This window comes from Lepidochelys kempii, chromosome 9, assembly GCF_965140265.1.
Source record: "Lepidochelys kempii isolate rLepKem1 chromosome 9, rLepKem1.hap2, whole genome shotgun sequence".
NCBI lineage: Eukaryota > Metazoa > Chordata > Testudines > Cheloniidae > Lepidochelys > Lepidochelys kempii.
Window position 1 is genome coordinate 52,513,944 of NC_133264.1, and position 554,074 is coordinate 53,068,017.

The following is a 554,074-nucleotide window of genomic DNA, read 5'->3' on the forward strand; positions in this document are numbered from 1 at the left end:
AAGCACTGGGCTACAGTGAGGGACGAGGTTGTCCTCTTTCTTCCCTCCCCCTACCTTGCCCTCCAGCTTCTTGCTAAAATGACACCTAAGGCCAAGACAGGGTTCAAAGCTAAGATTCACTAGCAGAGACAGGTGCCTATCCCACTGGCTAGCTTAGGCTGCCCCCTGCCTAACTAACAGAGCACCATCAGTGTCTCCGTCCAGGAGTCTGAGTCCTAAGGGAAGAAGGATGGGCCACTGGTTAGGGCAAACTCAAAAGAGCCAGTATCAGTTCCCTGCTCTGCCACAAACTTCCTGTGGGGCTTTGGGAAAGTCAATTAGCCTCTCTGTGCCTTGGTTCCCCACCTAGAGATTGGGGCGAGCAGTACTTCCCTATGTCAATGGGGTGTTATGAGAATAAATATATTAAAGATTGTGAGGGTCTCAGATACTATGCTGGTTCAGGCCAGAGAAGTACTTAAAACAGATCTGAGTTTCACCCAAATTGCTCCTAGGAAAACACATTAACAACAAAGGAGACATCACCATGGGCATTCATTGATAGCAACGGATTATTTTTTTTCAATCTCAACATCACGTGACAATACTAATTAAATGCATTTCTGACCTGCTGGGCTTCTTTAAATATTTGCAGTTCTCCACAGCGCTGTTTGGTTAATGAAATGCAATTAATGAGCTCATTAGATTGTGCCTTAATCTTTCAGATGTAAGCCTGGCAGTCAGGATCACTGTTCTAGTCGCCGCTCTTACAGTTTAACTCAATGCATTCTGCACCAGGAAGCAAGGGAAGATCATTGAGATTATCAGTTATCAGGGCAGCTAGACAAGAAGGGAAATCTGGGGACAACCTTTTCCAACTTGTGTAGTGTCCCGGGGGCAGCTAGCCCTTTAAGGACATTCTTGGTTCAGCCTCACCTGTGACTAGTGTAACCCTTCTGCCAGGTGTTGTCAGCAGCAACAAGGGCCGGGTTCAAATGTCTAAGGGGCCCCTCCTAAAATTAACCAAATCCCACCAATGCAAACTCCCACCCAGAATTTCTGGGGTCACTGAAACATTTTTTCTGGGTGCCCTTAATAGACAATACTCCCCAACTGTCAAGCACCATGTCTGTGTATGAAATAAGGAAAACTATATTTGGGGAAAAAGGAACATAGCATTAGCTTGGGAAAACACAGCAACAGTCTGTCTATGTGAATGATAAATAACTTCAGCAGCCATCCAAGTCCATTAACTCATTTCCCCACCCACTGGTGTGAACGTTCCATAGGAAGAATGTCCCTTTACCATGTCATTTACTGCTTCCCCCTTCACTGCACCCCAAACGCAGGAACCAGATCTGCTGGGGGAGATATCAGGGCAGCCTGAATTCAGTCATGGGTGAGACTCAAATGGCTAGGAGGGCTGTGAGGTGCTCCACAAAGAGAGGTCAGGGTAGAGACGATTTTCCAACATTCTCAGAGAGCCTGGAGAAAGGGTATGCCAAAATAATCACCTGGTATATGGAATAAGTGAAATAAATATTATTTTATTTCAGAGTAGCAGCCGTGTTAGTCTGTATTCGCAAAAAGAAAAGGAGTACTTGTGGCACCTTAGAGACTAACCAATTTATCTGAGCATAAGCTTTCGTGAGCTACAGCTCACTTCATCAGATGCATTCAGTGGAAAATACAGTGAGGAGATTTATATACACACAGAACATGAAAAAATGGGTGTTATCATATATACTATAAGGAGAGTGGTCACTTAAGATGAGCTATTACCAGCAAGAGAGCAGGGGCGGGGGGGAGGAAACCTTTTGTAGTGATAATCAAGGTGGGCCATTTCCAGCAGTTAACAGGAACGTCTGAGGAACAGTGGGGGTGGGGGTGGGGAATAAACAGGGGAAATAGTTTTACTTTGTGTAATGACCCATCCACTCCCAGTCTCTATTCAAGCCTAAGTTAATTGTATCCAGTTTGCAAATTAATTCCAATTCAGCAGTCTCTAATAAGCGATGGTCACATAAACACCACCCTATACCGGAAACCTACTGACCGCTATTCCTACCTACATGCCTCCAGCTTTCACCCAGACCACACCACACGCCACACGATCCATCGTCTACAGCCAAGCTCTACGATACAACCGCATTTGCTCCAACCCCTCAGACAAACACCTACAAGTTCTCTATCAAATATTCTTACAACTACAATACCCACCTGCTGAAGTGAAGAAACAAACTGACAGAGCCAGAAGAGTACCCAGAAGTCACCTACTACAGGACAGGCCCAACAAAGAAAATAACAGAACGCCACTAGCCATCACCTTCAGCCCCCAACTAAAACCTCTCCAATGCATCATCAAGGATCTACAACCTATCCTGAAGGACGACCCATCACTCTCACAAATCTTGGGAGACAGGCCAGTCCTTGCCTACAGACAGCTCCCCAACCTGAAGCAAATACTCACCAGCAACCACACACCACACAACAGAACCACTAACCCAGGAACCTATCCTTGCAACAAAGCCCGTTGCCAACTGTGTCCACATATCTATTCAGGGGACACCATCATAGGGCTTAATCACATCAGCCACACTATCAGAGGCTCGTTCACCTGTACATCTACCAATGTGATATATGCCATCATGTGCCAGCAATGCCCCTCTGCCATGTACATTGGTCAAACTGGACAGTCTCTACGTAAAAGAATAAATGGACACAAATCAGATGTCAAGAATTATAACATTCACCAACCAGTCGGAGAACACTTCAATCTCTCTGGTCACTCGATTACAGACCTAAAGGTTGCAATGTTACAAGAAAAAGACTTCAAAAACAGACTCCAACAAGAGACTGCTGAATTGGAATTAATTTGAAAACTGGATACAATTAACTTAGGCTTGAATAGAAACTGGGAGTGGATGTATTTTCCATTGAATGCATCTGATGAAGTGAGCTATAGCTCACGAAAGCTTATGCTCAAATAAATTGGTTAGTCTCTAAGGTGCCACAAGTACTCCTTTTCTTATTGTTTTATTTGTAGATGGATGGAGGAGGCAAAGTAAGGTATTATGAGATTAAGTTGCAAGGACCATGCTGCATGGTCCACAAAATACTAAGAATCTGCTTAGATTAAATCTAAAACCCTTAAATGCCTCCAGGGAGAAGGAGCTAAAAACTTGACACTCTTCATTCCCTTGTATGAAGGGTCAGCTGGCCTTTGTTGGATATGTGGTTTGCCTTGGAGACAAAGTCCCCACATATTGAGTTCTGAAGATCAGATTTGAGGTGAGGAGGGACCACTGCCGAGCCATGGACAGACGGCGATACATATGGTCACCCACAATTACCCTGGCTGCACCAGATCAGTAATAATGCTGTGAAGCTCCTAGATACCTGGAATAAAGACGTACAGCGGGGCTAGGATATTCAGTGCTACCAATCTCCGCTAAGTGCAGTTGCTGCTGATATTCTTGGATTTGTCTGAAGACTCCTACATGTTAACTAAAAAAACTCCCGCTAGCTACTTCCCACTAACTCTGTGAATTGGTATCAAAATAGACAGAGCTGCAAGGCAAGCACTAAAATACTCACCTAGATCTTCTTCATACCCATAAATGCATGGTTCAAGTGTTGGGCACCTGAATTCATTAGGGGTGATCTTACACTATAGCAACCTCATTGTCTTCAGTGACTGAAGATCAATGGATGAATTGCATTGGTGCAAAGCAGAAGGGAATAAGTCCCATTATTCAGACATGAGTTAGAGGGGGATGCAATTTGTGTTGCGTGATCAGCAGTTTGCAGCATGGCCAGAGAGAGTAGAAAAAGCAGGAAGGGAAACTATTATCTTCATCACAGTAGAGCCTCAATTCCCCAGTCCTGATCAGGTGCTGGACTCTTAACATCAGCAAAGGTACACACAGAATCTGTGATACCGTTTGAAACAAAGAGCAACATGGGAGTGGGATAACAGAGGGAAGAGGAAGAAGAAGAAAAGGTGATCACGTTGATTAATGAATGCACACAGTGCTGTTACCTGGCATGCCATGTACCTATCCATGGCCATCTGGTTTTTTTGGATGCATCACCGCAGAGTTGGGTTTGAAGAGGGATTTGAAGGAGGAGCACAGCAGACTTATCGATCAATTCATGGAGGGTGTTCCATGCATAAGGGCAGCGTGGAAGAGGATGCAGACATTTGTGGGGGAAGCAGACAAGTGGGTGTTCAAGGCATTGGTGGTGGGTGACACAATTACATTTCTTAATGTAATGACAAAATTCTTGATCTCCGGTGAGACCCACTTCTACATTGGCTGTAAATCAAACTGACATGTGGCATGCTCAGCCGATAGCACACGTGGGACAGGTGACCACGTCCCTGGCACATGGGCATTAGAGTTTGTATTTGACAAGAAAGAGGCTGAGTTTGAGAGGGAATGCACAGATGCAATTACCTGTTTCAAAGGAAGGACCTCCTATTTGTGTGCAATGGTAGTGTTTATAACAAGGACCCTCCATTAACTGAGCGAGAACTCTGCGGTCTCACATCTTCATTTCCTCTCCTAGTTCTACATAATCATCAGATTTTTCATCTTCCTCCTATTGAGAGTAACAGAAAGTTCAGTGCTGGAATTAAGAAAGCTTATGCTATGCCCTATGGTGCAAATCTGGTTCGCTGTATAACATATTTTGGTCTTGACAGCAATTTAATTGCATGCATATATGTTAACTCACATATGAGCCAACTCCTCAGCTGGTGTAAATCAGAATATTTTCAATGGAGCTAAATTAATTTACAGCAGCTGAGAATCTGACCCACAGGTGTCTAAAGTGCATGAGTTTGTGACATGCAGACTTTTGTGTGTAGGAGTTAAATGTGTGTGGATGTGTACATGTGATCACATGCAGGTTTCAGTGTATGTGAGTATCCCCATCAGCAGTCATTGATATGGGTGTGCACTGCAAACCACTTTTAATCCACACATGCAGCATTTACACAGATAATATGAATGAATCTGCTGTATAAGCACAAAAAATCCTGTATATCTGTCTGCAGGCAACTCCAAACATACACATAAACATGCTCCTGAATGAATGTATGTTTAGGTGTCTTCTTGTGCAGGGGTGTGTGTGTGTGTGTGTGTTTGTAGGTATCTCCCGAGATGGGTGTTTGTGCTAGTGCAAAAGATGCATTCATATTTGTTGTAAAAAAAAGCTGAATGCCAAAGGCTGATTGTGAATGGCTCAGAATATGTTCTTATAAACGCTGCTGAGTTTTCAAAGTACATTTATATCTTATCTATGCTGTTTGCCAATATGTTCAATAAATCATTATTCTTTATCTGATATGCTGCTTGCTCTGCATTCTAAGTGAAGCTTACAGTTAGCAGGGAATGGTACAGGAGGGGAATACTAATGGAATAATAAATAGAGCAGCTGTGTCTAGCGAGACTGCTGTTCTGCCATGGGATTCTCGTGACATCACAAACCAGGAGCAAAGCTCAGATCACTGGGGGGACTCCTACGCTGGAGAGAATGCTGGAGAGAACAGGCTAGTGTTATGTTGCCTCTTCTTTTGTTAATTACATCATCCTTAACCAGTAGACAAGGGGCTGAGACATTATGAAACAAATCATGCAGCCGCTCCTGCGCTGGCTTCCCCCCTAAATCCCCACCAATCTACAGACCAGGGGTGCCCCCAGAAATTTTTCACAGGGGATGCACCACTGAAGCACTCTCACTTTACCTTAGCAGGGTGTCTACCCAGACGCATTTTTTATCTCGCACTTAGCGGCAAAACAGGCAATTAAAAAACTAAAAGGTCAATGAGTGGTGCTGCAACCCCCAAATACCACTCAACCTGGGGCCTTCTCAAAGGGAAGGGCAAACTGCCCCTTTCCCCACACACATACACCCCAGGCCGCCCTGGACTCTCCCTGGCCAAGTTGCATCCCTCCCAACTGCATGTGCTGTGCATAATGTGCATCTGATTGTGGGCATCGCTGCCACAGGCTGTACCACCCTGTGCTCTTCCATCTCCACTGGGTCTTAGCCAGGGCCTAACTACATGTGCCTCAAAATGGGGAGGCAAAAGTTTTGGCCTCTCTGGGCTGGCATTTGCCCTGATTCCAGCTGGTGGCCTAGCCACACTGGGGCAAACCCCTCATATAAACCTTTAAAGGTAAAAGTGCTATTTGGACAAGTACAACTTTGTGCTGCAGACAACCCAGGATAAGCCATGACAATGAAAATCTCTGGCTATGTCTACAGTACCATGTATGGTGGTATAATTTAAGTTGCAAAGGGGTGTGAAGATGGCATCCCCCCGAGCAATGTAAGTACACCACCAATCTAAGCACCGGTGTTCACAGCGCTATGACGGTGGGACAGCTCCTCCTGCCAACATAGCTGCCACTGCTCTTTGGGGGTGGATTAATTAAATTGACGGGATTGCTCTCTCTCATCGTCTTAGAGTGGCTACACTAGAGAATTTACATTGATGCAGCTGCGCCGTTGTAAGCTCTCTAGTGTAGCCATAGCCTCTGTTTCTAGCAACTCCCTTGACTGTACTAAAGTTACGCCCTGGTCTAGCTACACCAGTAAGTGGCCCCCGCCTGCTGTACTGGGACAAATCTCCAGCACAGACAAGTCCTTAGTGTGAGAGCAGGCAGCCCTTTGGGAACTGTACTGTATGTTAAAGATTTCTAAGAATAAGAGTGTGTCTGCACTGTAATTTAGACATTCCTGGCTGGCCTGTGCCAGCTGACTCGGGCTCTCGGGGCTCAGATTAAGGGGCTGTTTAATTGCAGTATAGATGTCGGGGCTCAGGCCAAAGCCTAAGCACTGGGACTCTCCTACCTCAGAGTGTCTTAGAGCCCGGGCTCCAGCCCTAGCCTGAATGTCTACACTGCAATTAAACAGCCGCTTAGCCTGAGCCCAAGTCAACTGGCATGGGCCAGACACAGGTGTCTAATTGTAGTCTAAACATACCCTACATGAGTTGGTTGAGTGGTATCCCCAGGGATTGTTGGCTAATTCCATTTCTGTGACCAATGTCTTTCCCTGTAGAGTGACAGCATAATCTAGTGTCTAGGGCACTGAACTGGCACCCATTCTTGGCTCTGCCACTAACCTACAGTGTGACTTTGGGCAAGTGACTGTTTCCTCTCCCATCTGGTGACTGTCTTCTCTGCTTAGACTGTAAGATCTCCAGGTGAGAGACTGTCTTTTTAACAAGTGTGTTTACAGTGCCTAGCACAACTGGGACCTGATCTTGTTTGAAGCCTTAACACATGAATTTAAATGATCTGATAGCCAATTTGACAGCTTCAGCTCACCCCTGTTCATACTAGGGATCAAGCAGCAAAGAGATCCAGTAGAAAAGCTCATGTCTTTCATCTCCACTCTCTGGCACCCCAAGGTACCAGGAGTGAAATCCTGGCCCCACTGAAGTCAATGGGAGTTGTGACACCGATTTCAGTGGATTCCACCCCAAGACTCTGTCTGCATGCTGAAGGCTTAGCAGCACTGGGTGGATATTTTTTGGCCGGGGGAAGGGGTTGGGGGAGAGAGTAGGGATCAAGCCACGTGAAAATCAGCTACCGCACGTCTTAAAGCAGGCTACAAGGAAGTGTGACATCCAATTTCTTGGGAAGAGGAGGCAGAACGGTAATTAAATTTTCTGATCTTGTTAGCCAATTTCTGCAATCACTGCCCCTGAACTGGAGAATGGGAAAGGAGAGGGGACACACTTGCGTCAGCAACGCTTGTGAGGGAAATTAGGTTTTCACGGATTATTGGGTTAGTTCCACTTCTCCCACTTTTTAATTTATTTGTCTGCATGTTTTGTGGAGCTGAAAGGCCGAGAATTTTCTCCCCTCTTTTTCTAATTAAATCTCTAGTTTTGGAAGATGAAAACTTGGGGAGATAGAAGGGGGAGGTGTTGCAATCAGAGGATGACTGCCAAACTCCAGTTTTATTTCCTGACTTTCCTAACTTTCTTGTTGTATCCTCCTCAAAACAGAAAGATTCTAACATAATTTCTGGTTTGAACTCTTACTAAATAGCCTTTGGACATTTTTACTAAGAAATACCCACTCACTTGTTTTAAATAAAAAAAGAACAGAATTTACTTACAGATTGCTGTCTCTTCCTCTGTTTTTAATTAAATTTCCCTTTATAGTTCAAAAGAAATCAAACCAAGAATTAACATTGTGGGCCCTCCAGGGTCTAGCTCAATGGGCAGTAATATTGCCACTCTTTCGGATTTCCTTTGAAATACAAAACAATGACCAAAGTGAGCATAACCACACCTTACAGGTAAATTGTCTGCATGATTACTTATAGACTAACCAGTGAGTGTTTTCTTAGGAGCAATGTCCTGAGGCTGTTTTGTTGAAGACGTCTGAATTTCAGATAGAAAAAGAACCTGACTGAAAGAAGTGCCTGGAATCATGGATTTTTTTATGAAAAACTTGGAAAGTAGAGTTGGTTTTTTGTATTAAATTAGTTGTAGGGCGACCAATGGGCAAAGGCCTCTGGAAACCTAACAAAATATGATCAGAAACATACTTTAGGAAAAACAAAAAGCAACATGGCTCATGAATAAAAGAGCGGTAGTAGGAACGCTATTGTCCCACTCAACCATGCACTCTAAAATATACCATAGCTCCATAACAGAGGTGAGGGAAATTGTTCAAGTGACAGAACACTCACTGTACACAAGAGAAGTAGCCAGACTAAAGCCCACATTCTCCAGGCTGCTCTCTTGGGGAGTGGACACTTCCTAACCAAGGGATGTAGCAAGTTCTCCCCCACTTGGGAGTCTTTCAATCCAAATTAGAATGTTGTTCTAAAACATATGCTCTAGTGCAACCACAAGGTGTTGGGGGTAAATGCAGGAACCACTGAGGGTAATTCTGTGGCCTGTCTTATCCAGGAGACCACGTCAGATGGTCACACTAGTTCCTTCTAACTTTAAAACCTATGGAGATTAATACTTAGGGCTGTCAAATGATTGAAAAAAAGGAATTGCGATTCATTGGAGTTTTAATGGCACTGTTAAACAATAATAGAATACCAATTTAAATTTATTATAAATATTTCGGATGTTTTTCCTCATTTTCTTCATTGATTTCAATTACAATTCAGAATACAAGTATAGTGTGCTCGCTTTATATTATTTTTTATTACAAATATTTGCACTGTAAAAAACAAACAGTGCCATGCGAATGCCTGTTCTCACTTTCAGGTGACATTGTAAATAAGTAGCAGGCAGCATTATCTCCCGTAATGTATACAAACTTGTTTGTCTTAGTGATTGGCTCAATAAAAAGTAGGACTGAGTGGACTTGTAGGCTCTGAAGTTTTACATTGTTTTATTTTTCAGTGCTGTTATGTAAAAAAATAATTCTACATTTGTAACTTGACTTTGACAATAAAGAGATTGCACTACAATACTTATATGAGGTGAACTGAAAATACTATTTTTGTTTATCTTTTTACAGTGCAAATATTTGTAATAAAAATAATATAAAGTGAGTACTGTAAACTTTGTACTCTGTGTTGTAATTCAAATCAAAATATTTGAAAATGTAGACAAAATCCAGAAATATTTATAATAAATTTAAGTTGGTATTTTATTATTGTTTAACAGTGTAATTAAAACTGCTGTTAATTGTGGTTATTTTTTTAATTTGTTTTGAGTTAATCGCTTGAGTTAACTGTGATTAATTGAGAGCCCTCTAATACTATGATGGAGGCACCTTGCCTCAAAGGATTCCACAGAGATACAGTGTATTGAGAAAGACCTTGGTATGGAAGGGTTTAACTCCTGTAAACACAAATTCATACAATGAGGATAGTCTATAGCTCCAACCCATCTGATCTCAGTATATGGGTAGTCCCTAAGGTTAACCGGGCTGATGTTAATTGTAATCTTCACAACTGTTTGAACATAGAAATATAGGAATTGCCAAAGCAGATCTGAGCCGTGGTCCATTTAGCCCACTCTCCTGTCTTTGCCAGTGGCCAGCACCAGATGCTTCAGAGGAAGGTGTAAGAACCCTGGAGTGGACAGATGGGGTATAAGGTCTCAGCCTGGTCTTTAAGAGTTAGAGATTGGCTTAAGCCCTGAAGCAGGAGGCTTACTATCCCTTCCAGAATTTATGTTAGCATTAATTAGTACATGTTCAAATGCCCAGCATGTTTCTGTGTCACACTGTGCCTACTAGGATCTCAAAGCACTTTACAAAGGAAAGTGAGTGTTATTATGCCCATTGCACAGATAGGGAAGCTAATAAATGGAGCCAAGTTCAGATTCGGGGACTTCAAGAGAGTTGTGTCTGCATACAGGAGGCCTGAATTTGGCCAATAAAGAGGTAAAGGGACTTGCCCAAGATTACAAGGGAATAGAACCCAGGGAATACAAGGGAATAGAACGCTGCTTATCCACTGCTTGAACATAGTGCCATCCTGGTGATACTATCTCAAAGTGAACTCACTGCAGAATAAGTATCCCCCTGTCTTCACCCATAAGAACGCCTCCACCACCACTTCCAGCAGCACTTTTGGAGACACCAACTTTGAAAAGATAAAGGCAGGAATCAAGGGTTATTGCTAGATTACATTTGGGCCCCTTTGCTCTCAATTTAAACCAGCTGGTGATCTGGCTGTGGTACTGGACTAATCACTTTCAGATTCACCTCAAAGACAGGAGTCAACCTAAGTCACCTTTTCTGAACAAACCAAACAGCTATGGTAAACAAGACTCCTCTTTCACATGGCAACTGAAATCTCTCAGAAGATTGGACCTTCTATAATGGAGCAGAGGAATTACAAAATAACTGTGGTTATTTCAGTTCTTTGCCCCAGAAGGCAGGTTACAGAACAATACCTATGAAAACCATGAAGTGTCATTTAATCTCCAGAAGCTGGTAATTACTATGCAATTTCTATTATTGTACAGGAGGAACCTGTAAAATGGTTAACCTTGTGCACAAAAATGTGCTTCCTTAAATAGCTCGCGGAGAGTTCTGCTGTTTTGACATGCATTTTGGTTCACTGTACAGGAAGTATCATTATTTAAAAGATCTACTGTTTTAGCAGATAAGGATTTATAGTTGCATTTTCTCTTCTGATGAAATAGAAGGTTTTTATTCATAGGCTTTTCTCTGAGCCTCATTGCTGCACAACTTGAATGCCTCCAAAATGTAATGAGAATTAAGTCTCACAACTCCCAGTGAGGTAGGGAAGTAATATTATCCGCATTTCACAAAGGGAAAAACTAAGGCATGCAGAGGTTAAGAGACTCAGAGTGGCCCAAGCTCACACAGGAGGTCTGTGTCAGAGCCAGGAACAGAACCAGATGTCCTGGCTGTACCAGCAGATGCCCTAAGTTATGGAGGACGTTGCAGAGAAGGTAAAGTCTTCAAAGCACTGCCCTCCTCTTATCAGCATCACCTCAGTCTTCCTCCCGCAGCTTCAGCCAGCTGCTCTTCCTCCAGGTGCTAGGCACTGAAACAGCTGGAGATGAAGTTTGCCAGAGAGAATATGCCAAACTGAGTGTTGTCCTCCTGCTTCCAGAACTTCAGTCCACCTCCAGGGGAACTGCACAGAGGATGAAAGTGCCATTTAATGAAGGATTTCAAGATTTCAACATCTGACTTTGCTCTGAATCACAGCAAACCCTGAACATTTGAAATTCTCCAGGCAGGAAAATTACCCCCCACATTTCATTTTGAATTGAGGGAACCATTTAGTTTCAAGAAAATCATTTTATTTCACTTTGTTTTCTATTTTGTATCGTATTATAATGTATCATATATATTTATTAAAAAATCATAACGTCATTTCAAAATGAAAAATTGAAATGTTGAGTTCCGAAAATGACAAAATAGATAGATTCCCCCCACACACACACACCCAGTTTTCTTCCAAAACAAAATTCTGGCAAATTCAACCTGATTTCATGAAGCATTTTGATTCTGACAGAAACTGCCTATTCTGACAGTTTTTGTTGAAATTCCTCTGCCTGGCTCTGAGCACCAGCTCTCCCATCAGCTTGCCCCTTGCACATCCACCAGAGAAACGGCCCTTTGAAGCCACTACCATAACACTGCTTTCCTCAATGGCTAGGGAAAATCACCTTTCTCTCGAGTTCTTATATTTCCTGTCTCCAACACTCCTTTTAGCAGCTCAGCCTACATCCTCAGCTTCAGAAATCCCTCCCTGTCACCATGATCTCTCATCCTCATTGCCCCTCTCTGGCTGGCAGGACTCCTCCCTCCTCTTCTGAGTGAATTCAGGAATGAGAGCCAAAGCAAGAGGGAAGAACACAGAGAGGACCTGAAAGAGTGAGTATATGGTTATTATTTCTCATGCATCAACTGGCGGGCGGGCAGGGGGCAGCAAGTTGCTTGAGTTTGACACAAAAAGCACTCTCTTCCTCCCCCGCAGAGCTGGGCATGCTGGTTCTGAAGTGCTGCTGGTGGCACGAATGCAGGCACAGATCTTTAGCATGGCAGAGCACCGAGAAGGCCCTCTTGCATCATACTTCATTGTTTGGAATAACCAATAAGGGAGGGGTATCTAACCTGATCTGTGACGACACAGATTTCGCGGCCATTACCAGGGAACTGCCAACGCCATTAAAAACTTCACTGTGTATGCTGAAAAGGCTGATAAACAAAGCATGTGAATTTGCAGCGCACCGGCTCGGAAAATCTATTTCCCCCAGTGACCTATTCCCCATGGTCTACTGTGGCCTGAATTATAGAATTAAAGGGGATTTCATATTTTGTTTTACTCTCTTTGCCATTTTCTCACTGGATTGTCTAAAAAGCAAGTGATTTATAAAGGAAAAACAAGTGGAGGCAGTTCTAATTAATTGGGCATAACTGTTACAGCTGTATTAGCACATAATGGAAAACATAGGGCAATGATGTTTATACACAGATACAGCACAGTGTAAAATTTCTCAAAAAGAAAAGGAGTACTTGTGGCACCTTAGAGACTAACCAATTTATTTGAGCATGAGCTTTCGTGAGCTACAGCTCACTTCATCGGATGCATACCGTGGAAACTGCAGCAGACTTTATATACACACAGAAAATATGAAACAATACCTCCTCCCACCCCACTGTCCTGCTGGAGGACGTTGCAGAGAAGGTGCACTTTTATCTAAAGTGATCATCAAGTTGGGCCATTTCCAGCACAAATCCAGGTTTTCTCACCCTCCACCCCCCCACACAAATTCACTCTCCTGCTGGTGATAGCCCATCCAAAGTGACAACTCTCCACACAATGTGCATGACAATCAAGTTGGGCCATTTCCTGCACAAATCCAGGTTCTCTTACCCCCCCACCCCCCTCCCAAAAACCACACACACAAACTCACTATCCCGCTGCCAATAGCTCATCCAAAGTGACCACTCTCCCCACAATGCGCATGATAATCAAGGTGGGCCACCCCCAGCACAAATCCAGGCCTTGCCTACACACAGCCCCGCAACCTGAAGCAAATACTCACCAACAACCACATACCACACAACAGAACCACTAACCCAGGAACTTATCCTTGCAACAAAGCCCGTTGCCAACTGTGCCCACATATCTATTCAGGGGACACCATCACAGGGCCTAATAACATCAGCCACACTATCAGAGGCTCGTTCACCTGCACATCCACCAATGTGATATATGCCATCATGTGCCAGCAATGCCCCTCTGCCATTTACATTGGTCAAACTGGACAGTCTCTACGTAAAAGAATAAATGGACACAAATCAGATGTCAAGAATTATAACATTCATAAACCAGTCGGAGAACACTTCAATCTCTCTGGTCACGCAATCACAGACATGAAGGTCGCTATCTTAAAACAAAAAACCTTCAAATCCAGACTCCATTGAGAAACTGCTGAATTGGAATTCATTTGCAAATTGGATACTATTAATTTAGGCTTAAATAGAGACTGGGAGTGGCTAAGTCATTATGCAAGGTAGCCTATTTCCCCTTGTTTTTTCCTACCCCCCCCCCGGATGTTCTGGTTTAACTTGGATTTAAACTTTGAGAGTGGTCAGTTTAGATGAGCTATTGCCAGCAGGAGAGTGAGTTTGTGTGTGTATGGGGGTGGGGGGGGGGTGAGAAGGCCTGGATTTGTGCTGGGGGTGGCCCACCTTGATTAGCATTGTGGGGAGAGTGGTCACTTTGGATGAGCTATTGCCAGCGGGATAGTGAGTTTGTGTGTGTGGTTTTTGGGAGGGGGGTGGGGGGGTAAGAGAACCTGGATTTGTGCAGGAAATGGCCCAACTTGATTGTCATGCACATTGTGTGGAGAGTTGTCACTTTGGATGGGCTATCACCAGCAGGAGAGTGAATTTGTGTGGGGGGGTGGAGGGTGAGAAAACCTGGATTTGTGCTGGAAATGGCCCAACTTGATGATCACTTTAGATATGCTATTACCAGCAGGACAGTGGGGTGGGAGGAGGTATTGTTTCATATTCTCTGTGTGTATATAAAGTCTGCTGCAGTTTCCACGGTATGCATCCGATGAAGTGAGCTGTAGCTCACGAAAGCTCATGCTCAAATAAATTGGTTAGTCTCTAAGGTGCCACAAGTCCTCCTTTTCTTTTTGCGAATACAGACTAACACGGCTGTTACTCTGAAACCTGTAAAATTTCTGCCACCTCTGCTTCAAACCGGGAAGAAATCAATGTATATTTCCCATATGTTGGCCATATAGATACAGATGTACATGCATTATGGTCTAGTAACAGCATTTGTTTTAAAAGGAACCAGGCACGTGTATGTACCAAAACTATCTTGTGACCTCTTGCGGTTGTAACCACTGATCTCCCAGTTCCCTGCTCCTCGCCCTTTGTGGCTCATTCCTTGCTGTGCTCCTGTAGGTCTTGCTCAGGGCTCTTGCAGAGTTACCTCGAGTCATCAGCCCCCAGGGGCGAGCATCCAGGATATCCTAGCCTAGGTTTAAATTGCCACGCTGCAAAGCCCTGCCTGGGTTAGAGGCCTCATTGGTGTTGTGCTCATCCATGTGTGTTGCTAGGTTTTCCGGGGGCACCCGCCATGGTTCTTAGTGCTGCAGTGAGCTGAACTGCTCTATGGTTCTTCCCCAGTAACTTGTGGGAGAAATGGTCAGGCACCCTGGGCACCTGGGGAATTATGGGAAGACACTGGAGGACTATCAGCCACGCAAGCAATGAAGCCTGTATCCTCACTGCAAAGTGGGTAGGCACCAGCCTGAGTGAAAGCCTCTTTCAGGGTTTAGCCTATAGCCCCAGACAAGCCAGCTAACCCAGGATGGAAGCACCACTGAGTTTGGGCAAGAGGGTTTTGTTTTGTATGTGGACAGGAGCCAAGTTAGGGCAGCTCCATGAGGAAGAGCCTGAGTTAACTCTCCAGTGAAGTCAGATGCTGAGACGCTGATCTGGGCTCTCTCCTGGATCTCAGTTCTACTCACTAATGTTTTGCTCAGGGTTGGCCAAGCTGTGCTGAGCACTGGGTTCAGGGGCAGGCAGCCCTTAGCCACCTTCTGGTCCCCCAGCTCTTTGGCTGCTCTAAGCTACGCCAACCAGAATGGCTCGCTAGGGACCAGTCCAACAGTTTTAGATGGCTGGAGCACAGCATGCTGTAGCAAGCCCCCATCTTGCCCCTGCCCTGCCCAGGTACACACCTACAACTGAAGAGCCGGTGGAGAGCAGGAGACTTACAGCTGGATACAAATCCCCCAGGCATTCTCCTACAGCAGGGCAACCTCACACTTCCCTGCTAGGGAAGTCCATCCCCTTTGTACCACCAGAGTGATACAAAGGGGTCAGAGACATCTGCAAAGCACTACATCTCTCCCTCCCCCAGCAGAAATGGGAGAGCAAGCAGAGAGCAACATTACTCATGGGCTGCTAAGCTGCACACTGCCCCCTACACAGGGCTTGTGACAAAGCCACCAACTAGCCCTTAGCAACTCACACGTCTCTCTGACCATGTTAAAAGCTTCTCGTCCACAATGCTTCGAGTGCCCCCATGGCCATGATAACCAAGCACCTCACAAAACGCATGGTACCAATATTATCCCCATTTTACAGAGGAGGAAATGGAGATACAGAGAAGCTAAGGAACTTGCCCAGGATCACACAGGGAATTGAACCCCAGGTCTTCCAAGCTTGCACACTAGCCCCTGGACACTCCTTCCTCTCAATGGAAAGATGAATGAGGACAGATTGCAGATTTGAACCTTGACCCTGAAATTTAAAGAAATTGGACTCGAGCTTAGCAAATGCAAAAGCTGATCCTGTGCATGGGAAGTTGGATTTCAGCATAGCAGGGGCCCCTCCTTCGTGAGACCCTGCGATCTCACAGCTGCGGTGGGAGTCAGGGGGTGGTGTGTTGCAGAACAGGAGGGGAAAAAAAAGTCTCATTCTTGTCCAGAAAAAAAAAAGTGTTTGTTCTGCTTTCAGCAACGTTGTAGCCAGGAGAATGGGCCCCCGGAGAGCGACAGCTCACACAATGCAGGTGTCTGGTTTTAGGAAGGGAAAACACGCCAGTTTTCCTAACCGTGTGTGCCAGAAGCTCTGTAATTGAAGTTCATCTTGACCTCTCACACTGGCCTGCTCTTTGGGAGGAAACAGAAAGGCTGGGCATAATCGGAACAAGTTCATAATTAAAAGCTGTTTAGCCTTTATGAGTTCCCAGTTCACAGAGCTGGGGTGGGAGAAGTTGTTTTCATTTTACCTCATTATGTCTGGAGCAATGAAACCGTAATGAATCATTGGAGTTTGCCAGGGCCTGTTGCTGGCTGAACAAAGAGAGCGTCAGATATGTGAGCAAAAATGCCAGAGCACACAGAAATGGGTTTGAGTTTGCTGGAGCGGATTAGCTGCCACGAGTGCAGCTGGGGGACAAGGACTGTCGGGGTAATTACACTCTGAGGAGAGGGAGTGACTGCCAGCACTGAATACTAGATCTAGATAGGCACTGCCTATAGCTCCACCACACTGTGCTACATACCCCCCATTTTCCTCTAGTATGTTCCTACTGAAATTTCACGTCTCTCTTTCCTTGGAGCTTGGGGGCTACTGAGAATGATGGACAGTTGATTCCTGGCATGGTATACCCACCCCCTCCAAGCCACACATACTACAAAGAGTGAGGAAACAGTGACACACCAGCTCATATATTTACCTGGAGAAAAGCTACCTCTACAATTTGCACAGCCTGCACCAAATTGCAGTTCTCTTCTTCTCCAGTAGGGTGAGGGAGCCTGCAGTCTAATCCAGCAAAACTGACAAAGACCCTGGAACACAATCCTTGCAGCAGATCTTTCTTGTTCTTTCGCTACTCCACTACTGAGTTCTTCGGTGTAGCTCCCACCCACTACTTCTATTTATAAACTCCTCTCCCTCCCCTTGAGTTCCTATTGGTTCCACTCTCAGACAGAGAGTCTGGGTGTGTCCTGCCAGGCTGCTTGCCCACAAGGGAAATCACCCAGTTAGCTTCAACAAGCTAATGAACATGCCCAGTGCCCACCATACTCACTTTCTGGATGATTCTGTCCCGTTCAGCAGAGTCATTCCACCAAGCTCCAGAAAGTCGGCAGAGTAGGGTTGCCACCTGTCCAGGTTTTCCCAGGATCATCCCTTTTTTGAGGTAGCTGTCCAGGAAAATCTGTCAAGGTGCTTAATACACACTGCTAACTGTCCAGTTTTATATGCTCAGAATCATCCCAGCTGTCCTGGGGTTTTTATACCACAGTGGTGGCAATGCTACTGCAGGCCCAGAGTCCTCCAAAACCCAAACAAGAGCTATGTATTCTCCCCAATGTGTCTTCCTTTATTCACACCACTAAATGCTGCAGGTAGGTTACATTTGCATGGTCAGGATGTGGAGCAACTGCACAACCACAACCCTTTGTTTACACTGCTGTTCCCAACATGCTGTTAAAACAATGCATTGGGGAGGGGATGATATTTTTGTGCGGAATTTTCATTTTTTACCTGTCTAGTTTCCAGCAGCGGCCTGACACACTCAGTAAGTGTCCACTCAATACAGCAGCTAGGGAGGCATCGTCTGCCAAAAATGGAATGCAGCAATCTTTAGCCCTTGATCCTCTGGAAAAATAAGGTTATACTGTAATGATTGGTTTCAGAGTAACAGCCGTGTTAGTCTGTATTCGCAAAAAGAAAAGGAGTACTTGTGGCACCTTAGAGACTAACCAATTTATTAGAGCATAAGCTTTCGTGAGCTACAGCTCACTTCATCAGATGCATATCGTGGGAACTGCAGCAGACTTTATATATACACAGAGAATATGAAACAATACCTCCTCCCACCCCACTGCCCTGCTGGTAATAGCTTATCTAAAGTGATCATCAGGTGGGCCATTTCCAGCACAAATCCAGGTTTTCTCACCCTCCACCCCCCCACACAAATTCACTCTCCTGCTGGTGATAGCCCATCCAAAGTGACAACTCTTTACACAATGTGCATGACAATCAAGTTGGGCTATTTCCTGCACAAATCCAGGTTTTCTCACATCCCCCCCACCCCCATACACACACAAACTCACTCTCCTGCTGGTAATAGCTCATCCAAACTGACCACTCTTCAAGTTTAAATCCAAGTTAAACCAGAACATCTGGGGGGGGGGGGGGTAGGAAAAAACAAGAGGAAACAGGCTACCTTGCATAATGACTTAGCCACTCCCAGTCTCTATTTAAGCCTAAATTAATAGTATCCAATTTGCAAATGAATTCCAATTCAGCAGTTTCTCGCTGGAGTCTGGATTTGAAGTTTTTTTGTTTTAAGATAGCGACCTTCATGTCTGTGATTGCGTGACCAGAGAGATTGAAGTGTTCTCCGACTGGTTTATGAATGTTATAATTCTTGACATCTACAGACAGCCCCGCAACCTGAAGCAAATACTCACCAACAATCACATACCACACAACAGAACCACTAACCCAGGAACTTATCCTTGCAACAAAGCCCGTTGCCAATTGTGCCCACATATCTATTCAGGGGACACCATCACAGGGCCTAATAACATCAGCCACACTATCAGAGGCTCGTTCACCTGCACATCCACCAATGTGATATATGCCATCATGTGCCAGCAATGCCCCTCTGCCATGTACATTGGTCAAACTGGACAGTCTCTACGTAAAAGAATAAATGGACACAAATCAGATGTCAAGAATTATAACATTCATAAACCAGTCGGAGAACACTTCAATCTCTCTGGTCACGCAATCACAGACATGAAGGTCGCTATCTTAAAACAAAAAAACTTCAAATCCAGACTCCAGCGAGAAACTGCTGAATTGGAATTCATTTGCAAATTGGATACTATTAATTTAGGCTTAAATAGAGACTGGGAGTGGCTAAGTCATTATGCAAGGTAGCCTGTTTCCTCTTGTTTTTTCCTACCCCCCTCCCCCCCAGATGTTCTGGTTTAACTTGGATTTAAACTTGAAGAGTGGTCAGTTTGGATGAGCTATTACCAGCAGGAGAGTGAGTTTGTGTGTGTATGGGGGTGGGGGGGATGTGAGAAAACCTGGATTTGTGCAGGAAATAGCCCAACTTGATTGTCATGCACATTGTGTAAAGAGTTGTCACTTTGGATGGGCTATCACCAGCAGGAGAGTGAATTTGTGTGGGGGCGTGGAGGGTGAGAAAACCTGGATTTGTGCTGGAAATGGCCCACCTGATGATCACTTTAGATAAGCTATTACCAGCAGGACAGTGGGGTGGGAGGAGGTATTGTTTCATATTCTCTGTGTATATATAAAGTCTGCTGCAGTTCCCACGATATGTATCTGATGAAGTGAGCTGTAGCTCACGAAAGCTTATGCTCTAATAAATTGGTTAGTCTCTAAGGTGCCACAAGTACTCCTTTTCTTTTTACTGTAATGATTGCTCATCAACAGCCTGCCACGGAGGATCAAGGTGTTACATCCTCATCCCTACCACACTGTTAGCAGGTTTTCAACACAGCACTACAAGGCTGGTATCTATCACTAGAGCTAAAGCAACTTAGCTAGTAGGTGTAGCAGATCAGCCATAGATGGGGTCATGTGAATACTTTACAGGTATGCCACACTAGAAACATTCTTGCTCTTATTTTGCACACAACTGGCACTTAACTGTATTGCACTGGTTGCCAATAAGGAATTCTAGGGGGGTACTAACAAGGAGGTGCTATCAGACCCCTCTCTGAATTACAGAACATGTCCTGAAGCCGCGGAGTCTAAATGATGCAAACCCTAAGATTGTCTCTGGGAGAGAAACTGCTCTCTCAGAATCTTCCTCTGCTGAGCAGTGTTCAGTAAATGCAGACACTCAGGGCCAAGATGAAGCAGTAGCTGCTCCAAAAATTAGGCATGTGGGGTGGCATAAACAGGTGTCTAACTCCCAGGAATTAGGCACCTAAATAACTGTGAAACCCACCCTTGGAGACCAATTGAGGCAAAACTCCCATGAGTAAAGAATAGATTCTTCTATTGTTACTCACATTAAGTAATACCTTAAAGTAGTGGGCTACTTACAAAGAAAGGTACTACTCAGTATGAGGAAAAAAGTTAGAACCTCGCCCGAAGCAACCAGAATTGGCTCCATAATGGTCTCAAACCAAACATAGTCATTTTGATTAGAGAGCTAGCATACCATATATCATTTCCATAGTTTTCTGTAATAGTTATGCAGACAGCAGATATAAGAAATATTCCCTTGTAAAACTGTGTGGCTTGAGATTTATAAAACTTTTTTTTATTCTATCCTGGATCTGACCTTATTCTGCAAAAGCTTGTGGAACTGTATGCATTTTCACAACACTAATGTTTTGAGAAGGTGCAGTGACTTTGCAATTTAACTCTTCTTTAGGGACCTCAGCCTACAGATCTAGAATGCCAATCTGATGCCCTGATGAATAATATACATCCTAACACGGGGGGAGAGGGGAGTTTCTCTGCCGCCTGGAGAATACTGATGGTGGGACTGAAAGAGACAGTGGCAAAGCAATAACATGTTTTCATAGGAAGCGCGGGGGGAGCCCAAAGATGATAAAAAGAACCTGCACACTGATTCAGGGATGAAAAAAATATATACAATGACAAAGATTTGCATTGGCTTCAGGAGCTTCTGCTGTACTAAAGCAAGGCAGAGAATTTACAGTGAATTAATGAAACTAATTTTCTGACTGGAATCATCTTCTGTGAAATATCGAGTCTTTACTCATTAAATAAATTATCTGTGTCTTCCAAGACATTAAGAACGCATTGTAAATTACAGCCCTTCATAAATAATTTGTTACTGCCTGGGTTTAAATATAGAGGGAGAAAAGAGGAGGAAAGGTGAGGAAAAAAGAATATGAGAGAAGTGAACAACAAAGAGACAGAGGGAATGTAACAACAAAGAGGGGGAAAGAGAGTGCAACAGGGAAAGAAATAACTAGAGAAAGAGAGAAGAAAGAAAGAGAAAAAGTGGTCAAGGAAAGAAAAACAGGAAGGAAGGAGGGACTGATGGGATGGAAATGGAGAGAGAAGACAATACCATTGTGGTCCCCTTTTGGGTCAGTGCTACTTACTGATTTAGTTGGGGATTGGTCCTGCTTTGAGCAGGGGGTTGGACTAGATGACTTCCTGAGGTCCCTTCCAACTCTGAGATTCTATGATTCTATGACTCTACTTACCATTGGCCAAACACCGCAGGGAATGGCTAGGTATATTTAAATAATATGATTGCTTTTAAAAACAAATTAACTTCAACTGAGTTTGGGGTTGCTGTGTGGGAAGATTCTCTCTGATGGGGTTAGGGGGTAGGGCAGTAAATAAGGAAACCACAAATTGTAATGGGAAAGTGGAGAGTATTGGCTGAAAAGGAATGTTGAATTTGCAAATGAGGCTCTTTACACCAGACACTTCCTTACAGGAGTTAGGTGCATCCAGTCAGGGATTGAAACACACCATGTGATCATGTGTCTAATTGAAACTAACCAGCACAGCTCAAATGTCAGACCTTGCACCCTTGCAACAAACTGCTCATGCAAAATCTACAGACCAGATCTGAGCCAATTAAAAGCTGTATATAATGAATACATTGAAGAAAATCAGCAACATGTCAGTTCACGGATGGAAGCAGAGGTGAAAAATTGGTGCCTTCTCAGTGCATTCCTGCTGACCTCTGCTGTGTCTCTAAACTGGAGCAGAAGCATATGATGATCAGTGACAATGACTGTCATACAGAAATCCAGCACTATGAGACTGGAAGAATGCCCCTTTATACAAAAGGAGGTGACCCATCAGTGCAGGCTGTGTTCCATGTTCCAGCATGATTTCTGAATGCAAAGGACCCAGGATCTCAGTGCTGGGCAGCTGGAATTGGAGTCAACTCTTGCTTGCTCCTTGCTAAGGGAAGGATAGCGACACACTAGTTAGCAAGGTCAGTTGCACTGCGCCATGGTTTCTGAAATACTGGCCAGAACATTATGCATTTTAGTGTGGATGGAAGAGTTCCTTCGTCAATAGAGCAGTTGCCAATTTCAGAAAGCTGGGCTCCCATATGTTCTGACCTCTAGTCACCAGCCAGGAGAGGCAAGGATCAGAGTCACAAGTGGTGACTCAGATTTCCTGCAATACTTCTAGGATTTCTTGTTGTGTACATGGGCCAGATTCTCTGAAGAAAATGGTGTCATGTCCCTTGGCCTGAGTTTGGTAAGAAGCCATCCCTTGTACAGGACCTTCTCAGGAAAGCAGCTTCTTGCCAGGAGGGATTCTGGGAGAGAAGCGGGTGCATTCCAGGTCAATAAAGCAATTTATGAATTAGAATAATGTAGCAAGGCATGGCTTAGCAGCCTTTATGGTGTTGGAGAAGTAAGTCTCTTGACTTCATTTAGGGGGATGAGTTAGAAAGAATTGCTGTGCCAAAGTCTCTCTCTGTCTGCTTGTGTTTTATGCCACTGAAACGTGAGATTTTGTTCTTATTGCTTCTTCTATCACAGGTTGTCTGAAAACCATAGAGATCTGTGGGAGATGATGGGACATAGCAGAATTGATGGCAGTGCTCAGTGAGTGGCTGTAGCATTCATGATCTTGTCTAGCTTTTGCCCTCCTGGTTCAGTAGAGCTTTCTTTTAGGAGAGTTTTGGAATTTGACCAATTCCATGAGCTTTTGGGGGTGGCCCATGATGACAGCTTCTTCCTGCCTGGAAACGGGGAGTTCTCTGATCTCAGACTTGGTGAGTCAGTGGTCCAAGCAACAAAGGAGGGTTATTCTTGTGTTCCTATCAGTCCAAGTCCAGACCTAATGTGCGACTAGTGGTGTGTGGTAGCCCAGAGATTCTGTCACAGTTCTCATGGGGACACTGGAGGTAGACTTCAAACCATCACATCAGAGCCATCGTTAGAATGCATATTGAAGCCTCCTAGGACAATAAATCACTATTTCAAACACACTTCAGACCCTGTATGGAATCCCTGCTGGATTGGAGGTCTATAGATCAGCAGGCTATCCGTACTGCTGTTTTCTCTGGACTCACAGTTTAAGTGGATGCAGTTGAATGATTTTACTTTTAGGGAGCTGCACTTGCATTTGACATTGGCTGGAAATAGAATGGCTGCTCCCTATCCACCCGGAACGTCTCTGGGTCTGGGATCACATAGCATGGAGGGATGAGATGACTGAACAATGATACCAGTTTGTATACTAGGCAGTTCAAAAACAGACAGGCTAAATTCTTCAGCGCAAAAGTGCACTGCTTAATGCAAACATGCTCAAACATATAGGGAGAGTTCACACACATTTATACAGTTTCCACAGTGCTTACTAGTTTTCTGCAACCTAGAATCTCCTTTAGACTAAAATGTATGTGTAACTTATAGACAGTACAGCCGGTCTAAGCAACCTCTGGCGTTGTTCTCCAGAGTCCGCACGCTCCCAAGTCTACCTGGTTCAAAGCCTGAAACCAGCTTCCCCAGTTACTTTCTTCTCCCACAGGACTGCCATAAAGATGCTTTTACCCTCATACCAACCTACAGCCAATTAGACTTAAAGGGTGGTAAAATCCCTTGCAACTCTCATGGGTTCAGAGTTAGGCCAACATAGAATATCAGGGTTGGAAGGGACCTTAGGAGGTCATCTAGTCCAACCCCCAGCTCAAAGCAGGACCAATCCCCAATTTTTTCCCCAGATCCCTAAATGGCCCCCTCAAGGATTGAACTCACAACCCTGGGTTTAGCAGGCCAATGCTCAAACCACTGAGCTATCTCTCCCCCCAAAAATTCTAGGTTCCACCAAGATTTGAACTCGGATTGCTGGATTCAGAGTCCAGAGTGCTAACCATTACACCATGGAACCACTTAACATGTAGTGCTATTGAGAATCCCTCTCCAAAAGATGTCTCTTGTGGCTATGCCTCTCTAGGAGCGTCCGAGGGCATTCAGCAGAACTCCCATTTGGGAAGACAGCCTCCCCACAGAAAGGAGCCCACAACAGGCAGTGCCTGTCCCTAACGCAGAAGGAGATATCGCTCCAGTTTCAGTTTGGGAGATATCACACCCACTTTCCATCTCTACTTTCTATGATTTCTGGTGTCCTCATAGGTTACCTCTGGATTCTAGACATTTAATTTTCTGGCAAACTATCAGATATGCTCAATATTTGGACAGAAACTGGAATTTCTATAAACTCATAAAGTAGCAAGTCCAGCCAAGCGTGAAGTAGATTTCTCTTCTCCTTCACAGCTTCATTGGCTCCTGTTTTGTGTCAAGATGGTGACAAGGGCCAGCACGAGGGAAGAGTCTGAGAATTCTCCTGTCACACCAGTTGCTTGCATGCAGTTGCATTGCATAATTACCTCCTTGGAGCTGGCAGTCTGAGGGTCCAATCACTGAGTCTCAATCCAATATGTTGTCTCACAGTGGGCACACAGCTCCCCAGTTACGATCCAAGAGGATTTGAATACAGAGATTTATTCTCCATGTTTTTGTGCTTTCAAAAAGTCTGTACAGGAAAAGTTAGCTGCTGGTGAAATCCATCAATCTGTGACATTATTTATCCATGTTGCAAGGGCTGTTTATTTTGTTTCAGGCTGGAAACTACAAGGGGATCATGGCTTAATTGTATGGTTTGTTGAATTAATTGTTCTGTTTGAACTGCCTTTCTCCCAGGAAGCGCAGGGAAACAAGAGACTTTTCCTAAACTGCTGTGGAGAGAGGGTTTTTTCCAAAGGCACAAGATAGCACACTCAGCTAGCAAAGGGAAAAATGCACTCGTAATTGTAAATGCTTTTGCAAAAGAGTATGTACTGCAGGGTTTCACACGGGGAAAATATGCGAATCACTTTTAGGTTAGGGATGGGAATTGGTGGTAGTTGTTGTTTTACAGTTTGAGATAATGTGAGAAATATGTCTGTGCTATAATTGCTGCTGTGATCATTAACCCGGATGCGGAGTGTGATTTACTTCCCCCTCCCACCCCTCTGCAGACCTGATGAGTAACTTATCTATTGATCCAGAAGGAATTAAGAGCAACAGAAGCCATTTGAGACTACGCTAATGAAAGTTGCTGTGAGCAACCAGCCAGGTTAACATATAGACATAGAATCCAGCCAAAATAGACATAGAATCCAGTTCATGTGTGTGCTCTGAGGTCCTTTGTTCCTGCTTTTCCACATGGTCAGATGGCTAGCCCCATAACCCATCAACCCAAAATTTCAACTGAAAAATTTTCCTGCCAAAAACTTGGGCTTCATCAAAAAACATATTTTTGGGGGGTGGGGAAATGTCATTTGTGACTGCATTCTGTCAATCTGTTGACAAAGGATTGCTAAACAAAACAAAGCTAAAATCTTCTGTTTTGTTTCCAGTCTAGATTTTGGCTTTGTTTCTATGGAAAACATTGCGTTTTTATTATTTTAGGTCTGAGGGATGTAAAAGCAGTTGGGTGGAAATGAGATAGTGGTTTGAAACATCAGGAATCCATGAGGGCCCATTGGGTTGCTAAGAACCACCAAACACAACTCAAGAGCACTGAATATGTGTTCCAAAGTCAGCAGTGTGAAGAGAACCATGCTGGCTGGAGGTGGTTTGCTCCAGACAGGCTGAAGTCGCCACTCAGAGTCTGACTCCAGAGATGGGGCCATCAGGGATGACAGAGGTCGAGGCTGCTGAGAGAGGGGCAGTGAGACCAGAATGGGAGAACATTGGACTCTGGCTTATGAAAAGGAAGCCTGAACTGGGGTGTGAAATAAGATGTCTGAGGCTTGAAAAGGACAGTGGGCATTTCCAGATGATCATTCATAGGTTTAATTGTAATAATAAAGTACAAGTTGGTTAATTCATTGTGGTATAGAGGGATTTCTCAGCAGCTCTTCGGAGAACACCTACCATGCTTATTAGGGGACCACCACTCCTGGGGACAAGTGCCTTGTAACTAGGGAGCAGAAGGAGAGCTGTTGTGAAAAAGAGTTTCCAAGTGAGAAGCTTGGTGGTGGTGGCAGGTAACCAGGACCCGGTCGTAGCCAACACAGCATTGTGACTGTTTCATTTTTCAAAAGTCAAAATATTTTCAAAATGTTAGATTTTTTCCCCCTTTCTCCTCTGGTTTTGCTGCAGAATGCAACAGAATGAATGATGTCCATGTTTGTTTGAGGAGGTTCCATTAGTTTCTTTTTTCTCCCACGGTTTCCCCTCATAACTTTTTAAACCTTTTTCAGCTTTGGAAAAGATACAGAATGGAAGAAGGAAAACGGAAACTGTGACTTTGCAACTTTGTAACTTTTCCAAAATTCAAAATGTATGAAAAGGAAAAAAAGGGGGCAGAGGGAAGTAAAAAGTTACAAATGATGGGGAAAAAACACTTAGAAAAAGTTTTTAAAAAGTGCAAATAAGTGGATTTTCCTCACTTCATGTCCCTTTCACCCTCTTCTTCCCCCCAGTCTAGAAATGGGTAAAAAAATTAAATAAAAATGTTTAAAACTTTTAATTGGAAAGAAGGTGGGATGGGGTGGGAGAATAAAAGAGTGATAAAAGCAGGGACTGGATCTCTTTTTAGTGAAATTAAGGGGGTTTTAAATGAAACTAAAATGTTTATTTAATTTTGAAAAATGTTGCTTCAATTCCCCCTCCCCCCAAAGAAAGATTTTGGCAAAATGGAAACTGTACACTTTCTGTCCAAACTTTTCACAAAACTACCCTCACAGACTTTTGACCATCTCTAATAAAACAAGCATTGACTTTGGGATCCTGAAACCAGTTTACAAGCCTGTGCCTTTTACCCCCCGCTCACTGTAGTCCTGAATTGGACGCCTAGAATCTTCAAGCTGGTTTCCACCCCTTATTTCCCTAAAACAAAACAAGGATAAAAGACCTTTAAAACATGTTAGGCCCGATCCTGCTCTCTCAACCCTACATTGATGTAACCCTGCTGCCAGGCCAAGTTGATAGCAGCAAGGGCCGGGTTCAGTACACAGGGGTTCCCTCTCATCAAAGCAAATGCAAAAGTGGCTCGAGCCCCCACCCAGTGACCTGGGAAAATCTTACACACCCCCTGGGCGCCTCAAAGAGGCAATACTTCCCCTCTCGCAAGCACAGAGTCTCGGTTTAGCAGAGAATCTTTAATAACATAGATTCATAGATAGATTCATAGATATTTAGGTCAGAAGGGACCATTATGATCATCTAGTCCGACCTCCTGCACAATGCAGGCCACAGAATTTCACCCACCACTCCTAAAAAAGACCTCACACCTATATCTGTGCTATTGAAGTCCTCAAATTGTAGTTTGAAGACCTCAAGGAGCAGAGAATCCTCCAGCAAGTGACCCGTGCCCCATGCTACAGAGGAAGGCGAAAAACCTCCAGGGCCTTCCAATCTGCCCTGGAGGAAAATTCCTTCCCGACCCCAAATATGGCGATCAGCTAAACCCTGAGCATATGGGCAAGATTCATCAGCCAGATACTACAGAAAATTCTTTCCCGGGTAACTTGGATCTTACCCCATCTAAAAACCCATCACAGGCCATTGGGCCTATTTACCACGAATATTTAATTACCAAAACCATGTTATCCCATCATACCATCTCCTCCATAAACTTATCGAGTTTAATCTTAAAGCAAGATAGATCTTTTGCCCCCACTACTTCCCTCGGAAGGCTATTCCAAAACTTCACTCCTCTGATGGTTAGAAACCTTCGTCTAATTTCTAATCTAAATTTCCTAGTGGCCAGTTTATATCCATTTGTTCTTGTGTCCACATTGGTATTGAGTTTAAATAATTCCTCTCCCTCTCTGGTATTTATCCCTCTGATATATTTATAGAGAGCAATCATATCTCCCCTCAACCTTCTTTTAGTTAGGCTAAACAAGCCAAGCTCCCTGAGTCTCCTTTCATAAGACAAGTTTTCCATTCCTCGGATCATCCTAGTAGCCCTTCTCTGTACCTGTTCCAGTTTGAATTCATCCTTCTTAAACATGGGAGACCAGAACTGCACACAGTATTCCAGGTGAGGTCTCACCAGTGCCTTATATAACGGTACTAAAACCTCCTTATCCCTACTGGAAATACCTCTCCTGATGCATCCCAAGACGACATTAGCTTTTTTCACAGCCATATCACATTGGCAGCTCATAGTCAACCTATGATCAACCAATACTCCAAGGTCCTTTTCCTCCTCCGTTACTTCTAGTTGATGCGTCCCTAGCTTATAACTAAAATTCTTGTTATTAATCCCTAAATGCATGACCTTACACTTCTCACTATTAAATTTCATCCTATTCCTATTACTCCAGTTTACAAGGTCATCCAGATCCTCCTGTAGGGTATCCCTGTCCTTCTCTAAATTAGCAATACCTCCCAGCTTTGTATCATCTGCAAACTTTATTAGCACACTCCCACTTTTTGTGCCCAGGTCAGTAATAAAAAGATTAAATAAGATTGGTCCCAAAACTGATCCTTGAGGAACTCCACTGGTAACCTCCCTCCAACTTGACAGTTCACCTTTCAGTAGGACCCGTTGTAGTCTCCCCTTTAACCAATTCCCTATCCACCTTTCAATTTTCCTATTGATGCCCATCTTATCCAATTTAACTAATAATTCCCCATGTGGCACAGTATCAAACGCCTTACTAAAATCTAAATAAATTAGATCCACTGCGTTTCCTTTATCTAAAAGATCTGTTACTCTCTCAAAGAAGGAAATCAGGTTGGTTTGGCACGATCTACCTTTTGTAAAACCATGTTGTATTTTGTCCCATTTACCATTGACTTCAATGTCCTTAACTACCTTCTCCTTCAAAATTTTTTCCAAGACCTTGCATACTACAGATGTCAAACTAACAGGCCTATAATTACTTGGATCACTTTTTTTCCCTTTCTTAAAAATAGGAACTATGTTAGCAATTCTCCAATCATATGGTACAACCCCTGAATTTACAGATTCATTAAAAATTCTTGCTAATGGGCTTGCAATTTCTTGTGCCAATTCTTTTAATATTCTTGGATGAAGATTATCTGGGCCCCCCGATTTAGCCCCATTAAGCTGTTTGAGTTTCGCTTCTACCTCAGATATGGTGATGTCTACCTCCATATCCTCATTCCCATTTATCATGCTACCATTATCCCTAAGATCCTCTTTAGTCTTATTAAAGACTGAGGCAAAGTATTTGTTTAGATATTGGGCCATGCCTAGATTATCCTTAACCTCCACTCCATCCTCAGTTTTTAGCGGTCCCACTTCTTCTTTCTTTGTTTTCTTCCTATTTATATGACTATAGAACCTTTTACTATTGGTTTTAATTCCCTTTGCAAGGTCCAACTCTACTTGACTTTTAGCCTGTCTCACTTTATCCCTACATATTCTGACCTCAATAAGGTAGCTTTCCTTACTGATCCCTCCCTTCTTCCACTCCCTATATGCTTTCTGCTTTTTCTTAATTACCTCTCTAAGATGCTTGCTCATCCAGCTTGGTCTACAACTCCTGCCTATGAATTTTTTCCCCTTTCTTGGGATGCAGGCTTCCGATAGCTTCTGCAGCTTTAATTTAAAATAATCCCAGGCCTCCTCTACCTTTAAACCCATAAATTCTTCAGTCCAATCCACTTCCCTAACTAATTTCCTTAATTTTTGAAAGTCAGCCCTTTTGAAATCAAAAACCCTAGTTGCAGATTTATTTTTGTTAATCCTTCCATTCAGTTTGAACTGAATTAGCTCATGATCACTTGAGCCAAGATTATCCCCTACAACCATTTCCTCTATGAGGTCCTCATTACTCGCCAAGACCAAATCTAAAATGGCATCCCCTCTAGTCGGTTCAGCAGCTACTTGTTGAAGGAATCCATCAGCTATCGCATCTAGGAAAATCTGAGCCCTATTATTATTACTAGCACTCATCCTCCAGTCTATATCTGGGAAGTTAAAGTCTCCCATGATCACACAGTTTCCATTAGTATTTACTTTATTAAAAACATTAAAAAGGGCTCTATCCATATCCAAATTAGATCCCGGCGGTCTATAGCACACCCCAAGCACTATCCCAGGGGAGGCTCTAATAACATGAGGTAAACGATATCAGCATTAAATTGGGAAAACACCACAACTAGTGTTCATTAACCAAACCATGAGCAAAGACCCACCCAGCAAATTGGGCCACATCCTTTCCCTCAGGTTCTTGAGTCCCAGAACCCAAACGTCTCTTGAGTCCAGCAATCCACAAATCACCCAAAGTCCAAAAGTCCAGCCCCAGAGTTCAAAAGTTCATCTGCAGAGTGTTACTCCCCAGTCTGGCTAAAAACGTGCCTGTGTGTGGGGGGAAAGAGGAAATGGGCACCTTACGTGACCTGAAGCTGACTGCCCCACAGGGCTCCGCTGTCTCACGAACGGCTCAGCTCCGCTCTGCACAGCTCAGCTCGCTGCCTCACAAACACTCCGCCAGCCTATCCACAAACAGCACCACTGCACTCTAGATCTTCCGGCTCCCCACTATTTGACACAGTGCTCAGTGATTTCAAGCTCATAGTAGTGGGAGCCTTAGTGCTGGTGCACCATAAGGCCAAAGTGAGCTCAGCACAGTACCTGTAGCAAGACTCTTAATAGACCCAAAATTAGCTCTGACATTCCACAGTGGAGAGAGACAGAGGTGCAATTGGTGTTTCAGGCCCTCACAAAGCAGCCCACATCACTAGGTACTAATACCTGTCTCAAGCCTCTCTCAATTCACAGAGTTTTGGAACCCATGTCCCTTGCCTAGCGAGTGCTACTTAGTTGATGGTGAGTCCCTCCATCATAACAAAAGGCCAAGTACAGTTCCAAGCACAGTTCCCATAATCAGGGTAATAACAATTTATTCTTCCTGCCCCAATAACAGAGACACTGGGGATCCCACAACAGCCAAAGTGACCATTTGGGCAGCTATGGCCTCATTCTAGGCAGGGTGGGTGTGCCTATGCAAATGATATCAGCCCCTGAAGTTCTTTTCCACAACTTGCCACACCTCACCACCAGATGTCAGGGTGGAGCTCATCCTGACTCTTCTTACACTGAGTAGTACCTTGCTCCATGAGCAGTCCTTGACCTCAGTGAGACTATCTGCAGAATCAAGCCTACTCAGCATGAAAATTGGACCCAGATAGATATACTGTGATTGCCAAGCTGATCATACTCTGAGGGCATCCACTTTAGACTACAGGAGAAGCTAGAAAGTAGCACCCTACTGCAGCTAACAGTTCGGGGAATCTGGGGATGCATGGACCTGAGGCCATGGCAAGTTTGCTAGGGAGACTCTCCAGAGCCAGTCCTTCCTGGCCTTATCCCATTCAGCAGTAAGGAGTGAGTTTCTCCTAATTAGGCTACGTTTACTGGTGCACTCTTGCACCGATGCAACATTTTGACAATGGAAAACCACTGGCAACCTGGTCTGATCTGCCAGTTTAAATGGATTCATGGAGTTACCCCCAAAATAGCTGAAGCGCCTGTGACTAGTGTGTGTATCTCAGCAGTACCCAAAGATGGTACATTTGTAGGTGAGAGCTGGCCTTTTACTTAGGTCAGGGAGCAATTCTATGATATGGAAGCAGACAGACTGTAAATGCCAGATTTAGGGCTTGTCTACTCAAACTGATAGTTTGCAAAAAGCTGAAGTGTGAATCTACCCTGCCGATGTGCATTAACAACAGTCCGCTAATGTGCTCGGAGCTAGTCCGGTTTCAAACAGGACCAGATCAAAGCGCTCCACCAAACTGCTAATGTATTCTCAAGAGTGGCCTGTATATTTGTGAAAACACTTTTTTGCATTTGGTGCCCAGCCATGTGACTGGTGACTGCAAAGCAAATGCTGTTTGTGCTCAAACTGCACATTTTTCCATGGATAAAGATACAAAGATTTGGGGTTTCATTCCCCATTGCATTTCTCCCTTCTTACAGTGGAGTGACTCCATTCATTTAGTTCCAGTAAAGTGGCACCAACTTGAAACTGGAGTACTACAACAGTGGCCGAATCCCTTGGGCTTTATGACTAACTACACATGTGCTTTGGATGTGCCTTGCTACTTAAAGTTTGACATATAAAAGCTGAGTGTTTTATGTTGATACAATATGTGTATTTATTACTAGTGTGGGACAGCTCGTGAGTGCTGTTGTGCAGATTTTCAATTACATAAAATTTACTGGTAAAATGTTAGTTAGGTTTAAATTTGAATAGGCGTGCTTCATCACAGAAAAGCTAGATTTTGGAGACCATCTCATGTGTGACAGAATTACGAACTTAAGATCATTTCTGTGTGGCTACTGTAGTATAAAAATTAGCATTACACATGTAGATAGCCTGTCTGTTGTGCTAGTGTATTTATGGAGAAGAGGGATAGGTTCTGATGTTCCAAGATGGTAACGGTAAGCATCATTTTAGAGTTTGGATCAGGAACGGGGGCCTTAACCTATTCTCGCCCCAGGGTTCTCAGGGGCCTTGCTACTCCCGTGACGGGATCATACACAACCTGCCAGTGCCAGCTAGCAGGTCAAGGGCTGAGGCATGCCACCCAGTCACAGACCTGTGTGGAGGCAGCATGGCTTCACACCACAGCCAGGAAAGCACTGGGAAGCAGTCAGCCTCAGAAAGGCATGCTGGCTACTGGAGATCCCTGTCCGCCCCTGGGGGGAGAGCAAATGAGAAATCTGTGACTGCCTTTCAGACATTCCACTTCCACTCCCAGGACCTGAAGAAGAGCTCTGTCTACAGGGGTGAAAGTAACATTCAACACTTACCAGTACGGGGGCCAGCTCCGGCCCCCAGAAAGGGTGGGCCTCGGGCAGAAGGGGTGGGACAGGGGGTCGGCGTCCCCCAGCCAGCCCATCCGCACTGCCTGACTCTAAATCGCGGGCTCCAGAGCAGCTGCTCCTTTTGCCTCCCTGATCCCCACCACCCCCGGAGGCAGCCCTTTAAGCAGGGTCCTTTGCCACGGCAGTGCTTTACATCTTTACGGCACCTCTTGCTCCATGCACACATGGCTGAAGTCTGGTCAGTGATTGCAGTTATAAAATTATTTATTGGGGGGCAACATGCCCTTGTCACAGGTAACAGGTTATTTGCCAGGAGGCGACTGAGAGCTAATTCGTGTGAAGCACACGGAAACTTTATGAGCACTAGTTAATACAGACAAATATAACTGAAATCATATAAAAATCAATAAACATAAGTATAACAATAAGATAAGTACAGTAAAGTGGTTTCCTGCATTGTTTGTACTTACAGTCTTACACTATAGCAGTAATCTCACTTAACGGTGAGAGTAATTACCATTGGAACAACTTACCGAGGGTCACGGTGGATTCTCCATCACTGACCATTTTAAAATCAAGGTTGGATGTTTTCCTAAAAGATCTGCTCTGGGAATTAGTTTGGGACAGTTCTTTAGCCTGTGTTATACAGGAAGTCAGACTAGATGATCAATCTACAAATCTATGAATTGTGCACACTTACAACCTAATGGAGACCATTAGAAACAAATATAGAAAGAAAAGTAGGTGGGAGATCACCCTGAGAGGAAGGCACTGGGCCAGGCTTCCTACCCATGTGTGAGAGGCCAACCTCCCCATTTAATAACTGGGTTGGGGTGTGGGGACAGGGAGCAGCTGACCCTGCCCCAGAGAGAAGCCCAGCAGGCAGGAGCTGGGAATCAGCTGATCAGCACTGCATGAGACTGGCCCACACTCTCCACTGGACAATACAAAGGGAGAAAAACAGGAGAGGGGGCTCTGGTAACCTGAGCAGGAGGCTACAGGCAGGAAGACCCCATGGAGCCCCTGCTGCGGGGACTAAGAGGGCCCCACCTGGTAGCTACCAGAGCCCAGAGGACCCTGTCTCAACCCCTACCAGCCTACTGTTTGTGTTACTTTTCGCACACTTTTCTTTCTTATTTGTGAAGACAATAAGCAGAGCCCTGAAGAGAGGGACAGAAAACTAACCTGGGCATCGCTGACTGACTAAGGCCACCAGCATACACCCTGTCATCCCCCAGTGTCCCAACACCAAGTTGGGTAAGCACATCTTTTACACGCCTTTTCCTATTCCACCCATTCACGTCCAGGACCATATGTGAGAAGGTTTCAGCCCCTGCCCAAGTGTGGTTGTGTTACCTACCTTGACAGCCATCTCTCACAGAGGACAGCCATAAACATCGAGATTCAGCACAGAATCTGCTGTGCCAGCCTTGCCTTTGGGAGACTGTCTCGTCGGGTGTTCAACAACCACAAGATCAGAACACACATGAGACTTTTAGTTTACAAAGTGGTGGTAATCCCAACTTTCCTCTAAGGCTGTGAGACTTGGGTGACCTACAGACAATACCTGAAAACCTGGAACGCGAGCACCGGCACTTTCTCTGGAAGATCCTCAACATAAAGTGGAAGGATCACCACACTAATGTCAGTGTCCTCACGGAGGCCAATATCTTCAGTGTTGAGGCCCTGATTATCCAGCCCCAGCTGAGGTGGAGCTGGCACTGTGTGTGCATGCCTGATGCACACCTGCCAAAACAATTGCTGTACACCCAACTCACCAAAGGAGAAAGCAAACGGGGAGGCCAAAAGAAACACTTCAAAGACACCCTCAAGATAAACATCAAGAGATGTGGCATCGATACCACGCACTGGGAGACAGTAGCCCAGGATATGGCTAACTGCTGAAGACTTGTCAGAGAAGGAACAATCGCTTTTAAGGAAAATTGCCTTGCCCTCGTCACAGAAAAACACCAGAAAAGAAAGGAGGAGACGACTGTTATGGAGCAATCGTGGCTCAACCCTGCCTTCCAACACCTGCAATGTCTGCCAGTGAGCCTGTGACCCAAGGATCAGACTCCTAAGTCACCCCATAAAAAATAAAATCTGTGGAAGAGCTCATCCCCGATCCTGAGGAATCGCCGATGACGATGTGTGGTATTCCAGCTACCCATAGTTAAACTTCCCATCACTGACACAAACCATTTGCATCAATAAATCATGTACATTAATGTACATTATCTCTATAGCTACCATATTGCAAAAATACTCTAAGATGCTACCATATATTCATGTGTGGATTACCTATTTGTCACACAGCACATTGCTAAACTATCACATCATACATATTGCTGAATTTTATAAACTTCGGTCAAGCACAAAATACTCACGCTGGCTTATGCCAACTGCCAATTTCTACTGGGCCTCAATCAATGCCCTTAACTCTTAATGCTTAAGACATATAGCCATGCCTATTTTAATACATATATTTTGGTTCTTCTACTTGCTGTTTCAGCTTCAGTAACATCCACCGTTGTTTCAATACACACGGTTAGCAAATAGATTATATTTTACCTCAAAACATATGCCTTCAAGATCACATCAGGGGTCAATGGCCAACACAGCCCAGCAAGGAGCAGGACAGCAGGAGTGGGGAATGCAGCCAATGCTGCACCGACCCTATGGCCAGGGAGCAGCCAGAGATGGATTGCCAGCATGGGGCCTGGGGAATGGGAAGCCCCCATCAGGCCAAGCCCCCAGGACAAGGCTGTGGCAGCAGCCCTGACACAGCGTTGTCAGAGTAGTGTGGGGTTCAAATTGGGTCAGGTCTGAAAACTAACCTCTCAGACTCAAGAGGTAGGCTGTGATCTATTTGAATTTGGGTTGAGCTTTGAAATTGGGCCTGAGCCAACCTCCATCGTGCAGGGCAGCCAAACGCAGCTTTCGCCCCAGCTGCTGCTCTATCTGGGCACTGAACCCCCCACCCCACCACAAAAAGATCGCCCTGAATGGGGGGGGCTGAGGTTTGTGGCAGGCAGCATGCCCCAAGGAGCCCAGGGTGCCAGGGAGCATAGGCAATGCCCATGAGGATGGGGGAGGATGGCAGGGAAGGCACTCAACTTAGCCTTGAAGATGCACAGCAGGGCAGATGTGGTGTCCCTGCTCCGCCTGGTCACCCCTTCCCCAGCCAACCCAGCTCCAGCCCCCACCTCCAGGCACCCCCTCTCTCCAGTGCCAACGGGGCTGAGGTCCTCCATCTCATGCCTTCCCCAGGTACAGAGGAAACATTGTGGGGGTGGAAACATAGACCAGACCCCACAATATTTCCATTGTGGGGACACTAGTCCCCCCTGCCCTGCCAGTTCCACCACCCCTGTATTCCACACTTCCTTGCCCAGCCCCCAGAAGAGATGCATACAGCAGGTATTGGGACATCCAAAGGAACGAGACAAACCCATTACATAATTTTCCTTTCTGGTCACGTCACTATATTGCTGTCATTCTGCAACGCATGGCTCCCATTGCTTTGGTTTGTAGATTGCAGCCTTGCTGGTTCAGTCTCGAGTTTGTTCTGCCCCAATTCAGGATCTGCGCAGGCTGTGCCCACACACAGCTCCAGGCAGGGCGATGGCAGAGGGATACCAATGCGTTCCTCCTCTCACTCTGCCCTGCTGGCTCTGGGCTTGGCCATCAGGTATCTGCACTGAAGAGCATTGCCAGGTTGGGCAGCAGTACCCACATCAGTCCACACATTTCCGCTGGATGTTTTCCTTCCAAGGGTTTTTAGTATTTTCCATGTTTTCAAAATGCATGGACAGCTTCCTTGGGTGATGTGTCACCCTCCAATCCAGAAAGCCAGGGTTCAGGTGAGCAGCTCCCAACTAGCAACGCCCCTGCCTTAGTGGTGCAAAGGGGCCAGAAAGCCACCACAGCCTGCCTGCGGTAGGGAAATTCCCGAGGTGGCTAGCTTCATGTGACCCCCAGGTAGTTGTTGCCTGGCAAAAGAGGACATGGCAGGAGTTCAGCTGTGCCATGACAGTGCCCAGTTACGGGACCAGCTCCCAGAGCTGTAGTACCCAGCACAATCTTAGAGACTCTCCTGGCATGTTCCAAGCAGTACTGGGGCCACCCAGAGGAACAAAAAAATGCGGTATAAAGCCATGGTCACCGCCTCTTGGGTTCTGCACTAAGTGGAGCTCAGCCAGATTCACCACTCAGGCCTTGGGGTGCAGATTGGAGCTAAGCACGGAATCTAGTGTTCCGAATGGGGCTAATCTGCAGTTTTGATTTGGGTCTTGCACTATTAATGCTGCCCTTTGGCGTGTTTCCTGTGGTTTGATGTGCATGTCTAATGGGAAATGGGAGCCTGCTTGGGCTATTGGTTTTGTTGCTCATTTGTTGATTGTTTAATAGAACTGAACTAGCCATTGGCAGGCTGCAGTTAAATACAAGGCAGGTTTATATTGCTGTGAATGAATTCATAGATTCCAAGGCAAGAAGGAGCCATTCTGATCATCTAGTCTGACCACCTGCATAAACACAAGCCATAGAACTTCATCACAGTGCTTCCTGCATGGGGCCCAACAACTAGAGAGCATCTTTTAGCAAGAGTTGTGGCTTGGAAGTCAACACAAAAGGCTAGATCTTCAACTGGTATAAATCGGTCTGGGGCCACTGCAGGATGATTTATGCTAGCTGAAGAGCTGGCCCTTTCAAGTGTTTGTCAAGCACTGTGGGTGCTGGAGCACCAACAGCAATGCCAAATCTCTCGTGGACCAACAGACCCTAAGAGTATGTTTACACTGTGATAAAACACGCAGTATGACCATGGCTGGGCCAGGTCAGCTGGCTCAGGCTCCGGGGCTAAAAACTGCAGTGTAGACAGTCGGGCTCAGGCAGGAGCCTGGGCTCTGAGACTCCCCAAGGTGGGAGGGTCCCAGAGCCCCGGCACCAGCCCAAGCCTGAACATCTACATTGCTGTTTGTAACCCTGCAACCTGAGCCCCGTGAACCCAAGTCAGCTGACCCAGGCTCTGAGTCTCTGTGCCGTGGGGTTTTTATTGCAGCATAGACATGCCTTGTGAGAGCAAGAAGGCAGTGCAACAGCATAAAGAAACAGCTCAGATGGAGAAGACTGTCACAGGATTGTTTGTTTTAATCAAACTTTTCTGCTTCTTAGAGCAAAACACAATATCTTCCAAAAACCATAAAACTGGGAGAAACAACAACAGAAGAATTAGGCTCTGATTTCTGTTTTTCATTGAAAAATGTAACAATTTTCATGAGAAATTTTGAAAAAAAATGATTTTTTTTCAAAATTTCCCACCAAAAAGAAAGAAAAGTAAAAAAACCAGTTGCCCTTTTACAGCCAGCTCTGTCCCGCACCAGTCTGGGACCCTCCTGAAACCTGACCAAGTTCTGCTCATCATACTTCAGCAAGGACTTCCTATTATTTCTGTAGTGGAGATTCTTGCACTCTGCCTCTCTCCTCCAATGCATTCCTCCCTTTCAGACTACTTTTTGTGCCACGACTCCATGCCCAACCATGTAAACGCTGCATCCTGGTGAGCAGAGCACATTCAACATCTTCACTGGTTTCTGATTAAACCCGATGAAGAAAGGACAGGATCAGGCCAGATGCTGAATAGATAGTCTGTACAAATCCGCTCTTCGTCTTTCTAGTACAGCTGCTCCGCATAAAACCTAAGGTGCGTGACTAAGCAGGGAGCAGGGGGAGGTGTGACCAAACTTGTCTTTGCAGGAGCACAGGGGAGTTTGGTTTGAACTTCAGCTGTAATTGTATTATCATAATCTAAAGACCACCTTTCCCGACCAGCATTATGGTTGAGAAGTGAGTGCTAGCATTTTGCCTGCCAGCTATGACAGGAGCAGACAGAGGACAGAAAGGGGAAGGGGGGGACGGCTTATCAAACAGCTGTGTCCGTTATACCCCATTAAATGTGTTTTCTTTATCCTGGGTTGTCAGAGTGCGGGAGGAAGATGGTGTCATTTGACCCCCTGAACTACCGGTGACCAGCCACCTCTGAGCTCACTTGCTGGCATTAGCAGTACTTGCACAGGCAGCAGAATGAAGGGAACTGGCAAAGATGAATCCTGACTGAAGCTAGGCTAATGTCACAGGGGACATGGTGTTTGTTATTTTCCATTTCTTTTTAATCTGTGGCAGCAGTTTTCCAAGCTAAGCACGGGGTTCTGCTGGCTGTCCAGAGCACTGAAAGCCAACCTGGCTGGCTTTGGTTTATTCCTTTCTTGTGTCGTTGATGATGTCAGCAGGATCATGCCCAAGTCTTCTGGTTTAGCACTCTGCTGCTGTTGCCAGCACACCATGCTCTCCTATGATGATGGGGCCACAACCAGCACTTCTGCATCTGGAATCACGAGGAAGTTGGAGAGGGATTCTCATGGCTTATGTAGAGCAATAACGCAGCGCTGCTTTTACTGGTTTTCTCGTGCCTGCTGGTTCCTCGGCAGCTCGTCTCATTCCCGGTGCACAGTGTCTAACTCCAGTGAACAATCACTATCTGTGGGCACTGGCTGGCATTGGTGTGAACAAACAGAAGAGAGTGATGTAATAGAAAAAGCAGTTGTGGGTAAGTTTCAGGTAACAGTGGGTGAGACTCAGAATATCTAGAGAGTCATTTCCATTCAGATACTTGACAAAAGTATGAACGCTTAATCAAAAAATGATCAGAGAGGCAAAGTGGCCTAGCAAGTTGCTGAACTAGTTGCCAGGAGACATGGGTACTATTCCCTCCTCTGACACTGACCTGCTGTGTGACCTTAGGCAAGTCACGTCACCTTTTTGTACTTCAGTTTCCCCTCCCTCCCTCTGGATGCCCTGACTATTGAGACTGTAAGTTCTTCAGGGCAGGATCTGTCTCTTACTAGATGTATCTTCATCCCTAACACAATGGGGCCCTACTCTCAGCTGGGGCCTCAAAGCACTACCCTTATATAGATAATAATGTCAATTATCGGGATCCGCCATCCCTCACAAATCCCCTTCCCCCAAACAGGCCTCAGTTCACTCTATCTTCTGTGTTATCTTTTTGGGGAGGCTCCAGCTAACCTGCTACTTTCCTCCAGCCTTATTTATATTTGAAATGTGTACAGGACTCTGGACTGCAGGCCCAAGAGTGCAATGAGGTATTAACGCATTCTGAGAGAGCCATTGGAATAGTAGTCCCTGTATGTCCCATAGCTCATGTTAATGTGACCATTCCAGAGCTGTGAGCACCTGCCAAGGTTCCTGTTCCGACAGGGCCATAGAAATGGATTAGATTATGACCCGAGTGGGTCTGACTGGGGTAATGGGCTGGTGCCACTAGAAAACAATTCCTGGTTAGACTGGTGAAGTGGGAGCCATCTCGCTGCCTCCATCACTGCCTACGAGAATTGTTACTGACCGAAAGAAGGCACACTGGATGACAGGTGAGCACAGGAGTCAAGAGGCCACCCTGGGAGGGAGATAGAGGGACTTTCACCAGACTTTCCTGAACCTTCACAAAAGGTCCGATGCTTGGATTCCATGGGAGGATGGGCAAATTTAGAACTAGAGGAAGATTTCCTCTTCTAGGCTCGCTGGCTACAGGCAGAGCACTGGGCAGCATGGAGAGCCTGGCTCTGAAGGAGAGAGAGAATGTATCACACTCCCTGGGTCCACACACCTGGCCCCGCCAGTTCAATAAAATGTCATAAAAGCAGAGAAATTTCATGATAAACACAAATAGATCAATAGCATTAGAGCTGGTCTTAATAGCGGCCTTGGGCTTCTCATCCTACATGTTCCAAAATGTCCTGTAGTGAGTAATTAATGACTGAGCCAAGTAATTGCTTTCTTGATTGTTCTCAAAACTGGAATTCGCAGAAAGAACTTTAAGCATTCCTTGTGCTACATAGCAAATTAATTCGGTAAGTGCTAATATTACAAGTTTGGGCTGCCTTTTAAAAACAACACCATTCAAAATGAGTGAAGATTGCGTCTTCCTGGCTCTCCGGTGTAACCCTTTACCACCTTCATGGCTCCCCATGTTGTTCTAGGTGCTGGATATACACATAGTAAGGGGCCATCTTTGTCCCAAAAAGCTCACGGTCTAAGGAAGAGGAAGAGGAGGACAAATCAGTAGAGGCAATGAGGAGAAAGAAGGAAATGGAAGAGGAAGCCAGGAGGCACAGTGATATGACAGAGAGGATGACAAAAAGGGAGGGAACACAGGATGGACAGGAGAGTCGTTCTGTTCCCAAGAGAGTCTTGTCCACCGTGTCTGGGGCTGCCATGTCTGGGGGCTACTCTCAGCACCCAGTCCAGAGCTCTAGGAGTGGGGAAAGGGGGCAAGTCCCCAAGCTATTTTCAACCTTTTGTCTCATTACCTTTGATTTCTGTAATGTTATTGGCTGGCATGAGGCTGAAGCGTGCGGCTGCATTGAGCTCTCCCACTGCTCTGCTCTCTCTCTGTATCTACGGATGCACACAGGACCTCCAGGCACAGCACTACAATAACTGGCATGACCACACCTGCTTGTGATCCAGGGAGGAACACAGCTGGTATGCAGCAGAAGAGACCATTTGCACCACGCCTGCAAGAAGAGCAAACTGTTTGCTCTCTGTTTGTGGTACTGTTCTGACCCCTCATCACCACAGTATCTGGGCACCTCACAATCTTTAATGCATTCGCCCAACCTCAGCAGGGCAGAGCTCTTCTCCCCATTGCACAGATGGGGAATTGACTCAGTGACTTGCCCCACATTGCACAGGGAATGGGCGGAGCAGCAAGGTACATGGGTCTCCCAAGACCTAGGCTAGTGCCCATCCTTTCTCACTGCCCCCAAGCTGTTCGGGACACTGTCCTATCGACCCATCCCAGATTTCATTCAGCCACAGCAGGAGGTGGTACTAAACAGCTGCGTGTGCTGGTCTGTGTGTGTGTGTGAGAAAGAGAGTAAAAGTCAATAAGCAAATTACTGAAGTAATCCTTCCGTCCTCACCGGTAATGAATTATTTGTCTCCCTGCCCCCAGGAGCATGGCACGGTAAATCTGACACAGACCTCCCATATGCATTTTTAATCCCTTCCGCACAGTGCAGAGCGACAAGTGACAACAAACCCCTCCAGCAAAGGAATCACCATGGTTCTTTTCCCTCTTCCTATTATCATATATTTAATTGGCTGGAAACATCCCAGGCTATGTCAAGACAAATCCCGGTAAGTCAGTACTTCAGCTTGGAGCCAAGAAGCCAGGCCCAGTGAGACAAAAGCAGAGGAAATCCATTTGAAAAAGGAGTTTACCCCGAGTGGAAATCCAGCGTGTGAGTGTTGGTGAGTAATGAACGTCTGAATGTTTACTTGGTACATTTCCATTGTGTTCTCTGTTGCAGAAGCTCTGAGAACAGTGGCATGCAACCACTGCTGAGGCTTGAATGTAGAGTGTATGATTAAGAGGCGCACATGGAGACGAATCTGCTGACTTGGTCAGACAGAATGCCAGGGAAGACCAGAATGATTGCAGCAGAAAGGATATAAAAATAAAATAAGGTGGCCATAGTCCATCTGGAAGTTCAGAGGCCAGTAGACAGAACCAGAACAAACAACCAGCACTACAGAGAAATCAATTCTAAGAACATCAGCAGCAGGAGGCCAGGAGAGAGTTGATGTGTTGCGTAGGACAACAGGGAGCACTATAGGATAAGGAGACTGCAGAGAAGCTACAGAGTGAGGTTGTGCAAACTTGACTCACATTATTAAGCATTATGGCTGGTCAAACGTTTCCTGCTGTAATGTTTTTTCAATGGAAAATGGCATTTTGAGAACATGGCATTTCCTTAACGTTTGGGGGTTTTGTAAACAATAATGTTTCACTTTTTGATGATGAAAATTTGATTCTTTCCTTTTCCTCCCCGCCCCCCGCCAGTTTTTCAGGTTTTGATAAAAAATTTGAAAAATTTCTAAAAAAAACATCAATAAAAAAAAGTCATTTTGATTGACATTTTTCATGGGTGAAAAAGTAATTTATCACCCAGCTCTTGTAAGCATTTACACAAGTCACCCCCTTGAGGACAGAGACACACATTCCAGCCTTGACTTCCTTCCCTCAGTCTTTGCTTTAGAGCTTGAGCAGGAAATCCCTGCTCACTCTTGCAGGGAGGGAAGCTGAGGCATTGTCAGAGGTAAAGGCAAGGTATTTCAGCATGTGCTCAGCTTTAAGCAGCTGGGGAATCCCACTGAAGTGCCTAGGCTGCTGCTCCCACTCTGGTGGATGGGGACTGAGCGAGTCTTGGCTCTGTCTCCACCCCCTCAAAATATCAGCCAGCACAGCTGAGCAGTGCTGAGGCTCCGACTCGCTGCCCGGATGGAGCAGGCTGGAAGCCTGGACCCAGTTCTGTCACAATTTCTTGCCTGCTGGCCAAGAGGGGCAGAAGCTCCTGCAGAATGGTGGGGGACAGAGAGATAAGCAGGGGAGCGAGGGGAAGTACTGAGATGAAGCACATCTTAGGGTTTTTCTCCCTGCTCCCTTCCAGCCCCACTGGCTCCCACTCCCTGCTCCCCAGTCCAATCCCGGGCCCCAAGGCAGATACTGCAGTCCCTCTAGGCCCCACTCTCACCTCTGGTCTCCACTTACCCACAGGTGTGCACAAATTTACATGGAGCTGGAGCCCCCACATTCTTTCCACTGCAGCCCCCCTGCCCCTGTGGCCTGCTGTGGGCTGGTTCTTATTCCAACCCAGCCTCACGACTGTAGTCTGATAGGGTGACAGTTCCTCAACTTGCCTTTTGTACAACATGCCCTGTGAACTAAAATTGCCCCATTTCTGAGGCCTGGAACTGAAATCTGGAGCTCTGTCAAGCCACCCACATTCAGGCTAAGAAGGAGTAAAGCACAGGGAGACATCTAAACACAAGAAATATGTTTGCTCAAATATCAAATAAACATCTAGCACTTCCCAGATTTTCGTGTATCATTACTGGGGTTACTTGGTACCTCAAGTACTGGGGTGCCAGTAGCCTGCCGGCGTACTGCGTCTCAGAGGCAAGGATTGGAGAACTACAGCAGCTAGGCCCTGCCATGCTAGCCCTGTTGGGTCCCAGCGACCACTCAGACATACATATCAGGGAGAGGTTTGTACTGGGGCTGGCAGGAAAGGGGAATGCCTCACACAGCCTAGGGACAGAGGCTAACTGAGCAACAGGTTTCTGTTTGGGTCCCTGGCGCAGTCCAGTCAAGACCCAGGGCTCTGCAGGGATACTGCCAGGGGTGCCTGCTCCAGGCCACTCTCTGTCCCAGCAAATAAGCCTTTGAGGATTCCCAAGCCAGGTTCAGTTAGTGTCTCTTATTGGGGTCCCTCTGCACTGGTTCTGTACCCAATTGCGACTGCTCCCCCAGAAGTCCCACACAGATCTGCCCCAGCTGGAGCATCCAGCAGTCACAGCGGCCCTGTGCGCAGTTCCCCCAGTCTCTGCAGCTCTCACTCCTAAACCAGAGCCCAGCCACCTCCGCATGCAGGACCTTTCCCCTTACCTGGCCAGGGGCAGGAAGTGTAATGGAGAGGGGGCTGATGGGAAATGTAGTCCCTACTTAGCCAGGAGAAAGGGACTGTATAGTGAGGAGGGGGCACATGGCAGTTGTAGTGCCCTGCTTTGCAGATCCATCACACCTCTCAGTTTGCTAATGAATCAGTTATTTCAATCTAAAGTGAGAGGGATGGGGAAGAAAGGAGGGTTTAGAATTAGTGTTGACACTTAGCCTTAACTATGGAGTCCTGAGGACCATTGCCATTCATAAGCCACAGAAGCAGATGACTTCAGCCATCAAAATCCTAAGTAGTTCATTCACATAGTTCTAGTTACTTAAAGGCAGGAGAAAGAAACCAAAATACCGAAAGGCTATGATACTGTAAATAGGAAGAATTACCTCTAAGCAAAGTTTTCCATAGGGTTCTGTATGCCGGGTACTTTAAGTCTAGAAAAGGAATATTTTTGGTCATGAGAAAACATGTCTTCTAGCATTATTTAGTATAAAATAAAGACTAGGTAAATCTGAGATGTACAGGATTCATGTTAACTCACGCATGAGTTGTTTAGTAGCAACATTGGATTGTTCTGTTTTCCTAGGAGATAAGAGGTGCCAATTGTTTACACTGACCTTTTTCTATCATATTAACTTCTACATCCTTTTACTGAGATAGGCAGCCCATCTGCTTCTTATAAAAAATATTGTACTAAAGCTGCACGCAGTAATGTAGATGGAAAAACACAGAATACCCATATTCTGGAACTAGAAGAGATAATGTAACAATGTGGCAATGAGCACAGTATAAGAACCTCAGTAGGACAGAACCTTCTATTAGTTCCATCTCACATCAGTATTGGCAGGAGAAAGCTATAAAATAAAAACTGCATTTTCATAATGTCTTAAGCATTTAAATCCAGATTATTAATGTTTCTAATGATGGTTGGGTGACATTTTTGGACTGAAACTTTTATTCAGTGAAAAATGCAGATTCGGTGACATCAAAACATTTAAGCGTTTCATTAATTCATGTCAATTTTGCTGAATTATTTTGTTCGGAAAAACCTGGGAAAAAATTATGAAAAAATTGAAACATTTCCTTTGGACATTTTCAGAATGAGATGTTTCAGTATTTCAAATTCAGAAAAAAAATTGTTTATAAATTTCTGTTAAAAATAAAATTTAAAATGTTAAAAAATGTTCAAAATTGAAACAAAATATTTTAGTTGACCTGAGAGAAAAAGTTTTTGACATTTGATTCACTGAAAATGTTGAAAAATTTGTTTTTCAGTTCAATCCAAAACAATTCTCCCCCACCCCCGATTTTTTGGAATCGCCAGTGAATCTCTAGTTCTAATACCACTGTTCAGAGGACTAAGGAGGCATAAGTAGAGATCAGTATTTTTTGCAAATCCAAAATAACACAAAATAAAACAAAAAAGAAAGTATAAAATGAAGCACTGCTCAGATTTCTCCCAACCACCCCATTGTCATGACTGAGGGGCAGGTGGGCCAAACTTAAGTGTGTGCCTTGCAACCTGGTGCACGGGGTTGCAGTGCCACTGATGAAGGACCAGAATGGGGAATTGGGCCCCTCCCTGGAGGACAAGATCTGTCACTGCAGACTCTTTCTGCAATGCTCACCCCTCTGGACCTCCCCTCTTCACCAGGCCAGGGCAGGCTTGCTCTGCAGTGCCCTCCCAGGCCTCCCAGCCCCAGGGGCAGGATCCAACATCCCACTCCTTAGGGGGGATAAAACAAAATGACAAAAAAGACAAAATGACAGGAGCTGTGATGGGGCTAAAGACTGCATTAGCAAGGGGTGCTGCAGGTCAAGATTGATATGCCAGCAAAGCAGAGGGCAACACCACTGAAATGAAGGGGTCTGTCTAATGCACAATGTATTTCCCTTGCAATATATAAGGTGAATGCACACTCTACTACCACAACATTTGCAAGAGGTTAGAGATTAGCAAGAGGATCCAGTAACACAAAATGAAGTGGGAAACGCACATTTTACAACCCTCTGACTTTATTGCTTCTGCCAATTGTATTGGATATTTTCATATCCTGCACCCCTCCATTTCTGGTACCGATTATAGCTCAAAACAGGGAGGAGGGGACTGCATGGGGAGAGAGGGTTTTTTTTAGTGCTGATGAAAAGTGCTGGGCTGGCAGTTCTGGAGAAGGAAAGTCCATGCATTGACAGTAGGGGAGAGCACAGGAATCAGTGCCTGTTTCCCCATGGCACTTTGCCAATATTACCTAGACCATTCCCTAGAGGAACCAGCTCTAGGAGTGAGACCAGGTCCATTTCTGTACCCACTCAGAACTCAGTGTCTCTGCTGACCATACCCACAAAGGTAACAAGGCCAAACCTGAGCTCCTGAAGTTATGTGATTATGTGAGACTCTTAGTTTTCACTGAAAAGAAAATAAGTTTCTGGACCTCTTGATTTTAGAGAAAAGCTTTAAAATGTGACCCCTGAAAGTTCAAAAACCAGAAAGCCGAGAAAAAGAACCGAAAATTCCATAGGCATTAAAAATCTCATTTTTCAAGCCAATTTCAGGATTTTTAAATGTTTGCGATGGTAATACTGCAAATCTATGAATGTGACTTTGAAATTCACTTCTCATGAACATCTTTGTCAGTAACATCTCATTGCTTGAATGTTCATGGACAGTGACCAGAGAAAGAATGGGAATATGGCCCTGGCAAATTCATTGAACCATTCAGACAAATGTCCTCATGACAGGGTTTAGTAACCCAGCTCTGGAAAAGGCTGAGCAATTGGGAGGGGAGCATTTGTTTAAACCTGGTGTTTAAACATAAGAACAGCAATATTGTATGCCCTGGATATTTAAACATAGCCATTCATGTGCCAGCAAAGCCCCCGGATGCAACATGCAGTGAGATATGGAACCTGTAAAGCCATTTTAGATTGTTAGTGTTACTGTTTATTTGTGCTGCAATTGCGCATAGGGTAATCATAGACCATGACCACATTGTGCTAGGTGCTGTACAAACACAGAACAAAAAGACAGCCCAGTATAAGTCAATAGCCAACAGATGAATGCAACAGACAGATGGGGGAGCACAAGGGAATAATGAGACAATTCTGGTCAGCATGAAAAGCAGTGCTCACAGGACTCCAGCTGGCTGCTCATTGTTCAGCACATTTCTGAGGCCTGTGTGTTTGAAGAGATTTTTTAAATGACTCCCAACTCCCCATACGGGGTTTATTTCCAGATCTCCTAAGGCTAGACAAATGCCCCATACTTTCAAAGCACAATGGGGGGCAGTAATCATGTAGCTGCCATTGGCTTATCTTGGTGATGACCCCAATCGAATCCTGAACAAGCCTTTGGAATTGGAGGAAGGGGGTGTTATAATCCAATAGGGTGGGTGTTAAATTTAAATGGAGGGGAGGGTCTCCTTCAAAATATAGCCTCAGGAAGCCCTGCCCTGCCCCCCCCAACCTCTAGCCCACCTCCCTTGAAAGGTTTCGCCTTTCAAAAGTCCCTCATTTTGAGGGGCATTGTTTTAATCTCACCTCCATTCCATATGCCTCACTTCTGCTGTTGAAGATTATTTAAATCAGACATAAAGAATCACGAGGTTATAGAAAGAGTCAGTGACACTAAATGGAAGGACCCTGCTGCATTTTAAGTATCCTGCACGAATAATTTTTGAGTTTCCCTTGTTTCAAGTCTTCATAGAATCATAGAATATCAGGGTTGGAAGGGACCTCAGAAGGTCATCTAGTCCAACCCCCTGCTCAAAGCAGGACCAATCCCAACTAAATCATCCCAGCCAGGGCTTTGTCAAGCTTGACCTTAAAAACCACAAAGGAAGGAGAGTCCATCACCTCCCTAAGTAACCCATTCCAGTGCTTCACCACCCTCCTAGTAAAAAAGTTTTTCCTAATAGCCAGCCTAAACTTCCCCCACTGCAACTTGAGACCATTACTCCTCATTCTGTCATCTGGTACCACTGAGAACAGTCTCGATCCATCCTCTTTGGAACCCCCTTTCAGGTAGTTGAAAGCAGCTATCAAATCCCCCCTCATTCTTCTCTTCTGCAGACTAAACAATCGCAGTTCTCTCAGCCTCTCCTCATAAGTCATGTGCTCCAGCCTCCTAATCATTTTTGTTGCCCTTCACTGGACTCTTTCCAATTTTTCCACACCCTTCTTGTAGTGTGGGGCCCAAAACTGGACACAGTACTCCAGATGAGGCCTCACCAATGTCGAATAGAGAGGAATGATCACATCCCTTGATCTGCTAACAATGCTCCTACTTATACAGCCCCAAATGATGTTAGCCTTCCTGGCAACAAGGGCACACTGTTGACACATATCCAGCTTCTCATCCACTGTAACCCTTAGGTCCTTTTCTGCAGAACTGCTGCCTAGCCACTTGGTCCCTAGTCTGTAGCGGTGCATGGGATTCTTCCTTCCTAAGTGTAGGACTCTGCACTTGTCCTTGTTGAACGTCATCAGATTTCTTTTGGCCCAATCCTCTAATTTGTCTAGGGCCCTCTGTATCCTATCCCTACCCTCCAGCGTATCTACCTCTCCTCCCAGTTTAGTGTCATCTGTAAACTTGCTGAGGGTGCAATCCACACCATCCTCCAGATCATTAAGGAAGATATTGAACAAAACCGGCCCCAGGACCGAGACCCTTGGGGCACTCCGCTTGATACCAGCTGCCAACTAGAAATGGAGCCATTGATCACTACCCATTGAGCTCAACAATCTAGCCAGCTTTCTATTCACCTTATAGTCCATTCATCTAGCCCATACTTCTTTAACTTGCTGTCGAGTACACTGTGGGAGACCGAATCAAAAGCTTTCTAAAGTCAAGGAATAACACGTCCACTGCTTTCCCCTCATCCACAGAGCCAGTTATCTCATCATAGAAGGCAATTAGGTTAGTCAGGCATGACTTGCCCTTGGTGAATCCATGCTGACTGTTCTTGATCACTTTCCTCTCCTCTAAGTGCTTCAGAATTGATTCCTTGGGGACCTGCTCCATGATTTTTCTAGGGACTGAGGTGAGACTAACTGGCCTGTAGTTCCCCGGATCCTCCTTCTTCCCCTTTTTAAAGATGGGCACTACATTAGCCTTTTTCCAGTCATCCGGGACCTCCCCTGATTGCCATGAGTTTTCAAAGATAATGGCCAATGGCTCTGCAATCACATCAGCCAACTCCTTTAGCACTCTCGGATGCAGCGCATCCGGCCCCATGGACTTGTGCTCGTCCAGCTTTTCGAAATAGTCCTGAACCACTTTCTCCACAGAGGGTTGGTCACCTCCTCCCCATACTGTGCTGCCCAGTGCAGTAGTCTGGGAGCTGACCTCGTTCGTGAAGAAAGAGGCAAAAAAAGCATAAAGTCTTGGAGTCCTACAGTTGGACCTTGGCAGGTTCACAGGTATAGGAAGTGTAGCTTCAGTAAGGGTCCCCCCAACATCCTGTGCCTGGGAGAAGCATTGTTTTGCTGCAGTCGCAACTGCATGTCCTCTAATCCTTGGCTCTATCCCTGCCTCAGCCCACTTTACAGAGGGCCCCTTAATGGATGGGCTCACTCAGACTGCTTGCTTTATATCTCCGTAGCTCACTGAGCAGAGTCCAGAGCATGGGCGGTGTGTGAACTGCTGGCTGGGGGAGGCTAGCCCCCAGCCCTGCCCCTTACACTTAAGGTTCCTCCCCCCCCAGCCCTAAAGCACAGGGAGGACTGGCTGTGTGGCCCCAGCAACCCCAGCCCCAGAGTTCTGGGAGGGAGGGCTGCTCGCCTCCAGCCCAAGTGGGGCCACCTCACAGGGGGAACTGAAAAGGGGCGCTGGGTGGGGCCATGCCTGCCTGTTTGGGGAGGCAGAACCTCCCCCGGCCTATAATACCCACTTCCCATGGTCCAGAGGCAGCAGGATTTAGATTTTCATGCTTGATCTGCAGCTTGGCTGGGCGGAAATGAAAACAAGGAAGAACTAGACAATGGTGGCTCAAGAGTGTTTGCTTCCTGGGCTTTGAAGCCTCTGGATTCTACACAGGCAATATTTGCAATCGTCATTATTCATCTCAGACCTTCCTCCCTGAGTGGGTTTCCCTCAGCAAGGAGAAGGCCCAGTGAGATGATTCTCCTTCCTGTGCCGTCTGGAGGCTAGAGAGAGTTTCTAAAAGCTAGGGCCAGATACTCAGCTGCTGACACTGATGGAGCGACACTGATTTGTACCAGCTGAGGATCTAATCTGTACAATTCCCTCCAAGGGATGAAGCAGAGAACCAGGAAAAACTTCTGACCTTAGAGGACGTTAAGAGAGATAGAATGGGAAAGTGGCAAAGACAAAAAGAACCATGCTAGGATTCAGCCAACCGGTTCTTATTCCTCAGCTCCTCGCACGTCCCCATGTTTCATGTAAACAGAGAGAGGAAGCTGGGGGGGAAACAACAGTTAACGATTAACGTTCCTGATGAATTAATTGCCCATTTTATGTTGGGAAAAGATGTTAGAAATTCATCACTGTTTAGCTTGGAATGCGAAGCTGGCACTTGTTCCAGACATCTCCTCCCCTCTGCCTGAGCACAGGGATAATTAATACATTATGGAGTAGAACACTGGCTGCCACGCAGCAAAAGAGATCTGTTTCGCTTTGCTTTATTTCCCCTCCCTAAAGAGACATTTGAAACGTATCGTGTAATAAATGGTTCTTGGATGGAAGGGGAGGCATTGTTCTTTTGCCATGGAAACATGTTCCATCAGTGGGGCCAGCCAGTACTGAGCAAGCCCGGATACCTCACTCATCAGCTCTCACAAGATCCTCCATGGCAGGGTGGCCTCCCAAGGCCCTGCTTCACAATATCCCCTTTGCAAATCAGCACTGGAAATAGGGCAGGGCAAACCGGCTCATATACAATGAGGACAGTCCTGTTCTTAGTCCTTTGGCCATGGAAAATCAAAGCCCGTCCTTTACATGCTGATGCACTGGGGCAAAGATCCCCCTTCCCTGGGCCACATCCCTCTGAGTTATAACCACCTCGAGAGCCTTTCCTCACCTGCTCTCCTCAGGAACAACTTACTAAGGGGCATGGTGGATTCTTCACCACTGACTATTTTTAAATCAAAATTGGATGTTTTTGTCAAAACGCTGCTCTAGGAATTATTTTGGGGTAGTTCTATGACCTGTGCTATGCAAGAGGTCAGACTAGATGATCTCAGTGATCCCTTCTGGCCTTGGAAACTATGACTGCAGGCCCTCAGACCTGAAGAGCATACACTGGAGGATGCTGGTTTGACATGCTTGACCAGCATAAGAGCGGGTTCCCTTAAGTCTCCTGTTAGAAAGAGGAGCCAGATAGCTGTCTTGAACTCCCCCCAGAAGGGGAAGCAAGCAAGCAAAGATGATTTCTGTCTTTGTGTGTATCTGGGAAACTATTGGAGAGCAAGGTGGTCCAGCGAATAGAGCGGTGGACCTACATTCTAGCCCTGGATCTGCAAGTCACTTCCCTTCTTTGTGCCTGTCTCACTTACCTCTTTAGATTACAAATTCAATGGTAGAGACTGTCTCTCTCGGTTCGTACACGAGGGGCTGAAACGGGCTGAGACTTCCGGGTGCTACTGTGATATCTATAATAATAATTGGTACCCATTACTTTTGATGGTATTCTTGCAGAAAAAAACTTGCCCTTAGCAAGTAACTCCAGAAAGCCAGATGACTGTCAGCTGGATTTTCATTTCACTGCATAAAAACTTTCTTTCAAAATGTTTTCATGTCATCCAAAAATTTTGCAAGTATGACAGTAGTTCAGTATTACATGGGGCGATGCTCATCTCTGTCCCCAAGCTCTTATTTTCCTTGGTTTCTATAGCAAAAACGTTTCTTCTTTCTACTCAATTCCAAATGTCTTCAACATGAAGGAGCCATCAGCTTTATGCCTCTGTGGAGCTCCCCACATTTCACAAGATGTGGTGGGACAGTGGCTGAGGAAGACCAAAGACACATTGTGACGTGCCTCCATGATGTGCCTCTTTTACAGAGTATCCACCTGGATTCTAGTTGATTCACTTCCTTTAAAAAGTTTTACCCAACTCCCTCTTTAAAGGCTCTTTCAGAGGAACATTTGGAATCATTACAACATTCTCTGTTGCAACTAGAGGTGGCAGAAAAATGCAGATGTTCTGCAAATTTTATTTTAAAAAATGTCCTACCTTTTCTTGTCAACATTTGGGATTTTCCAAAACTGTGGACTGCTCTACAAAGTGGGCAAAGAACTTTTTCATGAAAAATGTTTCGCAAAAAATGTTTTTGAAATGTCAGACATTTGCAACTAGGTCTAATTGCAACAAATTACATTTTGAATTTGTGCTTAAAGCAGAGGGAGTTTGTGCTTAAACTATCCTGTGTTTTCACAAGGTTGCCTATCACCGTGGTAGCTGAGTGCCTCACATGACTAATAATAACAATGCTTAGCTGTCATAATAGTACTTTTCATCAGTAGATCTCAAAAGGCTTGACAAAGGAGACCACGGCTATCCCCATTTCACAGATGGGGAAACTGAGGCATAGAAAGGGGGAAGTGGCTTGCCTAAGATCAACCAGCAAGCTAGTGTCAGATCATGAAATAGAACCCAGTTCTCCTGAGGATGTATGCCAGAAGTTCTCAAACTTTTGTACTGGTGACACCTTTCACTTAGCAAGCCTGAGTGAGACCCCCCTTATAAATTAAAAACACTTTTTTATATATTTAACACCATTATAAATGCTGGAGGCAAAGTTGGGTTGGGGTGGAGGCTGACAGCTCACGACCCCCAGTTTGAGAACCCCTGATCTATGCTCTAGGCCACACCACCTCCCCCCAAACAGAGGACGAGTTTGTGCCTTCAGTATTCACTATTAAACCCATACGGATAGCTGCTTAGGCATTAACCGATGCTTAGCCTCCACCCCCACAATCTTGCTGTCTCTAGGTGGGTGGGCAGAGCTGGCCCCCCACCAGCTTTCCCACAGAATGTCTCCTCCAGTAGAGTCTGTTGGTGCACTTCCCCCGCCTGTGCATCGTGTTTTGGGTCCCTGGGGAGAGGTTACATTTCATTTAGAATAATAAAAACGCCCTATTCTGACACAAAGGGAGAGGTTTATGCATTGCTCATTTTCTTCCTCCCAGCATTAACACAGACCAATCTCCTTTCTTCCCCTGTACATTTCTCCTCCAGGTTCCCCCCCCCCCTCTCTTTTCCATTTCCACTACCTCCAGCAGAAGGCCCTTGGAGGCGCTAACGACTTCAAAGACACCAGGTCCAATGTGCGGCAAGTGATAAAAACCTACACAGCATGTGTTGAGTAAATTAATATACCCTCCAGAGCCATGGACTCCTCAGTCCCGGCAGCACTATAATGAGCTGTTATTCTGAGGGGAGGGGGTGAAGAGGAAGGGGAGCTGTATTTAATGTATGCTAATTGACTGGCATGCAAATTGTCACTAAGCTAAAAATAACACTTTGCACAAGGAGCCCATTTTTTAAAGAGCTTGTTTATTCATTAGTGTAATTTCTATTATCAATCCTCTTGGTTTGCATTCTGGGAAGTGCTCACTTTTAGAGAAGTTTGGTTCACGCGTGTTCTGGGGCTAAAAGAGCCCACACCACTAGCATGGAAGTCACCCAGCCATGCCACCAGCTTTTTAGCCTATCTTTTCTTTCCCTCATCTGTTCTTTCAGGATGCCCAAACAGAGGTCTCCTCTTGCTCCACAGATGAGGTGTGTTACGACTCTGCGGTGCTTCAGGAACAATGAATGGTATTCTCAACAGCTGGAGGACACTAGTATGTCTACACTGCGATAAAAATCCCATAGCACCAAGTGTCTGAGCCCAGGTCAGCTGATCGGGGCTGGCCACAGCCATGCTGCAGGTCTTTTATTGCAGTGCAAATTGTGGTTGGCCCAGAGCTGCAGCGCATCTTTTCACTGTAGTTATGAATGAGTACAAACCCAAATTGCCCCTAAGAGCCAGTACCAGCCCCATCTCATTACCCTAGTTTAGTAATAATGATGATGAAAATGAAGGGGAGGGGAATAGCCTGCGCCCACGAGAAGACCACCTATCTGGATTGATATACCGCTGCTAGGTGCTCATACACCATAGTGTTAACCATGGCATAAATATCTAGTTAGGCCAATACTTCAAAACCATCTTTGATCACAGGACCATGCCTCAGCCAACTGGATTATGTTTGCAAATCCAAAGCTGTCATATACATAGAAAAGCACCGTGGGTCTGGGTTCTTTTAGATGAAAGACACTCTATAACTGCACGGTATCATTATATCTAGACATCATTATAGCTGCAATAAATTTTATATTGGCTGTTATGTACTTCAGAGAACAGAGGCTTTCTACATGCACTGTATTTTACGACTGACACTCCCTGCTACAGCACACATTGGAAAGGGAGGTGGTGGGAAAATATGCTTTAGATCAGGCAGGGGGTGCTACTCTCCAGCTCATATCTACCTACCTACCAACAAATGATACTTATCTGGCACCCATTACCGTGATAGCCAAGTGCCGTTGTCACGGACTCACAGGTCATGCCCACTCTTGGCCCCATACAGTCCCTGGGGGGAACCCCCTTCAGTGGGTCAGTCCTTCTCAGGGGTCCACTCTGACTCAGAGGGTAAGCTCCACCTGGAACTGCACTTCTCTGTGCCTTAGCACATCTGTCTCTCGCTGTGGGCCCCTCAGGGAGTTCACTCGCTCTGGACCCCTGGGGCCTCCATTCCCAGAGGGAATAATGCAACCCTGTTCTCCAAACCAGAGCGACTCTCAGCCAGAGTAAAACAGGATGGTTTATTGAGAGTGTCTGAATACAGCATAGGAAACTCTGAGGGCCTTCAGGCCTGGCCTCCCTCTGCACAGTACATCTAAGTCTCTCCTACATCTAGGTGGGCTCTGCCTGCTCTTTCTCTCCAGTCCCAAGCCTCCGTGCTTTCCAGTTGGGCATCTGATATCACCTGCACGTAAGCCCTGCCTCTGTCCTTTGTCTTCTGTCCAGGTAAACAGGGTCGCCTGGGCCTCCTCTCCTCTCATCCATCCTTTGCTCCCGACTGGCTGGAAGCAGCTGGTCAGGTCACTGGGATCCTCTCTCCACAACCCATTGTCCTCCCACTGGCCAGAACTGGCTGGGCCTCCCAGTCACCAGGTCACCAGTTGCTGGGTATCCATTCTCCAGGCCATTGGCCAGGGTCCCAAGTTCTGTCACTGGTCCTCTGTAACAACAAACTCCCCCTCCCATCACCTTGTTAACCCAGTAACACCCATGGAAACTGTGTCACACCTCCTCTGTATGCAAACCACTGAAAAAAAACAAGAAAAGAAACAAGAAAATCCCCCACTCCATCACATCTCTCCTGCCTTTGAGTCTGAACGGAGCAGGGTCACTTAACCAGTGACCTGGGGAAGTTCAGGGCCCCCGCCCCATGATAAAGCATCGGCTATAACATTGGCACTCCCCCTCACATGGACCACCTTCATGTCATAACCCGGGAGGAGCAGGCTCCATCTTAGCAGGCTCCATCCATGGCATTAGCCCCTTTCATTTGGTTCCACCGGGTCAGGGGCGAATGGTCAGTGTACAGAGTGAAGCGTCGCCCAAATAGATATGGCTGCAGCTTTTTAAGGGCCCACACCATGGCCAGGCATTCCTTCTCAATGGCCACATAGTGCTGCTCCTTGCTCAGGTAAACAATGGGGTGTCTCTCCCCCTTAGTATCAGTTTTCATCAGCACCGCACCCAGCCCGGTGTCTGAGGCATTGGTGAACATCAGGAAGGGTTGGTTAAAATCCGGGTTTACCAGCACCAGGTTTTGGATGAGTGCCCCCTTCAGCGCACAGAGAGCCCTCTGGCACTGCTCGGTCCAGACCACCTTGTCTGGCTTTCCCTTCCTACAAAGCTCTATGAGGGGAGCTGCCAGGGAGCTAAAGTGTGGCACAAACCTCTGGTAGTACCCCGCCATCCCAGTGAAAGCCTGGACCTGCTTCTTAGTCTGGGGAGCAGGCCAATCCTTGATTGCCTCCACTTTGGCTGGCTCCGGCTTCAGGTGGCCACTCCCCACCTTGTGGCCCAGGTATGACACCTCTGCCATCCCCACCTTGCACTTTCCAGCTTTTATAATCAGTTCTGCATCCTGGAGGCAACTCAGCACCCTTTTCACCTGGGACACATGTTCCTCCCAGGTCTGGCTAAAGACACAGATATCATCAATATATGCTAGAGCAAAGTCCTCCATACCCCTTAGTAACTGATCCACCAGGCGCTGGAAGGTGGCAGGTACCCTTGAGGGCAAAAGGCATCACCAGGAACTAGAAGAGCTCTATTGAGGTGGTGAAGGCAGACTTCGCCCCAGGGGTCGAAGTGCCCCAGGGGTCGGTCCTAGGGCTGGTTTTGTTCAATATCTTCATTAATGTTCTAGATGATGGGATTAATTGCACCCTCAGCAAGTCCACAGAGGACACTAAACTCGGGGAGAGGTAGATTAGCTGGGGGGTAGGGATAGGGTCCAGAGTGACCTAGACAAATTGGAAGATTGGGCCAAAAGAAATCTGATGAGGTTTAACAAGGACAAGTGCAGAGTTCTGCACTTAGGACGGAAGAATCCCATGCACCGCTACAGACTATGGACCGAATGACTAGGCAGCAGTTCTGCAGAAAAGGACCGAGGGATTTCAGTGGATGAGAAGCTGGATATGAGTCAACAGTGTGCCCTTGTTGCCAAGAAGGCCAATGGCATATTGGGCTGTATTAGTAGGAGCATTGCCAGCAGATTGAGGGAAGTGATTATTCCCCTCTATTCGGCACTGGTGAGGCCACACCCAGAGTATTGCGTCCAGTTTTGTTCCCCCCACTACAGAAGGGATGTGGACAAATTGGAGAGAGTCCAGCAGAGGGCAACGAAAATTATTAGGGGGCTGGGGCACATGATTTATGAGGAGAGGCTGATGGAATTGGGATTATTTAGTCTGCAGAAGAGAAGAATGAGGGGGGATTTGATAGCAGCCTTCGATTACCTGAAGGGGGGTTCCAAAGAGGATGGAGCTCAGCTGTTCTAAGTGGTGGCAGATGACAGAACAAGAAGCAATGGTCTCAAGTTGCAGTGGGGGAGGTCTAGGTTGGATATTAGGAAACACTGTTTCACTAGGAGGGCGGTGAAGCACTGGAATGGGTTACCTAGGGAGGTGGTGGAATCTCCATCCTTAGAGGTTTTTAAGGCCAGCTTGACAAAGCCTTGGCTGGGGTGATTTGGTTGGTGTTACTCCTGCTTTGAGCAGGGGATTGGACTAGATGACCTCCTGAAGTCTCTTCCAACCCTAATATTCTATGATTTGCCTTGACCTCTGGGTCCAAAGGCACCTGCCAGTAGCCTTTGGTGAGATCCATGGTAGTGAGGTACTGGCTGCCCCGCAACTTGTCTAAGATCTCATTGGTCCTCATAGGGTAAGCATCAGGCATGGTGATGGCTTCTGATAGTCCACACAGAACCGGATTGACCCGTCCTTCTTGGGGACCAGCACCACGGGAAAGGCCTAGGGGCTGGAGGACGACTGAATCACCCCTAAAGCCATCATGTCTCTGCCCTCTCTCTCCAGGTCCTGGGCTGTTTTCCCAGTGACCCTGAATGATGAACACCTGATGGGAAGGTTGGCTCCCATCTCCACCCGGTGAACAGCCAGGTTAGTGAGCCCAGGCTGGTTGGAAAACAGCTACCAGTATGAATGCAGCAGCAATCTGATCTCAGCCTGCTGGGCAGGGGCTAGCCGGTCTGAGAGGGGAATTGATTCCAGCGAGGGGTCAGCCCCAGCCTCAGGGAGGAGTTCCACCAGGGGATCCTCTCCCTTCTCCTCCCACTGCTCACACACAGCCAGCACCAACTTCTCCCTGTCACAGGACGGCTTCATCATATTGACACTGTGAGCCCAGTTGGACAGTTCCACTACAGAGTTAACCTGGTTTACCTGTCTAATGACGTTGAAGGGGCCGTCTCAGGCAGCTTGAAGCTTGTTCTTCCTCTCAGGGATGAGAAGCATCACCTGGTTGCCGGTCCGGGCATGTGCTGAGCAGTCGTACCAGACCTTTTGCTTCCTTTGTGCTCTGGCTAGGTTTCCCCTGGCCAAGCCCATGAGCTTTTCCTGGAAGGTCAGTACATACGTCACCACTGATTCTCCATCATGAGAGGCCTTCCCCTCCCACTCGTCCCTCATCAAGTCAAGGGGTCCCCTCAATCTCCGCCCATACAGCAACTCGAAAGGGGAAAACCCTGTTGATTCCTGGGGCACTTCCCTGTATGCGAACCAGGTAGGGTAAATACTCTTCCCAGTCCTGCGGGTGCTGGTCCATAAATGTTTTCAGCATCAACTTTAGGGTCCCACTGAACCTCTCCACCAGCCCAATGGACTGAGGGCGATACGCTGAAGCACAGGTGTGTCAGACCCCACACTTCTCCCACAAGCACTGGAGCAGGGTTGACATGAAGTTGGACCTCTGGTCTGTAAAGACCTCCTTGGGGAGCCCCACTCTGCTAAAAAATGGTCAGCAGTGCATCTGCCACAGTGTTTGCCTCAGCAGAGGACAAGGCCACTGCCTCGGGGTAGCTCATAGCGAAATCTACCACCACCAGAATGTATTTCTTCCCCAACCAGGTCACCCTGCTGAGGGGCCCCACTATGTCCATAGCCATCTTCTGGAAAGGCTCCTCTATGATGGGCAAAGGTCTCAGAGTTGCTTTACACTTATCCTGGGCCTTTCCCCACTCTCTGGCAGGAGTCATAAGACCTACAGTACTGTTGGACAGTGTCAAAGACCCCGAGCCAGTAAAAGTTCTGCCGCAGCCTCTGCCTGGTGCACCAGATGCCCTGAAAGGGGAATATTGGGTGCCAAGTACAACAGTCTGCAGTGGTACCTCTGGAGGACCACCAATGGCCTTCTGGCTTTCCAAGGTTCAGTTTGCCCCGAACCAGCCCATTCCCAGTACAGGAATCCCTTCTCCCACAGGAATCTCTCCTGACAGTCCTCCTCCTGGGATCCTGCACCACTGTGGCCAGCAAGGGTCCTCAGCTTCTCCACTTGCTCTGGACCCCTCGATCTGCTGTCCACAAACTCATCTACTACTGCAGACACATTGTGCAGATCTTTAGGCTTCCGGTCCACTAACCATATCTTAAGGTCTGGAGGGCAGATGTCATACAGCTGCTCCAACCCGCTGCTCCAACCCCACCAGGTTATACACATCCTCTGCTGTAGTGGCCCCTGTGCCCTTCCCCCACTTACGGAGCTAGTCCCCCAGCAGGTTGGCGATTTCCTTGTAAGTGACACCTGGGGTCTTGCATACACCCCGGAATCATTTCCTGTATGCCTTGGGGGTTCAAACTTCAGCAGCAGTTCAAACAAATACAGTTTGTCAAATACAGTTCAAACTTCAGCAGCAAAGCCTCTTTGAATAGGTCATAGTCCCCCGTCTCAATACCATCCATTTGGCTGAATGCCTCTATGGCCTTGGGACCCAGCGGGGGTTAGACAGCAGAGCCTGTCTGTGGGGTCAATCTGGTTCAGATCACGAGCCTTCTCAAAGGCTGTGAGGTAGGCGTCAATATTCCCCTCCCCCTCATCCTTAAACTGGGGCCGCAATTTGGTGGCTAAATTCCCCACAAAACTGGTGTCTCAGGGTCCTTCCCCACTGTAATGATGCTGCCTCTGGTGGGACACAACTGAGAGTATCAATTCAGGACAAATTGCTTAGAGCAGGGCAGTCACAGCCCCAGGATGGTGGTTCTCCACCTCTAAGGCACACCAAACCAGCCAAACAGAGAGGATTTTGGTCTCACCCCACTGGCTAGCCATAAGTCATACAAGCAATTCCTTTAGACACTCCAGTTTCCCAGTATCACCACCAGTGCCACTCATTATGGGGACAAATGCTTATGAAAACCAATACCCCAGTAAAAGAAAAAGGTTCTCTTGATCCCAAAGGACCAAGCCCCAGACCCAGGTCAATATACAAGTCAGATCTTACCCAAAAATCACACTGTTGCCAGTCCTTTAAAATCTAAAATCTAAAGGTTTATTCATAAAATGAAGAAATATAGATGAGAGCTAAAACTGGTTAAATGGAATCAATTACATACAGTAACGGCAAAGTTCTTGGTTCAGGCTTGTAGCAGTGATGGAATAAACTGCAGGTTCAAATCAAGTCTCTGGAATACATCCACAGCTGGGAGGGGGTCATTCAGTCCTTTGTTCAGAGCTTCAGTTTGCAGCAAGGTTCCTGCAGATTTAAGAAGCAGGATTTAAGACAAAATGGAGGGGTTTCCAGGGCCTTTTATATGCTCTCTCTTGTGGGCAGAAACCCCTTGGCTCTCCTGTGCAAAATCACAGCAACAAGATGGAGTTTGGAGTCACATGGGCAAGTCACATGTCCATGCATGCTGTAAAGTTACAATGCAGCCCTATATTTGTTCGCAATAAATCTACTGATTTGCGTACATGGATGTGATGTATTATTTGCAAAGAAGATAAAAAAACTAACCGATCCTGTTGACATACATATATTTTATATGCGTTGAGAATGCATACCATTTTACCTACTGCAGTATGCAGACATGGGGAGAAGGCTCAGATTTTACATTTGAGAAAAAAATGTTCTTTTTAAATTTGGGGCTAGATTAATTATATCTTTCATCCAAGATTTCTGGCGGAAGAGAACATAGTAATTATCAAGTTAATGATTTGCTTTCTCATGCAGATGTGACTGTTGGATGATTCTATCATATTTGCTTTTCACTGTTGTGTAGTAGGTATCCATTTATTTGTCCCACTACTAGGTCCACTGGAGCATCAAAGGCATGGTAAGGGATTTATCTGGAAAGGGAATTCCAAATGCCATTATTTCAGTAGAGGGTGTTAACCACGACATTCGCACAGGTAAAAAAAATGCTGCATTCGGAACCATCTGAACCATCTGACCTTCTCGGTTAGGCTAGGATATGGTGTGTTGCAGTGAGGAGACAAAAGCTTGGAATGCTCTGATTGGGCCTGCTAAACCCAGGGTTGTGAGTTCAATCCTTGCGGGGGCCATTTAGGGATTTGTGGCATAAATTGGGGATTGGTCCTGCTTTGAGCAGGGGGTTGGACTAGATGACCTCCTGAGGTCCCTTCCAATCCTGATATTCTATGATTCTATGATTCTATGATCAGAAGGGAAGAACATAGTGAAAGTTGACGTTTCTGGGAATTGCTACTATATGGGCATCTAGGCTTAGTTTAAGAGTCTATTAGCTTTTAAGAGCCCATAAAAGTTTAGCATCTCCTGGACAACTGAAGATTAGACTCGATAAGTTTATGGAGGAGACGGTATGATGGGATAACATGATTTTGGCAATTAATTGATCTTTAACTATTCATGGTAAATAGGCCCAATGGCCTGTGATGGGATGCTAGATCGGATGGGATCTGAGTTACTACTAGTATCAGATGACCATCCCTCTAATTCTTTCCGGGTATCTGGCTGGTGAATCTTGCCCATATGCTCAGGATTTCATGACTCAGTTCTTCACAGGCCAACGCCATTGTTTACATGCTAATTTGAACGTTCTCAGGAAAGCTCAGATGTAGACTGGCGTCTCCCAAAGTTCATCGTCAGTTAAGTATTTCTTGATTGGGCACTTACTGAGAATAGTCCTTTCTCAACAAACTGACCAAATGCTTCACTGAGGCTACTTAGAATCAAAACACATTGAGATACAAGTACATAGCCAATATTCATAACTTCAACTACAAAAATGATACACACATACAGACAGCATAATCATAACCAGCAAATCATAACCTTTTTATAGACACCTCAGACGACAACCTTTATATAATATTTGCTGCAAATATATAACAGTGGTTGCAACAATGATCTATATGGTCACAGTTTATGTGAATAACATCCCACTTACTCCCCGGCAGGCCCCCTTGGCCCACCTCTCTTCCAACTCCAACTTGTGCTTTCACTGTGCTGCACGGTCCGCCAGCCTCCGTTCCTCCAGTTCCAGCTCCTTTGCTTTCAGCTCCAGCTCCAGTCTCTGTAGCTCCTCCAGGGAGAAACCTGACTGGGGGCCCCCTGTGCTGACTGGGGAGTCAGGTCTGATAGACGCACAGCTGCTACATGAACTGCCCCCTACAGCTACTCCCTGGCTCTCTGTGCATCCCAGGAGCCTCCCTGGGATCTGGAGCCTGTTCCTCAGACTGGTCATTCTCTACAAGCTGAGCCATAAGCTGCTCCTTAGTGAGCCTCCCCATGCTCAGCTCTCTCTCCCTGCACAGACATGCCAGAACCCTCTTATGCAGCTGGTTATAGGCCATTTCTTCACAGGTTCCTCGTTTTACCGCTGGCAGCCACTCACTGAAAAGTGCCTGCGCTCACAGACAACTTTCTACAGAGTGCACCCACAAACCATCCTCTGTTACCATGTTGTCATGAACTCACAGGTCATGCCCACTTTTGGCCCCGTATGGTCCCTGGGGGGGAACCACCTGCGGTGTGACAGCCCTTCTTGGGGGTCCACTCTCTCTTGGGGCTTAAGCCCCTCTGCCTTCTGGAACCGCACCTCTCTGAGCCTTAGCACGTCTGTCTCTCACTGTGCACCCCCTCAGGGAGTCCATTCATTCTGGACCCCTGGGGCCTCCATTCCCAGAGGGAATAATACAACGCTGTTCTCCTAACCAGACTGACTCTCGGCCAGCGTAAAACAGGATGGTTTATTGAGAGTGTCTGAACACAGCATAGGAAACTCTCAGGGCCCTCAGGCCTGGCCTCCCTCTGCACAGTACATCTAAGTCTCTCCTGCATCCAGATGGGCTCTGCCTGCTCTCTCTCTTCAGACCCAAGCCCCCACGCTTTCCAGATGGGCATCCAATATCACCTGCCCCCAAGCCCCGCCTCTGTCCTTTGTCTTCTGTCCAGGTAAACAGGATCACCTGGGCTTCCTCTCCTCTCATCCATCCTTTGCTCCCGACTGGCTGGAACTGGCTGGTCAGGTCACCAGGGTCCTCTCTCCACAACCCATTGTCCTCCCACTGGCTAGAACTGGCTGTGACTCCCGAGCTGGGCCTCCCAGTCACCAGGTCACCAGTGACTGGGGTATCCATTTTCCAGGCCATTGGCCAGGGTCCCAAGTTCTGTCACTGGTCCTCTGTAACAACAAATTCCCTCTCCCATCACCTCGTTAAACCAGTAACACCCAGGGAAATTGTGTCACACTCCCTCTGCATGCAAAATATTGAAAAAACCAAGAAAATGTCCCACTCTGTCACATCCTCAAAAATCCTTAATGTCTTTTTCCTCACACCACCCCCATGGGGAAGGTCACTGCTATTATCCCTAACTAAGGCACAGAAAGACAAATTTCACACTGCAACTGGGAATGCGCTTCCTAGCATGGCTAGACAAACAGCTTAGCTTTGCCTGAAATAGAGAGCTAAGCTATGTCTACACTACCCCACTATCAGGGGTTTGGAAAAATCCCGCATCCTGAGCAACATAAGTTTCACCGGCATCAGTGGTAGTGTACACAATGCTATTGCAGTGGGAGAGCTCTCTTTCCTTGGCGTAGAGTGGCTACACGAGCGATCTTACAGCAGCATTGCTGTGGGGGTGGCATAGGTTGTGGCTCGAGCTAGCTGCCCAAGTACGTACCCAGGGGATTCCCAGCTACACTGCTATTTTTAACACACTAGCTTGAGTGCAATGTCTGTCCATCCATGCGGGGAAGAACGCTCCCAGCTGCATTGTAGACCCACTCTAAGGAACTTGCCCAAAGTTACACAGGAAGTCTGCAGAACAGGGACTTTTGCTTCTCTGCAGTGGAGAGGGGACAATAGAGGAGATTGGATGGAAGCAACGAAGGTCCCAAAAAAGTTGATAAATCGCATAATCTATGGCATGTTTGTTCCCCATGACAAACTTTACCTTATTTGTGGCAAACCGGAACCTGCTCTGAGCTGTGCCAATTGGACATTGTCGAAGATCTACAAGACACCATTCTGGGGTTCCATTGTTTGATCATCCACTGTCTGCCAGCACATTCCTGCGTCCTCCTGCTCAAAAGAAAAGATTTTTATTGCTTGACTAGTTAATTCTCTCTCTCTGGGGAAAGTCTTGCTCCTGTCCTATGTGTGATAAGAGCTGTAAAATTCATATGGAGACTAAAGATGTCTAATTACAGCAATTAGCATTACTAATTTTATTTCAGCTATAATCTTAAATCAGAGTACAAACAGATATTCACACTATCAATCACTGGGTTCCACGTTTAATGGAGAAAAGGGGGAAATGAGGCTGCATTGGTCTGACTGGCAGGCAGGTCTGGGCTAATCACTCCCCTTTCACCTCTGGAGACATGATTTCAAACACAAGCCTCACAAGTGCAACGAGTTGTGTCTGCTCACCCTAGTTTCAAGAAGATTAGACATTCTCCCCTCTGTTTGGAGCAACTGGCAATTCCTGTTTGGAAGAGGCCCAACATTAGAAGACCAGGATATTCCAGAATGGGAGCGAGATGCTGTGACGTTACACTCCATATTCTTTATGGAAATATGCTTCTGATATGGATATGTTTTATGCAAGATGGATCATGTGAGATATAATTGAAAAGGTTATGATTTACTAAATGTGATTATCCAATTTGTATGCATGTATCATTTCTGTATCTAAAGTTGGAATATGGGCTATGTAACAATTACAACTGGGTGTGTATCGCGAAGACACTCACCAGACAACAGGCCATCAGATTTGATGGGCCATTAGGAAGAAACAACAAGACTGAGAAGATACTAATCTCGCTTCTTCCTGAGAGGAGTCCTGGGATGTAACTGTGACACTACTAAGTCAGATGGTCTTGTCACCTGATACTAAACATTATTTTGGACTTCTTATAACTTTTCACTAAAAGGAGAGGGGGGTTAAGTTTGGGAAACATAAGATTCCCACCATATGTAAATCTTATTTAAGGGTGGGGAGGAAGGCAAACAGGACTCTCCTCCATTGCCTATCCAAGAAGAAGGACTTCTGAAAGAATCTGAAGGGACAAAGGAACTAACCTGAAGGGAAAGGCAGGGATAAATCCAGACTGAGACGGGGTCCAGTCTGTAAGAAGAAATAACTGGAATTCTGAGCTACAGAAACTCTGCATCCTGCCTAATTCAAAATTTAGGGTTAGAGATTACATTTTGTAACTTGTTTCTTTAGTGCAGTGGTTCCCAAACTTGTTCCGCGGCTTGTGCAGGGAAAGCCCCTGGCGGGCCGGGCCGGGTTGTTTACCTGCCACGTCCGCAGGTTTGGCCGATCGCAGCTCCCAGTGGCCGCGGTTCACTGCTCCAGGCCAATGGGAGCTGCTGGAAGCGGCGGCCAGTATGTCCCTCGGCCAGTATGTCCCATTGGCCTGGACCAGCGAACCGCGGCCACTGGGATCCGCGATTGGCCAAATCTGCAGATGTGGCAGGTAAATAAACCGGCCTGGCCCGCCAGGGGCTTTCCCTGCACAAGCGGCGGAACAAGTTTGGGAACCACTGCTTTAGTGAATTGAGCTTAGTTTGCGTGTTTCGTTTTATTTGCTTAGTAATCTGCTTTGTTCTGTTTCCTATCCCTTCTAATCACTTAAAATCTGCATTTTATAGTTAATAAACTTTATTTTGTTTATTATTAAACCCAGTTAGTGCAATTTCTAACTGGGGTGGGGGGAACAAGAAGGTTCTCTTCACATTGAGGAAGAGGGCATATTTTTATGAGCTTGCACTGTGCAGATTTTTCTATACAGCACAAGGCAATATACCTCTGTGTTTATCTCCCAAAAGGTGTGTGCATGTGAGTGCTGAGTGAGCCCTCTCACACAGAGCTGACTTCAGTCTGTGTCTGCAGCTGGGTGTGGCCCTTCCTGTTTGTGTCTTCTGCAAGAGGCCAGATAGCCTAATTCAGCAAAACAGGGAGAGGGAATCCAGTCTGGTGGAGAAGGAGAGGCTCAGTTAAACCCCAATACATCAGGTGGCATCCCAGATAGGGGGTCCAACCCATCACAGATGCATTGCTGGCTGTGTGGGCACCCTGGACTAGACTAGCAGGTGTTGTAGCAAATCATGAGTGAGATAGAGCTGTGGAGGGCAGGGAGAGCATGCACAAAGCATCTTTATACTATGCCTGGCCTGAAGTAGACTTATTTTCATGAGCCCTTAATTCAACAAAAAAGTCTGAGCAAGATAAGCCATCAAAAGGAAGAGATGGCAAGAGAAAAGAATGCACAGCACTTGGTCCAGCTGCTACGCACAGAGCCACAATGGACAACCATGTGTAGGATCCATTTCTCCATGCTTGCCTGCCTAGTGGAGATTCTAGGTTTGCTCTTGTAAGAAGGATGAAGATGAGGACTACTCTGCTATCTCACTCCAATCCTCTTAATGGGCAAGAAAAGAAGTGAGGTTAATACTAGTCTGGAACAGACCAGCTGTTAAACCTTCCATTCAGATGTTAAAAAAACAACGTTAAAATGGCCAGGGTGTTTGGTGGCATCAGATTCCAGGGGGAGATGGGGATAAATGAAGATAGAGCTAATGCAATCCAGGCTCAAGGGTGAGACATGACATGATGAGAAGATAATGTGTCAATCAGATTTGTAAGCAGGTATTAACTGTTCCATTTTCTTATTGTTGATGAGTCTTATTACTGAGGTGTCCCTTCATCTTATTGCTGGGGCTGAAGGGTAGTGGATAGATTGTCTTAAGTAATGCTGGTTCAAGCCTGTAGGCAGTGAGTTTTTCACCAATAATAACAATGGCTAAACAGTATTAATTGTCTTGAAGCTCAGTGGAAATGTGGCATTCTACAGCAGGGGTTCTCCACACTTTAATGGTTTTGACCACATCTAAACAGATTCCCTTGTTGACCTCTTCCCTTCACCTCTAGGATCACATTCCTCTGCTCTCGTTCATGATCACTGAAAATTCCTGTGGAAGTTCCAGCAATTGCTGTGTCATGCTGGCTGGAGTGGCTCATGACCGTGAGTGCAGACCTCAGGGTGGACTGTCAGAAAGCAGGGCAGACACCCCTAGCTAGTGGTGTGTTCTATAACTGGATTTCACCCACCCAGTAACAAATGTGAAGTCCTGAATCACTGTAACAGTCTCACTATGGAGCCATAGACAGTCCCCTTGGGTTCTCCAGTCTATCTTGTCACCCAGGCTAGCTGGACTTAGCTTAGGATAAATGGTCCTTTACACCAAAAATTGCAAAATTATTCAAGTTGCTTTCAGTCTCAAGAAACCAGTCACTTACGTCAGATTAATTGGTACCCTAGATCTCACACCAAAGACAAAGCCTGTAGTCAATCCTGTAATAAACTATTGAAAGGTATATTAACTAGGAAAAAGAAGTGAGAGTTATTTACAGGTTATAGCAAGCAAACATATACACAGGTTACAGGTTATAGCAAGCAAACATATAAACGCCAATGAGTTGCCATATATGGTTCCTAAAAGTGACAGAGATGTAGCAATCTGTCCAATCAAAATGTCCTTCGGGGGGACCCAGATTGGCCCTGGGAACCTTTGCTTTAGTTTTGTGTTGTCTCTGGCCCTGTGAGAGTTCAAACAGCAAAGAGATAAAAAATGGTCTTGTGATCCTGTTTAATCTTTTACATTTGGCTTTCCAGTTCATGAAATGAGCTCCTTTGCACATAGTGTTTCCTCGTTTCCAAGGTGCAACAGGGCCATTCACCAATCCTTTGTATTGTGATGTTCCTTAATGCCCGGTTTAATCTTGATAGGCCTTCTGAATGAGTGGGGATGATGATTCCTGTGCTTGGGTTCACAAGTTCAGAGCAAATATTTTCAAAGTTATAAAGCAAAACTTATATATTTCCTTGTAGCATGGAATACAGACATTACAAGTGAGATTAATGCATGCAGCAACTTACAAACATTTCATAGAGTCTAAACACTAAATATATTCTTATAAAAGACTAATACCTATTTTGAACAAAACTAACATACAGGTGAGCTGGTTTGGTTTCCAGCTATGAGTTTGTCAGTTCTTAGCTAACACCTGTGGCCTTGGCCAGAGCTAGCACTTGGTTTACCAGCGTCCCAGGTTGATCTGGAGCAGCAATATTAAGAAAGGGTTTAGCTAGACAGTCCAACCCTTACTCATGCTGATGAGCACATACTAAACACAAGTCGTCCTGCTGACTTCAGATGGAAGCACCTAGTCAATGTACTTTAGAGGTCATCTACTGCAGTTTGATAGCTGGACACAAGGATACACCAGCACTGTTTGACCAGCCAGCTCTCTGCAGACCCTTAGCAACAGCTCTGAGGATATCAGTTGTCCATGGACCTCAGTTTGAGCACTACTGATCTCTCCTAGTTTTACTGAACTTCAGACTTTTTCTGTTGGCTAAATCCTGCTTTCCTTACCTAGCACATAGTCAGGCAAAAGTTCCAAGCCAAGCAAAGACTGAGGATCTGATCTTGCAACTCTCAACCTGTTGAATGTTTGTTATTCATGCTAATACAACGGGGCTACTGACATGAGTTCAGGTTTACAGGGTAGGACCTTGAGAAAGGTGGGGGGAGGGATAGCTCAGTGGTTTGAGCATTGGCCTGCTAAACCCAGGGTTGTGAGTTCAATCTTTGAGGGGGCCATTTAGGGATCTGGGGCAAAAATTGGGGCTTGGTCCTGCTTTGAGCAGGGGGTTGGACTAGATGACCTCCTGAGGTCCCTTCTAACCCTGATATTCCATGATTCTATTCTATGAAAGGATGGCAGGATTAGGTTTTATACACTGCACTTCAAAGCTAGCAAGTTGTGATGTGTGGTTTGAGATTTTCCTCCTTTCTCTAGCTCTAAAACTTCAGCTAGTGTCACTAGAACAATATGCAAATATTCCACAGTAAACAGAGAACAGATCCGAATGCCACATAGACATAATGCTGAAGGTAAAAAATCTCCCATCTGGGTAGGTAGCAGTGGAAGTTTGACACTGTTGCAAGGAAGATAGGACCCTCTCTGTGAAATAGATACTGTCCAGAACATTCAGTTCAGTTTGGTAATCTAGGGCAATGCAGGTGGTTGTTTTCATAAGCGGGAGCACCCCCACCCCCCCCTGCCAGGGCTGAGCAGCAGGGCCTGGAAATTAGGAGACTTCACAACTCAGAGGACAAGGATATGCTCTGTGAAATTCTCATTTTACAATAAGAAAAGGAGTACTTGTGGCACCTTAGAGGCTAACAAATTTATTTGAGCATAAGCTTTCGTGAGCTACAGCTCACTTCATCGGATGCATGCTGTAGCTCACGAAAGCTTATGCTGAAATAAATTTGTTAGTCTTTAAGGTGCCACAAGTCCTCCTTTTTTTTTTTTTTTTTTGGAGATACAGACTAACACGGCTGCTACTCTGAAATCTGTCATTTTACAATGCGGCAGCAGCAGGCAGGGCTGCCACACAATTGCTGGAGCAAACCCTGCCACCTCCATGCCAGGCATTAACTGACCTGGGTGGTTTATTAACTGCTGCCTCCTCTTCCTGTTCTGGAGCCATTAATTCCTGCTCAATACAGTTCTTAAGAACTGTAGAGGGGAAACAAAATGCATTCACCAGTGCTATCACAGGTACAGGCCTTTTAGGCAAATGCAAGTAAACACAAAAATCCAGGTAAAATGCAGACATCCACGCTCCTTTTCTTTCCCCACATTGCAAACAAACAAACTGAAAAGAGCAAAATGCTTCTCAGGCTGGTATTTTATTTTTTGGGTAATGATTTTGTTTGAGACATATGCACAGGCCTTCCAAGTAAATAGTGTCTGTGCTCCCAGGGCCTCTGTACACTGCACTTGATTGTATGTGCCACACGACAGGGCTTGGGCACAACAGACGCCTAGCTTGCTCAGATTAGGTGGGAAAGCCGAGCTCTTCAATATGCTGATATGGCCCGGACATTTCCCACAGGGAATCCCTTTTAGAGCTGCATGAATGGAGATCAGGCATCCTGGCAGGAGGGAAGGATGGAGAGGCAACATGTAAATAATGCTGACAAGTTAAGCGGGACTCAGTCTGAATGTTACCAACAAGGGCCCTGATCCTACAAACTGATCCATGGGAGCAGGTCTCTGAGAATCCTCCCTGAGCTTTCATAGGACCTGGGGGAAGGACAACACGAGGCCCTGTATCTGAGCCCAGGTCACTTTTTCTTCCTTGGCCCACTCCCTCCCCCCATGCAGATCCCGGGACATACAGACTATCTTTATCTGGTACAGGGAAAGGGAGCTGACTTCCCTGTCCATTCAGGACAAGCAGATACATGCATGAGACCCACCATTTTGGCCAGCACTGGGGATTGAACCAGGGACCTCCAAAGCTAAATGCAGGAGTTCTCTACAGCTTAAACTAGAAAACCAACATCTCAAACCAAGCAATACCACAGATTCACATCTTCTGTGCATGGATCATAGAGAGGCTAGGTAATACACCCTGACCAGTGAGTTACACATGTAGTATAGTCTCCTCTGTGCAAGTGCTTAAGGGGTGCAATTAATCCCAGAAGAATTATTTAGCCTGCAAAGGAGGAGAGTAAGAAGGGAGTTAACTGAAGTATAAAACTCAGATAGGATTGCAGTGAAAGCCAAGCCAATGTTTTGTATTAGCCTGCCCTACAATTTAATGTGTAAACAAAGGGTACTTGGTGAAAATAGGAGGCCATAAATTGGAGACAAATAAAATAAAAGCACACTCTAGCATTGCCCAGTTGCTTGTGGAATCCACTGCCACAAGCAAGACACACACCAACATAACAGGCTTTTTAAAGGACTGGATAATTTTATGAGTATTAATAACATTTGCAGCTATGCAAGCAAATAAAATTTTACAGGAGTAATCAAACTTCATGCTTCACTGTGAAAGCTGATTACCGGTGAGTGTGGGGAAGGAATTTACACTCTTGGGTGGCAGCACTGCACAACTAGCCAATTGTAGTAGGGGCGATTGTTATTGCTGTTGCGGCTATTATTTTTCTCCTTCTTCTAAAAGATAAGCTATTGGCCACTGCCAGAGAGCCTGATCTTGTAACATGAAAGCCAATGGGGGTTTTGACATTGGCTTCATTAGGTCTAAGGATTGACTATAGAGACCTCATACTGGAATAAATCTGAACAGAACGTTGTTCTAATCTAGCATGAGAGTCACTATGGGTATGTCTACACTTAAAATGCTACAGCGGCATAGTTGCAGCACCACAGTGCTTCAATGTAGACACTACCTACCCCTACAGGAGGAATTGTCCCATTGGCATAGATAATCCACCTCCCTGAGAGATGGCAGAATTTTTCCATCGATCTAGCACTGTCTACACCACGACTCAGGTTGAGTTAACTATGCCACTCAGGAGTGTAGATTTTTAAACCCCTGAGAGATGTAGTTATGCCGACCTAATTTTCAAGTATAGACCAGGCCTATGTTCTTATATCCTGGAGAATAGGTTCATGCTGAGCCCAGAGTTTGGTTGTAGAATCATGGGTTCCATATTCAGACTCTGTCCTTCACCTCCATATCAAATGTACTGACTTGACAAGTGAGAAAATAGCTCTTTGTTGGGTTTTTTTCTCGTGACCACACTGCAAATGCACCCTGATATCTAAAAGTCAAGCCAGGTTCCTTACCAATTAGAAGCTACCTAACAGTTTATGACAGGTTTCAGAGGAACAGCCGTGTTAGTCTGTATTCGCAAAAAGAAAAGGAGTACTTGTGGCACCTTAGAGACTAACCAATTTATTTGAGCATGAGCTTTCGTGAGCTACAGCTCACTTAAGTGAGCTGTAGCTCACGAAAGCTCATGCTCAAATAAATTGGTTAGTCTCTAAGGTGCCACAAGTACTCCTTTTCTTCTAACAGTTTATGTATACTGCAAGAGGAAGATGAGAGCCCATCTAAGTATTTCTGATGCTTGGTCCTGAAGGACACTAATGCCACAGAAATTAATGGGTTAACAACAATGTACAAACTGCTTTGGAAAGCTGTTCAGCAAAGAAAGGTTTTGTTCCTATGTCTACACCTCCAGTAGAGAGAATTCACATACAGTGCAGGCAGCTGGGGAGCAGGTTCAAGGAACCACCGAACATAGCAGAAGAGCTACAATAAGCCCATTGTTTCAAAGTAACCGGCACACAGGTTTACAAATCAGAATGCAAAGGGCTGAAAGGGATTTACTTATCTTGCCAGACCCTGTGTGGGAGAACACAAAAGGAGCTATGAAGCTTGAAATCAGCAGCAGAGACTCTTTCCAAGAGCCACTACTACCCAATAAAGTCAACGCTTATGTACAAACAAAAAGCTGGACTAGGTTAGCGAAACATCTGCTCAGGTCTTTTCATGGGTTCACTGTGGTTAGAGCCACAGCTGTATCTGGTACTTCCCAAGGTCTGAAGCCTGAATACAAACTCCAGACCATAGACACAGGAACTAGGAGTGTGGGGGATGCTGCAGCACCCCCCAAGTTTTCCACAGGACTCTGCTCCTGGCCCCATGCTCGGAGCGCCGCACCCGCCCCCAGCTGCAGCCCCAGCCTCGGCCCCCTTACCCCTGTCTACGTCCCCGTTCCCCCAGAGGCACAGTCCTGCTCCCAGCTCCAGCTCTAGGGGGCAGCAGGGAGCATGGACAGGGATAAGCGGGGATGCAGCACCCCCACTCTAAAAAGTGTTCCAGCTTCCCATCCGTTCATCCACCAAGTTTTACAGCCACACCTATCACCATGGTAACGGAATGCCTTAGAAATCGAAATCATCCCAGTGAGTGGTTTTCACCCAGGCCTGAATTGCTGCTGTTTCCCTTTCTGCCCACCTGGCACCTCTTCACTGAGCCGTGAGGTTCTGTGTGGGCCAGGAGCTAGCATGCCAACTGGGGCATGGCCAGGGGGCTCTTTGGGGATTTCTTGACTCCAATTTTCCCCCAGACCCATCTCTCTCAGAAGGCAGCTAGGCCCTTTGCCTAGTCCTTGCTGACATGAACCGCATTAGTGGGGGAAACTTTAATCAGCACTAAAACGCTCTGACATTTCATTTGGCTCTTTCCCATATTTGTATTTCTCATGCTTTCAAATTCACACATTTCCACCCAGTAACTATAACCAAAATTGTTCAGCTCAAAGGACCAGATCCTCAGCTCGTCTAAATTGGTGTGTTGCAATGACTGCAGTGAAGCTGCGCTGATTTACACCAGCCGGGGATTTGACCCATTAACTCCACTGGAGCGTTGCCAGTTTACACCAGCTGTGGAGCTTGTTCCTCATCTCACTCCCAGAAAACAATTCTTCTTCACATATGTGCCTGGTCTCCATGTCTGTGATACCAGGACTCAGGATAGCATAATAATTTTTTTGATAATGTATCCTTCGCAAAAGAACTCAGGGTTCTGAACAACCACTCTGGGAACAATTTCTCATTCATTAATAAGAGGACAGGAGGAAAGAAAAAGTAAAGGGATTAGATTTTCCAGTGTCCCTTTTCTGAAAATGCAGCTGTATTGTCGAGGAAAAGCCAGTCCCCTCCCTCTCCCCAATATCATGCTTGGAGATCAATTTTGGAACACGTTGTGGCATTACAGTAAACTGCAGCTGAGAACCTCACAGAGTTTTAGTCCATTTTTTCTACTGACCCTCCCCAGTTAAGTCTCTCCTTAGAAATGGGGAGGCTTTTGGCTTGGAACATTCCACTGAGGCACAGCATGTCCCCAGTGAAGCAGTAACTCTCCATGTCAGGAGAGACAAGTGACTCATTTGTAGTCACCAGAGAAGAAAGGGTCGGGGGAAAGCACTGGAGAGGCAAGAGTGTCCACTGGTTAGGAAACTAATCTAGGTTTTAAGAGACCTGGTTCACATCCCTGCTCTGTTTCCTGTGTGACCTTAGGCAAGTCCCTTAGTCTCTCTAGCCCAGATCCTCAAAAGTACGTATGTACCTAACTCTCATTGACTGTAATGGGAGTTAAACACCTATATACCTTTGAGGATCTGGGCCTCTGTACCTTAGTTCTCCACCTACAAAACCAGGAGAAAGATAGCCCTACAATGCAGGGGACTTGTAAGGGTCATTGGCCAATGTTTGCAACAGTCAACATAAAACTGAAGCATAACGTTTGTGTTACCAGATTTGCCCGTTACTTTGGCGTATGGTCATTTATTAGGATTACTCTTGTGGGGAGTGTGGTGGTTCTGTAATTATATCAATGTACTACTTGTGTCACTTGTGTTCTTATAGGGAGCTCTACTTCTCCCTTCTGCAGGTTCCCTTCCAGTGGAGCTATCCTGCAGGACCTAGGTTCCCCAGGGCTGGGTTCTTCCAGCTCCAGAATCAGACGAACCCACACACACACACACACACACACACATACATTAACAGAGCATGTCTGAGAGGAAGGGGTTAATCAGCACTCCCAAGCTGACCCCTTATATGTCCCTGGACTCAGTAGGCATGATCGAGCAGCACTTCCATCCTGTCACCCTCATAGGCCCTTGGATTCAGCAGGCTGGGTGGAACAGCACCTCCCAGCTGTCACCCTCGTATACCCTGGGCACCGCACTGGAATAGAGTATGCGTGAGCAGGCTGGGTCGAGCAGCACTTTCAATCTGCCACCCTCATATGTCCCAGGTTCAGCCCATCCCTAGCCCCACTTTCACATTACAATTGTTCTGGTAGTAACCCACTTGATGAGCAAACCCCAGAGGACTTTTGGGTGCTGCAGGGATCTTTAGCTTAGGTACAAGGAGCATTGCTGCAGAGTGAATGGGGAAGCCAAAGAACACCCACAAGAGGAGAAAGAGAGAGAGGCAACCAATTTAACCATGAGAGTTATTTATTGCCAGGTAATAACCATAGGGGAGCCAAACAAAGAAAACAGTTATAATATTAAATCTAACTTAAATCTGATCATAAAAGTCAGGTTTAGAAAACTAACTGATCACACAACTCAAGGTCAGAAGTCTATACTGAGAGAGAGAGAGAGAGAGAGAGAGAAAGCTGGGTTCTCACCACTCTGTGAAGCTTGAATAGATCAGGGGTCCCAGGTGGTGGTGGAAGCTGAAGGTCCGAAGTGCTGGAGACAGGCAGAGCCCCCAGCACAATCAGTCAGGAGAAGATGAAGTCCCAGTGGAACTGATCCAGATTTTGGATCCAGGCATCAGAACACTTACTTGAGTATTGGTAGGGGTTTTTGTAGGGAAAGAACAATGGTTCAAGGGAGAACACTGGATTCGTTTATGTGTAAACTGATGGCTCAAGGGAGTATACCAAAGTTGTTTTGGTCAGGCTAAACAATAGGAACTGATCGTTTGTGGCTATGGGCAGTGTTCCTTGGAGGGAGCTCACAATGCAATTAGGGAGCTTCACTATTTTGGATACCAATAAAGGATTTATTACTAAAATTGGTCTGATAACTACTGAGCTGGGTGTCTACAGGCATGGGTTCATTAACATCTGGAGCAGAGATCCCCCATCATGCAGTGCTTCCCTGTTTTTCTGGTCCCAGAGTTCCATGCGGTTCTTGCCTTGGAATCTCTGTTCTCCATTCTGTATGTTAATGGAGATGCCTTCCTGTCCCATCTTGAATGCAAATGAGACTAAGGGAGTTTCCTTAATTCTGTCATCCTTGTCCCAGGGGTTTAGGTGTGTCTCCCACTGCCTTTTCATTGCTTTTTGTAAGTCTTTCTTCTGATCAGTTTTGGTTCAAGCAGAGGCTGGGGGTGGGGGGAGGTATTTCACAAGTCAGACTGGCTGGGTACTGTGTCCTGGTTCCCCAAGAACACAAGAGCTGCTAGGTAACATTTGTAAGATCAAGATGGGGCATCTTGGCTGTTTGAGTTAGAAAACAAAAAGAGGTGGAGGTTCTATCAACTCTCCTGGCCTGGGAACCTGAGCTCTAAGGGTTCGATCCATAGCCCCGTGGCTTCAGCAACTGTCATGGCTTTGGAGCAGGTCCCAAACAGCTGTTGGGTCTAAGTCCTGATAAGTGAGAAGCTAGGTTCCCAGAAAATGCAGTCAGCAGATAATGACCACCACCTGCCATTCTCTCCTTGGTATTCATTCAGGGTAGGATCTGACAGTGTGACTATCAACCTTTATGTCTACCCACTGAGCAGTAAAGATGACCACCTGTGATATTTTTCTATTTCAGCATGGGGCTACCACATTCCTTTTAATAAACTCGGAGGAAATTTTCCTGGAGGCCATCACACAAGGGTCCTTTCTGCAGTTTGGCTCCTGGGGACTCAGAGAAACAGAATCATAAATAATAAAAGCTAATCAAGGAGGATGGTGCTATTTCCTGATGGTTAAAATATCTGACTTTTCTGGGAAATAATTGTACACATAGAAAAAGAAACCATTCCTCCTCCAAAGTATTTCATAATTATGTGTCATAAAAATAATTAGGTTATGGTGAATTAGTACAAATGTTTACAACAAAATTGCCATGCAAAACATTATGGGTAATAATATGCTAATTGCTTTAGAAGCAAAAGCTGATTATGTTTCAGCAATATTAAAAGTTGCCAAGTCGGCGTTTCTATCCCAATCTCAATATCTTTCCATGGTATCTGGGGACATAAGAAATAGACTGTGACAAGGGAAGGAGGCAGGAAGTAGATGGACCCAGCAGGTCAAAATAGCAGAGAGAGTTTACCAGTCCTGGGGCTGTCATCACAGCCTTTCATGTTATATGGTGATGCAGCATTGCATCATCTTGCAGCAAAGGGATACTGCAAGAGAAAGAGAATGGGGACTGTCTGTTACGTCCATGGCAAACACACAGAAAAATTAGATAAAAACATAATAAAGTGCTCTGGCTGGAAGTCTGCAGTGTAATACTGCTTTATTTTTTAGAATTCAGAACGATAACACACAAGAACGAAAACAGACAGAGACAAAGGGGAGAGATAGCTCAGTGGTTTGAGCATTGGCCTGCTAAACCTAGGGTTGTGAGTTCAATCCTTGAGGGGGCCATTTAGGGATCTGGGGCAAAAATTGGGGATTGGCCCTGCTTTGAGCAGGGGGTTGAACTAGATGACCTCCTGAGGTCCCTTCCAACCCTGATATTCTATGAAAGCAGGCTGCTCCTTAAGGAGAGACTCACCCCCACCCCACCTTACTCTAGGCTGGCTGGCTTATCACATGCTTCCCCTACAGAGTCTCATAGCCTGCAAGCAGAACCAAGAAACCCCATAGGAATTAAAGCGATTGTGTTACAATTTTAACACAGTTTTCAAAGCACCACAAAGCAAACCTTTCTAGATTTAAATATGGTGCCCATCACCATGGTATCTGACTAGGAAAGGCATTCCTGTCTCCAAGTACGCCCATAGCCAGGCAAACAAGGATGAGTGAGTGTGGTGGGGCTGGCATTTCACTGGTATCTTCCCTCTGCCCCTTCCTATCAATGCTATCATTTAGACTTGAGCACTAGACTCTCTGCAGTGATGTATAAACAACAACTAGAAATGAGGAATCCAGGGCTCTGCCTCAGAGGAACCTGACATGGCAGGTGCAGGGTTTCTAGAACTCCTGTGCCACCCTTCCTCAGCTTTGGATCCTAACCCCACTGCATGATTCTGGGTCCAAAATTCAGCACTCATGCTCCCTGCAGTGCATCCAAATAGCCTCCTTTGAAAATTCCATTATTATTATGCAAAGGCCTCACGGAGATCAGAGTGGCGTTTAAGACAGAGCCTCTCCTCTCTCCTCCAGTGAAGACTTTCTGAAAGGGAACGTGGAAATATTTGAAATCAGTTTGTTCTGTGGTAATACAGCATCTAGCTGGTCCATGCCCAAGGCACCTAGACACCGCAGTAACGCAAATGAGATCAGGTCCCATTCTGCTAGGCACTGCCCATGCACAGAGTAAGAGACAGTCCCTGCTCTGAAGCATTTACCTCTAAACGGACAAGACAGTCAAAGGATGAGGGGAAACCAAGGCACAGAAAGGGAGGGTGACTTATAGGTCAGGAGCAGAGCTGGGACTGAACCCAGGTCTCCTTTGAGGCTATGGGCTGCTCGAGCCATTTACACTGTCTCTGCAAGCAGCCTTTATCATCTCACTGAACTGCGCTTTGATTGAGAAGCGACATGTTCTGTATACGTGTTGCCATTGTTTCAGTGCAATCTCAGGGGTCGGAGTAGCGGCCGTGTTAGTCTGTATCCGCAAAAAGAACAGGAGGACTTGTGGCACCTTAGAGACTAACCCATTTATTTATTTATTTCTAGTGTGAAGATGAAAATGTAATATTTGGTTAGCGTTCCGACAAGCCATGAATCAAAAGCAAGTGAAATTGCTCCGGGGCCCCTATGCCTGTCAGTTGACATCTCCCATTGGGTAAGACAACAGCCCTGGGATACAGCACACTGCTGACTCTCAGCACATGCCGCCATAATACAGCGTTGTGCGGGGATGAATGTTTAAGCTGTGCCATCTCCGGGCTGCTGGCCCGGATGGGGTAGGTTATTTTCTTTCCTAGCCAGAAGATACTGACTGAATGCAAACATTCCTGGTGGATTTCTCCAAGTTGTCATGCTAGCTGAGGCCCTGTTCCTTTCACCAGGCACTCTCCACCCCTCCCCAACCAGGTATCGATTCTCCTTGTCTGAGCCGCTCTTCATTCTTATTAAAGGAGCAACGGTGCTGCAAATAAACATGGCTGAGACCAACCTTCCCACGGACAATCCTAAAGAGTGTGTGTGGAGGGGGGGTGACTCCTCTGAGAGCCCCTGGCAGAGTTCTACCCCCATTATTCCACTGTGTGTGGGGTGCCCTCGTGTGCAATGAGCCAGAGGTTTAGCCTCTGTGTGCTGCAAGATATGGGAGGGTTTCACCAGCAGCCAGGAGCCACGAGGCTCTGCAGCCCCCAGTCTCAGCTCCAGCCTCTGGCAGTGCAGCTCCAGCCATTCACCAAGCAGGCGGGTTCGACAGGAGAGCAGGAGTGACAGGGGTTTGGGCACAAGGGGGATCGCTGAGCCCGACCTGGAACAGGCCCTCCACACCCCATACAATGCATGTAGGATGGGGGAAACTCCCCTGATCCAAGGCCCATTCAGATTAATGGGAGTCTCTCCACTCACTGCAGCAGATGCTGTATCAGGCTAGCCCTGATGGTGGGTACAACCCCCATTCGTTGTTACTCGGGTTTTCAAAGTAGCGGCCTTGTAGGACGAAGCCGTGAGTTGAGATCATCTTGTCCTATCTGTGCTTGGCCAGAGGCTTTTCCTTCTCTGTGCTGCTTCTTTCAGGGTCACCCTTCCTCACTGTTCCAGGGCTGTGCTGGCTTGAGATGAGACCAACACAGCGAGCTCCATGGGGGAAGATTCTTTATCATGGATTAGATGTGACTGGGGCCCACTGTGACTGCTCACTCGTGACACAGAGCTTGCCCATCTAATAGCCTCACAGCTGTGATGGTGGGAGCCATTCGAGCCAGCAGCTGCCTATAGGACATCCTTCACGAGAAGCCCTCACCTCTGCACCTCATGTCTCTTTGGTCCAACAGAGCTGGGACTGGCTCATCTTCATGGCAAGCCACGAGGCTCGCCCATTGTCTCAGGCATTCCCAAAGGGGCCACAGCAGAGAAACTGGGATGGTTGAAGTGGGACATTGTTACTTATGGCTGGATTTTTACATGTTGCCTGGGCTCTTTGTGCTATCAATGGACAAGGGCGTGAAGTGGCTTTTGGGTGAAGATTTCTCTTTGTGTTGTCCATTTAGGCTGGCTTTTTCAAGCTTCTGCTCCTTTTGGGTGCTCTGATTTCGGGGGATCTAAACTGAGACCCTGCAGCTCCCCTTGGCTTCAAGTGGAGTTGTGGGGGCTCAATACTGGTTAAGCTGCAGATCCTCAATCCGAGGCCACTTAAGAGAATCTTGGTCTGAGTATAGGCAGAGGCCCTTAATAAATCCAAATAAATAATTGCATGTACCTGGCCTCTTATGGGCCACATATGCCAGACATCATGTGTCTAATTACTCAGTCTCTCCCTCTGGTGGCATTTTTGCCATTCAAAATTTTAGTCTCTTCTGATCCTTTTTTTTTTTTTCAGTGCTTGGTGAGATATTTTCCCAGAGGTTGGAATATCTTCAGGGTCTTTTAATGATGCCTTGGGTTGAAGTCACACCACAGCTCAGTATGGGAGAGGAATACTCTAGGAGCTAAGGGAGGATTGGCTCTCCCCTTATATGCTGCCCAAAGATTAGCCCTGCTCAGGAATTTTTTAATGAGACATTTTTCCACTGGAAAATGCCAATTCATTGAAACCAAACTTTTCCCACTGGAAAGAGGCAGTTTTGATGGTTTTTCTTTTACTCGAAAACATTTTTGAAAAAAAAGTTTTGAAATTGTCAGAATGTTTCAGCCTCTAAATGAAAAATTCTGGTGCCCTGGAGCAAAATGGCAATGTTTGAAGTGAGATGCTTTGACAGACCTGATCCAATTTTTTTAATACTGTGGAATCTGAGATACTGACTTTCTTTTCCTGATTCGTGATGGGAAAAAAATTTCAATCTCAAAAGTTTCCCACCCAGCACTAATAAGACCATCAGATCCCCCCGTCTGCCCCACAATTCACCTTGGACCCGATCCAGAGCCCATTATGGTCTTTCCCTTCACTTCAGTAGATGTTGTATCAAGCTTCATCTATTTTCTAAAGTCCCTCCCAAGTTTTCAAATATTGAATGACAACAGCGAGGAGCAGCCCGCCCATGGAGGTATTTTTCTTTTCTTTTCCTTTTATTTTTTTTAAACAAAGGCTTGTTACAGACATTAATTCCAGGCCTAACAGTTCTGTGGATAATGAGATGCTTTGCTGTGAAGAGACTCGGCAAACGGTTCAAAGCCTTGCCTTTCTCTCTCTTTGCTTTGCAGTGTTAAAAGTTTTGTTATAGGGCTCTGCCATGCTGGTGTGCTACCATCTGCTGCCCCCACCCCCACCCTTCATTATGCACCAAGTCATTCTGGTTAGCTCCCGGCAGAAAGTTAAGACAGAAGTAAACTAGTATGTGAAAACAAAGGGGGACTCTCTCCATCCTAATTAGCAGCAGGTTGAGAAGTGCAGCGGTGGGGAGTGTCAAAGGTTGTTTCCCAGAAGGCTTTGCTCAGGCATCCAAAACACCCACTTAATTCAAGCAGCTCAGTGGGCAGAGGCAGACTAGAGCAATTACGCTCCCTGGATTTCCCAAAGGAAGGTTTTAATAATGGAACTCTTAGAGAAAGATTACTGCAGGAGCTCTTTATTCTGCCACCTCAGAGCAGGAAGAAGTGGAGTATGCCCACGTACTGACTCCACAACCGGCTCCCACTTTGGGATTCTGCATTAGGAGGCAATTGGGTGGTGGGGGCAGGTAAAAGAAATGTATTACAGCAAGTTTTAAAAAGCCAGAAACCCCAAAACATTCACTGGTTCTCTTTGTACAGTGACGACTTCCCTCTGTGCACTGCAGGACTCCTGCTGCTGCTGCAGGTCAGAATGAACCTTTAAAACATTGCCTGAATTTGAGGTATTCCCAGGAAATCCAGGCTTTACACCAAACTAGCATTCACTTCTCTCAACAAAGAATTTCAACTCTTCTTTGAACTCTGATTTACTGTGCCATCCCCTCCTACCTCAGGAAGAGCCAAAGCATCATTTTAATCCGGACAAATATTTCCTCTTTGTCCCACAAGGTTATCCAGAATCTCTCTCTTCCTCTCACACACACCCTTTCAACTGCCCCACAGAACAGTGACCCTAACTCCAGCCAAGCTTCACACAGCATTCACTCAACAGCGTACATCTTTTGAATGCAGCACCAGTAGAGGCGATCCAATTTGAACCCCTAAGACACTTCTCTCCTTCCTTCCAAAAGGCTCAGGAGAAAAGGAGCAGATAGGAACCTGGAAGGGGAAGCTGCAGACATCTTTTATCCCTCTCCAAGAAGATCTGAGAGGCTGCAGTCATACTTCTCAAAGGCCCAAGAGAGGAGCAGAGAGCGCTGTGGGAATTTTCCATCCCACATTCCGCAGGCCCAGGGGATAGAGTCCAGGAACTCTGAGGATGCAAGTACTCTCTCTTTGAATCTGTAGCAGGAAAGAAGCCAGGCAGGAGGGGGTGGGGAAGGTTCTAGGCAGTGATGCAGGCAGATAGAATAGCTGTAAAGATAACACTGTTTTCCTTAATATTCTAAGAAAGTTCCTTGTTCAGTGTTAGAAGAAAATATCTGTGACTCTGTCCCATTGTGACATGACAGGATCTGGGACATGGGCATCCAAAGCAATGGAGTACTCTTTCCCCAGCCCCTGGAGACTAGGGGAGGGCTTGGAACCATTCTGAAGATCTTCTTCCAAGAGAGGAAGGGGAAAGTTTAGACCACTAGTTCTGCAGGCAAGGCGGGAGAAGGGAATCTCTGCGTGCATGTGGACTGCACTCTCCCAGTACCAGCATTCCTTCCTGCTCCATCAATCTCCAGGTCCTGAACCAATATGACCATTCCCCAGGGTGCCATGTGGCCTCACGGTGCTTGCTTCCATGGCACTGGTTCTTTTGAACAACAGAGATGAGCTCCGGGAAGAAAACAGTCCAGAGGCAGTTGTGTTATCCAGGAGGCGGCAGTACCTCCAGATCAGGAGCAGAGTCCATTGCTAGATCTGTGCTGGGAATCTCAAAGCTGAACAGAGTGGGAAATTCAATTCTCCTGTTACACAGGAATGGGGAGACCCTTCTGAGATAGAATTAACAGGCCTGATTCTCCATTGCCTCATGCAGTCATTTCTAGCACTGGTGGGCTCCTTCACATCAAGCTTTGATAGAGCAGGGAGAGGAACTCTAAGACTAATGAACATGGGCAATAAATCCTTCTCCCAGCCCAGGAGAAGCAGGGCTCCTAAATTCAGGCATGTTCTGATGGCAGAACAGTTGGAGGAAGCCATAAATACCACCCACTCAAGCTAGAAGGATCTCCCTTCTGCGAAGAGCTGTGATGGTCAATGAACGAGGATCCTCTTTCATCCTCGTCTCTCTCCCCACCCACGCTGGCCGATGGGCGCCACCCCTTCACCTTCTGCAGTGATTAAAGGTTCATCAGCATGGCGTGGGAAGATAAATGGCTTTTATTGGGATCGCTGTTCAGCATGTGCAACATCAAACAAAAAGCAAATCAATACTGCAGCCTTTCCCCATGGTCCCCTCCCCCACTTTTAATTTTGTTGTGAGCAAGGGCTATCAGTGGGTTATGTAGCCTTGATAAATCGACAGATCCCCATTAACCCGCAGCCTGCGGGCACCAGCTGGGTTGTTCTTTTTAACTTTCCCTCTCTCAATATTTGATGAGGGTAATTTCAAAAACTTGTTTAGTATGATCTCCACATAAGGAGTCCTTCGGCGTGTTTATCACGTTCCAGATATAATTACATTCAAATCCTGAGACACTGTTGCTAGGGTTACTGCTGCTTGCAGTTGCTCCAGCTTTTGTGTATTCACAGTTCCAGCTCCCCCCACCCCACACACCCCGCCCTTTTGCTGTGCTTCTTTCAATGTTAGGGGTTGGGTCATGATTAGAATTCCACTTCAAGATCCCTTTAGCGAAGGAGACGGGCACATTACTGCCACGGCAGAGTGCAGCAGGCCATGCCAGATGCCACTGCTGGACATCCCCAGCAGTGCCGTTCGATGAAGATGACGGGTGGGATAATGACGCTGCTCTAGGCAGGTTTGGGGAGGCGGGGAAGACAGGTCAGATTACTGCAGCTAAAGGCTCCAGGGACTTAGAAACTCCATAGATGGAATAACAACAAGGTCTTTCCTTCACCCCTGGAACCCCAAGTCAGAATGAAGCCTACAGAGTGGGAGATGAAGTGCTACCTCTGAGATTGCAGGGCTGCATTTATAAACATAGACCAGGGCACAGCCCATGGAAGTAGGTGTAGAGCCAGGAACAACCCGCTGGTCTCCTATCAGACTCATCCCGTGACATTCCTGTGCCTCAGCCCAACTGTCTGTAAAATGAGACTGATCAGGACCAAAATCGGGGTCTCGTTGCGCTAGATGCTGTACATACATATAGCAAGAGACAGAGCCTGTCCCGAAGATCCTGAAAGCTAGTTATTATCCCTGTTTCATGGGGTGGGTGGGCTAAAACCTTCAGGCATTGAAAGTCTTATTCCACCCCACTGAGTCAACAGGAGGCTGACTATTCTTCAGTTGGACCAAGTATCGAGTGACCTGCCCAAGGTTTCAGAGGAGATTGGTAGCAGAACCAGGAGTGTTTTAACCACAAGACCAACTTTCCTCCCCTCTACATAAAACACTTTGAAATCTACAAGTGAAATAGGCTGATATTAGGTTAAATACTGCCCCACAAACAGCCCCAAGAAAAGTCAATGCATGCTGCTCTGAAGCTGGGAGATGCAAAGCTAAGGGCAGCCATCCATTTTTAACTCCATCCTTTGGTGGTCTCTTGGAGGGAAGAAATTAAATGTTACCACATTTAGGAGAGCATTTCAGCTTTAGCTTTGCATTTCCTCACCGGCGGTGGCAAGTGCTATTTTATCCATCAGGTGTGGGAATGGAATTGAATTGCCTTTGTTCTAGTTCAAATTTTAAATAATAAGACCCACCGTAAAATAGGCAGCGTTATCGCTAATCCCCACAGTCAAACTCAAAATGAGCTTACAAACCATGCAGCAGTCACTGTGGAAAGAACAATTATTGTAACAAAAAAAGCAAACAAACAAACCCAAGCATGGCTCCTCGGGTTATACAGAGAGCGAACACGATGGTTGTCAATTCACAATAGAAAAATCACTGCACGAAGGAATGGTAAAATACTTACAAATATCCCACTAAAGAAGCTACCTGCCACAGTCAATGTTCTGGCAAATGAGTTCAGATTGAGTTTGTTGTTTATCCCCTAAATTAGTTTGCAAATGTGATTAACAGGCATTCTATTGGGGCAGGAAGCAGCAGCATTCATTGGAAGTGTGCATGGGAACAGCTCTTTTGGTCAAGGGTTTGCACTGCATTAAAACGCATCTGACACAAAACGTAAATTATTTCCCATTTGATACATTCCAAAGGGTGTCTCCTGTTACCCCAGAATGTCCTCATAGGGGATGGTAAATAGCTACGAGGATGTCAGGACCAGGACATGGGTGGTCAGACCTAGTGGTCAGAGCAGGAATGGCCATGCCTACTGGTCAGAGCTAAGAATCCAAGCCAGGGGTCAGAGCTGAAATCAGGAAACAAGGAAGAGTCAGGTCTGGTGCAACAGCTAGTCAGGAAGTCTCTCATTTGCTCAGACAACTTCTTGTGCCACCTTCTAGATGAAATAGTGTGGTCGGGCCAATTGATGAGGACAGTCATCATCATCCACAGTGAAGAGTCTTGTGGCCGGGCTTCTGGGAGGGGACAGAGTCAAGGGTGCTGGAACTTTTATAGAAGTGGGGGGACCAAGGCCAAAGTGGTAAAGGAATTAACCTACTACTAAAATATCCACAGAGTACAACTGTCACCTAAATAACCAACATACAAAATGTAGCCACATTATAGTTTTTAAGGTATAATTATAGTACTAACAAAAAAATAAGATAACTTTAGTTCTAAACATTGCTGGAGTGGGTGGGTGGGAAGTGATTTCCAGCCTGTTCTCACAAGCTCAGCAGCAGATGCCTGCGCAGGGGCTTAGCACCCTCTTCACCTCCTCCCCTGGAGCCTGACCCCAGGAAGTGTGGGGCTGCTCCATCCCCTAGGCTTTGTGCTGAGGCAGCAGCCATGTGTGTCACTGCTCTTCCTGCAGGGGGTGCCCTCCCCTGCTGAGCCACCTCTGGCCAGGCTACGCGGCTGCTGAAGCTCTTATAGTCAGGTTCCCTGGTGCCCCAGTGTACAGTGCCTCCTTAGGGCTTAACCCCTTCCTGCCCGCACTGCAGCTGGGGTACAGGAAGCGGCTGAGTTATGTCGGTGGCCGGCAGCAGGGGACCGGCATTAGCCGCCTTTTGTGGCTGTGAAGGCAGGAAGGGATGGGAGCAGCTGCCAGCCAAATGGGGGAGATGGCGGGGAAGGGATGAGCTCTGCAAAGACCCCGGGCAGGTTATTCTTTCTCCCCTTCTCCCACCTGTGGCTGGCAGCGGTTCCCATTCCCTCCCGCCCTCACAGCGTCAAAAGGCTACTGCTGGCCATGTTCTGGTATGAACCCTTCCTGGCAGAAATCTGGGGGGGGGGGGTTGCTCCTGTGTGCCCTCACCCCATGTGTTGCCTCTGATCATATTTTTCCCACAGCACATATATTTCTTGTGTTAAAAAAAGGGGGGGTGCATGGCCACCTGGTCCCTCCCCACCGAGTTCTGGCACCGGTGGTCAGAATTCTGCTAGCCCCTCACTTTCAGTAGTTCTGGGTGAGCTGTCCAGTGGCAGCCAGGGTGTGAGGGCTGCCTGGAGACCCCGGGCTTGAGTTTGAGCTCTCTGTGTCCTTACATTGGACAGGTCACTGTTACCAAGAAGTCCAGAACTCATGGTTAGCTGGATGCAAGCTAAGATGCATTTTAATACAGCCATATGCAGTGAATTCTTTATGCCTAGCAGTAGGCCAGACCTAGAGGACGGGGGGGACAGTACTCTTAGAAGCAGCTACACCAAGCCCAACTTTGGGATCTTTGTAGTTAACCAGCTGAACATGAGCTCCATGTGTAATGCTGTGACGAGACGGGCTAACATGATCCTTAGGGGAAATAGATGAATACAGAGAAGAAGTAGGGAGATTATATTACCTCTGCACATGGACTGATGAGACCACTGCTAGGATCCAGTACCTAGTTCCGTTGTTCACATTATTAGAAAGGATGTCAAAAAATTAGCAAAGGTTGAGCTAAGAGCCACAAGATGATCTGTGGCTGGAACACAGGCCTCACAGTGAGCACCTAAAGGAGCTCAATCTATTTCAATTTTTGAAAAGAAGGTTAAAAGACAACTGAAAACATGCACAAGTCTTGTGCAAAAACCTACCGCAGCCGAGCAACAATTGCTCACTACAGCCTGCAGCTCTGGCTAAAAATGACTGCCTCTTAACGTCTTTCAGCTAGAGTATGTTCACTGCACAGCTTAACGTCTTTCAGCTAGAGTATGTTCACTGCACAGCAGAAGGGGACTACTATAGTCTAGACCTGGAAGTTAAGAGACTGAAACATGAGAGGTACAAGAAATGATGAAATTTAAGGGCCAGATCCTCAGCTGGTGTAAGCTGATGTAGTTGCATTGACTTCAGTGGAGCTAGGCCTATTTATATCATGTGAAGTCGGGTGACCATAAGAGTTTTAGAGTTTCCAGAAAAGAGGATGAAGACATCAAGGATGATTTTCTTAGTAGCGTGAAGAAAACTGGCTTCTGGTTTTGCTTCAAAGCGTGATAATATGATGGATACTGTTTATCGACTGAGAAAGTGGGAATGAAACAGAAAAGCTTGGCTGATAATTCAATTTATAACAAGGGACTGGATCTGTAGGGACTGGATCTGACATTTAGCTCCTCTGTTTGCAAAGTGCTTGACATTCATTATTGTGGAGGAATTGCAGAAAGGCCGAGACCTTCTTTGCTTCTGGAAAAGCATGTGCATCGCTGAATGCAACCTGTTGCCTGAGCTTTTAGCTTGTTTCATGGGAGGGTAAAGTAGGAGAGGCCCTGTGTGTAAAGTAGCAGTGCAAGATTTAGCAGACCTGGGTTCTAATCCCAGCACTGCTATAAATTACCATCTCTATTTCTGTTGTGCTATGCAGTGTTGTTGGTCCCTGGATGTTAGAGAGATGGGGTGGGGGGAGATAATACTTTTTATTGGACCAATTTCTGTTGGGGAGAGACAAGCTTTTGAGTCTCTCCTATTTGTGCTGTCTATTTAGACTATAAGGGCTTCAAGGGAGGGAATGTCTCTTACTATGTGTTTTTACAGTGTCCAGTGAAATATACCCCTCATCTCAGCCATGGCCTTGAGGTGCTATGGCCATAAAAATAATAAAGTCTGAATAAAAATGTTCCTCTCTCTGAAACCTCCGTGGTAAGGCGAGATGGTGTGGTGTTCACCTGGGGGAGGGGGGGAGGTCAGTTTCTTTAGCCTAAGGATGGGCAAAAAGCCTGAAGCCCTAAGGAGCTGGTCCTGGGGATTATCTAAGAGACCATTGACTGATAGGGAGTAAGAAAAAATGTCTGGCAGACTAGGGGAGAAGGAATTATGGACATGAAGTAACTAGGCACCCAAAAGAACCACTGCAGTGGGGGTGGGCCCAGGAGATACCTGCTGACTATAACACCTGTCTGGGGTACAGCTGGGCAGTAACAGGGAGTGGAGCTGAAAGACTGGAGAGGCAAAGCTGTTGAGCTGCATCAGGCCAACTTCTGAGAGAAAAGAGCCACCAGGGATCTGCCGTAGAGCTGAGGAGCCCAACAGCTGCAGTGGAAAGTGAGCAAGTAGAGGAGAGGCTGAGAAGATGCTGCCCCAGAGCTTTTGTGCATAAGGAAGAGTCTTTCTCCATGGGCAGGTTAACTCATAACAACCCACTGCAAGATTCCTGCACCCTCCTCAGAAGCAGCTGATGCCAGCCAGTTAGAGACAGGATCCTGGACTAGACATCGTTGGGGTCTGACCTGATCTGACAATTCCTGTTCCTACAGCTGACTGTTCCTTACATACTTCCCAGGACAGGAGAGCTCTGTGTGGCTCCAAAGCTTCTCTCTCCCTCCAATCAAAGCTATCACCTCCCCCACTGGGTCTCCCAAGATAGCTGTGAGGTTTGGCTCAGTGTTTGTCACATGCTTTGAGATTGCAGGTGGAAGGGCAGAGTAAGGCTACTATTATTTACTGTAGTAGCAGCAGCATGGGGGAACCTCCCACTTTCATTCAAGAATCAAGCAAATGGCTGGGTAAGCACCCCAGATAACCCTCTCTGTTGCCAACAAGCTCAGGCACTGGCACCAGTCAGGGGCTGCCAGTGTGCAGTCCTGCAGACTAGGATTCCCAAAGGAGCCTAAGGGAGTTAGCTGCATTTCAGTAGGGTTGGATGCCTAGCTGCCAAAAGCACTTTGAATGTTCCAGTCTAAGAGCTCAGCTCTAGGGCCTGTCAGAAAGCATTTCTAGCTGCTCTTACCTGTCCTGGGCAAAGATAGCAAGGAAGTTGCTTTAGCCCTGTCTTCTCAGAGGCACTAGGGCCCAGTGGATAGGGCACTAGACTCAAGAGGGCCAGGGCTCTAGTACCAGCTCTGCCAAGGGTTTGCTGGGTGACTTGGGCAAGTCACTTTGCCACTCTGTGCCTCGGTTTCCCCATCTGTAAAAAGGGGACAATGTCAATGACCTCCTGCATCATGGGCAGCTACCTCCCAAGCACCCCACTGTGGCCAGAGGCCTCTCTCCAGGGCCCTTTCAGCACTCACACCTCAAACTCTCCCTACCAGGGGACCTCTAGGCCCCAAACAGTTCAGTGTCTCTCCCGATTAACTCAGAATAGCACGAAACTAATTCAGCAGCTTCATCCCAGACAGCCTTTACAGTCATTAATGATCTGGAGGATGGTGTGGATTGCACCCTCAGCAAGTTTGCAGATGACACTAAACTGGGAGGAGAGGTAGATACGCAGGAGAGTAGGGATAGGATACAGAGGGACCTAGACAAATTGGAGGATTGGGCCAAAAGAAATCTGATGAGGTTCAACAAGGACAAGTGCAGAGTGCTGCACTTAGGACGGAAGAATCCCATGCACCGCTACAGACTAGAGACCGAATGGCTCGGCAGCAGTTCTGCAGAAAAGGACCTAGGGGTTACAGTGGACGAGAAGCTAGATATGAGTCAACAGTGTGCCCTTGTTGCCAAGAAGGCCAATGGCATTTTGGGATGTATAAGTAGGGGCATAGCGAGCAGATCGAGGGACGTGATCGTCCCCCTCTATTCGACATTGGTGAGGCCTCATCTGGAGTACTGTGTCCAGTTTTGGGCCCCACACTACAAGAAGGATGTGAAAAAATTGGAAAACGTCCAGCGGAGGGCAACAAAAATGATAAGGGGACTGGAACACATGACTTACAAGGAGAGGCTGAGGGAACTGGGATTGTTTAGTCTGCGTAAGAGAAGAATGAGGGGGGATTTGATAGCTGCTTTCAACTACCTGAAAGGGGGTTCCAAAGAGGATGGATCGAGACTGTTCTCAGTGGTAGCAGATGACAGAACGATGAGTAATGGTCTCAAGTTGCAGTGTGCAAGGTTTAGGTTGGATATTAGGAAAAGCTTTTTCACTAGGAGGGTGGTGAAGCACTGGAATGCGTTACCTAGGGCGGTGGTGGAATCTCCTTCCTTAGAGGTTTTTAAGGTCAGGCTTGACAAAGCCCTGGCTGGGATGATTTAACTGGGAATTGGTCCTGCTTTGAGCAGGGGGTTGGACTAGATGACCTTCTGGGGTCCCTTCCAACCCTGATATTCTATGATTCTATGATTCTCCTAGCCTCCCTGCCTGGAGTGCTGTCTCCCACTCCATCCTGCCTCTTCAGCTTTGTTTCCCTGATGACTATGGTTGCCAGGTGTCCACTTTTCAACCGGAACATCCAGTTGTAAAGGGACCCTGGCGGCTTCAGTCAGCACCACTGACCAAGCCATTAAATTTCCAGTTGGCGGTACAGTGGGGCTAAGGCAGGCTCCCTGTCTGCCCCAGCTCCGCACGCCTCCTGGAAGCAGCAGCATGTCCCCTCTCTGGCTCCTATGAGTAGGGACAGCCAGGGGACTCCACATGCTGCCCTCGCCCCAAGTGCCGGCTCAGCAGCTCCCATTGGGCGTGAACTGTGGCCAATGGGAGCTGCGGGGGCAGTGCCTGCAGATGGGACAGCGTGCAGAACTGCCTGGCTGCCCTTCCATGTAGGAGCTGGAGGAGGGACATGCTGCTGCTTCTGGGAGCTACCTGAGGTAAGTGCGACCTGGAGCCTGCACCCAAGACCCTCTCCCGTTTCCCAGTCCCTGCCCCAGCCCTGATCCCCCTCCCACCTTCCAAACCCCTCAGTCCCAGCCTGGAGCACCCTCCTACACCCCAAACCCTCATCCACAGCCCCACCCCAGAGCCCAACACCCTGAGCCAGCCTGGTGAAAATGATCAAGTGAGTGAGGGTAGAGAGAGTGAGTCACGGGGGGGGGGGGTGGAATGAGTGTGGCGGGGCCTTGGGAAAGGGGCGGGGCCTCTCAGCGTTGGGGGTGCAGGGCAAGGGTATTCGGTTTTGTGCGAGTAGAAAGTTGGCAACCCTACTGCTGACTCAGGCCAGTGCCCGGCAGGTGCCTTCTTGCTCACTGCACTTTCCTGGCCCCCTTCCTTTCCTTTACTGCAACTTTCTGCTCTTTTTATGATCCTGGGAGCACCTCATTCAACTCAGCTGTGGCTCATCCTCTAATCAGGGATGGCATAGCCCCAGAGCCTCCAGCCCATGAGTAAGCCACCCTGGTACACTCCTTTATAAAATGCTTTGCGATTGACAGGAGACCAGCTCTAGAGAAGAGCTGGCTATTATTATTGTCACCAAATCTCAGACCATGTGGAGTGAAGGCAGCAATACACTGTTCACTCTATAGAGTGAAGGCAGCAATACAGTGTTAAAGGCTGTAACAGTTTCATTATTAAAATATCCAGCCTGCTCTTTCCAGGAGGAGATAATGTACAGTCCATTATTTCCCTGCTGTCTGGAGAGTATCATTGCAGTAAATACATTATCCTTCCCGTGTTCTTATAAATGACAGTCAACCTCCTAGTTTATTATATGCTTCCAGCAACAATGCACTGAAGTACCTTGCCATTGTTTTGACAGCATCATACATTTTATAACTCAGTTTGGCTGCATAATGAAACTGCACCATCTCAAAGAGGAGGAGTGGACTCAGCCTCAGGAAAGGGACCCAGGGGATAGAGCCCCCAACAGACTGTGAGGCTGGAGAGGAAGAGCAGCCGGAGTTTGCATTATCAGTGAATGTGAGGGTTGGGAAAGGCGCCATGTCACTGGCCTCCGGTCTTTAACCACAGAACAGGTCCAGGAGTGTCCCCACTCTGCTGTGGAGACCCAGAGAGATCATTCCTAGGGGTGAGAGAGCAGTTCACACTCCACTATCAGCTATTATTTACAGTGTGGCCTCAACCACCTCAGGCCCCATTGTGCTAGACCCTGGGAGTGGAATTTTTAAAACATCTAAGCGGCTTAGGAACACAAACTTGCTTGAAAGTATTGGTTTGTGCTCCTAAGTCACCCACACTGGACAAACAGATAGGGGAAGATTTTTAAAGATGCTCAAAGGTAGGTCACACCAAAGTCAGAGGTAACTGATTCCTTGACTTCAATAGGAACAGTATTAGGCCAACACTGCGGGCATCTGAAAATCCCAACCCCCGTGAATGACGGTCCTTGGCCCCAAAAGCTCACAGGGCACAAGACAAGATGGAACCAGTGGACAGAACAAACAAGTGAGTGGGAAGGGGAGAGTTGGGATAACAATAATAGGGTGTTTTAGCATCAGTGGTGCTAGTTACAATTCACCACTTGCTTAGCTGCTATTGGATGGCAGTTTTCTGCATGCATTGCAGCAGGGGTGAGTTCATGGATTATGCTAAGAATAGTAATTGTGACAGTGTTTTTCTTTTGGTCGTGAGGGTGAGGGTGGTATTTCTGCATGTGGGTGTGATGTAGACATCTGCCTCAGAGGGAGCTGTTCTGAGACCACCAAATTCATATTTCACCTCGACTGACAGCTGGTAACACTTTTCAGTCAATGCCCAGTCCCATTGAACATGAACAACAAACACAGAGGGAAAAAATTAAGTGATCTATCCCATACCTCTTCTATGCAGCCAGGCAGTCCCTTGTGTTTGAAGGAGGTGTTTATGGGAGCCAGTGGCCTGATCGTGGATGTCACCATGAAACATTATGGTGATCTTTTTGTGTAAAATATGAATTGGTAATGCACATTTGGTTTGGGGCACAGAATTTAAGAAGTCGGCCATTCTCATTCATCTTGCTGATGCCAAAATGTCTTAAGCAATCTGGCCATGAATTCTTGTGTGCGCCAACTCTTGCATTGAAGTTCCCGAGGAGAAAAAGTTGCTCAGCTGATGGTATTCTTCTAACGACTTGTTGCAACTAGACCTTGTTATCATCATGAGGAAAGACCTACCCTTGGTGCAGAATACTCGCACATTTCACAATGCTGATTGTAACACCAACCACTCCTTGATTATTAGCAAAGTGAAGATTACAGCCAAGAAATTACATAGAGCAAAACCTAGGACCAAGCCCCAAATCAACACTACTGTCAAGGTTCCTTCCCCACTCTGAACTCTAGGGTACAGATGTGGGGACCTGCATGAAAGACCCCCTAAGCTTATTCTGACCAGCTTAGGTTAAAAACTTCCCCAAGGGACAAACCTTGCCTTGTCCTTGAATCCTATGCTGCCACCACCAAGCATGTTAAACAAAGAACAGGGAAAGAGCCCACTTGGAGACGTCTTAACCCAAAATATCCCCCCAAGCCCTACACCCCCTTTTCTGGGGAAGGCTTGATAAAAATCCTCACCAATTTGCATAGGTGAATACAAACCCAAACCCTTGGATCTTAAGAACAATGAACAATCAATTAGGTTCTTAAAAGAAGAAGTTTAATTAAAGAAAAGGTAAAAGAATCACCTCTGTAAAATCAGGATGGTAAATACCTTACAGGATAATCAGATTCAAAACACAGAATCCCTCTAGGCAAAACCTTAAGTTACAAAAAGATGCAAAAACGGGAATATACATTCCATTCAGCACAGCGCATTTTACCAGCCATTAAACAAAAGGAAATCTAATGCATTTCTAGCTAGATTACTTACTAACTTTACAGAAGTTCTGAGTCTGCATTCCTGATCTGTTCCTGGCAAAAGCATCACACAGACAGACAGACACTTTGTCCCCCACTCCCAACATCCCGATTTGAAAGTATCTTGTTTCTTCATTGGTCATTTTGGTCAGGTGCCAGTGAGGTTATCTGAGCTTCTTAACCCTTTACAGGTGAAAGGGTTTTGCCTCTGGCCAGGAGGGATTTTATAGCATTGTATATAGAAAGGTGGTTACCCTTCCCTTTATTTTTATGACAACTACTAACATCAAAAACCAGAGGAAATGCAAGGAGTTTGTGAAGGCTTTTGAACTTAGCATGCATGGGAAGACACTACCAGAGAAGGCAGAGGAATTCTGGGAAAATTTAAAAACAACAATTCAAGAAACCGCTTTAGCTATATTTGGGAGAAAGAGGCCATCCAAAAAGGACTGATTCGAAGAAAATGAAGTGGAACTATTACCTCTCATCAACACTAAGAACACAGCCTATCTGGAACATAATAAGAAGCCAACATAGAGCACCAAAATGAGACTTTGACATGCAAAAACCAAGGTACAGTGAGAAAGGAGATGCTGTGCAAATCATTACTGGATGAAGCTCTATGAACAGATACAGACAGCCTTAGATACAGGAAACCTTGAACTCATGTACGATGGCCAAAAGAAAGCTTTAGGTCCTAGTGTCAACAAGGTTGCCCCTCTCAAATTGCACAGTAGTGAAATCATTACAGATAAAAGCAAGCAGTTGTCTCATTGTCTTGAACACTATTCAGAGCTATATACACAAGAGAGAAACATTACCAGCAGATCACTGAACCAATTACCAACTCTGCAGGTCATGCCAGAGCTAGATGTGGAGTCCACTAAAGAAAAGCTAAGCAAGGCCATTGATTGGCTATCAAGTGGCAAGGTCCTGGAAAAGATGGCATCCCAGCGGAAATCCTCAACTATGGGAAAGACAGCCTATTACCATATCTTCATCAGCTGCTACTTAAATGCAGGAAAGAGGGTGAAGTACACAAGAGATGTGCGACGCAAACATCATCAATTTGTATAGAAATAAAGGTGAGAAGAGCGACTGTCACAGCTACAGGGGTATCTCGCTACTAAGTGTGGCAAGAAAAGCTTTCACAAAAGTCATCTTAGTGTGCCTACAACATCTGGCGAATTGTATCTACCCCAAATCACAGTGCAGCTTCAGGGCTGGAAGATCAACTATAGACATGATATTTTCTCTGTGACAGCTCCAAGAAAATTGCAGAGAGCAAATCCAACCACTGTACGTCACCTTTATGGACCTAACCAAAGCATTTGACACAATCAGCAGAGCAGGTCTCTTTGCAATACTAAAAAAGATAGGATGCCCACCAACCCTGTTAAGTATTATACGTTCATTCCACGACAACATGAAAGCAACTATCCAGTTTGACATGTCCACTTCGGACAGCTTTGAGACAAAAAGCAGATTGAAGCAAGGATGTGTTCTTGCCCCTACACTCTTTGGAATCTTCTTCTTGGTACTCCTGAACTGTGCGTTTAAGGACATGAAAGATGGAGTCACGTATCAGGGGATAGCCTGTGTTAGTCTGTATCCACAAAAACAACAAGGAGTCAGGTGGCACCTCAAAGACTAGTGTTTTTTTACCCACAAAAGCTTATGCCCAAATAAATCTGTTGTCTTTAAGGTGCCACCGGGCTCCTTGTTGTTTTTATGAAAGATGGAGTGTATCTCCACACAAGATCGGATGGGAAACTCTTCAACCTATCCCAACTTAAGGCAAAGACTAAAGTCAAAAAGGTGCTAATCAGGGAACTTTTATTCGCTGATGATGCTGCCCTCATAGCTCAGGATGAAGATCTACTACAAGAACTCATGGATCACCTTTCAAGTGCTTGTCAGGCATTTGCTCTCACCATCATCATTAAGAAAACAGTTGTATTAGGATAGGAGGTTCCACAAGATCCTTCCATCATCTTAAATCAGCAAGTAGCAGCAAATCAGCAAGAAGTAGTCCAAAAGTTCAGCTACTTAGGTTCTACAGTAACCACCAATCTCTCACTGGATGAATAACTAAATGTTCACATTGGAAAGGCTACCACCACCTTTAGCAGACTGACTAAAAGAGCATGGAACAACCCAAAGTTTACCATTAAGACCAAAATGCTAGTGTACCAAGCCTGCGTCCTCAGCACTCTCATGTATGGTGGGAAAACATGGACAACTTATGCTCATCAGGAGAAAAAGTTAAACAGTTTCCACCTATGTTGTTTACGCCACATACTCAACACCAAATGGCAAGATAAAGTTACCAACACAGAGGTTCTTCAAAGGGCAAATTTACCAAATGTGACAGCCCTGCTCAAGCAAAGATGACTGCACTGGCTGGATCATCTAAATAACTTGGAAGACAGATGCATACCCAAGGACATGCTATACAGGGGGCTATCAGAGGGAACAAGAACAACAGAACATCCCAAGCTTCTCTATAAACACACGTGCAAGCACGATATGAAAGAATTTGGAATCGATCCCGACCAATCGGAAACCTTGGCAAGTGATCAAAACAAGTGGTGCCATCATCTCCATCAAAGTCCATGACAGAAGCTTGGAGAGAAAAGAGCCAGTAGGTTGCATCCAATAAAGTGAGCTGTAGCTCACGAAAGCTTATACTCAAATAAATTTGTTAGTCTCTAAGGTGCCACAAGTACTCCTTTTCTTTTTGTAGGAAGCAAGTGGCTCCCAACCAAGATACATACATTTGCAATAACTGTCAAAGATCATGCAAATCTCGGATTGGACTATTCAGTCACATGAGACATTGCAAACCATCTACATCATAGGCTGCAGTGCCCAAAGTCTCTCGCAGACAAAAGGATGCCAACAGTTTGTGGGAGAAGCTGTTTGGCCTCTCCCTCATTTCTAATGGACTTTTCCTCTTGTCTGTGCCTTACTTGGATTGTTCCACCTCTGAATGCCATGGGCATGTGGCTTTGAACTGAGGTGTTCTGAGAGTATCCCTGCCAAACAAACAACATTTCCCCTTATTCACACTTGTCACTTGCAAGGCCAGATTCTATGGAGGTTCTGTCTATACCCAAATCACCTCTAAGGATATGTAATGGATGTAGAGACCAAAACAACAGCAAAAGATGAAAACATGATTGTCACCATGTCATCTCGACTACATTAATCCAGCTGAGCTAACGTTTATTGTTAACAGAGCTGTTTATTTTTATTTATTGGTATTACAGCAATACCTAGTGTTACTCGGGGTTCTTTTAACCCAAAGTTCTTGGTGACTTTTACTCTGTGCAAGGTGGTGTCAGGAAATAAATCAGGGGAGACACGGCCATCTGACCGATTGATGGCTGGCACAAACAGGACAACACAAGAGTGCTTTCACTTAAAGCTAAACTTTACTTAGTCTCAAGCACTTACATACGTCCGCAGCAGGTTAGTAAACACCTCCAACCCTCGATAATTACCAAAGCTGAGTGTGGCTCTCGAGTGACACAATGGCAGCCTTCCGGTGGCCAAATCTTCCATCTGCCGGTGGGGACTGCAAGATGTATCCAGAGGGAGAGTCCAGTCCTGAAGAGTCCAACTACCTCAAACTTTCCCCCCTTATTTATATATTAGTAACACAATGACATGTCCCTTAAAGAAAACTTGTTAAGCAAGCAGTTTCAATGGTAAAGCAAGAGGTTTCCTTCTGACGATTGATTAACCAGGTGTGATTTTTCCCAAGAGTTTGCAGCCTTGAGGCCCTGTCAGACACAGTCCTGAGGGCACATCTCGCTCTTCTAAAATGCATGTATCAGGAAGGACGCGGGGTCAAGCTGCCCTTCCTGTGGCACCCAAAACCCGCTCCCCTCCTGTCTTGGTCAAGCTGATGCTGTTGCATGGCCACTTTACAGCCTGCAGACTTGGCTGCTTTTAACAATACACAATAGTGGTTTCAGGCACTTTACTGGCTTGCTGACATCTCCCCATACACTAGGGGCTCCAGTCACAATCAAAGTCCCATTGTGCTAGGGCTGTAAACCCAGTAAGAGGCAGTCCCAATCCCAAGAAGTTTACAATCTAGTTAGACAAGCCAGCTAAGAATGGGGAGGAGAAACGGAGGTACAAAGAGATGAAGTGACTCACCCAAGATCATATGGCTGGGAAGTGGCAAAGCTGGGATCAGCACCCCAGGATTTGATGCATGGTGCATGGCTCCCTTGTGCTATAACTCAGCAACCCAGATGCCTTGCCTTTACACTTAATTGCATTACAATCCTGTCCTACCAATTCCATTTTTTTTTATTAAAGAAAAATATATTTAAAGCTTTTCTCCTCAAATTATGGTTCACCTGAGTAGATAATTAAAAGTCTATAAAGGAGATATATTTTTATGTGTAATTACGCCTACTTCTGCTGCTTCACAAATATTTGCAAAACAGCTCACAATTTTTATTCTGTCAGTGCAATAATTGCTGCTTGTCATGGCTATCTGTACAGGTGCCTCTTATCTAATGGGAGTGCCCTCTCTCCAGCAGCTTCAGTGAGACCATTGCAGAGCAGTGCCAGGACGGTTCTGACACCAAGAATGCTCTGTCTGGAGACTAGGCTGCTGCTCTTAGGCTCTGCAAAGGAAATGAGCCCTTGGTTTGATCTGGGGCAGGAGGGTTAGGTTTTTAGCACCTCACAGTCTCTCTCAGAATGGAACGTTCTATTTCATGCCTGTGTTGACAGCAACGCCCGCATAAGTAGGATGAGATTATTCAGGAACGGAAGGACTGACTGGGTAAATATCTGTGTCAGGGTGGGTCATGGTCATGCTATGAGTAAATTACCCAAGACATTTTGTCATGGAGGGAAGGGCTAGGTTTCACCCTAATTTATTGTGATTTGTATTATAGTAGCTTCTAGAGGCCCCAGTCAAAGATCAGGGCCCAGTTGTGCTAGGAGGTGCTGCACAGCCAATTCCCTGCTCCCAAGAGCTCAAAATCAAGGATTCCGAGAAGATGCATCAGGCAGAAGAAACAGACAAAACGGTGGGTTGGGCAGGTGGGAGGACAACATCTCGTTTACATTACCAGGTGTGGATGGTTTTCTTGCTTGCAGTTAAAAATAAAAGGCATGTCTAAAAATATGACTGTAAGTACAGTAGTGTTGTATGTTCCTCTCCTCTCCTGAGAGCACCCACAGATTGGGTCTTTGCATGAGAGACGGCTGGAAAGCAGAATGTGCTACTCACAGGAAAACGCTTCATGGCCAAGGGGAAGCAGGCTTTGACCTCACAAATTGCCTATCGCTACAGTGAAGTAACAGCACAAACAAAATGGTAGAAATGCCTCTGAGCAACACTGGCCCAGCGAAGAACAAAGGCCAGGCTAGTTTGGAATGTGAACGTTTACACACGGCTCTCGTGCCATGGTCCATTCCTCTCAGCCCCTTTCTTGGAAAGGCTAGACAGAGGTGTGCTTTCATGCCATATCATTGGCAGGGCTGGAAGCACTACCTATTAATGAGTACCACCTCTGTGGTGCCCCCTTGTGGCCCAACAGAGCACTAGTCACAGTCACAGGGTCTCCCATGGTCAGTTGCCGCCTTTCACAGCATCATAGAATCATAGAATCATAGAATATCAGGGTTGGAAGGGACCCCAGAAGGTCATCTAGTCCAACCCCCTGCTCAAAGCAGGACCAATTCCCAGTTAAATCATCCCAGCCAGGGCTTTGTCAAGCCTGACCTTAAAAACCTCTAAGGAAGGAGATTCTACCACCTCCCTAGGTAACGCATTCCAGTGTTTCACCACCCTCTTAGTGAAAAAGTTTTTCCTAATATCCAATCTAAACCTCCCCCACTGCAACTTGAGACCATTACTCCTCGTTCTGTCATCTGCTACCATTGAGAACAGTCTAGAGCCATCCTCTTTGGAACCCCCTTTCAGGTAGTTGAAAGCAGCTATCAAATCCCCCCTCATTCTTCTCTTCTGCAGGCTAAACAATCCCAGCTCCCTCAGCCTCTCCTCATAACTCATGTGTTCCAGTCCCCTAATCATTTTTGTTGCCCTTCGCTGGACTCTCTCCAATTTATCCACATCCTTCTTGAAGTGTGGGGCCCAAAACTGGACACAGTACTCCAGATGAGGCCTCACCAATGTCAAATAGAGGGGAACGATCACGTCCCTCGATCTGCTCGCTATGCCCCTACTTATACATCCCAAAATGCCATTGGCCTTCTTGGCAACAAGGGCACACTGCTGACTCATATCCAGCTTCTCGTCCACTGTCACCCCTAGGTCCTTTTCTGCAGAACTGCTGCCTAGCCATTCGGTCCCTAGTCTGTAGCTGTGCATTGGGTTCTTCCGTCCTAAGTGCAGGACCCTGCACTTATCCTTATTGAACCTCATCAGATTCCTTTTGGCCCAATCTTCCAATTTGTCTAGGTCCTTCTGTATCCTATCCCTCCCCTCCAGCGTATCTACCACTCCTCCCAGTTTAGTATCATCCGCAAATTTGCTGAGAGTGCAATCCACACCATCCTCCAGATCATTTATGAAGATATTGAATAAAACCGGCCCCAGGACCGACCCCTGGGGCACTCCACTTGATACCGGCTGCCAACTAGACATGGAGCCATTGATCACTACCCGTTGAGCCCGACAATTTAGCCAGCTTTCTACCCACCTTATGGTGCATTCATCCAGCCCATACTTCCTTAACTTGCTGACAAGAATACTATGGGAGACCGTGTCAAAAGCTTTGCTAAAGTCAAGAAACAATACATCCACTGCTTTCCCTTCATCCACAGAACCAGTAATCTCATCATAAAAGGCGATTAGATTAGTCAGGCATGACCTTCCCTTGGTGAATCCATGCTGGCTGTTCCTGATCACTTTCCTCTCATGCAAGTGCTTCAGGATTGATTCTTTGAGGACCTGCTCCATGATTTTTCCAGGGACTGAGGTGAGGCTGACTGGCCTGTAGTTCCCAGGATCTTCCTTCTTCCCTTTTTTAAAGATTGGCACTACATTAGCCTTTTTCCAGTCATCCGGGACTTCCCCGGTTCGCCACGAGTTTTCAAAGATAATGGCCAGTGGCTCTGCAATCACAGCCGCCAATTCCTTCAGCACTCTCGGATGCAACTCGTCCGGCCCCATGGACTTGTGCACGTCCAGCTTTTCTAAATAGTCCCTAACCGCCTCTATCTCCACAGAGGGCTGGCCATCTCTTCCGCATTTTGTGATGCCCAGCGCAGCAGTCTGGGAGCTGACCTTGTTAGTGAAAACAGAGGCAAAAAAAGCATTGAGTACATTAGCTTTTTCCACATCCTCTGTCACTAGGTTGCCTCCCTCATTCAGTAAGGGGCCCACACATTCCTTGGCTTTCTTCTTGTTGCCAACATACCTGAAGAAACCCTTCTTGTTACTCTTGACATCTCTGGCTAGCTGCAGCTCCAGGTGCGATTTGGCCCTCCTGATAACATTCCTACATGCCCGAGCAATATTTTTATACTCTTCCCTGGTCATATGTCCAACCTTCCACTTCTTGTAAGCTTCTTTTTTATGTTTAAGATCCGCTAGGATTTCACCATTAAGCCAAGTTGGTCGCCTGCCATATTTACTATTCTTTCGACTCATCGGGATGGTTTGTCCCTGTAACCTCAACAGGGATTCCTTGAAATACAGCCAGCTCTCCTGGACTCCTTTCCCCTTCAAGTTAGTCCCCCAGGGGATCCTGGCCATCCGTTCCCTGAGGGAGTCGAAGTCTGCTTTCCTGAAGTCCAGGGTCCGTATCCTGCTGCTTACCTTTGTTCCCTGCGTCAGGATCCTGAACTCAACCAACTCATGGTCACTGCCTCCCAGATTCCCATCCACTTTTGCTTCCCCCACTAATTCTACCCGGTTTGTGAGCAGCAGGTCAAGAAAAGCACCCCCCCTAGTTGGCTCCTCTAGCACTTGTGCCAGGAAATTGTCCCCTACGCTTTCCAAAAACTTCCTGGATTGTCTATGCACCGCTGTATTGCTCTCCCAGCAGATATCAGGAAAATTAAAGTCACCCATGAGAATCAGGGCATGCGATCTAGTAGCTTCCGTGAGCTGCCGGAAGAAAGCCTCATCCACCTCATCCCCCTGGTCCGGTGGTCTATAGCAGACTCCCACCACTACATCACTCTTGTTGCACACACTCTTGTTGCATCCTGTGTCACTGTGCTTTCGCCCTCTGTCTAAATCTTGCTTGAGTCCTGCCCCATCTAGGGGATTAAAGTCCAAAGGCAAAGGCATGCTACAAACTCAAAAGTAGGGTCACCCAAGGAGACTTTGGTAGCACCCTGTCCTTCTACTGAGACTTGTCTTCACACCGCTTTGGGTCCATTTCTCCGGGCCTGCTTGTCCCATCCATTGGGACGCTCATCCAGGCAGGCAGCTGTCTCAGACTCCTACCTGAAACCAAGCTTCCCTTGCCTTGGGAGAAGCGGAGCTCTGCTCCTCTTCCTGCGCAGCCACAAACTAAGCTAGGCCTTCTCTTTTGAAACTCCACACCCGACATCAGTGGGGTGGGGCCATTTAGAGCCACAGGCCCTCATTAACTATCTTCTTGCTGTGTGAGGCCTGTCTGCCCCCTCACAATAAGGTTGCCTGACACTTCCCATTATAAGACCCTGTTTTCTGTTGATTATAACTTTGCCAGACTTTAACTGATGGCACTGACATTTTCCATGCTGGATGTCTGCCTCAGGCTGGTATGTTATAGATAAAATCAGCTAAAATGGTCCACACTTTTCTGAGAATGAAACTAGGGGGAAATACATTGTTTTACCCATGTTCAAAAATTTTGGTAATCTTTTCTGTGAGAAGCTCTAGAGCCCCATGCTTTGGAGGAAGGATTTGAAAGTTGGCAGGGGGTAAGGAATGTGCCTTTTGCCATCCCCATGAAAATCTGTTCAAATTTGGCCAAGTTTGGCCATTGAAAAATTGCACATGCACTGTAGAGACTTGCTTCACAGTTCAATTCCTCAAAGACTCTAGCCACATGGAGCATGCTCAAGCCAGGGGCTGAGCTTGACTTTCCTTGCAGTTGCAACTCCGAGCTGCTGCAGGCAAGGGCACCAGAACTAGGAGCCTATTTCTCCTGTACTCCTGTTTCTCCTCATTCACTGCATGGGATAGACCTGACCTGGGGTTCAACTGAAGATGTACAGTGATGGTGGTTGTTGGCTTTAGGACCCCTGCCTCATTTGTTGCACAAGTTGGAAGGTGAGTAATGAGCAAAGCAGGGGTCTGCAGGAACAGAAAGGATGATCACATGGTTATGGCAGTTGAATGCTGCCCTGGAGAACTGGATTTTATCCCTGATTCTGCCACAGAGTACCTGTGGGATGCTGGGCAGGTCACTTACACTAGACTTTTCTAAATGGGCCAAAACCACCACACGAGCTGCTGTTCTTGTGTAATTTCAGTGCTCCTGCTTCTGAGCCAGGGAGGGTAAGAAAGCAGCTGGTGGGCACTGTCAGGGCTCCCAAAAGGTTGCAGCTCAGTTGTGTTCAAGTTTGTAAGGAAGTCTTGCCCCCTTTGCCACTGCTCCACCAGTCTCCCCACACCCAGATCATCTCGCCCAGAAAGTGTGCTATCAACAAGATTCACCAGTCCCTAGCAAGGTGGTTTTGTGGGCATCCGACTGTCCAATTTAATCCACATGAGACACTGTTACCATGAGAGCAATTATGTTGTCCTAAAGCAGAGTGGCATCGCTGAAAGGACAAGGCAGGGAGATACCTACCGTAAAGGATTAAGGCCAAAACTTTTAAGCTTGATATAAAGGGCTCCACTCACCACTAGTGCACCTCCTTGTGGCTAGGTCTGGGAATTAGCTTTCACCCCAAATGGTGCTCCCGGCCATCAGTTGCTCATGCTGTGGTCCTGCTCTTTCTTTGTGATTTGACCCTCCAGCCAGGTGACTATGTAGTTTCCCCCCTTCCGGGATAACAAAGTCCCACCGGACAAGCTGTCCACATGCTGTGTCAGACAGCCTTCTATTCCCAGTCTCCAGTCCCTGCGCTGCCTTCCCCACTACTCCAGACCCTGTCTCAGATCCTGGGGCTGTTTCCCATGGCTCCTTCCTACATCATCTCTCTAGCTCCTGGCCTAGCTCTGGTTTACCACTAGAGATTCCTATGCTCCCTGTGGCTACTTCATGCTTCTCGGTCTCCTCCTGGAGACCACAATCCAGACAAAGCCCGAGGGCGGGCGGGCGGGCTGGCTGGCTGGCTGGCTTCGCCTCATCTCCTTGTCCCTGGCCTACTTCTTTTCCCTCTAGTAACTACAGGCCTGCTCTCACTTCCTAGTTTATAATCCTAGCCCAGCTCCTCCCACAGCTGAGCTTCATCTGCCATTAGGCCCAATCAATTCCTGGCTCCCCTCCAGGTGCAGCAGATAAGGTTAACTGGCCCTGACTGGCCCCCATTAACCCACTCAGGGACACCTCATCACACTTGGAGTGCATAGCACACCTCTTAAAATTAGGCCACGTTTGTTTAGGTGCCTAATTATGGGTTTGGTTGCCTGACTTTTGAAACCAGGGTCAACTTTTGTAAAAGTGACCAGGGGTTCTGGATGTTCAAGTTGGAAAAGGTGGGCTTAATGCTATATACAAAGCTCCAGGTGATCCTCATTGCTGGCACAGAGAATACAATGTGAGTACATGGGGCGTTGGGTAAGAAATTATTCTGTAATGACCCTGCTGGCTTCTGCGTTCAGTTCCAATGCAACAGGCAGCTAGCACCCATGGGAGGGAAGGACAGGGCAGGGCTCAGAGGAGACCTGGTTCAGGAGGGAGCCAGAGGCTGTGGGGGAACAGCAGCAGGCTGGAGGCAGGGATAGGAGGCAGCCTGAGAACTGGAAGTGGAGAGCCTGAAAACTGTGCCAAGACTAGGGTAACCAGATGTCCCGAATTTATAGGGACAGTCCCGATAGTGACAGAGGATGTGAAAATAGTGACAGAGATTGTGGAACAAGCTAATGTACTCAATGCTTTTTTTGCCTCTGTCTTCACGAACAAAGTCAGCTCCCAGACTACTGCACTCGGCAGCACAGCATGGGAAGGAGGTGACCAGCCCTCTGTGGAGAAAGTGGTTCAGGACTATTTAGAAAAGCTGGACGAGCACAAGTCCGTGGGGCCGGATGCGCTGCATCTGAGAGTGCTAAAGGAGTTGGCGGATGTGATTGCAGAACCATTGGCCATTATCTTTGAAAACTCATGGCGATTGGGGGAAGTCCTGGATGACTGGAAAAAGGCTAATGTAGTGCCCCTCTTTAAAAAAGGGAAGAAGGAGGATCCTGGGAACTACAGGCCAGTAAGCTTCACCTCAGTCCCTGGAAAAATCATGGAGCAGGTCCTCAAGGAATCAGTTCTGAAGCACTTAGAGGAGAGGAAAGTGATCAGGAACAGTCAGCATGGATTCACCAAGGGCAAGTCATGCCTGACTAATCTAATTGCCTTCTACGATGAGATAACTGGCTCTGTGGATGAGGGGAAAGCAGTGCACGTGTTGTTCCTTGACTTTAGCAAAACTTTTGACATGGTCTCCCACAGTATTCTTGCCAGTAAGTTAAAGAAGTATGGGCTGGATGAATGGAGTATAAGGTGGATAGAAAGCTGGCTAGATTGTCGGGCTCAAAGGGTAGTGATCAATGGCTCCATGTCTAGTTGGCAGCCGGTATCAAGTGGAGTGCCCCAAGGGTCAGTCCTCAGGCTGGTTTTGTTCAGTATCTTCATAAATGATCTGGAGGATGGTGTGGATTGCACCCTCAGCAAGTTTGCAGATGACACTAAACTGGGTGGAGAGGTAGATACGCTAGAGGGTAGGGATAGGATACAGAGGGACCTAGACAATTTGGAGGATTGGGCCAAAAGAAATCTGATGAGGTTCAGAAAGGACAAGTGCAGAGCCCTGCACTTAGGACGGAAGAATCCAATGCACCGCTACAGACTACGGACCAGATGGCTCAGCAGCAGTTCTGCAGAAAAGGACCTAAGGGTTACAGTGGACAAGAAGCTGGATATGAGTCAACAGTGTGCCCTTGTTGCCAAGAAGGCCAATGGCATTTTGGGCTGTATAAGTAGGGGCATTGCCAGCAGATCGAGGGACGTGATTGTTCCCCTCTATCCGACATTGGTGAGGCCTCATCTGGAGTACTGTGTCCAGTTTTGGGCCCCACACTACAAGAAGGATGTGAGAAAATTGGAAAACGTCCAGCGGAGGGCAACAAAAATGATTAGGGGACTGGAACACATGACTTATGAGGAGAGGCTGAGGGAACTGGGGATGTTTAGTCTGCAGAAGAGAAGAATGAGGGGGGATTTGATAGCTGCTTTCAACTACCTGAAAGGGGGTTCCAAAGAGGATGGATCTAGGCTGTTCTCGGTGGTAGCAGATGACGGAATGAGGAGTAATGGTCTCAAGTTGCAGTGGGGGAGGTTTAGGTTGGATATTAGGAAAAACTTTTTCACTAAGAGGGTGGTGAAGCACTGGAATGCATTACCTAGGGAGGTGTTGGAATCTCCTTCCTTAGAAGTTTTTAAGGTCAGGCTTGACAAAGCCCTGGCTGGGATGATTTAGTTGGGGATTGGTCCTGCTTTGAGCAGGGGGTTGAACTAGATGACCTCCTGAGGTCCCTTCCAACCCTGATATTCTATGATTCTATGATATTTGGAGCTTTGTCTTATATAGGTGCCTATTACCCCCCCCCCACCCGTCCCGATTTTTCACAGTGGCTGTCTGGTCACCCTAGCCAAGATGCACCATGTTGCTGGCACGGGGACAGTGGTAGCTGCCGCAGCAGGACACAGGGCTGTGCCTGCAGGCAACGCAGAGGGATTACATAGACACCTTCTTACCTCTCCTACCCCTGGCCTTGCTTGCGCTAAGGGCTGGCTGGGCACTGCTGGGTTTCTCTTTCTGTTTGTAACGTACAGCACTTGTACCAGGGGGAGCAGGCAGGTTTATTTCCGGCAGCACTAGCCCAGAAAGCCCCTCTCTTATTGGAAGTGTGCGAGAGCTCTTGGGAGCCCTGGAGAGCTGAGTGCTGGGAGCACATACATGGCACGCTTGTAGTGCAGCCAGCATGCTGCCGGGCAGCGGGGGACCAGGTCCCACAACGGCTCCTTGAAGCTGCAATACACATTAAATCCTTCACAAGAGAGCGCTATTTCCCCAAACAGTTCCAGGGCAGCCCCAAGTTGACCATTCCCCTCCCCACCTGGCTTTCTACATTAACTAACGCTCATCATTTAGGATGTCTAGCTTGTAACCAACAGCAAACTGGGTGTTCCCTGTTGAGATGACTAAGTGCTGAAGACAAATGTGTGTAAACAGGAGCTGTCTCCATTATAATCTGTTCCTGCTCCTCCTGACTGTGCACACTAATGGCCCTGTTTCCACGGCCGGGGGGGGGGGGGGAGGGGGGAAAAGAAATTCTGTGGTTATTTTAAGGCAAAGGTGCAGGTCTGCCTTAATCTCACATGATGTGGAAGTTCAGCAGGGGTCTGCTTTTTTAAGGCCATATATAGATTCCTGCTTAATGCATAGGCTGCAACTTGTAAAGCTTCTGGTTACATGAGAGAATATTCTATCAATGTGCATACCTGAGTGAGTAGCCACAGCTCTGATACATCTTGCCCATCCTGGGGTTCCTCCCAATGGCAGCCCTGCTCAGCCCTGGGTACAGCATGAGCCTTCTGGAATACTTTCTGATTTGGAGCATCTTCCCTGCTTTACACATTGGTAGCTAACTTAGTACTCTGGAAAAGTGCTGGGTTGACAGCTCCCGTTCAGTCAGGGGCATCTGACTGAACTGCAGAGACTGACAGGCTGGCTGCTAATTAATACCAGTTGCTCAGGGGTCTGTGTCCCCTAGGAACTGGACAGAAACCACCAAGTCATTTGATATAGGTCCCTAAATACCTTTCAGGTACCAAGCCTCAGTCACTCCCAAACTAGGCTAGATTTTCACCAGCTATTCAGAGATTAAATGGCCCAAATGCTGTTATCAATGGCCAAGCCATCCATTGCCCACAGTGCTCCATTCACATGGCTGGCTGAGCTGCATATTAGGCCAGCTTCAACCATGTCTTAAAAAGGTTTGAGAGTTACAGGTCAGATGCAAGATGTTCAGAAACCAGGTGTAAGAGGCAGGGAAGAGAAAGTAGGGCCTGGTGGTTCAGGCAGTTGAATACCACACAGGAGACATGGCTTCTCTCTCTGCCTCGGCCACAACATTGGTGGTTTGTCCTGGGTGTATGTCCTGCTGGGCAAGACACTGACACCAACAGTCTCACAGGTGGTCACTGTGTGTTCATGTTCTGGATACTGTTTGAGACACCTAGGTGCCGATAAACAGAATGGCTTCACACTCAGGGCTGCACCTGAAGTCCATAGGAGCTATGCTTTGAACATAGGAAGTGCTATTTAATGTTAAATCAGGTTCTAGGCATCTCAAATTGGGCACCCAAAATTAGGGGATACTTTTAACCTTAATCTCTCTGTGCTTCAGTCCTCCATGTGTACATAGGGGGAATAAAATACATCTCCTCCCTCACAGGGGTGTTGGAAAGTAAATTCATTAATGTTCATAAGGAGCTAAGATACCATGATTAGAGCACCACAGAAAGGCCCAGGAGGAAATTAATAACTCTGTATTCAGTGAAGCATTGTGAAGGTATGCAGTATATAATGCATGGGGTTACACATTGAATGCTGAGGATAAAAAGAAATGTTGAATAGCTGCTCATTCAGAGCATGCTGTCTGTATTGTGCACTGACTGAGGTAGGGGTCCAGTGGAGAAAACAGCATGTGTTCATGTAATTAAAGACGCTATCGCAATGCAGATGCACAAGGGAGCCGAATTAAGAGTGCACAGGCATTTCCTAACTTTTCAGTGTTGGACTTCACAATCTTACCGCTCTATTCATGCAGTTCCTTTGGACATATCGCACTGCGTAGAGCTGAGTGCGAGACTGTCTGGGGCACTTGTACCATCTGCAGCTTTGCCAACCCGAAACATTCAAAAATCATAAGCGAGACCCCCAGAATTATGATTGGCCTGATTTTGGTTTTAAAGACTAAATAATGGTTTGTGGACTGCTTTCTGACTGTTGACCTCCCCACCCCCAGTCAGGACAGTTAGATTCGTCACATTCTAGTGACAAACACGATTCTAGCCATTGCATCCCGGTGTCAATGAACTTTGTGCCCCAGCTCCACCCCCCACCACCCTCAGCACTGCACCCACAGCCCCACATCAGTGCCTGTTGTGTCCCCATGTCCAGACCTCACATCTGGCCCAACCCCACAATAATGCTGAGCCACCACCCCACCCCACCTCCGCTCCTCTGCAGCACTGAAGGTTTGGCACCCCACCACCCCAGTCCTGGGATAGGGGGCAGCTCCAAGGGGAGGGGTCTGCTTGCTCCCTCCCAGCCCTGCCCACTCCCTGCTGCACAAACAGAGCAGAAAGGAGGAGCAGGGAGCGGACTGACCCAGCACTGCGTGAGAGGGAGTAGATTGACCCATGACACATGGGGGTAAGCAGGAGGTAGACTAACCCATTGCTCACAGAAGGGAGGAGCAGGGACAGACTAGCCCACTACGCAAAGGAGGAGGGAGCAGGCATGGACTAACCCATTGCACATGGGCGGAGGGGAAAGAGGGGTCAGACTAACCCATCGCGCACAGGTGTCAGCCACTCCCTTTCCTACCAGGGGGCTCTGCCTCCCTCCTACAGCAGCCCTGATTGGCTGCTCTGCCCCATGAAGTGAGCAGTTTGGGCAGGCAGCCAATCAGCAGGCTGTGCCCGGACCAGGCTGGCCATGGGGTGTGGACTGGTGCCAGCAGCCGGGCTCAGATCCTGTGACTGGCAGATCCAGCAAGGTCTAGAGCCACTGTCCAGTCCTGAACACCTCTCAGCAAGCAGGGACCTGCACTCCATTGAGCCCAGAGCAGAGGGGCCATGGTGGGGCAACCTGCACCCCACTGAGGCCAGAGCAGAGGGGTTATGGGGGGTGACCAGCACCCCACTGAGCCCAGAGCAGGGGAACCAAGGGGGGGCAAACTGCACCCCACTAAGCCCAGAGCAGAGGGCCATGGGGGATGGGAGGTGACTGCTACAGAGGCAGCACAGAAGAGGGAAGTCACCCATATTTTGCAACACCTCTTACCCCCCATTCACCTCTTGCCCCCCACTCTGCAGCTGTTGAGTGGGTGGGGAGCAGTCCAGCAGCAGGTCTCCTGGGTATGGCATAATTAGCATGGTAATTGAAAAGCAGCTGAGAGCAATGTGATTGCCCTCTTTAAATCAAAGCAGAAGTGTCGTTTGTTTGCTGTTCCCATCCCCTGTTCGTCTGGTGATATTCTGTTACCATACATCTCTAAAGTGCCGGGAGACATCCAGTCATAAGAAGATGCTTTATAAGTTGAAGCTGTTACTGGGTTAGGATGGGTTTTGGGTTGTTTATTTATTTATTTATTTGCTTCTACTGTTTAATGCCAAAAGGCTCTTGCATGGTATATCTTATGGGAAATTCATTCATAGAGGTGGGCAAATATCAGCACTGCCAGCCTCCAGCATCAGGATGAGAGAGAATAATTGGATCAAGGTGTTCCACCTGAGGCAGTAAAATAAGACCCCTCGGTTTTGATGCTCCTGCATAGTTGTTAACTATGGGGCAGCGGCACAGAAGCAGGTCACCTGGGCATCCCTTAATTAAGATGGTAATTGAAAACCAACTAAAAGCAATTGAGTGGATATAAATCCTACCCCTGCCCAAATCCCTTTAGATAGAGAGAGGAGTCCAGTGACACACTCAGAATGCTACAGAATGTTCTGACTGGAGTCACAAACACCTCCGAATTATAAACAACATCTCCATTCGAGCTTCATTGGCCATGCAGTTGTAATGCAATGTAGTTCTGCAGGTTAGAAACCCCACTGATGAGAGCCATATATGAACCTAGAAAGACAGGAAATGCTCTTCCTCTCATAGATTAATTCACGACATCCCTGCCAAATCCAAGTTAACCTGGTCAGACTTCAGAGCCCCGTTCTGAAATCCCAGTTTCTAATTGGTTGACTCCTCAGCCCAGTTTGATGTATTATTAACTCTAGTTCATGACCCCAGGGTAATTTGGAATACTGTAATTTGCTAGGCACATCTAGGTACAATTCAGGAGAAGACATACATTTGTAGCGCCTCACTGCATGCACCCCAATACAACCTCCTACACCATAGGGCCTGGTGTGCAAATGGGAGATGTTTAAAGACTTAATGTAATATCAACCTGTCCCTACCTCCCCCCACCCTCCACAAGCTTAGCACAACTGGTACCGAGGCATCAGTGCAGCCCAGGTGGCTTATCCACTAGGAACGAAAGCACTTTTAATTGTTAATGGGACACCTCAAAGAATCCAAGCAGATGCTTCCATTTCACACAGACTGGCACATATCTTTGTAATTCAACAATATAGTTCTAATTATAGTTTTTAATTGATAGCCCTACTAGACAGGTCATTTGTTTCTAAGTGTGACATGAGTAGGGGGGTGAGGTGGGGAAAGGGGGATAGAAGATTCGACTGTGAATACATCTTTCTCCCATTCATAATCTGCTCATTTCTTTTCAACATCAGTGTCTTTAGAGCTGCCCTCTTGTTTCTCAAATGCAAAGGAGCTGGTCGGCCAGGAGGGTTGAGCAGGGCCAGACTTAGGGAAAATGGCATCCTGGACAAACTTGTATTTTGGCTCTCCTGGCCCCCGCTGCCTCCTGGGGCACCCCACCCATCCTTCCTGTCCCCTGCCCCCCATCATCCCTAGGCCCTGCTGACTTTCCCCCCACCCCATCGCCCTGAGTTCCCTTCTGAGGTCTTGCACCCCATGCTCCTTGACTCCTGACCGCTGCACCCTCCTGACCACGGCACTCTAGGTGGTTGCCCATGTCGCCACCCCTAAGTCCAGCCCTGGGGTTGAGTCTAAGAGACAGCAAGGGAATTGAGGATGGGTGTTCTACTGAGTTGCCTTAATTGCCATTTGTTCCTCTTTTGAACCAACTCTGCTTGTCCATGAAGAGGGAAGTTCTTGCGAAAGCCCCCTCTCTAACTGGACTTGTCCTGTGTGTGGGGCTGCCATGTACAGAAGTGTAAAAATATGAGCCCCAGATGTAGCTGGGGGTCAGCTTGCCCTGCTGATATCGGTATGCCACATGCATGCTGTCTGACACACCCTCTCTCTGACTGTGAGAACCACATGCTCTCACAAAGGTGTTGTTGCGGTGACAATATAAGCATGTTCTCCAATTGTTGCTCGTATGGTTAAAAACATTCAGATCAATCTCCCCTCCTTCTAAATAATGCCATGTGAGGACTCCCATGGTTACTAGTTTCTCTGAAAGGAATCCAGACTTTATCTTTTATTTTTAAAAGAGAAGTGCAAAAATGCCTTGTTACAGGGAAATATGTCCCCTGCATCCAGCTTGATAAAAGGACATTGTGATTTTTAATATGGCAAAATGTAACTGTATATATCAAGGAACAAAGAGTGCAGGCCATATATACAGGATGGGGGACTCTATTCTACGAAGAGTCTTTGAAAAAAATTGGGAATTGTGGTGGATATCATAATCAGCTGAACACAAGCTCCCAGTGTGACACTGTGGTCAAAAAAACTACTGCAATCCTAAGATGCATAAACACAGGAATCTCAGGAAGTTATTTTACCTCTATATTTGGCTCTGGTGTGACTATTTCTGTACCCAGTTCTGGTGCTCACAATTCAAGAAGGATGTTGATAAATTGAGAGAGTTCAGAGATGAGTCACGAGAATGATTAAAGGATTAGAAAACATGCTTTTCAGTGATAGCCTTAAGGAACTCATCTATTTAGCTTAACAAAGAGAAGGTTAAAGGGTGACTTGGTTACAGTCTATAAAGTAGCTATGTGGGGAACAAATATTTAATAATGGGCTCTTCAGTCTAGCAGACAAAGGTCTAACATGACCCAAAGACTGGAAGTTGAAGCTTGACAAATTCAGACTGGAAATAAGAAGTAGATTTTTTAAGTGAGGGTAATTAACCATTGGAACAGCTGACCAAGATTCATGGTGGATTCTCCATCAGTGACAATACCTCACTTAGCAGCTCTTACAAAATCCTCCATGGCAGGGTGGCCTACAAAGGCCCTGTTTCACCTTATTCACTTGGGGGAACCACCTCTTACACAACAAGAATGGCCCTGTGGGGCAAGTGGTGCTGTTTGTTCACAATTTCAGCCTGTGCACATCTGCGTAAGTACTCTATGGAGAAGTCCAGTCTGTCATTTCGACCATCAGGAGGAGTCCACACAGATCTACCTGCACATCTACTAATGTGATATATATCATCATGTGCCAGCAATGCCCCTCTGCCATGTACATTGGCCAAACCGGACAGTCTCTATGTAAAAGAATAAATGGACACAAATCATAGAATCATAAAATCATAGAATATCAGGGTTGGAAGGGACCCCAGAGGGTCATCTAGTCCAACCCCCTGCTCGAAGCAGGACCAATTCCCAGTTAAATCATCCCAGCCAGGGCTTTGTCAAGCCTGAACTTAAAAACCTCTAAGGAAGGAGATTCTACCACCTCCCTAGGTAACGCATTCCAGTGTTTCACCACCCTCTTAGTGAAAACATTTTTCCTAATATCCAATCTAAACCTCCCCCACTGCAACTTGAGACCATTACTCCTCGTTCTATCATCTGCTACCATTGAGAACAGTCTAGAGCCATCCTCTTTGGAACCCCCTTTCAGGTAGTTGAAAGCAGCTATCAAATCCCCCCTCATTCTTCTCTTCTGCAGGCTAAACAATCCCAGCTCCCTCAGCCTCTCCTCATAAGTCATGTGTTCCAGTCCCCTAATCATTTTTGTTGCCCTTCGCTGGACTCTCTCCAATTTATCCACATCCTTCTTGAAGTGTGGGGCCCAAAACTGGACACAGTACTCCAGATGAGGCCTCACCAATGTCGAATAGAGGGGAAGGATCACGTCCCTCGATCTGCTTGCTATGCCCCTATTTATACATCCCAAAATGCCATTGGCCTTCTTGGCAACAAGGGCACACTGCTGACTCATATCCAACTTCTCATCCACTGTCACCCCTAGGTCCTTTTCCGCAGAACTGCTGCCTAGCCATTCGGTCCCTAGTCTGTAGCTGTGCATTTGGTTCTTCCGTCCTAAGTGCAGGACCCTGCACTTATCCTTATTGAACCTCATCAGATTTCTTTTGGCCCAATCCTCCAATTTGTCTAGGTCCTTCTGTATCCTATCCCTCCCCTCCAGCGTATCTACCACTCCTCCCAGTTTAGTATCATCCGCAAATTTGCTGAGAGTGCAATCCACACCATCCTCCAGATCATTTATGAAGATATTGAACAAAACCGGCCCCAGGACCGACCCTTGGGGCACTCCACTTGATACCGGCTGCCAACTAGACATGGAGCCATTGATCACTACCCTTTGAGCCCGACAATCTAGCCAGCTTTCTACCCACCTTATAGTGCATTCATCCAGCCCATACTTCCTTAACTTGCTGACAAGAATACTGTGGGAGACCGTGTCAAAAGCTTTGCTAAAGTCAAGAAACAATACATCCACTGCTTTTCCTTCATCCACAGAACCAGTAATCTCATCATCAAATCAGACATCAGGAATGGTAACATACAAAAGCCAGTAGGAGACTACTTCAATCTCCCTGGATATTCAATAACAGATTTAAAAGTAGCCATCCTTCAACAGAAAACTTCAAAAACAGACTTCAAAGAGAAACTGCAGAGATACAATTAATTTGCAAACTTAACACCATTAATTTGGGTTTGAATAAGGACTGGGAGTGGCTGGCTCACTACAAAAGCAATTTTCCCTCTCTTGGTATTGACACCTCCTCATCAATTATTGGGAGTGGACCACATCCACCCTGACTGAATCGGCCTTGTCAGCACTGGTTCTCCACTTGTAAGGTAACTCCCTTCTCTTCATATACCAGTATATTTATGCCCATATCTGTAATTTTCACTCCATGCATCTGAAGAAGTGGAGTTTTTTACCCACAAAAGCTTAAGCCCAAATAAATCTGTTAGTCTTTAAGGTGCCACCGGACTCCTCGTTGTTTTTGTGGATACAGACTAACACGGCTACCCCTCTGATACTTTGTACTGAAAGAGTACTTATCAATGGTTTGTTGTTAAACTCCCATGGAGTCAGTCCTGAATCTGGTTCTATTCAATATTTTCATTAATGACTCGGATAATGGAATGGAGCGTTTGCTTCTAAAATCTGCAGATGACACCAACTTGGGAAGGGTTGCAAGCACTTTGGAGGACAAAACTAGACTTCAAAACAACCTTGATAAACAGGAGAATTGTCCTGAAATCAAAAAGATGAAATTCAATAAAGACAAGTTTAAAGTACTTCACTTGGGAAGTAAAAATCAAATGCACAAGTACAAAATGGGGAATAACTGGCTCGGTGGTGGGACTGCTTGAAAGGCATCTGGGGTTAGAATGGCTCACAAACTGAATATGAGTAAGCAATGTGATGCAGTTGTGTAAAAAGCTAATATCATTCTGGGGTGTGTTAACAGGTGCGTCATATCTAAGATGGGGAAGACAGAAGTGAAAGTAAGCCGGTACGCTGTACCAGACCGGCTTCCCCAGGCCATTGATTTAAATGGCCTGGGGCTCCCAGCAGTGGCCGGAGCCCCAGGCCCTTTAAATTGCAGCCAGAGCCCCTCTGCCAGAGACCCGGGGTAGCGGAGGCAGCCAGGAGCCCCGAGGCTAGGACGGCGATTTAAAGGGCCCAGGGCTCCACTGCACTAATGGGAGCAGTGAGCCCCAGCCCTTTAAATCACCGCCGGAGCCCCGGGCTGCTGCCGCTACCCCAGGGCTCAGGTGGCGATTTCAAGGGCCTGGGGCTCCGGCTGCTGCGGGGAGCCCTGGGCCCTTTAAATCACTGCTGGAGCCTCACTGCCGGAGACCTGAGATGGCGGCGGCAGCTGGGGGCTCCGGTGGCAATTTAAAGGGCCTGGGCCTCCGCTGTAGTAGCTGGGGCCAGAGCCTTGGGCCCTTTAAATTGAACCCAAAACTTGGGGCTCCCAGCCACCTCTGCAGCTGGTAGCTCCAGCGGTGATTTAAAGGGCCCGGGACTCCCAGCTACCACAGCTGGAGTCCCAGGCCCTTTAAATCTCTATTTAAAGGGCATGGGCATTTAAAGGTCCTACCTATTCTGGTTGAGGCCATGCCCCCCAGCTCAGGACTCCGGCGTACTGGTAAATCCTTTAAGTTACTTTCACCCCTGATGGGACGTAATTGTCCTGCTGTAGTCAGCCCTGATGAGGCCTCAGAAGGAGTACCATGTTCAGTTCTAGGTGCCACACTTTAGGAAAGATGTTTACAAATTGGAGAGAGCCCGAAGAAGAGCAACAAAAGTGATAAAAGGTTAAGAATACCTGACCTGTGAGGAAAGGTTTAAAAAACTGGCCATGTTTAGTCTTGAGAAAAGACTGCGTGGGGAACTGATAACATTCTCCAGATATGTTAAGGGATTGGGCTGACGGTAGGGCAAGTAGTAGTAGACTAACTCTGCAACAAAGGAGATTTAGGTTAGATATTTGGAAAAGCTTTCTAACTATAAAGGTAGTTAAACTCTGGAATAGGCTTCCAAGGGAGGTTATAGAATCCCTATCATTGGAGATTTTTAGGAACAGGTTAGACAAACACATGTCAGTGGTGATCTAGGTTTACCTGATCAGTTCTCAGCATAGGGGCCTGCACTTCATGACCTCTTGAGGTCCCTTCCAGCCCTACATTTCATGATGTTATGATTCCTAATCTGTTATTTCTGAAGTACTAGGATTAAATTCTGGAGCAGTTTATAAATGAAATAGATTTGATAGTCCAGCTTCCAAATATACTGTATTTTTAATTACAGATAGTCCCGTGCACTGCAAAAGTCAGCATGATTGGAAACCTTTGCTGAGAGAGGACTTAAGCCAATGCTAGAATAGTCAGGCATGGGCAGCACCTTGGGTGTAGGGTGTCTTTGCAGGACAGAAGCTAAGTGTGGAATGTCAGGCAGTTTTGTAGGTCACATAGCACAAAAAAATCATCCTCAAATGAAAATTGTTGCAAATGTCTTGTTTTATAAACACCTACTTCAAAACGAATGCACCAAAAACTGTAGCAATGGAGTAATGTTATTTCAGATCATTTGGGATTTAATGTGGATTTAAACCATTGGATTTAATATACAGCTGTTTTGTGAGTTCATAAAGTGGCAGCATTTTTCCAGAGCTGCATTTGCCGAGGAATAGAGTAAACTTAATATCTTAAGCACAAATGTGAAAGATTGTAAAGCAGTAAAATATTATTGACAGCAAGAGCCCATGTACAAATGAAAGATTTGTGACATTCCTAATTAGCTATGAAATATAATGTGCTCAGCTAGATCTTCTGAGGGGTGTACTGTCCCTGTTTTGTCAAAGAGCCAATATTTGGCAACTACTAAGTCCTGAGGGTCTTCATCATGGTTCCTGATTTCTGTCAGCTGGAGAGCTGTTCATTCAAAGTGTTGTCAACTGCAAGGTCTTACAGGTGTTAGCTGCTCTGCAGGTGTGCACCATGGTCCAGGCAGAATGGAGTACATGTCTGCAGCAAAGGAGGCTCCTGGAACCTGGAGATAGCTTCCCCATCTCCTCATCACCAATGTTGCTTGCCCCAAATTCTGTTTATCATCTTACAGATACTTCTGGGATGGATTCTCCAGTTCTGCACTGAAGCCCGTGGAGTGACACTGATTCCAATCTACTGTAATAGAGCAGAGAACCATACTCAGCATCTTTACCATACACTTAAGGTCAGATCCTCAGCTACTGTAAATCACATTAGCTTCAGCAACATCCATGGAGCTGGGCAACGTACACCAAGTAGGGATTTGGTCCTTAACTGGCTTTATTCACAAGGTTTTATTTGGCATCTTCCTGGCCTGATTGTCTGCCCCTTTCTGGTGTAAATCAGGAGTGTTCATTGAAGCCCATTGAGGTACACTGGTGTCAGGAGCCAAGCATATTGAAATTTCTTGGCCCACCTGCAGAGAAATGGAAAACATCACTCTGCTTCTAGCTTTTCCAACCTGATAGCCATGCTGCAATGATTTGTCACTCTGAGTCTCCTGTCTGGTCTGGGGTTTGACAGTATATATTTGTGTTCAGAGGAGCTAGAATGCTTTTTGGATGCTCTGTGTCTGCAGTACATGACACTGCATTAGAGCACGGAGGTAAAGAGGGAGGCAGTTTTGAATAATTATCTAAAAGTAATTGAAAAAATCAGAGCCCCAGCTGGTGTGAACCAGCCAGAGCTCCAGGAGAGTGAGTGGGCCAGAGCCCTAGCTGGTGTGAATTGGCCATAGCTCCTGGGAAGTCAGCAGGCCAGATCCCCAATTGGTGTAGCTTCAGTGAAGCCATGCAGCTTGATACCAGCTGAGGATCTGACCCAGTGTATCCTAGAAACCCTAGACAGGCACTACCAGAAAACAGGGCAGGGGGAAGTTTAAATCTAGGACCCAGTTGTGGTCGCTAATTGACTCAGACATATTTTGTTAATGCTCCAGCAACACTGCACAGCTTCCCTGACCTATTCAGACACCTTCAGAGTCCTATGAAGGCCATCAATCTGTCAGTGGCTGTCATGGGGACCTCTACTCATTGCCCAGTGGTGCCTCCTCCTGGCCACTCTGGGGATTCGCTCTTTCAGCCTGACACCCTCTTCTTGCGGTTGCTTGACTCATCGTCTCGCTCTCTCACTCTGCTGCCCCTCTGTTTGTGTGTCCTTGACTCCTATCTCAAGGCAAGGTAAAGCAACCAGTCAGGAGGGACAGGGAGAATTGGGGGGACGGTATAAGAAGCACTAAGAGGGCAAAGAAATTCCTGTCCCTGACCATAGCACAACCCACTCCTTACCCCTTCCATGGGATACAAAAGAGGTGGGACAAAGCCCCCAGCCTCACGACCCCTCAAAATGGACCATGACCATAAATTGTAAGAGGTGGGACCAAGGGTGTGTACTGCAGGTATAATTATGCCTGCTAAGGAGTGGGTGAACGAAGCACTGGGAACAGGCTCTGTAGCATCAGACCTATGGATATGTTTGCTCGAAACTAACCCCAATAAACATTGCATTGTTTGCACTTCAGACTTCTGGCCTTCTGCTTTCTGTCTGCGTGACAAGAACCAGGGAAGGGGGTGAAGGGAGAGCCCTCTAGCAGACACAACATTGTTAAACTGGATCATGCAGTCAAGGACACACAAACAACCCTAACTCTGCTCTCAATCTGCTACTGTCCTTCCAACCCCTTTGCATTTTGTATATATGATGGAAATATTTTCATTAAGGACTCTGGGGTTTGATTCAAGGCCCACTGAAGTCAACTGAAAGACTTGCAGAAAGACTTGCAGTTACCTTTAACTAGAGCTGGGTGAAGAATATGTGTTTCAGTTTGGCCAGCAAACCAAAAGAAGTCAGAAAAAATATTTCATTTCCAAAAATGTTCAGAAATTGTCAAACAATTGGAAAAGTCCATTTTGGGTCATACAAACTGTTTCATTCCAGTCAGCTCCAGAAAACATAGGTACGTGCGTGTGTGAGGTGTCTCCCACACTTTATAACCTTTAGCCAGTGTCAGGGTACTGGCCTGCGTTGTGGGAGACCCACTTCTGAATCCCAGCACTGCAGCAGGGACTTGAATGAAGATCTCCCCCATCCCAGGTGAGCGGACTATAGGTTATGCTACGATTGGCTTCTGTCAATCTTACCTATTGAAGCTGTTCCACTTTGTACAAATACTTAAATATTCATTGGACCAAACAATGGTTGACACTGTCACTGGTTGAACTTCAAGGCGCAAGAAGCCTCTCTGACTCAGTGCAGTCAAAAGAAGCACAGAGGGGCTCTAATGTTTGAACCTATTCTCAAACTCACCCTCAACACTGCCAAAAAGGCTAAGGGCTTGTTTATAAGGAGAGACAGTGCACTGTGGAACTTTTAGTGTGCAGTAGCAGGGGCCACATGGCCAGTTAGCAGGTGGCAGGCGGGTAAGCAGACTTACATTCCACCTTGCCACATACTAACTCTCCGCATAGGCAAGCCTTAAAAGTGACATTTTCTAAAGTATACACTGTTGGCTTAAATCTGCTCCCATTGACGTCAATGGCAAATGACCAGTAACACCAACGGGAGCAGAGTCTGGCCAGTGCTGAGTGCTTCTGAACATCCCAGCCTAATGCAAAAAGGAAAAACATTTTCTACTGCCATATATTTATCTCTTGGAGATTTAATTACTAGTAAAGCAAAATGAATAATTCATAACGATGAATTTCTCCACTATTTTTACAATATTTAACCAGTTCTAAGTCAAAGACAAATACCAGGAAAAAAATAAAATCTATCGGAGGGGAAGGAATTCATCAGGCTTATTTCATCATTTTTATTGAGTGCAATTTTCTCTTTAGTACAATATTCTCTGAAAGTTACCGTTACAAACTCTGACAATTTAAACACAATCAACGAATCGGGAAAAAAAATTACAATGGGGCAAAATCTTGTACAGACATCTCATTGACTATGTACAGGACAGGGCATCTGCTGGCCGGCACAGTGCATGCTGCTGAGACGAGGGCTCTCATTGCCTCTGCTCATCAGGACAGAGCAAAGCCTTGGCACGAGAGCCTGACTTTGCGGTGGAGAGGTCAGCATTCATCCTGCAGTCATGGTGGCAGGGTGCTTTGCCAGAGGAAATGGAGGTCGGCAGTATGGTGATGAGCATTACTGTCCTGTCTCCATTTCCTTGTGAGATGAACTACTGATGTATTCCCCCTAAAAGAGAAAAGGGGGAAAACAAAATAAGAAAAATGAGTTCATTTTAATGCAAAAAACCATCATCCCAATTCTTCACATAACTTGTGCTTTGGCAGCATAGGAGAGAGCAGCAAAGCACAGCTAAGACATGGCATACCCTACCTTAACTGGGTATATTGTTGGCACTAGAAGATACAATTCTGTAGGCTACAGTGATCTACAGAAGGCTCCCTGGGCTTCAGGCTTTAACATCACATATAGCACCATGCAGCTGTTTAGTGAAAATGTGTGTTGACTCCTTTGGATTAAGTATCCTGGTAAATTCCAACCAGTCTGCATGATCATGTCACAGAATTCTTTGATTATTCCTGACATTTGTCGATAGTCATCACGACAGCTAGTCAGGCATTTCCTGCTGATAAAAGATTTCAGCAAGAATTGAAATTGTCTGTAGCAAAAATGTTGATTGTGTGAAAAATGTTCAATTTGCCATTGTAAAAATTGGAATAAAATAGTTCCTTTCAAGATGATTGGATTTGGATCAAAACATTTCAGTTAGCTGAACGTGTCAGCCTGAGCTACTGCAGTCCCTCATTGGTGTTGTAATTTGGGTGCCCACTGACCTTATTCTACCCAATGGGCTGTGCTTCCTGGCTGGAGTACATCTCCCAAGATGCACCACAGTCTTCACGCTGGCTGATCTGCACACTGATTCAGGGATGTCTCACTATCATGAGGCATCATGGAAAATGTAATCTAGTCAGCAGTCTAGCCCATAAGGAAGACTAAGGACATGAAGCACGATCACTCCCATGAAGCACTGCGGTGGCTCAGGGGGACACAAGTTATCAAAATTCCTGTGGTTTTTATCAAAAACAGAAAACCCAGGGGGGGAAATGTAGAAACCCCCCTATTCTTTTTCCCCCCAAAATAATACATTTGTTTTCCGCACTATTTTTCACATAGGAAACTCCCATGTTTGAATGAGTTCTAGTGAAGCATCAGTCACATTTATGGTAAAAGAAAGTCCTGGTCCCAAAGAGCTCTGACAGCCCAGTAGACATGATGAAATAGGTGGATGAGACAAAGAAACAAGCAGGGAGGCAGAATGGGGAGACAGTAAAAAGTGGAGGTCATAAGTAATTCGTAAGTGTAATAGGTAGAAGCAGAAGTCACAGGAACTGCAGCTCACCAGCTGCCTAGCCATTCTCCAGTGGCAGTTTTCTGTAACCATCACAGCACAGGGGAATTTTAGGGTGGAGCTTGGATAAAATGGTGACTTTGTGGATTTTGATGGGGAGTTTTTCCCTGTGTATGTAAGAGTGACCCAGGAAAAAGTGTGGAGATGCTTGTGGGGAAAGCTGACAAGCAGGTAATGCAGGTGGAGCAAAGGCCAGAGTCAATCTTGGGGTAAGATAATAGAATGAGGAGATAGGGTGGGGGCTGGACAGCCAAAGACTTCAAATTGTACAATCATAGAAATGTAGGGTTGGAACGGACCTCGCGAGATCATCTAATCTATCCCCCATGTGCTGAGGCAGGCTTAAGTATACCTAGGCCATTCCTGACAGCTAACCTGTTCTTGAAAACTTCCAGTGACAGAGATTCCGCAACCTCCTGAGGTAACCTGTTCCAACGCTTAACTAGCCTTATGGTTAGAAAGTTCTTCCTAATCTCTAACCTAACTCTCCCTTGCTGCACATTAAGCCTGTTACTTCTTGTCCTTCCCTCTGTGGACATGGAGAGCAACTGATCACCATCCTCTTTACAACAACCTTTCACATATTTGAAGACTGTTATCAGGTTCCTCCTCAGCCTTATCTTTTCTCAACTAAACATCCCCAGTTCTTTCAACCTTTCCTCATACGTCATTGTTTTCTAACGCTCATAATTTTTGTTGCTCTCCTCTGGACTCTCTCTGATTTCTTCACGTCTTTCGTAGACTGCGGCATCCCAAACTGAGCACAACACTTTACCTGAAGCCTCCCCAGTTGCTTTTGTTGCAGTGGCTGCACATTATTGGCTCGTGTCCAATTTGTGATCCACTATTGTCCTGAGATCCTTTTTGGCACTACTGCTGCCGAGCCAGTTATTGCCCATTTTTTAGTTGTGCATTTGATTTTTCCTTCCTAAATGCAATACTTTGCACGTGTCTTTACTGAATTTCATCTTACTGATTTCAAACCAATTCTCCAGTTTATCAAGATCAAGAGCTTGCAACTCCTCCAAGTTTGGTGTCATCCACAAATTTTATAAATATACTCTCCTCTCCACTCCAGCAGCCAAGTCGTTAATGAAAATAGGTCCGGAACTGACCCCTGCCGGACCCCACTAGATATGTCCTCCCAATTTGGTCCTAGATGTTCATACTTCTATAGCAAAAAGGAAAGGGTTTAACGGAAACAACCCTTTACCTCCTTTCCCCACATTAGGAAATCTTGCAGCAGGACTTTTTCTGTTACTATTCTTTAGATACTTCCTTTTCTTTCCATAGAAGCAATACAGCTTTGCCTGAATTCTCCTTCCCTTCCCCTCTGGTTTTATGCTAGGCTGGGGTAATTACCCCTGGCCTTCCCATCTGTGCTTGAGATTAGCTTCAGCTCTTGGCTGTGTTAGCTGAAATCTGTGCCCCAGGCAGTGGAGTTAGTAACAGGAGAATTGACACCTCTACTGCTCTAATGCCAGCATGAGCCATAACTTTAATAAAACAGGGTTTGCTTAATGCTGCACTGGTAATAACCTCTGCCCAAACGCTGCCTCTTTTCCCTCTGCCTTTCTTGCCCACTGCATGGCTCAATCACTGTGTATTCTGGCCTAAGAACCAAGCTCCTTCTCCCGACTCCTTTACAGACCCCTGCTGAGGCTTCCAGCTCTAAATAAGAAATACTGTCAGCACAGCCAAGCCAGGCTTTTCTCAATGGGCAACTTAACTGTCAGGTGTTTGGGGGGCTAGAGGTGCATTTGCCATGAGCGTAACAGATAACCAGATTCTGGTTCTCCCCCGTTTTGAAGTTCAGGGGTGTTTGGATCTAGGCTTTTGCTCTGGACCCATCGCTGTTAGGATTAAGCAGTCATGGCAGAAGCACTGGACAAACAGCCAGCACCCACCAAACAATACAGAAACAAGACACTGCAAGGACAGGACACATTGCCGTTGGGGTTAATGGCCTCTCTGGTCTTGACTTCACTGCAACAGAAAGATGTGTTTGTAACCTCAGGGTAACTAAGGTGCATGAGCTATGCTGAGGTAAACCACACTGAAGGCCAGACACTTTAGTTCTACCATGGGGTAAACTCACCAAGATCAACTCCTGGAGGGGGGATAGGACTGTTTACCTGGCCATTTACCTCATCATAAAACTAAAGTGCCTGTTGTCTACTAAGTTTTTACTGGTAGTTGCCCTGAAGTAAAAAGAGTCACCTTATTAAGCAGTGAAGACAAGGCCTCTGTCCTGGCTGTAGCAAGGAGTTAAATGCAGAGCATAGGCCTGAGACTGAGCTGAAGATACTTGTGCTATAGAGAGCTCAAGTTCCAGAGAAAGCTCCTCCTAAGGGGCACAGAACTACAAATCCTATACAGGTTTCTGCTCTGTAAGAAGTCCCTACAATCGGTCACCAGTTAGGACAGAACCACGACTTCTATCGCCAACAGCATAAGCCTCTACCACTTGAGCTAGAGGAACAGCTCTGCTAGCTTGTAGCAAAAGGCACTTATCTTCTAAGTGGGCCAGTCAGTAAAGGGAGAGATGATCCCCACACACCTAGCCAGCATGGGGCATGTAGAAAACCCAACATGGCAGCAGGACTGTACCTCACCCATCCCTTGCCTCCTGCAGGCGTGTTCTAAGTGGGAGGCGGATCATGTACTTAAGAGGAGAAAAAAATTCCGGGGCAGGTTATTTTGAAAAAAAATAGAGGAAGTTGGACACCACTTTCGAATGAAAGACCAAGTCCTAGCGGGATCCTTTCATGGGCAGAGGTTGAGTTAGATGGTCAAAGTTGCATGGTAACTTCATTTCTCAATCGGTCTGCAGTTCATCACATGACACTCGCTTCTCAGACATAGGACACTTTTGAATGCTGAAAACTAAACACATACCCTGGGCATTTCAAAGGAGCTAGGTGTTCAGTTCTCACTGAAAGTCACTGTGATTTGGGTGCATGGCTCCTGACCAGGTCTTTGGAAGCATCAGTCATCAAGCATGGCTCCCCTTATCCAGAACTGCTAATTTGAACGAGGCAAAAACTAGCTGTGATGACTGCTCAGATCCACCATCCACTGCTAGGCTTTCTCCCTGATGGGCCAGCTCTGCCCAGAAAGCCAGGTTGCAAGAGGTAAGTGGGTGGGCACAGGGGGTAGAGAGAGTGCCATGGGCAGTAAGTGGAGTTGTGGGGATCATGCTGAGGGATCTAGTCATGGATTTGCTTGGCATGGCCATGGATAACACCCTTGGGATCAGAATTCTGTGTCCATTTTAATTGATCTCTGGCTATAGTCTCTTGAAGAAAAAGAATCTGTACTGGACAATTGTGACTACCTAGAGTGGACTCTGGGCTTAGCTCCAAAGAGGAAAAGAAACAGGGTGGGATTTCTGTGCCCACCTGGAAGAAACACTTGGTACAACTTCCAGGACTGGGAGGAGAGGAAGCTGAATAGGATTCCGGGGCCCACATTTATTGGAAACTGGGCATAGGCCTTGGGATAAGAACCTGAGCTAGACTGTTGAGCAGATTAAGTATGGATTCCAGGTACAGAGGGAGACAACCCCAAAATGGACTCCAGCCCGCAACCCCCTTTCCCCCCACAATGGCTCACATTTGCACCCCTAAGGAGAATGGGCAGCTAAATGAGACTTCTGTGCTCACCACAGAGACTGGCTCTTTTCAAGTGAAAAATGGCATTTTTCTTGAAACAGACTAGGAGGATTCCAGCAAAAAAGAGAGCAGCACTGGGAGCACCTCCTACTCACACTGTAACCCAGAAATGCAGCATGGAAGCGAAATCCCATTATTTAGTCACTTCAGGGGGGAAAAGAAGCTTTTAATATCCAATTGCACCTTGGAAACATAAAGCCGCCACATTAAATAACAAAGCAATTGACCGCTGAGTAGCCTTGTTTGGCTACTGATAACTGGGGGCCACCAACGTAATTATACTAGGGCTTCTGTACTACTGTCCTAATTTACTGATGCTTTTAAAAATAATTCCAGCTGTGTCCAACATTTTACTCCTATTAAAATTCATCATCGTACTGAATAAAAATCATTTTAGGCCACCTAGGTAGTAGTGAAACTTTTATTTAGTAATGTAGAGTTCAGCAGAAAAAAGGGGAGGAAGCAGAGGTGAGAAAAGAAGAGTGGGGAGAGAGAAACTGAGATTATCTCAGAAGGTAATTTATATGGAAGAAAATATATATCTGTGTATTTCTTACCACCAGGGTCCATTTTCAAAATCATGCTCAGATGTTAGGCCTCACGGCTCACATTAACATTAATTGGAGTAGAAATTCTAAATTGCTGAAGAACGCTGCAACTGGAAATGCATCCCAGTTATGTTTTACAAAAGGCATTAGATGCCAAATATATCAGATGATATTTAAAATGTCACTTAACTGGCCAGGTCTCTTGGGGTCAGAATCTCTGTTGGGGTAAATCAGCATGGTTGCCTTGAAGTCAGTGTGGTGACAGTGATATACCGCAGCTCCAGATTTGGCCACATAAGATTAAACAATACACGTAAAAAACAGACAGCTCTTCAAGGAGAGGAAGGATGCTCTTGTGGTTTAAGGCATTGGAGAGCTGTCTTTTATTCTCAGCCCTGCCACACACTGTGTGTGGCCTTTGGCAAATTATTTAGGTTTGGATCCTCAAAGGTATGTTGGCTCCTTGAGGATCTGGGTCTTAATGTTTCCATCCCCCATTTGGAAAATGAGCATAACAATACTGCCTTTGCCTGCCTTGTTTGTTCACACTGCAGGTGTTACAAGGCAGAGAGGGTCCCCCATTATGTGTCAGTATAATAACCTAGCAGAATGAGAGAGAGAAAATAAAGCACAGATGACAGATGTTAGTCATGCCGCTTAAAGAACTACTAGAAAGTGCTGAGAAGTTATGTTGAGGAGTATGGTGAAAGCACCAGTATAGACTATAATAACGAGGCTTTGATCTCAGCCCATAAGCATTACTATAATATAAATAGTAATAACTAGGATACACTCATGAGGAAGAAGAGGCACTATACAAGGCAAAGCGCTATTGATATTGATAAAGACAAGCTAGATGAGGTCATATCTTTTATTGAACCAATTTCTCTTGATGGAACAGACAAGCTTTTGAGTGTCACCAAGCTTGTAGAAAGTTTGTCCTTTCCACCAACAGAAGTTGGTCACATAAAAGACATTACCTCACCCACCTTGTCTCTCTGGAACTAGCATGGCTACAACAACACTGCAAACAACATTCATATTAGTATCAGTTGTATAATAATGCATCATTCATTATTTTGGAAGAATACTGCGTTCTCCCTTTTAAGGGCCATAAAAACTGGGTCACTTTGCAGAATTATAAATTATATAGTGACACTTCACAGCTGCATGAAACGCATTTGATCAAGTATATAACCAGTAAAAAGAAAAGATGTCTATTATTCCTGCAAGAGTTATAGGGGAAGAATGAATAGGAAACACAGGCAGCGCAGAAACAAGCAGGAGTGTATATCCGGGAAGAAACATGGAAGAACAAAGAAAGGGAGCCCCAGTTTGTGATGAGAGAAGTGAGGGGAGAAAGAGGGCAAAGCAATCGCTGTTTCTTTAACTGTTCCCACAAACTGTCCCTGGGGATCAGCCCTTACAAATGCCATCTCCCTGGGGAATCCCAATTGTCAATGAAGTGCAGTTTCACACTTAAGAGGGAGGATAATTTGACAGCCACAATTAAAGCAAATGGCGTTTTGATTCCCTGAAGGGAGGCCATCCAGTAGTTAAGAGTTAAAACATGTTTTCTCTGTGTTAACACTGCTCCCCTGCCAGGTGTGTGAGATAGAAAGCTTGTTAATTTCCATAGGCATTAAAGAGAAAGAGCAAGTGGGAAGCCTGCACAAAGTATAAGGAGTCAATGAGGTGCAAGGAAGACAGGCAAAAGGGAAATAGCTTGTAAGGATTCAGTCTGCTGTTTCCACTGGCTTGGCTATAGCAGGACCCTGAACCTGGGTGGTGCTGGACATCCAGGGAGACACATTCATTTTCATTAGGATGTTCAGCAGTTCTTCCTACATACCTATACACTCCTTCGGCTAATCCAGACCACTCCAAGAGGCAGGATAAGACTAAAGCCTGCTAATATACATAGGCTTCCAAATCACGCTTCTTTGGACTAGGCAAATCTCATTTAACACCTCCGCAAAGGTGAGCCCCTTACAGACATTTCCTGGCTGTACAATGTGAAAATCCTGCTTAGTATCCACGTACATGTGCTGAGCTGCCCTGGAATCAATAATAAATGTCATACTTTGCATCGGTATAGGGCATTGCACCTGAGGATCTCAAAGTGCTTTACAGACACAAACAAATTCAGTCTTGCAACACCCCTGTGAGATAGGAGAGTATTACATTCCCTGTCCTGAGGCTGGGGAAATTGGGCTGGAGGCAGGTGATGTGACTTGCCCAAAGTCACACAGGATATCCATCACAGAGCTGGGAAAAGGCAGCAAAGCGATATATTTCATGAATGCAGGTAGTCATGTTCCCTCTTTTCTGTCTCATCTGAAAGGTGGCACCACCAGAAGACCAATGCCTCTTTACCCCAACCATTGGGCTGAGGAATTGTTTAGTTTCAACCTTGGTTGTGGCTCCTTCCATTCTCCTTTTGGGGTCAGTGGCCTTGGAGGACCTGGATGGAAGAGTCTTCCCTAGCTCTTGTGCAGGAAACATAAGGTGGGAGAAGCCCCCTTATATCCCTTCCCCACCCAGGCAATCCAGTCCTTCAGTGTTGTGTCCCATTTTGTCCCATTTGGGTTTTCCTACTCGTTAATATAAAATAAGTAATAAACAGATAAGTAACCAAATAAGAGACCAGTGCTCTGTGCACTGAATAAAATCCAACCCAATCAAGAAATTACAGTAGGAGAAATTGTGTATTTAATGATCAACTCTTTGACAGCAGGAGCTGGGCTCTCCCGACTCTTCAAACTAATGCAATCTCTGGGCTGCAGAGGGGAAATCAGGATTAAGTGATTCTGAAATCCAAAGTGTATTGGTTGGGCTCACTTCTAAATTGTCCAGGGGAGGGACCCAGGAATCCTGTGAAAATGTTTTAGCAAATTGATGAATGGGGAAAGAACTGACTTGTGCAGATTGCAAGCCCACATGTCTGTGGTAGGCTCAAGAGAGTTCCAGTCTGCTTTTCACATATACTCCCCAGGCATCTTGCTCCTCAAATATAATACTTGGCATGGTCTGTATTTCATGCTGTCAGTCCCAGTCAGTACTAATTAGCATTGATAATTGCACTGATGTTAAGCATCATTTTCATGCCCTCTCTCCCCACCTTCAAAACAAGGGTTCAATTGCCTAATCAGACCCTTGAGGATAATCATCAAGATGGAGGAACAAATTCATCCTTCGTGTAACTGGATTGACTTCAGTGAAGTTACTCCAGGGATGAAAATGCCCTAAAGAAAGCAAAGATTGTGGACAAGTGTGTGTGAGAGAAAGACAACTGAAAGGGAGACAGAAGAGAATGGAAAGTTACGGTGATGAAAGGTAGTGTGCCCTTATCGATAATGTACAGTATTAGGAGTCAGGAGACCTGGCTTTTGTTCCCACCTCTGCCACAGAGCTGCTGTGTGTCCCTGTGCATGGCACGTTGCCTGTTTGTGCTACTGTCTTCTCTCCCATCAGCTGTCTGTAAATCCTTCAGGGCAGGTGGGGACTTGTCCTTCACTACGTGCTCATACAGCACGTTGCACAGTGGAGCATCAGTCTCAGGTCTGGCCATTAGGCACTGCTGTAATGCTGATAATAATACAGAGACATCAGAACCAGACAGAAGGAAGAACACGAAGAAGGTACCGGGTGAGAGAGAGGAAGGGGAGGCAAACAAAGAACTCCTTTTATGTGGCAATGGGCAAATAGCAAAGTAGGAGACCTAGCAAATGCAATACCTTTGATGGGGTTAAAGCCAGTAGAGATGGAATTCCTTTGAGCCTGCTATTCTGCTACTGGACTTTAACCATCATATGAAAGGAGTTGGATATCTTGGTATCAGAGTGAAATTCCGTGTCCTAAGCTAGTCAGCACTGGTTAAATCTAAGCTGTTCTATCAAAGAGCCAAGGAACTACTCTGACCTGAGCGGGGAATGAAATTCAGCCAGTATGCTCATTCAATCATGGCTCTGCAGCCATTAAACTATTAAGTGACACTCTGCATAGTAAAGCATTATAGTATTTTTCCTGGGATAAAGAATCCCAGAATGGGAATAAACATGGATGCTCTGTCTTCTGCTCTCCCTCTTTGTTCTCTGGCTTCCTCCATCCTCTTTCCCTCTTTTGCTGCCTTCTAAAAATGGGATGGTTGAGTGGTGAGGTTGTAAGAACACAAGGAGCTGTCCTTCCTCTTCCTGCTCCGTGAAGATGCAGCTGGCCTATGACCTTTGTTGGGTGGCGGTTTTGTGATGTCATGTCCAGTGGGATGATGAAGTCAGAGGTGCTCATCAGTAAATCAGTCTCACCTCCCCTTGCTGCAGCATGCAGAGAAGAGGAAAGGTAGCCCCAGTGTTTCTCAAGGGGTGTTTGCAATGAGAACACAGAAGGAATGACAACTGCTGCATTCAAAGAGGTGAGTAGCTGAAAGTGCTGTGGGTGTCAAGGGCGATATGCATTCCTTGGTACCATGTTTGAGAGTTGCATGTGTGGGCTGGTTGAGCAATTGGGGCAGCGAGCCAGTGCTGATAATGAGGGGGCTGGAAGTGAAGATAGAGATAAATGCCAATGCTGAGTGAACACTCTGGACAGCTAGCAGAGGATTTCCATGGGAATTCCCAGGAAGCTCTTAGAAGAAGCCACTGAAGTGTGCAGGACAGGCACTGTGAAGTCCTACTGAACTCCTCTGAAAAAAGTACACAGCATAAGTGGAATACAGCATGGATCCAAAGGTGAGCTGATGCACAAGGTTTGCAGTGCTGCTGTTCCTGAATGAAAACCAGGAGAACTACATTTACATGAAGTGCAAGGCCATCTGCTTTCTGGAAGAAAACTTACCAGGGCCTGACCAGCAGATCAGATCAATGGGAGAAACCAAGAAAGCAAAACTGTATTAAGCACCAAAGGATAAACCATCAGAAGAAGCACCACAAGTTGGACACAATGGCTGGAATTCTTCTGCAGAAGCAAGTATATAGATAGACAAATGTTGTGAATAGAATGAGTAACACAAAAAGCTAGAGAACACCGACTGTGAAGTGTTTCATACTACTCACCAAAAACCGTATTCTGTGCTTGAGAAGGGGTCAGATGAGGAGCACACTGACAAAAGGAAAAGAACACTGGGTAGCCCAACTGATAACATCAATGAAACAAGTAAAGTGGAGCCATCAACAAGACAGAGGAGACAAGTAATCCTGATTGGTGACTCCATTGTGAGGAATCTGAGCTGAGATACTGAAGGGTATAAATTCTGCCACGATTTCTGGGTAGCACCTTACTGGGCAAGTAGTGGCAGTGAAATCAATGCAGCTACTTGTGGAGTAAGTCACTACTCACTGTGCATAATGATGGTAGAACCTGGCCCTTTGTGTGTTTCACAGGGAGATAAGTAGGACTACTGAGATCAAATTAAGAAAGGGAATTTAGGCCGAATATCAGGAAAGCCTTTTATTTATTAATTGTTAGCTATTATAGCATGAGGTTGCAAATTAGACTGCCATGGGAAATGATAAAGAGCCCAACTCATACTGCACAGCCCACGAAAAAATGTACTGCACCAATATCAGAACTGAATGGGCCTGATTCTCCTTTCCCTTATATAGATGCCAGTTTAGAGTAACCCTACTGAAATTATTAGACTTGCACTAGTGTAAAACTGGTGGGAGACTAGCATCAACTCCAAAGATTCTGTCTCCTTTTCTCCCCACTTCTGTCACCTTCTTCCATCATCTCTTCCTCCCTCTTCTCCTCTTTCCAACCTTCATCCTCTCCCTGTTTTCCTTAACAGAGCTGGTTAAGATGCCTTTGGAGGCTTCCAATTTATTTTTTATTAAAGTTCACTTCTTGCTTCCAGTTGCTGGAGCCAGCATGCACCTTCACGCACAAAAATTGTGCTGGAATGGCACTTCCACCCGGTCAGAGCAGGACTGTAGAAGTAGCTCACTCTGCACAGAAACATACAGGCAGACATCTGCCAATGCACATTACACCCAAATGCATAAAAAAGAGGAAGATGTAAAATTATAACCTGATCAGAGTTCAAGCATCTCAGGTTGTTGTCAGATGGGTTGGCACACTTCCATGACAAATTTGCCACAAGAATAACTTCTTTCAGCACTGTTTTGGCATCGAACCTGCCATTATGCTTTAATAGTAGTTGTATTTTGGTAGCACCTAGAGGCTCCACTGGGCTAGGGGCTGTATAAACACATAATGAGAGACCTTCCATTCTCACATCTGCCTGCTTCAGGGTTCTTAGGCTTTCCTCCAAAGCATGTAGTACCAGCCACTGTCAAAAACAGGGTTCTGGACTAGGGTCTGCTCCAATCTGGCAATTCCTATGTCCCTAAATTCAAACACCTCACAGTCTAAATCAGGGATCTCAAACTCAAATCACCACGAGGGCCACATGAGGACTAGTACATTGGCCCGAGGACCGCATCACTGACACCTTTTCATATAAAGATACAAAAGCCGCTCCCCACTGCCCCCACTCCACCCCTTCCATGAGGCCCCACCCCTGCCCCACCTCTTCCCACCCCTTCTCTGCCCCCATTCCAACCCCTTCCCCAAAGTCCCACCCCAACTCTGCCCCCTCCCTGCCCCTATTCCAACCCCTTCCCAAATCCCTGCCCCTGCCTGCCTCTTCTCTGCCTCCTCCCTTGAGCACGCGGCTCCCCACTCCTTCCCCCTCCCTCCTGGAAAGCGCTAAGCGCCGCACACTCAGGGGGGGAGAGGGGGCGAGGCGGCCGGGGAGCTTGGCGGCCACAGGAAATAACTCCATGGGCTGTATGCAGCCCGCAGGCCGCATGTTTGAGATCCTTGGTCTAAATGCACAATGGGTGGGATGGCAAACAGGCCACACAAAGGTAGAGAGACTTGCTTAAGGTCATACAGAATTTCAGTGGCAGCTCTCAGATTAGAACTGAGGACATCCACTGGATCCACCCCATGGGCTCATGTTACTCTGTGAATGCAACAAGCATTTAAATATGGGGTATCTGTGTCTGCTCCCCAGAATCACTTTGGAAGTTTCTAATACTAAGTTCTCTCTCTCTCTCTCTTATCCTGGGGAATCTTATTTTGAATTTCACAAGAGGGTCTCCTTGAAAATCTTTGAAAACAATTTGGAAGGCTCCCAAGTTATAATTAGATCATTCATTGTGGCAGGCTCTTATATAAGAGCCGCTAAATCAGATTATGACATGTAAATTGAATAACGTTCTGTGGATCACCTTACTCGATCAGAACTTTGAAGAAGCAAATACAGAACACCTGGTTTAAGTGCAAGAGGCAGATTTAAAACTCTGATCAGAATGGCAAGCCTTTAAATGATAAATTAATCACATATAACCCAAATACAGAGAAATGAAGGCGGGAGAGGAGAAGGAAATATGAAGAGTTGGAATCTGTTTGGCAGTGTTTGAAAATCTATTGTGGGGTTTGGAAATTCATTTCTCAAGCTGAAACCTATTGAATTTTTTAAAGTCAAATTCAATGTTTAAAAATAATGACTTCTAAATGAACATATTGTGGTTCAAATTTATTAGCAGCTTTTCTAGATCAGAGGCAAGAGATGTAAGAAATGCAAATGAGTACATCCTAGTTGTAAATCAGCAACAATGATCATGGTAATTCATTAAAAAATGCCATAAATGAAGCCTGAGTATTTATTCTGCTCCAGATTCCCTGCCTCTACCAGCTGGAATACTCCTGCAGCATCCCAATCAGTAGGAGACACTAGGTTCTTTTCCAAATCATCATGTCCCAGATTGCCCCAAGGCCTCTTGGGAAGTCTATTTGTATGCACCTTGTAATAGTGGGGTCTGGGCAGCTTTTGTAACAACACATATGCAAAAAGGATTCCTGTGAACCCTTGGGGTAAGCTATTTGCACCCACAGAGAAATATTAAATATCTTGAGCGACATTTTCCAAAGTATTTGTGTCAGCCTAACTCGGCTCCCACTGAAGCTAATGGGAATTAGGGAGAAGCCATTCCACATATTCTCAGAAAATAAGGACTCTGACATTTACTTTTATGCCATTCTGGTTCTCTCCACCTTCTCTTCACTTGGAAGGATTATGGTCTAGGAGACAGGGCACTGTGTTGGGAGTCAGGAGACCTAACCTCTGCCATCAACCAGCTGGGTGGCCTTAGGCATCTTACTTCACCTCTCCGTGCCTCAGTTACTCTGTTTGTAGAAGGGGATAATTATATGTACCCTCCTTTATAGAGTGTGCCGAGATCTCTGGATGAAAATTGCTGCCTACAAGGTAAGCATTATTATTTGTGGCAGAATAAACCTCTCACTATGCTACATCGGTAATCACCAGTTACTAAACTACCTCGAATTGTCAGGTCCCCGAATCCTTTGTGCTCCTAGACTGGATATCAATAAATGTGATTACTCTCTCAATGAGCACAAAGCCAAAAAGAAAAATCAGGAAGTACAACACAGATCTCGAGTCATTGCCCACAGAGAGAGAGTGGAGACCTTCAAAGTGCAAAAAACCCCACCAATGATTCTCTTGGGGGGAAAAATGAATACATTAAAACTCCCCAAAGCTGACAGGCTTAGAAATAATGATCCGAGTTTGCTCTTATTTAAAAACTGGCTTCCTGCTGCTTTCACTGCAATCCCCGCTTTGACTTTCAGCAACATTTACAATTAAATATACATAAGTGCTTTCAAAGAGCCATTAATTTGAAGGTCATTAACAGTGCAAAATATATTTCCTTTATTTATAAAAAGCCACATAATAATGCTATTAATCTGTCCTCTCGCTGTATTTCTAATGCTGTTATTGTCTCTAATCTGAGAGCGATTGACTTTGCCTTGGCTTCCAGCTACACTGCAACCCATTTTAATTACTGCTATCAGAAAGCCGTCTGTCTAACACTCATGCGCCCTGACTTTCCACAGATGGCACCTTCTAAAGAGAGTGGTGAATTCCAGAGGAAAAGGAAACATCTGAGTTTGACTTTGTTGGGCACCAATGAAATAGACTCATTCTTCAAGGCCAGGAGGGACCAACATAATCATCTAGGCTGAGCATCATGGCACAGGCCAGAGAACGTCACCCAGTGTTTTCTCCATGAGGACCATGTCCTGTGGCATGTTTTGTTTTAGGACATCCAGTCTTGTGTCAAAGATCTCCATCATGCAAGAGCATCTTCCACTCCAGAGGCTGCAGGTTTCAGATGATACAGTCTCAACAATGAGTGTGGTCTAGTGTGTTTCTCATACACACACTGGCTCCCCGCCCCCATATTCGTGCTCTTGTCTCTGTCACAGCAATCTGAGCTTTCCACACCTCCAATTGCTTCTTGAGCGGGCTTTATACTGCTCAGTGGAATTGTAAACAGCCATTTAACAAACACCACACCATCTGTCTACAGCTGTAAGGGAGATTTAAGCACCTCTCAAAGCCACTCACAGCAAGTTTCGCACCCCTACCCCCACCCCAATCACAAAGCTATCCGCTTGGGGACCCCAGGAAGCCTTCAGTCACTGAATGCCTTCTTCATATCCTAGACCCAGCCTCTCATGGCCTCCCTCCTTCAGCTCTGCCCCCTCTCCCCTCCCCACAGCTGTTTGCTTTACGAGATAAATTACTTGAAGTACAGCCTGTCCGCAGTTCCCAGCAAATCCACTACATGCAAAAAAAAAAAAAAAAATGATGATGGCTAGGCTGAGATTTTGTGGTTGCCATAGAAATGTAGAAATGAAACTGACAATTGAAAAGCATTTCACAGAGTAAAAGGACATGATTTGAGAGCGCGAGAGAACAAGATAGATTCAGTCAAAGAAAATAAAGAGTGAGGCAAGACAGACAAATGGATTGATCAGTAGATAGACGTAAGAAATAAACAGGGAGTGTGAAAGATAGACTCACTGCCAGAGAAAAGCCAGCCTGTGAAATGGACAGACTTGGCGGCATGGAGAACAGAGAGGGAAAGAAATTAAACAGTGATGCAATCAGACAGCAAGACTCAGAATTAGGGATGTAATATGTGCTGGGCTTAACAAATCACAAGTAGGAAGGGAGAATTCATAGGGAGGGCCTGGATGGGACTGGCCTGCTGTCTCAACCTGGTTTGCAGCCCCAGGGTACAGTTCTATGCCCCCGTCCATCTTTCCAGGCACCACCCTCTCTCCACCTCCATCTCTCCAAGTCCATTCCTGAGGACGGTGGGAGCTGCAATGGGTGGTCAGCACCTCTCGGGGCTTGGAGTGGGACATATAAAAAAATCTGATGGCAGAACTGCCGAAGTCTTGTGTGCTTGAGTGAAAATGGAAGTACACTGGTGCCCTCTTACAATGCCATGCTGCCCTCTTGCAAAGCTGCCTAGCTTCACAAGAGAGAACAAAAAAGATGGTGATTGTTAAACTGGCTGTCAAAAAGCACATCCCTCAGTGTTACTGGAGGCATCTGCCATTTTAAAAGAAATTGTTTGGGATGGCAAGGACCATAATCAAATGTCGCATCTGGGCAAAGAGAGACCAATACGGACGGAAGAGACAGCTTGGCAGACTCATAGTGAGCCTGGTGACAAACAACTCAGAATTCATTTGAGCTAGGTACAGACACATCCAACTCAGATCTTCCTCTGCCTGTGAGAGGTGACAATGTTGCCTGTTGCCATTTCCAAGGGTGTCAGGTGGGCAGAGCCCTCCCTCCAGAGGCATCAGAACTGGAACAAGAAAAGATCATAAGACAGACTGTGGCGCCCACTCTGGCTGCAGCCCCTGCCCTGGAACGAAGCAGGAGAGGTGCTATCTCTTAGCTGGCAGGAAGAAGACAGGGACAAACCATCCCGATGTGTAGAAAGAATAGTAAATATGGCAGGCGACCAGCTTGGCTTAACAGTGAAATCCTTGCTGATCTTAAATACAAAAAAGAAGCTTACAAGAAGTGGAAGATTGGACAAATGACCAGAGATGAGTATACAAATATTGCTTGGGCATGCAGGAGTGAAATCAGGAAGACCAAATCACACCTGAAGTTGCAGCTAGCAAGAGATGTTAAGAGTAACAAGAAGGGTTTCTTCAGGTATGTTAGCAACAAGAAGAAAGTCAAGGAAAGTATGAGCCCCTTACTGAATGAGGGAGGCAACCTAGTGACACAGGATGTGGAAAAAGCTAATGTACTCAATGCTTTTTTTGCCTCTGTCTTCATGAACAAGGTCAGCTCCCAGACTGCTGCACTGGGCATCACAGCATGGGGAGGAGGTGACCAGCCCTCTGTGGAGAAAGAAGTGGTTCGGGACTATTTAGAAAAGCTGGATGTGCACAAGTCCATGGGGCCGGATGCGTTGCATCCGAGAGTGCTAAAGGAGTTGGCGGAGGTGATTGCGGAGCCATTGGCCATTATCTTTGAAAACTCATGGCGATCTGGGGAAGTCCCGGACGACTAGAAAAAGACTAATGTAGTGCCCATCTTTAAAAAAGGGAAGGAGGAGGATCCTGGGAACTACAGGCCAGTCAGCCTCATCTCAGTCCCTGGAAAAATGATGGAGCAGGTCCTCAGGGAATCAATTCTGAAGCACTTAGAGGAGAGCAAAGTGATCAGGAACAGTCAGCATGGATTCACCAAGGGCAAGTCATGCTTGACTAATCTAATTGCCTTCTATGACGAGATAACTGGCTCTGTGGATGAAGGGAAAGCAGTGGACGTGTTGTTCCTTGACTTTAGCAAAGCTTTTGACACAGTCTCCCACAGTATTCTTGCCAGCAAGTTAAAGAAGTATGGGCTGGATGAATGGACTATAAGGTGGATAGAAAGCTGGCTAGATTGTTGGGCTCAACGGGTAGTGATCAATGGATCCATGTCTAGTTGGCAGCCGGTATCAATTGGAGTGCCCCAAGGGTCAGTCCTCTGGCTGGTTTTGTTCAATATCTGCATTAATGATCTGGAGGATGGTGTGGATTGCACCCTCAACAAGTTTGCAGATGACACTAAACTGGGAGGAGAGGTAGATAAGCTGGAGGGTAGGGATAGGATACAGAGGGACCTAGACAAATTGGAGGATTGGGCCAAAAGAAATCTGACGAGGTTCAAAAAGGACATGTGCAGAGTCCTGCACTTAGGACGGAAGAATCCAATGCACTGCTACAGACTAGGAACCGAATGGCTAGGCAGCAATACTGCAGAAAAGGACCCAGGGGTTACAGTGGACAAGAAGCTGGATATGAGTCAACAGTGTGCCCTTGTTGCCAAGAAGGCCAATGGCATTTTGGGATGTATAAGTAGGGGCATTGATCGTTCCCCTCTATTTGACATTGGTGAGGCCTCATCTGGAGTACTGTGTCCAGTTTTGGGCCTCACACTACAAGAAGGATGTGGAAAAATTGGAAAGAGTCCAGCGGAGGGCAACAAAAATGATTAGGGGACTGGAACACATGACTTATGAGGAGAGGCTGAGGGAACTGGGGATGTTTAGTCTACGGAAGAGAAGAATGAGGGGGGATTTGATAGCTGCTTTCAACTACCTGAGAGGTGGTTCCAGAGAGGATGGTTCTAGACTATTCTCAGTGGTAGAAGAGGACAGGACAAGGAGTAATGGTCTCAAGTTGCAGTGGGGGAGGTTTAGGTTGGATATTAGGAAAAACGTTTTCACTAAGAGTGTGGTGAAACACTGGAATGCGTTACCTAGGGAGGTGGTGGAATCTCCTTTCTTAGAAGTTTTTAAGGTCAGGCTTGACAAAGCCCTGGTTGGGATGATTTAATTGGGGATCAGTCCTGCTTTGAGCAGGGGGTTGGACTCGATGACCTCCTGAGGTCCCTATGATTCTAAGAGATGTCCACATTTGCCTTAGTGTGACTCCAGGAAAGCCCTGATGGCTGAACAAAGTGCAAAAGCAGCAGCATGAAGGGGCCAGCAAAATGATCCAACAAAAATCAGAGCAATTTGGTTCTGACCAATACATTTATCTTCTCCTACACTAGAATCCACAGGTCCAGGAAAGAAATGGATGGGGTGCTATGCCCACCTGGCAGTCCCACAGGCTACCTGGCTGAAGGCTTTCACAACCAACGCTCTCCTTGTAAAAGGCTCAGTGCTGCACCATAGCTTCTAAAGACTCCTCTGTGACAAAAGAGATGCCTTGGACAGTCTGAGCGCAGGATAGGGTTACCAATCCTCCAGGATTGTCTGGGAGTCTCCAGGAAATTAAAGATCAATCTCTAATTAAAGATTATGTCAGGTGATAACATCTCCAGGAACACATCCAACCAAAATTGGCAACCCTAGTGCAGGGATGGAACCTCCTTCCTTAAAATAGGACAAATACACAGGCAGAAACAAAACTGTCCTATTCCCACACACCAGAATGCACTGGGTCAGAACAGACACTGCTGGGGCCATACAAGGCCACAAGGGAGAGCAGAATAACTTGAATAAATAGAGGAACTGTGGAAAGGAGGTATCTGTGGGGCCCATCCCCCTTTGTTTCCTACAGCCTAGAAAGGAGAGGTTGGCCATGCTGGAGGCTTCCCACACCATGGGCTCTAGCAGCCTCTCTGAGGCAGTTTGTGGAGCTGGTGGTAGCAGATTTCCAGGAAGCCTGGAAAGCCACGTTCTCCACTCCCCAGAGGAGAGCTGTTGCTTGGCTGCTTCAAAGCAGATGGATGCATTACTCTTTTGCTGCTGGGGCCAGTGAGAGGCCTCCATAGTCCTTTGTGCTCTTGATGGAGAGGAATAATGCTGGTGGGCAGTGTGATGGGGCCTGTGCACCCTGCCCTGATGGGGAAGAGGTAGAGAGGCCTATGTGGGTGGTGGGAAGGAGGCCTTTAAAAAAGGAGGAAGCTTCTGTCAGCAAAGCAGGAAGGACTACGAAGCTGGAGGGGCTCCTGCAGCAGCAGGGGGAACTCCCTTATTGGAGACCCCCAGCCCTACAAGGCATGTAGTGAACTCCCAGCTGAGCCTGATTTAGCTCCCCGGCCAGAAGGACTCCTGTAAAACCACTCTGCAGGCACCCCCAAAGTAAGAGGGTATCGCTGGCTGTTTCTTTTTTGAATTGGCTACAGGAAGGGTTTATGCTCAGTCACACTGGAATCTTTGTTTTCCTTTTTGGTCCCCCACCGGGAAAGATACATAAGCAGCCCAGAAAGGACAGAGCCAACTGCCAGGACTAAGAGATGGGGACCAGAGTTGGGTCCACCCAGTGTTAGCTGGGACTCCAGCCAGGTGGGAGGGACTTGTTTACAGGCAGGTCTTAGCTGTTCTTCCCATCCTCCCTAGGTCCTCTGCTGCCAGAGGAGGGCATGGAAAGGAGCAGGTGGGCTGTAAAGTTGCAAGTGACTAGGCATTGCAGTGAGGACAGGCTTAGGGCTTGTCTACACTTATATTTTATAGCGCTCTAACTTGCTGTCTCAGGGATGTGAAAAATTGCCCCCCTGAGCACAGCAAGTCTGAGCGCTTTAAAGCGCTAGTGTAGACAGGCTCTGAGCACTGGGAGCCTTGCTCCCAGCACTCCAAACTAATCCCCTCGTGGAGGTGGATTACCAGGAGCGCTGGGAGAGCTCTCTCCCAGCGCTTGCGCGTGACCACACTTGCACTTCAAAGCGCTGCCGCGGCAACGCTTTGAAGTTTCTAATGTAGCCATGCCCTGAGACTGTTCAGTGAGGAGACTATGCTTTCCAGAGGGAGCAGCACTGAGCTGCCTTCGGCAGGTAGAGAGAAAACTCAGGGAGCCATGGTTCAGATTTGTGCCCGTTTCAGGCACCGTGAGTGCAAAATGGATGTGGCTACCCAGAGGCTGCTTTTCTAGAGTGATGTATTCCTATGTATGGGAAACAGGGCCTTAGAATGGAGGCCTGGAAATCTGGAGGTCACTCTTCCAGCTGGCCAAACCCTTTCAGCAATGCAAGTCTGAAGCATCGGTGTTTGAATTTCACAGGAGAACACTCCTTGTATCTCACATGGTGGTGACATTCCATTTCTTGTGAACCTGGGCATGAGCTGTTGGTTAAGACAATGGGGGAGAAAGACCCTTTGAGACAGAAAACTGGGAGGAAGAATTAGGAAATTAAATGTGGGGGCAATGTTATAATCTGAAATTCTTCTTAGAAGGGACTGGCAAAATCTGAGGATGATTCATAGTGAATGTTGCCTTTCCGCTGTTTAGATTTTATGTGGTCAGTCAACAGTCATGCTGGCTCAACTCAGGAGGTAGAAGAGTTCTCAATTAACACACTCTCTCTTCCACCCAAGAAAAGTGCCATCCAACTGGTCCTAACTGGGATTTATTCCTGAAAGTACAGCCTGGCCAAGTCAATACTGCTGGGAAGTCAGCACGGTGCCCAGCCTGGCGTTTCAGATAATCTGGGAGGTCATGTCTTTTGAAGGTGATGCTTCTAGAAATAATTTAAAATCATACAATAGTGCTCCTTGCACAGCTGGTCAATCTTATCTTTGCAAAGGTCCCTCGGAGACATTGCTACTCACATTCTCAAGTCTCCTTTAACCTCTGATCTCTATCTAATGAATCATGTGGGGCCTGCTCTTTGAAAAACAGACACGAGACAGAAGATGGGCAGGTCACACTTCACTTGGAGAGACAGCTTCATATTAAAGCAGAGGGATGGGAAGAATGTAGTTATGATTTCACGAATGTAGCCAGAAATGTAGCTTCACATCTATTGCCACGCACCTAGGTGCCTTATGTTTAGAAAAACAATAACAACATCCCAAGCTTCTATCTTTAAGGCCTACAGCAAACCTGCCCTTTCACTCCTTTCCATAAGATCTCCACTTCTTCAACATTAAGCTAAAGCAAACCTTGTACAAAGCTTTAACTCAACAGGCAGGTCTTACATTGTGCCTGGCAGCTCATTAAACTCAGCCTCCTGGAAGGAGCTATTTCCAGGGACGTGGGCTCTGCACTGAGAATGCTCTGCTATCTGTGGTGGAGAGTGTAACCCTAGGGGGTCAAAGGTGAGAGCAACTCAGGAGAGAAGAACTCTTGCAAGGAGAAGGAATAAAGCCTCTCAGTCACACTGGAGTTTGCACAACCCACTGTAGGACTTTTTTTCTTGAGAGGGGGAGTGAGAGTGTGTGTCTGAGAGAGAGACTGAGGAGTTTAAGGGAAATGTTCCACAAGATTTGCAAACGGGCTATTACATTTTATTCATCTTTAGAGCTGGACATAAATGCTAATTATTTCTTGCTGGAAAGTATTGGGGAGCAGGGAATCCTGTGGAAATTTTCTGGTTTTTAAAGCCAGAAACCAAAGCCAGAAACTTTGGGAAGGAGAAGGTCTTTTTTTTTCAGTTTTTCTATTGAAAAATCAGAACATTTCTATCACCACTAAATTTTTTCATGAAAATTTCCAACTGTACAAACAAATGTGCTGAAGGAAAAATTTTGACCAGCTCCACTCATTTTACCATAAATCCCCTAATCATTCATTTGGAGAAAGCAGCTTTTAAATACACATAGGAGCAACATTTTGAGTCATTTGTCATGGAATGCACCAACATTATTTAGGTCTGGGAAGACTCCTGCTTTGGTGCTTCTCTCCCACTAAGATGAGGGAACAAAGCCTGCCCAAGGAAACCTAGAGAAACAGGTTCTGGGCAAGCATTGATCACTCTATTGATGGGATCGTGGGCTATTAGAAGGATCTTTTATCCCTGGCTGCTGATGTAACTTTAACCTCACAGGCCACCAAGTCTTAAAGATGACTTGCAACAGACTAACCAAGAGAGAGATACTTAGAGAGCTACTGGTAGAAGACCCAGTCCGAGAATTTTAAAATACTTATGCTCTGACATGGAGAGGCATCGTTGAGTCTCTCATAGCATCTGCAAAATCACAAAACAGCAGAACTGCTTCAGATGGTGGATAGCCTGATTAATCCCAGCTGCCCCCGCTTAGAAACTTAGTCAAGTTTTTCGCTTTTGTGAGGAGTTTGCTTGTTCCACTGCAATACAAATGGCTGGAATTCAGACAGCATTTGCAGCATCTGTCAGTTTAGGTCAATGTCCTGAGGGTACCAGCACAGAGACTCCCGTTTGAGGTTTAGCCAGTGTTGCTCAAGTTCCGAAAATGTTGGGGGTGCTTTGGGCCACTGCCTGTGTATCAGAGCCATGTCCCCGCTGGCTGGTAAAGACTGGTGATGACACAGTAGCAACCGTCAATGCTGAGGGTAGGATCCCAAGTGTTCCCAAGGAGGCCTCTACTTAAGTTATCATCTTGCTTATGACCACCGGACCACCTGTAAACTGGTACCAAATCTCCAGTATTTGAGGGAAAGACTATGGAGAAGGTTGGTCATGAATATTCTCAGTCTTCAGATCACTTTGACCCTAGTCATTCTGGGTTTAGACCTCGGTGTGGGAGAGAAACTGCACTGCTTTTGTTGGTGGATGATCTCCTCCTGAGTAATGATGAAGACAATGTGTCCATGTGAATTTTATTACACCTCTCAGTGGCTTTTCAGACAGCTCATGAGAGGCTGTTAACTGGATGAAGGTTCTTAGCAGGAGAAGAATCATTTTGTAGCAGTTTTCCACTTTTTAACGCAGAAGAACCTTGAAGATAATTATGAGCAGTTGTTTATCCACCTTAACTGTCTCTCATACTGAGTATAGCCGGGTTCTGCTCTGTACCCACTATTGTCCACTGTGTGTACAAGGCCACCAGGAGGGTTAAGAAGAAGTCCTGGCCTACAGCGTCTGCAGTATTCAGATTATACCCAGCTCTATGTCTCCATTATAGCTGATACTTTCGGTGCAGTGAAATGATGACCCAGTCTTTGCAGGAGATTGGGATTTGGATGAGGACTCGATGACTGAGGCTCAGTCCAGAAAAAGACAGAGATAATATTAGTGGGTTGGGGGCAGCATCCAGAAGAATTGGCAAGAATTATATCAACACCACTAATTGGTGGTATGCAGCCATCACTTTGCAACCATATTTGTGACTCAGAGGTCTCGTTAGACTCAAGGCTACTTCTGGACGCTCTAGTAGCAGCTGCACCTAGGAGCAGGTTTACTATTTGTCCTTGCAAGGTGAGTGCACACTTTTTGTTCACAGGTGGCCCTTGCTGTGCTGATCCATACCTCTGTCACCTCAAGATTCGAATACTGCAATGTGCTGTCCTGGGTGGGGGATGTACCTTGAGGCCACTCAGAAGATAAAACTCATCCAGAACATAACAGCACTCGTATTAAGTGGAGTTTTTTGTTGGGAGCATGTAGCAGGTGCACCATGGACTGCTGGGTGGAGTTTAGGCTGTTGGTTTTGCCTGTTAGAGGCCTAAGAGGTTTGGAAGCTGGTTGCCTCTTTCATGATGCTGCCGCACAACAGCTGACATCAGTGGATGAGCTCAAGCAGCAGCTCCCTCCATATGGAAAAGAGGAAGGCATTCTCTGAGAGAACCCCTCAATCACTGTTCCCTCTAAGCTGTGCACGTGTGCGCGCACACACAGATCCTAAGCCCCGCGCACATGGTGAAACACCGTGCGCACAAAAATTTGCACAGAAGAAACTTTTTGTGCACATGGCCTGTCAAAAATTAGAGGGAACATTGCCCTCAACTGGGGCATGCTACCTGCCTTGGATCTGCTGGGGTCAGATCTGTTCACTTTCTGGACACAACGCAAAGCTTGCCTTTCTTCTCAGGCTTCTGGGGAGAGGATGGGGGAGAACTGGATGGGGTTAATTACTGGCATGGTATCATGATATGTAGTTTCGGAAGCAGGTCTGATCAGGATTGTGCAGAATATTGCAGTGGGTTTAAACAGTCTCCTGTGACTTTCTTAGTACTGTAAATTCCCAGCCTTGAAAAAGGGCACCCAGAGCTTCGGATGGATGCTTCTATTAGCTGCTCTTATACAAAGCTATATAAATGTAGCATTGTTCACAGACGAACTATCCCACTCTCCACAAATGGCAGGACTGAAGCTCCTTGTGACCAGATATGCTTATTTCCCACACTTACACCTGCAATTTAACACTTTCCTATTGTGGAAATCAGGAACATTGCCCATGCCTACTCCCTGGTCTACTCAAGTTGGAAGAGACAGAGGGGGACCAGGGTCCATTCCATTGGAAAAAGGAGAGAACAAAACTCTAAGTCATCATATCTAGCACTTTTCATCAGTCTATCTCAAAGTGCTTTATAAAGTAGGTCAATGTCATTATCCCCATTGTTCAGATGGGGAAACTGAGGCACAGAGGGGGGAAGTGACGTGTCCAAGGTCACCTGGCAGGCCAGTGGCAGAGCCAGAAATAGCACCCATGTCTCCTGAGTCCCAATACAGAGCTCTAGCCACTAGGCCAGAGAGTTAACTTAAACAATTGGATGATGGTTAATGGACCCTGGGTAACCAATCTTTACAGCTGGGAATTTATGGCCCCAGTGCAAGCCGCTGGGTGCACAGCACTTTGGAAAATCACCTAAATTTATGTAGGTGATTTAAGAAATCTCAGTGAGGAGACATTTTGGAAGAGCTTGACCCTTGTTTTCCTTTATGCTTTTATAGCTTTTAGCACTGCCAGCGCTCAGTAAGTGGTCAAGACCAGGAACACAGGTTTTGCCTGCAGTGACAGAGAATATGAGAGGTGGGGAGGGGAACAAAGGTGGGGAAATAATCCGGTAGAGTTAAACAGCATAATGTAGCTTCCTAGAACAACTAAATTACTTTGGAAGCAGAAGGGCCAATTTTATTCTCAGCCGGATGGGTACAGAGCCCATGGACTTCAATGGGCAGAACTGGACCTATTGATTTCACATTAAGAAGGGTTGTTGTTCAGTTCTGTTCTGCACTGCATATAAACCACAGACACTATACAAAGCAAGACTAAAGGGACAGCTTCCGATCAGGAGCATTCCCACCCTGTATAATAAGCATCAGCAGGGTAGTCATAAATGTAGTGTTTTTTATTTAGTCTGTCTCATTGTCATGCTGCTTTATACCTTTAGTTTTCTTCTACTAAAGAAATAATAAAAACACAAAAGATCCCTTATCAATTGTGAATAGAAATGTAGTGACACAGTGTATTAGTATGCAGAATGCATGTTTCATATGCATGTCGTATTTGGTGTGACAACATGCTTGAATACAGATTTCGGAGGTGAGTATTCCAAACGGTATTAATGATTGGCTATCAGACAGGCCTTGGAATAGTCCCTTCTGCTGTCAGACAAGGGGAGTTTTTCTTTGTCTGTTTCTCTGAGGGAAACTCTACGAGTTGAAACAAGATCATTTTTGCATTTGTTAATATCTATTCCTCATTCAAGCTTTGTGACATTTTCCTAACTCAAGCAAAAACTGCTGATGTAAAGAATATACAGGTACCAGGGACCACTTTCCCGCTGAAATCTGTGGGGAGGCCTACAACTCCTTTGTCTTTGCCCTTGCATGTTGAGTATCCTGTTCTCCCCTCTGCACAACTTTTTAGGAAGTGATAGATGTCAGCTCTCCCATCTCACAACTCTGAGCGGCCACAGCCCTCCCAATCCAGGAAGAGGTGTTCTTTGATATAGGAAGCTACCCACAATCCCATCTTGGAATAGTAGGGTAGTAACTAAGGATAACTCCCACTACTCGTGCATTCAGCTCTGGAGGAAAGGGATGAACCAGAAGGCCATGTGTCCTAATGATAGTGCAAATACTTCTGATGTGTCTCTAGGTCCCATCACCCAGCGTGCTGGTGTGAACAGGAATATACTTGTCTCACTGTTTCAGGATGCTGGGCAGCCAATCACATGCCCCATAGAAAACCTTTCAAGGGATTAGGGGGTGCAGTGATCACAGGAGATGGCCCATCTGAAACTGCAACATGGGGCAAGAAGACATCTGGTGCCCCTGAAAAAGTACAGAGGAGAATTACAGGCCACCAGGCAGAATGATTTTGCTTAGAATATATGTCCAGTAATAGAACTACCTTTACTCCACCTCCAATATTACATCCAGACTGAAGGTCAGCTCCAGCGGTGTACGGCTGTATAAGTGCATCTCTGCAAGATGTGGAAGAGCGCAGAGCTGTAAAATTTCCAGAAATTTTGAAAGTAGGGAACAAACACCTTTGTTTCTGCTCTTTTTCCTCCAGAAACAACCCCCCGCCCCAAAAATTTGTGGAAAATTGAAATATCTGCAGTAGTTACATGCTTATCAAAATGAAACTTTATTTGCTTCTTTAAGAATGAGAAATGTAATGTGTATAATTTAGTTAGCACATAAAAAGTACTGTTGGTATCTTTATGAGCTAAGTATAAATTCTTTAGTTTTGATTCAGAGAATAATGACAAATACACCTAGTATTAGGGAGGGAGCTGCAACTGCACGCTAAGGTACTTAGGTGTATTTTTTTTGCCTGTTGGCAAATAAGAAAAACAATAAAAAGTTGAAAATAGAAAACATTAATACTATTATAAACATAGTGGGAGGTTATATCCTTTGGGCTCAGACATAGTACATATATAGACCTAACCTGACATTATCATGCAGGAACAGAAGAAACTCATGTTTCTAGAGAAAAAGCTTGGAAAATGAATGTCCCTATAATGTAATTAACAGAGCAGAATATTAAGGACCAACAGTAAATTCAGGTACATATCAAACTTTCTGGTGGCAGAGTTACTATACTCTTTAACAATTATTATCATTATATATACAGTAAGTGCTGTAATTGTAGACAAACCTAGCCATCCTATGAACCGGTATAACTTAAACAGTTACTAATGTATTCTTGGTAATGCTAGCACAGCTCAAGTTTTTCCTTCTTTCCTTCTTCTTTCACTATTCATTCTGAGAGAAAATATTTCATATAACAGTTTCTTTTAAATGTTTCCCCAAATGGTTAATTTTTCCATACTGGGTCTCAGAAAAAAATGGAAAAAAACCTGTTTTTTCCAAAAGTTTTTGTTTTTTTCCTGGACCATCACATCTCTGCATGGTCACAATGATGGATGCGAGCTAGTGAGCCACCAAATCATAGATGTAGGATACTGATCCACTGAAATTCCTTAAGGAGATTAATGTTACGCACTCATATGCCAGGCTTGGCAGCAACTCAGCTAATTCTGGTCGGAAGCTAGGCAGGCTCCTGCAGACCCCTGTGTTTGGAACAGCGGGCCATGATATCTATTCCCTATGCCATGGGTACACTTTGTTGACAACTGTGATTTCTGTAAGAATGTGGTGATGGAGCATGATAACTCACACAGAATGAGCTAAGTAAAACCCTTACTAAGAGTTCATTCTTTTTATAAACTCTTTACATATTCCAGCGAGAGGCTAGACTGTCCACTCTTGCAACATCTTATGTAAACACTGACATGCTTCTAGTAATTTTAACTAGACAGATTAGCAAATTAGCAAAGAGACTGACAGATGAACAACAGATCAAACACTGGAAAACATTCAATGGAAGATGCCTCAGTGAAGTGAGCAAAGAGATACAATAGGGAAGGATGGATGGACACAGAGGCACGCAAAACATATGGACCTACCTCTGAAGCCATGAAACCTAAGTCAGTAATTTAATAGCAAAATCCTTAGGTTCACACGATGGGAAAAAAAGTTCTCCATAGCCATCTTCTGCAGATCATGGAGATGCTGGAGGACTAACCAGTCTATTTTCCAGAGTGTCTGTCTGTCTTCTTTTCCTGTTGCCTCTGCAGTCAACAATCCCGTAACAAACACTGTGCATCTCATAATAATCCCATATGAAACCCGTGCAGTATCCAACCTGACTGTTCCTTTGCTTCTTCCTCCAGGTTTGCAAAACATTGAGAGTTGGATTTGCTTTATTTTTCTCTTATTTCTCATTAAACATTCCAGGTACAATTGATCCAGACAGAAAGCAAAGCCAATCACTTCTCCCTTCCCCCACACCACCAGTTCCGCTGGATGTTATGAATTTACCATCCATTCTACTTGGGTTGGTTTGTTTTCTCTGTTATGGAGAAGCAGTGAATCCACAGTAAGTTGACAAAGTACACACACAAATGCGCATGCGCGCACACGGGAACACCTTTTTCTTTTTCCATTATGTTTTTTTTTCCTTTTTGCAAAAAAATGCAAGCAAAAGAAAAACAAGGTTTTCTATTGAAGGTACATCTCTTCTTCAATATGAAGACATTAACTGGATTGATTTGGATCCCCCATGCAGTGGTCAGTGAAGTCCTTTGGTACTTGACAGAACAACATCTTGATATTACAGTAGGTAGCTGTGGAGACTTTTGAAGACACTTCCACATAGATCATGAGTAGAAAGAGAATGGGGTGTGGGAGAGAGGTCAGGGAGGGGAGCAAAAGAAGAAAAGAAAAGGAATGTCGTTGCTGAAGATGGTTTCTCTGGGTTGGAAACTCAGTTCTTGCACCTCTCCCCACCCCACTGGCCCATTGTTTCTTATCAGTTTTGACTACTGCTCACTGGTGGTGGGATTGGAGTCTATTTTTTTCCCAACACACATTGGTTTGTCTTCATTGTCTTTTAAATATATGATTTGTACATATTTATATTTATTTATATGCTGTTTCCCCTGGCATTGGTAAGTGTGCTTCTGTTAGCAAGAAACGGAAGCTGCCGGTTAGAAACAAGTCCCATGTGTTCTTTGTCTGCAGCTGCTACAGTTCTTAGACGATAATTCAACCTTTCCACATTTTTCACTGCTTTGTCAGTCTGTTCCTCCCATCCCACCTCGGACCCTTCATTGTTTCCCCTCCCTTTCCCATCCCCATAAAATGAGAGACGTCATGCCATCGAGGTTGGAGACTGACTCATCTGTACTCTCATAGACTGGACACTATTCAGAATCTTCTTCTGGTGTCCGGCCAAAGTCACCCCTATTCTCAGGAGATCTCTGTAAAAAAACAACAGGTAGTTCAGTTTAGATGTTTTAATTTTACACTCTTTAATGTGTTTCAGGGTGTTCGTCCCAGAAACACCTCATTTTGTTCTTTAGTGTCACTGATGAGATAGGAGAGAAAAGCAAAATAAAAGGTGTCCTATCTCTAAATCTAAAACAATGGACCTGTATTCGCAGACTCATAAGCAATCATATATTGGACAGACCAAAAACCAGCCTGAATGTTTGCCCCAAACTCAAACCAAACCTATCTGAAGTTCAAAAAAGTTGGTTGATTTGAGGTTATTTATTTTTTTCCATTCCCTAGTGTTTTTTTTCCTGGAAGAGAAAATAGTAAACTACTACGAGAAAGGCAATTCTCATATTACTTCTGACCCTGTCTCGACCAAGAAGCACTGGCAATCTCCAGAGAAAGTCAATCTTTAGGAGCCAGATCTTCCTCCCGCAAAGGCAATGGAAGTCTTTCTAATGACTTCAGTGGGAGCTGGGTAAGAGTTTAGGTGAGTACACTGTATGCACCACTTACTCTGAGGTCATCTGGGCAACAAGCTGGAGGGAGGTGAAGCCAGCAGTCAGGAAGTTGTCTCTGTACTGGCTCATTTTAATGGCGCTTAACCAATCTTCTACTGAGGTAAAGGCAGTGAAATCTGGGATGGAGCGGTCTAACAGTGGCTGAGAAGGCCTGAAACACAACGGAAAGGAGCCTAGGTCAAGCTGGACTGGAAACACAAGCCGACAGACGCTGTAGATCAAAAACAAGGGTGAAACCAGCCAGCTAGTAGGTAGAAATGGGGTCATACTGGGTTGCCAGCACTTTATAAGATTCATAGCAAACAATAACCTACTGTATAATCAGTGAAGCATTGCCCGTCTGTGGCTGAGAAGTACATTTATTTTGTGCTTATTAAAAATACACCTATCCCAGCCCCCCACACATATGACTAAAATCCATCTATTTTGGATTGCTGCCAAAAATCTTAAATCTCTCCAACATTGCCTGAACTCTCATTCTCCCATCATACCCTCCCCTCCCCCTTGCTGCTACCCCAAAATACCCGGGAACACAAAGAGACCTTGAATCTGAGCTGAAAGGCACTGCAGATAGTGTCCTACTTACTGTGGCTATTGGATTGTACAATATGTGCAGGATGGGTGGACTGCTAACAACACAACTCTTTCTAAGTGTGGTCTGGACAGGTCCTCTACAGGCGGTTTGGAAGGCCAAGGTCTTTATATGGAGTTAAAAGCGGTCCTGGAGATGGTAACTTATGACAGAGGCAGGATTTGTGAAGGTTTGTGGCACGTCGGCACAAAAGTCTGTTTTCATGAGGTAATGGAACACAGCTTCTTCAGCAAGTCACTATACCATCCTATCCTATCCTATCCATACTACCCCTGCATACCACAAACTCAGTGTTCACTAACATCTGCACAGCCATTTGATTCTACCATGGCTATTTGATTCTATCTTGCTCATGTTTTTTTTATTATTCAGCATTCAGGATTATTTTCATGCACAGACATTATATATCTGAAAGTTTGGAGAATTCCTTGTATGCCACCACTACTTGCATCGGTATTTGGTGCATGGGCATTATTCGTTATTTGTCTTTCGTTATTCTCCTGTTTAAAAAGTTTCAGTATCCAATTAAAGGGTAGAAACAATACTATGTGACTTTCACCATCAATCACATGCCACGAATAATCAATAGCAAAGAGGCCACCCATGAACAACAACTGCTCATCGTGGTATTTGGCTGATGGCTATTTATAGTGAATACATCTGCACAAATCTTGATTGGATCATGAATGATTTGTCAACAAAAAAGAAAAGTAAACTTAATTGAATAATTGATTGCCTATCAACAACTCAGCTAGCTCTATGACCCTACATTCATGGCTTGGAACATTAAGTGATGAGTTCACAAAACCTAACCATTGACTCTCCCAGAACTTCCCACTGCACATATAGTATCAGGGCACTTTGAGACTCACACAGCGGTGATGGTCGCTACAGTTTTGAGGCTTGCCGGGTTGCGGATCATTTTATCTAGGGTGTTGACTATCTCAGTGAAGCGAGGGCGGGTGTTGCGGTCTTTCTGCCAGCAGTCTAGCATGAGCTGGTGCAGCGCAGCTGGGCAGTCCATAGGAGGGGGAAGACGGTAATCTTGCTCAATTGCATTGATTACCTGCAGGGAGAAGGAGCATGAAACCAGCAGGTAAATAAAGGAACAAAGCTCATAAGAGTCATCCAAGTTCAAAAATCAAACCCAACCCATACCTCCATCAAAGCAACACCCACCCTGGAAAAAAATCAACCTTTCCATTGGCCAAAACATTCACACTAAAGGCAAGACTTCCCAAATTCACTGGGTCAGATTCACTGCTGGCATAAATGGCTGTATCTCCACTGACTTCAGTGATGCGCCAGAGGCTTTACAAGCGTGATGATCTGACCCAATACCAGAGCAAAGAGCTATGCGTTCTAACAGCCAGGTTTTCAGGGAAAGATGGCCTCTGCAGTACGTCAGTGAAGGGAACCTAGCAGAGTAATCACTTCACCACCACTGCCCTCTCCTCTCTCCGAGGCAGAATCCTTGCCACAAACTACGGTGTTCTACCCGTTAATGATGTGGATGTGGGAAAGCGGTGTGGAGCCAAGGCACTCAGAGGTTAATTTGAGCTCTGATGAGTCAAGGGTATTGTAGTCCCTCTCTGTGGAGAGCAGCCACTCTCATTATCTCTGCCGATCAAACTGGAATACAGTAGTTGAACTACCAAGTCTCTCTCCCTGGCTTACAAACCCTCTGAACATTTTCAAAGGCCTTCCGGCTTCCTGAAGTCCAATTATCAGCCTACTGGTTTTTCTTCCCAATTTCCTATTTTAAAACCTTTCATTTATCAGCCTTTTTCATCTTGAAAACCATCCACTGCTGCACAGGTTGAGAGGCTGGGGCTGGAGTAGCTGTGAGCTAACACTTCACAGTGAAAAGAAAAGGAGTACTTGTGGCACCTTAGAGACTAACCAATTTATTTGAGCATGAGCTTTCGTGAGCTACAGCTCACTTCATCGGATGCATGCTGTCACAGTGACAGCTTCTGCACTACTCTCTGCAGTGACTTCTGGAGAGGGACTGCTGCCAAATCTAAAGTGATATTTGTGGTGTGTGCATCCAGGTGAGCTCCCCATATACTCAGGACTAAGGGCCTGTTCATGGCCTCGTGTCACCAAAAGACCCAGAGAGGGATGGAGCCAGGTCTTTCTCTTCCCAAATATATAGGAGGGAATGGAAAAACAAGCCCCTCACCCCTGTTCTCTGGCTGCCATACAATGGGAGGGAGAAGAGTCTCTTATTCCCCATCGTCTGGCACCCCCAAATGGAAAGGCTGGGAGGTGTGGGGGGAGTAGAACAGTATCAAGCTGGGGGGCTCAGCACCAGGCAAGCCAAGTGCGTGCATGTGCCAAATGTGCCTCGGATCCAAATCCAGATGGTCTGAAATCCAAGCACTGAGGCCTGTGTCTGGTCCTGCTCCCAGGCAAGTAGTGCTCTGACACGCAGGGAAAGCTAAATTGGGGAGGGTTGGCTGGGGAGGGTTTTGGCAGCTGAGGCAGTGGCAGTGAAAATGTGGCCACTCGTTCCTCTCCATCTCCTTAACCACTCGCCTCCTCTGCCTGTCTCTTAACCCCATCCTCTTGCCCCATTCTTTTCCTCTCACATCGCCTTCCTCTTCTCTCTCTCTTTCACTCACCCTGTTCTGTCTCCCTACTTTCCCATCACCCCATTCTGCCTCCCTACACCCCCACTCTCTATCTCCTTCTCCTCCTTCACCCCTGAGCCGCTGTCCCGAGGGTGCCAGAATGGAGGGGCCATGGCCCCACCATTTTTTACAACTGTAAGGATGAACAGTGGGGAGAGGGGTCTTTGAGGGAAGAGGCTGTGCGAGGGCGGGGGCTCCGGGAGAAGAGGGAATGTGCGGGTGAGGCCTTGGGAGGAAGGAACGGCCCAGGGGTGGGGCCACGGTTCAGGGGCTGGTGCCCCGCCCCGTTAGGAAGCTTCCACTGCCCCTGTTCCATCCCCTCAACCCATATTTTCTCCCCATCACCCCCTTTCTCAGGCTTAACATACACTGTGTTGCAAGGAGACAGATACTGTTAAAACTCACTGTGGTGAGGAACGGACTGGGGCAGGCTGGTTGCTGGCTAGCAGCCATGATAACTGTGTTTGAGCTGCCTGCCCCAGCCCTGACTTCCTTATTTGCAATAATGAAATCCCATTGCAGGGCACTGACAGAGCACCCTCTGAGCTTCCCCTCTGCCCATTCTTTCTCTTTTCACAAAGCCTCCTGTACCCCCTGCTTTCCTTCTCACACAGCCTGTCGGGTTGGGGCACTGAGCACTGAGGCTGAAGAGGGGCAGCAGGCCAGTACTGGGAGGAATAGCCTGTTCTCTTCATGCCCCTTGTGTCTCTCCGGAATCTCAGTGGAAGCAGAAGTCTTTGATATCACAAGGGGTTGCTGCTGACCAGCTCAAATTTCAAAGGAGTTTAGACACACACTCCCCCATCTGTGTGAAACCCACCCCAGGAGACCCTGGAAACCAAGAGACTCCTAGTTTTTCATGATATACAGCTATCCTATTCCCATGGTGACTTCTGCTGGAACAGTCTTGGAGTGTAGTGGCTGTCAGGATTCCTACACCATTCTTTGCAGTGATTCCTGCTGGGAGAGGCTGGGCGGGGTGGGGAGTAGAATAGCATCACCTGGTTCTTCCCCGTGGAGACTGATCCACACACAGAGATAGTGCCCAGAACACTCACATCTTGGTTGGACATGTCCCAGTACGGCCTCTCTCCGAAGGACATCACTTCCCACATGACAATGCCGTAACTCCAGACATCACTGGCGGAGGTGAACTTGCGGTAGGCGATGGCCTCAGGGGCTGTCCACCTCACCGGGATCTTCCCACCCTGGAGAAGAAGGACAAGCAGTTCAACTGTTTTGCCTGGACTGTCTATCACTCCTTGGGACAAAATTACTTAGGAATTACCCAGACTTATTGCCAGCCTTTTCCCTCAGTTTACTAAGCAACTGTTCACATCTCTAGGTGCTGCACAATAATGAAATGTACAGAATAGAAGAGGAATCAAAATATCTCAACAAAACAAAACAACACAAACAAACAATTTGCCCAACCAGATGTATTGAGAATTAAAAATTCTGCATCCAAAACAGATCAACAAAAATCATAACCCCATGTCACTGCTATTGACCCTTTACCCCTGCCCATAAGTCAAAAACCCGAGACAACAGATGAGCTTTGTAACGTGTCCACATAGCTAACATATCCAGCCTCTGGTGGACCTGAGCAGGGAAAACATTCCAGAGTAGAAGGGCTTTTCACCTGCCACCAGCTCCCTCTCATATAGAGCAAGGAAAACCACAGCTTGGGAGCCTCCACTTGCTGCGGCTGTGGAAGTAGGGCAACAGGGAGAGAGGCAGTCTCTGAAATCACCCTGTCCCAAACCACTGAGGACATTATAGGTCAAACCCAACGCTCCTAAATGGGAGCCATGGCAAGCCTTGAAGCACTACTGTAATGCGCTCGCCGCACGACATCCTGCTCTGTAAGCATGCCACACCATTGAGCACCAACCTCAGCTTCCAAATGGACCCAAAATGGAGCCCTATTACATTACATTACCTTGAATCAGGAGCTCAAGGGCACTGCACATAGCATCTTACCTACTATCTAGTAGAGCTAGCATTGGGGTGGGAGACCACCTGGACCTAAGTTTAGATGATAAAAGCACAGATGGAGCACCTCCCCCTTTCCCTAATGCTGATGAATATACCCAGCTGAAGAGACCTTCAGCAGCAATGGTCCAGAAGCAACACCCAGCCGGGTCTCAGCTATGCAAAGCTGGGACCTCCTCCTTCATTAAATAATGGCTAGCTACCTATCTTGCATTCAGCAACACAAAACAGATTGCCATTTACTGACACCCTAAGTTTCACTACAAGGCAAAGCCCTGATCACGACGACATTAATCTACATGCCTGAACCCCAGCAACCAATTCCACCTCCTGGATCTGTCTATAGCCAGTGGTGAGCTGGAGCGGGTTCACACCGGTTCGCTGGAACCAGTTGTTAAATTTAGAAGCCCTTTTAGAACCGGTTGTTCCATGGGGGACAACCGGTTCTAAAAGGGCTTCTAAATTTAACAACTGGCCAAAAGTGGTGCCTTAGGCGCCGACTCCCTGGGTGCTCCGGGGCTGGAGCACCCAAGAGGAAAATTTGGTGGGTGCAGCGCACCCATCAGCAGCTCCCCGCCCCAGCTCACCTCCCCTCCGCCTCCTCCCCTGAACGCGCCGCCCCACTCTGCTTCTCTGCCCCTGCCCCCGGCTTCCCGCGAATCAGCTGTTCGTGCGGGAAGCCGGGGTGGGCTGAGAAGCAAGCAGCAGCTTCGCGCTCAGGCCCAGGATGGCGGAGCTGAGCTGGGGCGGGGGGGGGCACAAGGAGGGCCATTTGCGCAGCAGCAGGTAACCCAGGATACGCGCAGGGGAACTGCTCCCCGTCCCAGCTCATCTCTGCCACCCTGGGCCTGAGTGTGAAGCTGCTGCTTGCTTCTCAGCCCTCCCAGGCTTCCCACCGAATAACTGATTCGCGGGAAGCTGGGGGCGGGGGACGGAGAAGCAGAGCGGGGTGGCTCGTTCAGGGGAGGAGGCGGAGGCGGAGCGGAGGTGAGCTGGGGCCGGGCGCGGGGTGGGGAGCTGCCGGTGGGGTCTCTGCACCCACCAAATTTTCCCCGTGGGTGCTCCAGCCCCGGAGCACCCAGGGACTCGGCGCCTAAGGTGCCACTTTTGATGTGATCAGTGGGGGGAGCGGCCACTCCCCCTGCTCCCCCTAGCTACGCTACCCCGCCCCTAGGAGCCAGAGGGATCTGCCGGAGCTGCCCCAGGTAAGCACTGCTGGGACTCCCCACCTCACCCCCTGGCAGGTCCCTCTGGCTCTTAGGGGTGGGGTGGACACCCACTACGGTGGCCCACAAGACCCTCCTGCCCAGTTCTGGGGGCATTCAGGGGACAGGAGAGGGGGGAGAATGGGGCTGGGGTCCCAGGGGGGTATCAAGGAACACGGGGGGTTGGATGGGGCAGGAGTCCTGGGGGGTTGGGGTGGGCAACGACTCCCTCGTCGGGTGAGGAGGGAACCGGATGTTAAGATTTAGGCACCTCATCACTGTCTATAGCCCCCAGTAGATGGCAATGCTACTCCACTCCTTTGACCTCTCTGTCATTTTAAGGTGGCCCTCAAGGGGATGAAGATGCTGCAGCTGGGTGCCCAAATAAGGATCTGCAGGGGAAGCTGGCAAAAGATGGTCTGAAGGAAAATCTAATGCCCACCCAAAATACAATACCAAATCCCCCAACCACTTTTACAAGTGTTCTTCAGAAACACCCCCTTGCTACTGCTGCTACTGAGGACAAGTCAATGTGCCCAAAGGGGAGGGATAGGAGAGGGAGAGGAGAGAAGGTACTGGTCAATATTTATGGAGGAAACTATAAAAAAAAACAAAAAAAAACAATTGACATCAAGGGTATATAGATGAAAAGACATAAAGACCCGAAGAAGAGCTTTGTGTAGCTTGAAAGCTTTTCTCTCTCCCCAACAGAAGTTGATTCAATAAAAGATATTATCTCACCCACTTTTGTCTCTCTAATAAAACTATTTGTTAAATAGAAATGCAGGTGAATAAGGATGAAATAGGCCACTTATTTAGTAACATGTCAAAAGGATTCCTCTAATTTGTCCCTGCATTTTCCTTTTCCTTTAGCTGTATGAGTTACTTCTCTACTCTTTTATTATGGTTTTATAATCCAGGGGGGTCTAGTCTCACAATAACATTATCTTGAATTTATATAGTAGCTTTTTCATCCCAAAAGATGCCCATGTGCTATATGATACAGATAACCAGCTTAGATATCCTTATAAACAAGTATCACATCATCCACCCCTGAAATGCACTCGCCTCAGGAATAAACTGTCCCATAGCACGCAATAATGTCACATGTATTTTTGAAGGACAGGAGGGGAAGAATTAGATGCAGTGCAGTAGAAAGAATTTTGAGATCCGATGTGAGTGCGTGAGCTGGCATTTGGCTAGGATGGCAGGGTTATCACCCCAGAGATGACAAACAGCACCAAGAGATCGATCAGGACTTCCATTTTCTATCTGATCCAGAAGATGTCAATTTCAGCAGCATGCTGCCCTCATGCTACCGTGCTAGGCATTACTTTAGAAAAGACTCAGGACTTCATTCGTCTCTCATCATGGGTAGTTCCAGTGAAGTTGATTGAGTTATGTTGGTGTAAGTGAGATCAGAACCAAGCAATCAGAGTCAAGGACACATCTCAGGAGTTACTAATGGCACTCCCTTCCAACCTGCTTGTGAGAGGTCTCCCACACAAGTGCTGAGCCAGCCCTTGTAACTTAGCTCATGCCACCTGAGAGGATCACAACGCAGGGCAGTCTGGCTGCACGCCTCGTAGCTGAGATTCGAAACCATGTGTGTTGGGCCCTAGTAAATTCATGGTCCATTTTGGTAAATTTCACGGTTATTGGATTTTAAAAATCTTAAATTTCATGGTTTCAGATATTTAAATCTGAAATTTCATGGTACTGTAACTGTGGAGGTCCCGACCCAAAAGGGATTGGGAGGGTGGGTGGTATTGCCATTCTTACTTCTGAGCCACTGCTGGTTTCTTCAGCTTCACACTGGCATCAGTGAGTTTCTAACTTTCGGATAAACTGTTGTCACATCTGTAGGGTCCTACGAAATTCATGTGAAAAACGCGGCACAGACTGTGAAATCTGGTCTCCCCCGTGAAATCTGGCTATTTTAGGGGGTTGTGGTATTGCCACCCTTACTTCTGCACTGCCTTCAGAGCTCGGCAGCTGGAGAGCGGTGGCTGCTGGCCAGGAGCCCAGCTCTGAAGGCAGCACCACCAGCAGCAGCAGCGCGGAAGCGAGGGTGGCATGGTATGGCATTGCCACCATTACTTCTGTGGGTCTGACCTGGCCCCGGTAGTGGCCCATGCAGGAGAAGAGGAAGGTCTGTCCTTCCGCAGCCTGGCCAGGACTAGCAGCTGGAGCCCAGTGCACGGTAGGAGCCCCTGGCTGGGGCGCCCCCTACCCTGCCCCTCCCCAGAGCTTGGGTGCAAAGAGGCCTGGGGCTTCCTGTGAGACGGTGACGACCGCGCTCTCCCCAACCACACTGCCCTGGGCAGTCACCCACATCACCCACTCGTAAGGCCAGCCCATCGCCCCCCCCAAAACAAGGGACAAAACCCCCATGTCCTGCCACCCTCACTTCTGCACTGCTGCTGGTAGTGACTCTGCCTTCAGAGCTGGGTGCACAGCCAGCAGCCACTGCTATCTGGACACGCAGCTCTGAAGGCAGCGCAGAAGTAAGTGTGGCAATACCACAACCCCCTAAAATAGCCAGATTTCATGGGGGAGACCAGATTTCACAAGCCGTGCTGAGTTTTTCACGTGAATTTGTGACATATGTGACAACAACCGTTTATCTGAAAGATAGAAACTCACCTAAGCCAGTGTGAATCCGGAGAAACTGCAGTAAAATCAATTGAATTACTCCAAGTTTGCACTGGTACAACTGAAGTCAAACTCTGGCCCTCCTCCACTCACAAGCAACAGGTAGGAATGGAGCACCTGCCACACTTATTCCCTTCCCACTCTGGTGAGGATAAAGCCATGAAGGGGATGTGCCCTATGCCAGCTTTAGGGTGGGGAAATGTATGTTAATCGAGTGCTATCGTATATGGCAAATGCACCTAAATGATGGGAGCACAGATCGCTCTCGCCTTTAGCATTGCTGGCGTTTTCGTTGACTAACTCCTTCAGTGAAAGGGTTAAACTCATCCGGCAAACCTGCCCTAGGAATACAATGCTAGACGCTTCCATGAATGCTAATGAATGTGCACACAGGTGTTTTAAAGGATTCCGCATTTCCCACAGAGAATCTGTAGGTGCTCTAGTCTCCCAAAGCCGGAAAGCAGACGTCAAAGGCTGGCAGCAACAGCTGCCTCCTTGCTCCTCCTTGCATGTAAAGTAGAAACCTCAGCCTTCAGAGTTCTACCCTGAGTGACACTTCTACACCCTGGGCTGCTTTGCATCACGAAGCACGTACGCTTCCCTGTCTTCAGGCCCCTTCCCCGGGGACAGTGGCAGGGGAGGGGTGAGGGATGAGAGCAGATGCCCTTGGTGCAGAGATGACAGCTTGCCATGAATAGCACTTGAACCAGCTGAGGATTAGCAGGTATTTTCTTCACTCAGATTTAAATTAAAAACACAAGGTTGAGGCAATGCTGGTTTCATTTAGTTGACGTTCACTCCACATATTGAAATACGTCTCTCTGAGCTGCTGTGGCAAGGAAAGGGAAGGGAAGGGAATCATTCCTGCTGCTGGGATGCTCAACAGAGATCTAGTCCCAACCAGCAGCTGCGGATACAGGAACTTGCTTGTGAAATCAGCATCATTTCCACGGCAAAGCACTTTGGTGTCACAACCAGGACATTGTGAGTCAAACTCTTCGTTGGTGTAAATCCACACAGCTCCCTCGCCTTCAGTGGGACTGTGGCAATTTATGCCAGCCGAAAATTTGGCCCTCCGACTTCATCTGGGGTATTGTAAAAGAACAGAAGGATTCTCAAAGAAACAAAAGATCCTGGTTTTATATAAATGATCATTAGCCACAAAGAACAAGGGAAAGAAAGCCAGAGGGTTGTGGGGTTTGATGCACCACGACCTTCCATCGTATGTCATCATTTACCCCAGTGCAAAGTGGGTATCAAATCCAGATGGTAGCACTGTACTCCCACTTTGCACAGGCATAATAAACACATCAATCGCAAGGCATTGGAGACTCAGACCCACACTTCTTCATGTTCAGCTACCCCACAGACTGCTCTGAGTCGTTCTAGTGACATTTCCAAATTCAGTCACCTGTGGACTAAGAAGCAATAGAAATTTCAGTCTGAAGGGCAATTTTTTTCCAAAAAGTTATTGGCTCCTGAGAGAAAGCTCTCATAATGACAGTGAATCCTACTGCAATTAGAGCATCATTACTGCAACTGTGATTTATAGAGAACACATTTTCCCTATATATGGGATTTACCATATAGACCTTCAGGTCTCTTTGCAAAAGGTACAGAATGCTGTAGACCAGGGTCTCTTTCCCCTTCAATGTACATCTGAATAACTCCCATTAAATGTAATGAGTCTATTACACTCAACCACTAAGGGGAAGCTACACCCAAATCCTATCAGCCCTAGTCCCTGAAAATCATTTCAACTACTGCAATAAAATGACCAGGAGAGGTCAAAGCTGCTTCCAGGGAAGGATCCCTCCTTTTTCCTGCTGCTGATTTGAACCCATGAGGTTGTGTTAAAAATCCTGTGGGAAAGGTCCTAAACCATCCTGTTTAGAATAGCTCATTTTCATGTGGAGGGAGGTTTAGAACACTGATTCTTATTAACACATGAAAACAGAATCTCTGTTTCTTAAGCGTTCATCTGCCTTTGGTTATTTCCCAGCAAACACCACAGTGCAAGATTCTCATCTGGTTTAAAGAGTCCCAGCGCCATAATTCTGTTTGTGACATCATCTCTTGTTACCTTGGCAAGGATTACGATGTCACATTCAGAGGGTTATGACTTCAGTGGGGAATAAGCAGCAGGAGCATATGAACGGTTGGAGAACAACAATCACATTTCCATGTAAATGACTCCAGTAATAGTTAAAATAATAGGGGAGGAAGGGAAAATGCAGAATATGTCTGGTATTTACTCTGGGCTGAATCATTTCAGAAATTGTTTAGCACGAATGTTTTCCATAGCCTTCCATGAAGTGTCAGGTGCTCTTTAAAGATGGATGGCAAAAATACTAGTTAAATAACTACAAACTGAGCAAGTGACTGCCAGCTTGTTTTTCCTGCCTTTTCCCCAGAGCCTCAAATCTGCTGTGGGAGGCAGTGATGTAATTGCAGACAGAGCATCATTTCCCGGTTGCTGGGAAGGCCTAGTATGGCATAAATTAAATATAAACACAGTCGAGAGAATCCATTTTATCTTGAAAGGTGGGAAAGGCTACTTCAAGCCTTTCCCCAGCAGCTAGTGCCACGCATGTTATCTCAAATGACATTGTTTGACTTAAAATGCCACAATCTGTGCTCCTTATTAGACTGCATTGCCATTTAAGTCAAAAGCAGCAGGATCAGACCCTGGCCCAGACACAAAGCCTGTGTGAATTGGCTTAGTTCCATTGACATCAATGGACCACATCCCCAGCTACCTCGGTTTCCTACGTTTGGTGACTCTCCGTATTTATTTACTTCTATTTGATCACATCCAAAAGGTGCTCATCTCACAAGTGCATTCTGCCACAAATTACATTACACACTATAATTCAGATTCCGTGCAATGGGACAACCCTCCGGCCCAGAATAACAACAATCCCTCTACCCAGCTGGCATTTCCTCATAGCTCATAAAGACTTGATCTGTGCCCTATGCAAAGACAGGGGCGGTCTCTGCAGCATGGCCAGAAAGTTAACAAATCTGGGCTCTGATGCACCCAGGGGAGAAGTGGATTTCAGAGTCAAGAGATCTTCACAGAGGCCTTCACAGAGATCACCACATCCTCAGCTCCCTCCTGCAGCTACGTGAGAGAGGTGGGCTCTCTGAGAGCCACCCCCCAAACCAGTTAGGGCTTCAAAGGTCAAAACCATCCCTCTGAATTCCACCTGCAGCTCCCTAAGGAGGTTCCATTCAAAGGTTAGTTCCATGCTGGAGCTGGGGAACACCACGGCACATTGAACAGTCTGAACAGAGGACCTGACAAGAAGACGAAGGAGAAATTGGTCGGTTCAGAGTGCCGTTGTCACAGGTCAAGCCTGCATACATATTTTGTTACTGATTTGAAGCCTTCTATGGTTTGGACCAAACCCGTAAGTTCACTGCTCAGGCAAACTCCTACTGAGGTTGCTTTAATTCTTTACTTTAAAAAATCTTTACATTTTACATTGTACAAAAACAATGAGGAGTCTGGTAGCACCTTAAAGACTAACAGATTTATTTGGGCATAAGCTTTCATGGCTAAAAAACCCACTTCTTCAGATGCATGGAGTGAAAATTACATATTACTCCCTTCTCTTCATGTGTCAGTATATTTATGCTTGTATCTGTAATTTTCACTCCATGCATCTGAAGAAGTGGGGTTTTTTACCCATGGAAACTTATGCCCAAATAAATCCGTTAGTCTTTAAGGTGCTACCAGACTCCTCGTTGTTTTTGTGGAACAGACTAACACGGCTACCCCTCTGATATTTTACATTCTACTTCTTGAGCAACATAGACGTGACCAGCTTTGTTGCTGATCTTCAATCCTCAACCCCTTTATTACTGCTGCCAGTAAAAACTGTGTTCACCTTATTTTCACTCTCCAAGGCATGAGCGGGTCACATTATTACTTCTGTGGTTTATAAAGGGTTAATAAATTATTAATCCGTCCAATAGGTTGCTCGTGACCATGTTTTATAACTAGCTGTAACACCAGCTGATGAACTTATAACCATCTATAATATATATGACTCATGTCTGTAGTATATTATGACATCTATTCATCATTTATTAACCCTTTACAGGGTATTTATAAACTGAGCCTTAGCATAACGTGTGATTTATTTACTTCATTCACTCCAAATATCACAATCACCCAAATATCTTCTTATTCCCCCCCGCCACTGCATTTCTGATAGCATCCGATGGTATCCAGAGGCCAAGTTCCTGATGGCAGAATGATTCCAAAAGAATGCTCTAGACTTCTAGAGGGGACCAGGGTTCTGTTATCTTCCTTGCTGCAGGCACCAAGAGGAGAGTGCCAACCTACCGCAGGTGAACCAGGAGACAATGTGGGAGAATTTGGATTACCTATGAATGAGTTAATTAAGCAAGAGAACAGTGACTGGGGAATAGTGGAGCTTGGATTAGATTTGTCTCTTTAATTAATGCCCAGAACAATTTCCAGCAGAGAAAGATAGCTCAGGATTAGAGTGATACTGTAGCTGTACTTAAAACACCTCCTATATGCAATCAGTCTTCCTTCTGCTTCCCCTCCTGCACCCCTTACCAGATCCCCACTGTTCCCCCCCTCCCCCCCTCATTTAATGGAAGAGAGAGAAATTCTCATTTGAAAACTAGCCAAGAGCCCAGAAAAACTTAAGAGAGGGAGGGGACAAGAGAGAAAAAACAATGAGAGGGAACAGGAAAGGGAGGGGGAGAAAAAGAAAGAAAGGATTATGAAGAAAGGAGCGAGAGAGAGAGAAGGCAGGGAGAGGTACAAAGAGAAAGAAAACAGTTGTTGTCCTTTCAAAGCATGAGAGAAACAAATCACAGGATGCTTTAATGTCACTTGAAGGGAAAGTGGTGAGAAAGGGCCAGATTTACAAGTGTATTTGGGTGCCTAAAGATGCCGATGAGCACCAAAAGCACCTACACACTTTGGAAAATGCCACTGAGTTCCTATCTTCATCTTTAGGCACCTAAATATCTTTGCAAATGCCGCGCAAAGAAGCTATTGCCGATGAATACTGGAATCTACAATCCCATCATTCCATCAGACTGAGCTCCACTGTTGTTCTGCAATGGGTCTACATCCCCAAACGCCACAGCTGAATTGTGGCTGGGATTTACAAAGGCCAGCGCAAGCAATAGAAAAAAAGTCCCCAAGGATCTCCCACCTACTCACCTGGCTGCCCCTATTTACTCCCCTCTTTCGGTGGGACCTGGGCATCTCACCGGCCTTTGTAACCCTTCCCACAGGGCCCAGCTGTAATGAACTGCCCCCTGAAGTGGGAAAGGCCCCAGGAAGCAATGCAATTTTGTGGAAGCAAAGTGAGATCGGGAAAGGGGACTGTGCATCAAGGCAGAAGGTACATACCAAGGAGCTGGTATAGGTTGGGTCAGAGGTATCATCTTGCAGGTAGCGCGAGAGACCGAAGTCAGACACTTTGCACACCAAGTTACTATTGACCAGGATGTTTCTGGCGGCGAGGTCCCGGTGCACGTAGTTCATCTCCGCAAGGTACTTCATTCCCGCAGCAATTCCCCTGAGCATCCCCACCAGCTGGATGACTGTGAACTGCCCGTCATTTTGCTGCGGTCATAAAGAGCAGGTGCCATAATCAGAATGATCCAGCTATTGCTGGGGTAATAGATAACCCCGTTAGCCAAACAAACCTGTGACTCTGGGTCAGTCAGTTCTCCTATGTAGTGAGATTGTAAGCTGCTTGGGGCAGGGACTGTCACTAGTGCATGTACAGCACCTAGCACAATGGGACCTGAACATGGCTGAGGCCTCCAGACATTACTGTAGTATGAACAACAACCACCGAGCTCCCATTTAGCACATTTTCAGCCTGGGAGTCCAGTTTCTGTTGTGTTTGGTGTCAGGATGATCAGGTGGTTGTTGTTGTTTGGTGTGGGTTTTTTAACTAATTTAGGAAAAAGTCATCTCTAAAAATCAGTGTCTATTTCCATTTCTGGATTTACTCTCTTAAAATTTAAAAACTCTTCTGGGCATCTTTTTATTTTTCAGGCCATTTGTTTTCTCTCTTTTCAATTCTTGCCTCCCCCCACCCGCACCAAAAAAGTGTTAGATTCTGGGCTACCCACAGTATGGAACAAGAGAAAGCAGATCAGGCTTCCCTAGGCCTTCCCACGGATACTGGGGGTGGGGTGGGGGGAGGGAAAGACCATTCGCATTCAGGACTTTCCATAGAGAACATAAGGGTCAACGTTCCTAGGAGACGGACATCAGAGTCTGTTGTGTGGAAAATGTGGCCATCTTATTGGAGGGCACCTCCTCCCTGTCTGTTTTTGGGGTGTCTATGAGTACGATGCCAACAGCAGGGAGCAATCTGTCAGTTCTGAAAAGCACAGGGACTGCAATTGTTCCTGGCACATGCATGGGGGTGCAGGGCTCCCCACAACAGTCTCTCCCTCTCGACTCCTTGTGCATACACACAAGGGTCAGTCTGACTCTGGGGCCCTCAAGTATTTTGCTACTTTGGGCTGGCCCCCATGGAGGGACATTGATGACCTACTTTGCTATCTTTCCAAGCAGCTGATGCACCAATTAGCAATGCTATTTTTACATCAAGACTGAAATTAGACATATAAATTACCTGCTTCTGAGCGTTGGAAAGAAGGTGGCATTAACAGGATTTGGATCCTCGGTTCCCATTAATCATTCCTCCAATTGTCTTTGAAAATCTCAGCCTAAGTGTTTACCCCTCTCTTCTCCTCCCCTTCCCTCTTCATCCATCTTTCTTTTCTGTCCCTCCTTCCCTCAATTCTTTTGCCTACCTCTCTTTCTCCTGCACCCTCCTTCCCCTACCTCCCAATCTCTTGAGAGGTGTGCACCGGAGCTCTGGGTCAGATTGCCTTTGAGCTGCCTCTTGACCCCTAGGACACACCACCTAAGATGCCAGTACAAAGAACGACGGTTGGTTTCCCTGCTGCGTGAGGATTAATACTGTTGCTGCTGCAGCTGCTTCCTCCAGATGATCTCAGATCCCGTAATGAGATGAACACTGTCCACAAAGGAGCAGTGTTTGGAGTCACACAGTGGACCTCTTGTCACTGATGCTCCACGATGCTTCAAGCTGATGCTAAAAATACTCAAAGCTGGCTTCAAATGTGAAGTGAGAAAATAAAAGGGCACTTCTTTAATTCTGGCCATGGTCCCACCTTCCCTCCAGTTCTAGAACACTTCAAATAGCTGCCCATGCCTCAGTGATTCAGAAGTTTTCAGTTTTGATCTAGCATTCCCATCCTTGCAAGGCCTCTCCTGCTTCCTATACTTGTTTCCCTTCACCTCACCTAGCTGGCATGATGATCAGGTGACCAGGCAATAGCAGAGCACTTTTATTTGGGGTGGTTCCTGGTGGGAGTGGAGTCCCCAGTCCTCAGAACGCTTTAGTGCAGTTATGGTTTATCTTTTAATTCAAAAACTGGCCTTTCCCCTCATGGATTTCTTTATTTCCCCTTTTGTAGTAGTGGGCACAGCAACCCTTTCCTCTTGCTGAGGCCTCTGGGGGAGATTTTCATCCGTGCCCAAGAGATTTAGGAGCACAAACCTCACTGAAAGACAACAGGATTTGTGCTCTGAAATCTCTTAGGCTCGTTTGAGAATCTTGCCCTCTCTCAATATTGCTTCTTAGGTTAGTTATTAGGGTTCCCCCTGGAGGCCATGTCGTCCATGAGCCTAGCTGCTAGAGGTTTGACCTCAATGGATCTTCTACAACACAGCATGACTCAATTCCAATGAACATGACTCCATTCCAATGTTATAGCAGAAGAGTAGCCAATGAGGCCATCATGCTTCCTTACCCTCAGAAAGGAGTCCAGAGCTCCATTCTCCATAAACTCTGTGATGATCATGACTGGCCGGCTTTTGGTCACCACTCCTTCCAGCCGAATGATATTTGGGTGGTCAAATTGTCCCATGATGCTGGCCTCACTCAGGAAATCCCTACGCTGCTTCTCAGAGTAGCCAGCCTTTAATGTCTTAATGGCCACATAGATTTCCCTCTTGCTGGGCAGTTTCAGACGTCCTTTATACACTTCTCCAAACTCCCCTGCAATTGCAAGAATATCAGTTGCAACCACTTCTCCTTCTCAACAGAGCATGGTAAAGAACAGCAGTGCCACATAGCTGTCATGGCTCAAATATGGGGGGAGGGATAGCTCAGTGGTTTGAGCATTGGCCTGCTAACCCCAGGGTTGTGAGCTCAGTCCTTGAGGGGGCCATTTAGGGATCTGGGGCAAAAATTGGGGATTGGCCCTGTTTTGAGCAGGGGGTTGGACTAGATGACCTCCTGAGGTCCCTTCTAACCCTGATATTCTATGTGCACACTTAAATAGTGTCCTCTTAACACTATTTGTCTTCCCCCCTTAAAGGGGCAATGTCAAAAGCATCCATTCCTCTGCTATTAAGAATATTCCTGAGCCTACAAACTGCTCTACCTGGATACAACCCTGTGCCGCCATGTAACTCTTCCAATGTTAATGGAGCTTTTTGCAGGTGCCACAGTTCATCTGTGCAAAAGAGCTTGCAGGTTCAGGGCCTAAGATATCAGTAAAACAAAAAGATTTTCCTAAATCTAAAATGTTATAATTTACACTGTTTCCTTTTTGCATTTCACTCCTCTTGGAATGTGAAAGTAAGTGGGTCAGTTTCACTTTTGTTTTGAGTCAAGTTTAACTTCCTGTCTACATGGATGTTAGTGGGACAATGTTAGGGGTCTCAGCTCTACAGGGGAAAGTTTGCATCCAAAATAACAGAGTTTATTTGAAATAGATCAATATCTATGTTATCATTAGGGTTGATGGAAAAGTTTTTGTCAACATTATTTTTTGTCAGAAAATTGGATTTTCACATTTGTTGTTTCCTTGGAAAGTGTCTGCTGTCTTTGACAATTTCTGATTTTGCATCAGAAATCAAAAAAACCTGTAGAACAGAAATTTTTCAGCTGTTGAAAACTGAAGCCTTTTCAGTTTGGGTTTCTTTGAATGATGAGCCAAAATTTTCCATGCAAAAATCTCCAGTTTGCCAAACAGCTCAAGTTATGATTTATAACCTCTTGATCCCGTCCTGCCTTTTCTTTTTAACAATATATAAATTTTAGGCCTCAAACTAATTGACAGTATCCCTTAAAGTTCTCCATTCCCCAGATGTAAAACTACTTAGCTTGAATTTATTATAGAGCAAATAATGGGCAGCCTAAATTATACATCTCTTGTGCAGAAGCTAATGACACCTACAGATCACTAGAATGGTTCATGTTTAAGTCAGATTTGCAGCTGCTTTGCATTGACAGAGCAGCATAAAGCAGTGAGATTAATCTAACCCCAAATTTGAAACAATCAATTGGTTCTTTGAATCTTCCTCACAACTTCTCACTTTCTCTATTTTTTTTCTAATGGCATAATACAGTAATTTAACAATAATACTACAAATGCCACAGGTGATATAGATATATATATATATGTCCAATTTTCTCTTATTTCCTGAAAGTTAAACCAAGAAGTCAAAGGACCGCCAAGGTCAATGAATTAATAAGTTAACCAAACCCTCCCAAACGTCGGAAGAGTATGCAGAACTCAGGGTGTAGGCAGACGTGTGAATCTTTTTTTATTTTAACTGAATGAGTTAGCTGGTCCGCTCTGAGCTATGAGCGGATGTAACACAAAAGGGAGGAAGAGAAAGGAAGGTGCAGGAGCTGTGGAGAGGATGGGAGGGAGGGTGGAGAAGACAGCTAATAGTGAAACGAGACACACCTGCTCCAATGACTTCTTCAATCTTCACGAAAGAGACGTCAATCTCCTTGGCAAACTCGCGGACAGCCTCGTTGGGGTCCTCATAAGTGAAGGGGTCAATGTAGATCTTCATCCCTGGAGAGCCTTGTCATGAGAGAGACAGGAGGGACAGCAACAGGGAGAAAAAACCAGTTGGTATTTAGAGAAAGGGCTTTGGAAGCATCTTACATTTCTCTGATACCTTCTCACTTCTCTGCAAGTCAATTACAATGCTATTTTTCTTAGCTCTGCTACTCCACTCTCTCTCTATCTCATTCGCCATTCTTCCAGCCCCAATCCCACTCATCTGCTCTTATTGTTCTGTCCTCCATTATCTTCCCTCTTGCTCCGCTCCTGGTAGGTGGAAGGTATTACTTATAAGCTGACAGACTGAGACCAGTCCACACAGAGCACACGGGAACCTGGAGCGTGGCCATTATTTATTTATCAAAGTCATACCAAATGCATTAGCAGCAGAGCCAATGTAGAATTGCAGGTTGAGATCAATATTTATCAATCGGACACCTTTTAGAGGGGAAGCCGCCGCTGAGGCCATACCAGGCAGCTGTGACACAGCACACAGATTGAAGGAGGAAGAGATTAGAAAAAGGAGAAAAATAGCAAGGTGGAAAAGGAAGGACTAAAGGAAGAAAGGTTAGAAAGGGAAAAAAACAAAATTTCTTTTAAACTTTCAGAGGAAAAAATAAAAATACTAAAAAGAAAGAAAATTTACAAGGATAAAATCAGAAAGAGAAATACATAAAGAGATACAAAATAAAGCATGAACATATAAAGAGACAAACAGATATGCATAAGGAAAATATTACAGTGTTTTTCACTCTCGCTATGTGTGTTAGACCACTTTCCCTTACCCTGGGTCTGTCTGATCTATTTAGATTGTAAACTCTTCAGGGCAGAGAGAGTTTGCTGCTCTGTGTCTGTACAGACCCTAACACAATAGGCCCCATTCTTGGCTGGTTCCTAGTGTGATAAGAATGATATTAATAATAATAGTATCATCCTAACACTAAAAATACATTCCTATAGTGAAGGAGATAGACTAGGTCCTGATCTTCTAAGAAAGGAACACTCCTTTTGCCAACTCCAAGAGCTCAACAATCATGATTCAGGCCTCAAAAAGTCATGAGATTGGCTTAAAAATCACGTGATTTTTAAAAAGTGGAGCTCTTGTTACTTGCATTTTAGTTTTTGAAGCGTTAGGTTGCACTTGGGTCATGTTTTGAAGTTTTTCTTCACAACCACAAAGGCTAGACATTTCCTTTGTTTTTAAGGGAAACGGAGATTCTCACCAAATAGCACGACTTCAGGAGCTGGGGCCTGTAAGATGAACATCAAATACCGGGAGACTTGCACTAAAATCAGGAGAGTTGGCAGCACTGCCAGCACCGGGGTTTTCTGAGAGCTGCAGCTATCATTCTAGAAGGTAAAGTCATGCCAAGAGGGTTTTCATTTGGTCCAGACAACCTAAAGCCACAGCTTCTTGAGTTAAACCCATAGCTTAAGTGATTTTCACCAAGAGCTCTCCTGCTTATATAGCACATTCAGCTCCCAGCAATGAAGTTACAAAACTACGATTAGCTGGTTTTATGGTAAGGAACGTGGCAATTTTATGATGCTTCCTGCATAATTTGAGAAATATTTATTTACCCAAAAAGGTCTTTGAAAGTTTTGTTGCTGCTACTAAATTGACAGAGTGTAGCAATTATAATCAAAAGCCTGAATGGCCTGATAAAAGATGAGTTATGAGCCTCCATAACTGACAGTCAGGCACTATTTTTGCCTACTAAAAAGCATTCCAAGGGGATGTTCCTCAAGTCAGGGCTGCCCAGGCTCAGCCAGATGACTGTGGAATTTCTGTGGCACTGTAGGCAGATGTGGAATCTGCCTTCGGGCATCAAATCAGATTCAGATCTTGTTACTGTACTCGTTAAAATTAAAACCAAAACCCTCACGCCCAGGGATGCAAACACCGTTAATGGTGGCTGCTCAAGTGGCATTTCCTCTCATCTGGTGGAAAAAATGAGTCCAGCAAATGCTATTAAAATATTATAATAAAACGGTGCTTTTCAGAATGAAAGCCTACACAGCTGGATAAGGGAAGCAGGTAGCATCACCTGCCACACAGGTAATAGACATTATTTGCAGCTACTCTCCTCTAAGTCCACACACTCATGTGGGGCATGTTACGGTTAAACCTACATGGTATGCCCCACACCAATAAAACTACCTGGCAACACCATTCTGGAATTCTTCTTGCCCTGAGCTCCTGGGGTGGGAGGGCATCAACTAGGGAAATACTATACAATTACAGAGAGACTGTGGCCCAGTGGACAGGACCTCAGGAGAGATGGGTTCTGTTCCTGGATCTGCCACTGACCTGCTTTGTGCCTTTCGACAAGTCACTTCATAGAATCATAGAAAATCAGGGTTGGAAGGGACCCCAGAAGGTCATCTAGTCCAACCCCCTGCTCGAAGCAGGACCAATTCCCAGTTAAATCATCCCAGCCAGGGCTTTGTCAAGCCTGACCTTAAATACCTCTAAGGAAGGAGATTCTACCACCTCCCTAGGTAACGCATTCCAGTGTTTCACCACCCTCTTAGTGAAAAAGTTTTTCCTAATATCCAATCTAAACCTCCCCCACTGCAACTTGAGACCATTACTCCTCGTTCTGTCATCTGCTACCATTGAGAACAGTCTAGAGCCATCCTCTTTGGAACCCCCTTTCAGGTAGTTGAAAGCAGCTATCAAATCCCCCCTCATTCTTCTCTTCTGCAGGCTAAACAATCCCAGCTCCCTCAGCCTCTCCTCATAACTCATGTGTTCCAGTCCCCTAATCATTTTTGTTGCCCTTCGCTGGACTCTCTCCAATTTATCCACATCCTTCTTGAAGTGTGGGGCCCAAAACTGGACACAGTACTCCAGATGAGGCCTCACCAATGTCGAATAGAGGGGAACGATCACGTCCCTCGATCTGCTCGCTATGCCCCTACTTATACATCCCAAAATGCCATTGGCCTTCTTGGCAACAAGGGCACACTGCTGACTCATATCCAGCTTCTCGTCCACTGTCACCCCTAGGTCCTTTTCCGCAGAACTGCTGCCTAGCCATTCGGCCCCTAGTCTGTAGCTGTGCATTGGGTTCTTCTGTCCTAAGTGCAGGACCCTGCACTTATCCTTATTGAACCTCATCAGATTTCTTTTGGCCCAATCCTCCAATTTGTCTAGGTCCTTCTGTATCCTATCCCTCCCCTCCAGCGTATCTACCACTCCTCCCAGTTTAATATCATCCGCAAATTTGCTGAGAGTGCAATCCACACCATCCTCCAGATCATTTATGAAGATATAAAGATCCCGAGTCTGTGGTTCTTTTTCCCCTCCCATCTTTGTCAGTGGTGTCTACTTAGACTGTAAGCTAACTGGGGCAGAGACTGTCTCCTATGATGTGTCTGCACAGTGCCTAACACAACTCAGCCTTGATTCCAATCGAGGCCTCTGCCTATGGAAATATCACTAGGAACATAGAGAGGTAAAAGTTCACTGACCCATACTCTGGTGGCATATTTTCTTGATTTTTCTCTCCCTTGTTCCTTCTCTCTCTGTTCACCTCTTTTAATTCAGTCCATGCCCATCTTCTCCTTTCCATTCTCCTCTCTGTCCCATTTCCAGTCCATTCTTTTTTCTCTCTGCCTTTCATTCTTTGAAATTATCACACTTTTCTCCCCAGCTCTACAGTTTCTCTTCCCAGGCCCTGTTTGCCAATTGAATACATCCACTCCTGCTGCTAAGAGCTTTGCGCATGACGGAGTTGGTAATCCCGGCTAGCTAGCACTAGAATAACTGGGTGCTTATAACTGTTTCCCAGGAATAACGACACATCCACTGGAAAAAACAATACTGTCCCCTTTCGTTCCAACCAGCAACAGCCAGGTCTCCTTTCATTTCCTTTCTTCTTTATTGTCCCTCTCCTGTTCCCACCGCTGTCCCTCTCTTCACTCCCCAGCCCCGTTCTCCTGCGGAGCGCCTTCCATTTGTTAGGTTTCAGAGGAACAGCCGTGTTAGTCTGTATTCGCAAAAAGAAAAGGAGTACTTGTGGCACCTTAGAGACTAACCAATTTATTTGAGCATGAGCTTTCGTGAGCTACAGCTCACTTCATCAGATGTTTACCGTGGAAACTGCAGCAGACTTTATATACACACAGAAATCATGAAACAATACCTCCTCCCACCCCACTGTCCTGCTGGTAATAGCTTATCTAAAGTGATCAACAGGTGGGCCATTTCCAGCACAAATCCAGGTTTTCTCACCCTCCACCCCCCCACACAAATTCACTCTCCTGCTGGTGCTAGCCCATCCAAAGTGACAACTCTTTACATAATCAAGTCGGGCTATTTCCTGCATAGATCAAGGTTTTCTCACATCCCCCCCACCCCCATACACACACAAACTCACTCTCCTGCTGGTAATAGCTCATCTAAACTGACCATTCTCCAGGTTTAAATCCAAGTTAAACCAGAACATCTGGGGGGGGGGGGGGGTAGGAAAAAACAAGAGGAAACAGGCTACCTTGCATAATGACTTAGCCACTCCCAGTCTCTATTTAAGCCTAAATTAATAGTATCCAATTTGCAAATGAATTCCAATTCAGCAGTTTCTCGCTGGAGTCTGGATTTGAAGTTTTTTTGTTTTAAGATAGCGACCTTCATGTCTGTGATTGCGTGACCAGAGAGATTGAAGTGTTCTCCGACTGGTTTATGAATGTTATAATTCTTGACATCTGATTTGTGTCCATTTATTCTTTTACGTAGAGACTGTCCAGTTTGACCAATGTACATGGCAGAGGGGCATTGCTGGCACATGATGGCATAGATCACATTGGTGGATGTGCAGGTGAACGAGCCTCTGATAGTGTGGCTGATGTTATTAGGCCCTGTGATGGTGTCCCCTGAATAGATATGTGGGCACAATTGGCAACGGGCTTTGTTGCAAGGATAAGTTCCTGGGTTAGTGGTTCTGTTGTGTGGTATGTGGTTGTTGGTGAGTATTTGCTTCAGGTTGCGGGGCTGTCTGTAGGCAAGGACTGGCCTGTCTCCCAAGACTTGTGAGAGTGTTGGGTCATCCTTTAGGATAGGTTGTAGATCCTTAATAATGCGTTGGAGGGGTTTTAGTTGGGGGCTGAAGGTGACGGCTAGTGGCGTTCTGTTATTTTCTTTGTTAGGCCTGTCCTGTAGTAGGTAACTTCTGGGAACTCTTCTGGCTCTATCAATCTGTTTCTTTACTTCTGCAGGTGGGTATTGTAGTTGTAAGAAAGCTTGACAGAGATCTTGTAGGTGTTTGTCTCTGTCTGAGGGGTTGGAGCAAATGCGGTTGTATCGCAGAGCTTGGCTGTAGACGATGGATCGTGTGGTGTGGTCAGGGTGAAAGCTGGAGGCATGCAGGTAGGAATAGCGGTCAGTAGGTTTACGGTATAGGGTGGTGTTTATGTGGCCATTGTTTATTAGCACTGTAGTGTCCAGGAAGTGGATCTCTTGTGTGGACTGGACCAGGCTGAGGTTGGTGGTGGGATGGAAATTGTTGAAATCATGGTGGAATTCCTCAAGGGCTTCTTTTCCATGGGTCCAGATGATGAAGATGTCATCAATATAGCGCAAGTAGAGTAGGGGCTTTAGGGGACGAGAGCTGAGGAAGCGTTGTTCTAAATCAGCCATAAAAATGTTGGCATACTGTGGGGCCATGCGGGGACCCATAGCAGTGCCGCTGATCTGAAGGTATACATTGTCCCCAAATGTGAAATAGTTAAATATCTTAAAACAAAAAAACTTCAAATCCAGACTCCAGCGAGAAACTGCTGAATTGGAATTCATTTGCAAATTGGATACTATTAATTTAGGCTTAAATAGAGACTGGGAGTGGCTAAGTCATTATGCAAGGTAGCCTGTTTCCTCTTGTTTTTTCCTACCCCCCCCCCCCCAGATGTTCTGGTTTAACTTGGATTTAAACCTGGAGAATGGTCAGTTTAGATGAGCTATTACCAGCAGGAGAGTGAGTTTGTGTGTGTATGGGGGTGGGGGGGATGTGAGAAAACCTTGATCTATGCAGGAAATAGCCCGACTTGATTATGTAAAGAGTTGTCACTTTGGATGGGCTAGCACCAGCAGGAGAGTGAATTTGTGTGGGGGGGTGGAGGGTGAGAAAACCTGGATTTGTGCTGGAAATGGCCCACCTGTTGATCACTTTAGATAAGCTATTACCAGCAGGACAGTGGGGTGGGAGGAGGTATTGTTTCATGATTTCTGTGTGTATATAAAGTCTGCTGCAGTTTCCACGGTAAACATCTGATGAAGTGAGCTGTAGCTCACGAAAGCTCATGCTTCCATTTGTTGTCTCTCAGCCTGCTTTCCTTCCACCTCCTCCCTCTCCTACTTTTCATTTGTTCTTTCCATCTAAGTCTCTTCCCAGTTTGCTTCCTCACATCCCTCCTTTGAGCGTATCTTCTGCTTTACATCCAGACTCCTGACTCGTGCTATCAAAGAGGTCACTGATTTTGGTGGCCCATTGATTTGGCACCTAACTCCCTTTGGCTCCTTTCAAAATCCCAGCCTCAGAGCACTGGTGGCCAACAATTCCTTCCTCTCCCTCGGTCCCCCCAGTCATAAGCATGCCTTGCTAAGGGCCTGCCCCAAAACATCTGTCTGGGCCAGCAGGGAGAGAGGGGAGCTTTGCCCAACTCATTCTGCAAAGGTCCTAGTCCTGGGCCCTTAAAGGAACAATGGTCTAGGATGGCCCTATACCGTCCCTTGCCCGCAACACCATGTTCCTCTCTCCCGTGGACTTCTTCAGCTGCTTCCCTGGACACATGGAATGGGGTAATCACCTCGTCCAGCCTTAGACCCCGATTATCACCCTACTGTGCACAGGGTCAGCTCAAGGATTGTGGGGAGGAACACTACAGTGATTCTTGAGCCACACCACACCTTGAGTGAATCCTTACACAGGGGTGTCTGTGTCAGGGCTGCAGGGCCCCCTCAGCCCCCCGCTGTGGAAGAGAAGCCTGACTACTGCTCCTGTCACCCTGAGCCATTTGATTGCACCGCTCTGCCTTTCCAAGATTCTCTTCTCAAAGAAAAACTTAACACACGCATGGGGTTTTTGCTTAATGAAATCTGAGATTCTCCTCAACAGGGATAAGTCCCTGGAGTCACCTCCTGCTCCACAGTGGGATGGGAGAGGGAAGGAGTAGCTGCCCCAATCCCCACGCTGCCCTGCACTCAGGGGAGTCAGGACTGACCCAGCCAAGTTGGAGGCATTGCTAAGCCAGTCACTGCTGGGATCTGTATGAGGAGCGGTGGTTTGGTTTTCCAGTCTGGGCACAGACTTTGCCAATGAGAGAGTCCTGATGATCCCAATTGTCCCTTTGGACCTTAAAATCTATCAAGTGAGCAGAGAACCCATGTCAGTGAGGATTTCCAGATGATCATGTTTGGGGTGAGCAGAGAGGGAATGGTGTCTCCGCCCCACTCCATTGGTCTGACCAGTTTTCCCTTGAAGCTTTACACTACAGCTCAAATCACTATTTTGATATTTATTTTAATTGCTTAGTTAATTGTTCCCATTATTAATTATTATTATTATTTGTATCTTTAGGAGCCCCACTCAAGGATCCGGGTCCCACGGTGCTAGGCGCTGCACAGAAGCATTTCTAAAGCTGACATCGGAACAATTTGCCTGTTGTCATGTTTTTGTCACGTAATAGACTGTACGCTGGGAATGTGAATGAGCCCATTGCTCCTTTATGATGCCAGTGAGCCACTCTGAATTAGCAATGAATTCCAAGTATCTGAGCTAAAGAGTTTATCAGATGTTGCCTGTTAATTATGGAGTGATTGTGAAAAAACAGTTGATGGAAGAATGAGCTCATGATTCTGGTGTCTGAGATTCAAGAAGGATGTCAGATGAGCTCCTCGCTCCTAGCAGGGCCAGTTTGGGCAGAAGCGCCACGTTCCCAAGGCTGATGATGAAAACTGCAATGAAGCCATCTGTACATCTCCCACTTCATAAATCCCTTTACGGCTCAGTCTCATACACTTTAACGGCCCCATAAATTTTTTTACAAGAGCAGCTGATACTCCTGCCAGGATTACAAAGGGATTTACAGGATCATAACCAAGACTGAGTTACTGATCAAAAAATTTTGTCTCCCTTGCTCTTTCACCCCAGACAGGATGCGGGGCCTCAGTGCAGATTGTGGGGAGGAGCAGCAGCCTGTGGATCCAATGCCACAGGGTCGTTTGCCAGGATGGGAGGGGTGCCAAGGAGGGCAAGGCTGCTGGAGGCCTAACTCTGTCTGGAGCACCAAAGCCTGCTCTGAAGCTGAATATCAGGGATACTTATCACAACACACCCATGCACCCCTCGGCCACAACCCTACATCTCAGGAAACCCTCACTCATTCCTTGGCCTTTTCGCACTTGGACTATTGCAACCCCCCCTGCAATCACCTTCTCTCACAGACAAAGAACTGAGACCACACCCCCTCCATGCTTGTTTCCCATTTATTACAGGGTCCGGTTCAGAACAGCCACATGGCCTTTAAACCATCACTTGTCCCAGCCTTGCAAATACACCTTCTCTCTCTTGATTCCTCTCCCCAATCCCCCCACTCTGCAGGCACTATGGCCCAGCTCCGCAAAGGCAGGTAGGCTCTTCACTTACATTGCTCTCAATGGACCTTTGCGGATCTGGGCTGAACTTCCCCTCTGCCCTTTCACAGAGTCTCGTTGGTGCTGGTGGTGGCGTGCCAGCCTTCTCCTCTGCAGCGTCTGACGTTGCAACAACTATCCTCCAGAGCACCGGTGCATTCACTCTTCCTCCGTATTTATTATTACCAATGAGACAGACACTGTTCTGACATATAGAGCGTTATAGCTGTGCATGGAGGTAACAGGACAAGCCTGTGCAGCTTGGAGTCTACAGTTTCAAGGTCTGATCCTGCTTTGAAATAAATGAGTCTGCCCGCCATTGACACAATGGGAGCAGGACTGGCCCTAAATTAGACACCAAATGCTGACAAGGGACCAGGACAGGCTGTGGTAGGGAAGGCTGGTGGAGAAACATCATCTCTCCCCAGCAAGGGGAAGTGCTGTTCCTTGGGAAGCTTGGTAGGAGGCTGGCGGGAAACAAGAATTCCGATATCTGAAAAATGTGGAGGTTTTGGAATTTGTTTTAGGTCTCACATGAAGTGAAAACCAAAATGCTTTGGAATTTTTCACAAAAAATGAGACAAGATGAGCCAGTTTCCTGATCCAGAGCAGGGACGGGAACCTGGTTTGCCCAAATCCCAGGTGAGTGCTCAAACCACTGAGCTCTTGGCTATTCTGGGGTGAGTCATGCTCTCTGATTTTGACCAGAAATTCCACTCTGAAACTAAGTAACCTTCCTGACAAAAGTTTCATCGAAACTGATACCTTCTTGCAAAAAGTTGCAGTTCGGGTGAAAAAAGGTTTTGTCGAGTAATTCCCGATCAGCTCTATTCAGGAGCCTTCCTTGCAGTGAGCAGACCATTTAAGTTTACTAGTTTTCTGGTTAATTGCAGGAGGGGACTATTAGAGAATATTTACATTTGTTCAGTTTTATGCAAAGTATCCCTGAGAGATTTGAGGGAAGAAGTGTGCTTTAAAGAGGGATGTGGAGATGGTGGATGATTGGCACACAAGAGTGCGTATGGTAGATCCAAGCATAAGGGAGAGCATGAAAGAAAGCGTGAAGATCAGAGTATTCATTTCTCTCTCCATCTGCTCACGTTTAGCTCTGCTGCTGTATTATTCAACTGTGGAAAGGATCCTGAGAGATAGTGAGTATGAAAGATGCTACCCACATGCCATTGCACTATATTGTAGTTCCCTAAGATGTCAGGAGGTTTTTAAATTACAGAGCAGCCAAATTACAGAGCATGATGGATGGCATAAGGTAGGTGGGGCAAGGCTGGCCAATTTACACTGAAAGGGATAAAGGAAATTTATCCTATCATAGCACCCACCACTGGTTTTAAAGAAGACAGTTTCCACTATATGGGTAAAAATCTCTCTGCATTACCTCGCTCTGGGGAGGAACACAGAGTGGGTGCTCCAGAATATAGCTGATAGGGTGAACAAACATGGGATGGGGCAGAAGGGGAGCAAGGAGGCCAGAGGATTCATGAAGGACAGCGAAAGACAAGCATCTTTTTTTAGTGAATATACTGTGTCCCAGCAGACATGGGAGCAGAGATTTCCAAAGCCACCTAAGGAATCTGAATGCCCATATTAATGGAATGAGGGCATCCAAATCTCTTGGAGGGCTTTGATCATCTCAGTCTGCAGGACCTTAGTCAGCCATCACTATGAGGAATAAGACTGGGAGTTTCGAAAGGCCTGTGTGCTGGGAGTTTAATCACTGGCATGGATGGGAGCAGAGGTAGGCCAACACAGAGGTCTGTTGATAATCCCACTGTAAATACTTCCCTTTCCCTCTTGCTATTGCCCTGATACTTGTCTCAGCTTATCCGGTTATTAACGACCTTATTCAAGCAAAATGAGTTAGTATTTTGATAGCAAAGCCAAACTCTTTCTGTAACCATTAGTAGTTTCATGTTCTACCTGTATGTGAATTCCTTCCTGTTTGTAACCTAGACATCTGTGGGATTGCAAGGGGCATACCTTGGAGCAGATTTGGCTGATTGAATTGCTACAGTTCTAACCTTTCATATTCAGGTCATCTCCAAGTGCTTTGCAGAGCAGGGAAATAGACCAAGCGTGGGAAATTACAGCCCAAAAGGTGATTTTTTCAGAAAATGTTGATCATGTCCAAATCAAAGCTTATTAATTAAACTGTTTTACAACTTTATGCATCATCCACTACTAAGGGAACTCTATTACTGATTGGGTGTGTGATGACAGATATAAAATCCATTTCACTGATACTTATAACAGCAATTTACAGAAATACTTCTCCGATTACACAGACATTCATGCCTAGATACAGCAGAGAAACATATGGTCCATATACTATTTACAGGAACACGTATTCACCACTTTACAACAGTAACGAGCCAACAGAACAACTGGCGGGAATCTGTGTCTGTGAATGAAGATGCAATAGAGAATCTGGCCCTACTTGAGAAACTTGCCCCAGTACAGGGTCATACAGAAAAAATAGCTACCTTGTTCTGCCTGCCATTACCTCTCCCGGACCAAGATGGCCAGGACGTAGGGAGCTGCTGATCCCCCACCTCTGCCTGATTAACGGGAGGTGAAAGAAAACCACAAACCCTTCCACTCTCACTGCACTTCCTGCAGGAACACGGAGGAAGAAGGAACTATGTAGAGCCCTTCCCAGGAGCCAGGAGGAATGCTGGCAAGATCAAGAAGCAAAAGAGATGGATTGAGCCCACTATTATTTCCTTGGAGATTCATAGACTTTAAGGTCAGAAGAGACCATCATGATCATGTAGTCTGATCACAGGTCACAGAACCTTGCCCACCCACTCCTGCAATAGACCCCTAACCTCTGGCTAAGTTACTGAAGTCCTCTAATCATGGTTTAAAGACTTCAAATTACAGAGAATTCACCATTTAATCTAGTTTAAACCTGCAAGTGACCCATGCCCCATGCTTCAGAGGACGGTGAAAACTCCCCAGGGTCTCTGCTAATCTGACCTGGGGGAAAATTCCTTCCTGACACCAAATATGGCAATCAGTGAGACCCTCAGCATGTGGGCGAGACCCACCAGCCAGACACCAGGGAAAGAATTCTCTGTACTAACTCAGAGCCCTCCCCTTCGAGTGTCCATCACTGGCCATTGGGAATTTTTGCTACTGGCAGTCACTGATGGGACACATGCCACTATGGGCAGTGTCATCATACCATCCTCTCCATAAATTTATCAAGCTCAGTCTCAGAATAATTTCTCAGAATGAATGAGAAACTAGTTTCTCCTCCTTCTTCTTCCATGAAGGACAGGCTTGTGATTAAGGTACTGGACTGGGACTGAGGAGATCTGGGTTCTATTCCAAGCTCTCTCACAAACTCCCTGTGTGAGCTTGGGGATTTAAATCACATGCTCATTCTGAGTTTCAATTCCCCATCTGTGAAATGGGGCCAACATCACTTCCTGCCCTCCTGGGTGTATTTGGGGGACATACTCACTAACCTTTCTGAGGTGCTCAGTTATTATGATGATGGTGAATACATGATATACCAGCTCCCCTAATCCATACTTCCCCTGATTTCTGGGTGCTGCACCAGATTGCTGAAGCAAAAAGAAAACGGCAAGCTACATCATTTTCAGCATGGAATATTCAGTGCTGGTGTGGAAGAGAAGCCAGGGGCCCTTGCTTTGGATAGGAGGGCCATGTCTCTTTGATAACCAGAACCAGGGATTCCCACACATATGCATTCAACTACATATACAAATTATACACATTCTGCCTGTTGCAATGATGCAGGCATGCATGTACACAAACATGCATCAAAGGACAAATCTCCCTTTTGGAGTAATCCACAAAGGCCTGTTGTGCACAGAAGATGTTTCGTCGCATCTATCAGGTGTAGAGCTGAGCAAAATTTTTTGGATGAAACATTTTTTCACCCCAAAATGCAGATTTGGTTTGGCTGAAACTTTTTGCAAATTCATCAAATTGTTTTGGTTGAACACCTCCCCTGCCCTCACACACACACACACACAAAAAATAATCAGAAAAGCTGAAAAAGTTTAATTTGACATTTTTTAACTGAAACGTTTCAATTTTTTGAATCAAAATCACTTTTCAGTTCAACTGTACTTCAGTTTTAAAATGGTACAAAAAACTCAGGCATGAAATGAAGCACTTCATTCACCTGGAGACTAAATATTTTCAACCTTTTTGGTTCACCGAAACGTTACAACATTTTTCATTGTGGATCGATCTGAAATGAAGTTTCTAAAAATTATTTTTCAGTTTAGCCACTGAAAATCAGATGATGGCACAGCTCTAGTCAAGTATCCCTTTCCCCAGGATCCCACATCATATCCTGCCCCTGCTACTCCCCACCCACTACCCACCCAAAGTAGCTCTAACATGAACAGCTGGGCCAGGTGAGGGGATACTCTAATTGCTGTTCAGTTAAGTGAGTGCATTATTTGTTCCAGCTGATGCACTTGTTAGTGCATTAGCTGCTCTCCACAAATTTCCCACCTGTTTTCCTTTAGTATGTGCAATAATAGCATTAGCGTTAGTTGTCTCTCTAACCTTGGCAGTCTCCCTGGCGATCCAAGAGCCTATTTTCCACTCTTCACAGCAGAGCTTTCAGGTGCAGACCTCACAGCTCATGGCTTTTATTTGTAATCATTCTGGTGCATCAAGAATTACCTCCTTCAAGGAGGTCGGCAATATTTGCAAACAGGGAGGAAAAACACCAATTGGCAATGTGACCCCAAGATCACAAATTGCAGGTGGAGCTGCAGAAAGGTTCCTGCAACAAACCCTTTTCTATCTTTCCTAAGGACTGGTTCAAGAGGGTGTATTCTAGTATCCTTTTGAAATCCTAGTTTGGGCAGGGCCGTCCTACCTCTTCCAAAGACATCTGTTCTCTTGCTGCAATATTTTTGCCTCACTTCATGTGAGCTGTTTCCAGCGATGGAGACAAGGGCTCAGCAGTGGGACCAAGTCAGAGGACAGGCTGCAAAGAACATTAATGACTTTGTGGACAAGGCACTAGCTGGTAGGCTTTCAACAAACCCTTTCTTCCAAGTAGAGATATAGAATCATAGAATATTAGGGTTGGAAGAGACTTCAGGAGGTCATCTAGTCCAATCCCCTGCTCAAAGCAGGACCAACCCCAACTATGCAGAAGAAGAGACGAAAATGGGGACAAGGAAATGACAGAGGGAAGAGAGAACCCTTGTATTTAATAGGAATCCAGTGGTATTTAGAGAACTGTAAAAAACATTTGCTTAAAGATTTGCTGGTCCCAAAGATTACAAAATCATCAAGATTGCAAGGGTTTTCAGTGGGGAGCTAAGAAGATCAAAATCCATCTAGAATATTTTTTAGTTTTAACTGGACTTTCTCTGCCCTGACTGACTGGCTCCTTGCTCCAACCCTCCCACTTCCTCCTCACAGTCTCTCAGCTCAATTTAGCATCATTCCACACCTACCCGCTCATAGTCTGCTTCGTCCCCTCTTCTCACCTGCTCCACATCCTCAATCCCTTCGTCTCACCTGTCTTTCCATTCAGCTAAGCTCCACCCTCCAAAAAAAATCATGGAATTAACTAGAACTCTACTAATCTGTGTTTGTACAGTGCCTAGAACAATGGACCCCAGATCTTAGTCAGCTCTCAGGCACCACCATAATCACCATGATTAACAATAAAAGCCATGACATTGTAACCTAACTTCCTAAACAGGGATACAGTTTAACTCAACTGCAAGGATCTGTACACTTGGACTCCAAACTAGCACAAGAATTCATCAGTCAAAATACATAAAAACTTTTTCAAGAGAGTGATACAAATCTCAGGCAAATTCTTACTCATAGGAGCAGCCAATGGCTCAGTAGTTTTATCCACGTGAATAAGGACTGTATGCATAACAAGCTGCAAATCCCAGGTAAAACCATCCTCTATCTTCCCTGATTCCACGGTATTCCACCACCTCCTCTCCCAGGCACCTCTGTTTTGGCTCTGGGTGTTGCTCTGGTATATTATGTAGGCATATGATACATGACAACATTTAACCATGCAGTGTTGTTGTAGCCGGATTGTTCCCACAATATTAGAGAGACAATGTGGGTGAGGGTATATCTTTTATTGCATCAGCTCCTGTCCAATAAAAGACATTCCCTCACCCATCTCATCTCCCTAACATTTAAACATGGCAAGGACAGGGAGTTTTGGTTGAGGTAGGAAAAACAGAAGCAGGAGTCCGCAGCTCCTTCCTCTGTAGCTATCAGTTGCAGTCACCTGCATTTGAGATGACAGAATCAGAAGGGCAGCATTCACACCCATTTTGCAGGGGGCTGCATGATTACACAGTGCAAGGTGACAGAGAAATAGGTTCTATCATTTTGAAAACTCTTGGTCCAATATTTCAAAACTTGGCTTGATGTTTAGGCCTCAGTGTGATCAAGAATCCCTGATGGGTTTGGGGTTTACAGCTTCAGCAGTTTTTGGAATCTGTGGCAGTCAACTATTCGGGTGCCACCTTCCCCAACCAGCGCACTGTTTAGCATGACTCATCAGCCCTCAGCAGTACTCTGGCTGGAACTAAGTCTGAAAACAAGGTGTCTGTTCACTATCTAGTAACTCAGAGGCATAACAATATACCTGTACATTTCTAGATTGTAGCTCTTATTTTCTGGTTTTGCATGCTTTTCTTTAATTTCTTTCTGTTGGTATCTATGGTTTTTGAACTCTGTTTTCTTTATTAAAAAAAAAACCCTAGGAAATTCCATACAAAAATGACTAAAAGAACTTTAGGGTTACAGAGTGAATTACTCAGAGTCAGAAAATGCAACATGCAACCTTAACTCTGCCCCTGTGCATCTGCATTCCTGTAGTCCAATTACATGCCTCATGCTATTTCTCAAATAACACAATCTATTCATTACAATTATAATTAATCCCATTTGTTCTACACCTGGGGTCCTTTTTAAAGAAACTGAATGCATCTGGGAGGTTTCTGTGGTAGACTGTAATTTGGATTTCAGCTGGTCCCAATTTTGTATCTCAGTTCCTACTCCGCTGCTTTCCTGCCATGCCCTGCTTTACGTGGGTACTGAGGCTGTCTGTAATCTGCAAAGCCCTAAAGAGAAGTGTGTGTTTGTGTTAGAGACATTCCTTGAAGCACTTGGGAACTGCAGAATTCAACTCTTTGCAGCTGGTTCCATGCGTGGCTAGAGCATGTGAAGTCTGTGGAAATGTGGGTGGCAGATACTGGCTGGGGCTGTTGCTTTATAGCCTACATTGGAAAAGATAGTAAATGAGTAAAGGCCTATTTGCTATTTTATCAAGAGCAGATCTCGTGCACTGGAAGAGTATCTGAGTACAAGCTATACTTTCTGCACACAACCAATGCTTAGATTTTATTCAGACTTGTGGATCTACAGACCTCCAAGGGAGGTTTAAAAAAGCTAACCCCCTCTGGAAAAATAAGAACTCCCTCTTGACTTTCAGGTTCTTGTATTTGTTTACCAACCAGATCAGGGGCATCGAGTCAAGAAGCCTTTCCAGTTATTTGCAACATAGCCTCCTGTTGCCCAGTGTGAGCTAGAAGCACCGGCCTCTTATAGAGCATAAGAGTGGTGAAGCCAACAGAAGAGATGCCACCCCATGGTCTGCATGAAAGATGCTAAAAAGCTTTTTAGATTCCAGCAAATATTTTTTGTTCAGGCCCTAGCTTAACTCCAGCAAACTTTTTAAATATCCATGTAAGGAGAAAGCCAGGAGGAGCCCCAGTTAGATGAGGCTGTGTGATTTAGTTGGTGTTGGTCCTGCTTTGAGCAGGGGGTTGGACTAGATGACCTCCTGAGGTCCCTTCCAACACTGATTTTAGTATGAGGCTGACTCCCCTGCCCTGAATTCAGCTACTTCCCTCCCTTCAGACTGCTCTCATCACAACCAGTCGCATAGCTGAGCCTTACAGCCTTCGTTCATGACCCCTGCACCCTCTGCCTGGCTCATGGCCCCTCCCTCTCCAGGCTCTTTCTTCCTAGGGCTTTCAAGCTCTCCATGCTTTTGCTTTTCAGCGTTGCTTGGGGAGGCACCTGCTCTGTCACTGCCCCCACATCCCGCCTGTCTTATTCTTGCCCTAGATGCTCTCCTGTCAAACCATGGGTTAAGCCATCCGTCTGCTCTCTTGACTTTGACATTCATTTCCTGACCAGCCTTGCACCTTTGCTGTCTCTCTGGTACCTCCTTATGGATGCCTGACAGACTGCTCCAGCTCAACGTGTCTAAACTTCAGGTTATCAGATCTCTCAGCCCCCCAACATGCCCCCTCTTATCTATCCATGTGAAACTCCACCGTCCCCTACAGCACCCTGACTCAAAACACAGACGCCAGTTTCTGTATTGCAAATCTGTTCAAAAACCATGAGTCAGGCCCCCTCAAAATCCAAAGTTTGTCTTAAAATCATAAGACTAAAACAGTGACAACGGTTGGGTTCTTTTTATTGGTCTCCTGGTCTCTGAGCCTCTAAGATGCACTCAAGTCACATTTTCAAGATTTTCTTGCAGAAATGAGGGCTACAAACCTACTTTTTTTAAAAGGAAAGCTGAGAATCTCACCTAATCACCTGCCTCCAGCATCTGGAGCTTTAAAAGAACTCAAATATCGGGAGAGACATGATAAAAATTGCAAGAGTCAGCCCCACTGCATATTTTATTCTCCTCCTCCCATCATGCTGAGACTCTGACCAAGTCCTGTCATTTCTCGCACTATACCATCTCTAAGATCTGCCCTTTCCCCTCAAGCCCTGCTACAATAAATCCTGATCCATGCGTTGCTCAATTTGGGTCTTGTCAGTTTGCGTCTTGCAACCTCCTCCACCTTGGATTGTCTGTTATTAGTTTCAGTCTAGCAAAAACTAGATTGGTGATCTTTTTTTTTTTTTGGTGAATAATTTATTTGCTGAAAAATGCAGGTTTGAACTGACCGCAAGCAAAATGTTTGGGGTTTTCTGTTTTTTTGAGAAAAACTGAAAAAATTGTTGTTTCAGGTAGACCTGAAATAAAATTTCTTTTCAGACTTTTCAGTTCAGCCACCAAACCGAAAAGCCAATTATTTGTCGAGCACTAGCTCTCCTGCTAAAATCAGCATCCTTTCCCAGTGCGCTGATCACATCTGCTCTCCTTAGACCCCTTCGCTAGCTCCATCTCCCTTCACTAGCCTCCTCTCTCCCTCAACTTCCGACTCCTTTTCCTCACCTTCAGAGGCATGCAATGTGTCTACCCCACTCATTCCACCCTATAGTCGCTGTCTTCTTCTCTCCTTCTTTAATACTGCACCTTACTGTACAATAGCCTCCCCCTCTCTCTCCACCAAACTGCCTCGCTCTTCTTCTTCAAGCCCATGAAGGTGTGCTGAGCTGCACTGAGCTTATGATCATAAATCCTTTGCTATTGTCCTGTGTATCATCTTCATCTGAGTTAGGCTGCGCGGAGAAGTTTATCTTTCCATGTGATTTCTAAAGCCACAGACAGTTGCAGCTCTCTGTAAAAATTATTAGTGTATAGGAAACACACACGTTACAACTTTCTTCATCACAAACCTGCTGTACCGTTTTTCTCTCCACTCACCTCGGCCAGTGCTGTAGTGCTGTAATTTATCACTGTACACGGCCTCTTTGCTGTAAGCCCGCTTCCTAGGGAAAGGGGAGACAAATTGTTCAGGTAATGTATAAGTGGCTCATTCTTACCCAGACCACTCAGAGCATCTCTGAAAAAGAGTGTGATAATGAATTTACCTGCACTGGCATGGGAAAATGATGCCTATTACTCATGCACTAACAAATATCTACATCGAGGTGATATAGATGTGCACAGTCACATGCAGATATATCGATAGAGACACATTCACATGCACAGCTGTCTATCTATATTTGTCTGTATGTCAGAGATTTGAAACAGTGAGTGTCCACAGGAGAAGGAAGAGACAGTGACCCAGCATAAATTGTAGCTCTGGAATCCGCATGCCCAATTTTGTGCTCCCTGCTTGCTACAGATTCAGTGAGTGGAGCAGGAAAGGGTGGGAGACAATAAAACTGGGTCCATGTTTGCAAAAAATATTGTTGAAGTAAATTCTCTGATTAGACTCCTTTAAATCTGTTGCTGTCTCCATGGCTCATGTTCACTTGAATGAAACACGCTTCCCCTCTTGTTTCACGTCTAACTTCTCATTGTGTTCGCATAAAAACTCACTGAAAAAATGTATCACCCACTGAGAACTGTCTGGTGTGATATTTACCCGTGGCAGCGCTGCCTTGGGACTCTCTAGTACAAGCATAATGGTCATTTGTAAACTGCCTTGTGCTAGGTGTCCCCAGCTCATTCAGCTGTGGCCCAACTAATGCCCTCTGGTCTGCTCAGAGGGCAGAACATAGCTCAGTAAGTGGCAAGCTTTAATGGGAGCCAGAAGACTCACATCTCGTGCCCTTTAGTACTGCAAGGATACTTCATCCTTCCCCACCTCACATGCATTTCTTGCACATGCTGTTTACTTTGTACTTTCCACCACCTCCAAATCTCAGTTCAGTTCCTGTTACGCCTACACAGCACGGCACAGCCAACCAAGGGGAACTGTGAACAGTTCCCTTTCTCTGCAGTCTGGCTGCTGCTTTGCTCCGGGCTGGCCAGCAGGAGGCACTGCAGCCAATGGCACCTCCTTGAAGGCCCTCTCACTGCATCAGAGGCATGGCCACTGCATGCCAGGGAGACTCTCCTTTCTGATTGCAAAGGAAAAGCTAAAGACTGCGGGTGAAAAATGGTACCTGCTGCAGACGATTGAAATAGCCACCAGAGAGACAATGAAGACCACACCGGCTGCTGCAGACCCTGCGATCAAAGGCAACTGCTCTCTCAGCTCTGACTTGTAGTCATCTGCAAGGCAGAAAGGCATCTTACTCTCTCTCCGACCCAAGGAAGAGCCAAGGACAAACCTCTCGCGGCCTGATTCTGCTGCCCTTTGGCTGAGAAGCTGCCCACGTTGGCTTCAATGGAGTAAGGCACTATTCACTGGGAATAAGGGTGGCAGAATGAGACTGAGGCACCAGATATATTGCTCCTCCCACCTCTTCGGCAAGGCCAACCACTTGTGGGTTGGGAGCATCACCATAGGCTCGGAAAGAAGCAGGGGGATGAGACAGTCCTGGGCTTGCATAGCCCTGATGCGGATTGTCACACACGACTCGCGTGCATTTGAGGTTAAAAAATAGAACAGAAAGGTTGGCAGGTTGAGCGAATGTGACACATTTCTGAATCTTGTGAAAAGCTGAAAACCTCCACCTTTTCCTCAGGTCTGGGTCTGGCAGCCATGGCACCAGCCACGCTGCCGCATGTTAGATTATTATGCTGTAGGGCTTTGTTTCGGTGCTCTAGAGCACACTGACTCACACAAGGTACCTGCTGAGCACCTGCCACAGCAGATCACAACAGACGCCCCAGGGACTGAGCACTGGGCCTGGGGGGAAGGAGGGATGGGATGGGAAGGGGGTAACTGCACAACCCTCGGCTTTGCACAAGCATTATACATTACCAAGAGGGAGCTGATCATGGGTTTAAGAGGAGATGGAAGGAGTTTTAGAGCCACGAGCTTGGGGCAGAGGGAGTATTTAGCAATTACGGCTGCGATTTTCAAAGAGAGGTAGAGTTGGGAGCTCCTTTGGAAATCCCAGCGATCGCTCTTCATTTACCCCACAGCTATGGTCCAACAATGTGACTCTCAGCTCATATAGATGCCCTACTCCCTGCCCTCCCCCGAGACCATCCTGAGGGCGTCAACATGCTGGAAACGAGAAAAAAAGAGTAGTTACGAGGAGAACTCTAGCTTCACTGGCTCCTTATAGCTACAGAGCGCGGGTGACCATCTTGCAAAGAGAGCTGTAGCTGCAACAGCCATTGAACTCCATGCAACACAGGGAAGTAGCTGGAGCAACTGAGGAAGTTGATTTCCAGGGTCACACAGGAGAAAACATACGATCTGCTGCTGTGTCCTGTTGATTTGAACAGCCCCTTTTGTCACAAAAATGTGACCAAGACACAAACTCTGAACTTGCAGCAGCGAAGGAGTTAAAACCGGAAGGGGAGATATGAAAATCCAGAATCTTACGACAGGAGTTCATCCCAAGGGACTGGTTCTCATTTACATTAAGGCCCATTTCAACTGCATGTATGCCTACTTTAAGCCGTTTACACCGTCGGAGTAGTGCACAGGGGCCTTAATGTAAACAAGAATCAGCCTCGAATGCTTTAAGTCTATTTAGCAATGACCGCCTGGCTGATGGAGTACCAGATAAGGACACGGCACTGTGACTCAGGACACTTGGGTCCTGATCTGGACTTTGCCGGTGCCCTGCTGCGTGACCTTCCCATCTTTGTGCTTCTGTTTCCCTCCCTGGCTTTGTCTGTCTTGTCTATATAAATGAAAAACTACTTAGAGCCAGGGTTGTCTCTCGATACGTGTCTGTAGAGCACCTAGTACAACAGGGCCGCGCTCTTCGTTCCTATTGCAATACAAATAGTAATAACTCATTTTCTAGAGAGAAAGACCTGTTAACTTGTGCCAGAAGCAGAAACCAAAAGGTTAAAGAAAAAGTCCTTCAAAAGGAGGTATTTAGCACTCCTTTTATCTTTAGTTTTTCTTTTTCACAGTTAGTTGCTAGTAACCAGATTTATCTCCTGCGTGCTACTTAAATCCTGAGAAAGTCTCATCTAACGATCAATGATTATTTAATAATCTACAATATCCATTCTTATTAAATTTCAATTAATTGCTTATTGGAGGCAGAGTTTTCTCCTCCCTTCACTAATCCTGAATATTCAAGACATTCATTTTTTATTTGCATCCTTTCAGTCATTCTGTGTTTTTCCTTTTCCTTATGCTTTTAGATGTTTGCCTTTCAGAAAAAATACACAAAAGAACCTGCTGAAGGTTAGCTTCTTAAATACGAGAAGGCAAAAGAACTTTTCAGAGAAGAAGGATAGTTCTGTGGTCAAGGCATTTCATCAACACTCCAGAGATGTAGGTTTAATTCCTGACTCTCTCACAACCTCACTGTGTGACCTTGGACAAGTCATTGAATTGCTCTGAATAAATCTCTGACTGTGTGCCTGCTCTGATGTTGTTTGGGGCCGTTAGTTGCTATAGTAATATAAATAATTAACATTTGCCACAGACAATCACACACATCTTTCTGTCTTTGTGCTTCTGGGCAACAGTCATAGGGCCATATTTTTCTTTTAATGGCTTCTGCGTCTTTGGGCTATAAACTGTCTTTTTCTACATATCTGTGTACATGACTGAACACAATGGGGCCCTGACTGGATCTCCTGCTGCCACCCCAATACAAATTAATATTAATGGCTGAGGATTTTCAACAGTGCTTAAGGAAGTTAGGCACCCAGCTGCCATTACATTTCAGTAATAGCTGGTTCCTATCTCCCTTAAGCCCCTTTGAAAATCCTAGCTGCTGCTAATCCATTTGTACCCACAATTAAGCATGTGCATTACCCTGCTGGTATATAGACATCTAGCTTGATTCAAACATGTGCAATCTGCATGGGCACATATGACACTTTATTGAACATGCAATATAAAGGCATAGATTTGGAGGAGAGGCTGAGGGTCTTTTGCATCTGTGGCATGCTCAGTTGAGTTTATTCAGTTTTTCACTATGGCAAAGCCCAAAATAACAGAGCCAAAGGAGAAAGAAAAGACACAGGTTCGGAGGTGACAGAGCTATGGAGTTTCTCCCCTAGCTATAGGCCTCAATTCTAATCCTCTTGTGTTCCTAGGAGAAACCCTCACATACATGTTCATAGCAGACTACTGGTTGTGTGGTTTCACTGGAGCAATCTAGGGAACTAGTGTCCATCACGTGATGTCCTGGAAGTTCATAAACAGTAGTAGTAATAGCTATTATGGGCCCGATCCTGCACTGGTGTAAATCAACAGAGCTCTGCTGTTTTCAGTGGGGCTACTCACATGCTTAAATATTTTGCTGGATCAGAGGCAGAATGCTCAGCACCTTGCAGGGTTGAGCCCATGGCATGTTACTCTAGAGGAGGTACAAATGGGCTGGAAATCAGAGAGAACAGACTGCCTTTGGGAGATTTCTGAACTTACGGCTTCTGGGCATGTTAGACTACCACAAGAAAAGCCTTTCTTTGCCAATTTCAGCACTTCCCTGAAGGAATGGGGAGTGTTGTGAGAATGAAAAATAATCCCCCCACCTTATGATTTTTTAAGATTAACTGGCAATTTTTCATGCTAAGAAACAAAGACAAGTTGGAACCGGAGGAATGGATCCAAATATCCTTAGCTGTTGTGTAACTTTGGAGAAAGAGCTAGACCTTTTGGTACAATGTACTGAACTGAGGAAAGGACCCTGAATACCTCCATTCACTGCTTGGCCTGATTTCTGGACCCATCTGCCCTGAAGAGATTTAGATCAGGTTTAAAATGCTCTGAGATCTGGGGAATGTTTCACGCCACTTCTTAATTGATTTGAAGCAGTTTGTTCATCTCTTAGAGTGACTTACCGAATATACAACTAATAAACTGTTATACAGAGTAGGAGAGAGCACGTACAGAAAGGATAGCTTCTTTCTAATCTCCTTATTTTAGTCTGTTCTTTGCATCTTTTATTGATGTTATTCAGAGAAGTGTCATACAAATGATTAAAGAGCTGGGGGATTGACTTACAGGAGGGAAGAGTCAAAGAGTTAAATGTGTAGGGCTTGTGAAATGAGAGCAAGGGAGCAGAGGCTGGAGGGACATAATCTATAAGAATCTGAAGGGGGTATGTGCCACAGACGAAGTGGAAAGATTTAGGGCTGAAGAAGGAGAGGCTGGAAGTAGTGGGATGAAACTGAAACACCGGGGCTGAATACTGGGAAAATCGTCCTGTGAGGGAGGCCTGTTAGAGTGTGAAATAGTCTCTGGAAGGAAAGAGCGGACATTCCATTGAGTGACTGGTTAAAAAAACGCCTGGACCAAGGATGTGTCTATGCCGCAGTTTGAGGGGTTTATTGCAGGTCGGGTAGACATACCGCGCTAACGTTACCCTTGCTAGAATGGCTAACAATAGCAGTGTCGAGGTGGTGGTGCAGGATCCAGCAACACGAGTAGCTCCCCAGTGGCTGTGTGCAGCCCCCGCTGAAGCTTCCCCTGCCACGTGTACACTGGTATTTTCAGCCGTGCTAGCATGGGTGTGTCTAACTGAGCTGCAGTCGCACCTTCGATTGCAGCGTAGACCATCCCAGTGAGCAGAGAGTGGAGTGTAGGCAACAACCCCGGACTGGCCAGGAGAGGGACTAGAGCAGCTGGCCTGACAGTTCTCTTCCATCCTTCATTTCTATGTGCATGTGAGTTCCGTGGCACTCAGATCACATCCCCTCCCCCATCTCTGTGCGTACCCTCATACAGCACACACACGCTAGTGTGACGTACTTCCCAGCTCAGCCAGAACAGACTCTTAGCAAGCTCTCCTGTGGTGAGAGGCATGGGGTCAGGAAGGGGTTAACATTCATGTTCTCCCCTGGCTGGCATGCAAATAATCCAAGCCACATACAGATGTGGGGAAATGCAGTTAAATGGTGGAGGAGAAAACAGAGATAAGAGATTTAAAACAGATTACTCCTCCAGCTGGCAATTAATCAAACATCACTATAAATCACCTGGCTCTTGCCACACTGCCCCTCTGGGAGCTGGGGTTTGGAGAGACAGGTTTATTTAATCCAATTACAGCTTGAGCTGCAAGAGAAGCCTCTCTCTCTCTTACCCCCTCCTTTTGCCACACACTTACCATCTGTCAGCGTTTGGAAGCACATTTTCCCGCTGTATTTCCCATAGCCAGCCACTGTCCGGGCTCGCACCTGCACCACATACACCATGCCAGGCCTCAGTCCCTCGATCCTGGCCGTGTTGGTTTGACTCTTGGCCATGGATGAATTGTACTCGTTGTGGTCCTGCGGGGAACGGCAAAGAAAGGCTGGTGTCGATCAAAGGGAGGTTCCAGAGCAACGGTAGTCCCATCCAATGGCCACCCCAGGGTTCTACTCAGGCATGAGGCTGATCCACTGGTGGAATGGGAATATTGGGGTTAAAGCGTTACTGCTCCAGTCACCCCACTCCAAGCATTCTGCACTGAAAATACAGAGCACTGAAGGAAAATGCACATGGCCATATTGTCACTAATGAAATGCGTGCCTTATATTAATATATATATGTGTGTGTGTGTGTGTGTGTGTCTATATGTATACAGTGCGGTAGCTAGACACATTGCACACGGGTGTCACACTGCCAACCTGCCATGGCTTCTTTGAAAGACCGCTTGCAGGTACAAGCTGTATCAACTAGAGGTGGCAGATCTAGACGATGAAGTGACCTCTGCTTCCTCTCTCAATGCCATTGCAGCACACACACCCCTGCTCACAATCTGCAAGTATGGTTCTTTACATGGGCCAATAATCTGTCCCCAGAGCCAGGGCCGGCCTTTGGGGTGGGTCGTCTGATCCTCTGCCCAGGGTGGCCTGCCAAAGAGGGTGCAGTGAGCAGGGTTTGGATTCCCACCTGACCTGCCGCGGCAGGCGAGCAGCAGCGCTGGAGAGGGGGCCGGGGGGAGAGAACCCAGCTGCAGGGGGCAGTTGGATGACCAGCCGTCAGAGCCAGGTGACTCCTCCAGAGCAGGGGTGCCCCTCCTCCCCCCTGCTCCACATGTGCAGCCGCTGGTGTCCCTGCCCCACCGCCCTTCCTTGTCCTCCACAAGGCCGACCCTGGCCACTCTGCTGGGGGAGGGGGGCTGTTGTCGGGGTGTCCTCCTCCACTCCCCCATGCACCCAATTTCCACTGAGTTGGGGTGACTGGACAGGGGGAATCTGTGCGTGTGCTGCTGCCTCTCTGGGTGCGGAGCTGCTGGCGGCTGCTTGTGTTTGAACACAAGCCTTCAGGCTCCTGCCCCTGAGTGCTTTCTCACACACACACACACACACAGAGTCCCCCCCAACACACATTAACACCAGGGCTCCCTGCATTCTGGTCACTTCCCCACCTGGGCTGTGCTGAGGCATCAGCAGCTGTTGCTCTCCTGCCCTCTCCTTACGCACAGGGCGGAGGAGCAGCAGTCCAGGGGGCAGGGAGCACCAATGCCAGCTGCTTTGTGCATCCAGGTGGGTCAGTTTCCCCACGTGGGTGCAGGAGGAGGATGCAGGGGTTAGGGGCTCAGGAGGGAAGTGCAAGCGGTAGGACTGAAGAGGGCACAGTGAAGGGGCTAGGGGCACAGGAGAGAGGTGCAGGGGGTAGGAGTGAATGGGGTGCAGGGGTTGGGGCACAGGAGGGGAGTGTAGGGGTTGGGGTGAAGGGGACACAGTGGAGGGGTTAGGTGCACAGGAGGGAAGTGCAGGGGTAGGTGTGAAGGGAGTGCAGGGATTGGGGCACAGGAGGGGGCAGTGGTTGGCGTGAAGGGGGCACAGTGCAGGGGTTGGGGCTCAGGAAGGGAATGCAGGGGTTGGGGTGAAGGGGGCAGTGCAGGGGTTAGGGGTGCAGGAGGGAGGTGCAGGGATCAGGGGTGAAGGTTGCACAGTACAGGGCTTAGTGGGGAAGGGAGGATGGGGGACCAGCGGCAATGGGGGGCACCAAAATGCAAGTTCACCCAGGGTGCCATTTTCCCTAAGGCCGGCCCTGCCCAGAGCAACACCCTTTGGGTTAAAGGACACAACTGCCTCCTGCAACAGACTTTTCCTCTGAGAGATCAGGAAAGACTGCAGAAGTGAGTAAGGAAAGCAAACATATCAGCGAATGGGGACGAAGACAAGTCTTTCCTTCTCCCTCCCCCCCCCCATCTTGTCCAGTTAGATTGCAAGGTCATTGGGGCATATGTGCATGTACAGCACCTAGCACAACAGGGTCCTGATCTCAGCTGAGGTCTCAAAGCACTTACCACACTACAAACACGAATGCGTTTGCTGGTGCAGTGAGCACTGTTTGTCACCCTGTTTGTCACCCACATTCAAATCTTAAATGGGGTCACTGAGGAAAAGTCGGTTTGACCTGTCTTCTCCTAGCCCTGCGTGTCCACGTGACAGGAGGGGTGCACAGGTCAGCACTTGAGCAGCTGCGGAGCAGAAAGGAGTTATGGAGGCTGAGCCGTGTGGCGCTGGACTAGCAGGTGTGGAGTGGGATGCAGCCAAGGAACGAGCCCCTTGAAGTGAATGGCTGGAGCTGGTGTTGGAGGAAACCTGCTCAGCACCATTTTGCACTCTATACCTGGCTAACAAGGGGTATTGCTCCCTCCCTTTAAAAACACACACAACAGATGCTTGGACATGGCTCTTCTACACACGTCCTCTCATCCAGCACACTAGGCTTTGTTCAGACTCTCAGGTCATGTTGTAACTCAAGTTAATTCACTGCTCGACTTACGCTGCACCTAGACCAGAAACAAACATTTCTGTCCTGGAACAAATGCTGGTGGTGTGTCTGGATTAGCATTTACGATTGTCTTACAGAACTTTAGTTAGTTCACATTCAATTAACGCAACATGACCCAAAACTCTAGTCTAGGCAAAGCCAGCAGCAGTGTCACTTATGCCCCCTCATACCCATACCTCACACCCAATTTACCTGCCAGGGCTGGGTGTTATCTCTCATGATAAAACTTTGTTGAGTTATCCAAGGACCTAATCCTAACCCCACTGTACTCAATGGGTCTTTCCACTGAGTTCAATGGGTGCTGGCTCAGGCCCATAATTAACAATCCACAACAAGGAAAAAAATACAGAAGCATTTCAGAGCCTGGAGTGTCTGTCCCCACCCCAGCCTTCTTCCCCTGCTTTCATTCAGGCTTACGGTGGCTGGTCGTGAGCCCACAGTGCTGCTGATCTCGGGGTGGCAGATCCGGCTCACCTTCTCATAGTAACGGATCTCGTAGTCCAAGATGATGCCATTGGGCTGCTCTGGCTGAGGCCACGACAGTGTGATGCTCCTCATGGTGGCACTTACCTGGTGCATGATGGGAACTGTGGAGGGAGCTGTGGAGAAAGGAGGAAACAGGAAATAGAAGTGAAAATTAACTCATGGATGGGGGGAATAACGTGATCTGAAGAGAGGGTGAAAATAAAATGTCAGAGAGCCATCCTGGGGGGTGAGGAGGGAAAGAGGAGAATGGGAAGAAAGGAGCAAATGGCGAGAGGTTTGAAGGAAGGAGGATGAGATATTATACAGCATAAGAACATGAGAATGGCCTTGCGAGTCAGACCAATGGTCCATCTAGCCCAGTATCCTGTCTATGACAGTGGGGCCAGTGCCAGACACTCCAGAGGGAATGAACAGAACAGGGCAATTTCAAGTGATCCACCCCCTTGGTCCAGTCCCAGCTTCTGGCAGGTTCATCCTTTTCTATGTGAAGAAGTACTTCCTAATCTGTGTTTTAAACCTGTTGCCTATTCATTAATACAACTCATTGCACTAAAACCACCTATTTAAAGGGACCAAGAGAAAATGTTTTCAGTGTTGTAGAAACCAGATAACACAGAGAATTCAACCTTAAAGAATGGAATATAAAGAAAGAGGCATATGTACTGTAGCTGTAGCAGAGGGGGATAAATAGGTGTAGAAAGCAGAATCAGACGGAGAGAGAAAGACAGATTCAGCATATGGGTAACCAAGAGTTATGATGATGGTTTATTGTTTGTTGATGGCCAGCGGTGTGCTTGGTGCAGCGGAGAAAATAAAGAAGAGAACTCAGTCCCTGCTCCATGAATAATCAAAATCAATCTCTAACAATAATGGAATTGATCTAATCAATCTAGACAATGTAGAAGACAGACTGATGTATGAAAAGAGGGAGAAACACAGAACAATAATCAAACAAAAAAGGCCATTGACCAAGACTTTCCCTCTACCCTATTTCACATAGCAGAGTGCTCCCAGCAGGTCCAGCTGCTCTTTGGTCCCAGTCCTGTGAGTGTGAAACATCACAACACCTTCTTGCAGTAACTGGGAGTTCCAATCACATAGGGTGCTGGGATCAGGCCCTCACACTGAGATGTACTGCCATTATTTTAACACTGAGCTCCCACAAAAATGCCCCCATTTGCCTGTCATTGGCCCCACGCCCTGGTGTGTAGGGGCTGCAGGCAGGAAGAGTGGTGTGTATGGTTCCCTAGGAAATATTTTGCAAATACGTGTCATCTGGGGCAGTTTGGCGCATTCCAGAGGCAAGTCACTTGCTCTTCAACCATGTCTTAAAAAGTCCCAAACACAAGTCCTCTCTGGGAGGAGTGAGTGAGCAGTGTCGCGGGGTGTGTGTGTGTATGTGTGTGCTGAATTCCACTGGAGGTGGAGAACTCACCCCACCCCTCCCTTTGCCAAGTTAGCAAGAGGCTTCCACGTTTATTTGCTATTATTGCAACACTATGCATGAAATGAGAGCAGTGTGTCAATAAAACTGGTTAAATATTTAAACTGATAATTATTTTTAATTAGAGATTTCGAATTCTGAGTGCTCAGTCTCACCAGGAACAGTCAACAACTCATAGCGAGCAAAGCAGCAAATTCAGAGGACGTTTCCCAGGAGGTGAACAAAACACAGCTTCCCCATTCCATTAACTGTGACAGAGGTTAGAGCTACCCAGTCTAAACCTCTGTCTGTCAGGTTGCCTCTTGTCTGATACTTGGATTGTAAGCACCGGGCTGTCTTTTGTTCAGAGTCTGTACAGCACTTGGCACAGTGGGGTTTTGGGCCAGGACTAAGGCTCCCAGGTGCTATTGCAATACAAACAAATTATAACAACAATAAACTTTGGCAGGACAATATTTCCACTTAACTATCCAGGCTGCTAAGTCCCCCAGTAAGGTCCCAGGACAGGGTCTCACTGAGCACCCAGAGCATGGGAATAGTTTGTGGAAGGGGGTAAGGGGGCTTTGTCCCCCAAACAGGGCCAGACTTATGGGTGGGCATTGTGGGCAACCATCCAAGGTGTCATGGTCAGGAGGCGAGGCTCAGTGCATTTAATTTAATGCACCAGGACAGGCCCCTGCCAGCTGGGGAACTGGCTTCAGTGTGTCCGAGACGTCCCATGTTGTGTTTGTGTTTGTGTAGTGTGTGCATGTGCATGTGTGTGTATACACAGAAACACATGTCGCTGGGTCAGCCCCTCTCAGATTCCTAGCATTTTATGTGCCCTCACAGACAGCAACATGGACATACAAACACGGGCATATGTGTGTAGACATACGCACAGTTCCACTCACTCAGCTTGTTCTGGCATGATAAGCTACACCCATATAACCAAAGGGAAATGGAGACTGAGCCCTCAGGGTCCCTGTTCGAGACCTGAACAAACATCGGGGCAGGCACCTGGCCCCATGGGCCAGTGGTAACCCCATTGTGGGCCCAGCACTGCAAGCCTCGGGTATGCGTGGAATTCCCCCCCACCCACCACAGCCCCGCTGGATGGGCTGGTGCTGCCCCCGCAAATATAGAAGTCACACTGTGCCTATGGCCCAGAAGGAAATCCCCAGAAGCTTTAGTACCTACAGAAGGGAAAAGGAACCACAAAGATCCCAGGGGAATATTTTTACAGCTCTGTTATTCTATGGAGCAGCCATCAAACTGAACCAAACAGAGTTGGTTTGTGGATTCAGGGAGTGTTAACAATCACCTCTGCCCTTTTACACCTGGCTCAGGGCTTGCCCCATGGCTCAGGGCTTGCCCCATTAGCTTGGCTGAAGGTACAAAAGGAAAAAGAGGAAAGGCCAAGCCGAATGTCAAATCAAAGAAAGAAGCAGATCTCATTAATCCCGAGCCAGCCAAGCAGGAGGCAGAATAATCCTCTCAGGGGTTCAGGGCCTCTACCCTGCTCTCCACTTGAAGTTCAAAGTTAGTCTTCGCTGGGCTATGCAAAGCAAGATGGGTATGATCCAGGAAGAGCGTTTCTGCAGCTAAAATGGTGAGAGATGTGCTAGAAGGCACTTGAAGAGTTAATACTAGGCCTCACCATCCCCAGAAGCAGTGCTGACTTCCTGTCTCACATCTACATAATTACAACACCACTTCTGTCTGTAGCTGCACAACTCCTTGCTCCTGCCTGCCTCACAATGGGACACCCTCATCTTCCAGTTCAACCCCTTGGCCACTTTCCGAAGTTACTCTTTTGCACTTGTGCTCTGACTCCCTTAGCTCTCCTTACATCCCCTCGACAGAGCTCTAAGGCTGTCTAACCTAGTATAACTTGCATGCCAAAGAACTGGTAGAAGATGGAAGATGGTCTATGTGGAAGTAGGGTGACTTTACTGTACATCTTCCTACACTCTCTTCTGGCTCCTTGCCTTGCAAATTACTCCGGATTAGGCTAGTGTAGACATTGTTGGAGGGGGCACACCGGCAGGTTGCTCTATGGGAGGGTACTTGGTGGAAGGGTTTGTTTACACATCACCTCTGAATCTGGCCCTATGAATCCAAGGGAACCTCAAGGCCAGATTGGCCAAGCAGTACATCTGAAGGGAAGCTAAGTTAGCGAAACATGCACACCGAGAGGACGGGAAGAAAGTGCAAATTACAGTAACTCTCTTCATCACTCACCCTCATCTCGGAATTTGGCTCCGCATATTCATTCTCCAAACACTCTGAATTCCCTGATGGTGAATCTGCACATCACTCAGGCAACACAACATGCATTTCATTAAACAAGTTAATTTCTTGTCTGGTCCTCTGGGGACATCAAAGCCTCGTGTGCCAAAGCCCACTGAAACATGTGGGGAAGGCTCAGGAGAAGCTAATCCTCAGAGTCTAAGTGCAGAGCTCCCCACCCCCTCGTCCTTGGGGAGCTGGGATGCCAGCAGCTTCACTGACAAGGAGAAACATTCCCATTACTATAAACCAGGGGTGGCCAACCTATGGCTCCGGAGCCACTCTTCAGAAGTTAATATGCAGCTCCTTGTATAGGCTCCGACTCCGGGGCTGGAGCTACACGTGCCAACTTTCCAATGGGCCAGGGGGTTCTCACTGCTCAACCCCTGGCTCTGCCACTGACCCTGCCCCCACTCCACCCCTTCCTCACCCCCTCCTCTGAGCCTGCTATGCCCTCACTCCTCCCTCCACCCCCCCCCCAGAGCCTCCCGCACGCCACGAAACAGCTGATCAGGAGGTGCAGGGAGGGAGGGGGAGGCGCTGATTGGCGGGGCTGCCGTGGGCGGAGGTGCTGGGAGCCAGGAACTGATGGGGGGCTGCTGATGCATTACTGTGACTCTTTGGCAAGGTACATTGGTAAATTCTGGCTCCTTCTCAGGCTCAGGTTGGCCACCCCTGCTATAAATCATCCGTGACCTCACCACTAACCAAGTAGCAGCACATGGAGTAATTTTCCAAACAGCTCTCAGACGCTAACAACTTTCAGCTACTCGTGAGCTCACCAACACTTGAATTGTCATCCAGAGGTGTATGGCTTGGTATGACAACCTCCTGCCCCAGCTGGCCCCCTCAGATGTTGGTAAATCCTGCTTGGCCAGGGAAGAGATTAATTTTTTCTCCTGGTAGAATGTTCCACTCTGGTATGGATGTCTCTGTTCAAAACAAATGAGCATATACTAATTCTGGGGGCATCACCAGCTGAGCAAATAAATAGCTGCATATTGGATCTGCGCACCCCTCAGACGAGGGGCAAAGCTTGACTGTCAGGTATTACATACATTCAGAGACACTGCAGGTAGGATCTTCAATATTACACCCCTCTCTCCTTGTTTATGCAAGGAGTAACATCCCACATTAATCCTGGTACTCTGGAAATTGAAGGCCACTTGAGTAGCTAACATGAAATACCTTGGCACTCACTTGTGAGGTACGCACCATTCCCTCCTTTACAGCGCAGCTGAATGTGGTCTATGCCCTGCCCCCATGGACAGCATGGGGCTCCAAAGCCCTTGCAAAATGTACCCTAACCTGCCAAGCCTTCTGTTCTACCTCTGCCCTGGATAGATACTGCCATCTGTGGAACACGCCTAATGGGCTTCTGCGTTAATCACCTGGGGAAAGCAGTGGGTGTCGCTGCTTTTTCCACTTCCATGAACACAGGCCCTTCCACAGATGGCCCAGTATGATAACTGTGGTCTGGCTCCAGCCACTGACATCAGTTCCCTAACCCATCCCCCCTCCCTAAAGCACATTGGTACATAATATCAGCCATATGACTCTCACAAATAACACAGCGCGCCGATTTGCTTACAAACAAATGCCCTTATTAAGAGAAGAATCCTACACATATTTGTAACCCCCTACAAGAGAGCTATGGAGCAGCATAATGATTTCTTAGCAGTGTCTACGATGTGAGCTTTATGTCTCGTTTCTTCTCCTTCTGAGGGTTGTGTCTATACACACAGCACAATCTCTATTTGCTACGAACATCAGACCTTCGAAAAAATGCTTTCTACAAAATACATGTGCAAATCTATCATACCACATAGGCCAGGTTCTTTATTCCAGCTGAGTCCCACTGTGTGCAGCGTGGGGTGAGGGGCATCAGGGAATCACAACTCTCTGATTCTTTGCCTGGCTCTGCCTAAATCCCAATGCAGGTTAAAGCAACCTGGGGGGCTCCTCTAACCTGCACCTACTGGAAACAGTCTCCAAAGAGCTGTCTGACAGCTGACAACAGCTGGAACCCACAAAGGGTGACCAGACATCCTGGTATTATTGGGACAGTCCCGATTTTAACCCATTTGTCCCGTGTCCCGACCACACATCAGTCGGGATGCCCTTTGTCCCGGTATTGGGGACAGATCGCTCACCATCATTGCCAAAGTCCCAGGGCTGGCGTGGCGGTGCTTCCTGGGGCAGCCCCCGGTGGCACACGCGCCTGCCCGCCGGCAGGAGCCTGCAGTGCGGGCGGCCCCTGGGCGCAGAGGCGGAGGAGGTCTCCACGTGCTGCACCAGCTCCCTCCTGCCCAATCAGAGCTGCAGGGGCGGGGCTTGCAGGTGCCAGCTGTGGGCAGAGAGCCCTCCGCCACCCCACCCCACCTGACCCTAGGAGCCAGAGGGATCTGCCAGATGCTTCCTGGGAGCCGCCCCACGTAAGCACCACTGGGACTCCCCACCTTGCCCCCCAGCAGGTCCCTCTCGCTCTTAGGGTCATGGCAGTGGGGCAGGGGGCTCTCTGTGCACTGCCGGCGCCTGCAAACCCCGCTCCGTGGCTCCAGCAGCTCCCATTGGTGTTTTTCCCGGTCAATGGGAGCCACGGAGCTCGCAGTTGTGGTGGGCGCAGCACGTGGAGACCCCTCGGCCGCCCCTGATCCCAGGAGCCAGAGGGACCTGCCAGATCCTTCCCAGGAGCTGCCCCAGGTAGGCACTGCCAGGACCTCCCACCCCTAGCAGGTCCCTCTGGCTCTTAGGGTCGGGGTAGGGGGCTCTGCGGGCTGCTCCCACCTGCAAGCCACACTCAACGGCTCTGGCAGCTCCCAGTGGTGTTTTTCCCGGCCAATGGGAGCCACAGAGTTCGTGCTTGTGGCAGGTGCAGCATGTAAAGCACCTGGAGACCTCCCTCGCTGCTCTGACCCTAGGAGCCAGAGATCTCCCAGCAGGGCTTGTGATTACGGCCAGGGAAGGGGGCATGGTGTGAGGGAGTGAGTGTCTGGGAGGTGTGTGTGGGGTGCTGGGCTGTGAGGGTGTGGAGGGTGCTGGGCAGTGGGGGAGGTTTGTGTGTTTTGGGGTGCTAGGCAGTGGGGGCCTGTTGGGGGGTGCTGGGCAGTGGGGGAGATCTTTGCGTGTCAGGGCACTGGGCAGTGGGGGTCTGTGTGGGGCATTGTTTAGTTGTGATGCTGGGGCTGTGGGAAAGGGCACTGGGAGGGAGGGAGGAGAAATCTGTACCCCTGGCCCCGCAGCTTCTGCTGGGGGCTAGAGCTGGGGCCATGAGTCCTTGCTCCGTGGCTTGTGGTGCGGGCTGCAGCAGGGGCCATATACCCCTCTTGCAGCTTCCTAGGGCTGTGTGCCCCCTCTCATGGCTGATTGGGGCTGTGCACCTGTGGCTCTCTTCCCACTCCCGCTCGCCCAGTGTGTCCTTGCGATCTGGTCACCCTAAACCCGCACACCCCTCCCATCCTCATCAAGCCCCCTAACACCAAGGCTGGAGTGGCACCTTAGGGGCCAGTGACATCAGCTTTATGTTATATGAAAACTCCCCCGCACGGGACAGTGGCCCCCATGCACTACCAGTGTGATTTCAAAGGGCCAGAAATGTAAAGCAAATCTGGTTCTAAATATCCATACATATCCATTCCTACAAAAAAATCTACATGAAGAGAATGTGAACACTGCAAGCTTAAAGAACTGGAGTACTTGTGGCACCTTAGAGACTAACCAATTTATTAGAGCATAAGCTTTCGTGGGCTACAGCCCACTTCGTCGGATGCATAGAACGGAACAATGCTTAATACACCCAAGTCAGGCAATGGCAGTGTGACTCTTTGCACACGCGCTCCCCTTCCTGTGAACCCACGTAAGCTGGGACACAATTTGGGTACCCAAGTCCGCATGCACAGCTTAAACACTCATGCTGGAAACACTGGAGCTATCCATGTGCCCTTCTGCATTTTTAAGAGACCATAAAAACAAGCCACATCGGATTGCCACATTACACCCCCCATACACAGAAGGTAACACCAGCTATGAAACACTTATCCTACAGATGGAAAATATATATTCTTGCTGCATGGATGAGTGAGTTTAGCCCCTTATTTTATGCTCTTGTTCCTGCTCTCGGGCTCTGAAGGTGGTGCCTCTTAGGGAATTCACTGAACCGCAAACTCCCGGCTCTGGGAAGCTGTCTTTCCCTTCCAGCAGGAGATGTTTATGGTCCAGCACTGCCTTTGTTTACCCAGCACATTTAATCCTTCATTTTTTATCTTTCCACATCCGCTCAGAGAAGATGTTAATTTTCTGAAATTAAACACTTAGCTTGATTGCTGTTTTGTTAATTGCTGCATTCGCAACCCCCCTTGGTGCTCCTGCCTGTTTAACATGGAGAATGCTGTGAAAATGATCAACACCAAATTGGTGCTCAGGTGGTTGGATGGCAGCTCCTAAGCCTCTCCATGCCTACTTGTTCCGATGCAGTGACCAGCCTTGATCCAGCCAAGCAGAAGCACTGGACCACACTAGAGAAGGGCAAATCTTTCAACAGCCATGACAGGTGCAGGGTTACAGAAAGAACCAGGAAAACTGTTCTCCTCTTTTACTAGTTTTGGGATGCACTTGGAAGTGGGGGACTGAGAGTGTAGGCTAGAGGCCAAGAAGGTGTGATGCAAGCTTCCCTGAAGCTTGCCAATACTCCATACGCTTGAGTGCTCCTTGCTATTCTAGGCTCAGTTCTCTCTTCGGCATTGGCTGCAAAATGTGCCAGACTCCTTGGTGAGTTTCTAAAGTTCAGAAATAGCTATTCAGGTTAGGATGATCTCACAAAACTTATTTCACTTTTTACCTGCAATGAATTTGAGGCTAGGCCAGCAGGATCTTAGGCTGTAAGAAGAGAGATTACTGGCAAGACAAAGGAAACGCAGATGCCATTATCCTTGCCCCTTCTGAGCAGGGCAATCCATAAGAATGTGCACACTTTGTAGAAATTCATGGAAGTGGGGTTAGACAAACAGAGGGCAGGCAGGTCTTTGCTCCGGTGATAGGCTGAAGTGCTCAAGGGCAGAGTTTTCAAAAGAGCTCAGCGTGGGCCTTGCTCTGCTCTCACTCAGGTGAATGGCAAAACACCCACCAGCTTCAACAGCAGGAGAGGTAGGCCAGTGCTGGGCCCTTTTGAATGTTCTACCCTAAATCAATCCAGTTTGGAAAGCAGAAAGCTTTGGGGAGAGAGAAATCTTCTTTCAGGGCATACCAAAACCAGGTCTTGGAGAAGGCACTGTTTGAACTAGGCAGCACCAGGAAACCAGGTAGATATTCCTGGACAGTGAAAAATATCATAACATAAAGATTGTAGGTTAAACACCTCGGAGATCCTTCCCCACCACCCCCCAGGTAGGACATCAGCATGTTAGGATCTTTCACTCCAAGATGCACTAGTAAAACCCACATCATTTAGGTTCAAGGAGCAATGGAGAGTTACTTGAACACCCAGTCATATCTCAGGTTGGCGATGAGATCCACAGTTGTATGAGGGTAACTCTTTTTCACATAAAAAGAAAAGGAGTACTTGTGGCACCTTAGAGACTAACCAATTTATTTGAGCATAAGCTTTCGTGAGCTACAGCTCACTTCATCGGATGCATGAAGTGAGCTGTAGCTCATGAAAGCTTAGGCTCAAATAAATTGGTTAGTCTCTAAGGTGCCACAAGTACTCCTTTTCTTTTTGCAAATACAGACTAACACGGCTGTTACTCTGTAATCTTTTTCACATGCTGATCACCATATTTGGGAGTAGGAAGCAATTTCTCGCCCCCAGGGTGCAATGGCAGGGACCAGGCAGAAGTTGCCTTCCCTGCAAGCACGAGGGCCAGGTTAGCAAGTCCCCTTTGGTCAATTTCATAATAGTGCATCAGTACTGCCCCTTCTGCCCTCTCTGTGTCCAGTGCTCTCCTTGGGGGGGGGGGCGAGCCCCTGCTCCAGGCTGTGCCTAAATGCCACTTTTGAGCCTGAATTACATAGACATGTGTGCAGACTGGAGGGCGTCTTCCTGAGTGACTCTTGCACAAGTCACAGTATGTGATATGGAAACTCCTTCCCTCACATGGGTGTCCAGCGCAAGGGTCATGCAAGTCCGACAGCTGGTGCCCAGCTCCTGAAGTCAGAAGAAGAGCCATCATGTCACAGAGAGTAAGAGTACTTTTTGCAAAAGCGCCTGCATGACTTAGGAACCTAAGTCCCACTGAAAACCCAGAAGACTTGAGGCCGCTAAGTCATGGTGCCGCTTCTGAAAAAATTTACCCTCACTCACTTCCCTCTATCCAGATTTAAACTCAGGCACTGGAGTCAATTATTTCTCTGAGAAGTAGAGCTTATCCCAGGGAATGGAGGAGCAAAGCATGAAAGCTGCTTCAGCCTCCTTGCTGAGAGAAGGCAGCAGAAAATGTAATAACAAAGTACTCTAGTTTGCCCTCCCTTGCACTCTGGCAGCCCTATTAGCTTCAATGGGGTTGGCTAGGTAGGTGTAACTCAAGGCAGATTTTGGTTCAGAAAGGAAATGTCTCGGAAATTCTCTTTCTTATTCTTTTTCTCTTTTTCCTATCTCTTCTTTTTCCCCATTCCCTGCTGCTATCTTTTTCCTTCTCTCCTTTTAATTGTCCTGCCTTTTCTCCTTTCTCTTTTTCTCCCTCTGATAGGTCAGTCTATTTAGCTCCTTCATCTCTCCCTCTGTTGCAGCTAGTGCTATGGTTTGGGGCTGTCCTTGGACATCTCCCTCTTGTGCAGACTAGAAGAATCACAAAGGAAGACTGTAGACAACAAGCACTATGGGCCCTCAGAAACTTTAAAGACACTTGAAAATGAGGCTCTGCAAGAGTAAGTATTGGAGAAGATAGACAATGTGCAGCTGAATATTTGGATGGGAGATGGATGGACAGAAGGACAGATGGGTGGATAGCGATTATAGGAGAAAGAGGGGACAGATTGATGGAAAGATGTATTTATGGGTGAATGGGCAGATAGATGGTTAAGATAAATGTACAGATCTGGATGGTCTTATGGACTGGAGAAAGGGATTCAATTTGTTTCCATTAGAAAGATGTAACTGGTCTCGCTGAAGTGAATTGATGACACATACTAGACAAATCCACAGCATAACATTTCTTCTGTCATTTCCCCGCATTTGGAGTCCATTTCCTTCTGTCTCCTGTGCACAGGTTTAAGAGAACCACAGGCAGCTTTTGAACACAGACATTTTCATTGACAGTTTGCAGACATAACTGACTGTAATAACATAGCTTTTGTTATTTTCTGTCTAGGTGATAATACATCCAGTTTAGGAGTATACTGTGTTCTTAGGTCAGTAACAAAAAGAGGACCCACTAAAATAAAATCTTAACCATCACTGACTGATTTGCTACAGAAGCTGCACAATCATTCTGCTTAAAGAAAAGGAGTACTTGTGGCACCTTAGAGACTAACCAATTTATTTGAGCATGAGCTTTCGTGAGCTACAGCTGCTTGTGCATTCCCATTAGCTTCTTTTTATCCATCCCCCCTCCTCAGCACTCCAGTCGCAGCCTGCTTAAACAATTCCAGAATGTTAAAACCTGCTGTGTAGCAGCCAAATATTTATTTCATGTTTGTGGTCCCTCAAATATTGATACCACCCTAATGCATCGAAACCTAATGCATTTCAATTAGGTTAGTACGGAGGCCTTCCCAATAGATTAGACATATTTCCATGTTAATATACAGGCTCTGCAATAGAAATAGAGAGGGAGGGAGAAAGAGATGGATGAATAATAGCGTGAGTGACAGGCAGAGACAAAAAGAACTATATGAAAGAATAGCTGGAAAAATAACAAAAGCACGGAGGAAAAGTTCCAGGCGTGAGGGGGTGGATGGACAAATCAGTGTTTTGGACTATGTAAGTCTTGGACAACAGAGTTCCGTGGTTCCTGCTTCCTTACATCAGGGCTAACGTTGGCCCCTTGAGTAGCCTGACTTTGAGCATGGATGGATGAGCAGATGGTCAGGTGGGTGAACCGCAGAATGGATGGAGGAGAGGGCAGGAAGAATAGCTAAAAGGCCGAGATACATGCGGCAGGTTTCACTGCACATGGTTAAAGAGAGAGAAGTGACAGCCAGGCACAAACATAACATGACAGTCTGACAGAATTGTTATTCCCAGGAGCTGGGATACTAAAATATTTACGCCAGGTTTCTGCCTTGCACGCTCCCAGGGGTGCGCAGCTAACAAAGGCTGCCCGTGTTACATGTTCAACACAAAGCAGAAATTACCATCGCCTTTCTGTTCGCAAACCAAACAGATTTCCATTACCGTTGTCTAGTGTTTCCTTCCTTGCACTTAAAGCCAGGGTCACCCACTGTTGGCTGCCCCTCCCCCACCTTCCTTTCAGCCCCCCCATACAGTACATACACACTGCACAGACTGGCCATCTGGCCACCCCAGCTCTCCTGGATCAGTTCTTTTCTTCACCAGCCAGGCCGTTTGCAGCCAAGAGTCCTCTGTTTAAAAACCAATGCCTGGTTCTAACATGAGGAGGGAGAGAAGAAAACAGCCAAAGGGAGAGAAGAAAACAGCCAAAGGGGAGGAAGAGAGGGCAAGCAGGAGAAGGAAAAACAAGATTAATGGCAAAGGAAGGAAAGAGAAAAAGCAGAGCAGCATCAGAAAAGGAGCAGAGGGGAAAAGAGAAAGAAACAGAGGAGGAGCAAGTGAAGCACATTGTGCTTGTCTTCTGATTTTAGCACAGGGATCACTGCTGCGTGTAGTAATCCACTCCACAGAACTGCTCCGACTTCATCCACTTTAGTGATATTGGTCCTGGTGCCCCATACCCACACATCAGACCTCACCAGCCTGAGCTTCTGGACATGTCCTCATTGGAAGAGTGGGATTTTAATGCCAGTTTCACCCCAGTGTCTGTACCAGCCCCAGAAATCCCCGCCAGGGGACATTAGTGCAAAGCAGCTGCCAGGTCTATTCCACCTAGTGGCCTGCAAGGTTTCAGTACTGACCAAAACGTGGAGGAATCTCTGCAGGAAATGAATATGGTCAATGCAGCTATGGGATACACTGACTGAGTACATCCCTCCATCAGCAGGGCCCCACTGGAGCCCTGGCTGCAACTTTCAGCTGCTTCTACCCTAGCGGAAACCCTGAGAGCTGGAGAATAATTGTTCCCCTACCTTCCTTCCATGGGGGGCTTGAAAGCCCCCTGGACTGCATGGCCCTGGCTAACACACTGCATTTTAAATTACATCTCCCTGATTGACCAAGCATGAACCAATCCCTGGGTGCTTCTTACTGCATTGTTGGCATTGGCTCTGAAGCTGAGCTCTTGTTTCAGTCCCAAATCCACTGTACCTAGTTGTGACACAGCTAATGCAATTCAAGCATTCCGTCTTACTGGGTCTCATTTACTCAACACCTTGCAGCAGGGAAGTCAAACTCCCTCTATAGAGAGGGCTGAATTCTGGGTGTAATTCTGGCCTTTTGGTCAAGATATAACTGTAGGACTCCATACTCCACTCAGTGCCCAGTGGGGCTCCCACCATCAGTGTCAGGTTTGCACCGACATCTGCCCCTTACGTAGGATCGAACATTCAGTCATCAGCATAGTTCATTATCTGCTCAGTGAGTTATTTTCCCACCCCCGCATTAGAAGAACCCAGCCCTAATTTCCCTTTTCCCCATTAACGACCCCCCACATGGAACACGGTATGTGCACAGTGCCCCTGTGGGACTCACCAGCTTGGTTTGTGGTGATGTTCACCGACACGTGCTGCGGGGGGAAGGGGCTCTTGCCAGAGACACCATTAACAGCCTGGATCTCAAAGGTATATGGTGTGTGGGCCCAAAGGCTGCTGATGAAGACCCGGGTCTCTGTCAGGCCCAACTGCCCGGGTACAAACTCCACGTTGTCATCGCAGCGGGAGCAGCTGCGGCGGTCAGGCCGGCACTTCTTACAGACAATGTCGTAGGTTACGTCATCACGCCCGCCTGTCTCCCGGGGCGGGTGCCACTCTAGGATAATGGACGTCTCATTGACAATGGAGATAACGTTGCGGGGCCCTGACGGGACACCTGTTGAAAAGCAGGTCAGTTGATAAGGTTCCTGTCAGAAAATGATACAATATTGAGCTTTACTCTATACTGATTGGGGAACCAGGATTGGGGAACATGATAAGATCATAGGGGGCTGATTCAAAGTTTCCCAGTGCTGTTCAGTGCTCAACCCCAACCTCACAGGTCCACCCAACTCCGCTGGGAACAGAGAAATTCAGTCACCATGTTTCATACAGTCCCATGCTTTCATAGATTACTGCTTGAGTGGCACCCCATCTGCCTGTGTTGGTACCAATATCTTTACAATGGGAGGGAGGATCCAGACTGGAGGCTTATATCATCTTGAACTCTCTCACACTCTTCCTCCTCTAGAAATCAGGCAGCTGTCATCTTCCAATAGACAACAAAATATAGGATACACAGTACATTGTAAAATAGTTCCTTCTTATGCTAGAGAAAGGATAGATCAATGGTGAGGCTGCTAGCCTAGGGTGCCAGTAATCTGGGTTCAAATTCCTGCTTTACTACAGCATACCCATGGGATTGCTTAGTCTTCTGCATGTTAGCTCCCCACCCGTAAAATAGGGATAATGTACTGCTGTACCTCACAGGGTGTTGTATGAATAAATACATTAACAAATGTTAGGTGCTCAGCTACTACAGTAATGAGGAGGAATGTATAAATACGATAGCTAGATTATCATAGTTGGAGAAACATGGTGTATATGGAACTTCTGTAAAAGGGCAATGAAAAAAAATCAGAAATGGCAAGTAGTTATTTATGCATCAAGTTGAGAGGGTGGGTATTTCGTGGGGTCCGTGAGGGTCTCTTCTGCATCCAGTTCTATTCAGTGTTTTATTAGCAAGGTGGATGTTGGAATGGAGAATATATTGATCAGATCTGCAGACAACACCGAGCTGGGAGTGATCACAAATGCTTTGGAGGAAAGGAATTAAATACAGCAATGTTGGCATACATTGAAGGAATCAATAATGTGAGATTCAATGCGGCCAAATACAGAGAGATTCATGTAGGACAGAGTAATCAAATGCACAAATATATAATTGGGGACTGCTGACCAGACAGCTGTGCCATGGAGAAAGATCTGGGGGTTAGTAGGGAGGATAAATGGAATGAGTCAACACTGTGAGGCTGCTGCAGAGAAAGCAAACAGAACAGTGGGTTACATTAAACAAGAGAAGTCATTATTCTGCTCCACTCAGCACTAGGGAAGCTCCAACTGGCCCCCTGTATTCAGATTTTAGCACCGAACTTTAAAAAAGACAGAGACACAATGGAAGGAGTTCAGAGGAGAACAATAACAATGATAAAAGGTTTGACCTAGGTGGTAAGGTTGCAGAAGCTGAGTGCACTCAGTCGTGTGGAAAGAAGTCTGAGGGGAGGCATGCTCACTGTCAACACGTATGCTGGGGAACATTATTAACAAGAGATGGGCCAATTACTCTCATTAGTCATCAAGGACAGAAAAAGCAGGGATGGCATAGCTGCAGCAGGTTAAATATGAGAGGAACGATGTAAGTACAAGAACAGTTCAGTGATCAAATGAGCTGCCAAAGAAGGCTGTGGGCTTAATATCATTGGATGGTTCGCGAACAAACCAACACTACCATGATGATGGTGAGAGACTTTCCAAATTATTCCGTATCTCTTCAGACCTGAATACCCTGCATCGCCCCATGAATGGAGCTAGCTATGATCTGAAACTGGAGGAATAACTCTTGAGTCCCTGGCCCAGTTAGCCTGGAACAGATTTACTTATCAAGAATCAGAGCCGAATCTCGTCGACACTATTACATACGTTTTCTAAGCAGAGAAAGCTGCCCAGTGAGGGAAATCAAATGGCACCAAAGGATGCAGACATGTGCATAGTAAGATTTATGTAGATTAGGTACCTAACTACTAACGATGTCACTGGGAGATAGGTGCCTAATCTGCTGAGCTGCTTTACAAAATCCCACTAGGCATCTATCTGCAGGTGCCTAAATATCTTTAAAACCCTGGCCCTCTGTGCCTAACTCCCCTGTCTGTACAAGGTGGCAATGGTACTTCTCTACCTCACAGGGGAGTTGTGTGGATAAATGCACTATTGACTCTGAGGGCTCGGATACTGGGGTGATGGGACCAGAGTAGAACCTTGAGCAGATGGATTGTGCAAGTAAGCCATTTCTACAAGTACAATCACAAAATGAGCTGTCAAGGCCAGTTAGTTCCTTTTGGACACCTCTTCTGTGGAACACTCTGACCTGCCCAGTGGAAACAGGGAGTATTAACTAGATCTGGGCTTCCCGTAAGCTCGCTCTGAGAGAGTAAATCCAAACAATTTAACGGAAACTGTCACCACCAACAACTTACCACTCCTGAAACCCTTGAGGGGGTGTCAGCTGTTCTCCCCCACTCCTGATACCCCATTTCTCTGCTCTCTCCCTCTTCCCCCCTTAATCACACTGAGACAGGCACTCAGGGAGTCTCTCTGACCTGTTGCCAAGATTACAGCAGATGAAAGCATTTTGTTGAAAGGGCTAGAAAAATGCCGTCCTTACAAAAACCCATTTTGTTTAATTTTTCCTTCAGCGCAGTAAATGTATTTTCCAGGAATTGTCTGGCAATGAGGCTTGCTTGTGTGCTCAGTGGAAAGGGATTGCATGAACTTTCGAGGTGTGGCAGCAGAGGGACCACGCTAACATGATACAGCAATGTGTTACAAGTTAGCTAGAGTTAGCTAATGTGATTTTGGAGATGACATAACAGGGCAAAAGGGGGAGACCAGTTACTGATCTATGAGAGGACCTTCCCTCTTATCCCAGGACTGCTTACTTTGCTAAAGAGCCTTTGGTGAGGGACCTTGTCAAAGGCTTTCTGCAAGTCCAAGTGCACTATCCACTGAAGCACCCTTCTCCGCATGCTTGTTGGCTCCCTCAAAGAATTCTAATAGATTGGTGTGGCATGATTTCCCTTTGCAAAAGCCGTGTTAACTCTTCCCCAACATTTCATGTTTATCTATGAGTCTGATAATTCTGTTCTTTACTATAGTTTCAACCAATTTGCCTGGTCCTGAAATTAGATTTACCAGCCTGTAATTGCCAGGATCGCCTCTGGAGCCTTTTAAAATAATCGGTATTACATTAGCTATCCTCTAGTCATCTGATACAGAGGCTGATTTAGGTGATAGGTTACACCCCACAGTTAGTAGTTCTGCAATTTCATATTTGAGTTCCTTCAGAACTCTTGGGTGAATGCCATCTGCTCCTGGTGACTTATTACTCTTCAGTGTATAAATTTGCCCCTTTGACTTTTAATGCGAGCAGGATCATTATTATTATTATCAATAGTAAATATTTACATGATGGCAGTGTCCAAAAGCCACACTCAGAGCTCAGGCTCGATTGTGCGGGGTGCTGGACAAACACAGCGAGGACACAGTCCCTGCCTTGAAGAGCTTACAATCTAAAGAATGGATCAGGCCCATGAGTGTAAAATATCAGAGATTTGCTCAGGGACATGATTTTTGGAATGTATTTGAGAAGGAAATGTGTATTTCCAAGTCTTTAAAAGGATATTACATATAACACAAAGTAATACTTTTTCAAAGTAATTAACTTAGTCCGTTTATTTCTTTTTAAGTGGCACCTTCTTTGGCGATTTCGGCTAGCAGGCCAAGGACTGAACGAACATGCAGACATGGAACTCCCTGCTCCCTTAAAGATGATGGGCCAGATTCTCAGCTGGGCTGGTGCCACTGCAGTGGGTGGAGCTATGCTGTTACACTAGAGGAAAATCTGGCCCTATTGCAGAAGTCAGGGGAGTTAAGGAGTAGTGCTATCTAACAGGGCTTAACCTGTTTTAACCCTGACCCAGGTCAGATCGCTGGGGCCACCAAGTCAAGGTTAGTCTGTTACCAGCACTACTGTGTGCCACCCCTTCAGTTCAGCCTTGCAACACATTGGTAGAGCACGTGAGGAATCTGCCACTGTCTGTGCCAGACCTGTTCTGTCCGTAAATAAAGGACTTAAGCACCTGAGCCACAGCCCCTTGAAGTCAGTGGAAGGCTGTGGATGAAGTCTAAGTCTCAGAAGCTGTCGCTCTTGCAAAGTTCAGCAGCACGTAGACCCCTATCCAGCAACACACTGAAGCACGTGTCTACATAGTAAACTGGGCTGCTTACATGCTTAAAGAGAAGTGCTTTGCTGGACTGGAGCCTTTAAATTCATTTAAAATATGCTTTGTGAAGGTATTGTCCCTTTAATATATGGACAGAGCTCTTTCGTTAAGATTTCTGATAAAGATATTGGCTTTTGTGAGTAACTAACTGCTTACCATGGTGTCCAACAGATTCTTATCCTGATTATTCAAGATAGCTCCACTTTCCAGTTTCATTCCTACTGCTCATTCCCTCTTCTCCCCCTTTTGCTTGTTGACTCCCTCAGAGAATCCTAATAGATTGGGGAGGTATGATTTCCCTTTACAAAAGCCGTGTTAACTCTTCCCCAACATACCATGTTTATCTATATGTCTGATGCTGTCCTTCACTATAGCTTCAACCCATTTGTCTGATATTGAAATTAGTTTTACCAGCCTGTAATTGCCAGAATCTCCTCTGGTGCATTTAAAAATAATTAGCTGTCCTCCAGTCATCTCATATGGAGGCTGATTTAAATCATAGAAGATTCGAGTTGGAAGAGACCTCAGGAGGTCATCAAGTCTGACACCCTGCTCAAAGCAGGACCAACCCCAACTAAATGGTAGTATACCACAGTTAGTAATTCTGTAATTTCATATTGGAATTCCTTGAGAACTCTTGGGTGAATACCGTCTGGTCCTGGTGATTTAACATTTAATTTACCAGTTTGTTCCTGGTAAACCTCCTCTACTGACACCTCAATCTGGGACAGTTCCTCAGATTTATCACCTAAAGGGAATGGTTCAGCTGTGGGGATCTCCCCCACATCCTCTGCAGCAAAGATTGATACAAAAATTTTTTCATCTGAATGTCTTTAGCTTCTCAGCAATGAGCTTGTCTTCCTTGAGTGCTCCTTTAGCACTCCTTTGTCACCCACTGCCTGAGACAGAGCAGCCCATTGAGTTGCAGGCTCAGACGGGTACAGCACGAACTGGTCTAATTTCACTGGCTAAATTGAGTGACATACAAAAAGTGAATAAACAGCAAAGTGAAGAGGAAGTTAGGTCTGAAACATCCTTTCAGTTTCAATAATCCAAAGTGCCATTAATACAAAATCAGGAAAAGGGCCCACAGACCCTCAGCTGGGATCATTTGGCATAGCTCCATAGAAATCATATAGACAAATCTTCACTGAAGACAATAGATCTTCACCAATTTATAGCAGCTGATGGTCTGGCCCATGATTTTAATCTGGACAGTGCCCCTTTCACTAATGAACGTGGGTTAAAAGGAAAACTAAAATAAATAAAGTGCAGGAAAGCTACTTACAACTACAAAGGATTACCTACGAGCAGATAACGAGTGTGTATTTCCAAGATATTACACCAGTGAATACAAGCATCTACAGATACACTATATTATTTACCCTTATGATATGTAACCACTCTGAAACAGAACAGCTGGCACCTCAAATTAGAACATTTTAAAATTCAGCCTTAACTGGAACAAATAAATATTTACCGATGGACTTTTTTATACAGTACTCTTCTGATGATGCATACTGTAAATCACCTATGGAACAAGATGCAATAAAATAGATTTATTTACAATTGTTCTATATGCCTAGCACTTCCTCTGCCACTGACAGCTAAAGTGATCAAGCAAAATATAGAAATTAATCTCTTATTTCAGATGCATATTTTTAGATATTCCTTATTCATGCATTATATAAGCAAATACAAGCAATTCAGGATTCTGTGTGGCTTATGCTGAACACACACACGTCGGGTGCATAGGGAAGCACAAGGATGAACATTAGTTACATCCAATCACTTTTTTCAAGACATGCCGATGTCCAGGATAAACCCACAAAGCAACTGTGCAATCGCTCTTGAAAAATGTATTTTTATGACAATAAACTTGGCATTGCACAAACACAGAAAATTGAAAATTCACTTTTATTAAAGAGTACCAGCCTAGAAATATAATTCAGTGCTTATACTGTACTTATTAAATAATAAAATACAAGATGCCAGTGAAGTGGAAAAGCGGGGGCAGCAAGAAATTCCCAGTTTTCACATCTCAATTATTTTTAGTGGCAAAAACTATTGTTTTGCAATATAGTCCCTGTGACCTTTCACCCCACTTGGAAGGAAAGCTAGTCCAGGCCAGGGCTTGTAAATCTCCAAGGCACAGCCACCATCCTGCTTGACACACCAGTGATCTCCAGAGCAGAAGCCATGGGTCTCTGCAGCTTGGGCTAAAGAACCCAGCTCTCCAGCTAAAATCTAAAATGGACTCACATTCTCTGCGGATCGGGCACAGAGGGGGACACGTAACACTGACCAGTGGGTCACACAAGGACATGGTTGCTAAAACTTTTGGGGGAGGAAGTAGAAGAGGGCCTTTGTATACCCTGTCTGCTAATTTGCTCATTTTTAGGATTCTGGCTAAGGCCTCTGACACCCTTTTAACTGGGAGTTTGACCAGAAGTTAAGTTTGACACTAGGTTTTTGTGTTATGCAGGTACAGCACCGAGCACAGTGAGGTCTAGTCCACGACTGGGATGCCTGGGCACTGTGCTAGTACAAATATATAATATTAATAAGAATGATACGCTTTCAAATAAACAGAAGCACACAGTAGCTGTTGACTAGCAATGGACTCTTTCTATATCAAGCTGATTTTTTATGGAGCGACCGACTTAAGATAGCTTCTGCCGTCTTATTTACAGTAGACAGCCGAGGAAGATGATTCATTTCAAGCAAAGCCACACAGAATATCAATGCTTAACATACTCCTTGCCCCTGTAAAAGAACATTCCATCAACAAGACTACGAACAAGACAGCAGTGGTAGATAACCTGCTAATTCTAATTTATCCTGGGGATTGTCTGCCTCCAACTGCAGACATTGCCGCTTAGAAATATACACTTTTGGGAGATCTTCCAGCTTGCACCAACTGATGTCTGGGTTGTGGAACTAGACATTATTGAGAATGTGGTATACACTAAACTGCTATCAGAAGAACCAGTTGCTAGCAAAGCAGCAGAAGTTGATGCACGATGACCTGCTCATGCCAGTCTAGTGATAAAAGGATTAGTATTGATGTTATGACACTAGGCACATTTCCATTCCAATAGAAGAAGACGGTAATCAAATCATGTGGTAACAGATGGCTACTGAACACTGTTCATGTGGCCTTCAGGTGTCTAAAATCTTCAGTGTGTTGGCTCTCCCACCTCTATGGGAACACAGTGAAGATGCATCTCAGAGCCGCAGTTAGAAAACTGCCGTCCATCCCTCACTGACTCGTCCTGTAGTGTGCAGCCTGAAGGGCAGCTCCTAGCTGAGGTAAATTAACATAGCTTAGTGATTTAATGCAGCAGCATCTGCTGAGTACCTGGCCCCGAGCCTTCATAATTAAACCACCTTTCCTCCTTTGGCCACCATCTAATGATACACTGCAGCTTTCTATTCCCCATCTGTGTAATTGGGACACTGTTACTTACTGGTGCAGGCTGCCTCTGGTGGGTCAAAATCAGCACGATAATAGCCAATGCGGCAGGTGCAGATGGGAGAGGCCTCCGACGTGGAGCGACTGTTGGTGGGACACTGGGCACAGGTCCCCATGCCCTGGTTGGCCTTAAACATCCCTGCTGGACAAGCTGAAACAGAAAGAGGAGAGAAGGAAACAGGTGAATGCTGAGCTCTGCAGTCTAAAAGGCGCACCAGAGATTTTGACCTCCAAACCCTCTTCTTCACCTACAGGAGGTGAGTCCTGATTTTATTATAAAGCTAAGACACCAACGACAGACAACAAAAGAGACTTTGTGTTATTACAATCACAAAGGGCAGCCTGAATGCAGGGAGCTAGCTAGAGACAAGAAGGGAGCAGTGTGGCTCTCCTTAGCCCCCAGGTAGATGGTTTAGAAGTGCAACCCTGCAGGGGGCAGATCGGAAGTTAGTCTGTTGGAGGAAAGCTCCTGCAGAAGGGAGGAGAGAGACTCATCGCAACTCCTGAGAGGGCACCTGGGCAGTGAGACCTACAGGAGAACCTGAGACAGGTGAAAGGGCATAGTTTATACATGGAACTTAGGGTCAGCTGTTGTGTGTGGGTAACCCAGTCCCTGAAGAAAGGGACTGAAATCCTGTGGCAGCTGAGAATTCGTTCATGCACTGGCTGGTGAGTTGGCTTACACACTCATTGGAGATCTCTCTCACCCATGTTGAAAGCCCATATACTATACTGGGGCCCTGACCAATGACAGCTGTGATCCTCAGCCAGTTCAGTGGATGAAGCAGGTCCGTAACTTGTATGACCACAGCCCCACCACCCCTTCTTCAGATGAGGTGGCCGTCTCAGAAGCATGCCCTCTTACTGACGGCAGTGCCGTCACAAAGAAAAATGCCAGGCAGACGTGATGGCACCTCCTGGAACCATCTCTCACTCTTACCCACCGCAGCAGAGACAAACGGGGAGAACTTTGTTTCTATTTGGAAACATATTTTCTCTGACTTGTCTCAATCCTACTTCCGACCATGCCGAAAACAAGAAGAGTCAGGAAAGCAAAAACCTACTAGCTAGACGCTAAAAGCAGAAAAGCAAGTTCAAGGGATATATTAGCCATTATGCCTTCTTCAGGCTGTTGAGAAACTAAACAAAAAAATTAGGTCAATGCCCTTATTCTGGTGGTTTTCCCGGGAGTTTGAAGACAACAGTGTGCGTATAATGCTGTTTCCTGGGCATGAAGTGGTTTCTATTCCATCCTATTTGAGTTTTTGTATTGTCCCCATCAGTATATCATCAGAACACCCGTATTTTGGCATTTGCAGAGTTGTAGGCATGTTGGTCCCAGGATACTGGAGAGCCCAGGTGGGTGAGGTGCTACCTGTTATTGGATCACCTTCTGCTGGTGAAAGAGACAAGCCTTTGACCTACACAGAGCTGAAGAAGAGCTATGTGTGGCTCAAGAGCTTGTCTCTTGTCTTGTTTCTTTGGTGGCCTGTGATAAGTCAATGGTTTCAGTCCAGTCACTGTTTCCACAAAAACCATCACCACCAATTAGTGCTGTAGACATGCCAGCATATTCGCTAGGCAAAAGTGATCAATTCCATTGGGATTTTTACTAACACTAAGTGAATTCTCTCAATAAGCTACTTCCATCAACGAATGCAGGAAGATGCTAATGGACAATAATTAAAAGTAGACTGAGAGGGCTGTGAGCGGGTCGAGGCAAGGAGAGTTATTAGTCCTAATGAGTTGTGTAGGTTATGATGGTACTTTCATTGCTCTCAGTCCAGTTTGAACATAAGATAGGCATATTACAGACATCTAAATAGACTGATTCAGTACACAAAGAAGAAAGTTAACAAATATTGGACTTAAAGGGAATTGCATTGACCAGTCCTACTCATGGGCACTGGACAATGATTGATGTGTAATGGTACAGGGTTTTCACAGTTGCATAGTTCCCTGAGCTCTAGCTGCGGATGTCTAATTTTCATAATATCTGTATGGTGTTTTCTCAATAGCCACACTGCGACTAGCCAGGCAGAGTGAAGAAGATGGCAGAATCACTGCATGGGTATATTTCAACACCTGTACAGTACTTTGAATATGTAAGTCTTTTAACTCTGACTACTACTCTGATCTGATTGGCTCCTGTCCTCTGAATTTTCAAGCTGAGTTACAGCAACCAAGATTGCCTGAGATTCCCAATTTATAGGGATGGAAGTAGGGGAGGGAAAGAGAAATGAAAAGGAAAGGATAGGGGAAATGAATATGGTCAAAAGAACGTTTTCCCTTTTGATTGTTTTTAATTGTAGCTTTTAGCAGATTAAGCAGCTCATTTAGATTTGTGTAGGTTTTTTCCACTTCAAACTTTAATATTTAATTTAAAATGTCAGTAGAACAACAATAACAACATAAGGCTCCTTCCTTTTATGTCACTACTAACCATCAACTGGGCTAATAAACTTCTTGTCCTTTGGCCTCAGCGTTTATTTAGTCAGGATGCAGTAATTAATTCATAAACAGAGAGCACCCTCCAGATATCATTATAATAAGACTTTAATCTCTGGCAGGGTGAGGTTTCATTAATCAACAGTCTCTCTCTGGTCTGTGATTACATATCAAGTATAAATGAAATGACAATGATGGGTCTGATCAAATGAATACCAGGGCCCATATCCTCAGCTGTTGTGAAGTGTCATAGCTCCATGGACTTCAAGTCGAGGATCTGACTCTGGATGGGATATACCCTATAAGCGAATTAGCTCCCTTCCTGAATGAAGCGGTCCAAATTAGCATTTGGAGGAAATTTATAGTATCTCTCAAACAATAGTCCTAAGAGGCTTTAAGCTACACTGGCAAGAGACTCAGCTATAGGATACAAAATTCACAGATCGGAAATTCTGCTGTTCTTCATCTGTCTGAGCTGTGTATCCTATTTAGATAGAGGCTAATTTCTGCTCTGTGGAAATTGGACTTTGTACTGTGTGTTGACCTTCACTCAAGGTGCCCTACAAGTGTTACTGTTCTGTAATATACTGGTCTGCAAAAGTGGAAACACCTTGCATTTCCTTGAGTTCTTGCAAAAACACACACTCTCCTTTTAAGTGACCTTGGTAGCATAACTTTATAGCCAAAATTTCCAGCCACTTATTGTGCCCAGAGCAGACAAATGCTTTGCAAGTGGATGCATTTTTAAAACTATTTGATTTTATTGTATTTTCCTGATATATATTTTAAACCTGGTGCCTTATAATCTAATCTGTTAATAAATCTTTAATACTAAGAGATCAAGTAACTACCGTAGCTGGTTGCATAACCTGTTCCATCTGCCAAGACCTTTTCAAAGGTGCCCTGTTTGTTCTAAGGCTGTCGGAGTCTAAGAGCCCCTTGGGAGAATGCTTGGAGTTCTCAGTGGGCTCTCTCACAGTTCTCTCCCTGCTTTTCTGTCCTTGAGTTGCTGTTTCCCCCCTCTGTTAATCCCCACTCCCATTTTTTAAGTAACCGTGGGTTGATGGATGAGTACTCATTCAGCCTTGACATCCTTGAAACTCACTGAACACAAATGATTTCTACACAACTTCAGGACAGAGATGGGAATGACTGTTCTTGCATATATATTGGAGGCAACAGACCTTCATCAAATCTGCTTGAAGAATATAACACATGTGCCTTGGATTGTCCAGGGCATCCAGCCTTCCTGGAAGTATGAAACACTGTCAGTGGGAGATTTCTTGAAGCACCCCAACTGGCCTGAAGCATTTAAGCACAGTTGGAAGTAAAGCACCCCAACATTACCATCCTCCTCACGCGTTCATTCATGGCTCAGAAGGTGCTCACTACACTCCTGACACTCCATGACTGACGGATAGCCAGTAACTGTGCCTGCTCCCACCACAAGCCTCCATGGCCTAATGCCTTGTCTCCCTCCTCACCAGATGAGCCTTCCCACAAATGTTACTAGGAAACCCGACAGCTCCCGGGCTCTGGCCCCACAGCTATACTATTCTGACCCTTGGAGCATTTCTCCCAGGTGTAAAACTGAACACACCAAAGGCCTGATCCATAGCCCTTTGAAGTCAGTGAGAGTCCAAAGGTGTCCCCCACATATACAGCCTGTCAGCCACGCAAAATCCATTGTCTCTAGTAGGATTACTTTGCAAAGAAACATACTAAGTGTCTCATAAACAGTGCAGTGATTGAGATAATGGAAAGTGCCTCTTATCCCTTGCCCGCTGCATCAGGATATGAGGCATCTCTGAGAAGCCAAGAAAAGGAAATTAATAGGAGTAAACAGGAGTAACCACTTTTATGCAATTTCCTTCGGAGATAGTGGACCATCTTATCTTTATTTGAGCCCTTTAGCCTGTCAGACAAAACTCACAAAGGCCTCTTGCTCTCACAGTATTTCCAGATATTAAAAGAAGATAGAAACAAATACATCCAAACATTTTATGATTTTATTATTTGGGGGATTTTATTATTTGGGGGATTATTATTTGGGGGATATAACTAAAATTTTCATAAAGGAGCAAAATGAGCAAAGGTATTTAACTATCCTTCCTCATGGCACAAAGCTCTAAGAGGGAATTCAACAGCAGAAGTGGTCCTTTTCCAATCTCCATTTGCTCTTTTCTCCCTTCCTTTCAATGTTCCCATATAATCCAGGCTACTACAGTGTGTCTCCCTATAGTGATTACATCATGGATAAAGGCATCTGAGTCTAGTCCTTTATCTCAAGTCATAGAGTATGTCTGCACTGCACTGTAAACCCAAATTCAGACTCTGATTTGAGCCCAAGCCCCCCTTCTGCCAACACATAAATCAGTCTGATTCAGGTCCGGAGTCCCTCTGGACTCGGGCCTGCGAACTCTCATGGGGGGCTGGGTCAGAGCCTGAGTCCTGCTGAGACTCAGGTCCAAGTCCAGTCATTTTTTAGTATAGACACAGCTCAACCTGAGTCAGAAGTTCTGTGTTGTGCAGTATGGATGCGGTAACATGGTCAAGAGACCTGGGTCCAGCAATTGTAAACCCAGGTTTACAGTACAGTGTGGATGCTCAAGCATGGGCTTAGATACACTGAGTCTACAAGTGTGGGTCCCGCAGACTGGGGTTTACAGTGCAATGTAGACACACCCACAGAGGCCCAGGCTTTTAGATCCAGAGGTCAAGGGTTCAAAACCTGCAGGTGATCTGTCCAGAGATGTAAAAACACATTTGTGACTCATCTGCAGATTCTGTACCTGGATAAGAATGGAGATTAAAATCCTGCATAGAGCTGCAGATGTGCTGTTGATCCTGTGGCACACGTCATCTGTTAACATCACTCTGAATATGAAGGAGGAGAGAGTGGTTTCTGCCAGGGGATGGGATAGAGGAGCTCCAGGAGGGACACCTAGATGCATCCAGAATCCAGGAGGAACCTTAGGCTGATATTGAGACATGGTTTAGAGCGAGCACGAAAGCCAAACCCCAGACAGTGGGTGAGTCTGGACATTAATATGTGTGCTCTATTGATAGCACACTCCACCCATTCACACTCAGGAAGGCAGCTGGAAGAGGTTCCTTCCTAATTCTGCCTTCCCAATGGCATGAACCCTGGCTACCCTGTGTAGAGTACTTTGTGAACTCGGTCTGGCTTCAGGTGGTTTGGATGATGCCCACTGGGGACTCAGCTTGGACTACTGCCTATATGACAAAAGTATGCTGCAGAATCAATATAAACAGAGAGAGAGAGTGTGATCCAGTCTAATTAGATAACCAGATGTTGCCAGATGTTGCAGACTCTGGGCATTTGATGGCAATTCAATGAAGGAACATGCAAGAGCAGTAATGAAAGCAACTGCTTTGCATAAACCTGCTATTAGCTCACTGTATATGGGCATTTGTGGGCGATAAAGAATCAAATGGCAGCCAAAACCTTTATTCTCTCCCGTCAGCCTCTGGAATGTTCTTCGCTAGGTTTATTGGATTATTTTTGCTGACTTTCTAATGACAGGATTAAAGCACTACATAGTAGCTAATACAGTAATGAATGGCTAGGATCCCACAAGAAACACTGTAACAGCTGAAGAGGATATTCCAGCCAATCAATTTTTTTATTGGTCAGATTGTTCCAAGGCCCACCTCCCCAGTCTCTGCTGATACAATTTCCAAAAATATAGAGATCTGAAAAACACACTAACTCGATACTATGGTCAATCACGGGAGGACTATAAGCCACCTATGTGATACGGCTGTGAAAAAGGCTAATGTAACCCTATGGTGCATTAGGCGAGGTATTTCCAGTAGAGATAGGGAAGTGTTACTACCGTTGTACAAAAGGCAGAGGTGAGACTTCATCTGGAATACTGTGTCCAATTCTGGCCTCCCATGTTTAAAAAAGATTAATTCAAACTGGAACAGGTACAGAGAAGGGCTACCAGGATGATGCGAGGAATGGAGAACAAGCCTTATAAGGGAAAACTTAAGGAGCTTGGCTCGTTTAGCCTAACCAAATGAAGGCTGCGGGGAGAGATGATTGCTCTCTATAAATATATCAGAGGTATAAATCCCAAGGAGGGAGGGCAGTTATTTAAGTTAAAGGCCAATGTTGGCACAAGAACAAATGGGTATAAACTGGCCATCAACAAGTTTAGGCTTGAAATTAGATGAAGATTTCTAACCATCAGAGGAGTGAAGTTCTGAAACAGCCTTCCAAGGGAACAGTTGGGGCAGAAAACCAAACTTGTGTCAGTGCAAAACCTACAGATGCAAAACCTGTAGACAGATCTCCACTACCACGAAGATCAACACTGCCCATAACATACCTTTCAAGATCCCTGGGTTCTACACATGCCTATCACAACAAGTGGTGTACCTTACGCAGTGCACTAAATGCCTCAATAACAACTCTATGGATGAAATGGGACAGTCACTACGCTCTGGAGTGAACTCACACAGAAAAATGACAACAGACAAAAACACCATATCACCTCTGGGTCACAAAGTGAGCATTGTCACAAAGTTAGCATTCTGTATATGACATCTGAGTCTTCATCTTCAAAGGAAACCTGCACAACACCTTCAAAAGTGGAGCCTCAGAGCTTACATTCATAATTTTACTAGACACTAAAAATCATAGTCTGAAAAAAAGACACTGGATTTATGGCTTATTATAACAATCTATAACCCACTCACCCCACCAGCGTTTTTTTCCTCTCCTTTCCCCGATATTACTGGAGATGTATTAACAGGCCACTTCACCTTGAATGGTCCCTTGAAATATACGTGTTAACTACTTATGCTAAAGAATCCATTCCACCTTGTATTTAGCTGTGACACTTTTTGTACCTTTCCCAGACCTGAAGAAAACTTCTGTGTAACTTGAAAACTTGTCTTTCCCACTTACAGAAGCTGGTTCACTAAAAGATATTACCTCACCTACTTGTCCCTCTACCTTGTTTCAAGACTGAGTTTGATATGTTTATGGAGGGGATGGTCAGAGGAGATTGCCTACAAAGGCATATAACCCATCTGAGACTGCTATTAGCAAATATCTCCAACAGTCAGCAATGGGACACTCGCTCTCAGTTACTACAGAGAATTGTTTCCCGGGTGTCTGGGTGGTGGGTCTTGACCTCATGTTCAGGATCTATCTGATCACCATATTTGGAGTCAGGAAGGAATCTTCCCCTGGGGAAAGCTGGGGTTTTTTTCACCTTCCTCTGCAGCACAGGGCACAGGTCACTTGCTGGTTTGAACTAGAGTAAATGGTGGATTCTCTGAAACTTGAAGTCTTTAAACCATGATTTGAGGACTTCAGTAACTCAGCCAGCGGTTCGGGGTCTATCACAGGAGTGAGTGGGTGAGATTCTGTGGCCTGCGATGTGCAGGAGGTCAGACTAGGTGATCATGATGGTCCCTTCTGGCATTAATGGCTATGAGAACTCAAACATCACTCACAAGGAATTAGCACCTATGTGTTTGTTTTAAACATGATGTTTTATGCATCAAATACAAAGCTATTCATTTAGCATCCAAAAAAAGTTGCACATATCAAAGGTACTTGCAGAAGAAATATTAATACACACTGAATATCTCTATGGGTGTAGCTGTGATTCCAAAATACCTCATGCTCTTAGTGGCCTAGCACTTGCACAGGAAAGCATCAACAAACATCAAAGTGTTAGAGAATGTGGTGTGAAGGATTCAGTGGGTGACAGTCTTCCTTCTGAAACAGTACATGACTAGTGCCCAAACCTGTTATTAGGGGGACTGTGCTGCTGAACGACACAAATTACACCTGAAGAGTCAAACTGAGGTCCTGGCTGCTTGTAGTTATTAAAGACACCAATGGATTTATTTCTTTTTAAAAGAATAGGGTGCTACTCCTAATGTCCTGGGAAAATTCCAACTTAGATACAGTATAGTGGAACCCGATTAATTCACACATTTGATCACTTCTCTCCCTTCCCACAAAAACGTGGTGTGATCCCTGTCAAAGTTCAGGGCAACTGCACCAGTACGCCCCCTACATGGTCCAGCAAGGGAGATTTCCTGGTCCCCAGACATTGCCTCTCTTGGACAGAGGCACACATCTCACTCCCTCGGGACTGGGGTATTTCCAGGCTGCACACATCCCTGCCTGAACTCTGAATTCCCCAGCAAAGTCAGACTGCCTCAGCGGGCCTGCTTTTCTTTTCTCCTCCGAGACAGCAAACAGCGTCATTGCCACCGTTAAGTTACCACTCAGCTCCTTGTAATTGAGCACATTTATTCTTAAGATAAAACCACTACAGAGAAAACACATTAAAAATAATAACAGAACCTACATGCACTCTGATAAATTTACCAGAGATCACCCAGATTCCAACAAGGGCACTGGCTGGTGAACAGTGCTTCCAGCTCCACCCAGAGGTTTTCCTATGGTTAACAGTTCATAACTCCTTTTAATTAGAACCAGAATCCAGCCTATGCTAAGTCCTTCCATCTCTTCCCAGAAGGGTCTGGGGCCCCTGTGGACAGGAGGTTTTGTTCATTCGCTGGATCAGAAAGAAGGCCCTGAGTCTGTTTAAAACTCAGTTTCTTTATCCAAAAATCCTTTGTCTATTGGTCTCTGGAGACTCCAGTTTGAACCAGTATAGGTGAGCCTCTCTAAGCATTGGTAGCTCTCTGGAGGTGTTACAACTTGAGTGACAGGTTTCAGAGTGGTAGCCGTGTTAGTCTGTATCAGCAAAAAAAACCCAAGGAGTACTTGTGGCACCTTAGAGACTAACTAGTGTATATATATATCTTCCTACTGTATTTTCCACTGCCTGCATCCGATGAAGTGGGTTTTAGCCCACGAAAGCTAATGCCCAAATAAACTTGAGTGAATTTGCCTAACCCTCCCCCAGTGCTCTTAGACCCTTAGTTCCCCCTCCCCCATGGATTTACATATAATCCGTGGCCCACAATGAGACATGAACTTAATTCAGTAAGGTTTTCCCAGGATCTTGCAGGAAATTGCCCAATTCTCAACAAAGCTATGATAACAGAGTGCTGCAGCAAACAATTGTTAAAGCTCAATTACCTATCAAAACTATACCCCAGTTTGTGTGCAAGAATGCTGACAAGTATTCGCATGAAAAGTTAAAGTGTTATGAAGACTTAAAATTGTTAAAGCACCCAAAGATGTACCAGGCACTTTGGAGGACAAATAGAAAGAGACGGTTCCCATCTCAAAGAGCTTGCAATCTCATTTTAGATGGGTACAAGGGAGCTACGGAGAAGGACCAGAGAGTTATATTAATGAGACAGGGGCATCTTTTTAGGCATATGAACATCTTGGTGGTTCATTTCAGAAGTTTTGTTTATTTTTAACCATAATTAAACTAAACAACACTTGTCAAAATAAATGAACAAAGTGCCTTTGTAATCCAGAGGTTTCTTTCATTACTGAACTTGATCATTTACAAATGTCTGTAATCTGCAAAGTATCTCTTAGTTGTTCTTGTTATTAAAAATTAGCATTTTTCTACTGTAATTATGTTCTCTCTGCCTACATCCCCCTGTAATTCCCCTTCACGTCCCATCCTAAATTGTTTTGTATTGTTGCTGGGTGCACATACAGCGCTTAGTCCCAACTTCTATGGAAGTCCCTATTCTCTCACTCTAGCAGCTGTGTTAAACTCCCAAGGTGGCTGGCTGCCTTTGCGGGGGGGAGGGGGAACAGATGAGGGGCTCTTTATATATCCCTGGCCTATAGTACTGCACAGGGGGATTGTGAGACTTGAATGGAAGGTGCTAAAGAAGTGGAGAGTAGTAAGAGAACAGTAATGATGATACAATAATGTTTCTTTTGATTTAGAGGCTGCTGTGTGAATGTTTATCTGTGTGGAAAATGCAAGATAACTCCATACATTAAGGGTTTTAATAATATCTCAAGTCAACAATGAGCCCAAGTTAAGTTTGGATCCTAACTGCCAAGCTATAAAATGACTCCTAAGTGCCCAAGAATGCCCTATGTGCTGTGAGACAATATGCATATCTTTATTCTTTATAAGAATTAATTGAGTGTTTATGATTTGTGAAGCATGAGATTCATGATGGGCTTAGCTATTCATTTCCTTGTTTTAAACTGCCTGGGTTGGATAAATGATGAGACATGTAACCGAGACTGTCACTTAGCAACCTTAACTTTTTTGGCAGCTTTGGTTGATTTTTGTTGTTGTTGGGTTTGTTTTGTGGTTGGTTGGTTTTGGTGTGTGGTTGTTTTGTTTTGATTTGGAGTTTCCCCCTTTTTAAAGCTATTCATGTTTTCCTTTGCATACGTAGATGAAGATACAGGCCCTGACTCCCAGCTGCAACCAAGGGGACAGATCCTCAGCTTGGATCAATTGTATTAATCCTCAGCTTGGGTCAATGGTGTATGCATTGCCTTTAAGCTGCTTTTGTTCTCCCCTGACCCTGGGGCTGCTGGGCTCCCACTGCAAGCTAGAGCAGCTCAAAGCCTGACATATTACCGTAACATAGCTTTATTATATAGAATTTCCTATAGTTTTTTCCTAAAAGAAAAAAAAATAGCATCATCTGGACGTCCTGAGCTAGATGCCAATAGAATGTCATTTCTAATGGTTCTTGGAAAGTGCAAAGTTACTGAGAAGAGGGATGCTGTGGGGCCTGGCTTTATTCCTCCAGCACCTGACACTGTGTGCATGGCTGTTACACAGGTACATCAGACAGGCATTCATTCTGAATGTGGGTGTTAAGGGTCAGGGACCTGTTGGTCTGGGTGCTGGACACACCTCCAATGGAACAACGATTCTTTCCCCAAAGGGCTTGCTGTCTAAGTATCAGGGGAGAGACAACCAAGGAATTATGTGAAAACATGCTAAAAATCATAGCACATTAAGTGTCAGACTCAAGACCAGAATGCAGTTCACCTAGCTTCACTTTCAATGTCTAACCCACTCCAATGGCTTCAAACCACTTTCCTCAGCCTCTCTGTGTCCTAGGTACCCACCTGATTAAAAAGGTGGCTACTAATAATGATTTGTTTTTACATACTTCTTATTCACCTCTCGACTGTAAAGGGCTTCACAGAGCACTCGTAGCCTGTTTTGACAGCTGGCCTAACTCATAGATCCTGGAAGCAATCGGCATGAGAGAAGCCAAGACCTGAGTTGCCCACCTGAATGAGCACACTCCTAAGCAGTGGAAGAAGTTCCTACTCCAAATCTGGCAGAGCAGGGAATTTGAAAACAGGTCTCCCCTGTCCCAGATGAGTGCTTTAGCCACTGGTGTACTGGCTATCCTGAGGCAGGCATCTGTTGGTCTGTGTGTCTGTCTTCATGAGAAATGGCTGACCTGGCCTGAGCACCTAAACTGCAGGAAAGGGTTCACGACCGTGAATACCAATCAGAGACAGGCACAAAAGTCCCATGTGGATCTGGGCTCTAAGCCCGGCCCCTTTTCTTGGCATTTCACTCCTGACTAATTTAGGTGACTCCTTGCGGGCTCAGCTTGCTGGCTTCTGTGAATCCCTTACTTAGGCACTTACTCTCCCCACAACGCATGGCGATCCTGGGTGCCCAAGTCAGGGCTGTAAATTCCACTGGGAGCCCAGGAGTTAGGTGTTGCAACGCTGCACACGGCAATGTCTAAGTTCCCCTTGTGAATCTAGCCCTTAGGCACTTTTGAAAATCCTACCCTAAAGTAGTCTGAGCCTCAACTATCCCATCGATAAGATCAGGCTTATGGGAGACGCAGTGTTATATTGTACAGCACCCATCATAATGGGGTCCTGGATTCATGACTAGGGGTCCTCAGTGCTACTGCTATGCACATTAATAACTACAATACATCTAACTAAATAAGAGTTATGAAGCACAGAGATTCACCAATGCTCTTTGGTGGGAAAGGCAGCACCTGTGCACATTTCCCCTAGGCCAAGTGGAGGGGAATGCAGAAAGAAAAGTAAATGTATGCAATCCTGAAGTTTCCTTTCACTTTCTGAAAGTAGCCCATAATGCTTTGGATGGTGACAATGAAAATACTCAGCCTCTCCATGTCTTATTTCCCCACCATCAGCTTTGATGACACAGAATTATGTCTGGTTTTCAGCTAATGCCAATTTCTGAACATTAATTCATGCAAGAGGCAGTTTGCAAGGGCAGGCATGGTAACAATCTCCAAATCTATCAGTTTCTGATTTTGTGCAGTACTGTGATATTGTTTGGGAGCTGGAGGAATACAAAGAAGCACCAGGCACTTTGATGACATTTCAAAAAGATGTTAAAAAGTCTTTCGATGTCAAAGGTACATAATTTATTCCATGTTTCTGGAGCACGTTCTAGTTGCTAGGAAGCCATAACCATGAAGGTTTGGAAGCAGGAGCATTTTTTCCTCCCTTTTAGAGGGATAAAAGTCAGCCTGCACTCTCTGTGCCAAACCAACCCCGTGCAGACCTGGTCCTACAACCCTGTTCCTAAAACTCCAAAAATACAGGCATCAACTCCCTCACTGTGCTCATCACAGATACAGTGCGCAACTTGCTCTCCTGGAAACACCCGTCAACATCAGTAGGAATACAGTTAGGCCTGGGACTCTAACAAAAATGAAGGGGGGAAGGAAAGGGGCTGAAACGCTCCAGAACAGAAATCATTAATAACTGTCTTTGAATCCAACCTCTCTCCCCTTTGGCCCAATGAATATGTCATTGTTTATACCAAAGGGAACAGCTCCATCAGGAGAGACTGAGTCTGTAGCCCAGTGGTCAGGGCACTCACCTGAAATGTAGAGACCCAGATTCAAGTCCTTGTTAGTCAGGCAGTATAAGGACTTCAACCCAGGTCTCCCTTAGCCCCAGTGAGTGCTGTGTGTTAGTGGTTATTCTGTGGTGTGACATATGTGCTCTTTCTCCCCTCTTCCCCCCAGTTACTCAGGAAATTTTTCAAAAGATCTTGGGTTCATCCTGATGCAGAATGGGAAAAAAAATTAAATCTTACAAAATTTTTCATGGAATGGGAATCATAGACCCATAGGATTAGAAGGGACCACAAGGGTCATTTGGTCTAACCCCCTGCCAAGATGCAGGATTTTTTGGGTCCAACCCATCCAAGACAGGTGGCTATCCAGCCTCCTTTAGAAAACTTCCAATGAAGAAGCTTCCACAACCTCCTGAGGTGACTGTTCCATTGACCTACTGTCCTTACAGTTAGGAAGTTTTTCCTGAGATTTTATCTAAAGCTTCAATGCTGTAGTTTGACCCCATTGCCTCTTATCCTGCCCTCTGTGGCAAGACAGAACTCTTCTCTATCTTTTTAATGGCAGCCTTTCGAGTATCTGAAGACCGTCCTCATGTCCGTCCCCTCTCCCCCCGTCTCCACTTTTCCAAACTAAACACCCAGTTCCTTCAGTCTTTGCTCGTATGGCTTGCATTCCATCCCTTTTGATCATCTTTGTCGCTCACCTCTGGATCCTTTCCAATTTCCCCACATCCTTTCTTTCCATTGGTGACTAAAATTGGAGACAGTACTCCAGCTGAGGCCTAGTAGAGTAGAGTAAAGTGGTACTATCACCTCCTGTGACTTGCCTGCTATGCTCTGTTAATGCAACCTAAAATGGCATTTACTTTTTTTCCAACAGCATCTCATTGCTGACTCATGTTGAGGTTGTGATCCACCAAGACGCCCAGATCCTTCTCAGCAGTGCTACTGCCAAGCCAATTTTTCCCCATTCTGTATTTGTGCATTTGGTTTTTCCTCCCAAAGTGTAGCACCTTATATTTGTCTTTGTTGAATTTCATTTTGTTGTCTATAGCCCAGTTCTTCAATTTATCAAGATCCCTGCCCATCTCTATTAGTCACTGTACACATATAACAATTTAGAGCTCTCTCCTAACGTACAGAGCCCCAAAAGTCACATTCCCCCAAGGTCATCACCAGAGGAACTGTCATTACAGTGCAGTACATGGGGAAGGTATTTGTGCCAGGGAGCCAAACTTTTGATTTTTCAAAATAAATCCTCCTGATAACTTCAAGAGCTGCACTTTTTAATTACTCCCCCAGGGAAGCTTTGCTGAAAAAGAGACATCACCCTGTCTATATTAACTTGCTCTGAAGTTCTCCAGGGATATGGAGGTGGCATCTTTCTTATCAAATTTGAAAATAGAAGCTTACTGCAAAAACTTACAAAACTCCAGCTGCTAATTCCCTATCCCCTTCTCCTGGCCCTAGCCCATGCCCCCTGCCGTAATTTTCTTTATTTGAAAGAAATAAAGTCTCTGGCATTTCATAATTTCCATGGATCTAATATTCCCACAGCACAAGTGCTAACCATGTTTGCTTTGTCTCTCTGAATGCTGCAGGAAGAATAACCACATTTGACAGGGTCCCACAAAACTCATTTCCCCTCTTCAAATGTGATGAGCTTATAGAGATGTCATCTTTTTAATATTCTTATTGTTTTGGCTGGCCCCACAGACACAGCCTGCCCCCACTGTGGGCCCACAAACAACATCAAGATGAAATGAGTGCACTAATGCTTGATACATGCTTTATTGCAGTTCCATCAACAGTCCTGTATTAATCATAGAATATCAGGGTAGGAAGGGACCTCAGGAGGTCATATAGTCCAACCCCCTGCTCAAGGCAGGACCAATCCCCACTTTTTGCCCCAGATCCCTACAGTCATCTTCTTCATCCTTCTCCTTTCCTTTGACCTTCCTATACCTGCCTTCTGTTTCCACTTCCTGGGCTTGGAAACTTGCCATATCTGTATAGGGAAAGTCAAATTCTGCCAGTGTGTCTCTGTAGATATGCATGCAGGGGACAGGCATGGTTTTGCTCAGTAGGTTTAAGTTTGCACAGCAGGTAAGAGCTGACACCTACGGCTTGCGTGTAATTATTAGAAATGCATGAACTGTTCCTAGTGATTAGTTTATTCTGCTCATTTTGCTCTTCATGAGCTGTTCACAAACACAGTCTGATTTTTACAAGCCTGTTTGCTATTGGTAATTGTCAGGGTGAAATTGTAACTCCCCCTGTACAAGTGGGTGCAAGGCACCGCTCACTCCCCTGCACAAGCTATCTGTATTGCAGGCAGCTGTGCAGAGAGACAGCAGCTTGTGTACAGGCAGGTGGACAGCAGCAAGGAAGGGGCAGAGCCTCCATTCCACATCCCTGCCCCCAAAGTGCCGATCAGTGCAGCTAAGTTCCAACAGAGGGTGACGCAATCTGTAGCCGCTATAGGGCTGATTCTAGTTACTTCTCTCGTGAAACAAGGGGAACCAGGGACACACTTGTGACAATCTGGCCCCTAATCTACTCCTGGAGCTGTGCCACTATACGCTGCCACCTTTCTCAGTACTTGTGGCAAAGGCACAACTGAGCTCTCAATCCACGCGACTGATGAAACCATGTGTTTTAATCAGTGGGAAGCACAATCAGTTGAGTCAGCTACAAAGTTACAGTCCACACAGAAGCTTTTCTGCCATCACCACCAGGGTCTACATCCCAGACCTAGCACATGGCCTCCCTGTAGTATTAAAAGTGCCTTCTGGGCCATGCTGCATGGTGCTGGTCCACAAAAGGCCACACTAGCAGTGCCTTATGCCTCAAACAGTTCCATTGACACAGTTGGAAATATTCAGAGTAAGGTGCTGCCTAGCATGGGCAAGGTATCAGAATCTGGGTCAAAGCATCACTGGAAAAGCATGTTAATTTCTTGTATCTGCCATTCAATTTTAGCTATTGTCACCATGTGACTGGTCAGCGTAGTCATATATTGTCACATGGTATTGTTTCTGTCCCTTGATTGGATGTAAAAGAGGTGTAATCAAGGCACTGGGACTTTGGTTGTCTCAGGGAAAGAGTAGGAGTAGTTTGTGGAGCTGGGCCAAAAGCACTAAGGAACTGTTAGGACATACTACTGGGCCAGATCCCACATAGGTGTAAATCAGCGTGGCTCCATTGAAATCAACAGGCTAGATCTCTACCGGGTGTAAATCAGCGTGGCTCAATTGAAATCCACAAGCCAGATCCCTGCAGGTGTAAATCAACAGGGCTCCATTGAAATCGACAGGCCAGATCCCTCCCAGGTGTACATCAGCATGGCTCCATTGAAATCGACAGGCCAGAACCCCAGCAGGCATAAATGGACATGGCTCCATTGAAATTGACAGACACTATGTGAGCATCCTCATCCTGCTTTCTCCAGTCAGCAGCAGATCTCAGCTGACTCAGGGCCTGGCACAACTCCCCAGTTCTGTCCTTCTGCAATGTGAACGAAGCATCGCTCTGTTGGTAACAGCCGGCCCCCAGCACACACAATGAACAAGAGAGGAGGGAGAAAAGGTCTGCACAGACTTCAGGGGGCAGGCCACTAACACGAGTACCCTGAGATATGACTCTGTCCTTGCAACCTGCCACTGCTTCTGCTCCTGGTGGCCAGAGTAGAGCGAGGCACAGACATATCCATCCGCGATGGCTGACAGCAGGATGGTGATGCTTGCCCTGTGCCAGTTTCTGCCAAGGGGAAGGAGACTGAGGAACCAGTTGTCAGATCTCTTCTCCCTTTTTTAGCAATATCACCTCTCAGGAACAACCTGCAGAGCTGCGGCCCCCACCCAGTGAGCACTGCTGCCTTCCATCACCCTGAGAACAGCTAGAAAGTCATTCCCTCTACTGAGAGGTACCTCTCTCAGCACTGTAAGTGCTCGTCCCCAGGCTGCCATACTCACAAGGTCTTGTGTGCTCATTACAATCTCTGTGGCTCAAGCACATTGTGTAGTGTCTGTACATACAGAAACCCAAATTCTCCTCCAGTGCAAATGAGTGATATGCCACTGATGTCAGTCAGGGCTGCACTCATTTACCCCAGCAGAGAATTTGGCCTCACCTCAGGATGTTGTCAGGTGTCCCACAGTTCGGTCGCTAGCCTGGGATTTGTGAGAACCAGGTTTAAGTCTCTGATCCATCAGAGATTTCCTGTATGATCTGGGGTAAGTCATTTAGCCTCTCTGTGCCTCTGTTTCCCCATCTGTACAATGGGTACATAGCTTTGCCCTGTTGCACAGGGTGTTGTGAGGATAACCTACAACGGGGCGAGCAGGGGGGACATAGAAGCTTGACAAGTGACAATAAATACAAGGTTCAGGGTGGAACACAAGAGGGATCTAGGTGTCAGGAGGAAACTGAAGATTGGGAAGTTGGAGAGTTTGGTACAAAACTTTTTGGAGCACGTGCAGTAAATGTCATCAGGATGCCTGCAGACCAGAACCCTTCAAGATCCTGAGAAATTCAGAAATGTTGCAGGGATAACTGTGGATTAAATACACTTTGTAGTGATGATGAAGATTTCATCACCCCCCAAACTTGCATGCTTATTAGTTCTGAACCAATACATATAAGGATCATTTCCTCCCCAACACTGCCATGCAGCTATCACTGGGCATCAGCAACATTGCACTGTGCTTTTATCCAGAAACAGAGAGAATAATTTCTCCAACAAACACAACGGTGGAAATCTTAGATCCAGAGAATGACCAGAAGACAAGGCCTAACAAGAATAGCCTTTCAAAAAGCACAAGAACTTCTTTAATGACCACGAGTGGGCAGGGCCTCTGTTTTACACCTCATCTGAACAATGGCACCACAGCATCACATTGCCCACTTAACATCTCACTGGAGCATTGTTTCATTCCTGACCCAGAAGGAAGAGTGCTTCTTAAATTGCCAGCACCACTACCTTCAGCAAGTGGCCTTTCCTCACCAGCCTTCAACTAGGGCCTGACCCATGGCCACTGGAATCACTGAAAGTCTTTCCATTATGCTCCTTAAGCTGCACTTTCCAGGCCTGATTCTGATTTCGTTTACACCAGTGTAACTCCATTGACCCCCTCTGAATGACTCCTAGTTATCCTTATTGCGGTTACCATCTCTCTCTTCTGTCCTTCACTATACCCACTCTCTTTGTTGTCCCTTTTATGCCTTCCATTGACACATGTCCCTTCCTCCCAACCCTCATTCCTATTTAGCGGTCTACACTATGGGGCCTATGCCAGTACTATACATTCACAGAAGTGGTTTTTCTGCCAAAGTAGGAACTCTATCTCCCCCAAACACAAGAAAGGCCATACTGGATCAGACCAATGGTTCCTCTAGCCCAATATCTTGTCTTCCAACAGTGGCCCCTGCCAGAAGAAAAGAACAGGACAATTATCGATTGATCCATCCCCTGTCATCCAATCCCATCTTCTGGCAGTCAGAAGTTTAGGGACACCTTGAGCATGGGGTTGCATCCCTAAACATCTTGGCTAACAGCCTATCCTCCAGGAACTTATCTAATTCATTTTTGAACCCAGTTATACTTTTGTTTTTGGATTTATATAGTGGCATTATGAGATTTACTGTCTTATTATCTATCCATTGCCTAAAGGTTCCTAACATTCTTTTAGCTTTTTTGATGGCCACTGCACACTGAGCAGATGTTTTCAGAGAACTGTCCACAATGACTCCAAGATCTCTTTTTTGAGCGGTAACAGCTAATTTAGATGTCATCGTATTGCATTTATAGTTGGGATTATGTTTTACAATGTGCATTACTTTGCACTTATCAACATTGAATTTCGTCTGCCGTTTTGTCACCCAGACACTCCATTTAGTGAGATCCCTTTGTAACTCTTCACAGTCAACTTTGGACTTAACTATCTTAAGTAATTTTGCATGGTCTGCAAATTTTGCCTCCTCACTATTCATCCCCTTTCCAGATCATTTATGAATATGTTGAATAGCACAGATCACTTTACAGATCCTTCAGGAACCCCACTATTTACTTCTCTCCATTATGAAAACTCATCATTTATTTCTACTCTTTGTTTCCTGTCTTTTAACCAGTTACCGATCCATGAGAGGACCTTCCCTCTTATTCCATGACCGCTTACTTTGCTGAAGAGCCTTTGGTGAGGGACCTTGTCAAAGGCTTTCTGAAAATTCAGGTGTACTATATCCACTGAAGCACCCTCATCCACATGCTTGTTGATCCCCTCAAAGAATTCTAATAGATTGGTGAAGCATGATTTCCCTTTACAAAAGCCATGTTAACTCTTCCCCAACATATCGTGTTTATCTATGTGTCTGATAATTCTGTTCTTTACTATTGTTTAAACCAATTTGTCTGGTGCTGAAATTAAGTTTACCAGGATCGCCTCTGGATCATTTTTTTTAAAATAGACATTACATTAGCTATTGTCTAGTAATCTGGTACGGAGGCTGATTTAAGGGATAGCTTACATACCACATTTAGTAGTTCTGCAATTTCATATTTCACATTCCTTCAGAACTCTTGGGTGAATACCATCTGGTCCTGGAGACTTATTACTGTTTAATTTGTCAGTTTGGTCCACAACCTTATCTATTAACACCTCAATCTGGGACAGTTCCTCAGATTTGTCACCTAAAAAGAATGGCTTGAGTGTAAGTCTCTCCCCTACATCTTCTTGAAGTGAAGAACAATGCAAAGAATTCATTTAGCTTTTGCACAACAAGAACATTAGTCTTCTTTGAGTGCTCCTTTAGCACCCCGAACGTCCAGTGGCCCCACTGACTGTTTGGCTGGCTTACTGTTTCTGAAGTACTTAAAAAAATTCTGTTAGCTTGTGTGTCTTTCGCCAGTTGCTCTTCAAATTCTTTCTTGGCCTGCCTTACTGTTCTTCTACACTTGGCTTGCCAGAATTTATGCTCTTTTCTATTTTCCTTATTAAGAGTTGACTTCCAATTTTTAAAGTATGCTTCTTTGCCTCTAACGCTGCCTCTTTTATTCTGTTGTTTATCCACGGTGGCATTTTTTTTGGTTCTTTCAACTGTTTGTTTTTTTTAATTTGGAGGTATGCATTTAGTTTCAGCCTATGTTATGGTGTTTTAAATAGTCTTTGTGCAGTTTGCAGGCATTTTACCCATGACACTGTGCCTTTTAATTTCTGTTGAACTAGCTTCCTCATTTTTGTGTAGTTCCCACTGTGGTGGGTTTCTTTGGCTTTCCCTCCCCTACAATGATGTTAAATTTAATTCACTGTTACCAAGTGGTTAAGCTATATTCACCTCTCGGACCAGGTCCTGTGCTTCATTTTGAACTAAATCAAGAATTGCCTTTCCCCTTGTGGGTCTCAGGACAAGCTGCTCTAAGAAGCAGTCATTTATAATGTCTAGAAATTTTATCTCTGCATGCCTTCCTGAAGGGACATATACCCAGTCAACATGAAAATGGTTGAAATCCCCCATTATTATTATGTTTTCTGCCTTTGCAGCCTCTCTAATCTCTCTGAGCATTTCACAATCACTGTCACCATCCTGTTCAGGTGGTCGGTAGCATATTCCTGCTGCTATATTCTTATTGTTCAAGCATGGAATTTCTATCCATAGAGATCCTATGATACAGTTTGAGTCATTTAAGATTTTTTATTTATTTGACTCTATGCTTTCGTTCATATGAAGTGCCACTCCCGCACCAGCATGACCTACTCTTTCATTCCTATATATTTTGTACCCTGGTATTACCATCTCGCATTGATTATCCTCATTCCACCAAGCTTCTACAATGCCTATTATATCCTCTTTTAATGCCATGCACTTTAGTATTTAGACTTCTAGCATTTGTATATAAGCACTTGTACATTTTGTCAATATTCAGTTGCTTTCCTTCTTGTGCTATATATTTAAATGGGATTCTTTTGCGTTTGACTGTTCCTCACTAGCTCCTACCTGTAGTTTATCAACTTCTTTCCTATCTTCTTTACTAGGATACAGAGTTTGTTCTTTAATAAATTTGTCCCTAAGGGGTGTCTTTCCCTGAACTGTGTGCTCTTCTGCACCTGTCAGCTTTCCCCCAGCCCTTAGCTTAAAAAATCCACTGCAACCTTTTTAATTTTAAATACCAACAGTTTGGTTCCATTTGGATTTAGGTGGAGCCCATCCCTCCTGTACAGGCTCCTCTCCCAAAAGGTTCCTCAGTTCCTAATAATCTGAAAACTCTCCTCTCTATTCCATCGTCTTATCCACGCATTGAGACCCTGCACTTCTGCCGGTCTACCTGGCCCTGCACAAGGAACTGGAAGCATTTCAGAGAATGCTACCACAGAGGTCCTGGACTTCAATCTCTTACTTAGCAGCCTAAAGCCTGCAGGACCTCTCTCCTACTTCCCCCTCTGTCATTGGTACCTACATGTACCATGACCACCGGCTCCTCCCCCGTGTGGCACATACATCTGTCTAGCTGTCTTGTGAAATCCACAACTTTTGCACACAGCAGGCAATTCACCATGCAGTTCTTCTGGTCATCACAACCCAGCTATCAATATTTCTAGTAACTGAATCACCCATTACTATTGCCTAGCTCTTCCTAATAACAGGGGGCCCCTGCCCTGGAGAGATATCCTCAGTGTGAGAGGATACCATGACATCATCTGTAAGGAAGGTGCAACTATGGGATCGTTTCCCTCTACTACAGCTTGATGCGCTCCTGCTCCTTGACATACAGGAGCTGTCAGATTGGAAGGGGCTCGCTCTACGATATCCCTAAGTCTCCTCTATGTACCTCTGTCTCCTTCTGCTGCTCCAGCTCAGTCACTCTGGCCTCCAGAACCCGTACTGTGTCTGTGAGGGCCAGGAGCTGCTTGCACTGAATGCATGCACATGACACTGCCCACAAGGCAGGTAATCATACATGCTGCATTCAGTGCAATAACTTGGATTGCCCCTGCCCTGTTTCTGGACTTCTGCTGCACTAATTTTGCTTTTGCAGAATTTATTTGGGACGGGGACGGGGACGGGAAGAGGTGTTATTGGCCAGTTTAGAGTATGTTAGTTAGGTGTATCTGCCTGTCACACTCCCTTGCAAACCTCCCCTGTTCACTACTACATCACCAGAAGTCCTCTTTCATCAGCACAGCTGCAGCTACACTGGGGCTTCTGTTGGCATAGCTAGGTCAGCTTTTTGCACACCCCTGAGTGACCTAGCTCTGCTGGAATAAATGTTAAGTGGATTCCAGGCCTTTGTCTCCTTCTCAGGGTTAGTCTGCTGAGCCTGAACTGCCAGTTCACCTCTGGACTCTGTGGGCAACCTCTTAGGTTTCCCCTTGCTCTCTAATTAAATGCAATGAGTCATGCTGCACACTGGCCAGTCCTGCCTGTGCATTCAGTAACAATTAGGCAGCTATTGTTACATGGTATAATGTCCCAGGAAGGCTTTTCATTGTGGGCTCCTCTGAGGGAGAGAAATCATTACCCCCTGCCCTCTCAGCCCTCCCCTTCTCCCCCCAGTGGCTGACACGCTGTGCTGCCGATCAACCACTGTAGGGCAGAGGTAATGTTCTCCATGTCACTTAGTGCAGCAGTGGAGGCAGGTAAATCACAGTAGACCGACGTGAGGGACCGCCCTTCTGCAACAAAACAGTGCCAGAAGGCAAGACAGCGAAGGGAAAACCATCCGTCTCACAGCACAGCCATACCTGTGATTAGAGTAAAAGTCTCCTCTGACAGCCGCCTAGACAGCCAGTTTCTTAACGCTGGTACTCACAATGAAAATTACATTGGCCAGGATTTGTATACGATCTTCTAACCCTTTACAGTTCTGCGCCTGGCCACTCTTGCTATGTGACCACTTCCACCATCTTCAAAACTCTCGTGATCTACAGAGTTCAAGATGTTTGTCTTTCCACCAAACCAGTTTATCAAAATACTGTAATATTGCAGAGGTGACCTTATATGGACTTCTTTTCCCCTGCCTTACCCTACCTACAAATACTCCTGCTGTGAATTGTTGGAGCTATTTATATTTGAGCTGGTTGGAAAATGGGAGTTTTTCTGCAGAAAATGTTGACTTTTCATTAAAAAAAAGTGGAAAAAAATCATATTTCGGTTACCAAAAACTGGCGCTTGTTGAACAAAAACTGAAAATGTTGGGATAAAAGCTGGAAAAATTTAGGTTTTCAATTTTCCAACCAAAAAAAATAAAAAAAAATTGTGAAGTGACGATGACGCTTTCTGCAAAAGTTCATTTAGTCAAAAACCCAATTTTTGGCTGAAAAAAGTTTCAAACTGAAAATTTCTGACCAGCCCTCTTTATGGTGTATTTTAGTTGCTATGCACTTTTTACCTTGACTTTGCTGTTGCCTGTTGCGTGCAGATTATAATAAGGCTAAGACGCTTTGTGTGAACGTCTTGTGGATAAAAGACAATAGAAGGAAAATAAACACCCACACAAAATTGCATTCTATACAGCAATACAGGCAACATTAAGGTTACACCATTAAGCACTTCAGTGTAAGATGGGAATTTCAAAGGAGCCTAAATGTACCCATATCTTATTCATTGTCAATGGGTGCCTAACCCCTTTAGGCTCTTCCAAATATGACAGCTGCAAGGATCAGGCAGAACTGCCGGTGCAAAGACTACGCCTCCTCTGCCTACATCCCTGGCGTGCATGGAGGGGGCAGGAAGGAGGTGGGGGCAGGGCTTTGCCCCTTATGGATCAGTGGAGCTGGCCAGCCATACAGTGCAAAGGGGAGAGTGGGAGAGCAAACTGCACCCCACAAAGAAGTGTGGAAAAGGGTACACGGCAGCTGTGGAAAAGGGCACGCCACCTGTAGCAGGCCTCAGGGATGCAGAATGCCTGGAGTGGTCAGAGGCATTCTCTGCATCCCTGAGGCCTGCTACAGGTGGTGCCTAAGGGGGACAGTCCAGCTTCGTACAGCTTCCCATCCCACATGCTGGAAATCAGAACATATTCACTGCAACACATAAAACGCGCTGTGATGGCAGCCTAGCACTTGGCCACACGGCCTTCCTGCACTCTCTTTGCACCAGTCCATAGAAATGTGTGGCAAATTGAAGCACATACCATAGATATTACAGAGGCCAGCAGGAAGCTGCCTATTTATCCTGGCTGTGCTCTGGTGGGCAGGTATAGCATCGTGACCCTGTCTAGTTTCCTGGCTTCAACCAGTCTTAACATTTGCACTGCAAGGCTTGTGTTATATTGTGAAGTCAGCCCTGCGAGTTACAGCTTCCAGGGCCACCCCATCGTTGTGCATTATGAATATATATATATATATATATATATATATATATATATATATATATATATATATATATATATATAAATGGTGGCAAACCCCAAGCAAATCCCTTTGTTGTCTCTCAACAGGGCCACCAGACCCGGCCTGCACACCAGCAATGGTGAAAATAAAATGCACTGGAATCGAATCACTGACATGGCCAAGGCTGAGAAGGGGTCCCTGCAGCCAGCTGTATCACTCACACCTCTCCCTAGAGCTCCGGGGAAGTGAAAGAGTCTGCAACAGCTGTCACATAAATACAGACTCTCCCAGGCAATGGTTGTGATTTCCCCATCTTCAAAGGGCAGCGGAGGGCTGCATTTGCCTGGGCCTCTTTCATCTCTCTCATTATTTTTCTGAGAGAACAGCAGAAATGAGAGTGGGTGCTGATTGGCTAAGATTTAATTGGAACACTGGGAAGCACTTCTCTGATTCCTCACAATTACCTTCCCTCTCTCTCCCCCCCCCCTCCTTTTTTTAAACTTGTACTCTTTAATGATTTGATTCCCTTTTATTTCAGGCCAACTGCTTCCTTCTCCCCCGAGGCTCTCGATGCTAGCACCACAGCACCACATGCTGCAGGCAGCTGGGAATGATAACAGGCTTCAGACAGTCAGGCCTTGGCCGGTGTTACAGCCCAAAGTGAGGGCTCCACATACTAATTTGGAAACATTTCACTATAGATAGTTATTTCCCCACCCTACCCCCGCCCTGACAGGAACAGATGGGACATTGGTCATTGTGCTTTGGATTCCTGGCTTGACCAATAAGGCAGGGAGGGAAAAAATGAACAAAACACAAGGTTCAGCGACTGTATCAGAAACGTTTCAGAGTAACAGCCGTGTTAGTCTGTATTCGCAAAAAGAAAAGGAGTACTTGTGGCACCTTAGAGACTAACCAATTTATTTGAGCATTTATTTATTTATCAGAAACACTTGCTTGGTTCGTGATACACACAAGCATGTTGCACAGTCAGGTCAGGCTTGGGTCCAGGAGGTAAGGCACTTATTTTTTTGGTGAGCAGGCAGCTATCAGCTTCTGACATCCCTAAGCAAGGCCCCTTCCCTTGTAAAATATTTCTGGGCTTGTCTTTGAGAGCCCCGCTTGCCAAAGACATGCTTAGAAGGGGCAACTATTCTGGCACATGCCACCTAAGACTCTTGGGGTATGCCCACACTGCAAGGGAAGCTGTGAGTGACATGGGTACACATACCCATGCTGGCTTTAATTAGCGTAGGTGTGGCGGCATGAGCTTCAACACAGGCTAGCATGTTCCCAGGTTCCCAGTGGGCTTGTCCTGAGGTGGCTACCACATCTACACTACTATTGCTCTCTGTGGTAGCTGGAGTAAAGCTCACAGGGATACGCCTAGCCATGCTACAATCACAGCTTCACTTGCAGTGTAGAAGTACCCTTATAACTTCCCCTTCTGAGTTCTGCCACAAGGGAGGGACAAGGCAGGTAGGGGGACACCTGCTTTTTAGAGAAGCGATGAAAATGAAAGCCACGGACTGTCCCAAGAGTCTTTCTGAATGCCAATTTCCGCTGATCAGCTCTGTGTCCAGTCCCTGAAACGCCTAATCAGGGCCATGACCAGCTCCAATTTTCCAGCCAGAATTGAAATCTTTACTGCTACTGTACAGCTTTCCATGCCTCATTAGCCTCAACAAGACCTGAGGTTGTAAGAAAAGCTGCCAAATCTGCCTTCATATTTTTCATGCTCCTGCTTAGCTGGTGGGGCAGGGCCAGGAACTCTGAATAAAGAGGGGAAACTTCTGATGTTAAGAATCTCTAATTCCTTACTCTTATGTTGCCATAGACTGAAACCTACACCAAAAACTGCTTCAAAACATTCCTGAACACAGCAGAGGGTGGGGGGCAAGGTTGTGAAAGTACATCAGATTTAAATGGTGCTAAGGTCTCACTGCTTCTCATGGAAAACGTCCAAGAGTGCACGGCAACTTCCAGGTGCGTTCCGTGGCAACTGGCAAACAGTAAGGCAGTCTGCCTCATTCTCCGCACGATAAACCTAAGATGCCATGCACAGCAGCCAGTGCACTCACTGCTTTGCTCTTATTCCAGCACAGACAGTCCGTATTTAACAACTACACTGCAATGGCGGCCAGCTGGCTCCACCACAGTCTGTTCTACCCTGCTCTGCAGAGCCCCGCCTCCCAAAATGGAGAAGGACCTGTGGTCACTGCTGTCCCACCCACATCCTAAGCAATGCAGCTACTCCTCTGGGTAACAACTGGCCCTGTTTTACGAGCTGGGCAGTAACAGTGAGATGAAGTAACTACACCACAGGCTCTCTCCATTCAGCACACTCTCATTGTCTAACATAGTCAGCTACAGGAGTACAGGGCAGTGAGTACCCTGGAGCTAACAGCAGCTACAAAGACCTCCCCTCCTGCAGAGTCCTGGTGAGGAAATACTTTGTTCTGCAAACGTCTTGCAACTCTCTTTGCACTGACTTTAGTGGGAGTTTGTCTGAGTGGAACCCAAGTACGGTGCTCAGAATTTGGCACACTCCATTTTCATGGGCTCTTTAGGGCCAAGGCCATGCCATGATTTTGTTTGTGCACAGCACACAATGGCCAACACCAGACACTAACAACAAGAGTTGCGGCCTGCTGGTCAGTAGCATAGACTCTCCAAATATGAAGCTCTCATAGCATGTGATCGAGAAGGTATTTGAAAAGGGCACATCTTAGCGAAGGAGGGGTTTCTTTCTTTCCTAGCCAGCTCCTTGGTAACAGAAAGCTGTAACAGACCTGTAGGAGGTATCGACACTCTATCACTACATGGGGAGTTAATCCCTCTTAAATTATTAGGGCTGATTTGATTTTCCAAATGCTCGGTTTCCATCATAATGAAGCATTCACATTAAATAATAGCTGCACCCAGGCTTGGAGAGTAAGGATTGTGCCTGCAACATTATTCCTTTTAGAAACAAAGTGTTTCACTCCAGATCCTGATGCTCACTCACAAGCCCTTCTAGAGCCAGAGTGTGTGAGGCCCCCATGAAACCTCAGAGAGCTGAGCAAAGGCCCTTCCCTGTCCCTCTTGCATAGCTGAACAAGGGCCCTTCACAATAATATCCCCTGTGCTGCTCGCTGTGCATCCCTGGTTGCCTCAGGGTGCCTGAATTTTCCAGAGTTACATTCTATCATATGTGTTATGTTCACAACATACACAGAAATTAGATTTAAAAAAAACATAAATACTCTTTCTGTAAGATTATAATGTCACATTACTCTTATTCTTAGAATCCAGAATGACAACACACAGTAACCCAGTAACCAAAAACAGAAAGAGACAAAACAGGCTGTTCCCTAAGGCAGTGAGGCACAACACAACCCACCTCATTCTAGGCTGTTTTTTTCATTCTGATCGTCAGCTTCCCTACAGAGCCCTCCAACTTGCAAGCAAGACCAGGAAACCCCTTACAAATTAAAGTGACTGCCTTCAATTCCAGCACAGTTTTCAATACACCACAATATGTACATGGAATCCACTGGTGAGTGTGTGTTACAGGTCCCCTTCTATGCTTGATCTGCAGAGAATGTGAGTTTGTTCCAGCCCTCACTAGAGAACCTGGCTCTGTAGTTCAAGTTGTAGCAGCTCATGCTTTTAGCTCTGGAGGTGCAATCCCCGGTATGTTGGCCAAGATGGCAGCTATCGCACATGCATCAAATCTGACATGCATTGTGAGGGACAAAGATAAAACCAAGCATGAATATCTGGCATGAGTTAATTTCTCCAAGCGTGCCATTGTTTTTTTTACAATGGACCTGCTTTTCTATTGACCTGCACATTGGGTAGTCATTTACACCTGCACAAAGGAAGTGCAAAATGGGTATGAAATGCTATCGCTGGGATCTGACAGCATTTACACCCTCTTTTCAAAACACGGCACAGGGCAATGGAGAACCAGGCTCAATGGGTTTTGTTACATTTTAGTAACTGACAGTCAGTCACTGAGGCCTGAGGTATGCGTCTCTGTTGGACGCCTGCCACCTTGAAACTACAGCAGCCAATCAGCTATCTCTTGTCCCATATACCCACTTACAGATGCATTATAAGATGCTCTAGTTTATTTCACAGAAAATTTGCTATCCCAAACATATAACTTAGCACAACATCTGTGTACTCTGTGATTCACACTATTTTAGGTTATGTTGATTACCAGGAGCTACTTCCATTGGAAAGTTTGGAACTGAGAGCTATTGCAATATAATTGCAAACAGTGCTGGTCTTATTGAATTTTGTTTCCATATTTCAGCAACATATACACAGAAATGCGTAAGATAAACATGAGCTTCCAAGCATCTGGGTTTGTATTCTAGAGGCTATAGTTTGCATTTATCCAAGATGTATGAAGAGAGGAGGGCTCTTGCTTTTGGTAATGCAGTGAGTTAATTACACCAGCCGTTCACCTCTAGAGAAATAGGTTCAAATCTGCCTTGGGACATAAGGGAATTAAGGGCCTCTCAGCCTGGTCCACAGGATTATTCATGTTAAAAACAACGTAAAATTAACATGATTTTCTTATTTTCTTCTCCATTCTATAGTATGTGAAATGAATTGATCTCGAAAGTCTTCGGCGGGGATGGCAAAGGAGCCTAAGGGAGGTTTCAGAGTAACAGCTGTGTTAGTCTGTATACGCAAAAAGAAAAGGAGTACTTGTGGCACCTTAGAGACTAACCAATTTATTTGAGCATAAGCTTTCGTGAGCTACAGCTCACTTCATCAGATGTATACTGTGGAAACTGCGGAAGACATTATATACAGAGACCATGAAACAATACCTCCTCCCACCCCACTCTCCTGCTGGTAATAGCTTATCTGAAATGATCACTCTCCTTAAAAATGTGTATGATAATCAAGTTGGGCCATTTCCAGCACAAATCCAGGTTTTCTCACCCTCCGCACCCCCCCCCCCCACACACAAACTCACTCTCCTGCTGGTAATAGCCCATCCAAAGTGACCACTCTTTACAATGTATATGATAATCAAGGTGGGCCATTTCCAGCACAAATCCAGGTTTTCTCACCCCCCCCCCCTTTTTCCAAAAACCACACACACAAACTCACTCTCCTGCTGGTAATAGCTTACCCAAAGTGACCACTCTCCTTACAATGTGTATGAAAATCAAGGTGGGCCATTTCCAGCACAAATCCAGGTTTTCTCACCCCCACCCCCCAAAAAAACCACACACACACAAACTCACTCTCCTGCTGGTAATAGCTTATCCAAAGTGACCACTCTCCCTAAAATGTGCATGATTATCAAGGTGGGCCATTTCCAGCACAAATCCAGGTTTTCTCACCCCCTCCCCCCCACACACAAACTCACTCTCCTGCTGGTAATAGCTCATCCAAACTGACCACTCTCCTTACAATGTGTATGATAATCAAGGTGGGCCATTTCCAGCATAAATCCAAGTTTAACCAGAACGTCTGGGGGGGTGGGGGGTAGGAAAAAACAAGGGGAAATAGGCTACCTTGCATAATGACTTAGCCACTCCCAGTCTCTATTTAAGCCTAAATTAATAGTATCCAATTTGCAAATGAATTCCAATTCAGCAGTTTCTCACTGGAGTCTGGATTTGGAGTCTAGAGCCTACGGGAGTTAGGTGACCAAGGCAATTAAAGTCCAGGTATTTGGGCACCTTGACTCTCTTTAGCTACTTTTGTAAATTCCATCCTTTACCAACTAACATTTTGTTCCCCTGTGACAGACACAGACCTTCATATGACTAAAAATCTATTGAATGCAAGGTGCCCTTACAATGTGTGAGACAAAAAATAACTAGTGTGAGTGCAGCTTTAAAGTTGTGAGATCAAGCACTCAGAGGTAGAAAATTCCAGTAGGTAAGGGTACTCCGACAATGGTGACTCAGCCATGCTGCAAATCCTGCATATTTGATCAGCGACAGTACTAAAAACATGTCATACGCCTAGGCCTGCATTAAACAAGGAAAGGGACGCTAAAGAAATGCTGCACATTTCCCACATGGCCAAGTTAATGTCAGAGAAATGCGGGCCTTTGGAATCACCTGCCCTTTGAGCACTTGGGCTCATGGCTTTAATGTTGCACGTTTGATATCTGGAAGATGGGAAATGGGCACGTTTAAGGGAGAAAACTCTAGCTCTGATGAGCTGCACAGTTTACAATCACCCTGCTGGCTTTGCTAGCAGAGTTTGTGAGCGCCTTGCTTTGCATTATTTTAGGACACTGCATCTCACTGTACTGTACATTTATTTTGATAACTGCAGTCTAAGTTATTAATGATAATGCTTCCATAGAGCACCAGTCAAAGAGCTGTACTATAATTTGTAAGAACCAGGATGTCTTTGAATCAACAGGAAGGCATTTATGGCCTGTCTCTTGCAATGTTCTGAGGACCCTGAATTCCTGCTGGCTTCAATGGGAGTTAAAGGTGCTACATTTTATGTTCACAGAATACACAAAGAGAAGTTAGATAAACACGTACATATTCTTTCTGGAAGGTTGCTATGTAACAATACTTTATTTCTTACAAGTCAAAATAATAACACACAGGAACCAAAAAGAGAGAGAAAGCAGGCTGCTCCCTAAAACAGAGAGGCACAACTTACCCCACCTTACTCGAGGCTGTCTGTTAAGCCCAAATCTCATGCTTCCCTACCAATGTTCCCTCTAATTTTTGACAGGCTGTGTGCACAAAAAAGGTCTTCTGTGCAAATTTTTGTGTTTCTGTGCAAATTTTTGTGCATGCGGTGTTTCGCCGTGTGCACGGGGCTTAGGATCTGTGTGAACGTGCACACACGCACAGCTTAGAGGGAACAGTGTTCCCTACAGAGCCTCTAGTTCTGCAAGCAGAACCACGAAAGCCCCCTGGTACAGACTACATTTTTAACAGGTTTGTCTGCACCACACTAAGCACCTAACAGGATTTGGCACTCAACCAGCTGCGCACACACATTCAGTGTCTATTAGTTCAGGGATCAGATTTTTAAACACTGGCCTCCCATTGTGTGCACACAATTTTCTGGAGCAATTAATTATAGGCACAAGTGAAGTCATGGGGACATCTGTGTGAATGCAGACACAACCCAGGCAGCTAGACATCTGAATGTCCCAACCCTGTTTCCACAGAGAAATGCAGGAGCAAATCCATGTCACACATGAGACACTGAGTTCAAACTGGGTTGGAGTGTGCACCTGTAGACTTCAGGGCAGTTCAGTACTGCACATGCTCAGTATGCAGTTTTCAAATATTCCTAATTTTGTGAAACCCAAGCAATATCTTTCAGAACAAGCAAAGGCAAAATACTCATTAAGAACTCAGTTTCAAATTTCTAATATCATCAGCCACTTTTGCTGGAGCCCTGTTAAATTAAGGAGCATTTAGAATTTTTTTTACTGAAGAGAAACATTTTTTCCACACTCTCCAAAAACACAAAGGTGACTTAAAAGAACTTGCCCGGGTTCCACACACAAATTGACCTCCATGCAGAGACCAAGCATGGAAAATAAAATGTCACCTCCGGAAAGTGAAAGGTTTAGAAAGTTGTGGGCATTTAGATATGGGTGGTGGGAGGGGGGTGGGGTGTTTCAGTGGAAATGGTGTTGCAAACATAACCCTAGTGGCACTAAATTATTTCCTCTTTTTATTGGTTTATTTTATTAGGTCACAATGAGAGAGAGCACTTACATCCGTGGACAAGGCTGTAGTGTAGACACTGACATAATTAGGTTGCCGTAAGCTGCCCTACGTTGACCTAACCATGTAGTGTAGACCAGGCCTGAGACACCTTCCACGTTTCAAGACAATGACTGACCTGCCACTTTAAGATACTGAAAATGTGCCCAGAAAAAAAAATCCAAACTAGTGACAATGGAGACTAAAATGATCATGAAGGAATTGCCATGAATAGAAAAGCCTTGCAATTAGCTTTGAAAACAGCTACAGTGAGACTTTGGCAGACTTGTTAAGAAGAAAATTCCATATATGGGGTCCATGAACAGAGCAAACTCTACCCCTGGCTCAAACCAGATTGCTGGGACAGCAGAGTCTAAGGCCTGGTCTACACTATGAGTTTAGGTTGAATTTAGCAGCATTAGATGGATTTAACCCTGCACCCGTCCACACGACGAGGCCATTTTTGTCGACTTAAAGGGCTCTTAAAATTGATTTCTGTACTCCTCCCTGACGAGGGGATTAGCGCTAAAATCGACATCGCCAGGTCAAATTTGGGGTTGTGTGGAAGCAATTCAACAGTATTGGCCTCTGGGAGCTATCCCACAGTGCTCTATTGTGACCACTCTGGACAGCACTCTCAACTCAGATGCACTGGCCAGGTAGACAGGAAAAGCCTCACGAACTTTTGAATTTCATTTCCTGTTTGGCCAGCGTGGCAAGCTGATCAGCACAGGTGACCATAGAGTCCCAGAATCGCAAAAGAGCTCCAGCATGGACCAAATGGGAGGTTACTGGATCTGATCACTGTATGGGGAGACGAATCCATGCTATCAGAACTCCGTTCCAAAAGACAAAATGCCAAAATATTTGAAAAAAATCACCAAGAGCATGAAGGACAGAGGCTATAACAGGGACCTGCAGCCGTGCTGCGTGAAACTTAAGGAGTTCAGGCAAGCCTACCAAAAAACCAAAGAGGCAAATGACCACTCCAGGTCAGACCCCCAGACATGCTGCTTCTATGATGAGCTGCATGCAAATCTACAACTACCCCACCCCGTATGTGGACTCCTGAAAGGGAGTCTCACGCAACAGGGATGAGGATTTTGGGAACGAGGAAGATGAGGAGGAGGTTGAAGATAGCGCAAAACAGGCAAGCAGAGAAACCATTCTCCCTGACAGCCAGGAACTGTTTATCACCCTGGAGACAATACCCTCCCAACCTGGGCTCCCGGACCTTGAAGGTGGAGAAGGCACCTCTGGTGAGTGTACCTTTGTAAATATAATACATGGTTTAAAAGCAAGCATGTTTAATGATTAATGTGCCCTGAAGACTTGGGATGCATTCACGGCCAGTACAGCTACTGGAAAAGTCTGTTAACGTGTCTGGGGATGGACCGGAAATCCTCCAGGGACATCTCCATGAAGCTCTCCTGGAGGTACTCCCAAAGCCTTTGCAAAAGGTTTCTGGGGAGGGCAGATTTATTCCATCCTCCATGGTAGGACACTTTACCACGCCAGGCCAGTAGCACGTAGTCTGGAATCATTGCATAACAAAACATGGCAGCGTATGGTCCCGGTGTTTGCTGACATTCAAGCAACATCCGTTCTTTATCTCTCTGTGTTATCCTCAGGAGAGTGATATCATTCATGGTCACCTGGTTGAAATAGGGGAATTTTATTAAGGGGACATTCAGAGGTGGGCGTTCCTGCTGGGCTGTTTGCCTGTGGCTGAACAGAAATCACAGTGGCTAATCACAGTTAGCCACGCAGTGGGGGGAGGGGTGAAGCGATCATCCCAGAGAATTGGGTGTGAGGGGGGGTTTAGCTGGGTTTGTGCTGTATGTTAACCCAAAAACCGCAGCCCCTCCTTTTAAATGGCCAACCTATTTTAAATGGCCAACTCAACGGGTGTTTGGTATGGGAAATGAGGGGGCTGCTGTTTGTAACCATTCCCACATGTTATGAAGGTTAAAGATGCCAAAAGACTGTGGCTTACCATGGCTGCCTGCAAGCCAAAGTCTGTTGCCTGGCCCTGCGTGTGTGATCTCTCATATCAAACCAGCAGGCCCTCAATATAAGAGGCAAAATGCGACCTTGTAAAGAAAGCACATGTGCTATGTAACGTTAACAGCTTGGTTCACCGTGAAAGAGTCTACCCATTGTTCTCTAAAACGTGTCTTTTTAAATACTACTCTCCCTTTTTTTCCTCCCACAGCTGCAAATGTTTCAACACTTCCCCTATCATCTCCATCCCAGAGGCTAGTGAAGATTAGAAGGCGAAAAAATGCACTCACAATGAAATGTTCTCTGAGCTCATGCAGTCCTCCCACACTGAAAGAGCCCAGCAGAATGCGTGGAGGCAGACAATGTCAGAGTCCAGGAAAGCACAAAATGAACACGAGGACAGGAGGAACGTGCGAGAGAATAGATGGCTGGAGCAAGAGGAGCGGTGGCGGCAGTGTGATGAGAGGAGGCAGGAAGCAATGCTGAGGCTACTGGAGGATTAAACTGATATGATCCAGTGTATGGTTGAGGTGCAGGAAAGGCAGCAGGAGCACAGACCACCACTGCAGCCCCTGTGTAACCAACAGCCCTCCTCCCCAAGTTCCATAACCTCCTCACACAGATGCCCAAGAACGCAGCGAGGGCCCTCTGGGCACCCAACTCTCCACCCCAGAGGACTGCCCAAGCAACAGAAGGCTGGCATTCAATAAGTTTTGAAGCGCAGTGTGGCCTTGTCTCCCCTCCTCTACCACCCCACCCAGTGCTTCCCTCCTCCCTCACCCCTCCCGGCCTACCTTGGCAATCATTCCCCTATTTGTATAACAAATTAATAAAGAATGCATGAATTTGAAACAACAACGATTTTATTGCCTCTGCAAGCGGTAATCGAAGGGGGGAGGGGAGGGGAGGGTGGCTTACAGGGAAGTAGAGTGAACCAAGGGGGCAGGTTTTCATCAAGGAGAAACAAACAGAACTTTCACACCGTAGCCTGGCCAGTCATGAAACTGGTTTTCAAAGCTTCTCTGATGCGCAGCGTGCCCTGCTATGCTCTTCTAACCGCTCTGGTGTTGGGCTGCGCATAATCAGCAGCCAGGCGATTTGCCTCAACCTCCCATCCTGCCATAAACGTCTCCCCCTTATTCTCACAGATATTGTGGAGCACACAGCAAGCAGTAATAACAATGGGAATATTGATTTCGCTGAGGTCTAACCGAGTCAGTAAACTGCGCCAGTGCACTTTTAAACATCCAAACGCACATTCTACCACCATTCTGCACTTGCTCAGCCTATAGTTGAACAGCTCCTGACTACTGTCCAAAGTGCTTGTGTATGGCTTCATGAGCCATGGCATTAAGGGGTAAGCTGGGTCCCCAAGGATAACTATAGGCATTTCAACATCTCCAACGGTTATTTTCTGGTCTGGAAAGTAAGTCCCTTGCTGCAGCCATTCCCACAGACCAGAGTTCCTGAAGATGCGAGCGTCATGTACTTTTCCCAGCCATCCCACGCTGATGGTGAAACGTCCCTTGTGATCCACCAGTGCTTGCAGCACCCTTGAAAAGTACCCCTTTCGGTTTATGTACTGGGTGCCTTGGTGCTCCGGTCCCAAGATAGGGATATGCATTCCGTCTATCACCCCACCATGTTAGGGAATCCCATTGCAGCAAAGCCATCTGCTATGACCTGCACATTTCCCAGAGTCACTAACCTTGATATCAGCAGGTCAATGATTGCGTTGGCTACTTGGATCACAGCAGCCCCCACAGCGGCGGCGGAGCTGAGTGGGCTGCACGCTTGCTGTGGTATGGCGTCTGCGCAGAAAAAAGCGCAAAATGATTGTCTGCCATTGCTCTCACAGAGGGCGGGGCGACTGACAACATGTACCCAAAACCACCCGCGACAATGTTTTTGCCCCATCAGGCATTGGGAGCTCAACCCAGAATTCCAATGGGTGGCGGAGACTGCAGGAACTGTGGGGTAGCCAGGGCCGGCTCTACGTTTTTTGCCGCCCCAAGCAGCAAAAAAACCCCAAAAACCTGCCGAATACGCCGCCGCCGGAGAGAACAGGAACATCAGAGGCAGCTGCCGCCGAATTGCCGCCGACGGTGAGACTTGAGCCAAAAGAGTCACTGCCAAATTGCCGCTGCGGGAAACAACAGGGAGGGGCTGCTGCCGGAGTGCCGCCCCAAGAACAGCCGGAGTGCAGCCCCTTCAGCAGCACTGCCCCAGGCACCAGCTTGCTGAGCTGGTGCCTAGAGCTGGCCCTGGGGATAGCTACCCACAGTGCAACACTCCGAAAGTCGACGCTAGCCTCAGTACTATGGACGCACTCCACCGACTTAATGTGCTTAGTGGGAACACACACAATCGACTGTATAAAATCGCTTCCTAAAAAATCTACTTCTAGAAATTCGACCTAATTTCGTAGTGTAGACATACCCTTAGAGCACCTTATCAATATAAGTCCTGCATACCTGAGAAGCCCAGATATCACTGATGCTCATGTCGCCAATTTTGCATGTTAGACTAATCTTACAAACATCTATAAAATGCACAAATTAAATAACATTCTGGGCTTTGCTTTATTTTTTATGCCTGGAGGGATTTTGAAGCTGTAAATAGGAAACCTGCCACAGATCTGTTTGCAGGGGGGAGAGAGAGCGGGAGATTACCTGCATCCAAAGCCTGCTGCCCATCACACAGAGAGCTTGGGAAGATTATGCTGCTGGGTCTGCCAACTCAGTAGAAACAGGAAAACTAATTTTGCCCTCAAATACATTCAATCAAAAATCATTTCTCAAGGTCACTTTAGCAAAACTGCACACACTGCTTTTCTTCAGCTTCTTTTTTCTTTTAGAAAAAACGTTGGCTAATCTCACTCTGCTGCCCGTTCACCACCTTCTGAACCTGGAACAGTAACTAGAAAACACACATGCAAGGCCAAAATGCGATGAGTCCCATAATAAGGCCACCGGAATAACTATCAAATCAAAAAGAAAAGGAGTACTTGTGGCACCTTAGAGACTAACCAATTTATTTGAGCATAAGCTTTCGTGAGCTACAGCTCACTTCATCGGATGCATTCAATGGAAAATATAGTGGGGAGATTTATATACATAGAGAACATGAAACAATGGGTGTTACCATACACACTGTAACAGAGAGTGATCACTTAAGGTGAGCTACTACCAGCAGGAGAGCGGGGGGGGGGGGGGAAAAACCTTTTGTAGTGATAATCAAGGTGGGCCATTTCTAGCAGTTGACAAGAACGTCTGAGGAACAGTGGAGGGGGGAATAAACATGGGGAAATAGTTTTACTATACAGACTAACACGGTTGCTACTCTGTAACCTACCAAATCAAAGGCGCAACCTAGAGAGGCATGGACTATTGTCCATTCCAGGATGGCTCAGCTTCCCAGTGCCAGTTCTTCACCTCAATAACAGTCTACTTTTAAACTGGTAAAATTCAGACCATAATTCTCCACCGCATTCGACCAGATGGCAGTAGGAACACCTAGCTACGCTACAACCCTGTGTAGTGCCTACAATACGACCCCCACTGTGCCTATCAGCAGTGGGGCTACACTGACGGGGAATTATACATCCAGTTTTCCCTGCTGTAGAGAAGGCCCAAGAGAACTAGCAGACTAAGGGACGCACTAATGTAGACTTTATTAGCCGATAATGTTTACCTGGTACCACTGCAAGGCACTATAGGAATGGAGTTTTGAGCTCTTTCATCTTCATGCTGGGATTTTAGCTCTGTCCCCAGGGAAAGAAGCATCAGAAATAGAAAGTAAAGTATTTTGGGGAAGGAGGAGGCCTGCAACTTTTTTTTTATAGCATCCAGTTTCACAGATTAAATATTAGATAATTCAGTGCATTTCTGCAAGCTGTCTTGTGGTGAAGTAAATAGTGGTTGCCCAGCAACAGCAGTGATTGGCATCTGGTTTTGCTAGCTGTTCTAATACTGCCCAAGTTTATTAATCTGAGTCAACAAAGGAAGGACGATGAAGTTCTTGGAAATGATTTGAAGATATTTAACCTTCTTATACTCCATTTTAAAAAATATGTTTAGTCCTTTCAGTCTGGCAGCAAAATAATGATCTTCCAAATCACTGTGCCTGAGATTGGCTATGCCGTGTCCTTCAAGAATGGAGCACATGTGAGCAATGATTTACCTTTTGCCCTTACAAATTGACTGGGACTAGGTTCCCATAGCTACGTTGAACTAACATGCTGCAAACTTTCAGCTAGGAGGGAAGCTGACCGCTGTCACCCAGGATACGTATGCAGTGTTGCCAACGCTTGCAATTTTATCATGAGTCTTGCAATACTGTACTTGTGTTCTTCTGAAAGTTCCAGCTACTGGTGTCAGGTTATTAGGTGTGAATCTCAGATTTTTGTTTTGTTTTGTTTCTAAATAAATTTCTATCTCTCAACTTTGTAGAGAAAAGATTGAAAATGTGACTCAAGTGAAGAGGTGACCTAAGGATTCAAACACCAGAAGACCAAAAAAGAACCTCAAATTTATTATTTTAAAAATGAAAATCTCATTATTTTTATGCCAATCATTATTTTTGTGACCCGACTCATGATCTTTGAACTCTCGAAGTTGGCAATACTGTGCATGTGCATTGTAATGTGTCTGTTGCAGAGGGGGTTGCGGGAGAGAGAAATGAAGAAGAGATATGGAAAAACCAGGGCAGTAAAAGTTGCGGCGGTGGGGGTGTTGAGAGGGAGAGGGAGGAATTGTCTCATGTGGTGCACAACAGCAGGAAAAAGGGTAACTTATGTTCCTATATCCCAAGAAAAACAACAGGGAGTCCGGTGGCAACTTAAAGTCTAACAGATTTATTTGGGCATAAGCTTTTGTGGGTAAAAATCCTACTTCTTCAGATGCATGGAGAAGTGGGTTGTTTACCCACAAAAGCTTATGCCCAAATAAATCTGTTCGTCTTTAAGGTGCCACTGGACTCCCCGTTGTTTTTGTGGATACAGACTAACACAGCTACCCTTCTGATACTATATCCCAAGAAGTTAGCAGCTCCCCAAGAGAAAGACCACTGATAAGCTCCAACCAGGTCCATGTGCAACTGTACCCAGAAGGTGCCCTCCCAAGGAACAGGGTGGGACCTTTGGGAAAGTAGAGGGCAACTGACATGGCCGGAGCAGCAGCCCAGGACAGAGATGCTCCTGCAGCACAGAGTCAAAGGGAAGCAAAGAGTATCATCGCAGGCAGATTTGGCACATGAGCTACCAGGCTTTATGGAAGATGCTGTTACACTCCTGCCTTATTCAAGGCTCTGTGCCATGTAGTTGTTGCTTCCTCAACCCCCTTCACATCAGCTGCCTCTTAATGCTCCTGCCCTCATGTTCTGTGTTTTGTATTCTATACTCGGGGGTCATTGGTTGGTAACATCCCTGTAGAGGGGCAGTCATGGGAATAAGCAAGCTCCTTAGCTCTCACCAGCCACTTACCCAGAGGGACCTCAGCACAGCATTGCCAACAGCAGGCCCAAATGGAAAGGGGCACTGCCCTCCAGCCTGCCTGTTGAGAACGTATCTTGCTAGAGATCACAGTTGCTACAGACAGGGGGGCAGTGATTGCTAATTCCATCCTAGGCGCCCCGGTGACCAGCATCTCCACAGCACTCAGTCCTTGCACATTTTGCCATCTGTTGTCTTAATTTCCTTCATTCATTCACAACTTCTCCCGTCCCACTGCCCTCAGTGGACAGATGACAAGTAGTTCAGTTCAGCATCCGCCTGCTGACCACTGTGTAGTGCTGCCTGGATAAGGCATGGCTGATAGCACCATCTTTTCATTGCTCCTCTGGGCCTGTGAAGGCTTCCTTCTATGAAACTAACCCACTGCATAGAAAAGATAGGAAGTACAGCAAGAGACCACCCTGTCTTAACCAAGAGATTGTCAATGATCTGAAACTCAAGAGTGTCCTACAAAAAGTGGAAACTATGCCAAATTACAAAGGACAAATATTAAAAAATAATGCAAGTATGTAGGAAACAAAATTAGAAAGGCCAAGGCACAAAATGAGATTAAACTATCTAAAGGCATAAAGGATAACAAGAAAACATTCTACAAATACATTAGAAGCAAGAGGAAGACCAGGGCAGATCCATTAGTCAATGGGGGGAGGGGCGGCAATAACAGAAAATGTGGAAATGGCAGAACTGCTAAATGGCCTTTTTGTTTCAGTTTTCACTAAAAAGACTAGTAGTGACTGGATGTCTAACATAGTGAATGCCAGTAAGAATGAGGGAGGATCAGAGGCTAAAATAGAGAAAGAACAAGTTAAAAATTACTTCGACAATATTGAAGAAATCAGCTCATATATCCTAGAATACTCAAGGAGCTGACTGAGGAGATATCTAAGCCATTAGTGATTATCTTTGAAAAGTCATGGAAGCCGGGAGAGATTCCAAAGGACTGGAAAAGGGCAAATATAGTGCCAAGCTATAAAAAGGAAAATAAAGACAACCTGGGGAATTACAGACCAGTCAGCTTAACTTCAGTACCTGGAAAGATAATGCAGTAAATAATTAAAGCATTCAATTTGCAAACACCTAGAAGATAATAAGGTGATAAGTAACAGTCAGCATGGATTTGTCAAGAACAAATCATGTCAAACCAACCTAATAGCTTTCTTTGACAGGGTAACAAGGCTTCTGGATAGGGGAGAAGCAGTAGATGTGGTAATTTTGACTTTAGTAAGGATTTGATACGGTCTCACATGACCTAATAAACAAACTAGGGAAATACCACCTAGATAGAGCTACAATAAGGTGGGTACATAACTCGTTGGAAAATCGTTCCCAGAGAGTTGTTATCAGTGGTTTACAGTCAGGCTGAAAGGGTATATTGAGTGGGGTCCCATAAGGATCAGTTCTCAGTCTAGTTCTGTTCAATAACTTCATCAATGATTTAGATAATGGCATAGAGAGTCAACTTATAAAGTTTGTGGATGATACCAAGCTGGGAGAGCCTGCAACCTGTATTCTCTCTAAGCTGCATGGCCAGGCGGCCACCTAGGAGTGATTCAAGGGCCGTGCACTTGTTAAGCAGAGCCGCACACATCCGGCAGCGTCTGTTCAGGTGCCCCTCCCCCTCCCACACTGCTTTGCAACCACGTTGCTCCTGCAGCTGCTCCTGGGGCCCTCCTGCTGGCTGTGCAGTAGGGGAAGGGGGAGGGGTGCTGATGTCAGGGTGTCCCCCTTCCCCCACTCCTGTACCCCATCTCCACAGAGCAGGGGAGAGGGGACAGCCTGGCTGAGGACTCACAGCAGCTCTGAGGTCTGAATGAGCCTTCCCATCCTTCCGGGCAGTGAGTGAGGGCCTTATAGAGACAGCGCCCGGTCTCTCAGAGACTTCCCCAGCAGCCAGCACATGCAATCTCTCTCTCTCTCTCTCTCTCTCTCACACACACACACACACACACACACACCTCCCAACACATGCTTGTATTATTCTTGTTGTTACTTCTTGGTATTTCCTGCAGTGCACATATATTCTCTTTAATTTTATTTTTTCAAAGTGTGTTATTTTATATTTTTGACTGGTCTATGCATTTCATAATTTTTATTTCTTTCTTACGCTTAAATTTAATTCTTTGAGTAGGGAGTTCTATAATGCCTAACCTGTTCTGGCTCAAGTAATTATCCTATGGTAACTTTAAAAATATATATTATATCTAGTTTTTTTGTTTCTACTGGTGGTGCACATCCATACATTACCTTGGTGCACATAACAAAATTTATTCCGCACAGGGATGGAAAAAATAGAGGGAACATTGCAAGTGCTTTGGAGGATAGGATTAAGATTCAAAATGAACTGAATATAGAGGAGAAATGGTCTGAAGTAAATAGAATAAAATTCCATAAGGACAAGTGCAAAGTACTCCACTTAGGAAGGAACAATCAGTTGCATACATACAAAATGGGAAATGACTACCTAGGAAGGAGTACTGTGGACAAGGCTTTGGGGTCACAGTGGCTCACAAGCTAAATATGAGTCAACAGTGTAATACTGTTTTGAAAAAAGTGAACATCCTTCTGGGATGTATTAGCAGGAGTGTTGTAGGTAAGACATGAGAAGTAATTCTTCTGCTCTACTCCACGCTGATTAGGCCTCAACTGGAGTATTGTGTCCATTTCAGGAAAGGTGTGGACAAATTGGAGAAAGTCCAGAGAAGAACAATAAAAATGATTAAGTCTAGAAAACATGACCTATGAGGGAAGATTGAAAAAACTGGGTTTGTTTAGTCTAGAGAAGAGAAGACTGAGGGGGGACAGACAGTTTTCAAATGCATAACATGTTGTTACAAAGAGGAGGGAGGTAAATTGTTTTTGTTAACCTCTCAGGATAGGACAAGAAGCAATGTGCTTAAATTGCAGCAGGGGCAGTTCAGGATGGACATTAGGAAAAACTTCTAAACTGTCAGGGTGGTTAAGCACTGGAACAAATTGCCCACGGACACTGTGGAATCTTCGTCATTGGAGGTTTTACGAGCAGGTTTGACAAACACCTGTCAGAAATGATCTACATAATACTTAGTCCTGCTCTGGACTAGATGACCTCTCAAGGTCCCTTGCAGTTCTACACTTCTATGATCACACCATTGCCAGATCATCAACTGGTGTAAATCAACACAGGAACTTTACTTCAGTGTCTCAAAAACAGATAAGGATCAAATCCCCATGAATTTTCAATGTTAACAGCAACCAGTGGATTGGGTTTCATGGGAGGACGGATGAGCAGATAAGGAACAAGCACTGTTGACCCAGTTGCTGTGAAAATACCTCCTTTGGCAGCTAGTGGGCTCTCTTGATCCCATTCTTTTTCAGTGCTTAGAAACCCATGGCTCAGCTCACTGCCTGTGATCTCAGCGATAATCTCAGATGGAGAGATCCCTGTCATGGGATGTACAGAGACAGGGCACAGCAGTCATCAGAACCATTCATGCAGAGTAGGGTGACCAGACAGCAAATGTGAAAAATCGGGACAGGGGTTGGGGGTTGGGGGTGGGGGGAAATTGGAGCCTATATAAGAAAAAGACCCAAAGATCAAGACTGTCCCTATAAAATCGGGACATTTGGTCACCCTAATACAGAGTGTAGCTGAGTGGGCAATGCCTGCCTCCCCCCAACACCATGACCCTTAAAGTGATCACTTGCAATTCCAAACACAGTCCTCAATACACCACATAAAATCCAAGCACCATCTTCACCCCAATACAGGGGAATTCGAATGACAGCAATGGTCAATCAGTAGGGTCTGAAAAGTTATGAGAAAATGACCTAGGCTATGTCAACACCAGTGGTCCCCAAACTATGGGGTATGCCCCCCTAGAGCACCACAAAGGAACATTCAGGGAGGCGCAGTGGGGCCTAGGCCAGCCCACCTGGGGAGGGAGCACAACCCAGCCTAGCTCTGCTGCCAGCTCCTCTCTAGCCTCGGCTGCAGCTCGACTCTACCCCCTCGCCCTGCCCCAGCTGCGCCCCCAGCTCTGGCGTCGGCCCATAACTCCCGGTTTCCAGCTGTGGTTCCTGGTTTCCATCCCCAGACCCTGGCCATGGTGCCCTTACCAGATCTACTCCTGGCCTCAGCCCCGCTCTGCCCTCATTCCCTCTCCGCCCCCAGGCCAGCTCTGCCTCTAGCCCCAACTCCTCCCTCCTCCTCAGTTCTGCCCCCAACTCTGCCTTCAGCCCAACCTCCTCTGCTGAGCCAACTGTGCAGTAATGGAGGGGGGCGCGGACAAGCCTGCTTGGGCTTCAGTCCTCCCCCTGTCAGCCCGATTTTGTCACAGTTATTTTTAGTAAAAGTCAGGGACAGGTCACGGGCTTCCGTGAATTTTTGTTAATTGCCCTTGAGCTGTCCCTGACTTTTACTAAAAATAACTGTGACAGAATCTTTACCTTACTTGTAGTGTAGATGTAGCCTTAGAGAGACAAACATAGAAACCAAATGCTCCTGTGTGATGTCTAAGAAGGCTTCCCATGAAAGACATTGTGGTTGAAGTAAATTCTTTTATTGCACCAACTTCTGTTGAGGAGAGAAACAAGTCAAGAGAGAAGCTTTCAAATTTACACAGAGCTCTTCAGACTTCTCCAATAGAAGTCGGTCCAATAACAGATATTACCTCACCCACCTTGTCTCTCTAAAAGCCTGGGACCAGCATGGCTACAACAACATACCAGGCTTCCCATGTCAGTTCTGCTGTATTAGTGTATGCATAGGTGCTGACTTTTGCTTTTGCCGGTGGATGCTTTTGAAGAGGTGTGTGTGTTGGGGGGGGCACTCTGCCAGTTTTGTGAGGAGAATATTTTCATCATATTTGTACACTTCTTTCATATTCTAGTTATTGAATGTGTCTATCATTGGTATCTTTACTATTTTAATAATGACTGAATTGTAATTAACTACATAATTACATTATCATGAATTACAGTATATTAAAATCATTGCAATCACCTACAAGCTGTCTTCACTAATGTCCCAGTTTAAAGACATTATGTCTTACTGTAGCTTTCTGGATGAAACTATCAGCAATCTTATTTACATCTAGGGTCCCTGGTATTGTTTTGATGCGCGTTAAGGACAGTTACATTAGTCAGTTGCGTCTGTCCCATTGATAACTAGAGATAATTTGCAAGTCTTCTGAAGCTGGAGAATGAGTTCAGGATGATACAGGAACTGTAAGAAGGATTTTTATGAATTTGAAGTACTCTGGAAACTACAGTGCAAATAAGTGATGGTCACATAAACACCACCTTACACCAGAAAGAGGAAGTTACTCACCTTGTGCAGTAACGATGGTTCTTCGAGATGTGTGTCCCTATGGGTGCTCCACTTTAGGTGTCTGTGTGCCCCTGCACCTCTAATTGGAGATTTTTGGTAGCATTGAGCCCGTGCATGTGCTCTCCCTCCCTAGTGGTCTGCCTCGAGGCTATTTAGCACTGCACTGGCGAACCCCCCTCATTTCCTTCTCTACCACAGAGCCCTATAAGGACTCCAGAGTAGAGGGGAGGAGGGCAGGTTGTGGAGCACCCATAGGGACACACATTTCAAAGAACCATCGTTACTGCACAAGGTGAGTAACTTCCTCTTCTTCGAGTAGTGTCCCTATGAGTACTCCACTTCAGGTGACTCCAGAGTAGTACCCACCACTGGAGTCTGGGACTTCAGAGCGGAGTCTTTTACTACAGAGAGTAGTAAAATCTCGGCCAAATCTTCAGTGATCGCATAATGTTCTGCGAAAGTATGGGCAGAGGCCCCAATCATTGCTCTATAGATTGGGGAGCTAGGGGTATCCCTATGGAATGTGACTGAGGTAGGAACTGATCTCATAGAGTGCGTATGGACGGGAGCAAGTTGTGCCCTTGCTAAGTGGTTAATGCAACAAGAGACCCATTTGAATAGTCTTTGAGGAGATATCACAGAGCTTTTGGATCTTTCTGTGGATGAAAGGAAGAGTTTAGGGGATTTCCTGAAGTCCTTAGTCCTGTCCAAGTAAAATGCTCATGTCCTTCTAATATCTAGCATATGCACAATTGTCTCCCAGTTGTTTCAATGTGGTTTTGGGAAAAAACAGGGAGATGGATCTGTTGATTCATATGGAAAGTGTAGAAAAGTAGGGAGAAACTTGGGATATGGCCTTACAGTTATTTATTTTTATTTTTTTTTAAAAAGACAAAGGCCATGAATGATGGATGTGCCATCAGGGCCACTATTTCTCCTATGTGCCTAGCTGAGGTGATGGCAATTAGAAATGCTGTCATCATGGACAGGTGTAAGAGAGAACAAGTTGCCCTGGACTCGGAGGGAGGTCTAGTCCAAGCCCTGAGAACTAGGTTAAAGTCCGAGGCTGGAGTGGGTGGTGTCACATGCGGGAAGAGAGTCCCAATGCCCTTAAAGAATCTATGCATTAGTGGTTGAGCAAGCTCCAAGTGAGAAGCCATTTTCGCCACGAGAGGAACCTTAAGGGAGCTGAGTGAGTGTTTAAAATGTAGTGCAAAATCAGAGGGAGGAAAGATGAGGTTGGGTCTGTCCATTTGGAATGGTACAAATTTGGAATTGTTTCCATTTTGTAGATAGGTATGTGGAGTGGTCAACTTGTGGTTGTGTTGCAACATGTGTTTCAGCTTGTCAGAGCATTCTGCTTCTAAGCCTTGGAATAAAGAAAGATCCAAGCCTGGAGGTGGAGGACCCAAGGGTTGGGGTGAAGGGTCAGCCCATTGTTTTGAGAGAGCAGGTGAGGAATGGGCTGATGTCAGAGGAACAGGAGGGCATATTGCCATCTGCATCAGGTAAGGAAGCCAGACTTGTCATTGTCAAAAGGGGCAATCACAATAATTCTCGCTTTGTTTTGTTGAATTTTCAGCAGAATCTTGGACAGGGTAGGAAACTGGGAAAAGACATACAAGTGGGCCCTGTCCGCTGGGAAGATGAGGGCAACTGCCAGTGAATGTTTTCCCAAGCTGGCCCTGGAGCAGTAACAAGGACCTTTCTTGTTCCGATAAGTAGCGAAGAAATCCATAGGCCGAGTTCCCCAAAGGGTGGCTATATCTTGAAGCACCTCTGAATTCAGTATACACTCATTATCATGAGAAAATTCCAACTGAGACTATTGGTTATCCCATTCTGTATCCCTTGTAGACAGACAGCTGAGATGAGCACATTGTGATGGGTGCATCAATTCCAAAGTTTGACTGCTGTCTTACAGAGGGAGGGAGATGTGGCAGCTCTTTGGCAGTTTATACAAAATTTACAGGTCACATTAAGTCCATCATAACCTTTTTTGTGTTGTTTTTGATGAAAGGCAGAGTTTGTGCACAGGCACTCCTGACAGCCCATAGCCCCAAAAGAGTGATATGGAAGGTCATTTCTGTGGAAGGCCATTTGTCCTGAACCTTGTTGTTGTGTAGGTGAGCTCCCCAGCATGTTAGGGAGACATGTGTCCCAGGGCGGTGAATGTGGGTAGTGAGAGGAGCACTCTCGCTTGTACTGCATCAGGTTGGTGCTGATAAAGTTCAGTCACTGTACTGGGGTTAGTATGCCACTACAATGAAGTGAACCTTGAAGAATACCCTGTGTGGAGCAGTCTGTACCTATAATGATCCTGCCCCAAAGGTAAGCAGTAGGAAATCTCCTGTACAATGGTTATATTGAGATATGGAAGTAGGCACCCTGTAGGTTCAGGGCTAGAAATCAATCTCTTTGCTCTAGAGCTGGTCCTAACTGCTGAGAAGTAAGGTCAGGTGACTTCTTAGTGGCATGACAGGTGTACAGATCGCAGCTGATGCTGTAATGTATCATTGTTAAGGCCCTGACCAGCTCATCAAAGTGCTTATAAGAGGCAGTTTGAAAGGTCATGGACTGGGGTGCAGACTGTTCTCACTTTTGAGCCCTGGGCCTTTTACACTGAGGCTCATAACAGCACAGAGATGGTGAGTATTGGGAAGATTGTGATCTGTGATGTGGTTGAGAGGCATATCTTCTCTTCTGTTCCACAGTGTAGATTCCTAAGGAGTGTAGTGCAGTTCGAGAATCCTTCAGGATGTGGAGAGAAAATCTGTCTTCTCCGCAAAGAGTTTGGCCCTTCAAATTGGAAGTCTGTAGCTCTTTGGGCAATCTAGAGAGGTGTAGCGAACAAAAAAACAACAACCCACAACCCATCTCAGTACCACTGTCATGGAGACTGGACGGGCAGCTGTAACAGCTACATCCAATGGTGTCTCTAGGACCGGTCTGGCTATTAACTGACCTTCTCTAAAAATGGTCTGAATCTGTTCTTTTTGTGTTTCCAGTAATTCATCAGAAACATCTTGGATTTCCCAAGATTAACAAAATTCTTTTGGCCATGACAGTTTGGTAATTTATTACTCTAAACAGTAATGTTGTTGATGAATATGCCATCTTACAAAGCCTGATCATATGGAGTTGACTTGGCATTATGTTGCTTGCTTCATGCATTAACCACATCCACTATGATGGAGTTGGGTTGCGGATGTTGAAAACAAAGTCTGCCTCTTTGGGTAGTGATGCAGGGTTGTTTTTGTTTACACTCTGTTGCTGGTTGGTGCGATGGAGGCTGGCTCTGCCAGATGATTTTGGTAGGATCTAGAATCAGCTCATTAATTGGGAGGACAGTTCTAGATGAGAAGGTAGGGTGCAGAATTTCCACCAACTTGTGATGTGTATCTGCCACCTCCTGTAAGGGAATCTGCAGCTCGTCTGCCACCCTCTTGGTAAGATCCAGAAAGTTCTTAAATCTTCACCTAGTGATGAGGGTTGAGCAGCACAGTCTCATCTGGGAGAGATGAGGAGAAGTGTGCTGAAGTCCTCTTCTGGTTTTTTTTTTCTTCCCACTTCTTTCCTGTTCTGAAAAAGCTTTCTCCTGTCCTGGCTCAGGTGCTTTCCTGCCCTGGCTCAGGTGCCAGACTGTAGCAACCAACTGATGGACTCTCCCTGAGAGACACCGGAGACAGTCACAGCATGTGTGTTTATATACCCAAAGAGTTACAATATGGCCTTGGGAGGGAGAGGCAGGAAGGCAGGCATGGGCGGTTGGCGTGATGGAATTGAGGATGACCCTTGTAGTGTGGTGGTGGGCCACCTTGATGGGCCAGGGAATGATCTCCTCCTGGGCAGCGTCAGATTCGTCAGTGGGTAAGGGTGCCGCTGACTGGGGTATTGGCAGTATACAGCCCAGTGCTAAGAGCGATTCTGGGTGCTGGGATGTGCTTGATACTGGGGTACTGGTACCAAGTAATGGGGATTATGGTTCTTCCTCAACCATCAGGTCTCCAGGGTACCAGAGCTCATGCAGTACCATGGGTTCATTTGGTACCACAGAGGAGGGTCCGTGGTACATTGTCAGTACCAATAGTTGGGCAGAGCACTCCTATCACTCCCTAAATGAGAATTTTGCCCAGGTCAAAAAGTTTGTTGGTGCCACTCTTTTAGAGACGGTATGGTAATTGTCTCTCCCTGGATACTGGGGCCACAGGTCTCCAGAGTATCAGAGCACCTGTGTTACCATGGGCTCAACTGGAACCCCAGAGGAGTGTCTGTAGTCGGTATCAATGGTTGGGAAGGTGCAGAACACTTCCTAGACGGGGAGTTTTGTTGCATCTGGTACCAAAGGGTTTCTCTATGCCGCTCTTTTAGAGATGGTACAGTAACTGTCCCCTCTCCTTAGGGGATGGTACCACTGCCTCAGAGCATGAGGGTGGAAGCCTCTGGTGTCTCGGTGCTGAAGCAGAGCTGACAGCAGGGCTTCTCTGTGTCGCTCTTTTAGAGATGGTACGGTAACTGTGCCCTCTACTCGGAGCAGTAGTTGCCCACAGTAGAGCTCAGAGCAGCACAGAGCTCACAGAAGCCCCTTGTCCGTGGGGAGGGCAGAGCTCAGAGCAGGGCAGAGCTCACAGCAGGAAGCCCCTTCTCAGGTTTCAGCTTCCAGAGCTTCAGTGCCCAACATGAGGCAGCTGAGCTCACAGCAGGAGGTTCCTCTGCTGGTATTGTCCTACCCAGGTGGCCGCTCTGGGGAGCCCCACTGGCTGGCCAGCTACTCGGGGATCGGGCCGAGATGGCCGCACTGGGGAACACCCCTCTGGCTGGCCAGTTGTTCGGAGGAGCCTTTCCAGAGGGAGTCTGCTGGTGGCTTTTTTTCCTCTCTCTCTCTTCTCCTCTTCACCACTCGACCCCTTTTGAAGTGAGGGCTCCGTAACAAAACAAACACTACTTATGATAATAACAGATAAGGAAGGGACAACTGCTCCTTCTGTCAGAGGCCAAAGGCTGTAGAGAAGGAAGTGAGGGGGGTTTGCCCATGCAGTGCTAAAGGGGGGAGGGCACATGCACCTCCTCAATGGGACACTGCTATCAAAAATCTCTGATTAGAGGTGCAGGGGCACACCTACACCTACAATGGAGCACCCATAGGGACACTACTCGAAGAAGAACCTACTGACTGCTGTACTTACCTACAAGCCTCCAGCTTCCATCCAGGACACATCACATGATCCATTGTCTACAGCCAAGCCCTAAAATACAACCACATTTGTTCCAATCCCTCAGACAGAGACAAACACCTACAAGATGTTTATCAAGGATTCTTAAAACTACAATACCCACCTGAGGAAGTGAGGAAACAAATTGACAGAGTGAGACAGGTACCCAGAAGTCACCTACTATGAATCAACAGTCTGCCCTTGTTGCCAAGAAGGCTAACAGCATTTTGGGCTGTATAAGTAGGAGCATTGCCAGCAGATCAAGGGACATGATCATTCCCCTCTATTTGGCATTGGTGAGGCCTCATCTGGAGTACTGTGTCCAGTTTTGGGCCCCACAATACAAGAAGGATGTGGAAAAATTGGAAAGAGTCCAGCGGAGGGCAACAAAAATGATTACGGGACTGGAGCACATGATTTATGAGGAGAGGCTGAGGGAACTGGGATTGTTTAGTCTGCAGAAGAGAAGAAGGAGGGGGGATTTGATAGCTGCTTTCAACTACCTGAAAGGGGGTTCCAAAGAGGATGGATCTAGACTGTTCTCAGTGGTACCAGGTGACAGAACGAGGAGTAATGGTCTCAAGTTGCAGTGGGGGAGGTCTAGGTTGGATATTAGGAAAAACTTTTTCACTAAGAGGGTGGTGAAACACTGGAATGCGTTACCTAGGGAGGTGGTGGAATCTCCTTCCTTAGAAGTTTTTAAGGTCAGGCTTGACAAAGCCCTGGCTGGGATGATTTAGTTGGGGATTGGTCCTGCTTTGAGCAGGGGTTGGACTAGATGACCTCCTGAGGTCCCTTCCAACCCTGATATTCTATGATTCTGTGATACTAGAGGACAGGCCCAACAAGGAAAAGAACAGAATGCCACTGATCATCATGTACAGCCCCCAGCTAAAACCTCTCCAGCACATCATCAACGATCTATAACCTTGGGAGGCAGGCCAGCTTACTTACAGACCTTGCTTACAGTCAGCCCCCAACCTGAAGCAAATACTCACCAGCAACCACACACTACACCACAGAAACACTAAGCCAGGAACCAATCCCTGTAACAAACCCCATTGCCTACTCTGTCCCCATATCTACTCTAGCGACACCATCAGAGGACCCAACCACATCAGCCACACCATCAGGGGCTCATTCACCTGCACATCTACTAATGTGATATATGCCATCATGTGCCAGCAATGCCCATCTGCCATGTACGTTGGCCAAACCGGACAGTCTCTACATAAAAGAATAAATGGACACAAATCAGGCATCAGGAACGGTAACATACAAAAGCCAATAGGAAAACACTTCAATCTCCCTGGACATTCTATAATAGATTTAAAAGTAGCTACCCTTCAACAAAAAAACTTCAAAAACAGACTTCAAAGAGAAACTGCAGAGCTACAATTCATTTGCAAATTTAACACCGCTGATTTTGGCTTGACTAGGGACTGGGAGTGGCTGGCTCACTATAAAAGCAATTTTCCCTCTCTTGGTATTGACACCTCCTCATCAATTATTGGGAGTGGACCACATTCACCCTGACTGAATTGGCCTTGTCAGCCCTGGTTCTCCACTTGTAAGGTAACTCTCTTCTCTTCATGTGCCAGTATATTTATGCCTATATCTGTAATTTTCACTCCATGCATCTGAAGAAGTGGGTTTTTCTAGACATGAGGGCTTATGACCAAATAAATCTGTTAGTCTTTAAGGTGCCACTGGATTCCTGATTGATTCTGTGGATACAGACTAACATAGCTACCCCTCTGATACTAGACACTTCAGAAGGAATGAATAGAAGAGGGCAATTATCAAGTGATCCATCCCTGTTGCCCAGTCCCAGCATTGGGCAGTCAGAGTAAAGTTTAGGGGCATCCTGAGCACGGTGTTGTGTCCCTGGCCATCTTGGCTAATAGCCATTGACAGACCTGTCCTCCATGAATTTATCTAATTTTTTTTAAATCTAGTTATGCATTTGGCCTTCACAACATCCCCTGGCAACAGGTTCCAAAGGTTGACTATGCGTTGTATGAAGTAGTACTTCCTTATGTTTAGTTTATACCTGCTGCCTACTAATTTCATCAAGTAATCCCTGGTTCTTGTGTTATCAAATGGGATAAATAACACTTCCCTAGTCACTTTCTCCACACAATTCATGATTTGATAGACATCTATCATACTGCGCTTAGTCGTCTCTTTTCTAAACTGAGCAGTCCAAGTCTTTTTAATCTCTCCTCATATGAAAGCTGTTCCATATCCCTAATATTTTTTTTTGTCCTTCTCTGTCTCTATTCCAATATAAAATTTTTGAGATGGGGTGACCAGAACTGCACTCAGTGTGGCGTACCGTGGATTTATATAGTGGCATTATGATCTTTTCTGCCTTAATATCAATCTCTTTTATAATGAATCCTAACATTGTTAGCTTTTTTGACTGCCGCTGCACACTGAGCAGATGTTTTCAGAGAACTATCCACAATGACTCCAAGATCTCTTTTTTGAGCAGGAATAGCTAATTTAGACCCCCATCATGTTGTATGTATATGTAAGGGGACTGTTGCCCCCTTACTAACATTCAGTGGGGGTGTTTTAATTGCTAGCTCCCAGTATTAAAAGGGGGAAGGGTCGATGGGGAATCAGGACCCTGAGACTGACAGACCCCAGGAACAATGGGGAGAGGCCAATGCTCCAGGTCAGCCTGAATGACAGGGCTGGCAGGCTAATCAGGGAATCAGGAGGCCAGGGAGGTCCTGTCCTCCGTGTGAGCTGGAATTGCGTGGGTCAGACAGAGTGGGGCTGAGCTAAGGAGAAAGCAGGGGCCCAGGCTAAGCTGGGGAGCAGAGCTGTGCCATATCCAGAGGGACCAGAAAAGCAGCCCAGAGAGAGCAGACCCTGTCCTGGGAGCAGAGCTACAGCCCCAAAGCTAGAGGCACAGCCCAGAGAGAGCAGATTTGCCCTGGGAGCAGAGCTGCAGCAGCCAGAGGCAGAGGGGCCAGAGAAGCAGCCCAAGGAGCTGGAGGCAGAGCAGCAGCAGCAGTGCTGAGACAGAGTGGTGGAGCTGGGGCTGGAGCAGTCTGGAGCTGGGTGCGGTGAGCAGCTGGGGAGAGCGAGGGGGACCCTGGGCAGCAGGCCCAGCACAGGGAGACGCCTCAGCCAAGAGGCTCTGCAGGCCAGGCTCGGATCGTAACCCCGACAGGGCGGGGACGACACTGGGAAGAAGGATCCTACCACTTAGAGCCTGAGAGCATCTGGCCACAACCAGAGCAAGTGTCCAACCCACAGCATCCCTGCAGCACAGCCAGGGCCTGAGAAGAAGGCCTGGGACTTAAAGGAACAGACTGTGGACTGCCCTGACGTTCCAGGGACACTGCTGGTGATGTTACCTGCCACAGAGCGGGCTGATGTGTTTCCTTTAACCTTTCCCATTTTTCCTAATTCTTTTTAAAATTAATTGTTGATTAAATAACTTGCATTTGCTTTAACTTGTATGTAATGGTTAATGGGTCAGAGAAGTGCCAATTGCAGAGAGAGTACCCTGGAGAGGGGACACCCTAGCCCCTGTCCTAGGTGACCACAGCAGGGTTGGGGGTCGAGCCCCCCAGGAATCCTGGGCCCAGCCTTGTTGGGGTTAAGAGGACTCTGCCAGACAGGAGAGTGGAAGGGGAGTCCTCAAGAGCAGGGAGGCCACTGGGTAAAGGAAATAGGAGCGAGGACTCAGATCCTTTTGCTAGCCCACTTCACCAGGGTAGTACAGAAGCCAGGAAAGTTCCCCACAATAGCGGGACTATTCCTCCAATTACATATAGTTGGGCTTATTTTTTCTAATGTGCATTATTTGCACTTAGTGACATTGAATTTCAGCCACCATTTTGTTGCCCAGTGACTCCGTTTAGTGAGATCCCTTTGTAATTCTTCACAGTCAGCTTTGGACTTAACGATCTGGAGTAATTTTGTATCGTCTTCAAATTTTGCCACCTCATTATTCATAACCTTTTCCAGATAATTTTTGAATATGCTGAACAGCACATGTCCCTGTACAGATCCTTCGGGGATGCCACTATTTACCTCTCTCCATTATGAAAACTCATAATTTATTCCTACCCTTTTTTTCCTGTCTTTTAACCAATTACTCATCCATGAGAGGACCTTCCCTTTTATCCTCATGACAGCTTACTTTGCTGAAAAGCCTTTGGTGTCGGACCTTTCAAAAACTATAAGAACAAAAGCATGGCCGAACTGGGTTAGATCAAAGGTCCATCTAGCCCGGTATTTGTCTTCCAAGAGTGGCCAATGCCAGGTGCCACAGGGGGAATGAACAGAACAGGTAATCATCAAGTGATCCATCTGCTGTCGCCCGTTCCCAGCTTCTGGCAAACAGAGGCTAGTGACACCATCCCTGCCCATCCTAATAGCCACTGATGGACCTATCCTCCAAGAATTTATCTAGTTCTTTTTTTAACTCTGTTATAATCTTGGCCTTCACAACATTCTCTGGCAAGGAGTTCCACAGGTTGACTCTGCGTTGTCTGAAAAAATACTTTCTTTTCTTTGTTTTAAACCTGCTGCCTATTCATTTCACTTGGTGACCCCTAGTTCTTGTGTTATGGGATGGAGTAACTAACACCTCCTTATTTACTTTCTCCACGCCAGTCATGATTTTATGGACCTCAACCACATCCCCCTTAAGTTGTTTCTTTTCCAAGCTGAAAAGTCCAAATCTTATTAATCTCTCCTTATATAGAAGCCTTTCCATACCCCCAATCATTTTTGTTGCCCTTTTCTGAACCTTTTCCAATTCCAATATATCTTTTTTGAAATGGGGTGACCACATCTGCATGCAGTGTTCAAGATGTGGGTGTTCCATGGATTTATATAGAGGCAATATGATATTTTCTGTCTTATTATCTATTCCTTTCTTAATGATTCCCAACATTCTGTTCACTTTTTTGACTGCTGCTGCACATTGCGTGGCTGTTTTCAGAGAAGTATCCACAATGACTCCAAGATCTCTTTCTTGAGTGGTAACAACTAATTTAGACCCATCATTTTATATTTATAGATGGGATTATGTTTTCCAATGTGCATTACTTTGCATTTATCAGCACTGAATTTCATCTGCCACTTTGTTGCCCAGTCATCCAGTTTTGAGAGATCCTTTTGTAGCTCTTCGCAGTCTGCCTGGGATGTAACTATCTTGAGTAGTTTTGTATCATCTGCAAATTTTGCCACCTCATTGTCTACTCCTTTTTCAAGATCATTTAGGAATATGTTGAATAGGACTGGGCCCAGTACAGACCCCGGGGCACACCACTATTTACCTCTCTCCATTCTGAAAACTGACCATTTATTCCTACCCTTTGTTTCCTATCTTTTAACTAGTTACAAATCCATGGAGGAACCTTCCCTCGTGTCCCATGGCCGCTTACTTTGCTTAAGAGCCTTTGGTGAGGGACGTTGTCAAAGGCTTTCTGAAAATCTGAATGCACTATATCCACCGGATCCTCCTTGTCCACATGCTTGTTGACCCCCTCATAGAATCATAGAATATCAGGGTTGGAAGGGACCTCAGGAGGTCATCTAGTCCAACCCCCTGCTCAAAGCAGGACTAATCCCCAACTAAATCATCCCAGCCAGGGCTTTGTCAAGCCTGACCTTGAAAACCTCTAAGGAAGGAGAAAAGGAGTACTTGTGGCATCTTAGAGACTAACAAATTTATCTGAGCATAAGCTTTCGTGAGCTACAGCTCACTTCATCGGCTGCATACAGTTGAAAATACAGTGGGGAGATTTTATATACACAGAGAACATGAAACAATGGGTGTTACCATACAGACTTTAACAAGAGTGATCAGGAAAGATGAGCTATTACCAGCAGGAGAGCGGGGGGAGGCTGTGCGGGGGGAGAACCTTTTGTAGTGATAATCAAGGTGGGCCATTTCCAGCAGTTTCATAGACATGAAGGTCAGAAGGGACCATTATGATCATCTAGTCTGACCTCCTGCACAACGCAGGCCACAGAATCTCACCCACCCACTCCTGCGAAAAACCTATCACCTATGTCTGAGCTATTGAATCGTGGTTTAAAGACTTCAAGGAGCAGAGACTCCTCCAGCAAGTGACACGTGCCCCATGCTACAGAGGAAGGCGAAAAACCTCCAGGGCCTCTTCCAATCTGCCCTGGAGGAAAATTCCTTCCTGACCCCAAATATGGTAATCAGCTAAACCCTGAGCATATGAGCAAGATTCACCAGCCAGATACCCAGGAAAGAATTTTCTGTAGTAACTCAGATCCCACCCCGTCTAACATCCCACCACAGGCCATTGCGCTTATTTACCATGAATGTTTAATTACCAAAACCATGTTATCCCATCATACCATCTCCTCCATAAACTTATCACATTTAATCTTAAAGCCAGATAGGTCTTTTACCCCCACTGCTTCCCTTGGAAGGCTATTCCAAAAGTTCACTCCTCTGATGATTAGAAACCTTCATCTAATTTCAATCTAAACTTCCCAATGACCAGTTTATATCCATTTGTTCTTGTGTCCACATTGGTACTGAACTTAAATAATTCCTCTCCCTCTCTGGTATTTATCCCTCTGATATATTTATAGAGAGCGATCATATCTCCCCTCAAACTTCTTTTAGTTAGGCTAAACAACCCAAGCTGATAGCTCAGTGGTTTGAGCGTTGGCCTGCTAAACCCAGGGTTGTGAGTTCAATCCTTGAGGGGGCCATTTGGGATCTGGAGCAAAAATTGGGGATTGGTCCTGCTTTGAGCAGGGGGGTTGGACTAGATGACCTCCTGAGGTCCCTTCCAACCCTGATATTCTATGATTCCTTGAGTCTCCTTTCATAAGACAGGTTTTCCGTTCCTCGGATCATCCTAGTAGCCCTTCTTTGTACCTGTTCCACTTTGAATTCATCCTTTTTAAACATGGGAGACCAGAACTGCACACAATATTCCAGGTGAGTGCCTTATATAATGGTATTAAAACCTCCTTATCTCTACTGGAAATACCTCGCCTGATGCATCCCAAGACTGCATTAGCTTTTTTCACGGCCATTTCACATTGGTGGGTCATAGTCATCTTGTGGTCAACCAATACTCCAAGGTCCTTCTCCTCCTCCACTACTTCTAATTGATGCGTCCCTAGTTTATAACTAAAATTCTTGTTATTAATCCCTAAATGCATAACCTTACACTTCTCACTATTAAATTTCATCCTATTACTATTACTCCAGTTTACAAGGTCATCCAAATCTTCCTGTATGATTTCCCGGTCCTTCTCTAAATTGGCAATACCTCCCAGCTTTGTATCATCCGCAGACTTTATTAGCACACTCCCACTTTTTGTGCCGAGGTCAGTAATAAAAAGATTAAATAAGATTGGTCCCAAAACCGATCCCTGAGGAACTCCACTGGTAACCTTCCTCCAGCCTGACAGTTCACCTTTCAGTGGGACCCGCTGTAGTCTCCCTGTTAACCAATTCCTTATCCACCTTTCAATTTTCATATTGATCCCCATCTTTTCCAATTTAACTAATAATTCCCCATGTGGCACGGTATCAAATGCCTTACTGAAATCGAGGTAAATTAGATCCACTGCATTTCCTTTGTCTAAAAAATCTGTTACTTTCTCAAAGAAGGAGATCAGGTTGGTTTGGCACTATCTACCTTTTGCAAAACCATGTTGTATTTTGTCCCATTTACCATTGACCTCAATGTCCTTAACTACTTTCTCCTTCAACATTTTTTCCAAAACCTTGCATACTACAGATGTCAACCTAACAGGCCTGTAGTTACCAGGATCACTTTTTTTTCCTTTCTTAAAAATAGGAACTATGTTAGCAATTCTCCAGTCATACGGTACAACCCCTGAGTTTACAGATTCATTAAAAATTCTTGCTAATGGTCTTGCAATTTCATGTGCCAATTCCTTCAATATTCTTGGATGAAGATTATCTGGGCCCCCCGATTTAGTCCCATTAAGCTGTTTGAGTTTCGCTTCTACCTCAGATATGGTAATATCTACCTCCATATCCTCATTCCCCTTTGTCATGCTACCATTATCCCTAAGATCCTCTTTAGCCTTATTAAAGACTGAGGCAAAGTATTTGTTTAGATATTGGGCCATGCCTAGATTATCCTTGACCTCTGATCCATCCTCAGTGTTTAGCGGTCCCACTTCTTCTTTTTTTATTTTCTTCTTATTTATAAGGCTATAGAACCTTTTACTATTGGTTTTAATTCCCTTTGCAAAGTCCAACTCTACTTGACTTTTAGCCTGTCTCACTTTATCCCTACATGTTCTGACCCCAATAAGGTAGCTTTTCTTGCTGATCCCTCTCATCTTCCACTCCCTGTATGCTTTCTGCTTTTTCTTAATCACCTCTCTGAGATGCTTGCTCATCCAGCTTGGTCTACAACTCCTGCCTATGAATTTTTTCCCCTTTCTTGGGATGCAGGCTTCCGATAGCTTCTGCAGCTTTGATTTAAAGTAATCCTAGGCCTCCTCTGCCTTTAGATCCATAAGTTCTTCAGTCCAATCCACTTTCCTAACTAATTTCCTTAATTTTTGAAAGTCAGCCCTTTTGAAATCAAAAACCCTAGTTGCAGATTTATTTTTGTTAATCCTTCCGTTCAGTTTGGACTGAATTAGCTCATGATCACTTGAACCAAGATTGTCCCCTACAGCCATTTCTTCTATGAGGTCCTCACTACTCACCAAAACCAAATCTAAAATGGCATCCCCTCTAGTCGGTTCAGCAACTACTTGATCTAGGAAGATTGCATCTAGGAAGATCTGAGCCCTATTATTATTACTAGCATTCGTCCTCCAGTCTATATCTGGGAAGTTAAAGTCTCCCATGATCACACAGTTTCCATTAGTATTTACTTCATTAAAAACATTAAAGAGGGCTCTATCCATATCCAGATTAGATCCCAGCGGTCTATAGCACACCCCAAACACTATCCCAGGGGAGGCTCTAGTAGTTTTCTTCCCCGACGTAATTTTACCCAGACGGACTCTGTCTTTTCCATTCCATCGCTTCTTATTTCTTTACATTCTACCTCATCATTGATATACAATGCTACTCCACCACCTTTACCTTTATTTCTGTCTTTTCTAAATAGCACATACCCTTCAATACCCGTACTCCAGTCATGACTACTATTCAACCATGTTTCTGTTATCCCTAGAATATCTGGTTTCACTTCCTGCACCAGTAGCTTTAGTTCCTCCATTTTGTTACCTAGGCTCCTCGCATTAGTGTACAAACATCTTAATTTTTGCTGTTTGGCCTTGCTCACATTCTGTACCCTATTAGGCACCGTCATTCTACAGCCAGTATAACCTATAGCCTGGAATCCACACTCCCCTTCCTCCTTATATACATTCTCCTACCCACGGCTGTATCCTTTCTTACTTTGTTTTCTTCCCTCTCAATGCTAAAATCCGGCGTGGAGATTACCTGGACATCTCCCAACCATCTCCCGCAAATTCCTAGTTTAAAGCTCTCTTAATCAGTTGTGCCAGCCTCCATCCTAGAAGTCTATTTCCTTCCCTACTCAGATGAAGTCCATCCTGAGAGAACTGTCCTCTGTTCATGAATGCCTCCCAGTGGCCATACATCCCAAAGCCCTCCTTATAGCACCACTGCCTAAGCCATCTGTTGATAGTCATAATCTTGTCACACCTTTGTTGCCCTTCTCCAGGAACAGGCAGAATCCCACTAAAGATCACCTGAGCCTCGATTTCCTTAAGCGTCTTCCCCAGCCTGGCATAGTCTCCCTTGATACTTTCCAGCGAGAATCTAGCCGTATCATTTGTTCCCACATGAAGGATAATTAGGGGATTCTTTCCTGTTCCCTTTAGGATCCTTTTCAACCTCAGGTCTACATCCCGTATCTTAGCACCTGGAAGACAGCACACCCTTCTATTCTCTGGATCCGCTCTGGTTACAGGCCTGTCTATTCTTCTCAGTAAAGAGTCCCCGATCACATAGACCTGCCTTTTCCTGGTGATGGTGCTATTCTCCAGTCTATCCCCTGTTCCCTCTGGCTGCAAGTTCTTTCCATTCCTATTCTCCTTTGTAATCCTCTTCAACCCATCCTGTATCCTCCTGGGACTCATATTCGGTGTAGTCTCCATTGACTCTTCCCCTTTTCCTACAGGACTAGATGCTCTTCTCTTCTTCCTTGCCCTTCCACCTTCAGTGACTACCTGCTGAGCCCCTTCTTCATTTTCCAACCCTGCAAACCTGTTCTTGAGCTCTATTTCTCCTTCACTAGCCCGTCTTTTCCTCTGCCTGGTTCTTTTAGTTACATGCTTCCACTGACCACTTTCCTCACCCAGTCTCCCTTCAGAATCCTCAGTCCTGCTTCCATCTGCAAGTCTGAGCTTTTCCCTTCAGATACCTCATGTCTTTGCTCCATAATCTGCTTGAACCCCTTTCTAAACTCAACCAGACTTTCCACCTGCATCTCCAATCCTCGGATCTTTTCCTCCATCAGCTCTATCAGACGGCATTTCATGCAGACAGAACTCTTACCAGGTGCCCCCTCCAGGATCATGTACATACCGCAGCTTCCACATCCAGTCATCCTCATTGTGTCTTCCACTACATGGGTCACTCCCACTGTTGTATCTGTCATAGCCTTCCCACCTAAATCCTGTTAATCTTCTCCTCCAACAGAACTCCCACTGAAACTCCCCTGTTTACAGCTCTCTTTGCTAGCTCCTGTGCCGCCACAGCTGTCTGTGCTGCTGCCTGACTGGCTGACTACCTTTATAGGACCCCTAGTCAGTTGACAAGAACATGCTGGAAATGGCCTACCTCGATTATTACTACAAAAGTTCCCGCCACTCTCCTGTTGGTAACAGCTCATCTTTCCTGATCACTCTTGTTACAGTGTGTATGGTAACACCCATTGTTTCATGTTCTCTGTATATATAAAATCTCCCCACTGTATTTTCCACTGTATGCAGCCGATGAAGTGAGCTGTAGCTCACGAAAGCTTATGCTCAAATAAATTTGTTAGTCTCTCAGGTGCCACAAGTCCTCCTTTTGTTTTTGCGGATTCAGACTAACACGGCTGCTACTCTGAAATCTAAGGAAAGAGATTCCACCACCTCCCTAGGTAACACATTCCTGTGCTTCACCACCCTCCTAGTGAAAAACTTTTCCCTAACATCCAACCTAAATCTCCCCCACTGCAACTTGAGACCATTACTCCTTGTTCTGTCATCAGCTACCACTGAGAACAGTCTAATCCATCCTCTTTGGAACCCCCTTTCAGGTAGTTGAAAGCAGCTATCAAATCCCCCCTCATTCTTCTCTTCTGCAGACTAAATAATCCCAGTTCCCTCAGCCTCTCCTCATAAGTCATGTGCTCCAGTCCCCCTAATCATTTTTGTTGCCCTCCGCCGGACTCTTTCCAATTTTTCCTCATCCTTCTTGTATTGTGGGGCCCAAAACTGGACACAGTACTCTAGATGAGGCCTCACCAATGTTGAATAGAGGGGAATGATCATGTCCCTTGATCTGCTGGCAATGCTCCTGCTTATACAGCCCAAAATGCCGTTAGCCTTCTTGGCAACAAGGGCACACTGTTGACTCATATCCAGCTTCTCGTCCACTGTCACCCCTAGGTCCTTCTCTGCAGAACTGCTGCCTAGCCATTCGGTCCCTAGTCTGTAGCGGTGCATGGGATTCTTCCGTCCTAAGTGCAGGACTCTGCACTTGTCCTTATTGAACCTCATCTGATTTCTTTTGGCTCAATCCTCTAATTTGTCTAGGTCCCTCTATATCCTATCCCTACCCTCCAGCGTACCTACCATTCCTCCCAGTTTAGTGTCATCTGTAAACTTGCTGAGGGTGCAATCCATGCCATCCTCCAGATCATTAATGAAGATATTGAACAAAACGGGCCCCAGATAATTCTAGTAGATTGGTGAAGCATGATTTCCCTTTACAAAAAACATGTTGATTATTTCCCAACAAATTATGTTCATCTATGTGTCTGACAATTTTGTTCTTTACTATAGTTTCAATCAGTTTACCCAGTACTGAAGTCAGGCTTACAGGCCTGTAATTAGCGGGGTCACCTCTGGAGCCCTTTTTTAAAAATTGGCATCACATTAGCTGTCCTTCAGACATCTGGTACAGAAGCCAATTTAAATTATAGGTTAAAAACCACAGTTAGTAGTTTTGCGATTTCACATGTGAGTTCCTTTAGAACTCTTGGGCGAATACCATCTGGTCCTAGGACTTATTACTGTTTAGTTTATCAATTTGTTCCAAAACCTCCTCTAATGACACCTCAGTCTGGGACAGTTCCTCAGATTTGTCACCTAAAAAGAATGGCTCAGGTTTGGGAATCTCCCTCACAACATCAACCGTGAAGACCAAAGAATTCATTTAGTTTCTCTGCAATGGCCTTATTGTCCGTTATTGCTCCTTTAGCATTTCGATCTTCCAGTGTCCCCACAGTTGTTTAGCAGGCTTCCTGCTTCTGATGTACTTAAAATTTTTTTTGCTATTACTTTTGGAGTCTTTGGCTAGCTGTCTTCAAATTCTTTTTTGGCCTTCCTAATTATATTTTTACACTGTGTTTGCCAGAGTTATGCTCCTTTCTATTTTCCTCACTAGGATTTAACTTCCACTTTTTTTGGTTCTCTTATTATGTTTTTTAATTTGGGGTACACATTTAAGTTGAGCCTCTATTATGGTGTCTTTAAAAAGTTTCCGTGCTGCTTGCAGGGATTTTACTTTTGGTGCTGTACCTTTTAATTTCTGTTTAACTAACCACTTCATTTTTGTGTAATTCCCCTTTCTGAAATTAAATGCTAAGGTGTTGGGCCACTGTGGTGTTTTCCCCGCCACAGGGATATTAAATTTAATTATACTATGGTCACTATTATGAAGCGGTCCAGCTATATTCACCTCTTGGACCTGATCCTGTGCTCCACTTAAAACTATATCAAGAATTGCTATGGGATCATTTCCCTCTGCTCCAGTTGAATGTTCTCGTTCCCTGAGACTTTCATCCTCCTCAAGAGCACAGAGGCAGTCAGACTGGGGGTGGGACCATTCTACTGTGTCCCAGAAAGTCTCATCTATGTACATCTCTGTCTCCCATAGCTCCTCCAATTCAGCCACTGTGGTCTCCAAAGCCCGTACATGGTCTCTGAGGGCCAGGAGCTCCTTGCACCAATTGCACATAAACGCCACCTGCCCATAGGGCAGGTAATCATACATGCTGCACTGGGTGCAATAAACTGGGTAGCCCCCACTCTGTTCTGGACTTCTGCCTGCATTCTCTTTTTACTCCTGAAGCTCGTTCCTTTGTTGTTATTTTGTTTTTATCAGGGGATGATTTTTGGCTTAAGTTTAAAGAAGTTTAAGGAATGTTAAGTGTATGCAGCCCCCCCACACACACACACACACACTCCCTCTGCAAACTCCCTTGCAAAACTCCCCTGTTAGCTGCTCCTGTTTGCTAGCTCCTCCAGTCGCTTAGGAGCAGGCTTTTTAAAGCCCTGGTCTTCCTGGGTAGCCCTGCCCCCTGGTTAAGGCTTTCTGAAAGTCCAAGTGCACTGTAACCACTGGAGCACCCTTCCCCACATGCTTGTTGACTCCCTCAAAGAATCCTAATAGATTGGTGAGGCATCATTTCCTTTTATAAAAGCCATGTTAACTCTTCCCCAACATAATTGTGTTCATCTAAGTCTCTGATAATTCTGTTCTTTACTATAATTTCAACCTATTTGCCTGGTACTAAAGTTAGGCTTGCCAGCCTGTAATTGCCAGGATCGCCCCGGAACAATTTTTTAAAAGTAGGCATTACATTAGCTGTCCTTCAGTCACCTGGTACAGAGGCTGATTTAAGTGATAGGCTACTTACCACAGTTAGTAGTTCTGCAATTTCATATCTTGGGAAAATACCATATGGTCCTGCTGACTTATTACTGTGTAATTTATCAATGTGTTCCAAAGCTTCCTTAAGGGTATGTCTACACTACCCATGTTACAGAGTGGCTGCGGCAGCGCTGTGACGTGGGCAGTGTAGTCACACTTTATCGCTGGGGGAGAGCTCTCCCGGTGATAAAAAAAACCCACCCTGAACGAGCAGTGATAGCTTTATCGCCGGAAGCACGGCTCCCAGCGATAAAGCGCTGTCTATGCTGGCACTTTTCAGAGCTAAAACTTTTGTCGCTCAGGGGGTGCTTTTTCACACCCATGAACAACAAAAGTTTTAGCACTGAAAGTGGCAGTGTAGACACAGCCTTAATGATACCGCAATCTGGGACAGATCATCAGATTTGTCAACGAAAAAGAATGGCTCAGGTATGCAAATATCCCTATCATCATCTGCAGTGAAGAGTGATGCAAAGAATTCATTTAGCTTCTCTGCAATGGCCTTGTCTCCCTTGAGTGCTCCTTTAGCACTTCAATCATCCAGTCAACCCACTGATTGTTTGGCTGGTTTCCTGCTTGACATACTTAAAAATTCTTGAGGAGTCCTTGTGGTACCTTAGAGACTAACAAATTTATTTGGGCATAAGCTTTCATGGGCATAAGTTTATTTAGGCATAAGCTTATTTGGGCATAAGCTTTTGTTTCTTTTGCTATTTGCTCTTCAAATTCTTTTTTGGCCTGCCTAATTATACTTGACTTACCAGAGTTTATGCTGCTTTCTAGCTTCCTTGACTGTTCTCAGTGGTAGCAGATGATAGAACGAGGAGTAATGGTCTCAAGTTGCAGTGGGGGAGGTTTAGGTTGGATATTAGGAAAAACTTTTTCACTAGGAAGGTGAATCATAGAATCATAGAATATCAGGGTTGGAAGGGACCCCAGAAGGTCATCTAGTCCAACCCCCTGCTCGAAGCAGGACCAATTCCCAGTTAAATCATCCCAGCCAGGGCTTTGTCAAGCCTGACCTTAAAAACCTCTAAGGAAGGAGATTCTACCACCTCCCTAGGTAACGCATTCCAGTGTTTCACCACCCTCTTAGTGAAAAAGTTTTTCCTAATATCCAATCTAAACCTCCCCCACTGCAACTTGAGACCATTACTCCTCGTTCTGTCATCTGCTACCATTGAGAACAGTCTAGAGCCATCCTCTTTGGAACCCCCTTTCAGGTAGTTGAAAGCAGCTATCAAATCCCCCCTCATTCTTCTCTTCTGCAGGCTAAACAATGCCAGCTCCCTCAGCCTCTCCTCATAAGTCATGTGTTCCAGACCCCTAATCATTTTTGTTGCCCTTCACTGGACTCTCTCCAATTTATCCACATCCTTCTTGTAGTGTGGGGCCCAAAACTGGACACAGTACTCCAGATGAGGCCTCACCAATGTCGAATAGAGGGGAACCATCACGTCCCTCGATCTGCTCGCTATGCCCCTACTTATACATCCCAAAATGCCATTGGCCTTCTTGGCAACAAGGGCACACTGCTGACTCATATCCAGCTTCTCGTCCACTGTCACCCCTAGGTCCTTTTCCGCAGAACTGCTGCCTAGCCATTCGGTCCCTAGTCTGTAGCGGTGCATTGGATTCTTCCATCCTAAGTGCAGGACCCTGCACTTATCCTTATTGAACCTCATCAGATTTCTTTTGGCCCAATCCTCCAATTTGTCTAGGTCCTTCTGTATCCTATCCCTCCCCTCCAGCGTATCTACCACTCCTCCCAGTTTAGTATCATCCGCAAATTTGCTGAAAGTGCAATCCACACCATCCTCCAGATCATTTATAAAGATATTGAACAAAACCGGCCCCAGGACCGACCCTTGGGGCACTCCACTTGATACCGGCTGCCAACTAGACATGGAGCCATTGATCACTACCCGTTGAGCCCGACAATCTAGCCTGCTTTCTACCCACCTTATAGTGCATTCATCCAGCCCATACTTCCTTAACTTGCTGACAAGAATACTGTCACCACTGGGTGGTGAAGCATTGGAATGTGTTACCTAGGGAGGTGGTGGAATCTCCTTCCTTTAAGGTTTTTAAGGTCAGGCTTGACAAAGCCCTGGCTGGGATGATTTAGTTGGGGATTGGTTCGGCTTTGAGCAGGGGGTTGGGCTAGATGACCTCCTGAGGTCCCTTCCAACCCTGATATTCTATGATTCCTCAGTAGGATTTGACTTCCAGTTTTTACAGGATGCCTTTTTGCCTCTAACCACCGATTTTATTCTTGTTTAGCCATAAAGACATTTTTCTTGACCTCTGTCACAGGGCACACCACTCACTACTGGTCTGGCAACTCCTTCTCGTCTCTCTGGGGATTAGCTCTTGAGGTCAATGCCCCCCTTCCACAGTTTGTATGCAGTCACTCTCTCTCTCTCTGTTCTGCAGTCCTTCTCTCACTCCAGGAACTGCAGTGTCTTCTTTGTGATTCAGCCTTCCAGGATCACTCAGTGTTCACCCCTTCCAGGGTAGCCAAGTCCCTTCTTCCTAGCAGTCCTACCCAGTCTCCCCTCTCACTGCCCCCTGATGCCACTCCTTCAGTGGCTGGTAGGGGAACCCAGCTGTGCCCTCTACACTGGGTTCCAGCCCAAAGACCACATGCAGCCAAAGCCTGTACTGTCCTAGCCCTTGCTGCTGTTTCCCTGGGCTACTTCCTGCCTAACTGGGTCCCCTTTCTCTTTCGGTTTGCCAGCCCACTCTCCCTCCTCTCAGAAAGTGACTTCTGCTGCCTGCCTTCCTGCGCCTTTCCCAGCAGCCCCTTTACTGTTCACAATTCCTGGGTTTTATACAGGCCGCTCTGGTTCCTGCACCGCTGAACCAGCTTCCAATTAGTTCCCTGCTCCCTGTCTCCTCTTCCAGGTTATTTTAAAAAATTTATTTGGGGTACACATTTAGTTTGAGCCTCTATTATGGTGTTTTTTAAAAGTTCCCATGCAGCTTGCAGGCATTTCACTCTTGTGACCGTTCCTTTTAATTTCCTCATTTTTGTGTAGTGCCCCTTTTAGAAGTTAAATGCCGCTAGGATGGGCTTCTTTGGTATTCTCCGCCCCCAAAAGATGTTAAATGTAATTACATTATGGTTGCTGTTACCAAGCGTTTCAGCTATATTCACCTCTTGGAGTCCCAGTCCAGTGCCCTGGCCACTAGACCATCCTTCCTAACCCCAGATGGTAGAGTAGGCCACAGGACAGAGTCCCAGACCTAGAGCATCACCAGCATCCTCCTCTCCAGCAACCCCCTGAGGTTCTCCCTGGAGAAGATCCCATGGCTGGAGCTGGAATATCTGTGAGGTTGAAGGGAGCATCACGTGTATCCCTTGTAGCTCATCTATTTCCTGTTCCCAGTCCATCCAGCCTCTGCCCTCTCCCCCAAGAGAGCCTGGCATTCAAGGAGCCCCATCCCCAGGGTCTGGAGGAGATCTGCTCAGGGAGGGGACCATCTGCACCCACAGCTGAGGTGGACAAAGTGTGAGAAGTTGCATATCAGATACAGCCATGAGTCAGACCCCAGAGTGTGAGAGAAACAGCAGGGAAAAGGCTAGAAAAAGGAGAGAGAAAGTGTGAAGGGAAAGAGAGTTACAGTGAGGAAAATAGCGCAAAGGGCATGAAACCTGCTCCAGAAAGGAAGTGAGGGGAAAAGCAAAGATGGGAGCAGGAGAGATGGGGTGGAAAGATGGGGAGAGAAGGGAGCAGAACTGCAGAGAGAAACACCCCTCCAGGGAGCCCTGCTATGACTTCCTTCTCGCTCCTTCAGCCTGACCCCTGGGTAGATATTGACTGGCAGTCTAGTGACAGCTGCTTGCTGTGCAAGGGGCTGGAGGCGATCAGCATTCCAGCCGTGGCTCACGCTGAGTTGTTAGCCCTTCAGTGAAGGATGTGGGTCACCTAACTGTCTGCTGAAGAGCACAGAGGGGCAGAGCCAGGCATATGCAGGCGGAATACAGTCATTAGCCACATCCCTGCCTGAATCACATGGATCCTCCCCCTTCGCCAGCTTTTGCATTTGAGCCTCATCTTCCTCCCCTCTCCCTTCCATTTTCACCTCCACTCGTTCTTCCTTCCCTTTCCCGAGAGAGGCAGCCCAGGTTCCTGGACCAAGCGCCTGCATCTTCTGGGGCCCAATCCTGCCAACCTGGGCTCACCTGCATTTGCCCCATTGTAGCCAATAGATTTCCTCGCATGAGTCAGTGCTGCAGGATGAGGTGCCTGCTGAGATCTGCTCCTGGCAGTCCTCTGGCCCCGGCGGGAGAGGTAGGAATGACACTGCCCTGCTTCACAGAGGCGTCTCTAGCCTTCATGAGTCCCTGCAGGTTCAGTGCCTTGGAGGTCTCAAGCCCTAAGTGCTACTTCTTTGTGTGCTGTTCTCTTCCAGTCACCCTTCTGTTCTATGCTTTTCTTTCTCCTTCCACCCCCATGCCTCAAATACCCTCTCCTATCACTACTCCTCTTTCTCTGTGCCTTTGCCATTCCTCCTGCAGGCACATACACACAGGTCTGCAGCACATATATGTACCCACATGCACATGTATGCACACTCACACAGAGAGACACACACACACGTGTCCATGCACATGCCCAAACATACATACCCAGGGCCATGCATTCCTCTTCCATAGCCAAGTGTGCAGAGAGGAACAAAATAACCAAAGGCGCCTGGGGTTTTGGCACGCAGCCCTTGGCTCCTCTTCTCCCTCTTCTATGAAGGGGCAGTTGAAATATGACGTAGGCAGGAACTGGGGCTGTAAAGCTAGGGGCCAGGTATCTGCAGCAAACCCTGGCTTCTCTCTCTGCACGTATTAGCAGCCACCATCCCCAGTGGCTCCCAGTCAGCACCTGGAATCTGTTACCCCCCACCCAGTGGAGGTCCGAGGGCACAGAGGAGACACAGATGCTACGTTAAGCACAATGGACAGATCTGTTATTTTTACACTGAATGTTTCCTGTGCAAGAGAGGGAATACACCAGACGCAGCAGGCTGCTCCCCAGCTTCTCTGCCCACTCCTCAGTCATGATGCATGTAGATCTATGGGCAGAAGGGCTATCTTGCAGAGCCAGCTAGGTCCTGGGCCCCTTCTCCAGACTGAGCAACATGCTGCATGTTCTGGCTGGTAAAGCCGAATTATAGTCCCAACATGTGCCCTCATTGGGGGATAACGGTCTGCGTCTAAAGCTCATCGGCTAATGAGATCACAGCTCACCTGCCACAAAGCATTTTTAAAATGGCAACAATGCACTGGTTAGATTTGAGCCAGCAGGTTTAGGGTTCATCTCGCTCTCTCTCAGCCCCACTCTTCCGTCCCTCCCAGCCCCTAAAATGAGTTCTAACTGCATAGGCTTTCCCCTCGCACCATATGTGGATGCAGAACTAGGCCAGCTAATCCAGGAAGAGCATTTGGAAATGATTCAAATAGCAGCAGCAGATTAAACAGCATGACTTAATCCATCCTGGCTCCCCTTCAGGTGCAGCTTCCTGCGTGACAAGATATAGGGTATGGAGAAGATTGATTCGCCTGTGAAAAGGCAAGTAAATAGATGGCAGTATTTAATCCAATAATCCTGATGCTTCTTCCTTCATCACCCACACAAAAATGAAAATACTGTGTCACTGCAGCATCCTGGCCCATTTAAATCTTTTCAGTATATTATTAAAAAGCTGGGGCTGAGGCGAGATGGAGTGGAAGGCGATAAATCAATCTTGGGCCTGTGATTAAAAACAATTTAGGGGGAAAAAAGGCCTAAGAACTCCAGCCAGGCAATTGGCTAAGGGGTGAGTCATAGCAGCGTGCCATTAGCAAGGCACTTGAACATGAATGACATCACAAACATAGCTGTCAGGATACAGCCTCCCGGATCCCTGACTGAGTGCCTTTGTCCACCCTTATTTCCTTTTTAGAGCAATCAGGAGCCCGCTTAAAATAACAAAGGGACGCCTCAGGGCAGTCGCTGTGCTGGCAGAGTTATATTCTGTGGCTGCTGAAGATATCCGGGGCAAAAGCTTGGCTTCATTGACGGCAATGGGAATTTTGCTGTCATCTTCAATGGAGCCAGGATTTCACCCCAAGAATGGGCAGTGTTGGCACAATATTACAAGGCATGGAGAGCTTCTTTCTCAAATCACCAGCCTAATCAAACACCCCAGTAATTATTATTGTTATGGTGGCAGCCCTAGGAGTCCTAGCCATGGATCAGGCCCCCACGGTATTAGGTGCTGTACAGACAGAACCAAATGATATTCCCTGCCTCACATCTAATATAGTCCAATGGGATTTTGCTGTATGGTACCTACTCCTACCTTCTCTTCTGTGAGTTTTGCAGGTACAGGTGTGTGACAAAGAGGCTGAGGGCACGCTCACCTTTTTCTATTCAGCCTGCTTGATATCGGCGCACACACACCCACACACCCCGGTATGCCATATGTGCAGAAACCTACCTGCACACACACACTCTGTGAGAGGGGCTGAGATGACAGATTAAATAAAAAAGACTTGCTAGGTGTTAATTGAACTGGTGTACTACAGGAGTCACCCAAGACATTGCAGCATCCTTATTGTAAAATGTGGCTTTCTCAGACTGTTGTTTTTGTTTTTTTCCCCATAGATTCCAAGGCCAGAAGGGCCCATTATGATCATCTGGTCTGATTTCCTGTATGACACAGGCCAGAGAACAGCCCCAAAATAATTACTAGAGCAGATCTGTTAGAAAAACAACACATCCGATCTTGATTTAAAAGTTGCCACTGGTGAAAAATCCACCACGATGCTTGGGAAATTGTTCCAGTGGTTAATTACCCTATTAAAAATGTAGGTCTTATTTCTAGTCTGAATTTGTCTAGCTTCAACTTCCAGCCACTGGATCATGTTAGACCTTCCTCTGCTAGACTGAAGAGCCCACTCTATCAGGCCTTTTCATAAGGGGATGACAATACAGATAATGGGAAGCCAAAGTTTTATTCTGTCCTGGGCGAAGAAAAGCTAAAGGCAGCCTCATATTCTGGAAATGCAAGTTTTATACCTGAATCTGATATCCCATCAGGCCTAGCTCCCTTAAAGTAGCAGCAACACAAGTAGAGCTTGAATTGATAAACTAGAAGCAAGGTTCTATTCATACACAAGAGCCCACTCTAGTGGTGAAAACTTAATTTTGTTTGATGCGTAATTGAAATGAGTTCCCCAACACTGTTGATTTTTGTAGACTAGATGGGACCTGTCTCTTTCATAGAGGCATGAACCAGAAAGGGTCAGGAGTTGAGATGTCCGTTAATGGTGATGTTATTAACATTCTATGCACATTTTATGCAGAACACAGATGTAAGTAAGCCCTATCTTTCATATCACATTCACACTAGTATCTAGTATGAACTGTGGAGCGGTTTCTGCCATTCCTCAGTGTGATGGAACATTTCACCACCTTAGCACAGCAAATAGTTACTTTGGTCTGTTCTACCACAACTCACTGAGCTTAAACTGCAAGCTCTTCGGAACTATGTGTTTGAACAAAAAAAGAACTGAACCCGGCTGCCTCCTGAATATAACATAACTCCCGCTCTGTGCCTTTAGGCACCAGACCATATTTGAGCCCTCCATCCCCACAGTCAACCAAAGTCCCCCTCCCTTCTTTTTGGGTGCCCGTGAATCTAGTGGGACAATCCCTGTATAAAATGAAGGGACTATCCTCATGTACTTTTCTTTATGTTCTGCATCATCTTGCTTTTCATAACTGCTGCCACTTGTTGCAGAGTCAGGAATGCAAGCAGCAAATCACTGAAAGATCCACCATTAAAGACAGTCGGGAATAGAGCCCTGTAGTACACAATATTACTCCTGGGTCTCAACCACACCATTCTCCCAACCAGGGGAGCAAACAACCTAGCCCCGAATGTTTGAAAACTTGGACCAACATGTAAAACCCCTAAATGCAAGCAACTGGGAAATGAAAACCAGATCTCAGCACACTGCCTCACTCCAATGAAATATGAAATGTGCAAACCTCACTAAAATACAGAATGAGCTGTAGTGGAAAATGGGAGAGACAGCCAGAGAGGAATGACTATGCAACCAATGTGACTGAGGACAGAAGGAAACAAAGAGACATTCTTTTTATTCCAGTTTCCCAGATACCAGGGAACACAACAGAGATATTTCCTCAGATTATCAGAAACTATCAAAGCCTTCCCATGAAAAAGCAATGAGGAAAAACTGTACCTAATTCTGGGGGAGAAGAAAGAGATGGTAGAGATGGCATCCCACTGTGGGACAGCTTGATGCCAAATCAGATATGGACAATAACGAGAAATAAACAGGAGATTAAACCCCAAAAATGCGGTGAAGCTCATTCCTGAGCAGACTGTACCTACCTCTGGCAGATAACTATGGAGTTGATCTCCTTCTATTTATGTGCTGGCAATACGTATATAGCTTGTCATGTCAATACAGTATTAGTGAACTGAAAAATTAAGCTGTTTGAAGACTTAGGAAGTGTGGCAGTAACACCTTTGATTCTTCTGCGAGCCTTGTTGGGAGGGGTGGTAGCTAATAAAATCCATGTTCCAGTTTCCAACAAAGTGCTGTCTCTCTTTTCCTCAATGTCGAGAATCATGGGGCAAAATTTTCTCAAACACCTAAGTGACTTAGGAGCGTAAGTCCAATTTTCAAAAGTGCCTGAGGCACTGAGGAGCCTAAATCTCATTGAAAGACAACGAGATCTGGGTTCCTAAATCACTTAGGCAGCATGGCAAATGTTACCCATGATCTGCTGGAGTGCACATTCTTGACCCAGACACACAGACATTTTTTGTGCTCAGGTGGCACAGTGATCAAAGCCTTGTTGGGTGGGATGGAGTGTTTCATGTCCCAGCCTGTGATTTATTAATTTTTTTTTTTTTACAATAGCTGAGCAGCAATGAAAACTTGGGAATAAAAGGATTCCTGTTTCTCTCTCTCATTTGCACTACAGCTCATGGGAATACAATCCAACACCCATTATATTCCCATGGAAGTTGAATAAGGATTGAGAACAGTGCTGGCTTTTCTAGCCTTTCTTTCTCCTACAAAGACTTTATTTTCTATTCTAGCCTTTCTCAGTTTCTTGATTGTATCAGCTTTTTATCCTTCTGTTTCTCTCTTTCTCTCTCTGTTTTTATGGCCCTCATTTAGGCAGGATTTCGTTGTTCCTAGTAGTATCATTAAGCTATTTATTTAATACTTGTCCTAGTGCTGGACATCCCTGGTATCTGCTTCCAGGAAATGTGTTTGTCCATTTTAGCCAGAGAAATACCATGAATGCCACAATGCTCTATTGAGTGACAAACAATGAGGTCAAGTAGTGATTCCATTTTCTGCAAGCTCGCAGATTTTGTCTAGCTTTGGCAGAATTCAATTTTTATTTGTAAGTCATTTTGATGGCTAATATTCACTTTTATTTTTAAGCTTTTTTTATTTTTATCGATTTAAATTTTCACATTTGCACAAAATTATGGGGCAGGGGTTCAGACAATTCGTTACTGACAGTAGATGTTTAGATTCAAAAAATGAACGTTTTTCGACACAAATTGTCACCATCATGTCAAAATATACAAAGTAAAAAACCTTAAATCACACTAATAAGCTCTCAAGCAGCATTCTTCTTACTTAGCCTATCTGTAAATTTTGATAAGTATGGATGGAAATTTTTGTTGGGTTCTGTGCATATGATGAAATTGATGTTTACCAACATTTACCAATAAAAATCTAATCCTTCCAAGGCTAGTTTTATCATTAAGAGAGTTCATGTAACATGCCTGCTGTGTGTGAGTTCATCCTGATCCTACTGGGCATTTAAAGGGGAGAGTGTCATTGAAATGGCTTTTACCCAGGGGTCTGCAGAACAGAAAATCCAAGGATCCAGCCAGTGGGGATGCAGCTCCTTTGCTTTTCTAGTTGCAAATTTCTCTCTTCACTTGCTTAAACTGGCACCTGAAAATGTTGCCTGCTCTAATTTGCAAAGCAGTCTGCCTCCTGACCTTCTCTGTCCATGTGTCACTTTCTCCACCCCCCTGGCACCCCTGACAAACTCTCTCCCCAACTGCTATGGGGCTGGTCAGATCAGAGCAGGAATGTGGTGGCAAACAAGGACACAGTGCTCTACACAAATTTGTGCATAGCACTTCCAAGTCTCTGTCCCTTGAGTACTTGGCAGTCATAGTAAATTTCAGCAAAGCTTTCTCTCCTCTAGGTTAGAAAGCAGATGGGTACCAGGCTAGCATGGAGATTTATTTCCCTCCGTTGGGTTCCTCTGTAGCCTCTAGGGGCTTGTCTTCACTGTAAAGTTAACTCAAGTTATAACTTGAGTGTCCTAAATCAAGTCCTGTCCACAGAAAAAAACCCTTAGCAGGCATGTGGCGGTGCTTTTAACTCAAGTGGGCTGGCCCTAGAGGGGGTATAGACTGAAATTTGAGTAACTTATCACCTGCTAACATGACCCCTTTATAGTGTGAACACAGGCTAGTGCCACTCAAGTACCTCTTATCCTCCAATTCTTCCCCACAGTTCCCCTCATGTGCCCTGAAAAGACAGACATGTTATCCCAAAAGACTTCATAGAGTTCAAGACCAGTGTGGATACACAACTCACATGTTATTGGCATTTCACAGTATTGCAACTCTTACTCGAGTGAGGCTAACTCAAGCGGAGTAACTTGAGTTAACTCTGTACTGAAGACATACCTAAATGGTCTACCCACTGTGGGTGAAATCCAGGTCTGTACAAGCCCTAGACATTACAGCAGGCCATAACATTTTAATCAGACCAGTTTTCTCTCAGAAAATGCAATTTCAATGAAACCGAATTTCTTTTGCAAAATTGTGTCAAGTTTGATTAAATTCCACTATGACAAAAAATTGGAAAAAGTTTCAAAAATGTCAAATGAAAAGTTTACATTTTTCATTTCAAAATGACTTTTTGATTTGAAATTTATTTTATATAAAAAGAATAAAATAAAAAGCGTCGATCTTTAAATGACTAGTTTCAAATTTATCAAAACAAAATGTTTCAATTGACCCAAAACAACTTTCTTGTCCAGAATTTCATTCCATTAAAAAAATTCAAAATTTTGGCTTTTCACCTGATTTGGCATATACGGGTTTTTTTGTTGTTTGTTTGTTCTGTTTTTGTTTTGTTTCAATTTCAACATTTTTCATGGGCTGGAAAGATCTATTTTCTGATCAGCTCCACTAGGCACCACTTAAACTACCATTTCTGAATCCCTGGGATTGACGATGGCATTATGAAGTAGAGAACAGACAGGGCTTGGCTGTAATGGATATAAAAAGGATTCTTTTCTCTGGCCACTGGACAGGGCAGACGGATAACAGCTCCTTGCCCCAAAGTTGTTACAATCTAAAGGAAAACAGCAAATAAACAGAACAAAACAAGAGTCCTATCCTCAGAAGGAGAGATGAAATCCAATATAAACAGGGGTTTGGGTGTGTATGGAAATCCATTGGCCCATTTGTAATTGTTTTAAAAGATTCATTTGCAACCTGTGTGTGACATGATCCTACGGGAATATTTCTCCGTTAACATCTTCAGTAACATCAGCAGGCAGGATGACCTCATGCTGAAGCTATCCCTTGTCCAGAACATCACCCTAGATATAAATGTCGTGGTCTAACCTCTTCTGTGAGCCGGGGAGAGCCAAGAGGAATTAAAGTGGAGTAGCGAAGGTGCTTGTGGCCACATTTCCTGGCTGCTCCTGGCCGTAGGTTTCCAGCCTATGTTTTGGGGAGGTGAAGCAGGCATTCTAGAAGGCTCAGCAGCATGCCGGAGAAGGCGAATAGCAGCTGTGAAAAGGCTGCTTTTCAAGAAAAGCCAGTTGGTAGAGACACAGGAAAACAGCCAGGCTCTGGATTTTTCCCAGAGTGTGACTGTTGAGAATATGCTAGCTCATGGACGAGTGGGATTGCATTGATTCTAATGCCAGAAGGGACCACTGAGCTCCTCTCCAGTCTCTCTCAACCTTTTTGTGCTGGAAACCCCCTTTGGATTTAAAAACAAAAACTTGTGAGCCGCCTACTCAGACTTGAACAATTTCGGACACCCCCCCACACACACACACACCTTAAATATCATTAAGTAAATGAGAAATAATACACAGGGCCAGCATTAGGGGGTGGCAAGCAGGGCAATTGCCCAGGACCCCACAAAGCTAAGTTACATGCTTCAGCCTCAGGTGGCAGGGCTCAGGCTTTGGCATGGGCTTCAGCCCCAGGCAGCAGGGCAATCGTCCTACTTGCCACCTCCTAACACTGGCCTTGCACTTGCAATCTCCCTAAACCCGTCCTGTGACCCCCAGGTTGAGAAACACTAGTCTGACCTCCAGTAGAACACAGGCCATAGGACTTCCCTGAAATACTTTGTATCTCTTTTGTCTCATTTCGTTCTGGCAACAAGCATAGGATGAGTGAACTCAGAGAGACTAGACTTTTGTCTGACTGTAATGATTCATCTACCTACTTAGAAGCTATCCATAAATCGGTCTCTGCTCACTGGCTTATTACACAACTTCCAAATCAATCTACATTGCCTGTCTCCATCAGTCAGTCCATCCATATCTCTCCACTTCCGTGCTGAGACTATATGCTGTGACTATGCATCTGTATACTGAACGTGTGTGCTCTGTGACATGCCTATCTGCTCTATGCATGCCTATCTGCAGCTTCCATCTTTCAGTTTACTGTATCCATAGCTATTGGTATGCAGGGCTGGAGTAGTCATGTGGGTCCCAGGATATTAGAGAGACAAAGTGGGTGAGGTGATATCTCTTATTAGACCAACTTCTGTTGGTGAGAGAGACAAGCTTTTGAGCTCACACAGAGCTTTTCTTCAGGTCTGGGAAATTTAATCAGTGTCACAGCTAAATACAAGGTAGAACAGATTGCTTAGCATAAGTAGTTAACACATATTTCAAGGGGCCATTCAAGGTGAAGTGTCCCATTAACACCCTTCCAGTCATCGGAAAGATAGGGAGGGGAAGCAGTTGGACTTGTTAGTAGGTAGAAGATTGTTGTAATGTGCCATAAATCCCGTATCTCTGTTCAGTCCATGATTTTAGTGTCTAGCAATGTTATGAATTTAAGTTCCTAAACTCCTCTTTTGAAAGTGTTGTACAGGTTTCCTTTGTGGATGAGGGATGAGAGGTCACACAAAAAGTGATCACTTTGTGAGAAGTGTTCCCCCACAAGTGATAGGGTGATATGGTGTTTTAGTCTTTTATAGTTTTGCTGCAAGACAGTAGTGATTGTCTAGTTTCACCCACATAGTTGTTATAGGGGCATATAGTGCCCTGGATGAGGTATACCTCATGTTGTGATATGCATGTGTAGGATTAATGGATCTTGAAAGGGATGTTGTGGGGTGTGTTGATCATGACAGCAGTTGGGTTATGTCTGCAGGTTTTGCATCTGTTCTTATGGCATGGTCTGGGGCCGCTTTGAGTTGGTGTGTCCTGGTCTGTGGGGAGCTTGCTTCTGATGATGAGCTTGGATAGGTTGGGGTTTTTTTTGAAGGCCAAGAAACATTCCTTTCAGGATGGGGGTCCCCATCGAATATAGGTTGCAATTATTTGATGAGACCCCATATGGGTTCCAGAGTACGGTGCTAAGTGACAGATAGGGGAGTGTGGTCAGAAGGGGTTTTATTTCTGTATTGAAGCAGGTTCTCTCGGGGTATTTGGGTGGCCTATTCCATGATGTGATCTACTTCTCTGGTGCAGTGTCCTTGTTTGGTGAAAGCAGTTTTGAGTTTCCCAGGCCTGAAGAAGAGCTCTGTGTAAGCTCAGAAGCTAGTCTCTCTCCCCAACAGAAGTTGGCCCAACAGAAGAGATTACCTCAACCACCTTGTCTCTCCATATCTATTTGTCAGAGATCGGCTCTTCTGTACGTATAGCAAAGACAGTCTCGTAAAGCAGCAAAAGCACAAGGGCAACAAAATGTTTAGTGACTCATTAACTAAGAATGAAGTTCACACCTAAAGCCCAGGTATACATAGGGGAGAAGGGAGGGGCAGCTGGGAGATGAAATCCAGCCCTGCAACTTAGGGCTAGGATGTGGGACTGCTCTATAGCCACCCCCCATCAGCCTTGGCCCCCCAGCTGCTACTCCAACCTAAGAGCTGGAATAAAGGCTGCAGCCCCTCCAGTCATGGCTGCACAAGGTACTTGAGCCAATGGATCAGTGTAAATTGCAGATCTGCAGCCCTCTCCCCTGGCCCTTTCACTCAGGGAAGTTAATGGGCCAGGTCACATCCAGCTCCTGCAGCGCAGATGAGCAAGTGGGGAGGTTCCTTGCTACCTTTATCCCCTTGTGCCGCTGGTCAAGGCAGGTCTTGCCCAAATTGTGGCCATGGCAGTTGCCTATATGGGTGAAGCCTGTAGAGTCTCGTTAGTTTTCTCTCATGACTGGAAATCCAGGGGAAACACCAGCTAATTAAACAACATGTGCACAAACCTCTTAGGGACACAAAAAGCCAGTCCTGTTCTTAAAAAAGGTAAATTTTATTAAACACAAAAGGAAATACATTTGGAACTTAAGCTTTTTGCTAGATCTTAAAAGAAACAATTACAAAAATTAAGCATCAAGATAGCTCTCTTGAGGTTCAGCTTAAAGGTTACAAGCAAAACAAAAGCATCTGGGGTTAGCACAGAGAAGATGATAAGCCTTACAAAATAAAAGAAATAAACCTAATTGTCAAGTATCAGAGGGTAGCCGTGTTAGTCTGTATCCACAAAAACAACAAGGAGTCTGGTGGCACCTTAAAGACTAACAGTTTTATTTGAGCATAAGCTTTCGTGGGTAAAACACCACTTCTTCAGATGCATGGAGTGAAAATTACAGATGCAGGCATTATATAATGACACATGAAGGGAAGGGAGTTACCTCACAAATGGAGAACCAGGGTTGACAGGGCCAGTTTGATCAGCGTGGATGTAGTCCATTCCCAATAATAGATGAGGAGGTGTCAATTCCAGGAGAGGCAAAGCTGCTTTTGTAATGAGCCAGCCACTCCCAGTCCCTATTCAAGCCCAAATTAATGGTGTTAAATTTGCAAATGAATTTTAGTTCTGCTGTTTCTCTTTGAAGTCTAATTGTGAATTTGAAGCCTAATTTGAAACTTAATTGTGTCTTTCTAGACATTTCAGATCTACTTACATATCTGGGTTTCAGATAAGTAGGTTCGAGGTCTGAATTGATGCTTTTTCATGCCTGGTTTTAAAGTTGCTTACAGCATTGCTGCTCTGTGTCTCCGCTCTCCGAAGAGCAACAAAAAACAGACAAAGGGAAGTTTTTTCCCAATTTTAAAAAGTTCTAGCCCTCCCATTGGCTCTTTTGGTCAGGTGCCCACTCCTTTCCTTTTATCTGTGGGCTTATTAACCCTTTACAGGTAAAGCAAGTAGAGAACAGCTACTAAGCGGAATTTTATAGCTAACTGTCTGGCTAGGTGTCCATAAAAGGAAGCTACTCCCGCTCCCTTCATTTATCACAGCTCTTCTGCCCATTATTAATTAGTGAACATCTGGAGAGGTGGGGGACACTCGGAATTCATTCTTTTTCACTGCTGTGGAGAAGATGGGGCTTGAGGCTTTTCCCCTCTCTGTGGAATCAGCTACACACAAACATGCACCCATTTAATCAAACCGGTTTAGCTAAACCAGGACAAATCCCCATGTGAACTCTCTCTTATTTTGGTTTAACAGTGGCTTATTGCAGTTTAGCTTAAACCTCTCCCTAAAGCTAAACCAGAAGAAGCCTTGTTTAAAACCAAAGAAATGTCCAGACAGCCTTTTGCAGTGGTTTAATTAAATTGTTTTAAAAATCACTCTGCCTACCAGCAAGCACTGTTTCTCTGGGGGAGATCTCCTTAGCTTAGCTCTTCTCTTGTGGTTTGGAGGTGTTTTGGGGCTTGCCCTATACACCCTCATCCAGATGTCTCCATCTCCCCACAGTCGCCAACCTCCCCATGTCCCCATTTCTGTCACCCATCTTACTATCTGACTCCAGTGTCCTCGTGTTCCCCCATCTAACCCTTTGTGTCCCCATGGGCACACACAGACACACACACAGCTACTCACAACCTACCAAGTTGCACAGTTTAACTCAGGATGTGATTCTCAACTGACTTTGTTAAACCACTGCAAGTTGGTGCATGGACACTCCTTACCAGATTAAGAGTATTTTAAATAACTTTAGCATAAGTCAGTTTGAAATCAACTTACACTAAGCCCTGGTCTACACTAGGACTTTAGGTCGAATTTAGCAGCGTTAAATCGATGTAAACCTGTACCCGTCCACACGATGAAGTCCTTTATTTCGACTTAAAGGGCTCTTAAAATCGATTTCCTTACTCTACCCCTGACAAGCGGATTAGCGCTTAAATCGGCCTTGCCGGGTCGAATTTGGGGTACTGTGGACACAATTCAACAGTATTGGCCTCCGGGAGCTATCCCAGAGTGCTCCATTGTGACCGCTCTGGACAGCACTTTCAACTCAGATCCACTGGCCAGGTAGACAGGAAAAGGCCCGCGAACTTTTGAATCTCATTTCCTGTTTGGCCAGCGTGGCAAGCTGCAGGTGACCATGCAGAGCTCATCAGCAGAGGTGACCATGATGGAGTCCCAGAATCGCAAAAGAGCTCCAGCATGGACTGAACGGGAGGTACGGGATCTGATCGCTGTATGGGGAGAGGAATCCATGCTATCAGAACTCCGTTCCAGTTTTCGAAATGCCAAAACCTTCGTCAAAATCTCCCAGGGCATGAAGGACAGAGGCCATAACAGGGACCCGAAGCAGTGCCACGTGAAACTTAAGGAGCTGAGGCAAGCCTACCAGAAAACCAGAGAGGCGAACGGCCACTCCGGGTCAGAGCCCCAAACATGCCGCTTCTATGATGAGCTGCATGCCATTTTAGGGGGTTCAGCCACCACCCAGCCGTGTTGTTTGACTCCTTCAATGGAGATGGAGGCAACACGGAATCAGGTTTTGGGGACGAAGAAGATGATGATGAGGAGGAGGTTGTAGATAGCTCACAGCAAGCAAGCGGAGAAACCAGTTTTCCCGACAGCCAGGAACTGTTTCTCACCCTGGACCTGGAGCCAGTACCCCCCGAACCCACCCAAGGCTGCCTCCTGGACCTGGCAGGCGGAGAAGGGACCTCCGGTGAGTGTACCTTTTAAAATACTATACACGCAAGCATGTGAAAGGATTAATTTGTCCTGGCATCGCGGCTCTCCTAGATGTACTCCCAAAACCTTTGCATAAGGTTTCTGGGGAGGGCAGCCTTATTACGTCCTCCATGGTAGGATACTTTACCACTCCAGGCCAGTAACACGTACTCGGGAATCATTGTACAACAAAGCATTGCAGTGTATGTTTGCTGGTGTTCAGACAACATCCGTTCTTTATCTCTCTGTGTTATCCTCAGGAGAGTGAGATATCATTCATGGTCACCTGGTTGAAATAGGGTGCTTTTCTTCAGGGGACACTCAGAGGAGCCTGTTCCTGCTGGACTGTTTGCCTGTGGCTGAACAGAAATGTTCCCCGCTGTTAGCCATGGGGAGGGGGGAGAGTTGAGGGGGTAGCCACGTGGTGGGGGGAGGCAAAATGTGACCTTATAACGAAAGCACATGTGCTATGTGTGTAATGTTAACAGCAAGGTTTACCCTGAAAGAGTGTAGCCACTGTTTTATAAAATGCGTCTTTTTAAATACTGCTGTCCCTTTTTTTTTCTCCACCAGCTGCATGTGTTTCAATGATCACAGGATCTTCTCCTTCCCAGAGGCTAGTGAAGATTAGAAAGAAAAAAAAAACACACTCATGATGAAGTGTTCTCTGAGCTCATGCTGTCCTCCCATACTGACAGAGCACAGACGAATGCGTGGAGGCAAATAATGTCAGACTGCAGGAAAGCACAAAATGACCGGGAGGAGAGGTGGCGGGCTGAAGAGAGTAAGTGGCGGGCTGAAGACAGGGCTGAAGCTCAAATGTGGCAGCAGCATGATGAGAGGAGAATAAATGTTAAAGTTGTAAACTTTTAAAGTGCTTTGTGGCATTTTCCTTCCCTCCTCCACCACCCCTCCTGGGCTACCTTGGTAGTCATCCCCCTATTTGTGTGATGAATGAATAAAGACTGCATGAATGTGAAGCAACAATGACTTTATTGCCTCTTCAAGCAATGATCGAAGGGAGGAGGGGAGGGTGGTTAGCTTACAGGGAAGGAGAGTGAACCAAGGGGCGGGGGGTTTCATCAAGGAGAAACAAACAGAACTTTCACACCGTAGCCTGGCCAGTCATGAAACTGGTTTTCAAAGCTTCTCTGATGCGTACCGCGCCCTCCTGTGCTCTTCTAACTGCCCTGGTGTCTGGCTGTGCGAAACCAGCAGCCAGGCGATTTGCCTCAACCTCCCACCCCGCCATAAACATCTCCCCCTTAATCTCACAGATATTGTGGAGCGCACAGTGAGCAGTAATAACAGTGGGAATATTGGTTTCGCTGAGGTCTAACCGAGTCAGTAAACTGCGCCAGCGCGCCTTTAAACGTCCAAATGCACATTCTACCACCATTCTGCACTTGCTCAGCCTGTAGTTGAACAGCTCCTGACTACCGTCCAGGCTGCCTGTGTATGGCTTCATGAGCCATGGCATTAAGGGGTAGGCTGGGTCCCCAAGGATACATATAGGCATTTCAACATCCCCAACAGTTATTTTCTGGTCTGGGAATAAAGTCCCTTCCTGCAGCTTTTAAAACAGACCAGAGTTCCTGAAGATGCGAGCGTCATGTACCTTTCCCGGCCATCCCACGTTGATGTTGGTGAAACGTCCCTTGTGATCCACCAGAGCTTGCAGCACTATTGAAAAGTACCCCTTGCGGTTTATGTACTCGCCGGCTTGGTGCTCCAGTGTCAAGATAGGGACATGGGTTCCATCTATGGCCCCACCACAGTTAGGGAATCCCATTGCAGCAAAGCCATCCACTATGACCTGCACATTTCCCAGGGTCACTACCCTTGATATCAGCAGATCTTTGATTGCATTGGCTACTTGCATCACAGCAGCCCCCACAGTAGATTTGCCCACTCCAAATTGATTCCCAGCTGACCGGTAGCTCTCTGGCGTTGCAAGCTTCCACAGGGCTATCGCCACTCGCTTCTCAACTGTGAGGGCTGCTCTCATCTTGGTATTCATGCACTTCAGGGCAGGGAAAAGCAAGTTACAAAGTTCCATGAAAGTGCCCTTACGCATGCGAAAGTTTCGCAGCCACTGGGAATCGTCCCAGACCTGCAACACTATGCGGTCCCACCAGTCTGTGCTTGTTTCCTGAGCCCAGAATCGGTGTTCCACAGCATGAACCTGCCCCATTAACACCATGATGCATGCATTGGCAGGGCCCATGCTTTCAGAGAAATCTGTGTCCATGTCCTGATCACTCACATGACCGCGCTGACGTCACCTCCTTGCCCGGTATCGCTCTGCCAGGTTCTGGTGCTGCATATACTGCTGGATAATGCGTGTGGTGTTTAATGTGCTCCTAATTGCCAAAGTGAGCTGAGCGGCCTCCATGCTTGCCTTGGTATGGCGTCCGCACAGAAAAAAGGCGCGGAACGATTGTCTGCCGTTGCTCTGACAGAGGGAGGGGCGACTGACAACATGGCTTACAGGGTTGGCTTACAGGGAATTAAAATCAACAAAGGGGGTGGCTTTACATCAATGAGTATTTCAGGCAGGACTTCACCGAGGGTTCCAATAAGAAATGGTGCACCTAAGTAACTGTTCTTATTGGAACAAGCAGGTTGGTCTGGCCTCTGATTGATACATGGCTAGATTTACCTCGCTGCACCTTCTCTGTGAGTGACTGCAGTGTGACCTAGAGGAATGAGTCCCCTAGACGGGGGAGGGGAGGAAGCAAATGAGTACAAAACAAATCTGGTCTATTTCTTGTTTTGATCCACTCCATCTATCTTTTACATCTTTGGCTTGCAGCAGATGGTGCAGAAGGACTGCAAGCCATCCACATCTCATGGCTGCTCAGCAGAAGATGGTGCAGTAGAACTGCTAGCCATCCTCATCTCTTGCCTGCCTGGCAGAAGATGGTACAGTAGGACTGCTAGCAATCCGTATTGCCTGCCTGCTCACCATAAGATGGTTCAATAGGACTGACTGCAGGACTAAAGAGAATGACCTGGTCAAGTCACTCCAAATTTAGTCCCTGCGCCCATGTCTGCCAGGCGCTCCTGGCCGACGTGGCCAGGAGCACCTCAGATATGACGATGATGGCTACCAGTCCTATTGCACCGTCTGCTGCCACAAGGCAATGGGCTGATGCTGCTGTGTAGCAATGCAGTACCACATCTGCCAGCACCCAGGAGACATACGGTGATGGTTACCTGAGCGGGCTCCATGCTTGCCGTTTGTATGGCGTCTGCACAGGTAACTCAAGAAAAAAAGGCGCAAAACGATTGTCTGCTGCTGCTTTCACGGAGGGAGGGAGGGAACGGGGGCCTGACGATATGTACCCAGAACCACCCGCGACAATGTTTTAGCCCCATCAGGCATTGGGATCTCAACCCAGAATTCCAATGGGCAGCGGAGACTGCGGGAACTGTGGGATAGCTACTCACAGTGCAACACTCCGGAAGTCGACACTTGCCTCGGTACTGTGGAAGCACTCCGCCGAGTTAATGCACTTAATGCACTTAGAGCATTTTCTGTGGGGACACACACACTCGAATATATAAAACCGATTTCTAAAAAACCGACTTCTATAAATTCGACCTAATTTCGTAGTGTAGACATCCCCTAAGCCAACATACATTGTTAACCCAATGGAAGGCTGTCCATTCTAAGAGGGTTGCACTGATTTCACTATATCCATGTCTAAACCGATTCAGTTAAATCGGTACACTAACCATTTGCAAACAAGGCCTTCATCTCCTGTCCCCACCCCAGGAGCCTTTGCTTCCCGTATCTTTTATGTCCATGCTTGTGCCTAATTACACTCATTGTCCTCATGCATCTCCCCAATTGTCCCTGGGCACGTAAACCCATACTTAGGCCCTCGGACAAATGGACTGATTTCCAGAGGGGCTGGGCACCTACAGCCACCACTAAAATTAATGTGAGCTGAGGTTGCTCAGCACCTCTGAAAATCAGGCCATCTATTTAGGTGCCTAAATAAGGATTTGTCTGACTTTAGACCCCCAAGTTTGACAGTCTGGACCATAGGCATTGCCGTACCAATCACATCAATAGGTCTTCTAATCCCGTATCCTGTCTCCAACCATGTCTAGCACCAGACATCACTTCAGAGGAAGGTGCAAGAAGCCCCACAATGGACAGTTATGATGTAACCTGCCCAAAGAGGAGGTTTCTTCCTGACCCTGGGGTTGGGTGGTGCTCTAAAGCATGAGAATTTATATTCTGATTATTTCTATCCTGTGTAATGCAGCTGTGGATGTTGGTCAGGACTGAGCTCTGGGGGCTAGATTTAAAAATCCTTGGCAGCCCAGTCAGACTGGGAGATATGACAAGGAAAAAGGAAGGATGGTCCAAGAGATAGGGAACCATCCTGGGACTGAGCAGCCAAAGACTCTATGAGTGACCAAGTCACTTAGTCTCTCTGTCCGTCCTTTCCCCGTCTTATAAAATGGGGGTAATCACCGCCTGGGTAAAGCCAGTAAGGAGTGTGACATACTCAGACAGAATGGCAGTGAGGGCCATGTACATGCCTTAGACAGACGTATGGGTGTTTCTGTGTAATCCCTAGGGCACTCACCCTGCCCAAGCAGGTGCCTTACAGCTGGAGTGCTTTGTATTTAAAATGGAGTCCTAGTTTGAAAATAACTATGTAAAGCCAGGCACCATGTTTTCAGCAGTTCTGCTCCCCACATGCATTCACATCTGCTAACTTCAGTCAAAAACATGAGGTTTGATTAATTTTTACTGCTGTCAGCTCTGCAGAACCAGCACTGCACAGCTCTGGAAGAGGGAGCTGGAGTCCATTCTGCTGCCCAGATCATCCACTGACCAGTTAACTAGCTTGCTTTTGCAGGACCATCTATGTTACCCCAATCTTCAAATTCTTCCCCTAGTAATATAAGCACACACCACTGGAAGCACAAAGATTGCAGAGATGCAACTAAGGAGATAATGTACTACAGTGGGGTGTCACTGGCATAGTTAAGAGCAGCATTTGACCCAAGTAAGCTACTGATGATGATGCACAAGCCTGAAAGGACACAGCTTTCTAGTCTGATCCGAGGCTGAGTTTGCAGGACTGGCAGCTAGGAGAAAACATCTTTTTACTTGTAAATTGAGCAAATTTGATACAGGAATCCCTGAGACACAATAGATGCAGGACAGTCACAAAACCCTTTATGGAAAGTCACTTTACAGCATAGACATGCATTTTAATGCACTCTGCTGGCAATAATAAAACAAGGTGAAGCTGCAAGTTTAGGACTTGATCTGGCAAGCCTTTTGTGCTCAGGACTCTCAATGAACAGAAGTAGGAATATGGCGTACAACATGATTAGGATCCAAGTAACAGAGCACTGCTTTGACATTAGCCACTGTGATCCTTGACATTTACTATAATGCAAGAAGAGAGTGCTCTGTACATAACAGGGGAGCTGGGCCATATAATTCCACTCCCTTGGGAAACAGTTTCCTCAGCTAGAAGGTTAAAGATGGGTGAACACTGTGGAAAGCAGACCTTTAGCTACACGCTTGTCTGCGCAGGGAAATTGATCAAGACAGTTATTGTGGAATAGTTCCTCATGTGGACAATCTTTTGTGGAATAAAAGTAACTTTATTCCAGTATAATTAGTGTGCTCACAAAGTACACTTTTAAATAAAGTGACTTTTATTCTGGAATAGAGTGTTCAATTCCAGAACAGCTATTGAAAATAGCTTATTCTGGTTAATTTCCCCATATAGACACGCCCTACAAACACCGCCTCTCTTGTTTCTTGTAAAGACTTGGACAGGGAGTTGGGACTTCCAAGGTACCTCACTCGGTGGGACCTGTCACCAGCATAACAACAAAGTAATATGGACCAGAACGGTCATATGCAACCCAACTGATGCAAAGCTACTCACAAAGGAACACAGAACTTCGAGCAAAAATTAATCTGGGGAGGTGACTAATGTTGCCAATCTACATACTAAGTAAATGCTAACAATCATGTGGGCCTGTTATCAGATAAAGATGTTAAATTTGTTAAGAGCAATGCAGAAAAGGCAAAAACATTTAATAAATATTTTTGTTCTGTATTTGGAAAGCAGCACGATGATGTACTTGTATCACATGAAGATGATGAAGTACTTTCCAGTCCATTAGTAACTAAGGAGGATGTTAAACAGCACCTACTTAGGATAAATATGTTAAAATCAGCAGGTCCAGAGAAATTACAGCCAAGAGCCCCAAAAGAGTTGTCTGAGAAGATATCTGGCCATCTGATGTTAATTTTTAAATAAATCTTGGAATACTGGAGAAAGTCCAGAAGACTGAAAGAGTGTTAATGTTGTGTGCCAATATTTTAAAAGGGCAAGTGGGATGACCCAAGTAACTATAGGCTGGTTAGCCTTACATCGTAGCTGTAACAGACTTTTGTAAGGCATTTGGCTTAATATCGCATGACATTCTGATTTAAAAATTAGCACGATACAATATCAACAGAGCACACATTAAATGGATTCAGAACTGGCTAACTGACAGATCTCAAGAAATAGTTGTCAGTGGGAAATCATCACTGAATAAGAGGTGTTTCTAATGGGGCTCTTCAGGGCTTGGTTGTAGGTCTGGCATTTTTCAACATTTTCATCAATGATCTGGAGGTAAATATAAAATCACATCTCATAATTTGTGGAGGACAAAAAGAGTGGTAAATAATTGAGAGACGTGGGCAGCCACACAGAGCGGCATGAATTGCTTGTTAAGCTGGCTCATTCAAACACAGTATGTTTTCATACAGCCAAAGGCAAGGTTATACCACTAGGAACAAGGAATGCAAACCATGTCTGCAGAATGGGGGGCTGTGCCCTGGAAAGCAGAGACTCTGAAAAGGATCTAGGGGTCAGAGTGGACAAGTAACTCAAAACAAGCTTCCACTATAACACTTCAGCAAAAAGAGTTAATACAGTCCTTGGCTATATGAACAAGGAGGCAATTTTACATTTGTATATGGCATCAGAGAGATCAATACCAGAATACAGTGTACTGTTCTGGTGTCCACATTTTAACAAGGATGTTGAAAAACTGGAGAGGGTGAAGAAAAGATCCACAAAAACGACTGAAGAGCTGAAGATAATGCTCTACAGTGAGAGACTTAAAGAGCTCAATCTGTTTAGCTTATCCAAAGAAGACTGAGAGGTGACTTGATTACAGTGTGTAAGTACCTTCACAGGGAGAAAATACCAGGCTCTAAAGGGCCCTTTAATCAAGTGGAGAGAGGCAGAACAAGAAACAATGACTGGAAGTTGAAGCCTGACAAATTCAAAATTAGAAATAAGGCTCAGATTTTTAATAGGAAGGGTTATTAACTGATGGAAGAATCCACCAGCAGGAGTAGTAGATTCTCTGTCTCCTGATGTCTTCAAATCAAGACTGGATGCCTTTTTGGAAGAGTTTTTTTTAGCCAAGCACAAGCTATGGAACTCAGTACATTCGTAACGGTAAAATTCTCTGGCCTGGGTATACAGGAGGTCAGAATAGATGATCTAATGGTCTCTTCTGGCCTCAAAATCTATAAAACTAGCTTAGGGATACTGAATGAAATGGCCAGTGCTCCAATATTCTGTTTGACACAATGAGGTATCTTCTACCATTGATACACTAAGCATTTATGGATGAATTTATTTCGTATGAAAGTAAGTTACCTGCAAAGAATTCCCCAAGTATCTTGGGAAAATAGTTCCCTCCTCACCCTCCCCCAGCATCTGCTTAAATTCCTGTCTCAATGGGGGTATCAACCATCTACCATCTCAGGCCCTTGGTTCAGTAGCAACCTTGTGTGCATTTGATCCTCTGAAGTTTTTTGACATTATCCTGCCATTTGGGTTTCAGAGAACACCACTGGGGACATGCATAAGTGAGCAAAAAGGAACCTGCTAAACCCAGGTGACAGGGAGAGGGAAAGAAGGTGATAGTGAAACATTTTTAAATGGTCGAGAGTTCTCTGTTTGGTTTTTGCTTTGCAACCAATAAACTCCCCTTTAGGATTTAAAGAAAACTCTGTGCAGGAAGTAGATTGATTCTGGCTCTAAAATTCAATCTCTTTACTCAACCTGGGTAACAAGCAGATGTCAGGGGGTCAGGGCCACCGTTCCTTCCTTTATGACTAAATGGAAGGGGAGGTCCGAAAATGTTTTACTTTTGGAACATGGGTTCCCAGTATGGAAAGTTAGGAACCAGTGCTGTAAAATCATCCTCAGTTGGCTGTGCAGGGGTCTCACAGCACACCGAGCTAGTCGCTGGGAGTATGTCTACACATAAAATGCTACAGCAGCACACTCACCACAGTGATGCGAGGAGTTCTCCTGTCCCTGTGTAGGAAATCCACCTCCTCAAGAGGCGGTAGGTTACCATAGCTACGTCGCTCAGGAGTGGGGAGTTTTCAGACCCCTGAGTGAAACAGCTATGCCGATTGAAGTTTTCCGTGTAGACCAGCCAGCCCAAGAAAAGTTTTTGTTTTGATATCTCAAATGACTGTCTTTTTGTTCTGTGTGTGTGTTTGTACTGTGCCTAGCTCAATGGCTTCCTGGTCCAGGACTGAGGGCTTGTCTACAGGGAACACTCAGGAAAGATAATCTGAATTATGCAAAGGTGTACATTAAAAGTGTATTAGTGAAACTGCATTAAACCCCTGCGTGGATACTCTCATTCAGAACTAAAGTGGCCTTAAAGGTAATTGCACTTAACATTCCTTAGTGACCTTAAGTAACAAGCCCTAAGACTCCTAGGCACTATAATCATACAAATAAAATAATAACAATCAGACAAAGGAATCCAAAAAAGTAACCTGAAAATGCCTTGTTTTCGATGGAGTAAACAGCACTCTCTCTTTCTAACAGGAATTAAGTAAGCATCCTTTTTTTTTTGCTAGTCCTGTTTGCTCACTGCCCCTCCATTTAGAAGACATCAGATGCTTGTTAATGATGTCAGAGGAGGAGTGTAATCAGCACTGATACTGTAAAGAAAGGTTCAGTTGGAAGTGATGCCACAGGAAATGTTCTGTGTGGCTGAAAAGTCATCCCTGAGTTTACAATACCTGGCAACACCTGTACAAACACACACACAGACATACCCAGGTACACACAGATAGACAAGCACAGATGCTCCCACACAAAAATACACACAGACACATGAATGCCCTCAAATGCAGTGAATGGATGTAGACTCACTCTCACATAGTACATGTGCTCTAGATACTGACACAGATGGAAGTGCCTTTGGGTGCTCTCCACAGCATAACTGCCCCTGGCTCCTGTATAGCATTTTTCAACAAGTCTATTTCAAAGTGCTTTATGCAGCTGGTCAGTATTGTTATCTCCATTTTACAGATGGGGAGATTGAGGCACAGAGAGGCAAAGTGACTTGCTTTAGACTTGCACACAGAAATACGTCCGGACAACTCCACGCCCATCATCAGCCACAAAAACACAGATACATGCACACAGGTGTCTGCATTTTAGCACCCAGCAGATCCAGTCCAGATACCAGGGCCTTGTGGAGGAAGGTACCACACACACCCACAGGCTGACATGGTCCCCGCCTCAAAAAGCTGATGGTCTAATTTCAGACAGGATGCTACAAGTGAGTGTGATGAACAAGAGGTGGGGACAGGAGAGGAAGGCAGTGGGAAAGAACAGGAGTAAGTTCACATGGTTGCAAAGCATAGCTATGGACTCTGGATCCTGCAAGGTGCCGCATGCTTTGTCCCCATCCAGAGAAGCATTGAAGAGCCTGTTTAAGGTTCAGCATTTGAATCGTTGCATTAGGGTATGTCTCCAGTGCAGCTAGGAGTCAGCCTGAAGCTCAGGCTAACAGACTGATGCTACCGGGGCTCAAGGGAGCACACTGAAAATAGCAATGTGGACATTGCATCCGATGAAGTGAGCTGTAGCTGTAACTCACGAAAGCTTATGCTCAAATAAATTTGTTAGTCCCTAAAGTGCCACAAGTACTCCTTTTCTTTTTGCGACTACAGACTAACATGGCTGCTACTCTGAAATGTGGACACTGCGGCTCAGGCTGCAGCTCAGGCTCTCAAGCCCACCCGAGACTCCAGTTAGGTGCTACGTCCCTCTGACGACCTGGAACTTCGTGTACAACGTTAAACACATGCTTACGCACTCTCCTGTATCCAGCCCAAGAGCTCAGCACCTTGCAGGATCGAGCCCCCCATGCACTTGTTGATGGTTTCACATCCTTTAAAGGTTTTTTAAAAATGTAATTAATAAATATCAGACATGTCTGTATCAACAAACCATCCCGATGAGTCGAAAGAATAGTAAATATGGCAGGCGACCAACTTGGCTTAATGGTGAAATCCTAGCGGATCTTAAACATAAAAAAGAAGCTTACAAGAAGTGGAAGGTTGGACATATGACCAGGGAAGAGTATAAAAATATTGCTCGGGCATGTAGGAATGTTATCAGGAGGGCCAAATCGCACCTGGAGCTGCAGCTAGCCAGAGATGTCAAGAGTAACAAGAAGGGTTTCTTCAGGTATGTTGGCAACAAGAAGAAAGCCAAGGAATGTGTGGGCCCCTTACTGAATGAGGGAGGCAACCTAGTGACAGAGGATGTGGAAAAAGCTAATGTACTCAATGCTTTTTTTGCCTCTGTTTTCACTAACAAGGTCAGCTCCCAGACTGCTGCGCTGGGCATCACAAAATGCGGAAGAGATGGCCAGCCCTCTGTGGAGATAGAGGCGGTTAGGGACTATTTAGAAAAGCTGGACGTGCACAAGTCCATGGGGCCGGACGAGTTGCATCCGAGAGTGCTGAAGGAATTGGCGGCTGTGATTGCAGAGCCACTGGCCATTATCTTTGAAAACTCGTGGCGAACCGGGGAAGTCCCGGATGACTGGAAAAAGGCTAATGTAGTGCCAATCTTTAAAAAAGGGAAGAAGGAAGATCCTGGGAACTACAGGCCAGTCAGCCTCACCTCAGTCCCTGGAAAAATCATGGAGCAGGTCCTCAAAGAATCAATCCTGAAGCACTTGCATGAGAGGAAAGTGATCAGGAACAGCCAGCATGGATTCACCAAGGGAAGGTCATGCCTGACTAATCTAATCGCCTTTTATGATGAGATTACTGGTTCTGTGGATGAAGGGAAAGCAGTGGATGTATTGTTTCTTGACTTTAGCAAAGCTTTTGACACGGTCTCCCATAGTATTCTTGTCAGCAAGTTAAGGAAGTATGGGCTGGATGAATGCACTATAAGGTGGGTAGAAAGCTGGCTAAATTGTCGGGCTCAACGGGTAGTGATCAATGGCTCCATGTCTAGTTGGCAGCCGGTATCAAGTGGAGTGCCCCAAGGGTCGGTCCTGGGGCCGGTTTTATTCAATATCTTCATAAATGATCTGGAGGATGGTGTGGATTGCACTCTCAGCAAATTTGCGGATGATACTAAACTGGGAGGAGTGGTAGATACGCTGGAGGGGAGGGATAGGATACAGAAGGACCTAGACCAATTGGAAGATTGGGCCAAAAGGAATCTGATGAGGTTCAATAAGGATAAGTGCAGGGTCCTGCACTTAGGACGGAAGAACCCAATGCACAGCTACAGACTAGGGACCGAATGGCTAGGCAGCAGTTCTGCAGAAAAGGACCTAGGGGTGACAGTGGACGAGAAGCTGGATATGAGTCAGCAGTGTGCCCTTGTTGCCAAGAAGGCCAATGGCATTTTGGGATGTATAAGTAGGGGCATAGCGAGCAGATCGAGGGACGTGATCGTTCCCCTCTATTCGACATTGGTGAGGCCTCATCTGGAGTACTGTGTCCAGTTTTGGGCCCCACACTTCAAGAAGGATGTGGATAAATTGGAGAGAGTCCAGCGAAGGGCAACAAAAATGATTAGGGGACTGGAACACATGAGTTATGAGGAGAGGCTGAGGGAGCTGGGATTGTTTAGCCTGCAGAAGAGAAGAATGAGGGGGGATTTGATAGCTGCTTTCAACTACCTGAAAGGGGGTTCCAAAGAGGATGGCTCTAGACTGTTCTCAATGGTAGCAGATGACAGAACGAGGAGTAATGGTCTCAAGTTGCAGTGGGGGAGGTTTAGATTGGATATTAGGAAAAACTTTTTCACTAAGAGGGTGGTGAAACACTGGAATGCGTTACCTAGGGAGGTGGTAGAATCTCCTTCCTTAGAGGTTTTTAAGGTCAGGCTTGACAAAGCCCTGGCTGGGATGATTTAACTGGGAATTGGTCCTGCTTTGAGCAGGGGGTTGGACTAGATGACCTTCTGGGGTCCCTTCCAACCCTGATATTCTATGATTCTATGATTCTATGAACAAATATCTGCTTCTCCGCTTGGCCATCAATAGACATATGGTTTCTTGTAAGTATCACAAGAGAAGTAGATCCAGAGGAACACTCTGAAGTAGGAGGGGGAAGTGGCTTTCCCAGCTAGCTAAGGCAGGAATTTGCATGCCTACAGGGTGGCATGGAAGAGGAAGACATGGAAGACAGCTGTGGGAAAAGCAGATGAATGGGTGACCAAGAGTTCCAGCAAGGCTGGTTTCAGAGTAGCAGCCGTGTTAGTCTGTATCCGCAAACAGAAAAGGAGGACTTATGGCACCTTAGAGACTAACAAATTTATCTGAGTATAAGCGTTCCTGAGCTACAGCTAACTTCATCGGATGCATGCAGTGGAAAATACAGCGGGGAGATTTTATATACGCAGAGAACATGAAACAATGGGTGTTACCATACACACTGTAACAAGAGTGATCAGGTAAGGTGAGCTATTACCAGCAGGAAAGCGGGGTATGGCAGGGGTAAAGACCTGTAGAATTGGACTTAGATCACTAAGGACTGAAATGCAACAGCTGGTTTTAATATTAATGTGTTGCTGAGAATTTTAAAGATAAAATTAATTTACTAAGGCTGGAAATGGTCATTCAGTGTATATTCGCTCTCCCACATATTTATTCCCACCATAAATGCCTGTAATGAATTATAATTAATTTAATTAATTTATAAAGCGAGTTCCCCCATGAATATTAATAATAGAACAATGAAATAATTATTGTTGCATGAAGCAAAGTGGAGGAGGTGGGGTTTGAAAGAGAATGTTGAGTTAATGAGAGATTAGAGTTATGATGACTGCTGTCACTTTATTATTTATTTACATGCATATCCCATGCTACCACCTCTCGAGCAGCTTGGTATAGAGATACTATCATGTCATCTAAAGCTGTGCAGGGTCAGATGATAAAATCCCCTGCAGCAGATTATGCTACAGCTCACCCTATCAGCACTGGTGCTGAAAAACAAGTGATATCCTAATGTACATCAGGCCTCTATCTCTCATTTTCTCAGTGGCAAACCTCCAAGACACACCCCAAGTGAGCCCACAGGTGCTAGATGACTGCTCCTCAACAGCGGCACTACAGACCACTCTCAGTGTGCGATTGCTGGAAATAGCCCCTTCACAGTGTGGCACTCTGCAGCGTAACCATCCCTGGCTCCTGTATAGCATTTTTCAACAAGTCTATTTCAAAGTGCTTTATGCAGGAGGTCAGTATTGTTGTCCCCATTTTACAGATGGGGAGATTGAGGCACAGAGAGGCAAAGTGACTTGCTTAAGGTCTCCCAGCAGGCAAGTTGGGACTAGAACTCAGGTCTCTTGAATCACAAGCCAAAGCTCTAGCCTTTAGGCTGCACTGCTCTCCTTTGCCCTTCCAGCATGTCTGGATTTGGGTTCACTCACAAAAATACAGTCTGTCAGAGATCTGACAACCGATCTGATGGCAGTTAGGAAATGGATTGTCTTTCCTGCACTTTGCAGGCAAGTCAACAAATGTGATCACCAGTCAAGTGATAGCCAGCAGTGCATAAACTAGGAGGTGAGGTCATCAAGAAAGAATTATTGTCCTAATATTCCAGGTAGGAAGACTGAGGCCTCGAGAGGATTCCTGAGTGGTACTGTGATCTTGTAGGGGTTAGACCTGGGCCAGCTAGCATGGAGACCTGAGTTCTAGTCTTGGATTTGTCTCTGACCTTTGGCATGATCTAGACCAAGTAGCCCAGGCTCTAGAGGTCTCTGTTTATCTATTTGTAAAATGGGATAATGATAATTATCTCCATCACAGGGATGCTGTGAGCCCTAACTAAATGGTATTTTAAAAATACTATTGTGCAAGTGCAGAGTATTATGAAATGCAGCCAGTGGAAGAAGTGGGAATACAATCCAAGAACTCTGGGCTTCCAAAGCAGGGCAGTTGTGTCTAGGCAAGCATCCCATCCTCCAGGGAGAATTTCTCACTATCCTAGACTTCTTAGTAATGTCCACCAAGCCTGTAAACTACTTACACACCCCTACACACAGCACATTTCACTGCACCTCCAGTGCCCCAGCCATTTGTCAGACTCATTGACAAAGTCAATTGTACCTGGGTGCCCCCCTGCATTCAAAGATTTAGGTCAAGCACCAACATCTAATAGAGACCCTTGCATGAGCATGAAAATCTTCCACAAGCACTGAACTAATTTTCTTCCAACGGTTTATTCCTTTTGATCTTACTGAGATCTGCAAATGCACCATGTCTGGGAAAAAAACCTGGTTCAGCCATTGCTGAGTTACTCATGCACTTCTCACTGCTTGATTAGAGCATGCAAAGGCCCATCTCTGTTTGGTAATGCAAGTTCTGTATGCACAGTTGCATGGACCACTTCTGATAATAGTGTGTTTGGTGTCTTTAGTTCTTGTGTTAACACTTAAGCCTTACAGACAACAAAATCTTTTAAAAATGTAGCCAATATAAGGCATATTTTTTTATCACAGAGGATATGAATAAAGTGTTCCAATTCCACCTTGGGGTTTATATCTTCATCAAAACCTGCAGATAAAAATAAAGACGCATTTCATGCAATTGGGTGCAATTTATTCTCTCTCTATTACTTCTATAGATGAACATCATTTATGTATAATTTGTCTCTTTATTAATAACCCCTCCTATTGTACCCTAAGCAGCTAGATGGAGCTTGCCTGGAGTCCCGTTGCATTAATTTCCCATGTTCCTATGGAGAAGCTATTATCAGCCTTAATCTCAAGAACTGTTAGGAGCCAGAAAAGCCTGGAAACACAGAGAAGCAATTTCTGAAACTTTCATCTTCCTTCTTCAATTCTTTTTTTCTGTTGTTTGTTCTCACTTTCCCTGTGCTCTCTTTTTTTAAAATCTGATTTTATTTTCAGATGACCATTATTTTATCGTGCCCAGGATAACTTTGTTTTCCTCCATCCTTCTTACTGGGACAGATTGATTTTTATCTGCCAGAAACTCATATTTGATATAAAGTAACATTCCTGTGAAGAGGGAGACATAAGAATTAAATAAACCCTTGACCCTTTAAACTCAGCTATAAGACAGACAATGGTCCATGTCCAAGGTAAAGCCCAAAGTTCACTTCCACTGATGTTAGCAATATTAGGAACCCCTGGTGCAGCTGAGCCACCAACTTCTTCTCAGTGCAGGTCTAACTGCTTCAGTGCTTAAAACATCGGCAGCCTATCTATACTGATGCTCCCTAGCATTGCTTATACCTCTGGAGCTTAACCAGTGATAGCAACAAAAGGAATTTTTTGCAAGAATATAAGAATGGCCATACCAGGTCAGACCAGTGGGCCATCTAGCCCAGTATCCTGTCTTCCAACAGTGGACGGTGCCAGACACTTCAGAGGGAATGAACAGAACAGGGCAGAGCAATTATTGAGTGATCCATCCACTGTCATCCAGTCCCAGCTTCTGGCAGTCAGAGGTTTAGGGACACTGTGACCATGGGGCTGCATCCCTAACTATCTTGGCTAATAGCTTTTGATGAACCTGTCCTCCATGAACCTCTCATTCTTTTCTGAACCCAGTTATTCTTTTGACTTCAGAACATCCCCTGGCAATGATATCCACAGATTGACTGTGTGTTATGTGAAAAAATACTTCCTTTTGTTTGTTCCAGATGTAAGCAGAGACAGGGTGGGCTCCACCCTGACATCTGGTGGTGAGGTGTGGCAAGTTGTGGAAAAGAACTTCAGGGGCTGATCTCATTTGCATAGGCACACCCACCCCGCCTAGAATGAGGCCATAACTGCCCAAATCGTCACTTTGGCTGCTGTGGGATCCCCAGTGTCTCTGTTATTGGGGCGGGAAGAATAAATTGTTAGTACCCTGATTATGGGAACTGTGCTTGGAACTGTACTTGGCCTTTTTGTTATGATGGAGGACTCACCATCAACTGAGTAGCACTCACTAGGCAAGGGACATGGGTTCCAAAACTCTGTGAATTGAGAGAGACTTGAGACAGGTATTAGTGCCTGGTGGTGTAGGCCCCTTTGTGAGGGCCTGAAGCACCAATTGCACCTCTGTCTCTCTCCACTGTGGAATGTCAGAGCTAATTTTGGGTCTATTAAGAGTTTTGTTACAGGTATTGTGCTGAATTCACTTCAGCCTTATAGTGCACCAGCACTAAGGCTCCCACTACTATGAGCTGAAATCACTGAGCACTGTGTCAAGTAGTGGGGAGCCGGAAGTTCTAGTGTGCAGTGGAGCCGGTCGTGAGACAGCGGTGTGTTTGTGAGACGGCGAGCTGAGTGGAGACGGTCGTGAGACAGCGGTGTGTTCGTGAGACGGCGAGCTGTCCGGAGCCGGTCGTGAGACAGCGGTGTGTTCGTGAGACGGCGAGCTGTCCGGAGCCGGTCGTGAGACAGCGGTGTGTTCGTGAGACGGTGAGCTGTCTGGAGCCGGTCGTGAGACAGCGGTGTGTTCGTGAGACGGCGAGCTGAGCGGAGCCGGTCGTGAGACGGTGAGCTGTGCAGAGCGGAGCCGGTCGTGGTGGAGCGGAGCAGAGCCCTGTGGGGCAGTCAGCTTCAGGACACGTAAGGTGCCCCTTACCTCTTTCCCCCACACCCAGGCACATTTTAGCCAGATTGGGGAGTAACACTCTGCAGGTGAACTTTTGAACTCCGGGGCTGGACTTTTTTTGGACTTTGGGCGATTTGTGGATTGCTGGACTCAAGAGACGTTTGGGTTCTGGGACTCAAGAGCCTGAGGGAAAGGATGTGGCCCAAATTTTCTGGGGTGGGTCAGTGTTCATGGTTTGGTTAATGAACACTAGTTGTGGTGTTTCCCCAATTTAATGCTGATGTTGTTTGTCTCATGTTATTAAAGATTCTCTACTACACCAAGACTCTGTGCTTGCGAGAGGGGAAGTATTGCCTCCTTGAGGCGCCCAGGGGGTGTGTAAGATTTTCCCAGGTCACTGGGTGGGGGCTCGAGCCAGTTTTGCATTTGCTTTAATGAGAGGGAACCCCTGTGTATTGAACCCGGCCCTTGCTGCTATCAACTTGGCCTGGCAGAAGGGTTACACAAACATGCTGCCTATTAATTTCATCAGGTGACCTCTGGTTCTTGTGTTGTGTTATGTGAAGGGATAAATAACAAACACTTACTTTTTCACTTGCTCCACACCATTCATGATTTTATAGACCTCTAATCATATCTCTCCCTTGGTAGTCTCTTTTCGAAGATGAACCATTCTTGCCTTTTTAATCTCTCCTCATACAGAGCTGTTCCATACCCCTAATCATTTATGTAGTCCTTCTCTGTACTTTTACTAATTCTAATATATCTTTTTTGAGATAGGGTGATTAGAAATACACACAGTATTCAAGGTGCAGGGACACCATGATTTTATATGGTAGCATTATGATATTTTATGTCTTCTTATCTCTCCCTTTCCTAATGGTTCCTAACATTCCATTAGCTTTTTTGGCCACTGATGCACACTGAGCAGATGTTTTCAGTGAACTATCCATGATAACTTCAAGATATTTTTCTTGAGGGGTAACAGCTAATTTAGATCTCATCATTTTATACGTATAGTTGGGATTAAGTTCTCCAATGTGCATTACTTTGCATTTATCAACTTTGGATTTCATTTGCCATTTTCTTGCCCAGTCACCCAGTTTTGTGAGATCTGTTTGTAATTCTTCACAAATCAGCTTTGGACTTATCTTGAATAATTTTGTATCATCTGGAAACTGTACCACTCCTTTTTCTAGATCATTAATGTATATGTTGAACAGCACTGGTCCCAGTACAGATCCTATTTACCTCTCTCTACTGTGAAAATTGACCATTTATTCCTATCCTGTTTCCTGTATCTTAATCAGTTACTGATCCATGCAAGGACCTAGATCTCCCTAGTGGAGATAAGGCCTGACCTGCTGCCTGTTGAAAGACTAGGGGGAAGGGAACAAGTGGGGCACAGAGGATGTTTTCTCCATAGAAATGAGGAACTTCCTTATTTACATTGCAGCAACACCTATGGGCCCCAGTCATGAACAAGAACCCCCCTGCGCTAGGTGCTAGACAAACAGAGAGCATCTCTGCCCCAAAGAGCTTACAAGAGTCAACAAGTGGCTGCAACAGACAGACAGGGGAAGCACCGGGAGACAGCATGGCAGGCAGTGTCTCAGCACACAGGCTCTCTGGCCAGCGTCTGGTTTTTTTGGAAGCATCACATGGGAGAATAGTTTTAAGGTAGGACAATGAGATGACCTTGCGGATGTTTAGGGAGAGCATCAGCTGTACCTAGATCACTTATGCCGACCATTTCTTTCAATCTAGTCTGATGTGTGGTCCATAGTGCACTAGAGCCCTGGCGTTCCATTGCTGGCTTCGCTGCTGACCTGCTGGGAACAGAACTCAAGTCTCCTGAGTCCCAATCCAGGACAAGCAAGTCCAATTGTACCACCCCACTGTGTGTCTCCTGTTTATTTTGATTGTAAGCTCTTCAGAGCAGGGACTGTCTCAGACAGATAGCTACTGCAGTGTCTGTGATACTTAGCAGTAGGAGGTGGCAAGTAATTTGCCTGTGGAGAAGACAGCGCCAGGCTTTGCCTTCTCTCCTTGCTCAGATTTCACCCTCTCTCTCTGCATGGATATTTATTAACGGAGAGTCCTACACAGTGGATGGCACAATTCAATTTGGCGCATTTTATCAGTTTATCCCTCCCTGATTTATTATACCAATATGGGTAATGGCTGAACACTTCGCAAGCAGGTGCAAGCCATTCTGTGCCTGCTTCACCAGGAAAGCTCCTGCTGCTACAGGGTTTTCCAGCTGGCATCTGACCCCTTCCCCCAGCCCAAGGCTTTGAAGCCACTCTAGTAGCCAACGCCTTTTAAGGAAGAAAGAGAAGCTCTACAAAGCACATAGTCCAGTGTCTATAAAGAGAAGAGTTTTAACCAGTCCTGTCAGTAAAAATTGCCTGAGCACAAGCCCCATGACAAGACTGTATTTCCAAAGCTTATAGCCAGACTTTAGCATTTGCTGGAAGCTGAACAGGTCTCTATTAAGCTGAACAAAGCTCTACTCTCAGAATTATTCCTGGAAATTTTCTCAAATTCTGACTCACTCACTTTTCAATTCAGCAGTGTTTTCACACACACACACACACACCCCTTTGTTCACTTCACCACAACCATCTAGGCACTAATAAATCTAGTTGCTGTTTGCCATGGAATTGCTTAAGTCCTTTTTTATAAAGTTCTAGTCATCTAATCAAAAAGAAGAAACACAACCATGTGACTTAGAAGACCAGTCATGCACAGCAGATAAAGAATAGTTAAAAGACCGTCTGAATGAATAGTTCGCGGACAGCTCAGAGGCTTCAATAGGTTTGCACAGTGTTTTCACCTCTCGGTGGTACTTATCTGGCTTCCATTACCGTGTATCTGAGCTCCTCACCGTCATTAACCTAGCTATCTACACAATATCCCAGTGAGGGAGGACAGTGCTGTTATTGCCATTGTACAGACGACAAACTGAGGCACAGCGAGACTAGGTGACTTGCCCACAGTCACACAGGAAGGCTGTGGCAGAGTTAGGACTTAAACCCAGGTCTCCTAGGGTAGCGCCCTCATCACAGGACTACCCGCCCTCTCACCCTGCAGTGGTGAATAATGGCTACACTTGTAAAAATCAAAGGGTGAAATCCTGACCTCCATTAGAGTCAAGGGGACTTTTGCCACGGACATCGTTGGAACCGGGATTCCATTCAAATCTTCTTAAGCACAATTCATAAACAGAAAAAAGGAGGAAATGCATCAGGTAACTGGCTTGCTTTGAACAATTTGCCCAGCTGTAATACAGCTAAATACTTGCAGCACTGGGTCTTCCTAACTGGATATTATGTGCAGTCATCCTAACCTTTAACACATTCAGAAACTTGACCCTTCTCCTTGTCTCTCAGTAACAGTTTTAAAGAATGTGTGAGGGAAACAGAGAGAAGGATATGAAAAGCCAGAGAGAGATAATGAAAAGGCAACAGGAAAGGGTAAGACAGAGAAACATAAGGCAGGAAGAAAGAGAGAAGCTGGAGGTTTCTCTATTTTAACAGAAGGTTCTTCCGCTTTAATTAGAACAATACATATCATCTCTTTTTTGTCCTCTGTCCCTGTCCTTCTAAAGGCTGCAGTTGCATCACCCTGCCAGTGAATTAAGTGGTTGCACAGGATTTCGAGCCAGATGAGAAAAATTTCAGTGCCAAGTTTGCTGACTCACAGCGATCTTTTCCCATTAAGTTGTTGGCTGAGTCTCCACCTTACTAACTTGTTTTTATAATTATGACAATGTAAAAGTTTCATGAAGCAGCCAGGGAATTCTTCCTTTAGCTCTTATGTCATTTGGAAGCTTCTTTCAAAGCCTTGTCTAGAGAAGGAAATTAAGTGGGACGGGAAGCTTCTGACTTAGGAATATTTGGTTGATGACATCACAGTGCATGGCAAAAAAGGTTTTATGGGATGTCAGAGATGATGATAAGGAGGCTTGAATGAGGATTCTTTACAGTGAGAGTCCAGTGTGGGAGCACATAGGTAGGTAACTCCTGACACCTGTTCACAGGGATTTTCACTTGTATCTTGAGACGTCCTATTTTCTAGATGCAAAGCGGGAACTAACCCAGGGGCTTTGTGTCAGTAACCTGCTGTTAGGCAATGTGCTAGATGTGCACCTGGGCCAGCCACCTTCTGGCTGCCCAGAAACAGAAGTGGTGGGAGGAGCAGACTGCCAACGAACAGCCAGATCGTTTTTTCAGCTATCTCCCTCGCTGCACCATTGATGGCATCACGGGTAGGGTGAACTTAAAACAATGGGATAATGCAATTCAGATAAGCAGACACAGGTTCAGAAACATATCTTAGCACTATCCAAAATTCCTGGGCCTGCCAAACCGGGCTGCAAATGTCATTCACACTGACTTCCATTACTTCCTGGTTCCAGTTAGGCCAGGAAAGAAATACCTTGAGAAAATGTTTTCTTATGGCACTTTGGCTCCACTACCACACAGACATTGGAAACAAAGAGAAACATGAGAATGGAAAATAATAAATGATATCCGAACATTTCCAGACTTGCAAAATATTGTGGTTCAGGCTACAAATGAGTTATGCATGCAGGTTCAAATTGGTTCTTATTTTATCAGATTCTAGTTCTGCTGTATAAGTGCAGTGGCTGAAGCACCATGGTGGCCACCATGGGAATGGTAGATGAGCAAGTTTCAGACACCATGAAAAAAGAGCCAGGTCCATCATACAACTGTGCTGTGCACAAGAATTCCATGTGACAGCCAACAAAGCCCTGATACTGGTGCTGTCATCCAGACAAAGGCGTGGGCACATGAGGAAAGCTGGAATGATTAGTGGTAAGCTCAGGCTATGGCTGTTCTGAAGGACATCTAGAGCTCAGTGTTCTAAGGGATGGCGGAGTGTACATGGAAGGAGGACAATGGTGTGTCTAATTCACTCTCTTCACCCTTTACCATTCTCAGAAAGTTGTTCTTCTCAGAAAGACTCCATTGTCACTGAAAGAGCGTACAAGAACAAGTGGTACGCCTAGAGGGAGGGATGTGGTGCCTAGGTCTGTATCCCCAGAGTCCCCACCGGCTCGACTATGGTAGGTGCTTCTCCACACCATGCTCCTGGGAGCTCATGGGGGCACTCCTCCTCCCTGCACTGTCACTTTGCCCTGACTGATCTCTCCCATGTGCTCTGTACAGCCCTCCCCAGCTGCCTGACCAGCCCCAGCAGGAAATCCTTGGCAGAGGGCCTATGTCTAAGTTTGGGGTTGCTATTTTGAGCACTTATATTAATATTGCTGGCTCGTTACAAGTGGGCATGGTAGCAAAATAAGTGGGGAGTTGCTGGTTGTGTTTGGGGACAGTTTGAGCCTTTGTTCCTTTGATCATCCTCGGTCAGACTTATGATCACCCTCCGCCTGTATGATTAATGAGGGTGTAGGGCTGACTTAGGAGGGAAGGCCTTAAAAGCCAGAGGCTAAGCTACCAAGGGACCGCAAACAGGGGAGTTTGAGAGAGGGTGTTTGTTCCAGGGAGTCATAATATAATCGCTATGGTTAGGAAGGGCCGCATTGCCAGTGCCAACACTGCTCCTGTCTCCTCCATCTGCAGCTGTATCCAGACAGAGAACCTAACCATGGATACCTCTACCCAGATCCTGGTGTGCATTTGCAGACTGTGGCCACTCACAGAAAGCCAGGCTGGGGGGACCATCCAGTGTGAGAGGTGCCTGCTGGTGGAATCTCTCAGGAAGCAGGTGGGAGAGCTACAGGAGGAGCATCAGTGTCCATGAGGAATTCATTGAGAGTATTCATATGGAGACTTCCAAGGCTGAGGATGCTATCCAGCTAGAGAAGACTGCTGTCAAGCCACCGGGGGAGGAAGCTAAGGCTCTAGTACAGGGAGGACACTGGCTGCTGGTTACTTCTGGCAGCAGGTAGTGCTCCACCTCTACTCTCAACCCACTCACCATGGTGATAGAGAACCATTATGCTGCCCTGGCAACAAGTGATGAGGAATCACCCCCAAAGGTTGAAGAGGAGAAGCCATATACCCCCAAGGCTGAGATGATCATAGCCACCACTCCCAGGAGGAAACATTGGGTAGTGGTGGTTGGAGACTCTCTTCTGAGGGGGATGGAGGCACCCATCTGTTGGCCTGATATGGCATCCTGGGAGGTATGCAGCCTGTCAGGGGCCCGTATCTGAGAAGTTATGGAGGGACTGTCGAGGATCATCTGGCCCTCTGAGTACTAGCCCATGCTACTCATCCATGTGGGCACTAATGATACTGCAAAGTATAACCCTCAGCAGATCAGATCAGAAGGGATCTGGGAGTAAAGGTGAGGGAGTTGGGAGTGCAGGCGGTGTTCTCTTCGATCCTTCCAGCCAAGGGTAGGGGCCTCGGCAGAGACAGATACATCCTGGAGGTGAATGCCTGACTGCAAGGATGGTGTCGCCAGGAGAGCTTCAGCTTTCTTGACCATGGGATGCTGTTCCAAGAAGAAGGACTGCTAAACAGAGATGGGGTCCACCTATCGATAAAGGGGAAGAGCATATTTGGCTACAGACTGGCTAACCTAGTGAGGAGGGTTTTAAACTAGGTTCAACGGGGACAGGTGACAGGTAAGTCAAAAATATAGAGACCTGGGAGAAGGGTCAGAATCCGGTGGAGCATGAGCTGTTATAGCAGAAATAAGGGAGAGACAAGACAGAACTTGCGGGGAGAAATCAAATCAATCTTAGATGTCTGTATACTAATACGAGAAGTATGGGGAAATAAGCAGGAAGTACTCAAAATGCTAGTAAATAAACCCAACTATGACATAGTTGGCATCACAGAGACTTGGTGGGATAATACGTATGACTGGAATGTTGGTATAGAAGGATACAGCTTGCTCAGGTAGGACAGGCAGGGAAAAAAGGAGGAAGTGTTGCCTTATATATTATAAACGTATACACTTGGATGGAGGTTGAGATAGAAATAAGAGACAGACTTGTTGAAAGTCTCTGGGTAAGGATAAAAGGAGTAAAAAACAAGGGTGATGTCATGGTAGGGGTCTACTACAGACCACCAAACCAGGAAGAAGAGGTGGATGAGGCTTTTTTTAAACAACTAACAAAATCATCCAAAGCACAGGACTTGGTTGTGATGGGGGACTTCAACTACCAAGACATCCAGGTGATCAGGAACAGTCAACATGGATTCACCAAGGGCAAGTCATGCCTGACCAACCTGATTGCCTTCCATGATGAGATAACTGGCTCTGTGGATATGGGGAAAGCGGTGGATGTGATACATCTTGACTTTAGCAAAGCTTTTGATATGGTCTCCCACAGTATTCTTGCCAGCAAGTTACAAACGTATGGATTGGATGAATGGACTATAAGGTGGATAGAAAGCTGGCTAGATTGTCGGGCTCAACGGGTAGTGATCAACCATTTGACGTCTAGTTGGCAGCCAGTATTAAGTGGAGTGACCCAGGGGTCGGTCCTGGGGCTGGTTTTGTTCAACATCTTTATTCATGATCTGGATGATGGGATGAATTGCACCCTCAGCAAGTTCGCAGATTACACTAAACGGGGGGGGGAGAGAGGTAGATATGATGGAGAGTAGGGATAGGGTCCAGAGTGACCTAGACAAATTGGAGGATTGGGCCAAAAGAAATCTGATGAGGTTCAACAAGGACAAGTGCAGAGTCCTGTACTTAGGACAGAAGACTCCCATACACTGCTACAGACTAGGGACCGAGTGGCTAGGCAGCAGTTCTGCAGAAAAGGACGTAGGGGTTACGGTGGATGAGAAGCTGGATATGAGTCAACAGCGTGCCCTTGTTGCCAAGAAGGCTAATGGCATTTTGGGCTGTATAAGTAGGAGCATTGCCAGCAGATAGAGGGATGTGATCGTTCCCTTCTATTTGGCATTGGTGAGGCCTCAGCTGGAGTACTGTGTCCAGTTTTGGGCCCCACACTACAAGAAGGATGTGAAAAAATTGGAAAGAGTCCAGCGGAGGGCAACAAAAATGATTAGGGGGCTGGAGCACATAACTTATGAGGAGAGGCTGAGGGAACTGGGATTATTTAGTCTGCAGAAGAGAAAAATGAGGGGGGATTTGATAGCTGTTTTCATCTACCTGAAAAGAGGTTCCAAAGAGGATGTAGCTAGACTGTTCAGTGGTAGCAGATGACAGGAGAAGGAGTAATGGTCTCAAGTTGCAGTGGGGGGGGGGCGGTTTTAGGTTGGATATTAAGAAAAACTTTTTCACTAGGAGGGTGGTGAAGCACTGGAATGGGTTACCTAGGGAGATGGTGGAATCTCCTTCCTTAGAAGTTTTTAAGGTCAGGCTTGACAAAGCCCTGGCTGGGATGATTTAGTTGGGGATTGGTCCTGCTTTGAGCAGGGGCTTGGACTAGATGACCTCCTGCGGTCCCTTCCAACCCTGATAGTCCATGATTCTATGACTCCAGGAGCTTCTCAACTGTCAAGGTGGTTAAACACTGGAATAAATTGCATAGGGAGGTTGTGGAATCTCCATCATTGGGGATTTTCAAGAGGAGGTTGGACAAACACCTGTCAGGGATGGTCTAGATAATACTTAGTCCTGCCCTGAGTGCAGGGGACTGGACTAGATGACCTCTCGAGGTTCCTTCCAGTTCTGTGATTTTATTAGTAACTCTGACTTTTAAAAAAACCCAACACATTGGCTTTTCCTCCCCTAGCAGCTTTGACACGAGGCCCTGCTTATGCGTCGGTCACTCAGCAGCAATAAGGATCGCCACCCTTCTCCTCAATGGAGACAGTCAATCCTCCCCCGCCATCCACCGCAGCACATTGTCTTCTCCTATTCTCTTTTCCCAAGGCTCCCCCGCTGTTTCTCCCTGCCACACTCACCGTGAAGCCAGCAGTGGGAGGATTTAAAGCTGGCTTTCATCAGAGGAGTAGCACGTGCACCTCTCCTTCCCAACACCAGGCTCTCTGTCGTAGCTCTCCACCCTACCCCACCAAGCTCAGGCAGCACCCATGGAACCTGCTGCTCCTCTAGTTGGTGGGAGAGGAGCCAGTTCTCCCACCGCCATTTTTAAAAAAATGCTTCCATCTTGCTGCAGAACAAGCAGGAATGGGGGCGAACAAGCTGTGACCCAGGAACCAGGAGCTGAGGGAGAACCACCTCCCTTGTAGCTATTCAGAGAACAAATCACATACTTGTGTTCCGAGAGAACTCTACAATCAAAGGAGAGCCCACCCATTCAGTGGAGATGAAATGGCTGCCAAATCCAACTGAACGCAGTTTAACGTTCTCTGCTCTCTTCACAAGATGTTTTGTAACAGCAGAGAGAACAGAGCAGGCATCTTACTCTATTGCTGTAAGGTAGCACCCATGCAAAAAGTTAAAGGAGAAAGAGGCTTAGGTGAGACAAAAAAACAGGATTCCTATCCCTGAGGTGTTCCAACTGGGGGAAACTGTGGGAAAGCAACACGTTAAGATAATTTAATGTGGCTCATGTCAATATAAATGCCATCTTATTGTTTCAGATGCCACTGTTAGCTTTTGAAGCAATTTGCAGACAGTAGTGCAAAGACAGTGGGAAGGGTCACTGTAATGAATAATAGCTCAGTGTACATTTTCAGGCAATACCCATTTTAAGCATGCAGTAGGGAGCATTTACATACCAAATAAATGGTTCCATAGGTGCATATTGACATTACTGGTTCCATGGGGAACAGGCTGTTTTGGAAGGTCACTGCAAGTGGCAACATCAGCAGCAGATTTACAAAGGAAGAAGCAAGGGAAGTTTTGTTGGAGCTTGTAACTGTAAACTGATCAATTGCTCCTTATTCATTAACAAATGTCCCTTGCTGCACATGATATTTTGTGCACAATTTTGGGGAACAGTCTTTTGTGAATGGCATTAAAGATTAACAGTGCTTCTTGTCAGCAAGTTAAAGAAGTATAGGCTGGATGGATGCATTACAAGGTGGGTAGAAAGTTGGCTAGATTGTCGGGCTCAACAGGTAGTGATCAATGGCTCCATGTCTAGTTGGCAGCCGGTATCTAGCGGAGTGCCCCAAGGGTTGGTCCTGGGGCCGGTTTTGTTCAATATCTTCATTAATGATCTGGAGGATGGTGTGGATTGCACCCTCAGCAAGTCTGGGATTGTTTAGTCTACGGAAGAGAAGAATGAGGGGGGATTTGATAGCTGCTTTTAACTACCTGAAAGGTGGATCCAAAGAGGATGGATCTAGACTATTCTCAGTGATAGCAGATGACAGGACAAGGAGTAATGGTCTCAAGTTGCAGTGGGGGAGGTTTAGGTTGGATATTAGGAAAAACTTGTTCACTAGGAGGGTGGTGAAACACTGGAATGCGTTACCTAGGGAGGTGGTAGAATCCCCTTCCGTAGAAGTTTTTAAGGTCAGGCTTGACAAAGCCCTGGCTGGGATGATTTAGTTGGGATTGGTCCTGCTCTGGGAAGGGGGTTGGACTAGATGGCCTCCAGAGGTCCCTTCCAACTCTGTTATTCTATGATTCTATGATTGTGATTCAGAACAAACAACATACCTGCCCTATGTTCAAGGGTTAGGAGATGCAATACCTGGATATATCCATTTAGGATCAACCCATCTCTGATAAAGAGGCTTGGGCAGCAAACAGACGGCTCTGCTTGGCACAGTCTGTAGCTCAAAACTTAAACCTTTGCCTGCATGCCCAGTTGGCATTGCAAAATAATCTCTTTTCTCTTATTAGCACCTGCTGTGCACAAGATAAAACCATATGAGATTGTGGGGATTTACTTTATGTAGACAGCTCTAGAAGCATTTCTTAACTGTGAAACATGATTTGCACTTTGTGGTCTCTAAGAATAAGTTATGTTAAATAACAACAACATGTGATTAAGAGCTTGTGAGCAAATCAGATATGGAGGCAGCATGTTTATGATAATTATGGGCCCCATTCTGCCATCCACTCTTGCACCCAGCTGTTCTTATCCACACCCACAGACTTGCTCACGTGAGTAAGTGCTCCCTAACCTAGGTAAGGATGGGAGAATCAGGCTCTCTGTTTGTCAGATAAGATTTTGTCTTCTTTTACCTTGATTTTTCACTTTAATCCTTAATTAGTTCTCTTTTGTGTTCTCCGTCCTCGTTTGGCACAGTCAGTTGTGGTTGCCTTTGGTTGTCTTTGTAAAATGTAACACAAAGAAAATGAAAATAAAACAAAGGAAACATTTTCAAAGTGATTTCAGAGTTAGATGTATCCTTTAGTGCACAGGAAGTGGAGGCAGTGGGCCTTTCAATAGATCTTGCAAATCAAACTAAGTGTAAGAGGGACTGTTGTCCCCTTACTGACATTCAGTGGTGGTGTTTTGGTTGCTAGCTCCCAGTACTAAAAGAAAGGGGAAGGGTCAATGGGAAATCAGGACCTTGGACTGACAGTCCCCAGGAACAATGGGGAGAGGCGAATGCTCCAGGTCAGCCTGATTGACAGGGTGGGCAGGCTAATCAAGGAGTCAGGAGTCCAGGGGGGTCCTGTTCTCCATGTGAGCTGGAATTGCCTGGGTCAGACAGAGTGGGGCCGAGCTAAGGAGAGAGCAGATGCCCAAGCTTAGCTGGGGAGCAGAGCTGTGCCAGATCCAGAGGGACCACAAAAGCAGCCCAGGGAGAGAGCAGATCCTGTGCTGGGAGCAGAACTGCAGCCACAGAGCCAGGTGTAGTGAGCAACTGGGGCCAGCCAACGGGGGATCCTGGGCAAAGGGCCCAGCGCAGAAAGACACCCCCAGCCAAGGGTCCTTGCAGGCCAGACTGGGAGGGGGATCTCAAAGGGCCGGGGGGCTGACGCTGGGAAGAAGGGTTCCACCACCCAAAGCCTGGAGGTGTGTGGCCACCACCAGAGCAAGTGTCCAACCCGCAGCATCCCTGCAGCACAGCCAGGGCCTGAGAAGGAGGCCTGGGACCTACAAGGAACAGACTGTGAATTGCCCTGGCATTCCAAAGACACTGTTTGTGATGTTCCCTGCCACAGAGCAGGGTGATGTGTTTTCCCTTAACCTTTCCCATTTTTCCTTCTTTTTTTTTAATTAATTGTTGATTAAACAATTTCTATGTGCTTTAAATTGTATGTAATGGTCAGTGGGTCAGGGAAGCGCCAAGTGCAGAGAGAGTTCCCCAGAGTGGGGACACCCTAGACCCTGTCCTAGGTGACCACAGCAAGGTTGGGGGTCGAGCCCCCCAGGAATCTTGGGCCCAGCCTTGTTGGGGTTACGAGGAATCTGCCAGACAGGAGAGTGGAAAGGGAGTTCTCAAGGGCAGGGAGGCCTCTGGGTAAAGGACGGGGGAGTGAGGACTCGGATCTTTTCTCCAGTCCACTTCACCAGGGTAGTGCAGAAGCCAGGAAAGTTCCTCACAATAGCAGGACATTCCCCCATTTACACAAGTTTAAATGTGCCTAGGAACATCGGCTATGCACTTCCATGCTTAAATAGGTGACCCTGGGAGGAATTTAGAATTGTACGGCTCCCCATTTACACTGATGTAGCCAGAGGAAATCTGTAAGCTGCATCAGAAAAGACCCCTGAAAAATATCCCTAGCACAGATGGCATCCTCCCTGCACGTCCAGAGCCAGAATGTATGCAGTGTTGTTGTAGCCCTGTTGGTCCTGCAGGCTCTTCACCCCTCTCCCACACGAGATCCCACAGCAGGAAGTGTGTTGGGGGCCAGGCCATGTTGTTCCTATACCCTGGAGATTCCCCAACTGCCACAATGACCACAGGGGTCATTGTAGTGAGGACAGCACCAGGATCAGGGAGCAGCAGCAGCACAGTGATGGATTCAGGCCCATGCGTCTAGGTCTCTCCCACCTAGGGAGGAAAAACCCAACCAAAAAGGAAAACAGGGAGAGAAGCCCCTTGAAGATGCCGGATGGAGGAGTGGGCCTACTGCCTGGCCCTAAAGATGCTGGGGAAGGATGGGGAGCAGGCCACTGCCTGGGCCTCCCCCCCAAAAAAAAACACCAAGAAAACCACAGCAGGTGGGGAACACATGTAGTGGAGTGACAGAGGTCAGGTGCTCAAGGCCTGGTGAAGGGCCCCAGAGATTCAGATACACGTGTCCAGCTGGGCCCCAAAACGTCACAGGCCCCATCCATTCAAAATGAGCCAGAGTTCACATATACTCCTACAACAGCTGGAGGCCTGACTCCAGGAAGTAGCTTCTTCCCTTGTGCCATGCTGTGGTTCTCTGCTATTTTCAGACTCATGTTCCACTGCAACAAGACACGTCATGGTACCCAGCTTGCTTCCATATTATTCCACGCCACATGGGTTAAAAAGTGTTTCCCTATGGCACTCATTAAGGGCATAGAGCTGAATTATGTTATTTGCTCATACAGCGGCATCCAACAGCGTCACACTGTGCCATCACATTTTACAGGCTACTCCTTCATGTGGATTAAAATACATTTTATCAGGGCAAACTGGATTCAAACAGTTGCATATACATCCAAACACCCCGTGTTACGACACATCCCATTGTGCTGCATTATAAGCAACCATATTCTGCTGCAACACTGCTAACACTTGCATTCTGACACATCCTGTTGCAGTGCGTTCCTTCAAGTCGCAACATACCACATACTCTTGCGGCAAATCCCATCAGATTGCATTGGATACATCCTATAGGCAAAGTCAGGTGGGAAACTTATCCGGTGCCATTTCTTATTGTGCTGCATCTTATTCCACTACGTTGCCATTTGTTACACCTCATTAGATTGCAAGTGTCGCACGGTGAGTCACATTAACTAACAATAAAACTACGTTCAGCTATTTATCAACTGTTTCTTTTCCCCCCCGCAATGTGACCATCGCATTGTGTCTGGGAGCAAATACATAATAAATAAAAAATTATATAAAAATTAGTTGATCAATATCAATCAAGAGTAAAAGGCTCAAACCCATAATCAATTACGAAAGAAGGTGTGCCCTATCGTCACCCCCTCAGACAATAGAACCAGACATCAAAAGGCTGATAGATTTAAGGTAGAAACTCTCGTCTCAATCCCCTTCTGAAAACACATTTTTCCAAGAGTGCCAAGCTATTATTCTTTATTTTACAGTAGGGATGACAGACAGCAGCTAAGGTTGGGGCCCTGTTGTGCTAGGTTCTGTACAAAGAGTAAGAGACGTTGGTAACCCCTGTCTCACAGAGTTTATAGTCTAAACAAAACAGCAGTGGGAAGGAAACCAGGACATCTAAGGGTATGTTTATACTGCAGTTAGATATCTGTGGCTGGCCCATGCCAGCTGACTCAGCCTCATGGGGGTCAGACTAAGCGGCTGTTTAACTGAGGTGCAGATATTCTGCTCAGGCTGGAGCCTGAGCTCTGGGAATTGGGATCCCACAGCCCAGTCTCCAGCCTAAGCCCAATCATCTACACCACAATCAAACAATCCCTTAGCCAGAGTCAGCTGGCACAAGTAGGGTTGCCAATCCTCCAGGATTTCCCGGGAGTCTCCAGAAATTAAAGATGAACCTTTAATTAAAGATTATGTCATGTGATGAAACCTCCAGCAATGCATCCAACCAAAATTGGCAACCCTAGGCACAGACCAGCCATGGGTGTCTAACTGCACTGTAGACATACCGTGAGGCTACAGGTGCTATTCTCCTGCTCATGTGCACGTACTCCCCCTAGCGCTTATCAAACTAGCGCAAGTATAACTCGCACTTTAGCCAGCAGCAGCAGCAGAGGCCTGGCTGAGTACATTCCCACCGGTTTCAAGCAGCTCAGCCAGGCCTCCACTGCCACTCCCTGTGATACTGCCACTATACTTGTGCTAGATTATAGTGTAGACCTAGCCTAAGCCATGAAGTGACTGGCCCGAGGTCACCCCTCAGGCCAGCCCACTGGATCACGGTGTCTGAGAACTTTGCTAATTAATATTTACAAATGGTTACACCTACAAACACCACTATGATTTTATGGCATCCCCTCCATTCTCTTTTCTGTGTTTGCTGTGTGTTTGGATTGGAACTGCAGGTGCTCAGCAATTTTGAGAATCAAGCCCCTTTTTTAGGGGCCTATATATGGATTTCAATGTCTTATCTTTAGGCACCAGCATTTGAACATTTCTCAGTTTTTATTTTGTGATGGGCAAGACCTAAATTATGCCTTGTACGTGAGGGCATTCTCCTCGCTAAAGTCTGATGAATTTTTTTACCATGGCTTCACAGTCCTTCCTCCTTCCTGAAGTTACTATTTAAGCACAAAAGAGATCATTTGATTTAATCGCTGTGTTCATGTTTCTCCTCAGCACATCCTCTGAGAAACAAAACATTGTGAGTGAAAAATGACTCCTTTTAAAATACTGTAAGCCAATCCCAAAGTATTACTCAATTTGTCATCATCAGAATGTGATACAAACTGGGTAATTGCTAATGTTTTACAGAGTCAGTGGTAATTGCACCTGGAAAAGTACAAGTAGAAACTTCAGGAACTTCAGTTTTTCTTTCTTTCTGTGATTCTCTGTGCCTTGTCCCGATAGGTTCCTCTCACTCTTTTTCTGATTACACACAGCTACCTTTTTAGGGATACAACTCTGCCTTATGTTACAAAATCAATACCTTTGCTGTGTGGGTTATAGAGTAAGAAACTCATTCCTGCCCCCCGCCCCGTCTCATCTGCTTCAGGCCATTTCACCCCACTTCTAAAAATCCCCTTAAGTGCATTCCCATCCTCACCTCCCCAATAGTTTTTACCATGACTAACGTTAGCCTTATATTTCTTATCTTTCCGTTCCACTCCCCTTGAGATGCTTTTGTCCTGGAGCAGACAAAGGGTATTTTTTCACACACTGTCTTTCACTATATTTAATCATGTTTGTGCAGCATGTTCCGGGCTCCTTTAGCACTGTGTAATAATCTCCTGGAGTGTTTCTCTTGCAGAGGTGGGGCAGAAGGAGATTAACCTGAACACTTGGTTAACTGATGTGTGTGAAGGGCAAGGTGAGCTGGATGCCGCCACCAATGCTAGTGCAATATGAGCCCCATTGCCAGTCCAGGTATTAAAGGGCAGCCCCGCCACCACTAATGCATCAGATCCTTAGAATCCAAATCAGGACATTCTTACTCAGACAAAACTCCCCTAGAGAGCAATGAAAGCAAAGACACGGTAAGGACTCTAAAGGTTTCTCTCTCTACTGTATGAATGTTCTAGAGCAGGGGTGGGCAAACTTTTTGGCCCGAGGGCCACATCTGGGTAGGGAAATTGCATGCACGGCCATGAATGTTGGGCTGGGGCAGGCGGTTGGGGTGCAGGAGGGAGTGCAGGATGTGGGAGGGGGTGTGTGCAGGAAGGGGCTCAGGGCAAGGGGCTGGGGTGCAGGAAGGGTGCGGAGTGCAGGAGGGGTTTCAGGGTAGGGGGTTGCGGTGCAGGGAGGGGTGCGGAGTGCGGGAGGGAGCTCAGGGCAGGAGGTTGGGGGCTCAGAGCAGGGGGTGGGGTGCAGGAGGGAGCTCAGGGCAGGGGTACAGGGTGCGACAGGGGGCTCAGGGCAGGGGGTTGGGGTGCGGGCTCTGGCCCAGCGCCGCTTACCTTGAGCGGCTCCAGGGTGGCAGCGGCGCACAGCAAGGCTAAATCAGGCTCCCTCCCTGCCCTGGCCCCACACCGCTCCCGGAAGCAGCCAGCACCACGTCCCTGCAGCCCCTGAGGGGAGGGGCAGAGGGCTCCACGCGCTGTCCTCGGCTGCGGGTACCTCCCCCGAAGCTCCCATTGGCCACGGTTCCCCGTACCAGGCCAATGGGAGCTGGGGGGGGGGGTGGTACCCACAAGTGAAGGCAGTGCACAGAGCCCTGCCCACCTCTCTCCCCCAGGGGCCACGGGGACATGGTCCCAGCTGCTTCCGGGAGCGGCGCGGGGCTAAGGCAGGCAGGGAGCCTGCTTTAGCCCCACTATGCCACGGGGCTGGCAATCCCGTCGGCCAGATCCAAAGCCCTCATGGGCCGGATCCGGCCTGCGGGCCGAAGCTTGCGTACCCCTGTTCTAGAGTGTCACCAACTCTTGCCGTGTTATCATGAGTTTCACAGAATTTGGTGTTTTCCTTAAAGCCCCAGCTCCTGGAGTGAAGTGATTATATGAGAGGCACAGCTGTTGCTTAAGAAAAATATAGTAAGTTTCAGCACTTCTGGTTGAGAGAAAAGCTTGAAAATGTGACCCAAGTGTATGCTAAAGGCATAGAAAGCAGAATGCTGGGAAAAAACCCATCAGATTAGTTAGATTTTTTAAATCTTATGATTTTTTTAGCCAATTTCATGATTTTGAGTCCCAATTCTTGCTTGTTGGACATCCAAGGCTGTCAATGCTGCTTTCACTACCATGTCAGCTACGTCAAACAACGAGCTCAGCGTTAGACTGTGATATTTACACTCAGGCCTGAGCCCAGGGTGGGTCCAAGCTGCAGCACCCAGGGCAGCATCAGGAGAGACCGTAGCGTAATCCTTCTCAGGCTCCACCGTATGCATGGTTGTGGGGTGCAAACTCAGCACAATCTATTATGGTGGTTTACATGGCTCCCCCTGGACTGTGGGCTAGCTTGGGAACGAAGGCATGAGCAACCCAGGTTCTGGTAGGGTTGCCAGGCATCCAGTTTTTGACTGGAACGCCCGGTCAAAAGGGGACCCTGGTGGCTCTGGTCAGCACCACTGACTGGGCCCGTAAAAGTCCAGTCAGCGGCGCAGCAGGACTAAGGCAGGCTCTCTGCCTGCCCTGGCTTTGCATGGCTCCCGTTAAGTGGCCGGCATGTCTTGCTCCTAGGTGCAGGAGCGGCTATCGGGGCTCCGCCCAGCCGCCCCTGCACCTAGGAGCCAGACATGGCAGACACTTCCAGGACCTCCACAGAGTCAGGGCAGGAAGGGAGACTGCCTTAGCCCCCCTGCGCCACCAACCAGGAGCTGCCTGAGGTAAGCACTGCCCGGAGTCTGCACTGCAAACCTCCACCCCATGCCTCAGGTTGGAACCCTAACTCCCTCCCAGGGCCCACATCCCGCACTCCCTCCCTCACCCCAATCCTCTGCCCCAGCCCTGAGCCCCCTCCTGCAGATCAAACCCCTCATCCCTAGCCCCACCCCAGAGCCCACATCCCCAGCCAGAGCTTGCACCCCCTCCCATACCCCAACCCCGTGCCCCAGCCCTGAGTTCCTTTCCACACTCCAAACCCCACAGCCCCAACCCAGCGCCCCCTCCTGCACCTCAAACGCCTCATTCCCAGCCCCCACCCGAGTCCACACCCTCAGCCAGAGCCCACACCCCCTCACACACCCCAACCTCCTGTCCCAGGCCTGAGCCCACTCCCGCACCCTCAACCCCTCATTTTTGGCCCCACCCCAGAGCCCACAACCCTAGCCAGAGCCTTCACCCCCTCCCACATCCCAGCCCCAACCTCCTGCCCCAGCCCAGTGAAAGTGAGTGAGGGTGTGGGAGAGTGAGCAACAAAGTGATGGAGTGAGTGGGGAGCAGGGCGTCAGAGATGGGGCGGGGCCGGGGGTGGGACAAAGGTGTTTGGTTTTGTGCAATTAGAAAGTTGGCAAAACTAGGCTCTGAGCCTTCTGGAGTGACTGGCTCTTCTTCAGGCTACGCAGTAGGTGGGGAGAGACAGCTTTCCGTACATCTCCTAGCCCACCCAGCCTTACAGAGCTGCTGACAATCTGCCCCTTCCATTGTACACCTGCACAGATTTTAAGGCTACAAAAGCATCACTATGATTATCTAATCGGTCCTACAGTGTGTAGGAAAGCGGCTGCATGGCCAGTGATCATGTATCTCCAAAAGCTTTGGCGGAGCAATAAGATCACCATTGATGGACAAAAATGAGATATCCAGCCAGGCCACCTTCAGGACCTGGATAGAGATCAGCCTGAGCAGCACTCAATCTGCAGAAAGGCTAGTCCCTTTGGGATGATGACAACCTCAGATGGAACCATACAGACCCAATCGTCCTTTGAGAGCGGGCAATGACTAAACCCCATTAATTTAATCAGATGAAGACCAGGCCCCTTTCTTAGCCCATCAGGTAGCTGGAAAGCTGGCTATTGTTCTCCCAAAAATGTTTTATGATGTACAAGGTGACCATTCATGAAATAGCATTTTCATACAAGACCAAAAACGCCTTTAAAAATCCCTCTCAACCAGTCAGACAGCAGGGAACATAAGAACGGCCATACTGGGTCAGACCAAAGATCTATGGAGTCCAGTATCCTGTCTTCCAACAGTGGCCAATGCCAGTTGCCCCAGAGGGAATGAGCAGAACAGGTAATCATCAAGTGATCCATCCCATGTCGCCCTTTCCCAGCTTTTGGCAAACAGAGGTTATGGACACCATCCCTGCCCATCCTGGCTAATAGCCATTGGTGGACCTATTTTCCATGAACCTATCTAGTTCTTTTTTTAATCCTGTTACAGTCTTGGCCTTCACAGCCTCCTCTGGCAAGGAGTTCCACAGACTGACTGTGTGAAGAAATACTTCCTTTTGTTTGTTTTAAACCTGCTGCCTATTAATTTCATTTGGTGACCCCTAGTTCTTGTGTTATAAGGAGTAAATAACACTTCCTTATTTACTTTCTCCACACCAGTCATGATTTTATAGACCTCTATCATGTAACCCTTAGTCGTCTGAAAAGTCCCATTCTTATTAATCTCTCCTCATATGGCAGCCGTTCCACACCCCCAGTAATTTGTGTTGCCCTTTTCTGAACCTTTTCCAATTCCAATATATCTTTTTTGAGATGGGACGACCACATCTGCATGCAGTATTCAAGATGTGGGCGTACCATGGATTTATATAGAGGCAATATGATATTTTCTGTCTTATTATCCATCCATTTCTTAATGATTCCCAACGTTCTGTTAGCTTTTTTGACTGTCGCTGCACATTGAGTGGATGTTTTTTGAGAACTATCCACGACTCCAAGATCTCTTTCTTGAGTGGTAACAGCTAATTTAGACACCTTTATTTTATATGTATAGTTGGGATTACGTTTTCCAATGTGCATTACTTTGCATTTATCAACCTTGAATTTCATCTGCCATTTTGTTGCCCAGTCACCAAGTTTTGTGAGATCCTTTTGTAGCTCTTCGCAGTCTGCTTAGAACTTAACTATCTTGAGTAGTTTTGTATCATCTGCAAATTTTGCCACCTCACTTTTTACCCCTTTTTCCAGATCATTTATGAATACGTTGAAGAGGACTGGTCCCAGAATAGGCCCCTAGGCGACACCATCTCTCCATTCTGAAAATTGGCCATTCATTCCTACCCTTTGTTTCCTATTTTTTAACCAGTTACAAATCCATGAGAGGACCTTCCCTCTTATCCCATGACAGCTTACCTTGCTTAAGAGCCTTTGGTGAGGGACCTTGTCAAAGGCTTTCTGAAAATGTAAGTACTCTATATCCACTGGATCCCCCTTGTCCACATGCTTGTTGACCCCTCAAAGAATTCTAGTAGACTGATGAGGCATGATTTCCCTTTACAAAAAACATGTTGATTATTTCCTCAACAAATTATGTTCATCTATGTGTCTGACAATTTTGTTCTTTACTGTAGTTTCAATCAGTTTGCCCGATACCGAAGTCAGGATTACAGGCCTGTAACTGCTGGGATCACCTCTGGAACCCTTTTAAAAATTGGCATCAAATTAGCAGTCCTCCAGTCATCTGGTATAGAAGCCAATTTAAATTATAGGTTACAAACCACAGTTAGTAGTTCTGCAATTTCACATTTGAGTTCCTTCAGAACTCTTGGGTGAATGCCATCTGCTCCTGGTGACTTATTACCATTTAATTTATCAGTTTGTTCCAAAACCTCCTCTAATGACACCTCAGTCTGGGACAGTTCCTCAGATTTGTCACCTAAAAAGAATGGCTCAGGTTTGGGAAACTCCTTTACATCCTCAGCTGTGAAGACTGATGCAAAAAATTAATGTAGTTTCTCCTCAATGGCCTTCTCGTCCTTGAGTGCTCCTTTAGCAGTGGCCCCACTGTTTGTTTAGCAGGCTTCCTGCTACTGATGTACTTTAAAAAAAATTTTGCTATTACTTTTTGAATCTTTCTTCAAATTCTTTTTTGGCCTTCCTAATTATCTTTTTACACGTCACTTGCCAGAGTTTATGCTCCTTTCTATTTTCCTCACTAGGATTTAACTTCCACTTTTTAAAGGATGCCTTTTTATCTCTCACTGCTTCTTTTACTTTGTTGTTTCGCCACGGTGGCACTTTTTTGACTCACTTAATCCGTTTTTTAATTTGGGGTATACGTTTAAGTTGAACCTCTATTATGGTGTCTTTAGAAAGTTTCCATGCAGCTTGCAGGGATTTCACTTTTGGCACTGTATCTTTTAATTTCTGTTTAACTAACTGCCTCATTTTTGTGTAGTCCCCCTTTCTGAAATTAAATGCTACAGTGTTGGGGCAGTGTGGTGTTTTCCCTGCCACTGGGATGTTAAATTTAATTATATTATGGTCACTATTACCAAGCGGTCCAGCTATATTCACCACTTGGACTAGATCCTGTGCTCCACTTCAGACTAAATCAAGAATTGCCTCTCCTTTTGTGGATTCCAGGACTAGCTTCTCCAAGAAACAGTCATTTAAGGTGTCAAGAAACTTTTCTCTGCATCCTGTCCTGAGGTGACATATATTCAGTCAATATGGAGATAGTTGAAATCCCCCATTATTAAATTGGTTAGTCTCTAAGGTGCCACAAGTACTCCTTTTCTTTTTGCCCATTATTATTTAGTTTTTTTATTTTAATAGCCTCTCTAATCTCCTTGAGCATTTCACAGTCACTATCACCATCCTGGTCAAGTGGTCGGTAATATATCCCTACTGCTATGTTATTATTAGAGCATTGAATTTTTATCCACAGAGATTCTGTGGTATAGTTTGGCTCATTTAAAGATTTTTACTTCATTTGATTCTATGTTTTCTGTCACATATACTGCCACTCCCCCACCAGCATGACCTGTTCTGTCCTTCCGATATATTTTGTAACTTGTTATTACTGTGTCCCATTGATTATCCTCATTCCACCAAGTTTCTGTAATGCTATTTGTAGCAAAGTGAAGACTGACCGGCGTGGCACCTCCTGCTGGTCGTCTTGGGAATTAGCTCAATTCCAGCTCCGGAGTGCCCTCTGTTAGCTGGTGTCCCTCCTGGACCAGGTGCCTTTTTCCCTCAGGGTTCTGCCCCAGAAGTACCCCCACTGTCTGGATCTCCCCTTCCAGGGGAACCCCCACCCCTCTATCCCCACCTTGCCTCAGTGGCTACTGCCAGTCATCATCTAGCCCCCTTTCCCTGGGGCAGCTATAATGGCCACTCATCATTGGCACTGCTGCCTTTGCCAATCCGCAGGCTACACCTCTTTAGTCCCAGTACCTGCCTTGGGCCTTTAACAAGGCCTGCAGCCTGGGAAGTTGCCAGGCTGGAGCTCCCCAGCTCCTCTTGCCTTTCCCCAGCACTGCTCTGCTCCCAGTACCCTGAGCTCCTAGGCAGCCAGGTCCTTCTCTCTCCACAGCTAGAGAGAGAGAGAGAGAGAGAGAGAGTATATCTCCTGGCCTCCAACCCTCAATCAGGTGGACCCTGATTGAGCTGGCCACACCTGTGGTCAGCTACTCAGTCAGCTTCCCCCAGTTGTTCTCACTCCTCTTATTTCAGGAGGAGGGTAACCACCCCACTACACTATTATAGTAATATCTCATTTAGTACAAGGCACTCTAGTTCACCCATCTTATTATTTAGACTTCTAGCATTTGTATATAAGCACTTAAAATATTCTCACTTTTTAGTTGTCTGCCATTACATGATGTAATTGAATGGGATTCTTTTTCATTTGACTGTTTCTCATCAGCTCCTACCTGTATTTTATCATCTTCCATCCTCTCCTCCTTAATAGGACATAGAGAATCTTCATTAATAGATCCTCTCCCAAGGGATGTCTCTGTCCAAATCACGTGGTCCTCTGCACCTGTGTCCCAGCAAGTCTCATCTATGTACCTCTCTGTCTCCAGTTCAGCCACTTGGGTATCTGAGAGCCAGGAGCTCCTTGCACCGAATGCTCACACATGCCACCTGCCCATAGGGCAGGTAACCATACATGGTGCATTGGGTGCAATAAACTGGATAGCCCCCACTCTGTTGATTGACTTCTGCCTGCATTCTCTTTTTAATCCTGCAGCTCTTTCCTTTGTTAATATTTTGTTTTTATCAGGGGGTGTTTTGGGCCTTAAGTTTAAAGAATGTTACATGTATCTAGCCCCCTCCTCCCACTCCCGTCGAAACTCCCTCACAAAACTCCTGTTAGCCGCTCCTGTTCGCTACAATACAATAATCTGTCAACAGCCAGTCATCAGACAGCTCCCATCAAGTGTGTATACATCCAGCTCCCTCTCAGCCAAGCAGCCATCACACACAAAAAACAGCGGTGATGCCGTCATTCAGATGGGCAAGTCCAGCTGCAGGATATAAAACCTGGCTGCCTCCTGTTTACTGCTGAAATTACAAATGTATCATGCTCAGAAAGGCTTTGGAAAGCCAAAACAAAGCTTTAAACATGTTTAAAATAGGCACAAGAGATTCAACCATGACCTCCAACTTGGAATCCTTTTGAATGAGGAGAGAATCCAGGCAGCTGCTTTAGAAAGTGTAAACGTTCCCTCTCTCCATTGGATTTGATGTAACTGCAATAACACTAATAAAATGGGAGGTTTTGCTCCAATTATGGTCTGTGACCACATCAAAAAAATAAACGTCTCCACTTCAGCTCATCATTGATCTGTCTGCTGTAGCAGATACCATGAGTGAAGCCCCAACTTGCATCCCCTTAATATTATTGCTTTAATACAGCTGGGGGAAAAAGTTGGTGCATTTGTACAAAGCTGCAGGTAGGCTGGATGAGTGAAGAAATGTTGGGCAAACTCTAATTAGCAGCCTAGAATAGCCCTGCCTCTCTAGACAAGCAGAAGAGCACTTAATAAAACCTAATGCTTCTTGCTGGTAGATCTCAAAGTACAATCAGTATCATGAGCTCTATCTTATGGGTGCAGAAACTAAGGCACAGAGAGGGGAAATGACTTGGCCAGGATTACACAGCACATCAGTGGCAGAGCAGGGGATGGAACCCAGGTTTCTTGAGTTTCAACCCAGCGCTCTATCCTCTTCCCAGGGGTTCTGAGCTGCCAGCAAGTACAGAAAAAGGCACAGTAGCTGCTACAGTGCTTCTCCACTACCCAAGCATCTTTCTTCACAGGGGTTCTTCCGCAGAGCCAGTTGAGCTGGATTTAGGGGAGCTTTGGCCTCCAGAGAGGTGCGAAGCACCCCTAATGGAAGGATGAATCCAGCCTGGTGTGTACAGTAAAAGATATGCATGTCAATGAAAGTAAGAACCCCGCCCCAAGATTGCAATTGTCATGTTTTGTTAATAGCTATTTCACACTAATATGTTATTGACCTAAAAGTCACTACTTAACTCTTTGCAAGGGAATATATTTTAGTAGGTGCATTGTTTTAATGCTGATATGGAATAAGTTTTTTATGGAACTTGTATAAGCAAAATAAATGTAAAACAACCATGATATTGAAATATTAAAACAAATCACACCATGGCCCTTTGGTCACATAGCGTGAGTCACTGCGATCTCCTGGCGTTCATTGTTTAAACCTATTAACAAGAGGTCAGGAACAATTTTTGCTATTGGAGGCATGTTTGATCCTGGATTTTTCTAGAAAAATGTCCCAGTCCTTTCAAGTATGTCGGAAAAGGAATTGTCGCTATTTTACAGGAGAGAAAGGGACTGAAAATACTGTGGGATGATGGCCTAGCAGATTCATCTGCTATGTTCACACAGAGAAAATACATTGAGGAAGATACTTATTTGTTTATTTATTATTATTATCGCTATTATTTCTGTTGTGCCACAGGCATGGCATGGTGCCAGAATGCCGTAGGCACAACATAGTCCTAGCGTGCCACAGCCAGGGTGCTGCACTGACATGGATCAATAGCCCAGTGATGTGAAGGCCCCTACACTCTTAGCAAACCCACAAAGGCTGGCCATGGCTCATTTAACCTCTGTCCCAACCATCCCACATTCAACAACTAACTTGTCCCATGAGTAAGTCACTGCAGGATGTTGCCCCTCGTATGAATCCTGTCACCCGCAGTATTAGACAAGGCATCAAAAGTTCCCCAAGCATTTAAACTACCACAGAAAGTTTCCAATATTGACTGGTGGCTCTGTAGAACAAAGTCAACAGTTTTGAAACAGCTCTGTTCCTCCACTTTTAAATAAGCTCATGAAAAGTCCCCTGGAAAAATCAATGTGGCCTCTTTTTACGGCGAGAATCAATGTGACACTCAAAAGTTCTCATTAAAGAAGAAAAAACACACCGACAGTATCCTTCTAAGATAAGCAGCACACAAGGAAAAGCACCACCACACTTCATGGCTTTCAGGACATCTTCTCACCTCTGACAGACCCGCAATAAAAATATGTGGAATAAATAAATATCCACGTTGAGAACATTTCCCCTGCACAGTCTTTCTATTGATGTTATTAGGTCACAGCTGATTGACACACTTACTGTTAATGGAACAAATATCATGTCTCCTTCTCCTTTGCCCCAAACACCTGCTCTTTGAATTCATTTGCTTCCACGGGTGGATGGCTGGGGGCATTTTCTCTTTGAGTTTCATGATCTGAAAGTGTTTTCTCACTACATTATTTTTCATCTGTTTTTACCCTCTGCTCAAATGATGGCTTAAAAAAATAGAGGAATGGCAATGAGAGCCTCCATAAGATTACATGCTAACCTGGCTCCCAGTGCTCAAGACCACAGCACTACAACTAGGCCTGCAACCTGCAGGAATATTATGATGATAGCAGAGCCTTGAGTTTGCACACAGAGCTACAGGGAAATCTCCAGGGAGGTCCCAGGACTTGGAGAACCCTCCAAGCAGTGGCAGAGGAAGTGCAGCTTCCACTGATAACTCTGTCTTTGAGTGCTGGATGCCAGGGGGTTCAGTACCTCACCCCTTAGATCCATGGGTCCATCATGTGTTGAAATTTAACATACCTGTGGAGCACCACAAAATTACATCATGAAACAGCAGAAACCCTTCCAAGGTGAGAAAACACCATTCCAAACCCTCTAGAGGGGGTAGTGGGTTGGTAGAGCTTGAGTCCAGATCACCACCACTAGCCCCTCTCCTCTCCTCTCTCTGAAGGCACTTGCCTTCCCAGTTTGTTGTCATATAAATGACTACACATCAAGCAGCACACCATGCTGCAGAACGGCCCTGTCTGCTACTCCTTGAACTCCTTTCTAGTGTTCCAGGTACTAGGGGATTCTGTAAATGAAGCTCTCCCCTTTCCCCCATAACAGAAATACCAGATCTCTGGCTGCTCTAAATCTTTCAAGCTGTGCTCCATGGATCTGAACAGGAAGGGACAGGGCCTGAATTCACTGAAGCAACATTTTGGCTAATAATGTCTAATTCAGGCCTCCATGAAAACCCATCATACCCATTAGAAAACATTCTTAACAAGGTTTTTCTGGACATTTTCCTTGTGAAATTATTGTGAGTGTTAATGGATGTCTTCATTAAGACATCATTTAAGAAAAATTACATTTTTTTAAGTACAGTGATTCAAAGCCATCTACTCCCTAAAGCTCACTGAAGCACAGCTATCAGTAAACCTGGGCTGCCTGTTCCACCCAGTGGTGGAAATAGGCAAAGATTAAAAGACAATAGTTATAGCTTCTGGGACAAAGAAGACTGTTGTGATGGGGTTCTGTAGTTACACTGTAAAGCTAAAATATTTGAGGCAAGCATGGATGGTTGCCATGTTTAAATATAGAAAAGCAAATATATGGAGTCAGTGACGAATGGGAATGAAGCTCATATGTTGTACTAATCAGAAGGGCTAGACTGCAATGACCAAGCCAGGAAAAGCATTTAGTATTGACAGAGGATAGGAATGATGGCAAAAAGCTTTTATTGTTTTGAGATTATAAAGAAGAACAGGGCAATCCAATTTTAAATGATCAGGAAAGCTTCCACATTGGGTTCTTTTGATCTATGCCTTTTGATTCACACTTGTTTAACCAATATCATGTTTTAAATGGATCTAGTTAAACAATCACAAAATTCTACATCCGCTCTTAAGTCAGCTTAATTCTCACTCAGATCAATGTAGCACAAGTTGGCAATGAAAACAAAATAGATGAGTCAGGTTTAAACTGAAGTAAGAGCATCCACAGTGAGTTTTGCACCAGTTTAAATAAACTGATTACTATTCCCCATTAGGCCTTGTCTACATGGAAGAGTGGCACCAGTCTGAGTTAGATTGGTTTTTTTAAACAAGTTTAATTAAATAAGTAAAAAGCCGTAAGTGGGCACCCTTATTTCAGTTTAAAAGTGGCTTATTGACATTTAGCTTAAACCAGTTTCACTTAAACTTTAGTGAAAAAAGCCACTTTTCAGATGACAGAAGCATGTCCGCCCAGGGGCTTCTACCAGGTTAACGACATTGGTTTAAATTCACACCTTAGTTTAAACCAGGGCAACTTTCTTGTGTTGAAAAGGCCTTAATTCAACTGGAGCAACTCTGTGTACTGTCCAGGCCTTTCCTTTGAACCCCACGCTCTGCGTCTCCAGGGTTCCTGAGAGCCTGGGATGAATGCACTTGAGGGCCTGATCCAAAGTCCATTAAAGTCAATGGAAAAACTCCCATGAATTTCAGCGGGCTTTGGATCAGGCCCTAAAAACAGCATGAGGGTAGAGAACTAGCAGCACTGTTGAATTTCATTCTCCCTGGGCTTTACACCAGCCTGGCCAATAGCAGAGTTTGTTCCATCAGTCCAAAGCAGTAGCTCATGTTATGTCAGTAAGCAACATGGCTGTGGGCTCTGCCTCTGCCAGTTTGGCTCCTGACTTGCACCAGGAAATGATTTTAATGTAGCTGTCAGTGGAAAATCACTGTGCAGCCTTGAACTGAATTGGAACCATCTCAGAAGATCCTTGCATTGTAACTGGTGGGTGTTTAGCCCACCCAGTGAAAGGTGAGGGAGGGGAATTGGTACATAAATCCCCCCCAGGACTGATGGGAGAACAGATCCCTAAATATTTGATGAGCATGATAATAGCAAAAAGAACAGGAGGACTTGTGGCACCTTAGAGACTAACCAATTTATTTGAGCATAAGCTTTTGTGAGCTACAGCTCACTTCATCAGATGCATTCAGTGGAAAGTACCTGGTAATAGCACTGAATGCATCCGATGTAAAATACCACTGAATGCATCCGATGAAGTGAGCTGTAGCTCAGGAAAGCTCATGCTCAGATAAATGGGTCAGTCTCTAAGGAGCCACACGTCCTCCTGTTCTTTTTGCGGATACAGACTAACACGGCTGCTGCTCTGACACCTGATAATAGCGGTGTCAGCTTCCAACTGGTTGTGGAAGTGTTGCTTACAGCACTACAGGTGTGTGCCTGGCACTCAGCGCGCGCTATGCTGGAGTGAAACACAGGTGCCTGAAGCTAGAGATTCAGCAGCACAGTGCCGTGCTTGCAGAGTTGGCTGCTCCCTAGCTAGCAGGCAATCCCATGGAAGGACAACTCTTCAGTATTTTTCCACTGGTGCAATTGTTTGCTCTTTAACTCTCAGAGACCAGTAGCAGGAAGGGCTGCATTCAGCTATTGAGATGCAAATTGCCTACAAAATGCTCTTTGCAAAAGCAGACCATGAGCACGAATCAATTCTCTCAGCTTTTCTCAACATCCCTATTTTTCTCAAATCTCTCTCTCCTCCTTCTCTGTGCTTTTCTGTGGGTCCCTTCTTCCTGCCTTTCCCATGCTCTCCGTTAACACTACACCTCTGGCTCTCCAGCATGCAGACATTTCCTATTGCTGTCCCTTCCCCTCCAACTCCTCTTGCTCTCTCTTTTCTCTTGTTTTCCGCATCTCTTAACAGCCCTTTTCTCTCTTGCCCTTTACCTCACTCGGTCTCTTTCTATTCGTCTGAGTCCAATCCTGAAGGCAACGGGAATTTGCAGGAGTTCCGGACTGGGTTTTTTGCAGGGGTGGCAGGTTTATATAATTTTTGGTGGTGCCCAGAACGTGTCCAAATCCCCCCCCCACACACACACACCCCTGCCTAAGGCTCTGGGAAGGAGTTTGGGTGTGGGAGGGGGCTTGTGGTACAGGCTCTGGGCTGGGGCAGCGGGTTGGGATGTGGGAGGGGGTGAGGGGTTGGGCTCTGGGAGGGAGTTTGGGTGCAGGAGGGGTGAGGGGTTGGGCTCTGGGAGGGAGTTTGGGTGTGGGGTCCAGGCTCTGGGCTGGGGCAGGGGGTTGGGGTGCGGGAGAGGGTGAGAGGCAGGGTGCTTACTTCAGGCAGTTCCCAAAAGTGACCTGCGCACCTCTCTGGCAGCGACTCCTAGGCAGGGAGGCCAGGGGGTCTCTGCGCGCTGCTGCCCACAAGCACCGCCCCTGCAGCTCCCATTGGCTGCAGTTCCCAGCCAATGAGAGCTGCAGAGTCAGCGCTAAGGGGGGGGGCAGTGCCGGAAACACCCCCCTCCTTGGGGCCATAGGGAGCGAGACCAGGCAGGAAGCCACCTTAGCCCCGCTGCACTGCTGGTGGTGGCGGCTGCAGCCCTTTTAAATTCCCCGGGGGCAGAAGGTGGGGCCGTGAGATGCTCCAGGGGAGGCGCACAAGGGCGGCAGACGGGGCTGGGGCAGAGACCCGTCCCCGAACATTCGTGGAGCTGGGCCCCCCGGCCTGGAATAACTTGCCGCCCCTGGTTCTTTGTGCTTCTAGGTTCCTAAAGGTGTGTGCATTTCATGCCCAATGCAGAGAACAGTATTATTGCTCTCTATATACTGAGTTTGTCAGAGCTAAGCAGGTGCTCTCCTCCAGGGCACTCAATCAAGCAACCTGTCGGCGCTGTAGCAAGGTTTTCTGCATGTCTCTGCTATACAAAGCGTTCCTCTATGTGACACCAACTGCACAGGGCTAGTAAAGGTAGCAAGAGAAGATAATGGTTTGTCAACACCAGGGTCTCTGCAGTAGGCCCAGGGGACATTACAAAAGAGGAAAAGCACCGAGAGAAACATCACAGAAAGACTGCTCAGGCCTCGGCTACCCACAAATGCTGCACTGGATTAACTGAAAGCTACTTTTTATCCTCTTGAGTTAAACTCAGGTAAAAGGCTATGTGGACACTCTTAAATCAGAGTTAGAATCATAGAATCATAGAATATCAGGGTTGGAAGGGACCCCAGAAGGTCATCTAGTCCAACCCCCTGCTCGAAGCAGGACCAATTCCCAGTTAAATCATCTCAGCCAGGGCTTTGTCAAGCCTGACCTTAAAAACCTCTAAGGAAGGAGATTCTACCACCTCCCTAGGTAACGCATTCCAGTGTTTCACCACCCTCTTAGTGAAAAAGTTTTTCCTAATATCCAATCTAAACCTCCCCCACTGCAACTTGAGACCATTACTCCTCGTTCTGTCATCTGCTACCATTGAGAACAGTCTAGAGCCATCCTCTTTGGAACCCCCTTTCAGGTAGTTGAAAGCAGCTATCAAATCCCCCCTCATTCTTCTCTTCTGCAGGCTAAACAATCCCAGCTCCCTCAGCCTCTCCTTATAAGTCATGTGTTCCAGACCCCTAATCATTTTTGTTGCCCTTCGCTGGACTCTCTCCAATTTATCCACATCCTTCTTGTAGTGTGGGGCCCAAAACTGGACACAGTACTCCAGATGAGGCCTCACCAATGTCGAATAGAGGGGAATGATCACGTCCCTCGATCTGCTCGCTATGCCCCTACTTATACATCCCAAAATGCCATTGGCCTTCTTGGCAACAAGGGCACACTGCTGACTCATATCCAGCTTCTCGTCCACTGTCACCCCTAGGTCCTTTTCCGCAGAACTGCTGCCTAGCCATTCGGTCCCTAGTCTGTAGCGGTGCATTGGGTTCTTCCGTCCTAAGTGCAGGACCCTGCACTTATCCTTATTGAACCTCATCAGATTTCTTTTGGCCCAATCCTCCAATTTGTCTAGGTCCTTCTGTATCCTATCCCTCCCCTCCAGCGTATCTACCACTCCTCCCAGTTTAGTATCATCCGCAAATTTGCTGAGAGTGCAATCCACACCATCCTCCAGATCATTTATGAAGATATTGAAGAAAACCGGCCCCAGGACCGACCCTTGGGGCACTCCACTTGATACCGGCTGCCAACTAGACATGGAGCCATTGATCACTACCCGTTGAGCCCGACAATCTAGCCAGCTTTCTACCCACCTTATAGTGCATTCATCCAGCCCATACTTCCTTAACTTGCTGACAAGAATACTGTGGGAGACTGTGTCAAAAGCTTTGCTAAAGTCAAGAAACAATACATCCACTGCTTTCCCTTCATCCACAGAACCAGTAATCTCATCAGTTAATTTGGTTTATCTTAAATTGACTTCTAAGCGAAACTGAAATATGCCTAGTATAAACTGAAATCAGAGTGTCCACACTGCCTTTTGCATTGGATCAGAATCCTACCCTAAATTAAACAGGTACAACCCTGCATGTAGGCAAACCCTCAAAACTGTTCAGCTGCTTTCTCCTTCGGGACCCTCTGCCCACTGCTTCCCTGGCCCTTCCGGGCATCTAGCACTTGGAAGCTGCTCTCAGCAGTTCCTCCTTTCAAAGACATCGGAGAGTCCCCAGTGTTCATCCTGGATGTCAGAGAGAACAGCAGCAGCAGTAACAAAACCAAACCAAAAAACTAGGGATCAGTGAAAATGATACACTTCCCAGTCCCTATAATAGAGACAATCACAGAATGGAGCTATTGAGAGGGGACGAGAGACAGAAAGGGAGATGGGCAGTGGGAGTCTCTCACAAACACTTTCTTTTTACCTCTGCCCCACCCCCCACCACACACACACACTTTTTATGGTGGAAAGTTTAAAAGAAAAGAAAAAGCCCTCCTTTCACTTTGGAAGGACCTTTGTCACTTGTTTTGTCAAAACAACCCACTCCCACTCCTTTGGAAGAAAGGCCTCTACATTTAAAGGCTGACTGATTTGCATGGAAGCTAAATTCCTCCCAGCTCCCCTCTTTCTTTTTCCCTATCCCTCTTTTCTTGCTCTAATTAGCGATTGCTTTTTCTGTATGGCAGTTCACAAAACCAGAGAGAGAAAGGGAAAGCGGGGAGCTGTGTGAAAGACGGAGGCAGATGGTGTCTTCTTAAGCCCCCTGTGTGCCAGAGCCACCCTGTTGGCAAATAGCATACAATGTGTCTAAAGATCACAGTGCAGAGAGATGGCAGAGGGACCCTGGTGGGCTACGGAGTAGCAAGTGGGGAAGACAAAAGGAGGTGGTGGGAGGGAATTGAGCAGGAGAATGGTTGCTGGGTCAGTGAAGGAGCCTGGAGATGGAGATGCTTCCCAGCTGCCATGCAGGAAGTAGGCCACCAGTACGAAAACCAGAGACCATCCCTCTGGGAAGACTCACACAGGTCCTGGTTAGTTAACACATTTTTCCTCTTTAGGGTAGGAACTCATCCAGTAAGTTCACCAGTTGTTAGTGTTCACCATCCGGGGTGCACAACAATGGTGCTGTGAGCTAGACAGAAAACAAGCAGGAGCACCGGGGTTTATAACAGAGCGGACAGCTGCTCACACCAAGGTCCCATAGGTAACCAGGCTGCAGGAGACCAGACAGTTGCTGACTGCCGGGGCCAGGAGAGCAGCACCCAGCAAAAGGGAGGAAGCAGAGTCAGCGCAGGTCAGAGCACAGGGAGAAGCATCTAGTCCCAGGGTCCGAGACCCCAGCACCAATGTGGATAAGTAGAGAAACAGGCACAAGCACTGAGAAGGACCACAGCAACCCCTCTCTTGTCAGCATGTGTTTGGTTTCCTAGTATCAAGGCACCATGATAATTGTCCTTGTCTGTCCTCTCCTTCATGCCATTGTCTCCATATCATTGCCGCCTCTTCTCCCATTACCTCCTTGGGCCTGCTTCTCTCCACTCCCCACAGCTGCCAGGGAGCATGTCCCTATGGCTGCTTGCGCCCCGGAGCGTTCTTTAAAGCTGCTTCTGGCTGCTTTAATTTACACTCTTTGGATGCTCATGCTACACAAGCAGTGCTAGGAGAAGTATTCAACAGTCTGTTGAGAACCACTGCGCTCACCTAGCCACTCTGGGCTACAGCTAAGGGCTGTGTAAGGTGGGCTAACAAGGAATGTGTTGGAATTGTAAGCTATTACTTTAAGAGTGAGGGAGGTGGAGCAGAGGGCTCTGTAGGGAAGTGTGTGGTCAGAGTCTGTTTGGAAAAAGCCAGCCTAGAGCAAGTGGCGTGAGTTGTGCCTTGCTGCCTTTGGGAGCAGCCTGCTTTGTCTTGCTCTGTTTTTGGGTAGTGTGTGTTATCATCCTGGATTCTAAGAATCAAAATAGCATTATGTTGCAACCTTCAAGCAAGAATATTTTATTGGTGTAGAGCAGCAGCCGTGTTAGTCTGTATCCGCAAAAAGAAAAGGAGGACTTGTGGCACCTTAGAGACTAACACATTTATTTGAGCATAAGCTTTCATGAGCTATAGCTCACTTCATCGGATGCTCAAATAAATGTGTTAGTCTCTAAGGTGCCACAAATACTCCTTTTCTTTTTATGGGTGTAGTGAACATAACACCCACCAGAACCCATGATTCTGTACCACTTGTTCTTCTTTATAGAGGCATTGGCATCTTCTGTGGCTATTTGCACTGCTGCACAGAGGCAATGGAAATAGAGGATATTCAAGCCTACATAAAATGGGAAAAGAATGACAAATACATAGCTAGAAAGATGAAAACCAAGGAGTCAAGGCCTGCTTCTCAGAATGAGCAATATTTTGATCGGAAACTCTTGACGTTTCCCTCCTTTGAACGTTGGCAAATTATTCTAGTGATAATTACAGAATGTCCATATTTATTTCAAAAGAACCAGCAAACTGTCACTTTAAAAATCTCACACGGTACTATTGTTTCCATATGTCTGTGATCTATAAATACAGGAAATCAGTAATTATCACCGAGGCCTGTCCTTCGAATGGGAAAGATACACCATGAATAGGAATGGGGCCGTTTTTTCATTAAAATTCCACCCGCGGAAACCATCTCCCCCATTATCCCTTTCATGAATCTGGCCCGGAAAGTGAAACAGTGACAAGCAGGAGGGAAAGACAAATGCAAAAATGAGACAAAGAAAGCAAAGAGAGGTAAACAACACACACAAGAAAAGACACCCGGGGAGAGTAAAGACTAACAGAACAAGACAGAGAAGAAAGGGAGAGACTACAGCCACAACCAGGACTTTAAAAGGGGGCAAAGAAAGCAGACCCCACCATAGCAATTAATATTCAAACAATGTCTCCAAATCAGCCCTTTGAAATCGATGGAGATGGGGTGCACGGGGTGCTTGCCTGTAACAGCTTTGAATAATAGACCTATACAGACACCATAATAAGAAAAGAAAGAGAGAGAGCCTAGTGAGTGGAGAAAGGAATAGCTCATTGGCAGGGAGAATGACACGGGGAAGCAGACACGGGCCATGAGGCATGTTCATCACCAGCATTGGGCTAGACTGCACGGTGGCTCACCCCACACACACAGGAGACATCAGTGGTAGAGAGTAGGACCCCGGGTTGAGTACAGACCTCCGGGGGGGGCACTAGTCCAATTCTCAGCTCAGCCAAAAAGGTGGCACATTTCCAATCACAAGCCTGTTTATTTTGACCCAGCTGGAAGGGGCCTGGTAAAGTCTTCACACACATCCAAGCACAAAAGCTCTCTGTCCAGGGGGAAAGGGAGGGCTAGGCTGTGATTCAGAAGATGGGCACTATTAGCAGAAGAGACAAAAAGATGGTTTTCATAAAAGCTGATTGCTTGGCTAACGTTTCTCTCTTTGGTGCAGCAAGTGGCATGACTTTAAAAAGCCTGCTTCACAGCCGTGAGCTTTGGACCTGCCCAACCTTGATGGTGAAGAAGGGAGGAAGAGTTTTTAATGGCTCCACCCCTATGTTTATTCTTTGAAGGTGCTCCTTATTGCTCACAGGTAGCAAAATCTGCAAAATGGCTGTCCACATAGAACTGGAGACAATTGCTCTGTCTTAAACTTGGGGAAGCAATGACAGGGACCTGTGAGATAAGAGTTTTAATCCCAAGGCAGAGGAATGTAACTGGGTATGAAAGGGGAATTAAAAATGAAATAGGTAACAGCCACGGACCTGAGCACCGGAGAGCAGCTGTGATCAAGGTCACAGAGGAGAATGGGAGGCTGTGATACAATCACTGAATTAGGCTCCAGGTTTTTCCTACTTGTTTCAGAGCGACTCAGTGGGTTTAAACAGTGCGTATTGTTCAACTCTGGAGATTTAGGTTTCTGTCTGGCTTAACCATTTGGGAGCTGAATCCAGCTCTGTTTGAAGTCAGCGGGAGCCAGTGCATTGACATGAATGGGGACTGGCCCAGCTCTCGCTGCTGATTGTCAGTGGAAGGGTGATGTGGTGATAACGTCCCATGGAATGCACCAGTAGGAGTTAAGGGAAGGAGCAGCACACCAGGTCTAGTCCTAGCTAGTGCCATCAGCCTCTCTTTTTCAGGAGCACTGAAGTTGCCAGGGGGAAGGTTATAGAAGCTTCAGGGCACAGTGAGGGAACCCTATCCACCCAGCCCATCCTCTGCTAGCACAAGTGCATATTACCTATGTGATAGGCATTAGCTATGGAGAGTGCATAATGCCACAGGCACGGCTCATGGAGTGGTGTACTGAATCCCTGCAGTCTCAGCTCAGCCTTGGGGCTCCCTGGGAGCAGAACTCCTATCGGATGCAACAGGCAGGAGTTCCTTCTCACAGTTTGCCCAGGCCTACGGACTCAAGGCAGAAGCTGGTGAGCGAATCAATGACAGGCTGGCTCTGTTACCTTAATAAGCAAGAATGGCATTCTAACTTGTGGTGTTCCAAGATGTCCGATGGAGAGGGACGGACTCCCTCCCCTCTAGTCCCACCACAGGCAGTCAGATCCGATGGGGCCCACAGAGGCTGTGCCTCTGCTGATGCAGAAACTGGGCATATGCTATTAGCTACCAGGTCAGAACAGGTCTGCAGGAAGTCCAAATGGACCAGCTCCCAGGTCACCATCTTTGTGCCTAAGGCCCGGTCTGATCCCAAAACCTGAGAGGGGCCTAGTCAGAAAGAAAAGACAGAAAGGGGTCTCCTGTGTGTCATGCACAATGGGAAAGCATCAGAGGGTCACTTTCTTCTAACACTGAACAAGGAACTTTATTATCACAAGAAAAAAAGTACTATCCCCATAACGAGGATGCCTCTCTCTGCCTCACGGCAGAGCTCCTGCAGAGAGCCTTCCTCAGCCCGCTCCTACCAGCATTCCTGCTACAGACTGAAAGAGATAGTTCATGTGCCCTGACACTGCTTAGTAGCAATGGAGTGAGTTAGGAGACTGGAAGGTTTGGGGCTGTTACACTCTTCATTTTGCCCTCGGTTATTGTTTGCTGTGCGTGGTGAAACAGAGCCTTCGCTTGTATGCAACAGCAGTTCTGTCACCCTGAGTCACAAGGGAAGGAGGAGTATAAACCCAAGCTCTGGAGAGGGGTTTTTGTTTCACACAAATCACCAGATTGCCCCCACCCCCAAAATGGGAACTAAGGGAGTAAACAGATGTGTACTTCTAAAGAAACACTGAAAGCATCCAGCCCTCAGCAGGAAACATTCTGACTCGCACTCCCCTTGGAGTGAGAAAGGTGTTAGAAAAAGAGGCTCCTGTTCTGGCTTGTGAAAGGAGCATTGGCATGTATGCTTTAGAACAGGCCCAGGGGGCCACCGTCCTCTAGAGCAGGGAAACCATGGTGTTGCCTCCATGGGCAGACTGGAGTCAGGCCATTCTGTTTGATCCCAGTTTCCCCAATTTTTAAATTGACTAGCCCCAGTGACATTTCCAGCTGTGCTGGGCAGCTAAATCTGTGTGCTATTCTGGGTGTCTCTGGCTACAGTACATCTTCCACAAGTTCTTAACTGCATTACAGCAGGAATTCATCAAGAGAAAAATCAACAGACCCTCTCTCTCTGCCTTGGGAAACGCAAAATAAAAATTCAGTACAGAGCTCCTTTGGTCTTTCTACAGGTCCACCGCACAGTTTATTGAATGCACTGGTATCGGAGGATAACCCTGTTGCAAAGGTCAGAATGGTATGGAAGGATCAGTTACTGTACCCTGTGGTCTGTGTGAGATGCTAACTACAATGATATTCGCTCAGCAACACAGAACTCTTGCTGTTATTGACTGCCCAGACTACAAGGGAATCATGTCCAGAACCACGTGAAAGCTGTGCTTCTGCGGCTGTGAAACTGGGCAAAGAATTCACTGGGTACTGTAGAATTATTCCCCAAAGTTTTAGGTTTAACTTCTTAAAAATTATTGTTTTCCCTGCAAAGACGACCTTCTAAAAGTGAACCCAGTATAAAGTGACACCATGTTATCTGCTTGAGTCTGCACAGTGCCTGAAACAGCTCAGAGAGAATTATGAACTGACCATTGATTCCAATGAGGTGTTAACTCTGAAACCTAATTATGATTATCTAAATACTAACATGGTTAACTATTGCATTCATGTTAGCAGAAACATCCAGATAATGTACTTTCCCACGATCCCAAACTGAATCCCATGTCTGTCCATGTGCCATAGAATTATAGGACTGGAAGGGACCTTGAGAAGTCATCTATTCCAGTCCCCTGCATTCAAGGCAGGACTAAATATTATCTAGACCATCCCTGAGCTGTCTTTGTCTAATCTCCAATGATGGAGATTCCACAACCTCCCTAGGCAATTTATTCCAGCGCTTAATCACCCTGGCAGTTAGGAAGATTTTCCTAAGGACCAACCTAAGGTTCCCTTGCTGCAATTTAAATCCATTGCTTCTTGTTCTATCCTCAGAGGTTAACGAGAACAATTTACCTCCCTCCTCCTTGTAACAGCCTTTTATGTACTTGAAAACTGTTATCATGTCCCCTCTGTCTTCTCTTCTCCAGACTAAACAAACCCAATTTTTTCACAAAAAGAAAAGGAGGACTTGTGGCACCTTAGAGACTAACCAATTTATTAGAGCATAAGCTTTCGTGAGCTACAGCTCACTTCTTCAGATGCATATCGTGGAAACTGCAGCAGGCTTTATATATACACAGACGGCTGTTACTCTGAAACCCAATTTTTTCAATCTTCCATCACAGGTCATGTTTTCTAGACCTTTAATGATTTTTGTTGTTCTTCTCTGAACATTCTCCAAGTTGTCCACATCTTTCCTGAAAAGTAGCACTCAGAACTGGGCACAGTACTCCAGTTGAGGCCTAATCAGTGTGGAGTAGAGAGGAAGAATTACTTCTTGTGTCTTGCTTACAACACTCCTGCTAATACATAACAGAATTATGTTTGCCTTTTTTGCAACAGTGTTAGACTCATATTTAGCTTGTGATCTACTATGACCCCCAAATCCCTTTCTGCAGTACTCCTTCCTTGGCAGTCATTTCCCATTTTGTACGTGGGCAACTGATTGTTCCTTCCTAAGTGGAGTACTTTGTATTTGTCCTTATTAAATTTCATCCTAATTACTTCAGACCATTTCTGCAGTTTGTCAAGATCATATTGAATTTTAATCCTACCCTCCAAAGCACTTGCAACCCCTCCCATCTTGGTGTTATCCGCAAACTTTATAAGTGTACTCTCTATACCATTATCTAAATCATCGATGAAGACATTGAACAGAACTGGACCCAGAACTGATCTCTGCGGGACCTCACTCGATATGCCCTTCCAATTTGACTGTGAACCACTGATAACTTGTTGGCAAACCATTCCCAGAGCGTAGTTATGCCCCCATCTAGGTGGGTAGTAGTATAGTAGCTCCATCTAGGTTGTATTTCCCTAGTTTGTTTATGAGAAGGTCATGCAAGACAGTATCAAAAGCCTTCAAAAGCCTTGAAGTCAAGATACACCATATCTACTGCTTCCCCCCATCCATAAGGCTTGTTACCCTATCAAAGAAAGCTATTAGGTTGGTTTGACATGATTGTTCTTGACAAATCCATGCTGACTGTTACTTATCACCTTATTTTCTTCTAGGTGTTCACAAATTGAATGCTTTCATTATTTGCTCCATTATCTTTCCGGGTACTGAAGTTAAGCTGACTTGTCTGTAATTCCCCCTCAGCTGTCCTGTACCCAGCTACCAAACCTGCCCACTTCTTTCCTGATATCTCTGATGCACCAGCATCTTGACCATACAAAAATCTGCAGGACACTGACAGAGAATTATGGGGCAGACTAAAAATCAATGGAATTCAATACCAAACTAAATAACGCAAGGGATACCGCACTGACTAGATTATTCGTGTCCAGTTCAATAAGAACCTGGAGGTTTTTAATTGACTGGAAGCTTCAGGGGAGCCTCCATTCTGCTGAAAAGGCACATTGCAAGCACCAGGGGGCGCTATCAGAGAGTTTAGGCCTACATTGCCAGAGTACGTGGGCCTGGGTCCAGGATTGCATTTTTTCATGCTGTACGCCAATTGCCCATGGGAAACCTATACTAGTCCCTCTACAGCTTGGGATTTCGGACCAGTGCCGCACACTGCACAGCTCGGAAGGAAACGCTTTGCAGGTGCCTGCCTACCAAAGCAACACATTACCAAACGAAGTGAAAGCAGTAATCATCCAGGTGGCTTGCAAGACAAAAATCTAAAAGAGCCACTAAAATAAATAAATAACCAACCCCACTCCTGTTCTCATCCCAGTGCCACAATGGTAATGACCCAGATCGCGCTGACCCGAAAACACACCGCTAATCTCCCAGGGACTGACAATCCCCCTGATGAAGATTGCGCTCTGTCTGTTCCTTTCAATTGGGGGCTCTGAGCGAGCAGCTAAGTGCCGATAAAAGCTGGTATTAATGGCTCCCTAAGTGCCCCCTGAGCTTGGCTGTCAGCATGAAGCAGCTCTGGTCTAATAGCCCTATGATATCTGCAGCTTTTGTTCTGGGGTGGGGAGGGGGAGAGGGAGAGGGACCCAAACAATACAAGCCTATTTCTCCATTGCAGTGGAATTAGGCCCATTTTCCACTTTCTTAACATCCCAGGAATTTTTAGTGACAATTCCCCCCAGGATTATTAAGTGGCTCATCTCAGCTGCTCAGGTCGACAAAGGCTTTGCACAGATGTCAGAATCCACAGCCCTCCTGGGAGTTGGCAAGGAGGAGAATGCGCTGGATAAGCAGACGGTTCTGCTGTGTGCAGAGGGCTCGATTCTGCTCTCAGTTACACCAGCGTGTATCAGGAGCGACTCTACAAAAGAGAGTGGAGCCACACTGATCTAAAACCAGAGCATAAGACAGAGCAGCGTCATAGGGTTGCCAAGTGTCTGAGTTTTATCGCAAATCTCAATGATAGTTGATGCTTTCCTGAAAGCCCCAGCTCCTGGAGTCATAGGATATCAGGGTTGGAAGGGACCTCAGGAGGTCATCTAGTCCAACCCCCTGCTCAAAGCAGGACCAATCCCCAATTTTTGCCCCAGATCCCTAAATGGCCCCCTCAAATATTGAACTCACAACCCTGGGTTTAGCAGGCCAATGCTCAAACCACTAAGCTACCCTTCCCCTCCTCTCCCCTTTTTTTTTTAAATCACCCAGTTGGCTTGCAAGACAATAACATTAGATAACATTGTTATCCTGTGATAACATTAGAAACCAGCTTTCATTTCAAACCAGAGCAAGTTTCTAGCCCTCAGGGCTGCACAAAACACATGACCCCTAAAGACCCAAAACCCAGAAGGCAAATAAAAAGACCCAGGGGTTATTATTTTAAAATCTCATGATTTTTAAGCTAATCTCATGATCTGGGGAGGAATGTGGTGGGAGTCTGACTCATGATTTTGACCACTTGGAGGTAGTCAGGCCCTGTAACACCACTGAGATCACCAAGGCTAGAGGCATGACATCTACCAATATGTATCTGGGATTGACCAATCAGCAAGCAGTAAACCAGGATATGTGGAAGTTATACTACACACCTCATGATAAAGGCTTGAAGCTTTCAGTTACAATGACTTATTTGTATTATAGCAGCACCTAGAAGCCCCCATCACAGACAAGGGCCCCACTGTGCCAGGTACTGCACAAACCACAGCTCACCTAGGGCAGGACCATCACCTGCCCTTATGACAGTGTGCCGGGGAGTAAGGAAGATAAGACATCTCCTTTGCGCCCTGCACTGACTGCCCATAACAGCTGTAGCACCAGGAGGAGAGCAGCTTTCGAGAGGCGGCCTCTCCCCTCCCATACCAGTTGGTAAGGAGCCTTAACCCCTTTCCCACAACATGCCAGTCAGGGAAACTGAGCAGCTGCAGAGAGAGAAGCAAGACACGCTGGTCTATACCAATAGACACATATTATAATTTAACACAGCTGCATTACCCCAGGGGCAGTCCAGGGAACTAATTGTGACTCGGAGAGTTACTAATCGCTCCCTGGTTGGTTGCCCTCTCCCTGGGCCCAAAGGGTAAGTAATTTGCAACTGGCCTATAGCAGTTAAGTCCAATATGTGTTTATAATGCAAGTTACATTGCAATCTACCCTCTAGGGGTGTCACGAGGAATCGGGCCCATTACTATGCAGTTTGAAAATCAGTTATTCAGTAAATATGTCAGCAAAAGCATGTCAGGGCTGACTGGCCAAAAGCAGTATTCATGGAGGGCAGATGTATCATGGGTTGGACCAGATCCTCCGCTGATGTCAATCAGCGCTTCTGCTCTGAACTACAAGGGGCTACACCCATTTATACCAGCAGAGGATCGGGAGAGGAGCAAGGGGAACAAAGGAGTGAGCTGTAATTCTCAAAGTCACAATTCGTTCCCAGCCTTGCCCCTGGGACAGGGTAGCTCAATTAAACTCTGTGTCCACCTGGCTTTCCCTGGAGGGCCATCTGCAAGGAGACGCAAACACAATTCACACATACCATTCATTGGCTAAAGCAGTTGGACAGAAAATTACCCATGGCTTGGGAACCCAGGTGTTGTCCATCTGCTATGGACGTGTCACGCCTTGGTCCCTACCAGCAGAGTGAGTCTACATGACCCACACCATGCCATCTGCTCAGATTTGCCTCGAGTCCTGATGAAACAAAACAATTTAAAGAAACAGACATGGTATATTGTGTAGACAAGCTGTTAAGACCCTGAAGTCCAACCTCAGACCAGATTTTAATAGTAAGCAGTCAGTGTTCTAAGAGAGCACCCATTCAATAGAACGCCTGAGTTTGTTTCTGTCTTTTATTTCCCTTTCTACAAATCTTGATAATGTTTTTCTGCTGCCCCGCTGACATTTGGGAAGGTCCTTTGGTCACTGAAGTAGGGGGTTTGTAGAACTACTTGGTGGGTGCCACCAGGCTCTAGAATCATTCTCACTCTCTCTCTCTGTGGCTCAATGACTCTTTAATTTATTGACTGAGGGAACCCCACACCAGAATATCCTTCAGGGCCGGGTCACATGCGAATATGCCCCAGGTCAGGGCATTCTCCTGCGAGGAGTGAGACTCCTGCTCAAATCCTTTCTCCCCTCTGTCAGAGGGGGATTTGAACCTGGGTTTCCCACATCCCCTGGGAGTGCTCTAACCACTGGGCTAAAAGTTATAAGGCAGCTGCTGCAACCACCTCCTGTTCAATTCTGAATGGGGACTGATCTGGTAGACATGTTCAGAACACACCTACCAGATCAAGCCCTGCTGGCAAGATGGGTGGAAGAATGCTGGGCTTTCGGATCACACTGGGGCATAAGCAGGAGACAGGTGTCAGGTGTGCAAAGTGAGGCAGCATTGAACCCACCCAAAGTTAGAAACCTAGGCTCGTCTTCACATACAATATATGCTACTACGCATAATTAATCCACCTCCCCGAGAGGCGGTAGCTATATCGACATGGTGCTGTCTACACAAGGGGTTAGGTCAGTACAACTATGTCAATTTCACACCCCTGAGCAACATAGTTATATCGATATAGGTCTGTACTGTAGACCTGGCCTTACCATGGAGTGAATTTTACCAAGAAGACACAGGTGCTGAGAGGGTTTAGGCTTCTACAGGGTTAGGCAACATCCACGTGGGGGGTCTGTGGATTGTGACAGTGTCTAAATCTTGGGTTAAGGTGCCTAAGTCCCTTTGTGGATTTGGGCCTTAGTGTCTCTGGACTCCAGTTCCTCACGTGTAAAATGGGACACTAGCATTTTCCTGCCTCCCAGGGGTGCTGCGAGCTTCACCACATTAAAGACTGAGGTGTGCAGATACCATGGTGTGGGGGCCAGAGAAGTATTATAGATAAGATAGTGAGTTTCATAGTTGTGCTGAACTAATCATCACAGGCACAAATGGAAAAGATAAAGGGAAACGAATATTCCACATCTAGGTGGTTCTTAGTGTCTCTAATCTCTTTCAATTACAGTCATCCTAGCAGTTTGCTAATAGTAACAGGAGTTACAATGTTTTCCAATGGACATGTTATTCTCATGCTGACTGTGTTCCTTTAACCAGCTGGACAAAGTGAGCTTGCATATTTCATCCATTGCTACACACTAAAAAGAGGATTGTGCATGGAACGGCGTACATAACTCTAGGTTCACAGTGATGCTAGCTAGCCATGCAAACACAGCAAAACTAAAGCATTTTAGGAGAAGCCCCAGAGCACTTTACATGGGCAGCATCTCTTCCTGGAATTCTGAAGAACTGTGAAACATACATATTCCTAGAAGCTACTGAGTAGAACTGAGGAAAGAAATTCCCCTCTCCTCTCTCTATCAATTTAAAACAAAAATATACACATATAGAAAAATCACATTATTTCTCATTTTTCAATTCAAACTTTTGCCAAAATTGGAGGTTATTTTTTGTAAGTAGAAGAATATCATTTTGCCAAGAAAATACGTTTTTTATTTAAAAAAAAATCGCAAATTCCTAACCAGTCATTTTTTAAAAAGTGTTTCCCCCAGAAGGTGCATCTAAATTCTTTTCACTGAGAAAAACAATTGATGTTCTACATCAATAAGAACAACATTTTGCTCTGGATCAAATCTGTGATCCATGTGTATATTCATAGTATTTTTTTCACAACTCTACTACTAAGGGCAATAAAGAAGCTGCTTCCAGGGACTCAATATTCTGAGTCATTCTGAACACCTCCCTGTTTCTTAAGCGAGCATCCTAAGTAAATGTCACAAAGATACCACAAAGATGGGTGAGATGCAACATGGACAGACAGATGCAATGTAGAATGTGGCCTTTACCTTAGTGCTTTACTGTAAGCACTATGTCCCCCAATCTTCCCCTTTGCAAAACACAATTAAATCTTCTGTGAAGATTATGCCTTCTTAACACCTCCACCCTTTCCCTTTGATCTGGAGATCTTAAAAACTGTGCCCAAAGGTACAGAATCATACTTACTTTCAGATTGTTTCCACTTGTACTAAAATACATAAGATAATTGCCTCCCTTTTGATAGACTGGAAAGCAGTTTTTTCATGCTGAAAAACTGCATTTTTGCCTGGATGAAAAACTATGAGAGGACCAAGCCTGGTTATTTTTTCTGTATCTTTTTAGGATACATGGAATCACAGCATTTTTAAAACAGGAAACATTCATTAAGGAAAACAGCTACAACTACAGACACATACACACAAGTGCCTACACAGCTTGAGTCCCAGCTTTGTCCTCCTTGTTTACCCAAGGTCACACTCTGGCTGGACCTCTATTCACCTCATAGAGCCATCTAGTGGCTGAATAATCTATTGCAAGTAAACACACCATTACATACCCAGTACTGCCAACCCCAAAAGTTCAAAAATTGCGTCAGCCCTGGCCCTCCCGCCATAAGAGTGGCTCAGAAAGAAGAAGAGTATTTTCTAAAAGATTTTGTAATGGGTTTTGACCTGGTTTTCAATGTTGAACTCCCCCTGCCTCTTCTCCTCCCCTCCGCCCCTGAGTGTGTCTGACAATTACGGTGTTGCCCATTCTCCCCAATGTTTGTAGACCAGGAATTCTGCAAGGGCTCGGGCTGCTGCCTGATGACATGGGCCTTCCACCGTCTTCCCAGCCCTCGACATTCTAATTCATTAACTCTGTGCCCCCTCACCCTATATCTACCATTCCCCCAGCCCAACACTTAATTATGCACCACTCCAGCCCCCACATCAAATTTACCTCCCCAGACACACATCTGCCCCTTGTCAGTCATCACATCTCTGCTCCTCCTGCAGATCCAGGGCTTCTCCTCCTCCCTCCCTGGACCTAGTTTGGCAAGGATGGAGAGAGGAAGGGGGAGTAGGGAGCAGACTGACCATTGCTCACAAGAGGGGAGGACAGAGGAACTGCTGGGCTTTTTCTGCTCCCTGTTCCTCCTTCCCCTCCTATGGATTTCTCCCTCCTCCACTACTTAAAAACTCCTCGGGTGGAGGGGGGGCGTTCTGCCTGCCTTCTGCAGCAGCTCCGATTGGCTGTTCTTCTCCAGGAAGGTGAAAAAGTGGGGAAGGCAGCCAATCAGCTCAGGCTATCCTTTGGAGAAGTCCAAAAATCATACAAGTGCTGGAGCTTTCAGCATCATTATACAGCTAGTGCCAGTGTTTTCTCACAATGAAATCCCGAGAGTCGGCAATCCTGCATACTGTACATCGAACAGTCCTCAACATCTTCATTAAACACAGCCACAGTCCTCGGAGGCCCCGGTTACACAATTTCTATGCAGAATCTAGATGAGCTTGGTGTATTTCCTGATGGTGTATGTTGTTGGCCTACAGCAGGGAGTTCACTGCAGCTTCAAGCCAGCCGTGGCCGACTTTAGCATAAAACAAAGAGATTTAATGTAAACATCTGAATTTCTAGGCTTGATGGTGTCAAGGTTCCCCAATGGCCAACACTTGAAAATTCTCCCCTCTCAGCATCCTGAAATGAATTTCTATAAACAGTGTAATTTGGGAGGGAAGAAAGTAAGTAAAGCTACAGAAAAAACAGAGTACAATTTTGGAAATATTAATAAAAACCTCCAAAAGAGGACATCAAACGAAACAAGTGTGATTTCTGTATTTCTAAAACCAGCCCCGCGGAGGACTCCAGCAGGCAGTATCAAATTGACAGCCTGGATGGCAGAACCCAAAAAAAAAGAGAAAAGTTCCAATTAACGGGAAGAATCAGAGTGCTGTTCCCAGAGTTTCATTTAAATCAGAACCAATCAAGGATTGTTCTGGTTCCTGCAGCTTCGCTCAGGAAATAATGAGAGAGATGAAAGAGGCCCAGCCAGCTAATGCAGTCCTGCATAGCCCTTTGAAGCTGGGAAATCACAAACATCGCTTCGGAGATTTTCCGTTCATGCAGCAGCTGTTGCACAGGCTCCTTCAAGAGAACGATCTGCTGCTTGATTTCCTTTAGTGCAGCCTCTGTCTGAGCACTAACAAACAATCATCGGCCACACGTGCAATGTGTTTTATAACAACAAGATGGAGCAATATGAAGTACACCGTCAAGTGGGTCAGGCCTTAAATCTGGCCTGCCTTAACAGTCTGGATCTAAACTGTTATCCTAAATCCTTCATTCTTACTCCATGGGAGAGAATTAAGAAAGCAAATGATAGCTGCTATTTTTTGGTCAAACACATCCCACCAGTCCCACGGGATTTGTAGCAGGATTTTGACCAAAAGACACTTTTCCCACGATTGTGCTGACATCATTGATGCTGCTGGACAAACAAGGGAGTAAAACCCAAAGGAAGGTGTGCAGATCTGTGCCGACTGATTAAAAGACCATTGCAGTTGACAGGCATCTTTCCAGAGACTCTCTGGGCTTGGGTGCCAATCCCAGAAGCACCCATGGATGAAATTGGTTTGCCAAATGGAAACTGGTGAATATGGAGAGTGCAAGTAACTTTGGTTTCAAGCTCCCACACAGGTATTAAAAACAGAATGAAAATAAATGCTATTTTTAAAGCCCCTATACAGCTTTAAAATGAAAAGAAAAAATAGCCAACATTCTATTTTGTAGCTGGAATTTTTCTTACTGAATGTCTTGCTCTCAGGTTTCTGTCTACTTTGGAAAAGACTCCCTTGAACACCTCCCATGCTCTGGAACAACGCATACCCAGGGCAGAGCTCTGCTAGAAACACACCACCACTGATTTCAGTTCAGCCTAAGTACACACCTAGAGAAGAGAAAGGCAACTTTGCATTCACCATACACCTAAAGATTCCAAAGGAGTTCAGAGCGTTCCACTCAACTACCTAGGTAAACCCCAGATTAAAAACAGATGGTTCGCTTGCTACCTTAGTGAGGGAGGGAGAAAGATATGTCACATTTATTGGATGTCTAGCAGGCTTTCTGCTCAATTTCCCCATGTCACATTACCACCAAGGACTGCACCATATCTAGAATCACCAGTTACTTGTTTCTGACCCCAAAACACTCGTTCACATGCCAATGCATTAGCTCACACATTTGCACAAACAAAAGCTCCTCCCCAAAACACTGGGGTAAACAAAAGCTGGCCTCACAATTGTTTGAGGAAAGAAACAAACAAGGATACGAACACGATTGAATCAAACTCCATGTCAGATTTAGCTGACAGGGCCCTGAATGCATTTCCCCACTAGATCAGGGGTGGCCACTGGCCCCGGAGCTCCCGGCCAGGGAGGCTCAGCCCTGACCCCTCCCCCACTGTCCCCCCTCCACCACAGTAACACCACCGCGTGGGCAGCGCGGCTTGCGCCAGCCCACCTCACAGGCTTTCAAATAAGCCTGTCCTGCTGCTGTGAGCAGCATGATAAGGGTAAGGGTAAGAGGGGTTGGCTAAGGGGCAGGAGGCCCCGGGGGGGGGGCAGTCAGGGGACAGTTGAATGGGGTGGAGGTTCAGGGTGGGGGGCAGTCAGAAGACAGGGAACAGCGGGGGTTGGATAGGGGGTGGGGTTGGATGGGGGGGTGGGGGGCAATTAGGAACAGGGGTCCCGGGGGGCAGTCAGGGGACAGGGGTGTGGATAGGGGGCAGGGTCCCGGGGCAGGGGTTAGAGGCAGGGGGTCCTGGGAGGGGGCGGTCAGGGGACAAGGAGCAGGGGGGATTGGATGGGTTGGGAGTTCTAAGGGGGGCAGTTAGGGGGCGGGAAGTGGGAGGGGGAAGATAGGGGGCGGTGGCCAGGCTGTTTCACAATGCTCAGATCCCCTGACAATCCCTGAGGGCAGCACAGAAGCCCCTCAATGGTAGAATGGGCGCTGGCCAACCTCAGCTGGATTTGGAGCATCCTCTTTGTTAGCAAAGCAAAGCATCATGAAACAATACCCAAGCTGAGCGGAGTCTTACCTTTGCAGGCCACGTTGTTCTCAGCCTCGTAGCCAGCCTTGCAAGTGCAGCGGCCAATGGGAACCATCCACTCTCCATCACCATTGCAGTACAGCTTAATGGGTACGTCCACCTCCTCAGCATTGGGAATGCAGGTGCCACGTGCAATCACCAGAGATGTGCTCTCCGCCCCAGTCATGGTCTCTGGGAAGATGGCAAAGTTCTGCACCACACTCGGGCACTTCTTGAAGAAGACCCTGACTGAGAGCAGTGACATGCAAGCCCCATAGTCCTGGAAGGCAAGGTAAAAGCCATTGCGGGTGAGGGGTCCGAAGCTCCTCACCTCAGTGTTCACCTTCATCAACCGGCCCCCAAAGTCCACCTGGGAGAAGCTCTCATCAGCAGCAATTGTGTCCACTTTGAGGTAGGGTGCCTCCGTCCAGAAGGCCGACTTCTTGGTGGCAATGATAGAGTCCGTCTCATAGTAGTACAGGTTGAAGGTTTCCTTGCAAGAACCAGGGACATTGGGGAGGCTGCTGCAGTCCCGCACGGTGAAGCGCATCTCGGTGTAGATGCGGTGGGCGCCCCGTCTGTTTATGAACGTGGTGAGGAGCCAGTTGTTCTGATTGGGTTCAAAGACGTTGCACACCTGGTAAGTGCGGATGGTGTTCAGGTTCTCATCATAGCCGCTCACTTCTTCCCACTGGACAGAATTAACACAGGAGAGGAAACAGGCAATGAGAAGGATGCAGCAAAACTGGCATAGAGATGACACTTTAACCTATTGGCCCATTAATCACTGCTGCATGCAGGGAGTTAGTGACTTAGAGGGTCAGTGTATTTGGCTTTCGCCTCTGGAAATGTGAGAGAAAATCATGATAAGGCTCAGGATTTATGAAATCAGCAAACACAACACAAAACCACCAGTCCAAAAGCAGAGGAAGAGAAACTGTCCCAGCTACACACACGCACGCACACTTGGGTACAGTAACTTTTAATCAGTAGATCTCAAAGCATTTTACAAAGGGGGAGGTCAGTCTCATTATTCCCATTTTATAGATGGGGAAACTGAGGCACACAGAGGCGATGGTGACCTTGGAAATGTCACCCAGCAGGTCAATGGCAGAGATGGGAATAGCACGCAAGTTGCCTGAATCCCAAGCCAATGCTCTAACCACTGACTCTCACTGTCTCCTATTCATTTCTTGTCCCCATTCTCATCCCTATGCCTCTTCCCAATGCTGCATCCTCTCATGACTTTGAGACATTGTCACAATGACTGGCAAAGCTTACGAGCTATTTTAGCCATGGAAGGGCAGAGCTACGTGGACGAAGCTTCCAGAAATCTTGCTCTCACTATGTCTCTAAGCCAGAGGTTTTCAGACTGAGGACAACTTGATGGTGTCTGCAGAGAGCTGGTTGGTTGCACGGTGCTGCTCTCTTCCTTGTTTCCAGCTGCTAAATTGCATGAAGACATAGCCAAAGACAATACATAGAATGCCTTTTCCATGTGAGTGATTGCTCTAGTTGCCACAGGGATATTACATGAGCATAAATGGGAGGAAAGATGACCCATATACACTCATGAGTGGAAGGGAAAGTGGTACATAAGAATATTTCTCTATTAAAATGTAGTCAGCATGTGGCTCTGAAAAAGTGTGAGACATGCTCTAGGCAGTGCTATCAGATTCTCACTTTCATGAGTAACAAAATCAGCAAAACGAAGACTGAGAATGCAGACTTGCAATTGGATTCATGAAACAGCATCAGTGTAAAACTGGATATGATTTCATCTAAGAGGCAGTAGCTAACTGTAAATAGTTGTGATGACATGAGAGTCCTACAGACAGATTTATAACCATATAATCCATTTATCTTAACTAGTCTGTGTTTACAGTCTCTTTGTTAGTAACAGCATTATTCATGCAGCAGTCTTTATGTGCTACGGTGGATGAGATGCATAATTCCTAGGAATGCCAGTGTCATATGTCTATGTATGGCAAAATTCTTGTGTGTACAATGTAAAATGCTTGGGGGTCCTTATATGTGCTGATGTTAACATACTGACAGGGAAGCAGGAGGTTATAAAACAATATGTTGCCTCTACGCAACATCAGAATGTTATCACAGATTTTGTTCCCTTGTGCTTCCATTTAAACAGTTCGATAAATATTTTCTTCCATATTTCCACTAATAAACTGTAGTCGTGGTGTACGATCCGGAGTACCAGTGTATTCGTACAAGATCTTGTAAGAATACACACATCCACTGGGCACTTTGGACAATTTTACCCCAGTTCAAACTGTGCTCAAGTTTATGAGAGCTAACAGGATCACAGCTGAAGGTGGTCTGGCCGCATTTTGACTAACTGTTGTTAACCAAACAAGCAACAGATGGTGGCAAACAACCCCACCTGATTGTGTCTTCTCTCTCGGCATCCTATTCCCGAATATGCCATGAAAGCTGTACAAAGATATTACTTCTCTGCATTCAACAAGATGTCATTTTGACAGAACCCAGTGTTCTCTCGTTATCATTACAGGACACAGTTGAAGGGTACTTGACGTCATTCTGGCTTACTGGTTCAGTAGGTTTATCATTCCATTTTTGGGCTTTGCATCATGGACCAGAATCCAATTAATTTCAGACGATTGTCTGTCTATCTTTTAGCAGTTACCTGGCCATGAAGCGCATCAGCTCCAGGAGTTTTTCTGACCTATGCAAACTCCCTGAGAAACATCCAGTCCTTCCAGTTTGTCATCAACTACACGCTTGTACATCACTGCCTGCTTGGTTTGCCTGCTAGTCACAGGCCTGTACCAACAGCCTTTCATTCTAGATGCCAAGCTCTGGTTCTAACTCCATTTCCATAAACGACTCCCTACCACACCACTTCCCAGCTTGCTTGGATCTTGAGCAGTGCTGCAAAATTCAGATGTGGATTGTGAACCCCGCAAAGGTCATGAATTTCACTAGCCCCAAGGATATTGACTGCAAACGCAGCTGCAATGGAGAACAGGCTAAATACGCCCACTGCCAGCAATGAGCACTCAGACACACTGCAGAGGCAGGAGCCCATAAGCAAATCCCAAGAGCAGCCTAGTACAGGAGGATCTGGGCAACTGCAGCTGGGACACACCTCACTGTAACTCTCTCAGGAGCCCTTCCTATTCCAGCATTCCCTCTGCTAGTGAGCTGTCTGTGTGAGGCTGCTGGTCTAGTGGGGTGAGGCAGAGAAAATGGGGTGGGTTAGCTCAGCTTAAAACTAGCCAAAAGGCAAGATACCGGACTGGGATTCGATTGTAGGGAAAATTTCAAATCAACTGGTGGGCAGATCTAGTCGGGAGGGATATGCAAGGTCTGCAGATGGATTCTGCAAGGTGGGGGGAAGGGTGCAGAGCAGGTAGGTGTGGGGGAGAGGACTGAAGTAAGGTTAATGGGCAGGGGTTAATTCAAAAGAGAAGATGAGTTCCCTTCACACATTCCTTGGCCTTGATATTAAACAAGCTTCCCACCCCTTGCACAGTCATATGGGCCGGTCACAACTACTGGGCTCTGGGAAGGGTGACTGCTAAGGAGCTGGATGCTGCATGGGGGCAGGGTGGACATGACCCTGTCTCCTCCCACCCCTCCAAGTAGCAACTGCAGCAGAGATTCTGAGGCGCATTCTCTCAGGTGCTCTTGCTAGTTTGGGTCATTTCCACACTACCCCTATCCAGAGCCATGGCTTAAATGCCCTTTGATTGCAAGCTCTTCGGAGCAGCAGGACCCTCTCTCAGCATGACTGGAAAGGTCTCAGCACATGTTCTGAGCATTGCAGCAATACTAAAGATGAGGATGAGAAAACCAGTGGAAAGGGAAAGAGGCAAGGGGGGGAGGGATAGCTCAGTGGTTTGAGCATTGGCCTGCTAAACCCAGGGTTGTGAGTTCAATCCTTGAGGGGGCCATTTAGGGATCTGAGCCAAAAATTGGGGATTGGTCCTGCTTTCAGGGGGTTGGACTAGATGACCTCCTGAGGTCCCTTCCAACTCTGATATTCTATGATTCTAAGTGGTGAATCAGGGAACGGAGCCTGGGTAGCAGAGCCAGGCATGTGAGGGAATATGAGTCTGCAGAGCACCAGGGTGCACTGGGGAAGGGGTGGTCTCTGCAAATCCATGTGCAGGAAAGAACTTGCTTCTTGCATGCAGTCACACATGCTGGGGAATTGGCTTCTCCAATAGAACCCCACACATGAGGTCCAGGCCTTTGCTGGATCCCACTGACATGAATGGTGTCCTGTTCACACTGCTGTCTGGGCTTTGCAGAAGCGAAGGAGGGAGCAGGTAGCTGCGACATAGGCCACACGATTGAGAAACTCTATCTGGAAGAGGCTCCAGCAGTTCATGGAGCCCACCCTTCCCCTCTGTTCTGCCAGGCCTGTGAGTAGGCACCGAGCAGCACCAGCTCCTGCCGGGGGAGTAGCCCTGTGGCCTTTGTAACAGCTGTGTCTTTTGTTGCCACTATAACAGCCACAAATTCATTGTTTCAACAAGATCCCTTTAAATAATTCACAGGACGCTGGGGATTAAGTCAGTACTCTTCCCTGTCTCTGCTGAGCTTTAAAACCCTTCCAGCTGGGAGACCTAAAGAGAGTATAATGGACTGTTCCACCTCCTGCTCCCCTCCCCATTCCAGGAGCCAACTCAACAACAACAACAGCACACAGCAAAGAAAAACTGGGGAAAGAGCTTTGCAGGTAACCATAGCAGCAGGAGCCGTGCTATTCAGCTGTCATTATTCCGATGGCTCACATATGTGATTATCCGAAGCTGTCAGCTGAATGCAGTCTGTCATTCTTGCCCTGACTGGATCGTGTAGAAACAAGTCAAGGGAGTGGCTAGCGGCTGTTTCTGTGCACTGGAGGCGCTCTTCACCGCACCTTGGTGCCAACACAGGCCAACAAGCTTATTCTAGAGGGATCACTTCCCCTCTGGGGATTTCCCACTCTGAAAATCCCTCCACTCTTCCTGCTGCAGGCACCATAACCTGTGCTACCAGGGACTCAAGGGGAGTTTTGCAAATTTGGCCCTTATATTTTAGTGGGGATACATACATGCCTCATGAACTGAAACATCCCGGCAGCTCCTGCCATTAGAAATAAATTCACCTTCTGGTGTAAAACACAGGTATGGTACTTGTGCCATGTTATCATGTGGTAATCCTGCAAATAACTTGTGCCCATGCATAAAACATCTGAAGAACAGCTAGAGTACAGCAGATCTATATTGTACACACAGTATATCTACACTGGTCTATCTACCTACAGAAAAATCCTGCTCCATTCAGCTACCTCTTAAACACAATGGGCCAGACCCTAAGCTGGTATAAATCAAAGTAGCCCAAGGCAACAGACTTCAACTTACATCAGCTGAGGATCCATCCTAAAAATGGTAATTATAGATACATTATATGGCTGCTTTGCATAGTAATACCTACACTGTGGTTTTAAGCCTGTGACAACCTGGTTCCTTATACAACCTGTGTAAAGCCAGTCTTAAGGGCATGGCCAGGAATGAAGATCTGTAGCTAATCGAGTTCATGTGTGCGGCTCTGGTAGTGAGAGCGAGTGGAGTTCTAGGGAAGAGCCGTCGCCAGGCCAGCCGCAGAGAACACCAATATGATGCAGGGAGAGTAACTCACTTGGTCAGCATAGAAAGGAGGCACAAACAATCCCTGGAGACGTGAAGGAGGAAGAGATGGCAAGAGCTTTTTGGAAGCAGCAGCGAGAGCTTGGGAGGATGAAGAAGGAGCAGGGAAGAGGGGGTTGGGGAGAGCAATGGGCGTTCACATCTTAATCTTAGCCATTAGAGATGGAAAGAAACATACTAAGTCATCCAGTGAATGCACATCGGCTCCCCGCAGTATCATGGGGAGGAAGTGGTGTGGAGGATGGGACTGAAGAGAACTTTTGGGAGAGGAGTTGAGAGCTGGCCAAGCAAATGTGTACATTTTACACACAGCAATGAATACCTAGCAAAGCTCATTCCTCCAGACATATCAGGCCCTCAGGTGGTGCTGTGCATTTTGACAAATTTCTATTAAGCCTGCATAGCATTATACAAAGTCATTGCCATCTGTATGTTGACCTGTTAGCTATAACGCAGTGTGCACATTTAATTGTGAGTCTGGACCACAATCGCCATTTTGCTTTTGCTCTTATTACAATGGATTGTTGGCTCATTTGTGCAACAGAAAAAAAAGCTCAAGTGAAAAACAAAGAAACCAAAACGGATTCAAGTGAAGCACCACCACCGGATGTATAAGTTTATGTATTTGTGTAGCAGGGTGTACACTACTACAGACTCAAAGAAGGGGGGCACAATGAAATAAGTTTGAGAACCACTGGTCTAGCTATCTGTTCTGTGTACTCTTTGTCAATTCTCTCTTCTCTATAGCCCCTGTCTGTGTATTGTATCTGTAAGTCTAGCCATATGTTTGTCTCTCTATATATGTCATTTTTACCTATCCACTTGTTTACCTATCCACCAGTCTTTTGTCTGCATACAAGTATCTGTTTACCATCCACTTAGGAGATATATAGACAGATAACTATCAATCCATCTGAGGGATTTCAGTAACAAACTCTGTTTCATGTCAGTAACTTCTTTCCAGTGTTGAGTTGTGCAGGGAAGTTTTGTACAGAGAAGGCGAAGCAGGAACTTCTATTAACCCTGTCGCAAAACACAAAGAGAAGGGATAGTCCATGGAACCAAAAAGGTGGCAAATTAAAAAGGATACAAGGAAATATCACACAATGTACAGTTTGCCTCTGCAATTCACTGCCACAAAGATAGCAGAGAGGCCAGGAGCTTAGCAGGATCCAAAAAGAAGTTTGAACGCTCAGATGGCTAAAAACAACATCCAGAGCTAAAACAAGGATTAAAAACAAATCCAAGAGTTTTAGGAGTGCGGCAAATTGCCGGCACTACTTTGATGGGTCTTGTGCTTTCTCTTCTTGGGGTGGGGGGTTCAGGGCACCGTTTCTTGCCCCTGAACTGGGGTATTAACAGCTCCACTAGTGTCCTAGAGGAGGGGAGTGGAGACGGAGGGACCCAGGCCTGCCCTCTACTCTGGGTCACGGCCCAGGGGCCCTAGGGATAGCGGTAAACCGCTTGAACTAGCACTTCCTTCCCCTGGGCTACTTTCCTCACTACTTTTCCTTACTTTCACCAATCCACTCTGCTTCAACTCCTCCAAACTGCTCTCTACTCCAACACCAATCCACTCAGCTTCAACTCCTTGTCTTGTCTGATTGAAGCGGGGGGGGGGGGGGGGGGAATCAGGTGACTGGCTTCAGGTGCTCTAATTGGCTTCATGTGCTTTAATTGGCTTCAGGTACTTTAATCTATAGCAAACTTGCTTCCCTCTACAGGGAATAAGGCTCCCTTAGAACACTCTGCTGCTGCCCTCTGGCCATGCTGTATCACAGAAGGGACATCAGACCCCATGCTCTGAGGTATATGCCAGCCCCTCACAGATCGTGTTAGAAGGAACTTTCCCTGAAGGCAGGTTATTCCCTAACTGTCCTTTGCAGGGTTCTTTCACCTTCCTCTGAAGCAGTTGGTGCTGATCACTGTTGGAGACAGGACACTGGATGACATGTAGTGGGGCTGGAACAATTTTTACAGTGTGTGGGGGGGGAGTTGAGAGCCACTGAACCAAACTGTAAATCCCATATACGATGGAAACCACTTCAAGCCAAGGGCTGCAGCAACTACGATTTCATGGATATGGGATCTGATCCAGTCTGGCTGCTCCTATGTTCCTGCATCATTTGCCACCCCCACACTCTCTATGTTCTTCACAAGCTTTGTTCTGTCTTTTCCAAATACAGAAAGGGCTCAACTGTGTGTGACGTGGCTTTGTTAAAGGTGCCAGGTGATGCCCCACAAGCCTGAAACCCAGAGGTTTAAAGCACACCCCCACACTCTCCACTGAGCTTAAAGGTCCAAGGATCCAAGGGAATCATTTTTAAAGGATAACCAGATACCCAAGCTCTGTGTGTCCCACTGGGCTGATGCTGTGAGAAACACATCAACAATGCCTCTTCTAGCCACACCAACTCATGCTCCTTGCCTCTCCTCTTGATTCTCAGCTGGATAGGATAAACAGGAGCTGCTTTTGTCCCAACTGATCCTTAGCATAGCTGAGAGATAGGGCAGCTTGAATTGGCATTTTCTGTTGAACTTCTTTTTAGATGGAATATTGGGTTCTGACTAATACATGTCTTTTTCAATTGAACATGAACATTTTCAATTTTTCCATTTGCAAACCAAAAATCTGAAAACCAAATGTGAGTGGTTGGCCAGAATATCTCTCTTTTCTACAGGTTTTAGACATACAATTTAGATTTTCATCCAAAAAGTTTGTTTTCCATTACCTAACATTGAAAATTTTCAGCTTTGTAGTTTTGGGAGTTTTAATGAAAACAAACAAACAAAAATATTCAATTTTTGTCAAGATTTTCTGGCGAAAACCAAACCATTTTCCAACCAATTTTATTGAAGTCATGGGCAAAACTCTCATTGACTTCAAAAAGACAATGATTTCACCCATAGATCTTAGAGGCCAGGCTGTGAGAAAGAGCTGTAGCTGCATGTATGAGTTATGAGGTCATAAGTCAATACAGTTTACAATATTCTGGATAACTCTTATCTGAATACATTTTATTACTGTTGTGCAGACGTCCAGCACCTGGACTGGCCAGGAAATTGCACAAACCTGCTTTAGGCATATTTATTGAGAGCTGTTAAGCTGAACAAAAGACTAAGATTGTGCTGTTACAAGAGGATACTTAAAGAATATTGCTTCAATGTTCAAGTAGGCATGGGAACAGGAGGAGACACTGCTTAGCACAGACTAGCATCCAAACTGGGTTGACCATTTCACCCCTCTGGTCTGGTTTTAATATACAGATGTTACCTCTCTCTATGACAGTGAGAGCTTTATTGGAATACTGGGGCCAGTTTTGGTGTGCACACTTCAAAAAGAATGATGAAAAATTCAAAGGGCTTCAGCAAGGCGCTACACGAATAATTGAAGGCCTGGAAAAATACCTTACCATGTGAGACTAAAGACGCTTGCTCTAGTTATTTTGTCAAAGAAAAGGTTAAAATAGTAACTTGAACGCTATCTACAAGTACCTCATAGTAAAGGGCTCTTTGATCTAGGATAGGGAGGCATAACACGAGCCGACACTTAGATGTTGAAGCTAGATAAATTCAGACTAGAAATAAGGCACAATTGTTTAATAGGGAAGGTAGTTAACCATTAGAACAATTTACCTCTTGAGGTGGTTGGTTCTCCACCACTGGGAGTCGAAGTAGCATAGGATCTCTTTCTAAAAGACAGGCTCTAGCTCAAGCAGAAACTATGGGCTCAAAGCAAAAATTATTGGGTGAGGTTCTGTGGCCTGTTTTATGCTTGAGGTCAGATTAGATCATCATAAGGGGCCCTTATGGCCTTAGAATCTATGAATTTGAGAAATTCTGAACTTGAATCTCCTATGGAACTGGCTGCCTCTAGCCCAAGAAAAAGGATTTGTTCCGCCATGCTGCATTTCATAATGCACATTTTGCACCTGCCTCCTGAGGGCTTCCACCGTGCCTGCTTATGTGGGGCGATTACCAGCACCTTTCATTTGCTGTTCCTGTCAGCATTTTGGTAATTTGTCAATACCAGCTATGGGGCTGGATTTTCACAAGGACTCAGCTCCTGAACAGGCATTGGAACAAGGGCACGATGCTTACAAGAGCCCACACTGAGCTCCTCTCACAAAAATCAAAGTTGGGGCCCTTGTTTTCGTGCCTCAGGAGCTGAGCAGTTTTGAAAGTCTGGGCCTGGGCACTGAGAGCCTCAGAAAAAATTAATTCTGACCCAGGGAGGGCAAAATAAGAAGCAGGTAGTGATCAGGATACAAGATCACAGGTTAGAGGATTGTGAAATGCTAGTGCGGACAACTGTGGCAGGAGGAAGGCTGCAGGAACCCGAATGGTAACCACACTTATGTACAACCCCTGCTTACTGAAGTAGTCTTAGCAACCGGCCGTAAAACTCAACTAGATTCAGTTGGGATTGAAAACTTCCACCAAGATAAAACATAACCATCTGAAGTATATTGGATTTTTCACTATTGCAATGATCTGTCCTTACATATTTTCACTGCTTTAATGAAGCCATCCATCTCACCATCCATCCACTGACCTACGTCTGTACCACCTCTGTTGTACTACCTCTATACCATAACCCTCTAGCTATCAATCTGTTATACCCATCTATTAAACTGAAGCCAGTCTTCCTAACTGATTCACTCCCCCTTGCCCCCCCCCCCCCCGCCTACCTTTCTGTCCCTGTCTTTGTCTATCACTTTCTCTGTCAGGGGAATGTGAGTCAGGTTATTTTATGCTTCCATTCCTCAAAGACTCGTATTGTATAAGAAAGATGTTTTAAGTGCCTCAGGGTGTTTTGTTCCTCATTACTTCATAAAAGTGACATTAATAGCCAGGGAAGAGCACTGCTGAGTGCAATTATGGATGATGTTCCAGGTATGAAAGCTGTTTTGAGCCTGCTAATGTTTCCTAATTACAAGCCTTTCGGTAGAGAGTGAAAGAGAGGATGGAGAACAGTGACTGAACTGAGTGGTTTACCTGGAAGGAGGAAAAGGGGGGAAGGGAGTTCAGAGACTTGTCTATATGTGGAAAACCTTTCCTTTTCTGAAGCCTGGGGGCCAGCTCGAGGACAAGATCTATCTGAAGGAGTACGTCTGTGTGGCTGAGATACAATTCTGCGTATCAAGTCAAATGCAAGCAGCCAACTGTGCCATAGACTGAGTCCTCTTTCCATGGGCATCGAAGTGGAAGCCAGGCAGGAAGAAACCACTGCATGGCAATCACAGGAAACAGAACAGAATTTGCTTAATGTAGCACCTGTTTGAGTGGCAGGGCCAGCAACTCCGATATAAAGTTCCAAAGGCTATTATTAAGAAGTGCTAACAGTTTGCTTGGCCCTTCACACAGGTATTATGGAGGCCTGTGGCCCAATTCTCTGTTACTGGCTTAGTGCTAGTGTAACTCCATTGAATCCTGACTTACACTGGTGTAAGTAGATCAGGTCCACTGTCCTTGCCCCAAAGAAATACGCTTAGTTGAGAGACAGCATAATAGACATTAGGCGATCAGCAATAGCTTGCCCGTGTTGGTTAGAACACTAGGGTTATATTTCCAATTCTTTCCATCAGGTGCCATAGAAACCCCTCTCTGGGCAGCAGGAACCAGATTTTATTTCTCCTCTGGATAAATTTATTTCTCCTCTAGGTAAATGCTACAGAAAAACAACCAGTTGACAGGAAGATATTTGCTCAATGGCTGCTAAGGACACTGCAGAAAACAGGCAGGACGGAAAATTATCTGACAGAGGCTGGTATCAATCAATGCTGCTTTCACCAGTGCTGGTAAGAGAGGCCATTAAAACTAGAAGGATCTTTAGAAGAGAAGTAATCCACTGGGGTAGGGGACACATATGTGTCTCCATTGCCTTAAGTGGGGGGAAGGAAAGAAAACATCCCTCTCCACAATGATCCCACTGTCTACCATGTTTTTGGACTCTGGAGCTGTGGTGGCATGCTGCTCTTACAATATGCTATGCTGGAAGGATCTCTGATGAGGAGCAGAGGACTCATTCTTTGCCATGGACCTGGACCTGTAAACATATGATGTTGCCTATAAAGTTGTAGAGGAGACATGCAGGCCTGTAGGCCTTGCTTTTTTCCATAGGCTGCTGTTAGAATGGAGGTATAATACATTCTCTCTCTCCCTCACACCTACATACCCTCATCCACCCCGTCTGGGTGAGCCCTTATATTTTGTCAAGAAAGAATGCTCAGGTGCCTAATAAAAATGAATCTACTAGACAGTCAGGCAGCTGAGCGATCACAGGCTCAGATAGACAGATCAAGGCTGAGGGATAAACTATACATGACCCACAATTAGCCACTGATGAAGTATGAGCTCGGGTAAAAGGACCCTTAACTCTCATGGTGAAATCTTGTAACGATGTCTTCAGCTACTTTACATCATATCTGGCTTTTGTAACATAAGGTAGAACAAGTAGGTCAACGTTTTACAAACTGGGCTCTGGTTTTATGTGGCTCTATTTTTAAGTTTCCCCCCACATCCAATTTTCAGAGCTGTTGAATGCCCAGCGCTCCACATTAAGTCACAACCTCTGACACCTAGTTGCCAAAAATGATGAGTCACTACTGACAAGATGCTTCCATACCAGTAACAGCAGCAGTGGCTGCTTTAGCATCCTTTCTTAGGGCTGAGTCAACAATATCGGTGCGTAGCATTTTTTTAGGAAAATGTTATCTTTTATGCATCTGCTACAAGAGAGAACAAGGCAACATCTTCCATGGGTATCACTACACAGTCCACCTTGCTCCTGGACAGGGTAGGAGCTCTGAGCTGGTTTGCTGAGGCTTGTGGGGCTGCTGGATGGACTCACTCAGCTCTGATGATGTCCTCTGTTGCTGGGAGCAGGGGTACACATTTGCTAGACCTAACAGACATACTTCAGCTTTCAGTGCCCAGCCCACTTAATTCCTGGTGCTTCTCCTTTCTGGGGCGATCACGTGGTCAGGAAGGTCTAGTAATGGTACCACCCTCCTATTCTCTCAGGTGTGTTCAGGAGAAAGAACTTTTCCCATATTTTCTCCTGTAAGACTTTGGGCATGGAATCAGACAGTTGCCCATCATCCCAGCAACAGGGCAGTAGTTCTGCGTTTTTCTCCTCATTTTCACTTTTGACTTCCTGGGAACCCTTGGGCTAGAAGAAAGCGAGGAAATACCCTCTCTCTTTTATTTAAAGCTCTCTCCTCACTACCAGGGCCTGCTCTACTAACTGGACCTACAAGTTTACCTTAACTGTGAGTTCAACTGTAAAAAGTGAGTGAAGGTTTAAAAAGATGTCAAAATAACCTATAAAAATGATGAGAAAAAGGTGCACATGGGAGACAACGAGACTGAATTAGACCCAACAAAAACCCTGCTGATAATTCAAGGACTATCTTAAGATCATGTCTGGTAAACTTGAGCGTGGGACTGGATATCTATGGACAAAAAGTGAACAAAATAAGAAGGGAATGGGCTAGTCTGGCTGTTGCTCCCTTTTGGTGTTCTTAAAGAGAGAAGACTGGGGCAGGGGAGAGAAATTAGCAGAAGCAGCTGTCAGTCAACAACTGCTGGCTGGGTTGATGAATGGATGAAGAGGCTATTGCTACACTGGCTGACTAAATGATGAGAGAACAGCTCCACCATTATGGCAGCTGCCATCCCAACCATCTGCTGGGAGTACTGTGACCTCTGCGATGTGGGTTGTCCTGACCAGACTGGGCCAGAGAGGGACCCAAATCACACTGCCATCTTCACCAGCTCAATCCCAATCACTAGCTGGGATGTGAGATTGACACTCCCTTTACCCCATGTGACCTTTTCTTTTCCACCTGACTACTTCCTCTCCCCCCACCCCACCCCTGCTTTTCCTTCTGTCTAAGAGGAATCTGGCTTAGCCAAACAAAACTGTCTTTTGTGTGACACTGATGGAAGCCTGTTACCTGAGAGCCAACTAAAAGCAATTCCCTAAGCAGCCCAACGTGGGTACAAGCCTGCCAGGTCTTGGGGGAGAGGGGGTGCTGATAAGGCCACATCCTGTGTTTTTCCAGTACTGAATTTTCAAGTAAGAGGTAACACCAGAGACAGAAGCTGGATTGTCTCCCTTTGCTGGTCTTTTTCCCTCTCTTGTGCATGTTTGTCTTCTAGGGAACAGGATTGGACTTAACAAAAATAAGCAACAATTCCCGCCCATTTCAATGCACTTATTCTTTTCCCCCAGATGGACAGTTATTACTTTCTAAGAGACTGCTAAATAAAGGGGGGTTTGTTCTAAAAACTCTCCACCCCAAGGGAAAGGGAACAAGGGATGCTGTTTAAGTGACAGTCTTACTTCATACTTTACATTTCAACTGTTTTTTCTTCCTTACTGTATCTTATCTTTCATACAAGGTTAAAAAGGAGTTTAATGGTCTCTCCACCATGGTATAATGTAAGCTGAGGTCTCTGTCTACTAAACCCCATTTAAAACGTTTTGATGTTGACGGTGACAGGGTATGTGAACACTTTTGGCTCTTTGGGTCCAGGTATTCCATCTAAATTAATACAACAAACCTTAGCCCTGGAAGACTGAGACACTCGGTTCTGAGGTATCTGACAAGGAAACCTGGGAGTCAAAGAAAGAAACAACAATTCTGTTTCCTTCCCACCGAAGAGAAGCTGTCAAGTTTAGTTGCTCCTTGTGGTTTGTTCTCCTGCGGTTTGTCCTTTCTGCGGTTAAGGACTTCTGGAACAGTTACTGCTTTGGTCTTCTAGTCAGAGCTGCTGGTCCCTCACCACTACTTTCAGCAGAGTCAGATTTCTCTTTCACCGGGTGTGAGCTTGCAGGGAATCCCACACCTCCTTTGCCTCTGATGAAGAGTGCAAGGCCCCAGGGATACACTGCATGTAATGGATCTGGGTAAAACCCACACATAAGAGGTGATGTTTTAGGGTATGTCTATGCTGCATGCTCACTTATGGCAGCACGTAGAGTACCTACAATGCATGCATCTCCCAGCCCAAGTATTAATAGCAGTATAGACTGTGAGGCACTGCTTAGGTGAGTAAAGAAACTCCAGAACCACATGGTATATACCCTCCATGGCTCTCTACACGCCCAAGCAGTGCATCCCCTATCTACACAGCTAGTTTTAGAAGTGTAGTGTCCCCTGGTGTAGTGAGGCTGAATGGCCTCCCTCCAACCAGGGCCTTCCTTTACACTCCCCTTTACACAAGGGACCATTACACTCCCCTTGGAGGGTGGAGCCTAGATCACCCCGCCCCCCTTGCCAGAAGTGCTGGGGTGTGGCTGAAAGTATAAAAGGCAGGCCCTGCAGCACAGTTGGGGACAAGTCTGCGGAGGAGAAGGATGTTCTGCCCGTTCTGCAGTGGCCCACAAGGGAACCTACCCCTGGCTGTTCCTGATCCCCAGACGCCGACGAGGACTGGTCCAGAGTGCATGCCATCGTGTACCCCGAGGAGCCGGAAGAGGCTGGGAGGCCACAGGTACCAACCCCTGGGGAGGCAGGAAGTGGCCCAGGGGCAGCCACAGAGCAGCCGGCTGCAGAGCTCAGCGTGGCTCAGTTGGAGTGTTGCAGCTGGATCCCTGCCAACACAGGAGCAGCCAGTCCTGCCCCTGCCAGGGCCCTGGGTTGGGCGTGGTGGAGTAGGGTGGGCCCGTGTCCCCCTGCCACCCCACTCCGGGATGGCTGACTCCCTACACTGTGCAGGGAAGCTCTAGCCTTGAAGAAGGAGCCTCCCTTACCAGCTAACTTATAGACTGTTTGTTTGTTGGCTGCCTGAGCCCTGCCCAGGGTAAAGCCAGCCCTGGACTGCTTTGCTTGCTGGCAGCCTGAGCCTCCTCAAGCCCAGGCCCCAGCTTACCTATAGACTGTTTGTTTGCTGGCTGCCTGAGCCCCACCCAGGCTAAAGCCAGCCCTGATAGACTGTTTTGTTGCTGGCTGCCTGAGCCTGATCAAGCCCAGGCCCCAGCTCAGTTCTAGACTTTTTGTAAAGACTGACAGCTTGAGCTGCCCAAACCCAGGCTAAAGCCGGACTGTGACAATTGAGTGCCCCATCCTATTGTGGGCTCTTGGCTGTCCTACGGACTCTGGTCCTGTCCAGGCCGGACCGGACTGAGTGGCCTCCCTCTGAGCAGGAGAGCGAGGGACCATTACACCTTGCCAGAGCCTTTCACTGCTGGGGGTAGCTACACACTGCAGTGTGGACACAGCCTGCTTTTCACGGTGGCACATAGCTACACATACCCTTGTACTGCAGTACAAACAGGTTCTTGTTTGGGAGGACCTAGACCTACAACCAGAGTCAACAAATTTCTTTCTGAAAAAAAACAACCAGGAGTCCGGTGGCACCTTAAAGACTAACAGATTTATTTGAGCATAAGCTTTTGTGGGTAAAAACCCCACTTCTTCAGATGCATGGAGTGAAAATTATAGATGCAGACATAAATAGACTGACACATGAAGAGAAGGGAGTTACGTCACAAGTGGAGAACCAGTGTTGACAGGGCTACATCAGGATGGATGTAGCCCACCACCCTCCTAGTCCACTCCCAATAATAGATGAGGAGGTGTCAATTCCAGGGGGAGCAGCTTTGCTCCTGATCGAATTGGCTCTGTCCACATTGGTTCTCCACTTGTGAGGTAACTCCCTTCTCTTCATGGGAAGTCACCCATATGAAAATGCAGACTCAGATACAAAGGTCTACATGCTTTACACATACATAAATCATGCCTGACCAACCAGATTGCCTTCATGATGAGATAACTGGCTCTGTGGATATGGGGAAAGTGCTGGTTGTGATATATCTTGACTTTAGCAAAGCTTTTGATACGATCTCCCACAGTATTTCTTGCCAGCAAGTTACAAATGTATGGATTGGATGAATGGACTATAAGGTGGATAGAAAGTTGGTTAGATTGTTGGGCTGAATGGGTAGTGATCAACGGCTCGATGTCTAGTTGGCAGCCGGTATCAAGCGGAGTAACCCAGGGGTCCGTCCTGGGGCTGGTTTTGTTCAACATCTTTATCAATGATCAGGATGATGGGATTAATTGCAGCCTCAGCAAGTTCGCAGATGACACTAAACTGGGAGGAGAGGTAGATATGGTGGAGGGTAGGGATAGGGTCCAGAATGGCCAAAAGAAATCTGATGAGGTTCAACAAAGACAAGTGCAGAGCCCTGCACTGAGGAAGGAAGAATCCCACACACTGCTACAGGGTGGGGACCTACTGGCTAAGTAGCAGTTCTGCAGAAAAGGACCTTGGGATTACAGTGGATGAGAAACTGGATTTGAGTCAGCAGTGTGCCCTCATTACCAAGAAAGTCAATGGCATATTGGGCTGTATTAGTAGGAGCATTGGCAGCAGATCGAGGGAAGTGATTATTCCCTCTATTCAGCACTGGTGAGGACACACCTGGAATATTGTGTCGAGTTTTGGTCCCCCACTACAGAAGGGATGTGGACAAATTGGAGAGTCCAGCGGAGGGCAACGAAAATGATTAGAGGTCTGGGGCACATGACTTACGAGGAGAGGCTAAGGGAACTGGGCTTATTTAGTCTGCAGAAGAGAAGAATGAGCGGGGATTTGATAGCAGCCTTCAACTACCTGAAGGGGGGTTCCAAAGAGGATGGAGCTTGGGTGTTCTCAGTGGTGACAGATGACAGAACAAGGAGCAATGATCTCAAGTTGCAGTGCGGGAGGTTTAGGTTGGATATTAGCAAACACTATTTCACTAGGAGGGTGGTGAAGCACTGGAATGTGTTACCCAGCGAGGTGGCGGAATCTCCTTCCTTTGAAGTTTTTAAGGTCAGGCTTGACAAAGCCCTGGCTGAGATGATTTAGTTGGTGCTGGTCCTGCTTTGAGCAGGGGATTGGACTAGATGACCTCCTGAGGTCTCTTCCAACCCTAATCTTCTATGATTCTATGATAAATTAAGGTGAAACACGTCTTGTGCTAACCAGAGTTATCTATTCAGAAGAAAAAAAATAAGACTGCAGTTGCCAGCCTTAAGGAGGTCAAAAAGAGTGAGTCAGCTGTCCAAAAACAGTTCAAGCCAATCATGAAGCAGATCATTAAATTGGTTTGCCTTCTAGTTTTCCTCTTTACGGATGAAGACATCCCACACACACTGGTGGTGGGGGATGATTTCAGATAGACAAACCCAGTCCAGGACGTACACCCAAATAGGCAGTCTTCTTCTTTCTATGGGAGGGTACCTTGTGCCCTTCTCCTAACCAGAGATGGGGAAGCTGTTGTTCTGTCTCAGCGCTATCCAGCTCCCATTGTGTCCTCTAGCACTTCCCTCCCCAGGCTCCTGCTCCATCTCAGTCTCCTACCCAGTATCCCCCGCCCCCGCCCATTTCATCACCTCCTCTTCAATCTGCTGCCCCCTAATATCATCCTTCCCTTTCCCCTCACTCTCACCCCATTCCACTGTCTCCAACACATTCTCCCTGCCTTCTCCCCAGTTTCCCAGCCCCCCCCCAACACACACACACACTTTCCCCAGTTTATGAGTCAACATTGCCTCCCACAGAAAAACAGGTTCTAATGCTCACAAGCTGTATATGAGCCAGGGCTGAGTACACAACGGTTACTGCTGTGCAGTTTTCTACATAGTTAATGCACCAACAGACTCTGACTCATTGCCTTGCAAAATGCTTTGGAATGCCATGGCTATGGGCGGAAGGTGGTACAGTTCAAAAATCAAACCCCTCTCTTCCACTCTGCAGCTGTTTCTGAAAGCTAACCACTTCCTGGCAGCGTGCTGTGCCTCATCAGAATGTGAGTTGAGTGGAGGCTGATGCCATCTGAGAGTGAGTAGGCAAAAGCGCCATGCACAGAACAAATTTCCAGCAGAGGGGATAGATCATTGACTGGAAACATGACAAGCAGTTCCTAACCTGCCCCTGCTGCATGTCATGGCTAGGAATTTGTGGTGGGTTTGCAACTGGAGAGGGAGAGTCGGTGGAGTGACTTTCCACTGGGGAGTCAGGCTCAGAGAGTGGCTTTGCCCAGCTGTCCAAGTGTAATTTAACCCTTGCCATATGACACTGAGGTGCCCGCCCAATGTTCCTGCCTTTGGAAGGGAGGCTGGTGATTCACAGATAAGACACTGCTGGGATAGAGAAGTGTGGTTGGCTTTATATATTAAATGAAATGTGAAATTTGGGTTATTCATAGATGCTAAGACTAGAAAGTACACACCCCTGACTAACATAAGTTTCACCGACAAAAGTACCAGTGTGGACAGTGCTATGTCACCAGGAGATGCTCTCTCACCAACACAGCTACCGCCGCTTCCTTGCGAGGTGGTTTAATGATGCCAGCAGGAGAACTCTCCCATAGAGCGGCTACACAGGAAATCTTACAACGGCGCAGCTGCAGCGGTGCAGCTGTAAGGGCCGTGGTACAGACATAGTATTAATCTAACATCCTGCATAACACAGGCCGTAGAACTTCCCTCAAAACACTTCCTGTGTGTGTAAAGATGGTGGTGAGTATTTTTGCTGATGCTGTTTGGCGAGTATTTTTGTCGTGAGCAAAAGGCAGTCTTCACCACGCAGAAAGGACTCAGGAGTTTTTAAAATCAGCATTTCTTGAAAATGACTGTAAAGCCTGCAAGACCTGATAAACATGCAAAAAGCCAGCAATTTGACACATCCACTTACCCCTGAAGGAGGGTTTGCAGTCCAGCCCAGCTCAGCTGTAGCCGTCCGGGTATCCATCAAGGTTTCTGAGGAGCACACACAAGAGGATCAAAACAAAATGAATTACTAGGGACTCCAAATAATAGACTGAAATTACAAACACACTGTAAACCTATTTGGTATCTGATTCAGCACCCATTGTAATGACTAGCACTCTCTTTGGCTTTGATGGTGCAGGATCAGGTCCTGGGAGCTCTTCCGAAATAATGCAGTGGATCCCTTTTTACACTGAACAGTTTCTGAAGCCCACATTCTTAATGCAATCTACACCAGCAGTGAGAATCTCCTGTTTCTCCAGCAAGACTCCCATAGAAGTCAATTGGATTTATTTCAGCATAAAGCCTCAAGACCCTGGCCTACAAGTGAGTGAGTCACAAGCACCCCTTTAGACTACAATGTGACAGCCCTGAAACAGGAAAATAATGTTACCCATAAAAATGGTTGTGTGGAGTTGTAAAAAGGTACCTATATTAAGGCCTGGCTAAAAAGCACTAACTCCTGGCTGCAGATTTCATTTTGCTCCTTGAATTGTTACAATAGAGGACAAGTCCAGGGATGGAGGGGTGAGGGTGGGACCTCAACTTCAGTCACAGATACAATCTCTGCTCCCAGTGATCAAGAGATTGAGCATGGCCAGTTCTACAGTCCTGGTGTGAAGTTGCTGACAGCTGGGTGCTTTGATCAACAGCATTGGATGTCCTGTTTTATGGACTGGCAGCTGTTCCATATACCAAGTTGTTGCATGCATTCATTATCCCCGTCATGGCTAGGGGGGAGTCAGATCAATGAATAGTGAGTAATATCACTGCAGTAGGATTTCTGTTTCGGTTTTTGGGGGGAGGATTTTTGCAAAACATTAAGATGCAATACAGATAATATTTTCCCTGCCCTCCTTTTATAAGAAAAAAACTTACAACATATACAGACAGATGAGGAAAATCTTCCAGGTTTTATTTATTTCTTTTCAGTCAGGCAGACACCAAGATTAATTTGCTTGGATCCTGCATCTCTACCAAATGCGAAAGAAATGTGTCCCTCACGTCTGGTCTAGCTGACTGTCTGGTCAACCCCCAAACCTATGAATGTTGGTGTTTTCCTTTACAGCCCAGATACCACCTGGGTGCCTAAAAAGGGAGCACTTTTGTCCCAGGAAAGTTACTATTTCAATGTAGTAGGAAAGTGAGGAAGTGAATGCTGGAAAGATAAACATGTGGTGCTGGAAAGATAAATGGCCTGGAAATAAAATCAGTACAACTAAAAGAATATAGTAAATGCTGCCAAACTGTTGTGTTTAATCCCTCCATCAACATTCCAGAAATCACAAGTGGGAAATGAGGAACTCTTATTAGTCTTTCCACCCATCCTTTGCCACTACTCAGGGACATAAGGCTAGAAGACTTCAGCCAGGACCCTCCACCCAGTTTCTCTTGATTAATGTTCTACATTCTTTCTTTTATCAGCAGCATTGACTAGCAGCATTTGACATGGCTCCTTCAGAGACTGAAGTGGGGTTTAGCAGCGGAGATGAGGCATTCCACCTCGATTCAAAGTATAAACAGGGTTCAAAAGTTAGTGGGGAAAATCTACAATTCTCACCAGTGTTAGGACTCTCCTTGTAACTATTGCTCTAAGATATTTACATAGCCTGTCACCACAGTATCTGTATGCTTCACGCTCTTCGTGTCTTGTTCCACACAACCACCTGTGAGATAGGACAGTGCTATTACCCTGACTTCACGGGTGAGGAACTGAGCACAGAGAGGCTAAGTGACTTACACTGTGGCAGAGCAGGGAATTAAACCTGGGTCTCCTACACCTGACACTAGCGACCTAAACAATGGCCCATCCTTGCTGTCCCTGCTGGAGTATGACACTGGCTGTCGCCCTGCCACTCACCTTCCATAGGTCCTCCATCTACTTAAATAAGGAAAGAAGTGGACACTGTCAAATCACAGAAGTTTTCTCCCTTTGGGCCTCTCGTGGCAAACCCAAGAGTTACAGCTGTTAGCAGCCTTACCAAAAAATCCACTCTTAAAATGGCATGAGTCATGGTGAAGTTGTGAGACATCTGGAAAATGGGAGACACACAACAACTCTGAGGATGTATGTTGTGTGTGCGGAGGAGGGGTGGCAATCAGTACCAAAAATGGGGAGTGGGAACCACCACCTCACACAGGCCTACTCGGGGCAGTGATGGGGAGATAAGAACAGGAGGTATAACAGTGGGGATGGCAACACCATTAGAGAGAAAGGAGGGTGGGGAAGAGAGTGCTCCGGGAAGTGGGCAATGAGAAACAACGTTGGGAGAGAGACAGAGATTGGGGAAAAAGAGCCTAGAAAACTGAAGGTAAACATATGTCTGTAGGGCCACATTCAGATCCTCTCCCTCAAGTTGGGAAGCACCTTACTCTATCAGTAGTCCCTCTCAAGTCATCAGGCTGCTTAAGTAGCAGAGTGCTGTTTTACACAGGGGCGGGGCGGGGTGAGACCTGGCTTTGTAGTTAAGATGCTGCTGTGGGACCTAGGTGACTTGGTTCAGTTCCTTGCTTCTGTAACTGGGCAAGTCACTTCACTGCTGACTCAGATGAGTACCTGTAAAATGAAGACACCGCTCCCTTCCTCCTATGCTTTGAATAAGCAAGAGACAGAGAGACTAAGTTCTTCAGGGCAGAGCCCATCTGTGTATGGGCAATGTTTCATGCAATGGGACCTTCAGGCATTATTGCACTAGAAACACCACCATTCAAATGGGGAAGGGTATCAGAATCTGGCCCGTAAGGGGTAACACGAGCCTAAACAGGAAAAAAGGAGAAATTTTTAAGAGGCTGAAGCATTAGGGTTAATAACAGTCAACGAAAAGGAATGAAGAAAGAGATATCAAGAGGTAAAAGAAAGAGTGGGAAATAGAAAAGGGAAGAAGAGAAATGCAAGGGGATTCGAGTCATTTGTTTATAGAAAGTCAGCTTCATCCAACACATCTGGGCCATAGTGTAATGTTTGTTACAAACAATCGTGGAGCACTATGTTGCGATCCCTCTCAGCACACTTCCATTCACTCACCTCCCCTGAGAAATGCCACTTGAGTATTTGGCAGCTACAGATCCTGGGCTTCCAAGCTCCTTATGTGTATCTGTTAACTCCAATAAATATGCAGTTCCACTGGCCTTAGTCCTTAAACACACTTTGTTATATACACAGCTCATCTTTAAGCCTTTCTACAAAGAGGGTTCTTAGTTGAGGCAGGCCCTCTATTGGGCAATCACCACGAATCTGATTTCTTTCCTTGCACACATACCTCTAGAAAGACTGTCATATACCCCATTAAGAAGCCATTAATCCTTATTGGAGTCCTTCAAAGAAATAGTTTGACATGCCAGTTCATACGTTAACGTGCAGAAGTGATACTCATGACCATAGACCCTCCCACCATCCAAGCAGAGAACTCTGCCTATCTCAGCACTTCTCACTGTAGTATCCAAGTGCCTCAGAATTAGGGGCTTTTATCTTCATAACAGCCCTGTGAGATAGGGAGGTATGCGCCCCATTTTACAGATGGGCAATGTAAGCACAGGCTGGATTAAAATTCCTTGCCCAAGGTCATACAGGAAGTCTGTGGCTGAGCTGTGAATTGAACTCTGGTCTCCTGAGTCTCTATCCACTAGTACAACCTCCCAACTCTGCAATAACTAAGGAAATGAATAACCACCCCCTCATATCAGCAAAGATTGTTCTAGTTTACCCATAATTCATCTTTCTTTAATATATAGGCTTGCTGTGTTCAATTACAGGAAAGGCACTTTTAACAAGTGTTTATTTAGAAAAGATTTTCACTCCATCATCTCTCTTCCTGTACATCAGTTCGGTGCACTTATAACTTGCTTCCCTGGAGTGCTTTTCTTGGCTGTGCTCTGACACCAGGAATGTACTTTTGATAACTTCAGCCAGTAAGGTGCTTCCTTTGCACTGATTTCTGCAGTTCCCTGGCTGTTGTAACTTGGCAGTGTTCTGTGCCATTCAGAACAGTTGACTCGTGAAGTTACGAAAAAAAAATCCCTGTTAACAAATATGTTTTGCCCATCAAGTCTGCAGTGACAAGGGGGAGGTTTGCATCCTCTTCCTCCAAGCTCGACTTTCTTATCTATGCCGCAGTGCATGACTGCGAGACACAAGGGGATTAGTGTTAGCAGCAGCAGCCGTCTGTCACACAGCTCTGCTCTAACATGACAAATGAGTGTTTGGTTCTATTACTGCCGGGTTCTTTCCTTTAGTCTCCTCAGACCTATTCATTCATGGCGGATGAAAAGCTCCTGCAGACAGTGGATTAGAGGCTAACCTCTAGCAGGCCTCTCCAAGAGATTTGGGGGTGGGGAGATGTTACCTGGTCACAGGTCACACATGTGGCAAATTACACAGCTCTCAGCTTGAAAAACCCACAGTTGTGGAATTTTTAACTAGGGAAGGGGTGAAGTTTCCAAGTGACGAGGGTTCCCTTGTGGTGACCAAACTCAGTTCTGGAGGGGACAGTCTTTCTGCCTGTTTCAGGGCATAGCTTGGGGTAGAGAGAGGGCAGAGTCTTCTTAACCCGCCCCTTCTTTTGTACATACATAACTCCTAGGACAAGAGCTTCTGCTTAGTGAAGAGACAGCCAACATCCCCATGCTCAGTGAGGAGTGGTTTGCTCTCAGCAAGAAGTGATGCAGCAGCCGGGGAGCATTGCCGGGAAGACAGCTTTGCTAGGCATGCTGAGAGGCGAAATGTTCCATGTGGATGCCCTAGAGTTTGACAGATTGCAGCCCAGCCCTTTCTGCCATTCCTGACCCCCATGTCACACACATACAGTCCTGCCAACTGACCATTTTTCTCCAGATCCACTCATCTTGCTAAGATTGCCCATATTCCAACAGTCCGTTACTTTACCTGGCAGCACAGTAATGGGGCAGTGCCATTTAGAAGGGAAAGGGCACAGATTCCTCCCCCCTGCCAGACCCTTCTCTTCCTCCCTCAGGTGCCCCCACCACCACCAGGGGTAGGCTGCCCCCTCAGCCCATGAGCCACTACACCTATCCCCTCCAAGTCTGAGTGGCATTGCGACTTGGCACAAACCTGAGCAGTGCAGTGACCCTGCACACCAGGCCATAATACCACTCACTTAGAATTTCGCTCAACCAGTCCTATTCCCCATTCCTCTCCTCTTTTCCCCAACCCTCCTCCGCCACATCATGAGGAAGGATGGCTGGACACTCAGGTTTGGCTCAGCCAAAGCATGGTCAGTCCTTCCCTCCTCCACCACCTCCCTCCCCCAGAACCCACCCCCATCCCCCGGTCTACCTTCTGATTTCTCTCAATGTGTTGTGCAACAAATAATAAAGAACGGTTTTTAAACAATTGTGACTTTATTTCCTTTCTTATATATAGTGGGCGGGTAACTTCAAGAGAAACTGTCACACTGTACCCTGTCCAGTCATGAAACTGGCTTTCAAAGCTTCTCTGATGCGCAGCGCACCCTGCTGTGCTCTTCTAATCACCCTGTTGTCTGGCTGTGCGAAATTGGCTGCCAGGTGAGTTGCTTCAACCTCCCACCCCACCATAAATGTCTCCCCCTTACTCTCACAGATATTGTGGAGCACCCAACAAGCAGCAATTACAATTGGAATATTGGTTGTGTTGAGATCCAAACGAGTCAATAAACTGCGCCAGCACACTTTCAAATGTCCCAACGCACATTCTACCACCATTCTGCACTTGCTCAGCCTATAGTTGAACCAGTCCTTACTAATGTCCAGGGTGCCTGTGTACGGCTTCATGAGCCATGGCATTAAGGGGTAGGCTAGGTCCCCAAGGATAACTATTGGCATTTCAACATCCCCAACAGTAATTTTCTGGTCTGGGAAGTAAGTCCCTTCCTGCAGCTGTTCAAACAGACCAGAGTTCCTGAAGGTGCGAGTGTCATGCACCTTTCCCGGCCATCCCACGTTGATGTCGGTGAAACATCCCTTGCGATCCACCAGTGCTTGCAGCACCATGGAAAAGTACCACTTGCAGTTTATGTACTGGCCGCCCTGGTGTTCCGGGGCCAAGATAGCTATATGCGTTCCGTCTATCGCCCCGCCACAGTTAGGGAACCCCAGAGCATTAAAGGCATCCACAATGGTCTGCACATTTCCCAAAGTCACTACCCTTGATAGCAGCTGGTCAATGATTGTGTTGGCTACTTGCAGCACAGCAGCCCCCACAGTAGATTTGCCCACTCCAAACTGATTCCCAACTGACCGGTAGCCGTCGGGCGTTGCAAGCTTCCACAGGGCTATGGCCACTCACTTCTCAACTGTGAGAGCTGCTCTCATTTTGGTGTCTTTGCACTTCAGGGCAGGGGACAGCAAGTCACAAAGTTCCATGAAAGTGGCCTATGCATACGAAAGTTTCGCAGCCACTGGGAATCATCCCAGACCTGCAACACTATGCGGTCCCACCAGTCTGTGCTTGTTTCCCGGGCCCAGAATTGGTGTTCCATGGCATGAACCTGGCCCAACACCACCATGATCTCCCAATCGCCACATGCCGTGCTTCTAGGAACGTCTGTGTCCATGTCCTCATCACTATGGTAATTGTGCTGTCATTTGCTTCCTCGCCCGGTTTTGCAGGTACTGCACATACTACTGGATAATGCGCAAGGTATTTACAATGGTCAAAACTGCAGCGGAGATCTGAGTGGGCTCCATGCTTGCTGTACTATGGCGCCTGCATGGGTAATCCTGGAAAAAGGGCGCAAAACGTAGGAGAGCAGAGTGGCAGCGGAAGAGGTACTGTTCGGTTCACGATAGCCGAAAAAAGGCGGGAAATGGTTGTCTTCTGTAGCTTTCATAGAGGCAGGAGCCCAGGACAGACAACATGGAGAAGCGGGAGAGCAGAGTTGGCGGCAGAAGCTGTACTGCTCGGTTCACGATGGCCGAGCAGAGTTGGCAGTGGAAGAGGTCAATGAGGAAGAGAAAGAGTAGATACTTATAGAGATTACATAGAAAGACGAGAGAAAATGCAAGGTGGATTCATAGTACCAGGAGAGAAGCAGTGCACCGTACTACACCATCTGCTGAAAGCAGTATGGCATCTGCATGCCAAAAAGGCGCGAAACAATTGTCTGCTGTAGCTTTCACGGCGGGAGGAGCGACTGACGACACACACCCAGAAACATTCGCGAGAATGTTTTGCTCCATCATGCACTGGGAGCTTAACCCAGAATTCCAGTGGGCGGTGGGGACTGCGGGAACTGTGGGATAGCTACCCACATTGCACCGCTCCGACATTCGATGCTAGCCTTGGTACTGTGGACGCACTCCGCCAAATTCACACGCTTTAGTGGGGACACACAAGACCAAATGTATAAAGTCGCTTCAGAAAATTAGAATATAATAATTTTGAAATTATTTCATACTGTAGACATACCCTCAGTATCCACTTTGCAGAAAGGGTGGAGCAAAGTGGCAGGCAGGTGTTTGCCTATGCCTCTTGGAGTCACAAGGGAACAGGACTGTTTAAAATAGGGATAGACACTCAAAAAGAAGCAGGCAAGACATTTTGCTTGATTATTTTGTATCAGATATGTAGTCAAGGAGGTGCAATATGTTAATAAAGGAAATATCCAAAGCTTAGATCGTACCAAAACGATCGCTATGAGAGACAGCCTGAACAAAACAAAAACTCCACAGTCAACCACTAGAGTGAGTTAATGTGCTAAGCAGGTAAGAGCTCTTGCATATCTTGTCCTTCCAGAATATACATATCTGCAAATTGTAGGAAAGCCATGGATTATTTTCCTGGTTTACCTACCCAAAACACATTACAATAAATGCTGAGAAAAAGAATTAAATAAATGAGCAGAAAATAAAGCATGAAAATCCAAGTTTTGTCCGGCTATACACAACCAGTTCTCATCAACCGGACATTTCCTTTTCATTTGGTTTTTCAGGGGATCTTCACAAATCTCTACAGGGCAGGTTTACTTGATCTCCCTCTGAGCTGCAGATGTGCGCTCATTATATGGAGGCCATTAGCATAGCCTACAAATCCCTTTCCATTGTATTTAACAGGGCTGAGGTACTGGAAACATCAAGGTAAAATAAAAAGGTAACCAAATCAAGGAAACCCTGAAACATCAAATGCTATATTGTTACAATGAATGTAATCAATGTAAAGAAATGTGTTGGAATCAATCTTATCACACCCCTAAAACGTTATTTTGTACTGGTATTACACAGAGGACCCAATCAGAGATTAGACTCCCATTGTATATACAATGCCTACTACAACAAAAAGTTAGTCATTAACCCCAAAGAATTTAGAATCTAAGCAAACATTAGGCACATTTAAATATCCATCTGGGTAGATTTCTATTTCTGGTCCATAGTTATACTAGAAGTGTTAATGGTACTCTGTATAAACTAATAATTTGTTGTAGATTATTAATAACATGGTTATCTTGCTTTGGGTGTATCAGAAATAGTTATATAGCAGTTATACGTATTATTAACATTACTTCATTCTTAAGACTGAAAAATGACAAACCCTTGACATGCATATCAATGCAAGGCTGAGCTACTGTATTTGTCATTCTATACCTCCTAGAACGGATTCATATGAGACTGATGACGTTCTGAGTCATGTCATACAAGCTACAGCAGCTTTAAGTCAAATGGGACAACCCTCTACAGTAAGGTTTTGCCCTTCACTGTAGGAACTTCAGATTCTAGTGTTCGGTGAGTCTCATTGGATATGTTCTATAAGTCAATTTTCTAGTCTAGGTGAGGTGTGTCTCCTGGTGGGCCTGACACACCCTGTGCTGCTATTCCAGCTAGATTTTATCCATGTGCAGGCACACTCATTTTCCTTCACTTCAGGTTTCGGTTCTCCAGTGGGACCTATCTGGGGCAAGTGTTTTTGAGGTTTTATTGTGCACCTGGATCCAGCTCCCTGCCCATTATCCATCAGTGAACCTCAAAGAGCTCCAGAGGTTCATTGCAGAGTAGCGTCCAGAAGGCTACAGTGGTTAGTCAAAGCTTCTTGGAATTACTCAGACTCTGAAGGGCCGTGTCGCTTCCCCGAACACCCCATGCCCTGCCTTTGTGCTAAGCAGACTTTGCTACCCACAGGGTCGCTGGAGGCTCAAGGGAAGGCTATTTGCTGAGTCCCTCATCACAGAGAGGCTCCACTGCCCTCTCACCGCAGCATGAAGCGGCATCAGAACCACGACTGTAGACAGCCCTTCTGAACTCCACACTCCGTCACTTCCCTACTTGTCGACTCCAGGATAGTCCTAGATGTTGAGAAATGTGCCACTACCTGGGAACTTTCTGTGCTCTGGGCATGTCACTAGCCGGGTTAGCCCAAAGGGCAGAGGCAGCAGGCTAAAGAGATCACTCCAGTAAACAGTGGTAAAGAGAAGGGAACAAGCTAACTGCAAACCCTGCTCAGACCTCAGGAAAATATTTGGCTTCAATTTGGCACCAGGGCTGGCTGAAGATCTGGGTCAGTTCTTTTGTCTACATTTTCCTGCTTGCCCATCCCTGTTTCCCCCTCATTTCTAAACTATTTGTGTGGTGCTGCCTTCTTAGATTAATGCTCTCTCTAATGATTCCTTTCATAGCTATATGTCTGTGTGCAGCATGGGTTTGGGGCACCCACCGTAAAGGTTGGAGACTGGCTGCACGACAGGCACCCATCATTCTGAATATGAAGACCCTAGAGATTATTCAACATCTTCACTTGGAAGCAACTGATCCCACTGTTAGTGGGACTTGAGCTTCTGTCAGAGCAAACTGACCATGATGGCATTGCAGGAGCCCCTGATAAGGAGAGAGGAGCTCTGTGAGAGTGAAGAATCTTCAGCTGTACCCAGTAGATTTTCTTTAATGGACACATTACTTTAAACTAAGTCTTCACCATCTGTTCCACACCCTAATTATCAATACAAAAACAAACGTCTACTCACAATTACATCAGTAACAAGTAAAGATGCCAGCAATTAGAATGCACGAACATACTCTTTATGGAACAGAATCTCCATCTGTGATATTATTCTCCCGTTCCAGACACAAGTCGGTTGGGGAGGAGGGGAGGAGATGCTTGCTCCCAATAACTGAGATACCATGGCTTTCTTTCTAAGAAAGTTCTGCTGAGCTATATGGCCCCTAATGGCCAAAAGCAGAGGGGATGTAAAGTGGTGGTGTAAGCTACGTGATCAAATACACACTGAGGGGCAGAACAATGCATTTGTAACAGAAATAGCAACCAAATGGAGGGTGCAAAGCGGTGTAAGAGAAAATATACTTTGTTTTTACCAACTGTCTCACAGCCTACTTTATATCATGTTGATCACTCTTCTAGGATGTAGATTTTCCTTGGAGGACCATCTCTGAAGCTCTGTGAAATATAGATAAGTTTATTCAGTTGAGATCCACTCCCTGTGCTGTTTACCAAAATCTTTATTCCAGGCTTCCCCTGTGTAGAACGCTCTTGACAGTTGCACAGAAGGAATGTCTATTACATAGAGAGGGGGACCATAATGAAGCAAGGAGGGAGAGTACTTTTGACTTCTTGGCAGGCGTCTGCTAGACCCATAGTAAAAGCAAGATCGGGTTGCATTATATTCTGGAAGGAAGGAACAGTGTAATGAGAATTTCTGCTAAGAGAGGCTGTGAAGAAATATCTACAACCAATCCATTTGTCCGGTGGAAACTTGTGGCTCAGATATGGTTCCTCCCCAAGGCAAATAAGCAGAAGCTTGGAAGAGAAGTCGTGGGCATTAGTCTACAAGATAAGACAGCTTTCTTGCACATAGTTATATGAATATAAGACATAAGCATGCCTGGGAAGATCAAGAAAAAAATAGAAATTAAGCAAAATAAGAAAACAAACATGAGAAGACATAGTAACAGATGGGCAAAGAGAGATTTAGAAAGAATGCCAATGACTGGAAACAATGACAGACACTTCCCAAAAACTCCAGTGCAAGATGATAAATCAGCATCTGAGAGGTCTGCATTGGTAGCAGAGACTTCGGAGTGAAGAGTGGGGGAAGGAATGCATCCAACAGCTCATGGGTGGAAACAAGGTTTGAAACAAGCCCAAGTGAGTAAAGTCACTATGTCAAATTATTGTTCTCAGTCCAATTAATAGAAGACAAGCGTCCACATCAAATGGGGGTGAGGGGAGAAGAGATCACTATTCAGCATCCTTTTTGGCAAAAATAAAAAAGGGAAAGGAGACTGAAGTACCCCCTACCCAAATAATGCAGTCCCTCTGTGTTCAGGATGGAGGCACATTGGCAGGGCAGTGTGAAGGTACAGTGAACATGTGCTCTGAGACACATGCAGGTCTCAGCTTTTTACAGAAGGCGAGTATGAAAGTGCATGGATATTTCCATGATGTGCATGAAAAAGCTTGGTGGCCCTTACGGCGAGGAGAAACAGTTGCAAAGAAAAACCTCCTCAGGTCATGCATCCCTGGGATGGAGCACGCTCCTTCTGGTTAGCACACAAGAGCTGAGAGAGTACAGAACATGCTCAGTGCAGATGGAATCTTTGGAGAATAATGCTGACATGCTCTAGCCACCATCTACTACCCACTGAGATTCCCATATGCTAATAAATTCAAACTTGGGTGGATTTTCAGGAGGTCAGCAAAAGGCACATCCTTGACACCAGGACAACTTATCTGACAACTTTTGAGTCCCTGCTCCAAAGCATAGAGGCATTAGAGCGTTTCAGTGAAACTGTTAAAGACTTTAACATGGTCAAAATGATGTATGTTTTCCTATTCCCATTCTTAAGAGCATAAGAACCACCATACTGGGTCAGACCAATGATCCGGTTAGCCCAGTATCCTGTCTTCCAACAGTGGCCAATGCCAGGTGCTTCAGAGGGAATGAACAGAACAGGGCTATTGAGTAATCCATCGCCTGTCTTCCACTCCCAGCTTCTGGCAGTCAGAGGCTTAGAGATACCCAGAGCATGGGGTTGCATCCCTTCCCATCCCGGCTAATAGCCATTGATGAAACTATCCTCCATGAACTTATCTAGTTCTTTTTTGAACCATGTTATAGTCTTGGCCTTCACAACATACTCTGGCAAGGAGTTCCACAGAGTGACTGTGTGTTGTGTGAAATAGTATTCCCCTTGTTTGTTTTAAATCTGCTGCCTATTAATTTCATTGGGTGACCCCTAGTTCTTGTGTTATGTGAAGAGGTAAACAACATTTCCCTAGTCACTTGTACCACACCGTTCATGATTTTATAGACCTCTATCATATCCTCCCTTATTCGTCTCTTTTCCAAGTTGACCAGTCCCAGTCTTTTTAATCTCTCCTCACACAGCAGCGGTTCCATACCCCTAATCATTTTGTTGCCCTTTTCTGCACCTTATCCAATTCTAATATATCTTTTTTGAGATGGGGTGACCAGAGCAGCATGCAGTATTCTAGGTGTGAGCTTATTAAGGATTTATGTGGTGGCATGATGATATTTTCTGCCTTATCTATCCCTTTTCTGATGGTTCCTAACATTGTTAGCTTTTTTCACTGCTGCTAAACATTGAGTAGATGTTTTTGGAGAACTATCCACAATGATTCCAAGATCTCTTTATTGAGTGGTAACAGCTAATTTAGATCCTGTCACTTTGTATGTATAGTTGGGATTATGTTTTCCAATGCACATTACTTTGCATTTATCGACACTGAATTTCATCTGTCATTTGTTGCCCAGTCACCCAGTTTTCTGAGATCCCTTTTTAAGTCCAAAGCAGACTGCAAAGAGTTAACTATCCTAAGTAATTTTGTACCATCTGCAAGTTTTGCCACCTTGCTGTTTAACCCATTTTCCAGATCATTTATAAGTAGGTTGAATAGGACTGGCTCCATTACAGACACCTGGGGGACACCACTATTTACCTCTCTCCATTCTGAAAACTGACCATTTATTCCTACCCATTGTTTCCTATCTTTTAACGAGTTACAGATCCATGAGATGACCTTCCTTCCCATGACAGCTTACTTTCCCTAAGAGCCTTTGGTAGGGACCTTGCCAAAGGCTTTCTGAAAGTCCAAGTCTTGGAAATGGCTGAATCATTTTAGCTGAAATTTTCAACAAACAAAAGATTTCAGCAAAAGGATTGAAGTTTCGTAAAGTTCTGAGAAACTGAAAAAGGGTGTTTATAATGGATCATGTTAGCATCAACTGTAGTTAAGGTTGTCTACCAGCTCTGCCTACAATATGAGTTTTGATAACTGTACTTTTTGCTAAGATTACATCAGGATTTCCATTACTACACCCTATACTCTCATACTTGCTTTGCATTCTCATATATTTAAGTATCTAAATGTAAAGCCTATTGATGTTAGAGGCACCCATTGAAACCAATGAGACCACTGATGGAGTATGGTGCTTACAATTCAATACGAGCAACTGTATCCAAATCTGAGCTTTAGTGTTTAAACACAACTTAATGTTGTTTTAATTCTGGTTTGTGTTTCTGGATAGAGTGCCCAGTTCTGATCCACAAAGCTCTCAGGGACTGAGCACCTGTGCTGCCGTCCAGGTCCACCCACAATAAATTTTGCTAGACATTAGACCCCCGCAAAAAAATGTGGATGAGAAAAGCAAGGTGACAGACATGTGGCTTTACCACAGAGATAGAGTCAGCCAGCCATTTGGGGGGCTTCTGACTTGAAGAAAGTTTGTTCTTCAGGAGAAAGCTCAGTAAATTTTTCATTCTTAATTGGAAGGGAGTGCAGGCTCAGCTGAGCTCTGCAGTCTGCCTCTCACACAAGCTGAATGAGCTGGCGTCTTCTGCATTTTGAACACTGACACTCTCCCACAACTGCCAGACATTTTAATTACGGTGCTGGAAAGGCGGGCAGGGTAAGAGCAGAATCACCCTTTTCCATTTGATAAGCAGTGCTCTTCTTAACAGTCTCCTAAGAGCATCAGCTCCCGAAAGAGCCGCTTACAGTATCTATGCACTTTCAATCAAAAATATTACAGCAACAACTAATTACGGCCCATCATTCCCATGGCTCTTTGCCTTTAATGGTGCATTTTGCTGCTGTAGAATTACAGTAGAACTGCTCTGCAAGTGCATAAATGAGCAATCCCCATCAGTCTCCCATGGATTCATTATGATCAAGGATTATCCACAGAATAACAAACCAAGTTCAAAACACGGAAGAGACTTTAAAAAGAAAATGATCCATCGCTTGGTGTTTTTGTCCATCTTTTAAAACAAAAACCTCTCTAACCCTTGGCATTTACAATGAACCTTCCAGAGGCAACAGGGGAGAAGAGAGAACATATGTGTTTGATGAAGGCAACAGTGGTAGGTTATGCTACGCATGGTTCTTTGTGATTGTAGATAGAGCTACGCATTCAAAAAGTCAATATTGATTTAGGGGGGGAAAAGACCAGCAGAGGATTAATATACAGTGACACTGGTCAAGATACAGTAAGTACTGTGCACACAGCAAGTCCCAGAATGCTCTGGGAAGCCAATATCACTGCCATGATTTCAAGAGAGTGGCCCACGAAGCAGATCTCGGTGGAATACAGAATCATGTAGTGAAATATAGAAGAATTAGGTAGATTCACCTCTCAATGGCAACATCCCACTACATACCATGAATGCTGACACAACCCTATACACATATCAAGGTGTGAATCCTATTAGATGGATAGAAATAGGGGGTTTAATTTTATACAACGCTTGTCATAAAATATCGTTCTCGGTTTTATGCATGTGCACACAACAAACAGTGACTGCATTGTTAAATTTGGACTACAGAAACATAGTTAACATAAAACCTAAAAAGCAAGGACGTTAAGAGTAAATGCAGCCAAATTCCACTCCTACCACCATTACCAGACAACCAGATTCCCTCTACCGACTGTCCTTTCCACACAGTGCTGTTAAGCTACACACACTCAGGACAGGGAATGGGGATGCTGGCATTTCAAATGGGGCAGAGTTAAGGTTGTAATACATTCTCCATGGCATATGATGGTTGTGCAATTGCACTAGTGGTGACCTGGCTTTAGGTATCCAAAAGATTTTCCTATAACCATTCTGATAATGTTTATGATGTTTAAAAAAACATTTTAAACAATGAAACAAGCAAATGTGCGTCCAGTCTGAACATTTAGAAACAAAAGCAACAGATTAATTTTTTTTTAATGAAAATAGATTTTCAGTTATTGACCCTTCTTCAATAATACCCACAGTCTTGGCCAAAATCTTGAGAGCAGCAGTCCCCCCCACGAGATTTGTAGCCACACCTTCATCAGAGTCCACTGCCAGACATGGATTTCACACCAAACCAACAGCGAATTTCTTCATCCAAACAGGCACTGCAAAGCTGACATCTTCCCCCTGCTCCCCAGATGTAAAGGAGTTTGGGTTCAAAGTCCTGGTACCTGCACATCTCCAGAGTTAATCCATGTGAAATTGCCAATACTGTCTTCTTCTGGGGTTGTTTTTTATTTTAATTTTGTTTTCTTTAGTGGTGATTTCAGGGCTGATCTGCCAAAACCATTTTTCAAATGCTTAATCCTCTCTCAGAATCAGGCCTTCACATAAGGCCCACAGATGTAACTGCAATTATAGCCCAGAGTTACAAGTATCACTTTATGTGCATGTACTGCACCATTTACACAGACACACAAAGAGCCTGGGGACTCCTCTGTACGGGCCCAATCCTACGTGATGCTGAGCAGCTTCCAATTCTCCTGAAGGCAATGGGGGCTGAAGGTGCTCAGCGTGTTTTAAGCCCAGGCCCAGTGATAACTATGGAATGCAGAGTGAGGGGGGTTGTGTGTGCATCTGTTCTGCCTTCACTGCTTACAGGGGCTTGACCTAGCATGCATAAAAGGTGTTGGACTAGCTCAAGCTGAGCAGAGCAATCCATTTATCATAATCCTATGGAGAAAAGACACAGTAAATCAAAGAGACAACCTGCCTGCAAACAAATTACAGAGAGAGAAGTGCAGTGAGAGAGAGAGAGAGAGAGAAAAGAGAGGCAGGGAAACAGATAGAAAATTAAGAAAAACAGTGCATCCTGGGGAGACAAAGACAAAGAGTGATTCAGAGCAGGTACAAAGGGGAGAGAGACAGGGTTTTTTTAAATCCTTCATTTTCCAAACTATAAACTATTGTACAGAATTGTATTAAACTAGAATTCTACTGAGCACCAATAAGAAATATTAACAACACACAGAGATTACCACTGGCTCCTAACCTGTGTGACTTAGGCATTTTCTGCTCTTAATAATGGCTAATTTGTTTCCTGTATCTTGTTTGTTTGTTTATTTATTTATTTTTGGTTTTCTGGTATAAAGTATACCTGTGTCTTTCCTGAAATTTAGTGTATGATGTTCCTACTGTATGGAAGTATTCCTTGAAGGAGGCAGCGATTCTTTAGCAAAGCTGCATATCAAAAGGGGCTTCAATGTAACCTATGAATGTGTGGTGTGACAACGTTCCTCCTCTGCCTTGGTGGATCCTGCACTTATTGGCAGATTTGCTCACCTCAGAGATTCACGGCAGCCCTCAGTTTGGTCACTTTTGCTGGTGGCTCAAACCTGCCATTCACTCAGCTAACCTCGTCGCTGGCCAGCATGGGGAAAAGGAGGAGAACAATCCCTGCAGTCTCTGATGGCCCACCTAGTGGGTTGGGAGACAGGCCAGAGACCTTCTCCTCTGATGGGACCCACAGTCCAGGTCAACTCCTCTTATATCAAATGGGGAGTTGGGAGGTTTGCAGGGGGGGAACCCAGGACCGCCCTCTACTCCGGGTTCCAGCCCAGGGCCCTGTGGATTGCAGCTGTCTACAATGTCTCCTGTTACAGCTGCGTGACAGTTCAAACTCCCTGGGCTACTTCCCCATGGCCTCCCCCCAGCACCTTCTTTATCCTCACAGCAGGATCTTCCTCCTGAAGCCTGACCACACTTGTATTCCTCAATCCTCCAGCAGCACACCTTCTCACTCCCTGCTCCTTGTATGCCCTCCACTAACTGATGGGAGGTCCTTTTTAAACTAGGTGTCCTAATTAGTCTGCCTGCCATAATTGATTCTAGTATGTTCTTAACTGGCTCCAGATATCTTAATTAGCTTGCCTATCTTAACTGGTTCTAGCAGGTTCCTGATTGTTCTAGCACAGCCCCTGCTCAGGTCGCTCAGGGAACAGAAAACTGTTTATCCAGTGGCCAGTATATCTGCCTTCCACTACTCTGCTGTACAAGACCTACACCATCCCGGGCCATACCATCTGTGACAATCTGTATCTGGTCCGAGATCTCTTGGCGCTCGGGTGTAGGGATGGTCTGTCGTTCACCCTTCTGTCCTTGGATCAGGAGAAGGTGTCCAACAGGGTGGATCATTGGTATCTCCTGGGCACTCTGCGAGCATTTGGCTTTGGACCCTAGTTTGTGGGTTTTCTCCAGGTGCTGTATGCCTCCGCAGAGTGTCTGGTCAGGCTCCACTGGACCCTGACCGAGCCAGTCAGCTTCGGGTGGGGAATACAGCAGGGGTGCCCCCTCTCGGTCTAGCTGTACGCTCTGGCCATCGAGTCCTTCTTGTCTCCTCGACCGGAGGTTGACAGGTTTGCTGCTGCGAGAGCCAGAGCTGCGGCTGGTCCTGTCAGCGTACGCCGATGATGTGCTCCTTGTGGTCCAGGACCCGGGCAACTTGGTGCGGGTGCAGGCTTGCTTGGCCATCTACTCAGAAACCTCCTCCGCCCAGGTCAACTGGGTCAAGAGCTCTGGCCTGGTGGTCGGGGACAGGTGGCAGGTGAGCTCCCTCCCACCCATGCTTCAGGCCATCCGGTGGAGCATGGGTCCACTGCTGTATCTCGGCATTTACCTTTCTGCCACACAGCCGTCTCCGCTGGAGAACTGGCAAGGTTTAGAGGACAGGGTGGCAGAATGGCTCCGGAGATGGACAGGACTACTCAGGTGTGTCTCCCTCCGAGGGAAGGCACTGGTGCTCAATCAGCTAGTCCTGTCCATGCTCTGGGACTGGCTCAACACCCTGGTCCCGGCCCCGGGCTTCCTGGCCAACCTCCAGACAATGATTCTGGAGTTCTTTTGGCCAGGGCTGCACTGGGTCTCTGCAGGGGTCCTCCACCTGCCCCTGGAGGAGGGAGAACAGGGCCCGAAGTGCCTGTGCACTCAGGTCAACATCTTCTGCCTCCAGGCCCTGCAGAGGCTCCTTTATGGTGCAGGTAGTCCGGCATGGAGCGTACTGGCACACGCTTTCCTGCGCCACTTCTGAGGGCTCCGATACGACTGGCAGCTCCTTTATCTCCATCCAAGGGGTCTTCTGTGAGACCTCTCTGGGACGCCGGTCTTCTACCATGACCTCGTCCGGACCTGGAAACTGGTTTCAGTCACCAGGTCCATGGCGGCCACCAAGGGGGTGGATCTCCTCGTGGAGCCCCTGCTACACAACACCTAGCTCCGTATGCAGGTGGCGGAGTCCCCCTCGGTGTGCCAGAGGTTGGTCCTGGCAGAAGTCACCAGAGTCAGAGATCTCCTGGACTACGACTGGGGAGACTGACTGGATCCCCTGACTCTCGCTCAGTGCATGGGGCTCTCCAGGCCTCGTACTCTCTGGCGCATACTTCAGGAGGTGAGGGCCGCTTTACCGCCCACTGCTCGGGTCTTCCTCGACTGTGTCCTGCGAGAGGGCACGCTCTGCCCACCCTCCACCCCAGGCCCTCCTGATCTTTTCATTGGGTCCCTGCCCCATGGACCTGCCAGGCCATCCCATCCCTTTACCGCAAGCCAGCTGCATGACTTGCAGCCAGTTCAGTTCCAGACCGCGCCAAGAAAACATCTGTACATGCTCATGCTCCTCACTCTTCACGTCCTCACCCTCACGTCCCGCCCTGACACGAAGTGGCGGGACCTCTTGCCACGTCTGGAGGGTGAGGAGCCCCGGTGGGCCAGCCTGTATTCCACCTTGGTCCCGAGGCCTGCTGGGGACATCAGCTGGCAGCTCCTTCACGTAGCCATGAGCACAGGCATGTACTTGGCCCAGTTAACTCCTCTCCCAGACACCTGCCCCTTTTGCGGCATGAGGGAGACCCTGGTGCACGTTTAGCTGGAGTGTGCCAGGTTGCAGCCCCTATTCCGGCTCCTCCTAGATATATTATTATGGTTTGGGTTGCACTTTTCCCCTCACCTGTTCATCTATGTGCCCCCTTTCCGTGGCCCCACAAAGTCGCAGGACCTCCTTGTCAACCTCTTCCTAGCCCTGGCCAAAATGGTCATCTACAAAACCAGGGAGAGGAGGTTGGCCAACAGGGTTTCCTGCGACTGAAGGGCCTATTTCCCTTCCTCGGTCCGTTCACGCGTCCAGGCAAAGTTCCTCTGGGCAGTGTCCGCTGGCTCCCTTGACACCTTCGAGGAGCAGTGGGCAATGTCTGGAGTTCTCTGCTCGATGTCCCCGTCAGGTTCCCTTCGTTTAGCCCTGTGACCTCACTCCCGTTCCTGTTATCTCATTAGTTGTCCCCTGCACTTATTTGGAATCCCGGACCTGTGGATTCTCCCTTTAGGCTTGGGGAGGTCCTTTAGTAGTGGGCGGGCTCTGCCCACCCTCTTCCTGGATACCAACAGGACTACTCTGCTGTACCCAACTGGCCTGGGCCTATCACAGTGGTCACTTTCTCAGATGCACAAAAAGGGATGTTTCTATTGACTTAGGGTTGAGATCATATTTTTAAATGGAGCTAAAAAATCTTTAAAAAAAGAAGTCTACGCTCTCTACCCATAGGAAGTTTTCTATACAAGTCTCTATAGCTACTTCTGTATCTGCACACCCACATCCCTACACACAATATATTCCAAAATGTATCATAGCAAAAACAAGAACCTGAACAAATTTAATTTCCCTGACACACACAGGTTCAGTCACACCAGTAACTCACCATCCCAACAATAAGATGCCATAAACCAAAACATTTTTAAAAAGATGCACTCTGAAAAGGTCAAGGGTGGGCATCAATCACCTTCCTTGTAAAAGGAGGTTCGAGACTGGGTAGCTGGTAGCCACTGGATAGACCCTCAATGTCAAATGGTGATGTCTGAAGCAAAGATCAGCATCTTTCAGCTTGTTAGTCACTCAGTTTTCCCCCAGGGAGTCACTGTTAACACCTTCCATTGGCTTTTGCATCCAAAGATGGGCCTAAAGTTTGCAGTTTGGAACCTTGCCCAAGTCTTTCAGAATCTCTGACTGTCAAGGACAAACTGTCCAATTTCAGCCTCACCTGGCTGGCGTGAGAGAGGCTCGTTCTGATATAGGATTTTCCCCTCAAGAAATAGATAGGTGTTGTGATAAAACGTCATTCAGAGAACCCAGGAGGGAAGACAGCTCCACAGAAGAGAGGGTATGTCCCGTGTTCTTCACCCGGGACAGATGACACCTGCTTTTTTTATTTTACGTGTCTGTATAGACAAAAGGAATTTTTGCTTCCTTTTAGCACTATGGTATGCACACACCTGAACTCTAGGAAAACCTTCTACCATCCCCAAATTGTAGTCCTTTCCATCGGTGCTCCACTTTCACTCCCTGCTGTTCCATCTTTCCCTTTCTCCTACTACCCATAAGATCAGCTATGTCCTATTGTGGAATACCAAGACCAGCTGGTTTGGTTGAGTATCTTCATGGTAAGGATACCAACAGCCAACGGGAGTCTATTATCCTAATGCACAAATGAGTTTGGGTCAATAAGATCATGAGTGATTCCTCACTGGAGACAGAGATAAGCTAGAGGCTTGGGACTGTTTAATCCTATTTAAAAAGGACCACCTTTTCTCCCGCCCTCCCTCAGCCACTACATTACTTCAATAGGGAGCGGATCCAGATAACAGAACTCAGGGGTTTGAGCCCTAGCTCCAAGTCCATTCCAAGTCTACACCGTGGCCCCAATCCTTAATTGCATTGTGGTTGGATGCATCCTAAAGTCAGTGTAGTTAGCCCTGGGAGGGTCATCCTGTCACAGGGGGATCTTTGGGTGGCACGGAGACAGTGTAATGGCTTCTATGCCACCCCTTTTCCCCTGTAGGGGTACAGCAAGGGCTTCCTTCCTTGGCGTAACAGCCTGAAACAGCTAGTGTAAATTACAGCAGCCTTCAGGCTACTCTAACTTGCATCAGGGGACCATCTCTTAGGATGACCAGACAGTAAATATGAAAAATCGGGATGGGGGTGAGGGGTAATAGGAGCCTATATAAGAAAAAGAGCCAAAAATCGGGACTGTCCCTATAAAATCTGGACATCTGGTCACCCTACCATCCCTGCAACCAGGCTTCGGACTCCTCTGTCCAAAGCTTTCTGTGGATTCTCAGACAAAACAAAACAAATTGTTTTCTATTCTACAGTATTAAGTAATAAGTGCCGATACATTGCCAACTTTGCTGCAATCTGACTAACAGCAGTGGCTAGTCATGGGCAAAAACAGGATCATTATCAGGAATGAGCTGTTCCGAAAATAAAGCCTTTAGCAGTTCAACCCTCTTTCTGGGCAGGATTGATTGAATGTTTTCCAAAACCTTGAGCTTGAAATCAAACCTATATGATTCCTGTCCAACAGCTTCATAACTGCTGGCAAGCAAAGGCTATATTCTGGCTTCCACTGCACAGTGTGCCCCTATTGCTTTGAATGGGAGCTCAAAGTATTGAAATTTACCAAGTGCAGGGGAGACTGGAACTGTGCTTTGTAAGGGTGCACCAGGCTTTAAGGACAGGTCCCAGATCCACTGCTATCCTCTTACTCTTGCAGCCCAGACCCAAGGCATTCTGGGACTTGGAGTTCAAAAGGGATGTCTCAGAGATGGAGGCTGGCACAAAGCACACTAGGGGAAAAATAGCAGAGCTATAAATAGCTCTCTCCCCCCACTGCAAAGGGAGACCTAGAGAAATACGAGCGTGCCTTTTGATGAACCCATGGTATGTTTTCACCACTAAATAGCCACCTCTTCCAAAAAAGAAAAAACCCTATGTGATGGTAGAGACAATGGGTCCAGAAAAAGGCAGAGGAGTGTTTTGGAGAATGAGGGCTTCCCAATGACAAAGAGAGAGACTACATCTAGAATTTCCAAAAGGTCCCAATCCAGCTACTAATTCTTTTCACAATCCTGGCATACTGGTCATCAGCTATTGACTCAAGGAAGAGCAGACATGCACATCTGCAATTACATTATTAGGAAAAAATTATGGGGACTAATATTCTTCATGCTTCAAGGCATGAGATGTCCATGCACTGGGTCTTGGGGAGAGATTTCTCCAAGTGTTTGTTCCAACTGGATGCACACTTCTGTTCACTATGAGTGTGTCATGGCCACTTTCAGAAAGAATATCGAGTGGGTAGGGCATAACAATGCTGAGGAAGCAAGCGAGACCTGGGTTCCCCTTGAATGAGGCTCTGTTTTTCCAATGGCTCCATTTTGGCTTACTGCAGGATGGCAGTATCTATGAGAAGCACTATGAAGTCAAAACATTTATCTGGAGTTTCCCTACATATCATTCTCCATAGAGATGTAAAGCGAGTCATTCCCTTGGACCATCTTCTCCAGAAAAGCTTCAAGTTTTCTACAAAATATGTATCTCGAACAGTCCTACATCTCAAATGCCAAACAAGAGCTGTAAAGTGTTAGAGGAAAACCAACTCTTATTATGAAAGATACATTTGAAATAATGCAGCTCTTAATTACTATATCTTATTTAAAAATCTAAGAAGGTCCAGCCTAGCCCAAAAACATGACTAGGTGCTAGTACTTCAAACAAACCCACAGAGTTGAACAAAATGAGTTAAAAATGTCATACAAAAAAAAAATCAGACCTTGGCACTTCCCTAGATACCAGTTCTCTGGGAAAGCTGTCAATCACCAGGTGACCTGAACCTCTACCCACTCCTGGTCTTTTGGAAAGCATCCTCCCTTCAGGTCTCATGCCAGGAGTGGTCCCCTGGCTACAGGTGGAATCACACGATTCTCCCACTCTCAGACTGGGCCCTTGGTTGCTGCCCCCTGGTATGCACCCTAGCTGCCTCAGAAGGTCTGACAAAGGCTGACTCTCTGATGTTCTGTCCCTGCTCTTGGAGGGACCAGTGACCAGAGAGCCTCCTGAAGGCACAGTATTGTTTGTTTAGAACAAAAGCATTTCCAGGAAAACAGGTCAGAAAGATAAGTCAGCCTCTATGCATGTCTAGCTTTCCCCTAGGGCTTACCACCCGCTGCATCTAGGGAGGGCAAGCTACTTAAGACCCTCTCCCAGAGTCTGGGTCCGCCTGTCTCTCCAGACAGCACATGACAAATGCCCCCTCCCCTTCGAAATGCCCCCTCCCCTTCTTTAACATTCTTTACATCTCCAGGCTCCCTCCTTAGAAGAAACAAGGCTTGAGAAAAGAGACAGGATCCTTATAGCTAACAGCTTACCCCATTGTCCATCAAGTTTGTGCTGGGTGCCCTTATCTAGGCCTATTGGATTGCTTTCCAGTTTCCTCTTCACACCGTCTCCTATTAAGTTAGATCAATACAGTCATACAGGAAATTCTAATAATGCCCCATAGTTATATAGTAACTATATCTCACTGATCAGGTCACTTACCATATTCAGACTAGTACATATCAGGATTCGTAGATTAATGAATAGTGACAGATGAGGAGATACATTGCCCAACTGTGTAGTTACTATGTGGTCTTCATCGTGCTATCGGAATACCTACCAAGACGTGAAAAATAGGCCCCTCACCATCTCTACAAGCAAACATTTAAGTAGAGAGGAGAATTTTATTCTTATGAGTGTCTAAGTGGGTGTGATTAACTGTTGTGTGTGTGAAGGGCTACTGAAGGAAAGCTAAATCAAAGAAGTGGGTCTTTTGTATTTTGTTCTGCGTGCAGTTAGGTCTGTGATCAGTTTGGTCTGTTGCAGGAGAGACTTCAAAATCTAAGTCCAGGACCTGTGAGATCTCTCTGGGGTATTCACAGCCTTCCCAAACTGGTTGGCTACCTTTGTTCCAACAGGCCTTACTTGTCGAGAGAGGGTCGTGCTGCCTGCTGTGCAAGGCAGTGCCTGACACCAAAAATTAGTTACCCGTGGTATAGGTCAGCGTGGAGAAAAATCGAGCCCCGCAGTCCTAGTCCCTGCTTATGGCCAGAGAAAACTAATATACCACTGGGCTTAACATTTGCAGAACAGAATATTGCTAAAGGACCCCTCCATTGCAAAATCTATCCCACCCAAATTCCTCTGCTGCCCCAGACTCTGATATTAAGTTTCCGGGGCGGGGGGAGAAGAGAAGCCACAAATGGTTACTCCCTCATTTACAATAGATCAGAAACTTAAAACCCAAATGTCAGCTGTACTCCTAACATGAGAGAGAGAGAAAGAGTTAAAAAACAGGAAAGGTTTGGGGAGAAGCAGTTCCTTTGTGACTTGTCTTACAGTCATTAACAGGAAGGGTCCCACAGTTTAATTTATGCCCACTATTATTATTGCTCACTGAAGACAAAGAGCGATCCAAGCTTTGGAAAAGCAGAAAAAGAGTCTGCTATTGGGGACAAAGCTGTAATCTAGTCACTTTTGTGGTTTCTGTTTAGGATAAGGCAAATGTTACGCAACTGTTGCTTTTAGCCAGTATGGCTTCTTACTGAAACGCTGCCAAGTGCTGTTCTGAGAATAGCTTCCATTTCAGAGGCAACTTCAGCTAAGCGAGGCCATCCCTGCTTTTCAACAGGATCTCACTAAGAAACTTAGGGCCAGATCCTCAGCTGGTGTGAGTCAGCATAACTCCACTGACTTCAGAGGAGATTGGCCATCACTTCACTGGAGCAATGCTGATTTACATCAGGCAAGGATCTGGACTGTACACTTCTCAGAGTAAAGCCACTTGTAACCTGCTTAGTAGCTTGCAGATCACAGCCTGGGAAGGCCCAATCCAGCTCCCACCAAGGTCAGTGACAGAGTGCGCACTGACTTCTGCAGGAGCAGGACCAAGCCCTGGATCGATGAAGGCTGCCTTATCTTCACTCCCAGAACTAGAGTGGCTGACAGACACTCAGGAAGCATGGCAGTTGTCAGCAGATTCTCTGAAGTTCAGCCACCTCCTGGGTTTTAACCAGTCCATGCTATGCAGACTGATGAAGAATCACTGCTCTCTGATCTCATCTTTCCGGCTGCTCTCCTTGGAAATGCAGCTTGCCTCCTCCTCTCAGCGCCTCCCTTCTGTTAGAATCTCCCTTTCCTCCGCAGGCCTGGCACAGTCCTTCCACTAGCAGCAGTCCTTCTGCTAGCCCTGCTTTACCAGGCCATGCAATAGCAATACTGGCTCTCCTATCCCCTGTGCCTAGACTACAGGTTCTACAGCTATTTCTCTTGCTTCAGATTTCATTTTATTCTCTTCCCTGCTGTCACCTCTTTCCTTGCTTCCCATGCGGAGGTAATTCCCCTCCATTCTCAGAATCACTCATAACCTCCTGGCACTGAACTGGGTTTGATTCTCTGCTCTGCCTGAGACTTCCAGTATGACCTTGGTCATGTCACTTCACCTCTCTGTGCCTTGCGTCCCCCCTCTGTAAAGTGATATTTCCTTTCTCTCAATCTGTCTGTCTGCTCCACTGGAGACTGTAAGCTCTTCAGGGCAGGTCAGGCTTTTGTGTGTACTATGAGCACTTTGCCTGCGTAGTATACTGGTCTAGCTACACCAGCCAAGCCTTCCAAGTGTAGACATGGCCTCAGTGCTGTGACAGCCACCAGCATCTTAACCATTCGATTGTCTAGAGCCGAGCAGGATTAGATGGTGTGATAGCAAAAGATGCTGTCTGACCTAGGCCTGCCACCACTGTTACGTTAGTGGAGCTGCAAAGGTGGGGCAATGCAGACCGCGAGATTTCCCAACTCAAGTCTCATGTAGATGCAGTCTAAAAACCAACTCCTCGGACCAAACGCTAAGTGCACTTACTTCAGGAAGTTTGCTGATTGCTTAATACTCACAAAAAAACCAGCTTGATTCATTTGGGATGCACATATTTCATATTTTTACACCCAATTATCTTCCCAAGAGCCAAGACACATTCTTCCCCAGTGAGCACTGAGTAAATGCTCTCTACCAATATTAAACTGATTTGTCTTGCCTTTCCCCACGTCCCTAAATCTTCTCCATCTCCGAATGATCACAGGCTAAAGCCAGATATTCGTCAGAGTCAGAAGTCAGATCCGTCTCAGAATCATTATTATAACCGAAACTGAGATGACACAGGAAGAAACACAGCATTTGACAAAAATCCTCAGGTGAGTGACCCAGTAGGTGCTTGAACATGTGAGGCCAGATTTTCAATTGAGCTCAGTCTCATTTAGGCACCTAAGTTGCAGCCAGGTTTTCAAACTAGCACACGGGATGCTGAGCTCTTTGCAAAGTCTGGCTATGATATAGATGCTTAAACACTTTTAGAAATTCTGCTCTAGGAGTATGCACTTACAACACTCCCCTCTGGCACATGCAATCCCTGGAGGGGGGTTGCACAAAGAAAGAGGAAACCCTGGGGAAAGGCTTAAAACGTATCCTGCTTTTGGTGGAAGGGGATGAGCTGAGCACAAGCCGTCAAGAGACCAGGCAAAAAAGGGACAGAAATATTGAAATCAAATAAAGAAAACTGCAAAAGCCACATGGTTACAGCAGGCTCCCACTCTCCTGTTATCAGCACAGCTTTCATTTAATCATTCCCTTGGAGCCGGTGAATGGCCTAAACACCATTTCCAATTTCTGCACCATATGGAGCGAGCTTGAAAGTGCAAATGAGGCAAAGAGCCTGAGAGGCAAGGAGAAATAAACCCTGCCTGGCGGTACGATGATAGCAATGCCCAGTGCCGTCCACAGGGTAGGAGAGCCAGCATCAGGATGGAGCAACCTGGCCATGCTGATGCCAGGTATACCAGAGAGGGGACATTTTGCTTCCAAGAGATATCTGCGAGCTTTGCATGCCTTGGCCCCCTGTGACTTGGCCTCAGCAGACCATGCATTCTGCCCTGTGTTGTCTTCTCCCCACTTCGTCCCAGGAAAGGGGAAAGAGCAGCACATCTTGCCACAAAGGGGTGGGTTTGGCTGCCCCTTCCCTGCTGGCAAATGCATGAAAGAATCCTCTATGAGTTTTTGTTTAAAACAAAAACAAAGGAGAGCTGATTCAAAGCCAAAGTAAATGAAAGAGAGAGGAGGGAATATGGCAGTGTCTAGGAAGAGCGGAGGAGAGACAGTGCGTGTAACAGAGTGAAAGAATAAGGGTGTGAGAAAGAAGGTCTGTGTACATAATCGGAGGGAAAAGAATAGGCTGCAGCAGTTCAAAGTGAAAGAATTCTCTCCAAGGCCTGAGTAATGAAACCTGAGCCCTTGGTTTCTCCCTCTGACAGCCCATGATTGCTGAGCACAAATAAGAACCTGCAGAATAGGGGATTAAAGGAGTGGGAGTGGAGAGAGATGAATGAGGCCCTGCCCAAAGAAAGCAAATGAGGGGCATGGTGGGGGGGAGGGGGTAGTTCTAGTGCTCACACAGAGGAAGGCGTGGGTGTGTGACTGCACTGGATGCCATCATGGGCCTGGGCTCCGAGGACACCTTCCCCAAACAAGAAAAATTCCATTTCAAAGCAGGCCTGGAGGGGCGCTTCTCCTTGCTCTCCTTTCCCTTTTGTCATGTCCAAATCTGGACTGATATTGCCAAACTGACCTCAGACACACCCCCTATATTGACTGGTCTGTAAAGTTCGGTGAGACAGAGAGCGCACCAGGCAGTAAATATAACGCTCATAAGATGATGTTCTGGCTAGAAAACATTTTCAGAAGGAGGAAAACTGAATCTGTGTTTCTTTGTTAACTGAAGCAATAGCCATCCTGACATCCAAGCCCAGAGCAGGAAGTGACTTCCCAAAATGCCTTGCACAACAAACCAGTTGGCTCTCCAGTTTCTTCAGCATGGCTTGTAAAACCAAAGTGGGATTTAACACAGCTTTCCGTTTTTTATTATCTTAGTTGAATCGTTGAGGAGGGAGAAACCAGATCACGGCATGTCAAGAGAGATTTGTAGGCACAACAGGAAATTACAATGTCAGACTTGTGTTACCTGGTTCCAGCACTCAGGTCTGATTTAATCTTTGCACTGAATTAAAAACAGCTTGAGGTTGAAAGCAAAGGGAGAAAAATCCTCTGCCAGATATTGTTTTTTAAACTGACCCTTCTCCTCAATTTAAAAAGATTTGCTGTTCTAAAGAAGCACATTCTGACCCATTCTCCATGGGTATGGAGGGCCTGAGAGTCAGTGGAACTGTACTGAGGAGCAGGCAGGATTCCCCCACCTCCCGAAGTGCACCCACACACAGCTGCATGCAGCAGACCCTGAAGGTGGAGTTGAATAGGAAAGTGGTGGGGAAGGGGCCAGCAGATACTGAGGCTGGCATAGCAGCCACAGAACAGACCTGCTGCTACACGACCTGTATTCTTCATCTTCCCGTAGCATGGAGGCTGCAGCCTTCCTTCTTGGATGCATACCTCCTCACTGGTTTCCAGGGCTTTGTCACCACCACACCACACTACTTCAAGGGCACTCCTCTTGGGATTACTCTCGAGGAGCAGTCAAGCCATAGTCAGAGTAGAATGTGGCTGCCCACTGAGTCAGCAGTGATTCTCACATGGGCCATGATTACGCATTTGCACAGGCTTCTAGTTAGTTTCCCAAGGCTGATCATTGATCTGGTTAAGCTCTTAATGGTTTGGATCCTGAAGCAGCCTCTTTCCTCACGCTCCATCACAGCAGTTGAAATACCCCAGGATGTTCTCATCGGCCAGCGCCTAGGCTTGTTTGAGGGCAGAAGGCAGGGCATTCTCCCTGGATTGCACTCACCCCACCTGTTTGAACAGGGCACAGCCCAAAGCTTAGCTATTGACTCTGACTTTTCCTGCCTGGGCGGGAGAACAGTGTCCGGTTTTTCTGTGGTTTGGGTATTGCCTATAATTGGTTGACACTAAGTGTGACATGCTGCATTTGTGTGGCTTTATATTTCTCTTTTCTGTGCTTCTAGGGGTAAAAATAGACAAGAGGAAAAATTCAATTTTAAAAGAAAAGAAAGAAAAAGTGGTCAAAATGGCTAGTGGCTGCCATCTGCAACTACTCTACTCCTCTTCAAGGATTTTCAGGAGCACTCTGACTGGCCTAACCCTAATCCCATTGAAATCAATGGGCATTTTACAGTGACTTGTGTGAGCAAATTAGGCTAGTGTTGAGCACTTTGGAAAATGATACCCATACCACCACTCAGCTCTTATGTAGCAGTTTTCATCAGTAGTTCTCAAGAGCACTTTACAAAGACAGTTTACTCATCCCCATTTTACAGATGGTGAAACTGAGGCATAAAGACAAAGTAACTTGCCCACAGTCACTCAGCAGGCCAGTGGCAGAGTTGGCAATAGAATCCAGTCTGAGTTCCAGTCTTGTGTCCTATCCAAAGGTCCCCCCATAGTACAAGTTATGGCAGTGTGTCCTAACCCTCGGCAGGCAAATACCAATAGCAGGGTTAAGAAGGTACTTTAGCCTCCAATCAATCCTTCTACTCTATGCCAAGGCTACTAACAAAGGTATTAGTGTAAGCTATGATGGGTGGTTTTTGCTGGAGCCTTCCCACAAGTAAATCGCCACTCCGCAGGTGAACTGGATTTCATTCAGTCATTTAACCTGGTTAACTAAGTGTGCAAGGTTTAGGAACTACAATATCTGATCCCTCATTAACAGTTTATTCGAACTCTACACTTTTTTCCAGTATACACATTTCCATTGTATCCACTTAACTTAATTAACTGTTGCCATCATTTTCACTGTTGGTGGGTTCTCATTAAGACATCTAGTAGCTGTTTTGTAGATTAATTCTTATCACTTTGATAACGCAAAAAATAAAATGTTAAATAAAATAATGAAAGAATAGCAAGAGGCAAGCTACTTCACATAACTTTCACACTATCTTCCAGGACTAAGCAGCTGCCCAGGGATGGCCCTAGACCCAATGGCGCCCCAGACAAGGAGTGTCTTTGGCACCCGCTTCCCTCTATTTGTTAAACTTTTGAATAACTTATTTTTTATTGCCTTCGTAGCCCGTTTCATGATTTTGATGCATGATTTATCTTTGTCATATAAAATGATAAATTTGCATGCTACGATCTGTAGATCTGTATTTATTCATGCCATATAGTAGCAAAATATAGTTCTCAAAGTTCAGAAGGTTCCATGAAATTCTACCAAGGTCCAGAACATTCTAAGAGGTTAGTAAAAAAAGAATCCACATGTGGATAAGGTTGCCAGGTATCCAGTTTTTGACTGGAAAGTCCGGTCAAAAAGGGACCTGTTTAGTATCTGATCAGTACTGCTGACTGGACACCGCAAGTCCAGTTACAACAGTAATCACCGCCAGGAGGGTGGTAAGAACAGCTGATGATGATGGAGGAGGGATCTTGACAGCATGCAGCATTTGAGGATTGGAGCTAGCAGCCGGGCTCGCCGTGCAGACACCCCATCCCTAGGGTTGCCAGGCATCCAGTTTTTGACTGGAACACCCGGTCAAAAAGGGATCCTGGCAGCTCCCATCAGCTCCCTGCTTGCCCTGGCTCCATGCAGCTCCCAGAAGCAGACAGCATGTCCAGCTCCTAGGTGCAGGGGTGGCCCTGGGGGCTCCGCACGCTGCCCCCGCCCCCAGTGCCAGCTCTGTAGCTCCCATTGGCTGGGAACCATGGTCAATGGGAGCTGCGGGGGCAATGCCTGTGGGCAAAGGCAGCAAGCAGAGCCCCCTGGCTGCCCCTGTGCCTAGGAGCCAGACATGCCGGCTCCACCCACAACCCCAGCTGGAGCCCTCACCCCCTCTCACACCCCAACCAGTGAAAGTGAGTGAGGGTGAGGGACGGAGAGCGATGGAGGAGGGGAGATGGAGTGAGCAGGGGCGGGGCCTCGGGGAAGGAGCGGGGCAGGGTAAGCGTTTTGGTTTTGTGTGATTAAAAGTTGGCAACCCTATCCATCCTGCCTTCTCAACCTTCCAGGGCCCTGGCACTCTCCAGCACCTCGCTCCGGAGACTGATCCCTCCCCTCTGCCCCACCATGCTGCGATTGGGAATTCAGGCAGGTTCTGCATCAGCTCCTCCCAACCTGGCTCTGCAGGTGGCAGCTGAGTCCCTGGAGAGGTGGGAGAGAGCGACAGGGGGGCCTGTCGTGTCCAGTTTTGAAAAATTGGAAAGTTGGCAACCCTACGTATGGAATACCTGAAACATTTTACTTCAAACATTCTATTTTCCTTTTTGTGGCTAACAACAAAAACAGCACCCCAAGCCCGCCGCCCCAGATGGTCACTGGGTCACCTGCCTCATGACAGTCACATCACGAGCCACCGTTATGCCACAACATCATCCCATTGCAATGAGGAGGTATCAGGTCATCAATGAAGTGGCATGATATAGTGATATCACACTGATTCACAAACTATTTTGGGACTGTTTTAACATCCTGCAGGCCTTGGTTATAAAAAAACAGGGCTAAAAAACTTACAATACCCCACAGCCTATACTGATGAACCACCTTAAAATTACACTAGGGTCTGAACTAGATGCATAGTGAAACTGACTTTAAGATAGTCATAGTGAGTTTCCCATTGCAATCAAATCAACACAAACATTCTGAGTCTGCATTCCCCATACCACCATGTACTTCACACTAGTCTAGTACCTGGTATAGGGGCATCAAGGTAGCTCAGGTGACCAACTAGTTATCAAGAAGAATGCACAGCTGATCCCCAGGACATGAGCCCTTGGGATCATAGCATAAGGTTAGCATGCTAGGGTCACTGTATTAATGCTGAACCCACAGGTAGTCATCCAGATCAGAGCCCCCACCACCCGCACAACCATTTTAATCAGCTACAACTTTAACCCATTGAGACCTGTCTGTGGGGGTGAAGATTCACTGAAGGCCCCTAATGTCTGGCTCGTAGCTAGAGATTCCATCGCCCTAGGTCAGGCCCCTTTTGGGGCTGCTGCAGGCTAGTTTTCAGAAAGAATGCAGCTGACCACTTACTGCAGATACAGGAGTGCTTATGGGGAGCCCTTCCTTTGTGTAACATTTATAGACTCCAGTCAGCCAGCTCTGCTGCTCCCCATAGTGACTGTAGCTGTGGTGGGCCCAATGCATGGGAAATGTTCTCCAGAGCCTTTGTCAAGTGAGCCCTAAATCCCAGAACCTTGCAGACAATCAGCCTCCACTTTGCTGGCTGAGGAGAGAACTGACACAAGCACTGAGGTGGTAAGTGCATATTGTTTTCCTTCTGCAGGGAAGGGGAAGGACCACTCAGAGCTGGAGAAAAGGCAACACGAACCTCACCAGCCTCTGTGCAGCCAGTTGCTGTTGTAAAAATATGTTGCTTTGATGCAGAGATTAGTTACCCTTTTGTTTAAATAAGCTTTTGGCATGTGACCTGAACTGTGCCGCCCCACCCCCAACCTTTCCCTGCTGTATCTGCATTTAGGAACCACAAAATAATGCTTGCTCCCCTCTGCCCTTGGGCTGGCTGGTCCTTTCACTGGGTGGGGGGAGGGAGGGAGGCAAACGAGAATGAAGCACGAGGTGCATGGCCATCACATGGCTGGACACATCCTGCTTGGCCATTTCACTGAGAAAGAGGAAGCAGGTGAGAGCTGGGTGGGTTTAGAGCAGCACTCTGCCCTGTGAATGGAGTGGGAAGAGCAGGTACGTTTAGAACAAGGTACGTTTAGAGAACCCTAGAACTTTGCAATCAAACCTCTACCAGAAGCCCTGGGATTCACATTCCAGAGGATGCTTTATACGTGAAAGCTAGCTAAGGAGACATGGGACCACAAAGAGCTCTTGTTCAGTAGATTTAAGAATCCTACAGAGTGAGCTGCATGGGCATCTCCCTTTACCAGCCTCACTCACTCCACACTGCAAACGGCTCTGGCTTCTTGACAAGCCTTCTGATCCGTGAACTTCACGGAGTTGGTGAGAGAGGGCTGGCAGGATACGACGCTTGGCACCTTTCCTGCCAAGCACACTCCTGCCTCCAGCCCAGACGCCTGTGTGAGTGTGAGCTGGGAAAAGACTCCCAAGGAGCAGGCATGAGGACAGCCATCTGTGAGCTGGGAATCGGGCCAAAGCCGGTCTTTTATTTTCTGGGACCGTTTCCTTTTTGGCCAGATACATAAAGCTGCCTTAATGAGCAGCCAACGCCTCGCTGAAAAAAATCGCTCTGTTCAGAAACAAGCCTGCTTCTAGACAGGGGCTTCTGCATTTCTGCTCTGGGCTTTCACCTCATCACCCAGCAACAATAAGCACCTGGGTCCAGGCAGTCAGGCTGGCTCTAGGAGTCAACAGGGTGGGTCTAGTGCAACAGCTGTACATGGACCAGGAACTCTTTAAATCCTGATTTATATGTTTGGCCAGGCAGATTGCTGTCAGGACAGCTACCTACCTCGCTATATTGCAACCCCTCACCAAGTTATCAAAGTACCTTACAAAAAGGAAAGCAGGTAAGTTTTAGCTAAGTGGTTCTCTCTGTACCTGTCCCCTGGTAACAAGGGGGGTTTGTCATTTGTTACATTATCGTGGTCATTACTATAGTAATTGTTGACTATTACTATGGCTTTTATTGCTGATGGGAAGCCAAAGGGAAAGAGGAATGTCTTGCACTTTGGCCTGCAGGCACCCATGTTCAGCACTGTCCTGACTCAAAGTTGCTCTGAAGGGAGTTCTGCCACCAGCGGCTGGCTGCAGAGAGACCACTTGTCTCCAGCTCCCACTGATTTAACTCTTGTGGGGAGCCCAGCTGTTGTGGAAGACCCTGGTGTAGGACCATGACCTCAACCCAATACCAATACTCAGCAGCAATCCAGTGGGTGATCAGAGCAGTAGAGTAATGTGTTTGTGTGCACCAGTATTAGGCACAAGCAGCATACAGCATGTTGGACTAGCTACAATTTTTCCCAGAGCTTGCCAAGTATAGGGCATTCAGTAATCAAGCTTGTAAATCACAAGAGCATGGATCACCATGGCCAGGTCCAGAATCAATAGTATAGGATGCAGGGCTCTGGCTAGCTGAGAGTGAGAGATGGTCATTCTGACCATTGGAGTCCTTCTGGATTCCTCCTTAATCCGAGATCCCCAAAGGTATACACCCATTAATCGCTCTGGGAGCTGATTCCACCAGTGGCACCTGATAACAGGGTGCCTACTAGTTCTCCAAAGCATCTCGCCCCCTGCCAGGATCAGTCTTGCCTCGGGCTCAGTTTCAGCTACCTGTTCTTCCTCCACCTGCTGATCTGACTTAGCCATTGGAATAGCTTGGAGATAGCAGCCGTGTGAAGATACATGTCAATGTACTGCAGATGTTTGAATATGGTGGGGTTCCATTCCCCTAGTGCTTCTACACAAATACTGAAGATGGAGAAGGTAGAGCCTGTGGGGATCCACAGGTGCATACCTGTCTGTCTATCTATGCCACCTATTACTATAGTATCGGTGGTCCAGAGGTGGAGATACAATTGTTCACCCTAACTCTCTGGGTCTTGTCCAAGAGGAACATACACTATTTTCTCTGCATGTTTCTGGTTATCCTCGCTAGTCTAAGGCACTTTGATGGTATAATCTCTAGCCTCATGGTTGGTCAAATGCTGCTGATCAATCCAAAGTTTGTTATCAGTAGCACCTAGGAGTCTTAGTCATGGACCAGGACTAAGTGCTGTACATGGACCATGTGCTGTACAAACATATACCTGCTGTCCACCATGGCTAGGAGATCGTCCACTGGCACATCCAGAGCTCTCTGTGTCTGGTAGGAAGTGTGACTGGGAGGGATCCAGAATACTGGTGGAGGTATTAGAATTGCCCTTTTCACTTTGAAGATTGGGAGATTAGACACTGAGCAGGAGTCAGAAAACTGGCTGTATTATTAAACTGTTTCTGAAGCATCTGGGTGATGATGGGAAGCCAAAGGGAAAGAGAAAAGCAGCTATGGAGTGAGGTGGAAAACCTGGGGGCGGGGGGAGGGGAGAGGACCACCACCCCCAGCAATTTTAAAGCCACAGACTTACAAATGTCTCTTCAGAGACCTAGTCCCAGCTCAGCTTGGGTTTTGTGGCTGCGTTAGGCTTTAGTTCACACTGGCTTCTGTCTTGTGCCCACAGAGTTGAATGCAGAATCAAAGCAGCCTCTCCTAAACACAGATTTCCTACATTACCCCAGGAACCAGGCCATCAAAGCAGTATCTTCCAGTTCTATTGCAACCTGCAAGTCCAATCACCAGAGCTAACGGCCCCCTGGGCCTGCCTGTGTCTAACGTGTATGGTAAGTGAGATATGGTTTCAGGAACACACATAATTCTGTTCTGTGCAATGCTAACTCTGCTCATTTTTAAAGTGGTAACAGTTCTGCTGTTTCTCTTTGAAGTCTGTTTCTGACTCCACACCACACCACAGAAACACTAACCCAGGAACCAATCCCTGTAGCAAACCTCGTTGCCTACTTTGTCCCCATATCTACTCTAGCGACACCATCAGAGGACCCAACCACATCAGCCACACCATCAGGGACTCATTCACCTGCACGTCTACTAATGTGATATATGTCATCATGTGTCAGCAATGCCCCTCTGCCATGTACGCAAAGGAATAAATGGACACAAATCGGACATCAAGAATGGTAACATACAAAAGCCAGTAGAACACTTCAATCTTCCTGGACATTCTATAACAGATTTGAAAGTGGCCTTACTTGAACAAAAAAACTTCAGAAACAGACTTCAAAGAGAAACAGCAGAACTAAATTTCATTTGCAAATTTAACACCATTGATTTGGGCTTGAATAGGGACTGGCTGGCTCATTACAAAAGCAGCTTTGCCTCTCCTGGAATTGACATCTCCTCATTTGTGAGGTAACTCCCTTCCCTTCTTGTGTCATTATATAACGCCTGCATCTGTAATTTTCACTCCATGCATCTGAAGAAGTGGTGTTTTACCCACAAAAGCTTATGCCCAAATACATCTGTTAGTCTTTAAGATGCCACCAGACTCCTTGTTGTTTTTGTGGATACAGACTAACACGGCTACCCCCTCATAATGGACTCCCTGAGGGAGCTCACTATTGGCAGTCTGTTGTATGTGGAAGGGGGTTGTATTACAGTGATAGGCCAATACTGACATGGGAAACATCCAGCCACCACAAATTGGCTTGAACGTCCTCAAGACACCCACCCATTATGAGCCAGCTCCCTACATTTCTTAGGGTGTCTGTGCATATATACAGGTTTCAGAGTAACAGTCGTGTTAGTCTGTATTGGCAAAAAGAAAAGGAGGACTTGTGGCACCTTAGAGACTAACCAATTTATTTGAGCATAAGCTTTCGTGAGCTACAGCTCACTTCATCAAGAGTGAGTTTGTGTGTGTATCGGGATGCGGGGGTGAGAAAACCTGGATTTGTGCTGGAAATGGCCCACCTTTATCATCATGCACATTGTAGGGAGAGTGGTCACTTTGGATAAGCTATTACCAGCAGGAGAGTGAGTTTGTGTGTGTGTGTTTTTGGGGGTTGGGGGGTGAGAAAACCTGGATTTGTGCTGGAAATGGCCCACCTTGATTTTCATACACATTGTAAGGAAAGTGGTCACTTTGGATGGGCTATTACCAGCAGGAGAGTGAGTTGGGGGGGGGGGGGGGCGGAGGGTGAGAAAACCTGGATTTGTGCTGGAAATGGCCCAACTTGATTATCATACACATTGTAAGGAGAGTGATCACTTTAGATAAGCTATTACCAGCAGGAGAGTGGGGTGGGAGGAGGTATTGTTTCATGGTCTCTGTGTATATAATGTCTTCTGCAGTTTCCACAGTATGCATCCGATGAAGTGAGCTGTAGCTCACGAAAGCTTATGCTCAAATAAATTGGTTCGTCTCTAAGGTGCCACAAGTCCTCCTTTTCTTTGTGCATATATACTAGAAACTCAGCCATCCCATTGCCCACCTGTCCAGGGCTGCCTTCACCATCTGGCACCCTCTCACAGCTGTTCAGGTTGCAGCGAGTCTGGCTCAGTCCCCCTGTGCACCCAAAAATCATCCTTTAGCTCCCTGACCAGTGGTTTCTGGATAGATCATTAATAGCCTTCCCGTTTCCAGGGCAATCAATCAGCATTTGTCAATAAAAATCTCATTCTTCCAAGTCTATCTATGAACCCCATTTCTGTGACGGCTGAGAAATCTAGAGTATACTGTCAGCAAGCTGTCCTTTGTGCCATTCCACAAGAGAATCAACAGTGCCCTCAACCCTCTCTATACAGACTGTAAACCTACTATTCCTGATTTATTCACCCTCTCATAGACACATGCCACCTCTGCTGTAGCACAGGGCCCCATGCATGCAGGGGCCCACCTACAATCCCTCTAACAAACTGCCATGACTAGCAATCTCTCTTCTGCTTCTTTTCTCATACCAGAGCCTGGTTCTGTCCCTTCAGCCACGTCTCCTCTAGTTCTGGGGTCAGGGTAAGGAGGCGAAATTCACGTTGCTGCTTTCTTCATCTTCTAGTGGGATCATTTAGGGGGAACAGCAGAAGAAACAGTTAGTCAAAATAGGTGAAAGAGGACTGTCATACCCTGGAGACAAGCAAGAGAGGCCATGGGTTGTTGTGGAAGCTCAGAGGAGTGTATGTCTGGACACTAGTCACCGATTGTGAAGGAACCAGATGGGGTCTCACTGGTTTTACATGGCTCAGAGCTCTGTAAAAACAAAGGCCAGTCATACACTCACAGAAATGCTTAGCTCGGGGTGGGCAAACTACGGCCCGGAGACCAAATCCGGCCCTTCAGACGTTTTAATCCAGTCCTCGAGCTTCTGCAGGGGAGCAGGGTCCAGGACTTGTCCCGCTCCACCTGTGTCATGGCTCTGCGTGGCTCCCGGAAGCAGCAGCATGTCCCCCCTCCAGCTCCTATGCATGGGGCAGTCAGGGGGTTCGGCACGCAGCCCCCGCCCCAAGTACCGCCCCCGCAGCTCCCACTGGCCAGCAACCACAGCTAATGGGAGCTGCAGGGGTGGTGCCTGTGGATGGGGCAGCGCACAAAGCCACCTGGCCGCGCCTCCGCATAGGAGCCAGAGAGGGGACATGCCGCTGCTTCCAGGAGCTGCTTGAGGTAAGCGCCACCTGATCCCTCTCCTGCCCTCCAAACACCTCGGTCCCACCCTCCTGCACCCCAGAGCCCCCAGCCGGAGCCCTCACCCCCCCCACCCACACCCCAAACCCCTGCCCCAGCACCCTCCCACACCCTGAACTCCTGATTTCTGGCCCCACCCCAGAGCCTGCACCCCCAGCAGGAGCCCTCACCCCCTCCTGCAGCCCAACCCCCAATTTTGTGAGCATTCATGGCCCGTCATACAATTTCCATACCCAGATGTGGCCGTCAGGCCAAAAAGTTTGCCCACTCCTGGCTTAGATGTACAAGTACACCACACACAAAACCTTCGTGTTCATACACAGACAAGAGAAAATGCTTAGAAATAAAACATGCATACAAACAAAAGAGCACAAGCTATTAATCTGGGTGAACCGAAGGAAATGAAATAGTTATGTCTGTAGCTACAACATCCAGAAGAACAAATTTCCTGCCTGGATAATAAATGAATTCTTTTGTTTCATGTTGGCCTCAATCACATGACTATCTTGGCAGATTCTTCATCTAGAAGATCTTGCTGTATAAATACCCAGATGGGTTTGAATTTCAACTGCTTAAAAAACCACACGCCACTAATTCTCCAGACCCCTTTCTCCTCTTTTCCCCTCTCTTAAATAAACTCGGAAGATATCCTACCATGCAAGCAAGGAAACAAAAGACCAGCATGGCCTTATTTTAAAGGCTGCCGGTTAAAATTTCATGTGTATCATTCAGATGTAAAGAAACACCCAGACATCAGAACAATTTACCAGCATTAATGTGTGTAATAAATTACCACTGGCAAAAAGAGAAACAACTCATGTATAAAGCATTTTAAATATTTACAGCCCAATTGTGCCTTCAAGGCACCTAACTGCGCTGGGGGCAGCGTGGCACTGCGATACGCCAGCACAGTGCTTCCCGCACATGGGTAGGACATCCACTTCTACAACCTTTTAAGAGGTGCTGGTTTGGTTCACCTTCACAGCTAGCCAGCTCCCCTACCTAGGCCTTAAACCAGTTTCCTCTTTGCTCATTTAGGTGACTATTACCGTTGTACCCAGGGGACCATAAGGTTCCAGCTGGCCTGTCCTCATGGGCTGCAAGGAGAAAGACTTCTGGGCATCCTCTTCCTTCCCTCATGTTCCTGTTCTTAAGTTAGGCAATTACTTGAACAAAATTATTCAGTGCCCATACACAAACTGCAATAGCAACACAGAGTATTTCCATAGCATTCTGCAGACATTACCTGATTAATTCTCAAGTAGCCCCATTTTACAGATGAGGAAACTGAGGTAGAAAGGTGATGTGACTTGTCCAAGGCCACACAGCATCTCAGTGGCAGCTCACCATTCGCATTCCTCTGCTCTTTCCTCCAGAGCACATGCTTTCCCCCAACCCCGCTCTTCTGTTCCCACACTCATGTGGGCACAAAGCCAGCATGCAGTCCTCTGGGGCATAAATAAGGCCTGGCATTTATTTTTTCTCTTTTTATTTTTCTCAGCTATCAGGAATGTCATATCTAGGTCTTCCCTGGTGCTGCTGGAGAATCTACTGGAAGTCTCAGAGGATGTACATTGTTAGTTGTTACACCTAAATTACAGAGAAGGGATAGCAGTCCCAATTCTAGGTTCTGTCATAATCAGGGGTGTGGGTAGAGTTGCCAGGCATCTGGTTTTCAACCGGAACACCTGGTCGAAAAGGGATCCTGGCAGCTCTGGTCAGCGCTGCTGACCAAGCCGTTAAAAGTCCAGTCAGCAGGCAGCGGGGCTAAGGCAGGCTCCCTGCCTGCCCTGGCTCCACATAGCTCCTAGAAGTGGCCAGCATGTCTAGCTACTAGCTGCAGGGGCCAGACATGCCAGCTGCTTTTGAGAGCTGCCTGAGGTAAGTGCTGCCCGGCCAGAGCTCACACCACAAACTTCCTCCTGCAGCCCAACTCCCTGCCCCAGCCCTGAGACCCCTCCCACACCCCAAACCCCTGCCCTGACCCCCCTCCCACACCCTGAACCTCTCATTTCTGACCCCACGCTGGAGACCTCACCCCCTCCCGCACCCCAACCCCCTGCCACAGAAAGTGAGTGAGGGTGGGAGAGAGCGAGTGACAGGGGGCTGAGGGGGATGGAGTTAGCAGGGCCTCAGAGAAGGGGCAGAGCAAGTGGCAGGGCAAAGGTATTCAGTGTTGTGGGATTAGAAACCCTAGGTGTGGGGGTGGGAGGGAGGCAACCAACGCCCTGGAAGGCTCCATAACCAGGAATTCATTATCTTATAGCCAGCAGAATTGTCCTGCCATTCAAGCCCTGGTGCAGGAAGAGTATGGCTGAGGATGTGTCCTTAGAGGGGGATCAAAATGGTCCCTCACACCTTGCAGAATCTGCATGCTTGGAAAGGAGGTCCACAGCCCCCTTTGTCCCCTTCCCCTCCTGGGCTTGGCCCATCTCCAAATCACAGCCATCCTTTCTCCAAAACATTTATTAGTCAGCAAATTTAAATAAGTGTAATAAAAAATACAAAGGGTCTGACTATAAATCCACTCCTCCTTTCAAGGGCTCAGCTTTGACTCTTAGCTCTCATGAGAAGACCATTTCACACCTCCTCTCCAGTCGCCACCGAGAGTCTTCCAGCCTAAACTGGACCTCAATTTCTAATGTAAAAAGCAGAAGAAAGGGCATATGTTGAAAAATCTCTTTGAAGTCATCGTTATGCACTATGAAGCAGCCAAAAAAGCACAAGTCCAATGATTTTCCTCCGAGAGTCACCATTAAGGTGACACAACTAGGGCATTGTGGGGAATATCTGATCACAGCAGCAGCCCAGTTCCAGTTTTCTGTCACTGCTGTTTCTTTGTGTAAGTATTTCGTTTCCAAGTAATTTCTCACTTGTCCCAATAGACCCAAGAGTGCAGGATATTTTAAAAATCTTAATTTGCCTTTTTTTGAAAAAAGGAAGTCTGGTAATTAGTTAAAACACCATAGCTACATAAATGAATATTTGCTAGGGAGGAACACTAGGCGTGAACATACATGGGGTGGGTATTTTAAATAAAGATTTTTATTTTTTACACACACACAATCTGCGCATTTAAAGAACAAACTGGACCATGTCTGCACAAAGCAAGTTAACTCACTGTGAGCAATTGCTAACTGGTGGAACTCTTTAAAGAGAAAGAGTTAGGGCCAGATCCTCCCCCCTCTAAATGCTGCCCTAAAGTGGCATTTGAGGTTTACTCCACTGTGGGAGAAGCCTGGCCTGGCATAACTAATTTTACACCAGCTCCTCCATATCAGGGCTGGCTGGGGCAGGGCCAGAGCACAATGTGCTCTGACAATTCCCAGCCCTCAGAATAGACCTTAGGGGATCAATGTAGCTGGCATGTGCTAGACAAGCTCTGTGACTCCTCTGACTTGCACCAGGGGGCAGTTTAGCCCCTGGTCAGTCCAAGACTTGGGGCTGCCATAAAGGTGGTTTAAAGTCTCTACACAGCTGAAACTCTCATCATATCACTCACTTACTGCAACAGCTTTCACCCTGGCCTTGCTAAACGCAATCATGCCCCACCCATAGCCATTTAGAATGCTTCTGTTCTCCTAGCCCATTGTTTTGAGCCCATCACACCTCTCTTTGCATCCCTCCATGGGCTCCCCATTCTCAAATGTAAGGTGCTGGTCCTCACTATCAAGGCCCTTTGTGATCTATCCCCACCTACCTATCAGCTTCCATTCACTCTCAAAAGGTCAACCCTCCCTCCAGTAGGCCCATGGTGCCAGCCTACATGGTCCCCTTGTTAGGTTTTCAAACAAGCACCTTTGTGCTTTCTCCCACGATGCCTCTCACACCTAGGAGAAGCCCCGTCAACAGCCACAAAACTTGTTATTCCCCTTTAAAACCGTACTTTGGTGTGATACCTGCAATAAAAAGCTTAATAGTCAGGCTGCCGAGACCACTGCCTCTCATGCTGACCAGTGTGGGTGATGGTTTCCTTGTATGCCACCGCTATCCATCACCTCTGGTCTCAGACGATCAGCTCTTTGAGGCAAGAACTGGGTTTGTTCTGGGGGTGTGCAGCACCGAGCATAGCAGGGCCCTGGTCCTGGTCCATGACTAGGGCCCCAAGGTGCGATGGTAATGATAAACACCAGCAATGATGCAAATCTGATATGCAAATCACTGAATTACAATCAGTGAGAGCCCTCCCACTGCCAGGTTTTACAAAGACCACTTTTCAGAGCAGAACTGTATTTGAAGAAAAAAAGTTTAACCTACACAGCACTGGAAACTAAACACAAACACCAGCTATAACCACCACTGTGCTCTACCTGTAGGGATTGTCCCTGTGGCCCCACAGCTCAGACTAGGCGCCACAACTAGCAACACACACCAGAGTGCTACACTGTGATGCCCCCATGTGTGCACAAACCTTTAGTTAAGCTTTTACTTTAATCCAGCCCTACATCTCCTGGGTTTAGGACCTTGTCCTCCAAAAAACCCCTGGCTGAAGTAGGTAAGGGAACTCAAGGCCACACACCCCACTGGGTTCCAGCTGAGGACCCTTGTTGCTCCCTGAGCTATGTCCTCCCTCTTCTCCTTCGTAGACTTCCCCAGCTTCTTGCATTACTCCTCCCTCTTGGGAGGTTTGGCTTCTCAGACACCATCTCTCCAGATTGCTGGAGTAATCCTCTCTCTGACAGGTACTTTTCTCCTCAGGGCCTCCCCCTCTAGCTGAGGTCCTGAAACTTTTATTATGCCCGGATGCTTCCCTGCCTGATTAGCTGCCTCCCAGTTGCTCAGTGAGTTAACTACTCCCAGGTGAACCTGAGCTGACTCATTCCCCCTTGTGGAGCCTGGCAGATGTAGGTTGGGCCCCTGACCCCTTCAGAGGGCCAGCTACCCTCTGACATTGCCTCAGAGAGTTTACAATCTCACCAGCCATTAGTGCATTTGGTCCCTGGAGCTACTGATCCTCCAGCTGAAAGCAACAGTGACCTATACAAATCAACATAAACCAGTAGAAGGAATCAAATGGAATCTACTGGAATCTCCACAAGGGCTGGCATCGCAATGTGTTTTTAGCCCACACAGGCAAAGCAGATAATAGGCATTTGCCACTAATCCACAGATCTTGGGTTTCTCAGTAAAAGTAATCAATGGAACCTTACGGACAGGTGAATGTTTTATTACAAAACACTAACTGCTGGTCATTTAGAAAGCTAAAACTCCCTGTTCGCTCTGCCGAAGCGAACTATTAAAAATGGGAAATGTTACCTCATGTAATAAAGAACAAGACCTGAGGACCAGTCTGGGAATTCAAATTTACAACTTGTATCAATTTCATATGCTGTAAAACTTCACCTAGTTTATAAGTTTCTCGCCAACTTCATAAAAAATGTTTTATTATTATTATTTTTCTGACTCACCTAAACTTAATAAAATTCTTCGCCCAGTTTGTGTGGCTGCTGTGTTATAAACCTCTTGATGCACTCAAGATTTAAGAAGGCGTTCAAGGTGAACTATTAAGGAGTTTTTACTTTAGGATCCCAAGTTTTTAAATGAATGCATGAAGAGTTAGAAAATAAAATTGCTGTAAGTCTAAAAGCAATCTACTTCCAAATGAAAACACTCTTCAATTACCTGTCACGCCTTTAGTTCCAGGTAACATTCAGAAACTGAGAGCATCTCAAACACTCAGAAATCATATAGGCACTGCAGGATTATGTCCTGCTTTAGATGCTTGTGGTGTCATTAGTTATTTTTGATGTCACCAGGTGCTTTAGAAGAGAACCAAAGCACCAAACTCAGGATTTGGCAAATACTGTAAGAAGATCGGATTTTTTAAAATGTCTTTGTTTTTAAAGTTCCTTTGTAAGCTTTTTACATTCTTTTGAATCAGGAGAACTATAAATCATGATTTATATGAAAAGATTATGATCACACATAACTGTGGGAACTGGGAGCTTCCTCGTGTATATACTCATATGTAATTGACTACACATCTCCATTTAACATCTCCCCTTTTCCATAAGCCTGGAGTTAACCATTACATGTATTACCATTTCCCAACCAGTGTCAAGTCAACGGGTGGCAGAGTTCTCAGGAGTCAATGTGCAGTAAGAACACTGACTGCAAAGTCGTTACATAGTGGAAGAAATAAATTGTGTCACCCGCAGTCTATAAAATCCTTTTTAACTCCCATTTTCATTATTAATATAGCTTCACGTTTCTCTGAGGGCTCAGTCACGTTGCAAGCTGCATGCTCACGACAGAACATAAATGGGAGTGAGAATCTTCCCTCGCACTCCTGCATGAGCTATCCAAAGCTTGGATCCAGGTGCACAGAGGTAAGCCGGCATTTTGCACCTGCTATGACATTCCCAGAGCAGGAGGTTGCAAATTAGGAAGCAATTGGATCAGTAGCAAATTACTTTCCCCCTTTGTCTTTTAACTCTATTGTTCATGCACTGACCAGAAAATGAACCATACAGTTCAAAGACAAAGGAGGAGATAATTTGCTACAGGTCCAATTGCTTCTCTCTGAAACAAGAAGGGAGAAGGGAGGAAAGTCATTTCCCAACCCAGACACAGGGCCTGTGGCAAGGGCACCATCTGTTCCTATGCATTTATTGGAAGTTTGAGATCATGACTAGAGCTGTGTGACATTTTTCAGACACACCTGGTTTTTTTTGTCCCCAAAACGTTGATTGAAATGTTTTGTGAAGTTATGTCAAATGTGCTGAATGGTTTCAGTCAGAAAAACAAAAATATCTATTTGGTTGTTTGATTCTAAATGACTTTTCCTTTCAAAATTTGCTTCAATTTTGCTTCTCTGAAAACTCAAAAATGAAACAAAATATTTTGTTTGACCCAAAACATTTTTTTTTTCAAATCAGCCAGTGAATGGAGAAATTGGTTGTTCGCACTGCTTTGGCATGAGAGACCTTTTTTATTTATTTGTTTAAACAGTAAGCAACCTGAGAGCCCAGCAACCTCAAGAGTATTCCTTTTAACTCTACTGTTCGTGTGCTGTTCAGTCCACTAGACCTGGGTTCTCAACCTCTTCCATTTTGTGACTCCACATTACAGAAGAAATGGACAAACACCCCTTATAAAGTTTTGAGACTCTCTAGGGTTGCCAGCCCTCCAGGATTGTCCTGGAGTCTCCAGGAATTAAAGATTAATCTTTAATTAAAGATTATGTTATATGATGAAACTTCCAGGAAAACATCCAGCCAAAATTGGCAACCTACTTCCAACTAGCCATGAAGGGAAGGTGGTCCTGGCCCCCTGAGCCCAGTTTGTGATTCTCTGGGGAACTGGGAAGCCACGTTCAATAGTATGTCACCTTTTGACACACTAGAAATGTACTCACTTTAAGCAGATTTTTACTCTATGCAAAAAGGGCCTCACTGGCCGCTGGCTCGTGGGCACAGATTTTGTTCAATTACTATGTACCTATTGTGCCTTCAAGTGAAGTTGCTTGGTTATTCCTCCTCACAGCTAATGTGACAGCCCTTTAAGGAAAGTCAAGGGACAGAAGCTCTGATAGCAGCTTGAGCTTTACATTTTCATTTCAGCTAGCCTGCGAGTCAAACACGGCATTGACTGACAAGTCCCAGGCCTGAGGCAGCAGGTTTCCACTGGGATGGAGGGAGGTCTCAACACACTGCCCTCTGAGGAAAACATGTTGGCACCGAACCATTAACACTAAAGAAAGGGAAAACTGACAAAATGGGGGGACAGAGCCATCATTTTAGGAGTTGGATTGACAGCCGTAGAGACTAGGGTTGGGTTTGTCAATGAATCACCCAGAGTTGAGTAGTGGCAGGCCAGGCTTCCCACATATCGACCTGCCACCAGTCCTTCTCAATGCACCGTCTCTCTACTGAGGGGCCACCCATTAGTTCCAGGCTCTGTGGTTTGATTCAGCAGACTGGGAAAACCATCCATTCCTCCTTTTTGTTTCCTTTTCATTCATCAAAGTCTTCAGCGCACATATGACGCATTTAATCTCCGGTGGCTTTGCAAATGAATGGAGAAAGAAAAGGGTTCAGTAGCAAACCTCACTTCTATTGCTGCCACAGCACCTCCATCTCTGGGTCTGAAACCAAATCCTAGATCTTCAGAGAAGGGGAGACCTTTGAAAAAGGTTTCCATGTGGCCAAACTCCATGAGGATTCCCGCTGCTGCAGCGGGACCATTGACCCTGACTAGTACCAGGCAAACTAGCTGCAATGAACACTTTATGATTCTGAATCTGTAACCTTTCCCTGTTTGCCAATTATCCCTGAATCTAGCTTGGCTATTGAAATTGTTCACTATTAGAATGCATTTGCCGAGGGATTTACACAAGCAGTTTTCACTGTCTGCAAACTGCTCACGGAGGTTGTTCTTTTGGGTGTTCACTATTCTTAATTTATTACTGTCCCCGGCTGACTGAGGTCCTACATCACATACTCCCTAATTATATGTCTCCCAAGTGCACAAAGGGTTTGCAGGATGGTCTCCTGAACATCCTAGTGGATGGAGTAGTAGACTGGAAATTGGGAGACCTGACTTCTATTCCTGGCTCTGCTGGTGATCTTTGACAAGTCAATTCACTTCTCTGTGCCTCAGTTTCCCTATTGACTTCAACAGGCTTCAGACCAGGCCCTTTAAGCACAAGAGATTCCTGCATACATGTAGTTCTGCCAGCCATTTAAAAAATGACCAGGATAAGACATCAGGACAGAAAACAAAACCTGATTCTCAGAAGGTGTAAAACACACCTAACCTGCGACCTTTCTGATTCTGCAAACCAACCCCTAACTCCTTTCCCACAATGTATCTTTTGTATTGGAGTCAGAAAGAAGTTCAAAAGAAAACTACTGGTGTAGTGCTACCCAACTCCGTTCAAATGGATCAGTTCTATTAATTGCTTTGCAACTAATGCTTGTTTCAGTTTTGCTGAGGCAGGCAAGCAGCCACTTAACAGAACAGAAACAAAAGTAGAGATCAAACTAGTTAAAGGAGCTTTGGGTACTTCCCTAGGAAGATCTGGCATGGAATTAATTCACCTGAATACACCAGAAATTACTGCTTCAGCAGTTACTAGGTTTATTAATATCTGCTCCAAATGACATCCTTAGTGTCAGTATGTGAGACCAAACTGCTCATTGGACAACACACTAGTGTGAAGATACAGGGAAACCTAATAGAAGGATGTCAATAATATCTTACCTACCACCACCGCATATGATTTCTTTTGCATCTTTGGTTAAATAAACATACCTTGACCTGATTCTATTGGCTTCAGAACAGTGCAAAGGGGCCTTATTATGAATGAGAATCAGGCTCATGTTTATATCACATTTTACACATATCCTGTGAATTTCATAGCTATGAAAATGAGGCACTGTCTGGAATCAGGCTCCAGCAGAGCAGGTGTTGTGCAAGCTTTTGGGCACAGTTCTGCCAATGCACCTTAATAGTCACTCCTGGCAGACAACAGTCTTTGCTATGAAATTCCAGTCCTGGGTCTTTCCTAAGCAAAGCTTGCCAAGAATGCCACATCATGTGGTGTTTTTCTCATGTTTGTGTACCAGTGTTTACTAGTCCAGGTGCCATCCATCGCAACTTTCACAGATGGTCCCAGTTCTTGCCAGTCTGTCCTGCATCCTACAAGGCTAGCTGAGAGGAGACAAATGCCTGAATTCGTTCTGGGAATGGGAAAAAAAAGCACCATTTTTCAGTCTCAGCACATTCATGTGTCATGTTGAGACATCTATAGCCTCTACTGACCGTAGGTAACACGATACTGCCTACCAACAGATGTGCTAAGCACCATCTCTTGGTGACACTTCCAAAGATGGTACCTCGCGCCACCGGGATGACTCCATGAGCCCTTTCTCAACTATGGCCTATTCCTGGATTTTAACCTACAGTAAATCTCAAGAGGTGAAAGTCCTCCAAGAGCCTTAAACCCTTTTACACATGACTCTCTCTCACACAAACACCCCTCCCCCTCCCCGCCAACACAACAGAACAGTGTGCTGGGCAAAGTGGCATTGACATGATGGGAGAGAGATATTTCACTGTAGTTAGCAGCCTCTCTGCTGAAGTCCTAGTGAACTCAGAATGACTTTGAAGTACCAGAGCATTCTTATCTGACAGTGAAAGGCACATGATTACATTGCATTCCTATCTAATACGGAAAGCCCATATATATCATTACAACAGAGTTTGGCCCCACTAACATACGTAACTTGTTGATGGCTTTTTGCCAGAAATATGAACTTTTTAAAAAGCACTTGTCCCAAAATGTTTTTCTTACTCTGCTAGTTAGAAGACTGTTTTAACAAAGACAGTTCAATAATTGCATGTATTACACCTTGCTTATCGTAAGTTTATACAAACTTTTGAAAATGAACCAAAAGGTCTACACTAATTTATGTTTCACATTTGCATTCCCAAAACGTTCACAGACCAACTTTCTTTGAGGAATATTTGTTTTTGTTTCATCAGCCTTTGAAAAGGGATTCACAGGCACTTTGATAACTGAATTGTAAGATTGTCTGCTTTCACTATAGCTTCTAAATTGTGTCTCTGTATCATTTATTAAAAGGCTAGCTCAGTGAGAGACAACAGATATACTGACACCCCCAGCATCAGTACATTAGGGGAACTATCCCAAAAGCCAAGTCTCAAAAGATCATGATACACTAGAACTTCTCAATATTGATACCCACTGGCAGACTTTAAAAGGTGATTAAATTACACTGCACACTTACACATAAGAGACTCTGTGTCATATTTTCAATAACAGTGCAATCAGAAAGTTCCTTAACAAGTTGAAAATATTCAGTCAAATACCTAGAATGACATATCCATTTCTGTTATTTTGTAATTTCAAAAACCTAAACTTCATTTGTTAAAATATGCTGGTGTTTTAATTTCGAGAACAACTGATACCTTGTGGAAATCTCTGGAAACACAAGCCAAAATAGGGAAAGAACAAGTTAAAGATTATTTAGTTAAGTTCGATATATTCAAAGATGCAGGGCCTGATGAAATTCATCCTAGGGTACTTAAGGAGCGAGCTGAAGCAATCTTGGAACCGTTAGCAATTATCTTTTAGAACTCCTGAAGGATAGGTGAGATCCCAGAGGACTGGAGAAGGGCAAACATAGTACCTGTCTTTAAAAAAGGGAACAGTAAGACTAACTTCGACACCCGGAAAGATACTGGAACAAATTATTAAACAATCAATTTATAAGCACTGGTCCTAGAGGATAATAGGGTTATAAGGAATAGCCAGTAGGGATTTGTCAAGAACAAATAATGCCAAGCCAACCTAATTTCCTTCCTTGACAGCGTTACTGGCCTAGTGGGTAGCAGGAAAGCAGTAGATGGAAATACCTTGATTTTAGTAAGTCATAAAGACTTTTGACACAGTTCCATATGACATTCTCATATGAAAACTAGGGAAATGTGGTCTAAATGAAATGACTATAAGGTGGATGCATAAGTGGTTGAAAGAACATATTCAAAGAGTAGTTATCAATGGTTTGCTGTCAAACTGGGAGAATGTATCTAATGGGGTCCCATAGGAGTCAGTCCTGGGTCTTGTACTATTTAATATTTTCATTAGTGACTTGGATAATGGAGTAGACTGCTTATAAAATTTGCAGATGACACCAAGCTGGGAGGGGTTGCAAGCACTTTGAAGAACAGGATTAGAATTCAAAACAACCTTGACAAATTGGAGACTTCGTCTGAAATCAACAAGATGAAATTAAATAAAGACAAATTCAAAGTACTTCACTAAAGAAGGAAAAATCAAATGCACAACTACAAAACAGAGACTAACTGGCTGGGTGGCAGTACTGCTGAAGAGGATGCTGGGGGTTAGAGTGGGTTACAATTGAATAAGAGTCAACAATGTCATACAGTTGCAAAAAAGGTTAGTCTCATACTGAGTTATATTAACAGGCACGTCATAAGTAAGACACAGGACGTAATTGTCCCACTCTATTCAGCGCTGATGAGGCTTTAGCTGGAGTCCTGCGTCCAATTCTGGGTACCACATTTTGGAAACTATGTGGAGAAACTGGAGAGAGTCCAGAGGAAAGCAATGAAAATGATAACATTTTTAGAAAACCTGATCCGTGAGGAAAGATTAAAGAAACAGGCATGTTTAGTCTTGAGAAAAGAAAACTGAGGGTGGAGGACGGACCTGACAACAGTCTTCAAATATGTCAAGGGTCATTATAAAGAGGGCAGTGATCAACTGTTCTCCATGTCCACTGAAGGTAGGACAAGCAGTAAGGGGCTTAATCTGCAGCAATGGAGATATAGGTTAGATATCAGGAAAAACTTTCTCACTATAATGGTAGTTAAGTTCTGGAATGGGCGTCCACAGGAGGTTGTGAAATCCCCACACTGGAGGGTTTTCATAGGTTGGACAAATACCTGTCTGGGATGGTCTATGTCAGTGGTAGGCAACCTGCAGGGTAATCGGATTGCAGGCCACAAGACATTTTGCTGACATTGACCGTCCGCAGGCATGACCCCCGCAGCTCCCAGGGCCACAGTTCACCGTTCCCAGCCAATGGGAGTGTGGGAAACAGCGGGCCGCAGGGACATGCCTGCTGCCACTTCCCCCAGTGCCCATTACCTGGGAACAGCGAACTGCAGCCACTGGGAGCTGCGGGGGCAGTGCTTGTAGACAGTCAACATCAGCAAAATGTCTCATGACCCACAATCCAATTACCCTGATGGGCCACATGCAGACCACGGGCCACAGGTTGCCCACGACTGGTCTATGTTTACTTGGCCCTGCCTCAGTGAAGGGGGATGGACGTGATGACTTGTCAAGGTCCTCCCCAGCCCTACCTTTCTGTGATTTTATGAAATGGTTCATTTTAAACCACTTCTGCGAATGTGCCATCATGCAATATGTGCCCACCACACATGCTGTACGTGCCCAGTCCTTTGCTAAGTTCAGCATTCAATTACAATAGTCTCTGCATAACTTTTCCATTGAGTTTTTTTCATTTTTCAGGTGGAAGAAGATGTGAGTAATTTATACCATTTCAACTCTTCCACGATGATTTAATGTCTTTTGAGCAAAATAAATTATCCTCATAACAACAGGACTCTAGTGAGGCCGATAATGAGTTGTTTCAGACCCTGCGGCTAAGCATTTTGAGAAAGTGGTTTACCAAGTGGAGGCCTCCGGTAATCAAAAGGACTGTCTCCTGCACCTGATTGTATGGAAAAGCTCCACTCAGTCACTGCAGTTCCCTTTTCCTTTCTTCCCCCCTCTGAATCTCTCTGTTGAATCTAGTGAGGCTTTTAGTGTTAATGAAAGCAAGACCAGCGCTGCCCACAATCCCACCTATCCATCTCACCCTCATCACCTCAGTATTTAAGCACAACACACTTATTAGTGTATTTAGCCTCACAGTGCCACTGTATGGACAGAAGAATTACCCCGTTTTACAAATGAGAAACTGAGGAACAGGGGAAATTAAGTGACTGGCCCAAGGTTGCATAGACCCTCTGTGTCAGAGTAGGGAACTGAACCCTGGTATTTAGTCCCAGTCTAGGGCCTTATCTACTTGATCAAACTTCCTACCCATAATAGTCATCGTAGCCCCTTCCTGCTTTATCCGTGGTATCTTCTGTTTATTATTTATGCCAACCCAGGATAATAGAAGGCAGCAGCTTAGAGGCTACACTCTCTGTTTGCCCAGGTGTCTCTAAACTAGTCACTAATGTCTCTACCGCCCCATCTTCTGCTAACGTGCCAGACACACTGCAACCTGACTCAGCATAGCAGGAAATGCTGCTTGTGTTAGTCACCAACTGAAAGGGACACCTCCAGAAGGAAGGATTCAGCATCGTGTATGCCCCATTGATCAGCAGCACCTTCTGACCTATGATCAACCAGACAGGAAGTGGTACCTCCTACAGAGCTAACACAGTGGACCTCAAGGGTGGGTGGAGGCTAACCCTGAGACAGGGAGCAGCATTCTGATTACAGGGTAATTTACCATATCAAAGGCTAGCAAAAAGGGATGCACTGATGTACTTCAGGACAGGGCAGCATGCTCCCCACTCTGGCTCATCATTAAGGCTGTGAGTCTGTCACGGAAGTCACAGAAGTCATGGATTCCGTGACTTTCCGTGACCTCCATGACTTCTGCAGCGACTGGTGCTGGCTCAGGGGCAGCCTGAGCTGGGCAGTCCCTGGGCCAGCAGCAGCACTTTGGGCGTGTGAGAGGGGGCTCAGGGCTAGGGGCAGGGGATTGGTAGGTGCAGGGGACGCTTACCTCTGGGTGTGGGACTCTCCAGCTCCTAGACAGCAGGGGAGCCAGGGGGCTCTGCATGCTGCCCATGCCCGCAGGCCCCAATGCCACAGCTCCCATTGGCTGCGGTTCCTGGCCAATGCAAGCTGTGGAAGCCGGTGCTTGTGGCAGGAGCAGAATGCGGAACCCCATGGCCCCTCCACCGCCTAGGAACTGCAGGGCCATAGGAGCTGGGTAGGGAGCCCCTGCCAGCCCCACCAACCCTCCCCCCCACCCCCAGCACCAGCAGAGGTCCTGGGCCACCTGCCCCAACACCCCCGGTGCCCCTGGACTGCCCCCTGCCCGCACATCAAACACCCGGGGTCCCCCGCCCAAGTTTAATTCACAGGTGTTTTTAGTAAAAGTCAAAGACAGGTCACTGGCCATGACTTTTACTAAAAATACCCGTGACTAAAATGTAGCCTTACTCATCATCTCTGAGTGCTGGTGCAGGGCAAAGGCCGTGTCATTGCACTAAGGGAGCCCCTAGAAGACTCATCTGGGAGAAAATGTAACTATATCTAATATACCTGAATTCTTTGAACATGTCCGTAAAGGAGAACTTATGGATATAGTTTATTTGGACTTTCAGAAAGCCTTTGACCAAGCCCCTCACAAGAGACTGCTAAGAAGAGGACTTCAAAAACTGGCTAAGAGTCAGAAAACAGTGCACGGTCAGTTTCCAATATGCCAGAAGGTTAGCAGTGAAGTGTCTTGCAGTTTTGTAATAAGCCCAGTATTACAGAATATACTTAATGATCCGGACAAGGTGATGAGCAGCACTGTGGCAAAATCTGCATACAGCACAACACTGTGTAGGTTAACCAAGAACAGAGGGGGCTGCAAGGAACTTCAGAGGGACCTAACGAAGCTAGGGAAATGTGCAGCATGATGGCAGCTTGCACACAGCGCTGACAACCACAAGGTAATATATACGAAACGACTCCTCCACCTTCCTGGCTACTGAACTACCTGTAACTTCTCAGACTTCCCCGGGGATGGCAGTCAAAAAAACAAACAAAATGGCAGGATGGATAAAGAATGGGATGGAAAATAATACTGAAAATATTCTAATGCCATTATATACAGCTAGGGTGTACCCTCACCCGGAACATTATATGCGTTACTGGTCACTGCATCTCCAAGAAGAGACAGATAACAGAAATACAAAAGGTGTAGAGGAGGGAAATGAAAATGATTCAAAGCACGGAAAGATTTCTATATGAAGAGATGTATAAGATTAGCAGTGTTTACTTTATAGAGTAAGAGGGGTACAGTGTGTAGTAACACCTGGCACTTATCTAGCGGTTTTAATTAGTAGATCTCTTTTCAAAGGGGGTCAGTATCATTATCCCATTTCACAGGCAGGGAAACTGAAGCACAGACAGGTGAATCAACTTGCCCAAGGTCTCCCAGCAGGCCATTGCCAGAGATGAGAAAAGAGCCCAGGTCTTCTGAGTCCCAGGCCATGCTCTATCCATTAGAGCACACTGCAAACAATAAAAGAACAAGGAGGTTGTGAACTGGTGCCCCAGTGCATCAGTGCCAACCCCCTTTGGTCAGGCAGGGTGCTGAGCAGAGTCTGCTCAGATCAGTGGGGTAGTCAGCTCACCCTTCTTGTCTGAATCTCTATAGTCCTATTCTGGAGGTGAGGACGTTAATTCCTGCCCCACTGGAGTGTACGGGCTTCCCCTCATGTTTGGCGGGCATATCTGCTCCTGGCCTGGAATCTCCTTTGGCTCTTAATTCCCTGTTAATGGTATGTAGGGGAACCCAGGCCCACTCACTCCACTGGGTCAGGGCCCCAACCCAGGCAGGCAGAATCTGTCCTCAGCAAATCTCCTGCTGTCTCCTGGGCTCCTTCCTACCTCCCTTGGTTCTGTAGGCTTCTGCAAGTTGTGGCTTTGCTTATCCCTTCTTTGAGTTGTTGTCACTTTGGGGGTGGCTTGCTGGCAGGGCCTTTCTTCTCCAGCCTGTTGGCTCCTCTGGCAACTGCCTCGCCCCTCTGCTTCTCAGCTCTTTTATTCCCCCAGCTGCTGTGAGGCCATAGGTGTAGTTTGACTTCTATATTTGGGGGGAAGCTCCAGTCAGGCCAACGGAGCCACATGTTGTGGGGGGGTCAAATTCCAAGCCGTTTAGGGGGCAACACTCCCACTGCCTCCCACACTATGTCTCAACACTGGCTAGCAGTTCCTACATTAACTCCTTGGCTGCTAGGGGTCTACACACCCCAAGACAGACCTCACTTTGCATGGAAGTGGGAGAGTTCTCTTCAAAGGTGATGCTTCATCCTCTCGAGAGAAGAAACCTGTATTCTTATTTTGGTGGCCAAGGCTGGAAGGAGTGTGGCTGTAGGCTGTAGGCTGTAGGCTAAGGTACCACCTCAATGCTCTTGTGTTTGTCTCATGGGCAGTCACCAGCTTCAAGTGGCTGCCTAGTAGATAGTACTGTAATGTCTCACTAGCCCACTTCACCACAAGGCACCCCCTTTTGATTATTGCATGTGCTTTGTCACAGTGGAGTTACGTCCGGTTTAAGTACAATAACAGGTGTTCTGCACCATCATATCCTTGGGACAGCACTGTGCCTATGGCAACTTCAGGGATATAAAGGGCCTCTCGAAGTCTGGGGTTCATCGTACTGGTTGGCCGCACAGAACCTCTTTAATCTTTTGGAAGGCCTCCTGGCCCTCAGTAGTCCATCACACTTTTTGGAGGCCAGAGGCTCTGGCTCGTTCTGTCAGGGATGCGGCTAGCATTGTGAACATAGGTACTAATTTTCTGCAGGAGCCTGCCCTGAAAATCACCACATTGTCCAAATAAGCGGCCATGGAATCATTATGCGGCCACAAGACCTCATCCATTCGGCACTGAAATGTGACTGCTGCATTGCATAAACCAAAGGGCATGGCTCGGAACTCGAAGACTACCCATGGTGTGGCGAAAGTGGTTTTCTCCCATGACTCTGGGACAGCTTCTTACCAGCTTGCTGGCAGGACCTTCCTTCTCCAGCCTGCTGGCTCCTCTGGCAGCTCTTTTATTCTCCTAGCTTCTGTGAAGCTGACAATCAGCATTGGCCTGCAGTTCCTGCATTAACTCCTTGGATGCCAGACCTGTCTGGGGTCTATACACCCCATGATAGGGGTATAGGACAACATCAAAGGCAACCAATTTAAAACTGATCAAAGGAAGTATTTTGTTTACAGAGTGCAGATTTTGTCTATGGAACTCATTGACACTTGGCACCATTCAGGCCAAAAGCTTAGCAGGATGCAGAAAAGAACTAGACACTTGCCTGGGAACATCCAGTGTTACATGAGATAGGGTTTTACTCAAAACAGGGATATAAACACTCATGCTCAGATTAAAGTAAATGACCTAGAGGTGAACATGTCCACAGCCTGCTACCAGTCCCCAAAGCTGTACTTTTAGCTACTGTATAAGACATTGTAACTTAATCAGCTTCAAAGTACCGGTAATACCAACTGGATGTTTCCCAGGTATCAAACACCCTTCTCACTAACCTAGCTAGCACATAGTTGAGGCCTGTGCTAATCCCAATTCATTTGGAATTGCTATTTCCCAATCAAAAAAAGCAAAATACATTTAATACTGTATTTTCTCCAACTGCAAAAACCTTGAAAGGAAGCCGCCTGCTTATTACGGGATAGAATTGTGAAGGAAAACAAGCAAATTACAATCATTATCTGAAACTATTCCTAATCCTCTGCCCTCCCAACAGGGTTTTCCTTCCACTAGCTCTCCAACTGTCTTCAAAGGAGAATCTGGTTTAAGAACTGCAGAGAAGGGAAATGATTTTGCTTGCTGGGGAGTTTTGTAAGGAGTTTGGTACTAGGATGCTAGACTGTCACCAACTGTTCTTCTTCCTCCGATGCCCAGATCCGCCTGAAATCAGAGGGAGTTACCTAAGTACCTTTGAGGATCTGGGCCCCCAAATTCACACAGTTCCTTCCCTTCAACTTAACTCCAAGCAGGCACCACCAAACGAAGATATCACAGTCGAGAAGGCAGCCTCAGTCCAACTCAAAGTCCCCTCATTATGTCATCAATGTTTGACACCACCCACTCTGTGATTTTTCAATTAAAGGTTTTCTCAAGGAAGTTATTAAAAACAGAACAGAACACACATATTTTAATAACAATTAGGTGACCCAGGGTTATGGGCTCAGAAGACAAAACTATAATTATTTAGCAACATTGAGTTTAAATGCCAATGAGTCTTAATGAAGCCAAGCTAATTAACCAATTTCAGCTGAATAACTGATTGATAAAAAAAATCAATGGTGGTATATGACAAAATATTTTCTTTTCACAGGTCATTTCCTTACAGCAATTCTCCCGAGTAGATTCTATTGTATGAAATAAGGTCAGGGGACTGTGCTAACTAAATATTATTGTAATTAAATATTCAATGGAAGGGCTTCTCAATTATTCAAAGCAAGGCTAACAATTTTGTTTTCCACCAGTATGTTCTATGGTTTAAGACAATCTTTTCCCTCTGTGTTTTATTACAAAGCTCAAAATTCCTGCTGACTACCATGTTTTCATTATGATACACTGAGATTTAGCCTCAAGACTCCCATGAATAACATGTGCAGCAGAACAGACCTTCAAAGCAGAGAGGTGCTATGAGTAGCAGGTCTCTGTAACACTTCTGAAACCACAGCAGCTGGGCACTGCTGCCAAACACCACAGATAATTGCACATCAGTGATTGCAACACACCAAATATCCTTAGCTCAGCAGAGTGAGCTCTCTGCAAAGTCATTTATCTTGCACCAAACCCATTTGCTAAAGCAGCCCCCTTTCATTCTGCTTCGGACAATTCTTGGTGCAGGCCACATGCTCATAACTACTTGGCTGTGAAGTTGGGTTAGAGCTTTTCTTTACTCTGCCTTTGCCTCAGGGATACAGCCTGGATGGAGAGCTTTCTGATGGGCACGGATTTTGAATGGACTGGCAAGCTTTAGTATGAAAACATATGCAGGATTATAGGTCACAGAAATGAAGTGCAATCGTACCACCTGCCACATTATGGGTTTTACAACAAAAGAAATATGGCCGCTGTTATCCACCCATCCTGAAGAAACATATTCCAGGAAGGTGGAAACTTTCCAACCCAGAAGTGAAAAAATGGACCATATGGTCCACACACTTTCTGGAGTTTTCTTATTAGATTGACAATTTAAAAGCAGGAGTAATGGCCAGTTTCCAGATTTCACACAATTTTCTGATGGCAGCGTTCTTGAAGAACAAGGAGGAAAAGCAGACCCTGCATCATTACAATTCACTAAGCAGCATTAACACAGGAAATTACAAATTAGCTTTTCAGCAAAAGATAAAGAGATATTTAGATTAGTTATAGAGAAACTACAGAACCTTTCAACCCATTTATCCAAGTTCTTGCAATTCCCAGTTCCAGGGAAATGAAACAATAATAAGGGCTGGGCACAGAAAGTTAATCTTACCCAGTGCCCTTCAATAATTTAAAAGGTTTGGGGGGTGGGGGGTTGGTTTTTTTTTTAAAGCACAGCTCCTTTGGCTCTTGCTCACACTTGTTCAATTTTTCTTACCATTTCTCATTATGTGCATCCTTGGAAAACTGATGGTGATGAAAAACATTCGTGGCTGGGAGATACCAAATTTACAATGCAAGAGGGGCAGGCCATCTGTGTTTGTCACCTGTCTGAAGAGTGATGGACCTACTGCAATCACAAATATTCTCCTAGTGCTATGGAGTAAAGGAATGGCTTGTCAGAAGCACCTCCTAATACTGGACGGTATTTGTATCAGACCTGCTCAGATTATCTCCCCTAGATCTAAAGAAGCAACTCAGGCAGCTTGCTTTGAAGACGCCTGTATTTTTAGAGTCAAAAGGCCAGAATGTGTAATAACAATCAGATTAGCATTCCAGCACCCTCCAGGAGCAGTGCACAGAGGGAGTCATACTCTCTAAAATGATTCCCTCCCTGCTTCCTATTTACTCCGAGGAATAGTAATAGGCCACTGGGCTCATACTGCTCCGACTACACACCAGCTCAGCTTCCCATCCACCCAGGATCCATTATCCACCTCTAGTCACCCAGACCCCCTATATGGGGAGGCTAGACAGTAAACATTCATAAACAAATCAGGAGCTGTAGCTCACGAAAGCTTATGCTCAAATAAATTTGTTAGTCTCTAAGGTGCCACAAGTCCTCCTTTTTTTTTTGCAGATACAGACTAACTCGGATGCTACTCTGAAACCTGAATGCAATTGTTACTCAAAGTCATTTGGGAATTTCATCCCAATTTTCCCCTTTCTGAATAGCTCACAGAGAGTTGCTTGTGAATATTTAGTACATGAATGTCAAAATTCACATGGCGTTGGTTATTTGAATTAGCCCTGCGGCACTGCTTCTGTTTCCTGACTGAGTGACTTCTGTAAATGACTGACACAACAGGACTCCCACATTTCTAACATTACAAGTGAGAATATGCAATTGCAAATTGCTATGCAGCAAATATCCATGCTTACCATTTGCCTTTTGCAAGTATTCATGCACACAGAGCTTGATGGCTCAACTGTTTGCAGAAAGAGAACACGGTCAAAGCAATGTGTATTTTCAAACTCTAATGAATATTCAGGGAAATATTTTCCCCAATATTTATTCAGCTCTGCTATGCAGTTAAGTGACCAGTTACTGTGTGTGTGTACATTTAGGGAGATGGAGCGTTGCAACATCTCTTTGATGATATCTGGGAAGCTTGAGTATTTTACCCAAAACAAGTAAATCAATAAACTCTTACTGCTTGTGGACCGGATTGTGATTGGCTGCTGCTCAGGTACACAAGGGACAGGGCAGTGATAGGAACTTTCCTACTCTTTGCATCCTCGTTCAGGAGACAGGTGCAATGTGGCCATTTGTCCTCCCAACTTGAACTGACCAGCTGCAGGCAGGAGTGCACCCCGCACGCACTCCAGGCTTGTAGCAGCAGTTGTGCTTCCTCTGAACTCACCAGGCCTTAATTCACATTGCACATGATGCTTCTGCTGTACTGATAGGACTCCACGCCTCCCCTAAGGTGGGTCAGGACCTCAGAGACATATGATTTGCCTGTGAATCCAGGTGCATGCCTGATCCCTTGCAGTTGACATACAACTGAACTTCAGATGTACACTTGCACAAGTTATAACACATTGTTCCGCAGAATGTGGCTAGCTATTTATTCAGAACCATGGACCAGATCCAGTGCAAGACAGAGAGAGACTCAAGGGACTGCGCTGTCATTAGTAAGTCTGTGACTATCAAAGGCAGAGTTAGAAAATCAGGCAAAGGCCCTTGCTCTGCTATGTCCTCTCCTGTTTTGTCAGGAGCCAAATGCCAGCACTGGTCTGTATCTGCACCAGCATCACAGTGACACGCCTGCCGCGCTCACACACTTCCACTCTCAGCACTTCCAGAGCTTGAGCCTCAGAGCCTTCCTCCTGTTGCGGGATGCTCCCTCCACTGAAATCATGGGGACCGCTCTCGTGAGTAACAGGACCAACAGTAGGAAGGGCTACACAATCTAATCCTGAGGGCCTGATTCACCATTGCCCTGTCCAACACAAATGGAGTGCAACATGCTCCCAACCAGGCTGGTCCTGTTAGCCAGCGCAGCCCAGGCCTAGCTCAGAACCTTCCTCAGCCCCTCAGAGCTTCTGGCAAACCAAACCCATCAGCTCAGAAACATCCTCCTGTCTCTGCCCCACAGACTCGCCTCCCAACCTGCTTGACCCAACTAAGCTCAGAAACCCCGGTACCTTCACTCAAAATCCCCACCCCCACCAAAGGCTCAGAAGCACTTTCTGCCCCGCTGAATCCTGCCATCTCCACAAACACACAGTTGAGAACCCCCTGCTCTGGGCTCAGGCACCCCCAACTAGGTTCAGAAAACTCCCCCCTTAAACTCCCATCAGAGGCTCAGTTCAAAACCCTTCCCCCTCCTGCCTGCCTCGCCAGGCTAAGAAAAACCCCTCCCACCAGCTCAGGAATCCCCTTACCTGCTTCGGGGCATGGAGGAGCCAAATCTGGGGCAGCAGGGAGAGATCATGGTTACTGCAAGCCCCATACTCACCTCTTTGGGACTACCCTGAATTAGCACTGCATGACTCTTGCAGTGGCCACAGTATCTCCTGACCCATTGGGGACCTACCCTGTGGCAGCAGGTGCTACTTCCGCCCACTGGAGCCACCTGGGAGTAACAGCCCTTCCCAGAAGTTTCCCCAGTGGCAGCAAGTGGTACTGAAACCCACAGTAACAGCCGTACTGGAGATACTACAGTGTCCATAGTGTGGCTGACAGCTAGGGCTTTATTGATACAGATACAAAACCTGAGTTCTAACCACTGATTGGCTCGCAGCAAATAGATGTCCTCTCCACCCCAGCATTAAGGAGAGTGGGTGAGAAGAAACAGGGCTTGGGACCCCACACTGGGATTTAGGGAGACATATAAAAGAAGGCACTTAGCTTATCAACCCCCGGAGCAGAGACTATCTTTTTATTCTGTGTTTGTACAGCACCTAGCACAATAGGGTTCTGATCCATGACCGTGGCTCCGAAGTGCTACAATAATACAAATAAATAATAACAGCAATCAGCAATGGGCTGTAATACTTCGGTCTAATTTCGGGTGGTGGGTTTAGCGTGTGGGGGCTGGGTGGTGCCGGTGACCTGCGATGTAAGGAGGCCAGACTGGATGATCTGGTGGTTTCTTCTGGCCTTAAACTCTCTGACTCTCACAATAATACTCTAAATCAGTAACTCCTTTGTATCTTCCAAGGCCTCCCATCTTGTTTGTGTCTCTCTTTCGGGACACTCCTCAGAGCAGGGACCATGTTTATTTGCACCGTGCACAGTGCCAAGCAAATGGCCAGCCCCTAATAGATATTAAGAATGATAGCCAGGTACTAAGCGATTCATTTTCACCAGTTCTAGCTGATTTCTCAGTGATCACTGGTGTTTGGTTTTATCTGGAATGGGCCAGGCAACAAGAGCAATTCAGCTTGGAGCTGGCTGCATGGCAGAGTGGGGAAAATGTATTTTTTGCCTTAATTAAAGCTTGGAATGTCAGTGAAAACTTTCACCTCAAAGGTACCCAAGTTCAAATGCAGCTGGGGTCACCAGTGAAATGGATTTTGTAGTGCGTTTGGGCTGCAGCTCAACAATACACTCATCCAGGAGTGTGGTGGGGGAGATGGGCCAGGATCCATCTGCGCTAGACCTGGTGTGACCAGTAGTGTCACTCCCTGACTGCACAATTCATGGTGCTGAAGATCTGCATATGAATTCAGTGCTCTTTCAGGGACAGCTGTATCAAGGCCATCTCGGCTGCGAGTTGAGTCTTGTTTATGTAGCAGAGGAACAAAAATTCTCCGTTCAGTCTTTTCAGGATTTAATAACAATATACAGTGTGAGTCACTGGGGTCATCTGTAGCCTGGGAAGAGCCTTGTTCTTATTGTTCCTCTTTAATGCCACACCATATAGGCCATGGCTATTATACGTGAAAGTGACTTTGTGCCAGCTATTCTGTAATGTCACAGGTGAGGTGGTCCTGACTCTCTCCTCTCCCCCCAGCCAAACATGGATATTTGAAACTGCTAAATAACACCAGGTGCCATCATTCTTTCCCCTTTATGCGTCCAGCCCAACCCTCTACATGCCCCACCCCTTTCCCCCGCAACCAGCTTCTCCAATACCCAAGGATGTGAGACTGGAAATGGAAACAATATAAATAGCATGGCTCGATATACAATAGCAGCTTGACTGTGTTTTTAGATGGGGAATTGTTCAAGATGCCAGCTGTGTTGTTTCCTCCAGCTCTGGATGCGTCGCCTAGAATTTGCAATATGAGTTCCTCTTGGATTGGCTACAAAGCCCCTGCAGTGGTGAAGAGATCTGTTTCTCTCTTACTAAGCTGGGGGGCTGCCAAAAAGGGGCAATTGAAGGGAGCCCACTGCTAGTTTGGGGTCACAGACACACACGCTAGAGAAAGGGGATTCATTGGAGGAAGAGAGCCAGGTGTGAAGGCCCAGGGTTGAAAGGACAGAGAGGAATTGTTGATTAGAAGGAAGGGGCGTTGACAGAGACTGCCCAGCCCCTTCCTGTGATGTGGCTCTCACTTGCATGAATGCTAATCCAGAAGACATGGGTTCTAATTCTGGCTCCGCCTCTGGTTTACTAGATGAATGTGGATGGTTCTGTGCCTCAGTTTCCTCATCTGTAGAATGGGGATAATGATACTGACGTTCTTTGTAAAGCACTTTGAGATCTACTGATCAAAAGCACTATGTGAGAGCTAGGTGCTATTACCAACCTATGCAGACTATTTAAGGACACCAGAGATTTCAAGCCTGTAACATCAAGGTTTCCTCTGAAACCCTTTATACCCCAGTCTTGGGTATGGGAGCTAGGGACCAGTCCTGAGAGGTACAAAGCACCTATTATGAAATGATAAGCACCCTTAACACCCAATGAAGTCCACAGGCAATTAGGGTGTTCAGCACCTGGCAGGATTAGACCTTCATAGCTCCTGACCCTTAGACTTTTCACCCATGTCTCTACGTATAAAGTGCCCGGGGAAAGGAGAATTAACAATAATTATAGTGGGAGCCATAACAACTGCTGTTGTAGTCAAAGTTGCACAAGCGTTTACATTCTAAGCCGTGTTTTCAGTTGCTTTATGAAACTTTCGCCCTTAAGGCTGGCACTGTGCAGGCCTGCTCTCTATCCACAGAGGGTTTTTTGGGAGACTGTGTGCAGAAATGGCTCCGCTCTTATGGCATATCAGGAAAGTAGGGGAAGGGGAATATATAACTTCCCCATTATAAAAAATCTTTTCACTCTCTCTGTGAATAGCTCTCGATCTGCAGTAGAGAAGAGGCAGCAAGATGAAATTTGGCAGGGAAAACGCCCTCATTGACAAACTGTCTTGTAGTGTGAAAATTGGTTTGGATGTAACCAAGTGTTGATCGTATCTGGTGCAGGCTCGGTTTAAGCAGTATGATTTTTAGTGGTCGTGTAGAGGGCCGATCCAGGCCCCATTGTGCTAAGCACTGTCCATACACATAGTAACACACAGTGCCTGCCCTCATCTAAAGAGACAAGAGGTGGGAGAGGAAACTGAGAGGGGAAATCACACAGCAGCTCAGCGGCAAATAGAAATAGCAAGCAGGAGATGGGTCTCCTGACTCCTAAAGCAGTGACCTCAGTGCTATAGCATCCTGCTTTTCAGAAAGGTCAGAGAGAAGGAGGCTGAGCAGATCCCGCATGCACGGCTAACTCAGCCGTGTAATGACAAATGCAGGACGCAAGCAGTGAACAAGGCAGAGCTTGGTAGGTGCTCTTGGGCTAGAGCTACAAGGGGGATTCAAGCCCAGCACTGCAGTGCCTAACTTCAGGTGACGTGCTGCCCAGAGGAATCCACTTTAGGCACCCAGGTTCCCTGTACGATGTGCAGGGAGAGTGAGGAGCCTACGAATGCGATTCCCAAAGACAGCTTGCTGAGCCACCAACACTAGCCAACAGGCAATGCCAAGGAGGAGGTGTGGCCTATGCCTCACCCCTCCAAGGGACTTGGGTACATAACTCAGGGCTAGAAGGAAGCACCTCTCCCCACACAGGCTCCTCAGTTATGAGCCTCCCCTGGAGTTAGGTACCGAAGGCAGATCAGACCCTTCTCACCTGGGACTGAGATTGAAGTGCCTCCCTTCTACCCTACACCTCACCCAGAATGTGGGAGACCCAGGTTCAAGTCCCCGTTCTGCTTGATGTGGAGCATGGACTTGAACCCAGGTCTTCTCCCTCACCACTGAGCTAAACTGGCAATCAGGCACTTATATCCCTTTGAGGATCTAGCCCCTTGACTCTCTCTGGAGGAATATCCCCTCTGTGCAGAGGGGCAGCACAAGACCTATGCAGCCACTCATGTCGCACTTAAGCCGTCAAAGTAGGGCTTCTGTAAGATTTGGGGTGTGCGTAGACCTTGGGCTGGCCCAATGCACAGGAGTGAGTGTCACTCTCAGTGCGCAATACAGGATACTCAGGGAGTCTGCAGGAGACAAATCTCTGCTGTCAGACTTGCAGTTTGGCAGATGCTGGCTCCTACAGCCTGAGAAAGCTGACATCACTTTTGCCCTGTGTGCAAAGAGATGGCCAGACAGGAGAGAAGCCAGGCAGAGCAGGAGAAAGGAACTGGCTGGCCCTGATATCTCCTGCTGGGGAGTAAGATCCCAGAGTTTTTGCTTGTACCTCTCCAGAACTCAGCTACTGTGCTAGGGTGAGGATGGTCGATGGCTTCCGGAGAAGGTCTCAAAGCTTGTCCTGAGCCACAAGAGCGGCCCCCTGCTTAACGGTCTTCTCCACAAATTTGCTCCTCTGCTGGCGAGTGGACCCAGAAGTTGTCTTCTCCCCAAAAAACTAGGCCTGAGAAGGAGAGAGCCTTCCCCCCAACAGGTGAATGCTGGGTGAAGGAGCACCGCTATGAAAGGCTGAGCAGTAGAACACACCTGGCCTTGGACCTGAGTTCTCTCAGGGTTCAATTCCTGGCTGAGCCATAGCCTTCCTGTGTGGCCTTAGGCCAGTCACTGAATTGCTGGGCCTCCATTTGTCAAATGGGGATAAGGTTTCTCTAACTCACAGGGTGTGAGGGAATAAAATCCATTAATGAACGTGAGGTGCTCAGACGCTATGGTGACAAGGGCCACAGAGGTAGACAGCTGGAATTGCAAGAGCTACTTTTTTCCTATGAACAATGTTATACTGCTGCTGTCCACTAAGATAGCCGATGTTTGCTTGTACAACAAGGCAGACCAGGTAGTGATGCTGCACACACACAGCTGTAAAAGGTAAAAAGAAAACCTGATTTTTAAAAGGGGAGATGTGGAATGGAATCTGCTCATAACCTCGGCCCTTGGTGTTGAACAAAGGAGATGATGATAATGACAATGAAGATGATGCTGATGATGTTGTGGGATGGGATAGATAGAAACTGCATTGGCAGACATTGTGTCCTATGGGAAGACAGTAATAAGACAAATCTCATCTCACTTGCTGACCTCTTGGGAACTCCTACAAAATACTGGGTTACAGTGTGTAACACCAGCCCATTACAATCCTTTATCTAGATACCAAATGTGATTAAATTTAGTTCAACTAACATCAGAGACCAAGAGAAACAGCATTTTCTGAGTGACTGCAGAGTGTGGGAAAAGTTGAGTATTCATGCTCATTATCATCTTTTTATGTCTGTCTTTCCCCATCACAAACTGCAAAAATATTAGTACAGCCAGTCATCCAAAAATAAAAATAATTGGTTCAACAAAACCATAAAATAAAGATCAAGTGGCTTTATGAAAAGTGCCAAAGAGACATTCAGCCACCTGTAGTAAGGCTAGCCTTCTATGTGCTGTAAGAGTAGTTACCAATATTTTATTGAAGATAAACAGTATTGCTTGCAGTGCAAGTTATTGTTTTACACTATCAGGTAATTGAAAGGGCTTGAGATACACCAGGGAATATAGCAGGGGAGGCAGTATAGACTGTGAGTTACGGTAAGTCCTGTGTACATACTGCTATTATAAAAGGTAGAGACCTAAGCCCTACTGTTTGATAAGAAAATGAGGAAAGCAATATTCATTCTGCATGTGACTGAGAAATCAATGTGATATTTACATGACCTTCCATGTTCAGATATAAGTACACTCACAGACATACCCCAGTAAAGGGCAGAACACATTATCTTCCTGCTCTGTAGATGCTGTAAATGTTGCCCAATGGAATTTTGGGTGGTGGACTCGAAGCTGGCATTCTCAAAGGAACCTAAGAGAGTTCAGCGTTCAACTCTCAGTTCAGTGGGATCTGGGCAACGCTCCCTCCCTTAGAATCAATTGGAAACCGCTGGGCCAGCCCTACTGTGGCAAACTATATTTTGAGAGGCAGCATGATCTAGTGGATAGCTCACTGTTTGTGATTCAGGGACAGCTGGGTTCTATTTCTGACACAAACTTCCTGCATAACCTTGGATAAGTCGCTTCATTTCTCTGTGTCTCAGTTCCCCACCTGTAACTCGGGGATAAAAATCCTCCCTTTGTCTGTCTTGTCTATTTAGATGGTAAGTTCTCTGGGGCAAGAACTGGCTGGCTGGAGCCTACATGGGTCTATCCTAGCATCGCAGGAACAGATGTTTCTACCCTGAGCTAGCAGAGTCTATGGGAGAACAACCTCCTAGACAGCTAACGGAACCAGTGTTCTGCATCTTTAATCTAGTAAGTAAAACTCTTACACTAAGCAAATTTATAAGACATATAAGCTCCATAAAATGGTGTTTTCTTTATATGACCATACCAGGGGACTCTCTTTTTAACTTCAAATCCGGTTCAATCAATTGCTATGCTATACTTCAGAAATTCTCCATCCCAAATTTTCTTTTAAACCTGAAATCTGTCCCAGGGTATTACTTTACTATCAAAGTAATTTCCTCAGTAGAGTAGAAATAATAATGTTCTTCTTCGACAGGTTTGGTTAAGAGGGGATTATGATTAAAGTTGTCAAGAGTCTAACAGGGACCACACGGTGCAGGGAGTCATAAAGAAGCACTTTGAACTAATTTTAAAGCCCCATTACTCTGGAACCCAGACAGAAGCAGCAGCAGGTGAAAAGTGCTGATAGGAAGGTAACACTTCTTCACACAGAGCTCAGTGAATTGTGACTTGCCTCATGCTCAGAACAGGAGCCATTTTGATACCATATTCCAAAAAGGACTAGTCAGGTACCATATGATGAATGAAGCAGCCTTTTCTAGTCCTGGAGCCCCCTTTGCTTGTATCACAGAACTGCTGCAGCACTGCTAAACATTATTCATTAGGAGCAGCACTGCAGTGCCCAGGGGCACCACTAGAGAATGGACAGCCATTGGGCTGTGTCCTCACACTAATAGGCAGTCTCTGCCCTGAGCGGCTTACAGGATAAGTAGACTAGACATACAAAGGTGTGGGGGTGGGGATCAGAGACTGGCAACACAGCAGAGCTGGGAGTAGAACAAAGGTCTCCTCACTCCCAGCCTGTGCCCGATCCACTATAGCAGTGGTTTTCAACCTGTGGTGCGTGGACCTCCGGGGGGTGGAAAATTATGTCTAAGATGTCCAAAGGGATCTGCCCCCCATTTGAAATATTTTAGGGGTACATAAATGAAAAAAGGTTAAAAACCACTGCACTAGACAACACTCCGGATGCACCACCTTAACAGAACACAACTAAGAAACGCAGCCTGCTGCAGTCACTGGATGATTATCTGAACGGCACTTAGCCATGTCACATTAGCACAGGGTGAGACATCATTGAAGCACCCCGCCAACCCTATCGTTGAGGGATTAAGTGGTAGCTAGGCCTTGTGCTGGCCCCCATAAGGACAATTTTGCGTGACTGATGGAGCTTGCTGCATACTATAACCCAAAGGGGAAGAATGCCTTGGTCTGGATGAAGAAATGAGTGATCCCAGGGAGGGTGCATGCTCGGACTGGCTGTTTTTCTCACCTTCCCTGGATCAATCTATTTCCCCTTCTGTTTCAATTCTCATCTCTCCCTCTAAGAGTTTCCTTGTAAAAAACAGTCCCCCATGGAGTCCAGGATTTAACATTCTGGTTTTGTCCCCGACTTGGGCTGGGCTGTAACCATGAAACCCAGCCAGAGTAAGGGGCTCTGCAGAGGGAGGGAATCTGTGCTAGCCCTTTGGCTTTTACAGCTTACTTCCCCTTCTATAGTGCACAGATTGGCACATGCCCTGCCTCTGCTCACCCACTCTTTGCCCACCTTCTCCGGGTAGGAGGCAGCAGCCTGACAGCTGTTGCTTTCCCTTCCTGCGCAGTCTCTGGTGATGCAGGTAGCTCAACCCAGGGGATCAGGGAACTCCTTCCACCCCCTTACTCCCCTGCACGTGTATGCAGCAGGGCTCACAAGCCAGCCCCTTGTGCATGACTTTGCCAACAGAACATGTGCTCCCAACATTGATTGAGGGCAAGATAATGAAGCCCCAGGATGACAAAAGGAATCACTATATTGCAACACAGGGACAGAGGTAAACTCGTGCTGCTGATCACAATCAACCTTTCTCTGAAAGAAAACACCCCAGCCAATGAATCCATGTCTATAAACACACAGACATTCTTGCCCTAATACAACGGACTTCCAAAAAGAACCATTTGGGAGCTTAATTCTGTTAAAAATCAATAGCAGATGATGACTCTGACAACTTCCCTCATTAAGCCACAGAATTGTCTCTTCTGGCTATAAATACATTTCCCAGAGGCCTTAAAGGACTCCCCATCAGCCCCACTGCCACCTCCAGAGATGGCTGGGAAGGGGCTGAATGCAGCAAAGGAGGCAGGGTACCACAGACAGCAGCCTCATTCTCTGCACATTCCTGATCCATCCCCAAAGCAGCTCCATCCCATGCACTAAATGAAGCAGGGGTCCAGAGGAAAAAATTGCACAGGATCATGGAATTTAAGGCTATATCATAATACCGACTCATAATGTATATATACAGGCTGGGTTTATATGAAGGATAAATGAGGCATTGGCTTACTGTGTGATTTCTTATATGGTTCTGCAATGAGGAGGCTGATTTGTTGAGTGCTTTGTGTGTTTACCTAGCCATATATCTACACAAAGAGAGAGAGAGGTACATTCTGTACACAGAGACTAAGTGCTGTCCTCCCCAAAATTACATGATGTATTTTTCATACACAGCAGAGTCTGAATCTCTGCTGTAGGTGAAAAATTCAACCAGTAACCAGTATATATCACAGACAGTACCACTCATGTGGTCATGATTGTCATCACACACATAAACTATTTTACAAGTTGACTTCATATTTGGAGGTTGTCACCAATCTAAACACATACAAATAACGTCATTTTTTCTTCGGGCAACCCTTAGAAGGTTGGCACTCATTGGCACAATTAACCTGAGTAGTGCGGTTGACTTCAGTGGGACTCCTCATGTCAAGTGGGGGCATACCAACAGCCATAACAGCAGTTCAGTCTACCCTGGGGTAATTCATATATTATAAGGGAGGAAATGGAGAGAGACTAAATTTTAAAAATACGATAAATGGCATCAACAACATACATGATGGCCAGGGGTGCTACAAAACTGTTGTTGACACGATCTACACGTTTGTGGACCTGCCACACATGGCAACCCAAAGGAATGCTCATAAAATACGCACAGCGCACGTCTATAAGCTATACACTCTGTCCTGACACCATCACATATTGGTGTTCTCTACTCACATAGGTCAGCACTGAATTTTATGGTCTCGGAGTTAAAAGCAAAGTGTGTCCAAAAATCCAGGCTGAGATCATCATCTTTGCCCTGTCAAGGTCACTTTTACAACTCAACGGGCAATCGTTTTTCCCTAAGAACTACCCTATTGCCTTAAGTGTGTTACAGTATCAGTTCAGTGTGAACATGTGCAGTAAGCATGTTAGAGAGACACCCACACGTCAGCTCACAGGTTCTGCAGCTGAGCCTTAGCACCACTGCAATAATCCGCACATTAGACCGCACCTGTCGGGGATGGTCTAATACTTAGTCCTGCGTTGAGTACAGGGGACAGGACTAGATGACCTCTTGAGATCCCTTCCAGTTCTCTGATTCTATGATATGGCAATTCTGTGCCATATCTTTGAGAGATCCCAGTGTATTGTTTATGTATCACTGTTGTAGCCTATAGGTATTTGCTAGGTAAGATATAGGTATGGATTAAGGCTGTAATGCAAAAGCTTACAGTCCTCAGGCTTGTAAGATACTTAGCTTAGCCAAACAAGTCCTCAGGCTCAAAGAAAGATTTGACATAAGCAACTAACCAGTAAGTGATGCTGTATCACAAGACATTAGAAGATATCTCGAGGGAAGGACATTAAAACTGCTGATATTTAGCAAATGTATGCTGCAATATACCAGTTAAAGCCAGTTAGAATATTTTGGGGATTTTGCAGACATAGGGTGTCAGCAATGTGCTAACCACAAGTTGTCATGGTGACTGAGTGATGTAAATGTTAATGAGTGTAAGGGGAACTATCGAGTTGGCCTATGAAAAACAGGGCACCCCAAAGTCGTAGGGTGAAGCAATACAAATAAGGAAAAGCGGTCAAGCAGCTACAACCCCTATTGAATATGCATTAGGCAAAGTGGCATCAATGTCACACATTATAGAAATTGTATACGGATCTGGCTGCCTTGGGAGATGCCAGGATGATGGCCACTGGTGATGCTGAGTCTGGTGAGGCAGATGATGACTAACACTTCAGGTCCTTTGGGAAGGGATGGTGCGAGTATTGGGCTGCTCAGAGCACAGCCTGTATTATCTCTCTCTACCGTGCTGGGCTGAAGTGCTTGTAGCTTTGCTAACTGTGTTAATAAAACCAGTACAAGTCCAGAAGGTTCGTCCTAAGTGTGAGTGTTACAACCAGGCATGTCGGGGCTCCCAGCTGATAATACTGGGCCTGATCTCAGGATGAGAACCTATCAGAGGTCAGTGTTAATTGGAAAGTTTAAGTGATCAATATAATTAATATGCAACCACTAGATCAAGCAACACTTTGGGCCAGGGTTTGTATGCAATTGTGACCACAGCCCTCCAGGAACTAAGAACATTGCAGGGTGATTAGACAAATTCACTCAAGTTGTAACACCTCCAGAGAAGCACTGCCTTTGGAGAGCCTCGCCTATGCTGGTTCACACTCTGGACTCTCCAGAGACCAACAGGCAAAGACAGGACTTTTAGATAAGTGGCCTGAGTTTAAACTGACTCAGGGTCTTCTTTCTGATCCAGCAAATGGGCAGGCCCTTCCTTCCTAGGAAAGGCTGGAAGGACTTTGGCATATTGAGGCCCCATAAGACTAATGGGTGACCTCTGGTAAGCTTTAAACAGGCATGTAGCTTCTTTTGTTGTTTTAATAGGTTTTAGCTGTAATGCTTTTACCGTAAGAATCTATGTATTTGCTTAGAAGGAGCTGTGCACTGACTTATAACTGCTGGCAATTGCACTGTTCATAGCCAATGAAAGGTAAGCCAAGTGCAGATGCTGACCTGTTTAAGTAGCATGGCTTGCTGAGAATAACAGTATAGGCAGGGAATGGGGCAGCCTGGAAATACTCTGCTCAGGAGGGAGAGAGACATGGGTCTCCGCCCAAGAGAGGTGATGGCTCTGCAGAGAGCCTAGAGCAGGTGCCCTTGCTGGTCCACAGTGGAGGAATACAGATGCAGTTGCCCTGAATGGGACATACTTACCCCACCCCACGCTCATGGAAGAGAAATTAAGTTCATCCCCATAAGCCTGTAGATCTCCTGAGAGCCATACAGATCCTAGCATCCAACATGGTGATCCATGGCTTCCCAACTGCCCCGGTTTCTTATATCACCCAGAGCAGCCAGCTGCTGAGGGTGCCCCCAAATCTCCCTGGGACCATCGGGAAAAGGCAGGTGTTATTGCTGTTTCCCTCAACAGTAACTTCCAGGCAGACTCCCGGTTAGAAATCTGCCTGATCAGAAGGGTGGACACCAACAAACCTGGCTATTACATACTGCGAGAGCCCCTACCACATGCCATGTACCCAGAGTCTTGCCCATCTTGTGCTATTTGTTAAGCTTGAATTGATGAGAGCAGTGAGGCTGTACGAGACCGGAGCATAAGTAGTCTGCCCTAGCAGCACAGCCGAGATGGGGTCACCAAGCCACAGATAGTCAGGAGGCGGCAGTCAGTACACAGGGATCACAGCAATTGCTGGAGCCATGATCAACAGGCAGGAGCCAGGGTCAGATTCAGGCCACAGTCAGAGACTAGAGACCAACAGCAGTTACCAGGCTGCAGTCAGGAGCCAGAGTCAGACTGGAGTCAGAGACACAAGACTAGCCAGCAAAGTGATATGTGAAATCACAGCACACCAGAAGTCTGCATAGCTGCCCAGACAATTTCCTGGGCCACCGTCTAGGGTTAAATACTGAGCATGGGGCAATCAGAAGGCCACCGGGTGCTGTCAGTCTGGACTCGTTGGGTGGTACATCCTGCGGTGCCTATTCTCCAGCATGCTCCTTGGAGGTAACTTTATGCAGGTTCCTGATGGTGATGGGAGACCATTAACTGCCTAATGCTCTGCAGACCTGGGTTCTAGTTCCACGGAGCCTTCCAGGGGCGATGATGGAGGTAGAGCTGGAGCTTTAAAAATACATCCACTCTCCTCTAATGCTTGTTGCCTATCCTATGGTTAGATGCTGCACTAGGAGGCAATGAGCTCTGCTATATGATGCCAGCTGGCTGTGGTTGTTAGGAACCCAGGACTGATACTTGCTTCAATAGTCTATTTTAGCAGAAAACACATATATTGTTGGTACATTGACTTGTATTTCTGCCTTATTATATTTGTTTTTCAGTGCACCGTGGATGGTATGTGCCCCGTCAGCCTGCTTGTCAATGTCTATAGTGCTCGTATCTATTTCTCTTTGGGGTTTACGCTAAAATATTTGGACTCTGTTCTTCCTTGACTGAGATTTCAGAAGATGAATCATCTCACAGGCCAGTGAAAATGGCAGTAAAATGCCCTTTAAAGCACATGGATGATATCTTATTGCATGAGGTGAGGCTACGGACACAAGATGAGCCTTCAGCCTCTGTAGCTGCAGTCCTGATTTTGGTAGAGTATGGTGGCAGCATGTTATTTTACATGGCAGTCTAGTCCCATAAAGCTCAGCATGAGTGATCTCCCGATGGATCGCAATGTGAATCTATACAGTATATATAGAAAGTGGGATTCCACGGTCAAAGCAGCAGAGCACAATAAGATGTGCGTCAGTTCCCAGGACAGCATACTAAAAATCATCCTGTGCCATATAGAAGAAAGCCACACACACAGTGATCTGAACAGGACATGCAGCAGCTATCCCTTAACCTAACCTGTCAACAGAAATCATAGCTGTTGCCCAAACTGACCCTAAGGGAGAGCATATCTACCATAACACTACAGACTAAGGGACCCATCCTGTGGAAATTGGGTCACGGATTTCCATATTAGTAGGATCTGTCTCTAACATCTTGCATATTAATTACAACATCCCAAAAGAAAGGGAGCAGTGAGTTTGCCAGCTCCTTTCTGACACTTCAGTAAACACAAAAATTCCTTAAGAAAGGCTACAGAAATGAAATCTCATTCACCAAGACAGAAAGCCCCCCGATATGGAACCAGTTGGGATCTAGAAGACAAGCGAAACATTAAAAGAGTCGATTAGCAGGGAGGCACCACAGTTTGGTTTGAGAAGGTATCATTCCTGACTATTTTCTCCATTGAATGGAATAGCAGACACTCCTCTGCCAACAACTCAGAGTCCTGTTACTGGAATATTGTACAAGCACTGGAGCTCTGTTTTTTTACCAATAACATTCAAATTGATATCATCGTCCTTTGACAGCCACATCCCAATCAACTGTACAGTCATTCTACAATACACCCTCCACTTACAATATGTGTCCCAGACATTACCATTAATGCAATGCCTTTGCTTTGGATTGCTTTCTCTGTGGTTATGGAGGAATTAGGCTGGTAAGCAGAGCTGTTTGCCCAGGGGTTATCTCCTAAACTCCAGAGAACTTCCAGAGTAAAACAAGAAGCAGTCAAAGAGGCAGATGGGAGAATAAGCCTCACAGACCACAGACACAAACAGTTCACCCAGGAGAGCAAGATTTGACGTCTTATTGATTCACTTTTCTGACCATTACACACTCATAACAAATCAAATAACCAAGCCACATGGCTGGGGTCAGTTTTACCTATGGTTAGATGCCCATATGTAGAGTATGAGGGGGGAAAGATAGGCTGGAGGGGTGTGGGAATAAGTGAATGATTGTACTGCCTGGAGAGCGGGTTGCTCTAATATTCTGCTGAATAAGTTGTATTTTTTAACCCTTGGCAGTCAGCTTATGGCACACAGACTGCTCTGGCCAGGGCTTTCCTGAGGCTTACTGGTGACATTCATTAGCTCATTTTGCCATGTTTCAAAATGCAATTTTAGGAGCAGATACATCTACAGGTATGTACCTTCAAACCATACAGACCATCATTGTCAGGGGCTGTTTTATACAAAGGGGGAAAGAAAAGGAACACACAAATAAGGTAACAAAGGATCACCAGGGTTGGAAGGGAAATAACAGAATATTTAGTACATTGCAGAATGATTTCTAACATTTTTCCCCAAACATTTTCCTTCTCTCTATTAGTTCTCTAAACAAGTATCCAAGACTGATTTTTATCAAAACCTGTTCTCATCCAGAAAATTATTTTTCCTCAAAAGGCTGAAACAAAAATAATGGAATTCCAGTAAAATAAATAAGATTCATGTCATCTTGAGGGGTGCCACATTACAGATGCACTTTGCCCCACCACGGCACACACAGAATTCAAAAGAGCAATCCAGAGAGTGGAAGGCTAGAGACAAACAAACCAGGGGGGAAGGACAGCTCAGTGGTTTGAGCACTGGCCTGCTAAACCCAGGGTTGTGAGCTCAATCCTTGAGAGGGCCACTTTGGGATCTGGGGCAAAAAAATAATAATTGGGGATTGGTCCTGCTTTGAGCAGGGGGTTAGACTAGATGACCTCCTGAGGTCCCTTTCAACCCTGATATTCTATGATTCTAAACAGTTCCTGGGCTGCAAAATAAATACAAATATGTTTTGCTCTCCCCAAAATGCAGAATTTGGGAGGGGGGGAACACTTCCTTGTGTGATTACTTGGGATCGGCTTTGTTGATATGAATAACTACAGGTTAACTTTTTTTTGTTTTAACTTTTTTAATCAGCCTATTTCTTCATCCTTCCAATTTCAAGGAGGAAGAATTCAGCAGCTTTCAACCAGCTCCCCCTCTGCTTTCTGAACGCAACATATGCCTCCCTAGCATCTAACAAATTTTAATAAAGAACCCCTGCAAAGACCACCAGCTGGGAGAAGAGTGGAATGGCAAAAAAACCCACCTTTTGGGGGGGAAAAAATCTTTCTGCACTAATCTTTTCCCTGAGCTACAGTCTGGATAAAGCAGAGATTCAAAGGAGGATTCCTGCAGTCGTCAACAAAAAGAAGAGGGATTTTGACTGTTACTACATCACCTAAAGAAGATATCACAAAAAGCAAGAATAACGGTACTGTTCTGGTTTAAAAAAGGAGATGACATTTCAATTTTTTTTAAGTTTCTCCACCCTGTTGCACATAAGATCCAGCTAAGCAGGTTTTAGATTCTGTTTAGTATTATTAACCAAAGATCATTTCAGATTATAAATCGGATTTGTTATTCACTATCTAAGCCATAACTATTGCAATTGTTTCCCTTTCTCTGCTGGATCACAAACACGACTATTTTAAAATTAGAATAGATGGGCTACAAGAATACTGAAGCTGCAATCCTGACTCCAAATGTAAATGACCAAGAGCCCACTGTTGATTCCAAAAATGGATTGTGCCCAAAAGTTGTTCACGAAGCTACTCCCACTTCATTTTGTTTGGTGAAATGAACATTCTCCTCTGTGTTAGTGGGAAAGTTTCTTTTCATTCACTGAACTTTCTTGAGCCTCCTTGCTTTGCAAAATAAACTCAGACCCGCCAGACAGCAGGAAACAGAAAGCCAGGTTTTGATGTAAGGCATGTCTCATTCATTGGAAAAGGCTGTGGCACAATTTTTTCCCAGGGACATGGGAAGGAGGAGGAGCAAAGAGAAAGATATAGGGACTCCAGCTCTGAATGATACAGCTGATATAATGAATAGTATAGTTATAGTATAGAATAATATCCAATACAGAGGGCACTGGAATTATAGCTAGACTAGTATAGAGACAATATGGATATAGATAGCTAAAGCTAAATGCACCCACATAGTCCTTTTACTCTCCTTAGTGCTACCAGCTTTGTTACTAAGGGACAGAGCTCAAAAAAGGTCTTTAGCTAGGATACAATTTTTCAAGGAGCCCTGCAGGCTTGGTTATCTATATGCAGACAAATTACACCTCCTTTGCTAGAGAATGTAGAGTTTAAAATACAGAAGCCTGTCATCTCCAGACCATGGGTAAGAAGCAGCAAAATGCCTGGCTGTGATGGCATTTCCCGCTGGCTCCCAGTATAATCTGCCCTTCAGTATGTAATGCATGCCCTTTTCCCAAAGCACCCCTGCTCGGTCTCCCCCCCCCCCCCCGCGCCCCAGCGGTAAACCCACAGCCGTGGGCATCAGCTAAAACCCAAACTGCTCCTGCTGCCTCCAGCGACAAGCACAAACACACACATGCCCATGCACAAAGAGCAGCGATTGCCTGCCGTGAAAGCCGGGATCTCCGCTCAGCCCAAGGGATACAGCCGCAGGAGGACGGCGAGAGAGAGACCCGGAAAGTGAGAGAGACAAACCGGGCAAGAGAGTGAGAGACGGGAAGGAAGGAGGGGCAGAGTTATTGCAGCTGCAAATCAAAGATCCTGTCGGAACACAATCTCCTGGACCAACCCTGGGCTCCAAGATCCCCCCATCTTCCTTGGAATCACTGATCGCTGCTTCAGCCCCCAAGCTGACAGTTTGTAGCGTGTTCAACAAGCCCTGCAATGCAGCTCAGCATCTTCCCCGGCCAAGGAGGGAATGGGGGTTAGCCTAGGGCAAACCGCTAGTCCATCTGCCTTGTTGGCTGGGGGATTGAGGGGGCGGAATAAGTCCTACCCATTCCGAGAGCCAGATCATGGGAAATCCACTTGGTTGGCTCTGCTCCGGGCAAGAGTGAAGAAAGTATCGCAGATTCCTTACATGTCGCATCTGGCAGCCCCTGAGCCCTGCCAGCCCTTCACCACACCAGCTGCCTTTTGCACAAGGAGAGGGGGAAAAAACATGCATTTTAAAACATCTCACAGAGCAACCCAGGTACAAAAGTTTTTTTCCCCCGTTATTGTTTGTATTTTACCTTCCACTGCTGCAATTGCAGATGCCAAGCAGAAAACCACTACAAAATCCAGTGCCATGGTAGACCCAAACATGTTTCAGAAGAAATAAGAGTTATAAAAAAAATAGTTCCTTGTTTGGCAAGACTGGTTTCCCTTCTTGTTGCTTTTTCTTATATATGTATCTCCTTTAGTATTCCACTTTGGATACCCCAGTGCTCTGTGTGTGTGTGTTTGTGTGTGTGTGTGTGTGTGTGTCTGTGTGCGTGCATGGGGGTGTGTGTGTGTATGTGGTGTGTGTGTGTGAGAGAGAGAGTATATATTTTAGTGTCACATTGCAAGCAATAGTAAAGTGTACAGTGAGAACAAAATCAGCCACTGAGGCTGGAGGGAGGGGGAGGGAAAGGGGTTCCCCCCCACCCATCAACTCTCTTCCCACCCCCAACACCTCCTGTCCAATCAAGGAATCAAGCCTACAAAAACCCCCCATCCAATCAGCGCAGAGCACCTCCTTACATTGGTATTGTTAGTTTAAGAAAAACTTTTGCAGCGAGGCATGGGGAGAGAATGAGGAGAGCGAGCCATAAGGAAGTGAAAGAGCTCCCCCTAATGGTCCTTTTCAGTATTGCACACACATTTCCACTGATGCAGCACTAAATTCAGGTCACTATTCACAACCCAGCCCTGCCTGTCGGTAACTAATCCACCTATTTTTATTTTCAGCAGCGACCGGCTTCTTATTGACTATAGCTTTCATCATCTTCTAACACGTTGATGGTGTGCTGATGTCAGCTAGCCCTTTCCAAGAAGGGATTCTGGAGTTTGGGCCAAAGAACATGATTTTGAATGTTAAAAGAATGATTTTCCCCTACAGGGCTCTGACACATCTAGTCTACAGCCCCCTTTCTCTATATCCTGGGTCTCTCTTGGTCCTGAACGGCCACCCATAATTGCTCTGTATTGTGTAGATGTGAGGAGAAGAGAGGCACTATGACCATGTCAGAAGAAGAAGAAGAAATCAAAATAATGTAGAACGTGACCAAACCTGACTCCAAACCCAGATCTCTGTAAGTGCAAGACACATGAATTCAGTCCCCTCCTCCGCCCAAATCACCTGTGTTGTGAGAACAGGACTACTCTGCTAGATACCATTTTAGAACACTGTCTAAAGATTCTGGCTACTGTCACTGAGCACAGGAGCAAAGCTTTCCAGTGCCTGCTAAGGCTGCTGACAAAGAGCTCACTGGCTCTGGATATGTGTTAGTCCCAGTGATAACTTTGGGGTGGGATTTTTTTTCCCTTTTAACATTTTAAATTGTAATTTGGCTGCATCAGTCGGTGCCATGTATTGTGATTTCTAAACGACAATGAAAATAAGCCCCTGGCATATCCAGTTTTGATTCCACTCTTCCTTTACCTTTATCCGCCAGTTTGCCTCATTTGTTCTCTAAATAATGCTGCATCTTCTTGCCCATTTTTCCTAGCATGTCAGATGAATGGTTGGGTTCCGTCGCTAAATCATGCTTCTGATGTCAGGGCTAATACCCATACATCACTTGAGCCTTCCAAATAGGTGATGCCTAGACTGTGTGCTATCTCTCTGTCCCCGACTGAATTTCACCCAACCACAGGAATAACTACAGGTGCACATATAGATACCTGTCTACCACCTAGTGCCTAGAACCCTGCCTCTCCTCTACTCCAGTGGAAGCATAGAATCATAGAATATCAGGGTTGGAAGGGACCTCAGGAGGTCATCTAGTCCACCCCCCTGCTCAAAGCAGGACCAATCCCCAACTAAATCATCCCAGCCAGGGCTTTGTCAAGCCTGACCTTAAAAACCTCAAAGGAAGGAGATTCCACCACCTCCCTAGGTAACACATTCCAGTGCTTCACCACTCTCCTAGTGAAAAAGTTTTTCCTAATATCCAACCTAAACCTGCCCCACTGCAACTTGAGACCATTACTCCTTGTTCTGTCATCAGCTACCACTGAGAACAGTCTAGATTCATCCTCTTTGGAACCCCCTTTCAGGTAGTTGAAAGCAGCTATCAAATCCCACCTCATTCTTCTCTTCTGCAGACTAAACAATCCCAGCTCCCTCAGCCTCTCCTCATAAGTCATGTGTTCCAGTCCCCTAATCATTTTTGTTGCCCTCCGCTGGACTCTTTCCAATTTTTCCACATCCTTCTTCTAGTGTGGGGCCCAAAACTGGACACAGTACTCCAGATGAGGCCTCACCAATGTCGAATAGAGGGGAATGATCACGTCCCTCGATCTGTTGGCAATGCCCCATCTTATACATCCCAAAATGCCATTGGCCTTCTTGGCAACAAGGGCACACTGTTGACTCATATCCAGCTTCTCGTCCACTGTAACCCCTAGGTCCTTTTCTGCAGAACTGCTGCCTAGTCATTCGTTCCCTAGTCTGTAGCGGTGCATGGGATTCTTCCGTCCTAAGTGGAGGACTCTGCACTTGTCCATGTTGAACCTCATCAGATTTCTTTTGGCCCAAACCCCTAATTTGTCTAGGGCCCTCTGTATCCTATCCGTATCCTCCAGCGTATCTACCTCTCCTCCCAGTTTAGCATCATCTACAAACTTGCTGAGGGTGCAATCCACACCATCCTCCAGATCATTTATGAAGATATTGAACAAAACCAGCCTGAGGACTGACCCTTGGGGCACTCCACTTGATACCAGTTGCCAGCTAGACATGGAGCCATTGATCACTACCCGTTGAGCCCGACAATCTAGCCAGCTTTCTATCCACCTTATAGTCCATTCCTCCAGCCCATACTTCTTTAACTTACTGGCAAGAATACTGTGGGAGACCGTGTCAAAAGCTTTGCTAAAGTCAAGGAACAACACGTGCACTGCTTTCCCCTCATCCACAGAGCCAGTTATCTCGTCATAGAAGGCAATTAGATTAGTCAGGCATGACTTGCCCTCAGTGAATCTATGCTGACTGTTCCTGATCACTTTCCTCTCCTCTAAGTGCTTCAGAATTGATTCCTTGACAACCTGCTCCATGATTTTTCCAGGGACTGAGGTGAGGCTGACTGGCCTGTAGTTCCCAGGATCCTCCTTCTACCCTTTTTTAAAGATGGGCACTACATTAGCCTTTTTCCAGTCGTCCGGGACTTCCCCCGATCACCATGAGTTTTCAAAGATAATGGCCAATGGCTCTGCAATCACATCCGCCAACTCCTTTAGCACTCTCGGATGCAGCGCATCCAACCCCATGGACTTGTGCTCGTCCAGCTTTTCTAAATAGCCCTGAACCACTTCTTTCTCCACAGAGGGCTGGTCACCTCCTCTCCATGCTGTGCTTAGACGTCCCTTCCAACCCTGATATTCTATGATTCTAATGCAAGAAGACCGTGGAGCGAGGGTTCTCTTTTCCCTTGGCTTGATGCTGCTTTGACTGGCACTGAGAGGCAGTGCACTGAGGCAGCCTGGACCTGCACCGCTGAGTAAACATGGTGGCTCATTCCCACTTGCCCTTCAGGCAGTTTCTCCCAGTCTTTCTGTTATATGTCTGAACAGCATCTAGCACAATGGGGCCCCGATCCCTGATTGGGCCTCTAGGAGCCATTGCAAAATTAATAAATAATAAACAAACAATAACCCTGTCAGCCGGACTGACAGAACCATTGAATATCTGCAGATTAAAGACCCTCAGCCCCCCAGCATCACATATCTTTGTTCCAGCGGCACTTGTGCCCCAGTAGGTCAGGAGTAGAGGAGATGGGAAATGGGTTTCCTGGCTTGTGAGAATTTTCATGCTATAGAAAAATTTCCCTCCTGAACCAGGACAAAAGGTTGAAATCTCAACATTTTTGAACAATTTTTTTGCACTGTTCAGTTGAAACGTTTCATTTGGATAATTTAAAAAATGTTTTGTTTCAATTTCAACCTTTTTTTTTATTGTAAATTGACTTTGAAACCAAAAGTCGCTTCAAACCAAAACAGGAAACTTTTCATTTCGAAAACGTCAAAACTGAACATTTTGACAATTTTAAATGTATTTCAATTTTTTTTTAGTTGGAAAATGTACTGAAATTGACCCTTCCCTGTGAACAGTTTCCTTCTTGAAAAATCAGCATTTTTCGACTAAATATGTTTCATTGGAGAATTCCTGACCAGCTCTCGTCAGGAGTTTGAGCTCTGTGACAGGCTGACATCACCCTACAACCTGAGGAAGGCCCCTCTTTGGAGCTGGAGGGGCATCATGGGGCAGGGCAGAGAGCTGGCTAGGCTCCTCCATATTGCCCCCACTCAGATACACAGGGAACACAGCAGCAGCCAGAAGCTGTGCGACCATGTGCTGCCTCTCTCTCTGCATTGCAGACCCTGGGGTCAGTCACATCAGGGGAACCGCTGGAAGCACAGCCCCTGCAAGAGCTGGGGCTTTCCATGTGCCACCAGGAGCCAGCTAGGCCAGGGGACACAGAGGAGACAAGTGCTGTGGAGCAGGGACTCTTTCTGTTCAGTGTTTGTACAGCACCTAGCACAAGGGGGTGTTGGTCCATGACTGGGGCTCTTAGGGGTTCTGCAATACGAAGAAAAGGATGCCCCCCATTGCTTCCTGTGGATCTGCCTGGATCCTGAAGTACCTGAGGCTCAGCGGAGTAGATCCTCCTGTTATAAAATGTGAGACGAAGGAGAGCTGGTAAGAAAGGCTGATCTTTGTATTCCAGAGCCAGGATCATGGCTGGGCCAAGGATACATTATACCCGTCTCACAAGGCAGGGGTTGGTAGCAGAGCTGCCCGGAGGATTCAGGGGGCCTGGGGTCTTCGGCGGTGGGGGGTCCTTCCGCTCCGGGTCTTCGGGGCACTTCACCAAAGACATGGAGCGGAAGGACCCCTGCCACTGAATTGCCGCCGAAGACCCGGAGTGGAAGAAGCAGCGGCGGGTCCTTCACTCCAGGTGTGTTCAGCGGCACTGAAGGACCCCCCGCCGCCGAAGTGCCGCAGAAAACTATCGTGGGGGCCCCTGAAAACTCTCGTGGGTGCCCCTGTGGGGCCCAAGACCTGGGGCAAATTGCCCCACTTGCCCTGGTTGGTAGCCACTGCCTCCTTCCTTTTCATTTAACCAGATGCAATTTAAGCAAAACATTCACCCAAAACAGCAAGCTTAGACAGCCAGTTAATGACACACAGGAATAGACACATCTAGGTTGCAGGTCAGCACGAACTTCCTAACAGACAGGAACATCATTCAGCCTCTTACTAGACAGCGACTACCTCACATCCACAATGGCTTTCGGAGAGCATGGCCAGGCCTTGCTCCCACAACAGCTCCTGCTGTCGTGGCCTGCATATGCTGAAATGGATCTATGCCCTGGAGCCTATATTTGCTGCTCCTCATGTTTTTCATTGTCACTGTCCATTGGGCAGATGTGCACTGTGTTTAGCAGCTCATCAGCACTGGCAGTAGCCTTCAAGGTGTCCTCAAGCAACATAGAGCTGGTCTCCTCCTTGCTTTTCTTTATAGGTCCTCTGTTTCTCCTATAGCACTGACTCTCAGGGGTGATTCTGATTTATGGCCTTGGTCAAGCTTGTTACCTTGCCATAATTTCCTTCTTTTCTAGTTTCCTAGCATATGGCTCTTTTATAACTCCTTCAGGATTAATTATTTTTCACTCAAGAAGCTTGTTAGATGTAGGTACTAAGGTTTTTGTCCTTCAAACTATGTTTCTGGACTTTGGTGATATTAGAAAAGCACTGTAGAATACGCTAACAGTGCTAATTACGGATCCTTTCAATCTCCCTTGACTTTTCTTAATCAACATCTTTGCTCTTCATACTGACTCTTCACGTAACTCATTTCTCTGGTCATAACAAGGACTTGATATGCTGCGCTTGAACTGATATATGAAAGAGAATTTGCTGAAATGAGACACTCCTGAATTGTGAGTCATTATCTGTTATTAACTCATCTGGAAGCCCATGGAAAACAAATGGTGATTTACAGTGATTACATTGTTACTTGATGTGTTGTGCAACAGCTCCATTTAAAAAAAAACATACACACACACACCTCAGGAACCTCTACTGATAAGAAGCAATCTTTCGTGTTTCATAGATCTGTACCAAATTAGGACTAACGGAAACAGAAAATGCATGTGGTTCTTCTGCATTCTGTGTCTTTTATTTGTTGCAGGTTTCACATATTATCATCAATAGCACCACCCTGCAGGGCTATGGCATAAAAACCATAATCTAGCCCTTTGTTTTTAAACACTGCTAGCTTTTTAGACAAATTAGAGGATTGGGCCAAAAGAAATCTGATGAGGTTCAACAAGGACAAGTGCAGAGTCCTGCACTTAGGATGGAAGAATCCCATGCACCGCTACAGACTAGGGACCGAACAGCTAGGCAGAAGTTCTGCAGAAAAGGACCCAGTGACGAGAAGCTGGATATAAGTCAATAGTGTGCCTTTGTTGCCAAGAAGGCATTTGGGGCTGTATTAGTAGGGGCATTGCTAGCAGATCAAGGGACGTCATCGTTCCCTTCTATTCGACATTGGTGAGGCCTCATCTGGAGTACTGTGTCCAATTTTGGGCCCAACACTACAAGAAGGATGTGGAAAAATTGGAAAGCATCCTGCGGAGGGCAACAAAAATGATTAGGGGACTGGATCACATGACTTATGAGGAGAGGCTGAGGGAACTGGGATTGTTTAGTCTGCAGAAGAGAAGAATGAGGTGGGATTTGATAGCTGCTTTCAACTACCTGAAAGGGGGTTCCAAAGAGGATGGATCTACACTGTTCTCAGTGGTAGCTGATGACAGAACAAGGAGTAATGGTCTCAAGTTGCAGTGGGGGAGGTTTAGGTTGGATATTAGGAAAAACTTTTTCACTCGGAGAGTGGTGAAGCACTGGAATGTGTTACCTAGAGAGGTGGTGGAATCTCCTTCCTTTGAGGTTTTTAAGGTCAGGCTTGACAAAGCCCTGGCTGGGATGATTTAGTTGGGGATTGGTCCTGCTTTGAGCAGGGGGGTGGACTAGATGACCTTCTGAAGTCCCTTCCAACCCTGATATTCTATGATTCTATTATTCTTAGGGCTAGATTAGGGAGGAGCACATTGTCTTTCCCCACTCCTCTGCCTCTGGAAGGGCAGGAAGTGAAGGGAGCATAGGGATTGCTGTGGGCACTGTGGGGAGGTGGACAGAGCATTGCAGACAGTGTGGATAAGAATCCAGCCTTTTAGATTTTTTCCTACCTTTGTAAAGATCTTTCATTCCTAGTTATGGGTGAGGATGGAGATACACTGGTGGAATTGAGTGGGACTTCAGAAGCAGAATAGCAAGAGGTGTTCAAGGCAGGTTAATGACTATAGTGGTGATGAGAGAGCAAGTGTGAGGTACTGAACAATTCAATCCTTACTTTTTTACCGTAAGAGGCACAAAGCCATTATCTCCTCTATACATTTAAAGGACAAGTCATTCATAGAATTTAAGGCTAGAAGTGATCATTAGATCATCTAGTCTGACCTCCTGTGTTTCTCAGGCCATCAAATTTCACCGTTACCCCTGTATTGAGCCAAACAACTTGTGTTTGACGAAAGCATATCTTCTGGAACGACAAAGTTGTCCTAGTAATACCCAGACAGCATCACTCCTGAAATGCAGATCTGTGTTTTGTCCTCACTTGGCCTAACAAACACACAGACTTTACATGGACTTCTGTTCACCATTGGCTCTCCACTTGCACAAGCCTTGCCCAAGGAATCCTAATGGTCTCAGATCATTCTCAGGTTTCATTCTCTCTCTGCCCCACCAGCCTGGCTAAGTACAGACAGTAAGAAGTGAGGAGTCTCACGGAGTGACTCTCTTGAAGTGCCATACTCTGCAGTGCTCAAGTAATACAATTCAGAAGTGGACCAGCAAAGCCATGCAGCAGCAGCTGTACAAAAGGCCTTGCTTCCCTGCCTTTGTAAAATGACTGTTCCTATCCCAAGCATGAGCAGCGGCCTGTCAGAATGATGGCTTACAGTTTTTAAATCCAGGAGAACTTCATTAAAATGTTTCTTTTTACTGGTGGCTGGAAAAATAGCTCCTGGATGCGATCATTTTAAAATGTGGTCAAAGGGGCTGCTGATGGTATTTTGCAAGAGGAAATACATGGATGGTATTTAGCAGGAGGAAAATCAAACCCTTTAAAGATCAGTGTGAGCCCTTCAATAAGCAGTGGCATACAAATCAGGGTCTGTGAAACTTACCATCTAAAGTCACTGAAAGAAATGCTTCATAATGAGATTCCATTGTGTCCTCTTCAGCCTCTAACATGCTGAGGAAGAAAATACAAAGGGTCCCACCCACACGATGGAGATTATGGGAGATAAATCCAGGCTGCAGGGGTACAGACAATGGGGCATACAGTTCTTCTCACTCTCCACAGCTAGTGGGGGTGGGGGGAGTGAGTGCAACATGGTTGTAGGTGCCCACAGGTCTCAAACCAAGGGTTATCAGGCATTGGACAGCCCACCCAGAACAAATGGAAGTGAGGTGCTAGCAGAACTCTGGCCCCTCCAGGTAGTACTGCCCATGAAGACCTTGACTGGGGATGATAACTAGCCCCACCAATTGGCCCAACCATACTATTTATGCCAGAAAGAGGCACAGGAATTGTCTGAGCAACTTTGTGACTGGCTGCTGCGTGCAGCCTGATTCTAATGCAACCTCTGGCCATGACTTAGGTCTAGTTCCTGATTCTGGCTTTGACTCTGGCTCTGACCACTAGGTCAGACTGCCCATGTCCTAATCCTGACATGGAGGGGACAGCAATAGCTTTGTTGCATGCTTTGTTATCTGCTTTGCCACATGCACAACCTTCACTTGCCCTGCTCATTTAGGATTCTGCAGGAATTCAGGGCTGAGCCCTGGTGGGGAGCAGCTGCTCTTGGTTGCATGCTCCAGTTATGACTATGCAGCTATCTGGGCAAAACTACATGGTCCAGAAGCCTCTACAGCTGCCAGACCCAGCGATGTGGTACAGGAGGGAGCAGACAGTCATGGCAACAAGACTCCCTGTTTGGAGCTATGCCTCAACATATGAGGGGGGGGGAACTGGGGGTGACCCTGCAACCAGCGCGGAAGATGCATGTATTCATGCATTTTGTGTACTGCTTTGCTGAGGGATTGGTGGAGTCTTCAAACTTTGTCCTGTTCATGGAAAGGAAACAGCTGGCTCAATTGATATATATTAGAGCTGGTCAAAAAAAATGCTTCAAATCCTTTTTCCCCTGACAGAAGTTAGACTTTTGAGGAAATGAACATCATCACAGAAGATTTTTGCTTTTTCAAAGTGTTCTGATTTTTTTCAACAACAACAAAAAAAAATCACTGGACATTTTTTTAATGAAAATGACTTCCCTCCCCCACCTCCAGTGGTGGATTTTTCAGTTTGGGGGCATTCTGCCTCATTCAGTGGCAAAATAGAAAATAAGGGGGGGAAAGGAAAAAGGGGTAAAAAGGAAAAAGTATGGCTGGGGAAAGGAAAGGGGAGAAAAATGGTTGTACCGCAATACAAACAAATAATAAAAGTAAAAATACCTAACACTAAAAAGCCAAAACCAAAGCAATGGACAATGATCAGTTTTTGTTTGAAATTTTCAAATTTTTTTCCACAAAAAATGGAGACACTATTTTTTGCAGAACATACCATAATGCACCCAGCTCCAATAGAGCAACGTAAATAACACACTTTGCAGAGCACATTGTCAAATTTCTATGGAAATTTATTTTCCGTGAATATTTCAGCAATCCTGTTTACTCACTCAGATGTTTACAAAAAGCAAATTATGACACGAATTTCAATATTTGTTCCACAAGTGGTTGCATCCTTCTCCAATAGGCCACAGAAAAAAATGTCATGTTATGTATCTGACCAATCACAACGTAGCAACACAGCTTGAATTTAGAATATTCATGGTCCAATAGGAACAGGACCATTAAAGGGCTGTGACAGAGTGTGAGCAATCTTAGCTGACTCACCACTCCGGTCCTTTGGTAAGTGGCCCCACAAAGGGCAGATCAGAGTGATAAGTGGTTAAGGATTGATTGATTACCCAATAAACATGGTGGTTCAGCTCACTGGCTGAAGACAGCTAAAAGATAGACGGGAAGAGGAAGAGGGGTAGGCTAAAAGGACCAGCCAGAGAAGCCCAAGATCTCAGGGAGGTGAGATCTCCTCCCCATCTCACCCTGTGAAGACTGTAAGACCTTCAAACTGTAGGGAATTTGTTCTGTTCTATTCACACTGTAAACAAAGTACTTGGTGTTGAACTTGCCACAAGTTCCGTGTGAGGATTGTTAGCTGCAAAGAATACTGGGTGAAGGCCAAATATTGTGACCAGTGCAGATAAGGGAACACATATTGTGAATGCAGGTGGACAATATTTTTCAAATTTTGATTTTTCAGCTAAATTTTCTAACAAAAATTCAAATTTTGACCAAAAAACCCTGAATTTTTTAAGGAAAAACTTCTGTAGAATTTTAGGTTTTTTTTCAAATTGGAGTTGGTTGAAATTTCTAAAAAACAATCCCATCCAAAAATATAGGCTCTAGTTGTAAGGCTACATGTACTGTCTCTTTACATCCATAGCAGGAAGTCAGGGAGGAGTGGCTGGGAGAGGTTAAAGAAAGAGCTCCATACTTCTCCTTAGCCTATGTGCAACATGCCTCAGGTGGCACGTGACCAGGATTCATCACTGAATTTGGTCCGCTGGTTGGATCACTAGCTTACCTGGCCCAGGCCAAATACTGATGGGGAGTACGACATGAACGTTGATCTATGTCCTCCAGCTCCATACTCAAGCAGGTAGACTGCATAGCTTTAGGGATAATATTGTTTTTTCTTATTCTACAACTGTCTTTGTTGAGTGTTAGAAGCATGTGACTTTTGGTAATTTTGTTCTATTATCACATGATTTTAACAATGACCCATCTAGGAACCAAGATTAAAAGAACATCAAAATAGTTGCTGGAAATAAGGGCGGCAGTTTTTCTACACCCTCTCCCCCAAAGTAGGATAGTTGGGTTAACAATAGCAATACTTTGTATTTACACTAACTTTCATCTATGCAACACACAGTGCTTTTCAAATATTAATGCACTATCTATTCCCAACCCTACGATTTTCAAATCAGCTTGTAAGGATGTTGTAATGGGTGACTATTAGACTTATACACTTAAAAATAGACAATCACATTGCTATGTTTAGTCTAAACTAATGTGAATCTATTTTTGTTCAAAAAACTTCACTTTCTATGTAGAAGTTTTCCCTGACATTTGAAGCAATGCTCTGGATAACCACTGAATCTAGAGGGCAATTCCTCCAACTGTCCTTCAAACCTAGGTCCAGTCTATACACAAATTGGCACCAATTTAACTGAAGGTGTGTTTTTAAATTGATTTAGTTAAACCAGTGCAAAGTCCTGTGTGAACACTCTAAAACTGGTTTATATTGATTTAGCTCAATATAAGTCACTTCTAAACAATTTTAAGAGTGTCCGCACACTTCGTGTGCGTTGAAAACCTAAGTTTACTCTCTTGCTATCTATTGCATTGTCACTCTGAAAAGTGGAAGCAGATGGTGGGGCCTTGCAGGTTAGCTTCCCATTGGAAGGGGAAAAAATCAGTGACATGAAATTTAGGTATTTTGTTAGTGTGACTTGTTTTATTTACAATCCCTGAACTAGTCCTTGAACAGAGATGGTCAACCAGCCTGCAGACAAGCTCCTTATTCTGAACTCACAGCCCAAATACCACTGTCCAGTTAGTTCCCAGGAAGCAACTCTGCCCCAAGAACTGACTCTAGTTAGAAAGATTAAGGCAGAAAGCCAACTCCCCTTTTGTTTGAAACAGCTTCCCATCAAAAGAAACTATAACTGCAACTCAGTGTTTCTTGAAAGACTGAATGTTGCTCACTTGCTTAAAAAAAAAAACCTCCCAAAGTTATGCACCACCTTGCGACTCCTTCCAGAACAGTGTAGGAAAGACAGCCATCACCCTGCTCCCTTTCAAGTCAACATTTCACTGAATGCAAAAGCCTTGACTCCAGGCAGTGTCACATCCTGGGAGAGGAGGAAACGTGCTGGAAAGACAGTTAGCAGAACCAAACACTGCAGTGCAGACAGTGCAAACTTATTCCAGGAATTTATTTCAGCAGCCCCATCCCAGGCACTGTTCCCTCTGGTAATGCTTTACAGAGGTGATTGACACAATTGTTACCCCACACAACTGTCAGCACATGAGGCCAGCCAAGATCTGTTGCCAGAATCATCTGTCTCAATTAATCGCTTTGCTTTTGTTCTCTGATGACGCTTTAAGAGATGCCAAACCATTTCTCAAGGATTAAGATCCAGCCACCTGATGAAAGAAAATGCAAAGTGTTATCATACGCTACAGTCTGAATTTTCCCCTTAAAGCCCTTAGAAATTGCTTAGAACGAAGTCACAGTCTGAAACACCAACACACACTCTTCAGCTTTCACCTGCCCCTCTGAACACTGAGGCCTTGTCTACACTAGAGAATTAAAGTGGTTTAAGCACAGACAATTCTATGCATCCAAAGTGGACAAGCTGAATTGTATTAAGAACACATTCAAGTTTCTTCTGTGCTTTATTAACACATTTTGGTTGCAATGACCCCTGAATAGCTCTCCCACAATTCCCAACTCACCTTGCAGAAGCAGTGGATTCTGGAGATTTCTCAAAACCATCAGGGCCCTGTGGAGTTACAGAGGGAGGACTAATTGAACCAACTTACCTAGTCCACTACAACATCTCTGGGGTGAAACTTTGTTTCTGTTGTAAAATGGGGTCACAATTTGGAAAAATCTGAGAATCACTGATCTAATGTGTGTCTTCACTGGCATTAAAACTTACTGAGGATGGAGTGTGTGAGTCTCAGACTGTATGTAACCCTGATGAGAACTAGTCCATTTTGAACAGTACTCACTGCTGTTTTATGTACCGTATGCTAGGTAAGAACATGAGAGGACTCCATGTTTCTAAAACTAAACTGGCTCTTTATTAAGAGAACTGTTTACACATGTGCTGCAACTGCAGTTAGCATTCAAGACATGTGCATATGGACTGCCTTCCAGGTTCCTCTTCCAAATTCCTCCCTCCTGCAACCTGTGACTTTCCTCCAACTTCCCTACAGGCTGCTTCAATTACAATTGAAGCAGTTCTTTGTGCAGACATGGGAGTAGGCTACTGCTGATCATGGGGACGGCGGTTGTTGTCCATCATGAGCAAAGAGGGTGTCATAAATATAAAGGGAAGGGTAAACACCTTTAAAATCCCTCTGTTATGTGTTAGATTACTTACTAAGTTCTAAGACTCCATTCCTATTCTGTCCCCGGCAAAAGCATCACACATACAGACCCAGACCCTTTGTTTCTCCCCCCCATCCAGCTTTGAAAGTATCTTTTCTCCTCATTGGTCATTGTGGTCAGGTGCCAGCGAGGTTATCCCAGCTTCTTAACCCTTTAGAGGTGAAAGGGTTTTTCCTCTGGCCAGGAGGGATTTTAAACGTGTTTACCCGGGGAGGGAATGGGAAAGGATGTTTCTACTTATGTCTGGTCTTGTGAGGTACACCAAAAAGTGGGAAAACCCCAAGACCAGGTCAAAGCCCCTCTCCAGCCACTCCCCATCATTGAAGTTCCATTTCAGAGAGTAGCTGTGGATATTCTGAGTCCTTTTCCAAAAAAGACACCTAGAGGAAAGCAGTACATACTGACTTTTATGGATTTTGCCACCCGATGGTTGGAAGCAGTAGCTCTAAGCAACAGCAGGGCTAAAAGTGTGTGCCAGGCACTAGCAGACATTTTTGCCAGGGTAGGTTGGCCCTCCGACATCCTCACAGATGCAGGAACTGATTTCCTGGCAGGAACTATGGAAAGCCTTTGGAAAGCTCATGGGGTAAATCACTTGGTTGCCACTCCTTACCACCATCAAACAAATGCCATGGTGGAGAAGTTTAATGGGACTTTGGGGGCCCTGATACGTAAATTTGTAAATGAGCACTCCAATGATTGGGACCTAGTGTTGCAGCAATTGCTCTTTGCCTACAGAGCTGTACCACATCCTAGTTTAGGGTTTTCACTATTTGAACTTGTATATGGCCATGAGGTTAAGGGGCCATTACAGTTGGTGAAACAGCAATGGGAGGGATTTACACCTTCTCCAGGAACTAACATTCTGGACTTTGTAACCAACCTACAAAACACCCTCTGAACCTCTCCAGTCCTTGCTAAAGAAAACCTACAGGATGCTCAAAAAGAGCAAAAAGCCTGGTATGATAAACATGCCAGAGAGTGTTCCTTCAAAGTAGGGGACCAGGTCATGGTCTTAAAGGCGCTCCAGGCCCATAAAAGGGAAGCATCGTGGGAAGGGCTATTCACGGTCCAGGAGCTCCTGGGAGTTGTTAATTATCTCATAGCATTCCCCACCTCCAACCGAAAGCCTAAGGTATACCATATTAATTCTCTAAAGCCCTTTTATTCCAAAGAATTAAAGGTTTGTCAGTTTACAGCCCAGGGAGGAGATGACGCTGAGTGGCCTGAAGATGTCTACTACGAAGGGAAAAGTGCTGGTGGTGTGGAAGAGGTGAACCTCTCCATGACCCTTGGGTGTATGCAGCGACAGCAGATCCAGGAGCTGTGCACTAGCTATGCACCGACGTTCTCAGCCACCCCAGGACTGACTGAACGGGCATACCACTCCTTGACACAGGTAATGCTCACCCAATTAAAGTCCAACCTTACCGGGTGTCTCCTCAAGCTAAAACTGCTATAGAACGGGAGATCCAGGATATGTTACAGATGGGTGTAATCCGCCCCTCTGGAAGTGCATGGGCATCTCCAGTGGTTCTAGTTCCCAAACCAGATGGGGAGATACGTTTTTGCGTGGACTACCATAAGCTAAATGCTGTAACTCGCCCAGACAACTATCTAATGCCACGCACAGATGAACTATTAGAGAAACTGGGACGGGCCCAGTTCATCTCTACCTTGGACTTAACCAAGGGGTACTGGCAGGTACCGCTAGATGAATCCACCAAGGAAAGGTCAGCCTTCACCACGCATGTTGGGCTGTATGAATTTAATGTACTCCCTTTCGGGCTGCAGAATGCACCCACCACCTTCCAAAGACTTGTAGATGGTCTCCTAGCGGGATTAGGAGAATATGCAGTCGCCTATCTTGATGATGTGGCCATATTTTCGGATTCCTGGGCAGAACACCTGGAACATCTACAAAAAGTCTTCGAGCGCATAAGGGAGGCAGGACTAACTGTTAAGGCTAAGAAGTGTCAAATAGGCCTAAACAGAGTGACTTACCTTGGCCACCAGGTGGGTCAAGGAACTATCAACCCCCTACAGGCCAAAGTGGATGCTATCCACAAGTGGCCTGTCCCAAAGTCAAAGAAACAGGTTCAATCCTTCTTAGGCTTGGCTGGTTATTACAGGCGATTTGTACCGCAATACAGCCAAATCGCCGCCTCACTGACAGACCTAACCAAAAAGAAACAGCCAAATGCCGTTCAGTGGACCGAAGAGTGTCAGAAGGCCTTTAACCAGCTTAAAGCGACACTCATGTCTGACCCTGTACTACGGGCCCCAGACTTTGACAAACCGTTCCTAGTAACCACAGATGCGTCCGAGCATGGTGCGGGAGCAGTTTTAATGCAGGAAGCACCGGATCAAGAATTCCACCCTGTAGTGTTTCTCAGCAAGAAGCTGTCTGAGAGAGAAAGCAACTGGTCAGTCAGTGAAAAAGAATGTTATGCCATTGTCTACGCTCTGGAAAAGCTATGTCCATATGTTTGGGGACGGCGTTTCCACCTGCAAACCGACCATGCTGTACTACAGTGGCTTCATACCGCCACGGGAAATAACAAAAAACGTATTCGGTGGAGTTTAGCTCTCCAAGATTTTGATTTCAACATCCAACACATCTCAGGAGCTTCTAACAAAGTTGCTGATGCACTCTCCCGTGAAAGTTTCCCAGAATCAACTGGTTAAAATCGTCCTTGAGATGTGGAAAATATTATTAGTCTTTATATACTTGGTAGTATATTTAGAGGCGCATGTGTCTTATTAACTCTGTTTTTTCCTAGAGCTCCAGGAAGAAATCCCAGCCAGCGTTTCACCCTATCTGTGATTTCGGGGGCGTGTCATAAATATAAAGGGAAGGGTAAACACCTTTAAAATCCCTCCTGGCCAGAGGAAAAACCCTTTCACTTGTAAAGGGTTAAGAAGCTAGGATAACCTCGCTGGCACCTGACCACAATGACCAATGAGGAGATAAGATACTTTCAAAGCTGGATGGGGGGAGAAACAAAGGGTCTGGGTCTGTCTGTGTGATGCTTTTGCCGGGGACAGAACAGGAATGGAGTCTTAGAATTTAGTAAGTAATCTAGCTAGATATGCGTTAGATTATGATTTCTTTAAATAGCTGAGAAAATAAGCTTTGCTGAATGGAATGGATATTCCTATTTTTGTGTCTTTTTGTAACTTAAGGTTTTGCCTAGAGGGATTCTCTATGTTTTGAATCTAATTACCCTGTAAGGTATTTACCATCCTGATTTTACAGAGGTGATTCTTTTTTACTTTTTCTTCTATTAAAATTCTTCTTTTAAGAAACTGAATGCTTTTTTCATTGTTCTTAAGATCCAAGGGTTTGGGTCTGTGGTCACCTATGCAGATTGGTGAGGATTTTTATCAAACCTTCCCCAGAAAAAAGGGGGTAAGATTTGGGAGGATTTTGGGGGGAAAGACGTTTCCAAACGAACTCTTTCCTAATAATAATAATACCAGTGTTAGACATTTGGTGGTGGCAGCGAAAGTCCAAGGGCAAAGGGTAAAATAGTTTGTACCTTGGGGAAGTTTTAACCTAAGCTGGTAAAAGTAAGCTTAGGAGGTTTTCGTGCAGGTCCCCACATCTGTACCTTAGCGTTCAGAGTGGGGAAGGAACCTTGACAGAGGGTGCTGGTAACAGTTATGTCTTGTGAGTATGACTGTGGCTAAAAAGACTGATGTGCAAGTGGCAGTCCTTTCCGCATTGAGAGCTCGTTGCTGAGGAAGGGATTACAGCCTGAGCCTGCTGAGTCTGCCACTGTTTGCGACTCAGCCTCTGTGACTCAGGGTCCATACAGCAGTTAATCTGGAACATTGACTGCTGCTCACCAGTATGTTTTGTTACTGATGAATCATAGAACCATAGAGTTGGAAGGGACCTCAGGAGGTCATCTAGTCCAACCCTCTGCTCAAAGCAGGACCAATCCCCAATTTTTGCCCGAAGTCCCTAAATGGCCCCCTCAAGGATCGAACTCACAACCCTGGGTTTAGCAGGTCAGGAGCTATGACTCCCAGATGTCAACATCAGTGTTGCACTGTTTCAAGTAGTGCTTTGATGTGTCCTTGAAGTGCTTCTTCTGGCCACCTCATATGCTGTACAACAACTGCTTTGGCAGCCTAGTGTCTTCTACCTAACCAGGGTACTTAGAACGCTGAATTTTCCTCATGGAGCCAACCTTGGGAGTGGAAAATGTAGAGTGAGCCAATATGCAATCTGGTGCAATGGATGCACTGAGACCAAAAGTGGATCTCGCAGATACCATGCCAGTTCAAGTGAGCATGAACATGAAACAGACCTAATTGCATCCTACCCCTGTGGTGACAGTACCTGCTGAGAGGCAGTCTGAACACCTCACAAATGGCCTGAATACTTGATTTTTTAAAATAAAAATCTACCAAAAATAAATGTAGTCCATTATTCACTGGACATTTTCCAACACTGCGGTGGAGTCTTCCCCTGTGTTGTTCCTTCCTTCCTGATGAGGGCAGTTGCTGCAGTCTGCCTCAGGATATTGTCTACTGTACAACAGCCCAAGTAAATTGAGACAGTCATTGGGGGATATGTGATTGGTGGGTGGGGTGCATGGGTGTGCCCAGGAAGGGTGGAAAAGATTACACACAGGCACTGGGCAGCAGGGAGTGCTGATTTTATCTGCTCTCACAGCTATCTCCTCAATAAGAAGAGGGAAGGAATGTTCTCCCTGGGAGAAGAGACTTGACCTGAGCTGCCAGACAGACCTTTGAGCTGCTCCTCACCCATCCAGGGAGAGGCATTCCCTGCCATTGACCTTGCCCAGTGAGGTTTGGGCTGACGTGAGCCAGCCCTATAATGTGACTGCCAGTTAAGATTGGGCAGGACTAAACTGCCTATTATCAATTTCCTTTTAATTTCCTTTTCCTCAAAATTAACTTGAAAGTGGCCTGACTTTGCTTCTTAAAGGGGTGTGACATCCACAGTACCTCTAGCCTACAGCACCATCTGGTGCATCGTTAAATCACACAGTAGCTTTCACTGCTCATTACTGCTCCGGGGGAAAAAAATAAGCCAGCATGTCCAGGCTTACATTTCCTGACACTTCCACAGCAGAGATTAGAACAGCCCAGTTAAGGCCTCTGTTATGTCAGGCCTGCTGAAAAGGAGTCGGACAGTGTTTGAGCAGAGCCACGTCTAACTGAATATTAACAGAGGAAGGCCCAGTCAGAGCGAACACCATGGCATGTGGCTGGGACTTGAGAGATCAGAATAGAAGGATGGTGTGACAGATATGGCAGGTGCCTGTAATACACTTGAAAGACCTTACTGTATTAAGTTTATATATTATTGTGGGCTGGGATTGTATGAAACCTCTCTGGGAGGAGATGAGAGAGACATGAGACCAAGGAGTTCAAAAGACTATACTGAGATGTGCCAGACAAGTATGGACTTTTGGGACAATAAAAGTGAGAAGTGGGTTTCCTGGGGAATCCCTAGGGAGATGTTAATGCAAACTCCCCAACTCCGGTTATGCAAAAACCCAGCCTTTGAAGTTCCACCCTGAAGAGAGGGTGACTATCTGCTGATTACTCTTTACACGAGGCTGAGTTCAAAGGCCTGAGCTGTATAAAGAAATGGCTGATCTGCCCAGTCTGGGAACTAATATGGGTGGGGAACCGTGGGAAAAACCCAGTTGTGAGTTTCACAGGACTAAAATCTATGAGAGCCCTAGGCAGGTGTTGGGGGTGATTTCTGGTAAGCTTTCTAGCATGCAGGTAGGTTCTTTTATTATTTTTACATGTTTTCTCTGCAATGCTTTTACTTTAAGAATAAATGTGCTTGCTTAGAAGGTGCTGTGTGGTAACTCCTAACTGCAGGCAGTACACTGGTCATAGCCTTCAGAGAGAAAGCAGACTGGCCTTTTAGGCAGTCTGGCTTGCTGGGGATATCCAAGTGTAAGGCAGGGAGCTGTGCAGCCTTAAAACCTCCAGTCTGGAGGGAGCGAGATGTGGATCTCTGCGCAAGCAAAGTGACCTCCGGGAGCTTGAGGCCTAAATTGGGGGCCCTAGGTGGACCATGGAGAGGGAAACAAGTACAGTTGCCCTCAAGCCGTGACAGAGGGCCCAGTGGTTTGGGTACTGGTCTAGGACTCAGCACACCTGGGATCAATTCCCTGCTCTAACAAAGACTCCTGAGTGACTGGAGTCTCTGTGTACCTCAGTCCCCCATCTGTACAGGGGGGATAACAGTCCTGCCCTGCCTCACCGCAGGGTGGTTATGAGGATAAACAAATGACAACTTGTGAGGCACTCGCTGATGAGAATCACATCAGTACTTCAGGTAGAACAGCCAACTGTATGCAGAGTGGGGAGTAGAGGCACCATTAAAGCATAAATTTATTCAGTAATATAACAGCAATCCAGAACAGGGCAGGCATAACAGTCCCAAAGAGCCCTCCGCTGTATTAGCTCCCAAATTGTCCATGGTAGATAGCCATGAGGTTTCACTGAGAAACCATAAACATACACAGCAAAGCAGCTGTGACACCACTCTTGTTTTCTGAGGCAGGGATAAGCACACAGCAGACCAGTGCAGGTCACAAAAGCCATCCACAACGCTGGTTTTGCCACATCAAAGTGTGCTGCTCCCAACAGCTTGCTTGAGGGCTCTTCAAGTGCAGAGAAAAAATATGCACTGATAATATTATCCCAGGGCAGCATTTGGCTTGGAGGGATGGAGAAGGTGGGGCTGAGAATTCTTTCCCTGACCAGTGAAGGACTTTTGCAAACAGAGGTGTTAAACTTACCCATTGGGCTACAGCCAGAAGTCAGTAAGGGGTCGAGGCAAATGAGGTTCATCTCTGAGGAGAACATTAAGATTCTGCACTGGTGCAGAATCCTAGCAGACAGCAACCCCAAATCTACATTTCCATCTCCATGCAATGTGCTCTGAGATGGCATGTATTGTATCCTCAGTAACTTCCTGCAACCCAATTTGAAAATTAGTCCAAGAGATTATAATAGTAGTAATGAGGAACAGTATGGTATTCTGTACATTTCCCACATAGTTCAGTCGCTCTACAAGCTACTGTCTGACCTGCTCATGATATTCCCAAGAGAAGTAACCTCAAAGTGACTTATGAACTTGGAATAACAGGTGGAAGCTAAATATATATTAGTTTCTTCCTAAGCAATTTAAGAGAATTGAGGTATCTGATCACAGCAGAAGTAGAGGCTGTAGGGAGAAGGATGATTTTGTCGTGTGAACAATTTGAACACTAAATTGAATGGAGACAAGAAGGAAAACTTGGTGAGATAAAGGTTAATTTGGCAACTACACTGAGAGGAGAGGGAGCTGGGATATGGAAGAGTCTATTAATACCCTGGACAAAATAAAAATTCAGTTAGAGCAGGGACTTGGGAACTTAACTCCTTTCACAGTGAAAAAAAAGAAGATAAATTGTGAGCCCTTCATGTGTAATATTCTGTTTATTGAGTACAGAAATAGGAGATAGACAAGAGACAGGAGCCTTGAGTTTCTCTCTGTGCCTGAGAACATATTAATCACTATAATGATTGAACAAAAGAGAACAGTATTAAGATGTACTCTGGTCCGACACCAGTCACCATATTGTGTAATGGCCCTAAAGATTTTCACACTTCATATAACTACCAATTTGCTACAGATGCAAAGACTATGTCAGTTACTCTAATGATTAAGTGTAGGCAGACCTATCTCCTTGACAAAATATAAGGATCAAGTAGCCTGCAGCTAAGGGAAAAGAAATTCAGCTCAATTTCAGAAATGCTACAATTTTGATTTTGCTTTTTCACCTTTAATTGGCTACTAGTGGGTTTTGGTTTTTTCCCCCCAAAATGATTAAAGGTTCCAAATGAACATGTGATCACATGACAGTAGGAGCATTGTGCAAGTGCATCATTTGCTGTCTGCTTTTCCTTTCTTTCTATCCCTAAAGATATGAAGATCTGTGTGTTCCCTTTGAAGATAAAGGATTAACAAAGGCAGATGTAAAAATCACTTTGAAGACAGATGTTTGTTTGTTTCTAAATCTGACTTCAACTTTCATTTCCTTAGCATACAAAAATTCTTAATATTAAATGTTATGGCAGGGCTAGGAGTAGCAAGAGAGAGAAGCATTCAGGCTAGGAGACTTTGTTGGTTCCGAGACGTCAGAGTTTTCAAAATGAAAAAAGTAAAAGACAGACAGCGGAACACTGTCAATGAAGATTTAAAACCCTTCCTCACGTTCTGAATGCAGAGGCCACAGTGAAGTATGTTTTCCTCCAAGGAAATTTCATTATCTAGCAGCAAAATGCAATTTATCTTCCAAAGCCTGAAAAAAAATGAAGAACCCCCCCCCCACAACAACAGAAGTGTTGCTTATCACATGAAGCATTCCTCTTGGTTCCCTCTGGTTTTGTTTCTACTTCTCTAGCAGAGTCTTTTCGAAGGAGAGATAAGAAGTTTTGAAGATGCAAGTCTAGTCAAGGAGGTAGGGAGCGGAAAATACTCCACAGCACATGCAGAGATCAGCCAGTCTCCTCCTTCAGTGATCCTTTCAGACAGCTCTGTAGCTAGGTCACCTATTACAGAGCACGAAAGCTAGCTGCCATTGGCTGGCTTCTGATACAACTCCTCCACTCAATTCAAAGGAAAGTTCCAGCCTTTCCTATTACATTGTGATTAATTTCCAATTGTCACCATGATCAATGGCCTCTTGCATGCTATCAAAAGGATAATATGATTTTTTTTCCTGTCTGACACCCACAAGATAATTACATGGATGATTGCATCCAAGGGCAAAAGCACACTTCCTGAAAACTTATCTGTAACACACACCACACAGACGCAGAGTCCAGTCCTGCAGGTTTTTCTGAGGCAAAACAATGAGATTTTCCCTGAGTAACAACAGCAAGTTCTGACTCATGTAGTGTAGAATCCTCTAAACTACAAACCTACTCTTACCGGAATACACACAAACACGCACACAAACATGCATGAGTACAGATTAATAGAGGTCACTTGGGATACCTGTAATGCTATATTGTTGCTTGAGGGTTTCACAAATTCAAGGCAACAAGGGACCATTGTGATCATCTCGTCTGACCTCATGCCTAGCCTCCTGAACCTTGCCTAGCGATTCCTGCGTCAAGCCAACACCTTTTGCTTGGATTAGGGTATTGGGTGAGAAGAGTCTGCTAAATAAACTGCATTCTTGTATCACCCAAATGCACATATTCATTCATTATAAACCATTCCACCAGCACAAGCAAATCAGCCGTCATGCTACTATTGGCCCTGGGCCACTGTTCCAGTCGGATCCATCGCAGGGGAGTCCTGGGCCATATATGGTGAGTTCCAGTTGCAGGCCCTCTCAGCCAGAACCCCAGTTCAGCCACAAGTTGTTAGGCTCACTGCAGGAGGAATGGGATGAAATTTGATGGCCTGTGCTATACAGGAGGTCAGACTAAGTGACCGTAAGGGTCCCTCTGACCTTGACATCTACGAATTTCTGAAGCTCTCGAGTAACAATCTTTTCTTTGTTAGAGGTCCCAGGTCGAAACTGATCCATTGCTAACCTCTGTCACCCCTCAGCTGAAGCTAAAAGTGGTTTAACCATGAGTGTAACATTACTACTTTTTAACATCTATATTGCAGCAGTGCTACCAACGTCAACCAGGTCGGTACCTCACTGTGCATGGCACTGTCCAGACATCTAGTGGAGACTGTATGCCACCCACTCTCAGCCAGGCTTTCTGTAGCAGTGTTGAAAATGGCTTGGTCCTAATACAGCGATACTAGAAGGTAAGCAGTTTTCAACAGTAGTTGAGGGGTGCTGGAAGGGAATCATCCTTGACAGCCATTGCTAGCGATGGGTCATTTTCCTAATACAGATGGAGTCATTAGTACAGTTCTTTTTATATGGATATTCATTCTCATTAGAAGGGGAAGCTACCAGTTAGAACAGCTGCCCTAGACCTCTCCACAACTAGGACCTCCCTTGTCATTCCCCATTGGCACATGTAAACATCTTTCCAGCGGGGACAGTAGCATGAAGGAAGGGAACACCCTGCAATGTCCTCCCAGGCAGCTCCCGGCTCCCATACCGGTGGGATGAAGGCAGTCTTTGCTCCTTCCACACTGTGCAGCAGAGAAGAGCGTGCGGGTCAGGTGCTTGAGGGAATTCTGCCTAACAAACAGCCAGCCAGGGCTTACCAGGTACGTGCAGTCCAGAGGCAGGACAAACTCACCCATCAAATTCTGAAATCCAATGAACTTCAAAGGAAGTCCAGTTAATGGAAGCCAATGTTGGAACAAAACTCCCATTTCCACTTCTTGCCAAATCATTGCAAGAAAGGGCACCCTTGTGTCATTGCATTGACAGATGGGTGTGAGATGAGATGGCAGTTTGGGAGTGGGATGCTGTGATTTTCAGCAGTAGCTAACACTGCACTGGAGAGGAACATGCTGGTACAGCCATTGTTCTGCAATCCCATCCCTAGTGGCTGCTGTCCTGCCTTGCACATAGCAGTACAAGGAGGAGGCATTGGCAGCTTTAAAAAGCCACACTAACAGTAGACTTTCAAAGGACCGTGAGTTGGAAAGAGGGTGGGACTGTAACAAAATCCTCTCTATGGCCAGATCTGATTGGCAGAAGACGTCAAGAACCTGGGGAGAGGAGATTCTGGGAAGTTTTACATTCAAACAGAAGCCTAGATTAAGTAAAGGGGAGGATGTTTAGGGAAGAAATGGAGCCTCTACAGTTTCATCAGTTAACATCTGGCAGCTGCGAAGCTCAGAGATAATTCTGCCTCCATCCTCAAGGGAGACCAGCTCTGGGAAAACTGCCAGGGAAGTAGCTACCAGAACTGGATGAAATTCCTCCACAGCATCCAAAACAGGGGAAAAAGCAACACATCATTTCTACTCTCTCTCCTCTTACATAAATGGCAGTGGGTTGCTCATAGAACTAGCTAAAATTTCTTTATCTAAACATTTTTGATAAAAGATGGTTTTGTACCAAAACAACATTTTGCATTTTGAGTTTTCTTTTGGTCAACATTTTGCAAAAAATTTTGGTAAAAAAAAAAAATGTGGGTTTTGGTTTTTGGAAACCAGCCTTTTTATTAAAATATTTTTGGAAAACTAATTTTTATTTTGTTTGATTTTCATCAAAAATTGAATCCTTTTAGGGGTTTTTTTTTTAAATGTCAAAATTTCCCACATGAATTAATTGGCATTTTTCAGCCAGTTCCTGGATCTCTTCCTTGCATGCATATAACACTCTTCCTGAATCACTCTGCTAGTATGACAAAGCTGCTGAGGTGTTGTTCACTTTGTGCTGTCTTAAAACGGGTAACAATCAGGAATTTGGAGACTGATTTGCATGAAGGAAGAGAAATGGAGCAACTGGACTGGAGAAAGGGGAAGTGTGACAATCGTGGTCCAGACACCCCATTGGGAGAACAAGGGGTCTGAACCCCAAAGAATAAGCAACTGAATATTTTATACAATATTATTGTACCATAACAGTGTCTTGTAAGTGTCTTGCATATAAAAACATGCTGGTAATGAATATCATTGTGTGATGTAGGTATGGCTTGTGTACAAAGAATTATGCATGTGTGCTGGAAATACGCTCTTAAAATATGTTTTGGAGGCAAGCCTGCTTTAGACAGAGGAATGTGGACTTCTCTGTCTGGGTCAAGCTTTGTAAGCCAGAGTCAATGAAAGTACATTTACATATAAGATAAATGAAATAATCAAACTAATAAGCAGTAGATAGAAACAGCCTGGTGAGCACAAAGGAGGATACACTGGAATCTGAATCTCCAGGAGGTTGTCCTGGCCTTGAGGCAAAGGGCTTGGCTACACTTGCTAGTTACAGCACAATAAAGGAGCCCCGGACGTACTAGCTCACTACCTGTCCACACTGCAAGGCACGTAGAGAGCTTTGACTCCATGGCTACAGCGCTGCTGGTACTCCACCTTGGTTAGTGGAATAATATTTGCTGCACCCCCGCTGGAGAGCCACGGCGCCAGTGTGAATGAGGTGTTGCATTACTGCGCTCTGATCAGCCTCTGGAAACTTTCCATAATCCCCTTAAGTCAAGTGGCCACGCTTGTCATTGTTTCTGAATCACTGTAGGAATGCAGAAATGCCCTTTGAAAGCTTCGTTTCTGACAGCCGGCTGCTTATCTGCTCCGAGACAAAGCAGCCATTAGCGTGGAATGCTGTGTGTGAAAAAGAGAGGCGGGAGGGGAGGGGAATCTGCTGCTGTCTGAACTTACAAGACAGCATGCTGACATGCTCTCAGCCCCCCAAAAACCCACTCTTTCTCTCCTCACATACACACAACACACTCCCTGTCACACTCCACCCCACCTCCATTTGAAAAGCACATTGCAGTCACTTTCATGCTGGGATAGCTGCCCATAATGCACCATGCCCAATGCGATGGGGGGTGCATGTGGGACCCCAGACCTCTGCGGGGGAGGAGCCGGGGGGCTGGCCCCAGGCCTCCGTGGAGGGGAGAGGGGAGCTGGCTTGGGGGACAGGGGAAACCACCCCCCAGCACTCACCAGCAGCACATCTGGGGCCAGGTTGCTGCAGTCCTGCTGCCAGTGAGTGCAGGCCTGGCCCTGCTGCACTCCTCACGCGAGTGGGGGCGGGGCTGGGGCTGGGGCTGGGGCAGAGTGGGGGTGGGGGCTCTGGGCAAGAGCCAGAGCAGGGGCTGAAGCAGCACGCAGATGCATAGAGCACCAGGAAATTTGGTGCCCCAAATTTCCCGGTGCTCTACGCAGCTGCATGCTTAGTGTATGGGTAAGGATGGCCCTGCTTGTCTAACCTTTCTGCCAGGTGGAGCCAGCAGCAACAAGGGCCGGATTCAGTATGTAAGGGTTCCTTTTCAACAATACAACACAAAACCAGCTTGAGCCCCCCTCCAGTGACCTGGGACAATTACATACCAGCCCCTGGGCGCCTCTAAGAGGCAATACTTTCCCTCTCACAAGCACAGAGTCTGAGTGTAGCAAAAACTTTTAATAAAAAGAGGGAATCAACTCAGCATTTATTTGGGAAAACACTGCAACTAGGGTTCATAAACACAAAACATGAGCAAAAGACCCGCCCCCAAGTAAGTTCGGCAGTGTCCTTTTCCCCTCAGGGTCTTAAGTCAGCAACCCAAAAGTCCCTTTAATGTGTCTATCCCTTCTCTGTACCCCACTCACAGTTGCTGTCCTTGGCCAGTGCAGCCCCAGAGTTCAGAGATTCATCCCCAAAGTTCACCTCCCACCCTGTGTGGAAGGCGAGGGTAAGGGGGGTAAGGAGGTACCTTACATGCTGCGCTGCACTGCTCTAGTACTCACTCATAACCTCAATGGCTGATAAGCACACCTCTGCAGGGCTCTGCTCTAGCTCTCTCCACAAGCTTCTCTGCAAACCATTTGCCATGTCTTGCTGCCAGCTGAACAAGATATCTTCAAGGCCTCCCTAACACTTAACACAGCTTTCAGTAATATCAGCTGTTAGCAGGAGAGCCTCACTACTGGTACACCCTAGGCAGTCTTATACAATAGAAACACTATTGCAAAATATCAATGACTTTACCTCTGCAGTATGTAATAAGACTCGCAATTGAGTCTAAACTACCTCTTTTATTATACCCTCCAGAAAAGGATTAAAGGATGTCTAGGAGTCTTAAACAGGGCCCATGTCCCCTGCCTAGTGGGTGCTGTTCAGTAGAGGGTGAGTCCCTCCATTGGGGTATGCCAGGTACAGCTCTGCAGCCCTTGGTTCACACAACAAGGATAACAACCCTTTATTACTCCTGCCCCAATAACAAGGAGACTGAGGATCCAACACCAGCCACAAGTGATCATTTGGGCAAGCAATCCCATCATGCTGAGCACCAAGGCAGGATGGATGTATCCATGCAAAGGAGATCAGCTTCTGAAGTCTTTTTCCACAGCTCACCACTAGATGTCAGGGGAGAGATCATCCAGACTCTGCTTACACTTACAAGGTAAGGTTAAGATCAGCAGTCTTGTGGAGTTGGCTGGTGAGGTGCACAGACAAGTGTGACAGGGAGCTGACACACAGTCTAAATTTCAGCAGAGCTCTCCCTTGCTGAGGCAGAGAGGCAGAGAGCTTCATGGTTTTGGGTACCCTGTGCAGAGCATCACAGGAAAAGATCCTCAGAAAGACTGAACAGACTCTTTCTGTGCTTTTATACAACATGCATCAGTGGATTTTCCAAACCCCATACAGAACTGTATTACTGCAGGGAATACATGGGTTCCCTTTGGTATTTCCTTCCCTTCTTGCTTCAGAGGGGACGGCTTTTAAAATGATTACTGTCACAATAACTGTTATGACTCATCATCACTGTGGGAAATCTGTTGCATAGTGATGGCTCTTGCATTTTGTCCTGCAGGTGGCATGTTTGTGGCTATTCTTAGTTCTTGAAGGCGGAAGTTCCAAAGCTGTGGAGCAGCCATCGAGAAGTTCTGTCTGCCTTTCTTACAGATGATTTCCATAATCCCCATGGAACACAACTGGTCTGGGAAGCTTTTTTCTCCAAGGGAGAGGCACTCCCTGACTCAGCCTGGGCCCAACCCATTAAAGGATTTCCAGATCAAGACCAGGGCTCAGAGTCTCTGCTGATATAAATTGGCACAGCTCCACTGACTTCAATGAAGCTGCACTAATTTATCCTAGCTGAGGTTAGAATCAAGCCCCAGAACTTTAAACTTAACTCAGCATTCAGTGGTGAGACAGAGTATTGGATTGATGTGCTCATGACTAGAGGTGGTAAGGTTGCCCGGCGTCCAGTTTTCAACTGGAATGCCCAGTCAAAAAGGTACCCTGGTGGCTCTGGTCAGCACCGCTGATCGGGCCATTAAAAGTCCAGTTGCTGGCGCAGTGGAGCTAAGACAGGCTCCCTTCCTGCCATGGGTCTGAGCAGCTCCCTGGAAGCGGCCGGCATGTCCGGTTCCTAGGCACAAGGGCGATCAGGGAAGCTCTGTGTGCTGCCCCTGCCCCGAGAGCCGGCTCTGCAGCTCCCATTGGCCAGGAACCATGGTCAATGGGAGATGTAGGGTGGCACCTGTGGGCGTGGGCAGCGTGCACTGCGTGGAGCAATCTGACCACACCTCTGCCCAGGGGCTGGATATTCCAGCTGCTTCTGGGAGCAGTGTGGAGCCAAGGCAGGCAGGGATCCTGCCCTAGCCCCGCTGTGCCACTGACCAGGAGCCTCCTGAGGTAAGCACATCCTGGCTGGAGCCCGAACCCTGAATCCTCTGCCCCAGGTCAGAGCCCCCTCCCGCACCCAAACTCCAGTGAGTGGGGGCAGGGCCTCAGAGAAGGGGCGGGTCAAGGGCGGGGCCTTGGGGAAGGAGCAGGGGTGGGGCAAGGGTGCTTGGTTTTATACAATTAGAAAGTTGGCAACCATAAGAGGTGGTGGAAAATTTTAGAGGAAGGGAGAAGGAAGGGAACATGTGGGAGGACTGGGGGGATGGGGGGAAGATGAACTTCAAACTGAAATTCTTTGGGTTTCTAAAAATCCAAAATGAAATGAAGTTTTGCTGTTGTTGAAAACTGAAAAATCAAAAATGTTCCCCAAAATGTTCAATTTTGGCTTTCCATAAAAAAATTTTTTCCAGGAAACTTAGAAAAAATGAGGGTTTTTTTCTAAATTTCCCATAAATTAAGACTTTTCCCAGACAGCCCTACTCATGATACCCTGGTTGCTCAGTAGGTGGGCTGTTTCATGGTGCCTTTTCAGTGTCCGGAGTTCTGTTTCCAGAAATAGTGCAATGAATCAGAGAGGCAACCTGTCATCTGTCAGGATAGGATTTAGTCTCCTGGCTGGCAATAGGTAGGTTTTGCCACTGAAGCTATTTCAGGCTCTGGAATTAATGAGGCTTCCAGTAGAACCCAGAGGTCTTCAGAGCATTTTTACTGTATGAAGAGATAGTTAAGAATAGGCACCTTTAACTGAGGCTGACATTAAGGGGTTGACTAGTTCCTCAAAGCTGTTCCCTCTTCCCACCAGCATCCATTCTGCCATGTCTGCATTTAGCTACAGCCAGTGTCTCTTCAGCAGGAGATGATCTCACTCAGTCTCTGGGACACCACAGGAATGGGGCTGTTTACACTGATGTACATGAGGGGTAGAGTTGGATGCCCTCTGAGTACTGCTAGCAGTCAAGGCCTTTGAGCCTTATGCTCTCCTCCTGTGCCTTAAATTCAGAACCTCATTCAATCCCAGCCCTAGAGCTAGTACTCTGAGCTAAGTGCTTAGCACACAGTTCGTAGAGGTTTCACATAAGATTTTCAGTGTTTTCAGTGTAAATTAAAAGTGCTGCTCTTTTTGCATTTGCATTTTGTCTGGGCCTGGTCTTTCCCATTTCTAAATTACTCACAGAACAGTGAGCCCTGGAGTTAGCATACAGCTCCAGTGCTTTGATAAACCTTTGCCAGCCAATTTTGCTCACGTGCTTCGTGTAGCATTTCCATCCCTATTCAAAAGGCAGGACTGTCCCAAGCAGACAAGACAATGCGATCCTTGTCTCTGCTAGTTGAGAAGGAATGTGTTCTTAGGTCAAGCCCTGGAGGTCATCAATTTGAAGTGTTTTGCAGAGAATTTCAACCAGAAATACAATTTCTACCCTATCTGGTTATGATGAAACTTACTTCAAAGTGCAAAAATTGCCAAATGCTCAGAAAGGTCTGGCCCATATACCTCCCTTCGTTGAACAGTACTGTTAGCGTGTTTGCTCTGCAGACAAAGTGACTCAATATGTTATAAAGAGAGGTCTGAACTTCTCCCATTCTTAGGAAATTATTAATTTCAAAGTCTACTTTGACCATTTAAAATCTAAGACTCTTCTGTCAATTTATCCAAAACTAACACACACATTTCTGGTACTATGAATGTGCCTATGTGCCGGCATAGCATTTAAACATTGCCAACCTGCAATGTCTTTTTCTTGTTTAATATCTGAAGGGCACTTATTGTACCCTCCACAGCTAAGTCACTACTAAATGTACAGTACTTAGCGCAGCTAGTATGATGCAAACAGGGTCTAAATGAATGGAATAAATTCTCCCTGATAGCTAGCTGGGAGGGGGGAGAGAATTCATTCAGGAGCAAACTGTATTTACATGAACACACCTACTCTGCTTAGATATCCAGCAGATAAAGCGGTGTTGCTCAAAATAATCAACTCTGGCTGGTGTTGGGTTACAAATCACTTTAGTACTGAATGCAGGGGTAGTGAAAATGCGGTTACCAATTTTGTTGGCATTATTGTATGAATTCAGGGAAGAAGGACTGTGCTTAACTTGTCCCAAATGAGGGGATCACCCTCAGCTGAAAGGACCTCATTAAGCCAGGGGCTCAAATGCCAGAGCCTTGTGAAAGTAAGAGGGGTGGAGATAGTTGTTCTAGCAAGGCAATGGGGACCCTGTCTAAGAGTCTCCTCTGGTCTGATTTAACCTGTTCCTCCCCACTGTTTAAAGAATACATGTATGTCTTTCTATAGTCACAATAAATGTGGCATTTTGCCTTTTCCCCTTTAATAAAATCCTGCTGGTTTTTATTTTATTGGTATAACATTACTAGCTTTCTTCTTCTCTGCCACCTCCACCCATTTGGCTCTGATCTCCTCCACCTCAATTACAGTTTTGGGCTTCCCATCTAGGATGTACCTTTCTATTTCCTCAGGAACACCCACTAGGAACTGCTCCATTTGTATGAGAGGAGACAGATCTTCCAGAGACTTAACACTTGCTGCTGATATCCAGGCATCTCAATTTTTTACAATGTGGTTGGCGTGTCGGGAAAATGCCAGGTCTGGTTTCCACCTCAGGGCTCTGAACCGCCAACGGGCATGCTCGGGTGTTAGCCCCATTATGATTCTGGCCTTTTGTTGAAAAAGTTCGTACTCATTCATGTGTGCTTTAGGCATTTCAGCTACCACCTTTGCTAAGGGTCCACTGAGTTGTGGCCTCAGATCCACCATATCTTGGTCTGGAAGGATGCTGTACCCAAGGCAGGCCCTTTCAAAAAATTTTAAGAAGGCCTCTGTATAATCGCCTACCTTTTATGTGGGGAATTTCTTGGAATGGGGAGCGGTACCTGGAGAAGAACTGTTAGGGCTACCTGGTTGACCCAGCTTAGCCTTTTCCAGCTCTAAGCGCTTCAGCTCCATTTCTGCTTCCAAGTGCTTTGCCTCCACTTCCACCTCCAAGCGCTTCACCTCTCTCCTCTCCTCCACCTCCAAGCACTTCACTTCTGCTTCCAAGTGCTTTGCTTCTGCTTCCACCTACAAGTGCTTCATCTCTAGGAAGGAAGTCCTGTCTTCCACAGTTAGAACTCGGCCTGGGTTAAGGGCATCCCTCCATCCTGGCACCCTGATCCAGGATGGGGGAGGGCTGACCCTTTCCTCCTGGGAAATCTCCAGTTCCCCATCCCCTCCCTGCATTTCTGTCATGGAGCTGGATGTCTGGGCTTGGCGTGCTGCTTTGGGAAGACTGGCTGCTCTAGGGTTTCGGTGCCCAACTGAAACCTCATGCGCAGGGCTGCCCTACTCTAGCCTAGCTATTTCCTTGTCATGAAGCTAGAAAATAAACCTGCTTGTTGGACTCCCTGGCTTTGCAGGCTGAACCCTTTGCCGGCCTGTTCCCCCTCAGGCAGCAAAGAAAAGAAAGAAAGAAAAAAACGTCCTGGCTTTGCAGGCTCCCAATAGGAAAAATGTGTCCTTTAAAAATCCTGAGGTCTGTGCCTCTGGTTCAAAATGAGCCCACTGCTCTGCCACCATGTCAAGGCTGATTCCCCACTCTGGCAATTTGAGTGAAGGTGGGGGCCTGCAAGGATTCTAAAAATTAATACTGGCCACTCCAGGCTTGTATTAAACTCCCAAGGTTACAGCTTCTCTCTGGCCTTGGATGGGTAGATACTGCCACCGCCCAAGTGCAGAACCCCTTTGAGGACCCAGGAAGGCGCACTTGGGAATTTCCTACTGTTGTACCCTCAAGCCCTCCCCCGCCCCACCCCCAGGGGAAGAGCTGAGAAAGAAAAACAAAGGAAACCAGCTACTGACACCAGCTAATTAAACAACATGTGCACAAACCTCTTAGGACACAAAATCCCAATCCTGTTCTTTAAAAAGGTAAATTTCATTAAAAACAAAAAGAAAGAAAATACATCTGGAAACTTAGGCTATTGCTAGATTTTAAAAAAACCACTTACAAGGATTAATCATCAAGAATAACTTTCTTGAGGTCCAGCTTAAAGGTTACAAGCAAAACAAAAGCATTTGGGGTAAGCACAGAGGAATCCACAAGCCATAAAGAAATAAAAAGAGATAAACCTAATTGCATCTTCCTAGACATTTCCTGCTCTACTTACATATCTGAGGGTTTCAAATGAGTAGTTTCTAGGTATGATTCAGATGATTTTTCTTACCTGGCCCAAGCTTCTTACAGCATAGTTGTAGCCCTTTCTGCCTCTTCCCGAGAACAACAACAGAGAGACAAAAGGGGAGTCTTGTTTCAATTTTAAAAAGTTTTACCCTTCCCATTGGCTCTTTTGGCCAGGTGCCCACTCCCTTCCTTTAATGTATGCATCGCAGGGAGACTTTTTAACCCTTTACAGGTAAAGCAAGTACAGAACAGCTACTAAGAGGGATTTTATAGGTAACTGGCTGGTTGGCTATCCATAAAAGGGAGCTACCCTCCCTTTTCATTTATCACACATACAGATAGCATAATCATAACCAGCAAATCATAACCTTTTCATAGACACCTCATTTGACAAACTTTGTGCAAGATTTGCTGCAAATACATAACAGTGGTTGCAATAGTGGTCATATTTTAATCAGATAACATCACAGCGGTGCCCAGAGATGGTGTGTAATTTCCCCAGGTTACCAAGTGGGGGCTCAAGCTGGTTCTGTGTTATATCGTTGAAAAGGAACCCCTAGATATTGAACCCAGCCCTGGTTCCTGCTGGCTCCGCCTGGCAGAAGGGTTACATATGTAAAACACCTCAGTAAATTTATGATGTGTAATCTGACACCATGCTGTATAAATCTTGGTGTTCCTGATAAATACAAAGATTTCCAATAGGTGAAAGGCACAGATCAGTTGTATGAAAGCAAAACTAGGAGGATTAACAATTTGGAGACTAAACCTGAGGCTGGAAGAAGACCCATTAGAACACTGCACCAAACTACCTTCTGCTAGAGGAACAGTTAGTAGGAAACTGGAATACTTGCATTTGCAGCCAGAAACAGAGGGAAGGCAAATGCTAATGAAAGATAGCAATGAGAAGTTCACCAAGCCTCCCATGAGCACCCATCTACAACCAAATATAGACAGGCCCCCTGTGAGTTGGAATATGAAGTAGATGGCTTAGCATAGCCTGCTAGGGGGTTAGGTATAAAAACTCCATTTTCCACCAGTGTGTAGCCACAGTCACACAATGTACCTTTCCGGAACCAGCCGAGAGCTATGTAGAGCTATGAACTGGACTCTTTAAATGCTAAGGCCGAGTCATTTATACAGATGTTACCTTACATAGGGGAAAAACTCCCAGTCAAAATCCAGACAGTCATCACCTTCTCCTTCTTCATGTCCCCCCTTAACACTCACCCCTGCAGTGATGCCTACAGAAAACCACCAGGAGATAACAGCTAGACTGGGGCTGAGTTGCGACCACTGCTATTGACTAGCTGGGAAGTGCACACATAGCCAGTCTATGCTAAAATGTCTTATTATTTTGTTACCCCCCACACCACCCATGTTTTTCTCATCCACCTGCTATATTTTGACCTGTATGGGGGAGACATTCACAGACTCATGGATTTTAAAGCCAGAAAGGGACCATTATGATCATCGTAACACAGGCCAAAAACATCTAAAGGATTTAGGAGCACAAGTCCCATTAGAAGTCACTGGGTCATGTGCTTCTAAATTCCTTAGATGCTTTTGAAAGTCTCTCCTAAGCTCTTTGGGAAGGGAATGTCATTTACTCTGTGTTGTACAGCATCTAGCACAAGTAGGAATCCTGACATGGTTGAAATAGCTAAGCACAACCGCAATGTAATTATCAACTGATAAAAAAATAACTGCTCGTGTGGCTATTCTATGTGACAGCTCAAGCATCAATCTGCAGATCCCACATCCAACAGTGACATCACTAAGAACTGAATCTGGAGGACAAGAGAATGCATTTGGCTTCCCCATGCCACCTTCCCCTCTTCTGGGTTTGAGCACAGGAGACAATGTACCTGCATGAGTAGCTACAGAGGCTGCTGCCTCCTGTGATATGACAGGGTTGTAATCTTTTTTAACCCGCAATGCATGTCATGTGACTGCAACTGGGAAATAAAGACTAGTTTCTTGCTAGCACCCCCAAGTATCACAACTTGATTACTTGGTATCAGAGGGCAGTCAAAGTTTTTGCAAAAAATGGAGTAAATGAAGCCACTCAAGTCCCTCCATCTGGAAGGGACCTTGGCAGGTAAGTGGGGGCAGAGCTCTCATCTGGGCCTGTCATCAATTACATTCTCCTGCCCGCTGCCTTCACCTGTGGAGAATTGTGCAGAATTTTAAAGAAAATATAAGTTTTTTAAGCATTTTGCCATCCGTGCCCATGAAAACTGCCCAGGCCAATAAGAAAACTTTCCTTTACATGAGGTTTGCAGTGTGGTGAAATTGTTGGGGAGAATTAGGGAAACAAAAAAGTTGGCTAATTTGTAAATGTTAATAGGTGCCATTAAGGCTTTTGAAGTCAAAATTTCCCACTCCTAATTTCCTACTAATCATGATTTTCAGGTCTCATACTGGTTCCCATTGAAACTACTGGTTAATTCTAATGATTTGAAAGCATTAGAGTTTTTTGGTTTGGGCTTACCTGGGGACCCTAGTACAACCTTAACTAGAGAGAGTCTAAAGTTGCCTCTCCAAAATACAATATAGAAAGAAAAGCAGATGGTTAACTGTCTTTGAAGGGACTGTAACTTCGTCATGTCATTAGCAGCATCCATTTGAAGCAGCATCGGACACTGTTACATTTTATCACCCCAAAGTCTGGACACTTAGATCTTCAAGCTCAGACTGGAAATGCCACAGTAAGAACCTTTCAACACTGCTGCTTCCCATCAGATCCAGGAAGGGCAGGCATGCAAATAATGAAAAATACTGGGGGGAAGATTATATATTTTTACACCTCAAAAAAAGCCTACTTCCAGTCAGCTGTCATTTTACAGGAGGACTCTTAGTGAAATAATTTCTAAATTAGGAGTGAGTGCCACTAATCCAGTGAGATATCACACAACTATATCACTTGTACATCCTGTGTACTATCCAAGCTCTGCCTCTGCTCTGGAGAGATGCTTAGAAGAATATTGCTAGCTGAATGCATGGAAACTCCTCCATCCTGTGCACTGGGAAAGCAGAAAACTTCCTTTTGGGTAAAGATTATCTTCATTGTTATTTCTGTTTTTTAAAATCCATTTACAGGCACCTATCCAGGGGACTGAACAAATATTCCATATACTAAAAATAGCAGCATAAACAGAGACAAAAGGACTGCCCCTAAATAGACCCATCTCCACCCACCCCCTTCTCGGGCACCATAACAAAAAGGGGGAAACGACGGATGGAAGATAATGGAAGGTGAACAAATCTGGGCTCCGGTTGATCAAGAAAGAGGAGTAAGTTCCAGAAAGGAGGCCCCCTCACAGAGGATGCCCTGCCAGCAGCTCCCTCCCATTCAGATTGCCGATCTCAACAGTACTGTGTATCATGGGGAGAGAGGCAAGCTTTGAGCCAACCAGGTCCCAAACCAGTAAGGGCTTTGTAGTGTGAAATTAACATTCATAGATTCAAAGAACTGAATTTCCCCCGAAGCTCATTGGAAGCCAATGCAGACTATGCAGCTCTGGTCTAATGTGTTCCCAGTGCACAAACTCACTTAATAAGCTGGCAGCTCCATTCTGTGCTAGCTTCAGGGTCCGATGGTCCCAAGGCATAGACCGCGCAGAGTGTGATGACAAAGGCATGGCAAAGTCCCTGCATTGCAGAAGAAAGGCTGCATTTGTCTTGTCAGATACAGACAGAAAGAAGCACTCTTGGCTACAGCCCCTGCCTGGGAACCCAGGTACAGCCCAGAGTTTAGCAGCACTCCCAGGATTCACACCTGCTTTGCAAATGGCTGCTACACTCCCCCTTGGAAGGAGGCTGTTGCTGTTGTTTCCCCCAGCTCTTCTGACAGCTTTACCTCAGTTTTGTCTGGATTGACTTGCAGCCAGCTAGGTCTCATCCAAACCCCAAACTCATCTAAGCACTGAGTAATTCCACTGCTCTGGCTGGGCCAGATGGGATGGAAATGTACAGTGTGACAATCACTAGCCTTCTTGGCAGTGACATACACACTGAGCAAAAAGGTGACAATATCACCCCGGACACTCTTGGGCAGAAGAAGAGTTGCTCATTACCATGATTTGGTCTTGAAAAAATAAGAATGGAGCCATGCAAGAGCAGGTCCATCCACCCCTGTTAGTGTCTGCAAGGGAGACGACAAAATCTCATGGTCAACTGTATCAATGGCTGCAGATGGGTTAAAAGAATCAGCATTAAAACTTTGTCTTCATCCATTGCTAGGAGGAGATCCTCAGCTAACACAACCAGTGCAGTTTCTACCCCATACTAGCTTGATCACGTCAAGTCCAGCCTGTGTTCCTTACTGTGCTTGCCTTTAAAGTGGCACATTCCTATCAGATTAGTACTGTCAGGTTTTAAAGCCCTTGAAGTCAATGAGGCTCCATATGGGTCTGTGACAGGATATACCAACCCCACACTGGACCAATGGGGATGGACCAATAACTGTGGTCCCAGGAGGCTGTTAGGGGGCTTATTCCTTCACCCACTTACTTCCCTGGTCCTTCTCGCATGAACAGAGAGCAACAATACCCGAAGTCCAAAGGTGAAAACAATTCGATGTTTATTGGGGTGAACTTCCAGCAAGCATGATTCCAGTTTCCTTCCTTAGTATCCTCCTTCCCAGCTCTGACACCACAAAGCCTTACACCTGTGTCCCTGTTCCCATTCCTGCCCTTAGCCAAACATGATTCCAACTTCCTTACTCCCATTCCCTGTTCCCATTTCCCCCTTTAGCAAAACATGATTCCAATTTTCTTACCCCCATTCCCTGTTCCCATCTCACACACCCACATGCCCACCCCCACCCACTTCCTCATTGACTACAGATTATATAGTAAAACTTGAGTTCTGCTTAGCTATACCTTAACCAATCATTTCCCTGAAATTTAACTAACCAATCCTAACATATTGTAACATGATTATGTAACCAATTATATCCCACCACCTCAATTAGTTTACACCCAGCAAAATTAATTATACAGCAGACAGGAACAATCACAGAACCAGACAGAGATTATACAGACAAACAACAGCAAAGTGGGAACTATAATGACAAAACAATACAGAAGTGAGGATTTCACATCCCAGCTATTGATAAGTGAGTTCTTGCCAGACAGGATGCTATCAAACTAAGTTTCCTTTTACATTTTCTAGGCACTTCCCTTTCTCTGGAGGTGATAGGAATACAATCCTGTCCTGATAGTGCCTAACAGCCCAATAGCCTAATTTCAATGTGACTAGTCTGGAATGTGAGGATGTGACCGTTCGCTTCCCAGTTTATGGCTGCCTCTGCTGCTTAGCCAAAGGCCTTAGCCTAAGAACAGGGCCTCAGACTGTCACAGTAAGAGAAGGCCCTTACACCAGCAGACAGTGATTTTGATTCTCTCTTTTATACCTCTATCACTAGCCAAGTGATAAGAATACACCTAAATTCTTAGAGTACAGGCCTTTGCAGACAGGCCTGAATATTTCCCCTGCTGCACATGCTGCAGGTGGAAGAGCCAGATAAAAGGAGGCAGCCCATCTCAGTCGGGGTGGCTGCAAAGTAGGAAGGATGTGTACTGCAGGCTTCTCCTGAGGGGTCAATGATGCTCTAAGCAGTAGAGCCTATGGACCTGGACTACACTATGGGAACTCGCCAACTGCAGAGACAGACGGGGATGCCAGGCCACCACCAGCCAAGGAGATGCCTGGGACACAACTTGTGGTAGGAAGTGACCCAGGGGATGTAGTTGAAGCCGATGCCTAAACCCATAGCAGGGAAGTCCCTGGCTTCATAGGTCCATGGGTCGGAACCCAATGGAGCGGAAGGGGCCAGGTTCCCCTACCACTCCCCACAGAACACTAGGTGTGGCTGCTCTTTGCTCTGGGTCCCAGCCCAGGGGCTCAGGGGCCATGAACTGTCTGTTTGTCCTGCCCCACCCCCCCAGGGGCTACAGACTGATTGCTGTTCTGCTCTGCCCACTGCAACTGCTTGCCCCAGCCGGGAGGCTCAGGGGCTATAGACTAATTATTTGCCCTGCCCTGCCTGGGGGCTATAGACTGTTTGTTGTTCTGTCTCACCCAGATGGTGAAAAACCACAATTACGACAGCCTGTCCCAGCCAGGAGGCTTGGGGGCCATAGGCTATTTGTTTGCCCAGCTCTGCCCGGGGGCAGCTCTGCCCGGTGGCTGACCATTGTTCTCTCCTACCCAGAGAGCCAGAACTCCAACTGTTTTTGCCGGACCCAGCCCAGAGTCTCAAGGGCTACTGACTTTTTATTTGCTTGGCCCTGTCAGGGGTCCAGAGCCCACCGTACTGCAATTACCTGATTTAACAGGGAATCCTGACAACTGGGAAACGGGGTGTACCAACCCTGCACTGGGCCAATGGGGGAGGTCCAGCCCAACAACAGGGTCCCCCGTCAAATGTGGTGGAGAATGTGGGCATCAGTTGGGTCCTGCCAAGAGGACTAATATGAGGAAAACCCCACAGCCACAATGGATACCAATAAGATATTAAAATGGATGCTGGAAAGCCAGCAGCAGCAGGCTACCCAGCAACAGCAACAACTAGCCCAGCTGCTACTGCAAATGGCTGCCCAACAACAACAACAGATGGCCCAGCACCAAAAGCAATAGCAGTAGTTGATTAGGGAGCTAGCGGCACAGCACCAATCTCAGCAAGAGTGACTAATTCAGCAGATGGAGGATCTTCTACAATCAATGGGACCACCTGCTGGGGTGAGCCAGGGTTTGGAGAACATGCTGACAGGGTTACCAGTGAGGCTGACCAAGATGGGGCTTGGAGATGACCCAAAGGCCTTCGTGGTCACATTTGAGCAGGTCACCACTGCAGCCTGTTGGCCTCCAGAGCACTGGTGGCCCCATCGTTAACCGGATCTGCACAGACTGCCTATCGGAGCCTAGACCCTACAGAAGCTCTTGATTATGCCAAAGTAAAGGCCACCATCTTAGTCGAACCAGGAGTGAGCCCCAAAATGTTCTGTCAGCGGTTTCAACGGGAGAGGTATTCCCCAGGAGCACGACGTTGGGCAGTGGCTCAGCAGCTCCGGGATTATTGCTGGAGGTGATTGGAACCTGAGAAGTTGACCAGGCCTCAAGTGGTGGAGACCATCGTCCTCGAGCAGTTTACACAGATCCTCCCCCTGCAGGAAAAGAGTGGGTCTGCCGACACCGGCCAACGAATCTGGCAGAGGCAGTGTCATTGGTAGAGGATTACTTAGCCACAGAAGGCCCTCGACTTCCAGATCCTAAACAGGGAGCCCCAGAGGCGCAGGAGGGACCCAGATGAGAGACAGCTCAAATGGGAGGAAGAGGGACCCCAGAGTAGGCCTGGGACACGGAGGGTAACCTCCCACCCGGAAACTAAGCGGAAACCCAGCATGAGACCCCCGAGGGGAAGAGGCCCCATCCAGTGCAGAGTCCTGCACTTAGGACGGAAGAATCCCATGCACCGCTACAGATTGGACACCGAATGTCTCGGCAGCAGTTCGGCAGAAAAGGACCTAGGGGTTACAGTGGACGAGAAGCTGGATATGAGTCAACAGTGTGCCCTTGTTGCCAAGAAGGCCAATGGCATTTTGGGATGTATATGTAGGGGCATTGCCAGCAGATCGAGGGACGTGATTGTTCTGCTCTATTTGACATTGGTGAGGCCTCATCTGGAATACTGTGTCCAGTTTTGGGCCCCACAATACAAGAAGGATGTGGAAAAATTGGAAAGAGTCCAGTGGGGGCAACAAAAATTATTAGGGGACTGGAACACATGACTTATGAGGAGAGGCTGAGGGGAACTGGGATTGTTTAGTCTGCGGAAGAGAAGAATGAGGGGGGATTTGATAGCTGCTTTCAACTACCAGAAAGGAGGTTCCAAAGAGGATAGATCTAGACTGTTCTCAGTGTTACAAGATGACAGAACGAGGAGTAATGGTCTCAAGTTGCAGTGGGGGAGGTTTAGGTTGGATATTAGGAAAAACTTTTTCACTAGGAGGGTGGTGAAACACTGGAATGTGTTACCTAGGGAGGTGGTGGAATCTCCTTCCTTAGATATTTTTAAGGTCAGGCTTGACAAAGCCCTGGCTGGGATGATTTAACTGGGGATTGGTCCTGCTTTGAGCAGGGGGTTGGACTAGATGACCACCTGAGGTCCCTTCCAACCCTGATATTCTATGATTCTATGATTCAGTGGACTTGGACTAGTGCCACAGAACTCCATGACGGAGGATCGATGTTATGAGTGTGGCCAGGGGGGGCACTTCAGATGTTATTTCCCTTTTATGGACTGCAACTATGTCCAGGTCTGGGTAGCAGTCACTCGGGCCTGGAAGAAAGACTCACCTAAATTGATAGTCCCTGTGTGAGTCACTGGCACCCAAGTAGCAGGTCTTGTCAACTCAGGGTGCAGCCAGAAGCTCATGCGGGCCGATCTAGTGAAGTTACTGGATCAGACAGAGGCCCCTATATACCTCCAGTGCATCCATGGGGACATACAGCCATACCCCATCACTAGGGTAAAGTTAGAGATGGGCTGTCATGAGGAGACCTGCCGGGTCGGCCTATCATATCCCGTGGTCCTAGGTTGTGAGTGGTGGTGCTTCGGGGAAGTTACGCAAGAATGGGAGCATTGGCTGCCAGCGGAAATGGACCCAAAATCACAAGAGAGGGGGTTCCTGAACCAATGTGAAGAGGAAGGATGGGAGGAGGAACACCCTGATACTTTATGAGGTCCTGGACCACGTCCCATGAGAGAAGAGATGCTGGAGGAGGTGGAGAGTGAATGGCTGATGGCTGACTGGAACTTCCTGAGGGAAGAAAGGGAGGACCCCACCCTGAGTTGTGCTTGGGAGCAAGTGACAATGCCAAAGAGGAAAGGGGCGCCAACCAACGAGCACCCAAAGGACACTGCTTCAATGTCCACAATGAATGCCTATACTGGATGACCAAAGATCCACAAACCCAGGAAGTGATCCAACAACTGTTGGTGCCACATAAGTTCCAACATGATTTGCTGTGGCTTGCTCACTCAGTGCACTGGGCCGGACACCTGGGGCGGGAGAAAACTCTACACAAAGCGGCCCTTAGGTTTTTCTGGCCAGGGATCCATAAGGAAATGAGCAACTTATGTGCCTCCTGTCCAGAACACCAACGTACTGACCCCAGAGGGGTATCCAAGGGGCCCCTGATCCCCCTTCGAATGGTAGGAGTACCATTTCAAAGGATAGGTGTGCACTGATGGGACCCTTAGAGAAAAACAGTTCAGGGTTCTGCTACATACTAGTGGTGGTAGACTGTGCAACCTGATACCCCGAGGCTGTCCCCTTACATTCAACGACCGGAACCACCATAGCAAAACAACTCTTGGAAATGTTCGCCTGGATGCCAAAAGAGATACTGACCGACTGGGGTGCCAACTTTTTGTCCCAGCTAATGGTGGAGCTGTGTAAGCAATTGAACATCTGGGCCCTGAAGACTTCTGTCTACCGCCCCCAAACAGATGGCCTCATTGAGAGATTTGTCAGGATCCTGAAATCAATGCTCCACAAGTTCATTGAGGATGAGCCGAGACACTGGGACAAACTTACCCACCTTGCTGTTCGCAGTATGGGAGGTACCCCTAGCATCCACAGGTTTCCTCCCTTTTGATTGTTGTATGGGAGGCAACCCAGGGGGATCTTGGACCTCTTCTAAGAGACCTGGGATGAACAAGAGTCTCGGGTTATGGGGTCAGTTCCATATATATTGTAACTGCAGGAACACCTTAGGACACTCAGAGGATTTGCCCCTGAGAATTTAATGAAAGCGCAACAGACCCAGGAGCAGAGATACAATCAGGGAACCCGTCTCCAGACCTTCAAATCCGGTGATTGAGTCCTGTTGTTACTCCCCTCATCTGAATCCAAGCTGTTAGCCGAATGGCAAGGGCCATTTGAAGTGGTCCAAAGGGTGGGGCCGGTAGACTACGAGGTCTGGTTACCTGGATGGCAGCACGACACCCAAGTGTACCACATCAACCTCTTAAAGGCCTGGAAGGCCCAAGAGGGCTTGTTAATTGCCCTTTACCCTGCTGAACTTGAATTGGGTCCAGTTGCATCAAATCCCCCTGACACCACAGCAGTTGCAGCTGGACAGGAGCTCTATGAAGAACAATGGCATCAGCTGCAACGATTGACCCAATCTTTTCTGGCCGTTCTATCACCCCAACCTGGACAGACAAAGATGACATACCACCACACAGCCACCAGCCCAGGACAGAAGGTATGAGATCATCACTGACCATTGCCTAGGAAAATGTGGGGAATCATCAGGGAAGAGCTTGAGGTGATGCTAGCCCTAGGGGTTGTGGAAGAGTCCCATAGTGAGTGGAGAAGTCCCATCATCCTTGTTCCAAAACTGGACAGGTCCACGAGGTTCTGCATAGACTTTTGGAAAGTCAATGCGATCTCCCAGTTCAACGCATACTCTATGCCAGGGGTAGACGAGTTACTGCAGTGGGTTGGGGAATGCCAAGTTCATATCTACTCTTGATCTAATGAAGGGATACTGGCAAATTCCCCTGGCCCAGCCTCCCAAGAAAAGACAGCCTTCACCACACCATTCTGCCTCTTCCAATTTACAGCCATGCCATTTGGACTACACGGGGCCGCTATATCTTTCAAAGGTTTATGGACCAGTTACTTATGTAGAATACGAGCAATATGCTGTGGCTTATATTGACGATATAATGATATATAGTATCAGCTGGGAAAACCATCTTAGACACCTCACCACAGTGTTACAAGCCCTTGGGGAAGCCGGACTGATGGCGAAATAATCCAAGTGTCACCTAGGGCTAAAGGAGATAACATATCTGGGATGTACGGTGCGGCGGAGGCAGCCGCGCCCACTCGTGGATAAGGTCCAAGCCCTGAGAGACTGTCCAGCCCCCACAACCAAGAGGCAGGTGAGACAGTTTCTGGGTCTGGCCGGTTACTACAGATGCTTTGTTCTAGAGTTTCCCACATTAGCAGCACCGCTAACAGACCTGACAAAAAACTCCCAACCCAAGAGAAGGAAGTGGTCCAAGGACTGCGAATATGCTTTCCAGGCCTTGAAGGAGCAATTAAGTCAGGAGCCAGTCCTTTTTCACCCAGATTTTTCAAAAAGGTTTATACTCCAGACCGACACTTCAGCGGTAGGCCTTGGAGCAGTCCTATCATAAGAGCATGAGGTGGAGGAACACCTGGTGCTCTATCTGAACAGGAAGTTATTTCCTCACGAGACAAGCTATTCAATGATAGGAAGAGGCACTGGCTGTGAAATGGGCAATTGAAGTCCTATGGTACTATCTGCTGGGAATCACTTCCAGCTTATCACAGATCATGTGCCCCGCGGATGGTTCCATTCCATGAAGGACACTAATGCCAGGATTATGAGATGGTACCTTGCCCTACAACCCTACGAATTTGAGGTACTTCACCGCCAGGGCCAAGCCCATGCAAACGCGGACTTCTTTTCCCAGGTAGGAGGGAAGAGGAATGAGGAGGGACCACCATCTAGTCTTGACTTGAGGGGCAGGGTGTGTGATGGGGTATACCAACCCTGCACTGGGCCAATGGGGATGGACCAAAGACTGTGGTCCCAGGAAGTCATGCCCCCTTTCCCCTGCTGCACATGCTCCAGGTGGAAGAACCAGATAAAAGGAGGCAGTCCAGCTCAGTCAGGGCTGGCTGTGGAGTAAGGAGAATGTGTACTGCAGGCTTCTCCTGAGGGGCCAGTGACACTCTGAGCGGCAGAGCCTGTGGGCCCAGACTACGCTACGGGCAACTCGCCGGCTGAGGAAACAGACAGGGATGCCAAGCCGCCGCCAGCCAATGAGATGCCTGGGATGCAACTTGTGGTCGGAAGTGACCCAGGGGATGTAGTAGAAGCCGATGTCTAAACCCTTAGCAGGGAGGTCCCCAGCTTCATAAGGCCCTGGGTTGGAACCCTGTGGAGCAGGAGGGGCTGGATTCCCTTATCACACCCCACAGACCACTAGGCGTGGCTGTTGTTTCCTCTCAGTCACAGCCCACAGGCTGTTTGTTTGTTCTGCCCATCCAGGGGCTATATACTGATTGCTGTTCTGCCCTGCCCCAGAGGCTGGTTCCCAATTGCTACTGTCTGCTTCAGCCAGGAGGCTCAGTGGCTAATTGTTTGCCCTGCCCCACCGGTGGGCCATAGACTGATTGTTGTTCTGTCTCACTCAGATGGCCAGAACCCCAATTACTAATGCCTGCCCAAGCCAGGGGACTTGGGGGGCCATAGACTATTTGTTTGCCCAGTCCTGCCCAGGGGCTACAGGCTGACCATTGTTCCATCTTATCCAGACAGCCAGGAATCCAACTTTTGTTGTCGGCCCCAGCCCGGAGATTCAGGGGCTACTGATGGTTTGTTTGCTCGGCCCCGCCAGGGGTCCAGAACCCACCGTACTGCAATTACCTGATCTAACAGGGAATCCCAATAACTGGGTGATGGGGTGTACCAACCCCTCACTGGGCCAACGGGGGACACCCAGCCCAACAATAGGGCCCCCCATCACAGTGTCCACCAACACAAGATCTGGGCCAAAGATGATACACTACATGAGGTCTGTGGTGGATGTTCTGAGACCAAAAGCCTATGATAAGTTGACATGACAAAGGAGAAATGCAAGAGACCATAGATAGGAGAACACAAACTGGGACAGGGTCTTACCATATTTTAATGATACTATATCTGGTCAGATTAAGCAGCTGACCCTGACCACTGACAGACACAGACAGATCTTGGGCCTGATCCACTCAAACAGGACTTTTTCTTTCTTTTGTTCTTTCAAGCATTGCAATTGGCCCTATTTTCCTCACTACCTGTCCCTCATTAGCGACTCATTTCACTTTGCTTTCTGTGCCACTGCTTCAGAGAGGTCTCTTGACAGCAGTTCAACGGACCAGGTAGGTGAAACCGCATGTGAACAGAGCAGGTCACAGACAGAATCAGATGGCAGCATAAGTAGCTTCAAGACAGCGCTTCAAAGGACAAAACCAGGAGTATAATCCGTAGGCATTTACTTTAAAAACTTCTACATTTTAATAGCACTAATGAAGTTCTGTGCAATTCTCTCTGAATTTTATTCCCGTCTCCTTTTATGACCTCAAGGAATATTTTATTAAGGGATTCTGCTGCACGACTGTTCACGTGGGAGACTTGGTTCTAATCCTGACTGAGTCACAATGGATAGAGCTGGATGGGCTCAGCTGAATCCATGATGGACGTTTGTTCACATTGCAAAACCACCACAACATTACACATTTGTTGATCAGTGCTCAGGAGAAGCCAAGGGACCAGAGTTATAAGAGTTCTGTGCACTGGCTGACATGTGCAGGATGTTTGCAAAGTGCTTGCTATGGCTATGGCTTTTTTAAAAAAATGTCACGCATTTTTTGCTGTAGAAAAATTATGAGCAATATAAACCTTTCCCAGCAAGGACAATAGGACCTCACACCTACTCCATCCCCAGAAGAAATTGCTGGCTTGGAGGAGCTTCCTGCTTTCCAGCCTCCATCCCTACAGAATTCAGGCAAATGGTTTTAAAGTAAAGCATGTGAAACTGCAAAAGGTTGATAGGGTGTGAAATGCACCTGCTTACAATTCCAACCCTAACTACTACACCACCTGCTGCTGACTGCAGGGTGCTTTGATTAACCAACACTGGAGCCATCACTGATCACAGTAACTGCTCCAATCCATCAATGTCTCTTTAACACACAGCAGCTTCTACCCAATCATAGTGCTGCTCCGCATCCACTTTCTCTTGGCGAGCTTTCGATTTTTGCTCTATGCAATATATTATCCTCTCTCCCTCTCTTTTTACCCTGCTCTTTCTGTTCCTCCATTGTTCTCATGCTGGATGTCACTCCCACAATACATGTATTTATGATTTGTGTCACAGTAGCACTGAGACACCAGACAAATAAGGGATTCATTGTAAGAACGCAGAGGAAACAATCCCTGCCCTGAATGAGGTTCATTTCCTCTCTACACTCTTTCTTTCTCTCCCAGGGTTGTGACCACTAGATTGGTTTTTACATGTAACCTGAGTTAGTGGTAAAGTCTATGCAAGTGCAGCTAATAACCTTTATAACAATATCAGTGTCATGTAATAATAAATAAATCAAACAATTGCTGCAGTGACACAATTGTAAGATGCAGAGTTTTGGACAAGTGCTACAAAATACTGGAGTACTTTGATTTGTATGTACGTATATATACAAATGCATATGGAAATGTAACCCCAAAATCACTAGCATATAGAATAGAGGAGACTGTGAAGGTTAAAACTAAGATGATGCCCATCACATTGTGGAATATAGAGAACTCTGGGGTTGGAAGCATGAAAATAGCCCCTTCCTTAGTGGCTGGCATGAAGGTAACTGGGCTATCACCAGCAGGAGAGTGAATTTGTGTGGGGGGGTGGAGGGTGAGAAAACCTGGATTTGTGCTGGAAATGGCCCAACTTGATGATCACTTTAGATAAGCTATTACCAGCAGGACAGTGGGGTCGGAGGAGGTATTGTTTCATATTCTCTGTGTGTATATAAAGTCTGCTGCAGTTTCCACAGTATGCATCCAATGAAGTGAGCTGTAGCTCACGAAAGCTCATGCTCAAATAAATTGGTTAGTCTCTAAGGTGCCACACATACTCCTTTTCTTTTTGGGTATTACAGCTATATCTTTCAATCTGTCAAGACACAGATGTGGGATAAAGCTCCAAAAGGGGGACTGAAAACAAACTAACCTTCTTGAATCCACATGATTCAGCTTTTTGGATGTAAATAGTTTCTTGTAATAAATGTATTAATTTTTACACAGATTCACAGAGTTTAAGGCCAGAAGGAATCATGATATCATGTAGTCTGACTTCCTACATGACACAGGCCAGAAAAGTTCATCCAGTTATACTCCTAAATGACCCAGAGATCTCAGGTAGGATGAGGGCCCCATTCTGCTGGGTGCTGTACAAACACAAAGGCAGTCACAGTCCTTGTCCCAAAGAACTGACAATTGAATAAAGGGAAGATAACAGTGTGCATGGTATGCGGGCGAGTCTAACACAAGGGAGAAAAAGAGAGAGACAATTAGCTGTCTGGAAATGTAACACCAACAGACCCCGGTCATCGGTGGGTGGGATCGAACCTGGGAACCTCTAGAGCTAAATGCATGAGCCTCTACTCCAGGAGCTAAAAACCACATGGCCCTTAGCTAAGACTGTCAAGCAGACTCATTAATCTCTCTCTCTAAGTGATCTCGATGGCACTAGATGGGACAGAACACCACACCCTGGAGGTGTGTGGGTTACAGAAACACCCTCCTTTCAGTGGTAACTAAGATTTTTAACAAGAACACTGCCACAAAGTCAGTTGCAGTCAGGGTGTGTGACTATATATTGATCCATTTTCAAGGCATGTCCCAAGTCCTTATTGGTTGTGTAAAGAACGGTGTTTTGTCCCTCTTTTTGTAAATACCTGCAGACTGATCATCTGACCAAGTTATCCCCTGGATGAGCTGATGAGATAGAAAGCTGGCTAGATCATTGGGCTCAACAGGTAGAGATCAATAGCTCCATGTCTAGTTGGCGGGTGGTATCAAGCGGAGTGCCCCAAGGGTCAGTACTGGGGCCGGTTTTGTTCAATATCTGCATTAATGATCTGGAGGATGGAGTGGACTGCACCCTCAGCAAGTTTGCAGATGACACTAAACTGGGAGGAGTGGTAGATACACTGTAGGGTAGAGATAGGATACAGAGGGACCTAGACAAATTAGAGGATTGGGCCAAAAGAAATCTGATGAGGTTCAACAAGGACAAGTGCAGAGTCCTGCACTTAGGACGGAAGAATACCACACACCGCTACAGACTAGGGACCAAGCGGCTAGGCAGCAGTTCTGCAGAAAAGGACCTAGGGGTTACAGTGGAGGAGAATCTGGACATGAGTCAACAGTGTACCCTTGTTGCCAAGAAGGCTAACGGCATTTTGGGCTGTATAAGTAGGAGCATTGCCAGCAGATTGAGGGACATGATCATTCCCCTCTATTTCAGCATTGGTAAGGCCTCATCTGGAGTACTGTGTCCAGTTTTGGGCCCCACAATACAAGAAGGATGTGGAAAAATTGGAAAGAGTCCAGTGGAGGGCAACAAAAATGATTAGGGGACTGGAACACATGACTTATGAGGAGAGGCTGAGGGAACTGGGATTATTTAGTCTACGGAAGAGAAGAATGAGGGGGGATTTGATAGCTACTTTCAACTACCTGAAAGGGGGTTCCAAAGAGGATGGAGCTAGACTGTTCTCAGTGTTACGAGATGACAGAATGAGGAGTAATGGTCTCAAGTTGCAGTGGGGCAGGTTTAGGTTGGATATTAGGAAAAACTTTTTCACCAGGAGGGTGGTGAAGCACAGGAATGGGTTACCTAGGGAGGTGGTGGAATCTCCTTCCTTTAAGGTTTTCAAGGTCAGGCTTGACAAAGCCCTGGCTGGGATGATTTAGTTGGGGATTGGTCCTGCTTTGAGCACAGGGTGTTCTGTGATTCTATGATTCTATTCTATGAAATTGACAGCAGGGTGCCCAAGCACTAGTGCTACATCAAAGTAAGGGGAACACATTGGGTGTGTGCGCAGGGGAGGAAAATGTGTCAAAAAAAGAAATTGCCCCCACCTCTTACTGAATTTTGAGATTTTGTCAAAATTCAAAAAATTTCTCCAGGCTCTAGAGCTGGTTAGAAAATGTTGAAAGTTGAGACATGTCGACCTTTCCTACTGGGTACGTGCACTTTCTAGTTGATTTAGCTTCTTATTCCACATTCATCACTATGGTGTCTGAGCACTTCCCAGGAGCGCATTAAGCACTGGTCCATCCAACATTCAAGGTCCAACCTACAGCTGGGCAGAAAACAGTTGTTCCATGTTGGGTTGCCACCTGTCTGGGTTTTATCTGGGCAGTCCAGTTTTTAGCTTCTGTGTTTGGGTGCCATTTACGGTTGCTGGGTGCCTGGTTTTCTACCAGATTTTCTGGTCAAAAAGGGGACCTGGCAACGTCCAGTCAGATGTACTGACCGGATACCAAAAGTCTGGTTACCGTGGGGCAGGGGGAGGCACCGGGTCATTAACCTGCACCAGCCCCTGCTCACCCAGGGCTGCCTCCTTCCTGCAGGCAGGCTCCTTGTAAGGCTGCAGCAGCTCCCATCCCAGCCCCAGAGCAGAGGGAGCCCAGGTGGGGGATGGGAGGGAGGCAGAGACAATTGAGTGAGCGATGGAGGGAGGGGAGGAGAGGAGCAATTGACATGGGTGGGACCTTGGGTGGGAAGAGGCAGAGCAGGGGCAGGGTCTTGGCCCGAAATCGGGCTAAAATATCAATCTTGAAAATTTTTGCAATCAAAAAATTCCCCCCTCCCCCCCAAAATTAGTTCAGGTCAACAGAAACCTTGTTTCAATTTCAACCATTTTTAAATTTTTTTATTCTAATTAACTTAAATTTCTAAACAAAAAGTCATGTGAAACTGGAAAAACAATCAGTGTTTTCCACCTCATAAATGCTGAAACATGATGGTTCAACAATTTCTAAACATTCTTTCAAAATTTTTTGAGTTGAGAAATTCCCACAGAGTTTCGGTTTCAACCAATCTGCATTTTTCTGACAAAAAAAATATAGTTTAGTTGAAAAATTCCCAACCAACTCTAGTCCAGCCACTACTGTGCCTGTCCCGTGTTGCCTTCCGGGTTTCCCCCACTGCATGAGACCTTCTGGCAAACCCTATGTCTACGTGAGTCTGTAAGCCAGCCCTGCCATGCACCGGGATCTCTCTCTGGCCATATACATTTCTGTAAGTGGCAAAGCAAATGGCATCTCAGCCCCATCTATCACCACACGCTTGCAGCTAGTGACTTGGCCTTCACCAGTACTTGTGCATCTTTTCACACCCCCTGCAGCAGTGGTGAGAGATGGCTTGTGGCACTGGATGGAGACACAACTGGGATCTGATTTTGGTGGTGGCAAGGTTGTGGGAGGTAATTGAGATTTAATGATTGATGGATGAATGAGTGGGAAACAGAAGAGGGAGAGTTAAGGAGGGGAGAAGACGGGGTTGGGGAGTTAGACTGAAGGATGGGAGGGAGAGAGAAGTCTAGTAAGTGTCGGACCCACAGCAGGGCTGGTAACAGACTGGTCTTTGTTTCCTGGCCTTATTCATCAGAAATGGCTCAGGTTACAAGGGGTTCGTGTCCCTGTCCCATGACACGAGTTGGAATCGAGGGACCTCAGTAACTGCAGGTGCATCTTCCCTCTTATAAAAACCAAACAATTAAATTGAAAACTCCCCATGATACAGACTGGCCAATCTAGGGTTTTCAGACCCTCCTACAGGGAAAACACATCCATCAACAGGGAAATTCTCCTCTGTGGACGGGGTGATGAGGAAGGGCAGCCAATCAAAGCTGTTGTATGTGGCAGGCAGAGCTCTCTCTGGGGTAGGGGCAGTCTCCCCAGCTCCCTGCCCCTCATCTGGAACAATGATCCACAGGGCTGGCTCTCTGGGATCTGTCCCCTTTGTTAAAGGCACAGGAGCACACTATGCTTCTATAGCTTTTTACTGCCTCTCCTGCTCTGTCCCTTCACCTGAGCTCCCTTCTTAGGAGAGAAATCCTAAGGCCTACTGTCCCCCTGGATCTCCTAGGTCTCTTCCCTTCACTGCTCTGGGCACCTCTCTCTGAAGACCATCTCCTCCCCAACTGGGTCTACTAACAAACTGTGCCTAACACACCCTCCACGCCCCTCCAGGTGTGCTAATTGAGACCTCAAGCTCCTGTTAACCCTGCCACTGCCAGGTTTGTACACCCCATCACAAGGAGTGTATTATTTTCACAAAACACATTATGGGAGCTGCTGTGTGATAAGTATTTATGAAAATCTGGCCTCAATTGTGGATGCTGAGTTCTTTGGAAAGTCTGGCTCACACACTGTAGAGCTATACAGTTGTATAATATTACATATAGCTGTACATATCTTATTCGTACAGTTTTTGCAAAGGTAACAATCATACATAGCAAATGTTATATAAAAGAATCAGGGAACTGAAAATCACAGTGCAACACCCAACCTTAATGCTGACCTATAAAATATTATGCTTATTCCAATTAAATGACTTGTTGGTGTCAATTTCAATAACATTGGCATATAGTTTGTTTAGTAGCGTGTGTGCACTGCTGATCTGATTTTTGGAAAGTCAGTGCTAATATAGAGTAGGTTGTTTGCATGTAATCAACTTCCACAGAGCATGTAATCAACTTGACATCATTCTTCTCTCTGTTGTGAGTGAAGATACTGAGATGGTAATTTCACTGATTGAAAATGTCACTAGATTATTAACTCTAGTGTTGGAAGGCTGGAGTTCAGGTTCTGTATTGTAGTGGAATCTTTGGGTCATCTTAGAATGTGACCGCCCAGGGCAGGGGCAGATGTAGCCTCACAATTCAATGGTTGCCCTGACCTATACCACACTGCCCCGGAGACACCAACCACCTGCAGCAGCACCCTCCACTCTAGCACCACAGCCCTAATCCAGCCCCAGACTAGCCAAGTCTGAGTGGTGCTGCAACCCCATGCGCCAAGTCACAATGCCCAGAGCAGGGAGCCAAGCCCAATCCTGTGGGACAGGAGCTGCCACTGTGGGGTGAGTGTGGGGTGAACTCACTCTCTAACACACATACCCCTTGGGCCCCCTCCTCCACACTGAGCCAGGAGCAGTGACTGTTTGCCTCTGCTGGCACCCGTGGTTTCACGATTTCTCTAGCTGCAGCTGAACCCATGAAACACTGCAAAAGCCATCCCGACCGAGTGCGATAGATTATTGAATGGGAAGTGAGTGCAGCAGAAAGGACATTGGTGTCATTGAATGCCATGATGACAGAGGACTACTAATTTGAGACGGGTATTGATTTAGCTCTAAATGTTGCTTCAACTTAGTGCACTGTTTGTTAGCTTTCACATTCCAGCAAAGAAATGCACTCAAGTAATTAACTCAGTGATTTAGGCCCCAATTCAGCAGAGCACTTAAGCATGTGTTTTACTCCCACTAATGTAAATTAGACTAAGGGACAGATTTTTTAAAGGTATTTAGGTGCCCAACTCCCACTGAAATCAATAGGAGTTAGACACCTACATATCTTGAAAAATCTGGCTCTTAAACACGTTTACTTGCTTTGCTGAACTGGGGCCTTTGGGGGGGAGTGGGAATTAAAAAACCCCAGTAGAAGTAATTTGATGAGGCAAAAGAGTGTAATCTGACTGCCTTCAAAAGCACCCTGCTCAGTATGTAAGCAGATAACTCTGAATTCTGGCAAATGTAAAGAATTAAATTAAGGGCTAAAATGTTATATGAATAGATTTGACACATAAATTAAGGATTAGTTTGGTGGTAGCACAAGCCTAATTTATTTCACAAGAAGTTCTTGAAATTGCAATGTGTGTGGCCGACTGTTCAGACACAGGTCAAAGGTCATCACACACACCAGCAAATTACACATATCCAGGCTGTGATGCCTTCTTCCCATATCCAGCCTGGAGATTAATTGGGTATTCTTTTCTACTATAACAAGCATGTAAATTGGCCATGGAAAAAGAGCAATTTGTGATTTCTCTCTCAAAAACTTTGATAGTAACACTTTCTTGTTAGGTCCCACAAAAAAACATGGCAGTACTGAGAGGAGTATTTCTCCTTTGGCCATGGTGAGAAGGTTCTGTTTTAGATGGTTGCTTTTTATTTTAGTTTTTTTAAGGGCCTGCTAATTATTACATCACATGCATCTGGCTATCTAAGACTCAGTACTAGAACTTCAGGAGCCAACAAAGAAAGCAGGTAATTTGGATTTAGGTCCAGATCCTCAATGGGAGTTAGGTACCCAAACATCTTCAAGAATCTGAGCCTTAGTGTTCTTCTCGGTGCAGAATAAAAGTAGCTTTTACCCTTCCAAAGAGTAGCATTCCAGTCAGGTAGGCAGGTGGCATGGTTTGAATTCAGTCATGCATCTTCTTAAAGATATTGAATTTAACGCTCAATCATGTTCATATAAATATACTGATAACTATTCTATTCTAAGGGGGAGAGGATTTTCTGGAAATTTTCCAGTGTTTTGGGTATACAGTATCTTTATTATGAGGAATTATTTAGGTCAAAACTTTTGGTAGTATAAATTGGCATAGCTCATTCATGGCCCGCTATACAGTTTCCATACCCAGCTGTGGCCCTCAGGCCAAAATGTTTGCCCACCCCTGGCTTACAGGATAATAGGACAGGACTGCAGTGCAAAACTATCTCCGTAGGTTCAGTAGGCTCAGTGCCAGTCTAAGCCATGTCTTGTTCTCGTCTGTTAGTCCCCATGACAGCATAGTATTTTTTGAGCACTACAATTTTCCTAAAGATTAAAAACAAAATAAACAAAAACAAATCCTCCCCATAGATTTCCTATATACCTGGAACTCTGGTCCGAATGAAAAGCTAGATTAATTCTTATTTAAATAGTCAAAGACAATTGATGTTCTTACATTTTAGCAAAGCTTTTTAAATCTTGTTCACAAAGTCTTTTAAAGAAGAACTAACATTACAAGCAAAGGAACTAGTGGGATATACTTGTTCATAAAACCTTTTCTCTTACGGGGTCAGTTGCTCTTACTTTCTCTCAGATATCTTACTTTCTTTAGGTCTTGCCTAATTTTTGGAAAGTATTCTTCAGTTTTCTGAAGACACTTGAGTCATGTTTTAAACATCTTCTTTTCATCTCATGTAAATAACAGTTCAGTTCCAAAGTTTTGAATGAAGTAGGATTAAGATTAGTGCAGACTAAGTGACAGAGAAAGGATTTTGCTGCCATTTTGCATTTGAGTGGAAGGACATTGATAAAATTAAGAGGAGCTTGTTTATTAGAATAGACCCTTCTAGCAAAGCAAAAGTTGTATTAAAAACGCACTGCTTGCCGATGCAATTGCAGAGTGGTAAGAGAGAAGGCCAAGCTAAAACTCCACAGTATGATTGAACCAATTTATGTGGTAATCCCAGCGTGAGCAACTGTAGTGGGGAAGAATCTGAGACATTTGTCTGATTTCACCACTTGGCAGGCAGGATGAATGAATATATAGCATGGGTTATGGATTTTCAAAACATGACATGAGTTGGTCACTGGCAATAAACTGAATCACAAAAAACAATTTCCTGAATTTTCAACATAATTCCTGTTTGATTTAATAGTCCATCAACATTATAATATTTTTACAGTACCAAAAAGTGTGCTGATGCTGTATAGAACAAAGAGAAAGCAATGTCCCTGCCCCAAAGAGATTAGTCTGAGGCTCCGCCCCTGCTAGCACTTATATATTGTAATACATTGTTAGACTCTGTTGAGGCATGTGCCTCTTTTATTGGCTCAATAACAAGCACAGTAATAGTTAATGCCACTGTTGGGGCACTGCAGATGTGAGCCTTAAGAGGTATTAGAATGTGATGGTGGTGATGGCTTGGCAGCTGGATGAATGCACTATAAGGTGGGTAGAAAGCTGGCTAGATTGTCGGGCTCAATGGGTAGTGATCAATGGCTCCATGTCTAGTTGGCAGCCGGTATCAAATGGAGTGCCCCAAGGGTCGGTCCTGGGGCCGGTTTTCTTCAATATCTTCATAAATGATCTGGAGGATGGTGTGGATTGCACTCTCAGCAAATTTGTGGATGATACTAAACTGGGAGGAGTGGTAGATACGCTGGAGGGGAGGGATAGGATACAGAAGGACCTAGACAAATTGGAGGATTGGGCCAAAAGAAATCTGATGAGGTTCAATAAGGATAAGTGCAGGGTCCTGCACTTAGGACGGAAGAACCCAATGCACAGCTACAGACTAGGGACCGAATGGCTAGGCAGCAGTTCTGCGGAAAAGGACCTAGGGGTGACAGTGGACGAGAAGCTGGATATGAGTCAGCAGTGTGCCCTTGTTGCCAAGAAGGCCAATGGCATTTTGGGATGTATAAGTAGGGGCATAGCGAGCAGATCGAGGGACGTGATCGTTCCCCTCTATTCGACATTGGTGAGGCCTCATCTGGAGTACTGTGTCCAGTTTTGGGCCCCACACTTCAAGAAGGATGTGGATAAATTGGAGAGAGTCCAGCGAAGGGCAACAAAAATGATTAGGGGACTGGAACACATGACTTATGAGGAGAGGCTGAGGGAGCTGGGATTGTTTAGCCTGCAGAAGAGAAGAATGAGGGGGGATTTGATAGCTGCTTTCAACTACCTGAAAGGGGGTTTCAAAGAGGATGGCTCTAGACTGTTCTCAATGGTAGCAGATGACAGAACGAGGAGTAATGGTCTCAAGTTGCAGTGGGGGAGGTTTAGGTTGGATATTAGGAAAAACTTTTTCACTAAGAGGGTGGTGAAACACTGGAATGCGTTACCTAGGGAGGTGGTAGAATCTCCTTCCTTAGAGGTTTTTAAGGTCAGGCTTGACAAAGCCCTGGCTGGGATGATTTAACTGGGAATTGGTCCTGCTTCGAGCAGGGGGTTGGACTAGATGACCTTCTGGGGTCCCTTCCAACCCTGATATTCTATGATTCTATGATTCTATGAAATTGAGAGGGCAGTAGAAGAGTGTGCAGTTTCTAAAGCAACTAAGGGAACCCAGCTCCCTGATATGCTTCTGAAAACCCACTCATACACTTACAGGGGAAGTGCATAAAAAAGACACAAAGACCAGTGTGAAAAAAGTGGCATTGAGGCTGGTATCTCTGTGGGCACAGAAGAAATAGGGCTGATATAATGAGAGACTAGGGTTGGATTTGGAGGCAGAGTGCAGACTTTGGTGAGGACAGAATCATTTCAAATTACATTTTAATTTATACAACATGGGGGAAAATATTCCCCACATACAAAGAGCATTTTTTTAATCTAGATGACTTGATATTAAGGAGAACAAACAAGAATGAACAAATATTGGTCCTTCCTGATCCACCGCTCACTCACACCATTGTAAGTGAGTAGTTGTTCCTCTAAAATCAATGGAAAACCATGGGAAAAGAGCAGACATTGGTCCATGAAGACTTTCTAAGAAGGAGACGAAGAGAGACCAACCCACAAGAAACAATGGGTGCATAAGACACCCAAACCACAACCCCCATGAGACACAGTGTGCCATTGTGAACTGAAGTACTTTTAAATTTTTAACCAAAATATTTGGCTATTGGAGGAAGTATTTCAGTTTTTAGCTGAAAACCAAAAGGTTTGAGTTTTCTGATGAGATATCAAAATTTTCCTCAGAAAGCAGACACCTTCACAAAAAATTTGTTTGCTCAATAATCCATTTCTCTGTGGAAAAAAAGTTTCAACAAAAAATGTTCAACCCGCCCAACAAAGGACCCATTTGTCACAGACGACTTTCAAAAAAATCCATGGCTGACTTCATCCAAATGAACAGCACCCCAAATGTAGGCCCTGGTAGTCTACTGAAGGTGGTATGTGGAGTACCTCATTTCCATATGTGTTTAAGCTGATTGGTTTAAAAAGAGGTTCTTAGTCATTTAGATAGAGCTGAGAAAATAATTCATTCCAAACTGGTGATCTGATGAATTTATCCTCTTAGGAAGGTGCTAGTGGAATAACCATGAGCAGATCCATTTCCTCATATTTATTTATTATTCCAAATGTTTTTAACAGTGTGGAATGATTGCAACCCTCTTGCTAAATGCTCAGTAATCTCTATGAGCTCAATCCTGCAAAACATGGAGCGCTCCTGAAAATGGCTGTGTCTTCTACTCCCCCTGACTTCAAGGCATGTCCAGGAGCACCAAACCCTATTTGAGCTATGTTGGTTCACTGATTGGTCAGATAAGCCCCACTGTTTCCTGACTGAATGGGCACACAAACACTCATACAGGCAAATGAAAAATTCAGTTTCCATGTCTTCTTGCTCACTTGACTTTGACATTTGTATTCCCTGAACATTCATTCTATTAAAACTCGGTTCTGGAACACTTGTGGAGAACAGACACAAACAGGACATGAATATGGGCAATGCGAATGCATTTAAAAGGCTGAATCAATACGCATAGAACATTGTTTGCACTGTTCACCCAGCCCTCATTTAAACTACCTTGCATGTTTCTTAAAGGAACTTGAGCCAAATCATTACCTTCACATCGGTGCACATAACAAAATTCATGTTGTGGGGTGGGGCTGAGGGATTCAGAGTGTGGGAGGGGGCTCAGGGCTGGGGCAGAGGGTTGGAGTGCAGGGGGGTGAGAGCTCTGCTGGGGGTGTGGGCTCTGGGGTGGGACCAGGGATGAGGAGCTCAGGGCTGGGGCAGAGGATTAGGGTGCAGGGGGTGAGGGCTCTGGGGTGGGGCCGGGGATGAGGGGTTTGGGGTGCAGGAGGGTGCTCAGGGGCTACGGTGGGGAGAGGACTCCCCCGAGCTCTCTCTCCCTGCAGCAGCAGCACCAGGGCTGGATGGGAAAGATGCCTCTCCCCATCGCGGTGGCTCTGGGGTTGGGGATACAAGATATGTGCCCCTCCCCTGGCCCTAGCAGGTCTGGTCCGTGGGAGGGCCGCCCCAGCCACTCCTGGGTCTGGGCTGGGTCTACCCGGCCCTGGCTGGGTCCAGGATGCTCTGGCCACGCCTGGGGCTGGCCTGGGCTGTGCTGCCCCAACCGCAGCTGTGCCTGATCCGGCCGTGCTTCCCCAGCAGGTCCAGGCGACCCGTCCGCGGCTGGGTCCGGGCCACACTGGCCGCACTTGGGCCCGGCCTGGGCTGCATCACAGCAGAGTTGGGGCCAGGGGAGGGGCACCCCAGCCATGACAGGTTGGAAGCTGGGCTATGTGGGGGCCAGGGAGGAGCACCCCTTCCCCAATCACAGCAGGTCCCCGGGCAGGTTCCTTGAGCACCTGTGCGGTGCTAAATAGGTTGCTGTGCGGCCATATGGCCAAGCAGCTTACAGGGAACTTAGATCATGACCGATGTGGAGAAAATATAAGAGGAAGTGTTATTTACTCCTCATAATACAAGAACTAGGGGTCACCAAACAAAATGAATAGGCAGAAGGTTTAAAACAAACAAAAGGAAGTATTTTTTTACACAATGCACAGTCAACCTGTGGAATGCTTTGCTAGAGGATGTTGTGAAGGCCAAGACTATAACAGGGTTCAAAAAGGAACTAGATAAATTCATGGAGGATAGATCCATCAATGGCTATGAGCCAGGATGGGCAGAGATGGTGTCCTTAGGCTCTGTTTGCCAGAAGCTGGGAATGGGTCACATGACAAGGGATGGATCACTTGATGATTACCTGTTCTGATAATTCCCTCTGGGGCACCTGGCATTGGCCACTGTTGGAATGCAGAATACTGGGCTAGATGGACCTTTGGTCTGACCCAGTATGGCCATTCTTACGTTCTGAGAGAAAGTTGACGCTATTGAGTTAAATAGGAATGAGTATAAATTTAGCCAATTTTTAGAAGGCAATAAATCCGATGAGGTACTTGCCCGAAATTTACACAAAATATCTGATCCCAAACATTTAAAATCAACAAGAAGATTTTTTTTAAATTTGCTCAGATTACAGAAGAATTTTCCGATCTTTACTGTCTTGTGCGACTCTGAAATTGCTAGCAGACTTCAGAATACCTCACTATCCAGGGCTGACAAGGTCTATCTGGTCAAACCGACTCACTCCCTAATTTAGGAACACATTGAAGCATATATCCAATTCTAAGCATGCAGGTAGTACCTTTGTCTTCAGTTAGGCATATGCTTAAGTAACCGGTTCAACCAGAACCTAAAGACCTCAGGGCAACTCTAAGCTGCATTGGCCGCTTAGGGACTGTTTGCCAGCAGAAATCACCACAGCACAGGCACTCCAGCAATGCCCCCCTCCCCCCACAGACACACACACACACACATACATTGTGTGAGGACTGCTGCCCTAGACCTATCTATGGCCTGTAGACATCCTCAGCTCCTCACTTAGGGCGTTTAATTCCCCTTTGCACCGTCAGAGTAGCACAAATGGGATTTTCTGGCGGAGAAAAAAGGTTGTGTCTCCCTTTTAAAAGATTATCAAAGCAGGAGCGGGAAGCTCAGTAGCAATCTCTCTTGCCTCCACAGAAGGCAGTATTTTAAAATAATTTAGTAGAGATTAAATTGTCCCTGCTACTTATGTTTTACATTTTCAGAGGTAACAAGAGGCAACAGTACAACTTGCCAAGCCAAAAGCTGAGCGTACATACCATCGCATTAGGAGCACATGCACAAGTAAAGGGGACGTACATCAGATGCCTGATCTATAGCCCATTAAAATAAATGGGAGTTCAGCCATTTATTTCAGCTGGGTTTGGATCAGGCCCATAATGATTGCTAAAAACACTGATGAGAGACCACATAGCAAATCTTTTATTTACAGATTTCTCCTTTTTTGAGAGTCCACAGAAGACTCTTGCCTAGTTACTGTACATATCTGAGATGTTCATTATTCCTACACAGATGCAGTGTTTATTACCATGAACTGCGCTGGGCCGGATCATCCACAGAGAGGAGAAGAGGGCCAAGTTTTTATTTCCATGTGATTCATTTTTTGATGGCCATTTTAAAATGCCCACATACGTCATGATATTGGCCAACAAGGGGGTATTCAAGACAGGAAACTTTTGATGGGGCACAGATAAATTCGCATATGATACCTAGGTATTACAGTGATAACTCCATCAGCAATGTGATATAGCTCAAAAGACAGACATCGGCCCTAAAGTTCATACTAGTCTTTAGGAGGAGTGCCTGTGTAAATGTGATCAAGGGAGCTTTAGAGTTCAAAACACAGAGGGAGACCTGGATTAACAGCATGAAATTTAGCAGGGATGAAGTGTATCCTCTACAAGGATTTAGAAGCAGAGCCCTATCCCTCGACCTGCTAAATACCATTTGTTTGATAATGATAGCTAACTCTTCTATAGTGCTTCTCATCCATAGAGATGAAAGCACTTTGCAAAGGAGGTTGAGTATCATTATTCCCACTTTACACATGGAGAAACTAAGGTAGAGAGAGAAAGTAACTAGCCCAAGATCAGACAGCTAGAGAGAGCCGAGCCACAAAGAGAGCCCCGGTCTCTCAAAGCCCGAGCTTTATGCACTGGGCCACACAACCGCTCTTCTTTCTTCTTGTCATTTACCCATCTGAATTACCAGAACTATTAGGTCCTCAGTTCTTTCTTTGTGGAAGGACCATGCCAAGATCTGGAGAGTCTCCACAGTGATACCACACTAAATTCTGTCTTGAGCTACAGCTCTCTGTCCTTCCAAATGAGTGGGAAGGGGATTCTCAATCTCAGTCTAAAAATTAGCATCCCCCCACTCTCTCAGATGAGGTGAGGGTGAGCTGCAGCTTGGGTTTACAGACTTGTGGGGCATTTTTCAGCTTCAAAGAACTTGCCAAGAGCCTCTGTCAAGAGGGAGAAGCTGGAGGTGAGGGAGGCAAAGATGGCTTCCTGCGTTCTGGGGCTGAATTTACTCCAGGCGCAAGTTACAGAAACCACAAGGCTGCTCTGACTTACATCAGATGGAACGATCCCCAGAGGGATTTTATTGCAAGTGCCTATGCCTGCCCCTCCTGCATCGAGGGTCAAAAGGATAAGAATCAGAGGGGTAGCCATGTTAGTCTGGATCTGTAAAAGTGGCAAAGAATCCTGTGGCACCTTATGGACTAACAGACGTATTGGAGCTTAAGCTTTCGTGGGTGCATCTGACGAAGTGGGTATTCACCCACGAACGCTTATGCTCCAATACATCTGTTACTCTAAAAGATGCCACAGGACTCTTTGCTGCTTTTAAAAGGATAAGAGTTGAAGTTGAAAGATGATCGAGGTATTTAGCCACATGGCTCCCATTGAAACTAATGGGAGTGGTGTGATTGAACCCCATAGCTAGTTGGAAGATCTCCGACCTAAGGGCAAATCTGCAGCTGGCATAAATTACCCAGGCTCCCTTGACATTAATGGAGCGACAACCATTTATACCCACTGGGGATCTGCTCCCATAGTGGCACAGGTAGGCACTTCAGTTTGAAAATGTTGGCCCCATTCACCAGAACATGCATCTACTAAAAGTACAACTAGAAATCACAGTATTTAAAGCCTGGTGGACTGAGTGTTCTCCTCAGTACTTTTAACTGTTCAAATGCCTCTCCAGCTCTCTCTTCCCAATGACAGCCAGTGTCAATTTCCAGCAGTTCTCTTAAAGGCTTTTGCTCACAAATAGCTTATCGTTCTTATATAGCTGTGCAGGGGTGTTGGGACAATGTGTACAGTGGGGATGCTGAGAGCCATTGAACCAAACTGTAAACTGTGTAAATGATGGAAACCACTTCCAGCCAGGGGGTGCTGCTGCACCCCAGCATCCCTGTATCTATGTAGATCTCCCCCTTTATATTATAAAGTGAGCATGTCAATTATTGCTTTGGGGATTAGAAATTAAACCATCTATGCTCAATTTACATCCAATGTAGATAACTTGTCTTTAACTCCAATTATCCAATGTAGATAACTTGACTCATTTAAGTTAACTGTTAGGTGTCTCTCCCATGCTCTCTTCAAAACTCACATAAAATAGACCCCGAGCCCAAATTAAAACATCATCCATTATAACTTCTACGTAATATGTGATATTACTCTGTGACATATTTTTAAACAAACATTAACTATTCTAAAAGTTACCAAATTAGAGTTTGATTCATCCAACTTTACTTTCCAAAATAATAATAGTAATAATACCACCTAGCTCTAATAACTTGATTTTTACTGCCCAAAAGATCTCAAAGCCCTGCACACTCTTTAATGTATTTATCCTCACAACATCCATATAAGGTTGGGAACTATTATCCCTGTTTTACAGATGTGGATCTGAGCATAGGCGCTGACTCTATGGGTGCTCTGGGGATGGAGCACCCATGTGGAAAAAATGCCCCTATCAGCACCATCTCCTCCCCCCAGTGCCACCTGCCTGCCAGCAGGCCCCGTGGGTCAGCGCCTCCCCCTCCCTCTCCGCACCTCCTGCCCACCACAAACAACTGTTTTACGGCGTGCAGGAGGCTGGGAGGGAAGAGGTAGGAGTGAGGAAGCAGCATGCTCAAGGGAGGGGGCGGAACTGGGCAGGAAGAGGTGGGGTGGAGTGGGGGTGGGAAGAGGCAGGGTGGGGCCTTGGGGGAAGGGGTGGAGTGGGGGCGGGGCCTGGTGCTGAGCCAGGGGTTGAGCACCCCCTGGCACTTTGAAAAGTCGGAACCTGTGGATCTGAAGCACAGAGAGGCTAAGTTACTTGCTCAAGCTCACACAGGAAGCTTGTGGTAGAAGGGGGATTTGAAGCCAAGATACCCCAACTCTAAGCCCACTGCATTAACCACAAGACCAACCTTCCTGAATCCATGGCCCATCTCAAGTCCTCAGAATATTTTTACTTTCCAGAGTTTAGTTATATTTTCAGTGGGTAACATTCACATTTTATTTAAATCACATGGATTGATACATAGCCGCACTTTATTAGTCTTTCCAGCTACAGCCATAGAATTAATCCAGTTTGTAGGCAGTTCTAACTTTTCAATAACTCCCAGCTTGTTCATATTATCAAGTTTTCATTATCTGTTAGAGCAAATGGAATTTTTCTTGGTGGATGAATCACTGGAATTACTACTGATTTATCTATGGTATTCTCCTTCCAAACATTGCAGTCTTTGAGAGTCCTTTGAGAATTCTCCTATATGCCATCTGTGCTCTCTGGTGGAGATTCTGTGGTATTTAAAGAAAATCTCTTTTTAACTAACTTCATGTCTATGCAGGACTTTAGCACTAACACAGGTGGTATGTTGGCATTTACTGCTTGGAAAGTTATTATGTGATATTAGTTTTTAAAACAAAGTTGTAGCAGTTCTTACCCTTGTACTAATAGTTAATAAGCTAGATATGAAACAGGCTTTGTTTTACATTTCTTCAGGTATGCTCTTATATATTTAGAACAATACTGCTGGGTGCTTTAAAAAGATGTGGGCATAAGTTACTGGTAAAATTGTATTTACCAATCTGAAGTTCAGGGATCGCTATACCTGGAAAGAAATCCGCATCTCTGCGATCCCAAGAATGTGCAGGGTTTTAACAGTGTGACATAGCTCTGAAAAGTTATAATAACATAAGAACATAAGAATGGCCATACTGGGTCAGACAAAGTTCCATCTAGCCCAGTATCCTGTCTTCTGACAGTGGCCAATGCCAGGTGCACCAGAGGGAATGAACAGAACAGGTAATCACCAAGTGTTCCATCCCCTGTGGCCCCATCCTCCTGTCCAGCTTCTGGCAAACAGAGGCTAGGGACACCATCCCTGTCCATCCTGGCTAATAGCCATTGATGGACTTATCCTCCATGAATTTATCTAGTTCTTTTTTGAACCCTGTTATAGTCTTGGCCTTCACAATATTCTCTGGCAAGGAATCCCACAGGTTGAATGTGTGTTGTGTGAAAAAGTACTTCCTTTTGTTTGTTTTAAACCTTCTGCCTATTCATTTTGTTTGGTGACCCCCTAGTTCTTGTGTTATAAGAAGGAGTAAATAACACTTCCTTGTTTACTTTCTCCACACCAGTCATGATTTTATAGACCTCAATCATATCTCCCTTAGTTGTTTCTATTCCAAGCTGAAAAGTCCCTGTTTTAGTAATCTCTCCTCATAGTTTTCAGAGTAGCAGCCGTGTTAGTCTGTATCCACAAAAATATCCACAAAAAGAAAAGGAATACTTGGGGCACCTTAGAGACTAACAAATTTATTTGAGCATACGCTTTCGTGAGCTACAGCTCACTTCATCAGCTGCATACAGTTGAAAATACAGTGGGGAGATTTTATATACACAGAGAACATGAAATAATGGGTGTTACCATACAGACTGTAACAAGAGTGATCAGGTAAGATGAGCTATTACCAGCAGGGGAATCTTCTCTCCATTCTGAAAACTGACTATTTATACCTACCCTTTGTTTCCTATCTTTTAACCAGTTACCTTACCTGATCACTCTTGTTACAGTGTGTATGGTAATACCCATTGTTTCATGTTCTATGTGTATATAAATCTCCCTACTGTATTTTCCACTACATGCATCCGATGAAGTGAGCTGTAGCTCATGAAAGCTTATGCTCAAATAAATTTGTTAGTCGCTAAGGTGCCACAAGTACTCCTTTTCTTTTTGCGGATATTTCTCCTCATAGGGCAGCTGTTCCATACCCCTGATCATTTTTGATGCCCTTTTCTGAACCTTTTCCAATTCCAATATATATTTTTTGAAATGGGACGACCACATCTGCACGCAGTTAAAGATGTGGGCATAGCATGGATTTATATAGAGACAATATGATATTTTCTGACTTATTATCTATCCCTTTCTTAATGATTCCCAACATTGTGTTTGCTTTTTTGACTGCCGCTGCACATTGCGTGGATGTTTTCAGAGAACTATCCACAATGACTCCAAGATCTCTTTCTTGAGTGGCAGCCAATTTAGACCCCAACATTTTATATGTATAGTTGGGATTATGTTTTCCAATGTGCATTACTTTGCATTTATCAACATTGAATTTCATCTGCCATTTTGTTGCCCAGTCACCCAGTTTTGAGAGATCCTTTTGTAGCTCTTCACAGTCTGCCGGGGACGTAACTATCTTGAGCAATTTTGTATCATCTGCAAATTTTGCCACCTCACCGTTTACCCCTTTTTCCAGATCATTTATGAATATGTTGAAGAGGACTGGTCCCAGAACAGACCCCTGGGGGACACCACTATTTACTTCTCTCCATTCTGAAAACTGACTATTTATACCTACCCTTTGTTTCCTATCTTTTAACCAGTTACCAATCCATGAGAAAGGCTTTCCTCTTATCCATGGTAGTTTACTTTGCGTAAGAGCCTTTGGTGAGGGACCTTGTCAAAGGCTTTCTGAAAATCTAAGTACACTATATCCACTGGATCCCCTTGGTCCACATGCTTGTTGACCCTTTCAGAGAATTCTAGTAGATTGGTGAGGCATGATTTCCCTTTACGAAAAATATGTTGACTCTTCCCCAACAAATTATGTTCATCTATGTGTCTGACAATTTTGTTCTTTACTATAGTTTCAACCAGTTTGCCCAGTACTGAAGTCAGGCTTATCACCCTGTAATTGCTGAGATCACCTCTGGAGCCCTTTTTAAAAATTGGCGTCACATTAGCCATCCTCCAGTCATTTGGTACAGAAGCTGATTTAAATGATAAGTTACAGACTACAGATAGTAGTTCTGCAATTTACATGTGAGTTCCTTCAGAACTCTTGGGTGAATACTGTCTGGTCCTGGTGACTTATTACTGTTTAGTTTATCAGTTTGTTCCAAAACCTTTTCTAATGACACCTCAATCTGGGACAGTTCCTCAGATTTGTCACCTAAAAAGAATGGCTCAGGTTTGGGAATCTTCCTCACATTCTCAGCCATGAAGATCAATGCAAATAATTCATTTAGTTTCTCTGCAATGGCCTTATTGTCCTTGAGTTCTCCTTTAGAATCTCGATCGTACAGTGGCCCCACTGTTTGTTTAGCAAGCTTCCTGCTTCTGATGTACTTAAAAAAAATTGCTATTACTTTTTGAGTCTTTGGCTATCCTTTTTTTTTTAGTGAATTTGACCAAATGTTGGGCAGTTTCATGGTTCATGTTTCTGGGAGATTTCCAAACTACAGTCCACAGAGAACTTACTGGAGGTCTGCAGAGACCTGGTGGGTCACATGGTGCTGGTTTACCGTCTCATTTCCAGCTGCTTGCTTACATTAAAAGCCAAAGTCTTAGTCTACAGTACAATATTTTGGTGGCATCAATAAGTTGTGTAGGAGTGTGAAAAAAAAAATCACACCCCAGCCAATATAGCTATGCCGGAAAACCCCAGTATTGACACAACTATGCCAACAGAAGAGTGCTTCTGGCAACTTAGCTAAGGTTGTTCAGGGAGACAGTCTTACTATGCCAACAGGAAGAACTCCTTTTGTCTGCTTACACATTATGTCTACACAAGTGGGCTAGGCCCATGTAGCTATGCCAGTATAGCTATGACATCAAATCATTTGTAGTGTGGACAAGCATTAAGACAGGGTATGCACCTATATACCATATCAGCACTTCTCCAAAACTACTATTTTGTTCTCCAGAATCTCAGCTGTCATTGGAAAAGTCAGTCGGTCTCTAGCTCAGGAAAAGCACTCTACAAGAGCTAGGTATTATTATTAGCTACTATGGTTTCTGAGAAAGCCTCAGAAATGTAACAGGGGGCAACCACAGCACAGATGGGGCTACAGAGAGCCTTTGGAAGAACAACGGCCCCATTCTTCTCAATGAGTGGTTAAATCAAATGCCCAGTAAGGATAATTTAAGTGTCTCTGTTCTTAACTATTTCTTTCCCATGCACCAAAGAACACTCCAGTAACAGAATCCCAGGCCCTTTTCTTCAAAGAATTGTGTGCCTAGGGCAGCCCTCACTGGAAATGCCAAGGTCAGGGCAGGCTGCAAAAGGGAGAGCAGATACTCCCAAGACCGGTGGGAGTCTTAAACTCCACAACCAGTCACAAGCTGCTGCTGATCCCCCACATTGGTTATCAAGAAGGAAAAAAAAGAAATCACACAGCCCCCTTTACTGCATTCCAGTCTCTGGCTCCCAATCAGTACTTAGGTCCAGTACAGTGAGAAGTTATTTTAAAAAACTCTGCTCACATATACAAAATGTTCTTCTAACCCCAAAGGGTCAACCACATTACCAGGTCAGTATAGGTTTGGATCTTACCCAAAATACCACTCTGCCAGCCAATCCTTTAGTGTCTAAAACTAAAGGTTTATTATAAAGAAAAAAGAAAGAACAAGAAGAGAGATGTTAAATGGTAAAACAGTCACATACATACGAAGACTTCACAGTCCATATATCAGGTTCCTAGAAGTATTGGTGAGTTTGCTGGCTTGAAAGTCCCTCTGGAACACATCCACAGCTTGGATGGGTAATTCAGTTCTTTGTTCAGAGCTTCAGTTTGTAGCAAAGTTCCTCCAGAGGTAAGAAGCAGGACTGAAGACAAAATGAAGAAGATGCAGCTGCCTTTTATAGTCTTTTGCCATGCAGTTTGTGCTTCCTTTGTTTCAAACATGCCCAACACATGGCTTGGAAGCCTTTTCTGTCCATAGGCAGGACCATACATGCCTTGCTGAGTCATGAGGTGTATCCTCTGCCTTCTCTCAATGGGTCAATTGTATAGCCGATGATCCTTTATGGGCCATCAAGCAGCCTAGGCAGTGCTGATGCCAAACTGACTAGGGGTCTCCCCCAGAAGCGTAGCACAAGTTTGAAATACACACATACATACATATCTACAACTCATAATACAAAATGAGATTATCATATTTGGCAAATCATAACATTTTTGCAGATATCTTACATGGCATATCTGGCACAACTCATTGCAATTTTACAATATTAATATTCATAATATCCTGAAGTGTCCCCCATTTTCCATACAGTGTCACAACTTGGTTTTATTTCTCCAAAACAAAACTATTCAGCACATCTATCACATCCTTTCCCCTGATCCTGGCCCTTTTCTACTGGGCCCATCTACTCCCTAGAAGACTACACCCTACACACAACCCTTCTGAGAATCATATATAAACTATGACCTCTGCCCAGCCCCATGGATTCAGACCTGAGGCCATCTAATCCCTGCAGCTCTTATCTTTAACTGGGTTATTTGCCAGTTATTTGCCTAGGTGATCTTCAAGCTATCATCTGATCTCTGGCCCTACAGCATCAGCCTGGAGGCAGCTGTTTAGTCACAGGTGGGCTGGGCCTAACTCCCCTTAAATGGACAGCCATGCTGTGACAAAGGGTCACAGCTCTGCATGATTTATTGAGAAGGGTGTCTCATTTTGGTACCACAAGTAGGTGGCATTTGGGAGGTGTCACCACTCATTTTAGAAGGAAGCGAGCCCAGAGAGCTGTATGATTGTTCAGATATTCAAAATAGTCATCTCATTTTCGCCGTTCACCAGGGTGGAACTTTTTGTGGGTAGAGCTTGGAAGAATACAACCACCATCTCCCCCACCCTCCTCTGCCACACCAACCAAATCTGAGCTCTGTTTACAAATATATTAACTAGTTCCCTAATGACTAGTTTGCCATGTAACCTATTGCTGGAGTTGCCACCAGGATGTTATGAATTCCCAGCCAGAAGGAGAGATAACCCATGCAATCATAGGGTTGCCAACCCTCCAGGATTGTGCTAGAGTCTCTTGGAATTAAAGATTCATCTTTAATTAAAGATTATGTCATGTGATTAAATCTCCAGGAATTCGTCCAACCAAAGTTGGCAACCCTATGCAATCATGAACAAGGAGCAGATGATCTCCAAGGCAACCTCACCATTAAAATATTGGCCCACCCTATTAAAAAGGTTGAGAACTCTTGTGCCAGGGCATGGGGATTTTTGTCTTTCAAAAAAACTTTACTGCTGTTTTGATTGTTTCTTTGGTTTCCTTTGTGGCATCACACGGACTATTATCAGTATTGCCAATCCCAAGCACTCAGAAAACATGACTCAGGGCCCCACAATCATGCCATTGGCTTAAAAATAATGAGATTTAAAAACTAAATACATTGTGGGTTTTCATTATTTGACTTCTGAATTTTGTGTGTTCATGGTTCATTCATTTCAAGCTTTTCTCTTCAATAATGGGGGTTAGAAGTGTCTTTTTGAAATGAAAGCCAAGATTCTCAAGTAATAACCTGATCACAACAGTGGGAGTTTTCAGAAAAAAGGGCAAATATTGTGAGAACTGTTAACATTGTCTATATGCACCAAATTTTCCAAAAGCAGCCCCTGATTTGGGGTGATTGGAAATCCAAAAATGTTGGCACTCCAAATCAATGGCCATTTTAAAAAAGTTGGCCCACTCCACCAAGGACACTGGCTCTTTAAATATCAGTGGCTTGTTAAGGTAAAACCAGCTTTCTGCATCACCCTGGACCTGATCTGGTTATTTTGAATTTCACATATTTTTAAAGGAGCGACATAGCTCTCCAAATTCATGTGTGTAAATTCTAAGATTTCAACTACTCCCATTTAATCTTTTAAAATAGTTTCTAGCCCTTGTGGCTGGAAAAAAGCCTGAAAATGTGACATGCGCATGCTAAAAGGTGCAGAGCCCAGAATGCAAACTGAAAAAAAAACCCCACATTTTTTATTTAAAAAGCTCCTGATTTTTAAGCTAGTCTCGTGATTTTGGGGAATCAGACTCCGGGACTTTGAGCACTGGTGGCTAGTGCTGCTGCTTTTATTGACTGGGTAAGCACTCAACTCTGAGTCTGTCCCTGACTTTGCACTGGGCAAACTCAGAAACTTAACATGTGTCGTTGCACAATCATCACAAGCAACATGACACACCTATCTCCTTATGCTGTGTTCTTGTCCCACCCCTCTGCAGAGGCAGGAGGGGAAACCATCTCACCCCTTGTCCTCGGTGTTGCTCTTTGCATCAGTGAAAACCATGTTCCGCTTCAGCAGCTCGGCATTATGGGAGTTTTATGACTAGGATAGAACTGTATGTGCGTGAGTACATTAACAAGGACTTTACCAGCCATGGGCACACACAAATGCTTAACACTGCTCATTAGTGTGTAGGACAAAAAATGTTGATGTGCACTGCAAACCTTTTCCTAGTGGCTCAGGGACTGTCTGGGCCCAAACACTGGATGGCACACAGAGCCCAGAAGGGAGGCAGCTGACCAAACAACCCTGGCTACATGTAGGGATGGACAGGTTGGGGTGGGATGGGGAGAGAGGTCTGTTTTGCCAATAAGCAGAAACCCTGTGCCCATTGTCCTGGGCAAGAGAATGATAGAAACATCAGCTAGCTGTGGGGTAGAGACTAGATGGGGGACAAATGAGAGAGGGACCAGCAGTAGGGGTGGCCAAGCCTGAGAAAGCCATGGAGAGAATGGCTAGTCTAAGAGGATCAAAGAGAGGTACAACATTTGCTCCCCTCTGGTGTGGTAGCTGATTTCAGTGGGATGGTGTGGGTTTGTTAGCAGCTCAGGCAGTTCATTCTTAAGTGCCTGCAGAACTCTCGGGTTTGCACTATTTGCGCCCGGTGACATGTTGCTCTAATTTACTACATTGCTCCAGTACTTTTTCTTTTGAAGCCTCAATCTCCAACCAGGGGATAAGCACCTAGAAAGAGTAGGCCTACGCTAAGTATCGCCCCAGCAGCCTACCTGATAACTTATTTTATCCAGACTGTTCTGTTCGTGCTACCTGCATGTCACCAAATTTCTCTAAGTCTCCTCTGCCCTTGAACAATAGAATGCATTCCTATACCTAATGAACTGACGCCATTTGTGGTTGCCCTACAAGAATGACACCAGAGTTCACTTAGCTACGTGCACACATACACCTAAGCTGAGTCACAGCTGCACTACAGTACAGGAAGACAGTAAATGTTTCCATTTATTGCTTTTCCGCAGGCATATGGCACTAGTAGCGTAGAAAGGCTCTAAATATAGCCCTCCTATCAGTGGGTGTGATTTCTGTAGGAGAAAAGTTATAAATTGCATACTAGCCCTTCTAAACTTTGATTGCCTCTTATACTTGCACGTCCTGATAGAAGTGAGATTAGTTTGTGCTGTGATTTTGTCTCTCGGCATTTATAAAACAGCACAGGCTCAGGGGTGTCTGAACAAACAAGGCAATAGCACGTTGCCTGGCATCTAACAATGCTTTAAAGCAGCCGGAGCCCATGCACCGCAGTGCCCCCATCTCCCAGGAAGCTGGCTACGGACAACATGACATGCACAGCACTTTCTCTTTCATTTCCTCATCATTCTAGCCTCTATACCTTGTACTGTACTGAACCCTCTGTGCGTTAGCATTTTGCTCCTTTCATGTTCCACTTGCAAACAAGAAATCTGAGCTCAATGAGTTTACCTTCATAAACAATCCTTTGTATTCAAGTTAATTCATCTATTTGTGCATTTGTACACACCGGGCCAGATAAACTGACTGGTTCCATTTAGAGCCTATGTACATGCTACTGCTGATGTAACTTGCATCATAGCTACAAAGGTCAATTACTATGGGATACAGAGTACACTAAGAACTTATTTCCTTCTTGTGATAAGGCACAGCATTTAGCACAAGAAGGTGAAGCCCTGGCATTCCAAGGAGTTCTAGGAGAACAAGAATCCTTCTTGCATCTTTACGTGGATGAAAGTAATCAACAGAAAGTCCAGCAAAGAGGTAATCATAGCATGGAGAGAACTCCTCACCTGAGTGGTTCTTGAGTTCTAAACACACTAGTTCTTAGACAAGATTGCATTACACATTTGCCTGGCAATAAAGCAGGGAGGTGGTGGCTTTGGTAGTGGCAGTGGAGGAAGCAGCTTTGGAGATGGCAGAAACTACAATGACTTTGGCAGTTACAACAACCAATCTTCAAACTTTGGCCCTATGAAAGGAGGGAACTTCGGAGGCAGGAGCTCTGGTCCGTACAGCAGTGGCTACGCTGGCACCAGTAGTGGTGGGAGTTATGGCAGTGGGAGAAGGTTTTAACTACCAGGAAACAAAGCTTAGCAGGAGAGGATAGCCAGAGAAGGGACAGGGAAGCTACAGGTTATACCAGTTGTGAATTCAGCCATACACAGTTGTGGCCGGGTGTAGCTGCTACATGAAGACATGTGTTAGACAAACTCTCCTTTGCAAACATAAGGACAGTATTTGTGACTAATTGTATAACAGGTTATTTTAGTTTCTGTTCTGTGGAAAGTGCAAAGCATTCCAATAAGGGTTTTTATGTAGAATTTCTGTTATTTTTTTCCACACCCATGCTGTTGATTGCTAATTGTAATAGACTGATCATGACGCTGAATAAATGTCTTTTTAAAAAAAATAAATAAAGCAGGGGTGAAATTTGCAGAGTTAAGACCCAGGATAGCTAGCAGCCATGCTGCAAGCCACATCAGTCCTTGCAGATGGGAGATTACTTTGAATTCTTAACTCAGCACTGAACTGGAAAAATATATCACTTTAAGGATCAGATTTCTTTTTCTTTGAAGGGTAGCTTCAGTCCAACCCACACCCATTTCAAAGGGCTTAGCAGCAAAGTGGGAGTGATTCTTGTTAAAAGGGCTGGCTTGAGGTTGCTGCTGGAGGCTCTGAAATATGAAAATCCCAATACAGTCAGTCTACTTGTTCAAATGCGTATTTATTTATATTGTGGATGCTAGGGCAAATGAGCAGGATCAAGGTCCTGTTGGAGACGAGATTGCTGCCCCGAAAAGCCTACCATCTAAGAGGAATAACAACTAGGGAGAGGATACAATGAAACAGAAATGGTCCTATAATATACAGCACATTTTTCTTTATGTCATGCTGTGCCGCCCTTGCCTATCCCCCAGCCTCGGGCTACGTGTTTATCTGTGACTATCCTAGCAGAAGGGGATTGAGGAGTGATTTGAAGGAAAACAGGGTAACAGCCTTATGAATCAGTTCCATAGCACTGTCCCTTATACATGGAAGGCACAGACACTTGTGGGAAGAGAGAACAAGCAAGCGATACAGAATGGGGTCCTTAGCAAAGCAGGAGACACGAGGGTGATCTGGTAAGAGACAAGAGCTGAGAGCAGGGAGAGAATCAGACACTCAGATTTGACAGTGAAGGAGAGGGAGCCAGGGGAGGGATCATAGGGGGCTAGGAAATTTGGAGAGAGAAAAAACTCCCCAGAAAAATAGCTTATTTAAAAAAAAAAATCAGTTCGTAAATTACTATTCATATGTTAATTATAACAATGCTGGAGCGTGCCCTCCATTGCCCTACAGTCACTCACGCAGGTACAAAGTGGAGGTAAAATGCTAGCCAAGCAACATGGCAGTGTTTTATACCCACTCTTCCCTGATGGCACTTTCTTATGGATTGAGAGTACAGCTAACTGTGTGATAGAATATCTATGGAATAACATACCAGAAAACCCTTCATAACAGCATGTTCAGTTTACACTCTAGTCGGTGACTTGCCCTGTTCAGTGTTTATGGATGCTGATCAAGAGAAGGAACACAATTCCGAAACCTTTCATTTTGTCCAGGGGAATTTCTGGTAACAGCTGATGTAAAGTCTGAGTCACCTGAATCCGTAGATGGAGTTACAGGTTTATATGCACAGGTAGTTGCATGCTGATGATATGATACATGATGAAAACAAAAGAAAAAGACTTCCTGAATTTTCCCTTTGTACCACACTGGCGATTGTCTGATTGTTAATCCAGCAACTTGGGGTAGGATGACATTGTCATTTGACTGAACAATGCCAATTTCATTTTGGGGAGAAAACACACCATCCTAACCGTGAACAGAGGCAACTGACAAGAGAGTTTCAAAGGCTGTCACTGTGAAGTGTGCTTGGAGGTAGTGGGACTCAGCGAATGGTGCGTTTGGTCCATATGTTGGTTTTTTGCCTGTTTGCTCTGTGTATGGGCTGCATAGGTGTGCTGTGGGCCCTCTGACTAAGCAGCTGAGACAGGTCTATTTGTTGGTGCATTGCCTTGGGACAGCCACACAGCTCTGGCCCTTGGAGCTTTAATCAGTTCTGCTGTTTGAAATCAGCAGTTAATTGCTCCCTGGTGGTGAGGGACAGAGCTGAGTTAAGCAGAGAGACTGGTACAAGAAGTCACTTGCGAAGTGAACTTGAGAGCTGCGAAGAGAGGCAGCTAAGAGGAGAGTTTAGGAGGCAGCATAGAGGCTCTCCTTCCAGGATCAGCTCAACATGCTATTTCAAGATTGTCAATGATGGAACGGCGTGGTGATCTACCACAGAGGTGTCATTTTTGCTTTCCTGCCTGAAGGGACTTCCTGTGCATGAAGTGCAAACTGGTGACTGTGCTGGAAGAAAAGATTGTTGGGTTGGAAGGGCAAGTAGAGGCACTACTAGAGAATCAGAGAAGCTGAAGAGTTCCTAGACAGGCAGATCCAGAAAACACCAGTACTCCAGGTTGAAGGAAGAAAGGAGTTGGACACCAAGAAGTCAGAGAGGAGACTTACCAGAGGCAAGAGGTCAAGGCAGCATTCTACGTGGCTGGAGCCTGATGAGGATGGGCAGGCGCACTGACCACCAGGCAGAAGAGGACCACAAGGAATGCCATACAGCTAGAACTTTCCAACTGATACCATGTTCTTGATGTGGAAACTGGGGAACCTCTCTCTCAAGATCCAGCTGGTCCAAGACAATGGAGAGATGTCCAGGACACACCTGTGGATGGCAGCTCAGCCCAACCTGTAAGAAAAAACAAGCTTGCCCACAAAGACTTCCAACAGTTCAAGGCAGATGGACAATCTTTTTGGGGGATTCAGTTCTCAAAACAATTAAAAGAACATTCTGCAAGGGACAAGCAGGCAATAGGATGCTGTACTGTCTTCCTGGAGCAGAGACCTCACTCTAAGACTGGACAGACTTCTGAAATCAACAGGCAAAGATCCATTGGTGATGGTTCATATAAGTACTAATGACACTGCATCAGTGAAGTGTGCTGCGATAATAGATTACATCAGAGACCTTGGAAATCTGCTGAAGAAGAACGTCCAAGCAATCTTCTCGGGGATCCTTCCTGTACTGTGAGCTAAGGAAAACAGGAGGCAGAAGATTCTGGAAGTGAATCACAGGGGAGGTAAGTGGAGGAGGATTTTGGTTTTGTGGAATTACAGTCCCATCTCTTCAGTGGTGAACCATAGCTTGGATGGCCTCTACCTCAGTAGAAAGGCAACCAATAGTCTACCTGACCCCAGGCTGAGAGTAGCCAGCAAGGTATTAGTTTAACAACAGGGGAGGATAAAAAGAGGGAAGATATGAGCACTCAGCACACACACAAAAATCAAGATATTGATAACAAAACTAATCAAGGAACCAAAGAACCTGAAGGGAAGAAATTCTTGAATTTGACTATAAATAGACTTGGTAGAATTTTTATTTTATATAATTTTGATGGATAGTTTTGGTTTCTTTTCTTCAATTATAGATTTTTAATTTGCTCAGTTGCAGGAAATTAGAGGAGGTCAGTCAATTATTTAATGACAATAGAGCTTGAGTTGCAAAAAGTTAAACTTCATAACTGTTAAAACACAACTTGTCAAAAATCACATGTCAAAATATACAAAGTAAATATCCTTAAATCAAACTAAGTTCTCAAGCAGCACTTTTGTTACTTTGCCCATCTGTAATTTGCAATGGAAATATTTGTCAATGTGTATAGTGAAATTGACATTTACTGGTACAGGTTTAATCTTTCTAAGCCTACCTATACACCAATACTAGGAGCACAGGTAATAAACAAGAGGAATTGGAATTGCTCACTTTGAGCATAAATTTGATCTAGTTGGCATTACTAAAACCTGGTGGGATAATTCTCATGAGTGGAATGAGAAGAGTCAGTCAATGGTTATAACATAATTTTGGAAGGATTGAGTGTAGGGTGACCAGATGAAATGAAGAAAATGTCGGGACGCATGGAGGAAGCAAAAACAAAAAACGACGGAGCAGCCAAAGCCGCAATATCGGGACAAATGGCATCCCGACTGTGCATCGGTCGGGACGCGGGACAGACCTAAAAATCGGGACAATCCCAATTTTAATCGGGCCTCTGGTCACCCTAATTGAGTGGGCAATAAGGGCGGTGAAGTGGCACACTGTCAAAAATGGTATAACTAGCTTATAAGTCACTGATTGCTTGAAAGAAAGTGATCTTGAATGCCTGTGGACCAATGTCCTGACATTGAAGGCACACGATACAGTTTGAGTGGGTGTCTGCTGCAGACCACCAAATGCACTAGGCAACAGGATGACCTGCTTCTTAAGCCCCTATCTACAATGTGTAGGAAAAGAAGCTGCATGATCTCGGGGCGGGGTGGGGGAACGACAGACTTCAATCTGAGTGACATATACTGGAGGTCTCATGCTGCCAGGATAAAAACATCCATGGAATTTCTTATTCTAGATGACAACTTACCAACTCAAGTAGTGCTTTATCCAACATGGGGGAATTCTGTATTAGACCCTGTTGCGACAGATAAAGAGGAACTTATCATAGAACTAAAAGTGAATGGTAGAGTAGGTACAAGCAATCATGACACAATCACACTTATGTGCAAACAGAATGAAGTCCAGACCAGTGATATATATACACACTTGGTGCTTTAGAAGGGTCAGTTTCACAAAGCTGAAAACAGTTTGAGTCAAATCAGCTGGGAGGAAGAATTTCATCACAAAAATGTGAATGATAATTTACTTTTGGGGCTTCTAGTAAAGTGTTCTTAAACAATTACCAATCAAGGAAGAGGCTGTGCTAGTTAAAAAATACCAGTCTGGTTCAGAGGGGAAATGAAGGCAGCTATGGAAAACTGTGTTTATATACATAAATGGAAGAAAAGGGAAGCTGATAGTAATGAATATAAATCAGAAGAGAGGAACTGTAGAAAATTAATAAGGGAAGCAAAGGGACACAAGGAGCAATCTGTGTGCAGCAGAGTTTATAAAAACCTCCTTCTGATTGTCCTTAAATATATTAGGAACAAAACAGAATCCTAATAATGGTATTGGTTCATTATCTGATGGAAGTGATAGAATCATCAATAATAATGCAGAAAAAGCAGAAGTGTTCAATAAATATTTCTCTTCTGTATTTGGGAAAAGACAATTATGTAGTCATATGATATAACACTCTTCCCATTCCACTAGTATCTCGAGATACTATTAAAGTTGGACTTTTTAAAATCCACAGGTCCAGAATTCTTGCATCCAGGAGTTTTAAAAGAGCTGCCTGAGGAGCATATTGGACCATTAAGGTTGATTTTCACTACATTTTGAACACTGGGGAAATTCCAGAAGACTGAAAGAAGGCTAATGTGCCAATATTTAAAAAAGGTAAACAGGATGATGTGGGTAATTATAGGCCTGTCAGCCTGACAGGAATCCTGGACAAGAAAATGGAACAGTGAATACAGGACTCGATTAATAGAAAATTAAAGTAGGGTAATATAATTAATGCTATTCAATATGGGTTTATAGAAATTAAATCCTGTCTAACTTGCTATCTTTTTTTATGAGATTACAACTTTGCTTGATAAGGGTAATATTGTTGACATAATACACAGACTTCAGTAAGACACTGGACTTAGTACATCATGACATTTTGATTATACAACTGGAAAGATATAAAATTAACAATCTACATTAAATGGAACAAAAACTGGTTAATTTATAAGTCTCAAAATGTAATTGTAAATGGGGAATCATCAAATGCGTGTATTCCTAGTAGTTCTTGGCCCTCTGCTATTTAATATCATAATATTCAATGATCTGGAAGAAAAAAGTCATTACTGATAAAGTTTGCAAATTGGGCACAGGGTAAATAATGAAGAGGAGAGGTCACTGACTCAGAGCAATCTGGATCACTTAGTAAACTGGGTGTAAGCAAACTGTGTATAGCTAGGAACTAAGAATGTAGGACACACTAACAGGATGGGGGAAATCTATCCTGGGAAGCACTGACTGAAAAATATATGGTGCTTATGGTGGATAATCAGTTGAACCTGAGTCCAATGCTGTGGCAGAAAAGGCTAATGTAATCTTTGGATGCATTAATAGGAGAAGGAATAGAGAGGTTATTTTACCTCTGTGTATTTGGTACTGGTGTGATCACTGCTGGAATACTGATAAATTGAAGAGGGTTCAGAGAAGAGCCATGAAAATGATTAATGGATTAGAAAACATGCCTTAGTGTGGCAGACTCAAGGAGCTCAATCTATTTAGCTTAGCAAAGAGAGACTTAAGGAGTGAACTGATCACAGGCTAGAAGTATCTGCACAGAGAACAAATATTTGATAATGGGCTCTTCAGTCTAGCAGAGAAAGGTATAGTACTATCCAATGTCTGAAGGATGAATCTAGACTAATTCAGGCTGGAAATAAGGCATACATTGTTAACAGTGAGGGTAATTAACCATTGGAACAATTTACTAAGGATTGTGGTGGGTTCTCCAGCTCTTGACAATTTTTAAATTACGATTGGATTTTTTTTTTCCTAAAGAGATCTGCTCTGGGAATTATTTTGGGGCAGTTCTCTGGCTTGTGTTATCCAGGAGGTCAGACTAGATAATCACAATTGTCCCTTCTGGCCTTGGAATCTATTAATCTAAGTGTGACATTACTTCTTGAAGCATTGATAGGAGACATCAGTATTGTCTAATTGCTCACTAGGGGCATATCACTGTCTTGTTTCAGTTTCCTAAAGAGCACTGGAATTAGTTAGGGGTTTGTGGAGATAAAGGATTATATTACACTGGCTAGCACCAAACATAATGCAGGCAAACGTTGGAGACGTTTTCCCAGTGCTTCTCTGCTACATGCATTAGACTATTATTCGAAAAGTTTGGTCAGATGGGAGTATGATCCTCAGGTAGTGTAATGGTCTGCTAACCTCAGGGATGTCTGCTGCTATCCTGGTCTGCTGACCTCAAGGAAGTCAGTGTAGCTATGACAATTTACTCCATCTGAGGATCTGCCTCCTTAGTAAAAGAATGTCTTATCTAAGTAATTTATAGCAACGTTTAATCATTTATATCACAGTCTAGATAAATGACTATTGAGTATTGTTTTTGCAATGTAAAAGATTTCCTTAGTAATTTCCATTGGAAAAGTAAATAATTCAGGCCATACCACATGTTTTCCTCTCTCCCCACAGCAATACCCATGAGAGAATTTCTACCTGAATGTTCTGTCATGGGGAACTCTGCAAATCCCCTGGGACTGGTCAGGAATCCCACTTCTCCCCTCATGCTTCAGCAGCACAGAACCCCCTAGTAAAGGAAAGATCTCACCTGTGGTTAGATGCCATGGTAAAGGAATAATTGTGGTAAAACATCCTTATGACAAGAAATGGAAGTGAGTGGGACTGTCTGTTATAGAGAGGAGAGGGCAAGGGACTTGATGGAGATATTCACAAGAATTAAGGGTATAACAAAGGCAGGTCTTTCATCCTTGCTCAGAATGCAAGAATAAAGGGTCATTCAATGAAAGTGGAAAGTGGCAAATGTGAACTTGACCAAAGGAAATCCTTTCCCACACAATGTACTAATAGCCTGTGGAACTCACTGCCATAGGGTAGCATTGAGGCCAAGAGCTTAGCAGGATTCAGAAAAGGAGTGGACATTTATATGGAGAACAAGAAATTCCAGAGTTACAACAGCAAGAATTTAAAACAAGACAATGACTGGATATAAATCCTCATACTATAGAACATAAGACAGCCTCTAACTGACTGGAGCAAAAAGATTTTTCTTGAAAATGAGTTTTTTTTCCCCTTTGAAGCAGCTGGTACTAGCCACTGTCAGGGACAGGACACAGCACAAGATGGGCTTTGGGTCTGATCCAATCTAGCAATTCCTGTCTCTTTGTACAGAATTGCAATATTTCAGAGATCCATAATTTTAATTTTTTTGGAAAGAACATATAACATTAAAATTTGTAAACTCTAATCTAGAACCAAGTCTATCAGACTGTAGGTCCATTCTCCCACCCCACCCCCACGCCCCTGTCCCCAACCCCCGATTTTCTTAAAACTTGGTTAAATCTTTTTGTTGGAACAGAATTCAGTGAACTGGAGTCAAAGTTCCCTTTAACTATTTTTTCTTTGCCACTAGGGGGCAGTCAAGAGACTCGCTGGCTTTTTATGCACACCATAAACCTTTAGGACACAGTTCTACAATAGTCCACCAGATGTTGGCCTGAAATAAGGGATCATCAGGATTTCTAACCATGGACTATATTTTGCTAAATTGCTCCATTCCTCAATCAACTGTGCTTCAAAGCACAGCATTGCTGCTAATTGTATTTTGCCATTGTGAAATTTACTTGCTAATTTTATTAATCAAATATGAACTTGTACCTGTGCCATTCATTGTCTAAAAGTTACATTGTCTAAAAGTCTAACGTTACATTTTTTCCACTATGATGGTTCTGTTCAATTTAGCTTAGAATTACTGTATGCTATCATTAAGGAATCAAACAAATATAATATTACTGTGACATCAGTACCATGAATTACAAGTTATTTTCCTGACATTGTAACCATTTATTATGGATATTTAACATTAGTTGACCTATGGGGTGAAACTAACCATCCATTCTAAAGCTGTGAGGTAAACGGGCTAGGTAAAAAGAAGGCCATAATTAAACTGAGCATTCTGCACTATGCAGTTGCTGGTACAATGTCACTGTGTTGGGTCTCATACGACACCTTACATTCTTTTATAAAGCATTTTAACTTTTCATGTGAATTAACCCTAGTGAAAGGTAGCAGCCCGGCTGCAGTGGGGACTGATGTCTATGTATTCACAAAACGGGTACAACATCAGTAACGGATGTGTATGCACCTCTAAACCACACCTAGGAGCCTTAACTCTGATCTGGTGTAGTGAGATATAGTTCCCAGGCCCATTCAGTTCTGAGCATCTTTATTTACATTACATAAAAACTGCATTAAGAGAACATTAAGGTAGCAAAGTCAAGCATTCAAAAGTCAGAAAGTGCCGGACTGGTTTGCTGGGGCTTCCTTGTGCATACACATTATGATACAGTCTTTAACTGTGTGATCACACTATTTTTTCCACAGGACCCCACCTCATTCAGTGCACAGGATGAATGACTTCTGTAGCAGCACATCCTGCCTGGTGTGGCTCCTGGTTTGCTGCTGCCTCAGTTTCCCCTCACTCAGGTTAGAGCTCCCACCTTCCCATCTGGTTTGGTTGCAGCACTGACTAACCCCTCCAGCTAAGCCAGTAAAGAAAAAAGTCACACCTTTCAAGGGTGTTCAAGTCTAAAACAAACAAATAAAGTTATCCACTCCAGTCTCAAATTGGGTACAGCCTTCCTTCCTGAGAGTCTGACTTCTTTCTCAACTACATCTCAAGCTACTGCAGTTCTCCCTTTGGCCCCTCCCACACTCTACCAACGAACAACTCCCCGGGCTTCCTACCTGGCTTCTGTCTTCTCTCCACTCCAGAAGGCCTCATTTAGTCACATGACCTGCTCATCTCATACAGACAATTTTTCTCCCCCTGAGGAGAAGAGCTAAATATGTTATGGTGGGGTAGGACCCATCTCCCCTTAAAGGGCCTGTTAGGATATAGATATTCAGGCCTGCCTGTAAAGGCCTATACTTTAAGAATTTAGGTATATGTTACACCTTTGGACTTTGGGTATTGTTGTTCTCTGTTCATGCGAGAAGGACCAGGGAAGTGGGAAAGTGAAGGAATAAGCTCTCTAACAGGGCCAGTCACCATGTGATAGTGCTCAGTTAATGAGCAGCTACTCAATATTTTCTTTTATTCTCATTGTTCAATATGTGACCCGAGGTTTCATTTACCAAACACTATTCAAACCATGCTCTGAAAACAGAATTATTGGTTTCCTCCTGGGCTTTTTGGTGGCAGTCATCACTATACTATCAGAGTACTTCCCAAACATTAGTGAATTTATCTTCAAAATACCCCTGTGAGGTAAGGTGTTCTCAATCCCATTGTACAGATGGGAAGGGAGGTTCAGAGGCTTAGATTCTCAAAATGTATGTAGGTACCTAACTGGCATTGAAATCAGTGGGCCAGATCAGGACCAGAGAGATTAGGAACAAAAGTATCCAACTAATTTTGGATGCCCGATCTGATACAAGGACCTGATTTTTCATAGTACTTTGCATTATATAGTGCTTTATATGTTCAAAGCACAGCTCCTGTTGGCATTAGTTACAGCTGCAGGGCCCATTCTAGGGGTGGGAGAGCAGAGCATTTGCCCTGGGTGCCAAGTTCAAAGGGGCACCATACCACGGTGCTGCTCAGCCTCTTTGCTTCACTGATTAGCAGGGGGCACAGAAAACATTCTGCCTCAGCTGTCAAGAAGACTGTGCAGCTTCTTCTACCATGACTGTGCAGCTGTGGGCGCTCAGTACTTCTGAAAATCAGACCCCAGAATCACAAGCTGGGCACCCGGAAAACAAGGAACACAGTGATCACCTGTGAAAAGTTTGGTTTTAGCAACTTGTCCAGCATCACGTAGGAACTTTGTGAGAGAGGCAGGGATAGAATCCAGTTCTCCATAGTGTTATTCAAATTCCTTAACCTTTCCCTTCAGTCCCATGCCTCATTCTCTACACACCTTCCAACTTCTGCTGCAAATGAGACAGGGCCTACAGACAAAACCCTTCTTCACTGCACAACCCTGATTCATTCCCAGAGCAGTGCCATCCTGTGCACTGACTGAGACAGGGGTCCTGTGGAAAAAATAGCATGCAATCCTGTAAGACCATATCATAATTTACCTCATCCTGTGTGTATGCATTAAGATTGTGCAATCACCCTTCATATAGTCATTTCCTAACTTCCGAGTGTTTGACTTTGCAACCTTACTGTGCTTTTAATGTACTTTTTTTGCATGCAATGTCTTCTATTTTTTTCAGTTTGCTTTTTTAAAAATCTAAGTTCCATCATGTGGAACCATATTGACTCCCACTTGGGTCATCAGCAGGGTTCAGACATTTAGATCCACAGCACAGATGTCTGCTACTTGATCTAACAGAGTAGCTGATAGCACTAGTAGGTTGTCATCCTCTGGGTGAGCCAGCCAGTAGAGGGAGAGGAGGCACACATTTTACTAGTGAATTTCACAGCTATTTCCTGACAGTGGAAGAACGGTGAGACTCAGAAACCTCAGTTTCTATTTAATATTCTGAGGAGAGTTTTTGTTTTAATGGTTAGACTCTTCAGTCCCATGCCTCCTTTCTGCCCCTGGCCCCTCCATCCTGTCCTTGTTCTCTAGTCCCAATCTCCCTCCAACCCATTGGCTCAAACCAGTCTCAGCCCCCCCATCCCCTCAGCTCAGTGCCAGTCCCCACCTTTCCCCAGCTCTACATCCAAGTCCGCCCCTACCCTCCCAGCTCTTCATCCTCATCTCAATCCCCTTACCCCAGCTCAATATCCCAATTTCCCCTGCCCCAGACTCCCCATCCCAGTCCCCATCCCAGTCTGTCCTGCTTCCTCAGCTTCTGAACCTAGTCCTGCAATGGGCCTCCTCAACTTCACATCCCAATCTCCGGCCTATCCCTGGATTTTATATCCCAGTCCCACCCCCTCATCCCAGTCTCCTCCCTACTCCTTCAGCTTCTAGCTCTAATTTCCCCCATCACCATGCCAGGCTCCTCAGCCATCTACTTTCCATTCAGGCAACTTCCTCCTTTTCCTCTAGCTGCCCGAGTGCCAGCATGGAGAGCATTGGGAGCACAGAAGAGAATCTCTGCTCAGTTTCTGGGCTCTCGGCTGCTCAGTGGAGTAATTGCAGGGAAAGTCCTGCTCAGCGCCTCTACCCCTAGCTCGGCACACACTCAGCCCAGCTGGCACATAGAACCCTTGAGGGGATGGATCATGCTCCATGCAGACAGCATCAAAGACTTTAGCTGCCAAATTCTAACAACTGTCAACTAACTATGTGTAAACTGAGATTTTTCAGAGGACCGTGATTTGGGCAGATCTTCACAGTGATGACAAAAGACATCCTTGGCACCTGGGTGATCCAGCTGCCAAATTTCAAGTCCCTGCTCCAAAGCATGGAGCTAGAAATGCTCATCAAAACAGTGGTTAAAAAAAGACTTGAACATGGGTAAAAAAGTTTTTTCTCTAACCTAATCCTGAGAAATGGCTGAACCATTTTTGCTGCGATTTAGCTCAAAAAAATTCACCCAGCATGGAAACTTTCAGCCCAAACAGTTACAGTTTGACAGTGGGATAAGCAAATTAAAACAGGATCCTGTGATGGAAAGTATCAGCCTCTCTTAACTCTAGGTGCTAGCACCTGTGCCACCTATAGTCATAGCTCGTCAACAAGAGGCACCAAAAGAATTTTAATTAGAGGATTACTTCCTGGCACAGAATCTGGGGAGTCATCTGGATTCTCTTCCCCCAGGAACCGGGACTGGATGGAGTCACAAGAGGTCTTCTTGCCCACCCTGTTGGAAAAGGCAGCCCGAAGGGGAGCTAAGGCATCTCACTGGGTGAGAGGAAGAGGAGCATTGTAGGTCAGAGGGCCTGTGCAGCAGAGTACATGGGGATTGGGATCATAGGCTCTGATCTCGTCCCACCCCACATTTCAGTGAAGAACTTGTTTCTATTCTAGACAGAAGTTCGTTTCTGAGGAGAGGTGCCTCTCCCTGTGTTACTTTTCAGGAATGCAGCTTTCTTTTCAAACCACTTAACTCCTTGGCACAAGCAACCCTAGGCTGCATTGCTGTCCTGAAAGCCACATGCACTGAAAATCCTCAAGCGTGCTCCCCACCAAACATTCTTCTGGAAGGACACACATCAAATGGGCATGGCAAAAGAAACATCCGTCTATATGCAGTGAGCCAGACCCCACCGAACCTCCCTCCTTTTTCGATTGTTTTGTGCTGCTCGGGAATGGCAAAGCAGCTGGAGAGCCTCCAGGTATGGAGTGTGTGTGGGGTGGAGGAGACTTCAGATGGAATAATGACACTTTCGACAGCTCTTTGTCAACCACTGCTGTCCCCGCCTTCCCATTGAGGGGTTTTATTAATTGCAGGCTGGGGACTAAAGGGCACTGCCAGAGCAGCATGCGCTCCAGCAATTTCTAGCCAGAATAACTTAGAGCTCTCCCCTTGAGGCTGCCCTAAATTACAGAAGGGGCCAAACCAGCCCAAGGATCAGGGGGGTTGAAAGATGGCTTAGAGCTACTGTCCCCCTCCTCCCTTGGCTCTTGCACCATGCTCAGCTCAGCCAGATCCAAGCATCTGGCCCAATACATCTAGCAGCTCATATAGCCAGAGGTACATAACGAGTAGCTGAAAAGATAGAGTCAGCTCCTCTCCTAAGTCCTTCAGATACAGTTACTGCCAGATCTCCAACATCCTGCTACATGCTTGCTCTTTATAGAAGCCATCATCCTGGCACAGCAGAGAGCAGATGGCTGTAATGACGTGGCTGAGAGAAGCTGTCAGCTCCCAGCTTCCTGCCTCACATGATTTTAAGCCTACCACCTGGGGATCACAAGCAATTCTACATGCATGTAGAAGGCTATTGTCAATACCATGCTCCATGACTGCCATAAGCCAGCTTGTATGGAACAAGCATTGTGTAGTGCCTAAAGGTTACACCACATTCTGGCCTTGGCACTATTATGAGGAGGAGCCAGGAGTCGAGGCAATAATTTTCACCTTGCTTGACCAGAGTTTAATTCGGACTCATTGAAATTATCTCAACCTAGTCTCAATGGAAACCACAACATCTGCTAGAGTGCTCAAGGGACGGGCGAGAAATCAGACCAGAGTGTATTGAGGGAAGCCTAAATAGCCCCTGGACTCTGCCTGACTCCAGTCAGCACAAACGCTTTTCTGTGTCCTAGCATGTATTCTGTTCACCACAAGGGAAATAGCCACAGGTTATCCAAACCATTGAGAGGTGCTCTGATCCAGGGACTGACAAAGACCCCAGCACATATAAGGCAAACATAAGACACTGGCAGCGAAGCTATGGTCTGACAGGGACTGAAGGGCTTAGAGGTAACTGAGGCTAACGCCTGAAAGGGAGAGGCACTCTTGGGCACTCGCAGCTTCCAGGCTGGTTTAAGCTGCTCTCAGAAGCTCAGAGGAAAGGCTACCTACTCTTGCTTGTGTCACTGCTTAAGAAGGCTGGAACCCAGAAGGCTCAGGATGCATCTGTTGCTACCATTTCACTATTAACGCCTAGGCCATTGGTTCCTGTTAGGGAAGCCAGCGCATAAAGGGAAACCAAATTGGAGCAAGTAGCTGGGAAGAACCAAGGAAGCTAGGTAGCCCCTACATATAAGGTATAGAACAGGCAAGGAAGGTGCACTTAGCCAGCTAACGGTTGTCACTGTAGGAGAGCACCACCCAAAAGTGAGAAACAGACATGAGTGGGGATAGACACAAACCGCGGGCCTGGCAATAGGCAGCATATCCATGTGGCCCTGGCTTCATCTGAGGGAAGAGACTGCTGAGATGAGAAGCTGGGGCTGGAGCATCTGGTCTCACCGCTGGCAGAGAGCAACCATCCAGAAATAGGGAGCAGCTCTGCAATCAGTAGGTCAGGTTTAAACATGCTAAGAAGGAAGTTGGATACATGTCTCATTCAAATGTGTCCTCCAAGCCCCCAATGGGTGACAACGAGGAGGTTGTGCCCACATGGGTGGGTGGCAAAGCTGAGAGCAGGAATTATTCTGCAGAGGCTTTGTTATCGGAGCACAACAGCTGCCCTCTTGGCCTATACACCAGGAATTGAACCAGGGAGCTTCAGAGCTAAAAGCACAAACTAACCAGGCAAGCTTCTCTAGTGAGGGCCATAACAAACCCATAGGTTTGGCGGTTTGTAACACACTCACTAGTGGATTACAGTAGCACTAATACAAAGAGCTGTGGGTGCCCAGGAAACTAAAACTCTTCTCTAGAATTTGCTCATAATATCTTTGATTGAGTCCCTGGAAAAGCCAGTCTCTCACAGGCACCCAAGAGACGTGTCCTGGGGAGAGAGCACATACAGTAGGCTCTGAACTGCTCCCACATCCATAAAGAGGAATGAAAGTACAGCCAGTCAGAAGACAGCAGCTTTAACTTCCTGGCACTCATATAATCTTCCTAGCTCATGTTACGTTCATGTGTCCTTGGCTCGTCTTTGTACAGTTGAAAAAACACAGTAATGGGACCCAGTTAATTGAGGCAGCAGCATTAGCAGGGCAAAAAGCAGGGAAACAATTATTTCCCATTACATTTAATTGGTGACCTGTGGCTTTAACGGGACAATCCTACTTGCGCAATCTGTTTTATTGAGATGCTTTTCAGCTTTGATGGGCCTGTCAATCACAATTGGAGGGGTTACATTGCCCATGAAATGCTACAAATTGCTCATGGGCTGCTTTACAAGATGGCCACCAGGAGCAATGAGCTCTCCCTTGCTGAGCATGTTAAAGTGCATGTTTGCTGCTCCCTAGACATCTGCTATTATTACTTAATCCACTGCTGCTAATTATGTTGAGTTCTCAAAAAGATGAACTACTCAAATTAGCCACAATAAAGAAAGATATTAGCAGTGATGACTGAATGCTAATCCAAACCTGGACTGGAAACATGATGGGTAATGAAAGCAAGGGAAGTCTGTTGTTAATTATTATTTATCCACTTCAGTACTGCTGATTTATATCACATTTTGTCCTGTGTTTGTTCAGCACCTAGTACCATTACGACCTCGTTCATGTTTGCGGCTCCTACTGGGACACCACAATATAGACAACAAATAACAAAAATGCGGTTTTGGTAGCAAACACAGTCATCTGGTCTGATGCTGAAGCAAAGAGCAGAGTTGGCTTCCCAACGTTGCTGTAAAAGATGCGAACTCACCGATAGCTGGCTGTCATTAGGGAAATTGTAAGGGTAGTTCTAAGAGCAGAGTCTTACAGTTTAGACAGGAGTAGAGATGCAGATCCAAAGGTATTTAGGCACCAAAACCCCAGACAGACAGCTAGGTGTGCAGACTCTGGGTGGGGCTGGGGATGAGGGGTTTGGGAGGGGGCTCTAGGCTGGGACCAAGGGGTTTGGAGGGCAGGAGAAGAATCATGGCTGGGGCAGAGGGTTGGTGCCTGGGAGGGGGCCAGGGGTGCAGGCTCCGGGCGATGCTTACCTCAAGCAGCTTCCAGAAGCAGGGGCATGTTCCCCCTCCGGCTCTGCGCACTGCCCTGTCTGCAGGCGTCGCCCCCGCAACTCCCATTGGCTGTGGTTCCCAGCCAGTGGGAGCTGCGGAGGTAGCGCTTGGGGCAGGGGGAGCGTGTGGAGCCCCCTGCCTGCCCCTACATGTAAAAGCCAGAGTGGGGACATGCTGGCTGCTTCCCGGGAGCCATGTGGTGTGGAGGCTAACAGGGAGCCTGCCTGTCCCTCTGCGTGGTGCCATCAACCAGACAGTCAATGGCTGACTGGAGCTGCCAAGATCCCTTTTTTACTGGTGTTCTGGTTGAAAACCAGACACCTGGTCACTCTAGCTGAACCTTGTAGGCACCCTCACTCACTCAGTACCTAAGTTTTCAGATAAAAGCTCATTCAGTGACTGTAGGCCCCAGTATTAATTAATAGAATAGTTAATGGAACAGGACTGAACCCAGATCTCCCACTTCCCAGATGGGTGCCCCAACCGTTGGACTGCAGAGTCATATTTTCCTCACTTCCCTTCAATGAGAACTTTAAATTATTTATCAACAGTCATTGGGCCAGAATGTGAGAATGACTGTAGACCAGTGGTTGGGGCACCCATGTAAGAGACTCAGGGTCCTATCCCCCTGCACCAGTCACTTGCTCATGATTTAACCTGCAGGAAAGATTGAGGGACCCCTCACAGAATATCTCACAGCTCAGTGGTTGGAGCACTCAGATAGGCTTTGAATAGGGGTTGCTTTTCCTCCCACTCTAGCAGGGAGGGGAGACTTGAACCCAGGTCTCCCATGCCCCAGCAGGGTGCTCTAACCACTGGGGTAAGAGTTATAAGATGAGCAGTAGGGGGTGACACCACTACCTTCTCCTCCCACCATTGTGTGTGGTGCGAGGCAGGCGCCTAACCCATTCCCACAAGGAATGGGTGAAGTGCCTAAGAGGGCTCCACAAGGGGGAGGACAAGCCCCCTCTCCCCAACAGAGTAAAATTCAGTCCCACAGCTGGTAGTGCTGCTGCTGCGGCTTCAGAGGCAATGTGGTGTCAAGCTGGCAGGTCTCCTCCCCCGCCCATATGAGAATGGCAGCAGGAGGGGAGCTCTCTGCCCATGGGGTGAGGGAGGGAGGCCAAGGAGCTGGCTCTGGGGTTCCGGGAGGGGAAGGAGGCCTGGGGAAAGGCATTGCCACTGCCAGACCTTTAGTACTGTGCAGCCGGGGGTGAGCACACACGCCCCCCTGCCCCCCCCAGCACCTGAACTCCATCACCATCTTTTAGAAACACTAGCGGGGCCCCAGGGTGGGCTGGGGCCATGCTGGCTCAGGCCCAGGCATCTGGCTGGAGCAAAGGCCCAACCTGGCCACCACAGGGCATTAGCGCAGCGGGGGGGGGATGATGATACAGAAAAGTACTAACCCCACCTAGCAATTCAACTGCATGGCTCAGGATCAAATCTGCCCAACCCTGGCCCCTGCCCCTACCTGACTCCAGCCACTCAACCCTTCCCCTCTTAGTGTGTCTACCTCAATCTCCTCTTCCCAAACCCTTCAATCCCACTCCACCCACCCAGATCCCCAGCCCCTAAACTCCACCTCCCATGCCCCCCACAGCCTCCATGTCAGTGGTGCTCCGTAATAGAATGCCTAAGTCCCTTTGCAGATCACATCCAGAGTGATCTGTTGCCAGTGTGTGCTGCCATACTGTATTACTGCTGTTTACACAAGGATATTTTTAATAAGACAGACTTTTCAAATTATGGTTACCCACACAAAGGATATATGCTTCAATAGGACTCCAATTCTTTACTGCTCGGAACAGTTAGAGAAAAGCCTGTACACCATCAGCCAGGAAGGATTCATTTGAAACAAACAACTTTTAGAAGCTGATAGAAATGCTAGAATGCCTTCGGGATATGACTGGCCAGTGAGACCACATGTGCGGCAGTCAGCACATCCCTCAGCCCGCACCGCTTCCCGCAGCCCCCATTGGCCTGGAACTGCAAACCACGGACAGTGGGAGCCGTGATTGGCCAAACCTGTGGATGCTGCAAGTAAACAAACTTTCCCAGCCCGCCAACGGTTTTCCATGACAAGCCATGTGCCAAAGGCTGCCGATC

General features: G+C 46.0%; 1 protein-coding gene and 1 non-coding gene across 13 annotated transcripts; both read right to left on the bottom strand.

The window, feature by feature from the left end:
* Positions 1 to 24,275: 24,275 nt before the first annotated feature.
* TRNAQ-CUG (transfer RNA glutamine (anticodon CUG)) lies at positions 24,276 to 24,347 on the bottom strand. Its single transcript has one exon. It is a non-coding gene; the product is annotated as a tRNA-Gln (tRNA).
* Positions 24,348 to 121,246: 96,899 nt separating this feature from the next.
* Positions 121,247 to 463,604, bottom strand: EPHB1 (EPH receptor B1). Of its 12 annotated transcripts, none has more exons than XR_012160839.1 (18): positions 463,262 to 463,604; positions 385,634 to 385,698; positions 366,270 to 366,951; positions 219,438 to 219,593; positions 211,470 to 211,805; positions 197,926 to 198,107; positions 194,885 to 195,047; positions 189,851 to 189,959; positions 188,661 to 188,725; positions 170,308 to 170,430; positions 168,358 to 168,605; positions 165,905 to 166,120; positions 155,704 to 155,853; positions 152,882 to 153,075; positions 151,413 to 151,568; positions 149,525 to 150,880; positions 147,958 to 148,030; positions 121,568 to 121,655 (listed from the first exon to the last, which is right to left on the bottom strand). XR_012160839.1 is itself a non-coding variant. In XM_073360346.1 (16 exons), the coding sequence occupies exons 1-16, from the start codon at positions 463,332 to 463,334 to the stop codon at positions 121,547 to 121,549; spliced, it is 3,027 nt and encodes a 1,008-aa protein (XP_073216447.1). In that variant the 5' UTR covers positions 463,335 to 463,604; the 3' UTR covers positions 121,247 to 121,546. The 12 variants fall into 12 exon arrangements, 5 of the variants coding, with proteins under 5 accessions (XP_073216447.1, XP_073216448.1, XP_073216449.1 ...); XR_012160838.1 differs by having other exon boundaries at positions 147,958 to 148,055; XR_012160842.1 differs by lacking the exon at positions 147,958 to 148,030 and having other exon boundaries at positions 121,567 to 121,655; positions 197,983 to 198,107.
* Between the last annotated feature and the right edge of the window lie 90,470 nt (positions 463,605 to 554,074).

Excerpts from the sequence above, each read along its gene's own strand:
- EPHB1 (XM_073360346.1), bottom strand. The coding sequence starts at position 463,334 with ATGTTTGGGTCTACCATGGCACTGGATTTTGTAGTGGTTTTCTGCTTG. Across the intron at positions 195,048-197,925 it reads TGGGCTCACGACCAGCCACC|GACCACAACGAGTACAATTC; the intron begins GTAAGCCTGAAT and ends CGTTCCCCGCAG. Across the intron at positions 166,121-168,357 it reads CTCTGGACTCCTTTCTGAGG|CAAAATGACGGGCAGTTCAC; the intron begins GTAAGGAAGCAT and ends TTATGACCGCAG.